The sequence below is a fragment of the Staurois parvus genome, unplaced genomic scaffold (genome assembly GCF_062004578.1).
Source record: "Staurois parvus isolate SC_StPar_1 unplaced genomic scaffold, SC_StPar_1.0 ptg000287l, whole genome shotgun sequence".
Lineage (NCBI taxonomy): Eukaryota > Metazoa > Chordata > Amphibia > Anura > Ranidae > Staurois > Staurois parvus.
The window spans coordinates 26,200,951-26,777,666 of record NW_028318083.1 but is presented as its reverse complement, the minus strand read 5'-3'; the positions used below and the strand labels follow the sequence as shown (position 1 = coordinate 26,777,666).

Sequence of the window (576,716 nt, the reverse complement as noted above, 5' to 3'; positions counted from 1 at the left end):
CCTTTGCTTGGTACAAGGCAGGGAACTTTTATCCTATATAATACTCTGTGGGACATGCTGTATCTAGACTATCATCTGGACTTAAGTACCATTAAGGGACACAGCCTTGACCATTATGCTTCATATACCTTTGGACTCTCACTCTCTAGTTGTGGCCTTTGTTCAGGGAATAGCTCATATCTCAACTCCCTTTTTGTTTCTCTGTATCACCTAGGGATCTCAGTGTGGTTTTCTCAGCTCTTCTGAAGCCACAGTTTGAACCTGTCAGGGATTTACCCTTGTCTGACTTTTTCCTTAAGGTGGTCTTGTGACTACCACCTCTGCAAAGAGAATCTCTGAGTTAACAGCCTTATCCTGTAAAGAGCCTTTCCTTGTGTTGCACAAGGCTTAAGTTATTTTGAGGCCCAAGGCTTCCTTCCTTCTGAAAGTGGCCAATGTCTTCAAGCTTAAACAAGATATTGTCTTCTTTTCTTTATGTCCTGCTCCAAAACATCCTAGGAAAATTTCTGTCCACAGACTGGACTCGCTGTGAGAGTTCTCCTGTCAGCTACTGTTCCTTTTCCTGAATAATCCTGTAAGGTTCTCTCTTGCTTAGACTCTACCATTGCTAGCTCAATCAGACAAGCAATCATTAGAGCCTAAAGTGTGGAGAACAGGGTTCCTCTGTTCCCTGTTAAGGCACACTCTACCAAATCTGTCAGTGCCTCTTGGGATTTTCACTGTCACATATCTGATCTGATTTGACGTGGTTGTCCATGCCTTCTCTGATGCCAGTTTTATGCAGAAGGTGCTCTCTGAGTCTGTCAAGCTCTTCTTGACCAGGTATTACTTGGGTCCGTTGCCATTGTTTGCTGTATTGTTAACCCCTCAGTTGGACTGTTTGGATTCCCCACTTATAATGATTTAAAGAGGCTCAAGAAAATATGATTTTTTTTTTATTCACCTGTAAATCCATTTTCTTGGGTACAGGATACACAATCCTACTTCTTTGTTCTTATGATCTCCTTATTGCTTGCTACAAAACCGAAGAAACTGATTTTATTGGCAATTCAAAAATCCTATTTTTTAAACATGCCTTCACAGTATAATGTATATGTACTTTTGTGATTATAAGCGTTTGTTCTCTATGCTTCAAAATTCAATAACTGACCCTCATAATATCTTCTGAAATTCTAAAAAGGAAAATGGTGTAATGACATTGTATTACATGCCATTTTATTAACAGTGCTGTAAATATGACTTTGAGTTGCACCTGTTTTCTAAGTGGAGATCCATAAAATAACTACTTAGCTATAATATTTAAAATAAAAACTAACTCCCTTTGCTTAATTAAATGAAACTGAAACCTGTGTGTTTGACCCCGGGATTTCTTTATATGAGTGATTGTTCAGGTTTCCAATGTCACTGAAAGCCCAGGTTATTGAAGTAATTATTCTAAATTGGTGGGTGGTCTTGTGAAAACCATTTAAAATTGATAGCTTCCTATGGAGAGCAGCATACCATTAGAAAGGCAATAGGTACAGGCATTTTAGTTCCTGAAACTATTAAGCTTTATGATACCCTGAGACATTGTTTCCATGCTTCCAGTCATTTGACTTGTAACTAAGTTAAACAGTATAAATTACTTGCTCAGTCTCTTTTGTTGTCAGTTCACAATTCATTTGGTGGAGATATGTCTGTGGTGTCTTTTTAAGAATTATATTGCTGTACATTTGTTTCTGTATTTTTGGACTGTGGTGCTGCAAGGCTTATTGTTTGGTTGTTGTGGGAATAAGACTGCAAATCATTGTACTCGCTCAAGGTATTAATCACATTTCAATCCAATAATTAACATATTGGTTTCCAAGGCTTGGTTTGCAGCTCTTTGCCTCAGCAATCAAAGTACAATTAATGTTCTCCTTGCCTGTATTGTTGTATAACCATGATTTGTACTTAATTTTGTATTACACTTGCAAGTTACAATGAGATGACTAGAGTCATTTTAAATGGCATTACTAAAGCCAGTCAGCATCTCCCTCTGCTGGTCAACGTACCACATAGCAAATAGTAAAATACATCCACCCTAATGTGGTTTTTTTTTATTCAGTTTCATTTGCTAAAATAGTATATCAATATGTTTTGCATTTTGCAATTATAAACTAATGATGTGAAGAAAAATGCGTAGCGGTTTCTATTTATTTGTATTTTAAATAATAAAAAAAAATATAGAAGGCTAACTGGGGTTGAATGCATAAAAAATCAGATTTAAAATAACATTTTTACTACCAAATAGCAGGCTCCACAAGTTGGCTGCATGTACTTTTGCTTCCTATAATACAGCTTCTGTGCTTCTAAACCTTTATTACCTAATTTTTGAATTACAGTGTTGGCTCCCCTCTCTAATGCCTCTCAGCATCTCATCATGTAATGCGTGTTGCATTTTTTTAAAATGCAATCACTGTAAGTACCTGAGTTTGACTTGCAATCCCCTGTACAGCAGAGCTCAGACTGGTTTAAGGAACAGCAAGAATAGTCCATGCCATCACTGAATCATTGGTAGTATCTTTAATAACAATGGAGCTTCTATAGCAATCCACTTATGCAATTGAGCCTAACTGTGATTAAGGCCACCTAGCCTGACACATGTAAGAGAATTGCTACATGCACCCTATAGAGTAGTAATAAAGACTTTGCTGTAGATTAAGTGATGTTGGAGCTTTCTAAGGCTTCATGTACACTGCTGCTCCTAAACATAAACCCTTACATATACCCAGTTAAGTGACTGGCCTCAGGTGATACATAGAGATAAAATAAATCCTCCCTCATAAGTTGTACCTGTCTATCTGTAGCCTTCTTTTCTCTACAACCGTTCAAAGTGTAAACGTTATACAGCCTGTCTGAGTTTTCAGAAAGTAGGAGGCAGGGACTGAAGTTACACTCTGCAGATCTCAGAGAGGAGCTCTGAGAGCTGACTGGAGGGAAGGGACACACCCCACTTCACAAAGCACGCAGGAACAGAGCTGAGGCTGTCAATCACAGGCTGTGTGCTGGAGCTCTCTCCTCTGTCACCTTTTTTCTCTTACTGTCAGAAAAACTTGTCAGAAGTGACTCTGCTGATATCAGAGAAACGAGGAAGCAGACAGAAATGACACTCAGTGCTGTGTACACACTATAGAGGGATATTCTTTATTCATATTTCATGTCTGAGGTTTACAATCACTTTAAGGATTGCATGTAAAACAGGCAAAATGGGAAGCAAATCTAACGATATGATGGGTAGTCATAAGAGTAACAGTTGCTATGATCTGTTGATATGACATCCGGACATTTTCCATCATGTAGGAAAGTTGATCATTCAGCAGTCACACTGCATAACAGGTTATTAGCTGGTGATGTATTTTCCTGTGTATGGCCACCCTTACACCATGGCGCCAAAAAAAGTATTTTCAACAGTATCTTTTTTTTCCTACTTTATTTCACATTGCCACATGCTAGCCATGAAAGAAATAAAGATTTTTTTTTTTAAAAAGCATGACTATAAATAAACTTCCTTATTCCCTAAATATGTTGTTTGAAAAAAAAGTTAGTATATGTAAACCCTAAAGTTATTTATTTATGTACTCTTGCAGTTAAAGTATTAAAGTGGTAGTATACTCTTTTCTGCACCGTTTAGGTCATATACTAGTGAGCAGCAGCTGTTCCTTCAGAGCTGTGTGCCGTGGCCAAAACTCCCACGCTGGAGTGGTGTCATCGCAGCTTGGTAATTCAAGCGAGTGCAGCCCGCAACCCAGAAGAAAGACTGGGTGAAGATGGAAGCCTCTGGAGCGGTGACAGCGCCGCTGGAGGGCTTCCTTTCAAGCTTCATCTTTCATAATGTGCTAGTATGCGGTGCATTCTAGTACATTATGCTACTGCATTGCAGGAGGAAACTTTTTTCTTTCTTTTTTTTTTCAAGAGTAGAGTTTACTACTGCTTTAAACAGCAGAGCCTATGGGGTTGATTTGCTAAAACTGGAGCGTGCAAAATCAGTTTGCATTTTTTTTTTGTCAAAGCTTAATTGAAAAAGCTGAAGTTAGAAGCTGATGGTTACCATGCACAGCTGCACCAGATTTTTCACTATCCAGTTTTAGTAAATCAACCCCTACGTGTTCAAGTACCCCCCATCTTGCCTTAGGCTACTGCACCTTTTGCTAAGCCACCTAAGCATTATAAGGGCACCGTATCTGAAACAGCTACTTTGTACTGAAGGCTGTACACATTGGTATCAGCATATTCATAAACCTTTACTACTGGCCAGTGGTGTATTTAGGTTTTGTGCTGCCCTAGGCAAAACAAAAATTGGACACCCCCCCATCTGACATTTTGACCAACAACACCCCTGCCCAAACACCCCCCCCCCACCCCACCCATAGAGAAAGTCGCTCACCTTTACAACTCTGGACATCCCTGGGAATGAAAGTCAGGCTCTGCATACACCATCAAGCCTTTCTCAGCTCCCATCTGGTCCCCATGCCGCAAATGTGTCCTTCCTCCAGGGTGCAGTGCTGCCCCCCTGAAAAATGCTGCTCTAGGCAACTGCCTTGTTTGCCTTGTGGTAAATACGCCCCTGTTCCAGGCAATAAACTATATGCCTCTGTGTTAGCCTAATTTTTTTATATGTTGCAGAAAAATTTCAATTTTGTAAGTTTAGCTAAAAGCCAAATTTCAGTGCATTTGTACAGTGTGCCATTTTTACCAGTCTTTAGTAAGAATTTACTTTAAAAGACTTTATGAATTCATGTTTTCATAAATGCTTCTATTATTGAATATAATAGAATTACTGTAGAACGCATTTTCATTCATATCCTCACTTTCCAGGGTTATGAGATTCAAACTATAAAAATGCATGAAAAACATTCAAGAACATGGGAAATGGACTGTCTTCTACTAATTAAGATCCTTCCAACATTTCCATGTCATCTCTCTCTATAAAGGTTAACAGCCAGTGCTGATTTCATATATGTTATTAGCATTCCATCTAAAGCATGTCACTGATAATGCAAAAGGGCCGATTGTAAACTAACGGTGTATGTGTTATCTTAGCTATGCCATGTTACTTGAAAGAATGAATGTTTGAGGAGTTCCATGGGAAAATGGTATAATGAGATAATCCCTGGGGAGAGGGTGAAGGGGGTCTGTTTTGTAGAAAAGCCATACACAAATTAAATTAGTCTTTTTCTGATCTTAAAGACTTTGCAACTCCCATTTTTTTTTGGTGCTCTAATGACCTCAAAGTTTAAGCTCTTCACACTGCACACGAATCAAGCTTTATGGATCAGCTCTAACATTGCCCCAGTAATCAGCCAGTTTTAGTTTACTTAACCTCTTCCTTGCCACTGTGGCATCCTTCCAGAAATTCCAGTGCCACCGAATAGGTTAATCAGTGTACTGTACTTACCCTTTGTTGTTGAATAAACCATTTCTTGTCTTAGGACCATTAGCTACTTAAAACTTGCTTTGTAAATTAAGAAAAGCTAAATGGAGTTGTGATTGCTGCCATTAGTGGCTTTTTAGATTATACAAACAATTATTGTCTTCATTATCTTTGAACAATCCCGTTTACTAAACCATTGTGCTTATATCAGACGTTATGTACAATTTTTCCCTTGGAGATTATTATTTCCAGCAGAGTATTTAATTTAGCTTTTGCTGGCGGTTTAAACAAATCAAATATTATGACACGTGAAAGCACATTGCTCTGTACATGAGGGGTGAGTACAGAATGTTGGCCTATTAAAAATTTAATAAATAAAAGCCTGGGGTACCTGTAATAGAAACGGAAATATGTTAATGGTTGAAGAACGTTGTATAGACACTGCATCATGAGAAACACTATAATTAAAGAAGGGTAGCCATTGTATTTATTTTAACAAGACAGGTGTTGTAGTGGCTACCCACAAATATATGTGTTTGTATTTTTCTTATTTTCTTAATGTATTGGCTGCATTACATTAGCCATTCTAATGAACAACTAGTCAACTGAACCCACAAATCAAAAGCTGGCACCCTCTGGTGCATGCACATACCTTTACATGGCTGTTGTAGAGATTGTGGTGCCTCATATCTCACAGAGATCTCAAATGTACATTTTAGCACTGTCTGTCAGTATTGAGGATTGGCCCACACTTTCCTATAGGTCAGTAAGTCTTTTTATAGTTACTGGCCAGTAGGAAAGTATTGGAGGAAGCCAGCTCTTGAAAATTAGAGGAAATGCGAAAACCTGAATATGAGGACAGAAATGTTAAGGTCCGTGTCGGCATCTGTGGGTGCCTTCTAGTAATTTCTTAAGCAAGCAGGAAAATCAAGTAATTTCTCAGATAAAGTGGAAACTGTGTTACTGAATCTAATTAGCAGGGTCACAAAAAATGTCTGAAAGCAATTTATTAGCAAAAGTCTAATGCTAGCAGTTTTGTACTACTAAGCCTTCCTAACAGGGTATCGGCAGTAGAGTGTAGCCAAACTGTGAACACAAACCATTTTTTTCCCTTGTTGTAGGTAGGCCCCCACCTGCTACAGGTTACAAAATGGAAGGCACAGTATGACGAATTACCTCATGGTTAGCAGAGATGATATCTTTATTCTTTTTCATACTATTGTTGTGATTACAGTAAAAATATTAAGGCTCCATGCACACCGGCTTACAAAACTCTTCTCCTAGAGGATTTTAGCATTTTGCCTGTAGATGCAGCTAATGTTATCCTATGTGTCCATGAACATTAGGTAGTCTATAGGCATTTTTTGTTAAGCTCAGCGTTTAGAGGCTGTTTTGTGTTTTTGAGAGCATTTTTCTGGCAGAAAAAAACGCTAAATGCTAGTACAAAAACACTCAAAATTAGCATTTTTTTTTGTCTAGAGCACTGACAATTTTTTTAAGCCAGTGTGCATGTTCATAAAGGAAACTTATACCAAGAGAAATATGTAGACTGCAGCTGCTGACCTAGCTCTGACCAAAGCAAGAAGGGGGATTAAGAGTTCATACATGCTGTGTACTTTTTCTTGGTCTGGAAATATGGGCACCAGGCAGAGACAAGATATTAGCATTTCCATAAAAATATTTTCAGTGGCATTCTATATTTTCCTGGTTTGCTTTAAGGCAACATGAACTAAAATATGCATATTGTTACACTTTTCTTTGTAATCTTTGGAAGACGTATTAGAAGGTATTATTTGCACCTACATGATGTAGAAACAATGGCAGGTCACAGTGGGATAGAGGTGTTTGGAGGTGACACCCCCCAGTCATTACCAAAGGACATGGCTTGGCACTTTCCAGCTTATTGGTGAAAGTGGAAAACCCTTTTAAACAGAGCAGGAATGCCAAGTTATGTTTTAAACATGTTATACTGTATATGTCCAAGGGTTGTATTGAGACAGCAGAAATACCATTAAAATACCCTTCGATAAGATCTACTTTTCTTCCAAATGTTTGTAAAGATTTTATACATTTTCAAGGGGCTAGGCACAGCTAACTATGCTTTTGTTAAGCTAAACTTTACAATTTCTGAATGTGAATGTCTTCTGTCTTGATAAAATATTTTTGTTCTTTCCTCAGCTTTTTTATGCGGAGGTAACTTTAGTTATTCTGGTTGTTTTTGTCTCCTCACTTTACAGTCTTCCTCTGCTATGATGCAGGCAAAAGTGTGAGGTAGCAGCTACGTATGTTACAAGACAGTAATTCTTTATTTTAATACAAAAAAAAGGCCAACTCCAGAAAAGCCAGATTAAATCATTCCTTTCACTTTTTAATGGGATTTGGATGAATAGAGTAAAATATGCACTTTGCATTCATTGATAGCATCTTTAGGTTGAGGTAATTGAGTCTTTTTTTTCCCTGACTGAATGAATAATGACTTCATCTGATCCTCAGCGAGGCCTGAAACTTAGACCGCCTTTGTCAACGCAAAAAGATCTGGGCTTTGAAACATGCTCTACTTCCCTGGCTTAATTTTTCTTCATTTTAATCCAAAAACCTATTTTTCTCAATAATTCAAGCATAAACTATGTAGTAGTTGAAACAGCGGAAATTGCCAGATATTTGTCCTTGTTGGGCTGCATTTTAAATGCAGCTGATAAATCAGCCACTGTGGTCCTTTGCTCCTTCATTCTCAAGGGAAGGGGCAGCCTGTACACAGCAAGTGTGGTGGAATTTGTCTCAACTATTTCAGTATAGTTCTCTGAGAGCTTCCCATTATGTACTGGAATGTACTGTTGGTACTCATGCAGTGAAGGTTTACAGAGATAAATAACTCACATGACTTTTGAAGTTTTGGGGGGTTTTTTTCTTTCACTGAGCATTTTCATAAAATGGACACATAATATCCATTTTCTGAAACCTTGAAGAAGGGGACATACCCCGAAAGCTTGTCCTCAAAATTGTATGTTAGTGCAAATAAAAAAAAGTATCATGGACAGTAGTCATTTGTTTCTGTAAGAAAAAAAAAAATACTATTCTTAGGGACTTCCAAGCATTAAAACATTTTGCTCCATACAGCCAATCTGTATCTTCACAGCATGTCTTTGGTAATCGTGTCTGATGGTCTGCTTCCATAAGCCAAGTAGGAGGTTTCATTGCAGTATTTTTATGTGTTAGCCATGATGATAAAACAGGGAAAGGTGGGCACTAACACAGCATGGCTTCCTTTAGCTCAGAATGTTTCTCTGTATCTAATAAGTTGTTTAATATATTATTTTAAATGCAAGCAGTGTAAATACCTGCATTTTATATGGTATCAGCCCCTTGAAACCCACTGTTCAACAGAACTAAGGTTGGGGCGAGAAAGCCTGTCAGGTTTACTGCAGCGCTTATGTACTATAGTTACACGCTGATAGGTGGAGAGAGCAGAGTGACAGAGATATTAGCTTATCAGTCTGCTACTTCTCCTTCACTGTTCAGTTACAGGCTGGGGGTGGGATACAAGATTTGTATGTGTTATTTAACTGCAGCAGAGAAAACTCAGGTCTTTTGCACTTCAGGACAGGTCTGTGTTGTATGACAGAGCCATGTAAATCTCAGAACTGGATGAACTGAAATAGAAATCTTTTGGCAAGATAAACAGCTCCCTTTTATGTATTTCATCTGTTGTGTTTGTTCTGTACTATGGTTTGTTTGTGTCTCTTTCACTTACAAGCAGGACATTGTTTGAGGTGTTTCATTTCTAGCTACAAGTCCACACCTTTTATTGGCTTTTTTTTCTTTAAAAAGAAGATGTGATAATAGCTGGTGTGGAAAAATGCTTTGGATTTTGCCTTCTATTATTTGCCTTCTATATTGATAGAGGACTATGAATATAGCTATTCATGAATTTGTTGGGAATAGATGTAATGCTTGTATTAGGCATATGTTTATAAAGAAAACCAGTGCCCAGACTATGTAATCAACAGTCACTGTGCCAATTGTAATGGTTGGATGCACTGTAAGTAGCCTGAGGATAATAGTGTAATACTGAAAGACTTTTCCCTTTGCAACTTTGCACAGGGCTGTAACAGTGCTGAGATCATCGTGTTGGGTGCCTTTGAGGGAGTCAGGACAACCTGAAAGCTGTTGATCAGCATTGACTCCCAAGGGCGCCCGAGGGCCCGGGGTCAGTAGGGGGCCTCATGAGATGCCCCTGGTACCATTTTCATAGGCTTTTTTGAGTTTGGGCAAAGACACAGGGGCCCCATGATCCCCTATTTCCCGGGGGCCCCATGAGTTGTCAGTCCACCCCTGCATGTGTGATTTATTGAACAATATTATTTGCAGCAATTTTATATCTCACAGCTTACAGGAACAAAAAATGTTCAAATGAAGGTTTATTGTAAAGAATCATAATGCCGACCAACTTAAAGTAAGGAAATTGTAAATGTGTGGAAAGTCAAAAGAAAATGCTTTTACGGAAGATAAAAAAATGTCAATAAGATAATTTGATTCAGAACCACCTTGTAAAACAAGCCATTCAGTATAAAATAGAAATGAAAAGCAAAACATTTGTGTATACATTATATATACCCTTTTTCCCCCATTTTTACAAGAGATCACATTTCCTCACATATCCTCTGTTTCAGCTAGAGGAGGAGAAACAGCACCACACTTTCCAGTAAATGGCTATGCGGCGGGGAGGAGAGCAGGCAGAGCTCCCAGCACAGCTAGAGAACTGACCACGTTGTGCTCTCATGCCTAGTGTGGTCAGTTTTTAATAGTAAAGCTGAGGAACTGGCAGGAACACCAGGGAGTTCACAAAAAGGGAGCAATACAAAGAGAACAGGATACGTTTTATTAAAAGTACATGGTACAACAGGCAAATATCAGGAATATGATTTGGATTTACATACAGTATTCTATAAACAAGTCTTTCAGTCACTTATTTGTGAAAAAGGAGGTAGGGCAGCACACAGATATAATATTAATAGATTATAACACATTCTTTTCACAGTGAACAAAAAAGTCAGTGCCATTTATATGTCTTTTTGGGACATACTATAGATATCACATGATTTATATTTATTTTATGCATAAACTTGAGTTTGTGATATCTATTTTATCTTTAAAATATGTTTTCTCTGTTGGTCAGGTGGGACTGTTGGACCTTGAACTGAACCAGCTGACAAAGGCGCTATTTCTGGCTCTGGTGGCTCTCTCTGTTGTAATGGTAACCTTGCAGGGGTTTGTTGGCCCGTGGTATCGCTACCTCTTCCGGTTCCTCCTGCTATTTTCCTACATCATTCCGATAAGGTATGTGTGTAGCAAAGACGGACAGGGATGTCTAATTTCACTGAATGTTGCATTTTTTTTTGAAATATACACTTGGCTTACATTGTGAAGGAAATTGATCTTATCAGGAAACAGAGTGAGAAAGTGCCTGCAAATCTGCTGATTCTTGAGAGATCACTGTAAAAAGCAATACTGTTTTATTTCTGTGCAATGTTCATTTTACTAAACTAGTCAGGATATCCAATTCATTGTAGAGCATGAATGTATTTATAAGGTTCTTTTACCCATTGTATGATGAAATACTGCGCACTGCATATCCTATTGTTACAAGCAGCTATTTCTAGCTTGCTATATCTGTACGTATTGTGTTGTGTCATAAATGTGTAACTCCTGTAATGTTAATTCATTAGATTTATGAGCAGTGTTAGGCTGTATTCACAGAATGGAATAATCAGAATGGACAGCTGGCAGAATGTTTTACCTCTCTGTTTCCGACTGCGGTAGGGGGCAGTGTGATGCGCAATTCAGCTTTTTTTTTAATTTGTACAAACTTTATTTGAAGCGTACAAAAGTGCACTTAATTCATGTTGCTGTACAGCAGTGTGCTACGCTGCTGTGCAGGGACATGCAGTCCTCTACAGTACACTGTGATAAAATTCAGCATGTCTGTATTTTATTTCAGCATGCTGCGGTGTAGCTTAATGCTGCATTGTAGTGTGAACGGGACACATAGAAAACAATTGACGCAAAGTCTAGGATTCAGTTTTCCGTTTTTTGTTTTTTTTTTTTGTTCCAGTGACAACATTTTGAATTTTTTTTTTAAAGGGTATATCTACCCAGGAGACAGCAATAATAACACTTTAGCCTTCATTGTTAGTTCACTTTTACAGAAAACCTTTAAAGGTGCACTAACACCGGACCCCCCCCCCCCAGTCCCTGCTGTACTTATCTTTGGGGTTGTCAAGCTGCCAGCAACCCCGGTTGCTTCAGTAATTCGGGGATTTGAAATCCCCACTCTTCTTTCACTTCCTCGTCAGCGCTTCCAGGATGCACCAGATGGATTCTGATTTGCCAGCTCTATCACATTGATGGCACTGACTAATCAGAATGTCAAGTGTTATCAGGTGTCCGGTGTTAGTTCACCTTTACATTTGTACAGTAAAGATGAACTAACCCTTTGGAAACATCTGGGAAGAATTAAAAAAAACACATAGAATGCTCACTTTCATATTTCTATAGTTAAGGCCTTTCAGATTTTCAATGAGAACTATTGACACTTTTACTGGTGGAAACACCTAACGTTTTGGATTGCTTAAAATCTCTCACACAGTGGAATTGAGAGGGTCCTCTGCAGCTGGTTACTGTGTGAGAAAGGGGTTGTAATTTCCCATGGAAAGGTAGTTATAATGTACTTTTTTCAGTTACACTATACTATGTTCCTAGGACTGTATAAATAAACCAATATTTTCTTGGCAGTTTACGAGTGAACCTGGACATGGGAAAGGCTGCTTATGGCTGGTTGATCATGAGAGATGAGAATATTCCTGGCACTGTGGTGAGGACTAGTACCATTCCCGAAGAGTTGGGACGCTTGGTTTATTTACTTACTGACAAAACAGGTAACCTGGACCAACTACAATGTGACCCTTCTTTTTGCTGGACTATATTATTGGCTTCTCTTTTTTTTTTATCCAGCACATACCCTGTTGTGTTGTACTTGTCACACAAAATGCACATAAACTATGGAGTAGCCTGTTAGCAGAGAGGATCACCAAAAACATTTCCCTCTTCAACCATCCCCTGTTGTGATTTGTTTTATTATACTTCCTAACTGTTTCACTATTACTCCTGTATTTTTTTATTAATGCATTAATTGCTTCTGTTTATGTTGGTTAAGGGTAGAACAGATTTAAATTTTGTCACAATGTTATTCAGATGAGTGGAAGAAAAATTAACAAAAAAATCAGGTAGGCACTTATGTGTGAGAAAAGTACAAATTGCTTGTTTAAAGCAGAATTACACTGCATCTGAGCACCACAGACTTAAAAATGCAATTTAATTAATTTTAATATTTAAAGCAAACTTACCCATCCATGTCTCCATGTTTTATTTTGCTGGTTGCTCACCCCCTATCATTTCTGGCCATGCCCATCTTGAGTAAGGACAAATGATTCATGTAGCATTTACTTCCTAGAAGCCATGTGCCTTTATCTTAGGCATGCAGGCAGGAGGGTGAGCTTAGCTGAGAAGACCCCTTCTCTCTTTATCACCTCCCAAAAACTCTTGGGATGTATCTCATCATTTGCTTAGGCCTGGAAACCAGGAAGTAACTAAAGATATGTTTTTAAAAGTTTTAAACAAGTAAATATGATATACTGTCCTATCTATTTACTAATGCTAGCAGCATGAGGATTACAAATAGTCAATGTTGTTTGAGAGAGTGCATTTCTGCTGTAACGTCCTTTACTAGAAGTTCTACATTATTTATTTTTTCCTCAATCGTAAATGATTTTCTAATGAGATAATTGCAAATGTACCTAGCGTTAATGTGTGTTTCCACGCATTTATAAACATTGGGCATTTTTTTTTGCCAAAATGCCACTGCTCCTGGACACTCTGGCGCTGCCTCTAAACACCTATTTGTGCATGGACACATAAGCTAACATGCAGTTGTGCAGTTGTTTTATGAGGCAGAAAAAAACACTAGACACCCCTAGGAGCTGCATTAAAACAGTGTGTAAGACCTAATACAATTGGGTTTAGTTTCATTTTGTATTATCTAATGATCATTTTTGCGGAATTTGCTTCTACCCCATGTGATATTGTGTTACAACTCAATTCCTTGGAGTAGATAATATTTAATATGTTCTTCCCATTGAAAACTGTGTAAAGAGAGCAGAGGAAATTGCTAGATATCTAATATTTGAAAACAAAGCAGATTGTAATGATCCAGGAAACATGGTGTATCAGGGTTACAACATTATTGGTGTACATCTAAATTCATGTACATCATTGTTGCATAGCTGATACATTTATAGCTGTGTAAGCATGGAGGGTATATTATTCATCTATTATTCAGTTACAAGAGCTATTTAATGAACTTTGATTCCCCTAAATTTGTCTCAAACATGCAATTTGACTCTGCTGCTTGAACATTTAGACATCAATTTCATGATTGTGGTGTGTAAAACCATCAACTATGAAACTGGACACAATCTTATATAATTCATTTTCAAAGATTGCAACAAACACTTTAAAGTTTGGTCAGAAATGGTTTGGAAACACCTAATTTGTGTCTGTATTAGAGGACTTGCATGCTATCAAGACTATGTTGCAATATAAAGTAATTTTAAAATGGATGCAGTGCATCTGGATCAGTTTAACCTTGGTCATACCTCTCCAGCATTCCCCTCATCTAGAATATGTAGGTCTTATTCTAGAATATGTAGGTCTTATTCTAGACATGACCCAAGCAAAGGTTTTCTGCTCATATCTCAAGGTCCAAAAGACATCTATCTGTGAGAGTGTATGGCCTTACAGTAGCCTCATTTAAGGCTGCTCCTTTAAATTGGTCCCATGCAAGTTGTCCTTAGTAGAACATTCTGTTGGCCTTGAACAAACGCACAATCTCTTGATCTTCCCATACTTCCCTCCAGTCAAGCAAAGAACTCCCTAATTTGATCAATTTCCTAAATGACCTTAGAAGTGGTGAAGTAATTTCTTCCATTCTTAGGCAAGGTGATAACAATAGATGTCAGCTTTACAGACTATGGAGGAGTGTTCCAATTTTCCAATGTTCAGAGAACCTTTCGAAAGAAAGCAAAGCTCCCCATCAACATTTTGGAACCCTGAGCAATAAAACTAGCTCTGCCTCACTGGATCCCCCTTCTTTAGAGTTACATTTTCGGTGGAGTCACACAGTGCTGCAGCAGTGGCCTATATCGAGTATCAGGTGGGTCAAGCAGCCTTGAAGGAAGTAAGTCTGATTCTCTTCTGGGTGGAAAACCACAGTCCAGGAATCTTGCTGTTCACATTCTAGGAGTTGACACTTGACAGGCAGGTTTCCTCAGCCGTCACTGCCTGGACCAGGGGGAGAGGTCTCTTCATCTCAACATCTTCATTCTTTTATGTAAGAAATGGGGGACTCCAAATATGAGCTTCCTGGTCTCCAGGCTCAACAGCAAGTTACCTCTGTAGCCAGAACAAAGATTCTTCTAGCACTGGCATTGGAAGCCCTGGGCTCTGGAGAATTGTTCCTCGATAGCTTCACGAAATAGCGGTAGAGAAAACAAATAATTGAACCAAACTGGCCCAGAAGAATCTGGTACACAGACATACTTGGACTTCTGGGAGATGATCCCTGGCCTTCTTCAAATAGGCCAGACCTGCTGTTTCAGGCCCCTGCTTCTCAGTCACTGGCTGTAATGGTATGGCTGTTGAAACTCAGGTCTTGAAGGACAATATTTATCTCTGTCTCTGTCATTCCCACCTTACTGAGAGCCAGAAAATCAACTTCACGAGAAATATACTACTGTACTTAGAAATCATATTTTGCCTGATACGAACCCTGGCTTCTCAACCATGGAAACTTTACATGTACTTTACATGAATTTTGCCTTAAACACTCTTGAGGGACAGATTTTGGTCTTCTCTATATTATTCGAGAAAACTCTACCCTCACTTTTTCTTGTTTTAACCTTTATTCATCCCTGTGGATGATTTGTCCTGCAAAGTGGTCTTCTTGGTGGTTATGATGTCTGTCACTGTTTCTGAGATAGCAGCTGTATAATGCAGAGCCTTTCCTGATAACATACAAGGATAAAGAGGTCTTACTTCCAGTACCCTTCTCTCTACTTAATAGTGGTCTCAGCCTCCCAACTTAATGAGGACATTGTCCTTCTTTTTTTGTGCCATGCTCCAAAGGATCTCAAACAAATTGCTTTCCACTGTTTGGATATGGTCAGAGCTCTCAGGCTCTATCTGACAGTCACAGCCTGTATTTGAAAAACAGACCCTATTTTTGTATTGCCGACAAGATCTCATCAAGGACACCCTACTCCTTAATCCACTATGGCTAGGTAGATCAGACAACCCATCATGAAGGTGTATGCTCTTAAGGACAAGGTACCCCAAGTGCCTCTACTTAAAGTCATTCCAGTACCACGGGTCTGGCCATCTTACAATCTGCTCACAGTTCTGGAAGAGGGGAGGTATTATCATACCTGCAAAAGGGGTCTAACACTGACAACCTAAATCTTTCTCCCTTAACATAGTCGCAGCACTGCTCTGAGGCTGAAATTTAATGCTACTATTGTATATTTGGTTTTTGAAAAAAATTTCTGTCATGATAGTGGACTCAGAATGTAGGGGCTGCAAGCGGGCTTTCTCACCTACCTTTCAGTCTGTCTCCGATTCTCCTGCAGCCACAGCTGCTACTGCTTTGTCAGTTGCAGACTCTGAGGGGAGTACCTTTTCCTTAGATGAAGACTTGGTACTTGAGCAGTCTCAGCTCATTGAAATAATCCAAAACCTAAAGACGCCATTGTGGCTCTCACATTGACTAAGGTTATTGGTCTAAGTTCCATGAAATGTTTTCATGCACAGAAAAATCATTTCCTGTGCATTCTCCGATACAGTCCATTACAAATGGGGATTGGCCCAATCCAGACATAATCTTTACCTCTACAAATACCTATTGAGGAAGACTTCCTAAACTGTGGACTGTTCCTGAAATGCAGCCAGACATTTGTTGTCTAAGCAAGACCTTAACTGTCTCAGTAGGGGATGTTGCAACATTCAAGGACCCAGTTCAAGCTCTTTCTCCAGAAACAGAGGGTGCAATCTCAGTATGTGAAATTCTCTACAAGCTCTGGACTTCAAAATCCCCCAAGTCAGCAGCAAAATTCTGCTCACAATGAAGGGCCCCTCAACTTGCTCAAGTGGTGGGATGTCTGATGGCTTTTGCAGATACCTGCACCCTGGACATTATGGATCTTTACAGTCCAGAACATAATCACTGAAGGTTATAAGTTAGAGTTTAATTCTCTTCCACGACCTGTTTCATGTTGTCAAATCTTCAAACATCCCCAATAAGGTGTGTAGCTCTCCACAATGCTCTGACTCAACTCCTTTCTTAAAGAGGGGTGACTCTTGTCCCAGAGGAGAAAAAATTTCAAGGGTTTTACTAATCCTTATTTACAGTCCCTAAGCCTACTGGCGGCATTAAGATCATTCTTGACGTGAAGATGCTGAACATCTTCCTTTGGGTCCAAAAACTCCCTATGGAATCTTGTAGGCCAGTCATTGCCTGTCTACAATCAGGGGATTTTCCGGCATTTAATGAACATCAATGTTCCCTACCTTTTCAGCACATTAATGCTTCCTACGCTTTGTGGTGGGCACACAACATTATCAAGTCATTGTCTTGCCTCTCAGCCTTTCCACTGCACCAAGGGTTTTTACCAAGGGGTTTTCCCCTGTACCTGAGTTGCTTCGTTCAGAGGGAATTCCATAGTAAGTTACCTAAGTTACTTTCTGTTGAGAAAACAGTTGGCACAAACATTGGCAGTCAGTGTTCAACAGGCTGTTCAAATTTTGCAGAGGTTTGGATGGATCCGTAACTGCCAGAATTCTGCCCCAGAACTGACTCACTGCTTGGAATATCTGGACCTTTTCCTGGACACCCTCCTGTTCATGGTTTTCTTGCACAGGAGAAATTTACAAACCCTGCCATTTAGGTGTGAATGCTGCAGTCTAGGAGCCAACTCACCCTCCTTTTCTGTATTAGGGTCCTGGGCTTAATGATTGCCTTCTTGAAGCAGTTCCTTACTTTCACTTTCACTCCAGACCATTGCAAGACAACATTTTGGTTTCATGGAATAAGCACATTCACCTACTTCTGAAGACCCGGTTGGCTCTGGCTTGGTGGATCACGAGTCCTGCCTCTCTGCTGGAAGGTTGTAATGGGGGATGCCAACCTGTTGGGTAGGATTACTAGACTCTCTCAGACCAAGGGGCCTGGTTACCAAAGGAAGCTTGTCTCCCAATCAACATTCAGAATTTTGGAGTAATTTGGTTATCCTTTCTACGCTTTTGACTTTTGCAGTAGGTTACAACACATCACAGCATGCTGCATTGCACTTTAAGGAAAGTAAAAACAGGCTTTTTTTTGCTTCTGCACATCAACACGTGTTAAAAAATACATATAAATGCAATTTGCTGTAGAAGTGGTTGCCAATGTACATTTACTCAAATGAATTTAACTTGCATCTGTGTGAGCTAAATGCAGTGGACATGGTGTGAACCAGCCTTAATGATAGGTTCAATTTAATAGCACAGTATAAAAACCTGAAGGTTATCAATATACTTTATTGTGTACATAATGTGTTAGCACCCAGCTGTAAGCAAATGGGAGGAGCAATTATGCCTTAGGTTTGAGCAGATGTACTGTCTGGTGTCTACAAGGTTCATTGGGGTTATAGCCTGACAAAATAACTTTAGTTAACAAGGAATTGTAAATGTTAAAATACAACATATACAATATGCTACAGTACATGCTGTGCTTTACTATACACTTTGCCTACTTCAAAGCATTGCCTGTGTGTGAATTAAAGTGTCAGTAAATCCACTGCCATGGATTTAGATGTATCATCAAGAACTTAAACACTACAAACAACAGTATATGAGAATCTCATTAAAATATTATTTCTAAATAGCTTATTTTATGTGCACATTGCTGCAGTCACATGGCATTTGGCAGAGCAAAACAGAAAGCTCAGCATAGCCAACAACGTCACGTAAGGGGTGGCTAGCAGGGAGAAGACTCTGTCACTCATCCTTGCTGGAGTTGCTCTGCATTGTCAAGTCAGGTGGACCTGTCGATATCATGTAAGGGGCCACTAGCAGGGAGAAGACTTTCAGTCATCCTTGCTAGAGCTGCTCTGTATTGTCAGGTGACTTGTCCTTGCTGGAGCCTTTCTGCTTTGCCATGTTGGGCGTAGCCTGCTGACATCATGTAAGGGGCAGCTAACAGGAAGAAGGCTGTCAGTTGTGCTACAGCCGCTCTACATTGTCAAGAGGGGCGGAGCATGATTGGGTCACATAAGGGATGGATAGCAGGGAGTAGGTTCTGTCAGTCATCCTTGCTGGAGCCACTCTGTATTATCAGGTGGGGCGGAGAGAAAGGAAGGGGGAGGAGATGTCAGGGAACTTGCTGGAGCTGTCCTGAAAGAGGATGTAGTTAGTTCATGTGGATGGCCTTCAGAGCTGAAACAAGTAGGTGCATGGTTTTGAGTAGGAATTTACCTGAACGTGTGCAATGGGTGTGGCAACGAAAGATATACAGAATCGCTGCTATTCCACTTCCACTCAATAGGGAAGCTGAGTAAAGTGTCAAGATTAACTAGGTATTTACTAACAATCACATTGTGTGTAATGGTTAGATTATACAGATAGGTTGATACCATACTTTTACATATATTGACCAAAATTAAACTTTAGGTTTTGTGACACTTTAATACCCAGTGAAACATTTTGCTACAACTTTTCAAACAGAGTTGCATGTTATATGGAGGTTTTTTCCTGCAGAAATAAACTATGGCCTAGCATTACTGTTTGTGACAAGTAGGAAAGTGAAAATTTGCTTCACATGTTGCTATAAATATATAGGTTTAGGCAAATTATTTTATAACTGTGACTACAATTTTTAGATGCTGTATTTACAGTGCACCTGAGATTTTTCAAGTCTCCTCTACATCCCAGTTCTATGTTTTCATGCTGTAATTGAATATAAAATATTGCCGATAGGCTGTTGTGAGTAAAACATGTTTATCAACATCAAAACAAAATGAGCAAACAATTTTCAATGAAACTTTTAGGCATTATCAAATTTTGTTACAGATATTTTCAGCTTTGAAATAATTATATTGCAGATAGCATTGCAAACTAGTTCTTTATATGATTGCAAATTGGGATTGTGTTTCATCAATAAGCCTTTTGACATGAAGCGTCCATCACAGGGGTCCTCTCATTTGCCATAGTAGAATGGAGAACCAACTATCTCAATAATTGCATTATAGTTTCCTTATTGTAGGACAAGAAAGCAACGTGGTATAATTAGGTTTGATTGGAGTGCATGTTTCCGGTAAGATCTGAAATTAATGATGTTGCTATAGTGACACATCTGTGGCCAGCAGTGCATGAGACTTTAAGTAATTCATTCGACAAGAGAAGACATCTGTTAACTACAAAGATGCAGAGCATATTGACACTGACCAGAAATACTAGATGTTATGTGATAAATGAACAAACGATGCTGAAACAGGAGGACAGATAATTTGTACTTAATCTGCAGGGAGAACTTTAATCTTCTCACTGGTTGCATTGGATAATGCCATTGTTTAAAACACAGTGCAGCCGGGAACTCATAAATTGTAAATGTGACTGTGAATATATGCTCTGGAGACAAACATGGCTTCCTTTAGTAATGAACTGTGATCAAACAAGCTACCAAGGCTACTGTCAATAATGTGAGTGCATGGAAAAGCACATACCTCTCTAGTGACGCCATTCACCAATATCTAGAACAATGCCATCTTTACCACACTTCTGCTTTTTGCATAGATCTAATTTAAAGTAATTGCTATTTCAGAAAAGAAAATGTATTACTGGGCACAGGTTTTCTTGCAGTTACAAAGCAAAATGGTTTATATAACAAATCATTTTAAATTATAGTATATACAGTGTTGGTTCTATATACTGCAACCCCCACAATCCCAAAAGATGTAGCTCAGTCACTTATATTTGGCAATCCATATCATAAAGCAAAATTACAAAGCCTAGATGCATACACAGTAAAATTGCTCATTAAAACAAATTGTCAAATTCAGCAGCAAATGTACATAGTCTAACCATGTAAATACTAATATAATGTAACTGATAATGAGAATTCATGCTATCTCCTAATCAGGGCTGATATTAAGACATAATGTAGCCCTAAGGATGACGCCTCTAGTACAAGCTTTTCCCCTTGTGCCATATTGTTATGTTGTTAAAAAGCAATGCTAGAATGTGCTATTGGAGGTAGCATGCAATCTACCTTATAAATAGTTACATTGTAACTGTAAAGACCACTAAACAAAGAGCATTCTGATTTCTCTTACCACCCCCTTAACCTTGCAGGTCTCCTTTTGAATTTAGCAAAACAAAAAATTCAAAAGAAGTAAACAGAAAAAGTAAAAAGTTATCGTATTCCTAATTTTTAGGCTTGGTGTTACCACCTCTTACACTGCTGCCCTAAGCATTGCAACTTGCCTGCAAATATGGTAAACACAGACCTGGTATTAAAGTGGATCTGAACTCAAAAACGAGGATTTGCTGTTGTAGGGAGCATCTAGAAATCCCAATTGTTCCTAAGCAGTCTTGAAATGTACATTTTCTTTTGAATTCTATAGCAGTACACTTCCTTTTATGTAATGGTGCCTAGGTGCTCCTGTGCTTACAAGCTTTAATCTACAGTGTGACACCTAAGGCACTGCTGTCTCTGACTGCTAGTCTCAATAGATTTGGGATATGTTTTGGTGATGTCACTACTACACTTCTCATTGCTGCTGGAGGCTCTGACCTGAAGAAGAAAAGCATTGACTCTACCAAGGTGGCTACATCCAAAAAGAGAGGCACAATGCAGAACAAGGCATGGTAAGTCAGTTATGGGGAAATAGGAGCTGCCGAGATACCACGGGCAATACTGGTGGTTAGTGCTTTGCCCTTTACACGTCTCTTTTTGGTACAGCTTCCATGGTTCAGTTCCTCTTTAATAAAAGCTTTGGTTGCCTTTTGACCATGGTTAGTAGAAATAAGGAAACTAATCATCAGAATCCCTGTAATTTCCAGCCTAAGGTTAAAAGGAAGTCTGACACCCCGTAAAAAACACTTGGACAAACAATGATGTACTAATCAAATTACAGCATAATATATTTCCTCGAGTCTGACGTTGTTTGGATAACATAGTTAAATAGGTTGAGGAAAGACACGTGTCCATCAAATTCAACTGAAGAAAAAGCTAAACCTACAGCTGTTCCAGAGAAATAAAACCCTTATGAAGTGTGGTTCAAACTGCTCTAACAGGGAAAAAAATTCCTTCCTGATCCCCAAAGATTTAAGTTACAATGTTATACAAAATTCAGCCTGGGGCATGAATTAAAAAAAAAAAAAAGTACACATGTATGGAAGCCTTAGTAGAAGATTTCATTCTATCATGTACAGGGATTTGTCTCTGATCTCATTTCAGATATGTTAACAGAAACCTGTACTCCTACAGATTAACCTCCAACCAGCAGTAATCTCACCTTAGAGAATAAAAGACTTGTAAAGTCTGGCGCTGGGCAGGAACTAGACATGCTTCTTTTCTGTTCATGTTGATTAGGAGTTTTTTTTTTAATAAATTATAGTTCCCTTAACAAGCACATATTTAATTATATACTGTATGTTTTGTATTTTATGTTATACAAAGTAAAAAAGTAATTGCACTTTGAAATGTTATAGGATTTTGCTTTAGTTAACCAGTCTGCAAAGTATATTTTTACTATGGGAATTTTGCTTTGTTTTACCCTATGACCATAGATCAGTTAATGGGCTGATGTAGAAACAAAAAACAAAAGGAAAGCATTTTCTTATAGCTGTCAGTCGTTCTTCATTTCTCAGACAAAGCGGCAAATCTGGTTGGCCATAAATAACCACTCCCTTTTTGCTTCATAGTGTATGTTTTATTTTGTGCATTGTGTAACATTGTTTTTCTCCAGCTTCAGTGTTGTTGTAGCTGTCCCCTGCTTTAGGGCTTGTGCAAACAGATATTTTTTGCTTTTCTTCACCATGCAGGGCAATGTGAATGCAAAACAATTTAGAAGCTTATTAAATGCATCTCAAATGCAAGCCAGTTACACCCGTGTATTCAAACCCTTATAAGTATGCATTGTAAATGCTTAGAAGAAAAAAACATAGGCTGTTTCTGCCAGTGTGCTCATCACTTGAGCAGCAGCCTGCCTGTAATACTGAATGAAAAAGAAGTGTTTGGTTAAATTACATTTTCAGTACTAAGGCTGATAAGCAGCCTAAAAATTAATTTTACAACTCACACAACCCCTTTTCTTCCCTTAAATCTATTTGTTCTCAAAACAACTTAATTCTGCCTTGCCTTGCTAGCCAATATAGAAAATAGCTCTTTTCATGTGTTTTTTATGTAGCCATAACAAAAAAGGAAAGATTTAATGGATTTCTACATGAACTGGCTTTTAAACATACATCTCTTTCAGGTACACTTACCCAGAATGAAATGGTTTTTAAGCGTCTTCATCTTGGTACAGTGTCCTATGGCACAGATACAATGGATGAAATTCAGAATCATGTAGCAAGTTCATACTCACAGGTAGGCTATTCTCTATTGAATTTTTATATTTATAGGTGCATGATTGTTAAAATATGGTTAGCATAAACTGTAAAGGTTAGCAAGAAGCTGATTTATTACAGCTACATGCCAAGTGTTCTATAATGAAATTGTAAGCTTTCACTTGCACCTGTTTTTTGCAAGAGCTGATCATAAAGTATGGTTTACTGAAAGTGGCGTGGTTGGGAAAAGCATCATACAAATCAATGTAAAGATTGTCTAATGGTACAGTTCAGGATCAAATAGTTTTCTGTAAAGCACTTTAATATTAACAGTCGGTTTCCAAAGTGTCTTATATGTAGATGCATGATCTTCCAATGTTTTCATGTATCAGATATTTGTAAGTTTGGGTATTTGAAAAATTGATACGTCTATAGCAACCAATCTGATTTTTTTTATTATGTTTGTATCAGAATGATTATTTCTGAATGGTTGATAATCATTATTGCATATTGTTCTTTTTTACCAAATGAATTTCAATGTGTATAATTACAATACGTCTCATTTTCTAATTTATTGATACATATAAGCCCGGGTTCATACTGGATCTGAGTTTGAAATCCTGGTACTTCACTTCAGGTGCAACTTAGAAGGCATCTGTGCGACTTCATGCACAGATGTCTATGCAAGTCGCACCTGAAATCGAAAAAGTAATGCTGGAACTACTTTCAAAATCAATAATTTTAACGGCTGCATTGCAAACAAGAGGATGTGACTTGTCATGAAGGATGTGACTTGTCATGCTATTTGAAACTGTCAAATCGCATGACAAGTCACATCGGTGTGAACTAGGGCTAAATGAACTGACAGTTTCTGTTCTGTAATGGCTGTCCCTGTTATATCTGCTTTAGAAGGCTATTTATTACAAAGCTTTCACTAAGGCCCACAAAGGGTGCAACCCTCCATTAACCCCAATTACTGGCAGGTGTAAACGGACTTGAGTCTGTTTATACCCGCCTACCTCCAATCTGATCCAGTCCACAAAAAAATGGATCGGATTGGAGGGCAGTCAGATGTAAATGGACAGTGGAGTCCATTTACACCCACCAGTCCATAGAGCATCAGTGGACAGATGCCCTGCTGATCATAACGTAGTCCGCCCCATGTGAAAGGGGCCTAAGAGTTCAGTCCTTTAACATGAGACGGCTGCAAAGAGCATGAAAATACAATGGAATGCTGTTATCGTAAATTAATACAACTTTTGCACTGAGTATGTTTTTGTGTAGGACTTCTTGCTTTAGCACATGCACAGAAGTGGTCCTTGCTCACTAACTACTGGACAGAAGTTTACGAATATCATACATGATATATCTGATCAGGATCAGGGATTATTTGTCCTTTTACCTGAAGTCTTTTTCTGGGGCAAGTAGCTAAAATATTCTACCGGTTAGAGCCTGCATTGGCTTTTTATTGCTGTCGGTGTCCCTTCTGGAGGTATTTACATTTACTTCATGTCAAGACAGGAAGTGATATCATATTTATGCAACAAACTTGCCGTCCATGCCTTCCTGTCTTAGTGACAAATGTACCTCCCTCTTCCTGCATGGGCATCACAGGGATGGGAATGGAATTTTTGACAATGGAGGACAGATAGAAAAATATTACAGAAATGTTAACTCTTTCCCGCTCTTAACCACTTCAACACCAGGCACTCTTACCCCCTTCCTGCCCAGGCCAATTTTCAGCTTTCAGTGTTGTCACACTTTGAATGACAATTGCACGGTCACGCAACACTGCACCAATAAAAAATTTTATCATTTTTTTCACACAAATAGAGCTCTCTTTTGTCGATATTTAATCACCGTTGTGTTTTTCATTTTTTGCTAAATAAAAAAAACCCAAAAACTTTTGAAAAAATAATGATTTTTTTTCCTTCATCTCTGTTGAAATATTTTGCAAATAAATAACGTTTCTTCAAACATTTAGGTCAAAATGTATTCTGCGACATTTCTTTGGTGAAAATACTTCAAATTAGTGTATAATTTGTAGTCTGTAGGAAAGTTATAGAGTCTGCAAACTATGGTATATATATCTGACAATCAATCAGTACTGGTGTACTGACGACCAATCTCATTTCTTGAGGCCCAAAAATTCCAGGACAGTACAAATACCCCCCAAATTACCCATTTTTGGAAAACAGACTGCCCAAAGAATTGTTACAATAAATTACAACTTCAAAAAACTCGCCAGTAAGAGGCATGGCGAGTTTTTTGAAGTTGTAATTTATTGCAACAATTTTTTGAAAAATTGAGAAATTAAAAAAAAAAAACAAAATTCACATTTTCTTTTAAATATATTGTCATTAGTCCAGTACAGCATTATCAGAAAACTGGTGTGGTGGTTATCAGGGACACTGACTGGTGACAGTAGGTACAAAAATAATTTATTTGTTTTTTTTTTTTTCTATTATTTTTTTTCAACACACTGTGACCAGAGCAATGCAGTTTTACCATAGTAACATTGTACTACTCTGGGCAAGTGATCAGGAATTTTTTTTTACATTATGATTGCTTATACCAATGTATTTCATTGATACTAGCAACCATTTTTATTGAATGAAACTGATTTATTCAGTCTTTTGTTGTGATTAGCTGTTATTGGCCAAAGCTCATCACATTGTGCAGATGGGCTGTGATTGGCCCTGTCTGTACCATGTGACCGCTGTGACCAATCACAGCTAACACTAGAAATTCTGAAGGACCGTCTGCACACTGTTATATACCCTTTCAAGCAGACTTGCAATACATAGGGATATTTTGTTCACACATGTTGCAATACATGTTTAAGCTGGCCAACTGCATCAAAGTAATCCCTCAATGGCCAGTCATACTCTGCTCTGCCGACGCAAATGTTACTGTGGACACAGGGGAAAAGACAAAGTGGGGGAGAATTACAGGTCTAGGTCTGGCTACTGATCCATAATACAACAAACAAGATATACAGTTGTGTTCAAAATAATAGCAGTCAGACATCACTAACCTGATCAATCACTGTTTTTGGTAGAAATTATATTTCTACATGGCAAATAATTTACTAGCAGGTGTAGTAGAGTAATAGAAATCCAACAGACCCAACAGTCATGACATGCATGCTGCTGATTCTATGTAATTGAATTACTAATTGAAAGGGGCATGTTCAAAATAATAGCAGTGTGGAGTTCTATTAGTGAGGTCATTCATTCTTTGAAAAACAGGTGGCAATTATTGCCCTTATTTAAGGAAGTAAGGCAGCAAATGATGTACATGCTGGTTACAGTGCATTTCTCTATGAAATTCTGAGCAAAATCGGTAATTCCAAACATTGTTCAGAAGAACAGCGTACCTTGATTAAAAAGTTGATTGGAGAGGGGAAAACATATAAAGAAGTGCAGAAAATGATAGGCTGCTCAGCTAAAATGATCGCAAATGCTTTAAACTGGCAACCAAAACCTGAAAGACGTGGAAGAAAGCGAAAAACTACCATTCGAATCGATAGAAGAATAGCCAAAATGGCAAGGACTCGGCCAACAATCAGCTCCCGGAAGATCAAAAAAGGTCTAAATTTACCTGTGAGTACTGTTACAATTAGAAGACGCCTATGTGAAGCCAAGCTATCTGCAAGAAGCCCCCGCAAAGTCCCACTGTTCAAAAAAAGAAGTGCTGAAGAGGTTACAATTTGCCAAAGAGCACATTGACTGGCCTAAAGAGAAATGGTGCAACATTTTGTGGACTGATGAAAGTAAGATTGTTCTTTTTGGGTCTAGTGGCCGGAAACAGCTTGTCAGACGACCCCCAAACACTGAATTCAAGCCACAGTACACTGTGAAGACAGTGAAGCATGGTTGCGCAAGCATCATGATATGGGGATGTTTCTCATACTACAGTGTTGGGCCTATTTATCGCATACCAGGGATCATGGATCAGTTTGAATACATCAGAATACTTGAAGAGGTCATGCTGCTTTATGCTGAAGAGGAAATGCCCTTGAAATGGGTGTTCCAACAAGACATCGACCCCAAACACACCAGTAAACTTGCAATATCTTGGTTCCAGACCAACAAGATTGACGTTATGGAGTGGCCAGCCCAATCCCCGGATCTTAATCCAATAGAAAACATGTGGGGTGACATCAAAAATGCAGTTTCTGAGGCAAAACCAAGAAATAGAGAAGAACTGTGGAATGAAGTCCAATCATCCTGGGCTGGAATACCTGTTCACAGGTGCCAGAAGTTGGTTGACTCCATGCAACACAGATGTACAGCAGTTCTCAGAAACAGTGCTTATACAACTAAATATTCATTAAGTGATTCAAAGGAAAGCAAAATCTTCAAACATTTTTCAGTTTATATAGTGAATGTTTGAGTTTGTAAAGAAGAATACAAACACTGCTATTTTTTTTGAACAGTCTAATATTCACTTTTCTTTAATTTTTTTAGAGGAACAACACAAATTTGATATATTTTTCTTCATGTTTTGATTTGGAATAGAATGTGTAGTGTTCCCAATGCATTTGTGTGTATGGAAATAAAAGCTATTAGAAGGATTTTGAGCTTTATTCACTTTTTTCAACACACTGCTATTATTTTGAACACAACTGTACCTGTGCTCAAATCACAGCTAACAATACAATTGTATACAATGGATGGCATGAAAGGAAGCCATCCATTGTATACAACTGTCATGTGATCTGCTGTGATTGGTCACAGTGGTCACATGACACGGGACACAGATGGTGACAGATCGCTCAGCTGCGTGAGCTGCACCTTCTGACAAGACGTTGTATGACGTCCACTCAGAAGGAGCAGCGTCCTTGTCCGGCCGATCAATCTGCTATAGGCTGAGCAGGAAGGTGTTAAAAAAAAATGTGTGTAGAGAGTGCCATTAAAGTATACCTCTACTGAGAGAACGATAAGCTTCTATTGCAAACGGCTTTCAGAGAATATTACCTGGCTTGATTAGCACTGAAACCAGGCAGTTTTTATTCTAAAGTAGATACCAGCAATGGCAGTGGACACGTTTCCTTGGAAAAAGTTTCATTTAAATTCTCCAGTTAAAATTATTGTATAAAATGTGTTCTGTATTAATGACACCATTTATATGTATCTAGAATATGATGTATTTGTTAAATAACTCCATCTGTCTTCAACTGTTGGCCGCATAGAGAAAGCAGATTGTGTTTACCTAGTTGCTAATTAAACATATATGAAAGCACTCCAGAAACATGCAGAGTGCCTTCAGTTTGTGATAATAAGTGGTTCCAGCCACCTAACCAGTTAGGCAGTGGTAGCTTTGTGACATTGATTTGTTTCCCTAGTTGTAGTCCTGTTTTATTAATACGAAACAACAGCCCTCTTGTATATCTACAATAATGCAACAGAGAAATCTATTATAACATGATTATATTTTCCCACTGGAAGCATTCCGTGACAGAGAGCATAATCTTTAATGGAATCTGTGTGAAATTAAATTATACAAGCATCAATAAACATAATTCAGAAGGAGTAAATCATCTTAATTTATTTGCGTCTGTAATGGCATCAGCGAATGTAGAATGCAAATGCAAAGGTTCAAAGCAGGAGCTGAAAAGCAGATGAGCAGAAAAGTTAAACCTATTATTATACAGCACTGTAATTTGATGGGCAGTGTGTTCATGGATCACTGGCTCAGTGCACCGAGCCCATTGCAGCACACGGCTCCCAACACTTGGTTCTTCTGATCCTCACAGCAGATCAGGACATGGTGGGTGTATAGCTCAATGTTACTTAACATTTCAACCTAAAGCAGCCTTAATAAGTGTCTAATAATAATGAAATAAGTATGTTAGGTGTTGCCTAGAATCACTCAAGTTAATTGTATACTCTGCAGTAGTGATCACAAAAATTTTGTAAAACTAAATTGTTTGAACTGTACTATAGCTTCAGGTAGATATGTATTAAACATCATTTATTCCTGACATATAATTAATAATAAATACTAGATGTTATTTATGTTGAACCCTTTAATCTTTTAGAAGACTGGAGTGGGAGGGGCAGCATTATGAACCAATCAAGGCACAGTCCTATCAGCTTAATACTCAACATACCTTATACAACGGCGTTTAAACTTTGCGAAAGCCCTACTAAACATTTGGTTTGCTGGCACCACTGGCAGGATAAAGGAAAGACCTAAAAAATGAATGCAACTACCACTTTCAAAGTCTGGTAAGCTGCAATGTATTCAGTTTTGATACTTGGCTGTAAATATGTTTTTTTGCGACAGCCTTTGCTAGTTGACACACTGAACCACCAGTGGAAGGGTTCCCATTTGCTCACTGAGAGCAGAAAAACCTGGCAGTTTTTTGGGGGTTTTTTAGACTTAATTCCCTAAAATTATTTGTTTCCTACTTTTTCTTACACCATTGAATGGGATGTATAGCGTATTTACAGTGAGCACCTCTTTTGCGTTATAATTGCAGCATTTACCTTAAGAAGAAATGTTTTCAATAGATTTCACATTTTAACACACATTAAAGTGAAACATATGTGAGAAAACCAATAAAGATTTTTTGGCAATAGAGAGATGCAAAGTCTCTTCTGCCAAGATAAACTGCTTCCTCTTGTTTCTAGTGTACACAGCCTACTGTGCATGTGCAGGGTAGAATACGCTCTGGACCATTCCTGGCACCTGTATAATGCCAGAAAAGCAGGTGGATGCTAGGGATGATACATCTCCTGTATGCATGTGCAGTAGTTAGAGCATCAGTGGCAGACAGGGAAGACCAAACCCAATAGAGATTGTCAGCAATGGCTTTGGGATGAAGAGTGGGATCATGAAAATTGCAGCACTGGAGGAGGGCACTCTAGGAGGTAAGTGTGCCATAATGTGAAAGAATGCTGTGCTTTGTATCAAGTTGATCTTCTTTAAATGTTTATCTTAAAACACTGAACACTGTTTAGTTTTTTGGATAGTGCAATCACATCTGCTTTAGTTAAATTATTATTATTATTATACAGTATTTATATAGCGCCAACAGTTTGCTCAGCGCTTTACATTATAATGGGAGACAGTACAGTAACAATACAATACACGAGGGGTTCGAGGGCCCTGCTCCTTGGAGCTTACAATCTAGGAGGGAGGGGAGAGTGGTACAGGAGGAAATAGCTGTGGGGGATGGAGTGGTGGGAAGAGCGGAGGAGATCAGCAATTAGGTGAGGGCGGGGTAGGCTTCTCTGAAGAGGTGGGTTTTCAGGGTGCGCCTAAAGGTGAGGAAGGTAGGTGACAGTCTGATGGATTGGGGTAGTAAGTTCCAGAGGATGGGGGAAGCCTTGGAGAAGTCCTGGAGACAGGCATGGGAGGAGGAGACCAGGGAACCGGAGAGTAGGAGGTCTTGTGAGAAGCGGAGAGTGCATTTTGGGTGGTAGATGTATATCAGATCGGTGATGTAGTTTGGGGCAGTGTTATGAATAGCTTTGTACTTCAATGTTAATATTTTGAATTTTATGCGTTGGGCAATCGGAAGCTAGTGGAGGGATTGGCAGAGGGGGGTGGCGGATACGGAGCTGTTGGTAAGGTGGATGAGTCTGGCCGCAGAATTCAGGATAGACTGAAGCGGGGATAGCCTGGTTTGGGGTAGGCCGGCGAGGAGGGAGTTGCAGTAGTCAAGTCGTGATATGATAAGGGAGTGAATGAGTTGCTTTGTAGTTTCTGGAGTTAGGAACGTGCATATTTTGGAGATGTTGCGGAGGAGGAGTCTGTATGAATTTGTCAGCGATTGGATCTGGGGCTGGAAAGACAGATTGTAGTCTAGAATGACACCTAGTACTCTGGCTTGTGGGGTGGGGCTGATAGTGGCGTTGTTGGTCGTGATGGAGAGGTCGGGGGGGGGGGAGGCGGGCTGGGGGGAAAACTAGGAGCTCGGTTTTGGCAAGGTTTAATTTGAGGAAGTGGAGTGACATCCAGTCTGATATGTCGTTCAGAAGGTTAGTGACTCGGGCGGAGACTGAAGGAGTGAGGCGAGGGGTAGAGAGATAGATTTGAGTGTCATCGGCATAGAGATGGTAGTTGAAGTCGTGGGAGTGTATCAGTTGACCAAGGGAGGAGGTGTAGATGGAGAAGAGAAGGGGCCCGAGGACAGAACCTTGAGGGACCCCAACAGAGAGGGGGAGGTGGCAGTGTTATAGGTAACACTGAAAGAGCGTTGAAATAGATAGGAAGAGAGCCAGGAGAGAGCGGAGTCTCTGAGGCCAAAAGAGTATAGTTTTTTGAGGAGGAGGGGGTGGTCGACCGTGTCGAAAGCCGCAGAGAGGTCGAGGAGTAGTAGCACTGAGTAGTGGCCATTGGCTTTGGCAGTTAGCAGGTCATTGGTGAGTTTGAGTAGGGCGGTTTCGGTGGAGTGTAGGGGATCATCTGCTTATCAGTCTTCTGAATGCCTGGGCAAAGCTAGGATTTCCTCACTCACTGGGCCTAGTGACTAATTGTTTTTGATCATGGATCTCAGAAGCTAATTCCCATGCAGCCCGTAGACTCCATTTTTCTTTTTTAAATATGATAATATTCATTCGAGATTTTAAAAGCTCAGTAACAAGGCTTCTTTGGCCTACATTCTCTCTACTAGTTATAAACTAATCTTTGCTTTAAAAATAATGGTATTATTTCTAATATTTTTGATATTATTATGGTAACAAGACTTATTTGTGATTTTTTTTTTTCCAGAATTGTTTCTTTTTTCTTACAGGACAGTTTATATTGAGAATTGCGTTATTTTGGATAAAATACTTTCTGAAAACATTAATATTGTGATTCCTTTTCACCTACATTGAAGGTACAGTCTCAAGCCACTAATAACAATGCCAGCTCAACTCCTTCAAGAAAGGTTCAGTCTTCAGCCCCTAAAGTACGCAGGACTGTGAGCAGTCGAGTCCACGAAGCAGTGAAAGCCATAGCTTTGTGTCACAATGTTACACCAGTTTATGAATCACGAGCTGGAGTAAACTATGAAACGGAGTATGCTGAAGTTGACCAAGACTTTTGTGATGAAAACCGCACCTACCAAGCATCAAGCCCTGATGAGGTCAGTGTTCTGTGTTTTTTTTATTTTTTGTTTTCCAAAAATTCAGACGCCAGATATATATTTTGATAATACATTATTCATTATTGTATTTGTTATTCATTATTCTATTTCTATTCATTATATTGCAGTTAAATGCACAGCCCACATTGCAAAGGTTAACTGCTTGTTCATTCTAGGTGAGAGTAAAAACGATATTACTTTCTCAGTCTTCTGCTCTCCCATGCTCCAACAGTGGACTGTCCTATGGCATGATTGCATCCAGTGCAGGGCTCTTGGATTCTGCATCCATTTTGATGAGGCCAGGACCTTAGACTGCTGGAGCATGGGAATGAAGAAGCTGTGGGGACTGGTCTAGCAAGGCAGAGGATCGGGTACGTAAATCTACTTTTCTGTGACCCATAGACCTGAACAAGCAGTTCACCCTTGCATTGTGGCCACAACACCAGTGCAAGGAAGAATTTTTACGTTTTCTGGAGCTGGGCCTTAATAGAATGCCTCTATTTAAGTCCTATATACGTTTATAAGTTTTTTCCCGTGTGTCTAAATGTTTCTGTCCCTGTCCAATTCAGCTTAGTTGGTGTAATATTTCAGACCTGCAAAGAGATTGAAATGTGGGCAAATGGATGAGGTTTTGTTGATGTGTGTGTTTTGGTAGAAAAGGTGAAGTTTAGACATGTGGGATTTGAATTTAAGATTGCATTGGCATTTCTGTTTTGTGGAGCTGCTGGTAAGCCATATAGCATACAATATATACGTACATCATACATTTCTTGGGGACTGCTGTGTCAAAATATCCCCAATAGAGTTGTTAGGCTTACCTAACTGCTGCAGCTACTGTAAAGCACTAACCACTTCCCAGGTGGATTCTCTATAATGTAAAAATGTTTGAAAATTCTAACTATGTTAGGTAAGTTTGAATGGATCTCAAAAGTTGGGGCAAAACATGACAAAGTTTAAATAAATTTGTGCTTTTGTTCTGAGTGCATTGCTGTAAAGTGGTTGTAAAGGCAGTAGAATTTTCACTTTAATGCACCCCCAGCCCCCCTTACACTTACCTGAGCCTGATCTCAATCTAGCGCTGTGGCCGAGAGCAGCAGCTCTTTCCGCTCTCTCTCTCCTCACTGGAAATGGAGGCAGTAGTGGGAGCCATTGGCTCTTGCTGCTATTAATCATAGCGAGTGAGCAGTGTGTGTGTGTGTGTGGGGCGGGGGGGAGGGGTTAGGGCCAAAACATGCTTCATGTATAAGTTGACACACACGTTGATTGAGTATGCACGATGCTCCGTAGAAAGCAGCTTGCTATGGGGCACTCGTCAGGGGTAAGCTTTACATTTAAAGGCTAAGTTCACCTTTTACAAAAAATAATACGTTTCTGCAGGTAAAAAAAAATGTGCATTTATTTTTTTTCTCAGGAGCCTGCAGAACATTGCATCCACTTTCAGCAGATTGCAGGTGCAAAGTCAACCTTCTGCAGACATTTGCTAGAGCTTTCTGTCAATACCTCTATATGGGCTTTCTGTTTGAAAGCTGCAGGAAGTATCAATGGACTATGAGAGCGCTCACCAGCACTCTTGCAGTTCATTGAGAGCTACAAGTCATCTGTCTTGGTGGCAAGCAGTATTTGTAGTCCATTCATTTGCAGATTCTTGTGAATGACGCATCTGTGTGGGCGGGGCACCGCACAGCTACACTGTTTTGAAAATCTGACAGGAGGTGCAGGGAGAGGATCCCCTGTCTGCTGTCACATGGAAGGGGGTGTGAGGGAGGAAGCTGAGCATGTTACATGTTCCACCCTAAATACAGGTGTAACATATTTGGAAAGGCAAACTTACTGTGTACACAATTACTAAAAGCATCAAGATGCTGGTGAGTACTTTAACCCACTGATACTCCCACAAAAAACAACTTTGAATGGAGTTGACATGCAATATATACAAACACTGGGGAAGGAGTAAGAAAAGTAGGGTATCTTAAATTTTGTGTGCAGACCTTGTAAAAATATCTAGAAAACATACATCTTGAATATTGTCTCTAATTCCTATGCAACATTTTTAAAAAGGTGTATTTTTCACTCCTTATATATATATATATACACAAATAAATGAATGTGCATTCTTTGCTTTGCAAACTACAAGGTCTACATCATAATTTTTTAAAGAGTTCTATTGACACAAGTCATGGAGCCTGAGGAAAATAATGTAAATGGTTCATTATTTAGCTTATTGAACTTTCTTGCAGTCACATTGACAGATGATTCCAGTTTTTCCCAATCACCAAAGTACCTTTTTAAAAGCATTTTTTATTGAATAAAGTGCTTTAAATATTGCACCCTTGAGCTTTATGCAAGCAAATGGTTCACTTGATGTTTTACCTTACTCTCAGCATTTATGTGTCTAAGTTGATTTGCTTAATACCTGACACCATCGTTTGGTAAGCATAATTTTAACTTCTGTAAGTGATTTTGAATTAAATGGTGCAATGCCTATTTTCTTCTTTAACTCTTTAAAACTAGTTATTATTTGTAGAGGCTTGTTCTCATTATTTAATCTTTACCATTCTGCCCTTAAAGGAGTATACTAAAAGAATTGCTGCATGTTAGCAGAATCTTTACCATGTAAATGTATTTCTCAGAAATTAATATGTTCATTGGCCACAATAATTGCTAAAGAGGAGAGAAAGAGGAGATAGGATTTAGTGAGTAGATTGGTTACTCTTGATATTTTTTTTTATCAGTGGTGGGAGATATAAATTATTTTAGCAATAAATATTTATGCAGTAATATTTTAATGTTTGCTTCCTTTTTTGTTGAATAGTTCACACAAAATCCTATCTAGAGCTACAATTAATCGACCTGTTTAATCACAACGTTCCAGTTATAGCAGGTATTCGAACCAAACACAGATCTGGGATACAATACATCACCAAATGTTATTTTGTGGTGCTGAAATTGAAAGCTATGTTGGGAAGATATATATATATATATATATATATATATATATATACACACACATACAGTGTGTGTGTGTGTATATATATATATATATATATATATATATATATATATATATATATATATGTGTGAGTTGATTGGTTACTCTTGATAGTTAGATACTGTTTCTATTTATAGATCTTGGCGGCAGTTGTCTGCATCACCACACAATGAGACAAGTTAAAAATTATTTTAAAGGATAAGTTCACCTTTCATAACATGTTACATCCGTATTTAGGGTGTAACATGTACCATGTCAGGAATGGACCAGGCACCTCCGCTTTTAACACGAGATCTTCTGAAAGCCTTAGCAGCTGTCAGCTTTTAGTTTTCAGTGAACTACGCCGTGGCAGTTCATTGATTCTTCCTGTCAGTATATATGCTTGCCTGTACATCCCATACAGGCAAGCAGATATACTGACAGGTCAGCTGGAGACCTTCATGGCACCAGCAGTCAGCAGATTCAGTGGTTTACAGGCTCCCAAAACAAAAAATAATAAATGCACATTTTGTTTTACCTTTGTCACAAGGTGAACTTATCCTTTTACTGTGTCTGTTAAAAAAAAAATAAAAATAAAAGATCCAGCAATAATATTGTTTACTACTTTTTTGGCTGCATTTTATTGGGCAATACAGCTACTCTAATATGCTAAACAAAGATCTTGTAATTCTTGTATTAGACCTTTACCCATATAATACCAGATGCCATCTTCCCCTCTCACCTGTTTTTGATACAGATCAGAAGGTCTACAATTAAAATTTTGTGTGAATTTGTGGCTTGCCATGTACTAGGGAAATCACGTATTGTATTTTAGCTATGAAATACACTGGTTTTCTAGACCAAATAGAAGTCTTTTATTTAATTTTTTAGTCCAACTGCAGCATAGTTGTATTTGCCAATTGGCTAGCAAGAAAATAACAATGCATTTTCTTGCTATCTTAAGGAGCACAATGGTTGATTGTCTTTATCACTCCGGTTTTCATGTTTTTTACATTGTGATTATAAGGAAGCAGATGAAAAAGGTCTATTGTTTTTCTTTTTTATATTTTTATTTGTGGTATCTAATGCACCACAATGACTAGTAAAAAAAAATCAGCTGGAAAAGGGAGTTGAAAATAGATAAGACTGGAAATGAAAGTATAGTTTAAAACGTGGAGTGGAAACTGAATAAAAACTGATAACAGAAAGGATTAAAATGTTTTTCTTTCAGTTTTTATCCTTGAATAAAATGGTCTACCCATATTAGTGAGATATGAAGGTTTTCCTGCCAGCCTTTTAAAATATTTGTATTTTTTATTCAGATGTGTTGTTGTTGTTGTCGTCGTCACACATGAAGTGTCAATATATGTCAGACCTTGATGCAATATGTTTGAGCAATTCTGCTGTACAGGACCCTTAAATACCCCTGATTAAACTGGAGATTTCTATTCAATTGGAGATTTCTTTAGCAAAGTACATTTTTCAACCTGCCTGTCATAGCACAATATGGCCAAAGTGGTAGCACACACTTGTAGCTTGAGACTCTAGGCTATTAAAAGCATTACATGCTGGTAGGTTAATTGGCTCCTGTCTAAATTTGCCCTAGTATGTGTATGAATGTGAATTAGGGACCTTAGATTGTAAGCTCCTTGAGGGCAGGGACTGATGTTAACGTACAATATATATGTGTAAAGTGCTGCATAAATTGATGGCGCTATATAAGTGCCTGAAATAAATAAATTCTATGTTAGGCTTAAAAATATTTCTCTTATCTGATTTAAATGTGAAGCCATATTACATGTAGTAAAATATAAAAAACTGCAGTGGACATAACCAGTATGTTGAAGTCCCACCATATTTCCAATGCCCTATCATGTCTCTCTACAAAGATAAAGGCTGACTGCAAAAGACTTAAGGTTTTAAGCATATCCTAAACTTTACGTCAACCTCTGTGCAGACTTATAGTAAAAAGATTAGTCAATCAAACAAGCCAGCAATTACATTTTTGAGCAGTTGGCAAAAGTCCACCAGTACTGCCATCATTTCAAAGAAGCAAAATTAGAATCATTTTTCAGTTTTAGAGAAGCATAGCTGGTTTAAATTTAAAGATAATATGTAGTAACATTAAAACGGTGTGTATACTAATTATATGTAACATTTAAGTGAAAGTAGAGTTTTCCCTTATATAATATAAGTGCCTATTATGTGCTATGGCATGTAACTATTGTATATTCATTTGCTCATATATGCTTGCAGTTGTCTAATCTACGTGATGGCAACAAGCTGTCACCTGAAGACATGTAACATAGGATATGTGTTATATTATTGTGAAAGCTGTCCTGGATTAGTTTCTGTTTTAGTATTCTAAATGCGGTGTCTGATTATGCTCTGCTCATTGTTTCTTATGATAAGTGATCAATATTTCATTTTCTCGGAGAAGGTAAAAAGTTTCAAGTGTCTATCACTTGCAAGCAATACAGCCGCTGCATAGCAAACATTACTTGTAAGCAGGAAAAGTAATTGACAAAATCATAACTACATGGCATTTAATTGCCATAAGTGTGTGTCCACATCATGCGTGGAGAGCTGTTTGCTGACTTAATGTAATCAACCATCATGAAAGGATATAAACTAGGAAAATTCAGCAGTAAAGTGCAAAGGTCACAAGCCCATCTAATTCAACAACGTGCTGAAAACAGGGATCTGCAAGACCCTTGCTCTTTTTCTGACCATTGAACATTGATTGTTCTTGTTTGCTTAGTGGAATTTACCATAAGCCTCACATTTATTGCCTCTTTTATTATGAATTAGAATTATTGTCTGGGTCAACAATCTGTGTATAATACATAGTCTAAGCTTTAACCACCGTTGCACAGCTGCATTATCACTTACATTGCTATTTATAACAATATTATAGTACTGAAAGAGATTTAAATACATGTTGGGCTGTCCAATAAACAGTGTGAGGAGTGTAGTAATCCATGGCATCCGATCAGAAATCATTTTACGGCAGTCACATTAATACATGAGGGATTCTAGGTACTCTACTTTGAGCTTTGCTGATTGAATTTATTGAGAATTTATTTTATTAATTTTTAATATGTTGTAATTAAAAACCTTTAGAATATAATCTGTTAGTTGTAGTCTATTTCATGCACTGAAAACATGGTGTGACTGTTCTGTGGCATATTTTGCTAGCTGTGTCTATTTTTGTAGAGCATATGTATTTCACTATAATTTATGAAGTACATCAGTTCTTGACACCATATAATATCCCTACAACTGCATACAAACAGATTAGTGGGAAGAGCACAGACAATCATGGGGAAATGTACACAAACCCTTTCCATATACTGTCCCAGCTATTATTACCATCCTTCACCATAGCCGCAATCCCTGATCAGCATTACATTTAGACAACTAGCATTTAAAAGGAGAGGTCAGCAATGATAGCCTAAGCATTTCTCTTAGTCGGGGTTTCCTTCAAGCAGCTTTCCCAGGCTTTGCACTGTTGGCCTGATCTAAGATTTCAGCTAAACAGCAGGAGATGATGGACAATGTGAATTTCAAATAAAAATGACATTTCAGGAGGTAAAATGCACATAGCAATTTAAAAGTTAATTTGTCACTTTGAACATTCAAGGTAACAGAGTAGCTTAAATACAAACTTCACTCTCCCCCTTCTTTCCATTTTTGTTTTACCCTATTTCCGGTACTGCTAGTTTGGCCACAAAAATATACTTACCCACCCACTGTATTCAGTGTTTGACGTTAACCACTGTTTTGTCTCAGCACTTCAGCTTCTGCACCGCCATCTTCCCATGTGTTTTCCTCAGGAGGCCAGCTTTCCCTTTCAGGTTCTTTGAGCTGGCCCCCTGACTTGAGGCAACACATGTCATGTGATGCTGCGACTGGACTGCCCAAAGTTTTCCGGGTTGTGTAACATCAGTATCCCATAAGGTTTCAGGCAAGGGTAGGAAGTGCACGTCTAAATCCCACAGAGGACCCATTTCACAACCCCCCCCAAAAAAAACATTTATAATGTCTGATTGGGGAAAAAAAGGAAAATTAGGGTACGTTGTAGGAGAGAGTGATGGTCCACTTTATTAGGTAAGCCATCCCTCCCACTGATACTTTCACTGTGCTCCCTGCCACTCTGCCTACCAGAACCCTTTGAAATACCCATTACCCCCTGGTATGGGGTTACATGGGACCTTCTCGCCTTCAACCCACAATGCAATGCTTGACATCTCAGGAGTCCAGGCCCTTAATCTATTTAATTGGGCTGGGAGGGTACTGCTATAGCATCTGAAGTTGTAAAAGTGTAATGGCACAGTTGTAAGTACGAGTAAATGTGCATATAACGTGCTATGTTAAAAGTATACTATATATTATATAATATCTGCTATGGGTGCTTCAATAAAACATTGTAAAAAGCATCAGTTGCAAGAACGTAGATAAATTATTTTTGTGATTCTGTTTTTCTTTGTTTATTTTACATTTATAATGTATTTCCAACATGTTGCTCCTATATACGATTCATTGTGTCCTTTCACATTGCAAGTAATTTTTGTAATGGTACAGGAAAGCAGTAAATACTGTACATCAAAAGAACAGATGTTAAAGCCAAGATTTTTACATATCAACCTACATATCTAATATTTGCTATATCTTTTCTCATAAATTCACTCCCCTGACAATCATGCTAAGTAGTGTCATTTAAAAGGCCCTGATTCAGTTTCTATGTCACTAAGAACTAGGGCCACAGTGTCACATTGTATGCAGTGCCATCTACAGGGATAACTTGGCAATACAACTAACAAAGCTGACAGGCAGATGTTAAACTAGCATTCCGGGTAGAATTCAGATCCAGAACAAAAAGTAATAGCCTTTAAAACATTGTGTTGCCTCTTGGTACCTATTTTGTAGAACTCTGGTCATTTCATTATGTTTGATAATAATTCGGGTTCAGTTAATGATAGTATGTAGATCAAGGATGAGCAGACTACAGGTCTGAAGCTGTTATTGAACTACAAGTCCCACCATGCCTCTGGGAGTCATGCTTGTAACTTTCAGTCTTCCTCTGCTTCTGGGAGTCATGGTTGTAACTGTCAGTCTTGCAGTGCCTCATGGGACATGTAGTTCCACAACAGCTGTCGGGCCGCAGTTAGCCCCCCCCCCCCCCCCCCCCGCTGTAGATGTACACATTGCCATTTTGCTGGCAGAGTAGGTCTGGGCATCACTTATTCAGTTGGCTGGTTTAAACATTTGTCACCATGTGGACACTAAGAATCACTGTTAGTGCAGAGTTATCTATAAGTGTGCTTTAGTAGATAGGAGTTTGTAAAGCATTAATTGTCAATATCGGTTGCCTGTTGTCACCACTTCATTAAGCACAGTTCATGGCAACATCTACACATAATTGTTATTGGAAAGAATAGGTGGTTTGGGAAGGTTATATTTATCCTTCCAAGTCTGTTCTTTCATTGGCTACTTTGTTTCACAGTGGTGACACCAGAACCAGAGATCCACTAGTTAATTTTCTTTTGGTGTAACTGATGAGAAAAAAAGCAAGCATACAAAAATTAAACCAAGATAAAGACGCTGCTTGAAACAAGGCTTTTTGGTCTCTGTAAGCAGTCATACTGTGAGTTCTCTTGATAACCTGTGAGTGTTGAATATGTGAAATGTCACTTAACCCATTGATGAATGATGGGGCTGAGTCCCCACTGTTGCTGAAGTAGAGTATAGGAAGGTGGGTCTTGTGTTAACTTACAATGTGAAATGTCACTTAACCCATTGATGAATGATGGGGCTGAGTCCCCACTGTTGCTGAAGTAGAGCATAGGAAGGTGGGTCTTGTGTTAACTCACAATGGTTAAAAGCAGCTGTCATATTTTAATTACTAAGGGAATATTTTTAAGGGAAACCTGCCAGAAAGAGAATTTTGGGATCTGCCACTGCTGACTTGTTTTTACAGATGAAGATATGTCATTCTTATACTTTACCATCCGTGAGTCACAGTCCTGGGACAAGCATCGGTATATTCAACATTCAACAGCTTCTACGCAGGTCATTTACTCAGCAGTTAGAGAAGTATGATTGAGAATGATAACCGAACCTTCAAAAGCCAATCGGCACTGCCAACTCCCATTTTGCTTTTCTGACAGGTTCCTTTTAATTAACCCTGGCAACAACTGTGTGTGGTTTGCCTGCCTGAGGCATTGCTTACTTTCAGCATATGCAGATGTACAGCACATGGCAGGCAGGTTTGTAAGCAGATTATTTTCATATCTTCTGTCAAACAAAAGAAAAACAAAGTGAAAATAAACCCTAATTATAAATGGAGTAGTAAGCATTGAACAGAAATTGCAATTACATTTAAATCAAAATATAATGTCTACCACATTGTTTTCAGTAATGTATGAGGTATACCATTTTGCTTAATTCATTTTCGTTTGGGTTTATTGAAGTAAGACTAATTGTTGTTGTTTTGTCAATGTAAGGAGCAAATCATTGTCAGCAGCATAAAACCATCATTTGCCTGACCTTTGGTGCCCTATGAAGAATAACTGCTCTCTATGCTGTCTGCAGTATTGACTGGCAGCCTTTCCAAATGGCCAGGCAGTATTTTTAAAGTCATAATTGTATTATATTTTAATAGTCAATGCTTGTAATTAAAACAGTGACAGCTGAATGTGCTTGTCATTAAATTATCATTAGCGGTGAGGTGCACACCAGCTTGTTAAATGTTCCCTGCATGGGAGAAAGATTAATGCACTTCTGGCAGAAATTCTGATTTTATTTTTCTGTTGTCTTATATAAGATATGTATAGATGATGGGTGAGAGTAGGCAGCAATAATAAGATAGGAATATTACTGGGGGTTTCTGCATTCATCTTGTGGGGCCGTTGGGCTTTTTTTTTAACATAGTCCAAAAACCAGCGAGCACAGCAACAAATCAGATATTTGCTTTCAGCAGTTTCCTGGTGAGTAGGCTGACATCTGATTTGTGATTAACTGCTATGCAGATTGCTGTTTTGTTTGTAATATAATCCAGTATAAACTGGTTTCCATTCCAGTGTATGAAAAAAAAAAGTAATATCTTTTATCCTGAATTTCTTTATATGGCAGATATGTTTATGAGTATTCACAGAACAGCTATATCACCATGCTAGTTTTTTTAGAATTTTAATACAGCTCCCTTTAACTCAAAACCTTGTAAGTCATTATGTGTTTCTCTCTTTCTTATTGTTTTTCTCTATTTCTCTCCTTTTAAAAGGTTATTTTTTTATATTTATATATATCCTGGAAGTGGGGTGTTTGTTTGGAACCTCTGAGACAGCTCTAACCATAGCACTTAAAAGAAAAAAGCAGCATTAATTATAGTCCAGATTGATGGATGCAAGTTTCAAAGGTTACACGCGTCAGTCAAAATAAGCACAGGAAGCTCACGCTTCCTGCCTGGGAGTATCAGACCAATTTGTTAGTTTGGTAAAACTACTAAAATTCACTTAAGTTTGTTTCCACATTAATCATGCACTCTGGCTGGTTAGAAAAGAAAAACTTTATCTAGTTTTATTTAAAAATTAAAAAAAAAACAAAAGTAGCACTTTAAGGACTGAACAGGGCAAACAAGAAGGCGTTTCAGTTGGTACCAGGGCCCTGAGCTTTTAGTTAAAGCTGAACTCCGGGCTCAGATTTTTTTCATTTAAAGAATATTTCAACCGAACATTTTATATTCCTGATATACTTGTATGAAAAAGTATCCTGTTTGCTTTGTATTGCTTCCTTTGTGTGAAATCCCTGGTGTTCCTGCCAGTCCCTCTTCTTGCGTATTAATAACTGACCACACTAGGCAAGAGAGTGCAATGTGGTCAGTTCCCTAGCTGTGATGAGAACACAGCTTGCTCTCCTCCAATGGTCAGATTTCTGCACACACGCCCTCCTGCACAGTCATTCACTGGAAAGTTCAGTGTGTTTCTGTTTCTCCTCCCCCAGCTCTCTATGCTCCTTATGCAGATGAGAAAAGGAGGTATGTGATCACTTATATAAAAGGAGAGAAATTATATTTATATTTTTATATGTATATACAGATGTTTTGCCTTTCATTTCTATTTTAAACTGAATAGGTTGTTTTATAAGTCGAGGGTTCACATATACTTTAAATGCATTTCTCAGCAGCCATAACAGATATAAATCCTCTCTGTTTGCACCAAGAGCATTTGTAAACCTAGTTATTACCTTGTAAAAGTAGCAGTAATATCATCATTGTGCTGCACAAACCCAGAGCTTTCAGATGGACTTAACAGGTCCACCCACAGAAAACTATATAAGGAAGACAGATTTATTTATATATCTATAACAGTATACACAGAGCTTTACATGTTACATATTCACAGCAGTCTCTGGTCTCTAGGTGCTTACACTCTGAGATACTTTTTTCCACATGTCCTCACATAGTGAGGTCAGTTTTAAACAAGGATCCAGTTAACCTACCAGCAGTCTTTGGAGTGTGGGAGGAAACCAGAGTACCCAGAGGAAACCCACACAAGCACAGATAGGACATGCAGATGGTGTCCTGGCTGGGCTTCAAACCAAGGCCGTAGAGAGAGATAGAGCAACAGTAACAAGTAATTATTACAGGATGCTCCTACAGATACAAATTTGTTATGCTGGATTGCTGCATAGACATGGAAGAAATACACATGCTTCTTGTATTTAGACAATGTTTTCTTACCCCAGGGTTCAGCTTTAAAACTCTTGTCAGTTAAATCATCTTCGTAACATATTGTGTTTGCTATCACACTTGTGGCAATATATTGCCTCACTGCAGCCATAGTAACCATGGAGCAGCATGAAACAGAGGGAATTTCCAATTGAAACTAAGACCTTCTGTATTGGAACAGCCAAATATAGTGTCTATATTACCCATCCATAACCTACACAGCAATATGTTTACTACATAACCACAGGTGTTCAGAATAAATGTGTCTGTGCAACTAAATTGAATAAAATTGAACACCAGTAAGCCAGCACCAACTGTATATCACTCACAGTACTCAAACATTAATAAAAAAACAAAACATAATGTGAAGCACTGATACATGAATATATACATAAATCTCGCAATGTGTGGAATATTTGAAATTTATTATTTTGAGGTGCACATGGAATGGTATTTTGGTGACAAGGTGCCAGGTTCCAGGTAGAGAGGAGGTGTAGAGCCATCTTCTGTTCACATCATATAGCACTTTTTCTGACCCTTCGTTTGTTGAGAGTCAGTGCCAAGGTAAGCAGATTCACTATTAGAGCACAAGGTTTCCTTCCAAATTTTTCATTTTTATTTACACACAATGGGGGAATTTTTTAAATGAAGGTTGTATATATTATCACAGATATAGTTTGGAAGAGTTATCTTATTAGGAAATAATTTCACATTTATTAAGAAATTGTTGTAGTAAAAGGTTTTCACAATTGGGATTTATTTATTTTTTCATGTATCAGCGCTGCACATTATGTTTTGTTTTTTGTAACCACAAGTCTACCTTAACCTAATCGGGTAAAGGAAGATTAAGGTTTTACCTGCATCAACCAGTCAGATTCCACCTGTTGTTTTTCCAAAGTAGGTTAACATATAAAAAATATTAATTATTTTCTAAGTGAAAACCCCCCCATTTGCCCTTTACTTTGGTTTTTATAAAAGAGAGCCATTGTTAGTTATGTGGCATGTCTTTTGGCAGCAACAATGGATTAATTGTAAAGCATACCTATTATCAGATAGGTAAGATCTAGTTACAGCTAAAACATTTCCGTAATCGTCATATTTGTCAATTTCATTCAGTGTGAAATCCCTCCAAATACAAGAAATGAATTCATTTCACATTTCTGCATCGTTTCAGTAACTAGAAAATAAATCACATTCATCTTCTTGAAATTGTTTCAATGGATAGTTAATTTAGGACTTGGTAATTCAATTGTTATCTATCTGTATTGGCAACAACAATCTATATGAAAGAACGAGGTAGTTAAAAGTTATACTTTGCTGGGAAGCCAAAGGTCATTGCATTAAAACCTGCAGTAGTTTTGTGTGAGTAATTGTCCTACATCATTTTACTAATGTCTTGCTGTTAATGAAAATTAAAAAGCTCATGCTGTTTGATTTACTGCTTTGTTTTAAATTGTCATTTTAAGCTAACAGCTATGCCAGATTTTCAAAGCGAATTGGAATCCCCAGTGTTTTGGTCAAAAATATTGTGAGCCTTGGACTTTTTACACCTTAGGACTGCTTTTGTAGAATAGCTTTTACATAGTATGTGATTAAATCTGTTGTGTTTAGAACAGTTTAGAGTGACATTTTGTAATAGATTCTGTATAAGGCTGCTGCCACGAGATAATGACGGAGCAGCAGCCAAAGTTTAGGTTAGTAGGTGGTAAGTGCTTGTAAAGTGCAAGTTTGAAATCTTACTTGTCTGCAAAGAAATGCGGCTGTGAATAGGGGAAATAACAAGCAAAGAGATATTGAAAGACTAGCAGCGTAAGCAAATAGTTACAAAATAAGGTACAACTGAAAACTGGACACCAGAACACAAATAAATGGAAATGTTATAAATCAAAGTTTTCGAAAACTCAAATTTGGATTGTACAGTGTTTTCTTTTAACGTTAGTATCCAAGGATCAATAACAAATCATTTTTACACAATTTCTAAAAAGCAATTTTATGTAAGTTGATTTGTAGGCCCCAAACAGTTGTAGTAAATCAGAACTCTAGATCAACCAAAAACAGCACAGCTTCATGAAACAGACCATCACTATTGCTGATCTTGAATTATTTTCAGTACCTTAAACAGAACCTCTTACAATGGGACTTATTCATATGAGCTTAAGTTATAACTGTGAAGGTTTTTTCATGAACTATTTCTATTCGTTCCCCTAGATGGTCAGACAGTTGCTTCCCTGTCACCTAAGTGGCCAAACTATGATAACATATGCTCTCTCCCAGCTCCTGAATGTGCGTGAGGCACCATTATTTGTATATGTACACACAAGAGCAGGGAGACAGTGAGACAATATGGGGGAGATTTACTAAAACTGATATGCACAGAATCTGATGCAGCTGCGTAAAGTAATCAATCAGCTTCTAGGTTTTATTGTCAAAGCTTAACCACTTGCCTACCTGCACTTTTACCCCCTTCCTGCCCAGCACAATTTTCACCATTCAGCACTGTTGCACTTTAAATGGCAATTGTGCGGTCATGCAACACTGTACCCATATGAAATTTTTAGCATTTTTTTCACACAAATATATATTTGTTTTGGTGGTATTTAATCACCACTGGGTTTTTATTTTTTTGCGTTATAAATGAAAAAAGACCAAAGATTTGGATAAAAAATGCATTTTTGTTCGTTCTGTTATAACATCTTGCAAATAAATAATCTTTCTACACAAATTTAGGCCAAAATGTATTCTGCTACATGTCTTCAGTAAAAATAACCCAAATCAGTGTTTATTATTTAGTTGGTAGGAAAGTTATAGACTCCACAAACTATGGTATACAGTATATCTAAAAATTGATAAATCCTGATGTACTGACTGCTGATCTCATTTCTTGAGGCCCAAAAATGTGCAGAGATCATCTTTACACCTTTGGGGACCCTAAAGGGGCCGACCAGCACTGTTCCCATGATTCCAGCCCAAAACATGACTCCACCATCGCCTTGCTGACGTCACAGCCTTGTTGGAACAAGGTGGCCGTCCACCAACCATCCACTACTCCATCCATCTGCACCATCCAGGGTTGCACGGCACTAATCAGTGAACAGGACTGTTTGAAAATTAGTCTTCATGTATTTTTCTGCCCAATGCAGCTGTTTCTGCTTGTGAGCATTGGTTAGTGGTGGCCGAATAGAAGGTTTATGCACAGTTGCAAGACTCTGGAGGACTCTACACCTTGATGTCCGTGGGACTCAAGAGCCACCAGCAGCTTCAAATATCTGTTTGCTGCTATGTAATGGTATTTTAGCAGCTGCTCTCTTGATCCGATGCATGGATCTGGCAGAAATCTTCTTCAATGTGCCTTTATCTGCACGAACCCGTCTGTGCTCTGAATCAGCCACAAATCTCTTAATAGTGCGATGATCACGCTTAGGTTTTCATGAAATATCTAATGTTTTCATACCTCGTCCAAGGCATTGAACTATTTCACTCTTTTCGGCAGCAGAGAGATCCTTTTTCTTCCCCATATTGCTTGAAAATGGCGCTCTGCTTAATAATGTGGAACACCCTCCTTTAGTAGTTTTTCCTTAAATTGGGCTCACCTGCCAATCTAATTATCACAGGTGTCTGAGATTGTTTTCAGTGATCAAAAGAGCCCTGAGACAAAATGCCATCAATGAGTAAAACTGAAAAACAAAAAATATTTAATCTTTGTGACACTTAAATAGAATTTGCATAATAATTTGGAACAGGGTGTAGATTTCAACAGGCTGCTAGCACTTAGCACCTGGGGTCTAGACATGCTGCAAAAAATGGCCTATTCACAGTATATGTGCCTCAGCGCCCATGTGTATTAGATCTAACTCATGACAACAACATCCACTACTCCATGGATGCATAGAGCAGTGTCTTTCTAGGACAGTAAATGTGTTACAGGCAGGATCACCAGATGAAAATAAAGGAAAACAAGCCAAAAAAGAGAGAACCAATGCAACCACATCTATAGCTGGCCATAGATGGTTAATCCCCCACCAGGACATTGTATTCTGACAGTGAGACCCACCTTCAGAGTATACTGATCAATGCCTGCTGCAGCTGATTGGAAAACTGTTAAACTGGTGGGTTTAGCTCTGCTTTAAGACTCTCGCACTGCAGGCTGACATCCCAAGATAAGAAATTTAGCAACAGATTCACACACACATCAATATTGCTTCAGAAAACTGTACACAGTAAGGTGTAATACCAGACATAATGAAACTACTGTCACAACTACGTCCCTGTATGTGCTTGAGTTACAGTGGTTATATCGCCGATTTGTATTGTAAAAGCAATCCTAGCAGCTAATTAGCCGCTGGATTGCTTTTACAGGTGGAGGAAGGAGTCCCACCACCTTCCCGGGCAGTCCCCTCCCACCGGGGAATCTGGGGTTGTAGCCAGTGGTTCCACCAGCTGAACATAGAGATGATCGAGGAACAGAACATCTCCAAAAAGCACCTTCGAACCCCCCACTTGCGTGTAAAGGTGAACTCATACATTAATCGCACACGATATGTTAAGGGTGTTCACACCACACATGTGAGATATTGTCACAAATGTTATAGTGAGAGCAATAATTCTAGCATCAAATCTCCTGTGCAACTCTAAACTGGTGACCTGTAAAGGCTTTTAAAGCATCGCCTATGGAGATTTTGAGGCACCATAGTATAGTGCTGTTCCACAGGAGTATGCAATTTTAAAGTGCTACTAAACCCAGCACCCTGCATTCACTATATCTGGACTCCCACAGTACACAGAACATGGAAATGCAATTATTTTATAAATTATAAACTGCCAAGTACTTTTTCTCATCGGCAGTATATAGCAGTCTTGTGTCTTCTATCAGTATCCAGCTGAGCACTGATTAAAGATTGTAGGCGTTTTTATTCTCCTCTGACTGTCCTATGAGGCTGCATGACCCCTGACCCTCTGGGCAGTGCTGATTAGCCATATGCTGATCATGTGCACCCTCCCAAAGAAAATTTAAAAAACTCTCTAGCAATGCACACTAAACTGAGCATGTGCAGTGTGCCTCCTAGAGCTCTGTACTATCAGCAGATGGATTGGGAACAATAGAAGGGGAGTATCAGAGAAGACAGGATCAAACAACCTTTTTACACATTGTGGAAGATTAATCCCTTAGGTTTCACAGTGAGTATAACAAGCATGCTTTACTGCATTTACAGTCTGATTTTACTGTTGTGGGTTTAGAGTTTAAAGCAGTATAAAGCATGACATGTTTGGTATCTGTTTACTCTACGTAACATTATCTTTAATATGTTACCAAACATTTGGATATTATATTTTGTGTTTGCACATTAAAACTTGTATTTATTATTAAAATTGCATTAATATTAAAATTGTATTTTTTCCAAAAACATTGCATTTGAAAAACTGCTGCACAAATATTATGTGACAGAAAATATGCAACATCCACCATTTTATTCTCTAGGGCACAGGTGTCAAACTGGCGGCCCTCCAGTTGTTGCCAAACTACAAGTTCCATGAGGCATTGCAAGATTGACAGTTATAAGCATGACTCCCAAAGACAGAGGCATGATGGGACTTGTAGTTTTTCAACAGCTGGAGGGCCGCCAGTTTGACACCCCTGCTCTAGGGCCTATGCTTAAAATATATATATAAAGTTTGGGAGTTCTAAGTCATTTTCTAGCAAAAAAAAAAAATGCTGATTTTTACATGTATGAGAAAAGTGGCAGAATAGGCTTGAAAGGCAAGTGGTTAAAGAACATACTGAATGTACATGTTGGTACCCTAACATGGTTTCCTGTTTCAGATCCCTAAACATTGTCCCTCCTCATTTTTAACCTATTGATCCCATAGATCTCTGTTTTTCCACTTTCTTTAACAGGAAAACAGTGATCTACCTTTTGCAGTGAAGCAGGAGCATTGTCATACTGTAGACAGGATAGTGTTAGATGCAGAGTAAAGATATTTTTTTTTATCAGTGAAGCTCCATCCAGCATGTGACCATTATATCAGAGCTGGCATAATGATCACATGAACACTCTGATTGGTTCCCAGTTGACAGTCTCTGACAGACTGCGGTCAGTGACAGCTGGGACTAAGCAAGCAGCCTTGCAAAGTGTCAGCTGCTGGATCGTGTGGAGGAAGGTGGTGGAGAGCACTTGTGAACATTACCCCTGCACGGTTGCCATCTCCCTACATTTTCTTTACTAACAAAACAGAGACAATTTATTGACAGCACATTTTTTTTACCAGCAACTCAAAATATGCTTGAACTTATATTAAAAACTATGTAAACATTAACATTACCCATAATACAATCTATGCCTAGCCTTGCATTTAAAAATCGAAAGCATCGTGAAAACATGTAAACATGACTATTATGATCAAAATCTGGGGCACCTTGAGAAATAACACAAAAACCAGCAAACAGTGAGCATGGCAGGAAGGTGGGAGAGAAAGTGTTGGGGGGGGGAGGGAGTGAGAAGCAAGAGGGGAAAAAGTGATTTTGACAGGTACCCACTCCCACTTCTGCTGCAATCACTTAGGCGATTGGAAGCAGAAGTTATCCTCCCTCCCTGTAGTTCTCTGGGATACGTGGCAGGTCCCAGAAGACTATGGAACCATTCACAAGGCACAGCGCTACTCGTGCATGTGCAAGCTGTCACAGCCGGGTACCCACACTTAAGCTGCCAGGGAGCGAAAGCAGCCCGTGAAACTGGCTGAGGTGAGAACACCGCTGGATTGTGGGACAAGTGAGTGACTGTTTTTTAAGAGTCAGTAGCTAGAGTTTTTGCAGCTGCTGAGTTTTATTTTATTTTTTTTTGTTTGACTGGCGCTCCACTTTAACCCTTGCTATATGCAGTGAAGGACAAACAGGCAAACTTGGCAGCAAATATCTCTTGCCTGTGTTCATACATCAGCTCATCTTCTCCTAAGCCCATATAATTTCTGTTTTGTGCTTTGACCTCTTCCGCCTGTTCTGATTGAGCATCTTTTGTTTTGAGTCAAATATCCTTAAACCATGTATCACTAGATACAAGGGATTACAGCGCTTTCCAAACTAACAAACAGTGAACCAAATGTGGTAAAATAAGTGATCCACAAATCAAAGTTCATACTATGAAATAGCTCACAAGCGTATATGCTCAATTTTCATAACAGTTTACTCTCCTTTCTTTGCAAAAAAAGTTCTGATAGTTTGAAGAACTCCCAAGCCGAATGGATTCAAGCAGAGGAAAATCCTAACTATAGAGGTAATTCACCACACTCACTGGATCGTGCATGCACTCCTGCTTCTCTGCAGCTCTCCTCCAAATAGCCTTCACAACTTCTTCACTGGTAGTATATGATCCCACCATATTCTTAACAAGTGGCATAAGTTACCGAAGAAAAATAGGCTCCATATAGTAAAAGCACCATTTATTAAACCATAAAACTGTATAAAAATTGCACTTACACAATGTGACAAACCCAACCGGGACAGGGGCTTTTGGAGGGAACTAGGGGCTAGCCTTCTGCTCACTGATTATGGCCCAGGGAGAGAGTAGATCATTCTCTAATGATGGACAACAACATGATGAACGCTGAGAGTGAGGCTTGGATTAATTCTCTGCATAAATACAATAAATCTTCCCTTCTAGAGTGGATGGAAAGATGTAATATTAATCTTGTACACATTAATGTTCAGAGGAAATATGGTAGCCCTCATGCGGACTGGGTTGGAGAAGCTCCTCTATTTAGGACAGAAATATTTATCAACAATCTCCCTCAAGAAATCTATGAAAATAAACTAATTCCACTGTTCAGAATGTTGGAATATTGTATGAGTTTTGTTTTATGATGGACAGATTATACAAGTGAAAGCAAACATCTGAAAGACAGCATGTGTAATGGACTTTGTGCATTCAGGGGTGGGTTTGTTGCGGTGAGCTCCCTGATTAATTGAAGCATTGCCTGAGTGCCTGGTTGTTTATTAGCTTACTGTTAATTAGATCGCTGTTGGCTGTACTGTTGGGATCAAGCACTTACTTAATCAGTGTGGGATGTACATCCCAAAGTATAATATTTGTTTTATTGTTCATGAGGGGATGGGCCCTATTTCTGGCGTGTATAAAAACCTGTGTTTTCTGTTCAATAAAGAGTTCCAGTTTTGCCATCTAAGCTAGTCTTGGGCGCAATGCCTGGCTATAATACCTTGGTCCTGTGTCCAGTAGTGAGGAAGCTGTTCTCTGACGGAATCACCCAATCTGGGTGACAGGCGTTCTGTCACACACAATAAGCAGTATCAATAGCCTTGTGAATTTACTGTTTCATCACCCATCCAGGGCCGCCGTAGCCTTCCTCCAGGAACTGGATATGAGGTCACCAGAAGTTACTGCCCAACATGTTTCATCATAATAATGCAATGTCCTCCTGCTTGGATCCATCTGGTTTGGGAGTTCTTCACACTATCAGCACTTTTTTTGCACCTAAAGGAGAGTGAACTGTTATGAACACAGAGCACATATACCGTACATTTGGACTGTTTCATATTATGAATTTTGATCTATAGACTTAATTTCCACATTTGGTTCACTGTTTATTAGTTTAGAAAGTGCTGTCATTTCTTCTATCTAGGGGATACATGGTTTATGGTTTATTAGGTGATTTATCACTAGTGGGCAGCAGCTAGCAGCATTGATGTTTATTTTTATATTTTTTTGTCATTTGAAGTATTTTTTATCACCATCAGCACGGGTACTTTGGGGTATATTGGTTTTAAGTCAAATGTCATGCTCTTGGGAAGGGCGGGTTACAGCACTCATTTGATGAATAGGCAGCTGGAGGTTTAGCAGCAGCAGCTTTAGCTGCCTCCTGAGTCTCCCTCTGTTATACTGCGCTGGGCGACGCTACACAGTGTAAGCAGATTCTTTCCTGCTGTGTGCATCTACTCTCCAGAGTCTATATTTATGGACATGTGTCCCCTTCTAGGATATCAACAAACTGGAACATATATCAAAGATTTTTACAAATTGTCTATGAATTAACAGACAATTGGTAACCCTGATCCCCTGCAAGGGGCATCATACTGGGGCACGTTAATAAACAGACTGGATGGGTTTATGTAAGTGACAAACTAATTGAAGCCTAAGTCCAGCTAACTCCTTTTAAGCAGCTACAGCAACAGGTTATTTTTTTTTGGAAACCATATGAATAAAAGCTGAGAACCCATATAAAATAAAGTTATGCTGTACAGCTAGGCCTGTTAAAGAAATGGAGGAAGTGCAGTTCTACTCTGATCATGGACCTCTATAGCTGCAGGTATTGTGGAATAATATTTCCAGCACTGATGCCAGTTGTCTTAGCAGCTTAGCTCACCCTGCTCCCTCCCCAAGAGTGGCTTGGTAGTCTTCCAGCAGTGACCTTGGAATCTTCCAGCCATCTATTCTTTGATGTAAATGAAGAGCAGCAACTGTAGGAGAGAAGAGCAGGGTGATCTAAGCTGCTTAGAGGATGACTTGAACAGCTTCAGTGCTTTTCATTTTATTTACTGCATGTAAAAGAATGTATAAATAATTGGATTTCTATAGCCTGGCCACAGGTCCACTTTATATTTATTATTTTATTAGTTTACTGATTTAGCACATGCCATTTGTAGAGCACGTCACTTCACTATTTGATTTCCTTGTAGTATTTATTTTATTTCTGTTTGCAAAAATATTTGTTGGTTTGTTTTGCACATACAGTTGTTACATATTGCTTTGATTTTTATCACAGGATAATCAGAGCCAGCGCTGCTTCCATTTGTTGTTACAGGTCCACTGTAGGTTGTGCAGTTTGTTCCTTATGTTATAAGATTATTTGTTTGATTTTCTAATCGTTAGTGGAGTCAAATCAATGTCCGTTTTCGGCCGCTGTGATGGGAAAATTTGAAGTGGCAGGAAAGAAATTTTTTTCAATCAATTTAATTTTTGGACAATGTATGTTGTTATTGTTCAGAAATTACATTCATTTTAAAATCAAATGTTTAAAGAAAAAGACAATTTTCAAATGACATTCGTACGTTCATCGAATGTACAAAGACTTTTCATACGAATATTCTTGTCTGAAATTCTACATATCTATGGTCAGCTTTAGCCTCTGGCATGTCTCTGACAGACTGTGCATAGATTTTAGACTTTATACCATTGTTACCACCCTGGGTTGTCCATGTTAATGTACTCTGATGGAGAATATTAGAGGAAGCAAAAGAGGTTACCTTCACATTTCAGTAGTTTCTGACGGACGATTGTGAGGTGTGTATTTGAGGAAAGCAGGTAAAAGGGCCATTTAAGGGGGAGATAGATGGAGTTTATACTTTGTGCCCTCTTAGGTCAAATATCTTGTGCTGCCCTCCATGTTACCCATGTCATTTGACAAACCTTAGTATCACAATAACAAGATGCCATAGTCACACCAGACATGTCAAGGCTGGACGTTGACACAAACACTGAAAAATACAATTCACCCACTCTGCCTTGGTACACTGAGAATTAATGACTACAAGATGGTACTGGCAGACAAGTCTGGATCCTTTTATTATACAACAAAATTTGTTACTAACAGTGGCATGACATGTAGGTGACTGTGAGCCAGCCCCGCTGCCCTAGGCACCTGCTTATGTTGCCTATGTAGAACAGCCTTTGGTGAAGATAAAATACCAGTTCTCAATATAAAAAGAAATAAATATATATGCAGTGGGTAAAATAAGTATTGAACACGTCACCATTTTTCTCAGTAAATATATTTCTAATGTTGCTATTGACATGAACTTTTTCACCACATGTTGGTAACAACCCATGCAATCCATACATACAAGGAAACCAAAACAAATAATAAATTAAGTTATGTGTAAGAAAATGTAATGACACAGGGAAAAAGTATGGAACACTTTAAGGAAGGGAGGAGCAAAAAGGCATGGAAAGCCAAGACATCAGTTGAAATATATCAGTAATTAGAAAGCAATCCTGCCCCTTGTCAGTGCAAATTAATATCAGCTGGTTCAGTCTCTACTGATGACTTATAAAAAGGTGCCCATTACCAAGGTGTCACATCTCATGATGGGTAAAAGCAAAGAGCTCGCTCAAGACCTTTGCAACCTTATTTTTGCAAAACATACTGATGCCAATGATTACACAAGGATCTCTAAACTTCTGAATGTTCCAGTGAGCACTGTTGGGGCCATAATCCAGAAGTGGAAAGAACATTATTTCACCATAAACCAGCCACAACCAGGTTCTCCTCACAAGATTTTTGACAGAGGAGTGAAAAGAATCATTAGAAGAGTTGTCCAAGAGCCAAAGACCACTTGTGGAGAGCTTCAGAAAGACCTGGAATTAGCAGGTACAATTGTTTCAAAGAAAACAATAAATAATGCACTCAATCGCCATGGCCTGTATGCACACTCACCACGCAAGACTCAATTGCTAAAGAAAAAGCATGTTGAAACCCGTTTAAAGTTTGCTGCACAACATTTAGACAAGCCTATGAAATATTGGGAGAATATAGTCTGGTCAGATGAGACCAAAATTGAACTGTTTGGATGTCATAATACACGCCATGTCTGGAGGTCAAATGGCACTGCACATCACCTCAAAAACACCATACCAACAGCAAAGTTTGGAGGTGGGAACATCATGGTGTGGGGCTTTGTCTTAGCATACAGTACTGGCAAACTTCATATCATTGAAAGAAGGATGAATGTAAAAATGTGCCAAGACATTCTTGATAAAAATTGCTGCCATTTATCAGGATGATGAAGGAAACTCAAGCTGCTAGAATGGCCCAGCCAAAAACCAGAATTGAATCCAATAGAAAATCTAAGGAAAGAACTAAAAGATCAGAGTTCAAAGAAGAGGCCCACAGAACCTTCCAGATTTGAAGACTGTTTGTGTGGAAGAATGGTCCAAAATCACACCTGAACAATGCATGCGACTAATTTCTCCATACAGGAGGCGTCTTGAAGCTGTCATTACCAACAAAGGATTTTGTACAAAGTATGAAATAAATTTCAGTTAGCGTGTTCAATACTTTTTCCGTGTGTCATTCCATTTTATTACACATAACTTTAATTGCTGAACTATATAGTTTGGTATCTTTGGATGTATGGATTGTTACCGACATGTGGTGAAAATATCATGTCAATTACACCTAAAGAAATATATTTACCTAGAAAAATGGTGACGTGTTCAATACTTATTTTAGTGTGTGTGTGTCAAATTACAGATGTTTGTGAATTATTTCCTTCCTGTGAAACTGTATTGTGAGTTAAATAATTAAAGTAAAGAACTGTGTCTTAGTCAATTGTTTCATTCTCAAAAAGGGATTAGCTTAATAAAATAAATGCTATATGCAGTATTTTTACCAAACCATGCACCAGGCACCCCCCCCCCTTTTCACATCTTTTGGATTACATGAGCTTGGTGTATAGTGTTTTCTAGTCCGTCATTTTTTAGACGGATTAGAGACATTCTTTAAAAGATTCCTGTATTATACTATTTTTAATGATTTTCAGGTACAAACACATTAACTAATTAATTGTTTTACTGCTTGATTAAAAGTGATTTCAGTATGTTTATTTTTCCACAGGTGGCCCTTGTAAAGTGGACAGAAAGTGTTGGACTTACTCTTGTCAACAGAGATTTGACCTCTATGCAGCTTAAAACCCCTAGTGGACAGATTTTGACTTTCTTCATTCTTCAGATCTTTCCTTTTACTTCTGAGAGCAAACGAATGGGAATCATAGTGAGGGTAAGATTTATTTAATTGCTAATAAAATAGATAATGGGAACTATTTTATTGTGAAAACTGAAACAGTTGGCTTTTCTTATTTCTTTATATTTCACATGAGACTTATGTTGTTTTCAATTGTGTGTAAAAATGATATTTCACCCTGTATCCCACTGCTTTATTCCTTTAAGGGATGGACATAAGTATTGTAAAATTAATGTTTAACTGTAGCTAAGGATAAGCGAAGGATTCTAGCTTTCCCATGACAGTTTTGTTTATTTTTTTTTTACTATTTCACTCTACAGCAGTGTTTCACTTACTGGCTCTGCACTAAATTCTAGACTAACTATAGTTTTATATATTTCCACCGATCTAAAAACAATATTATTTCAAATATAGGTTTTTAAAGTACACCTGGATCTTGGAAATGGTTGTTCAAGTGACAGACGTACCTAAAAGCCAACACATTGCCATCACATTTTTTGTTTTATTTACTAGAGTGGTCTATGAACCGCTAAACTATGGAAGCTCTGTGTGCAAATACTTGGTTTCTATTTTATAATTCAAAGCTGTGATACTTTTACACTTAATGTGTTCCTTACTGTTGGTCAGATAGTCCTGGGAAGGTGTGTGTGTGTAGAACTTGGACTTCTAAGCCAGAGGCTGCTATTGTATGCTGAGCAGCCCAAACTCCTGGGCTGTTGTATACTGACTACCTTGAGTTTGGGATTACTAGCCACCCTGGGCTTTTGTATATTAGCCAACCTGGGTTTAGTCTGAGAATACTGGGTTGAGTGTACTGAGATTAGGTATACTGAGCACCCTGGTTTGATTATAATACTGAGCACTCTAAGTTCGGATATAATTAAAAACCCTGAACACTGAGTTATTTATACAGAAAACTCTAGGTTTGAGTAAACTGACCGCCCTGAGTTTGGATTTACTGACCTCCCATGTTTGGGGACTCAATGGATGGAATATGGAATAAAAAACAAGGTATGTGTAAGTACCTCTGGATATCTATTTTTTGGTTTTACCTGGGTTTGCATGGTCAATTTTTAAGCAGTAGCAGACTAATTAGAACTTAAAGTTTCTTTTGTAAAGTCTTAAATATTTATGCTCCAGCACCTTACATAAGAAGTGTCATTAGGAATAAAACCTTACCTCCTGTTCTATAGCTTAATTCTTGAAAAAAAAGAACCCTACAGCTTTGGTCACATCGCTGTTTCAAAATATGTCATACAGGCACCTGTATCCTGGTGAAATTTTCACTGCAAGGATGTCTTGTTCTCTTCCTGACTTTGAAATTCTGGCGCTGCAGTGCTTTACAGGTTCTGGTCTTTAAGCAGAATAGCAATACAGATGGTGCAACAGGGATACACCCCATCTTTCCTCCTCCATAGAGAAAAGTACTTTCATTTATTACAATGCTTGTAACACAATCTGTGAATGGGAGCGAGTCTGGTGAGTTGCAGGATTTTCACATGCATTCACAGATCTTGTTACAAACAGTGTAATCAATAAAATAACTTTTCTCAGTGGAGGAGGAGGAGGGTTGGTGTGTGTCCTTGTTGGACCATCTGTACTGCTGTTCTGCTTTAAAACCCCAAGCTATATACCATTGTAGCATTGGAAATTTGAAGCCAGGAAGAAGACAAGGTGTCTCTTTGGCTATAAATAGAAACGCTAGATGATTCTATATAGAGTAACAACTATTAATCATAATGACCTTTGAGTCCCTTTCCCCTGCCTTTGAGTCCCTTTCTGCTCCCCATTTAAAGCCTGATTTGATAGCATTCCTATTTCCACTCCAGTGCATTGTGGTGCAGGTGTGCTGCATTGCAAAAATTATGTATGTCCAATTTTTGGGACTTTTTGGTGTGTTGGCAGCCCATTCATTTGAATAGGTGGTCCTAAGACAATGTGCATCAACACTTGCAAAAATGCTTGTTAATGTGTTTGCATTAACCCAGATCATCAGGGCAACAAGGTGTGAATGGGCCCTAATTCATTAGCAAGCTCTATTGTGACTGCAGTGAACATTGTTACCTGAACACCCCCAGCTTAGTGTGAGGATATAAATCAGTAGTATCTTCCTGTGTCCCAAATCTAGCTCACTTTAGATGCATGCTTAAGGCAGTCTCCTCCTAACAGGAGCAAACACAGCCCAGCATGTACATATGTGTATTGAAGAAAACATATTAATAGTGTAAATAATTTGCTATTGACCTTTCATATGTTTTCTGTCCCACCTGTCTTAAAAACATCACACAGCATTTAGCTATAATAAAAGTTTTCTTTGGACATTGAGTAGCACTTGCAGTGAGGGTTCAGATGAGAGACAGAATGGCATTATGATCAGAAATACATGTATGTTCATATCTAGATTACATGTTACTACAGTATTTTGTTGTATTTTTTTTTTTTTAGGAAGAGTCTTCAGGAGAAATCACCTTCTATATGAAAGGTGCTGATGTCGCCATGGCTAGCATTGTTCAGTATAATGATTGGTTAGAGGAGGAGGTAAGACTAACAACTGGATTTTTGTAATCCTAACACTATACTTACAAGCAAGGCTTTAAATAGGGGGAGGGGGGGACACGATGGCAGAAAAGCTCTGAGTTTAGAGACACCACCTTGTACAGTTTAGGAGACCCAATGCAACCCAAAGACAAAGGGTGGATTGTACCTCAGAGTGATAATGGGTAGGATAAAGAGCAAAGGACCATAGAGTAGTATTCTAAAACCACATGATTTATTAAAAGTAGATATACTCACAAAAGTTAGAGTAACACAGACAAAACACATCACAAAACACATCAACAGTGGGTTTACAAAATCATGTGCCATGGGCCTCGCCATTATTACTTTGAGGCTCTGGAAAACCAGTAAAGGACCATGGAGGTGGTGGAGTCAGTGGTATCCTGAGTGGTGGCCCCCCCAACTGGATGACTTCTGCACTGGTGATCTGTTATCATTTGGAGATCATTACGGTTTGGTACGGGAACTGGCACACTTGTCTGTGAGGTGGCTTTGGCTTCTTACACATGGAATTTCATAATTTTCAAGATGTCACATTTGAATTTCTAAATATTTTTTTTTTGAGACTTTGCCCACATGCCAGTAACATCCAGGTAAACTGAAAAGTGTTAAAGGGGACTCCAAAAATGTACTATATATATATATACACACACACACACTTTGTACGTGTATATGTACAGGTATATACAATGCTAAATGCATTTGCATTGTTATGTTGCAGCTTAATATCAGAGTTGTTTCAGTTCATTTTTTCTCATTAATCTACAGTCAGTACCCCATGATGACAAAGTGAAAACAGAATTTTAGAAATGTCTTTTTAATGTATTAAAAAGAAAAGAACCTGGGGGGCGCTCGTGAGCAGCAACCAGGATGGTTGCCTTTTAGATCTGTGCTGTGGCCGCCGGACACATCGGCCGATTTCTGTCCCTCAGGGGGGGTCCCCCTGCTCCTTTTCTGGCCCCTCGCTACCCTGGTGCCCAGATGGGCAAAAAAACGCCGGCCACCCGTGCCTCCAGCTCCCGCCGGGCGGCGCCGGAGTTTGCGGCCTACCCGCCGGAGGTCGCGGCTGAAGCCGCGGCCTCGATTTTGGGCCGGCCGCCGACCACTTCCAGGACCTCGGCCGCGGATTCGCGGCTCCCGCCCGAGACCTTAAATGGAGCCCCAGCCGCAATTTTGGGTCCCATGCCATCACCATCTGCAGGTGGGTCGGATCATGGCAGTGTGGAGGACCCGTCCCAGCAGTCTCCCATGCCATTGGAGCCACCCCAGCAGTCTCCCATGCCATCTCTGCGGGATGCTGAGCTCCTGCGCCGCTTCCAGTTTATGTTACAATCAGAATTGTCCTCCGCCACCTCCAAGCTGGCCGACCGTCTCTCACGGGAAATTCGGGAGTTGGGCAGCCGGACGAGCGACCTTGAAGATAAAATGGATGCTGCGGCTACGGTCCTTGAAAATCACGAGCAGGATTTATGCGACCTCAAGAAAGAATTGGCGGACACGCTGCTACGGCTTGAGGATTTTGAAAATCGTTCCCGCCGTGGCAACTTGCGGTTAAGGGGTATCCCGGAAACGGTTACGGATCTTACCTCCACTGCTACTGCTCTGTTCCAGAAGCTGACGCCCGCCATTCCCATTGACCGTCTTGAATTTGATCGCATACATCGTGCCTTGGGCCCCAGACGACCGGATGGGCCCTCGAGAGACATTATCATCAAGTTCACTTATTACCGCACTAAGGAAACCATCCTCTTGGCGGCCAGAAATAAACCTGATCTCAGCTTCCAGGGGCATCGCTATCAGCTCTTTGCGGACCTCTCCCAGACCACTCTACAAAAGCGCCGCCAGTTGAAGCCCTTTACTTCGGTCCTGGTGAAACATAGTATTAAATACGCCTGGGGCTTTCCGTTCCGCCTCACCTTCACCTACCGGGGCCGCAGTCACTCTGTGGCTACACCAGAGGAGGCTCACTCTCTCCTGGAATCCTTACACCTTCTTTCGCCGGAGGCTGCGGATCGGAGCCCAGTTCATTCATCTGGATCACCGGCAAGGCCGCTTCCTCCGAGCCGCATCTGGGAGCGGTCGTCCAATAGGAAGAGGGCCCTTTCTCAGACCCCTTCGCGATCAAGTCCTTCCTGTTCTTCTCCGGGCTGAAGATGCGTCCTGAATTTTCCATGTATCATCTCACCGATGAACTCTCTGACGGGACCGTGAGTTTGGCCCTTGGGGCTCCCCCAGTTTGTTTGCATTTCGGGTTGGTACTGCTCCTTGGGCCCCGGGGTGGGAGGTTGACCCGGTGGGCCTGGTTGGGTGGAAGGGGGTTGGCTCCTATGGTTCTCTGGGTTCCTATGGGGAGGTTATCGCGGAGGTTCCTGCTCCTGGGACTTTTAGTTTCATTACGTTTTATTACATTATATTATGTTTTTTGCTTTTTTGCCCTCTGAGGGCTTCAGTTTTGATGTTTCCATTTGCAGCCATGTGTCCGGTGGTAGAGTTACCCCTAATTGTATCCTTCATGTGTAGGATGCGCGTCACCATTGGTGTGACACAATTGCACTGTTATGTATACTTTTTATGTCTTTTTCCTTTTTTCTTTCTTTGTTCTTTTCTTTTTCTCTGTTTTTTTTCGTTTTTGTTTTCTGCAGGGTTCTGGGACGCCATGGTCCGATCACCATTGGGAGTGGAGATTGCTGGCTGCTTTGGGCTTTTTTCTGCTGAGCGTGTTGCGTTGATACCGCCATGGCCTCGCCCCTTTTGAAAATACATTCACAAAATGTTCAAGGCTTCAATTCGCCTCAGAAACGGGCTAAAGTTTTTCATCATCTCAAATCGCAACAAATTGATGTGGTATGTCTACAGGAGACCAGGTTTTCTCAGTCCTCCGCTCCGCGTTATCTTTCACCTCACTATCCCATCTTTTACACGGCCTCGGCTTCTGAGAAGCGTCGGGGTGTTCTGATAGCTTTTAAACGCAATCTCCCCTTTGTCTGTTCTAGGCATATAGCGGACCCCACGGGCAGGTATTTGCTTCTGCAGGGCACCCTCTGGGACCAGGAGGTTACCTTTGTCTCTTACTACGCGCCTAACCGTTTCCAGCATAAATTCTTTTCGCATCTTTGCACCATTGTTTCTCGACATTCTAAGGGTCTTCTTCTTGTTATGGGGGATTCGAATGTTACCTTGGATTCCACATTGGATAGGCGCTACGCACGGGGAGCGACCCCCTCTCATGACTTGGTGTTAGAGGAACGTATGCGCTCTCTTTTGCGGACGGCGGGGCTAGCGGACGTCTGGAGGGAACTTCATCCAACTGAACGCGACTTTACGTTCTATTCCAATCCCCATGATAGTTTTTGTAGAATTGATCATATATTCATGCAGGTCCAGCAGCTCCCCTCGGTCCGGCGGATAACTATTCCTTACTCACCCTGGTCAGATCATGATCCCTTGGTACTCCTCCTTGCCCTTTCTGGGTCAGAACGGCGCCCTTTTCATTGGCGCATCAATGACTCTTTACTGACCACTCAGGCTACCTGCCAACAAATAGAATTCTTTTTACGGACATACTTTGCGGAAAACTCGGGATCGGTCTCTTCAGCAGTGCCCCTATGGGAAGCGCATAAGGCCACGGTTCGGGGTCATGTTATACAGCTGGCTGCGGTCCGGAAGCGGGAGCGGGAACGCCGACTCTTGGAGCTTCATTCTCTCCTGGCCTCTGCGGATGCGCGTTGGAAGTCATCTCCATCCGTGGCCCATAAACGCGCTCGGGACGCTCTGGCGACAGAATTGGACCTCCTCGCCTCTTCGGAGGCGGAACGGGCCCTGCGTTGGACCAGACATAAATTTTATTCCTGCGCTAATAAGCCCGGTCCCATGCTAGCCAGGAAACTCAATTCTGTGGGGAAGCCCCATAAACCAATTCGACTTCGACTTTCCACAGGTGGCTGTACTTCTAATCCCCAGCAGATTGTTTCCCGATTCTCGGACTTCCTTTCGCGCCTCTATGCTGCCCCAGATCCTTTCCCTGTGGCCCAGGCAGAGGCATTCTTTCAAGACCTCCATCTTCCCGGATTAACCGAGGCAGCACAGGCGGCCCTCAATGCTGGTGTCACCGTACCGGAAGTGCTCCAAGCGATCAAGTCTTTACGGTCCACCGCGGCCCCAGGTCCCGACGGCTTCTCCGGTCTCTATTATAAAAAATTCTCAGCCCTATTGGCGCCTTTTTTAGCGGCCTATTTCAATGAGTTACGACAGGGCTCTTTGCCCTCTCCGGATGCACTTAGGGCACATATCTCTATGATTCCTAAGACGACCGACGATGTCCAGGAACCGCAAGCCTTCCGGCCCATTTCTCTTCTTAATGAAGACCTGAAGATATTGGGCAAGATCCTTAGTTTTCGCATCAATAAATATTTGTGTAGCTTGGTCCACAGGGACCAAGTAGGGTTCGTCCCCGGGAGGCAGGCGGGTGATAACGTCCGTAAGGTGGTCCATCTTATACATTTTCTGCAACAACGGAAAATCCCAGGATTCCTACTGTCCTTGGACATATATAAAGCTTTTGATTCTCTATCTTGGGAATATCTGCGGTTTGTGCTGTCTCGTTGGGGTTTCGGGGATTCTATCCTCTCTTGGATTCAGGCCTTGTATTCCTTTCCTTCGGCCTCCGTTAAATACGCTGGGTATTTCTCGGATCCCTTTCCTGTTGGGCGAGGGACGAGGCAGGGTTGCCCGCTGTCCCCGGCGCTCTTTGTCCTGGCGCTTGAGCCACTGGCTTTAGCGCTCCGGACCGATTGCAATATATCGGGGGTTCCATATGCGGGACAGGAGTTTAAGCTGAGCCTCTTTGCGGACGATGCCCTCTTGACCCTTACTAATCCTCTGACGACGCTTCCTAACTTGCAACGAGTTCTTGAGCGCTTCTCCTTGATTTCGGGTCTACGTATCAATTTAGATAAAACCGTCGCTCTCAATATTACTTTGGCTTCAGATTTGGTTTCGCACCTACAATCCCACTTCCCTTACCAGTGGGCTTCCTCTTCTCTGGAATACTTGGGCATTCGCTTGACCCCCACCTATGACTCCCTTTTTGCTGCAAATTATTATCCTTTGCTTAGCTCTTTATCTTCTCTTATGCATTCCTGGCAATTTCCGCACCTGTCTTGGATGGGACGGGTTCATTCAGTGAAAATGACCATTTTGCCGAAATTGTTATATTATTTTCGCACCCTCCCTGTACGGGTTCCTCCTCACTTTCTTCGGTTGCTTCAGGCGAAGTTTATGCGTTTTATTTGGGCCGATAAACACCCCAGAGTCTCTAGAAACACGCTCTTTGCTCATAGACTCCAGGGTGGTCTTGGGGTACCCAATGTAACTAAGTATTATCAGGCGAGCCAGATTGCCCCGCTGTCTATGTTGCATGCTTCCTCCGATGTTCCTCTCTGGGTCCTGCTGGAACTACCTAATTGTGCCCCTATCGCACTGTCAACACTCCTATGGCTTCCCCCTGCCCTGCGCCCTATGGCGCTGAGTCCGATGTTGCTCCATGGCCTACAAGTCTGGGACTCAGTACGTTACTCCAGTGGCCTGATGTCACCCTTTTTGCCCTTGCTTCCAATCGTTAACAACCCTCTTTTCCCACCGGGTCTAGATCACCCGAGGGCATTCTCTTGGTGGGTGGCTCATGGTTTCTCACAGGTGCAACACTTTTTGACTTTTCGGTCCTTTCCCACCTGGAATGTCCTTCGGGAGTCTCGGGATGTTCCCCCAGCGGAATTTTTTCGGTACCTTCAATTGCGGCACTGGCTACTTTCGCTGAGGGCCACTTCTGCTTTCCCATATCAGAAATCTGCCTTTGAACGGCTTTGCCAGCAGCACCCGGGCGCCCCAGGCCTTATCTCCCTTCTTTACGCAGCTTTGAACAGACGCTCGTCTCACACTTCTCTTTCATATGTTGTTCAGTGGGAACGCGACCTGGGAGTGGCTGTGGATCCGGAGGACTGGAGTAGGGCCTGGTCACTCATAGCTAAATGTTCATTTAATACGACCACGCTGGAAGCAGCCTACAAGGTGTTGTTCCGTTGGTACTGGGTTCCAGCTCGTCTGGCCCAGGCTAACCCTGCCTGTAGTGATCGATGTTTTCGGGGTTGTGGCCATCGCGGCGATGTACTGCATATCTGGTGGTCATGCCCGAGGTTGGTTCGTTTTTGGTCTCGTGTGTTTGGCCTCCTTTTCACTTTGTTCCATCTCTCTATACGCCGGGATGCTCGGTATGCTTTGCTTCATTGCCCCATACCGGGCCTTTTGGCTCGTCAGCAGCGGTTGGCTTCCTATTTGTTTTTATCGGCTACTAGGACAATTGCTCAGGCCTGGAAGAGTCCGTTTGTACTTTTCCAGGGGGTGCGGGATCGTATGACTACTATGATGCTCAACGAACAGATGTCGAGCATATGCAACGACTCTCAACATAAATTTTTGAAAGTTTGGGAGCCTTGGTTGCAATACGCCTTTCCCACGCTCCCCCCGACCAGTGTGGGGAGGTAATGGAGTTTGGTATTGGCGCTCGTGGACCCCTGCTCTTTGGTGTGGGTTTTTTTTTTTTCTTTTTTTTTTTTTTTTTTTTTTTTTTTTTTTTTTCCTTTTCTTCTCTGCTCTTCTTCTCTCCTTTTCTGTTTGTTTTGATGTGACAGTGGACAGCTGTCTTTAGTTGAGATAATCAAAGTCTCACTGATGTTACTGTAATCTATGTGCCATTGATAGCCCCTGCGTGGGCATACGTTTTGCCTTATTAGAATTAGAGTGTTGTCTGCTCTATTTTGCCTTTTTTATTGGTGCAATTGATAGCCCCTGCGTGGGCGTATTTTGTTGCTTGTGTTTTACACTGTTTAAAATTAATAAAAACCATTGAAATACAAAAAGAAAAGAACCTGAAATATCACATGTACTTAAGTATTGAGGCACTTTACTCAGTACTTTGTTGAAGCACTTTGGAAGCAATAACAGCCTCGGGTCTCTTTGTGTATGACCCGACAAGCTTTGCACATCTTAATTAGGGGATTTTCTGCCATTTATCTTTGCAAACCCTCTCAAGCTCAGTCAGGGTGGACAGGGATCGTCGGTGGCCAGCCATTTTTAGGTCTCTCCAGAGATATTTAATAGGGTTCAGGCTGGGCCACACTAGGACTTTCGCAGAGTTGTCCCTAAGTCACACCTGTGTTGTCCTGGCTGTGTACTTAGAATCATTGTCATGTTAAACGGTGAACCTTCGGCCCTGTCTGAGGTCCTCAGCTCTGTGGAACAGGTTTTCATTGAGGATATCTTTGTACTGACCAGTCTCCCAGTCCTTGCTGCTGAAACACACCCCACAGCATAATGCTGCCACCACCATGCTTCACTGTTGGATCGTATTGAGCAGGTAATGAGCAATGCCTGGTTTCCTCCAGATATAACATTTAGAATTGAGGCCAAACAGTTCAATCTTGGTTTCATCAAATCAGAGAATCTTGCTCCTCACAATCTGAAAGTCCTTCACATGCTTTTTTGCAAACTCCAAGCAGGCTTTCATGTGTTTTGCACTGAGGAGAGGCTTCCATCTAGCTACTCTGCCATAAAGCCCAGATTAGTGGAGGACTGCAGTGATGGTTGTCCTTCTGGAACTTTGTCCCATCTCCACACAGTATCTCTGGAGCTCAGTCTGAGTGACCATCAAGTTCTTCGTCACTTGTCTTACTTAGGCCATTCTCCCCTAACTGCTAATTTTGGATGGGCAACCAGCTCTTGGAAGGTTCTTGGTTGTGCCAAATGTCTTCCATTTGAGAATTATGGAGGCCACTGTGCTCTTGGGAACCTTCAGTGCAGCATACATTCTTTTGTAGCCTTCCCCAGATCTGTGCCTTGCAATAATCCTGTGTCTGACTTCTGCAGGCAGTTCCTTTGATATCATGGCTTTTGCTCTGGTGCAGTAAGCATTGTTAGATGTGATGACTTTTACAGAGAGGTATGTGCCTTTCCAAATCATGTCCAGTCAATTTAATTGACCACAGGTAGACTCCAATCAAAGTGTAGAAACATCTCAGCAATGATCAAAAGAACGGGAGGCAACAGAGCTAAATTCCAAGTGCTGTTGCCAATGTGATATTTCAGTTTTCTTTTTTCATACATTTGCAGACATTTCTAAAATGATGTTTTCAATTTGTCATTATGGGGTGCTGAGTGTAGATTAATGAGAAAAAAATAAATAATTTAAACAGCTGTAGTATCAGGCTGCAACATAACAAAATTGAAAAAAGTGAAGGGGGTCTGAATACTTTATGAATGCATCAGAATATTGCCCAAAGCATCACACTGCCTCCACCGAATTGCCTTTTTTCCATTGTGCATCCAGGTGCCATCCCTTTTCTCCAGGTAAGCGATACACAGGCACCTGGCCATCCACATGCTATAAAAGAAAATGTGATTCATCAAAACAGGCCACCTTCTTCCATTGCGTCATGGTCTAGTTCTGATGCTCACGTGCCCACACGTGAGGGCACAAGTCAGCAAGACAAAAAACCAGAACATATTTAATGGGACTTTAAATGAGATACAGTGAGGTACAACTGATACTGTTTTCCAGGCTTACAGACTGTATATTGGGCATCTTCTCATGTGAGATTATGGTCACAAAACGTGTGGATCCAAATGATGTACCCATTATTAGGTTTTGTGAAATACTTGGAAAAATTTAATGTATACATGTATTATTATGTGAATATCATACAGAATGTATACCGATATATGATAGTGTTTGCAAATCAGCTTGCCTTATTATAAATTGCTTTATTTATGTAAAAAAGATTTTCATCTATTGTGCAACAAATCTTTTTATGCAAATGTTGTACCTCATTTAAAGTCCCCTCAAATATGTTCTTTTATTTGTCTATGCAAAGTAAGGGATACCCATATGCAACAAAGTGCAATGTACATTTTTCCTGTTTTCAACACATCAACTACAGGGACAACATGTTTACTTGCTGCCAAATATGTCCCATCAACTCTCAGACGCGAAACGAGACAAACATGCTAGCTTTGCTCTTTTTATGCAAATGTGGTACTGGGAACACACTTTCCGTGGGGACTAGAAAATAATAGTACTATAAAAAATATGTTTTACATAATTTCACAAGGTGCCTGCACATATTTTTAGGTTGGTTGTAAAACATCTTGTTTTATCCAGTGAGCCCCAAAACCTAATAGCATATAGATATTGACGTAAACACTAAATATACAATGTCTTTTGTTAGGCTGCTGTTATTTTTATGCAGACTTGTGTTCTATTGGTATACCACAAATTACATAACCTATTGTCTCTTTTTGGATGTTATGGTTTCCTCTTACAGTTTTAAACACATACTTTTGGGTATATTGGATTTCTCCCATGTTGCCCCTATCTGTGTTTTAGGTGTGAAAGAGGCAGTAATGACTGTGTGCTCCTTTAGAGGATAAGAACTGACTTGAATGGTTCTATGTGCTTTGTAACCCTTTAAGGAGTATGACCACATTTTGGTATAACTTACCAATGGCAAAAAAAAAAATGTTTTTAGTTACACCTCTGAAAACCTGTGCATAATCTCTCTGTATACTATAATATATGCTGAGTGGATAGATGTCATTGCAAGGTTTATCCCCAGTTCCCAGTGTGTTTTGTTCACAGCTTGTTTACAGGCTTTATCATCCTGTAATCATCTTAAACAACCCCTCTGTTCTGACAATATAATAATAGAGTGATCACCATGCATATGTTGATGATGGTATTGGCAATATAAATCAATATATGCTGCAGGCCAGTTTCACTTAATCAGAGGCATGATTAAATTAAACTCCCTGAAGACTGAACAAAATGTCATAAAAATTACTTTTAGCGATAATGATACATAATTAATTGTAGGCAAAAAAAAACTTGGCTTAATTTATTAAACAATATTAGGTCAAATCAATATACTGCTTTCACCAGTGACATTTATTACGCTTATGTATTTAGCCGACAGTCGATAGATGATATAGTTACATCATTAATAGTTGGTTTCTACTGCTCATAATATGCTTTGTTAGGTACGTTCATGGTATACTGTAAGACCTTTACAGCAGAAATGTGTTTAATTGGTTTTAAATAAAACACATTCTGCCTGGGTTTCCTCCATGTTTTCGCGGTTTCACGGTTCCCTACAATGTGCTGCTGTTCACAGTGATCAGCAAACTAATTCCAATAAATCAGAATGGTTTTTACTAAGAAATATTGTATTTTCTGGCCTTGCTGTACCACTGTATTTTATTTTCCAGTGGCACTGTAGTCACATTTAGAAATTAAATTGTGTAAAAAAGGTAAACCAGGGCCTGAGGCAATCTCTTTTTAATTTGAGTACTCTCTTGCAAAATCCTTTTTAAGACTGGGTGGTAGTTTACCATACAGTTTAACCAAAAATTAACCATCCTGTACAAAATGCATTTATAAAACTACAGTTAGGTCCATATATATTTGGACACAGGCACAATTTTAGATTTTTTTTCAGGTATTTACCAAAACATATTCAAGCTATATTTATATAATGGATATGGCTGAAAGTGCACACTCTCAGGTTTAATTTGAGGGTATGTACATCCACATTGGAGGAAGGGTTTAGATATTACAGCTCTTAAGAGTAGCCATCCCTCCTTTTTCAAGGGACCAAAATAATTGGACTATTGAATATAATCATAAATAAAATGTTAATTTTTAATATTTTGCTGAGAATCCTTTACTTGCAATGGCTGTCTGAAGTCTGGAACCCATGGACATTACCAAAGACTGGGTTTCCTCCTTTCTGATGTTTTGCCAGGTTCTAACTGCAGCTGTTTGTGGGTCTTTCTGTCTTTAGTTTTGCCTTCAGCAAGTGAAATGCATGCTCAATTGGGTTGAGATCAGGTGATTGACTCAGCCATTGCAGAATATTCCACCTCTTTTCCTTCAAAAGCTTTGAAGAAAGTTGGTTTTGCAGTGTGTTTTGGATCATTGTCCATCTGTACTGTGAAGCTCTGTCCAATCAACTTTGCTGAATCTGGGCTGACAGTATATCTCTAAACACTGGAGAATTCATCCAGCTGCTTCTGTCTTCTGTCACATCATCAATAAACACCAATGACCCAGTGCCACTTGAAGCCATGCATGCCCATGCCATCACACTGCCTCCACCATGTTTTCTAGATGACGTTGTGTGCTTTGGAACATGAACTGTTCCAAGCCTTCTCCACAGTTTTTTCTTCCTGTCATTCTGGTACAGATTAATCTTAGTTTCATCTGTACAAAGAATGCTTATCCAGAACTGGTCTGGCTTTTTTAGATGTTTTTTGGCAAAGTTTAATCTGGCTTTTCTATTCTTCAGGTTTATGAATGGTTTGCACCTTGTGGTGAACCCTCTGTATTTGCTCTTGTGAAGTCTTCTCTTTATTGTAGACTTTGACAATGATACGCCCACCTCCTGGGGAGTGCCCTTCATTTGTCTGAATGTTGTGAACGGGTTTTTCTTTACCATAGAAAGGATCATGCAATCATCCACCACTGTTGTCTTCCATGGACGTTCAGTTGTGTTCAAAATAATAGCAGTCAGACATCACTAACCTGATCAATCACTGTTTTTGGTAGAAATGATATTTCTACATGGCAAATAATTTACTAGCAGGTGTAATAGAGTAATAGAAATCCAACATACCCAACAGTCATGACATGCATGCTGCTGATTCTGTGTAATTGAATCACTAATTGAAAGGGGCATGTGCAAAATTATAGCAGTGTGGAGTTCTATTAGTGAGGTCATTCATTCTTTGAAAAACAGGTGGCAATTATTGCCCTTATTTAAGGAAAAAAGGCAGCAAATGTTGTACATGCTGGTTACAGTGCATTTCTCTCTGAAATGCTGAGGAAAATGGGTCGTTCCAGACATTGTTCAGAATAACAGCGTACCTTGATTAAAAAGTTGATTGGAAAGGGGAAAACATATAAAGAAGTGCAGAAAATGATAGGCTGCTCAGCTAAAATGATCGCAAGTGCTTTAAAATAGCAACCAAAACCTGAAAGAGGTGGAAGAATGCGAAAAACTACCATTCGAATGAATAGAAGAATAGCCAAAATGGCAAGGACTCAGCCAACAATCAGCTCCTGGAAGATCAAAGAAGGTCTAAAGCTACCTGTGAGTACTGTTACAATTAGAAGACGCCTATGTGAAGCCAAGCTATCTGCAAGAAGCCCCCCCAAAGTCCCACTGTTGAAAAAAAAGACATAGAAAAGAATTCCAAGAACAGATGAGAAACAAAGTAATTGACATGTATCGGTACGGAAAGGGTTACAAAGCCGTTTCTAAAACTTGGGGACTCCAGTAAACCATAGTGAGAACCATTATCCACAAATGGAGAAACTTGGAACAGTGGTGAACCTTCCCAGGAGTAGCCGGCCTTCCAAAATTACTCCATGAGCACAACGACGACTCATTCAATTTATAAAAGAACCCAGAACATCTAAAGAACTGCAGGCCTCACTTGCCTCAGTTAAGGCCAGTATTCATGATTCAACAATAAGAAAAGAGTCTGGGCAAAAATGGCATTCATGGGAGAGTTCCAAGGGGGAAGCCACTGCTGACCACATTTTCCAAAAAACATCTTGGTTATCCCCAAGACTTTTGTACAAATATTCTGTGCACCAATCAGACAAAAATTGAACTTTTTGGAAGGTCTGCCTCCTGTTACATCTGGCGTAAAACTAACACAGCATTTCATAGAAAAAACATCGTACCAACAGACAAACGTGGTAGTAGTGTGATGGGCTGAGGCGGCTTTGCATCAGGACCTGGACGACTTGCCATAATTAATGGAACCATGAATTCTGGTCTCTACCAGAAAATCCGATTGCTATTACAAGCAGCAGAAGGGGACCCCTCCCCCCAGGCTTTAACGGGTTCTCCCATACCTACCGCTGGCTGGTCTCAGAGCCAAACAAAGACCTGATCAGCTTCATTCGGCTCTTTTACATAGTAACCCAGAAGCGATGACCTGACATCACTTCTGGTTTACTCTGAACTAAATGGTGCTATTTGTAAAAAAAGAAAAGCATTTAATCACATCGATCTCGATGTGATTAAATGCTTTTAAGGGCAGAGGAGGGATTTGGGGTCTTATTGACCCCAGATAATAAAGAGTACTTGTCACATGCCTATTGCTGTCACAAGGGATGTTTTAATTTCCTGTGACAGCAATAAAAGTGATTAAAAAAAGAATTATTTGAAGAGACAGTGTAAGAAAAAAAAAAAGATTAAAAAAAATTAGTTTTAATATCTTCCCGTGCTTTCAAGCAAAGGCGAACACACACATGCAAACATCGATCGTCCCACACATATGAAGTATCGCCATCAATGTCAAATCATGGGCAGTAATTCTAGCACCAAACCTCTGTAAATCTAAAGTAGTAACCCATGTTACCAGCATGACATGTTTAGTATCTTTTTACTCGGTGTAACATCATCTTTTATATTTTACCAAAAAATTGGGGTATGTATTTTGTTTTTTTGCATTAAAATGCAAAAAAGTGTATTTTGTTTCCAAAAAAATAGCTTTTTAAAAACTGCTGCACAAATCCTGTGTGACATAAAAAATTGCAAAACCCACCAATTTATTTTCCTAGGGCACAGCTATCAAACTGGCGGCCATCCAACTGTTGCAGAACTAAAAGTCTCATGAGGCATTACAAGGATGACAGGACCGTCAGTTTGACACCCCTGCTCTAGGGCCTCTGCTTTAAAAAAAATATATAATGTTTGGGGGTTCTAAGAAACTTTCACGTAAAATATACTGATTGTTATATGTAAACAAAAAGTGGCAGAAAAGGCCTGGTCTTTAAGTAGTAAAAACAATTCTGCAAAGAAGAGTGGGCAAAAATTCTTCCACAGCAATATGAAAGACGTATTGCCAGTGATAGCAAATGCTTGATTTCAGTTGTTGCTGCCACGGGTGGCACAACCAGTTATTAGGTTTAAGGGGTAATTATTTTTTCACATAGGGCCAGGCAGTTTTGGACAGTTTTTTTCCCTTAATAATTTAAATAATCATTAGACACTGCAATTTGTATTTATTTAGGCTATCTGTGTGTAATATTAAAATTTGTTTGATGATCTGAATCATTTAAGTGTGACAAATATGCAAAAAAAAAATATCAGGAAAGGGGCAAATACTTTTTCTCTGCGCTGTATATGTGAAGAAATGCTGTAAAGTAAGAATGCCTTCAAAAATATACATTTAATTGTTTAATTTTAACAATTTACAATATGCAAAGTGAGCAAACAGAAGCAAAATGTAAATTAAATCAATATTAGGTGTGACTACCCTTTGGTTTCAGGCCAGCATGAAGTCTTACATTTGCACACTTTGTACACTTGCAGAAAGTCTGAGATTTTTTAGGATTAGAGTCAGGTGTATAATTACCAGTTATACCAAGTAGGTGCTAATGATCATCAATTTCATATATTGGTTGAAACACAGCCATTGAATGAAACAGAAACAGCTGTGTGGGAGGCTTAAAACTGGGTGAGGAACAGCCAAACTTTGCTACTAAGGTGGGGTTGGAAAACAGTTTTAAGTCACAGGTAATACACCATTGCAAGACTGAGCACAGCAGCAGGACACAAGGTAGTAATACTGAATCTGCAAGGTCTCTCCCAGGCAAAGGCTTCAGAGCAGACAGGGGTTTCAAGATGTTCTGTTCAGGCTCTTTTGAAGAAATGGGCAATGTTGAGAAACTTAGATGCAGTGGTCGGCCATGGAAACTTAATGCAGCAGATGAAAGACATATCACAGTTTCTTCCCTTCAACATCAGCAGAAGTCCAGCAATGCCATTAGTCTGTCAGGGATTACATGAAGAGACAGAAGGATTTGAGGCAACCTACAGTGGATATAAAAAGTCTACACACCCCTGTTAAAATGTCAGGTTTCTGTGATGTAAAAAAATGTGACAAAGATCAATAATTTCAGAACCTTTTCCACCTTTAATGTAACCTATAAACTATACAACTTAGTTGAACAACAAACTGAAATCTTTTAGGTGGAGGGAAGTAAAAATAAAAAATAAAATAATATGGTTGCATAAGTGTGCACACCCTTAAACTAATATTTAAAGCACCTTTTGATTTTATTACAGCACTCTGTCTTTTTGGGTATGATTCTATCAGCATAGCACATCTTGACTTGGCAATATTTGCCCACTTTTCCTTGCAAAAACACTCCAAATCTGTCAGATTGCGAGGGCATCTCCTGTGCACAGCCCTCTTCAGATCACCTCTCAGATTTTCAGTTGGATTCAGGTCTGGCCTCTGGCTGGGCCATTTCAAATCTTTATTCTTCTTCTGGTGAAGCCATTCCTTTGTTGATTTGGATGTATGCTTTGGGTTGTTGTCATGCTGAAAGATGAAGTTCCTCTTCATCTTCAGCTTTCTAGCAGAAGCCTGAATGTTTTGTGCCAATATTGACTGCTATTTGGAACTGTTCATTGTGATTTTTTTTTTAGCAAAGCCATGTAGCAAAATACATTTTGGCCTACATTTATGACGAAATTAGATTTTTTTAAATTTTCTACTGGACATGTTTTATAGCACAAAAAATAAAAACCACACAGGCTATCAAATACCACCCAAAGAAAGCTCAATTTGTGGGGAAATAAGGACGTAAATTTAATTTGCGTGCAGCATTGCATGACCGCGCAATTGTCAGTTAAAGTAACGTAGCAGGCAAGAAGCACTTTAAATGATAGCAGGCGTGTACTGACTCCTATTTACCATAATTTTTAATGTGATTGCTTAATTCTGAACACAGCTACATGCATACCTTGGTTTACGAATTTAATTAGTTGTGCGGGACTTTTCATATAGCAAACAATTCATAAACCGAAACGCCGTTTTCCAAAGGAATGCATTGAAAACCAATTAATCCGTTCCGGAGGTCAGAAAAAAGTAAACGCTACTAAAATACTGCATGAGTTATTTTATCAAGTCATGCGGTATTTTAGTAGCGACAACCATGTGTTAATGTTTCAGCTGTCATCAAGGTTCCTCACTGACAGCTGAATGTAAAAGAATTGCTAGCAATTAAAAAAATAAATCAATGGCGTGAGATTCCCCCCTCCCATCCATACCAAGCCCTTCAGCCCCCAGATCCCGCCCCCCCCCCCCCCCCATGTGAATGAGCATGGGGTACATGATCCCGTTACTCATTCACAAAAGACAAAAAGTGTAGTGTGAAAAAAGACAGGACACGGTCTTTGACAAGTCCTTTATTAAAAGAAAAAAATAAAAGAATTTACCCCGCAGTAGATTCAGCGTCAATCACTATGTCCGCCACCCCCAACCCGAAAAAAGAATTTAAAAAAAAGGCTCCATTTCCGACACACCGTAGCTCAGAGATTCAGCTGTCACTTTCCCCCAGCTAAAAGAAAGAAAGTTTCCTTTTAATTTATTTCCCCAAGTTAAAAGTAACAATGTTTCCTTTTAGTTTCTTAAAAGAAACAAAGTTTCCTTTAACTCTGGGGAAAGTGACAGCTAATTCTGTGAGCTATAGTGAAGAAAAAAAAAAAGCCGGCAACTGCATTAAAAATCGGCACCGACATATGCTTCGTATTGTGAAAATTTTTTTTTAAAAATTTGTAAACCGAGGCATTAATTTCAATGGATTTTCATTCGCAAACCGAAAATTACATTAACCGAGGCACACCTGTACATCCCCAGTTATAAGAGGGTGTGCACACTATGCAACCTCATTATTTTAGTTTATTACGTTTACTTCCCCCCCTAAACAATTTCAGTTTGTTTTTTAACTGAGTTGTACAGTTTATAGGTCACATTAAAGGTGGAAAAAGTTCTGAAAATATTTATCTTTGTATAATTTTTTTACATCATAGAAACCTGACATTTTAACCAGGGTGTGTAGACTGTTTATATCCACTGTACATCCACAGAAGAACTGTGGTTAGTTCTCCAAGATGCATAAAACAACCTACCTGCCGAGTTCCTTCAAAAACTGTGTGCAAGTGTACCTAGAAGAATAGAAGAATTAATGCTGTTTTGAAGGCAAAGGGTGGTCACATCAAATATTAATTTGATTTGAATTTCTCTTTTTTCATTTTGTTAACTGATAAAAATAAACTGTTAACAGTTCTATTTCTGAAAGCATTCTTAAGTGGAGCTTGCAGAGGACCAAGCCACATGTAAGGTTAAAGGCTTCCTGCGCACGTTTATTGGTCAGCATGTATAGAAAAAAAAAACAAATTGGTTTCCCATGCAGGGGGTAAAATTCACAGTCCAAAACAAAGATTCAGCAAACATCTGTTAAGCCTCCTGTCTATTGTTGACTAGGTAACTGTATTTGTGAACACACCCTAATCATTGTAGGAGTATTTACATGTACACAGCTAGAGCTGAGAGTTACTACACAAAAGAAATAGTTCCATCTGCAACATATATTTATTGATAGTTATATAATGTATACAATTATACGCTAAGCAGTATTTACAACACAATGTACAGTTTAAGTCTCTTGACTTATACAATATTTACAATTTATCCACAAAACCATGTTTAAAATACAATGTACAATACCAGTATGAAGTTATGCAGGCCATAGATGGGTCGAAAATCGGCCGATTTTTCGGCCGAAAATAAAATCGGCCGATTTTCGGATCGTTAGTGGGCTATTTGTTCGGCCGTTTTTCGGTATTTTGGCAGATTTTTTGTATCGGTAAAATTGGAAAAAAAAATCGGGCGATTTTGCCAATCGGCCGATTTTCGCGGCAATGATGGGCAAATCAGCCGATTTTTTACCGATAAAAAATCTGCGCATGAGCAGTGACCTGCAAGAGGAAGACAAAAAGAAGAAGAAGAGGATGATGAAGAAGAAGAGGATGATGATGAAGAAGAGGATGATGATGACAAAGAAGAAGAGGATGATGATGAATAAGAAGAAGAGGATGATGATGACGATGAAGAAGAAGAAGAGGATGATGATGAAGAAGAGGAGGATGATGAAGAAGAAGAGGATGATGAAGAAGAAGAGGATGATGATGATGAAGAAGAAGAGGATGATGAAGAAGAAGAGGATGATGAAGAAGAAGAAGGATGAAAAATAAGAGGAATTCCAGTATGGCAAAAAGTGTCCCTGCAGAGAGCTCCGCTATTTCTTTGACAGTTCCTTGACATTTACAGCGGTTGCAACATTGTATCTATTTGTTTCCGAATAAAAACATCTGTATCCTAAATGGATACAAATAGATACATTGTTGCAACCACTATAAATGTCAAAGAACTGTCAAAGAAATAGCAGAGCTCTCTGCAGGGACACTTTTTGCCAGCTGTAGACGGGATGAAAATCAGCCGATTTTTTTTTACCATTGCTGGTAACGTCGCTTGAACGACCGATTTTTCATTTTTTAAAAGAAAAATTGGCCGTTTTTCTCCCCGTCTATGGTTTGCATTAGTTTTACCTCTCAACTTCAGGTTTAGTTATCCTGCCTGCTGTGTGTCTCATCACCAAGAGACCTCCAGCTGGGTGACCAGGCCTTATATCCCCCCCCCCCCTCCTGTCTGTACTGTGGCTAATATAATGCTCACAAATTGGACACTGTACCTAGCCAATGTATATTGGGCACGGCCTGCTTGGAAGTTCACAGAAGGCTGCTGTTTACCACTCATGTGAGATATGCTAAGGGAACAACAAAAGGCCAGAACTTGTAATACAAGTATGAAGTTAGAAAGTTTTGATGCTGCAAAACACTCAATGGTTTAAATACTGTATATTTCCATCTAACTAAAATATACTTGTAATTCTAACATTATTTACATCCATTAATGGAGATTTCACATAAACTCAATATATAACACTATTAAATAGACCTCGCTGGGTTTGCTTCAGTCCTGTAAAAATGTTACCTCACAGCCTGATTGTCTCCTTTCTCTGCTCCAACACTGATTACCCCAGGGAAGACAAATTATACCCCAGGTGGGAAGCAATGTGTGGCCAGTGCTTAACCCCTTATGTCCTGCTACAAACCTCCCACTGCCACCCATTACCTTATGAACCTTAAAATTCTATGTGGCAGATACACTCCATCCACAACTGACAGGAGCTGTTTGTCACAATGTGTGTGTATATACATATATGTATGAACAGTATATGAGGAGCCATTCTAGACTTATCAATGCCATTAAAGCAGTCAAGCCACTTTATGCAGAATGCATAATTTTGGAGGTTATTAAGATGGAACAAACTTAATTTTGCATAAGAATAACTCAACTTCATTGCATTTTATTTTGGCAGTGTGGAAATATGGCGAGAGAAGGATTACGTACTCTAGTAGTTGCCAAAAAATCATTATCAGAAGAACAATATCAAGATTTTGAGGTATGAAGAAGACATTTTACTCTCTCAGTTCCATGCATTGGCCAGTTAAATATTGTAGTGAATCATAATCATGGCGAATATGTATTTTGTTGAAACTATACACTACATGTATAAAGTACTGAAGTGCTTAGGGACTGATTTGTAAACCAAGTGTATAATCCAAACTAACACGTTCCTGTGTTAAAAATGGCTGTGTGTTTAAGTGGGTGCTGCAGTGACCGTCGGCTGGAACCAAACAAAACCAGCAAGGAAAAAATGTCACCAGCACACCGAGGACCACCAATATGGGTCCAAAGGTTTTAATAAACGATCACATAGTTACAGCAAGGCAACGTTTTGGAGTCTCGCAGGACCCCTTCATCACACATGTGACCACATTTTTTCCTTGCTGATTTATAAACCAGTCTGTCTTACCTGTACATTTACCAAGCTGTTCTGTTTTCTGCTTTTAGCCAGGTTTTTTCAGTCTAATTCTTGTTACAGATATTCCTGTTATCTTAATATATTTCATGAAGACTGAGATTGAGCTCTGCAGTCCCTTTTGCAGCAGTTGTTTTCTTACTGTGGTTCACAATCCAGCGCAATATAATTTTTTTTCTCTCTTTCGGTCAGTTGACCATGTCGACCGCACTTATACTTATCAGATGAGGCTTTCCTGGAAACTGTATATGCCGTCATAATGTTTGATACTGTACCTTGCGATATGGCAAATACATTGGCAACTTCCCAGTCCCAGAGGCACTGTCTAAGCAGGCACCAACAAATTTCCCTCTTTGAAGCTGTGACGTGACTCCATATTACTAGCAGCACGCTCAGTGAATGACAAAAGTGAGGCTTCCCACCTTTTAGCTAGGTGTCTCATCACACAACATAAGCAAAAGAATGTTACATTACTTCCATTTTTAATGGGAAACATGTCGTCACTTTCATACCTGCAAATCATGTAGTGTTTCCATTTTTGTGTCCAACACCTGTACATGCTGAGTTCAGGAAAGCAGAGTTGTGCTTTTTGGCACATAAGCACCATAAGACCTTCTTTATTTATGAGTCAAATCTGTAGTTATTTGTAGGTTTAAGTTACAATGAAGTAACAGGTTTGTATTTTATCAGATTAGAGTAATTCCAGTTAAACCCAGTGTTTAGCTACTTTCATTCAAAAATAATTATATAAGTGTCTTAAATGTTGCTAATTTATTTATACAAGACATTTGTGTTTAAATTAACGTCTGACAATCCCTGGCAAACCAGAAATGTGGGTGAGAGTGGGACTACTGTAGCCTTGAGTCAGCAGGCTATATTGCACCACACACAACAATCTCACTAAGAGCTGGGGAACAAGATGTTTAGGTGGGCATATAGAATGGAGAAATAGCATGCAATAGCCATCACCAGTTAGGTCTTAGTTCAATGTTCACATATTGCTGGTTGAAGGTGGTCAGGTGACAATGAAAGTCATGCTCTTTGAACATTATAGCAGAAGATTGTGATTGGCTAACCAAAATTGCAAATATGACATTATAGCATATGACAGTTGCTTCCGTTCACATGCATATAATTCGAGTGTGTGATTTAGATATTTGTCTAGTGTGACTCTACTAAAGGGAATGTCCTCAGGGCTCCTTCATACCAGGTGCATTGAGCTTTGTTGACCTGCTTTAATCAATGCAGGCTCAATGCAAGGGCACAAAGAAAACAATTGTTTCATATATGTATTGTTCACACCATACCTTTTGCATTACTGTGTGCTGCCTAAAAAGGCAACATGTCTGCATTTTTAGATAATGCAACGCACCATACCACATGTCAAAGCATGATCAATGCATTGCACCTCTCCTTCACTATACACACCTGGGAAGGTATAATACGGAGCATAATGCACACAGGCTGGTATGAAAGGGCCCTTAATATATATCAGTTCAATGTCTTTTTAATTAAGTTGTTTCAATAAGCAATTGATTATTTGTCTTTGTAAATTTGTGATGGTAGAATGTCACATGCTCTACTTTATTTGGGTTATTTTACATTTATGGATATTTAATTTTCTCAGGACTGAGAAATGTGTCTAAAATTGTATCTTGTGAAATGTCCTTTTGCTCAGAATCGATATAACCAAGCCAAGTTAAGTATGCATGACAGAACATTAAAGGTGGCAGCTGTGGTAGAGAGTCTGGAGAGAGAGATGGAATTGCTTTGTTTAACCGGTGTTGAAGATCAACTGCAAGCTGATGTCAGACCAACTCTGGAAATGCTGAGAAATGCAGGGATAAAGGTAAGGGCTCTGAGGTTGTATCCTGCACATAAATGTAATGATTCAAATAATGCCAATCATATAGACTTATGCTGGAGTCTGTGTACTTGTTATGTTGCATATCTCTATTTAACTTGTATTATACATTTTTTTCATTAGATCTGGATGCTCACAGGTGATAAATTGGAGACTGCAACTTGTATAGCAAAAAGTTCTCATCTAGTATCAAGAAACCAGGATATTCACATATTTAGACTAGTAAGTGTTCTAGTTTGTCACATACTTTTTTAGCATAATATTTGTCAACCAGATAGTGTTCTTTTCTTTCTTGTCCATTGAGAGACCTAGAAAGTTTGTAACCTTCAGGGTTAAAGTGGTTGTAAATTCTCAAGGTTTTTTAACTTTTGTGTGCAGCAGCCCCCCAATACTTACCTGAGCCCCAACTTGATTCAGTGATGTGCATGAGAGCCTCAGCTGTCCTGGATCTGTCACCTCAGTGGCTGAGACAGCAGGAGGTGCCATTGGCTCCCGCTACTGTCAGTCACAGCCAGTGAGGAGAGAGCAGGGGCAGGCCGAGCCACAACTGTGTGTGAATGGACACACAGAGCAGTGGCTCGGGAGCCCCCATAGCAAGCTGCTTGCTGTGGGGGCACTTGGCAGGAAAGAGGGGCCAGGAGCACCGGCAGGGGACCCAAGAAGAAGGAGGACTAAGGCTGCGCTATTCAAAACAACTGCACAGAGCAGATAAGTATAACATGCTTGCTATTTTAAAAAAAAAAGCCTTTACAATCACTGAGGATTTGACACTAGCAAACCAAAAACTAGGCCAACCCAGGGTACCCCTCCTACTTCAAGCATGCCTCGTCTTTTTGTAAGTGTTCTGGTTGGGTGGATATTTTCTCTTCAGCTCTACTGTGGTAAAGGCTAATATATTTCTTGCTAGCACTTTTTTCTTTCTTTGTAGTTGTGTACAAACAGTCTGCCCATACATGGATTGATGTTCGGCTCATCCATTTTGTTCCATGATTCTAGCAGGTGATCTGATTTTGAGCTGTACAAAAGAGATGGTCTACATCCCTCACACAGGGGCACTGAGCTTCTTAGTATGAAATTGAGGAGTTTTTTGAACATGCATTTAAACTGAGAAATGTGAGCAAGGATTTAATGATTTAATAAGAATTATCTGCTTGCTGACCCCCTCATGTATGAGTACAGTGGCAGAGAGGTTCTCCTGTGCCAGATCACATATCTGATACGTGATCCGGCTCTTCTAGGTAAGGGGTGCAGGCACGCGTGCCCGCCACCCCAGCTGTGCTGTAATTAGTCACAGCACAAGCTGATCAGCGGATCTTGGCCAATGATTTCCGGCTGGGACCTACTAGATATTAACCCCTTCCCAGTCAGTATCTTTAGTACAGTATCAGTGTATATTATTAGGACTGATAACTGTATTAGTGTCACTGGAGATGTCAGTGGCAGTTAGTCAGTTCCCACATAATATCAGTTAGTGTCAGATTGCCCGCCGTATCACATTCCCGCTATAAGTCACTTTTCACCACCATTACTAGTATAAAAAGATAAATAAATAAGAATTCCAGTGTCTAAAACAGTTTGTAGATGCTATAACTGTTGCGAAAACCAATCAATATATTGTTATTTTTTACCAAAAATATGTAGCAGAATACATTTTTGCCTAAATTTATGAGGAAATTTGTGTTTTCATTTTTTGGGGGGATATGTTTTATAGCAGAAAGAAATTATATTGAGTTTTCGCACAATTTCTGGTCTTTTTTCATTTATATCGCAAAAAATAAAAAAAACCCTATGGTGATCAAATACCAACAAAAGAAAGATCTATTTCTGTGAAAAAATTATATAAACTTCATTTGGGTACAGTGTTGCATGACCGTGCAATTGTCAGATAAAGTAATACAGTGCCAAATAGCAAAAAATGGCCTGGTCATGAAGGGGGTAAAATCTTCCAGAAGGCAAGTGTTTATTGTCCTTAGCAGGTCAAAACAAATGTGGAGATTTGTGTTGCTAAGGACTTGGCTGCTGGGGTAGTTAATTCAGTTAACCAATAGCCTACAGGGCAATTATACCCCCTTCCTGCCCAGGCCAATATCCAGCTTTCAGCGCTGTCACACTTTGAATGACAATTGCGCGGTCATGCAACACTGTACCCATATGACATTTTTAGCATTTTTTTGTGACAGATAGAGCTTTATTTTGGTGGTATTTAATCACCTCTGGGTTTTTTATTTTTTCTTAAACAAACCAAAAACCACTGAAAATTTTGAAAAAAAATTTTTTTCTTAGTTTTTGTTATAAAATTTTGTAAATAAATGATTTTTCTCCTTCACTGATGTGCGCTAATGAGGCTGCAATGATGGGCACTGATAGGCTGCACTGATGGACACTGATAGGTGGCACTGATGGGCACTGATAAGGCACTGGTAGGTGGCACTGATGGGCATTGACAGGCATCACTGATATATGGCACTGGCTGGCACTGATAGGCGGGACTGACTGGCACTGTTAGGTGGCACTGACTGGCACTGTTAGGCGGCACTGATAGGCAGCACTGATGCACACTGATAGGCAGCACTGACTGGCAATGATAGGTGGCACTGACTGGCACTGATAGGCATTGATAGGTGGCACTGACTGGCACTGGTGGGTGACACTGAAAGGCAGCTCAGATGGGCACTGAGAGCTGGCACTGATGGACACTGACAGGTGGCACTGCTGGGGCTACACTGATCATCAGGGCACACTGATCATCAGTGCCCTGATGATCAGTGCACATGTCCCTTCCGAGGAATGCCAATTACTGGCTCTGCTCTCCTCTCAAGCTGTCAGCGTGACAGCTCGAGAGGAGAGACATGCCGATAACCGGCATTTCCCTGTTTACATGCGATCAGCTGTGATTGGACACAGCTGATCACATGACCAAGCCGACATCTTCGGCTCTTTCCGTGATCGTTCATCTGCTGTGTCCGAGGGACACAGCGCACCGCCAATCGCCGCGCTGCGCACTCCCGGAGCCCCGCATGCTCGGTGAGAATGGGAGGAAGTCATATAATGTCCTCCCAGAACGAGAGAACCACCTTGTGCCCGTCATTGGACTATATAAGGCGGCCGGGAGGCGGTTAAAGTTTCTGGTGTTAAAAATAATATAGTAGATAGCAGGGTTTGTCACGTCATGTACACTAATGTAATGTATGTCTTTTTGCTGATGATATTGAAAGTGCTCAATAGGGTTAATAATCCTAGAGGTGTCTGTAACATGCAACGTGATTTGGCATTGCTGGAAGTTTAGTCAAAGCTGTGGAAACTGAAGTTCAATGTTTCTAAATGTAGAATAATGCACCTAGGGTAAAGGAATCCCTTGATATACTACATTTTTGGGGATACAGTATTACAGAGTAAAAAGATTTGGGAATATTTATTTCAGATGATTGCAAAATAAGCAGTGTGGCCATGCAGTGGGAAAAGCAAATAAAATTCTAGGATGCATCACTAGAGGGATCACCCAACAGGAGGAAGGATGACCTGATTCTCCTATGTCGATCTTTAGTTAGACCTCATTTAGAATATTGTTCTGGAGACCTTACTTAAAAAAAAGATATTGATAAGATATAACAGGTCCAGAAATGGGTAACAAGAATGGTGAGAGGTCTGAGGGATATAACTTATCAGGAGAGACTTTGGGAATTTAATATGTACAGTCTGGAGGAAAGAAGGGAAAGGGGAGACATGAGATATCAAGGGTGGGTATAAGGTTCAGGAGGGCAGTATTTTCAATATGAAGCCAAGATGAAAAATACAGGGACATGGCCTCAAATTAACAGGAGGAAAGTTCAAAACTTTGAAGGCATTATTTTACTGAAAGAATAGGTGATGCTTGGAATAGACTTCCAGCAGAAGTAGTGAGTCAATAAACAGTAAGTGGATTCAAACATGCTTGGGACAAACAAGAACCTATACTCAAACAAAAAAGTAACAAATACGTAAAAAAAAACATGTATAAATATAAAAAAAATGGACAGACTCGATGGACCACTTGTTTTTTTTTTGCCATCATTCTTCTATGTTTCTAAACCAGGACTGACCGATCAAAATCGCTAAAAACAAATCTCACCACTGCTGTGGTTGATCCTTTGATTATAAATCGCATGGAACCAGCATCCCAATATTTAAAATAGTGGCGTTAAGCATTGTACATATCATAAAAAAGCAAAAAAAAACAAAGATATTTTATTATTTTGGCAGTCAAAAGAAGGTACCAGCAACATTTGCTTATGAAAGCAGTCCATTTGAAGTTTTTAGATTTGATACATGAATATTAACTAATTGCTTGTTTAGCATAACACAAAACATCTAAGCAGAACAACAGTGGTGTGAGGCCTGTCGTGTCCACACTTTTCACAGTTATAGGCAAGTACATGATTAGTTTCCATGTCCATCTAAAAAGGAATATGCAAATACAGTAAAAAGTAAAAAATGTAGATTTGTAAACTTATAAATGCACCTTATACCCCTATTATCCTGGTTATCACACAACAGGCAACCTGTTGGGGGCATTGGACACATTTATATTTATCTTCTACTTGAAAGCCCAGTCCTGAGGACGCATTAACATAGGCCTTACAACATTGTTTTTCTGCTTAGGTGTTTTGTTTTAACACTGCCAGTGTGGAGGGCTTTTACGAGTACATGATGTTGGTGTCTTTTATGACAGATTAAATTAAATTAAATAAAAGGTATTAATTTAATTTGTGAATAACTTTGCAATGCTTTTTACCTGAATCACAATTGTAGTGTAATTTTAAAAGAGACAAATGATAGAATAAAATGTTTACTTATTATCTACAATAAAACTATTTTTTTAAACTAACTTACTTTTTATAAGACAGCATAAAAAATAAAGTCATGTTTGAGAGACATTATCACCAAAAGAAAGCCTTAAGCAAAAAAAAGAGAAAAAAATTGTTATATGTATTATAATGTTATCTTACCTGCTTGCCCGCCACCCTATAGCAGAAATACTGCTACAGGACAGCATGGCTGTGCAAAATCACGCATATATACATGATGTGCATTTCCGGGTAGGAAGCTCACACGCGTGATGCCCTACCAGCACAGCAGAGAAATACTAAGCAGCATGTCTCCGTAGAAAAAAAGCACACATAGTAAAAACACACACAGCACACAGTTAACCCTTTGATCACCCCAGATGTTAACCCCATCCTGCTCTGTGTCATTAGTACAGTATCAGTGCTTTTTATTAGCACCGATCACTGTATTAGTGTCACTGGAGATGTCAGTGGCAATTAGTCAGTTCCCACCCAGTGTCAAAATTCCCACTGCAGTCTGGCTATAAGTCGCTGATCGTTGCCATTACTAGTATAAAAATAATAAAAATTACAGTGTATATATACCGCCATTTGTAGACGCTATAATTTTCACGTAAACCAATTCATTTACATGTATTTGGATTTTTTTTAGCAGAGACATGTAGCAGAATACATTTTAGCCTAAATTTATGGCGAAATTTGATTTTTTTAATTTTTTAATTCTATATGTTTTATAGCAAAAAGTCAAAATATTGGGGTTTATTTTTTTCAAAATTGTCGGTCTCTTATTTTATATATTCAGTAACATCTATTAACCTTAAAAAAGACCGGATTGAAGCTTTACTTTTTAGGCCACTCCGTGGCCTACCTCGTAAACTTCGTTTGCTTGTAGGTTTTTTTTCTATGGCCACTAAACAAACTATTGCCAGCTCTTAGAAGTCCCCTAGTTTACAATTTGAGGAAGTCAGGTCTAGGATCCAAGGCTTCTTTATTAATGAGAAAATTGACAGCGAAATGGAGGACAACCATGACAGGCTCTTTTCAGTCTGGCAACCTTTGGTGGATTATTACTCAGTTTCACGCTTCACTACGAAACTCACTAATCTCTAATATGTTGAGATTTGCCCCTTCACTCCCTCTTTATGGGGGTCATGTATTCTGGCTCTCCTCATAGGCAAACTTCTTTCCTTTTGCTGGTCTATATACTTTCTCTTCCTGCACCCTTCCTTTTTTTCAGTCTCTTTTCGAGTTAGGGAGTCTAGTGCTCTTGACCCCCTCAGCTTTCCCTAGACTTCCTTTTATTTTTTCCTTATCTCTCTTCCTACATGGTTTATTTAGTGAAGACCGATTGGTCGTCACATGCTGTAGATACCTGGCAGTCCTATAATTCTCTGGAACATGTTTCCTCAGGATAGCAGGGCTCTCTACACTTTTGTTGTTTTTGTTGAATATTTCCTATGTATTCAATAGCATGAATGCAAGCTTCACAGTTTTCTGCTTTATGGTGCACCATCTAGGCCCCTGCGTGAGCCTTATATGTGTATTTATGTGTCCATGTATGATACTTTCATGTCCTCTATTTGCTGGTGCAACTTTGTATCACACGTGTTGTTTTGATTTGTATGTCTTTTTTTCACCATGTTTAATAAAGCTTTTGGTACCAGAAAAAATTATAAAAATAATAAAACATTAAATTGTAAAATTTTCGGTCTCTTTTTGTTTATAGTGCAAAAAATAAAAACCACAGAGGTGATCAAATACCACCAAAAGAAAGCTTTATTTGTGGTAAAAAGGGACATAAATGGCATTTATGTACAGCGTTGCATGATCGTGCAATTGTCAGTTAAATTAACGCAGTGCCATATTGCAAAAAATGGCCTGGTCAGGAAAGGGGGTAAATCCTCTGGAGGGCAAGTGGTTGAAGTATTACTAAACCCATAACAGTGAAATCAGTCTGTATATGCAGTAAAGCTTGCTTGTTATACTCACTGTGGAACATTACTGTGGAACATTACCTGCATAGAGTGTCTAACAAGACACCATGTTCTTTTTGCACACAAAGAAGAATTACCAAATAGGAAATAATTAAGCACATAAAATATATGAGAACATGTTAGGCACTCAGTAGAATATTTTAAATAATAATTATTTTTAAGGAATCTCAGGGAAACCAGCCATTTCACGTGCACTTTTAATTATAAAATGGTTTTATGTCCCCATATAAAAATGGTAAAGTTGTTAAGACTTCTTTTGCTGCCCTCCGATAAGACATATGTCTGTGTCTCATCTAAATGAAGCACTTTTCCGACAGAAATAATTATTAGAATATAATTTACATGTAAATGTAGTTTGTTGTGAAACAGAATAGCAGATTAGGCCCTGCAGTCTGCCATTTGCAATTAAATTATTAATGCTTCTGATAAAACTTCAGATCAATTTTTGTTGACCTTTTCGTAAAGTAACATCACAAATTAGGTTTCTTGAAGAAAATCTATTTAGTTTGAGTTTTTCTATAGCTTATAATAAGAAAAGAGACTACAATTATGTTAATTTGCTGTGTTGGGTCATTGAAATGAAATTCAGAGCTTTGATTGTTTCTCAGTGGTTAGCGTTATAAGGATGTATGCTAATCTTCTACAGTTTTCAGTATTGGTAATTAGTGCAGTGGATGATTCTTTATTTCTCATTGGCTGCTGAAAGTTCATTTACTTATAGAAATTTTTTTATGAATGATTTCATGGCTATCTGGACAACAGTAAAGCTTATAAATCCTGATCAACCAGACTATTGAGGCTTTATAGTAAAGGGTCAATCTGCCCCATGGTGCTGGGCTCAGTTATCTATTGTTTTATTCTTTCTTTTTTTTTTAATGTCAAAATATCCCCAACAAAAATGTTGGAAACTTGTGTTGAAGCAAAGCATATACCCCAAGCTGCTGCATATACCTTTGAACTGCCACTGTGTGTTTTCTGAAAGCCTTTCTGAACCTAGACACAACATATAGTATGATCTGGGCACGTTAAAAATGTTTTATATTTTCTTGTTATTGCATTGGGCTAGCATGTGAATGAACCCTTAAAAGTCATCTCATGGTACATACTTTTTTGCCTGCTGTTTAATACTATTGTCCTTGGACAGGTTCACTGTCAGTGCAAAGTATCTAAGATGTCAAGTACAAACAAGACCTGGACAAACACACATAAACATAAGGTTGAATTTAGTAGTGGGAACTGTAGCATGGAGGCCAGTCTACTAGCATTGACGTTGGCTTGTGCTGTAATGTCCATGGCCAGGGGTTGAGTGCGGAGAGCTCTTATGATCTGACTGTATGTAGGTTCTCTTTCTTTTGTGAACATCACATTCTGACAGGAGTGGCGTGGGGGGTGCACAATGCTGCTCCACGGGTATAAGCTTTGTTTGCCAAACAGAAAGCCACATAAAAGCTAAAATATCAAATCTCTTTTGTTACAAGTGGTTGGAATCAACAATTAGGCTCAGATTGTCCAACCCAACCCAAACTGAAAGATATGTTTCACATTACATTTATATTTTAAGCTGTGTCATATTAAATAGCCATAACAACCTTTCTATTCTTGTTGATACTTTTATATTTGTTTTGATTGCTATTTTTTTTTTCATTTTCAGTAGCACAGATGCCTTTATATTGCATGGGTACTCTGCCATTTTGCAATATTTCTTGGGCATTCGACCATTTTGCAGTCATGCATACCTGTATTCCACAATTGTGTTTTAGGAAACAGTAAAACTGATTTTGTTTTTTTAAAGGTAAGCAGTCGAAGCGAAGCTCACTTGGAACTTAATGCTTTCCGAAGAAAACATGACTGTACCTTGGTAATAGCAGGGGATTCTCTTGAGGTAAGATTATATGCAGACAGAATATATTATATGCAAATATAATATGTAAAATATGTCCTAAAGTATCTTGATTGAAATAGAATCAATATATTTGAAAATAAAATAGCGAATGTGATTGTCCCTGCATCGTGTGATTTGTGGATTATGGGGTGCAAGTGTTATATTGTAATAGTGTACTACCCTGTACAACTCTGTCTTATTAAGAAAAAGTCAAAGAAATAAAAGTGTAATATGTATTTACGTAAACATAAGTTGAAGTAAGGAGTTAGCCATTGGCCTCTGCTTCTGAAAAATACTGGTATTTCAAGCTGATCAAATAGCTTAAATTCATTTAGATTCATTTACTAAAGGAATAGAAATTGTTCCCTGAGAAAAGTGATTGTTGTGCATGCACATGATTAGATAATTAAAGAAAACACAGCTTTACCATATTTACCAAGCTCAGTGAACATTCACTTTGCAAAGTGAAATTGCCCCAAATGAGTCATTGACCTGACACAATATAGAGATCAGCAGTCCATATCTATTATGCTGCATGCTGGTTCTGAATCTGTATCCCAGAATTATTGAAGCTGTATTCACACAATTAGAACTTTCCAAAGGAGGTCAGCAATGGCAGCCCTGCCTATTTCTCTTAATACAAATTTAATTTAAAACTATGTTGTTCAGTACTAAATCCAATGATTCAGCAGTAAGGTTGTGCCTAAAGTATAACTAAAGGCAAAACATTATCTTTAGTTTTGGACAGAGTGGAGATGGATTAGAGACCTATTAGTTTTTGGGGTTTTTTGCTGCCTGTACCCCCATTAAGGAGCTTCACTCTCTCTGTCTGTCCTGTTTACCATTATCATTGAAAGTAAAAGAAACCCCAAATTTTGGGTTGTCCCAAGAAAAGTAATAGAGGAGAATTTTTCCAATGGGGACACTGGTTCTGGTGACCTGGGGGTCCCTAAGGAATTCCCTTAAGTTACAGAGATTTTCTCACTTCCTGTTTTGGCTATGGGACAGAAAGTGAAGATAAATCTCCCCAATAGGACACAGAAAAAATAAACTGACAGGGGTTATAACTCTCCCTTCTAATCCAATGTCTATAGTTCTACTTTAGGGCAGTAACTATTAGGAATCAGTTATGGTTGGTTGCTGTGGCATAGTACATCGCTGCCTTCTGTTCTGCCTTTTGAAAAAGCCTAATAGTTTTGATTTATACCTTCCATTACTGACATTTTGTAAAGTATATTAAATGCTGTATCTCTTTGCACCCTCTAGGTGTGTTTGAAGTATTATGAGCATGAATTTGTTGAACTTGCCTGCCAGTGTCCTGCTGTTGTGTGCTGCCGATGTTCACCAACACAGAAAGCTCAGATTGTAAAGCTCTTACAGCAACACACAGGAAAACGCACATGTGCTATAGGTGAGGCAGCAATGCCAGTGTAATATTGATAGGACCACTGCCTTGTTATAAAGCTAAAGCCTCACATGTTATACTGTGCCTTGTATAAAAAATGTGAATGAAATAGAAAAAATAAATTTCTACCTGACCTTTTAAATCTTATGTGTATTCAGGTCTATTCACATCCCTGAACATAAAGTAACATACATTTTAGCATGCATTAAAGTGCTCTAATATGCATTTTACCATTGTTTACTACCTTTGTACATTTATGGAATGTTGCAATAAACGTATAGTGAATGTCCAGCCAAAATAGTTTTTATCTTAGTTTTGTGAGGAGCGGGGAAGTATTCAAAAGAGCATGCAAAGATTTTGTGAATGTACAACTTACTCTTACTTATGTAATGATATTTTTTTTGCTCAGGGGATGGAGGTAATGATGTGAGCATGATCCAAGCAGCTGACTGTGGGATTGGCATAGAAGGAAAGGTAATATTATTTTGTTTTAACATTCTATTGGCATGCTGGCTATAATCACTGTGTTTATAGAAACACCTTCTTTTAAACTGTATATCTTAATTGTACAGTAGAATATTCGTACACGTGAGTTATAGGCGTGTGGCTTCAGGTATTTGGACACTGGCAAAGCTTTAAAAGACATGTCCCCTGACAGCTGCTCTAGAACCCTACCCCAACTTCGTGAGTCCTCAGTTTTGTGCCTGTAGATGATGGATTTTTACTCCTTCATTGAGAAAATAATCCTTAGCTTAAATAATTTATTATTTGTCTTTAATATACTATCTTCAAATTCTTCCCTCAACTGATCACTGTCTTCTATGCCAACGTGGAAGCAGTGTATCCATATCAGAGCAACCTCTTTAAAACTTTGGTAGTTGAACCCAGACCCCATACTGTGGGGACGGCTTGCAATAGGTCCAAACAATAGCAGTTATCCCATTTAAGAAGTAATTAACAAAACATTTGGCATTAAATGACAGTATTACATCCCATAAGACAGGTACAGGGAAGTAAAAAAAAAAAAGAAGAGCAATACTTAAACTACAGTAACCAGGCTTCAGTCTATACAATATCAGCTGTTGTTATTCAAATTGGTTAAAAAGATATGTGACATGGCGCATTGCCAAAAAGAACATAGATAAAAGTCACCCACATGTAATAGGATGTTGCAACCAGCAGTCCCAAATTTTATTGTATTTGGATAGACAACCCCTATGATTATAAATAAGCATTTACTTTCAGCAGCCAGGCTTGGAAGGTAGGAGGTAAAGCTTGCATCCAGTCTCCTGCTATTAGCTTTCTTGCAGTGAATAAAGTTTCATGTAGAAATATTGTAATAAATTGATCTGCATCAGGATTTGGATTTAGCCCTAAAAAGCATTGCTTGGGATGTAGAGTTAGTGGGGAGCCCATTGTGTCATGAAGAAACTTCCCCACTTGAGTCCAATATCCTTGGATATTGGGGCAGGCCCACAATAAATGAAAGGATGTGTCTGGAGCAAATTAGAGCATTGGGCATAACGGACTATGGTAAGGCCAAAACTTGGATAGGCACATAGGGATCAGATAGGTTCTGAAACCTGGACTTTTTATACAGTTCAGCGTCATGGTCAGGTAAGAAGACCCAATGTTTGCAATGTATTCTCCTTGCAGTGTAAACATTTCAAACTTGGTGCTAAAAGTAACCTCTAAAAGCTCAGTCTCAAGTGGAAGACCAGGTATTACATCACACCACTGGTTGTGTGCTTTATTGCTACTTCCACCTAGAGCCCTTATGAGGTACTCAGGTGCTTTCTCATGCCCCTTAGTCGAGCATGTTTTACAGAAAAGCCTACACCTGGGTTATCACAGATGCTTTATGTACATGCTTACCCTATACTGTACACCCTATTCTGTGAGTACCCACAGAGAAATACCCTCACCTGTAGATATGACAGGGACCAGGCGAAAAGGAACCATTTTAAAAATCACAGGCAAATATTAGCTCTGCTGAAGACCCGCATAGAGCTCCACCTCAGAGTTACGGTGCATCCCACCTCAGAGTAAGCACAGGCTCTATCACTGGTCTAAGCATCCAATTCTAGCTTTACTTCACTCACGGGAATAAGTGGCCTATTTGAGTAAAGCAGAATTCTCTGCATCTATGTAACATTTCCTTCCAAGATTTATGGATTTAATACAGCCACCTTCATCCAGATCAAAAAAGGCCACACCTCTTCTCCTTCTTCTGTTTCACAACGTGAGCCAGATCCCGATATACTGGCCTAAAGGATGCAAACACAGAAGGGATTGAAGAGGATATTGAGGCAGTATGGGAAGAAGCTGCAGAAGATTTTTATTCTCCAGAAGGCTGATATATTGAATAGGGAGTTTCACACCACCTGCTTTCTAACATTTAAAAGATCATTGCTTGTGTCTGCAAAATCTTTGGCATTGTGCAGCCTGACTCTCCTCTGTCTCCATGCCCCTTTGGGTATAGAGACCTGCAAAATCCTGTAAAACATTCCCTGTTTATGAACAGATAGGATGTGCAGTCTATTATGATTGGATCACTCCAGAAAGGATCTTCACTTCTGTCCAAATTTCTGCTAAACTCTAGTGAAAAATAAATTGCAAAGAAGTGGGCTGTTCCTTTGATTGATCCTGTTGTCTCTGTCCTAATCAAGCATCTCACTATACATATAGAAGAGGTTCCTTCTTCAAAGATTCTACAGATAGAAAATTTGAGACTCTCTCTTTATTCTTGCAGGCCCTGCCTTGCAACCAACTCTTACTGCAATTTCAGTACATCTAACTGCAGATACATGGGCAGTGAAATACTAACATGACTACTACTAGAAAATAGAGTTTAAAACTCTGCCCCTCACCACTTTCTTCTTTCAAATCAATCAAAAACTGCCCAAAGACAGTTGGATTTGTAGAATTCTGTGAACCATCATTTGTCCCAGGTAGCTATAGTGCCAGTACTGCTACAAGACAGGTTAAAAGGATTCTACTCAAACCTGTTTATGGTACCATAGCCCAACAGGGTTCCTTCAAGTTGTGGAATTTCACATGATATATGCAAGGTTAATAATTGCCTCCCTGAGACAGATAAGAGGATTACATGGCATCCACGGACAGCCAAGATACCTATCTATATTACATAATCCAATTTACCCACATCGTCAGCTCTTTCTGCAGTTTGCCGTGGCAGAGAATCACTTCCAGTTTGGCACACAGCCTTTTGGTCTATCCTCAGCTCCCAGAGTGTTCACAGAGTTTTTAGCAACTCTATTTACCCTTCTTAGAACTTGAGGCATCCAATTCACAGACCATCAAGATGACTTTCTTCTGAAACTATCAGAAAATGTCTACAGAAGAATTCAAATGCTCCATGCCTTTGGATGGGTGATTAATTTAAACATATCTGTTCTCCAGCCTTCATTTTGCCTGGAATACTTGAGTTTAGTCCTAGGCACATCATAAACTAAAGTCTTTATTCTATAAAAAAAAGATTTTTTTCTCTAAGAGCACATGCTCAAGAATTGAGATTTAAGAGACAGTCCACAATCACATTCTACATGAGAGAGCAAAACCTATTGGTAGTTTCCGTCAAGGCAGTACCAATACACCCACTTCCATTTATAAACTCTCCAACTAAACATCTTGATGACCTGGAAATAATAGGTTCCTTATATTTATATACCTATGTTCCTGTCCAGCCAAGCAAGGAATTCCTTATCTTTGTGAATCACCACCCCAACAATGCCCATTAAACCAGATCGGTGGGATTTTACTGGGCATTTCGGCAGCAAGCCTCTGTAGCCCAGTTGTGTAAAACCACCACCTGGTCTTCTGTTCATAATTTTCAAACTTTTACCATGTAGACATCCAATCTTCTGCAAATGCAAATGTCACTCTGAAGTTGGATCTTCTGGCCCATGTTGTTTTGGCCTATTGGCAAAGTAATGTTTAACTCATTGTTGCTCATACTGTTTATGCATTGCTTGGGAACTTTCCTGGTGTCCTTGGTCTGGTTGCGTGATCTTAGGGGTTCTCTAATTCCAGTGGTGGGTGGGTCGTAAAAATGGTCATTAGCAAGGGTTCCTGCTTGGCCTCGTGACCAAGCAGGAACCCTTAATACTGACCATTTTGTGCCAGACACAAGTTTTATACATCTGAGATCCAGAGCCAGTCATTTTCTGGGTGGAATTACATCATTCTGGTGAGCAGCATTTAAGACCCACCCACCACTGGAGTAAGTGAACCCTTAAGATTACGCAACCAGACCAAGGACACCAGGAAAAAGGATTCACCCTAATCAGACCGAGGACCAAGTGATGCCGTGGAGAAGTTATACTTTTTTCAGAGGGATTTCCACATAGAGTCCAGCTGTATTTTATACGCAGCAAATCTGGCCGCAGAGGGGCTATATCTTTTGGAGGAGTTGCTGTACAAAAAGATCATTTGTTTTTTGTTTCTGGTGAGTGCAATAAGATGAAGGATTGTCACGGATATACTTATCACTCCATCTCATTTGTTACAATTCAACACTTTTGGACACTTTAATTTGGACTTTTTGTTATTTATAATTTTATTCATTTATGCACTCTAAACATCTTTTTATCACGCAGGTCATCAGTCTTAAGAATATAATTATTCTAGTGTTTTACTAGTCGTTTCACTTTAATTTATGATACACATTAGCGCTGCACCTTTTTTGTATATGTTTTCTTCTAAGATTGCCCTGTATTTGGCTCCATCCATCTTCCCATCAACTCTGGCGAGCTTCTCTGTCCCTGCTGAAGAAAAGCATCCCCACAATGTGATGCTGCCACCACCATGTTTCACGGTGGAGATGGTGTGTTCAGGGTGATTTGCAATGTTAGTTTTCCACCACATATAGCATTTTTTAGGCCAAAAAGTTAAATTTTGGTCTCCTCTGACCAGAGCACCTTCTTCCATATATTTGCTGTGTCCCCCACATGGCTTCTCGCAAACTGCAAAGGGGAATTTTTATGGCTTTTTTTCAACAGTGGCTTTCTTCTTGCTACTCTTCCATAAAGGCCAGATTTGTGGAGTGTACAACTAATAGTTGTCCTGTGGACAGATTCTCCCACATGGGCTGTGGATCTCTGCAGCTCCTCCAGAGTTGCCATGGGCCTCTTGGCTGCTTCTCTGACTAATGCTCTCCTTGCCTGTCAGTTTAGGCGGACAGCCATGTCTTGGTAGGTTTGCAGTTGTGCCATACTCTTTCCATTTTCGGATGATGGATTGAACAATGCTCCATGAGATGTTCAAAGCTTGGGATATTTTTTAATAACCTAACCCTGTTTTAAACTTCTCCACAACTTTATCACTGAGCTCTCTGGTATGTTACTTGGCATCCATGATGCTATTTGTTCACTAATGTTCTCTAACAAACCTCTGGGGGCTTCACAGAACAGCTGTATTTATACTGAGATTAAATTACACACAGGTGGACTCTGTTTACTAATTAGGTGACTTCTGATTGCAATTGGTGTGGGATATTGTAATTATACAGTGGGGATCGAAAGTTTGGGCACCCCAGCTTAAAATTTGTATTAATGTGCATAAAGAAGCCAAGGAAAGATGGAAAAATCTCCAAAAGGCATCAAATTACAGATTAGACATTCTTATAATATGTCAACAAAAGTTAGATTTTATTTCCATCATTTACACTTTCAAAATAACAGAAAACAAAAAAATGGCGTCTGCAATAGTTTGGGCACCCTGCAGAGTTAATATCTTGTACTACCCCCTTTGGCAAGTATCACAGCTTGTAAACGCTTTTTGTAGCCAGCCAAGAGTCTTTCAAATCTTGTTTAAGGTATCTTTGCCCATTCTTCCTTACAAAAGTCTTCCAGTTCTTTGAGATTTCTGGGCTGTCTGTCACGCACTGCTCTTTTAGGGTCTATCCATAGATTTTCAATTATGTTGAGGTCAGGAGATTGTGAAGGCCATGGCAAAACCTTCAGTTTACGCCTCTTGATGTAATCCCCCGTGGATTTCGAGGTGTGTTTAGGATCATTATCCATTTGTAGAAGCCATCCTCTCTTTAACTTCAGCTTTTTCACAGATGGTATCAAGTTACCATCCAAAATTTGCTGAAATTTTATTGAATCCATTTTTCCTTCTACTCGTGAGATGTTCCCTGTGCCACTGGCTGCAACACAACCCCAAAGCATGATTGATCCAACCCCATGCTTAACAGTTGGACAGAGGTTCTTTTCATTAAATTCTGTGCCCCTTCTTCTCCAAACGTACCTTTGCTCATTCCAGCCAAAAAGTTCAATTTTAACCTCATCGGTCCACAGAACTTGTTTCCAAAATGCATCAGGCTTGTCTATATGTTCATTTGCAAAGTTCAAACGATGATTTTTGTGGTGAGGACGTAGAAGAGGTTTTCTTCTGATGACTCTTCCATGAAGACCATATTTGTACAAGTATCTCTTTATAGTGGAATAGTGTACCACAACTCCAGTGTCTGCCAGATCTTTCTGGAGGGATCGTGCAGTCAAACGTGGGTTTTGAATTGTTTTTCTCACAATCCTGCGAGCTGTTCTGTCTGATATTTTCTTGGTCTTCCAGATCTTGCTTTAACTTCCACTGTTCCTGATGACTGCCATTTCTTAATTACATTCCGAACAGAGGATATTGACATCTGAAAACGCTTTGCTATCTTCTTATAGCCTTGTCCAGCTTTGTGAGCGTCAACTATTTTCAGTTTCAGTTTTCTAGACAACTGCTTAGAAGAACCCATGGTGCTGATTGTTGGGGCAAGGTCAGATGAGTCTGGGCATTTAAAACCTTTGAGATTGACATAACCTGGTTTTCCCAGACGATGATTGAGAACAATCCATGACACTGGCAGGTCTCAGCTTTGCAAAGGGGGCAGTGCATGCTATAAATTCTGCAGGATGCCCAAACTTTTGCAGACGCCATTTTTTTGTTTTCTGTTATTTTGAAAGTGTAAATGATGGAAATAAAATCTAACTTTTGTTGACATATTATAAGAATGTCTAATCTGTAATTTGATGCCTTTTGGAGATTTTTCCATCTTTCCTTGGCTTCTTTATGCACATTAATACAAATTTTTAGCTGGGGTGCCCAAACTTTCGATCCCCACTGTATGTGTGTGTATATATATATATATATATATATATATATATATATATATAGTTCATATTCACGCTATTGACCAAAAAGATAGCCAAGGACTCCTTACTATGTTAATTTATGCACAAGGTAATTACCTTACCTTTGTTATGTTAGGGTTACCCTGTGGTTGGATAAATATGTGGAGAGTCAGGGGGAGATTCAGAGCAGGTTATTTGCAAATCTACCAGCATTGTAAAATGTACGTTTGTCTGATTAGATTTGGAAAGGTCTTAAATATTCATAGTGTACTTATTTATGGTGAACAGAATTTCAAGGTGAGTCTCGTGTCCACCTTTGTACAACGATGTTAAAGACTGCAGTTTTGCCACAAACAAGACAAGGAGTATCTATTTAACTTTGTAATTAAAATCTATGCATACAGCTGTTCTAGTTCTAGACATATTGTTTGTAGCACATAAGATCAAACATGCTTATAAAACCAACCAATCAGATTGCTTAACACTTTGGTCAATGGGAAAAGGTGTATATTAGGGAAGGTTTTTTGGTTGAGTTCAGGAGTAAGTGGGACAGGAGAAAGTGGGTCCTCTGAAGGTGTCTGATACCCTGTCTGTTTTATGGATTGTTACTGAGCTGATTAAATGCATCTCTCTGGAAAAGAACTGTTGGACTAGTTGCTGCGGGAAAATACATTTATAAATAAGTTATCCTCCAAATTGAGATAAGACAACAATTGGTTTCACTAGATTTTGGTTAGGGGTATCAGAGTAAAGGGGACTGAATACAAATGCATGCCACACTTTTCAGATATTTATTTCTAAAAAAAAATTTAAAATTTCACAATGATGTGCTACTTTTTGTTCGTCTATCACATACAATCCCAATAAAATACATTTACGTTTTTGACAAAATGTGGAAAATTTCAAGGGTATGAATACTTTTTCAAGGTACTGTATACTTACAGCACAGCTGAAAAATAATCTTGCTAATACTGTTAATACGAGACTAGAGCTCCATCTACTGGAATGTAAAATATTGAGCGGGGTTGTAAGCCCAGCTTGACTTATACAGAATTGATGCTTTTTTTTTTTAAACATGTATATGACTTGAAATAGTTTAGACTTGGTGAATTACATCATCAGTCTAAAAGCAGAATAAACCCTAAATAAAAAAAAGTATATTGCATCTTGTCAATTCTTAAATATGGTGACTGCATTATTTTTTTCCTTTATTTTCACCTGTTCATCTGGTCAGTAGTTTTATTTTACAACTTCCTTTAACAGATCAAGCTGTCCAGCAAAAGTGGCAGTTAGAGGATTGAGACGAGCTATTAAAAACTGATCATTGCTCACAGTGGTCATTTTATGTAAAACTTTTATCCTTGTTGTAGATGCTTAAAAAGGATTAGCAGGAGTTCAACCTTAAAGTGGTTGTAATCGTGAGACATGAAATGTGAACAAAACATATCCCTCTATAGTGTGTACTTGTCTCTATCCAGGGTAGTAAGTGTCATTTCTATCTGCTGCTTAATTCCTCTGCTATCAGAATGAACCACTTCTGACACGTTTTCTTGACACCAAGAGAAAAATGGTGATGGGGAGGGTCCTCAAGCATATTGACAGCCTCAGCTCTCTTCCTGTGAGTTGTGTGGAGGGGGTGTCTCCTCCCTCCAAACAGCTCTCAGAGCTTTTCACACTGAGCTCTGCAGAGTGTAATTTCTGCTCTCTGCCTCTGTTTTCTGAAATCTCAGACAAAGTTTATAAATTCAGCATTTTGAACAGCTGTAGAGAAAAGAAGACTGTAGATAGACAGGTGCAACTTTTGTAGGAGGATTTGTTTCATCTCTGTGTATCACCTGAGGCCAGTCACTTCACTGGGTATATGTAAGTGTTTACAGACACTTTAATTTGTTAGTTAAGTCTATGTAAATCTGCTAGTACATCAACCCTTTTCAGAAAGATGGCAGTGCTACAAGTGTGGCTGCATTGCTCCTCCTTAGAGTGAAGCCACCCCAAGACGGGAAGTGTGTTAATGGGCAGATCACCAGGTAAATAAAGGAAAAAAGCCTAAAAAGAACTGAAAACCACCATGTATAAGCATTGGTTTGGGAGTTCTAAGTCATTTTCTAGCAAAAAATGCAGTTTTGTTACATGTATGATAGAAATGTCAGAATTGGCCTGGTAGGCAAGTTGTTAAATTGGGTTCTATTTAAAAAAAAAAAAAGGAAACACCATTACTAGACTACAAAGGAAAGTTAACATTTAAAATAAAAGTATTATAAATGTTGATTATCAAATGACAACACAGCACTAGCCATGTCCCCATCATCAGATAATAAATAAACAAGCCCCCATAAAAATACTACCCACCAAACTTCCCACTATAAGGAGAGTTTTGCTGTGTACAGTTTTGAAAGTACTCTCAGTCCAACTTTCCTAGACAGTCAATATTACTGTCTTAAATGAACGGGGGACTTGGGAGTAGAGATCCTTCTCAGGGAGTACGTGGTAGGTGTCAAAACGCGTATGCAACTGATTTCGCTGGTCAAACCCAGCTTCATCAGAGATCAGATACTGTCCAGTTACACATTACAACAGATAGCCCCGGTGATGATGAATATATAGATGTATAGATAAACCCAATTACTGTGCATTTGTTAAGATGTGCCAACACAGTGTACATAGTAGAGAATATCGCCTTTTTTATTTTTTTTGTACAATAAATGGTCTTAAGACAGGAGCATGGCTAGTGTACTTTTTTTGCTTAATATTTGACATTAATATTATTGTTATTTTATATGGTAACTCTTTGATGTAGCCTAGTAATGGTGGTTCCTAATTTTGTTTTGTTTTATGTCACGGTAGTTTCTGGACAGGTAAGAGGTTTTTAGGCCTACAATTGGGTTCATGTTTGTGTGCAATTTGAATATTTTGCTTGTAATCAGTTCTATTCATCATTTTATTGCAGGAGGGAAAACAGGCTTCCCTTGCAGCTGACTTTTCCATCACGCAGTTTAAGCACATTGGCCGACTTCTGATGGTACACGGTCGAAACAGTTATAAAAGATCAGCAGCACTGGGACAGTTTGTTATTCACAGGGGCCTTATTATTTCCACTATGCAGGTAATACCATAAGTGCCATTCAAATCATAAAAAATGCTAACTATATCTTTTATAGTATAGGATGTCTGTGTTGACTCATGCCACACAATTAGTCACTAAACTGCTTTAGCTCAGAGTCTATATTGGTTACAGCAAGCTTTTAACTAATTGTTAACAGCAGTGGCTTCCTCTTGACTGTCTCAAACTTCGAGTACAGTAGTGCCCATTCTGAACAAGCCAATATACAACTGCTTTGTTTTTTCTTTATAATTTCATTTTAAATTTATCCACCTGGGTCAGATGTGGTGGGTCAAATTAATTCCTTTGTTTTATGAAGGCATAATGTGCATTTCAGCAGTTCTGATCAAAATCTTTTGGTTCCTTTTGCCGATTTCATGATAAGCTGGCTTTTGATCCCACTTGAATTCTTCTCAAGCCACATTCCTACACTGATGAATACCACAAAGGCAGCAACAGCTGTACACAAGCTGGAAAAGTGAAAAACACAAATTTATACTGTACCTGTGCTAAAATTCAGTATTTCAGGATAGACATTTGGCCACATGGGACATAAAGAAAAGTTTCCACAGAGCTTCACTTCCGGTTTCTGTTACTTGCAATGCAAGCATCGGGAACCCAGAGGCTAGTGAAGAACTAGCCCGGGTGATGATGACGCTGGACCCCACATCTGTGACTTTTTAAATTGCAATTAGTGTCTGTGTATAACTAGTCAAAGAATTTGTTAGCTCTCATGTGAATGCACAGAGCAGGCTAGATACTGAGCCATGGGGAGCAGAAAAGAGCTGTCAAGAGACCTGCATATCAACGTAATGGAACTTTATAAAGATGGAAAAGGATATGAAAAAAATACCCAAAGCCTTGAATATGCCAGTCAGTACTGTTTGATCACCTATTAAGTGGAAAATTCATATCTTGATACCAAGCCAAGGTTAGGTATACATAGAACGATTGCAGCCACAACTGCCAGGAGAAGTATTCGGGATACAAACTTAAACCCACAGGTAACCTCAGGAGATATAAATGCAGCTCTGGAAAAAGACAGCATGGTTGTTTTCACGGAGCACAATATGATGATACTTGAACAAAAATTAGCTGCATGGTCGGGGTACCAGAAAGAAATGTCAGTACCACAAAAAAGCCAGATTACAATATGCCCGAGAATAGCTTGACATTCCTCAGCGCTTCTGGCACACTGTAAGCTGGAGTGATGAGACCAGGTTAATTTGAGGGTATGTACATCCAAATTGGAGGAAGGGTTTAGGAATTACAGCTCTTAAGAGCAGCCATCCCCCCTTTTTCAAGGGACCAAAAGTAATTGGACAATTGAATCAAAATCTCTTTCATGGCCAGGTGTGGGCTACTCCATTATTTCTTCATCGATTAAGCAGGTAAAAGGTCTGGAGTTGATTCTAAGTGTGATATTTGCATTTGGAATCTATTGCTGTGAACCAACATCATGCGTTCAAAGGAGCTGTCCATGCAAGTCAAACAAGCCGTTGTAAGGCTTCAAAAATGAAGAAAATCCATGAGAGAGATAGCAGCAACATTAGGAGTGGACAAATCAACAGCTTGTTACATTCTTTTTTTTTATTTTTTTTATTTTGTTTTTAAATGTATTAAATTTTCCAGTACAAAACAAAGAAAGGAACAACCTTGTCCATAAACACTTCACATGTACTTAAAATTCTATTTTACCTCGCCTTACCCCCTAGCCCCACCCTTCCTCCCACCCTCCATTTACCCCAGTCCACGTCCTATAAACCAATTTCTCTAATAGTTGTCTATCTATATCCATATCTCTTCTCTCACACCTCCACTCTCTCTTTTGGGTAATCCGTTGAGCCCTCTCTAGATTTCCGCCTAGACTCCGACCAACTCTGGATATCTTTTAGATGTTTTAAAGTTTAACTAACTGTTCCACGTTTTCCTAAATTATTCTGTTTTGAAAATTTCTCCAGTTTGGATGTACATACCCTCAAATTAAACCTGAGAGTGTGCACTTTCAGCCTATATCCATTATATAACTATAGCTTGAATATGTTTTGGTAAATACCTGAAAAAAACTAAATTTATGTTTGTGTCCAAATATATATGGACCTAACTGTATATATGTGTGTGTGTATATACAGGTGAAACTAGAAAAATTAGAATATTGTGGAAAAGTTCATTTATTTCAGTAATGCAACTTAAAAGGTGAAACTAATATATGAGATAGACTCATTATATGCAAAGCAAGATAGTTCAAGCCGTGATTTGTCATAATTGTGATGATTATGGCTTACAGCTCATGAAAACCCCAAATCCACAATCTCAGAAAATGTGAATATTGTGAAAAGGTGCAATATTCTCAGCTCAAAGTGTCCCACTCTAATCAGCTAATTAAGCCATAACACCTGCAAAGGGTTCCTGAGCCTTTAAATGGTCTCTCAGTCTGGTTCAGTAGGAATCACAATCATGGGAAAGACTGCTGACCTGACAGTTGTGCAGAAAACCATCACTTACACCCTCCATAAGGAGGGAGAGCCACAAAAAGGTAATTGCAAAAGAAGTTGAATGTTCCCAAAGTGCTGTATCAAAGCACATTAATAGAAAGTTGTGTGGAAGAAAAAGGTGCACAAGTAGCAGGGATGACCGCAGCCTGGAGAGGATTGTCAAGAAAAGGTCATTCAAAAGTGTTGGGGACTTTCACAAGGAGTGGGCTGAGGCTGGAGTCAGTGCATCAAGAGCCACCACACACAGACGGATCCTGGACATGGGCTTCAAATGTTGTATTCCTCTTGTCAAGCCAATCCTAAACAGCAACAATGTCAGAAGCATCTTACCTGGGCTAAAGAAAAACAGACCTGGTCTGTTGTTCAGTGGTCCAAAGTCCTCTTTTCTGATGAGAGTAACTTTTGCATCTCATTTGGAAACCAAGGACCCAGAGTATGGAGGAAGAATGGAGAGGCACACACTGCAAGATGCTTGAAGTCCAGTGTGAATTTTCCACAGTCTGTGTTGATTTGGGGAGCCATGTCATCTGCTGGTGTTGGTCCACTGTGCTTCATTAAGTCCAGGGTCAACGCAGCCGTCTACCAGGAGATTTTGGAGCACTTCATGCTTCCGCAAACGAGCTTTATGGGGATGCTGACTTCATTTTCCAGCAGGACTTGGCACCTGCCCACACTGCCAAAAGCACCAAAACCTGGTTCAATGACCGTGGGATTACTGTGCTTGATTGGCCAGCAAGCTCGGCTGACCTGAACCCCATAGAGAATCTATGGGGCATTGCCAAGAGAAAGATGAGAGACATGAGACCAAACAATGCAGAAGAGCTGAAAGCCGCTATTGAAGCATCCTGGTCTTCCATAACACCTCAGCAGTGCCACAATCTGATAGCTTCCATGCCACGCCGCATTGAGGCAGTAGTTGCTGCAAAAGGGGCCCAAACCAAGTACTGAGCACATATGCATGCTTATACTTTTCAGAGGTCCGATATTGTTCTATGTACAATCCTTGTTTTATTGATTGCATATAATATTCTAGTTTTCTGAGATTGTGGATTTGGGGTTTTCGTGAGCTGTAAACCATAATCATCACAATTATGACAAATCACGGCTTGAACTATCTTGCTTTGCATGTAATGAGTCCATCTCATATATTAGTTTCACCTTTTAAGTTGCATTACTGAAATAAATGAACTTTTGCACGATAGTCTAATTTTTCCGAGTTTCACCTGTGTGTATATATATATATATATATATATATATATATATATACAGTTGTGTTCAAAATAATAGCAGTGTGTTGAAAAAAGTGAATAAAGCTCAAAATCCTTCTAATAGCTTTAATTTCCATACACACAAATGCATTGGGAACACTACACAGTCTATTCCAAATCAAAACATGAAGAAAAATATATCAAATTTGTGTTGTTCTTCTAAACTAATTGGAAAAAAAAGTGATTAGACTGTTCAAAAAAATAGCAGTGTTTGTATTCTTCTTTACAAACTCAAACATTCACTATATAAACTGAAAAATGTTTGAAGATTTTGCTGTCCTTTGAATCACTTAATTAATATTTAGTTGTATAAGCACTGTTTCTGAGAACTGCTGTAAATCTGTGTTGCATGGAGTCAACCAACTTCTGGCACCTGTGAACAGGTATTCCAGCCCAGGATGATTGGACTACATTCCACAGTTCTTCTCTATTTCTTGGTTTTGCCTCAGAAACTGCATTTTTTATGTCACCCCACATGTTTTCTATTGGATTAAGATCCGGGGATTGGGCTGGCCACTCCATAACGTCAATCTTGTTGGTCTGGAACCAAGATGTTGCACGTTTACTGGTGTGTTTGGGGTCGTTGTCTTGTTGGAACACCCATTTCAAGGGCATTTCCTCTTCAGCATAAGGCAGCATGACCTCTTCAAGTATTCTGATGTATTCAAACTGATTCATGATCCCTGGTATGCGATAAATAGGTTCAACACCGTAGTATGAGAAACATCCCCATATCATGATGCTTGCGCAACCATTAGAGATGAGCGAATCGAACATGGCGAAGTGGAATTCGTTTCGAAGATCAGGAAAAATTCGATTCGCGCCGAATCCGAAAATTAGCAAACTTCGGATGCACAAATCGAATTTTCCCAAAAATGGTGGCGACGGAGCGGGGATCTCTGGGAAGGCGCGCAGACAAGGCGCGCTGACCCGTAATGCATTCATTCATGACATGTGATCGCATTAATCAATCAGCAGCCAGCCAGCCAGTACTGTGTAATGGTGGAGCTATAAATTGCGGCCATCTTACAATTCTCCATTAGCCTCCGGTCATTCAAGAGAGACAGACCTGTCTGTATTAGGGACAGAGTTAGGGCCAGAGAGACTTTAGGGCCACAGAATCGTTACTTAGGGACACAAAATCGTTACTTAGGGACACAGAATCGTTACTCAGGGACACAGAATTGTTACTCAGGGACACAGAATTGTTACTCAGGGACACAGATTCGTTACTCAGGGACAGACACAGAATTGTTACTCAGGGACACAGAATTGTTACTGAGGGACACAGAATCGTTACTCAGGGACACAGAATTGTTACTCAGGGACACAGAATTGTTACTCAGGGACAGACACAGAATTGTTACTCAGGGACACAGAATTGTTACTGAGGGACACAGAATTGTTACTGAGGGACACAGAATTGTTACTCAGGGACACAGAATTGTTACTCAGGGACACAGAATTGTTACTCATGGACACAGAATTGTTACTCAGGGACACAGGGACACAGAATTGTTACTCAGGGACACAGAATTGTTACTCAGGGACACAGAATTGTTACTCAGGGACACAGAATCGTTACTGAGGGACACAGAATCGTTACTCAGGGACACAGAATTGTTACTCAGGGACACAGAATTGTTACTCAGGGACACAGAATCGTTACTCAGGGACACAGAATTGTTACTCAGGGACACAGAATTGTTACTCAGGGACACAGAATCGTTACTGAGGGACACAGAATCGTTACTCAGGGACACAGAATCGTTACTCAGGGACACAGAATCGTTACTCAAGGACACAGAATCGTTACTCAGGGACACAGAATTGTTACTCAGGGACACAGAATTGTTACTCAGGGACACAGAATTGTTACTCAGGGACACAGAATCGTTACTGAGGGACACAGAATTGTTACTGAGGGACACAGAATTGTTACTCAGGGACACAGAATTGTTACTCAGGGACACAGAATCGTTACTCAGGGACACAGGGACACAGAATTGTTACTCAGGGACACAGAATCGTTACTCAGGGACACAGAATCGTTACTCAGGGACACAGAATCGTTACTGAGGGACACAGAATCGTTACTGAGGGACACAGAATTGTTACTCAGGGACACAGAATTGTTACTCAGGGACACAGAATCGTTACTGAGGGACACAGAATCGTTACTGAGGGACACAGAATCGTTACTGAGGGACACAGAATCGTTACTCAGGGACACAGAATTGTTACTCAGGGACAGACACAGAATTGTTACTCAGGGACACAGAATTGTTACTCAGGGACACAGAATTGTTACTCAGGGACACAGAATCGTTGAATTAAAGAGTATGTCAGACAACACGCAGAGGAGTGGCAGAGGAGGCAATGTTTCAGGAGCGAGCAGACGTGGCAGCAGAGGAAGGGGTCGAGGCAGCACTAGTCGCAGCCAGAGGCCAGTGCTCCCGGTGTCATCCAGCGGTCGTGTCTCCACCGACAACCCTGCCGTCATCGATTGGTTGGCTCGGTCGTCTTCCTCTTCCCAGGTCACCTCTGACACCTACAGCCAACGGTCGGTGGGTACGTCAGACACAACCGTTAGTTGGCATGGCCCGGGAGCAAGCCCACTGAAATCACGTGTCCTCTACCTGCCCCTGTCCTTTGGTGTTCCCTCACCAAGCGAAGTATCGCATGCTGTGGGCTCAGCCCCACTGTACAGTGAGGAAGAGCTAACAGAGGGCGGTCAGGAACGGGGGGAGACATCCGCCTCTTCAGCAGCCAGGCGAAGAAGTAGTGGCGAGGAGAGTGGCTCGGTAGCCGGTCTAGAGACAGGTCTGTCTCCTGACCCACACGCAGCCGAGGGGGCTAGTAGTGAGGCGGAGACCCTAATTGATGATGATGAGGCTGATCGCACTTGGCAGCCTCGTCGTCATCTGCCAGGCCCGTAATCTGCCATGGGCCCCCGTACCGACTCCTCATGCTGCTGCCAGGCCCGTAATCTGTCATGGGCCCCTGTACCGCCTCCTCATGCTGCTGCCAGGTCCAGAGTGTGTCATGGGTCCCTGTACGGCCTCCCATTGCTGCTGTCTCCATCGCCACACTCTGCCATGTGCCACTTTCAGGTCTCCTCACACTGCTGGTGGGTTCCATTTTGTCATAGGGTGCTGGCAGATTACGGGCCTCCCATTGCTGCTGCCAGGCCCGTAATCTGCCATGGGCCCCTGTACCGACTCCTCATGCTGCTGCCAGGCCCGTAATCTGTCATGGGCCCCTGTACCGCCTCCTCATGCTGCTGCCAGGTCCAGAATGTGTCATGGGTCCCTGTACGGCCTCCCATTGCTGCTGCCAGGCCCGTAATCTGCCATGGGCCCCCGTACCGACTCCTCATGCTGCTGCCAGGCCCGTAATCTGTCATGGGCCCCTGTACCGCCTCCTCATGCTGCTGCCAGGTCCAGAGTGTGTCATGGGTCCCTGTACGGCCTCCCATTGCTGCTGTCTCCATCGCCACACTCTGCCATGTGCCACTTTCAGGTCTCCTCACACTGCTGGTGGGTTCCATTTTGTCATAGGGTGCTGGCAGATTACGGGCCTCCCATTGCTGCTGCCAGGCCCGTAATCTGCCATGGGCCCCCGTACCGACTCCTCATGCTGCTGCCAGGCCCGTAATCTTGCATGGGCCCCTGTACCGCCTCCTCATGCTGCTGCCAGGTCCAGAGTGTGTCATGGGTCCCTGTACGGCCTCCCATTGCTGCTGTCTCCATCGCCACACTCTGCCATGTGCCACTTTCAGGTCTCCTCACACTGCTGGTGGGTTCCATTTTGTCATAGGGTGCTGGCAGATTACGGGCCTCCCATTGCTGCTGCCAGGCCCGTAATCTGCCATGGGCCCCCGTACCGACTCCTCATGCTGCTGCCAGGCCCGTACTCTGTCATGGGCCCCTGTACCGCCTCCTCATGCTGCTGCCAGGTCCAGAGTGTGTCATGGGTCCCTGTATGGCCTCCCATTGCTGCTGCCAGGCCCGTAATCTGCCATGGGCCCCCGTACCGACTCCTCATGCTGCTGCCAGGCCCGTAATCTGTCATGGGCCCCTGTACCGCCTCCTCATGCTGCTGCCAGGTCCAGAGTGTGTCATGGGTCCCTGTACGGCCTCCCATTGCTGCTGCCAGGCCCGTAATCTGCCATGGGCCCCCGTACCGATCTCCTCATGCTGCTGCCAGGCCCGTAATCTGTCATGGGCCCCTGTACCGCCTCCTCATGCTGCTGCCAGGTCCAGAGTGTGTCATGGGTCCCTGTACGGCCTCCCATTGCTGCTGTCTCCATCGCCACACTCTGCCATGTGCCACTTTCAGGTCTCCTCACACTGCTGGTGGGTTCCATTTTGTCATAGGGTGCTGGCAGATTACGGGCCTCCCATTGCTGCTGCCAGGCCCGTAATCTGCCATGGGCCCCCGTACCGACTCCTCATGCTGTGACGTTGCAACAAGGTGGAATTCAACCCTACATATGTTAGACCGCCTTTACGAACTTCGAAAGGCCATCACCGATTTCCTGATGTTACAAGCGGATAAAGGTACTCCCCTGTGTAACTTAGATGTCAGCCATTGGCAGCTCATGCGTGACACCTGCCGCTTGCTCAGGCCCTTTGAGGAGGCCACGCTATTCGTGAGTCGGCAGGACTATGGGATGAACGACGTCATTCCTCTGTTGCACGTCCTGGAACAAATGCTGTTAACAATGGCTGGTCAGGGTGCGGTAGACGTGGCGCACAGATCTCAACGCCACATGACCCCTGTGGGGGCAGGACAGGAAGAAGAGGAGGAGGTAGAGGAGGACATTGGTGCTCAGGAATTATTGAGTGAAATGGGTGGTTTTTCCACTCAGCGGACAGGAGTGGAGGAGCAGGAGCATCTGGTAGAGGAGGAGGAGGAGACAGAGGACCCAGACGCACCGTGGCAGTATGCTGTGGAGATGGAGGCAGGGAGTCCCTCGCATTCCTTGGCACAAATGGCCCATAGCATGCTCGGTTGCTTGCGTAGCGACAGCCGAATAATAACCATCAGACAGAGGGATGACTTTTGGCTGTCCACCTTGTTGGACCCTCGCTACCGTTCAAAAATGGTGGCCTTTTTCACACCTGCTGAGAGGGAGGCCAAAATAACGTACTATAAAAACCACCTATGTAGTCAGTTGGTCTCTGCCTTTCTGCGCCAACGTCCATCCTCAGACACTGTGGGCCCTGTGCGCTCGCGTTCCGCTGCCATGGCAGCAGGGGAGGGGTGGGGTGGTAGGAGCAGTGGCAGCTCCACCAGCAGCGGCTGCCTCAGTCTGCAGTCGATGATGAGTAGCTTTCTTCACCAGCGCAGTGAGGAAACTACTAACCAGCCGCAGCAGCAGCAGCATCAGGTGGACCTGGAGCAGGACCTCAAACAACAGGCTTGGGCCTACTTGGACAGCACCCTGCCAACCGAGGTAGACAATCCCCTTGACTACTGGGCAACGAAACTTGACCTTTGGCCCCAACTAGCTGAATTTGCCCTTGAAAGGCTGTCATGCCCGGCCAGTAGCGTGGCATCGGAGCGCGTGTTTAGTGCGGCAGGAGGTATTGTAACTCCGCGGAGGACACGACTGTCCACCCAAAGTGTGGAGAGACTCACGTTTGTGAAAATGAATCAGGCGTGGATTAGTCTGGATTTCAAACCACCAGTTCCTGACACAACTGACTAAATCCGCCATGAATCATGCCCCAAACATGTTATTATTTTTAACATAGGCCTCTGTATGGCCTTCAATTTAAGCTGCTTACGCTTCGCCACTCTGCCATGGGCCCCTGTACCGCCTCCTCTTGCTGCTGCCAGGTCCAGAGTGTCTCATGGGTCCCTGTACGGCCTCCCATTGCTGCTGTCTCCATCGCCACACTCTGCCATGTGCCACTTTCAGGTCTCCTCACACTGCTGGTGGGTTCCATTTTGTCATAGGGTGCTGGCAGATTACGGGCCTCCCATTGCTGCTGCCAGGCCCGTAATCTGCCATGGGCCCCCGTACCGACTCCTCATGCTGCTGCCAGGCCCGTAATCTGTCATGGGCCCCTGTACCGCCTCCTCATGCTGCTGCCAGGTCCAGAGTGTGTCATGGGTCCCTGTACGGCCTCCCATTGCTGCTGTCTCCATCGCCACACTCTGCCATGTGCCACTTTCAGGTCTCCTCACACTGCTGGTGGGTTCCATTTTGTCATAGGGTGCTGTATGGCCTCCCATTGCTGCTGCCAGGCCCAAAATCTGCCATGGGCCCCCGTACCGACTCCTCATGCTGCTGCCAGGCCCGTAATCTGTCATGGGCCCCTGTACCGCCTCCTCATGCTGCTGCCAGGTCCAGAGTGTGTCATGGGTCCCTGTACGGCCTCCCATTGCTGCTGTCTCCATCGCCACACTCTGCCATGTGCCACTTTCAGGTCTCCTCACACTGCTGGTGGGTTCCATTTTTTCATAGGGTGCTGTATGGCCTCCCATTGCTGCTGCCTCCACCGCCACACTGTGGCTCCACACTCTGGTTTTGGCCCCGTGACTGCCCAAATGAGAGAAGTGTGCGGTGATTCTAAGATCGACGGCACTCATCTGCATGTCATACTGACTGACAGTATTATTTCTCTTCCCCAGCAGACTCCAAGGGCATTTAAATTAAAGGTACAGTGTTCTGCACTAATATAAAGGCTCTCTGAAGCCTAGAAACACCCTTTTTATAAGTTAAATTCACAGCGAATATATTCGACTCGAATCAAATTTATTCCGCGAATTCGCCGAATCGAATTTTTGAATAATTCGCTCATCTCTAGCAACCATGCTTCACTGTCTTCACAGTGTACTGTGGCTTGAATTCAGTGTTTGGGGGTCGTCTGACAAACTGTCTCCGGCTACTAGACCCAAAAAGAACAATCTTACTTTCATCAGTCCACAAAATGTTGCGCCATTTCTCTTTAGGACAGTCAATGTGCTCTTTGGCAAATTGTAACGTCTTCAGCACGTCTTTTTTTCAACAGTGGGGCTTTGCGGGGGCTTCTTGCAGATAGCTTGGCTTACCATAGGCGTCTTCTAATTGTAACAGTACTCACAGGTAACTTTAGACCTTCTTTGATCTTCCTGGAGCTGATTGTTGGCTGAGTCCTTGCCATTTTGGCTATTCTTCTATCCATTCGAATGGTAGTTCTTCGCTTTCTTAGACGTCTTTCAGGTTTTGGTAGCCATTTTAAAGCATTTGCGATCATTTTAGCTGAGCAGCCTATCATTTTCTGCACTTCTTTATATGTTTTCCCCTCTCCAATCAACTTTTTAATCAAGGTACGCTGTTCTTCTGAACAATGTCTGGAACAACCCATTTTCCTCAGAATTTCAGAGAGAAATGCACTGTAACCAGCATGTACAACATTTGCTGCCTTCCTTCCTTAAATAAGGGCAATAATTGCCACCTGTTTTTCAAAGAATGAATGACCTCACTAATAGAACTCCACACTGCTATTATTTTGAACATGCCCATTTCAATTGGTGATTCAATTACACAGAATCAGCAGCATGCATGTCATGACTGTTGGGTCTATTGGATTTCTATTACTCTACTACACCTGCTAGTAAATTATTTGCCATGTAGAAATATAATTTCTACCAAAAACAGTGATTGATCAGGTTAGTGATGTCTGACTGCTATTATTTTGAACACAACTGTATATATATATATGTATATATACATATAGTACAGACACACATAGGACCCGTAATTATTCTAGGTCATAAACCAGGACATATAGAGAAATATTATGTAATTAGTGCCTATTACTTGAAACTTTCGTGTTCAGGAAAAATATACAGTGGAAACGGTGTACAACAATCTGAGAAAATGCAGTGTACCACTGGTTAATTTGTCCCAGTTTTTATTGATGTCCATGTACTTACTGGGAAGATTTCCCTTGTTTCCTGTTCTGAAGGCGAAGTTGTCACCAGGATAGGAAATACAGGCAAACCTTTCCAGTACAACAGCAATAAAACATGTATAGTAAAATATGAGAAAGCTTGGAATCTCCATTTGCTTTTTATTCAGCTTCTGACATCATTTTCCCTGGGACAGGAAGTGAGGGGAAATCACCCTAGTGCGGCCACAGACCGCAATAAAACCCTAACAGCAGATCTAACTCTTCCTTATTCCCTCCAAAATGTAAAAAATAACTTGGAGCCTAGAGCTATACTTTAATCTTGTAGTAATTTTCAAATTGCCATCACTATGTAGATGCTGCATTGTCTCTGTTTTTTATGATCAGTCTTGAAAAATGAAATATAATCCTCTACATACAAAAATAAAAAGGCTTCCAATGTTAGGCCACACTTGTGCATTGTTTAACCTAGTACGTTTTAACTGTATTATGTATTTATTACAATACAAAATGAAATATTACTTAAAATATTGTTTATTTGAAGATCAGTGACCTAGCTCTAAAAATGCTAAAATGTATTCATTTTTCATCTCTTGATTCCTTTTAAGGCTGTGTTTTCCTCAGTATTCTATTTCGCATCTGTTCCTTTGTACCAGGGATTCCTAATGGTAGGGTAAGTAAAAACTAGTATTTAGTTGGTGACAACGTAGTAACAAAACTATTTTTGTTTGATTACATCAGGGCCAAGATCAGTTGGTTGCCTTTTAATTATGTCTAAAGGAAAATGTTATAATTAGTTTTTCCCATATTATTCATGCACTAATAGTTAACATGGCGAGGGAGCAAAAAAAAATGTCCTTTAAAAAAACAACAGATATTTTCAGGCAAATGAAAGTAATTGACACTGCAGGGGCTGACTGGCTGCTATTCAGCTGTGTATCTACACCAGGTACATGGTGGTTTTCTCATTGACAGTAATGATGAAGCAGCGAAGTAACAGGCATGTGAAGTACTGATGGAAGAGCCATGAAATAATCATTTGCCATACATGTTTGTGCAGTAATTGTATCTCATCAAGAATGTTGGAGAAATGCGGTAATTCATAAATTGCAACCTACCCCTTGTGGTTCTCCTTGCTGCCTCCACAGCAGGGCTCCGCTTTCATACAAGTTGCACTGTGACATTTGTAGTGTTTTCAAAGCTCACTACAGTAATCTGTACCAAGATCTTTATAGGGTTAACCTAAGTAATCCATGGTATGGTATTGTCACCACAATGAGCTTGCCAGATAAAGTACATCAATTTTGCTGGAAGACTGATAACTTATTTTTCAACTAAGGACACTGTTAAAAGAAATTATGTTAATACAGGAAGTCCCTTACTTGTGAACGGGTTCAGTTTCGGGAACTTGTTTGTAAGTCCAACTTGTTCTTAACTCCCACAAAGATCAGCACTTGCAGACAATGGCTGTGAAAGCTGATCAGTGTGTTCTGGCGGGGGTAATCTCCCTGTCAGAACACAAAGGCACAGTGGGGTAGATTGCCACACCAACATTGCTTGTGTTGGTACGGCGATCTGTTGAACGAAAAAAAAATTGCTGGGTTGAACGAAAAAAAAACTGTGTGATATGTGAACACATCTTTGAAAATTTGCAAGTTGATCATTCGTATGTAGGGGACTAACTGTAGATACAAGTATTTTGATATAATTTAATTTTTTTCCCAAGATATGCAACAATCTACACAATGTTTCCTGTGTTTTCCTTGGTGCTGGATCAAGACGTGAAACCAGAAACTGCCCTTCTCTACCCAGAGCTATATAAAGACCTCACAAAGGTAACCCACAAGGTCCATAAAACATACAAGGGAAATGCCATAGTAAAGAAATAGTTTACTTTAGGTTTTTTTCCACAAGGTTATGCAGGCACAGGACAGGCTTTTTGAAAACATAATGCTACATACTATTTTATTATTGCATATAATTTTGTTTTGAGACCATCCTATCAATGTGGAATGTGAGCAGATTAAATGGGCCTGTTGTGATTTTTATTTGGTTGTATCAAAACAGGAAGATAAGTACAGTAGAACAGTAAGTACATTATGCTTAGCCACCTCTAACTTTAGAACACTTTTTCATGGCTGATTGGTCAGTTTTATGGATGAAGGTATGCTGAACATAATAAGTGGATGGGAACTTTGTATTGTGAGATTAAATTGTGGCATGTGCTTGTTAAGTTATTGCATGCCATTTAAACTCATTCGTACAGGTATATTTTTAAAAAACAAAATCCTTTTTACAGACTTCCCATCATAGTTTTCTCATTTGTTAAAAACAAAGACTAGCGCATTTTTTTCTATTGCTTTGGGACAAGCCCTGGCCGCTAACACCTATATGTGATAATCCCACCTTTGGCCCTGAGGTAAAATCCCATACAGTGGGAGGCATCTCCAGAAGTGACTAGCCCCAAATACTTCACTTCAGGCTTATGGCCCCTCACTTGCTCATTTGCTACCCACTGATGATCCCATTACATTTGTAGTGTTTTCACAGCTCACTACAATAATCTGTACCGAGATCTTTATAGGGTTAACATAAGTAATCCATGGTATGGTATTGTCACCACAGCAAGCTTGCCAGATATAGTACATCAATCTTGCTGGAAGACTGATAACTTATATTTCATCTAAGGATACTGTTAAAAGAAATTATGTTAATACAGGAAGTCCCTTGTGAACGTGTTCCATTTCGGGACCTTGTCCTTAACTCCCACAAAGATCAGCATTTGCAGACAATGGCTGTGAGAGCTGATCACTTTTTCATAGCTGATTGGTCAGTTTTATGAAAGGTACAGTGAACACTTGCTCATTTGCTACTCACTTTATGCTTCCCTTACTGGCTCACATTTAATTCACATTACATTTTTTTTACAACAGAATAAAAATGTACTTTCAATACTTCCCCAAATAGTACAGTTTCATACAGTTTCTCAATTATACTGCGTGTTAAGAGGCAGAACTTCCAGGGACGGGTCCTTATATGTTTTGAGATGGGAACAATACCAGAATAAATTGTTTTCTGCTAATAATTGAAAAAAAGTTTTATCTTTCACACAAGTGTCATTGTCTTCCTATTTTATAGGAAAAAAAACCTAGAAGATCATCTCCCTGTGGTACAGGACCCCTGTAGAACTTAATCGTATCTATCCTTCCATAATATATTAACCACATACAACAAAATGTCTATTATCAATATCGCGGCCTGCCCGAAAGTAACTTCTCTTTCAATGTTCCCAGGCCCCATTTCTAAGATTGCCTCATGGTGCCACGGGTAGCTAGCTCTCACTACTGGAAATTCATTACCCTACCACAAATTTTTTAATGGGCCCAAGTTCTAAATAATATTGTGACAATGGAAACCCTGAAAAACCTACACTATGTGAACATGTTGGCAGTCTCACCAAGACTCTGAAAGCACCTGTGAGCTAATACCTTACTTCACATAGGAAGACCCACATGACCAGATTGTTCCATATGTGGTGGAGTCATTTATCTGTCTCTGTGAATGTTTTCTGAACTTTGGTAACTTAAACTGGCTTGGGTACTCATTTTTTCTTTGGAAAGTATCAACACCGAGTTCTCTATCCATAAGTTTTCTCTTTCTGGGTCATTCGAATTGGAATTTGATTAGAATATAGAATAAGATGTTAGTTGACTATACTGATGACTTTCTCTTATTTTTTCTGCTTGTTTGATCTTTATATTCTGAAAAACATGAATAAAGAGATATTTGAACTAAAAACAAAGATGCTATATTTAGATGCATTCAGCATATGAATGTGTCATATTTACTATTCTTAGCCAGCTGTTCTAGGTGTCTTTTTATGTGTGCTTTGCAGCATTTTGTTTCCAGACCTCTTTAGAAAACCTAAAAAGCCTTGCAATACCAATGCCGTGGGTGCAGCCTGTATTCGGAGTTCATATGAAAACGTGGAGTTTATTAAAAAAAATAAAGAATGTATAAAGCATACGCTTAAAACACTTGTAACCTAAAATGAAAAAAAATTGACCTAAACTATTTTAATGTTTTTGTAGGTTATCTGAAAGATCAAACAGTATTAATTTTTCTTGGTTTTATGCATTTATTTACAATTATGGCATGAGAAGAAATGGAAACTGTGTGTGTACTTTGATCATGGTTGTTCATTACTATTTTCACAATCCTGTTTCTTTAACATTCCTTTTCTTTCTTCACAGGGAAGATCCTTGTCTTTTAAAACCTTCCTCATCTGGGTTTTAATCAGCATATACCAAGGTAAGAGAGACTCATTTAGGCAGACGAAAGGATTTTTGTCTGCCATTATTGTTTTCCTTCCAGGTTTGCTTCCGCCAGCTTAAACTTTTATCAACAGTCATATATTGCTTTCTTTTTATCAGGTAAATCGATAGTCCAGCAACTCACCCTGCCAATGTGCAGTGCATGATGGTCGATTGGTATTTGTATTGATGCACATTGTTTAAAATCAGTGCTGTTTTTAATTAAAGTTTAATCCTGTAAAAATATTAACTTTTTCTTCTCATATTGCACATTGTTAAGTTTGTGCTGAAAATAGGGCTGGGTTTGTAAAGTATATTTTCATTACTTCGCAAAATGTCTTTTTGTGCTGCATAGACCAGTTTGCGTATTTAGAGTGGCAGAAATTACTGCACAGTTATTATGGTTTAAAATAGACCTCCAAGGAATTATAAAATCAGGAATAGCCTGGTTATATAGTCATTGAAATTAATTAACTGTACATATACAAATATATCATTATATGATTATTTTTCCCAAAATCCTTTGCATGACTAAAATCAGTCAAAATATGTCAAGGCAGTGTGTTTTCAACTACTAGAAGTTGAAGGGAAAAAAAGTTTAGGTAGCTATAAAAGGGGAAATCTCATTATTTCGTATCCCTTAGTATTTCAAATCAGCAGGTTGGAGGGCAATATTTAAAACAGAAGGGTGCAGTAGAAAATAGGGGTGTTACTGCTGCTAGAGTTAAAGAAATTGCAAAAGTGCCTGAACACAATTTTGGCAGGTAAAACAATGTACATATACTTATTTCAACTCTGTGTAGCTGTTTGCCTGGATTTCACTTTAAAACCGAACTCAAGACAGATATAAACAATGCATATGAATTAATCTCTGTATTAATTAAAGATTATTACAGTTAAGCTACCCATAGTTTGAATCTCGGCCAGTTCAGCAGGGACAGTCCAAGATTCGAACCACATACTGTATGGGCAGGCTGAATATACCCATGTTGATTGATTAATCAACTTGGGTACAACCAGCCTGCCATATTTTACATTTGATTATTACTAGTGGCTATTCTCCCCACAGGGACAGCTACCCCTGCCGCCTCTCTCTGCCGGGAGAACACAATAACCCTGCAGGATGGATTCCCCCATCAACACGGACTGTGCTGATGGGGAAATCCAGTGATTTTCTTCCCTGCAACCATTGTTTGCAGAAAAAGAAAATCACTCCGTCTATGGCTGGCTTTACTTTTAAGTGTACCCTGTACAGCAGGGCTCTTACTGGGAGTGGGCACAAGCAGCCAGTTGTGGTGCAATGCTTATGTGCTAACAAGGAGTATGCTGATAGAAGGAGGAAGCAGAGTAACAGACAGATGAGCTCATTAGCCTGCTGCTTCTTCTTCTTTCACTGTCTAATCACAGACAAGAACAAGTTGTACTTAACTGTAGCAGAGAAAATCAGGTCTCCTGCCTTATTAGACAGGGCAGTGCTGTGTGGCAGAGCTGAATAAATCTGAGGATGGGATGGACAGAAACGGTTCATATGTATGTATTTTATCTATGTATTTAAGCCTGAATTTACTTTAATTTTGTCTTTTTGCTTTTTCTGCATGCTTCTTACCCAAGTGCATACATTAAATCTAGCTAATTTAGCTTGGGTATACAGTTGAGCACAGGGTATTCAATGCAGGATTACACATCTCAATGACCCATGCTTGATGACACATGTAAACATTGCATGTCTACTTGGTTTGTACCGCATAACCTGTGATTTGTGTATGTCTTTCTGTAACTGCTGTGACATCAACCATCGTTACATATATTATACCTTTCTGCAATCTTTAATAAAGAAAGTGAACTGTAAACTGGGTATACATATGCAAATTATATTCGTTCAAACTGCAGCCTGAATAAAAATCATCCAACAGACTCCCCTATCCCTGCTATACAGCACGAATGGAGGAATCTCCTGCTGCACCTGTTGTGTTCTGACAGCCGCAGCTAGTGCCTGTCAGAATACTCAAACTTTGGCTGCATCTGATTGGAAGTGGCCACTATTTGGCCGACAGTTGGGAGGTGGCTATCAGGGCTGCCCATGTAGCAAAATCCAAAATTCGTATAGTGTGTTATCAGATTTACTCAAACTGTTCATCTCCATCCTGCACTACCTTCGTAATTTCTTTGTGTTTTGGATTGCTAATGTATGTGTGTTATTCCTGGTCATGATATAACTAAAAACCGATAACAAGACAGTTAACAGTACAGACATTGCACATGGTAGGGGTTTGCACTGTACTTACTGTATATGAAATATAGCAACTGATTGCTGTGCTCTAATCCTCTCACTTAAATATCATAAGGGATATCACAAATTGTTTCAAGCATGTTTTGAATATTACACTATGTCTTTTGTGCATTTCAGGCAGTGACTTGCAAGTATAATTCTTGATGTGTTTGTGCTGTAGGTGGCATATTGATGTATGGAGCTCTGCTACTGTTTGAATCAGAATTTGTACACGTGGTGGCCATCTCCTTCACTGCCTTGATTCTGACAGAACTGCTCATGGTAGCACTAACGATAAGAACATGGCACTGGTTAATGGTTGTAGCTGAATTTTTCAGTCTCGGCTGCTATGTGGCTTCACTCGCATTCCTCAATGAGTACTTCGGTAAGCACAGCACACATGATATTCTCCTATTTTGTTATTGCTGAGGTGTTTTACTATGACTGTAATTTCTTTGTAAGTAACAGAAAAAAATGTTAAAATCTGAGGGCCAGCTGAACCTAAATTCCTCAAAAATTGGTTATCTGATCTACCCATCAAAAGAAATGCGTTCAACTGATGATAGCATTAGAATATCAAACCCATCCTTGGTCATGGATAATTGAAGTCTCCTGGCACAGCCCATCTTTTTTTTTTTTCTGCTTTGTAACTAAACTATAATTATTACTTGTAGTTGTATTTTTTTGTAATTGAGCTGTGTGTGTAGACTGTTCATTTCCTGTTCATTTCCATCTCTGTTTTAAGCCACGATCTTAATGCTTGTAAAAATGCGGTTGGGTAAAAAACAAGTTTTTACTGTGTAGCAGTGGGCCTGCAGGGCTGAAAATAAAAGGAAGAATCTACATTTGCACTTACACTTTTTTTGCATGAAGTCTTGTATATTTAGATTGCATATAAATGAAGGAGGACAACAATTATATTTTATGCATGAAACACTGTATACTTAGATTACATGTAGAAAGAGGAATGAGAAACTACAAACGTATAAAGGGAACAATGAGGGTAATAGAGTAAAATACAATTATTTTAGAAAGACCCTGTCACTGTGCTAAGAAAGAGCTACCCTGTAAAGGAACATACTTACCTTTCTGACGGGTGGTGTGTTAACTTAAAGAGCTATGAGTGCTGTTGATATCCAACACTTCTGAAGGTTTCAGTTATTGTGTTCCGCTGGGTGTTGTAGTTAAATAGTTGATTGGTCACAAGCAGCATAAATTAATATTAAAATACCAGATAAAGTGATTGAAAAAAGTTTGTACCTTAATGCATTAAGTTAAAAAAACTTTTTGCGTGCAGCTCCCCTAATACTCACCTGAGCCCGATCTCGGTCGAGTGCTGTGCATGTCTGAAGCAGCTCCTCTCCCCCCTCTCCGCTCTCAGGCCTGCTTGAGCAGGAACATTGGGGGGGGGAGCGGGGCCAAGCCAGACTGTGTGTCTAAATAGACGCAAGCAGCTTGGCTCCGGAGAGAGCCTGCACAAGTGACCACCATAGGAAACAGCTTTCTATTGTGGGCATGCAGCGGGGGGGAGGAGCCAGGAGTATCAGCAGGCGACCCGAGCAGAGGAGACTGCTCTGTGCAACCAGTACACACAGCAGGTAATTATGCCATGTTTGTTATTTTAATGAGAAAAAAAGAAGCTTCACTCTTAAATGTGCCCAGGATGGAAGTATAACCAATTTCAGTGATTCAGCACTGGGCTGCCAGCCGTATTCTACACATTTGTAACCTTTAAATTGTTAGTGTTTGGCTTGTGATTGCAGGACAGCTCCAATGACTTAAATGGTCAAGTTTGACAGGCAGTGCTGCCTGTCTACTTGGCATGCCACTTTAAATTTGTCAGGGCACAAATGATCACAGCTGCTGAGTACAACATCCTGCAGTTGATTATGTTTTAGGTGGGCAGTCAGAGTGAGATAAAACTGAGGCTCAGCTGCCTTTTTTTTACTAGTCCCCTGCCCACCAACATTTGGTGATAATGAGAAGCTATGAGCTACAACATTTGTGACTGCTTTGCAGATTATTTGGATCACATGATTGCCCCATGCAATGTGGAGGTGTCTTCTGTACATGTATCAGATTTGTTAGGAGGTCTTCTGTTCTTCCTACATCCCAGTCAAGAGTTCTGTTTTCAAACTTTTCCAGCTTTCCTTAGCTTTATTTTCATCATCCCCGTGCTGTGTTTGGAGTAATGCCACACAGTATCTTGTAAAGTAAAATTGAAAGCACATTGTTTAGGGGTAAAGATGGCTACGGATAAAAAAAATGCAGTGGAAGCACTTTGTTTTCTTTCCTGGGAAGAGTATTCTTCTACAGTTACTATACATATAGATGACCAAATAATAGTTGTTCTTTCTGGTACAGAGAAAATGTTTAAACAGAAGTGTAGATTGAATATTCCCAACACTATGGGATGTCAGATAACTACAGGAAAATGTGCTATGTGTCTCCGGAGAAAGGGTCTAGAGATTATCTATAGTTTTCATTTACACTCTTCAATAATCACTGCTAATTTCAACCCTCATCCTTTATTAATTGCTTGCTTTTCTAACTACTGTCATTTCTTCTTGCTTCTTGTGCTTTATTTCTTGCCTCAGGTCTTGGTAGAGTGTCATTGGGAGCTTTCTTAGGTAGGTTTTATGAAAATATTCATCTGTTTTCCTACTGAATAGATGGCAATATTTAGTATGTTCTATGTTTAAAGTGTTGTATTGATGGTAAATGGTTATTCCGTATTACATCTTTTACACATGCATAGCATATGTACAAATAACTGCATACGTTAAATGTGTTGTAGAAAGTGTTACAGGTAACCTGTGCTGTGAGAAATAGGAAGTTGGCTATTGTTGACTTCTCCATAGTTAGAATTCTGATCCATGGATCTAATATTGTCTTTGTTTTAAATCTGGAATAAGTACCCAGATAAAGAGTACTGACTTCACTTGAGAGTGTAAGAAGTACTATTTACAAATTGTAATTGCAATGAATCCGTTAAAGTGTACCTGCTGACTTACAAAAAAAAAAACACAAACCTGTCCGGGTATCCAGTGCTGTCATCACCCGGGCCAGCTCTTCGCAGGTCTTCGGGTCCCTGATGCCGGCATGTTTACGAAGGGAAGCCATCTGTGATTGCTGTGCATGCGCTGCACTTTGTCAATGAATATTATAATTTTTATTAAGGTTTTGCATCAACCTTAAAGTGGTTGTAAAGGCTCAAGGTTTTTTACCTTCATGCATTCTATACATGAAGTTAAAAAACCTTCTCTCTGCAGCATTACCCCCAGCCCCTCCCCAATACTCACCGAAGCACCCTTTCAATCCAGTGCTGTGCACTGAAATCTCAGCTATGCTGGGACTCCCTCTTTTCATTGGCCAAGACAGCCATTGGTGCTGCTGTCAATCACAGCCAGTGAGCCAATGAAAAGAGAGAGGGGGCGGGGATGAGCCGCAGCTCCATGTGTGATTGGACACACGGGGCAGCGGTTGGGGAGTGCTCCTGCTCAGGTGCCCCATAGCAGGCTGCTTGGTGTGGGGGCACCCGACACGAGGGAGGGGCCAGGAGCATTGGCAGGGGACCCAAGAAGAGGAGGATTGGGGCTGTTCTTTGAAAAAGCACTGCACAAATCAGGTTAATATAGACATGTTTGGGGTTTGTTTTGTTTTTAAATTAAGTCTTTAGAATCACTTTAGCACAAACACGAACATCCATATAGACTCATATATTGCAAATCCCTCAATTCTTCATTGTGCAAGCCATATTTCAATCAGCAATTTATATAAAAAAAGGAATGTCTGGTTACTCAAAGTGGTGCCAGCACCTCGCAGCGCACCATCCCTGAATCACTCTGCTCCTTCTGCCTGCCCATAGAAAAGCATTCCTAATGATGCTGCAACTACTGTTGCTTAGCTATTCAGTGCTGGTGCTCCCTCTTCCTACATACTTCCCGCCCACATAGCATCATAATGCCATACACTATTTCTGGCAGAAAGTGGGGAAACCCAGCCGCAGCAAAAATTTAAAGGGTAGAGCCTGACTTGAGACTGTAAGACCTATCTTAAGAGAGGGGGTTTGTGTGGCAAAGGCCCCTGGACCGTCTCAACAGGGGGGCGCACTTTTCCATTTTCGCCCAGGGTGCTGATTGACCTTGTCTCGGCACTGGGTACAAGAACATACAAAAACATAAGTACAACTTTTTCAATCATGGTGAAGATTAATAGGCATAGAGTTAGAGCGTGAACTCTGTGTACTAGTGGGCTAAAAGGTGGGGGAGCTCTGTTCTGGGAATGGGAGGAGAAGGGAGCTCTATGTACCTGGGGGCTAGGGGTGGATGGAGTTCTGTAGTGGGGGGTGGGAGAAGGGGGGAGCTAGGAGGTGGGGGAGCACTGTACTGAGGGAATGGGAGGAGGAGGGAGCACTATGTACTGGGGGGGAAATGAAAGGTGAGGCTTGTAGTGGCTCTTCAGCCACCTACTGGACACACCTCCCCAGGGATTGGTTGAAGCAGAATAAATATTCCAGCTGCCCATTTGACTCTCCCAGCCTCTATGTTCTAGAAGCCTCTAGAGTGCAGGAGGAAATAATCAAACCTGCTATCTGTGAGATGCAGAACAGCCCAAATAAATCAATAGTTGCTCCAATGATTACAGAGGAGCCAAAAATAACGAAATTTACCTATCATCCTAGCAGCCTATACAGGAGGGTGCTACGCAAAGCTAATCTGGTCTGAAGTAAGTTAAATTACTGAACCCACAAAAACAGCTTCTGCATCCCACTCTTTTGGGGCCACCATATACCAAACATTTTTTTCTCAAAACCCTCGTGCCATGTCAATACGAGTATTATCCTCTTGGATTTTGTGTCTTCTCAAAAATATCCAGATAAAAAGATAATAAATAAAAAAGCCAATAGCGCAATTACTGCTTTTTTATTAAAACAAATCAAAACAAAATATATTAAATCAATTGGGTCAAATTGTTATCTGACATCACAAGCACAAACTCCGCTCAACACATTTCACCCATATGGGTGTCATCAGCGGTTTCATCAACAAAGTTTTTCATTTGGAGAGTTTTTGCTTTCTGTTTGGAAGCACCTCTGCTGCAGTCACAGCTAGGGGATAACTTTCCTTACTGTCTGTTCCCCTAAAATATATTACCGCAATCTAGGAGCCATTACAAATCTAGTGTGTGTGTAGTTGTTATTTTGTCTATTGCCCAGCTTGGTGTATTCCATCTCCGTTTAATGTATACAGACTAAGACACTCACAGGTATTTGAAAGAGCATAAATGGTCCAAGGCTTTATTTACCGATGTTTCAGTGGGTCACAGCTCACCTACATCACATATGTTTTATATTTTTTAATATATATTATTTTTATTTATTACATGTTTTTGTATAGCAATGACAATGCAGCAGTTTATATATTGTACATTCACATCAGTTCCTGCCCTCAAGGAGCTCACAGTCTAAGGCTAGGTTCACACCTGGTTGCGTTTGAGCCGTTTCTGCATTGCGTTTTGCATTGCATTTGGGATTTTGCACCTGAGTTTTTGGACGTGTTTTGCTTTTTTTGTTTTTTTAATTTTTTAAAACTTTTCTTGTTGCTAGGCAGATTTAAAATGCAAAAAACGCAGTACATGCTTTTTGCAGCATTTCCATTGAACTCTATAGAACCGAAAACACAGCTTTTTTGCATTCAAAGAAGTCCCTGACCCTTTCCAAAAATGCCCCAAGTGAAAATGCGCAGATGTGAACATGTCCCTTAGGAAATCATGTTACATGGACTGTACTGCGTTTGTGCAAAACGCTGCAGAAAACGCTTAGGTGTCAACCTAGGGTCCGTATCTCACATGCATTCTTACACATACTAGGGCCAAATTAATCAGGAGCCAGTTAAGCTACCAGCATGTTTTTGGAGAGTGGGAGGAAACCGGAGTACCTGAAGGAAACCCATACAAGCACAGGGAGGAAATGCAAACTCCTGTAGTTCGGTATTAAACACCAATGTAGTTAGTGTCCAGCTTGGGATTGGAACAGAGGACCCTAAAAACACCCACACACTATAAAAAGTCTTAAGAGGAGAAACCACTGTTTTTGCTGCCCTGATCATGATGTGTATGGAACACTAAAAAATACACATGATTTATTGACAATTCAAACAGTTTTATGAGAGAATGGACGCCGCTCTAAACCGACTCTGGTAGTCAGACATGTGAAACATGTAGGATGGCCTCAGCCACCACTCTAGCCATGCCCACCGACCAAAGCTTGATCACAGAGGTGCGGTGTCTCACATGTCTGATTTCCAGGGTCGGTTTAGAGTGGTGTTCATTCTCTCATCTTACTGAAGTTACTGGAACCGTCTTGGGATGCTGCTCCCTTTTTTTCCCTTGCCGGCAAGGTGACTTTCTTTTACATCCAGCTTGGAGCAGCGCCAACAAGCTCTCTACATGGTCAACTCAAACAGTTTTGAGCTGCATTGATAGACTGTAACTTTTAGCAATGCTGAAATGATTTCTATTTTCTTTTACAGATGTGGCTTTCATTACCACCTTAGCCTTCCTGTGGAAAGTATCAGCAATTACTGTTGTAAGTTGTCTTCCCCTGTATATTCTGAAGTACTTGAAGCGCAAATTCTCTCCTCCGAGTTACTCTAAGCTTTCGTCGTAGTCCATAACCTGTGAGTACTAAAGCGTGCCACTACAGCTACGACATGCCACATGCTGCCTCGCTGTGTTCTAGTGACTTCAGCCTTATGAATGAGTGACAGGAGGGGACACAGAGAAGCAAGAGCACAAACGACAGGCTTTTTTTCTGCAAGACAGAAGACTAGATATTATCACTGATATAAGTCAGTCAAAAAGAATTCATTTGGTTCTGTTGTCTCATTTCCATTGCCGCTTTATTTAGTATGACAACTTGACATTGCCATATTTTTTTGTCTTTTTTTCATTCCTTGAAGTTGTCATAAAACTCCATAAATTGCTGTACATGTTTAATTTCCTTATATGCTGCTATATTTCCATGTATAAACTTTGAGAAAACTGCACTAAACATGTATTTAAAAAATGATGTTGTTTTAAAAGGGAATGTAATTGTCATATTACATCCTGTACAAAATGAAGACAAGCTTTATAATGTGTCCAGTACCCAATCTATGAACCTGTCTGTGTGGGTTGATGCTTCGTGTAATAGAAGGCAGCCTAGTGAACTGGGAACTAGTGACACCATCAGCAATTTCCACCATATGTCATATTTATATATGTTTATTTCATTAATCAGCCTTGTCACTGGTTTAGTGTGATTGGAGCCCCATCCTCATGCAATATTGCTTCTAACCAACCAAATGATCAGTTTGTATGAGACAAATGTATTGTCTCATAATAGTTTGTTCATATTAGTGTTTGCTAAATTCCTTTCACATTGCAGGAGGATACTTTTCATTAGTACGTCACTGTAAGGGCAGCTTCACATGCATGTTTATGCAGTAATACACACCAACACGTGCATGTTTTTCTTTTTTTATATGCTTCACACTAGCTAACACAAGTTATTGTACACTTGAAACACATGTAAATGCAAATCACCTTTACCTTGCAGCAAAAGTGCAAAAGCACATCATCATGCAGTACAGATCATTTTTTGGGCCTACTTCACAGGTGTTACTCTATAATATTTGTGCAGGGATACCTTTTTCCATACATCCTATACAGATACCAATCAAAGGAGAAGTTTGGGGTTAAAATAACAAATACTGTGATTTTGGGCTACAGTAGAGCACAAGTATGTGCACTGCTATGGTCCAGAAGAGTATGGCTAAAGCTTTTGGCCATGCTTATGTTGTAAAGTGTACCTAAACCCAAAAACAGAATTATATTGCAATTTATTAGCCCTTAAATGCGTGGCTGCTTTATTTTTTAGGGATTTTTCTCCTCCTATTCTCACTAGGTAATTCTTCAAGTAATACACTCCCTGTCCTAACGTGACAACACTCACTCCCTGCTCTGTATCTATGGAGGAACACATACTCCTCTCCCCATCTCCTTTATACAGGGGGAGGTTGATTAAGGTTAACAGAGCATAGCACGAAATGTGAATAGGATTATTGAAGATCAGTTCAGTGTACAGAATAGTTACAAAATTCTGGCACAGTGGGTTTTTTTTTGTACTTGCAAAAAATGTTTTTAGCGTGAAAAAAGGAAACTAATGCCTCTACTATATATAAGGACTAGTATGCTGCAATATACAATATATATTTTTTGAAAGAAAAGAAAATATGAGAAGGCCTTGTGATCCCTGATTTGAGTATCTGATGGCCTGTGCTTGGACACAGATGACCACAGAAAGCAGATACAGTGTGCACTGCATTTTGTTTTTTGGAACCAGAATGCATATAAGCCCTTTTGATCAATACCATATTGCAGAATACAGTGTGTTGTAAATGTGTGTGTTTCTTTTTGTCCTAATTGCTTCATTTGTAAAATACAACCAAGCACTCTTCTGAAAAGCCTTAAATATTAGTTTTACTACTGTTAAGTTCTCTTACCTGCTACAGTGAAATGTTGCCCTGAGATATTTAAAAAAGTGGGACCTGGCATTTCATAAAAAGTCACTTAGAACTATCTATCTATCTATCTATCTATCTATCTATCTATCTATCTTATTTTAGTCATCTTTTGTTTTTTCCAAGTATCATAAAGGGACCTAGGTATTTCCTTAATTTAATTAAAAAAAAACAAAGTTTACATATTGCATTATTCTGATGTCAGTTTAGGTAAAACATCAACATGTACTGTTTCATTTACAAGCAGAAAAACATCACCTCTCCGCATGTTACATATTGATAATCACTGAAGAAGGAGCTTCTCTGTGTATGGGAATGAGAGCTCGGTAGTCGGAACTGGCCAATGCTCTAACCTTACAGTGGCTTTACTTATGCTGTGGTAATGTCCATCCAATGTATCCAACAAATATAAAATATAGGTGTGTATGTAAAAATTTCCTTATCTGCACAGAAGGGAGGATATTTGAGATGAATTTCACATTGCCTAGCCCTTTGGAGGGATTTAGTTACACTTTACCTACTAGGTCTCTCACCTAGGTGCTTACTCACCTCTAGATGAAAAGCAGATGCTACTCTAACTTTTACATCCTTGGGTTGAAATGTTTCTTACCAATGGGCATGCCAGTGCATGTTATTGTAGGACCAGCCTCCGCATCCCTTCCCCCCGACCTCCCGTTTTTAAAGCTAGCAAGGGATCCTCTCCCCCCACTAGCTGTCACAATTTAAAAACAAACAGTGCTCTGTGAATGGGAAACTACTAGTCTCGACAGCCTTTGCAGCTGTTGGATTGTAGTTCTCAATTAACTACCATGGCGCTGTGGTAGTACCAGGTAAGAGGCTCAAAAAGTAGTAAATCCACAGATAGCTAGGCAGCTAGCATGTTTAGGAGACCAGGAGTGGCAACCTACATAGCACAGGCTTCTTGCATATATAATAAGTAAATATGGCTGCCTTCCCATGTTTATATAGAAACCATTCATGAGCACATGGACAAGCGTATTTATCACCTGTACATCTGAGAAGAACAGCTAAAATGACTACAGTTCCCCTTTAAAGGTATTAAAAATGTTTTATATAAAGCTACTTACAATCTGTTTTATATAAAGCTACTTATAATCTGTTTAGTGGCTTTTTACTATTCCACTTAATCAGGACAATTTATTACTAAATTGTTTACTAAAAGTGTGTGTCCAGTACCTACATTATCTCTTCACTGCCCCCAGCTTCAGATCGCTCTGTGCCGCTTCTCCAAAATTCCTGATAGGGGAGAGGAAATGGGAGGAGAGAGGAGCAGGGAAGTGGCTTGCTACTCTAGGCTTTAGGGATATCTGTGTCCATGCCAGGAGTTTGTAAAGGTGGCTACATGGGACCCTGTAAGGGGACAGAGCCACCCAAACACAGGAACCTGGCAAGAAGGCGTTTTGAAGGATGCACAGAAACCACAGGCCTGGGAGGAAAAGCATACAGCTGAGGTCCGCAGAGCTATATTCCTTTTTCCAATTTAGGGTTTAATAACACTCTAGCCAATCCACAATATTCTCCATCATAATAGGTAATTATTTCCTTCACACTGTAACCTGCATTGCCAATAAAATTCATATATCTACATACATGTAATTGCTATGTACCTTACAAAGATTTCTCCATTTGGGGTCTCTGATTGGACTCAGCACAATGCAACATGGAGGTGACCATTCCTCAACAAGATCACACACTGGATTTCTGTCTCTGGTTACTTGCCTTGTAATTTGCTTACTTTGGTTACTCAGGTAAATAAAGATATGACGCTATAATATTTATTATTGTTTTGGTTGAACAATCCTTTATCTTCCATTGTAACTGCTCTTCTTACAAATGCATTTTTATGTTTTGTTTTGTATAAACTTTATTAGACTTTGTATTCTTTCTGGTCCTTGTAGCAGGGTATTTTACCACACTGTGGAGTACAGTGCTACTTGTATACATAAGGAAGGTTGGTTCCTTTCTCACTGTGGCAAAATATTAGGGTTGACATTGTCAGACAAACCTTACAGACATAACATCATTTAGCAAAGTTTATATTGCCTAGAAGAGATAAATGATCCCTAAATAGCACCAAAGGTACTAACATACTAGCAATGCTGTATTCTTTGCCAGTGCTATTTTAACTACATGATTCCTGATATCCCTATGCTTAACCTTAAGCAGGTTACATTTACATGTAAATATGCAGATTAAAACATCTATGATTTTATAGCCTGTGGCAGCATATTTATGTTTGTTTTGTTCCTTATGCTTTTAATTTAAAATACTGTATATCTTTGTTATAAAAGCAATAAAGTCTAATTTCTACCAGATTGCTCTCCTTGTGTTTTTTTTTTTAAACATTTTGGAAATTGCATACAATGTGACATAAATATACGTGATGTGTTATAGCATTGCCTGCTAGCTGTTCATGTCGTTAAATTAAAAAAAAAAAAACTTAGTACTTAGTTTTATCCACTTGGTGGTGCTGCTGTCTTTTGTTTTACTCAGTAAAAAAAGCTGGTATTGAGAAAGATATATATGACTCTGATTTCAATGACTTTATTAATGAACACATTTTTAGAAAAAAAACACCGTTAACATCAACTTCAGATTCATGATAATACAGATGTCACTTATCACTGTAGTACAGATGATCCCCACTTTGACTTCTGTAGTTTTAACATACTGTACATTTTTACATATAGGTAGCAGAATGGCATGTCTTTAACATTAGTTATTCACTACATATTACTGAATGAAAGAGAAAAGAAATAATGTAAAACAAAATTTACTGGATCTCAGATTTATTTCAAATCTCCAAAAAATATTTAGGCTGCATTCTCACTTTTTTTTTTTTTTAAAGAGTTTGTAGAGGCATTTTAGTGGGTGTCTGATGCACAATAAATGCATTTTTGCTTTTTTTTTTCTTGTGCATGTTTGCATCTTTTTCAGGTATTCCCATTGTAGCCTATTGGAACCAAAAATGTTTGATGCTTGTAGCTCAAAAGAAGCTCATGTACTATTTTGAGCTTCAAGCTAAAAAACGCTTTGGTGTGAATGGAGCCTCAAAAATTCCTATTTCCAATGTAGCCACTCAGAAACAGATTTTACTACATAAGTACTTAATACAGCTCAGGAGGGTATTATCAAGAAGAATATTTTGTGTATAGCTACATACTGTAGTCATAGATGATTTTAAGAAACCTTTGAGACAAATTACATTTGATAGTCCACTCCACCCAACTCTAATAAGTGGTAAATACTGGAGAATAAAACTAAACTTGCAGTGAGCGAATGTGGAGGTTGCCTTCCTATAAATGCTTTTTGTCTGACTGTCATGCTGATCCAGTGCCTTAACTACCTTTCTGGGGTACTGAACATACATGAAGATCAATCTGACTTTCTAATATACTTGTTTCAGATCAATGACTGAGAAAGTACTCATGTCAGGGACAGCCAGATAACTAGTACTCTTTGCAGACCAGGCATTCCACATGGAAGAAAAATATATTTGGAAAATATTTTTAATATATTCTTCCCAAATGTATTGCCATATATTTGAAATATTAAAATTTTGGCCATATTCAATATATTTCAAAATATATTTTTATATATATACAGTGGGGCAAAAAAGTATTTAGTCAGCCACCAATTGTGCAAGTTCTCCCACTTAAAAAGATGAGAGAGGCCTGTAATTGGCATCATAGATAGACCTCAACTATGAGAGACAAAATGAGAAAAAAAATCCAGACAATCATATATATTTTGATATATATTGAATATGGCCAAAATTGTAGTATTTCAAATATATGGCAATATATTTAGGAAGAGTATTTTTTAAATATATTACAAATATATTTTTCTTCCATATGGGATGGCAGTCCTGAACTGCATTTGAACTCATTCAAGTAAATGGGACTGTAAAAGTATCTTGATGCAGCTTTTAAGATGGTCAGACATAATTGTGAAGGAACTCAAAAGCATCTGAAACTGATTTCAAATGCAAGGTGTATGCATATGAAAGTATCCAGCTTTTTCCCGTAAACATAAGAACTTAAACCAACTCACAGTTGTAGTTATGAGGGCAGCACTCATTTTTGTAATAGTCAGTGAAAGGATGCCTCCTTTCACTGACTATTTAGGAAGCTTGGTGGGCAGCGACAGTCTGAGCCCCTGAACACGTCAAATTGTGACGAAGCATGTAGGGCGGAGCCAGGATGTGCTGCTGTCATTACTCATGCCGGTACTGCCAATCAGGACTGTTTTTTCCATACATGTAAGTGCTTCTTTGATTGTAACATTTAATTGTTTTTCATTCTGATTTTTATTAAATTGTGTTGTTGGATTTAAACTATTGTGGGGATCTCTTTCCTTATGCTTTTTTGTATGTTACCATTGTGAGTTGGAGAGTTTCCAGGGATGGCTGAGATGTGCTTTACTGGCTGATACACTTTTCATGCTTGTTATGACCACTCCAGGGCTGTAGATATTTTTTTTTCCTTGGGGGGGTTCAGCCTTTGGTACCCAGAGGACAATAATTAGACTTAGATTGTGGGTGTGACAAAACTGCACTCACAGTGGGAGGGCCTTAAGACTAAACCGTACTCACTGTGTACATGGTAACATGCTACAGTCCTTCTATGCTTTAAATTACTGTGCTAGAAGCAAGAGTCTGACAGACATGTACAAACCCCAGCACATTGACTTGTAAAATATGGAACTCTACCATTACATATGCTTTCCTTCACACAGCTTACCTTTAAGAAAAACTTCATTACTGTGACCACTGAGTAACCAGCATCAGTTGTACAATATAACATAAAAATAGTGCAGCGCTAAAAGTAGTGACAATAAGACAAATAAAAGTCCACTAAAAGTCTTGGTCACGGTGGTCACGGTGACTTCAATTGTGGTGTCTCGTGACGCCAAAGTGTGAGTAGAGTTGCGTAAGACAGAGCATCGGCAAATTAAGATAGTTGGGGAGCCAATGAGCTGCTCTTAAGGAGCATTTGCTTGCAGAATCTTGATCTTGGAATTCTACACCTAATCGAGAGAAGGAGGATCTGTTGCTGCATCCACAGAGGAGGGATTCACCATTCCTGTAACCGGACCAGCTTTACTCCCCTCTGGATTGAGGATCCATGAGCTCTAGATGCACACTGCGTTTATGTGTCTTACTTCTGGTGAGTGCGTTTTTCAGCCGTTTCCACACGGATCACCAATTCTGAATCCTCATTTGTCACTGGACACGTCCATATGACCAAGACTTTTAGTGGACTTTTATTTGTCTTATTGTCACTACTTTTAGCGCTGCACTATTTTTATGTTATTTCATTTAAGTTTATATTGGTTGCTTAGAGTGCTCAGCCGCTTTCAGGATTAGCGCTCACTGCTGTTTTTTTCTATACAGTTGTACAATATAGCATAAAAAGTGCAGGGGTCAGGAGTATATTATATACAACCCTAGCGTATGCAGTCCTCTTTAGACAGAAGTCTACTGGTTGCAGCAAATCCTTGTGGCAGCAACCAAGCATGAAATAAATAATGGTGACTGAAGGCCTCTCACTTCACTGATGCTGCAGATGTACTCCTGATGGTGATCAATCTCACATACTGTCTCTCATAACAAAGCAAGAAGTAGCCAGCAATGCTCTGGGCCTCCTAACCTGGCATTAACATGGTCCTCAGGTTCCCCAAACCTGTAGGCTGGATGGAGGTGGAAAATCAGGCTCCACTATCCGTATAGCACAGTAGAGGGGTTGAAGCCTAACTCCATATTTACGATGACTTTAAATAGCTTGTATGGGCTAAGCTGGTCCAAATGAACTATTTCCTTTACAAATAGCTGTGCTTACTGTCAGCGCTGTATGAACTGTATGGATACTATATAAAGTATACAGCACTTTGTTCCAGAAGCAGGATGTGGACTTTTTGTCCTGGTCCTGGAACAAAATCGAGATGGACTGAGCACTGCTCAGCCATTCACAGGAAGCCTTGTATTTTATCAATGAATACACAGCTTCCTGTGATTGGCTGTGGTGGAAATTGTGACGTTATCTCCTCCAGAGGAGAGCTACAGGCTGCAGACTAATTTGGGTGTCCGGGCTCTGTACAGACAGGGCTTTGTGTCCCCAGACTCTGCTGTTGCTTCCAGGTGGTTTGTGGCCATACCACAACTGCAAGCCAAACACTTGACTTGTGATTGTTGGGCACTGGCACCATTATAAACTGCCATTTGGCAAAAAGACAGGCATTTGGGGGTGACAGCATCACCTCCTGAACACCTGGCAGCAACTTAGCCCCATTCTGAAAAGGGATCCACCGCTATTTGCTTTTCAGAGTTTGGCTAGTGTGAACCCAGCCTAATAAGTCATTGTCATTCCTGTCCTTTTAACATGGTGACAGTAAATTGGCACCTATGTTGCACCTCTGTCAGGTTGCAGTCACCCTGTTAAATGGACAGGAATATGGGTGACATTAAAATTACTGTTATTATAGGGGGAACAGACTATCCCTTGTACAGGCACTTCTAGTTGTTCCCCGTTTTTCCTTAATTTCTACTGGGCAAAACATTTTCCTGCTCTCTTCTCCCTCCCCTCGATCATTGCAGGAGTTTTGCTGCATGCAGTTTGAGAGCTTGAGTGCAGGCTTTCCCTGGTATCAGAGCCACTCCATCCCGCACCTACGCTAGAAGCCTGCTGCATGAAGGTTTAGTTGCAGTGATGGACAGCACACTTTGTGTATCCATTGGCTGAGGAGGCAGCAGGGGCTACATCCATTTACAGATGATCTGGGGGGGTTGGACCCCCATGACACCCACTTATCTACGCCAATGGGCCACTCTATGACTGAGGGTCATGTCACTGTGGTAAGCGTTTCATCTTCTTTACCTGGACCTGTGGACTTCACTGTTTTATGTATTATATGGATGGAAAGCTTATGTATTGGAATAAGATCTGCACTGGAATTTGTTGGTTGCACAGTGTTGGACACTTATGTAAAGTGCACTTGGGACTCAGAATAATTAACTTGGATATTTTTTATGCATTATTGATATTGGCATTTTTGGATATTATTTTATAAGGTTATTCCACTTTTATAGCACATGCATTTGGATGCGCACAGTCTGTCTTGATTTCATACATATGATTATTTAATTGAGTTTATATAGAGTTTTGTTTATTTATTCATCATTTTATTACTAATTATCTGTATTTAGGAAATTTTATATATTGTGAGTAGTATGCACATATAGCATTATGAGAAGTAGTACTGCCCTTATAACTATCTATATGGGTATACTGTGTATCTGAGTATAAGGTGAACTGCTTTTTCTCAGTTTGATAGGCTGAAAGCACGGTCTGTTTTCTAGTTTTTATACATAAACCAACTCACATGGCCTTATTCAATATATTTGTATTTTTTTTTATATTTTTTATTAATTATTTGTATTATTAACAAGCTGTTTATTATGTTATTTTTTTCTTTCAATAGTGTTTATTAAGCAAAGGATAAATTGTACATAAACATATACACAGTACTGTAAGCCAAGGTACAACAAGATACAGTAATACAATTCAACAAGCAAATACAATGGGTCTATTTTGTCGAAATTACAAAGCAAGATAAACACGTAAACCAATTGATAAAGCAGTATTGTACAAGAAAGGATTCTCTTGCAATAACACATAGCAAGCAGTCTAAATACACTTTGCATATGTTAAACAAGGACTTGGTGAAGTCTTATTGGTTGCTGTGAGTTGCTGCATTTCTGAATTACCAATTAAAGCCAAAGTCTAGGCTATTTTTTTTTTTTTTATTTCCTTGAAGTGAATCAAAAGTAGGTCTGGCTACTATGCTCCCCTGAGCTGCCACCCACAGTACCTTTACTATACCACAAGATGTCCTCGGTCTTCTGAGTTGGATGATGTTCAGTGACAACCCAAAAGACGGGGGGTGCCAAGTGTCATGACTGAGCCCAGCACCCTGCACTCACTGTGTATTGATGTAGAAAGCGATCAGAAGGCATCAGAAAAAGGTAAGCAAAAATTAAGCATTGAATATTGTTGGGGGGAGGGGACACTGTGTGAGCCTAGAGTTAGGCTTTAAAAAATTAGGCTGTATTGGTCAATGTATTATTTTTTATTTGGAGGGAATTTTGTGACAGTTTTTTTTTTTAACTAGGGTAAGCTAGGTTTTCTTGAAATTGAGAAGTTGGTAAAAATGGTGCCAGGTCTTCTAACAGCTTCTGTGCATCTGAGCTACTATACAGTACATATAGTGAGGGCGGGTGGCATGAGCGGACTAAGTGAGGTACCTGTATACAGCCTATGCCTGCTGGCGTGCCCCCCTTGGGCACACAGCGAGCCACACCTGATCCGGTGGACACAGCAGATTGCGGATTCTGGCAACCAGCAGCTATGAACAGCTGGGGTGTCACGTGATTACTATGCAATCACATGACCACAATGTCAAAACAACTATGAAGGAGTTGTGCTTAGCATCGTGATGCTGTGATTGGCCCACAGCTATCACATGGTACCTGGGCCAATCACAGCACCCTGTATGTACCATGTGATCACAATATTAAGTACATCTGTTATAATTGTGTAGGAATTACAACAGTTTGCATATGTGCCTCCCACTTGTTAAGGGATCAAAAGTAATGGGACAGAATAATAATCATAAATCAAACTTTCACTTTTTAATACTTGGTTGCAAATCCTTTGCAGTCAATTACAGCCTGAAGTCTGGAACGCATAGACATCACCAGATGCTGGGTTTCATCCCTGGTGATGCTCTGCCAGGCCTCTACTGCAACTGTCTTCAGTTCCTGCTTGTTCTTGGGGCATTTTGCCTTCAGTTTTGTCTTCAGCATGTGAAATGCATGCTCAATCGGATTCAGGTCAGGTGATTGACTTGGCCATTGCATAACATTCCACTTCTTTCCTTTAAAAAACTCTTTGGTTGCTTTTGCAGTATGCTTTGGGTCATTGTCCATCTGCACTGTGAAACGGCATACAATGAGTTCTGAAGCATTTGGCTGAATATGAGCAGATAATATTGCCCGAAAACTTCAGAATTCATCCTGCTACTTTTGTCAGCAGTCACATCATCAATACAAGAGAACCAGTTCCATTGGCAGCCATACATGCCCACGCCATGACACTACCACCACCATGCTTCACTGATGAGGTGGTATGCTTAGGATCATGAGCAGTCCCTTTCCTTCTCCATACTCTTCTCTTCCCATCACTCTGGTACAAGTTGATCTTGGTCTCATCTGTCCATAGGATGTTGTTCCAGAACTGTGAAGACTTTTTTAGATGTCGTTTGGCAAACTCTAATCTGGTCTTCCTGTTTTTGAGGCTCACCAATGGTTTACATCTTGTGGTGAACCCTCTGTATTCACTCTGGTGAAGTCTTCTCTTGATTGTTGACTTTGACACACATACACCTACCTCCTGGAGAGTGTTCTTGATCTGGCCAACTGTTGTGAAGGGTGTTTTCTTCACCTAGGAAAGAATTCTTTGGTCATCCACCACAGTTGTTTTCTGTGGTCTTCCGGGTCTTTTGGCGTTGCTGAGCTCACCGGAGCGTTCCTTCTTTTTAAGAATGTTCCAAACAGTTGTTTTGGCCACGCCTAATGTTTTTACTATCTCTCTGATGGGTTTGTTTTGTTTTTTCAGCCTAATAATGGCTTGCTTCACTGATAGTGACAGCTCGTTGGATCTCATCTTGAGAGTTGAAAGCAACAGATTCTAAATGCAAATAGCACACTTGAAATGAACTCTGGACCTTTTATCTGCTCATTGTATTGGGATAATGAGGGAATAACACACACCTGGCCATGGAACAGCTGAGAAGTCAATTGTCCCATTACTTTTGGTCCCTTAACATGTGGGAGGCACATATGCAAACTGTTGTAATTCCTACACCGTTCACCTGATTTGGATGTAAATACCCTCAAATTAAAGCTGACAGTCTGCAGTTAAAGCACATCTTGTTTGTTTCATTTCAAATTTATTGTGGTAGTGTAAAGAGCCAAAAATTTTAGAATTGTGTCGATGTTCCAATATTTATGGACCTGACTGTAGTTAGTCTGGCTGAAAAAAGACAAAAGTCTATCCAGTTCAACCATAAAAAAAAGTTTTTTAATCCTATACCCACATTTGATCCAGAGGAAGGCAGAATAAACTCAGCAAAGCATGATCCAAAATTCCATCCTGATCCCCCGAGAGGCAATCGGATATTCCCTGGATCAACTTTACCTATAAATGTTAGTATCCAGTTATATTCTGTGTATCTAAGAAAGAATCCAGGCCTTTGCAATGATGATGTTTCATCTGTAAAAAGAATATTACAAGCCTCGTTCACAATTTCTTGCAGAAAATTTCTCCCTTAATAATCTCTACTAAGTGACATTATCTGTTTTGAAAGAATCATCTTCAATCCTGCTGGAGTGTAAAATTCACTGGTGGACCTGTCACCCAAAGCCAGGATATCTAAGGGAAGGTGCTCTCACCTGTACTCGCACACATACAGTAGGTACATTGACAATGTCAATAAGAAAAAATCAGCCTTTCCCACTCAGGTTTTAGGAAATGCTAGTTCAAGTAAACGTCATTTACATGTTCTCATAAAAAAAAGCCTGTTGTATGACGCTAATTTTTTTCAGCCTTTCCCTCCTTGCTTGGGAACAAAAGGCCATTAAACAGAGAGAAGCATTGTCACTCAGTGAGTTCATGTGTGCGTGACAACAGTCTTTCACAAAGAGAGCCGGACATAGACGCAACTCCCCTGCACAGACATGCAGCTCGGCACGAGTCCACGAGTTTACCTTACTAGAAATAAATGTGAATCCTGGTAAACTGCAAACACCTCCAGGAGCCACCTACCCTCAAAGCAGGGAAGCTTGTGTTATTCAGAAAATGATGTGTAGACATGAAGTTCAGGTTCAGCTTTACCATGGGATAGAAGTGAATCCTCTGGGCTTGAGTTTTGCAGCCCTGAGGAATCACAGGAAACTTTTCAGGGCCAAATTCTTTGTAACCATATTGCAGTGCAGAGACCTTTTAACTTTGCTCAGCTGTCTTAGAATGGCTAAAAAAATGTTTGCATTGGCACAAGTCCCCATAGCAGTACCCAGTTTCCCAAGTGTTTTTTAGAGCGCCTATTATCTATATTTTGCCAGAATTTACCAACAAGATTAATTTCCTATAGACCTCAATGGGATTCAATACCAAGTTCTGTTATTTGGGGATTTCATGCAGGATTTTCCAAACCCACTTTAAATCAAACCCAGGCAAATTGGCTCATCCCTACTAGTGCATTGTTGGATATATTATCTTTTACTTTACAGCATTGTTACAGAGAAAAAAAACAATATAAATGAATCAATGACGTGGAATAAAATAATAGCACATACAAATGGAGCATATTTATATTATTTAACAATTGCAATACCATTAGTACTTGATTATTACACATACAGTTACATCACATCAGTGGGTTATACAGTATATTAATAGGTTTTATAATGTATTGCTGAACTTTATAATAGACAGATGTCATACATACAGTACAGTATATGGGAGCTGTTTTACCTGCTCAATGGATTTGCATATCTGTCCATCTGGTTCAGCAATTTAAACAGCTACCACTTATAGGTCTCCATCCCACCTTGTGACTGGACAGTGAAAAGAGGAGCAGCACACTGATGAGTTGATCTTTCTGTCACTCTGCTCTCGCCGACTCTATCATTCATATATGGACAGAGTGGTTGTACAGAAGTTGATCTACTATTCGGCTTCTGTACAACAACCCTGTCTGATTTTTGCCATTCGATCAACATTGCCAGCTATAGCCAGCACCGCTGATCAGTGGGAAGGATTCCCCCATCTACATTGAATGTGTGGATGGGGGAATCTAGTCTTTTTTTTCATTCTGTTGTATTGATTCGTATCTATTGTAGCTCTTTTGACTGAGACAGAACAGCTTCTTGGATATATTTAGGATAAACTGAAGTTAATCTTTCACAGCAGGACTGCAAAGCGAACAGTTTTACTTTCTCATTCATTGAGGGATACAGGATTCACAGACATTTGATGGTATACTGCCTCTTACAGGAGGATTTGGTCACTGGCAAAAAAATAATGACCAGCCTGATATACTCCTGACACTCCTGGAATCCTCATTTTTTTCTGGTATTTTTCCTTTCTTCAAGATAATTTTTTTCTTTGATCAAGACTTGCTGCTTGAGTTAGTTTATTTATGCCACTCTCTGTAACTTTAGCAAGAGCTTAGTAAGTGTTTGGGGATTTGTTGAACAACATTTTTTCCCTGGCTAGCTCTGCTTTACAGTCTGCCTGTCACGTACCTGGTTGGGGATCCTGACATGGAGAGGAGGCGTCCTCTTACTACTCCCACTCGGAGCCCCTGATAGTGGGAACAGAGGGCGCAGAGCCAGGAGTGCCGGGTAAGTCTGGAGCTGGCGACAGGTAGGTAAAGACCCAGGAGATCCAGATGCAGGCCAGGTGTGGATGCAGGAACAAAGGTGCAGAAGCAGGCAGGTATGGCGGCAATCAGGATGCAGACTGGGACTGGACACAGGAGCATGGATGCGGCAGCAGGCAGGTATGGCAGTGACCAGGATGCAGGCCAGGTGCAGCAGCAGGTAAGTATGGTGGTGACCAGGATGCAGGCCATGTGCAGGGCCGTGGGTGCAGCAGCAGGTAAGTATGGCAGCCATCAGGATGCAAGCCAGGTGCAGGTACAGGTAAGTAGGTGCAGCAGAGTCAGACAAGCCGGGTCAGTATTAAGTGAGTAGATCAAGTACAAGGGAGCAGGCAAGCAGATGTCAGGGATAGCTGAGGTTGGTGCAGGTGGAGTTCTTTCTTAGTTGGGTCAGATCAGGATACAGGCAAAAGAATCAGGTAATAGAGTGCAGGGACATTATAGACCAGAAGGCATTGATTACACTGTATCGCAGGTTTAAATAGTCCGCCTTGCGGTGACATGTATGCTACTGCGCATGCATGCACTTCTGCTCTTGTGCACCCGCACGCTCCCACGCATGCGCACTCGCACCGCCACAGCCTGAGGGGATCCGTAGCATGGCGACAGGATCCCTGACACTGCCATAGCTATGATATTAGTTTGTCAAACATTACGGGAATGGGTTAAACTCATAAAAAGAGATCTGGTTTCCATCCACACTCTCTGGGATTTAAATTTGGCTATTTCAGCACTTCAAAAAATTCCCATGGAATCTATGAAGGATATTTCCCCTTCTACACTTACAAGGTTTTCTGTCACTATCATCTGTGTGAGGCACATGTCTGAACCTGGTGGCCTTGCCATGTAAAAAAAACCTTTTCTGGTCTCAACAAGATAGTGTTTAGGCCTACAGCCTCTTCCCTTCCTAAGGTGGTTTCAGCCTCTCACTTCAGCCAGGAAATTGGCCTAACATCCTTCTATCTGGCTCCAGTACATAAGGAGGAGATTACCTTTTGTTGCCCTGGATGTAGTTTGTATTATGTGATTCTGCTTTGCAACCTCTACTTCCATTAGGAAGATGGGCTCTCGTTTTGTAATCCCATATGATCCCTGCAAGGGGGAACCAGCTCCTTGCTCTACTATGTCTCGGGAGCTCAGACTGATTATAGTTCAAGGCTTTAAAGTGATTGTAAACCCTCTCATATACTCAATGAAGTGAATAGCCTCAGATGATACACAGAGATGAAGCAAATCCTCCTACATAACTTTACTTGTATATCCGCAGTCTTCTCATTTCTATATCCATTCAAAAGTGCTGAATTTAGATAAAATCCTTCTGCATCTGCCAGTAGCACAGAGCAGGGGGTGGAGAGCTGCAGTTAGAGCTCTTGTACAGTGTGTGAGAGCTGATTGGAGGAAAAGGACACACACCCCTTCTCACATAGCACAGGGGCAATGCAGACCTATGTTGTGAATAGAAAAGCTGTGTGCTGAGCTCTCCTCCCCTGTCTCCATTTTATCTCTGGTGTTGGAATAACTTGTCAAAAGTGACACATGCTGATAACAGGAATAAGCACCAGAGAGAAATGACACTTAGCGCTTTGGAGAGAGACAAGTAAACTCTACATGTATATGCTTTGTTCAGATTTCATGACTGAGGTTTATGACTACTTTAACTTTCTGATCCCAACCTTTGCTGTCAAAGCACACTAGATCTGTGAGGGCTTCTTGGGCTGTTCAGCATCAGGCAGCTGTTTCCCAGATTTGCAAGGCTGCCACCTGGACCTCTGTTCACATGGTCTCTACCAGGTGGATGTTCAGGCCTCATCTAATGCCTGCTTTGGGTGTAAGGCCCTTTAATCAGCAATTTGAACTGCAGGCAGTCCCCATTTTATTCTGTTTTTTTGTTTTTTATTTTTTTAGTGGTTCTGTTGGCCAAATGTATGTTTACACCTCTAAGTTAGACTGCTTTTGAAGAACCAAATGTCACTGAATGCCATGTCTCTTAATGAATTGTAGATTGTAATCCTAGATTGTAAGCTCCAAGGAGCAGGGCCCTCGAACCCCTCATGTTTCGCACTGTATTGTTATTGTACTGTCTCATGTATTGTCCCCCATTGTAATGTACACTGCTGAGCGAATTGTTGGCGCTATATAAATACTGTATAATAATAACAATAATAATGAATGAGAAAGAAAATAGGATTTCTGAACTCACCTTAAAATGTTTTTCTGGGAGTTCTTGGAGGATACAAGTCCAACACATCTGTCTGTGTTTATGGTCTTGCTCATGGAGCTGCAGTAGGTGGCAGTGTAACCTCTCTGAATCTTGTGTCTCCCAATGAACTCCAAAAAAGAATTTTATGGTGAGCACACCATTTTTTTTTTTGTGAGGAGGCATTATGTGGGCCATCTAATACTTTTTTGTAGGTCTTAAAAAAGTTTAATAAATGTTCCTAGGGTCATTAACCACTTGCCCTCCTGAGGATTTACCCCCCTTCCTGACCAGGCAATTTTTTGCATTACGGTGCTGCGTTATTTTAACTGACAATTGTACGATCATGCAACACTGCACCCAAATGAAATTTACGTCCTTTTTTTCCCCACAAATTGAGCTTTGTTTCGTGGTATTTGATCGCCTGTGTGTTAAAAAAAAGACCAACGATTTTGAGAAAAAAAAACAATATTTTAGACTTTGTGCTATTAAATGTCTAGTAAAAAAAATTTAAAAAATCAAATTTCATCATAAATTTAGGCCAAAATGTATTCTGCTACATGTCTTTGCTAAAAAAAATCCCAATATGTGTAAATTAATGGGTTTACGTGAACTTTATAGTATTTACAAATGGCGGTATGTATACTGGGATTTTTTTTTTTTTAAATGTTTACTAGTAATGGCGGCGATCAGCTACTTATAGCGGGACTGCGGCAGACATTCTGACACTGGGGGGAACTGACTTGGTGTCAATGACATCCCCAGTGACACCAATACAGTGATAGGTGCTAAAAAAAAAAGCACTGCACTGTACTAATGGCACTGGGCAGGAAGGGGTTAAAGTGAGGGGTGATCAAAGGGTTAACTGTGTGCTTGGGGTGTTTTAATGTGGGGCAGTGTCTGTGTACTTCACTGTAAGCACACTGCTTTGGATGGCTGTGCCTTGTACAGCCACCCAAAGCAGTGTGCCTGAGCTGACAGAGAGGAGAACTGTTAGTAAACAAAACAGTTCTCCTCCCCGTTGGAGATCCTTGGTAATCACTGGCTGGGACCTGGTGACTGACAGCCGCGGCCGCGAATGGCGGCTCACGCGCACCTCCTACCCAAAATTGCAAGATCACGTGTGTGTATATATATGTGTGTGTGTGTGTATGTGTGATTTTGCGCACCCGTGCCACCCTGTAGCAGTATTTCTGCAGTTAAAGATACATTCTAGTTGAATCGGGAAATTAAGCAGAAAAAGAATACAGCTACAGGTTTTAATGTGAGCATAGCAGTGGAGATTCCAGTCATCATTTTTGGTAATCTGGTGCTTCTAGAATACAACTGTTTTTAATTCTAGAACACCTGTTACAGGTTACTTGCTGCACCTACACAAGAAAATGTCCATACTGAATAGTTTCCAAATCGTATTGAATATTGTTTTAAACAAAGATAAAGACGACCCTGTCTAGACCAATGTGTGTTCACATACAGTATGCAGAACTCAGAATAAGATCAATAAAATGTCCTTTCCAGTTTTAGCACACCTGCAGCATTTGCTGGATAACATTGATAGCTTTCAGTCTTTGATTGGTTTCCTGGAATCGCTCTATAAAGAGACCCTGTAAGCAATAAAACTGTTGCAGGTGAAAAGGCAAAGCTTTGGATTATCCTGATAACATTAGAGTTTGCCCTGCTCTCCTTGCCTGTGTATTCCTATTAGCCATTGAGGCAGTCCATGATAGGGATGGGTCAATAGGAATGTGTAGGGACAAAAGGTGGCAGCAAGCTTTGATACTACCTTCAATTATTGTAGCTTTTCCCCATAAGGGCAATGTTTTGAGGTGTATGCAGGTATGTGCAGACAGCTCTAGGTGCACTTTATACCTCAGGCCTTTTTTTTTTTGCTTGCTGAGAGAGTATCCTAAAGTTAGTGAAGGATTAGTAAGATTGCTTACAAAGTTATCCTACTCATTTTGCTTTGTTTTCACCATGCTTACTGTACACAGGAACATTACAGGCTTTCAGTAAAGTGAACTACAAGTTATTGGTCATACAAAGTGCTCATATCACCTGGGGGTGGGCAATGGTTTTAGTATTGATGCACTAAAAATAAAAATAAATATATAATTTTTAAAAAAATATAAATTGTATCGCCCTGCCATAGCTCACTACTGAATTTTATTTCCCTAACACCTGTCTTATACTTTCATTATACTTCTATGTGTACTTTGCCTTTATTAGTAGGGTTTACAAAAAAATAGGGAGGAAAAGTACACTCAAAGAGAAGAGGAAAGAATGAGGACAACATATTAAAGATATACCGCAACAAACATAAAATACTCAAATTAATGCACCTCTGCAATCATTTTTTTTTTCAATGAAGATATTGTAAGTACTTGAATATGACCTGGTATTAGCCTCTTGCAGCCTCTGTACAGCAAAAGCAGTGTGCCAATCAGTTGTGCTGCAATGCATGGAACATCTCAACAGGAGGAGAGAGCAGAGAGGTGAGCTCATCCATTTGCTACTACTTTTTTACCTGTCCATTCACAGGGTAGAGGCGAGAGGGAAACCTGTAGGAGAAAGTGAAACTGCGACAGAGAACGATCAGGTTCCTTGCCAGACAGAACTATGCTGTATGGCAGAGCTGTGCAAATCTCAGGACTGGATAGACAGAAATACCAATCCTTTGACAGTTAGAAAAGCTCTTATATATGTATTTATTTTGTGTATACTCTAGGCATCCAACCATAAACACCTTTTACTCAGTTGTAAAATAACTAAAGAATCCAAATGAGAAAGAGCGGGACTTTCTCTCAATGATGCTGCAGGTGGTCAGGCCTAAAAAAAACAGAGCATAGACCATCGTTCCTAAAATGTACAATTTCATTATTATTATTTCTGGTACTTATATAGTGCCATCAATTTACACAGCGCTTTACATATATGTTGTACATTCACATCAGTCCCTAACTCTCAAGGGGCGTACAATCTAAGGTCCCTAACTCACATTCATACATACACATATTAGGGACAATTTAGACAGGATTCATCTAACCTACCAGCATGTCTTTGGAGTGTGGGAGGAAACCAGAGTACCCGAAGGAAACCCACGCAGGCACAGGGAGAACATGCAAACTCCAGGCAGGTGGTTGGGATTTGAACCAACGACAGAAGTGATAACCATTTAGCCACAGTGCTGCCCATACATGTAAATTGAGTTTTTCTTCCTGAAGGTTCTTTTTAGTGTGCGTGTAAGTCTTGTGTATACCTTAAAAAAACTGATTAATTGTGTTTTGTTAAACAATAACCTTCTTTATTTTATATGGGAATAATTTATTTTCAGTGTGCAAGTATGAGCGGTACAGTCAGGAATACTGGTCAGTTTTCCAGCCTGTGATTCGTGATATTGCCAAAAGAGGGCACTATAAGGCAACAAAATGAATTACATTTCAGATTCCTCTCCTTTTTTCCACCTAAAATGTACTGCCCATCTTTATATTAAATTTAAGCTGTATTTACCTCCTGTGAGTGAAAATAAAATGACAAAAAATAAATGAAAAAAAAACATGAAAAAAATGTTTACAATTTGATCTATATACAAAAATCTTTCTTTTTAATAAACAAATACAGTTACAAGAAAACTGTGTGAATCCTATCTCTTTAGGCAGAGTTCCTACAATGTTGTCTCGTCTTGTGCAGAGCACACATTAGCAATGCAGTTTCTAAAATACATTTTAATGCGTGTTACATGCATGAGTGGATTGCCATGCCAATTATTTTGCATTGTGGTGTGCGGCACTGAAAAAATGTTGCATGTCTTTTTTTGGGTCGCCCTAACTCAATGCACATTAACACGAGACACATCATACATTTACATCACACACAAGAATGGCAAAGTGTAAAAAGGTTCTAAGTCCTGCTTACACTGAATGCGACCTTCAAATTGCACTACTTCACATGACGTAGCGTGATTTTAAAGCAGCAGATCAATGCGATTTGTTCCTCTGATTTCATTGCGGCTTGTGGATTTATTTAACAGAAGTCAATGCAAGTCGCAATGAAATCGGAAAAAAGTAGGGCAGGAAATATTTTTGAAATCACGCCACTTCAAAACGTACTGATTAAGACACTGCCATAGTAATACATAATAATTTGTAAATCGCATGTTGCACCTGAAGTTGCGTCAGTGTGAACCAAGGCTTAATCTAAGGCAGGGGTGCTCAACCTGTGGCTCGTGGGCCACATGTGGTGCTCAGAGGCCTCCAATGTGGCCCTCCACCTCAAACTGAATGCAGGAGTTTTGATGCGCTTTCAGAAAGTGCACCACACCTGCAAGATATACTAGAGATCTATTGCTAAGAGTAGCTAACCTGCAGGAAAATCGCAGATGCACTGCACTGCATCCACAGTGCAGGCAGACCGCAGTGAATCAGTGTGAAAGCAGCCTTATAGGGGGCTTAGGACAGTAAGGACTTGTTTACATTTTTCATTTTGGGAGGGCGGTAAAACCTTACAGTTGACACCTGTTTTTACTAAACACCCCCAACCACTTATGCAGTGTCAGGGTCACAATGGCAACCCCCCCCCCCCATGGTACAGGAGGCCCCAGTCACATTCTGTTTTACACTTGGATAGGAGGGGCAGCGGGGAAAGGGGGGGGGTGACATATGCAAGAACAGATCCTTTCCATTTTCCTCCTTCAACCGCTGAAATTTGGATTCTCTTCCTCTCCCTCCCGCTAGCATTCAGCAGCTGCAGGAGGAAAATGTTCATTATGCTATTCAAAATTTTAAAAAAATATCTAATTTCTGATCCATTTTATTTCATTGTGGACCACGACCGGTTACCAGATCACTTAAGTGGCCCTCGCTCTTCCAAAGGCTGAGCACCCCGATCTATGGTGTATTTATAAATGAAGATAGTCCTATTTACCAAACAAAAGGTCACATTTTACCATCTTCATGGACCAAATACTAAGAACAAAAATCAAGGCACTTGATGGAAAAAAGTATGTGAACCTCCGGAATAAAGATTTGCACAAAGGCTAATTAGACTCAGATATTCCAATCCATGAGATGTGATTTGAAGATGTCTTGTCCTATCAAAAGTCTTCTCAAAGTTACTTACTGCTAGAGATTGAAAGAGGGCAGAAGGTGATACTGCAGGAGGTGAAAGAGAACTCTAGGCTAGCAGGAAAAGGATGCACTGAAATAGGGGGCTGAATAATTAAAGGCAAATAGGCTGTTCACACTGCAAGAAGGGAATTTTTTGTTTTTTTCTTAGCAAGCTTAGTGAAAGTGGTAAAATTTCACCTACAAAGAATACCCATTTATGTGCAATGAATTAAAAAAAATATATATATTTCCTTCCACATGATTAGATGATGGAAGTCAGCAAAATCTATCATTTGCCAAGCTCTAGGGAACATTACCTTGCAAAGTGAACAGCCTGTTTTCCTTTGGTAAACAACCCCATTGTATCTACTATCAGAGCCAGATCACACTAGCTAGTCTATAGAGGGCAACAACTTGTCATATAGTCACTACAGCTCAGTTCACCATCTCTTCTGCAGCCAAGGGTTCATAGACTTTATCAAACATGAACGGTGAATAGTTAAGCAAGGAGTTAAGGTTATAATTGTTGGTGTTTTATTAGTTTAGGCAGATTACCTATTAGAGAGAGGTTAGGTGTGGTTGGCGCTCCTCAGGCCCTTGGTCCCAAGTTTCAATGTTTATGCTTTCAGAGGTGCAGGGCACTATGAGAAATTGTATTGTATGACACTTTTTGAATTGGTGCTGATTCATAGTTTCATAGAATCTGATGAGGTAGGGGTGGATCCCACAAAACACATTGTGACATATTGTTCTCCTCCCAACAACCAGATCCTGCTTTGCATCAAAGAGTCAAGTTGTACTAAGGAGGGTGGGACTAAAAACAATATGCTGTAAAACACATGTGGAGAATTTTTTTTAATTACATGGTTATACATTTGAAAATGATGCCATATGCTCTAAGGATTTTACAATCGATGGATGAATTTTAACAGTATGATACTACATATATATATATATATATATATATATATATACAGTATATATATATATATATATATATATATACAGTCAGGTCCATAAATATTGGGACATCGACACAATTCTAACATTTTTGGCTCTATACACCACCATAATGGATTTGAAATGAAATGAACAAGATGTGCTTTAACTGCAGACTGTCAGCTTTAATTTGAGGGTATTTACATCCAAATCAGGTGAACAGTGTAGGAATTACAACAGTTTGCATATGTGCCTCCCACTTGTTAAAGGACCACAAGTAATGGGACAATTGGCTTCTCAGCTGTTCCATGGCCAGGTGTGTGTTATTCCCTCATTATCCCAATTACAATGAGCAGATAAAAGGTCCAGAGTTCATTTCAAGTGTGCAATTTGCATTTGGAATCTGTTGCTTTCAACTCTCAAGATGAGATCCAAAGAGCTGTCACTATCAGTGAAGCAAGCCATTATTAGGCTAAAAAAACAAAACAAACCCATCAGAAAGATAGCAAAAACATTAGGCGTGGCCAAAACAACTGTTTGGAACATTCTTAAAAAGAAGGAACGCATCGGTGAGCTCAGCAACACCAAAAGACCACGGAAAACAACTGTGGTGGATGACCAAAGAATTCTTTCCTAGGTGAAGAAAACACCTTTCACAACAGTTGGCCAGATCAAGAACACTCTCCAGGAGGTAGGTGTATGTGTGTCAAAGTCAACAATCTAGAGAAGACTTCATCAGAGTGAATACAGAGGGTTCACCATAAGATGTAAACCATTGGTGAGCCTCAAAAACAGGAAGGCCAGATTAGAGTTTGCCAAACGGCATCTAAAAAAGCCTTCACAGTTCTGGAACAACATCCTATGGACAGATGAGACCAAGATCAACTTGTACCAGAGTGATGGGAAGAGAAGAGTATGGAGAAGGAAAGGAACTGCTCATGATCCTAAGCATACCACCTCATCAGTGAAGCATGGGGGTGGTAGTGTCATGGCGTGGGCATGTATGGCTGCCAATGGAGCTGGTTCTTTTGTATTTATTGATGATGTGACTGCTGACAAAAGCAGCAGGATGAATTCTGAATTCTGAAGTGTTTCGAGCAATATTATCTGCTCATAATCAGCCAAATGCTTCAGAACTCATTGTATGCCGCTTCACAGTGCAGCTGGACAATGACCCAAAGCATACTGCAAAAGCAACCAAAGAGTTTTTTAAGGGAAAGAAGTGGAATGTTATGCAATGGCCAAGTCAATCACCTGACCTGAATCCAATTGAGCATGCATTTCACTTGCTGAAGACAAAACTGAAGGGAAAATGCCCCAAGAACAAGCAGGAACTGAAGACAGTTGCAGTAGAGGCCTCACAGATTATCACCAGGGATGAAACCCAGCGTCTGGTGATGTTAATGCATTCCAGACTTCAGGCTGTAATTGACTGCAAAGGATTTGTAACCAAGTATTAAAAAGTGAAAGTTTGATTTATGATTATTATTCTGTCCCATTACTTTTGGTCCCTTAACAAGTGGGAGGCACATATGCAAACTGTTGTAATTCCTACACCGTTCACCTGATTTGGATGTAAATACCCTCAAATTAAAGCTGACAGTCTGCAGTTAAAGCACATCTTGTTCGTTTCATTTCAAATCCATTGTGGTGGTGTATAGAGCCAAAAATGTTAGAATTGTGTCGATGTCCCAATATTTATGGACCTGACTGTATATATATATATATGTAACGGACTATTCAGGCACCTTTAAAGCCCCACACTTGTAGGAATGTATTTTGGCTATTAGTATTTTTAGGGATTATGATGCCTATCCAAGCAATCCTGGCAATATATATATACATTTAGGTCCATATAGATTTGGACACAGGCACAATTTTCATACTTTTGGCTCCGTATGCCACCAGAATAAATTAAAACGAAACATCAAAATGAATTTGAAGTGCAGACTTTCAGCTTTAATTCAAGGGGTTGAACATAAATATCAAGTACAAATTTTAGGAACTGCAACCATTTTTATACAAAATCCCTCCATTTTCAGGGGCTCAAATGTAATTGGAAAAATGAATATAATCATAAATAAAATGTTCAATTTTAATATTTTGTTGAGATTTCTTTACTGGCAATGACTTCCTGAAGTCTGGAACCCATGAACATTACCAATGTCTGGGTTTCCTCCTTTCTGATGCTTTGCCAGGCTCTAACTTGCCTTCAGAAAGTGAAATGCATGCTCAATTTGGTTGAGATCAGGTGATTGACTCGGCCATTGCAGAATATTCCACTTATTTTCCTTCAAAAGCTTTTGAAGTGCGTTTGGAACATTGTCCATCTGTACTGTGAAGTGCCGTCCAATAAACTTTGCTGCATTTGGCTGAATCTGGGATGACAGTATATCTGTAAACACTGCAGAATTCATCCGGCTGCTTCTGTCTTCTGTCACATCATCAATAAACACCAATGACCCAGTGCCACTGGAAGCCATGCATGCCCATGCCATCACACTGCCTCCACCATGTTTTACAGATGATGTTGTGTGCTTTGGATCATGAGCTGTTCCAAGCCTTCTCCACACTTTTTTCTTCCCATCATTCTGGTACAGATTAATCTTAGTTTCATCTTTCCAAAAATGCATTTCCAGAACTGGTCTGGCTTATTTAGATTTTTTTTGGCAAAGTCTAATCTGGCTTTTCTATTCTTCAGGCTTATGAATGGATTACACCTTGTGGTGAATGCTCTGTATTTGCTCTCGTGAAGTCTTCTCTTGATTGTAGACTTTGACAATGATACACCCACCTCCTGTAGAGTGTCCTTCACTTGTCTGGATGCTGTGAATGGGTTTTCCTTTACCATAGAGAGGATCCTGTGATCATCCACCACTGTTGTCTTCAGTGGACATCCATGCCTTTTTATGTTGCTGAGCTCACCAGTGTGTTCTTCTTTCCTCAGAATGTAACAAACTGTTAATTTGTCCACTCCTAATGTTGCTTCTATCTCTCTGATGGATTTGTTTCATTTTTGAAGCCTTACAATGGCCTGTTTCACCTGCATGAACAGTTCCTTTGAATGCATGATGTAGGTTTACAGCAATAGATTCCAAATGCAAATGCAACACTTAAAATCAACTCCAGACATTTTACCTACTTAATTGATGAAGAAATAACAAAGGAGTAGCCCACACCTGGCCATGAAACAGCTTTTGATTCCATTGTCCAATTACTTTTGGTCCCTTGAAAAGGGGGATGGCTACTCTTAAGAGCTGTAATTCCTAAACGCTTCCTCCAATTTGGATGTACATACCCTCAAATTAAACCTGAGAGTGTGCACTTGCAGCCCATAATCATTATATAACTATAGCTTGAATATGTTTAGTAAATACCTGAAAAAAACTAGAATTGTGCCTGTGTCCAAATATATATGGACCTAACTGTATTTAGGATTATCTATTGTGTTGCAAGTCAAATCACACTTTAAGAGCCATACAGTCCAGAATCTATGACAAGCCTAAACGTTCATAAATTTTCGGTTGCAGCCACACATTAATAAAAAGAGACAAGTTAGCATCCAATGTACAACAACCACACTATGGAACAGAGACAACACTTGATAAATAGCTTTACGTAAAGAACATCTAAAGTCAAAACATTTTTGTTTCCACTTTGGAAGGGATTAAACCCTAGACTGTTTTTTATTTATAGCCTATCAGGAGTATTCTTTTTACCTCCTGGAAATCCTCTCCAAGTCACCGGAACAAGTTTTCGCACTGAAAGATTTCTCATCTTTTCCTGTTCTGTGACAACTCAAATCATTGGAATCCCCCCTCACTTTCCGTCCCGGTAACAATGGTTTCCACAACAAAAAGAGAGAGTAAATCTCTCCAGCAAGACACAGACTGCTATAAACAAAACCTGACAAGTTTGCTAATTTCTGATCATGTTTATCATCTAAACTGCCATAATTATATCTGGGGAATTTTGCTAAAGGAACTAGGAGCTTGTTATTGGTAAAAGGGTACCATGCCCAACATGTAATATACAGAAAACAGATGAAGAAATGATGAACATTTTGATTCTCATGAAGAACTGTTTTCATAAGTTCCTTATAAGTGCCTAAAAAGTCTGTCATTTTCTAGGAATTTTGGTAAATGAATTGAGTTTCCTCTGGGTGGGTAGAGGAAAACTAAAAAAAAAGGATGTTTAAAGCTTGGAAAATTGTGCCTATTCAAATAAATTGATCAGTCTAATGCTGCTCTGGTGTGTAAATGGTAGGGTCAGAAAATGGTGTTGATGACTTCAATCCTTTTGAATGAGTTGGAACAGGGGGATATAAATGTGTGTCTGATAAATCTATAGCAATGTGATGTTACCTACTCAGCATGGACCAAAATCTCTATGGAATATTTCTAGCATCTTGGTGAATCTATGCTGTAAATAATTTCAGCTGCCCTAAAGGCTAATGGGCTCCTACTTGGCAGTAGATAGGTGTATTATAGAATAATGTGGCAAAATTATACTTAATATTTTTCACATGTGCAGAATATACATTGATTAAATCATGTTTTGAAGAGCCTACAGATGGTGGTACAACTAGACCTAATGTGGCGCCAGTTCAAGATCATTAGCAGAGCCCCTAAGTGTGCAGCCTCCATCATAAAGGCACTAAGACCACTACCATTCTGCAACTATAACGAACTCAGAAAAGTACTTTCTTTGCCATTTAGCTGCATTAAATGCACATTTATTTTATTTAAAAAGGGTTTTGTGGGATATAGTATTATGTAGCCAGTAAGTAATGAGACCCCTCAGCTGCTGGGTTTCATGGTAGTCCAAAGGTTTCCTGTGAATAAAATAACAATTTTTTTAAAAGGAGACCACCATGCATCCAGAAATTTAAGGAAAATATTCAGGACAGAAACACGGAAGCTGCCATTGCTGGTTTGTATTTGGAAGGGTATGCTTCATATAATTCTTCATTTGATTCACTATATCACCAGCCATTGATCTGGAAGCAAACTTAGTTAAAGGGTCCCAACGCATGATATGCACATTTCAGGCAAGTCCCTCACCAAGTAACAAAGGAAGGATGAACCTGACCGCCTGGAGCATATCCTTTCACACACAAGTCAGCAGGGACAGCTCCCATGTTTTTGTCAGGTCTACTCTGGGAACATATGTCTTGGCTCACTTAAAGGATCGTGTGAGCTGTAGGTTACAATACAGTAATAAAAAGGTATAATCGCACAAGTGAGTCAAGCTCATGGATGTGTGTTCTTCTTGGAAGAAAAAAGCCGTTCAGAAAAACGACATACATTAATAGCAGTCAACAAATTTTAATGAGTCTATTTTAGTGAGTCTATTTAACAATGGTTTTGTAGCAATATTATTCATTTTGGCAAAGTAGAAAATTCCAGGAAGCCTACATGACTTATACAGAGTATGATGTTGGCACTAAGCCTCTTCCTATGAAGCTGACTCCACTCCACGCACTTCATAAGCATTTATTCAACCACTACTGGTGGAATTCTGGCAGACTTTGAACTGACTAGCTAATCTTGTCTGCTCTGTAGATGACAGTCTGCAAAGTCAAAGAGGCTATTAGGTTATTTACTGCCCAGTTAGTAGTGGGTAAAAATGACACCAAGAGATAAACCTTTCTTTCTAGGATCACACACATTGCTGGCAGCAAGATAGACCACTGTGTTGTGGGTTTATCCTGTTTATTCAAGGCTGAAGCCAAAACCTTAATCACCAAGTTACCCTGATTAGATCATGCTATAGTAAAGAGTGCTGTTCAGCATACATTGAAAGACACATCTACTTTATATAGATTTCCATAACCGTTTCAGTGCTTACGTGGACAACTCTACACATCACAGTATGTAGCGTATATTTCTATGGGAGCTTGCTATCACACTGGTAGTGGTAACTGACATCTTTGTATCATCTACATTCTAAAAGTGTATAAAAAGCCATTTTTTTTTATTTTGGATATTGTAGGGATAGGTTAGAACACTTGTCAGGTTTTTTTTTTCATCACCACTGGGAAGATTCACTTTCAAATTTTCACTGGGACTGAAAGCAAGGGAAATCCAAATCCCAAGATATCACTGGAAAGGTGAGAAGAATTCGTCCAACAGGGACACTTGTACCTTTGACAGCTGTCTAAAAGGACATTTCCCTCATTTTGGAGACTTTTCCTTCCACTTTGTTCTATGTCCATGGGATAAGAAATGAAGGAAACAAAGGAAATTGGAGGGGAAAAAAACAGGATTTTACAATACATCAAAAAATATCCAAGGCAATATAGGCCTACCTTGCTGCCCCTTTTTAATTTTCACACCCAAAAGCAGTGCATTAGCCAGGAATGCCCAGATAGTTTTATCCTTAAATAAATATTCTTCCCCTTGGATGGACCTTTGTTGAGTTATTAATTCCTGTCATCATTTTCTGAGAAGATAACATACCAAACTTCACGTTTTGAGTTCAGTCCCAGTTTAAAACATATTAATAAATCTAATGGTTCATGTATAAAGTAGAACTCAAAAAGAATGAAGACCATGGTGGTTATGCCTGAGACTGATTGGTTTTTGGTCTTGTGTATTTGGACTTCTTTGCACATTGTTCTATCTCTCCATATGCCGGGAGGCTTGGTATGTTTTGCTTCATTGGCCCATCAGCAGAAGTTGGCTTCCTATTTGTTTTTGTCAGCCACTAGAACAATGGCTCAGGGTTGGAAGCGCCCGTCTGTCCCTGTTCACGGGGTGCGGGACCATATGACCACTCTAATGCTCAATGAACAGATGTTGAGTAACCATAATGACTCCCAACGGAAATTCTTGAAACTATGGGAGCCGTGGTTGACATATACTTTTCCAATGCTCCCCCCCGGGCTTGTCTGGGTTCATGATGCTGTACGGTATTGGCGTTCCTGGATTCCTGCTTCTGGTCTTGTTTTCTTCTTCCTTCTTTACTCTTTTTTCCTCTTTACTTTCTGTTTGAATCTGTGAGGCGGTAGATACTTGCCTTTGGTATTTTGTTGGTGTTATATCACTGTTTTTGTATTTTCTGTGCCTTTAATGGCCCCTATGTGGGCACGCCTTTTACATTGTTGGTGTTACAGCACTTTTCTCTTTATTTTTTATGTGCCATTGATTGCCCCTGCATGGGCGCATCTTTAGCTCTAATTTCCCCTTGTTAAATTGTTTAAAAAAATTTATAAAAAATCATTGAAATACAAAAAGAATGAAGACCTGTAATGCTAAGGGGAAAATTTGTAATTGTTATTTGTGCCTAAACAGTACCCTGAAAAATGTACTTCAATTCCTGCTGAAAAAGAACAGAGCACTTCCTGGTATTATAAGTTCACTTTTTAAAAAAATAATAAATGCCCATTTACCATTTACTATTTTTTTTTTTGAGCTTGTAAAGCATGGCACCAGTGAACAGCAGATCGCTGGTGCCATGCTGGACTCCGGAAGACTGTGAATGTAAGCTGTCTTATCATACCTCGTACCGGCAGGCAGTTTTACACTAACAGGAAAACTCAGAAAACTACTCCATTACTCAACAGTGTTGTGGTAGTTCATTGAGAACTACAAGTCGACATCTACTTGTAGTTCATACATTCACAGAACTCTGTGAATGAATGATGCGGCCGTGAGGGCGGAGCCTCGCATGTTAAGGCTGTTTTCAAAAAGTGACAGCTGGTGCGGGGAACTTCTCACAGGGAAAGAGGGCAGCGGGCAATGGCAGCAGCATTGGGAACATGTTGCATGTTCCACCCTAAAAACAAGTGGAACATGTAACATGTTCCCAAAGGTGAACTTATCCTTTACATTTGCCTAGGCACGCCTGTGCCTACAGCCTTATACTTGTAAATCTGTGTAACATCAAAGGCACTAAGCCTCTGGCTACTAGTCCCTGGAAATTTGGATTGAGATTTAATGTTGTGTCATTACTATATTGCTCACTATTCTCCTTGCTAGGGTCTCTAACCTGAGGAAGCAAAGCCCTGTCTCTATGAAGATGGCTACCTCCACACATAGACATTGTCCTTGCCATTTTTTGCACAATTTTCCCTTTAAAGAACATCAATCATAAAAAGTTTTACTTTACAGTTTTGTCTCCTATAGGACAAAGTACATGTAGCACTTTGTCCCATGTTTATAAATGTTTTCTAACCCTAGTTATAAGGTCCGACTTGTCCCATTTTCCTCCTGCCTTGGCTAATCTGACAACTATGAAGGAGACGGCTGTTTCATAGCTGTAGCTTGTCTCAGCTGTGAGCACTTTCCTGAGACAAGCAATAGTAAGATAAATGCAGGGAATGACATATCCCCCCTCTCTCTGCTTTCCTCTTATAATTGTTTGTCTCATGAAAGTGCTCACAGCCAAGACAATCTGCACTTATGAATCAGATGTCTCCTTCTCAGCTGTTGTCAAATCGGCTACAGCAGGAGTGGAGGGGGGAAGGTTAGTAACAAGGATTATAAAGCACATGAGAAAGTGCTAGATGTGGGGAAAGAACTGTAAAAATATATATTGATAGATATTGTTTAAGACAATGTTACTTGAATTTATTTCTAGAGTTACAAATTCCCAATGTACAAATGTGCTAAGAAAACATATGATAGAACATTATCAGTTGTTTTATGTTTTAGGCTGATTTGGTTTTTGTGATGGCGGGGGATGATTTAGGCAAACCCTGCAGCTGGTTGCCTGGACTGTTTTACAGAACTGGGTAGCAATCACTTCACACAGTACACATTACTGTCAAAGTAGTGACGCAAATTATGTCTTTTTCTGCTTGTCTATCTCATTTCCCTCAATTGTTTAACAAAATTCTCATCAGTGTGAAAAGAGTACTTATGACATATCCAGTCCGTGTATTTACAGAATGAACCGTGTCACTAATAGTATCTGAAATATGCATTTGTGGATCTCACACACTACATTCTAAGTGATTTGCTTGGTGCATATATTAAGGCAACTGTTGTAGATAGCAGGCTAGGAAATTCTGATGATTTACAGGCAAAAAAATATGCTTATGCTAATTTGCATTAGATAAGGTTTGACTGGATATCAAACTAGAAAATCCAAAGACAACCATGCTTGTAGCTATTGTCCAAATGCACTGATGATGTTCTGTTCACCCAGGTATTTAGATTTTTGCCACATTCCCATTATTACTGTTAATGGCTCATGACCTCAATACTGGACAAAGTATTCTAAGTGCAAGGCTGCTTTAATGCTCCAACAGGCTTGGGACAGTAATAAAATCAGCAGGCCTCTCTATAAATAGAAGGAGAATTTTTATCCCAGAAGAAACCTATTTGAAGATTATAAAAAGCATAGCAAAAATTAGTACTGCTACATATGTACAGGAACATGGGGAGGAAAGATTATCTTTTAACGAGGGTTCCAGAACTTCATGCCTAGGACCAGTGGATGTGGGAACATAATGCTAATTCTTAGTGTGAACAATTTGATATAAAGTACCAGGTGCCTAAAAAATAGGAGTTGTTTTTTCTGAATTCTTACAAGTAAACCTGTGTCTTTAATATAATGGTAATTTATCTTTTAGATTGTTATGGAACTGATGCTTAAATTATTTTGAAAATGAAAAAGGTGCTACTGCGCTTATGGGTGTATTCAATATTAACAATTCAAAAAACTGTGCTCACATACAAATGTGTCAATATTAAATAATATAAATAATATTAAATATATTAAATCATTGAATAAAATATATCTTAAATATATAGTGCCACTCAAAAATAATCTCTTGACAATAGTGCCCACACAGTAAAGAAATAATAACAGCCCCCTACAAAGGAGGATAATTAAACAGTGCTTAAGTGTAATAAAGTGACCACACTTCAAATACCACTCAATTAATCAAACAAAATGTCCATGAAGTAATCCACATGTGATATAAAATTCATGCAATGTGCAAATAGTGCTTTTATTCCGTGAGCGTGTCCACACTCTTCACCTCCTAAGGCTAAATTGCCTCCTCACCTCCTCCAAGTGACCCCCAAAGGCCAAACAGCTTTCAGGATCACCCTGGATCCCTATTTCCTGAAGACAAGTACCTCTCCTCACGATGTGGATCTCTTTGGGGACTCCCATTACCCCAGACCGGAAGCTTCTGAAGAATAATTGCTCACCAACCCAGTGAGCCAAAAAAAGAATCCTCTAAGTGTAGTATTTTAACCAAGACTCTTTTTATTGTCAGTAAAAAGAAACTAAAAACCCACTCACATGTTCCTGCAGTCCTCCCTCCTCACCAATATGTGGGTGTACTGCATGTAAAGGAACTTCCTGGGTATACCAAGATGGCGGCTGGTGCCGGAAGTGCATCACTGCGTTCCGGAAGCTGCATAATAGCATACCTACACTTTACGTCACAGGCTACTCGTGACTTCCTCGGGCTCCCGAGGAATGGACCATATGGACCGCGCATAAATAGTGCAAAATATGAAAAACTCTGTGGCAATATATGAAAAGCAACATTGATATTGATAATAATTATTCAGTCCCAGGAAGTGAGAATAAAGTGCAAAGTGCTAAAATTCTTGATTGTGAACTCCGTGTACAGTAACAGGTGCTTCACTGTGCTCAGACTGGTGCCACACATGGACTGACACTCACCGTCATCCCGTAACCACCTATCTCTAGGATGGTCATTTGCGCTTTTGGGACTATCCCAGTATGCAGTGTTGCTAATGGTAACTGGTTGTTCCACCAAAAGTGCTGTGCCAATACTAACTCTCTCCTCTGACGGTATCTCTGTACAGGAAATAGATGATGCCTCTGTATAATGGCTGAGCAATAATGGCACTTGGAGACATTAATTGTGCCTAAGATGTGCCCAATGTTTGTCGTAAAGCTGGAGTTTAGTGATTTTTTTAATGGTATTTACATGAATGATGAGGGTCCCATGGGCCCCCAGCTTCACCTGTCAATAGCACTCAACAAAAGTGCCAACTATGCCCTCCCATTCCACCCACCTGCTCCATTCATGGAAGCTGTACTATCAGTTCCCAAAATGAAAAGATCTTATGAAAGGAGGTGGACCTTTCATAATTCACTTGTCCTCTCTTCATAGAGCTCCCTTTCCATTGGGAATTGATAGTACAGCTTCTATAAATGGAGGAGGAGGCAGTGTGACTATGACACGTAAAATGTGTGAATAGGTATAACACACAAAATCTACGTTTTGTGACAATCTCCTTGAACTTACGTTGAACCCTAAGAAAGTTGCTGTAAAGCAGGGAGCCGGAAAATGAGCGTGCTGCTGTAGTGACATATTTCAGTCTTTATGAGCCCTTATTAGGATAACCAGCCAGGTACATTTTCATGTTTAATTAGAACAGGAAACAGAGGTTTTATACAAGCAGAAAATGATATGATGAATTTTACTGAAGAAAAGTGCACTCAATAAATTTAGGTGAGTTAGTGACATGAATATAGCCGGTTGGGCAGTTGAAGGGTCAGACACAGCTGCTTACATATGTTGAACATAAGAAGCCATTATTTTAGATGATAATCTGTCTGCAGTAATTGTATGGTTGTATTTATCTTTTACAGCTCTTGTCATGTGAATTAGCTGTTTTTCTGTACTCCTGGACAGACGGCACTTCTGGAGCTGAAGAGTTATGTTCAGCATGCACAGCATGGATGTAGCTGACAGTTGTTAAAGCTCACAAAGTGTTTGCAGAAGCATTTACATTATACTTTTGCTGTCTGTTTATGCCACATTGGCCCTGTCCTGGATCCGGCCTGAATTTTGACATCAGCGATGTTGTCACCACAGCTGCACACGGTTAGGTCACAATGGGCTTCAGTGCGGTTTGTGTAAATAGTGCAAGGATTTTTATAGTAAACACACAATGCCGTTACCAACCGTTTTGTTTGGTTTGCAGTAACCTAGCTATCGTAGACAGAAATTTCAGTGAAGGATGATGCGTGCTAAGGCAACCTTTTTTTTTCTACAGGCCATGTTGAAGTAGTTTAAATATAATGTCTTTGTGGTCTGAAATCCATGCCTTACCCATTCAGTGTAGATGAGTGACACACTACAGACACCTCCAGTCCCAGTCTGCAGTTAAATAAGTTCTACTTTTTAAAGATGACATATGAAATACAGAAAATGGTGTGCTTCTTGTGTTTTTATTTTACCTAGGGAAACACGGCTAGATTTATGGTCAGCTGGCAGATAAAACATTAAAAGCGTAAAAATCAGCTACTTTGCCACTGGACCTTTTTTCATGTTCAAATATTTTATTATTTTTACAGGGGAAGGAAAACATAGAACAATCCATAGACATATGTACAGAAAAATTAGAGAATGCAGGTATGGCTTCCATATAAAGGTGGGGAGAAAAGCACAGATACATAAAATGCAATGGCTTGGATGGTTGAGGGAAGGCAAAACTGTATGATGACATATATAATCAAAGTACATTGTGGATATGTAGGTGTACTCCCCAGGATCACGTAAAGGTTTTGAGAAAAGATTAGAGAAAAACAAGTGTGGAGGGGTCGGTAGAGTAGAAGGGGGGGAATAGGAATTGGATATATCAAGGAAAGAGGAGTGAATCATCAAAGTTTGGCGGGAGGAAACATTCCACTCATGGGTTCCAGATTGTCACAAACTAACCACTGGACCTTTTTTAAGCTTAAAGTGTGTCTGGGCAAAAAAAAAAAAAATCAGTACATACACATTTACACTTGTGTTATCATTTTGTTAAATGCTGTAAGTACAGAAAAATACCCATTGATCCTGGCTTCCTGTAGTGAACTAACAATGCTGTCTCTGCTACACTGAAATCCCAATCAGTATGGTCAGCCCTGACTATTCTCCTCTGATGGACTAGAGAACACCTTTTCCTCCTCTCCAAGGAGTAAAGGGAGATTCTGTACTCTAGTAGGGGAGAATTCAGGCAAGGCTAACATCATTACAACTAAGTCTATTATGGCGAAACGCGTCAAGGAGGGGAAGTGCCTGGGCGGGACGTTGTGTATGCTGTCATGCTGCTTGTGCTCAAATAAAAGCATTTGGAAGAGCTAACATCAGTGTGTAGTTCAGATTTTTTAGTGCCTAAGGCTGATAACATTATTTGGGAATTTAGGTACTGTTGTCAGTTCACTACAAGGTAGGAACTAATGGATTTCTGTCAGGATCAACATATATATTTCTGTATTTTCAGCATTTTGTAGGGGTTAAACATAGGAAAATGCTCTTATATTTCAGAAATGTGCAACATATCATTTTTTTTTATTTTGTCCTGACACCCTGGATCAACCTTTCTCAACCAGGATTTTCATGGTTCCTCCAGAGATGGCTAGGGGTTCCTTAAACAACGAGCAACTTCTGCTTCTCAGATGAGTATAAAACTGCCACCAATGATCCCTTACTTATCTTTACATTTCTTCCCAAAGACAGCAAATGTATGGAGCATTCTTCCCACTGATACCAAAGTTTGAAGTTCGCTGTTGTCCTGGCCAACATCCCTATATTTGAAGCATAATGCAAACATACTCCCCTATTGGGTAGGACTTTAATAGCACAAAAAATATTTTACTTAAAATATATTAACTTTATTCTGATTATATAAAAAGGATAATTATCTGTTATACACAATGGAGTTTATTTACTAAAGCTGGTGAGTGCAAAAACAGGCTCACTTCTGCATAGAAACCAATCAGCTTCCAGGTTTTTTTAACAAAGCCTAATTGAACAAGCTGAGGTTAGAAGCTGATTGGTTTCTATGTAGAAGTGAGCCCAATTGTGCATTCTCCAGCTTTAGTAAATAAACCGCAATGTGTTAAAAAATCTACATAGTCAAATTGGTATTTGAATCACAAAGGTGCAATACATATATACTTATTTGTACATGGTATTATATGTGCAGAGATCTTATAAATTATGCGAAACGTTTCAGATACAAATGGTTCCTTCTTCAGGGATACCTCTGCAAGCAATATAATATGATCTAAAGTAAAACCAAAGTATGTCTTTCTTAGAACATGTTGTATGTTATATAACATCTGTGCCAGGGGCGGACTGACCATTTGGAAACCCGGGCACTGCCCGAGGGCCCGGGGTCAGTAGGGGGCCCCATGAGATGCCCCTGGTACTTTTGTCATAGGCTTTTTTGAGTTTGGGCAAGGACACAGGGGCCCCATGATCCCCTATTGCCCAGGGGCCCCATGAGTTGTCAGTCTGCCCCTGATCTGTACAAATAAGTATATATGTATTGCACCTCTGTGATTCAAACACCAATTTGACTATGTGGATTATTTTAAAGTAACACATTGTGTATAACAAATATTTATCCTTTTTACGTAGTCAGGATAAAGTTAATATATTTTAAGTTAAATATTTTTGTACCATTTAAGTCCCACCCAATGGGGAGTATTTTTGCATTATGATTTTTTCCACTGATCATCACACTAATGTACTGTCAGCTGTAGATATAGTAATTATTAGCAGGGCTTCCCTGATACCTTAAAATAATTTTAAGGGTTTCTCCATGATAGAAAGGTGGAAAAGGACTGCTCTAGACTTTAAAATTCAGGAGATCGTTTGTGTGCAGTAAATATTAACAACAGTTTATTCATTTTCAGCAAAGTATTTTTAGCATTGCACATTTGTCCAAATATTGCTGGCACTGAGGAAGTTCAAAAGTTAAATGTTGCTGGTGTACAGTTTAAAAATAAACGATAACACCTGAAAATGCATTGTAACTGCCGTTGGGTAGGAAGAACCTATAACTGGAATAATCCCATTCTTCTATGGTGAAGATGTATATGTTGCCCATTGCCACAAAGTGCCTCTTGTGGTTTTCCAGGAAGCAACAAGTAGGAAACACTATTTCCAGCTCCCTTATGGTTTGTCGCTCCTTAATTTCCTAACAGTAAATACATGCCGGTGTTGAGTTACAGACACCAAGTGATTTTACACAACACATTATGGCAGATTCATCTTCGGGTAATATTAGACCTGTATGTAGTAATAAGATCACCCATGTTTAAGTTCTACCAACAAAAATCCTGCTGTATATACATTTCCAGTTGTCCTAGGCAGTTATTAGCACTGCTATTTTTTCAAAGCTATTTCTATGGACAAGAAAAAGGGATATAAGACAAAGAGAATTGGCATGGGAGAAAAAGTAATGCTTTATTTTGTACAGAATGTAATAGGAATAAACAGCTGGTAGTTAGTGGGACCCATGACCACATGGGCCTAGGCCAGTTGCTTTCTCCACACCCTATAAATCAAGTAATAAGCATGCATTTTATCAGTACTGTGAGAAGCACACAAATAGAGCTCTTTGCATGAATATTCATTCCCTTCAACCTTTTCCACATTTTGTACTATTACAACCTGACATTAAAATGGAATTAATTGTTTTTTATGTCACTGATCTACTCATAATAGTACATAATAATAAAAATAAAAAAACAAATATTTACAAAGTTAAAAGTCTTGATTGCATACATTTTATTATGTATTTTATTTTGTATTATTAAAGGTTACCTAAACCTAAGAAGAAGTGGAGATGAAGAGAAGAAGACATGTTCGAAATCAAGCTATCAAACCATGGCTGCCTCCATAGTTACAGTGAAGGGAGGGTAGCCAACTGTGAACAGGAAGTGTGTTATTCCAGGATTACCAGGTCAAAATAAAACCTAAAACAACATATGGAAACACCTTATCTAAGAACTTGTAACCTTCTGGGTGCACTTCAGTCCCCCCCCCCCAGCGATGCGCATGAGAGACGCAGTTCTCCTGGGTCTCTCCCTCCTCATTGGCTCACACAGCATCAGGAGCCAATGCCGAGAGAGCAGGTGTGGGGCAAAGCCAAGCTCTGTGTGAATTGACAATATTCATTCACAGGAGTGCTGCTCAGGAGCAAGCCTACTCAAGTGCCTCCTTACCAAGAAGCTTGCTATTTTGGGGCACTCAGCACAGGGGAGAGCCAAAAAGAAGAGGATCGAGGCTCCTCTGTGCAAAACCATTGCACAGAGTGGGTAAGTATAATATTTTTTTTTTATTACAATTTTTAAAATCACTTTAAGGTCTAGTCACGTTTGTTAGAGAACATCTCTAAATAAACACCATCTTGAATAACAAGTCCAGAAAAAAGTTCTTCAGTGACATCAATCATGGTTTGGTAATAAAAGTGCAATGTCAAAACCATTATTACAAAAAAAAGAAAAGAAAGAATATGGCACCATCTTGACATCCATCAAAACGTAATGACTGGTTATAGAGAACATTAGGCAGAGAGACAAGCAAGAGACCAATGGTAATTCTGAAAGAAATGTACAACTGAAGTGGGAGAAACCATCTATGGGATTACTATAACCTGAGCACTCCAGAAAACTGAATTTGGTGGAAGAGTTATAAATATGAAGTCCTGGCTGAAGATTTCCTAATTTATGTGCCTGGTCTAATAAACCAAACTTTTTGACTTTAGCACAACGTTCTCTGTATGTATAGCAGAAGGCAAACACTATTTACCTCCCAGAAAACACCAACTCAATAAAGAGTGGTCATGGTGTGTGTATTGGAAACTACTCAGGATTAATGGCAGGATAGATGAACCCTAATGCAGGGCAATTCTAGAAAAAAAACATTTTTGTATCTAAGAGACCTGAGACCCAATGTTGAGGTTCATATCCAAGCAAGACTTTGACACTAAACACACAGCCAGAGCTATACCTAATATTCTGAATAGTACAAAATGGTCCAGAATCACAGTGTATGAGTACTAAAATTCCATATAATCTTTATTGTAAATCCATCTTGATGGATTATATTGAATTTTAGTACTCATACATTGTGATGTATAGCACCTTTTTCTGCTATTTCTATTGATGGGTAGTGTTGGGCTTAATGTTTGAGTTGAACGTAAGTTTGACTCGAACATCGTCAGTTTGTGTATTTGGTGAAGACATGAACAGTAAGGGAGTTTGGCGGGCTGTTCGCTCACTGCGACCACCCAATGTACTGCACTCTGACTGGTCAGGAGCAATGCTTTGGCCAATCACAGCACATGATGACATCACAAGGGGACGGGGTCACCTGGTTGATGTCACAGGGTTGCCCCACCCCTTATATATTTAAGAACTGGCAGGCTGGCGCAGCTGTTAGGTGGCTGGGAACCAGCATCAAGAGTGGAGCCTTTTTTTTTATTTTTTCAGGTTGGCAGTGGTGGTGGGAATCGTGATTGATGCTGGATCTACTTCTGGGACATTTTTTTACTTTTTTTTAATAAAAGACTTGTCAAAGACAGTCTACTGTAATTTTTGTACACTACACTTTTTTTTTCGTGAATGAATAGCACTACCATGTACCCCATACTCATTCACATGGGGGAGGGGCAGGATATGGGGGCCCACTTGTTAAAAAGGGGGCTTCCAGATTCAGATAAGCCCCCTATGCGTAGAGCCCCACCACCAACAGCCATGGTTGTGGGGAAGAGGCTTTGGTATGGTATGGTTCAGGAGGGGGGTGCTCGCTTGTCCGACCCCTTTCCTGATCTGTATAAGGGTCTGGTATGGATTTTGGGGGGACCCCCAATGCCTTTTTTTTAATTTTGGTGTGGGGGTTCCCCTTAAAATACATACCAGGCCTGAAGGTCTTGGTATGGATGGGGGATGGACCCCATGCAGTTTTTGTTTGCAAACTTTTTAACTGCCGGCAATTCTTTACATTTACCTGACAGCTAAAACATTGAATCATGTTTTCACTACTAAAATGCCACATGACTTACTAAAATAACTCAGTGCGGCATTTTAGTAGGTTCTTTTTTTTAAAATGCTGTGCGGTATCTAACCGCATACTCGGATGCAGTAAGATACAGCTTAGTGAATTGTCTTGGTTCAAAGTTCGTGGTTGAACTTTCGTTAGGTTCGAATGTTCTATCATAAACCGAAGAGGGGGGTGTTCGGCCCATCACTATTGATGGGTGGTGTGTGCGGCAGTCTTACCTAAATATACTCATTATCTGGTTGGTAGCACCACACTTGTCTAGACTTAACATTCTAGAATTACACAATAAAAGTACAGAATCTAAATTCTGTACCATGAATTTTTTGATCACCAACCACCCCCATCCAACCTGAGAGAGATGGAGCACTTTTTGAAAGAAGAATGGGGTAAATTTTTTTGATCTATTTGTGCAGTGTTAGTAGAGACATATAAATACTTTCACCTGAAATTAGAACCATAGGTAGTTCTGGCTCAGTATTGACTCATAGGAATGAACACTTTTAAATGAATCTTGTGACCTATAAATACATAACTACATTAAATGGTGTTTTTATCTATTTGGAATGAACAGAAGATTCGAATATATGTTTTTGGGTTGGGGGTAGCACTAAACTGAAAAAAATAAGGATGGTTCTCATTAAAGCGGAGTTCCAGTCGCACTGTGAAACAATACAAGTCAATAGCTACAAAAACTGTAACTGCTGACTTTCAAAAAACAGCCATTTACCTGTCCCACAATCCCGCGGTGTCCTCCCCACAGCCCATTTCACCATCTGTCTGGTGTTCCAGGTGCCGACATCTTCATGGTGGGCTTCATAGCCGGGTGTCCACTACACATGCGCGAGTAGCACTGCATTTCCTGAATGGCCCCGTAGTCTTCTGAGACTTGTCACGTGTCCCAGAAGACTATGGGGAGGGAGGGTAGGAGGACAACTTCTGCTTCAGATCGCCTAGGCGATTGCAGCGGAAGTGGGAGCGGGTACCTGTCAACTTCGGGTACCCACTCCCCAAAGGTGCCAATCCTTAATGGGGAGTGGGGGACCAGTCTTTAAAGCGGAACTTCCCCTTTTGGGTGGAGCTCTGCTTTGATGTGTTTGAAAGATCATAGGCACAATCAAGCATGTATCAAGCATTGCATTTTCTAACCCTCATTGGAGACATGAACACAACTAGCTGGTTGCTATGGGTAAAGCAGGTGGTTCTTCTTTCAGAACTTCTTCCATTGAGAATCTTTGTGGTTAAAATGTTGACCTTTCCTAACAATATGCATCTAATGACCTAGGCATTTATGAATGTAAGCGCATACACTAGCAGAATGTTGTCTGAAACCTTTTGTTTTAAGAATGTTCATTCAATTTTCTAATGGTCAGTGGAGTCAAGTCAACATTCATTTACAACCACAGTAATAAGTAAATTCGAAGGAGAAGGAAGTGGAATTTTTCTAAAATGAATTAATTTCTAACAGTGAATTTGGTTTTAGTTCGGGAAAGTCCATTCACTCTAGAAAGCAAGCATTTGAATTACTTTTGAATGATGTCCATGAAGTCATCAAATTTACTGATGAGAATTTTTGTACAAATGGCTCAAATGTCTACTAGTGTTTGGCCAGCTTTAGCAGGTTTTAGTAATTTTAGATTTTAGATTCAGACAAGACGAGACTGGGGAGCAGGGGCGGATTGACCATTTGGAAATTCAGGCGCTGCCTGAGGGCCCGGGGTCAGTAGGGGGCCCCATAAGATGCCCCTGGTACCTTTTTCTTAGGTTTTTTTGAGTTTGGGCAAGGACACAGGGGCCTCATGATCCCCTATTGCCCGGGGGCCCCATGAGTTGTCAGTCTGCCCCTGCTGGGGAGTGCACTTTAACTATGCACTTTCCTGCTTAGCCCTGCTGAGCAAAAGTAAGCCACCCACTGTTCACAGCCTAGAGATGAAATATTTTTCCTGCTTGCGGCACCTGTGCACTTGACCCTTTATTGATTGTTTGAGGGTCTGTCTCCTGGAGTAGGAGAGTGTCTATAGTGCTTCCACATCATTGGTCAGAAGTTTCCTAGCACCACTGCTCGCTAGAGTGTATTACCCTAGGGATGCAAAAATAAAAAATAAATCTCAAACCTTTTATGAATTGTCTCTTAGATTGTAAGCTCCAAGGAGCAGGGCCCTCCTAACCCTCTTGTATTGAACTGTATTGTTGCTGTATTGTCTCCCATTATATTGTAAAGCACTGATCAAACTGTTGGCGCTATATAAATCCTGTATTATAATAATAATAAAACAAAAAACAGCAAAGAAAAAAAAAAGATTTGTAGCAATAAGTGAAGAACAGCCAGTAAACAACCAGATATTATGCAATTCCTTAGGAATGGATAGCAGCAAGGTATTTCCGCAGTACATGCAAATCTTTCATCATCTTGCCCAAAGACAATCTCTCAAATATCATATATCTCAAATCAGAAGCATCACTTGTTATTATATAACTGCACCAAATTGCTTAAAGCAGTATTAAACCCCAAAAAAAACTTTTAATATATTGCAGCTTACCAATCATTAGATGTGGTGGCTCTATTAGTTTTCTCTTTTTTTTATTATTTTTCCTCTGACTAGTAACACACCTCCTGTATTAGAGTGCCGCCACTCTGGATGAAGAAGCACAGGGGGCACATTTGGACAGCAGCATTGTCAGTCTGGGGGGAGGGGAGTGTTAGATGCACTAGAAGATTTAGATATACAAACTGAAGCCAAACTGCAGCTAATACTGTATAAACAGTTACAGCAAACTGTTTTTTTTTCTTTTGGAATAAATGTTTTACATTGCACGCAAATAAATAAAAACTGATCATTTTAAGCACCCCTGTCAGTGTTAAATGGTTTTCTCATCCCTGTAACTGCAAGAGAGCTTGCTATGTTGAAAAACAACAGACTTACTGGCTGGATCGCCAGATGAAAATAGAAGAAAGAAAGTCTAAAAAAGGTAACTAATGCAGCCACCACATCTAAGAATTGGTAAGCTGCAATATAATAAATGTTTGCTTTAGGGTTTAATACTGCTTTAATTCTACGAGCACTTCAACCTCTTTTAGGGTCATTTTTTAAATTGGTTGAATACAACATATAATGCTTGAACCTGTGGAATTGCCTATAAAATTCAGCCTTTGTATGAAGAAGTGATGTGCTTTTATTAATACATTTATTAAATAGATTGTAAATGTGCTGTGATGTATTTTACACTGTCCCTTTAATACCTGCAGATTGCAGACTTAGAATCCATTAGTGTACAGGACACTTCCTCTGGGTTTTTAGTCTGTCAGTGGGGAACATTGCGGCCAGCGTTTGACTGTTACCATTGAGCTGTTTGTGGAAAATATTGCCTGGTTTTGGTTTACAGGAGACGTAAATGGCATGTCATAGGCACAGCAAAGCATATGAGAGTAGATCATTTTTTATAAATAATTTGGATGCCTGACAGCATGAATAAAGGCAGCAAGTCATCCTCACAGTCTAACAGTGGTGAAGATGACTGTCGTGGCCACAAAGTCCAGCTACACTCAATTACTTCCCTTTACCCCAGGCACATCTTCTAAGCAGATATGTTTCTTGTTAACTCTCTGCCAGACAAGTGCAATGGGCTGTGCTTTCCCGAGGCAGTCAAGGATTCAAAGAACGGTTATTAACATGTTTAGGTTTGGGTGAGCCGGTATGGAGAAAATGTCGCTGATATGATTGTTTCACCAAGCCTGAAAACAGATGAGCTAGACACTGTGTTAACTCCAAGACAAGTGAGACCTGAAGCATCGGATATGTCTCTGATCTGATCTATATTTTCTTAAGCAATAACCACCATTTTCATTAAAGTAAACTTGTGCTGACAGAAATATGGAGATAGCCATTGCTGAGGGATATGTACAGTAGGTTCTCCTTGCTAGTTTCCTGGCCTTAACACTTTTTGAGTCAAAGACCTGAAGCAAACATGTGAAATCAGACACACTGCATACTTGTTCCAAGTCAAGCCTTCAAAGTGCTGAAGCCAATGAATCAGCATGACAGTCAAACTTCTAGCATGGCTGGCTATATACATTTTATATATATATATATATATATATATATATATATATACACAGTCATGGCCAAAAATATTGTCGCCCCTGTATATCTGTCAGATAATGCACCACTTTGCTCAAAAAATTGTTGCAATTACAAATGTTTAGGCATTCTCATGTTCTTCCTGAAGACGCTACCAGGTGTAAGGTACGTAAGAAGCGTGATCCCGTCACTTCCAGGTTCCTGTCCAGCGAAAGCGAGGCTTGGAGCGCACACCAGCCATTTTTTTCAGAATACACAGGCTATTCAAACTGGTGCCGGTTTTTGGGCACCACCACATGTGTGTGTAAAGCCATATGTACAGTATCTCCCAGAAGACAGCAAATTTACACTGTTATACAAGCTGTACACTCACTATTTTACATTGTAGCAAAGTGTCATTTCTTCAGTGTTGAAAAGATAGAATAAAATATTTACAAAAATGTGAGGGGTGTACTCACTTCTGGGAGATACTGTATATTTACTATGCAACTATTAATAAATACTACACTTAGAACGCATAACTAATTTGATTTATTTGAGCTGCTTAGAGCATCACCTTCTTGGTAAGGAGAACCTGGTACTAAGGGCCTAGTTACTACTATTATATCTGGAATCTTTGAATATCCAACTGGTGGCGATACCTATGATGTGTTGGTGACCAGGAGGGATATCCCAGGAGAGCCTGCTGCTGATCTTCTTTTCACATTATAACAATGGATTTTTGACCACCTGAACTGGGTGTCAACTATCTTTGGTGAGTGAGGAATTCACTTATTCCGTTTGCACATGGTGAAAGCGCACATATTTTGGTCTACAGCAACACATCTCTAAATGATTGTCACTATCTACAATATAATCACTGTATATCACATATATAATTGTTTTATGTTTATTATTGGTCAGATGAAATTGGGAGAATGTTTATCACATTTGGTTTGGTATTAGTATCTGTTGGAAGATGAAGAGAGTTGATTTATCCCTAAAATTTGTGGCATGGTTGCTTTTAGCACCTACCTATTTACGTTTGTTCATTTTCATGTTTATTTCTTTTGTTTGTATTGGTGTGACACAAAAAAGTGGAGAAACAAAAAGCCAAATTTGACACATTCCATGCAAAACCCCAAAATGGACTGGACAAAATTATTGGCACCTTCTCAAAATTGTAAGAAATAATTGCATTCCAAGTTTGTGATGCTCCTGTAATTTGTAATTAAACTCACCTGTATCAATCAAGTGCGGACAATGTAGAAATCACACCAGCAGACAGTTAAAATGGTCACAAATTAACACTACCTTCTGTTGTTTGTCTCTATGTGCCATATGAAGCTTGTACAAGAGAAAGAGCAGCAAAGAATTGTCTGAAAATTTCAGAACAAAAATTGTGGAAAAGCACAAACAATCTCAAGGTTACAAGTCCATCTCTAGAGATCTTAATTTTCCTGTGTCCACTCTATGAAACATTGTCAAGATGTTTACAGCCCATGGCACTGTCATTAATCTCCCTGGATGTGGATGAAAGAGAAAAACTGATCAAAGATTGCAATGAAGGATTGGTCAAATGGTTTATAAAGAACCTCGATCAACTTCCAGAAAAATTCAAGCTGACCTTCAGGCACAGGGTACAACTGTGTCAGCTTGCACTATACGTCGCCATCTGAATGGAAACGGACGCTATTGTGGGAGATCCAGGAGGACCCCACTGCTGATATTTTGGAGTTTCTTTGCTGCTTTAGGCACTGGATGAAATCTGAAGACTACCAAAGAATTCTGGGGTGCAATGTAGGGCCCGGTGTCAGAATGTTGGGTCTTTGTCAGAGGTCATGGGTCTTACAGCAGGACAATGACCCAAAGCACACATCAAAAAGCACCCAGAAATGGTTTAAGACAAAGTGTTGGAGAGTACTGAACTGGCCAGCAATGAGTAAAGATGTCAATCCCATAGAAAACCTGTAGAGACATCTCAAAACAGCAGTTGGGTAAAGGAACCCTTTCAATCTGAGAGACCTGGAGCAGTTGGCAAAAGAAGATTGGTCCAAAATTTCAGTAGAGAGGTGCAAGAACTCATTGATGATTACGGGAAGCCACTGATTTCAGTTATTTTTCCAAGTGGTGTGCTACCAAATATTAAATTGAGGGTGCCAATAAGTTTGTCCAGTCCATTTTTGCAGTTTTGCATAGAATGTGTAAGATTTGGCTTTTATGTTTCTCCACTTTTTTGTGTCATACCAATACAAACAAAAGAAATAAACATGAGAATGCCTAAACATTTATAATTGCAACAATTTTCTGGGCAAAGTGGTGCATTATCTGACAACAATTCAGGGGTGTCAATATTTTTGGTCAGGAAAATATATATATACTGTATATATATATATATATATATATATATATATATATATATATATACACAGAGAGAGAGACACACAAAAAATTGCATTGCAACTTCTCATATTACAAAAAATAATTATTACACATTATTATATACAAACAGGTATGACAGGTATGGGGGCACTAATCTACATGTAGTAGGGGAACTGAATAATGTAAAACATACTAATAATTCTTCTTTAACCAGTTCAGCTTCTTCACCTGTATACCACTTATGGATCAGAACAATGTTTACATTTCAACTCTGGGCCTATTGTCATTACTTAACATAACAAGATAATACATTTTTTTTTTCAGTACAAACAAAGATTTCTTTTGATGTATATAGAGAAAAAAATCAGCAGCAAAATGATAACTAAGGAGAAAATTGTAGGATTGAAAATTGTAGGACTCTTAGAGTTAACTAGGGACTACTACGTGGTTAAAAAGGAACATTCTTTTTATTTTTGCTTGTTTGTTTTTTACTTTCAATGCTGTTTTAACTGGTATCATCTGCAGATCAAAAGTCACCCTTTCGACCTGGTGTGAATGCTCCAGGGAGGTCACAATGATCATAACTCTTTTAGACACTGCAACCACAGTTCAGTTCAGTTTACACAGAGAAGCAAAAAGTCCTGCTCTAGTGTAAATACAAACAACCCCTGGCTGTAAAAATGACAGCCAGGAATTGTCCATAAATATAAAGTGAGAGCTACAGGGAAGAAAAAGAAGAGGTAGGGTGTATTACACATACCCAAAGTATTTAAATGTATTTTTTAGAGGGGCTTGTACAGTATACACAATGTTCATGACTGGTTAAGCACCTCGATCCTGCGTTCATCCTGAAGTTTCTAATCTGATACCTAAGAGCATATTGTCACCTTTGTGGCCCTAAAACCTAGATAACTAGCAAGCAACATCATGTCCCTTCAGTTTTAACTATGACATTGAAAGTTGCATTTTGCAAAAAAATAAAAAATTCAAGCTAGGTGTCGATATGGACAAATACTTATAGGTGATTTAGCATTTGTGCTGGCAGGAAAGACACTTCAGAGTGAACACAGGATGACGTCAATGGATTCTACTGGCATTCAAACACATACCATATTTTTCGCTCCATAAGATGCACTTTTTTCCCCCCAAAAAAGGGGGGAAAATGTCAGTGCGTCTTATGGAGCGGCCGGTCTGGTATTTCTGCCGCCGCCACCGTGTCAGAATACTGGGCTGGCTGCTCAGCTCTCCTCTGCAGCAGGACCTTACCTGTTCCTCGGTCCAGTGCTGTGCAGTCTTCCTGCGCCGGCAACTTTAGTGTGGGCACCCGGCTGTAACAGCAGTCTCTGGTCATCTCCTGTACTATGTCCGCAGTCTCTGGTTATCTCCTGTGCTATGTCCGCAGTCTCTGGTCATCTCCTGTACTATGTCCGCAGTCTCTGGTCATCTCCTGTAGTATGTCTGCAGTCTCTGGTCATCTCCTGTACTATGTCTGCAGTCTCTGCTCATCTCCTGTACTGTGTCTGCAGTCTCTGGCCATCTCCTGTACTATGTCCGCAGTCTCTGGTCATCTCCTGTACTATGTCCGCAGTCTCTGCTCATCTCCTGTACTATGTCTGCAGTCTCTGGCCATCTCCTGTACTATGTCCGCAGTCTCTGCTCATCTCCTGTACTATGTCCGCAGTCTCTGCTCATCTCCTGTACTATGTCCGCAGTCTCTGCTCATCTCCTGTACTGTGTCCGCAGTCTCTGGTCATCTCCTGTACTATGTCTGCAGTCCATTGGTTCAGAATATTTTTTTTCTTGTTTTTCTCCCGCTAAAACCTAGGTGCATCTTATGGTCAGGTGTGTCTTATGGAGCGAAAACTACGGTACATTTCTCCTTTGATGGCAGTAGAAGCAGATGATGGTTTATATAGCTTTGGTTCTACATACATACAAAATCTGGAGGTACAGAGGTAACACTAAGGGCTAATTCACACTAGATGCAGTTCAGTGTGCTTTTTTTCTGCATCAAAAATGCATGCACAGTGTTTTCCATGTATTCCAATGGCCCTGGTTCACACTAGTGCAGTCAGTTCCCAGTGCAGAAAATAAAGTAGACAATGCTGCATTTTTTCTGCACACAACCATACTGGAACATAGCAAACTGCATCAAAACTACACTGGAACAGTGTATGGTGTGAACTATAAGCAAAAACATATCTGGAATGCATACAGAGTGCATTTTTGTAGTGTGAACTGACCCTTTGGGCTAGTTCACGCTAGATGCAGTTCAGTGCACTTTTTTTCTGCATCAAAAATGCATGCACAGTGTTTTCCATGTATTCCAATGGCCCTGGTTCACACTAGTGCAGTCAGTTCCCAGTGCAGAAAATAAAGTAGAACATGCTGCATTTTTTCTGCACACAACCATACTGGAACATAGCAAACTGCATCAAAACTACACTGGAACAGTGTATGGTGTGAACTATAAGAAAAAACATATCTGGAATGCATACAGAGTGCATTTTTGTAGTGTGAACTGACCCTTTGGGCTAGTTCACGCTAGATGCAGTTCAGTGCACTTTTTTTCTGCATCAAAAATGCATGCACAGTGTTTTCCATGTATTCCAATGGCCCTAGTTCACACCAGTGCAGTCAGGTCCAGTCAGTTTCTGGTGCAGAAAAAAAAGTAGAACATGCTGCATTTTTTCTGCACACAACCATACTGGAACATAGCAAATTGCATCAAAACTGCACCGGAACTGCACGTGGTGTGAACTGTAAGCAAAAACGTATCTGGAATGCAGAGTGCATTTTTGTAGTGTGAACTGGCCGTTATGGTAGTATTGAAAAAGGTGCCAGCTCAACAGTCTGATATAAATAGTTCACTTCTTCTGGTACAATCCAGCAGTCTGAGCAGGTGTGCATTGTACTTGTTACTCATAAAGAGTCTCATATGTTCCAGCTGCACAGTCCTCATCTCTCTGTCCTCCCCACTGATGCCTGTGGCTGCTCTTTCTCTCTCCCTGCTTAGCCTCTGTAAACTCAGCCAACACTTGTAATTTCATTCAGGCACATTCTGTCTTACACAATAGTATTGCCAGTCTCCAGAGCACTGCTACAATATGGCAGACACGGAGCCACAAAACTGTAGAGTAAAAGGGGCAGCTGTCCTAAACCCACAACACTTGGGGAACCTCTCATTAGCCCCCTGTTATCTATCTGCAGTCTATGGATACATGCACACAGGCATAGAAAATAATCCCATTATTGCTGGATCTTTCTTTCTGAAGATGGCAGAAAAATCCAGCATAAAAAATACTAGGTCTGGTGCGTATTTGCGCATGTTCATGCAAGTTTATGCGCCTATGACTTTTATAGGCTGTGACGGGAGTCGCTTTGGGTGGGGGGCCCATGGAACCCAGCTCAGTTTGGAGAGATGGGGAGACCCTTGTCTCAGCTCCCCATATTCCTCTAATGTGTAAATCACCCTGTGCCTGTTAGGGGTACAGGGTGATCTGTCCTAATATTGGGATAGGGGGTTGTTGATTGTTTCATGTTATGTGGCTGCATCCCATTGTTCTATTGTTTGGCTTGGGAGCAAACTATTATGGGATGTATGTGTTTATGTGTATTAGCTTAGTGGGGGGGGGGGTTGTCTACAGCAGCCCTCCCTCCTGATGGGACTGTCTGCTGGTGTGAAGTTTGAATACCTGTGTGTCTCTTGTTACTAAATATATATTGTCCCACCCTGTGTTATTATGCAGGGAGGGGGGACTGTCCCTTGAGTGTATATATCTTGTATCTGTGTTCAAATAAACTAGTCTACCTCCTGGTTTACTTCAAGACTGGTGTGTCTAGTCTTGTATGGTCGGCCGTGGTGTCTGTTGTCAGTGTTTGGACAGGGAAGCAGTATTCTAACGGAAGTTCTCAAGCGCAGTCTGGGTCGGTTCCGTTACATAGGCATATGCAAGTAATTTCATTCTAGAGCTTGTGTTGATTGCCATTACCTTCATTAGACAAAAGACCTCCTCTTGAAGCTAGGAGTCACTAACTGTCACCTCCATGGGGTCTACTAACAAAGTTAAACTAAATACCGCAGAATTTTACATTACAAAATACTTTTTTTTAAATAGGATGTTGTGGCACTCTGGGGAGGGGGGAGCCTTTTGGGTTCTTCAGGGGTGCCTGAAAAATTGCCTCCAGTTGCCCAAAAATTGGCCACAAGCTAGCAAGTGGATCAAGACTGCTCTCATTGTGAAGCATTACAGCTAGCAGCCAGTGTCCTAACAAAAGATGACATCATCAGTTGATAAGAAACTTGTCAGTGCTGGTTTGTCCCTCTCAATCAGCACTGGGGTCACATTAGCAGAGCGAAGGAGATAAACTGAAGAAGAGCAGCCCTCGAATACTAGTCAATACCAGTGTGCAATAGTGTATTTGCTTTGTAAGAATAAATCACCTCAAATGTTGTATGTCCTTGGTGTGTGAGTGTTGCTACATTTTGGAATGGGAATTGTTAAAAATTTTAAAGTGTGCCTTGACTGAAATAGGGTTGGGAAACACTGATATAGAATCATTATTATTATTATTGAGTATTTATATAGCGCCAAAGGGTTTGCTCAGCGCTGTACATTAGCAGCATGAACGTTCTTCTCCCAACCAGACCTAAAGCAGCTGTGCTGGACTGGTAAAACTTTAGAAGCCTTTGGACTTATTATTATTATTATTATACAGGATTTATATAGCGCCAACAGTTTGCTCAGCGCTTTACAATATAACGGGAGACAATACAGCAAAAGTACAATACAAGAGGGATAGGAGGGCCCTGCTCCTCGGAGCTTACAATCTAGGAGGGAGGTACTAGTGGTACAAAAGGTAGTAACTGTGGGGGATGGACTGGTTGGAAGAGTAGAAGATTCTATTATTAGCTGAGGGCAGGATAGGCTTCCCTGAAGAGATAGGTTTTCAGAGATCGCCTAAAAGTGAGCAGATTAGGTGATAGTCTGATAAATTGGGGTAGAGAGTTCCAGAGGATGGGAGAAGCTCTGGAGAAGTCCTGGAGATGAGCATGGGAGGAGGAAACAAGGGAGCTAGAGAGCAGGAGGTCTTGAGAGGAGCGGAGAGTACGGTTTGGGTGATATTTAGAGACAAGATCGTGATGTAATTTGGGGCTGAGTTATAAATGGCTTTATACAATATTGTTAATGTTTTGAATTTTATCCGTTGGGCAACGGGAAGCCAGTGGAGGGATTAGCAGAGAGGGGTGGCTGATACAGAATGGCTAGTAAGGTGGATGAGTCTGGCGCAGCATTCATGATAGACTGAAGAGGGGATAGCCTGCGATGAGGTAGGCCAATGAGGAGGGAGTTACAATAGTCAAGGCTAGATATAGCAAGGGAGTGAATTAGTTGCTTAGTAGTTTCCAATGTTAGGAACGGGCGTATCTTGGAGATGTGTCAGAGGTGAGGTCTACAAGACTTGGACAGCGATTGGATTTGGGACTGAAAGGACAGATGGGAGTCTAGGATTACACCTAGTACCCTGGCATGAGGGGAGGGACAGATGATTGTGTTATTGATCTTAATGGAGAAGTCAGGGGAGGGGGCACGGGCTGGGGGGAATACTAAGAGCTCAGTTTTGGAAAGATTGAGTTTGAGGAAGTGGAGTGACATCCATGCCGATATGTCACTTAGTAGGTTAGTAATGCGAGAGGAGACTGAAGGGGGAGGTGAGAGGTAGAAAGATAGATTTGTGTGTCATCAGCATAGAGATGGTACTTAAAGCCATGGGAGTTTATCAAGTGACCAAGGGAGGAGGTGTAGATGGAGAAGAGAAGGGGTCCAAGGACAGAACCTTGAGGGACCCCTACAGAGAGAGGGAGTGAAGAGGAGGAGGCAGCGTTATAGGTAACACTGAAGGAGCTCTGCGATAGGTAGGAGGAGAACCAGGAGAGAGCAGAATCTCGGAGGCCAAGAGAGTGGAGTTTTTTGAGGAGGGGGGGATGGTCAACCATATCAAAAGCCGCAGAGAGGTCAAGTAGTAAGAGTACAGAGTAGTGGCCATTGGTTTTAGCTGTTAGTAGATCATTACTGAGTTTTAATAGGGCAGTTCCAGTGGAGTGTAGTGAGCGAAAGCCAGACTGTAAAGGGTCAAGAAGGTTGTTGTCAGTGAGGTAGGAGCTCAGGCGATTGTAGACTAAAGGTTCTAGGAGTTTAGAGGTAAATGGCAGCAGGGAGATGGGTCTTAAGTTGTTCAGGTTGGTGGGGTCCAGGGAGGGCTTTTTAAGTATGGGAGTGATGTGTGCATGCTTTAGAGGGGAGGGGAAGACACCGTTAGAGAGGGAGAGATTGAAGATGTGAGTGAGGGAACATAGGATGGAAGAAGAGGGTGACCGTGGTAGTTGTGAGGGGACAGGATCCAGGGGGCAGGTAGTGAGATGGGCTTCTGAGAAAACCTTAATGACCTCTTCGGTAGTAGCAAGGTCAAAAGAGGAAAGTGTTGAGGGAGGTTTAGTATAAGGTATGCTAAGTGGGATGGATGTCTGTGCAGTGTCAATGCCCCTACAAATTGCTTCAATCTTGTTTTTGAAATGATTTGCAATCTCGTGAGCAGTGAGTGAGGTACTGGGTGGAGGTGGAGGTGGAGGTGGAGAAAGTAGAGAGTTAAAAGTAGAGAAGAGACGACAAGGATTGGATGACAAGGTATTAATAAGAGTGACAAAGTAGGCTTGTTTGGCAGCATGAAGGGAGGAGTTGTATGTTAACAAAGCAGATTTATATAGGGTGAATGCTTGTTGAGATTTGGTTTTACGCCACAATCGCTCCAGCACACAGCTATGTTGTTTAAGATTTCTGGTGTCGTCAGTCTGCCAGGTCGGGGCCTGATGCTTCGTGTTGGTAGAGGAGCAAGTAAATCTAATGTGGATGAAAGAAAACTGTTGTAGACAGCAGAGGGCAGGACAGGGGAGAGATTTTGTCATAGAGTTGGTCAGTTGCAGAGTGGAAAGCAGCAGTTTTCAAGTTGTGAAGGTTTCTGCAGGTAAAAATGGATAGGTGTTTGAAGAAGAAGACACTGTGAAGGTGATGAGATTGTGATCAGAGAGAGGAAAGGGGGTGTTTGTGAAGTTGTAGGGAGTGAAAATATGGGAGAAAACAAGGTCTAATGTATTCCCATTAGAGTGAGTGGACGACTGTATACATTGTGCTAATGTAAAAGATGAGGTTATGTTGAAGAGTTGGGATGTAGCTGGGTTGTTGACATTAATATGGATGTTAAAATCTCCGAGAATGATAGTGGGTAGCTCAGAGGAGAGAAAGTAGGGTAGCCAGGCGGAGAAATCATCAAGAAAGCACAACACCGGTCCAGATTCAATGCAATCCTCAGAGAAATAGAAGAAAAGAGCCGGATGCAGTGAGTCTCAAAAGAAGAGAAGGATAGAGAGGGAGGGTTAGGGAGGACTTGAAAGGTGCTCAGTGGGGATAGAAGCAAACCAACTCCACCACCTTTCCGACCACTGGGTCTGGGTGAGTGGGTCCAGAGAAGGCCTCCATAGGAAAGTGCTGCGAGAGAAGCAGAATCTGCTGCTTGAAGCCAGGTTTCTGTTATTGTTAGTAGGTTAAGGGAGTGGGAGACAAAAAGGTCACAGACAGAGGTGAGCTTATTACAGACAGAGCGGGCATTCCATAGCGCACATGAAAAAAGAAGGGTGGTTTTTGGGAACACGGGGACTGATATTAAGTTGAGGGGATTGCAGCTATTCCCGGAAGAAAGAGGATGCCTGGTGTGGTGGTGAAATAGTGGAGGACCAGGGTTTGGGGCGATATCCCCAGAGGTTAGGAGAAGAAGAAGGGAGGGAAAGTAACATGGGAGCGGGATGTACACGAGTGCACATGTCTTCCAGTCCTGATGTTTGTGTTAGCAGGTGAGTAAAATATCAGCGGGAGGTGATGATAGCAGTAGTAGGGAGATGATAGCAGTGAGGGTGAGATGTGTAATCTTTGGGGTGGAGCAGAGGGGTAAAGAAGTGAGATTTTGGGAACGCAGGATAGTAATATGAAAAGGAGGAGTGGAGGGGACATATTAAAAGGCACATGGAGTGGGACTCAGAATTGTAAGAGATGTTTCCCAGGGTGCTTGCTTGCAGTCTGTCCAACGTGCATTAGAGTTTCTTGCTGTTGTTGTATCTTCCTGCTGCTTGAGATATCCGGCTTTAGTTAAACTGCTGTGTTCACCTGCTCTTAGAACTCCTTAAAAAGCAGCACTCATGCAAAATCAGCACCCCATCTGTGACCATGCCCCCCGCCTGTGACCCCCCCCCCCCCGTGAGCTGATCTAAATTTATAGGGAGATGGTCAAATGAGTACTCTTCTCCGCCCCAATTAGGAACTGATAAGGATCACATGAATAGGGGGGGGATGTTTCTCAAACACAGACCAGACACAGGCCACAGTCATAAAAAGAGTGCAGCAAGACATAGACAAAAATATATATACACTATTTGTTCTGAAATTAACAGGAGTCCATGCATTGTTTCAGTTTAGAATGGAGAAGAGCAGATAGCAGCAAATTACCCAGAGACAGCTGGAGTCTAACTTTTTTGTATGTTATTCAGAAAGAAAGACAAGCTCATAAGCAGGACTGGGACAAGGGCTTGGCAGGAGGGGCAGCTGCCCAGGGCGCAGTAGTAGGGAGAGCACCACTTCAAAAACATGCAATCCCCAGATCAGTGGCTAGCAACCAGCAGGGTGTACAGAATCTCACAGAAGTGAGTACACCCCTCACATTTTTGTAAATATTATATTATATTATATCTTTTCATGTAACAACACTGAAGAAATGACACTTTGCTACAATGTAAAGTAGTGAGTGTACAGCTTGTATAACAGTGTAAATTTGCTGTTCCCTCAAAATAACTCAACACACAGCCATTAATGTCTAAACCACTGGCAACAAAAGTGAGTACACCCCTAAGTGAAAATGTCCAAATTGGGCCCAATTAGCCATTTTTTCCTCCCCGATGTCATGTGACTTGTTAGTGTTACAAGGTCTCAGGTGTGAATGGGGAGCAGGTGTGCTATATTTGGTGTTATCGCTCTCATTCTATTATACTGGTCACTAGAAGTTCAACATGGCACCTCATGGCAAAGAACTCTGAGGATCTGAAAAAAAGAATTGTTGCTCTACATAAAGATGGCCTAGACTATAAGAAGATTGCCAAGACCCTGAAACTGAGCTGCAGCATGGTGGCCAAGTCCATACAGTGGTTTAACAAGACAGGTTCCACTCAGAACAGGCCTCGCCATGGTCGACCAAAGAGGTTGAGTGTGGCCACACAAAATATTGACACTTTGGGCCCAATTTAGAAATTTTCACTTAGGGGTGTACTTGCTTTTGTTGCCAGCGGTTTAGACATTAATGGTGGTGTGTTGAGTTATTTTGAGAGGACAGCAAATTTACACTGTTATACAAGCTGTACACTCACTACTTTACATTGTAGCCATTTCTTCAGTGTTGTCACATGAAAAGATATAAAATATTTACAGAAATGTGAGGGGTGTACTCACTTCTGTGAGATACTGTACACCCTGCTGGTTGCTAGCCACTGATCTGGGGATTGCATGTTTTTGAAGTGGTGCTCTCACTTTGGTGAGATACTGTGGATTCATGGCCACTCTGACAGTTACTGATGACACATGCTCCAACCACCCACTCTCAACCCCATCTGTCCACAGCTGACACAGAAAACACACTAGGCATATGCTACTACCTTCTATTTGCTAGAAAGCAAGCAATTGGTTGATTTTAATTTCAAATTACTACACTATGAGTGGTCTTTTTTTCATATTCCTCATTTGATTACTGGATGGGAGTCTTTTTCAAGGCCTGTAAAGATCTTTTGAGAGGAAGATTGAAATTTATCTTGGGGAGGATTGCCAGCTTCATCATCTGCATTATTCATCCCTCATTTTGAGCTGTGTTTATTGACCGGTGTGTTTCGGTCAGAACGTCCGGTAAGGGGCTTAACCATTTGGGTGCTTTGGTGATGGTGGATCGTGTGAACTCCACTTTGGACATTTAAAAGAAACTTTTCTGAATATTTGGACTTTATGATTATTTGATTTAGATGTTTTTTATTATTTATATTGCCTTTTATGCGAGCTGCTTTTCTTTGATTTTTATTTTAATTTTTTTTTCAAGTTATATATTTTGTGTATCAATCTAAGTGCAGGTTTAATTGTTTTTTTTTATTTAATTGGCTAAAGGTATAGTGAACATTCCAGGGCAACCATAGACAACCAGTGCAAAGGGGGCTGAGAATGAGTACAGGGTGGTACACCCATTCTACTGCAAGTATAGCAGCACAGAAAGGGGCGCAGTTCCACATCTTTGCCCTTGGTGCTGAACAAACCTGTCCCAGTACTGCTCATAAGGATAGAATTATAAATATCTTTTGAATTTCTTTATTTAGCAATACACAGAACAGCAGTTAATATAATATACCAAACATTCATAAAAAATCATTGTGACCTCTATTTTATCACTTTGGGAGAACAAATAAAGTGCAGACATTTGAACTAATTTACCGATATGAATGTTTCTGTGGATCTGCTTTGGCAATCACTGCTCTGTGAATCCAGAGGAAGGTAATAAAAAAAACCTTAAATATTTTACTAGCCAATTAACTCAGAGAAGAAAATAATTCCTTCCTGACTCTAAATATGATAATCGGTTTACACCCTGGATCACACATACACAAATGAAATGCATACCGCTACAGAATATGTGAAAATCCCACCAATGGCCTAGAAATTGAATAATGTAGGAAACCCTTCTTTCCTCCTTCCTCTTTAGCAAGTCTTGTGTGCTTTTTCAATGTGTTTCATTGCTCATTTAGGTACCAATAATACATGCATTCAGACTGGACAACAGTGAAGAGAAAACCTATTATGCTGCAAGCTGCCGCCGATAAGCAAATGAGTAAAAGTCTGTATAATGGTTGGCTGATTTAGGTCTGCTAAAGTCGTCAATTATTGAAAAAAAGTGGACAAGCAACATATGAAATGAATCAATGCTTTTCCTGAACTCCTCTAACGTTGTAAAGGTAGAGAAAGTTACTTTGTAAAAATCTACCGAGCTGAAAACTCTTTCCCTCTCTGTATGTATATTTAGAATCACCATGTTTTGTTTTGTGGGAATACAAATATGCTATAGAGCAGAGGTCTCTAAACTGTGGCCCGGGGGGCCAGATGCGGTACTTTGCATGCCTTTATCTGGCCCTCGAGGCACTGTTCCTGTCACTGATACAAGACACTATTCCCCAGACTGACATCAACAGTTGGGCACCATTCCTCCCACTGACACCAATGATGGGGCACTATTCCTCCCACTGCTGCCAATGATGGGGTACTAATCCTTATCCTTACACCAACAATGGAGCACTATTCCACCCACTGACAGCAACAATGGGGCACTAGTTCTCCCATTGACACCAGCAGAGGACCACCATGCCTCCCACTGACACCAATGATAGGGCACTATTCCTCCCACTGATACCAACAATGGGGAACCATTCCTCCCACTGACACCAATGATGAGGCACTTTTCCTCCCACTGATACCAATGATGAGGCATTTTGTATTCACACTGGGCACAGTCTGGCCCCCTAAAAGTCTGAAAGAGGAGTAAACTGGCCCTTTGCTTGGAAAGTTTGGAGACCCCTGGTATGGAGTCTCACCTGAGATGTTTGCCCTGGGCCCTGGACACAAAGACCAAACTTATACATACACAAGGACATCTAACAACTTCAGAATGCAAGTGAAACACCAATGCACAAAACAAATAGGCACATGGTGTTTTTTTTTATGTCTCTACAGCTTAGCATATGTGGTGCCCTTGACTGGAACAATTATTTGTGTTTTTGCTAGGATCTGGTTTGCTGATCTAGAGTTGTGCACTTTTGAAGTGTGCAAACCCATTTTTGCTGATGCCAGATCTATGTCATTCATCTAGAACACCCGAAGTTCCTGTATGAAAGTCCCCGTGAGTGTTATGCTCCTTAGAGAACAGGAGAAATATCCTTTTTTAGTATACTGAGTCACCATACCACAGATAGTTGGAGCAGAGGGATTTTCATAGCTCACACTTCCTCATTAGCTGTATATCCTGCTGTGAGAAAACACCATTTTTTACATTTAAACATATAAAATATACTTTACATTTTAGTGAGAATAGGGGAAATGGGGTATATATCTACTCCATAAAATAGTAGAGTTATACCCCTAAGGCCCTGTGCAGCTATCATGTTTGGATGAACATTAACAAATCATGACAAGGTTACATTTATTGTAGACTGGGAATTTTGCATTCCTTGAGAGGCATCTAAAGACATTTTATTTTCCAAGCTTTCAGAAACCTCTATTTACAATATTTTTTCACTGTATTTTTTATATTATATCTTGCATTAAAGTGTAACTGCACAATCCTATTAAATTCTATGGTGAGTTCATATTTTGTTGGGGCAGTTGCATTTAAAAAAAGAGTTCCAATCTACAGCAGAAAGTGGTTTCAAAATGAAAGAATAATTTTACTTCAGATAAAAAAAATGTGCATTTATCATTTTTTATCTTTTGAGCCTGTAAATCATTGCACTCATGAACAGCGTGCAATGTACTTGTAGGCATCCATTCACAGAAAACTTTAAATGAATGATGCTTCATGTTATTTTCAAATAGTGACAGCGAGTGCGGGAGAAGATCCCCATTCTGCTGTCATGGGGGGCAGCAGGGGGGGGAGAGAGGCTGCAGATGCTGGAACATGTCGTATGTTCCACCCTAAAACTTATACTTTAGACCAGGGGTCTCCAAGCTTTCTAAATAAAGGGCCAGTTTACTGTCCTTCAATCTTTAGGGGGACCGGACTGTGGCCAGCGGGAGTAGAAAAAGTCCGGGTGTCAGTGGCAATAAAATATGCCCCATGACTGGTGGCTGTGGGAGGAATAGTGCCCCATCATTGGTATCAGCACTAGGAATAGTGCCCCATCATTGGTGTCAGTGGGAGGAATAGTACCCCATCATTGGTGTCAGTGGGAGGAATAGTACCCCATCATTGGTGTCAGTGGGAGGAATAGTGCACCATTATAGGTGTCAGTGGCAGGAACTATGCCACACTGTTGCTGACAGTGAGGGAATAATGTCCCAAGGGCCGGATAAAATGAAGCAAAGGGCCACATCCAGCCCCTGGGCTACAGTTTGGATATCACTGCTTTAGACTCATTAAAAAAAGTGTTTTCCCTTATTATATCCTATGAACTAATATGGGACCTATGACTGACATCCAGGAGTATTATGTTTGTCCACACCCTCCAGTCATGAGAATAGATAGCCCAAATGGCATCCAGATTGCATTACAACAGCTAAGCTGAGTAGGGGCAGTGGCCAAACACAGAAGCAAACATTCAAATTCCTGCATGTGTGGTTGGCAGTTAGAGGCACCATAAAATTAAAGTGTTATTAAAACCTTAAAAATAATCGCAAAATATAGCAGCTTACCTAGGAACTTACATTGTCTGATGCTTTTTCTTCTTTTATGGCCGGTTCACAACACAACTTCTGTGCTCCGGATGTGTTCCTGCATGCATGTTTTTGATGGGTTCCAGTGTGTTTTCAATGTGTTTTTGATGCTTTACAGTGCATTTCCCCCTTTTTTCCCTTCATCTCAATTGAGGAAATTGTGTTTTGCTGTGTTTTTTTTTATTTTTGCTACATTCCAGATGCATTCCATGCAGAAAAAATGCAACATGTTCTGCTTTTGTTGACTGTACTGGAACACATCGCTCTGGTGTGAACTAGGCCCATTGGAATCCATGTTAAACACTGTCAATACATTATTGATGCAGAAAGAAAAACGCACTGGTTAGTCTGGTGTGAACCATTCTAAAAGCTTGCCTGTCTTCTCCACTCAGCCAGTCTAAAGATCCCTACACCTGGCTTCCTCTTCTGGGTTGGCTGTGTTGCCTTGCGTGGTCATATGAAGCCACCCTTATGTGCGTGCATGCACAGTGGTGCTTGGACTCATGGGGCATGTAGTTCCAAGGAAAGGGATCAGGGGTTGTTCCCTGCTGTTATCATTGCACACTACCTGAACGGAAGTTTGGGGAAATGGCACAGAGCCAATTATTATAAAGGATTTATATAGTGCCAACAGTTTGCTCAATGCTTTACAATATAACAGGAGACAATACAGCAACAATACAGTTCAATACAAGAGGGATAGGAGGACCCTGCTCCTTGGAGCTTACAATCTAGGAAATCTAAGGCTACACTAGTACACTAGTATGTGCATCAGATTTTAAGTCTTTTGTACTTTTTTTAATCAAAAAATATAAAAAGCTGCCTCTGCTCCATCTGACCCTGAAAAAAAACAAGGTTTTAATACTATTTTAGATTTACTTTCACCCAAAGGGGTGTATTTACTAAAGCTGCAGAGTGTAAATCAGGCTCACTTCTGCATAGAAACCAATCAGCTTCCAGGTTGTATTGCCAAAGTTTAATTGAACAATCTGAGGTCAGAAGCTGATTGGCTCCTATGCAGAAGTGAGCCTGATTTTGCACTCGCCAATTATAGTAAATAAACCGCAAAGTGTTTAGATTTTCCAAAATGACAGCAAGGTTATGTTCTGTAGCCATAATAGAGAATATATTTCAAAAATGGACCGCTCAAAATTTTTTTCAAATATATAAGATTTTGTGTTTAAAAATTCACATTTAGGACTGCTGCTATATAGGTATCTTATATATAGTTAAATTCTTTCACTTATACGTTCATTAATTTTTTTCCTAAGCACAACAGCACCCCTTTTTTCTTTCAAACACATAATAGAGAATAGTCTTTCTTAGAGCTCTTTAATATTTGTCTATTTTTTTTTTCTGTCATTAAAAACTAAAACCATAAAGTCCATATTGCTGATATAAATGGTGTACAGTAGATACAGTATCAATATTCTACATATCCAACAAATACATTTTTTTATTCTCCTGTGGCTATCCAGCAACATTTCTTGCTCTCTTTGTTTGAGCCATCTCCAGGCATAACTTTGCCAACTTAGTGCGGAGTAGAGAAGTGTGCAATTAGAAAGCACTAATGGAGCAATAAGTGTCCCTCTCTTCCCCTTCTCCACTGCCATCCAGCAGACTATATTACGGTCATGTATACACACTATGGCAGCCCCCTCACCGCATAAATCACATGAAAGACTTTTTCCATTTCATCCCTACAGTAAAAATGGCCTGCATCTGAATGGACGCGGTACCGCAATGCAATATGCATCTTCTATAATAAGTGTCCTGCATTAAAGGGAGAGAGATGGGAACTCTTCTCATCACTTTGTAGCTAGATTAGGAAGACGTGATTTCAGGAAATGGATTGTGATAATTGTAGTGGTGGGGAACTGGGTCACAGTGTAATGGGTGGTTATCGGCCTTTTTTTTTTTTTTCTAGTCTTATTACAAAAGTGTCCAACCTATCCAGATTCACATAGACACTAGCCTAATATAACGGATAAGAGAGGATTATTGACACAAAACTATAAACAATTGCGCCATCAAAGCTGTAGATACATGTAGCTTGTTACACGTAGTTTCCAAATGAGAAGTGTTCTGAATAAAGCAATCATAAGGTTTGCAAACAAATAACATTTTTTTCATTCTGAATAATGGAGACTGTATTTCCAAGGAATGTGGCCTCAACCTGGCTGCGTTATCATTTCCAATTCGGTTCCTTCTCTCTATTGGTTGCAGCTGATTAAGGCACACCTGTGTGCAGTGAATGTGATCGTGTCATTGTAGTCTAATCCCAGAGCTGATGGAGACAGCTCACTCTGCTTCCCTGCGGCAACATACCGGCTAACCTTTAGTGAACCTGACCGTATCCAAGCCCTCGCGACAGAGAAAAACTTTATACAGTACAGTATAATAATGCTCTGAAACAACAGCAATCTATAAATAGGTCTGTTTTTAGTGCTAAGCTCCTTTTAACTTTGTTAGTCATCGACCATCCTTAAAATAAAATCAGAGTAGCCGTGGCTCTTGGTAGCAGTTGTAAACAAACTCATGGAGGAAAAGTAGAAGGGAAAAAAAAGCACATGCGATCCAGCCAGGAATTCAGCTGTCAGCGCAGGGGGAAGGGAGAGAAGACCTGCATCCTCACCCGGAGAGGGAGGGAGACCGTGAGCACAAGGTGCAGAGGAGGCTGACATCTGGACTGTTCACCTTATACAAAGGCCGCAATTGCAATTTATTTATTATTTATTTATTCAGCGCAGGTACTTATATAGCGTCGTCAATTTACGCAGCGCTTTACATATATATTGTTCGTTCAAAAAATGTGCATTGTAAAGGCAAGATTCCAGTTAGACACTAACATTAATAATGATAATCCAAAATTAAAAGAAACAAAAAAGAGGTTTTAGCTTTACCTATTGTTAAAGGTGTGTTTAGGGTGGCATGCCCTAAACACACCTTTAACCATACGTAAAGCTAAAACCTCTTTTTTTGTTTTTTTTTTAATTTTGGATTATTATTTTTTTATTTCAGGTACTTATATAGTTAAACAATAAAGAACCTCCTGCGCTAAAATGGATGCCTAATTCTAAGCTGCTCACACTCGCCTTAACCACAAGGTAAACACAAAAAGAAAAGAACAATAGTGAAGCGCTAGCGAACTAACTAATCTAGGACGACCATATTGTAATGCGATGTATTAATAATAAATATCATTCAGTAGACAAAACCGGATAGACATGAAAAATAGTCCCATTATAATAATACTTATATAGTGCCATCAATTTACGCAGCACTTTACATATATATTGTACGTTCAAATGTGCATTGTAAAGGCAAGGTTCCAGTTAGATACCATGCTGCCCTACACACACCTTTAACTATAGGTAAAGCTAAAACCTTTTTTTTGTTTTTTTTTAAGTTTGGATTATTATTATTATTTCAGGTACCTATATAGCACCATCAATTTACGCAGCCCTTTACATATATATTGTACATTCAAATGTGCATTGTAAAGGCAAGATTCCAGTTAGACACCATGCTGCCCTACACACACCTTTAAAGCTAAAACCTTTTTTGTTTTTTTTAATTTTGGATTATTATTATTATTTCAGGTACTTATATAGTGCCATCAATTTACGCAGCCCTTTATATATATATTGTACATTCACATCAGTCCCTATCCCTCAAGGGATGTATCTGAAGTCCCTAACTTACATTCATACATACACATACTATGGCCAATTTAGACAGGAGCCTATTAACCTACCAGCATTTTTTAAAATTAATTCATATCAATTATGTAGCACTTTATAGAATACGTAAACCAGCTTTTCACCCTTTAATATCCTTTTCTCAGCCTTTTCAACCATTTTAACATAAAGCAGCCCTTGAAATAACCTTTGGGTTACAGGGAACCCCTACTAAAATTTACTGTATAACTCACAGTACCTTATCATGGACATTAAAGTGTTACTAAACCCATAACAGTGAAATCAGTCTGTATATGCAGTAAAGCATGCTTGTTATACTCACTGTGGAACCTAAGGGGTTAATCCTCTGCATTGTTTAAAAGGCTGTTTGATCCTTTCTTCTCTGATCCTCCTCTTGTTGAAATGACCACCTGATACAGACTGAATCTGTGGTCACATGCACATTATTATATTATTATTATACAAGATTTATATAGCGCCAACAGCTTGCTCAGCGCTTTACAATATAATGGGAGACAATACAGCAACAAAACAGTTCAATACAAGAGGGTTAGGAGGGCCCTGATCCTGGGAGCTTACAATCTAAGAGGAAGGGCACATGCTCAGTTTGGTGTGTATTGCTCTCCTCAATGGGCAGTCAGCCTGTCCACTTTCATCCAACCCGATCCGACAGATGGAAGGGGAAATGGATCCCCATCCATCCCATTTTGGCGGATTGGATGTCAGCAGGTGTAAACGGACACATGTCCATTTACAACCACAGCTCCATAGAGGAGAATGGAGGTTCTGATCGGGTCTGCCTAAAAAAGAGGCAGGTGGACCCGATCGGAACGTCCAAGTGAAAGAGCCCTAGAGGCAAAACTTTTTTTTCAGTCTTAGGCTGGCCATACACTATACAATTTTTTGTCCAATTTCTGCCCAATTTCCTTTAGATTTACCTTCAACTATGTAGTGCAGGGCCCTGCCTAATTGGATACAATTGAAAGTGTTGTTAGGTTTGACTTCATATTATATGGTTTTTGGTAAATCTAAACCAAAAATGTCAAGAAAATTGTATAATGTATGGCCAGTCTTCGAAAGAGCGGAGAGGGATTAGAACATTTGCTGTCTGTTTCCTCGTTAGGGACATTCACCCTCTCTTTTTTTCCTGCTTACCAATATCACAGAGAGCGATGGCAAATCCAGAATTTTGGGTTGTCCCCAGAACAGTAAAGCTACTTTCACACTGATCCATTTTTCTTTCGCTTCTGCTTTAAAAAAAAAAAAAGAAGAGAAATGTGTGACCATGTATTCCTATGGAACTCTTCACACTGATCCTTTGCAGGTCCAGTGCGGTTATTGAAACCCTGCTTGCTGCATTTTTGGTGTAATAAAAAAAAAAAGCAATCACTATTTACATATACAAAAAAAAGCAACAAAAACGCACCTCCCCATTGAAATCACTGGAAAACACTGCAAAAACACATGTACCCTTGCTGCGTTTTTGGTGCGGTTTTTGAGTTACATGTACTCTACAAAATGCACCGCAAACTGCTACAGATCAGTGTTAAAGAATCCGAATAAAGGAAAAAACATGGGGAGGCTAGTTCTGGTGACCCTGGTGACAATCAGGGATTCCCTCGCTTCCTGTTTTGGCTATGGGACAGGAAGTAAAGGGAAATCTCCCCAGAGGGACACAAAAGTGGCAAAAAAAAAAGAAAGCTGACAAAGGGTTATAACCCTCCCTTACTCTATACAAAATGAAAAAAAATGACTTTAGTTCTACTGTAAAGTGATTCTAAAGGTAAAATTTAAAAAAAAAGACAAATATGTTATACTTACCTGCTCTCTGCAATGGTTTTGCACAGAGCAGCCCTAATCCTCTTCTTCTTGGGTCCCCCACTGGTGCTCCTCCTCCATGCCAAGTGCCCCCATTGCAAGCTGCTTGCTCTGGGGGCACTTATGCCCAAGGCCGTGGATAAAGGAGTACCACCAGTCCTCCTGTATGGGGCCCAGGCTGCTGGGTGAATCAGATGTGGGCACGGAGGGTGATCAGCATTGGGGGGCAGTTACTGGAACTGATTCCCTGTTTAGCTCTCTCTGCAGCAGCTGAAAGGTGTCTTCTTTCCCTCTCCCTCCCACTGGCTTTCAGTTGTTGCAGAGAGTGCCGTAAAAGGGATTGGTTCCAGTAATTGCCCCCTGCTGCACCCATCACTCTCCCTGTGCACCATATGTTTCCCCCTGCTGTCCAGGCCCTCCTGCATGCCTCCTACACTGCTGCTGGCTTCTCTCCTAACCGGCAACTGCAAGCACATACTAGGATCTGCCAGCATGAAGAGTGGGGGAAGGGTTTTGTTAAACATGTCACATTTACCAAACCCTTCCTTTCCTGAATGAACACAATGAGTGATTGGTACCGATCAGTCACTGTGTCCATTCATAACTGAAGCCTAGTAAACTGTGTTTTTTTTGGGGGGGGGGGCGGTCAGGTTGCCTGTATGGGGCCCCGTGGTTTCTGACAGCAGCCCTGCTTATCCCTGCTCACTCTTGGGCCAGCTCTGTGTGTGTATTAAAATACCCCTGCCCCTTCCTCTCTGGCTGTGCTTGACAACAGAGAGAGACGGTGCTCTAGTGCACAGCACTGGATCCAGATGAGGCACAGGTAAGTATAAGGAGGGTTGGGAAGGGGGGAGGGGGGAGTTCTTTGCAGAGGGGTTTTTTTACCTTAATGCAGAGAATGCATTAAGGTGAATATCCTTGTACCTTTAGAACCACTTTAATCACTAGCCTACAGGGCACTTATACCCCCTTCCTGCCCAGGCCAATTTCCAGCTTTCAGCGCTGTCAAACTTTGAATGACAATTGTGCGGTCATGCAACACTGTACCCATGTGAAATTTGTATAATTTTTTTGAGACAGATAGAGCTTTCTTTTGGTGGTATTTAATCACCTCTGATGATCAGTGTACATGTCCCCTCCGCGGAAAGCCGATTACCGGCTCTCCTTTCCTTTCGAGCTGTGAGCATGGAGAATGGAAGAACGTAATATGACGTCCTATCAGAACGAGAGAACCACCTTGCGCCCGTCATTGTACTATATGGCGGGCGGAAGGTGGTTAAAGTGGTATTAAACTCAAAAATAGAAATGTATTTTATTGCAGCTTACCAATTCTTAGACATGGTGGATATATTAGTTTCCTTTTTTATGCATTGTTTCCTTTATTTTCAAGTGGCGATCATGCCAGTAAGTCTGTTATTATTTAACTTACTGTAACAGACCACGCTGCCTAGCAAAAATCCTTAAATCTCAAGACACATATTTTTTTAATTACCGGTAAATATCTTGTTAAGATGAACTAACAAATCAATTAACAATAAACTAATAATACATGTAAAAATAAGTGTTGTAAGAGGAACATACCAGAAAACATTTTATTTTTTAGAAGCCATTTAATAGGAAATTCAGAGGTTTATTAAGGGTCAAAAATTGTTCTTACAACTGTATTCATTTGTCACCGTACCAATATTCTGGCAATTAAAGGAGGCACAAAATGGCCTATACATTTACTGTAGTTCAACTGTCACTCAATTTACTTATTCTCATATTCTTTTAAAGACATGTTATATTTTAAGTAGACCACAATCTGTTATTACATATGCTCTTAATATATAGAAGCAGCCTTGGTCCTATCAAAGATATCATTAAAATTGACTTTGACAATGATATAGCACATTTTTACAATAGTCGAGCACAATGTTCATTCAGTGACTTGAAATCTTAAATATGACATGATGCTCATGTGTTTCATATAACGGTCTGTTAAGGTAAGTCTGGAGTATAACTGAGTGACAAGAGGTTGAGATAGACTGTGTCTACACTGAATGTTGGATAGAAAGGAAGACTGATAGGCTGAATGCACCTCTGGGATCATGGAGAGGGAGCTTTGCTACTCCCCAGCATGGAAACTGCTGTATGCCATGACATTTAAAATGATTGCAGGTGGGACTCAGTCTGTGGAGATGTCCAGGGAGGAATAAAATGCTTTCATGGAGCTGTACTCACTTCTTACCTTCCCCTTGCAGTTACTTCTGATGTATTTATCACCTGTGACAATGATATCGCTTACTAGATTTATGGTAAAAATATGGAAATGTCAGCAATCTTATGTGCTGAGGTTATAAATAATGTCGTTTGTAAAAAAATTTTATACATGTATGAGCATGTACAACGTATGTTCTATGATTACTGAGTATTTTTTCCAAGAAAAAAGACCACTAAAGTCTGGACCTTTAGCTTGCCATACACATGAGATTATGGTTTAGACACCCAGTGATTGCCATTTACCATAGGCTGTGAATGTGGCTTTGAGTTTGCCTCTGTCAAAAGGCAGCACACTGGAGAATATCAGAGTCATCATTAATGCAGAGCTACTTAAAGCATCAGATATATCCATTGAATCATTTTACTTCATTTTCTAAAAACTAGAAAAAAATTGCAGGTCATATGAAATTTAGAGCCCAAAACTCTACAAAACTCTTTGTGCCCATGCCCTCCACTTAATCATGTTATAGACTGTACATCTTACATTAGGAAGCACATGTAGTTTCCGCAGGCATTTGCAAATGGTAATTGAACTATACATATGAGGTTTTGCAGTGAATGTCAAAGGGAGAGCAATAATTTGAATTGGAAAAAAATTCCAATATATACAGCACCATTTGAAGACTCTATAACTTTCACATAAACCAATTAATTTACATGTGTTGGGATTTTTTTTTTAGCAAAGACATGTATCAGATATTGGAGTTTTTTCAAAATTGTGGGGCTTTTTTTGTTTATAGCACAAAAAATAAAAAACAGCAGAGGCGATCAAATACCACTAAAAGAAAGCTCCATTTGTGGGTGGAAAAAAGGACATAAACTTCATTTGGGTGCAGAGCTGCATGACCGCTCAATTGTCAGTTAAAATAACGCTGCGCCATATTGCAAAAAATAGCCTGGTCAGGAAGGGGAGTAAATCCTCTAGAGGGCAAGTGGTTAAATAAAGAATAAACAAGCTCAAAAATTCCTTAACACTCTATACTCAAGTTATCTTGAGTAAGAAAAAAAAAAAAAGAGAAAGTGAACTAGTTGTTTATTATTTGGCAATGCAAGCCATAGTCAAATACCGTTTGACAATTCAGTACGTTGGGTAGGTAACAATCATAAGGGAAAACAAAGAGTGATATATGTGGCGTAGTGGTCCTAAATCAGCATAAAGAGTAGCAATAGGTTAGGAGAATTTAATCAGAGTCAAACAGGATAAACAACCACAGGGGAAGGTGGGGGGGGACTGAAACTAAGCAAAAGGGGCAGTTTCTGAGATAAATTTCTGTCTGTTAACGTTGGGGCTCTGTAGACTATTGGTGCACTAAAGATGGTGGTTATATCCTGCAGGCAGTAAGGATGTAGTGTTGTTCTCCAATATGCAATGCATAGACAGAGGGGTGCTTGGTGAACTGTAATAAAACTTCACCTTGAGATGGCAGTATATCAGGTGAAGTCAAGATATAGAGGCGTCAACAGTAAAGATCTGATTATAATGGGGGAAGAGTAATCAAGCTTCTACTCTCAGAAGTATGCCAGATGTTAACAGTGGTGTATTTAGGTTTCCTGCTGCCCTAGGCAACACAAAAATCGGCTCCCACCCCCACCAACATGGAGAGACCCTGACACTGACCAAAACCCCCCTCCCGCATGAAGAGAGCCTGACATTGACCAACAACACCCCAACCCTCCCCTCACCCAAGAGAGCCTTCCACTACCACCGCCCCCCATACACTGGCAACCCCCCCCTCCATCCCGGCAATAGAGAGAAAAAACTCACCTTCACAGCTCTGGACATCCCCGGAAACAAGAGTCAGGCTCTGCATACACCATCAAGAAGCCCGCAGCCTCTCTCAGATACCACCTGGTCCCCATGCTGCGTGTTTCCCTTCTTCCATCCCTTCTTTCGGGGGGTGGCGCTGCCCCCCTGAAAAATGCTGCCCCCTGAAAAATGCCGCCCTAGGCAAATGCCTTGTTTGCCTTGTGGTAAATACACCCCTGGATGTTAAGTGTAGGTGGGCTGTAGACCTGCTCACCAACTCCTCAGGAGATGATGAAGTCTTGCAGTGGAAGGGATCCCCCTTGTTGGAAGGTTCCAAGGTGGTGGTGATTTGATCCACAGTTCAGCTGGTCTGGGAGGTATGCAGGTCTTTAGGCTAAGGTTGAGACAGTGGATCCAGTGAAAGTAGAGATTTCACAGCAGCCACCTCAGTCTGTGGACTGCACCAGTAGCACTCCTAGTCCTGGCAGGTTAGGCTTATTCCCAGGCTAGTTCATTCCAACAGATCTGGCCTTTTCAGATCCCCATGGAGCCCTCCTAAGTCCTCCTGCCACACACAGGCTGTAGGGATTTATAGTTTAAAAAGGCAGTATCTGATCATTATGGCCGCTGTCTCAAACTGCATCTCCCAATTTTCCAGGCATTCTATATTGCCATCTTTAAGCTTGTAATGATGTAACTCTCCCCCTGCTGGCTGGAGGAGAAGAAAATAACAGCAAAAATATTTACACTAGACAGCTGCATTTTGGAGCAAGGTCAACTGCTGTAGTCTTGTACCTGGCTACACTGGTAAACTGTAAAGGCGTTTAAAGTGTCACCAATGGAGATTTTTAGGTACCACCGTTTGTCGCCATTTCTGGGGTGTACAAAATTTAAAATCTTGACATGTTTGGTATCCATTTACTTGGCACAACATTTTACAAAAATAAAATGTTATTATATTGTGTTTGTGTGTGCTAAAATGCATTTAAAGTGACTAAAGGTTTGATTTTTTGATTTGTTTTTTTTTCAATTTCAAACATGTCTATACTTACCTGCTCTGTGCAGTGATTTTGCACAAAGAAGCCCCGATTCTCTCCTTTTCAGGGTTCCCGCCCGCGCTCCTGGCTCCTCCCCCTCAAGCAGTGCCTGCAGTGAAATCCGCTCATCCCCGAGCCACTGCTCTATGTGCTCCCACTGCTGCCTCAACCAATGAGGAGGAAAAGCCCCAGACAGTAGAGGCTGTCGAGAACATCACTGGATTGGAGGAGGCTCAGGTAAGGATTGGGAGGGGTGGGCTAGGGGGGCCGCTGCACACAGAAGGTTTTTTACCTTCATGCATAGAATATATGTAGGTAAAAAACCTTGAGCCTTTACAACCACTTTAAGTGTATTTTTTCCTGAAAAGTTTTGTTTGATAAATGGCTGTGCAAATATCGTGCAACATATCAAATTGCAACAATTATCATTAATTTTCTATTTTAAAAAATGAAGACTTTTACATGACTGTGAGAAATGTCAAAACTGGCCCAGACAGCAAGCGGTGAAAGTCAATGTGCATTTATTTTAATGAATAAGATGAAGATGTGTGCCCTTCAACTAGCAAATCATATTCTGGACCCCGCCCCCACCTTGTTTTTAGTATTTACAGCATATGATTTAAGTTGAACACGGCTTCCCCTTATTTAAAAGTTAAGTTAACCTTAAACTGTCAGTTTACCTTTACAGAAAAAAATGTAAAGGTGAACTAACAAATATGCCTCCAGTCCCCTTCCCCAGAAATGCTGAGCTGTCATTGCCCACCGAACATTTAAAATCCCCATTCTTCTCCCTCTACTCTGTTCAGCGCTTCTGGGATTAAAGCGATTCTGTTTGGTCAGTGATGTCACAGTGAATTGCATTTTTTCTGTAAAGGTGAACTAACACTTTAAATTTGCTAAATGAACATTCACTTTGCGAAGTCAACAGTCTTTTCTGATCTAGTAAATTAACTCTAATGAGTTTATTTACAAAAATTCAAAATAGATCGTTTTCCATTTTACAATCAATTCAGTCTACTTATAAAAAATAATTGTTGGTATGAGTCATTCATTGATAAAATAGAACATTTGACATAAAAAAAACTGAATGATTAGTTCCATTCTGTACGTTAAATACACAGAAAGCTTCTCCCTCTTCCCATAGGTTTACTAGTTTTGTTCTGGTTTATTTGTTTTGTTTGCCATTTTTTTACATTTAAAGTTTCATTGTCACCTGCCAAAAGCCACAGTTTATTAGTTTGTAGAATGACCTTGGAAAACGGTGGGCAAATTCAGTACAAAGAAAAAAAGGAAACCAAGAAAGTCTTTTTCTGGTTTTCCATTAGAATTATCAGCCAGTAGAGGTAAAAAAAAATGTTTAACTTTTCTTGATTAGTTCCTGCAATCATGTTTGCCTAGAACTGTTGGTATTCTCTTTTTGAACTTCTTACCTTCTTTCCTATTGGAATTTGCACGTGAAGTGATAAATCAGTAATACTATGAAAATTGGAGCATGTGAATCTCTCGGAATCCCATGCATCAGTTATAGTAAATTATCTTTGTGAGATTCTTTTAATCTAGGACTAAATATTCTTAGACCGAGTTATTATTATTATTATACAGTATTTATAAAGCGCCAACAGTTCGCTCAGCGCTGTACATTACAAAGGGGGACAGAACATGCGACAGTAACAATACAATGCAATACACGAGGGGTTCGAGGGCCCTGCTCTTTCGGGCTTACAATCTAGGATGTTATTATTTACTAATAAGCAAGGCAACCCGTCTGACATTAAAGTGGAACTAAAATTTCTCAACATTAACTATTTTTAATCCTTATGCTACTCACATTAGTAAATAGATATAAAGGTATATTATATTCACTTTATTATTTTTTTACACTTCTTCAGTTGCTTCTTGGTTTCTGGCCTAAGCCAAAATGATGTTGTACATCCCAGGAGTCTTTCCTTTTGTCTGGAGGAGGGGTGCAGTTTTATCAGCTAAGCACACCCTCCTGGCTGCCTGCCTGAGTTAATGCAGATTTGTTCCAGGAAGCTGATGCTACATGAATCATCTGCCCTTACTCAAGATGGCCAAGGCTAGAAATGCTAGAGGGTTGTTATTCAAAGTGATTTCTCATCAAAATAAAGCAAGGAGAAATGGATGGGTGAATTTTCTGTGAACGTTAAAAATGAATTAAACAGCATTTTTGGTTTGTGGTCCTCAGATACAGTTAAGTTCCACACAGCCCTCTTGTTTTGGGAATATGAGACTATCTAGTGTACTTGCCTGGCATTGCTCATGGGAATGCCATTACACATATTCTTAAAATCATAAAAAAAAAACCAAAACACTAAAAACATTAAGGGTCTATTCAGTGACACAAAACATTATTATGTGATAGATGAACCTATTGTAAGTGAACAAAAAAATCAGATATATACCATTTTTTAACCGCTTCCGTGCCGTGCTATAGCAGAAATACGGCTACAGGGAATCATGGCTGTGCAAAATCATGTATATATACGTGATTTTGCAGTTACAGGTAGCGCGTGCATGCCCTACCTGTGCTACCATTCGCAGCCACGGCTGTCAATCACCAGGTCCCGGCTGGTGATTCCCCGCTGACACCTAGCGATCGCTGAGTATCACCGATGGGGAATGTGTTCGTTTACAAATGCCGACATCCTATCTGATCCACCAGAAAGGGACGGATGGAGATCCTATTCCCCTTCCGTCCATCGGATCGGGTCAGATGAAAACAGACAAGTGGTCCGTTTTCATCTGACTGCACATTGAGGAGAGCAAGCAGCTCTGTGTCTATTCTGCAACAGCGGAGCGGACACAGAGCTGTCATCCGCTTGCTCAGCAGGGATCAGCAGAGAGATCCCCCGTTGAGCAAGCGGATCCGCTAAACGGGTCCACTCTGCGTGAAAGGACCCAAAACCTGGAAGCTGATTGCTTTTTATGCAAAGCTGCACCAGATTTTGCACTTTCCAGCTTTAGCGTCCTTTCATACGGGCATTACGCTTTTTTTTCATCAGTTCTGTCACATTTTTTCCAAGAAAAAATGGATCAGTTTATGTCAGCTTTTTCATCAGTTCACATACGTTTTTCATTAGTTTATGTCAGTTTTTCATCAGTTTACATCCATTTTTCATCTGTTTACACCTGTTTTTCATTCATTTTCATACGTTTTTTACATCCTTTACCAATGCAAAAATGGACCATATGCCTGTATACATCCGTTTTTCGTCCGTTCCGGGGTTTTTTACGGAAGAAAAATAGGGTTTTCTTCTGTTAAAAAAAATGAATGTTTACGGATGCGAACATTAATGGATGTAAACAGATGATCATCCGTTTATATCCACTTGTCCATAGAAATACATTGGACAAATGAAAAACGGACATACGGAACACTTGTGTGAAAGGGGAAATGTAAATAGCCCCCACTGCATTCATATTACACAGAGTTCTGGAATTAAGGCATGTGCACTTATAGCTCGTAGATACATATTATTATTATTATTATGCAGGATTTATATTGCGCCAACAGTTTGTGCAGCACTTTACAAAATGAAGGTAGACATTACAGTTACAATACAATTTGGTGCGAGAAGAAACAGAAGGCACTGCTCGTTAGAGCTTACATTACCAGCAGGGGCGGACTGACCATTTAGAAACTCGGGCACTGCCCGAGAGCCCAGGGTCAGTAGGGGGCCCCATGAGATGCCCCTGGTACCTTTTTCATAGGCTTTTTTGAGTTTGGGCAAGGACACAGGGGCCCCATGATCCCCTATTGCCCAGGGGCCCCATGAGTTGTCAGTCCACCACTGATTACCAGGTAAAACATACCTAGTGCCTATGTATTTGAGGAGATTATATTGAGTATAGGCATGCTATATTATTTGTAAATTACACAAGTCCAGGTATTTAGGACTTTTCAAAGGATACACTTTCCAAAACAAATAAAAAACATTAATGTGTTTTATATTATACATAATAAAAAAATATTAATTTTTGCTGCGAGATACACTTCAATGTTTAATTTAAATTGTACCTTTAAAGCAGAACAACTTGTATCTTTTTGAAGTTCCTTTGTTAAAGTTGTTTCTTTGTCAGCAATCAAAAGCAGTCTAGTTAGTTAATTTTTTTATACGCCCGCATGTACATATTTTAGACATATGTTTCCTTACTATAGCAAGCCCATAGAAGATACACACTACAAGCCACTGATCCATCCTTGGAATCTCACAATGATTTAATGTTACATAGGATAGGCATGTATTATCCTTGGGGAGTGTATATATTTTTTCAGGCAACGTAAGAGCTAAACCCTGAACCACAACCATGGCCTCCACCACAGCCTTTAAAGTAAAGAAATGCAAAAGAATAACGTTTTCATTGCACACAGCTGCATAAACAATGGCATAAAGAGGCAGGAGTCCAGGTTTACTAAGGACTGTTCTGTCAAATGACACATGCACATACACCAGAGCACCAAGCAGATTCCTCCAAATAAATGACAGCTATCTCTGCAAGTTACAAAGGTGGATGAGCAGGTTATCTAAAGAAATGTACAAATCAGAGGGAGGAAAGAAATCTGTGTGTGATCCACCACGGGAAGGAGTTTGGTTGCAGGGAAGTGATTGGAAAATGTAGAACAGAGAAGTAAAAGGCAGCGGACAAGTCTTACAGACTGTGGAGGAAACTCTGAGAGTTGGACCAGTGCCATGGTGATCCAGGCAACGGCATTAAACAGGAGGAAACAGACTGGGGATTCCGTCATTTCAATGGAGAGAGAAGGGAAGGCATTGGGAGCAGACAGGAAAGAAAGGCGAAAAACAAAAAATATATAGAAGAACCCCTTTGCCCCTTACGCTGCCTCATCAAATGAAAACAAACAGACCTGGTTACATTAATGGCACACTCTACATACATTATTTCACACACGGCAGTGAGCTTAGTGTCAGGGACTGAGTTATTTCGTCTGGGCATGGTGTCACTGCTGTTTAAACACAGGATACAGAAGAGGGTTCCAGCAGGTCAAAGGCCCATCTCTACCACTGACTGATCTGTTCCCCCTCATTTATCTACAGGATCATTCATTTATGTGTTTGACCTCAGTTTACTGTAAAAACAGCTTTATTATGACAGCTTGTTTGTCAGCATAACTGCAAGCAGGGAAAAAAAATGTGCATTGTAAAGGCAAGATTCCAGTTAGACACCATGCTGCCCTGAACATATCTTTAACTATGGGTAAAGCTAAAACTTTTTTTTTTAATTTTGGATTATTATTATTCTTTCAGGTACTTATATAGCACCGCCAATTTACGCAGCCCTTTACATATGTATTATATATTCACATCAGTCCCTAACCCTCAAGGGGTGTACAATCTAAGGTGCCTAACTTACATTCATACATGCACATACTAGGGACAATTTAGACAGCAGCCAATTAACCTATCAACATGTCCTTGGAGTGTGGGAGAAAACCCATGCGGGCACAGGGAGAACATGCAAACTCCAGGCAGGAGGTGCTGTGGATGGGATTTGAACCAATGACCCTAGTGCTGCCAGGCAGACGTGATAACCATTTAGCCACTGTGCTATCCCTATGGATTGGTTAAATCTGTCAGCGCTATCTGAAGTTTTCTCAATCAGACACAGCATGAAATAAGAGGTAATCCTTTCTTAAGCTGGCCTAGATTACTTCTTTTTTTTTTTGATCATCCAGTGAATGAATGGATTCCTCCATCCACACAAACAAAGTGAATGGAGAAATTTCCCCACTGGGACATTGTATAGAGAAAAATTTTCAACATTCCCGTTTGACAGAAGTTGATCTAACAGTTGACTTCTCTCAAACATGGATAGCTACACATGGAATAAAAATTCAGCTTGTCCTTGCTGAACCAGGCGAATCTCGATCCATGTATGGCCAGCTTCAGACAGTTGTCACTGGAAAAAGTGCTCCTACTGAAAGATGTTCCCTCTATTCCTGTTCTAGGGACAACTCAAAATTATGAATTTTCCTAATTTTTTTGTCCTGGTAATCATGGTCAGTTTAGTAAAAACCATTGTCCATTGGACAGTGAAGAAGAAGCAGCAGAGTGATGAGTTCATCTCTCTCTGTCACTCTGCTTTCTCCTCCTACTGAGGATATCCAGTGGCAGAAAAGAAGTAAAGTGGGTTGACAGCTCAAGATTAAAGGTGGGTATTTTGTATCTACAGGAGTTCTGCTTTAATTCCTGTGGTCACATTTGTTATGTTTAAAGTATAATTTAAATACATAGAGCTTATTTCAATGTTTTATAAAGTGTATTTTCTCCCTTTCAAGTCAACAGAGATGCAGTAGGTTGAGTGGTGTAAGAATTTGTAAGCTGCCTGGCATTTTTGCAGGCTCCTAATTACACCTATAGATGTGCCTGTCCCAATGATAAGAGTAACATCACCTTGCTTTTCATTAAGTATATAAAATATTTAACTTATTAAACCTTTCCTTGGTACTTTTTACACAGTAAATCATTATGGTTTCATTGTGGTTCTAAGTTTTATCACAGAAACGTACATACCAATATATTTTAAACAGTTCAAAACACTAATCAGTAATGATACATCAAGGGTACACAGCCCACAGCCACCACTGCATGCCTTCCTAGAACAAGAAGACCATTGTGTCGTACAGCAGGGCAGTTACCACTCTTAAATGAATATCATAGCTATGTCTGGATTGCACAAATGAAAGGATACACTGTGCTTTCCATTAGGAAGTTGTTTAATATCCATTCATGATGCTATTTTTCCACAACACTTAAGTTTGCATTTAATCCTGAGTAACTGACAGTGAATGGTGATGCCCAGCTCATTGTTTTTATATAATACCCACACAAAAAAGAAGTCTTGGATATTTTCAATATGATAAAATAGCTTTGAAGGAAAAATATAATTGAAAACAAATACTCCCAACTAACAGCATCTGTAAGGTATGTACAGTTCGGGACTAAACGTTATTCTGTACATAGGTAAAGAAATGTCATTCCCTTGGTCATCCTGGTGTTGATATTGCTATTACATATGTATTATTGGATGTATTTTACATTAAAAGAGCATGACCTAAACAGAAATTATATTTTCAATGGATGGCACCTCTAGGTTTATTTTAAACCATATATTTTTCTTCTGTGATTATATCATTACTGTTAGTGGTAAAAAAAAAACATCAGTTTTAAATTGTGGCATTATCATAACTTCCATCATTTCCATACGGAAGATATGGGCATTAATAAGGCTTGTTTCTGATATGTTCAAATTCCTTCCAAACTTACCCCATCAAAATACATTTGAAATAAACCACACCCATAATGCAGAATATCTGTCCTCTGTAGGTTTAAACCCAAATTAGATAGATGAAAAAAGATTAAGCCGTTGGATAAGATGATGGTCACCATGTTTTTGGACACAATATGGAGCATTAAATATCATGATATAGTAATCTTGGAGGAAATATCAGTTCACTCTATTGGATATTCACCATGATGTAAACCAGATGTAGATGTTCTATAGAACTATTTGAACAGATAATGTCTACAGAACATGTGTCTATGTATCATCACATGTTTATGTGTTCATAGATCATCCTAGATTCTCTCTCATTTTTTTGCTCCTGTTACAGCTTGGCTTAATTTCTGGTTACTGCTCCTTTTTATTCCTATTTTCAACTCAACTTGACTCCCAGCACCTACGTCTGTCCATCAGTATTTTCCAATTGGAGAAACCTGATGGTTGCAACCTGGGCAACATCAATAAATCACATGTGTGAGGATAAAGACTGAGCTCTCCTTACAGTTTTCAACTGGGTATTCCCCTATTCCTACCAAGGGTGGCATGGAAGATCTACAACAATCCATGCTAAAGAAAATTCCACAGCAGAATGTCAGGGCATCTGTCTTTTATGTAAAACCCAGAAAGAAGTTAATTTGTGCAGCACAACGTTCTCGAAAAACCCCAGTACATCGGCAACACAGTACATGTATCTGGAAATACCCTGGAAGTAGAGCCTTGACCTCAATACTATTGAAATGCTGTGGTGTGATTTGTAAAGTGATGTTTAAGCAATGTATCCATATTCATAAATATACTGTTTTGAATTGGCCAACATTTTCTGTTGGCTAAAATTTGACTAGGCTGACTGGATGTCAAATGGTTTATTTTTTATTCTGAATTCTGAAAGAAACATGTACTGGGAAATATACAGGATGCCTTTGATGGTTCTTCTGAAAATGCTAGTTGCCTGGTTATCTCTGGCTCCAGTTTTAAGTCTCAGACCTGATACAAATATGAAGCAAGTGATGTTGGTTTATAGATAGATCACCTCCTTCTCTGCTTACTTATTGCAGGAATGTTAATGTGTAATTCCAATCAAATTCTAACTAAAGCTAAACCTACTCCCACCCCCATTCTAAGACTATTCTATCTACCCTGTAAAAGGAAAGATGTCTATACTTACCTATTCTGAAACCTCTCTGGTCCGTTCACATGATCGAGTCCCAGCACTGGCTTCAGTATAGAGGAGAGGCAGTGACAACAGCTGTAGAATCTAGGCAATGACCACACCCATAGGTTTACTGTGGGGCATTGGTTGTCAGCTGTCCCTCCTCTACACTGAAGCCACCCATAGGACCTGATTATGTGACTGGACCAGGACCAGTTTCAGAGTAGGTAAGTATAGGCATCTTTTCTTTGACAGGGTAGATAGAATATTCTTAGATTGGGAGTGGGAGTTGGTAGCCTTAGAATTTGACTGAAATTCACTTTAAAGCCAATGGATCAGCATGGCAGCCAGGCAGCTGATCTTTTAGGATAAAAGATCAGGATTTGCAGCTCTAATATTTATCTCAATAAAGGTTTACTTAATAATTTTCTCCGGACATTTGAACTATGACACATATCACTATACATCATTTTTCCGAGCATACAGTAACAATGTCAGCACAAGCTGAAGGCTAACACACATGATGATACAAGAGAAGGGATAACATTTAATACACTCAGTGGAACATTTCTGAATAGTGATTAAATAGAGTAGTTGGCTCTGTAAGAAGAATTAGTTACTACCTCTGAATCCCCAGAAGTACAAGATATTTTGCTTTTATTGGGTTTATTTAAAACCACCACATGTTGGTGTTGTGCAATGGATTTATGTATTTTTTAGACACCAGACCTTGAAACCTCCCTAACGCTAACATTCCTCTTTTCCAAGTATGTACCTAGAGCTTGCCAAGGGTGATTCCAAGGAGTGAGCAAGAGTCTAAATGAGGGACTGGCTGGACAGAGAAAAAACTAGACATTTTGTTTTTACTCTGCCTGTTCAGAGCATTTATTACCTTGCCCAAAAGCCAATATTTATAGAGGTGTACTTTCTATGGCAGGAAAAGAAGCTCACATATAATCTTACATTTCAGTTGAGGTCTTTAGTACTGCTCTGTGGTTATTATATATGACTGAAATATTGACTAGCAAAGTAACTCTCAAAATGCTTACTCTACTTTATTTACATAATGTGCATAATACATCACAATATTTTAAAGCGCAGCTTCACCTATGACAGATTTTGTTGTTTTACATAGAGCAGAATGTGATACTTTGCTGGATCTCTACAGCATTCTGTTGCATGAGTGATGTAAAACACTCTTAGTAAGGTTATAACACAAAACATTATTGTTGTCATTGGCTTAATGCTTTATAAATACACTGCTCAAACAAATTAAAGGAACACTTTGAAAACATATCAGATCTCAATGGGGAAAAATATCATGCTGGCTATCTAGACTGATATGGACTGGGTAATGTGTTAGGAATGTAAGGATGCCCCATTGTTTGATGGAAATTAAAATGATCAACCTAAAGAGGACTGAATTCAAAGACACCCAGAAATTCAAAGGGGAAAAATTATGCAGCAGGCTAGTCTATTTGCTGAAATTTCATTGCAGCAACTCAAAATGGGTACTCAGTAGTTTGTATGGCCCCCATGTGCTTGTATGCATGCCTGACAATGTCAGGGCATCCTCCTACTGAGATGATGGATGGTGTCCTGGGGTATTTCCTCCCAGATCTGGACCAGGGCATCATTGAGCTCCTGGACAGTCTGAGATGCATCTTGGTGGCATTGAATGGACTGAAACATGATATCCCATAGGAGTCTATTGGATTTAGGTCAGATGAGCATGAGATCCATTCAATAGTATCAATTCCTTCATCCTCCAGGAACTGCCTGTATACTCTCGCCACATGAGGCCAGGCATTGCCGTGCACGAGGAGGAACCCAGGACCCATTGCACCAGCATAGGGTCTGACAATGGGTCCAAGGATTTCATCCTGATACCTAATGGCAGTCAGGGTGCCATTTTCTAGCCTGTAGAGGTCTGTGCATCCCTCCATGGATATGCCTCCCCAGACCATCACTGACCCACCACCAAAACGGTCATGCTGAACGATATTACAGGCAGCATAACGTTCTCCATGGCTTTTCCAGACCCTTTCACATCTGTCAGATGTGCTCAGGGTGAATCTGCTCTCATCTGTGAAAACAGGGAACCAGTGGTGGACCTGGTGGACCTGTCAATTCTGGTGTTCAATGGCAAATGCCAATCAAGTTCTGAGCAGTGAGCACAGGGCACACTAGAGGATGTCGGGCCCTCAGGCCACCCTCATGAAGTCTGTTTCTGATTGTTTGGTCACAGACATTCACACCAGTGGCTTGCTGGAGGTCATTTTTAGAGATGAGCGAAGAAATGAAAAATTCGATTCGACTGATTCGGCGAATTCGTGGACAATATTCGATTCGAGTCGAATAAATTCGCTGTGAATTTAACTTAAAAAAGGGTGTTTCTAGGCTTCAGAGAGACTTAATATTAGTGCAGAACACTGTACCTTTAATTTAAATGCCCTTGGAGTCTGCTGGGGAAGAGAAATAATACTGTCTGTCAGTATGACATGCAGATGAGTGCCGTCGATCTTAGAATCACTGCACACTTCACTCCTTTGGCCAGTCACGGGGCCAAAACCAGTGTTTGGAGCCACAGTGTGGCGGTGGAGGCAGCAGCAATGGGAGGCCATACAGCAACCTATGACAAAATGGAAACCAGCAGGAGCGTGAGGAGACCTGAAAGTGGCACATGGCAGAGTGGGAGCAATGGGAGGCGGTACAGGGACCCAGGTCACACTATGGGCCCAGCAGCAGCGTGACCAGGCGGTACGGGGGCCCATGGCCGATATGGGGCTTGGTGGCACCTATGGAAGGCCTGTAATCTGCCAGCAACCTATGACAAAATGGACAACCGCAGGAGTGTGAGGAGATTTCAAAGTGGCACATGGCAGAGTGGAAGCAATGGGAGGCCGTACAGGGACCCAGGTCACACTGTGGGACCAGCATCAGCGTGAACAGGCGGTACGGGGGCCCATGGCCGATTTGACCTCATTCATCCCATAGTCCTGCCGACTCACGAATAGCGTGGCCTCCTCAAAGGGCCTGAGCAAGCGCAGGTGTCACACATGAGCTGCCAATGGCTGACATCTAAGTTACACAGGGAGTACCTTTATCCGCTTTTAACATCAGGAAATCTGTGATGGCCTTTAGCTGTTCGTAAAGGCGGTCTAACATATGTAGGGTTGAATTCCACCTTGTTGCAACGTCACAGCATGAGGAGTCGGTACGGGGGCCCATGGCAGATTACATGTCTGGCAGCAGCTATGTGAGGCCCGTAATCTGCCTGCACCCTATGTCAAAAAATTTAACACACCAGCAGTGTGAAGAGACCTGAAAGTGGCACATGGCAGCAGAGTGTGGCGATGGAGACAGCAGCAATGGGAGGCCGTACAGGGACCCATGAGAGACTCTAGACTTGGCAGCAGCATGAGGAGGCGGTATATAGGGGCCCATGGCAGATTAGGGGCCTGGCAGCAGCTATGTGAGGCCCGTAATCTGCCTGCACCCTATGTCCAAAAATTTAACACACCAGCAGTGTGAAGAGACCTGAAAGTGGTACATGGCAGCAGAGTGTGGCGATGGAGACAGCAGCAATGGGAGGCCGTACAGGGACCCATGACAGACTCTGGACTTGGCAGCAGCATGAGGAGGCGGTATATAGGGGCCCATGGCAGATTAGGGGCCTGGCAGCAGCTATGTGAGGCCCGTAATCTGCCTGCACCCTATGTCAAAAAATTTAACACACCAGCAGTGTGAAGAGACCTGAAAGTGGCACATGGCAGCAGAGTGTGGCGATGGAGACAGCAGCAATGGGAGGCCGTACAGGGACCCATGAGAGACTCTAGACTTGGCAGCAGCATGAGGAGGCGGTATATAGGGGCCCATGGCAGATTAGGGGCCTGGCAGCAGCTATGTGAGGCCCGTAATCTGCCTGCACCCTATGTCAAAAAATTTAACACACCAGCAGTGTGAAGAGACCTGAAAGTGGCACATGGCAGCAGAGTGTGGCGATGGAGACAGCAGCAATGGGAGGCCGTACAGGGACCCATGACAGACTCTAGACTTGGCAGCAGCATGAGGAGGCGGTATATAGGGGCCCATGGCAGATTAGGGGCCTGGCAGCAGCTATGTGAGGCCCGTAATCTGCCTGCACCCTATGTCAAAAAATTAAACACACCAGCAGTGTGAAGAGACCTGAAAGTGGCACATGGCAGCAGAGTGTGGCGATGGAGACAGCAGCAATGGGAGGCCGTACAGGGACCCATGACAGACTCTGGACTTGGCAGCAGCATGAGGAGGCGGTATATAGGGGCCCATGGCAGATTAGGGGCCTGGCAGCAGCTATGTGAGGCCCGTAATCTGCCTGCACCCTATGTCAAAAAATTTAACACACCAGCAGTGTGAAGAGACCTGAAAGTGGCACATGGCAGCAGAGTGTGGCGATGGAGACAGCAGCAATGGGAGGCCGTACAGGGACCCATGAGAGACTCTAGACTTGGCAGCAGCATGAGGAGGCGGTATATAGGGGCCCATGGCAGATTAGGGGCCTGGCAGCAGCTATGTGAGGCCCGTAATCTGCCTGCACCCTATGTCAAAAAATTTAACACACCAGCAGTGTGAAGAGACCTGAAAGTGGCACATGGCAGCAGAGTGTGGCGATGGAGACAGCAGCAATGGGAGGCCGTACAGGGACCCATGAGAGACTCTAGACTTGGCAGCAGCATGAGGAGGCGGTATATAGGGGCCCATGGCAGATTAGGGGCCTGGCAGCAGCTATGTGAGGCCCGTAATCTGCCTGCACCCTATGTCAAAAAATTAAACACACCAGCAGTGTGAAGAGACCTGAAAGTGGCACATGGCAGCAGAGTGTGGCGATGGAGACAGCAGCAATGGGAGGCCTTACAGGGACCCATGACAGACTCTGGACTTGGCAGCAGCATGAGGAGGCGGTATATAGGGGCCCATGGCAGATTAGGGGCCTGGCAGCAGCTATGTGAGGCCCGTAATCTGCCTGCACCCTATGTCTAAAAATTTAACACACCAGCAGTGTGAAGAGACCTGAAAGTGGCACATGGCAGCAGAGTGTGGCGATGGAGACAGCAGCAATGGGAGGCCGTACAGGGACCCATGACAGACTCTAGACTTGGCAGCAGCATGAGGAGGCGGTATATAGGGGCCCATGGCAGATTAGGGGCCTGGCAGCAGCTATGTGAGGCCCGTAATCTGCCTGCACCCTATGTCAAAAAATTTAACACACCAGCAGTGTGAAGAGACCTGAAAGTGGCACATGGCAGCAGAGTGTGGCGATGGAGACAGCAGCAATGGGAGGCCGTACAGGGACCCATGAGAGACTCTAGACTTGGCAGCAGCATGAGGAGGCGGTATATAGGGGCCCATGGCAGATTAGGGGCCTGGCAGCAGCTATGTGAGGCCCGTAATCTGCCTGCACCCTATGTCCAAAAATTTAACACACCAGCAGTGTGAAGAGACCTGAAAGTGGCACATGGCAGCAGAGTGTGGCGATGGAGACAGCAGCAATGGGAGGCCGTACAGGGACCCATGACAGACTCTGGACTTGGCAGCAGCATGAGGAGGCGGTATATAGGGGCCCATGGCAGATTAGGGGCCTGGCAGCAGCTATGTGAGGCCCGTAATCTGCCTGCACCCTATGTCAAAAAATTTAACACACCAGCAGTGTGAAGAGACCTGAAAGTGGCACATGGCAGCAGAGTGTGGCGATGGAGACAGCAGCAATGGGAGGCCGTACAGGGACCCATGAGAGACTCTAGACTTGGCAGCAGCATGAGGAGGCGGTATATAGGGGCCCATGGCAGATTAGGGGCCTGGCAGCAGCTATGTGAGGCCCGTAATCTGCCTGCACCCTATGTCAAAAAATTTAACACACCAGCAGTGTGAAGAGACCTGAAAGTGGCACATGGCAGCAGAGTGTGGCGATGGAGACAGCAGCAATGGGAGGCCGTACAGGGACCCATGACAGACTCTAGACTTGGCAGCAGCATGAGGAGGCGGTATATAGGGGCCCATGGCAGATTAGGGGCCTGGCAGCAGCTATGTGAGGCCCGTAATCTGCCTGCACCCTATGTCAAAAAATTAAACACACCAGCAGTGTGAAGAGACCTGAAAGTGGCACATGGCAGCAGAGTGTGGCGATGGAGACAGCAGCAATGGGAGGCCGTACAGGGACCCATGACAGACTCTGGACTTGGCAGCAGCATGAGGAGGCGGTATATAGGGGCCCATGGCAGATTAGGGGCCTGGCAGCAGCTATGTGAGGCCCGTAATCTGCCTGCACCCTATGTCAAAAAATTTAACACACCAGCAGTGTGAAGAGACCTGAAAGTGGCACATGGCAGCAGAGTGTGGCGATGGAGACAGCAGCAATGGGAGGCCGTACAGGGACCCATGAGAGACTCTAGACTTGGCAGCAGCATGAGGAGGCGGTATATAGGGGCCCATGGCAGATTAGGGGCCTGGCAGCAGCTATGTGAGGCCCGTAATCTGCCTGCACCCTATGTCAAAAAATTTAACACACCAGCAGTGTGAAGAGACCTGAAAGTGGCACATGGCAGCAGAGTGTGGCGATGGAGACAGCAGCAATGGGAGGCCGTACAGGGACCCATGAGAGACTCTAGACTTGGCAGCAGCATGAGGAGGCGGTATATAGGGGCCCATGGCAGATTAGGGGCCTGGCAGCAGCTATGTGAGGCCCGTAATCTGCCTGCACCCTATGTCAAAAAATTTAACACACCAGCAGTGTGAAGAGACCTGAAAGTGGCACATGGCAGCAGAGTGTGGCGATGGAGACAGCAGCAATGGGAGGCCGTACAGGGACCCATGAGAGACTCTAGACTTGGCAGCAGCATGAGGAGGCGGTATATAGGGGCCCATGGCAGATTAGGGGCCTGGCAGCAGCTATGTGAGGCCCGTAATCTGCCTGCACCCTATGTCAAAAAATTAAACACACCAGCAGTGTGAAGAGACCTGAAAGTGGCACATGGCAGCAGAGTGTGGCGATGGAGACAGCAGCAATGGGAGGCCTTACAGGGACCCATGACAGACTCTGGACTTGGCAGCAGCATGAGGAGGCGGTATATAGGGGCCCATGGCAGATTAGGGGCCTGGCAGCAGCTATGTGAGGCCCGTAATCTGCCTGCACCCTATGTCTAAAAATTTAACACACCAGCAGTGTGAAGAGACCTGAAAGTGGCACATGGCAGCAGAGTGTGGCGATGGAGACAGCAGCAATGGGAGGCCGTACAGGGACCCATGACAGACTCTAGACTTGGCAGCAGCATGAGGAGGCGGTATATAGGGGCCCATGGCAGATTAGGGGCCTGGCAGCAGCTATGTGAGGCCCGTAATCTGCCTGCACCCTATGTCAAAAAATTTAACACACCAGCAGTGTGAAGAGACCTGAAAGTGGCACATGGCAGCAGAGTGTGGCGATGGAGACAGCAGCAATGGGAGGCCGTACAGGGACCCATGAGAGACTCTAGACTTGGCAGCAGCATGAGGAGGCGGTATATAGGGGCCCATGGCAGATTAGGGGCCTGGCAGCAGCTATGTGAGGCCCGTAATCTGCCTGCACCCTATGTCCAAAAATTTAACACACCAGCAGTGTGAAGAGACCTGAAAGTGGCACATGGCAGCAGAGTGTGGCGATGGAGACAGCAGCAATGGGAGGCCGTACAGGGACCCATGACAGACTCTGGACTTGGCAGCAGCATGAGGAGGCGGTATATAGGGGCCCATGGCAGATTAGGGGCCTGGCAGCAGCTATGTGAGGCCCGTAATCTGCCTGCACCCTATGTCAAAAAATTTAACACACCAGCAGTGTGAAGAGACCTGAAAGTGGCACATGGCAGCAGAGTGTGGCGATGGAGACAGCAGCAATGGGAGGCCGTACAGGGACCCATGAGAGACTCTAGACTTGGCAGCAGCATGAGGAGGCGGTATATAGGGGCCCATGGCAGATTAGGGGCCTGGCAGCAGCTATGTGAGGCCCGTAATCTGCCTGCACCCTATGTCAAAAAATTTAACACACCAGCAGTGTGAAGAGACCTGAAAGTGGCACATGGCAGCAGAGTGTGGCGATGGAGACAGCAGCAATGGGAGGCCGTACAGGGACCCATGAGAGACTCTAGACTTGGCAGCAGCATGAGGAGGCGGTATATAGGGGCCCATGGCAGATTAGGGGCCTGGCAGCAGCTATGTGAGGCCCGTAATCTGCCTGCACCCTATGTCAAAAAATTAAACACACCAGCAGTGTGAAGAGACCTGAAAGTGGCACATGGCAGCAGAGTGTGGCGATGGAGACAGCAGCAATGGGAGGCCGTACAGGGACCCATGACAGACTCTGGACTTGGCAGCAGCATGAGGAGGCGGTATATAGGGGCCCATGGCAGATTAGGGGCCTGGCAGCAGCTATGTGAGGCCCGTAATCTGCCTGCACCCTATGTCAAAAAATTTAACACACCAGCAGTGTGAAGAGACCTGAAAGTGGCACATGGCAGCAGAGTGTGGCGATGGAGACAGCAGCAATGGGAGGCCGTACAGGGACCCATGACAGACTCTAGACTTGGCAGCAGCATGAGGAGGCGGTATATAGGGGCCCATGGCAGATTAGGGGCCTGGCAGCAGCTATGTGAGGCCCGTAATCTGCCTGCACCCTATGTCAAAAAATTTAACACACCAGCAGTGTGAAGAGACCTGAAAGTGGCACATGGCAGCAGAGTGTGGCGATGGAGACAGCAGCAATGGGAGGCCGTACAGGGACCCATGAGAGACTCTAGACTTGGCAGCAGCATGAGGAGGCGGTATATAGGGGCCCATGGCAGATTAGGGGCCTGGCAGCAGCTATGTGAGGCCCGTAATCTGCCTGCACCCTATGTCAAAAAATTAAACACACCAGCAGTGTGAAGAGACCTGAAAGTGGCACATGGCAGCAGAGTGTGGCGATGGAGACAGCAGCAATGGGAGGCCTTACAGGGACCCATGACAGACTCTGGACTTGGCAGCAGCATGAGGAGGCGGTATATAGGGGCCCATGGCAGATTAGGGGCCTGGCAGCAGCTATGTGAGGCCCGTAATCTGCCTGCACCCTATGTCTAAAAATTTAACACACCAGCAGTGTGAAGAGACCTGAAAGTGGCACATGGCAGCAGAGTGTGGCGATGGAGACAGCAGCAATGGGAGGCCGTACAGGGACCCATGACAGACTCTAGACTTGGCAGCAGCATGAGGAGGCGGTATATAGGGGCCCATGGCAGATTAGGGGCCTGGCAGCAGCTATGTGAGGCCCGTAATCTGCCTGCACCCTATGTCAAAAAATTAAACACACCAGCAGTGTGAAGAGACCTGAAAGTGGCACATGGCAGCAGAGTGTGGCGATGGAGACAGCAGCAATGGGAGGCCGTACAGGGACCCATGACAGACTCTGGACTTGGCAGCAGCATGAGGAGGCGGTATATAGGGGCCCATGGCAGATTAGGGGCCTGGCAGCAGCTATGTGAGGCCCGTAATCTGCCTGCACCCTATGTCAAAAAATTTAACACACCAGCAGTGTGAAGAGACCTGAAAGTGGCACATGGCAGCAGAGTGTGGCGATGGAGACAGCAGCAATGGGAGGCCGTACAGGGACCCATGAGAGACTCTAGACTTGGCAGCAGCATGAGGAGGCGGTATATAGGGGCCCATGGCAGATTAGGGGCCTGGCAGCAGCTATGTGAGGCCCGTAATCTGCCTGCACCCTATGTCAAAAAATTTAACACACCAGCAGTGTGAAGAGACCTGAAAGTGGCACATGGCAGCAGAGTGTGGCGATGGAGACAGCAGCAATGGGAGGCCGTACAGGGACCCATGAGAGACTCTAGACTTGGCAGCAGCATGAGGAGGCGGTATATAGGGGCCCATGGCAGATTAGGGGCCTGGCAGCAGCTATGTGAGGCCCGTAATCTGCCTGCACCCTATGTCAAAAAATTAAACACACCAGCAGTGTGAAGAGACCTGAAAGTGGCACATGGCAGCAGAGTGTGGCGATGGAGACAGCAGCAATGGGAGGCCTTACAGGGACCCATGACAGACTCTGGACTTGGCAGCAGCATGAGGAGGCGGTATATAGGGGCCCATGGCAGATTAGGGGCCTGGCAGCAGCTATGTGAGGCCCGTAATCTGCCTGCACCCTATGTCTAAAAATTTAACACACCAGCAGTGTGAAGAGACCTGAAAGTGGCACATGGCAGCAGAGTGTGGCGATGGAGACAGCAGCAATGGGAGGCCGTACAGGGACCCATGACAGACTCTAGACTTGGCAGCAGCATGAGGAGGCGGTATATAGGGGCCCATGGCAGATTAGGGGCCTGGCAGCAGCTATGTGAGGCCCGTAATCTGCCTGCACCCTATGTCAAAAAATTAAACACACCAGCAGTGTGAAGAGACCTGAAAGTGGCACATGGCAGCAGAGTGTGGCGATGGAGACAGCAGCAATGGGAGGCCGTACAGGGACCCATGAGAGACTCTGGACTTGGCAGCAGCATGAGGAGGCGGTATATAGGGGCCCATGGCAGATTAGGGGCCTGGCAGCAGCTATGTGAGGCCCGTAATCTGCCTGCACCCTATGTCAAAAAATTTAACACACCAGCAGTGTGAAGAGACCTGAAAGTGGCACATGGCAGCAGAGTGTGGCGATGGAGACAGCAGCAATGGGAGGCCGTACAGGGACCCATGACAGACTCTAGACTTGGCAGCAGCATGAGGAGGCGGTATATAGGGGCCCATGGCAGATTAGGGGCCTGGCAGCAGCTATGTGAGGCCCGTAATCTGCCTGCACCCTATGTCAAAAAATTTAACACACCAGCAGTGTGAAGAGACCTGAAAGTGGCACATGGCAGCAGAGTGTGGCGATGGAGACAGCAGCAATGGGAGGCCGTACAGGGACCCATGACAGACTCTAGACTTGGCAGCAGCATGAGGAGGCGGTATATAGGGGCCCATGGCAGATTAGGGGCCTGGCAGCAGCTATGTGAGGCCCGTAATCTGCCTGCACCCTATGTCAAAAAATTAAACACACCAGCAGTGTGAAGAGACCTGAAAGTGGCACATGGCAGCAGAGTGTGGCGATGGAGACAGCAGCAATGGGAGGCCATACAGGGACCCATGACAGACTCTGGACTTGGCAGCAGCATGAGGAGGCGGTATATAGGGGCCCATGGCAGATTAGGGGCCTGGCAGCAGCTATGTGAGGCCCGTAATCTGCCTGCACCCTATGTCAAAAAATTTAACACACCAGCAGTGTGAAGAGACCTGAAAGTGGCACATGGCAGCAGAGTGTGGCGATGGAGACAGCAGCAATGGGAGGCCGTACAGGGACCCATGAGAGACTCTAGACTTGGCAGCAGCATGAGGAGGCGGTATATAGGGGCCCATGGCAGATTAGGGGCCTGGCAGCAGCTATGTGAGGCCCGTAATCTGCCTGCACCCTATGTCAAAAAATTTAACACACCAGCAGTGTGAAGAGACCTGAAAGTGGCACATGGCAGCAGAGTGTGGCGATGGAGACAGCAGCAATGGGAGGCCATACAGGGACCCATGACAGACTCTGGACTTGGCAGCAGCATGAGGAGGCGGTATATAGGGGCCCATGGCAGATTAGGGGCCTGGCAGCAGCTATGTGAGGCCCGTAATCTGCCTGCACCCTATGTCAAAAAATTTAACACACCAGCAGTGTGAAGAGACCTGAAAGTGGCACATGGCAGCAGAGTGTGGCGATGGAGACAGCAGCAATGGGAGGCCGTACAGGGACCCATGAGAGACTCTAGACTTGGCAGCAGCATGAGGAGGCGGTATATAGGGGCCCATGGCAGATTAGGGGCCTGGCAGCAGCTATGTGAGGCCCGTAATCTGCCTGCACCCTATGTCAAAAAATTAAACACACCAGCAGTGTGAAGAGACCTGAAAGTGGCACATGGCAGCAGAGTGTGGCGATGGAGACAGCAGCAATGGGAGGCCATACAGGGACCCATGACAGACTCTGGACTTGGCAGCAGCATGAGGAGGCGGTATATAGGGGCCCATGGCAGATTAGGGGCCTGGCAGCAGCTATGTGAGGCCCGTAATCTGCCTGCACCCTATGTCAAAAAATTTAACACACCAGCAGTGTGAAGAGACCTGAAAGTGGCACATGGCAGCAGAGTGTGGCGATGGAGACAGCAGCAATGGGAGGCCGTACAGGGACCCATGAGAGACTCTAGACTTGGCAGCAGCATGAGGAGGCGGTATATAGGGGCCCATGGCAGATTAGGGGCCTGGCAGCAGCTATGTGAGGCCCGTAATCTGCCTGCACCCTATGTCAAAAAATTTAACACACCAGCAGTGTGAAGAGACCTGAAAGTGGCACATGGCAGCAGAGTGTGGCGATGGAGACAGCAGCAATGGGAGGCCGTACAGGGACCCATGACAGACTCTAGACTTGGCAGCAGCATGAGGAGGCGGTATATAGGGGCCCATGGCAGATTAGGGGCCTGGCAGCAGCTATGTGAGGCCCGTAATCTGCCTGCACCCTATGTCAAAAAATTTAACACACCAGCAGTGTGAAGAGACCTGAAAGTGGCACATGGCAGCAGAGTGTGGCGATGGAGACAGCAGCAATGGGAGGCCGTACAGGGACCCATGACAGACTCTAGACTTGGCAGCAGCATGAGGAGGCGGTATATAGGGGCCCATGGCAGATTAGGGGCCTGGCAGCAGCTATGTGAGGCCCGTAATCTGCCTGCACCCTATGTCAAAAAATTAAACACACCAGCAGTGTGAAGAGACCTGAAAGTGGCACATGGCAGCAGAGTGTGGCGATGGAGACAGCAGCAATGGGAGGCCGTACAGGGACCCATGAGAGACTCTGGACCTAGCAGCAGCATGAGGAGGCGGTATATAGGGGCCTATGGCAGATTAGGGGCCTGGCAGCAGCTATAGGAGGCCCGTAATCTGCCAGCACCCTATGTCAAAAAATTAAACACACCAGCAGTGTGAGGAGACCTGAAAGTGGCACATGTTTGAGGCATGATTCATGGCGGATTTAGTCAGTTGTGTCAGGAACTGGTGGTTTGAAATCCAGACTAATCCACGCCTGATTCATTTTCACAAACGTGAGTCTCTCCACACTTTGGGTGGACAGTCGTGTCCTCCGCGGAGTTACAATACCTCCTGCCGCACTAAACACGCGCTCCGATGCCACGCTACTGGCCGGGCATGACAGCCTTTCAAGGGCAAATTCAGCTAGTTGGGGCCAAAGGTCAAGTTTCGTTGCCCAGTAGTCAAGGGGATTGTCTACCTCGGTTGGCAGGGTGCTGTCCAAGTAGGCCCAAGCCTGTTGTTTGAGCTCCTGCTCCAGGTCCACCTGATGCTGCTGCTGCGGCTGGTTAGTAGTTTCCTCACTGCGCTGGTGAAGAAAGCTACTCATCATCGACTGCAGACTGAGGCAGCCGCTGCTGGTGGAGCTGCCACTGCTCCTACCACCCCACCCCTCCCCTGCTGCCATGCCAGCGGAACGCGAGCGCACAGGGCCCACAGTGTCTGAGGATGGACGTTGGCGCACAAAGGCAGAGACCAACTGACTACATAGGTGGTTTTTATAGTACGTAATTTTGGCCTCCCTCTCAGCAGGTGTGAAAAAGGCCACCATTTTGGACCGGTAGCGAGGGTCCAACAAGGTGGACAGCCAAAAGTCATCCCTCTGTCTGATGGTTATTATTCGGCTGTCGCTACGCAAGCAACCGAGCATGCTATGGGCCATTTGTGCCAAGGAATGCGAGGGACTCCCTGCCTCCATCTCCACAGCATACTGCCACGGTGCGTCTGGGTCCTCTGTCTCCTCCTCCTCCTCCTCTACCAGATGCTCCTGCTCCTCCACTCCTGTCCGCTGAGTGGAAAAACCACCCATTTCACTCAATAATTCCTGAGCACAAATGTCCTCCTCTACCTCCTCCTCTTCTTCCTGTCCTGCCCCCACAGGGGTCATGTGGCGTTGAGATCTGTGCGCCACGTCTACCGCACCCTGACCAGCCATTGTTAACAGCATTTGTTCCAGGACGTGCAACAGAGGAATGACGTCGTTCATCCCATAGTCCTGCCGACTCACGAATAGCGTGGCCTCCTCAAAGGGCCTGAGCAAGCGGCAGGTGTCACGCATGAGCTGCCAATGGCTGACATCTAAGTTACACAGGGGAGTACCTTTATCCGCTTGTAACATCAGGAAATCGGTGATGGCCTTTCGCTGCTCGTAAAGGCGGTCTAACATGTGTAGGGTTGAATTCCACCTTGTTGCAACGTCGCAGATCAGGCGATGCTGTGGAATTCCGTTCTGCCGCTGCAGCTCAATGAGGGTGTTCTTTGCGGTGTAGGAATGGCTGAAATGCATGCACAGTTTACGTGACATTTTAAGGATGTCTTGCAGTGGGATGGTGGATTTTAGGAACCGCTTGACAACCAGATTGAACACGTGAGCCATGCATGGCGCATGGCACAACCTTCCTTGACGCAGAGCAGACACCATGTTCTTTCCGTTGTCAGTCAACATGGTTCCGATTTTTAGTTTGCGCGGAGACAGCCATCTGTCGATTTCTCTGTTCATTACACTCAGCAGTTCCTCCCCTGTGTGACTACGTTCGCCAAGGCATACCAGGTGCAGCACAGCGTGACACCGTTGCGCCCTGCACATGTGATATGCCGGTCGGGTAATGGGACTTGGCACGGGGGTGGCGGCTGAGGACACGGCGGAAAAAGAGGTGGTAGAGGCGGACATGCTTGCTGGACCAAGGACGTGCAAACGTGGAGGCAAAAGCGTCGTGACCTGTCCAAGTTGCTGGTGCGGCTGTGCCGGCACCACGTTCACCCAGTGGGCCGTAAATGACATGTACTGTCCCTGACCGTAGTTACAGCTCCACACGTCGGCGCTGCCGTGCACTTTGGCAGAGACCGACATGCTCAAAGACTGGCCCACCATCTCTTCTACATGTGAATGCAGGGCTGGCACTGCCTTTTGGGCAAAGAAATGACGGCTTGGCACTCTCCACCGCGGCGCGGCACAAGCCATCATTTCTCGGAAAGGTGCTGAGTCCACCAGTTGGAAAGGGAGGGACTGCAGCACCAGCAACTTGGACAGGAGGACGTTCAGCTTTTGCACCGTCGGGTGCGTGCTCGCAAACTGTTGTCTCTTGGATACGGATTCCAAGAAAGACTGTTGACGGAATCCGAGAAGAGGAGTAGCAGGAGAAGGAGCATCTGAACGAGCGGAAGATGCCAATGAGCGATAACTCCCCTCAGCAGAGGTGTTGGAGCCTTGACTGGCTGATAGAGGGCGATTGACGACGTCGGGTGACGGAGCAAGTAACGGAGCGGGTGATGGAGCGGGGGCTGGGGCAGGCAGAACCGCCGTATGTTTATCACGGTTTTCCCAGGCCACCGAATGGTGACGCTGCATATGCTGACGCAACGCTGTAGTCCCAACATGGGCCCCCTGGCCACGCTTGCATTTCTGGCCACATAGTCGACATACGGCTACGTTTACTTCCTCGGGCGGCTTGAGGAAAAATTGCCACACCACCGAGTAGGAAACTTTGCCCCCGCTACTCTTCACTGGCTGACTGCTACTTCCTCCGTGCGCAACGGCACCACTACTGGCCGTGGTGGTAGGCTGCAGTGGAGCTGGTGCTCTACTCCGTGGACGTTTGGCTCCACTGACACTGATGCGACCCTGCTGCTGTCTCCTGGGCAACCCACCGACTGTTTTGCTCGCTGCCAAGCTGCCACCCTCTTCTCCTGATGATGCGGAAGAAATTGCCTGATGACGACGAGGCTGCCAAGTGCGATCAACCTCCTCATCATCAAGTAGGGTCTCCGCCTCACTACTAGCCCCCTCGGCTGCGTCTGGGTCAGGAGACAGACCTGTCTCTAGACCGGCTACCGAGCCACTCTCCTCGCCAGTACTTGTTCGCTTGGCTGCTGAAAAGGCCGATGTCTCCCCCCGTTCCTGACCGCCCTCTGTTAGCTCTTCCTCACTGTACAGTGGGGCTGAGCCCACAGCATGCGATACTTCGCTTGGTGAGGGAACAGCAAAGGACAGGGGCAGGTAGAGGACACGTGATTTCAGTGGGCTTGGTCCCGGGCCATGCCAACTAACGGTTGTGTCTGACGTACCCACCGACCGTTGGCTGTAGGTGTCAGAGGTGACCTGGGAAGAGGAAGACGACCGAGCCAACCAATCAATGACGGCAGGGTTGTCGGTGGAGACACGACCGCTGGATGACACCGGGAGCACTGGCCTCTGGCTGCGAATACTGCTGCCTCGACCCCTTCCTCTGCTGCCACGTCTGCTCGCTCCTAAAACATTGCCTCCTCTGCCACTCCTCTGCATGTTGTCTGACATACTATTTAATTCAACGATTAGGTGTCCCTGAGTAACAATTCTCTGGCACTCAGTAACAATTCTGTCTGTCCCTGAGTATGAATTCTGTGGCCCTGAGTAACAATTATGTGTCTGTGCGAGTAACAATTCTGTGTCTGTGCGAGTAACAATTCTGTGTCTGTGCAAGTAACAATTTTGTGTCTGTGCGAGTAACAATTCTCTGGCACTCAGTAACAATTCTGTCTGTCCCTGAGTAACAATTCTCTGGCACTCAGTAACAATTCTGTCTGTCCCTGAGTATGAATTCTGTGGCCCTGAGTAACAATTCTGTGTCTGTGCGAGTAACAATTCTGTGTCTGTGCAAGTAACAATTTTGTGTCTGTGCGAGTAACAATTCTCTGGCACTCAGTAACAATTCTGTCTGTCCCTGAGTAACAATTCTCTGGCACTCAGTAACAATTCTGTCTGTCCCTGAGTATGAATTCTGTGGCCCTGAGTAACAATTCTGTGTCTGTGCGAGTAACAATTCTGTGTCTGTGCAAGTAACAATTTTGTGTCTGTGCGAGTAACAATTCTCTGGCACTCAGTAACAATTCTGTCTGTCCCTGAGTAACAATTCTCTGGCACTCAGTAACAATTCTGTCTGTCCCTGAGTAACAATTCTCTGGCACTCAGTAACAATTCTGTCTATCCCTGAGTATGAATTCTGTGGCCCTGAGTAACAATTCTGTGTCTGTGCGAGTAACAATTCTGTGTCTGTGCAAGTAACAATTTTGTGTCTGTGCGAGTAACAATTCTCTGGCACTCAGTAACAATTCTGTCTGTCCCTGAGTAACAATTCTCTGGCACTCAGTAACAATTCTGTCTGTCCCTGAGTAACAATTCTCTGGCACTCAGTAACAATTCTGTCTGTCCCTGAGTATGAATTCTGTGGCCCTGAGTAACAATTCTGTGTCTGTGCGAGTAACAATTCTGTGTCTGTGCAAGTAACAATTTTGTGTCTGTGCGAGTAACAATTCTCTGGCACTCAGTAACAATTCTGTCTGTCCCTGAGTAACAATTCTCTGGCACTCAGTAACAATTCTGTCTGTCCCTGAGTAACAATTCTCTGGCACTCAGTAACAATTCTGTCTATCCCTGAGTATGAATTCTGTGGCCCTGAGTAACAATTCTGTGTCTGTGCGAGTAACAATTCTGTGTCTGTGCAAGTAACAATTTTGTGTCTGTGCGAGTAACAATTCTCTGGCACTCAGTAACAATTCTGTCTGTCCCTGAGTAACAATTCTCTGGCACTCAGTAACAATTCTGTCTGTCCCTGAGTAACAATTCTCTGGCACTCAGTAACAATTCTGTCTATCCCTGAGTATGAATTCTGTGGCCCTGAGTAACAATTCTGTGTCTGTGCGAGTAACAATTCTGTGTCTGTGCAAGTAACAATTTTGTGTCTGTGCGAGTAACAATTCTCTGGCACTCAGTAACAATTCTGTCTGTCCCTGAGTAACAATTCTCTGGCACTCAGTAACAATTCTGTCTGTCCCTGAGTAACAATTCTCTGGCACTCAGTAACAATTCTGTCTGTCCCTGAGTAACAATTCTCTGGCACTCAGTAACAATTCTGTCTGTCCCTGAGTAACAATTCTCTGGCACTCAGTAACAATTCTGTCTGTCCCTGAGTATGAATTCTGTGGCCCTGAGTAACAATTCTGTGTCTGTGCGAGTAACAATTCTGTGTCTGTGCAAGTAACAATTTTGTGTCTGTGCGAGTAACAAATCTCTGGCACTCAGTAACAATTCTGTCTGTCCCTGAGTAACAATTCTCTGGCACTCAGTAACAATTCTGTCTGTCCCTGAGTAACAATTCTCTGGCACTCAGTAACAATTCTGTCTGTCCCTGAGTATGAATTCTGTGGCCCTGAGTAACAATTCTGTGTCTGTGCGAGTAACAATTCTGTGTCTGTGCAAGTAACAATTTTGTGTCTGTGCGAGTAACAATTCTCTGGCACTCAGTAACAATTCTGTCTGTCCCTGAGTAACAATTCTCTGGCACTCAGTAACAATTCTGTCTGTCCCTGAGTAACAATTCTCTGGCACTCAGTAACAATTCTGTCTATCCCTGAGTATGAATTCTGTGGCCCTGAGTAACAATTCTGTGTCTGTGCGAGTAACAATTCTGTGTCTGTGCAAGTAACAATTTTGTGTCTGTGCGAGTAACAATTCTCTGGCACTCAGTAACAATTCTGTCTGTCCCTGAGTAACAATTCTCTGGCACTCAGTAACAATTCTGTCTGTCCCTGAGTAACAATTCTCTGGCACTCAGTAACAATTCTGTCTGTCCCTGAGTATGAATTCTGTGGCCCTGAGTAACAATTCTGTGTCTGTGCGAGTAACAATTCTGTGTCTGTGCAAGTAACAATTTTGTGTCTGTGCGAGTAACAATTCTCTGGCACTCAGTAACAATTCTGTCTGTCCCTGAGTAACAATTCTCTGGCACTCAGTAACAATTCTGTCTGTCCCTGAGTAACAATTCTCTGGCACTCAGTAACAATTCTGTCTGTCCCTGAGTATGAATTCTGTGGCCCTGAGTAACAATTCTGTGTCTGTGCGAGTAACAATTCTGTGTCTGTGCAAGTAACAATTTTGTGTCTGTGCGAGTAACAATTCTCTGGCACTCAGTAACAATTCTGTCTGTCCCTGAGTAACAATTCTCTGGCACTCAGTAACAATTCTGTCTGTCCCTGAGTAACAATTCTCTGGCACTCAGTAACAATTCTGTCTGTCCCTGAGTAACAATTCTCTGGCACTCAGTAACAATTCTGTCTGTCCCTGAGTAACAATTCTCTGGCACTCAGTAACAATTCTGTCTGTCCCTGAGTAACAATTCTGTCTGTCCCTGAGAATGAATTCTGTGGCCCTGAGTAAGAATTCTCTGGCACTCAGTAACAATTCTGTCTGTCCCTGAGTAACAATTCTCTGGCACTCAGTAACAATTCTGTCTGTCCCTGAGTAAAAATTCTGTGGCCCTAATAACGTTTCTGTGGCCCTAAGTAACAATTCTCTGGCACTGAGTAACAATTCTGTCTGTCCCTGAGTATGAATTCTGTGGCCCTAACTAGCGTTTCTTTGTCCCTAAATAACGATTCTGTGGCCCTCATTAACAAGTCTGTGTCCCTGAGTAATGGTTCTCTGTCCCTAAGTAACTTCTCTCTGTCCCCAATTCTCGTTTCTGTGGCCCTAACTCTGTCCCTGTCCCTAGTACAGAGCGGTCTGCCTCTGTTCAATGACTGCAGGCAAATGAAGATTTCCAAAATGGCCGCTATATATACCTCGACCATTACACAGTGCTGGCTGGCTGGCTGCTGATTGGCTGATGCGATCACATGTCGTTGAGGAATGCATTATGGGGCAGCGCGCCTTGTCTGCGCGCCTTCCCCGACATCCCCGCTCCGTCGCCGCACATGTCAGCCGCCATTTTCGGAAAAATTTCGATTCGCGCGTCCGAATTAGGCTGTTTTTCGGATTCGGCACGAATCGAAATTTTTCCGATATTCGACTCGAATTCCACTTCGGATACTTCGATTCGCTCATCTCTAGTCATTTTGTAGGGCTCTGGCAGTTCTCATCCTCTTCCTCCTTGCACAAAGAAGCAGATTACCGGTCCTGCTGATGGGTTAAGGACCTTCTATAGCCCTGTACACCTCTCCTAGAGTAACTGCCTGTCTCCTTGAATCTCCTCCATGCTCTTGAGACTGTGCTGGGAGACACAGCAAACCTTCTGGCAATGGCATGTATTGATGTGCCATCCTGGAGGAGTTGGACTGCCTGTGCAACCTTTGTAGGGTCCAGGGATTGCCTCATGCTACCAGTAGTGACACTGACCCTAGCCAAATACAAAACTAGTGAAAAAAATTCAGAAAAGATGAGTAGAAAAAAAATGTCAGTGGCCTCCACCTGTAAAACCATTCCTGTTTTGGGGGTTGTCTCATTGTTGCCCATCTAGTGCACCTGTTGTTAATTTCATTAACACCAAAGCAGGTGAAACTGATTAACAACCCCCTATTTAACTGACCAGATCAATATCCTAGGAGTTTAATTGACTTGATGCTGTACTCTGATTTAAAAGTGTTCCTTTAATTTTTTTGAGCACTGTATATTATGTCCACTAAAAATATTTCATAATTACCCCTTTCAGCCAGCTGACAGAGCTCTTTGCAAAGTCTTTATGCTGTGAAATATTTTCCTTTAACCACTTCCTAATGGCTTAATGCATATATGTAGCGGCATGGCTTGTTGGATTTAATGCCCAGCTGCTACATATATGTACTATATCAGCCGACACCACTGTGCTGTGCTGAAAGCATTTGTCCTGAGGGTGCTCTGGTCCAGTCACATGATCTCCCCAGCCTCTGGCTTTAGTGACGAGGACATAATGCCAACAACGGCTGCAAAACCTGGGTGATGATGTCCTCTTTAGACTTACTATGGGGCATCTGTTGTCGACTGTCCTTCCTCCACATTAAACCAATCATTTGACCTGGACCAGAGCACCCTTAGTATAGGTAAGTATAGACATCCTTTCTTTCACATGGTAGTTAGAATTGACTTAGAATTGGGGTGGGACTAGATTTAGGTTTAGTTAGGATTTGGCTGGAATGCTACTTTAAATTTCACATCTAGCCATGTAGCTTAACTTTGTAGAAGGTAAGGTCAGTAAGAAAGGAACACCCTAGCTTGTTACAGTACATGACAGCTCTGCTGAGTGTCAGGGCAGCAAAAATGATTTGAACAAAACAATGGAAACAATGGAGAGATCCAGTTTAGGTGGAATTCATCCTAGTGTTCCTGTAATTTCATTAAATCTGATTGCAGAAACTGTTTATTCTCATACCAGACTTTAACTGTCCTTACCCAAGACATCCATACTCTCACATGCATGAGGGCCAATTGAAAATGTGTGTTTGGGAAATCAGGAAAATTCTGAGAAACTGCACACAAACATAGATTGAATTAATAGAAATATTAAGAAATTAATAGAAATACTAAGAAAATAGGTGGATGGTAACACGTAAATCCAGGACACCAGTGCTTCAGGACCAAAGTCCTAATCTGCCATTCTGCTATGATGTGACTCTTCTGCTTTGCTCAGGAAGTATGCTGGAAGAGGCTGATAATTTCAGTGTCAAAGAACATTTGAACAATGGTCAGAAATAACATTCATGGTATGAGGGGTCAGTTAATTGTTCCAACACAAACTTGATATAAGACACAGCACAACAAATATATTGGCAGCCACACTTACTATCAGTGTAATTAAATTAAAGGACTCTTATGGACACAGCATACACTTTCACTTTATAACATCAGAATCCTGCTAGCAATACAAACAATAGTTATTTTTGACAGTCCAATATAATCTTCCTAGAAAAATCTCCATTCATGTTGTGAATGCTGCCTGTCTGCTGGTCATTTATTTCCCTGCATGCTTTGCAGCTTCTCCTCTGCTGTTCACTTTCAGTTTCTAAGGACTATCTATCCCATGGTACCTTGCTGCCTGCAAGCAGTGATTCCTGTGCTGACTCCGCCTCCTGAAGCTCCTCCTCTCAGCACCTCTATAGTTCAGAAGGCAGGATCTGTGAAATGTGTGGCTGTCAGGGATCCCTGCCGCGATGGGCTCGGCACAGGCGCAGTGCACCGCCCTGTGTCAGAATGCGGGCACTGAGACCTGGCCGGCCGCAGCGTGGGAGTTCGCGCATGCGCAGTAGGGACCGCAGGCGCGCGCGTGGCACCAATGGCAGCGCAGGGCGGGATATTTAAATGGCCCTGAGCTGTCATTCAGTGCCTTCTGGTCTTTCCTTGTATCCTGTATCTGTGAACCTGTTCTAAGTAAGTTACTGACCCGGATTGTACCTGACCTTGTTGCCTTCTCCTGCCCAGACCCTTGCTTTGCCTGACCTCTCTCCTGAATGCCCCCGTTTAGATCTGACCTTCCGTTGCTGACCTGGCGTGTGACCCGACTACTCTCTGCACGCTGCCTTGTACTGCTCCGTCCCCACTGTTACCGACCCGGCCCGGCCCGTTTGACCCTGCACTTGCTCAGTCATCCATCCCTACGGGATCACCCGACCTCCTCACATCAGGCTCTTCCCTGCGGGAGCCCCTGGCGAATACCGCTACCACTGACAGGCGTGCTCAGTAGCCACGACCTGGTCTTGGGGTACTTCAAGTCCATCCCCACCATCAGGGGCTCTGGTGAACACGTACCCTGGGGCTTAGATACCGTGCGCTGGGGACGTCTGGCCAGTGGAGTGCTAGTGGTACCGCCTGGTGGTCCCTTACAGTGGCACAGCAGTACCTACTTACAGGATATAGTGAATATGTGTCACAAAATTCAAGGAAGTAAATGTGTGGGATCTTCGCAAAGTAAGTTTACAAACCTCAAGATCAGTCAGATTAGGCTGGAAATAATTGAAATACAATGAGGAACTGAATATGTAATTTTGCCATATTTATTTATTCTTATATATATTTTGACTATAGATATGCTTTAAAAGTATAAATGAGAACTGACATGTTAAATTAACAATTAAATAGCAAGCTACTGTACAAAGTCTAACCTTGTAAATTAATCTGATAATAACACAGTTTATTAAAAAATAATAAGTATGTGCATAATTTTTCAGTTTGTTCTATATGCAGACACAATTTTATGTTTTTTTTCCAATAATCAAGTCAGAAATCAGTCCTCAAGCTTTTGTTTTGTTATTTATTGAGGAGATTTAGAACTGGAATATGGTAAGGGGGGTATAGGATGCCCAAGGGAACTGACAACTGAGGACAAGCTTCCTGGAACTATTCACAAGCTTCTCTTATGCAACACAGTCTCTGTTGGAGAGCTAGCCAGCGACTCCTTGATGTACCACCCCAGACCCTAGATGAAATTTTCCTCTTCACCCAGCAATCTGGTGGTTTTCCTGAGCAGTGGATCTGGCTCCTGTTCCTTTAAATAGGTGAACAGTCACTAATAGGGGGCTAATCTGGTATCCCACCAGAGTTCTCCTTCCCCTGTCTGCCCAGGGGGTGCACATGTACTCACTCAGATCCTCTCCTGTACCACTTGTGGGTTGGCTGCTGCTACCAGACCTTTCAGCTAGGCAGCTCCTTCCCTGCCATACAGGTGGTCCTCAGGGGACAAGGGAGCTCCAAGTTTTCTTCTTTTCCAGCTCTAGGCTCGCAGGCAGGCCCCATCCCACTAGGCCTCCTGGCAGCCTCCTTCCTCAGCCTCACATTTTCCTCCAACTCTCTACACCTCTCCCACCACACTCCTGCTACTGAGCAGGCCCCTGCACTTTTAAGGGAGTCCTAGCCCCTTGCCAAGCCTTCTGTTGGGGATTGGCTGAGGTCCCTCAAGAGCGCTGTCAGCCTATTCTCGGATCCACCCAATGCCTCCAAGGCCTTCCTCCAAAAGCCTCAGAGCAGGGGGAAATTCCAGAGGGACTGACCTGCAGAGTCTCTCAGCCCTGACCACAATTTGACCTCTCTGTCCATTACACCTGAGTTGCTAACAGCTCCTGTCTAACCATTAGGTTCTAGCTCCCCCTAGCTAAACTAAGAGGGTGCTTCAGAGGATTGACTTCACATTGAATATAATTCCATCCTATTCTGCCTACAGGACAGGAAGTGAATAAAAATTACCCTTATGATATGGCAGCACAAAAATATAACTGACACAAGTTTTAACCATACTCTTCTCAATCCACAACAAATAGGCTTTGGAATTAGATACACTTCAAATTGTTACAAACATACTAAATGTTTCAGGATCCAGTAAAGGGCAAAAGTTTTGTTTATTAACAGCTATATATATTACGTTTTGGACGTCATACAGTAGATACATAAACAAGTTACAGAGTTGTGGTATTTAACATGGCTCCATAGAGACACATTGTAAGACCCAAAGATTATCTAGACAGGGAAGGAGTGATACCACTGTGGGTAGTGATACAGCATCAAAGAGACAAGTAATACCATACCATGATTAATTGTCTTTGGTAAGTGTACAGGGTTAAACCAAAACATTTCCCTTTCATGATGTATGAGGATTGAGGCTAGGTTCACACATATGCGGTTGGTGTGGCTTGCAATTGCACGGGCACAGCAGCCCATTAATCTGAATGGGTGGTTGTACCTGAGTGAAACACAGGAAAAAGGTTTCTGCAGCTATTTTAGATCATAGCCACATGGAAATCGCATGGTGCTGAGTTTTCAGATGCATTAGGGGGCAGGCATCAAGAATTAATGGCATCCCCGTGCAGCTACTTAAAAGATGCACTTTTTGCCTGTAGGTAAATCGTATGCATTCCAACACCCCATATATGTGAACCTAGCCTTAAAGATTAAGTTCACCTTTTAACAAAAAATAATAAATGCACATTTTTTGCAGGTAAAAAAATGTGCATTTATTATTTTTTGTTCATGGAGCCTCTAAAGCATTGCACCAGTGATCAGCAGATTGCTGGTGCCACGCAGGTACCACGCCACCTTGTACGGGCAAGCAGATACTTACTGACAGGAAGATTCAATGAACTACCACGGTGCTCCGCACTGTGGTAGTTCATTGAGAATTACAAGCCGACAGCTGCAAAGGCTGTCAGAACCTGTAGTATTCTCATCCACAGAATACTGTGAATGAGTGACGCGGCTGGGTGAGCAGAGCCCCTTCACGGCCGCATTTTTTAAAAATTGTGACAGCTAGCATTGAGAAGATCCCACACTATTTGTCACAATGGGAGTTGGGGGGTGTCTGGTGGCAGGTCCATTCGTGACATGTTACATCCTGAATATGGGTGCAACATGTAACATGTTGCAAAAGATGACCTTATCCTTTAAAGTGTCTCTGACAGAATTCTAACCATATAGACCACAACTGATCGTAAGGTTGTATAGGGGAAGTGCAGAGTCAGTAAGTGATTTTCATTCTGAGAATGTGGGAAGAGATTTTCTAGCGAAGAAGTATTGCTTTCCTTATGTAGAAGGCAGCATAGAAAATTAAAAGCTGGATAGATTTAGATAGGCCCAGACCATCCATAAATCTCTGGAATTTGGCAAGATTCCAACCTAGCATACTATCTGTGGGTTTTTTCTAATAGTGTCAATATTTTGTAGCCAATATTACCTGAGCAGAGGGCAGATCCACGATTACGCTGGACAAGAGTCCCTCCCATTATCCTCCTGCAACAGGAACACGTTAGGGCACCACACACCTGTAAGGTGGAGGAACTCCACCATCTTGGTTGCTCTCATTCTTTTGGTCTGAAGCCTACCTCCAGAAATAAAGAAATGTCCACACGCTTAGCCTACTTAATTTTTTACGGTAACAGTAACAGGGTGTACAGTTTTCTTCCAAAACACAGATTTGCATCTCCCTCTTTGTACCCAACATCAGTAACACTGCACAGTTCAAATTCAACCTTGACATAGGGATGCCAACCAGCACTTCCAGTACTCTCACCGTAGGTCACTTTAGGTGGGTTCACAGCCTACCTCTAATGGTTCACTACAAAGGGCTACAAGGTTAAATGGTAGTATGCTGAAGGTAACCTCTTCCCATCAACCTCAGCATGGTAACCTCTTCTTCCTCAGGGCCTATACCGGGCCAACCTAAAGGGGTTCACTTCTAAGAACTACAAGCTTACATGTAGCCCCACCCACAATATCCACTCAGGGGAGGGGATTTTCCCTAAAAGGTGTAAAACCGCTGCTTACATGTATAAATGAGCTAGGCTGAGTTTTGAGATTTGGGACAAAGGTGGTTACAGGTGTGATAGATTGTAGAAAGTTTGAGTGGGATATTATATGCCTTGTCTTGCATTTTCAGTTGTCTATATCTATATGTGGCTGAGATCATGTGGGAGATATAGTGTTCCAGTGAGTCGTCCTAGTTTTCCTCATCTATGGTCAGTAAATCTTACTTCCATTTCTGAAATATACATTGGAGTCTTGCCATGTCTGAAGTTAAGAGTCTCATATTCAAGGAATAGAGGGGTTTCTGTAGCCTATCCTGAATTAGATTAATTTCAATAGGATCTGACTCTACAGTGAGTGGGTTTAGGAATTGGGCTTGTATTGTCTGCCAGAGCTGTAGATATCTGAAAAACATTGTATTTGGGAGATTTAAATTAGTTTTAAGGGCATCAAACAATAGTATTATTGCTTAGAGTTTTATTGCTAGATCAGGCCCATCGATGTGGGTCTGGTATAGTGTCCAGCTGGGGCAAAGTAGGGTTGTCCAAGAGGGGTGAAAAAATGCAAAGTGATTAGGGTACAGGTATTTTAGACAGTTGTCATAAGGGCAGTGATGTAAGGGTGCAAGGGAAATCCTCAGAACACCACATTCCCAAGTGTAGTGCAGTATTCCTAGGATGTCTGCCATCAGTTCAACAGTTGGGATACTTTTAGGCTGTGAAGAACACCAGCATACTGTCACCAGCACAGTAGCCTGATAATATAGCTGAACATTGCTTGTGCTATACCCCCTCTCAAAGTTGGAAGGTGGAGAGGAATTGTAAAGGGGAAAGGATTGGGGTAATCTTGATGAAGATGGTTTTAGGGCGATATACTGTATAATGCAGTGTCTGACAATAAGATGAAAGACAGAGATTTGGATATTTTTTTATATTCTGTGAGATGGTTACCTCTAGATATTTCAACTGGTGGACCCAGTAGTGGGGAGCGTCAGGGGCAAGAGTTTGCGCTTCTGAGTTGATCAAAACAATTTACCTTAGTTTATGGAAACTCTAGAAATAGTCCTGAAGGTGTTAAACAATGAGAGGGCAGCTTGTAGAGAGTGTTGGGCCACTAAGGTACAACAGGGCATCATATACTGTACATAGATGGAGAGTTTTTCTTTAGAGGACCTACATGTATTCCCATTATATCATCTATCTGAGTCTCTAGGAGAATGGCAAGTGGCCTAAAGGAAAAGCAAAAAGACCCAAAGAAAAGGGTCAGCTTTGCCTTGTCCCTCACCACAGAGTGAAAGCTTGTAAAATGGTATCATTTGACCCTAGCACTAAAATCTGACTAAAACAGTTTAGTCCAGAAGATAGGTTAGGGCCTAAACTGAAATAGTTGTTAGTACTGCGTGCAGATACCCCTAAGTCAAATGCCTGTCTGATTTTTATGTATGGAATGTACAATAATGCTTTTGAGGTGGGTTACCAAACCTTTATTCAGGATTATGAAATCCATATTTACAAGTGAAGTGGGGTGCATGTTCCAAGAAATAAGGTTAATTACCATCTTTGATCACATAGTAGAAATATAATCTTTTTGGCTAAGCAGCAAAACCAGACCAGCGCTAGGAGTGCTGAAGTCATAAACATGTGAAGTTATTTACATTTATTTAAAGAAATACAAAACAGCAGAACCAATAGAACATTAACATTCCCAACCATCCTGTATTTTACTGGAAACTGGAAGATGTTTGGATCCCAAAACATAACCAGGAGTGAAACCATTTGTGGTAGTATAAAACCAGCCAAGCTTAGTAGATAAATTGTACAAAAAATGTGGTAGATAAATTCCTTATGTGGGAAGATAGTAAAAGGTTGGTTAATCAGCCGTATGATTAGACAAAAGATAACTATAGCCTGCAGTTTACTAAAAAGGTGCAAAGTTAAAAATAATAATGCAAAGCAGGGTCGGAATGGCATAAACTGCAGAAAAAAAGAAAACAGATTATGAAAGCTGCACAAACATGGATATTTTACAGCAGTGTCTGTGTGCCTCAGTCAGGCTAACATATGGCTGCATAGGATAGGCTCTATAAGACTCTATAGCAACAGAGAATCTGAGATTTACTATTTCAGTAAAACACTTCAGAATACATACAGATACTTGCACTTATCCTCATAAACAGCATCCCTCTAAGTGAAGTCCCGATTAGGTCTGGTAATACAGGCAATCAGCTGGGGGTTCCAAGGCCCAGTGGCCCAGTGGCCCAAGGGGGCCAACCCCCTGCACCTAGAGTACTCTGATAACAATTGGGGAGATTCTCCCCACAGTAGTTGGTTCTTCTTGAGAAGCTGTGTGCTATTAGGATCCTGCTCAGCTGCACCTACGTTAGTTTTGACACGTCGATTTTTCACCTGGCTGCAAATAACTTGCTCAGAGACCTCTGCCTCTCAGGTGTGGCCTCTCTGGGGAGAGAAGCTGAGAACCTTATTTCCCTTGGATGTATCCAGGTAACCTAGGGAGTTGTAGGAAATGGAATGAAAGGGGCCTGCACCTGAGCATGGTAAGTAAATGGGAACTATGCTATACTCTACCTATGTAAAGTGTACAAGGGGTCTCTGGAAGTGGCTCAGAAGCTGAGTCTCGGTTCAAGCTTTTGGGACAAGAGGCAAGACATCTGTCTTCAGGCATGCCAGTGGATGGTGGTTCAGAGGGCTCCATAGCAGGAGCATCAGAGTTGAGTGATCACTGGGCTGTATAATAATGTAAAAATTCATGGATTCTCTTGGGGGTCTTTGAGATAATGGTGAAAGAGAAGGGCGCAGTCATAATTAAACCTCTATGGCAGAGATATTTTTGGGTTATGACTTTGGACAAATTCTTTGAAAATCCCCCTTTTGAGCCTCTTTGCATGCCTCAATGAGCTTGAGGAGTTTACAAGGTAGGCATCTTGTTTTGCCTTGGGCTACTTCTTTCTGAATATTGTAGACTGGCACACCTGGATTAGGTTGGGACTTATCACATTGTTTGCAGTTTTCCACAACAATCTTGGTAAAGTGGTCCACCATCATTCTTCTGATATGTCAAAAATAAAAAAGTCAATTGTCAGTACATTCTGTGGAGCAGACATATGCCAAGTCAAAACCTTCAGACCCCTTTGACAATGAACAGACCACCGTGTTAGCAGACTAGGTAAACCATCTGGAACAGACCAACACACATGGCTTGTCTCTTAAACTGGATGAATGTTTTGTGTATTCCCCAGTGTCCCGCTTCCACACAGATTATCTCTGCCACAGAAAGGGCCCTTGAGAGTATGACCTACCAGGTCACTGCAAAGTAATGAAGGAACACTATTCTGCAGTGTAGTATACCAATAGACAGTATACTCAGGATAGTTTACAGTACACTCAGGACTAGAAAGAATTATTCATTCAGAAATTTCTTCATTTCTAGTACTAATTTCAGTCCTTCTTTGGGACTGGGCCACTGCTGCAACCATATTGCCTTTATTAGGGGGGAACCATTGGATCCTCTCTCTGCCCAGTTATACTTTTCCAATACATGAATAAGATTCACCTGTGGCATACACTTTGGCATTCCTCCAGCCAAGTCAGGGATTTCCATGTTTTCAGCTTGTTCATCAACATTTTGATGAGGGCTGGCTAGTGGGTACAGTGACAGTTTGCTGCTCTTTCCAAGGTGATTATGGTAAAAGTCACATTTCACCAGATAGACTTCCTATTGTTGCTCCAGAGCACTGCGTTTAGCTGTTTGGAGATGCACCAATGGATTATTATCCATCCAGACCTTACATTTGGCTCCTATCAAGTATTCAGCAAAGCACTTCCATAAGTATGGCCCCTATGCCCAGAGCACTGGCATCAGTTCTTAGCTGGAATGCTGCTACAAGAATTTAGAAACTCCTGTTGTTCTAGTGCCCATTATTATTATTATTATACAGTATTTATATAGCGCCAAAACGTTTTCTCAGCGCTGTACATTATAGTGGGGGACAGTACATGAGATAATACAGTAACAATACAATACACGAGGGGTTCGAGGGCCCTGCTCCTTGGAGCTTACAATCTAGGAGGGAGGGGATAGTGGTACAGGAGGAAATGGCTATGGGGGATGGAGTGGTAGGAGGAGTGGAGGAGATCGGCTGTTAGGTGAGGGCGGGGTAGGCTTCCCTGAAGAGATGGGTTTTCAGGGTGCGCCTAAAGGTGAGGAGGGTAGATGACAGTCTGATGGATTGGGGTAGTGAGCTCCAGAAGATGGGGGAAGACCTGGAGAAGTCCTGGAGTCAGGCATGGGAGGAGGAGACCAGGGAATTGGAGAGTAGGAGGTCTTGTGAGGAGCGAAGAGTACGTGTTGGGTGGTATTTGGATATCAGGTCGGTGAGATAGTTGGGGCAGTATTATGAATAGCTTTGTACGTCAATCTTAGTAGTTTGAATTTTATGCGTTGGGCAATCGGAAGCCAGTGGAGGGAATGACATCGGGGGTGGCGAATACGGAGCGGTTGGTAAGGTGGATGAGTCTGGCCGCTGTGTTCAGGATAGCCTGAAGTGGGGAGAGTCTGTGATGAGGTAAGCCGGTGAGGAGGGAGTTGCAGTAGTCGAGTCGTGAGATAATAATGGAGTGAATGAGTTGTTTAGTAGTGTCTGGGGTTAGGAACGAACGTATTTTGGAGATGTTGCGGAGGTGGCGCCTGCATGAATTTGCCAGCGATTGGACATGGGGCTGGAAGGATAGGTTGGAGTCTAGAGTGACACCTAGAACTTTGGCTTGTGGGGTGAGACTGATGGTGGCGTTATTGGTCATGATGGAGAGGTTGGGGGGGGGCACGGGTTGGGGGGAAAACTAGGAGCTCGGTTTTGGAAAGGTTTAATTTGAGGAAGTGGAGTGACATCCAGTCTGATATGTCATTCAGTAGGCAGGTGATTCGGGCGGAGACTAAAGCGGTGAGGCGAGGGGTAGAGAAGTAGATTTGCGTGTCATCGGCGTAGAGGTGGTAGTTGAAGCCATGGGAGTGTATCAGTTGACCAAGGGAGGAGGTGTAGATGGAGAAGAGAAGGGGCCTGAGGACAGAGCCTTGGGGGATCCCAACTGAGAGGGGGAGAGAGGGGGAGGTGGCAGCATTATAGGTAACATTGAAGGAGCGCTGGGATAGATAGGACGAGAGCCAGGAGAGAGCAGAGTCTCTGATGCCAAGGGAGTATAGTTTTTTAAGGAGGAGGGGGTGGTCAACTGTGTCGAAGGCCGCGGAGAGGTCGAGGAGTAGGAGGACTGAGTAGTGGCCATTAGCTTTGGCGGTTAGCAGGTTGTTGGTGAGTTTGAGTAGGGCGGTTTCGATGGAGTGTAGGGGACAGAAGCCAGACTGTAGGGGATCAAGGAGGTTGTTGTCGTTGAGGTGGGAGCTTAGGCGATTAAAGACTAAGCGCTCGAGGAGTTTGGATGTATATGGCAGGAGGGAGATGGGTCTAAGGTTGTTCAGGTCGGTGGGGTCCAGAGAGGGTTTTTTGAGTATGGGGGTGATGTGCGCATGCTTTAGGGGAGAGGGGAATGTGCCTGTAGAGAGGGAGAGATTGAAGATGTGGGTGAGGGTTCAGGTTGCGGAGGATACGGCTGGTGATGGTTTGACGTTTGGGGAGGAGGTGTTTGAGGACAGGGAGATGGAGAATGTAATGAAGTTGTGGTCAGAGAGAGGGAAAGGGGTGTTTGTGAGGTTGTGGGGGGTGCAGAGATGAGAGAAAACAAGGTCCAGGGTGTTCCCGTCAGAGTGGGTGGAGGACTGTGTACACTGTGTGAGTGCAAAAGAAGAGGCTAGGTGGAGGAGTTGGGATGTAGCCGGGTTATTGACGTTGATAGGGAAATTGAAGTTTCCAAGGATGATGGTGAGTAGCTCTGAGGAGAGGAAGAAGGGTAACCAGGCGGAGAAATCGTTGAGGAAGCGGGATACGGGTCCAAGAGGCTGATAGATTTCTGCAATCCTCAGAGGAGTAGGAGAGAATAGCCGGATGCAGTGGGCCTCAAAGGAGGAGAAGGATAGAGAGGGGGAGTTTGGGAGGACCTGGAAGGTGCTCAGCGGTGACAAGAGCATGCCGACCCCACCACCTATACGACCGCTCGGGAGACCGCTCGGGAGACGAGACCTCCATAGGTGACTGCCGCAGGGGAGGTAGAGTCAGTGGCTTGGATCCAGGTTTCGGTGACCGCTCGGAGGTTGAGGGAGCGGGAGATAAAGAGGTCATGGATGGCGGTGAGCTTGTTGCAAACCAATTGGGCATTCAGGAGTGCACACGAGAATGGAGGGGTGGTTGTGGGGAGCAGGGGGACAGGTATTGGGTTGAGGGGGTTGCGGCAGTTTGTGGAAGTAGGAGGGTGCCTAGTGGGTGAGTGAGGTGGTGAGGGGCCAGGGTTTGGGGAGATGTCCCAGGCGGTTAGGAGAAGAAGGGTGAGAAGGGTGGCATGGGAGCGGGATGTGCAAGAGCGTGTGAGTCTGCTAGTGGTGGCGTGTGGGTCAGTGGGAGAGTGGAGTATTAGGAGGAGGTGGTGAGAGCCGTAGTAGGGAGATGGGAGCAGTGAGGGTGCGATGTATAGTTGTTTTGGAGGAGTAGGGGGGTAGAGAGAGGAGATTTTGGGAATGGAGGAGAGGAGTAGGAGGAGGAGGAGTACAGGTGGCATTTTAGGAGGGCAAGCGGAGTGGCGAACAGGTGAGGGAGGTGAAAGGTTTCTCATGGCGCATGGTTGCAGATAGTCTGTCGTGCAGTGGCCTTTACACTTTCACATGGCCCCCATTCTGGCCTACCCAGAGTAAGAACTTTTTAATTGGGGCAGGGTGATGGTCATATTGATGAAATGACAAAAATGTCCTGCCAGCTCAAGAATTGCTCAGATATTGACCACAGTGGTTGGGGGCCTCCATTCCTGTATGGCATTTACTGTCATGGGATTCGGGAGTAAGTCTTGTCATAAAAAAACATATCTACACACTTGAATATATGGCATTTCTTGGGTTTGAGCTTCAGCCCATACTGGTATAACCAGACAAACACAGCCTTGAATGTAACAGGAAACACCATAACATAATCTAGATAGGTCAGGTTGGATACTATCCAGATTAATGTCCCCAGTGTTTCAGAGAAAAGTGGTGGGTGCCAAAGGAAATTCTTTTAAACTGGCACAACTCCATGAAAATAATGAAAGCAATCTTCAATCAGTCTACATTTGTGACCAGGATCTGCCAATACATGTTGGCAAGATCGTGTGTGAAAAGAATTTTGGCCTTTCCTAGGCAACAAGGGATTCCACAATTAGTGGAAGAGAGTAGGCATCCCTTGTGATAACAGCACTCAGACACCTATAGTTCACACAGAATTGGAGGGTGCTGTTTTTCTACTTTACCAAGACAATTTGAGCCACCAATGGGCTATTGTCTTCAATCACCCAGATTGCATCATATGTTCTAGCATTTGCTTGACCTGTTGGTAGAGGTATTGAGGTGTTTTGTTATCTCCCCTGGATGGAGGGGCTCTCTCCTATGGGTATCTCATGCTCAATCCCACTGCTACATCCCAGGTTAAGGTCCTTTTGTGAGAACATCTTTGACCACCTATCCAATAGTTGCCTTACTGCTTCTAACTTCATGGGTGTCAGTTCCCCAAGTGGTCAGTTATAGCAGTGGTAGTATTTGGGCTTTTGCTGTTAAGTCATATTGACTCTTGCCGCACAGTGACAACCTTGAAATGTACAAAGCTCTATGTGTTCCATGTTGGGGGCAATCACATCTAAGGTCAGTCCTATCACAGGCAGCAGACAGAGTAAAAAAATCTTGATGTTATGAATTCTAACTAGTACCATACCTTGCCAGGCCACTCAGAGGATCCTTGAGACAAATAAAGCCACTTCCGAGGGCAAATTTTTCATTAGGACAGTGAAGCCTTGCAATCTCCGGTGAGAGATGACATTCACATGGAGTATGAGCTCTTAATTTGATTGCACCACAACCTCTGCCCCAAAGGGAATCCTGAGCATGTCACTTTTTGCCTGCAGATGTATACACAGCATGCATCAGGGGCCTCCAATGCTTCCATATAATGAAGCAGTTTCTTGGTATCCTTTAGCTAGGTCCAAGTGTTCAAGGTGCCCCATCAGCATCTCAGCTTTCAGTGTCCAGATGATATCTATACCCAGTAATACCTGTGGCTACATTCTCCCTTAGGTGTATTCAATCACTATGCCCTTCTATTTGCTTTGCTGTCCCCACAGCTCCACTTTCATCAGGATAATCCTGATTACTTTTATGGGGAGCTCATTGGTGGTTGTCAGTGAGATCTATGATGTGTCAGGGTTCATGTTCTTTGGAAGCAATTGCTGGAATTGCAGTTCTGGCAAGGTAGTGGCATGCAAGCTGGTATCAGTTTTTTTGTCATTGAAGCATCTGTGTACAACAGAACAGTTGACCATCGCATCTTCAGTTCTTAAATGTGAGGTTGTCCCACACTTCTGCCCCACTGATCCCTGACAGTGAGGTGTTCTAGTTTAACGGCTTCCTCTGTGTACAGTTAGGGCAGTCTCTCTTTCAAAGGTGTAATTCTTGACAGCCCTAGCATGGGCATGGTGACCTTGCTACCTTCAAGGCGGTGTTTACCTTCACGAGGCGGTGTCCTCTCATTGGCCAGAGGAGTATTACTGTCTGCACTTTAACATGCAGAGCCCTCCACTGCCTTGGGCAGGCCCAGCATCAGTACCTTATTTCAGTAGATGCAGTTTCTACATCTTCTGTCCTGCACTATAGCAACCTAAAAGAAGTTTAGGACACAAGAGTATCCTCCATCATGCTAATTCTGGCTTCTGTGGTGGTGATGCAGTTTCGGACCATTTGGCAGCTTGTAATACCCACCATAACAGGTCAGGTTGGTCAGAGGCTTCCACGTTTCTATCCCTCATTTAGGTGATTATGTTGGATTAAGGTAAGAATGATTTTCCCCCACTTTCTCCAGAGAGGGGGTATCACAGATTGTGTGCCTTGAGTAGGTAGGTTTCCCACTGGTCATCTTTAGGTAGGTCCAGCAAGCATATGAGTGTGTTTAAGAGGAATTGTTAGCAGTTACAAGGCATGGAAAAGTAGACAAATGTAAGTTGGGCAGCTTATGCATCTGCTCCAGTCACCATCTTGGACACCCCCAAAACATTCTTAAAGTGTAAACTTAAAAAATATTTTTTAGCATGCTTGCACTATGCTTCACAATATACAGTGCATTTTTGTGAATCTATTGCAAAGTTTTAACTTTTAGATCCTAAGAGTGACAGTACTTTCTGTTTCAGGCTGACAGCACTTAGCCACTGTTTTGCAATTAGCAGCTTGCCATCTGCACTCCTTTAGTTGGCCATTGAGCTGCTTAAAAGGTTGGCAGAAGGCATGCATAGGAAACCTGAGGCAGCAGATTCATTAAAAATTATTTGCTTTAAGAATATGTAAACCCAATATTTCATATTCCTAATATGTGCCTGCTGTATCATGTACTTGTATGAATAGGTATGCTGCTCTCTTTGTATTGCTTCCTTTGTATGAAATCCCTGGTGTTCCTGCCAGTTACTCTACTTTCCTATTACAAACTGACTACACTAAGCAGGAGAACACACTGTGGTCAGTTCTCTAGCTGTGCTGGGAACTTGAAGTGCACTCCTCCAATGATCAGACCTGACATGCCCCTTCCCCCATGCAGCCTTTCACTGGGAAGTTCAGTGTGCTGATGTGCATCTGAGAACAGAGGGTATGTGATCACTTATATAAAAGGAGAAAAGGGTATTTATTATGTTTGTATATCTATACACAAATGTTTTGCCCTTCATTCCTATTTTAAACTAAATGGGTCACAAGGTGAGGGCTTACACTCACATTAAGAAACTGTATACAGTGAAGCAGGATGCCAAACATACTGGAAAACAAATCTGGGGTTTACAGACACTTTAAACTTGTTTGCAAGAAGAAAGGGTAAACATTTGCATACAATTAAATACCATATGAAAAGAAAAAGAAAAATGGGAAAACAAAAGTAATGGAAAGAGAGGTAATTGATCAACCAAAGTGACACGTAATCCAGCAGCTGGCTCAGATGGAAGTAGGTAACAGAGAAACATGCTTACATGCATTGTCAAAAGATTCAACCATGTCTCTGAATAGAGGATAATGTACTAGAAGTATCACTATCCAATAAAAAAATAGGGATAACATAAAGGAAAAAGTAGACTGCTGGCTGCATCAAATAAATCCACACCATAAGAGCAAGGAACAAAAGACCAATGGAAAACACTAGATATTTAAACTAAGTTTATACAGAGAAAATATAGTACTAATGAAATAAGATTAAATAAGTAGAAAAACCAATCAAATAAGCATATCAAACCAAATAAATAAAAATATTCTATTGAAGCGTAATGTATAATAAATAGCTGAGGAAAAATAATTGTGATGATTTGGGGGTTTAATAGCTCTTTGATAGCGCCAAACAGAGAATTGTCTCCATGCCAGAGGTATGTTTTAGGGTTTTTTCTGCCCACTTTTTATTTTAAAAAAGTGAAAAGTTTACAAAAAGGTTTCCCACACAGGGGTTCTTACCATCAACCAAACATAAATGGTATTCAGCCTTGTGGCTCTTTATGCAGCTTTGCAGCACAACTTAGCAGCATTGGTTCTCCTAACCATTAAACACAGAGAGGTCGGTGCAGTGTGAGATGGGGAAACAGCTCTCATTGTTTGAACACTGTGTGGAAGTAAATTGATGTTTTGACTGACATTCTGCGGTTTAGCCACAAGATGTATCTGTTTTTCTAACACAGGCTTAGACTGCATAGATATTTGTATATTTATGAAGAGGTGGGGTTTTCACAGAGCGTTGGAGTTGAGAAAACAGGAAGAGGAGACAGGAGCCATGTTCTGGAGAATGCTGAATGAAGGGACCGTGTGAGCTGCAGCTGGGTGTAGCTGATGAGATTGCTGCCAGGAAGCTGATGAGATTTCTGCCAGGAAGCTGATGAGAGCAGAGGAACAAAGCAGCATACACTGCAATATCGCAGGCCTGTTGGAGAGACATTTGTTCTGTTCAGAGTCACCAGCGGATACAAAGCAGACCCAGGTCGGTAAGATCGTGCACGCACCTCATTTCAGTGTTGGCGCCTATAGACTGCGACCAGGCCTATAAGTAGTTAGGGTCTCTGTTTGTGTCAGGCCACAAGTGTTGTTACTGATTATTGGAAGGACTCCACAACTTAAAGTGACATTTCACATTAGAGAGCTGATAAAATCCTACAAACTCAAGCCAGACTGGCGTTTTGCTCAGAAGGAATACTCAGGCACGTGCTACAGGACCAGTTATGGGAGAGGGAATACTGTAGATTTGTGTAAGATTGTAAGCTGTTGTGCTGCACCGCAGACTAGCCCATACCATACACCCATACACTGATTCCTGCTCTTTTAGGGTAATAACAGGTAAGGTGTGGCCGCTTATTTGTGCCCACCAGTAGGTAAATTACTTCACTTTCTACCTTCATCCATCAGAAGGCGCCGTGCTGTGCAGCACAACGGTCTCAGCCTTTGGGCTGGTTTATGTAAATTTATTGTATGTTCCCAGCATTTGTGGTTGTGTTTATTTGCCACATCTAAGTAAAATTCTGTTGTGGCAAAAGCTGGTGTTGAGGTTGCTTTCCTTGTTCGTGACTTCACTGTATCTTGGGGAGCCCACCCCGTACACAGCTTACAGCAGCATGCATCTCTTTCTTACTGCTCCCTTGCAGTCACTGACTCCCTTGGGAGGGCGGGGGCTCTGAGCTCTGATCGCAGCTCCAATATAAAGGAAGCACAAATCGAACAAGGATCTATACAATACAATTCTATACAATCTATACAAATCTATACAATTGCATATCTATGAAAATAAGAAAATGTTTGGCTTTGACACACAGACAGGCCCTGCCCTGCCCTGCCAGCTGTCAAAATACCTGAACAGTGCCTGCATGTGATTGGATGTAAAGGCTGCTCAGCAGACACAGCCCCACTGATTTTTCAGTCAAAGGATTGTGGGAAGGAGGTGACCAACAGAGCAACCCACTGAGCGAAGTTCATCTGTTCTTTATGACCCATGTCAGCTTCATACATTCCAGCTGTGATAAAATCAGTGCAATTTTTCACAGTGTACCTATTCTGACTTTGTGTGATCCTGTGTAGAATAAACACACACAAACCACTCCACAGGACCCATAGGTAGGCAGTGTGAGTGCACTTCCAACTTCCCAAAGGCTGTGTTGGTTAACTCCCTCTCTCAGCATCAAGCATCATTAATCGCATCCAAGTGTCCAAAGGGTGTTTGCACCTGATTAGGAGCTCAGTGACTTCTTAAACTGGCGTTACACTAGTAGATTTTCAAACACATATTTACACGAACATTCAAACAAAAATTCTTATCAGTACATTCAATGATTTGACAAATGTTCAAAAATACTTCAAAAATTCTGTTTGATTTTAACATTAAATTTTGAAATTAATTAAATTTCCTAATTTCCCAAATGAAAACCACATTCACTGTTTTTTAACTCATTCATTCATTAATTCAAGAAAAAATTTCCTTCATGCTTCAAATGTTCTCGTCACTCAATTCTTGTAAAAAAAATTGAATGCCGGTTTGACCCCTGCAACGATTAAAAAATCCTGAAATTAAAATTTTTGAATGAAATTCTCCCAGTGTATGGCCAGCTTTGGTATTGACTTTATTTTACCAAGCTCTCTGTATGGGAGAAGAGGCAAAGTGGTTCCATCATCAAATGCATGGGTACCAAGATCACCAAATTACCAGCAAAAGGGAGTGGGGTGGAGTACAGCAATTTCTAGAATGAAAAACTGAATTGTCTAAGGAGGTAGGTTGAGATCACTGTAATCTGAGTATCACTTTTCAAAAACTCATTATACATCCCTCTTGATCACCCTATATTAATCACATACAGATAATTTGATAGTATTAGGGGATTTTATCCTCCTACAGAATACAGGCTGTAAAAAGGAATTATCCAGGGAAAGCTAATCAGAAGATACGGAAACAGGCTAATTAGATCTTAAAGCTGAACTCTTGGCAGATAAAAAAGACACAAACAAATGCAACGAATGAGCACAAATGAATGTGTGTAATCATTAATACATAATTTAGCATATTTTTTTTAATGTAAGTAGTTCAGGTACCTGAAATAGATCTGGTATCAGCCTCTTGTAATTCATTTACAGCAGGGCTGGCGTGTTAGAGGAAGAAGCATGCTGAAAGAGCATGAGCTCATGACTGTGCTGCTTCCTCTTTTCACTGTCTAGCCAGAGGTTTGGGCAGGTCCAGGACAACTTGGGCTAAGAGGAATTAGGCTGAATGATGCTGTTCATTCAACTGAAGAAATGAAGTGGCAGAAGAAAGTACTGCAAATGGAAGTCTCAGGACTGAAGAGGAATATTCAGCAATTGGCTTTGGTTTACATCCTGAGAAAGCCAGCACCTGCTGTTAAAACAAAACAATATATTCCTCCTGCACCGCCAATGCTAAACCAAACAAAACCGGGTGGCTGGTAACACCTGCCTATCATACCAATAGTATAAAAAAAAAGGAATTGAAAAAATTAATCTGCGCTACCCAGTCACATAGACTCCTAAATAATAATGAATCAAGGTGAAATAGGTGTAAATAAAATGTAAATAACCAGTGATAAATTGAGTAAACCAGAAAATGTTGAATAAATAGGATGATACAAAAATTATTTGGATTTTGGAAGGAAGCGTGGTGACGTCATTTCTGGTACGGATGGCAGCCGCCATCTTGGTACACCCTAGCACTGTACAGCTTTTCTGCCATTGCAGTTTTTCCATGCTTGTATGGGTCTGTGGACCCGTTTTTTACATGTGAGTAGTCATTGTGCTGTTTTTATCTATTAAACATTTACTTACTACATTATGGGAGTTTTTTTTGTTTTGATTTCCATGAGTGGACTAATGGAGAGGAGAGAGCTTTGGCCAGACTGGAGTGCTGTTTACTGCTGGTATATTGATGAGTGTCTACCATCGCCACTTTAGAGGATTGCTCTGATAATTTCCGAAGGGGTATCATCGGATGAGTGCCTGCCCCCCTTTCTTTGCCCTATGACCCCTTGCGGGTCACAACTTGGAGGTGAGCGCATACGCTAGCTGGTGGAGGATTGGCTGTGTGTTTTTTGTGGTCACTGGATGTTCCACGGTTTCTTCTGAAGATACACAGATTCACTGGGACTGTGCACTTTATTTATTCATATTAATTTTATTTAATAATGTTTTTCATGTGATTTATGGAGTCATTGTTATTTATTTATCCATATTGTCACTCTGTTCACATTGGGTGGTTTTTGTTTTTCGAGTGATTCATTTTTATAAATTTTTTATCACTTGTTTAACATCATTGTTATATTTACATTTTCTACATTTGGAATACGATCAATTTGTTTAGTGCTTTATTAATTTTTGTATCCTATTTATTCAACATTTTATGGTTTTCTCAATTTATCACTAGTTATTTACATTTTGTTTGCACCTATTTCACCTTGATTCATTATTATTTACGGGTCTATGTGACATATAATGCAGCATCATTTTTTCAATCCCAGCACCTGTTGTTGGCACTGAGATCCTTCAAGATTTGAGAAGCCATTTTGGAGTAGCTGAGGTATTTTTTTCATGTGTCATGCTATGTGAGTGGAATCCATAGTGGGATAGAGAAAGGGCAGCATCATGTGCAACCTGCAGAAAGCCACATGTGGGCTCCCCTTTGGAGGGGAGCAAGTCATTGCCCAGCTGCATACTTCCAGAGGACACGCTGAGGACCTTTAGCGCTGGAGTCAAAGTTCCCTGTCAGAGTAAGCACAAGGAATAAGACAGCTTCTGAATGTGGGCCATTTCTGAGGGAACGCTTTGACCACAGGCTTGTATAGAATGGAATGTAGCACCACTTACTACTCCACACATGAGAACCACAGCACCCCCTCTTGTTTAATTTGGGAAGTAGTCTTTTCCTTCTGAATTACATATGTAGAGATGTGCTGGTTGCTTTAAATCTTAAACAGCAGTTGCAAAGCATTTTTTTTTCTTTTCTCTCTTTGTGAGTGACAGACAGGAAAAGCAGGACTGTTCTCTAATTGGTTGTTGCTACAGCTGAGAAGGATCCACCCATAGCAGCACTCTTGCAGCTGAACTTATGATTGGCTGTGGAGGAAAGGAGAGAGGAAAAAGGAAGAAGAAGCACATGTGGGGAAGGCAGACATTTTCAGGGGACCGCATGGAGCAAGGGCTCCTGGTGTAAAGTCACAGAGTCTCACTCTCTGTGCTGCTAGAGCCCATGGGCTGGGCTGGGTGTGTGTAGCAGAGGAATTGTTGCAGGATGACAGTGTGCAAATCAAGGATTGTCCTGCCTGACACTCAGGATTACAGCCACTCAAGTGCATGTGTCTCTCAAAGTTTGGAGATGCTGTAAGAGAGAGGATTTCTACTACTGTCTAATGCTATCTAGAGGACAATCCAGAAACAGTGAGTACTCTGTGATGAAAGGGGATTTTGATATTACTCCATTTGCTGTTCATCTGTGGAGAATGGTCATGAGAAAGCCTGCTCTCTAATTCTCAGAATGACACAGATCTTGGAAAGCCCAAGCTGCTCAGAATTAGCTGTTCCTGCTGCTGATTGATGAGAGAACTCTGTCTCTGTATATTACTGGTGATTGTCTCCTCAAAACTTGTGCTGTGGCTGAAGAGTGTGTTTAGTTCCAAGTCCCCACAGAAGCTTGCTGCTTTGAATATACTGAGCAAGTGTTAGTATATCAGGATTTCACCTGTAGGGTGAAGACTTTGTTGAAGTGTTTTTCTTCTATTGCAATGTTCACTGGAAGATTCTGCTTAAAGGAGACTGTGCTATCCTGCTACCCCTGGATTACAAATACTCTCCCATGCAGAGAGTGAGTGCTCTTCCATTGATTAAAGGGCCCCAACGTTGAGAGTCTTTAAGTTTCATCCCACTGGCCAGTGGTTAGGTAGGACATTTCTGCTCTAGATAGTACTGCTATAGCAAATGTCAATAAGCTGCTAAATCTCATTAACTGTTATTGTTTCATGTGTCAATGTCACCCTAGTCAGTGTGGTACTTGTCAGTTTTTGGAGTCTTTGGCGAGTGAATTGTGATTTCTTACTAACTGTGTTATGCAAAGTGGTATCTGTGTTTTATGTACATTACCTGTGTTAAATCAGCTATTTCTTTTTCAGGGTTTGTGTTCTTCAATAAAACCCATAAAAAATATTCTCAGAGTGTCGGAGTGTTCTGGGTATAATCGGAGGTGTCACCAGATTCAGGTGGGAGCTGAACCTATATATCTAGCCAAGCATCACCCAAGGGTGTGCTACACATAAATGAGAGAGAACAGGTTGAATACCTTGGATCACTAGAGGGTGCTCCCAGTCTTACTCTGAGAGGCTCTGGGCATCACTGGGCAGTTCTAGTCACCGCACTTTGTGGCTGTGTCCTGTATTACATGGCCACATCTCTCTCTCTCTTCCCTTTCAGTAGATGATAAGCCCATTCACATTTTTATTGGGCATTGTGTGGTGACAAAGGCTTAGCTGCCACACATGCCAGGACATCAGTACACTATACTCTTTTGTAAGAGATCCATGTTTCAACAATAGCAACCCTTTCTTTATTTATCATCTGGCAAGTGCAGTTCTATATCCAGGATATCTATATTTTTATTTACATTTGTGGAAGACTTGGGCGTGTGTAAGCAGCCGTCATGCTGGCCAAGGGTCACACCCACTGTCCTCCAACATAAACAAGATAGGGTATGCAGGCATTTGTAGCAGAGAGAAAGTCTGCCATCTTAAGTCATTCACATTCTCCTGGCCTAAGGCCCCCTCCATAAATACGGTATGACCACACGTACAGAAGCATAATGTACCATCTTTTACACTGTGAACTTCATCTTCACACTTTCAGTCCCAACATACACATTCTGCACAGTACATCTCCAACACAAACTTTGAGTGGCACCCTCTCTGTTTCAATGTTCTCACTACAGGTTCCCCATAGATGTGTCCTCCAAATAAGCTTGTATGGGCCTACTCTGAAGGGTTCTCTTCGTCAGGCTACATGCTTACATATTAGTATACCAGGGTTAGCCTTTGCCCATCATCCTCTGCCCCAGGCTCTTTTGGCCCTAGATTATATCGGACATTATAGCTCCACCCACTATACTTATCCAGAGGAGGGACCTCACTAAAAGGGGTACTAACTCCTACTTACAAGTGCCTCCATTTTGAACATTGCTGCTGCCTACACAGTCTTATTTTATTGGGTGTCCTTTAAGCTTCACTCCACATTCTTGTCTACTCCCAATTTCCTACTCATTAACATCATCAATTTTCTGAAACCCATTGCAAGTTCCAAAAAAAAAAAGATGAAATAATTATCTGCTGCTGCAAGTCTCTGAATTGTCAAAAATTTACTTTGATTTTCATCTGCTACAGCATACTATTAAAACTCATCTAGTATATCCTAGACAGGCTAAAGAAAGTAATTCCCTTCATTTTTCTTTGCTCTCCAACCTTACAGTACCCTGTGCAAAATACTGCTGATGCAGGTACTGATTGATGATAAAGCCACATTATTTGTTTTAATTGAACTGTTACTGAAGTATACAGTATTTTTGAATGAGCAGTTCCATAACTATTTGGTGTGTAGCTAGGTGCATGCAGCTATTGGCATATGTACCAGCAAGTGTGTTATTTATTACCTTTTGGGTCAATAAGTTGACTAACAACAATGATTTATCATGGCAGCGACTGGTAACCGACACTTTAGAGAAAAATGTCATTCCTTAGGGCAACCATACATGGATCAAAATTTAGCCAGTTCAGCAGGGACTGGCCAAATTTCAATCCATGCATGGGCAGGCTAGTTACACAGACGTCAATCGGTAGTGCAACCAGCCCATTGGGTTTTTCCAGAACAATCGGCTATAGCCGGCAACACTCATCAGTGTATTCTGACGGTAGGGACAGTGGGAGTGATTTCCTTATCCACCTCAAATGTGTGGTTGAGGGAATTTAGTAATTTTTTTTTTTCAACCCACTGGTTGATTGGAAAAAAAATTTTATTGCCAGCTTTAGTCTTCAAAGCATCAGAGGGACAATAGATGTGGACTTGTTTAGCCAACTTAAAACCCAACCGTGTCCACGATGTCGACTGGCCCAGTTCTGTAAGTGCAGAGCTCCGCTGCTTCAACCAGTGATCTGACTGCTTCTGAGTGTGTGCCCTATTTCTGATGCCAGACACTTATTCTCATGTCTTCCCTCTTGCTTAGGGATGACTAAGGGGAAGTCTACTGCCATTTCAAAACATGCAGGGGACCCAAAGGCATCTCAGGATGCTCCAATCCTACCCTACTGAGAACCTCCTTAGCTCCTTGCCTGCTCATGCAGATTCTCTGGATTCTTTGCAGTGGAAAGGGCACATCAAATGCCAAACACTCGTGGCCCTCCAGGTAATCTTCCACATACCTTTATCTTTAAGCTGCTAATCTTTAGTGATCAGGACATTCTTACGGAGAGCAGATCTCAGAGGGAGGTACGATATGAGGAAGAAAAAAGTTACTCAATTATGATGGAATGCCCTTGTTCATTTCAATATGTTGGACATACCTCTAGACCAGTGGTTCTCAACCTTCCTAATGCCATGACCCTTTAATACAGTTCCTCATGTTGTGGTGACCCCCAACCATAAAATTATTTACCCAGTAATTATAATTCATGAGTGTCGTTTTACCTCCAATACTGCTGCTTTCAACACAGTAGCTGCTTTTAACAGAGTAGCTGCTTTCAACACAGCAGCTGCTTTCTACACAGTAGCTGCTCTTTACACATCGGAAATATGTGTTTTCTGATGGTCTTAGGGAACCCCTGTGAAAGGGACGTTCGACCCCCAAAGGGGTTGCAACCCACAGGTTGAGAACCACTGCTCTAGACCTTTATATGTGAGGGTTAGGGAACATATTAATAACATTAAGAAAGGTAAGAAGGAACATAGTGTTTCAAAACATTTTAGGGAAGTCCATGGGAAAGATCCCACAGGATTAAAATTTTGTGGGGTGGAAAAAGTCAATAAACATTGGAGAGGAGGTAATTTTATATGGTTTTTGAGTCAGAGGGACTCTGACTCAAAAGCCAACGTTCTGTCATCCAGGGTTCTTAATACTGATTACGATTTTAATTGTTTTATCAGTAATAGTTGATTATTTTAGCTGGTATATATTTTTGTAAGTATTTGTCTATGTATTTTGATGTTTCTATGTATCAGTTTGGTACTGTAATGACACAGCCCTGGTAGATGTGGGGGATATGTATTTATTTATGTTATTATTTGTTACATACAATATTTGTTATTATTTATTTATGTTTTTTCATGTATTAAGGTTTTTTGGGTGTATTAGTGTAGTGAGGAGATAGCCTGGGTAGATGTAGGGTTAATGTGTAAGCAACTGGCCTTTTGTGCGGTGGATGGGAGAAAGTGCTTTTATGTTTTTATACCTAGAAGTGCAATTTTAGTGGGGGATACAATAAAGTGTTATACAGAGAGCACTACGTTTCGGTCTTTCTGTTGCATGAGATCATTTTGGCCTGATGTCAGAGTAAGTGGAAGGCGGGAGGAGATAAGAAGCAGCTATGCCACTGTGACTGAGGAGTTTGAAAACACCCAGATGAGCGCATATTATCTTTTCTTGAGGTGAGCAGGTTTTTTACCTGATGTGGTGGAGGAACACTGAATATTATCAAAGGAGAATATATTCACTGAAGTGATACATGTCACTGAGGGGATTGTTTATGGACTTTAAGTTTGGGGGTCACTTATATAGGTTTTTCATGGGAGTATTTATATTTTTTAACAATTAGTAATTTAGAGAGTTGTGCTGCACTAGTTATTTGTGAATATATTGAGATAGTGAGGTGTGATCCACTGGTTTTGTGTTCAGCAAGCAACAAGGGGTATTTTATAAGAATTCATTGATTTAGGTTTAAGTGGGGGGATTGAGTGCACTGATTGATCACAGTTGGTCATTTACCTGATTATTTGGTTGAAACTCAAAGACTGCGCCGCTCCTTCCCTTCAAGGATATCCCATACAACATGCTATTTGCAGCCAAGCTCCGTATTCAGGATAAAGGGTTCCAGCGTCTTTACATCCTGCCTGCATTTTTTAAGCACTCCCTTCACCTGGCGTGCCTGAGCTGATTCCCTATTCAATGTCTCATTTCTTGTTATCACATTAAGACTCTTCATATAGTTAGAACTCCCTAACTTTTAGCCCATATGTACCTGTCTCATTTCCCCTTCTGACCAGGCTGAACTACTCCTGGCTCCAAAGGGATATCGGGGATTCCAGTTTTTTTTTCCTCTTGCTTTCCTGGAACCATATTTATGTTATTTTCCTTTGACTAGCACTGCAGCCAATCTACCTGTTTTGCACTACTCTACAATGTGCCTTATTGATGGTTTATGTGGCATACCCAAAGACTGAAAACTGCTCTTTTTCCCATTAACTCCCGCTGCTCTGATTTTTCGTTCCCCAGTTAACTGTTTTCGATTCTCACCTACCTCAAGCAATTTTCCTCAGAGCCAACTCTGGGCTAGCCCTCGAAATGCGTCAGTATTTTGGATGTCCAGAATTCTTATCATAAGACAGATATGCAGTGCGAATTGGACAGAGCTATTCCTTCATGATGCACCACAAACCAAAAATGCTATTTAATTCATCTTTAATATTCAAAGCAAACTCCCCCATCCATGTATCCATTTATTTTGCTGAGAAATAACTTCAAACCCACCCATAGCATTTTTAGCTGTGGCCACCTTGAGTAACGGCAGATGATTCATGTAGCATTTACTTCCTGGAATCAATCTTCCCTTAGCTCAAGCAAGCATGCATGCAGGAGGGTGTGCTTAGCTGAGAAAACCCCTCTACCTTCTCCCGTCCTGAAGACTTCTGGGATATGTGACATCATTTTCCTAGGCATGGAAACCAGGAGGTAACTGAAGAAATTAAAAAGAAAATTAACACAAGTATGCTGTATACAGTACAATATACTTTGCTATCATTTACTAATGCTAGCAGCATAAGAATTAGAAATAGTCAATGATGATTGAGAGAGTGAAGTTCTGGTTTAACATTCTGCTAAAACCGTGTGTATTAGTACTGAACCTTGAAGAAGGGGACACACCCCGAAAGCTTGTCCTGAAAATTTGGGTGTTAGTACAAATAAAAAAAGTATCACGACAGTATTGAATTGTTCTTGAAGAATTTTTTATTTTGAACTGAGCAATGTTTGATAACAGGCATGGCATTCAAGATACTAACAGTGACTATTTTGGGCATTGACATGAGAGGTAAAGGCATATGTTTTTCAGGCAACAAGTAAAGAAGGGATGCAGGTTTTGGTGGAGCAGTGATAAACCTGTTCTGGCTGTATGGAAGGCCAAGTAGAATGTAATTGTAAGTTAATTTATTGTGTCAAGCTGTTAAGTTCCAGAAGTGAAGCAAGTGTAGCCATTTTGGGCAAAGGGAGTGTCATGTGAGATCACCCTTACCTTGTGGCATCTGCATCAGAAACTGTGGCAGCACCTAGGCAGATAGAGGATCCCATACCTGTGGGAGTTTACGGCAATGTCTTTGAGTTTATACATAAACAAGAGTGCAGCGCTATGAGAAAAACCAATAAAACATTTAAAATCTATAGCATGTAAAATGACAAATCAAAGTGCACACATATAGGGCTAAAATGCAGGCAAGATATAGTTCTTATGATGTCACTGCTGGCGTGACTTGATATGGTGTAAGTGCTCAGTTCACAATCTCCCAGTAGGTGGAGTGAAGTGGAGAATCAGTCAGATCCCTGTTGAAACATAGTGATAACCAAAAACGATATGTGGCAATATCCAAAATCGATATAAGATTGTGCACTCACCAGATGCACAATCAATATGCGCATGTAAGAGATAACCCCTCTTAAGGTATGACTCCAGGACTCATCTGAAGCAAGGTCTGGTCTGTTCCTGTGTTGTGGACCCTCAGCTGTCAAGCATGGCTCTGTTCCCCTTTTAGACTTGGCTCTGTGGGTGGTTGGAAGCTCACCGAAGAGCCCCAGAGAAAAAAGGAGGCCACAATAGCGTGATACTGCTTGAAAATGCGTATATTTATTCCATCCAGCAAAAGGGTATGAAAACAAAATACTGACCAGACAAATCAAGTTGGCCGCCAGGACCCCAATGGTGCCGGCGGCAATAAAACGTCACTGTACCGCAGTTCCTTCACTGATGCGTTTTGTGCAACCGCACTTAGTCATAGGGGGTATGCTCCTATGAGTTGAGTTTATAATTCTTTCGAAACTCAACCCAGAAGGTCTTTATGAAGAAGAGGGTTACTTTCTCCTAGGAAAATCTTCTTCCTAGGGAACATCACACTTATTCTTCCTGTAGCTAAAGAATTGCACTTTCAGACTTAAATTTTAAGTCTTTTAAAAGCTTATAAACAAAAACATGTTGGACGTCTGGTCCTGTTAGTTAGCAAATTCTTCAACTGCCACTCCATCTGATACCTAACTGTCTACTACCATAACCTTAGGTGACATGGTCTCTGACTGGTTACTGATCCTTCTATGTGACTCTATGCTGTGCTTGAGCCTTGCACATTGGTTTAGTTTGATTTTTGCTATTTTATTTTGTTCTCTATGTAGTTTTTGGAACTACACATGGGTAAAGGCTCCCTATATACAATACCATTGTATAACTGTAAAATCCAAATAAAAAAGATTTTTAAAAATGTGAGCACTACAAAAAGGTTCCCAGGTTCATAAACTCAATACCAAAGTAAATATACATACCGTATATCAAATTCACGAAATAAACCCAAAATAAATATTTCACATACAATTAATTTAAAGAAAAGTCCACCATATAAAAAAAATGAATAAATAAATATAATGAAAGTCCACTGAGTGTAAGTGTGAATTTGACACCAAAAAAGGTTTTGTGAGAACAGTGCCAAGAGAGATCCAAAACCTTCACCAATGGTGGCAAAATGCAGACTTACTGGACATATAGCATGTACAGTATATATGACCCTCTAATTAAGTCGTAAACAGCATGTCAGGTGTTATTTGGCATCTATTGTGTCTCTCTCTGCTTCTTCACAGAGGCATTAAGCTCCCGATTTACCATAGGTTATCACCTCTGGTCCTGACATGCACTAACTTAACATTTTGGATCATTTTGACCACTTCTACTTTAAGGTTCCCTTTCACAGACTTTCTATTCACCCCAGTAATTTCATCTCCTGCTGCAATGGTCCTACCTAGTGCAGCAAGAGTATTGTCATACACCTGCACAATGTAAAGACAAGGAAAGTACTGGGCTCCTCCACCGATGCTTACCCCAATTTCATTCTGTGAGTTTTCTTTAGAGTCACTGAAAATATATATGAAAAGGGAAAAGAAGTGGTATCCAGATCACAAAGTGGTCATTTCCTCATGGATACCATGCGTATAAATACACCATAAACTAGACCTCCCCTAACACTAATGTACCAATGAGGAAGAATGTCAATCTACAGCTAAGTCTATATAGTATATACAATATACAGTAGATTCCTCTCCAAATCTCCTGGTCTGGTGGTATCTACTGTTTGATTGCTGTTGCAAGCAGCAAAGTACTGCCTGAACATCAGAGTGCTAGAGACTCTTTGGGCCTGAGTAACTGTCACAAATCAATGTTTATCCTATGTGTGTCTCCAGTGGTAAGTGTGTGTCTCTAACCTGTAACCTCTACAAGAACATTTAGGTTTTACTGCATGCTAATCCTAGCTCACGGCCCTTGGGTGTGCTCTACTGGCTACAGATACCAAGATATCGGGTCCATGAGGCAAGATATACATTTGCCAGACAAGAGGGGGCTGGTATAAGATTATACCAGGTGGCAATTATTCAAAGAAATACCACAGGCAGAAACTTGAGGCAGGTTGCAGACACATAAACACCAGGAAAGGTAGAATCAGTGCTAAAGCCCATAAGCCACAAGGCGCTAGGCAAGGACCAGAGGACGGAAAGCTAAAACTCAGAAAACAAAAAGTAATCAGCCTCAAGCATGCAGACATTAACATTTAGCCAAATAATGAATCATTCATATTTAAAAACAATGTTCCCCTTTTCTAAATTACCTTTGGTTAGTTGCATGCCCCCTGCCTCAGTAATAAGACAACCCCCCAACAACAGAAAAAAGTAGAAAAAGTATATTCAAAAATATTAATGTGATCAGTCAATTAGAAAAAAGCTACTATATTCATCTCAGCACCATATGTTGGAATCATCAGTGGATTTTTCAAAACGTTTCCTTCCCTATACTGTATGTAAGACCTAGTCCTTCGAAGATGCTGTGTAGCTTAGTTTGTGAATTCTGTAAAACACTGTTCCTTTATTAGAATTCTAATAGAAATACAATTTTTCCTGGAAGTCATTGCAATGTGTGATGCTCAGTTCATGGTGACAAATATAACCACTTCCTTCTAACAAATAACCTATATTGTCTGTTATCTGTTGTAAGTGGTATTTGGTCTCCAGAACGTTTTCTTATTGCCTCTGGTAAATTGTATTTGCTTACTGCTGACAAATGAAACATGAGGCCTTATATTTACTAGACAGATCAAGGAACAAAGTACCAGTTTCAAGTAACCCACTGCAGTCATTTGGAAATAACTTTGAACTGGTCTAACTTCACCGGAGTGGATTCTAATTGTGTAGTATAGGCTATTGGACATGTTGACCTCTTTTTTTTTGGGGGAGGGTGTTATGACAAATGGCCCTCCCCAAACAGGATATTGTGCTAGAGAATAGCACCCTCCTGCGTAGCTAGGGGAGAGATAGACTCAAATTGTTAGGCCTGAGGAGCAGTCTTCTGCATCATCCACGAGGAAACGTCTTACCACGTTTTCTGGGAGTGCTCATTTGCTCAGGCCCTGTTGGGGGCCCTGGAACCTGAACTCAAGGACTTTGTGCCACAGACAGCCATCACTCACTTTGGGGTGTTGAATGGACTGTTCTGTAGAACCTTTTCTCTGGAGGACATTGACGGCGCCTGGCGGGTGCTGTGCTGTTTTAAGGACGCTTTATGGTGCGCCAGAAAGCGCCTCATCCACCGGCGGGAGAGGATGTCCATTGAGGACTGCCGCAGACTGATCCTCAGTCTGCTCAGAGACTATTCCTTGATGGACTTTAAGGAGGAAGAGGACGTCTGAAGATATCCCCCTTCCCCCTACTCCCCCTTGCGTGTCTTTGTCTTTTCAATAAAGCTTCGGGCCTGTGTTTCCCCCTTTCCTCCCCTTCCCCCCCCACACACCCGATGCCTATTGTGGATCGTGATTTTCAGTTTATCGTTTTTCTGCATGACATAGTGACTAGGAAATGTATATTGTATTAGGATGCTACAGTTTTTGGGGTAAGCGGCGTCATGCAGGACGTGGTGGTCCGGGGGATTCATCCTCCGCGCACATCACGTCAGGCATCATACCGCTGAGCGAATGTATTTATTTCTGAATGTATTTATCGTATGCTTGGAACTGTATTGCAATGTGGTGCGCTGCGTCGCAGTACAGGGTGAGATGTACCCCGATTACAAGTAACATGTTGTTTTTGATGCTTCTGCAATAAAAGTATCTTTTAAAAAAAAAAAAATAGCTAGTAAGGGGTCAAAATTGGGTCAGGTATGAGAGGCACTGCAGACCAGCCCTCTTCAATTTCTCCCTGCTCCTGACGTTTGGAGAAAGATCTAGAAGCAGTGGGTGGATCTGAGAAATGGCTGATTTTCACTTTTGAGGGAGCCTGGCCAGTCCCCAACAGGAGGCTTGGCAAGGGGCCAGGATAACCCTTAACAGTGATTGGGCCTGCTCAGCAGCAGAAGAGTTCAAGTGGAAGAGATAGATGGATGTGAGGCTGGAGGCAAGATCCTGTGAGGAGGCCAGATGAAGAGGGCTCACCAGCAGGCAGAGGACCTTGAAAGGTGGCTAACTTGGGACTTCACCAGCCCCCTGAGAGAGGACCACCTGTGTGGCAGGGAAGAAGCAGCCCAGCTAGAAGACCTGGTAGCAGCCACCAATCCACTTGTAGCATAGGAGAGAGACCAAGTGAGTAAGCCTGCACCCCCTGGGCCAGTAAGGGGAAAGGAGCACTCTAGTGGAGAACTGGATTAGATATCTTGCCTGGGACCATTTACACTGCAGTGGCAGGCACTGGATCCTCTGCCCAGAGATTCACCCAGTACAGCTGGATGAGGAGAGGAGTCATCTGGGGTCTGGGGTGGTACTATAGAAGATACTGCCTAGCTCTCCAGAAGAAAAACTTTGCTGTAAAGACTTATTATATATAGTTACTAAGGAGTCTGTCCTCAGTTACGATTTCCCTTGGGGATCCCATACACTCGTTTAACCCATCCAACTTCTAAACCCCTTAATAAAACTTCAAAACAAAGCTCAAGGACTGGTTACTGTCTCCTACAGCAAGTCTGAGTGAAGGAAATGTGTGTTGCCTGGTTGTACGGTACTATAGGGGGACCCAAATCCTTTGCAACTCTTAAGGGGGTAGTGCTAAACAGTAATCTAATCAAAGTCATTGGAAGTAGAGAGACTACTGCAACCAGCATATAACATTAACCATAAGTATGCATATGCACAGCAGTATGGAAATATTACAGGCTTTATATAAGAAAACACTAATAATAGTACATGCTTCCAAAGTACAAACAGGTACAGCACAAGAGTCCCTAGTTATTAAAATGTTATATAGTTATTAGTAATAATAGTTATTATAGCTCAGGGTTCCCTGTAATGGAACCAGACCCTGACGGCACTAGGGTATTTCTGTTAGACTCCCGCTTCCCTGTCCGAACACCATCCACGGACACCACCGCTGACCATACAAAAGGAGACAGCACCAGACTTGAAGGAAACCAGAAAAAAGACTGCTTTATTTTAACACAGATACAAGATATATACACAGGGTGGGGCAATACATTTAGTAACACGAGACACACAGCAGGCACCCCCCCCCCCACCAAGCCAATACACAAACACATACATCCCATAATAGTTTGCTCCCAAGCAAGACACACAATAGAACAATGGGACAACCACATGGCATTAAACAATGAACAATGAAACAAGGAACAACCCCCACCTATACAGGTCTACACAATAGCAGGACATTCCACCCTGTACTCCTAACAGGCACAGGGTGACTTACACATAAGAGGGATATGGGGAGCTGAGACAGGGGTCTCCCCACCTCTCCAAAGGGGGCTGTGTTCCATGGGCCCCCACCCAAAGTGACTCCCGTCACACTCCCCCCAAACAATTAAAAGTCAGCAGCTACAAATACTGTAGCTGCTGACTTTTAATATAAGGGCACTTACCTGTCCTGGGGGGTTCATAAAAGTCCTCACATGAGCCGATTCTTCAATCGGGATTGGGTGCTTTCATCACCATCCTCCTACGGCGCATGAGTGAAGCACGCTGAGCTTTGTGAATTGGCCGCAGTCATATGGTACCTGTGAAATGTCCCAGAAAACTGCTGGGGTTCGAGGAGGGGCAAACTTCCACCCTAGATCTCTGTGGCCATATGACCAAAACCAGGTACCCGCTTCCCCCTTCCCCCCTAAAAAGTGTCAAATATTGGCAGTGGAGGGGGCAGGAGGCAGACCAATGGGCCTTCCCTTTTGGGTGGAGTCCTGCTTTTATTAGGTTACCTTGATTAATGTTGCAGCAAAGTTCAGTTGCAGGAGACCCTGAGAATGATTGTGATCCTTCTTTGCATTGGAAACCTGAAAACAAGATCAGCAGTGATGGAGAGATCCTCCAACTGTTTTCCAACCAGCCTGTAATGTAGCTTCACACAGGCAGAAATTGTGGTGTGATAATGGAACTGAGTCACCTATCTACTCTTAGTACCTAGTACTCATTCTTTCCATTTAATCCTTCTGGAGCTTTTAACCACTTGGTAACCACGCTATAGCCAAATGACGGCTACAGCGCGTTTACCCAGATGAGGTAAAAGACCAATCACAGCTGCCTTTTACTATGTGATCAGCTGTGTCCAATGACACAGCAGATCATGGAGTAAATACAGTTGCCGATTATCGGCAGCACGTTCCTCACACTGTCACAGCATGAGGAAAGTACTGCCGATAACCGGCAGCTGTCACAGAGGAGATCGGCACTGATCATCAGGGTGCTGATGATCTGTGCCCTGATGATCAGTGCCCTGCAGTGCTGCTCAGCAGTGCCACCCACCAGTGCCCAGCAGTGCCTCCCATCAGTGCTCAGCAGTGCCACCCACCAGTGCCCAGCAGTGCCCCCCAGAAGTGCCTCCCATCAGTGCCCAGCAGTGTCACCCATCAGTGCCCCCAGCAGCTCCACCCATCAGTGCTGCCTATCAGTGACCAGCAGTACCTCCAGTAAGTGCCATCAGTCAGTGCTGCCAGTCAGTGTCGCCAATCAGTGCAGCATCATCAGTGCCTCCTCATCAATGCCTATCAGTGCCACCTCATCAGTGCAGCCTATCAGTGCCCATCAGTGCTGCCTATCCATGCCGTCTCATCATTTCCCATCAGTGCGGCCTATCAGTGTATATCAGTGCTGCCTATTAGTGCAGCCTCATCAACGCACATCAGTAAAGGATAAAAACTTTTTTTTTTTTTTTTTCAAATTTTCTGGTCTTTTTTTGTTTATAGCGCAAAAAATAAAACAACCAGTGGCAATTAAGTACCACCAAAAGAGATCTCTATTGGTGTGAAAAAATGATAAAAATGTCATATGGATACAATGTTTCATGACCACGCAATTGTCATTCAAAGAGCGACAGTGCTGAAAGCTGAAAATTGGCCTGGGCAGGAAGGGGGTATAAGTGCCCAGTTGGCAAGTTGTTAAAGCCAGCCTCCCATAGACAGGAAGTACTAATACATAATTATACATAATATTACCAGCTAACGGTAGAGGGCAGCAGATGCCCTCAAATGCTGTGTTATAGGGAACACCTTGGAGAGTTGAAGCGTTTCTAAACCCACAACAGTAAAATCAGTCTGTATATGCAGTAAAGCATACTTGTTATACTCACTGTGGAACCTAAGGGGTTAATCCTCTGCATTGTTTAGAAAGGCTATTATTTGATCCTGACTTCTCTGCCCCTCTTCTTGTTCAAATGTCCACCTGATAAGACAGACTGAACGCGTAGCCACATGTACATGCTCAGTTTAGTGTGTATTGCTAGAGAGGTTTTTTTTGTTTTCTTGGGAGGGTGCATGTGATCAGCAAAGGGTCAATCAGCACAGTTCACACAGAGGTCAGGGGTTCTACATCCTCATAGAGCAGAAAGAAAACTCCTCCTACAAGCTTTGACCAGTGCTCTGCTGGACACTGACATAAGTCACAAGACAGCTCTAACTGCTGATGAGAAAAGGTATTTAGCAGTTTATATTTACTAAAATAATTGCACTTCCCTGTGCTGTGTACTGTGGGAAACCAGATATAGTGAATGCAGGGTCCTGGGTTTTGTAACACTTTAATTATCTTTAAGTCACACCATGAAAAATGTACCTTTTGTCTGGAATTTCTCCTTAAAAACAACACTGTGCTTCCTAGTAAGTAAGGGTGCCTAGGCACTCCTGTGCTTTCAAATTCAGAACTGTATATCTGCAGTGTGATATCTAAGGCTATGTTTACACATGCTGCAAACTTTGCCACCCCTCTGAAAAGCAATCTGTGGTGAATCACTTTACAAAGGCATTTGACAGGTGGTGAGCATGCAATTCCTAGCCTCCTGTTAAACCCTGTAAAACCCACACTACTGCGCAGCAACCACATACCTTGCAGTTGCAGGGCAGTTGTGGCACAGCTCCATTCATTTGAACTTCTCGCTGAAAACAACAGGGGATATCATTGATGCTGCAGCTGTAAAGCAAGGCATTGCAACATGTGTACAACCCTGTTGGGCTGCCTTTGCAGCTTTAAGGGGTGGTTGTGGGGCAGAAAAAAAGGTGGATCAGTGTAAATGAGACCTATGGCACTGCTGCCTCTGACTGCTAGTCTCAGGAGATTTGAATTGAGATCATGTCACTACAGTGCCTCTGTTTTCCTTCAATGGAGGCTGTGACATAGGGAAGCAAGGTCCTGCCTTTACCAAGATGGCTGCTCCCATATACAGAAAGTGCAAAACAAAACATGGAAAATCAGTAATGGGGAAAGATTAGCTCTAGGAGACCACAGGCAATACCAGTGACTAGTCCTTTACTTACTGCCTGACATTTTTGAGCAGAGTTCCACTTTACTTTGCATTGTAAAATTATCAGTGTAGCACCTTCCTTGTTAGGTTGCTAGGATGTAGGCACATTTATTTCTTTTTTGCTCCTCTATAGCCAGTGGAACAGTTGCTGACTGCTTTTGGCTGTTCTGGGTCTCACAGACTGCAGGTTTAATTGCTCTCCCCTATAGTATCTTCCAAAGGCTTCTGGAACATAGAGGATTGATCATGGCAAATCCCAGTCTGAATATTTAATGTGCTCCAGCCAATCCCAAGGGAGGTGTGCCCAGATGGTGGTTGGTTAGGCATATAAATAATCTGGGACTTAGAGAAGTAGGGCCTTTCTCTTCCCCTTGTTGTTTGTTGGAGTGTCCAGCAATTTTTCACTGGGTCCCAGCTGTGGCAGAGCTGGGGGGCCAATTACTTATGATCCCTTTTTGGAGCTAGTCAAGGGGACCTTCACACAAGAACCGGTCTGGAGAGCTCACTGAAGAGTGCCCGTGGAGTCTAGCTGCCCTGTGGTATTGTGAGCATTAACCTCTCTCTCACTAAAGAGTATCTTGTACTGGAAGAAGGCATTCAGATCGGGGTTTTTGTGACCATGTGCCCTATCCTATGAGGGAAGGAGTCAATAGTTTTCTGTCTGGGATAGCTCCAAAAAAAAAGGGACCCTGTCAGTGCCATCACTATGGTTGGTGTAGTTTTGGGCAGTAAGACATGGTGTTACTCCCCCCCAGTAATTTTATTCCCATCTAACACTGCATATAATGGCAACAGTAGTGCTGTAAACAACCATCAATCAACTAGCAAATTTGAATAACAATATCAAATTAAAATAATAGAACCGCCCACAATGTACTGCGAATGGGTGGTAGCTGCAGGCAAAGCGACGTACCTGTACGTCGCTTTGCTCTTCCGGGTTTAGAGTGCACATGTATACCCAACCCCATGAAGCTGAAGTGCTAGGATCACATGACTTGTCTCATATGCAGCAGAGTGCCAGTACTAGTGCCACACTACCTTTTCGTGAACTGGTGAGCACCAGTGGCCTATTATACCATGGTCTTTTTATACCAGCACTGCAGTATCACTTGGTGATGTGGCAAGTCCCATAAGTGCAGTACAAGCTGGTGTGGTGGCGAGTACAAGTAGTTTCTCGCATTCACCAAGAATTCGCACACAGGCCCGTAGAACCCCTAGTATCCTTTCGGACATGCTTGCAAACTCTGATTGGCTGCCCACAGATTCTTCAGCACCCCTACTTCTCACATTCACTGCCCAACCCGGAATTCAGGTGGAAACAGCAAATTTAACTCCCCTTGATTTTTTGCAGCTGTTTTTCACAGAAGATTTGTACAATTTGATTGTGGGCCAAAGCAATTTATATGCTCAACAATTTATCGCCGCAAACCCAAATTCAAACCTTGCCAGACCATTTGCATGGAAACCCATTACGGTTTCCGAATGTAAAACTTTTTTGGGCCTAACCCTCAACATGGGCATTACAAAAAAGAATGAGTTGCGGTCGTATTGGTCCATAGACCTGATTCATCATATGCCCATGTTCTCTGCTGCCATGACCAGGCATAGATATTATACTATAATCTGTTTCATGCATATCAGTGATAACACACTCGTTCGTTCCCTCATAAACCACCTCACTGAGAAATTTGCAGATGTGTATACGCCCCAGCAAAACATATGTGTAGATGAGTCCCTCATTCACTTTACTGGCCGCCTTTCATTCAAACAGTACATCCGCAGCAAGCATGCCTGATATGTGATCAAATTGTATAAGCTCTGTGAGAGGGCCACAGGCTATACATACAAACTTAAAGTTTATGAGGGAAGAGACAGCAAAGTAGAGCCCCCCCGACTGCCCAGACTACATGGGGAGCAGGGGCAAGATAGTTTGGGACTTGGTGTCGTGTTTGTTCCGTAAAGGGTACCACTTATACATGGACAAATTGTATACAAGCATGTCACTATTTAGATATCTCTACAATCTTGGAATTGGCTCATGTAGCACCGTGCAAACAAAACGCCGGGGCTTTCCCCAATGGCTTGTAAATATCCGACTTAGAAAGGAGGAGAAAGCCTGTTTGAGGAATGATGAATTACTCACAGTGAAGTGGAAAGACAAACGCACTGCCAAAAGCACCAAAACCTGGTTCAATGACTGTGGGATTACTGTGCTTGATTGGCCAGCAAACTCGCCTGACCTGAACCCCATAGAGAATCTATGGGGCATTGCCAAGAGAAAGATGAAAGACATGAGACCGAACAATGCAGAAGAGCTGAAGGCCGCTATTGAAGCATCCTGGTCTTCCATAACACCTCAGCAGTGCCACAGGCTGATAGCTTCCATGCCACGCCGCTCTGAGGCAGTAATTGCTGCAAAAGGGGCCCAAAACAAGTACTGAGTGCATATGCATGCTTATACTTTTCAGAGGTCCGATATTGTTCTATGTACAATCCTTGTTTTATTGATTGCATGTAATATTCTAATTTTCTGAGATTGTAGATATGGGGTTTTCATGAGCTGTAAGCCATAATCATAACAATTATGACAAATCACAGCTTTAACTATCTTGCTTTGCATGTAATGAGTCTATCTCATATATTAGTTTCACCTTTTAAGTTGCATTACTGAAATAAATGAACTTTTGCCCGATATTCTAATTTTTCGAGTTTCACCTGTATACTTTATAATTTTTGGCACATTTCATGTGTGCCCACCATAAGAATGGGTGGATGCAGGGAGGTATATTCTAATGGTGGGCATACCACACACTCTTTCTGTCAGAGATTTCTTCTCTTTTTTTCATTTAGCCCACAGGCTGCATAAAAAAAAGAACATAGCATATGGGCCCTATGCTTCGGCATATATATTTTATAATATTTTTTGGCACATATTTCAATTAAAAAGTTGTTTTATTGAGTTACTGTTTTATTGTTAACCATTGCTGTTTTCTTTGCAGGAATGTCATTCAACTGCAACACCGACTTGTTTATTCTGACAGCAACATGGTCTTGCTCTCAGAATATACATAAGTAGGTGTGTACAGTGCTGTTGGATGATATTTTTCATCTGCAGTTAAACAAAGAGCATATATGCCTAAGCATGGGGGGCCTGGGGTGGCCAGTGGGTGGATGGTCCCTATGCTTCGGCATATATATTTTATAATATTTTTTGGCACATTTAATGTGTGCCTGCCATTAGAAGTGGGTGGATACAGGGCGGTAAATTCTAATGATGGGCATACCACACAGTTTTTCCAGCAGAGATTTCTTCTCTTTTTTTCATTCAACCCACAGGCTGCATAAAAAAAAAATTAACATAGCATATACACCCAACAAGGACCAGCAACGTACTGGTATATCACTGGACCTTGAGTAGTTATACCAGGATGATGCCTTCCAGGGCTCCGGGTATGACCAGAGGTATGTGAACTGACGCAGGAAAACGCAGGCTTCAGATATGTTATAAACAATATAATTTATTAATACTAACAATACAAAACGCAGTGCAATACTAAAAAATAAACACAGTGCAAACGAACCAAAACAAGCCACCCACAGATAACAATACATACAATGCAAGCGTAGTCAGGCAGGCCGGGTCAATAACAATCGGGCAGGTAGGAACAGGAGGAGCAGGCAGAGAGTAGTCAGGTCACGAGCCGGGTACAGCAACTAATGGGCAGGTAGGTACAGGGGGTCAGGCAGAGAATGGTCGGGGTCACAAGCCAGTGATCAAACAGGAGAAGTCAGCAGAGGTCAGGATCAGGCAGGGTCGGCAACGAGTCAGTCAGGCAGGAACAGGAACAGAAACAGGAACAGGAACAGGAATGCAGGTAACAAGATACAGGGGCCCATGGAAAAACACACACCAAGGCACAGACTGCAGGTCTGGCCATCCCTTAAATACACCTGCAATCAGCCTCAGGTGTTTGTCTCTGATTGCTGAGAGCACCCGCTGGCCAGCCCTGGTACTGCAGCCCACAAGGCAGGTGAGTCCCACCATTATTGGCAAGTCCATTCCTGACAATGCCTGCCACCGCAGGCATCATCCTGGTATAATTTTTTTCAGCCAGCAATCGGCTTTCATGTAAAATAAATCCTAGTGGCTAATTAGCTGCAGGATTGCTTTTACAAGCAGCGGGAGAAGATCCCCCCCCCTCCCCCGCTGCCTTCCACAGCCTTCTCGGGCAGTCCTGTGCCATCAGGGGACCTGAAAATGCAGCTGGTGTTTCCACCAGCTGACCATAGAGCTGATTGGAGACCGGAATGGTGCCCATCATCTCTATAGTCTAAGAAATCGGAAGCTACGAGCATTTCATCACTTCAGTTTTGCAGAATATAAACAGAGCCATTTGTAAATTGGGAAAGTATCTGATCACACCGATCTTGGTGAGATTAGATAATGTAAGGGCAGAGGAGATATCTAGAGTCAGATTTCTCAAAAAAGAATATATGACAATGCCCATTGAAGTTATAGGGGATATTTGCATTCCCTGTGATAGCATTCAAAGTGATTAAGAAAAATGAAAGGGACAGTGTAAAAATAATTTGAAAAATCAAATTAACTTAAAAAAAAAAACCCTTGCCACCTGACTGCATGAGCGTTGACCGTTTGTCAGCATGTAAACAGCGGTTGCACCATGCATGTGAGGTATTGCCGCGAATGTCAGATCAAGGGCAGTAATTCTAGCACTATACCTCCTCTGTAAATCTAAAATGGTATCTTGTAAAGGCTTTTAAAGCGTCGCCTATGGATATTAAAAATGTATGCAGTTTGTCGCCATTGCACGGGGCATGCGCAGTTTTAAAGCATGTCATGTTTGGTATTTATTTACTCAGCATACCATCATCTTATATATTTTACCAAATAATTGGCCAATATATTGTGTTTTTGTGCATTAAAAGTAAAAAAAGTATATTTTTTAAAAAAAATTTGCGTTTGAAAAATCGCTGTGCGAATACTATGTGACATAAAAAATTGCAGCACCCACTATTTTATTCACTAGGGTGTCTGCTTTAAAAAATATATAATGTTTTGGGGTTCAAAGTAACTTCGTTACAAAAAATACAGTTTTTTTTTCATGTGAACAAAAAGTTTCAGAAAAGGCTTGGTCTTCAGGTTGTTAGAAGAGTGAGTGATGTGTGGCATAAACTTCTAATGCTGGGCATAAAATGCCCCCACCCCCCAAAATGACTCCTTTTTGGAAAGTAGACACCCCAAACTATTTGCTGAGAGGTGTAGCAAGCGTACACATTTAGATGGATGCGGTTCAACCATTTTGGCTTCAACCTCCATCTTGGCAAAGGGGTTAACCATCCTGACAAACATAATTCCCCCTCATTCTCCCCCTTCCCTCTCTGAGTGTCACAGTGACATTTGGCCAGTGTGTATGTGTGTTGGAAGTGTCACAGGAGGCCAGAGCCCAGCAAGGGGCTCTGTGCTATAACATCCCCAAGGGAGCTGGGGCCTAGCTGTGCAAAGAACCTGTGCAATTTAACACCTCGTAAAAAGATAACGCAGGCCTCCCAGGAGTTCAAAAGACATTGAACCAGATAACCTTTTTAAAAATCCATTTTTACGCTATGTCTCATATCTTGGAATATGAGACACTTACATAAAAATCAGGCATATCGTCAGATTGGCCAAGAGCAGACGAACATTTTGATAGGTCACTCTCCATGGTTGGAATACAGAGGAAAGCAGAAAAGTAGATCTCATGAACCATTCAGTGTAGAATTTCATAATTCATATCTAATCAATCCTCAGATGTGTCTGCATAATAATCTACCCGAGGGTGGAGTGTCACTTATGCATATGGAAAGATATGAGCCAAAATATGAGTTAGGAGAGATTTTGGCTCTAGTTGAGGTATCCGCCCAGACCATCCCTCCCTAAATGAGGCATTAGTCTTTGGCTTTAGAGACACCCCCTGCTGGGGGACTACAAAATGGGCTGTCAGGCCTAAGAGAGAGAAGTTGAAGAAGTCTCCCATTTTAACATCAGAACCACCTGGGGAGACCCGTACCCTTTCGCTCTGAAACTTGATCTACAAACCCAAGGCTGATTGGCAAGTACTTTAACCCTTTAACCTCCTTCTGTTACCTCTTTGCTGTGCTGTTGTTCTCTGTATATTTATATATATATTGGATACATCTTTTCCTGTAAATGTTTTTATTGCACCCCTTTTTGACTTTCAGTAATAAATATTTCCTTCTGAAAGTGTTGAACTGTTTCTATAGCTCTTAATCGCAATTTACGAATTCCTGCCTCTAAAAAGAACGCTACTGTGTTTGTTTAACCCTCCGTATAACCGGCCTGCGGTGACCGTGTTATACAGACGATTACCTCAACCATTATAGTGTTATTGCAGATATCACCGAGTTTCCTCTTTCTCTGTACAAAGGTGGTGGCAGTGTGAAGGGTTAATTGCGTAATTAACTTGACCCAGTAACAATCGCTCAGGCTGGCGGTACATCGATTGTGGTCCATTAGCTGGAAAATCGTTGTGCAGGGTGCACCTGGGTGTGGCATTGTTACGCACGTGGCATCACGGTTTCAGATTGGCCAGTCCTTCGGTCACGAGTTTGGTGAGAAGGTCAGGGGTCTGACGCCGCGTCCGTCACATATTGGTGACAGCGATCGTGGGGTCGTTACATATTGGTGGCAGCGATCCTGCGTCCGTCACAAGAGGCATGTTGAGTCAATAGAAGGATTTATTTTTTTACCACAAGTTTTTGGAAAATGACAAATACACAAGATTGTCACTTAAATGATTTATTGCTCACACATGCCATGGGTATATGTGGAATTACTCCCCAAAATACATTCTGCTACTTCTCCCGATTATGAGGGTACCACATGTGAAAGACGTTTTGGCAGTCTAGCTAAGTAGAGGACCCCAAAATCCAATAAGCACCTTCAGACTTTTAAAGGGCTTTATTTCCTCATTACACTTCCTGACTACCTATCACAGTTTCGGAGGCCCTGAAATGCCAGGATAGCACCAAACCCCTCAAAAGTCCCCTTTTTGGAAAGTTGACACCCCAAGGAATTTGATAAGAAGCATGGTGAGTATTTTGCAGATCTCGTTTGTTGCCACACATTTTTGGAAAATGAAGAAAGAAAACAAAAACATATTTTTTCTTTTCTTTTTTCATATTTCAAAACCTTGTGAGAAAAAATTAGATCTGCAAAATACTCACCATGCCTCTTTATAAATTCCTTGGGTTGTCTACTTTCCAAAAATGGGTCATTTTGGGGGGTTTGGTGCTATCCTGGCATTTCAGGGCCTCCGAAACTGTGATAGGTAGTGAGAAAGTGAAATGAGGAAGTTACGCACCTTCAGGCTTTCAAAGTGGTCATTGGATTTCAGGCTCCTGTATGTGGCTAGGCTTCCAAAATGTCTCACACATTATATCCCCATACTCGGTAGAAGTAGTAGAATGTATTTTGGGGTGTAATTCCACATATACCCATGGCTTGTGTGAGCAATTTATCATTTAAGTGACAACTTTGTGTAAAAAAAATGTTTTTGTCATTTTCCAAAGACTGGGAAAAAAATAAATCTTCCATGGACTCAGTATGCCTCTCAGCATATAGCTTAGGGTGTCTTCTTTCTGAAAAGGGGTCATTTGGGGGTGTTTGTACTATCTTGGTATTTTAGCACCTCAAGAAATGTGATGGGCAGTCAGAAAGTAAACGCTGTGTAAATTCCATTATCTATACCATAGTTTGTAGGCGCTATAACTTTCACACAAAGCAATCAATATACACTTATTAGGATTTTTTTTACCAAAACATGTAGAATACATTTTGGCCTAAATTTATCACTAACTTTGAGTTTACTATATATTTTTTATAGCCGAAAGTAAAAAAAATCATTTTTTTTTCAAACTTTTTGGTCTTTTTTTTGTTTATAGTGCAAAAAATAAGAAGCATACAGGTGATCAAATACCACCGAAAGTTCTACTTGTATGAAAAAAAGGACAAAAATTTTGTTTGGGTACAGCATTGCAAGACCGCGCAATTGGCACTTGAAATAGTGCACCGCTGTATAGCAAAAAGAGGCCTGGTCAGGAAGGGTAAATCCTCAGGAGGGCAAGTGGTTAAACGTTTCAAGAACAATGTTTATTTTAACAAACTTTACTGAAAAAATAACTAAATAAATAACACAAAAATAAAGAGGAACAAATACACAAGCTTTCACTTACCCTAGGTTCACACCTAAGTGTTTTCCGCAGCGTTTTGCATTTTGCAGAAATGCACTACTGTCCATTTAGCATGATTTCCTATGGGACACGTTCACATCTCTAACCATTTTCACCTGGTTAGTTTTTTGGAAAGGGTCAGGAACTTTTTTGAATGTTGAAGTTGCGTTTTTGGTTCTATAGACTTCAATGGAAACTCTGCAGAAATGGATGTAGTGCATCTTTGCTGTGTTTTTGCCACATTTTTTATGCGTTTTTGCCTCGTTTTTTATGCCTTTGTGATGTGATTTGCATTTTAAATCTGTCTACCAACAAGAAAAAAAGTAAAAGCATCAAAAACATGGCAAAAACGCATGTTCAAGAATGCACTGCAAAATGCAATTCAGAAACGGATCAAGCACAAACTGCATAAATATGAACCTATCCTTAGTACTGGTTCATATACAGTGCCTTGAAAAAGTATTCATACCCCATGAAATTGTCCACATTTTTTCATGTTACAACTAAAAACATAAATGTATTTTATTGGGAATTTATGTGATAGACTAACACAAAGTGGCACATAATTGTGAAGTGGAAAGAAAATGATAAATGGTTTTCAACATTTTTTACAAATAAATATCTAAAAAGTGTGGTGTGCATTTGTATTCAGCCTCCCTGAGTCAATACTTTGTAGAACCACCTTTTGCTGCAATTACAGCTGCAATTCCTTTTGGGTATGTTGCTTTTGGCTGTGAACAGCATGTGAACAGAATGGACACCAACACAAACTGCGATGACATGTGTTTTAACACCTTTCTATTGGAATCAGAATTAACTTTTTCAGCAATTTGAGTCACGGTAGTTCTTCTATTGAATCGGTCTACACAGGTCAGTCTTCGCTCCCCGCATGCATCAGTGTGCCTTGGCTGCCCATGACCCTATCACTGGTTTGCTGGTTTTCCTTCCTTGGACAAATTTTGGTAGGTCCTGACCACTGCAGACTAGGAACATCTTACAAGAGCTTCAGTTTTGGAGTTGCTCTAGAAACATAGGCAAGTGACTGCAGAAAAAGACTGGTCCAAAAAGTGGGCCATCAAGTCAGTCCTTTTTTTTGTGTGTGTGTGTTGTTTTTTTTGAGGGGGGTATGTTAACTTTTTTTGTCAGAATATAGATCTATGCTTGTCCAAAGTTTGAAGTTATTTACTGTTGACTGGCTCACTAACTCTGCTGGAAGTTTATTCCAAGAATCAACTACTCTTTCAGTAAAATAATAGTTCCTGAGATTAGTTTTGAAGTTTCCTCCAGTTAGTTTAAGGTCATGTCCTCGTGTTCTTGATTTTGGTTTCGTGTTGAAAATACTGCCCTCCTGAACCTTATTCAATCCCTTGATGTATTTAAAGATTTCAGTCGTGTCCCCTTTCCCTTCTTTCCTCCAGACTGTTCATGTTGAGTTCCCAAAGTCGCTCTTGATATGTTTTATCCCCCAGACCTTTCACCATTTTTGTTACCCGACTCTGGACTCGTTCTATCTTATTAATATCTCTTTGTAAGTGAGGTCTCCAGAATTAGACACAGTATTCTAAATGAGGTCTAACTAAAGTTCTATATAGAGGAACCTGGACCTCCTTACTCCTGCTGGTGACCCCTCTAGTGAGGCATTCTAGAATTCTATTTGCTTTCCCCACTGAGATTGATTAAAAAGATCAGTTAATGGTCCAACAACTATATCGCAAAGTTCTCTTAGAACTCTGGGATGAATACCATCAGGGCCCATTGCTTTATTAATCTTTGACTGAGCCAGTTCCTCTGCTACCTCTATCTTCCGAAATCCTAAAAATGAACCATCATTGGTAGAACCAATATGATTTCCCAATGTATTGTTAGTATAATTTATTTCTGAGCAGACTGAACAGAAGTAATTGTTTAAGTGGTTTGCTACATTCAGGTCTCCCTTTAACATAAGTGTTGTGCCCAGTTTTCATTTTAGTAATCCCATCGTATTTTTTCTTTCTATCACTAATGTACCTAAAAATGTTTTATCTCCTTTCTTAATAGATTTAGAAATGTCCTCCTTTTTTGTGCTTTGGCAGCACTGATAATGTGTTTGACCTCCTTTTGTCTATTCTTATACTCTTCTATCAGCTACACCTCCTGTTTCCTTGAATCTCCTATATGCTGATTTTTTTCTTTCCTTTATTATCCTACTTATCTCTTAAGTGAACCATATTGTTTTTTTCTTCCTTTTATTCTTAGTAACTCGCCTGACATATAATCTAGTTGCCTCCAAGATGGTAGACTTTAACAGTGCCCACTGATTACTTACTCCTGTCGTTTTACTCCAACCTTTCAACTCATTTTTTAGAAATTCACCCATTTTAGCAAAATTCATCTTTTTCAAATCTAAAACTTTTGTTTTTGTATATGATTATTCAGTCCTTATTTAAGACATTGTTGATCACTAGAACCCAAATTTTCTCCCACCTAAACGTTAGATAGACAGTCGATTCCCATTTGTCAGTAGTAGGTCTAGAATATGATCACCTCAGGTTGGACTTTTTACTAACTGTTTTAGAGAAAGCCCATTCAGTGCTTCCATTACATCCCTGCTCCTGCTTGTAAAAGCTGTTTGAGAATTCCAGTTAATGTCAGGCATGCTGAAGTCACCCATGATCAAAACCTCCCCCTTAATAGCCATTTGAGTTATCTCATCAATCAACAAGTTATCATAATCTTCAGTCTGTCCTGGGGGTCTGTATATTACACCAATTCTAAGGGAAGATCCCTCTCTGGTTGGAAGGCAGACCCAGAGAGTTTCGAGTATTTCATTTGTTTTTTTAATTAATGTTAGCCTATTTTTGACATGTATGGACATTCCACCTCCTCTCTTCCCTGCTCTGTCTTTCCTGTATAGTATATACCCTGGTATAGTTATTTCCCAGTCATTTGAATCCTTGAAGCACAACTCTGTAATTGCAACAAGGTCTAAGTTGTCCCTAGACATAAGAGCTGTCAGCTCACAAAGCTTATTGTCTAAACTACGGGCATTAGAGCACATGACAGGACAAACACTGCTATATATTGCTTTATTTGTACCACCAGAAACTTTAACTGAAGTGACCACCCCATAAGCTCAGTCCTTAGCAACACAACACAGTCGTTTAGCCATTACAATTTGGCCTTTGTCAAAGTCACTCAAATCCTTATGTATGCCCATTTTCTATGCTTTCAACGCATCAACTTCAGAGACAACATGATCACTTGCTGTCTAATATATTCCACCCATAATATATTATGGCTGATCAGTGTATGTACACATATATACATCATAATATATCATATCACTATGCATGAACATTGTTCTGTATATCATCATTGTGTTGAGTAGGGAGCCATCCATTGGGTGTTCACTGCAACTGCACTTGTTTTTGTTATTCCCTTCAACAAGAACAGGAAGTGTTTCATGTTTGTTAAGAATAAAGATTTCCCATAAACCACTGCAACCTTTTTAGCTTCTAGAAGAACACCAGTGAAGGTTTCCTCCAATCTCCCTTTGATACACATATGCCTGTAAGTTCTTTCATTGTGTTTTTTAAAGTCACATACATAGCTAGATCACAGTTCAATGTGATTTGTAGGTAGCTGTTTGTAAGAAATGTTTGTATGCATTTGTGAGAAACATGTCTACAAGAATATTGTAATTTCAGTTTATGTGATTGTTTTACAGTTGTACAGACCTATTCACATAAGTAAATTTAGTTTTAGAATGAAACACAACACTGCTTCTGTCAGTTTTATTAGTTAGCTGTCAGCTGTTAGCAAGACAGCACAAACATTATAAAAAAACTAACCCACAACCTATTTTTTAAAAGCAATTTAGTTCAAACCAACCTCTTTTTTCATGTTTACACACAAAAAAATATGAAATAAAAGCATGTCATGTCCATGATGATGTCTGGTACCTTGTGGTCAGTAACACACTTTTTTGCTAGTAGCCAGTTTAGTGTCAATTGCCTAATGAAAAGTGGCTCTTTCTGTGTTTCTGTATGATCTGCTGATATAACATGCAGTGCATCAATAGTGAATTGAAGTTTTTTGGAGATCAGTAAATTAAATATTGTCAGTCACTAAAATAATAGTTTACTTTACTTTTTTTTTTGCTGTCTGGTGCTAGGCAGCAAAAAAAAGTCCCAGTACCAATTGCTCAGTTGGTGGGGCAAGTGCCTGGGAGGACGTCATGGGACCCAAGATAGGAAAGCAGTAAAGGTCTAATGACTAATATCTGTCAGCAACAACTTTATAATTGGTAGCTTTGAGGGTGAAACCCCCTTTACTTCACTGTATGTCACTAGGTATGCTTTTTTGGGTAGTTTAACAAATGTGTGTGTGGGGTTTTTTTTTTTTGGGGGGGGGGGCAGGATTAATTTGTAGTGTTTTATAGTCACTGTAAGTAACTTACTGACTGGCTATTCCTGTGCTGACTTATTTTTTTCACAGCACCCCACTGTGTTTTACAAGTGATGAATTAAAAATAAAATATCAGAAGAGTGTGCATCAAAAATACATCATGCCACCACCTGACATTCCCTGCACCCCTTTTCATCAGATCTCCAATCTTTCTGATACATTAGAGCTATAGGTGTTATGTCTGAGTGACACAAAGGGGTTTATTTACTAAAGCTGGAGAGTCCAAAATCAGACTCCCTTCTGCATAGAAACCAATCAGCTTCTAACCTCAGCTTCTTCAATGAAGCTTTGGCAATGAAACCTGGAAGCTGATTGGTTTCTATGCAGAAGGGAGTCTGATTTTGGACTCTCCAGCTTTAGTAAATAAACCCCAAATTGTCCAGTGGCACCACTGCTTTGCAGCACAAAAAAATACCTAAATGTGAAGTCAGCCAATGGCCCCAGCCAATGTTATAAAACAAAATAGAGCTTTGGGCCTTAGGTTTGGGTGAATTTAAATTGGATAGTGGCACCATGCTTTCAAGGCAGCTTCAGCAGTTCTGAAAGTAAAATTAGAGCTGTGTCCCTTTTTTATTTTATGAGGTTTTTTTTACTAAGGTACAGAGCCAGGATACAACTATGTTCGTGCTTGGCAGCAACATTACTTCTTACACAAATATAAGCAGTAGCATCAGTGTCAGCAAGGAAAATTGTCTTGGCTTGTCTTTGTAAAATGGAGCATGCATTTATCAAATTAAAATTTGGGATGAATCCCTGTAAAAGGACTCTCAGAGTGAAGACAACAAGGCAGACAGAGCAAAGGTGACATAGCTGGCAGTGTCTCCCAGCCAACATGGCAACTCTATAAAGTCCTGTAGCTTTTCCCTTACTACATCCTTTCCAGCAGCCTAAGGTTCACCTAGTGTATAGTGAACAGTATTTGTAGTTCCTGCCTGTGTTTTACTTGATCGGATCTCTGTGGGCCCCATTCATGCTCGCAGTGTCAAACCTGTTTATATGTGTAGCCTAGTTTATGGCCCCTTTAAATTTGTTTGAAGTGTGTTTCTTCTTATTATAACTTTGCTACTCCCTTCCTGCAACTGTTGAACTGAAAAGTGAGCTCAACACAGGCGGTGACCATTTTGAGGACACCAGGCTAAAGCTAACAGGATTACTACTGGCTGGAGTCACTACCAGGAAGGAGGGAGGTATGCTATGGTTTCAAGGGGAGAGATGAGGGGACATACAAGTAGGGATACAGGCTGGTGTGCAGCTGCAGAACATTTGGACTGTGACAGGCGTGTTGGCTCTTTGCAACTGCTATATCAGTTTTTTGGCTGAGCCAGAGTCACTGCTTTCTGTGAGTACAACCCACACCATAGAGCACCCACCTGATGCCATATAGTAGTCCCATAATATTAGTCTGTAGACATCGTAGACTGTTATAGACGGTTAGTGAATCCAGAAGTCACAGAGTGAGCGAGACTGTCTATTACCCAGGTGAGGGGCCATTCTGGGAAGTACTGCACAGAGCTTGAGTGGACTGAGCTACTGCTGGCATCACATGGTGTGATGATGGAGGAGAATCTTTGGAGGAAGGATTGTTGCTGGGGACACTGTCAGGTCATCTATAGTAGTGAAGGGCCTCAGTCCATTGTACAGAGATTGTACAATCTCCTTTACATTTACCAAAACTATATACTGTAATAAGAGGACACACCTATCTATCCAATCACTCTTTATCCATTCAAACAGGCCCTTGCACTACATAGTCGATGGTAGATCTAAAGAGGATTGTACAATTCATATTGTATAGTGTATGGTGAGCTTTACAGACTTCCAGGGATGTACAGCTCTGCTCCACATAGGCTGTTATGTGATCTCGCAGCTTCTGTACTCTCTGCCAAATGAAAGATAAATAGGGAGGAGGAGAGATACAAAACAGTCAATAAGCAAAGGAAGACACTGATCTATATATTCAGAAAGAATGGTGCTCACTTGCAATGACTGCATTGGAGAAGCAAGTACAGAAGTGGGAGCAATCACCTGGAGGGGGTGAGCAGGTGCAGGTGTGCTTTAATGAGGTCAATTGCTGAATTACTTCCTCATTCTACTAACAGTTTTAATGTCATACCAGAAAGTCATAGAGGATTTTTCTATAGAAGAAAATGGAGTTTGAGGTTAAGCCTACCCTAGAATACAGGCACAGCTTTTTATTTTCTGCAACAGGGGTACATTAATGGTATATTGGTTTGTAGCGCTAACCTTGTGAGGGCCGCTGTGTTGTGGGTACCCCTAATTGTCTCTCTGCACAGCCAGGCAACAGGTATTTCTCACACAGACTTGCATCCAAGAGACAGTAACCAGTATGTGGGCTTGGTTTTGTTGTTTTATTAGAGGAAATCAGCTTGGATAGGGAAATAGGGATTATGGGATGCCCAGTTGGCTTTTATCAATGAAAGGGGGGCAACTTCCTTCCTATGTACAAAGGAAGATTGTGGACTGTTCTTTTCTTGAAAGCCATCAGCCATTGCGGATCAGTAGCAACAGCTCTTTATGGGCGAGGAACAAGCAGCCCCTCAAAAATCAGCTTACCTTTTCGTACCTACATGCAGGGATATCTTCTCTCTCCCTGTAAAGCTGCTCCCAGCTCCACAGCCTGTAAGCACTACCAGCCCTCCTGGCTTATCAGAAGATCTCCTGAGGGAAGGATAAAGGATTGAGCCTAGTGCTGTCTTAGAAAGCTTGCTATGTGTGGCAGTTTTTCCCCTTGTAGAACCCAGAGAGTGCTGCTGTACTCACTCTGTCCTCTTTGCTCCCGGCTGCTCCAGGTCTAGGTGATCCCATTCACGCTACACTGCTGAATGTATCCTCCTCAGTAGCCCAAGCCCAGCCTGGAGGCCTGTCTCCTAGACCTAGGGACCCCTCCCTGGCACCAACAGTCTCCTCAGCACTCCATCTTCCATCCGACTCCTCTATCAGCCTGACTCTCCTATATTTATGGGCCAGTCCACCGCTCTACCAGGGCCTCCAAACCTGGGATTGGCTGGACTCATAAACAAGCAGATTACGTCTCCACTCCTTCCTGCTTACCAATCTCTGTAAGGTTCTACAGTCCTCCAGAGTCAGGAGAAGGCAATAGAACCACAACCTGTTAGGTCATCCAGCTGACCTGCAATAACCCAACCTCAATCACAGACTCACACAGTTACCATGAGTCATACACAATGATTTTACCTGCAATACACTACACTATTTTAGTAGCACACTAGAGGGTGCCACAGGTACATACAGAATTTGAAATTAAAAAAAAAGGTGAACTTAGCCTTAAATGTGTGTAATTACAGAGTGAACACTCTGACAGGATATTTGGGGCCCCAACTGCAGCCAACTATATACACCATTGGCCAGTGGTATTGAAAGGTACCCTTATTTTAGTTAAGCTCTGTTTAAAAATATCTTGACTTGGTTTAGAATATCTCCCAGTGTGAGAGTATGCTTGCAGTACTGCATATATGTGGACTGTAACCCTTATGTAGCGCTACCCCCTTAAGGGTTGCTTAGTAATTGTTTTGGGTTCCCTGTCAATCTGAACCTCTTGTTGAAAGCCCAACCTCTGCTGACACCACCATGCTCTTGTGACCAAAGTAAATCACAACTGCAAAATAGACTCACGCACAAGTTAGGATAAACCAATAGAGAGTTTATTTAGGAATTAAAGGTACCTTAGTTAAAAAGAACAAAATTACATTGATATGTGCAGGGAATATAATCACTCTTGGTAATTGTGAGCCAAAGTAAGGACATTCACCATAAATCAACAATAATTGTTAGCAGGCCTGCTTTCAGAAATAATCCACTGCCTCCAATCTGAGAGGACTGCTGAGTCCTCAGTGAGCAGAACACAACTATCAAGAAACAGGTAAACTCACTGCGGATCCTCAGAACTAGATGTCAAGAATTAAATGTGAAGGAAAGAGAATTCTCATTTGAAATTGGGGCACAGTTGGTATGAAGATGAATTGAGTTCCTTGGGATGGTGACACAGAGTTAATGAAGGAACAAGGGAAGAAATAACACTTTTCCTCTTGATGGTGGCGAATTAAGGCAGGGTCCTCTTTAAGGCACTAAATATGGAGCAGACTTGCAGTAATGAATAGCAACAATTGGTATAGATGTCTATAGGCAAAGACAGTTCCCTTTGTGCATCAAAGGCAAAAGTTAACAGTAGTGGGAATCCTGCTTTGTTGAGGAAGGGAAACTTATTGTTTCAGTGGACACTGCTGTGTCCAAGCCTGCAACTATATGTCCTGCGATCAGCTTAAAAAGAAACTGCAATGTAAATGTACCTCAAAAATGGCGGCTACAAGAACTGGGTCGCAAACTGAAGAAACTATATGTAATGTTCACAACTATGTGTAGGTAGATAGCTGAGGTGGCAAACTGTCAGTATTCACTTAGTTGGTGGATGCATGGTTCTCTCTCACCCGATTAAATAGTCCCGCAGATCGTCTGTCTCTCCCTTTCTGCAGACAGGGTCAGTCCACGGACTCTCCGGCTCAGACTTGGTGTCCCATCTAGTCTCCTGCTGTCAGATTGGCCTCCTGGTCAGTGTAGCAGACCGGGTGGTCAGTAGGCTCTTTCCGCTCTTCCTCTCTCTTCAACTCCAACTCAACAGCCTAGTTCAGCCATCAGCACACCTCCTTCTCTTTCAGTCTCTCCCCGCAATCTCCTGGTCAATCTCCCGGGTTTTGATATTTATATGTCCACACGCTACCCTTCCTGGGAAATGTAGTCCCTGACGTCCCTGCTCACCAGCTATACAGCATACAAGTTCCAGAGGGCTGTTCTGTCCATGTGAATGACCCTGAATGGAAGACTACCACCATCTAATGTCCATTTTAATTTACTGAAAGTAATAACATTTCAATGGGCTACACTTAAAACTAGTCTTTGATGCCTAAACTCACTGTTTCACTGTGGTTTAACATGGTGGGTATCCATTGCTATAATATTGTTTGCTGCTGTATTTAACTGTGCTTTATCTACTGGGGAGTCTTGCTCTATAAATCTGATAACCAAAGGTGTGTTGGTGTGTTCAGGTACCTGCAGAGTAGGTCATCACTACCAGAAATAAAGTCTTTTTTGACTGAAATGAATCAAATAATAGTAGACCAGGGTCCCACTGCTGTTTCTAAATGAAGATAATTGTGAAGGAAAAGCATATCAATTTCACAGCCAAATAAGGGCTGCCACTGACGCTATGCCTAAAAACTGTGGTGGTTTTGTAATGCTGTGTAGGCATCCTCCCAACCTGTAATTTAAAGGATTTGTGTAGTTCTCATGTTGCTGCCAAAGCTATATGAAAATGCCCTTCCCCTGTACCTTTTTTAATTTTTTTTTGTATTAGCTAAGTCCCCAATGGCTGTGGGTTCCATCCCATAGCTGGCCAAATGTTTATGAGTAGGGATGAGTTCAAATCTCATCACTACTGTCAAATTGTCTGCACCAGTTCTTGCTGCATGCTCAAACAATTCTTACTATTATTAAGTGTTCTTGCATGGCAAGACCACTTACTGTTATCTCACATATATATTCTTATTATTATAGCCAAATTTACCACCCTAACTCCTCCCACAGTTTTTACACTACATAGACAGTAATATACCGAAACGTGTGGATTGTTCCTGATTGGTGTGCTATTACTTTGTGGAACATTTCGCTGAATGGTTCACGAAATATTGCCCTTTTTGTGGTAAAATTGGTCCCATAGGAATGAATGGCGGAATGTTCAAAACTAGAGTGGGAGCTGACAAAAGCTAGAGTGTGAGCTGAAAAATCAGGACATGATTTCTAAACTGTCATCACTCCCTCATTTTCAAGCCCACCTACACAAATCTTATATCAAAACATTCAGCTATCCCTGCTGGCACTAAAAATGTCCACGGCTAAGCCATAGGCCTGATAGTTTTCACAATATGACCATTTGTTTGCAACTTACGCTGCCCATTGACATTCATTGAAACTCCACTCTAGCCACCTCAAATTTGAAGGGCAATTTCTAAACTGCGACTGTGCCTTCATTTATAATATTTCAGAGACATACTATGCATCAAAATGTAGGTCTGGGTCTTGTAATTCTCACAATATAAAGCTCTTAGGTGTAGGATTTATAATTTTTAAACTACAACCGTTTGAATATGGCAACTGCCAGTGAAGTGAGCAAGTTGGAGCAGTTTGTTTTTAACCGCTCTTCTCTGCCCTTGCTGTAGAGTGAGTTGCCAGGTGTGTGAGCAGGCAGCAGAGTGACAAAAGCTAGAGTAGACTACTGGTGGAGGCAAGAACACTTCACACAATTTTCCCAGAAATTGTAGCTTTTCTAGATCATTAATATTATTCATTTACAAGCGGTCCAGCAGCATTAGTGGAGAAGAAGGAAGAAGGTACAACTCTGGCGTCATACTAGCTGTGCTGAGCATGGAAGGACAAAAACAAGTAGGTTTTGTGAACTTACTTGGAAGCTATAGTGGTTCTCTATTACTTAATAGTGCTGTAAGCGCAAACATTTAATTAGAAAGGCCCCTCCTTCCCCTGTACTTTTTTGAATTTGGTAAATGTCCTTCACTGCTCAGGTTCCTATACCATTTGGCTGATAAAAGCTTGCCTAGCAGGTAGGCAGGTAGCCTACTGTGTATTTAGTTAGTGCCCAGCTGCGCAGGTCAGGGGAAAAAGATCAAATTTTGCCCCCTTTCCTCAGGTGTGTTTGTGGGCTTTCACTGGGGTTCAACCACCCTCCCATGCTCTATAAAATGGAAGAGGTCAGAACTCTGAGGAGAAGTAAAAAAAGGAAAGGAGAAGCCTGGTTGAGGGTTCTGGCGCCCCTGAGATTCAGGGAACACTTGGAGAAACACATGGAAAACACATACAACTAAAGTCCTGCTGGACCTTAGGTCCACTCTGGAACACTGACTCACCGGAAGAACCCTAGAACCCTAGAGACTTCACTTGTGCAGGTAACCTGGGGCAAGCATAGTACAGTTAGAACCTAGTCTGAAGTTATTCAAGGGTTGCATGCAAAGCCCTGGTGTATTACTAAAGAACTTGGGTTCATTACCACAGTATGGGGTATGTGAAACATCACTATGACAGAGGTTCATGAGTAATCGCAAGAGAGAAATATTAACCAGTCGTTGGCATGGTACCTGTTAGGTAACATGTTCTCTGCTAGCAAGGAGGTCGGTGCTTTGACTCCATCCCTAGCTGTCTGTCTCTGATGGTCACTGGGAGTATATTTTATGGAGATCTAAGGCCTGGTCACTAGGTATTTATTTATTTATTTATTTATTTATCGAGTTTATATAGCGCCAAAGGGTTTGCTCAGCGCTGTACAATAGAGGGGGGACAATACATGAAACAGAACAGTAACATCAAACAGCACACGAGGGGTTAGAGGGCCCTACTCTTTCGAGCGTACAATCTAGGAGGGAGGGGGTAGAGGCACAGGAGGAAATGGCTGTGGGGGATGGAATGGTAGGAGGAGGGAAGGGCAGCGGCTGTTAGGTGAGGGTGGGGTAGGCTTCCCTGAAGAGGTGGGTTTTCAGGGAGCGCCTGAAGGTGAGGAGGGAAGGTGACAGTCTGATGGATTGGGGTAGTGAGTTCCAGAGGATGGGGGAGGACCTGGAGAAGTCTTGCAGTCGTGCGTGGGAGGAGGAGACCAGGGAGCAAGATAGAAGGAGGTCCTGTGAAGAGCGAAGGGTACGGGTAGGGTGGTACCTGGGAATCAGGTCGGTGAGGTAGTTAGGGGCAGTGTTGTGAATGGCCTTATAGGTCAGGGTGAGCAATTTAAATTTAATGCGTTGGGCAATGGGGAGCCAGTGGAGGGAGAGGCAGAGGGGGGTGGCAGAGGTATGAGAAGGAAAGAGGTAAGAGAGAGCATGTATGAGGTTTGTGCTATTTCCTCGGCGGGACCCCATTCTGTTACTGAGAGTGAAGTAACAGAGGTATGCTGGCTGGTGGAGTGAGCAGAATCTCAGCCTGTCCCTCTGAATGCAATGCAGACATCAGTACAAATGTGTAGGACATGGGACGAAGCAGCTTAAGGAGGAATTCTGTACTTTGGGTGCTGCACACATGTGGCTCATCTTTGAGTTGGATTATTTTATTATATCTTTCATTAAACCTTTCCAGTACAAAAAGAACATCTGCTGCACACAGAAATAACAAGAATTTCACCAATACATAAGTTCAATTTGCATCATCTTTACAGCTATCCCACCCTTCCTCCCACCCTCCCCTCCTCCAATTACCCCAGTCCATGTCCAAGTTCCTAGTTTCAATCCCTTCTCATGAGAATCTAATTGTGTCAGTACCCCTTCCTTCCTATCTCCTTCTCTTTTACGGATACTCCATTAGAGCTCCCTCTAATACTCTTCCACCTATATTACAACCAGTTCCAGATATGTTTTAGATGTTTTGAAAATTAACCAGCTACTCCACATTTTCCTAAATTTTTCTATTCTATCCCCCTCAATATGACACAACTCCTCCATCTTATTGATATTTTTTACTCTGTTACCCCATTCATTTATTCTTGGTGGGTCTGGGACTAGCCAGAATTTGGGAATCAAGCCCTTAGACGCACTGGTTAGATGAAATAATACCCTGTTCTTATGTAAGTTTACTAAAGGTTCAAATCTGTAAAATAAACATGTCCACGGGTCTCTCTGTACAGGAATCCCACATATTTCCTGAATATATTGTAATATTCCCTTCCAGTAATCCTGTATTTTCAGGCAATTACACCATATGTATGCCATTGTTCCCTTTTCCCCACACCCTCTCCAACACAGAGGTGAAACATCTACTTGATGTTTATGTGCCTTACTCGGTGTAATATACCATCTAGCTAAACATTTGTAATTCATTTCAACTGTGCTCATAATCGTCACCTCATGTGTTAATTTGAATATTTTATTCTTTTTTTGCTCGTTCAATTTTGCTCCAAGCTCCTGTTCCCATTTGTCCAAGAACTGGGGAGGATTGGTACCCTCCATACCCATAAGAATGTTATAAATCCTATAGTTACATTTAACAGTTTTTTGATTGGATACAGATCATCCGACGTCCTCAATGGTTGTGGAAGCTTTAAGACAAAATGACCTAATTGGCCATACCGCCACTTGTCTAATGTGAAAAATAAATCTTTTTTTTTCTTTAAGTCTGCAAAAGTGTGCAATTTCCCTTTATTCAGTATATCCTTTAAACGTGTATTCTTATCTTTAATCCAATTCGCCGAAATATTATCCTTCCCTGGGGGGAAATATGCCGTTCCCGCCAAGGGAATCATAACTGAATTATATTTCCATCATTTTTGCTTATACATTCTATCCCAAACACTTAAAACTTTCTTTGTCAGTGGACTAATATTCACATCTAATGTGTACAATTTATGTGGTACCCAAACCATCTTCTCTAACTGTGCCTTACTCAGAATCCCTTCCATACTCACATAACCTTTCCCTTGTGAGTTAAATATTCAGTCTATTATTCATAAAAATATCACCGCTTGATAATATTTCTTTATATTAGGCATTCCCAAACCCCCATTCCTTTTTGCCCTACACAGTACCTCATACCTAATTCTCGGTTTCTTGTTTACCCAAATAAACATAAGTATCATCTTCTTTATTTTCCCGAAGAAAGATCCTGGTAGTTGTACTAGGAGCATGTGAAACTTATACAGGATTTTTGGTACTATCACCCTCTTTACCAGATTTATACAACCTATCCAGGAAGCTCCTCCTTTTGATAGTCTGCCCAGCTCCTCTTTTATTTTGTTTAATAGTGGGATATAATTTGCCTGGTACAGGACTTTTATTGAAATTAGTTTTATTCCCAAGCAGCCTATTTCCTTTTCCTTCTAAGTAAATGGAAAGTCTTTTTGTAGACTCAACTTCTCAACTTTTGGTATATTGATGTTTAAGATCTCTGACTTTGCGGGGTTTATTTTCAAATTTGATAGCTCACTGTACTGTTTTAATAGTCTCATTAAATTAGGCAACGTTATTCTAGGATTTACAATATAGAATAACATGTTGTCTGCATATGCTGCCACGTTATTCTCCACTTCAACTATCTTTATTCCTGCTATGTCTACACACTTTCTTACCCTCGCCAGCACAGGTTCCAAGGACAAAACAAATAATAAAGGAGAAAGTGGGCATCCTAGTCTAGTTCCGTTATGCATTTTAAAGAACTGAGAGAGGAATCCATTGACCTTAAGGGCCGATGACGGAGCGCTATAAAGCCCTTTTATCCACCTTAACATTTTAGGCCCTAGTCCTAACATCTCTAGCGTATCACTCACGAAACCCCAGTTAACCCTGTCAAAAGCCTTTTCAGCATCAATTGACAGGAATAATGTTGGCAGTTTCTCTCTTTTTATCCTTTGTAGGAGTAGCAATGATCTCAGGCCATTGTCCCTACCTTCTCTTCCAGGAATGAATCCTATCTGATCCAGGTGTATCCACTCCGGTTATACTCCTTCAGTCTGGTTGCCAATACCTTAGCTTACAATTTGGTGCCAATGTTTAGTAAGGAAATGGGCCTGCAACTGGCACACTGTGTGCTATCTTTCCCTTCTTTAAGTATAATCGTTATATGTGCCTGCAATGACTTCTCCCTCATTTCCAGCCCCTCCCCTATTGCATTCATATAACAACACATTTTAGGGACTAGGAGATCTCTAAATTTTTTATAGTAACCCACAGTATATCTGTTCGGGCCAGGGCTCTTTCCTTTAGCCGTATTTTTTAACGCCAAGGTGATTTCCTCCAATGTAATAGGTCTCTCTAGGTCCTCTAATTTTTTTTCTGATTTTCTTGGCAGCTCCAATTCATTTAAACATTTCTGTCTATTTTTCTTCTTTTCCTCCTCCGTTTCTTTTGGTTTCTGAGGCTCACATCGTACAATATTTTTGGAACCTATTAGCAATATCAATGGTGGCGTACACCATTTCTCCTTTGTCATCTTTAATTTTTTCTATAAAGTTTTTGGATTTCTTTTCATTTAGTTTCCTCATCAAGTATTTTCCAGGTCTATTCCTCCGCTTATATCTTTCTTTTAAAACCCTGTTGAGTATCCTTCTTGACTCCTGTTCCATAAGATCTTTTAATTATTCTCTTTTAAAAATTATCTTCTGTTATACATCTGTACCTATCTTCTTTTTATGTGACTGTTCTAACTTGTAGAGCTCCACCAGCACTGTATTCATTTCTTTCCCTCGTTCTTTCTTTTTTTCTGCTCCCATCTATATCAATATTCCTCTGATATATGCTTTATGTGACTCCCAGAATGTGGCCTCTGACACCTCCTCAGTCTCACTGGGCTCAAAAAATTGCTCAATCTCCCGCCATAACCTTTTCTCTAATTCAGGATCCTGTATAAGCATCTCATTTAGTCTCCACATAGTTATTTTATCCTGATCCCCTCCCACCTGTAGTCTCATTGTGACAGATGCATGATCAGAGATAGACATAACCTCTATGTTGGCACTAACCAACGACTCCAGTTGTCTATGTTCGATCATTATATAATCTAGTCTTGAATATGACCCATGAACCGGAGAGAAGAATGTGTAATCTCTTTCTCTTGGGTGTTTTACTCGCCAGGTATCGGTCAGTTGACACTGATATAATAGCCTCTTCAATCATTTTGATTTCCTACCCCCCTCTGTCGCATACAGGATGACGCATCCATTTGAGGATCCAAACGCAGATTTAAATCTCCAGCCACAACCAGACTACCCTTTTTAAATTCAAAAAGTTTTCTTAACATGCCCTTCAAGAATATTACTAGATTTGTTTTTGGGCAATAGATATTAACTAGTGTATATTCAGATCCTTGTAATTTTCCCCTCAGAAATAGAAATCGACCCCCTGGGTCCTCCATTCTTCCCTCCAGGATAAAACTCACATTTTTTGAAAACCCAATTGCTACCCCTTTAGCCCTTTTAACTGGAGAGTCTGTGTAGTACCATGATTCGTAGTACTTTGTGTATAACTTAACATTTGTATTGTGGGTATATGTGTCTCTTGAAGAAATATTACATCTATGGAGTGTTGGTGAATTTCTTATGTCTTTTTGTTGGGGAATTTAACCCTTTAACATTTTAAGTCATAAACTTAATCAAACTCATTTCAACTATTATTTCCCTACCCTACCAGAATTCCCAACACAGGAAGACAGACACAGACATTTTAAGATATGGACTTTCTCCCTTCCCTCCCTGCCAGAAATCTCCATTTTTTTCCCTCCCCCCCCTCTGTTTGCGCACCCACCACCCCATTTCCCACCCTCCCTTCCCCCTTCTTCTCCCTACCCTAACACCACACCCCCCATCCTCCCTCCACCCTTCCTTCCCCCTACCTATCTTACCCCTAAGACCCTCATGGCCTTCATATTGCCCTGGAATCTGTTGTGGCTTATTCCCACTATCGATTCCGAATTTGGGGTGAGACTCAAAACACGCATGCCCACTCCAATCCTCACTCGAACCATCAGTCGGATTGGAGTCTGACAGCATATTGACCTCCAGGCCACCCGCCAGCCCCACGCTCCCTCAAACCCTCAATCCCTCCTGCCCGTCGTCTTGACAAGGGAGGAAGGGACCAAGGGCGAAGGAGCCATGGTGCGGCCAGTGAACCACTGGAGGGATGGGGGGATGAGAAGAAAAAAAAAAACAAAAACACAAAAAAAAACCCTCTCTCTCCAAACCTTCCCCCCCATCCCCCCCCCACACACACACAAACACACACACACCACACCTTACTTCTTCTTCTTCGTTACCCGCTGCCATTCTCTCGACCCCTGTCCTTCTCTCTCCTTAAGCCCCTCTGTCCACCCTTCAAGCTCCATTTTCTGTAAATCTAATTTCTCACAAAAGTCAATGGGATCTTCTGGAACCTCAGCCTTGCCGATTTCCCAATTTTCCTTCCGATCAAGCATGCTGTAAAACCCCAGTTATATTGAACTTTTTTCTCTCTCATATGCTCCAGCAATGGTTTCAGAGAACTTCTTCTAGCCAGTGTCTCTAGAGCAATGTCGGCAAAAATATGCAACTTTGTTTCCTCAAATTTCATTTCAGTAATGTCACGCAAACTTTTCTATATTCTTTCTCTGTGTTCATAATAATGAAATTGAACTATCACATCTCTGGGGCTTTCCGTTGAAACTCATTTTGGTCGTCTAATCTTATGTACTCTCTCAATTTTCAGATTTACTGTCACTGATCTTCCAATTATTGGGTTACACGCTCTCTTTATTTTCTCCCTTAGATCCTCTTTCTGTTCTTCTGGTAGACCATGAAGCCTTAGATTCTTTCTTCTATCACGGTTCTCCAGGTCTTCCAATTTAAATGAAAGCTTTCTTTGTTCTCTACACATCTCCTCCACCCGCGTTTCTAATTTATTAATTAAATGAGCGTATGCTTCCATTCTCCCCTCTACTTCTTCCACTCGCTTTAGAATTCGTCCTAAGTCATTGCGTAGTACCCCTATCGAATTTTTCAAGAGTATCTCCAGTTTTGCAAACATTTCGGCTATATCGGTATGTGTAGGTATTTGTGACATGGCTACTTGTTATTCCGTGACACTTTGTTCCATGACACTGTCCAAACTTATCGATTCGATAGTCTGGTTCTCTTCCTGGGACCAGGATGACAATCTAGATAGATCTCAGTTAGAATTTTTAACTTCTTCTTCTTGTTTTTCCTGAGTTCGATTCACTGAACTTTTCTCCTGGGGGGGCATATATTTTTTAATTGTAGTAGCTTTTGCAATCGATTGGGGGGATTTGAGCCCCCACTTGTAGCTGATTTGCCCATCATTCCTGATTCCACTCTCCTGTTACTTTTCTGTTATCTCAGGTTTTCCATAACTGTCCTAAAAGTAATCACCTAAGCGTCCCCGCACTGGGTTTTCTGTTATACTGTAAAAATCTTCCCCAAGAAAAGGCCCTTTTTCTTTTAGTCTAGTGACTTTTGCCACCCCTGGTCTATTACTTTGGGGGCCAAAGTAAGTTAAACAGTTCCACCAACCTAAGAGAACCCTCGGCAGTATAGTCCTCTGTCACCCCAATACTCCGGTATGTTTGATTTTAGTTTGTCACATATGCATCAAATACAACAGAAATTTAAATGTCCTGCTGTTGCCCATGGCAACTCACCATCTACTTCTGCACTGACCATTCAGTACCGATCAGTCCCTGTTCCCTACTCAGCTCCCATCATGGCCTTTGCGTCGGGCTTCTGAACACACCTGTGAGGGGACTCAGTACCTTATTGATGTTCTGGGAGGGTCTCTATGTCTCCTGAGGATCGTGTCTCAGCACAAGGGGGATCTCTCCATAGCCCTGTTTCTACTTCGTCCTCCGAGCCTCTCTGCTCTCCTGGACCTTTAAGATTTCACTGTGGGCTGGGCATCCTCTTTTTCCTGGGCAAACCTGCTGCTGCCTTCCACTCCTTGCCCGCCGGGGACCCAGGACTCCTGAATGCCTTACAGCCATTGCAGACCGCAAGCCATCCACTCCGGGATCCTGGCACCAAGAGGGTCCCCCGCACTCTCCAGACACTGCTGGGACCAGCCAGCCACCAATGGACACCCCTCATCAGCTTGGGCCTCCCTCTGGTCAGTTCCGGGCAGTCGGGTACAAGGCAATCAGGCATACATGTCCAGCAGGCACCCGGAGCATCACGCTGCTCATGGCGCCATGTGCAGGCCCCTCCCCCTGTCATGAGAACCCCCATCCAGTCACTTCATCCAGCTCCCCTGTGTCAGCCAATGGCGGCTGCAGGGGAATCTTTGAGTTGGATTATTGTTTAATTTTTCTCATTATCGTGACTCCTGCCTGGTCCTGGGAATTGGTCAGCACACTTCTGGGAGAAGCGTTACCCCACTTGCAAGAGTCAGTTACCCTGTTTAATGCCTGGCGTAGCCCAAAGAACCAATCCCAGGGTAGGCCTCTTATGTGACCCACACTTGGAGCCAAAGGAGTTTTTGTGTTTGGCAATTATTTTGATGAATTACCCAAGTCAGAGCAAAATTTTTGGCCAATTAATTTATCAGTAATCAAACCTTCTTCTGCAAGTTGTGGTAATCTCCAAACTTGGTTGGGCAATTGAAGCTAAAGGCAATAGGTTTCACAAATTAGCATTAGCATCACATGGCGCAGCATATTGACTTACAGTAGTGGTCACATCTGCCTTGAGATGCTAAGGTCCCCAGTTTAAATCCCAACCAGGACATTATCTGCACAGGGTTTGCATGTTCTACAGATACCGATACTAGCCTGGGTGTCCTCCAGGTACTCGGGTTTCCTCTCACACCTTAGAGACATGTTGGTAGGTTATTTGGCTCTTGTCTAGTAGGTTAATTGGCTCTTGTCTAAATTGGCCATAGTATGCATATACAGTCAGGTCCATAAATATTGGGACATCGACACAATTCTAACGTTTTTGGCTCTATACACCACCACAATGGATTTGAAATGAAACAAACAAGATGTGCTTTAACTGAAGACTGTCAGCTTTAATTTGAGGGTATTTACATCCAAATCAGGTGAACGGTGTAGGAATTACAACCGTTTGCATATGTGCCTCCCACTTCTTAAGGGACCAAAAGTAATGGGACAGAATAATAATCATAAATCAAACTTTCACTTTTTAATACTTGGTTGCAAATCCTTTGCAGTCAATTACAGCCTGAAGTCTGGAACGCATAGACATCACCAGATGCTGGGTTTCATCCCTGGTGATGCTCTGCCAGGCCTCTACTGCAACTGTCTTCAGTTCCTGCTTGTTCTTGGGGCATTTTCCCTTCAGTTTTGTCTTCAGCAAGTGAAATGCATACTCAATCGGATTCAGGTCAGGTGATTGACTTGGCCATTGCATAACATTCCACTTCTTTCCCTTAAAAAACTCTTTGGTTGCTTTTGCAGTATGCTTTGGGTCATTGTCCATCTGCACTGTGAAGCGGCGTCCAATGAGTTCTGAAGCATTTGGCTGAATATGAGCAGATAATATTGCCCGAAACACTTCAGAATTCATCCGGCTGCTTTTGTGAGCAGTCACATCATCAATAAATACAAGAGAACCAGATCCATTGGCAGCCATACATGCCCACACCATGACACTACCACCACCATGCTTCACTGATGAGGTGGTATGCTTAGGATCATGAGCAGTTCCTTTCCTTCTCCCTACTCTTCTCTTCCCTTCACTCTGGTACAAGTTGATCTTGGTCTCATCTGTCCATAGGATGTTGTTCCAGAACTGTGAAGGCTTTTTTAGATGTCATTTGGCAAACTCTAATCTGGCCTTCCTGTTTTTGAGGCTCACCAATGGTTTACATCTTGTGGTGAACCCTCTGTATTCACTCTGGTGAAGTCTTCTCTTGATTGTTGACTTTGACACACATACACCTACCTTCTGGAGAGTGTTCTTGATCCGGCCAACTGTTGTTAAGGGTGTTTTCTTCACCAGGGAAAGAATTCTTCGGTCATCCACCACAGTTGTTTTCCGTGGTCTTCCGGGTCTTTTGGTGTTGCTGAGCTCACCGGTGCGTTCCTTCTTTTTAAGAATGTTCCAAACAGTTGTTTTGGCCATGCCTAATGTTTTTGCTATCTCTCTGATGGGTTTGTTTTGTTTTTTCAGCCTAATGATGGCTTGCTTCACTGATAGTGACAACTCTTTGGATCTCATCTTGAGAGTTGACAGCAACAGATTCCAAATGCAAATATCACACTTGAAATGAACTCTGGACCTTTTATCTGCTCATTGTAATTGGGATAATGAGGGAATAACACACACCTGGCCATGGAACAGCTGAGAAGCCAATTGTCCCATTACTTGTGGTCCTTTAACAAGTGGGAGGCACATATGCAAACTGTTGTAATTCCTACACCGTTCACCTGATTTGGATGTAAATACCCTTAAATTAAAGCTGACAGTCTGCAGTTAAAGCACATCTTGTTCGTTTCATTTCAAATCCATTGTGGTGGTGTATAGAGCCAAAAATGTTAGAATTGTGTCGATGTCCCAATATTTATGGACCTGACTGTATAATATGTATTGAGATGGGGATGGTTGAGGGCAGGGAATGATGTGAAAGTATAGCACTGAATACATTTTCAGTAGTATATAACTACCTATAATACAATAAAAAAAATATCCAGCACTGATGTACAGCATTTAAAGGATAAGTTCACCTTTTCATAACATGTTACATGTTACACCCATATTCAGGGTGTAACATGTAACATGTTATGAAAGGATTCGCCCATGCTCCTCCTCGCTCCCCCATTTTGACAACTAGCGGTTTCCCCCCCCCTGCTAGCTGTCAAAATTTAAAAGAAAATGCGGCCATGTGGGGCTCCGCCAACCCGGCCATGTCACTCATTCACAGTCTTCTGTGAATGAGAAAACTACATGTCCCAACAGCCTTAGCGGCTGATGGCTTGTAGTTCTTAATGAACCACTACAACGCTGTGAGCGTGTGGTAGTTCATTGATTCTTAATGTCAGGGTTTATCGGCTTGCTCATACAGGATGTACGGTCAAGCAGATATACTGACAGGTCTGCAGAGACCTTCATGGCACCAGCGATCTACTGATTTCTGGTGCAATGGATTACAGGCTCCTGCAACAAAAAACAAAAAATGCACTTTTTTTTGCCTGCAAAAAAATGTGCATTTATTATTTTTGTCAAACGGTGAACTTATCCTTTAAGGCTTTCCAACCCCTGTCTTAGCAGAACTGCGAAAACCTTTTTTTTTCTTTTTTTTCTCGCTTTACACCATTACGCCACACCCTGTAAGAAGAAAATAAAAGTATTAATTTGACTCCATGTTTTTTAAAAACTACTCAATGAAAATTTCTAGAATGAAGTATCCTCCCTGACCGTAAACGCTTGTATTACATTCACTATTTTTGTGCCTATATAAATATTTGGAGGTAAGCAGGCACATGCAGCAAAGGAGGGTCTGCATTTGTGAGCCTTGTTTAAGAAATAATGGCACACAACTGTTCCTACATAAAACCGCTAACTGGCTACCACTACTCCCACAGGATCTCCGTCTACAGTGGCAAAATAACACTATGTTAAAACTCTAGGATATGATTCCATACAAAAACACAGCAAAGACAAATAAAACCCAGTGGAGCGGGGCTTCCTGAAAGGTTCACAAAGTGCAAATAATTTCATAACCGCAGAGAGACACCTTGGTGCGTTTGGGATTTTCAGGTACTAAGCTAGTTATCAAATCACAATAACCTCTTGGATGCTGGATAGAAATTAGAAAAAAGTATTTGATTCCAGACATGTTGGATTTCTCCTTTCAGACCATAGCATTAACACATTAATTCTATGTCCTTGTTCTGTGATGCTTCATATTATGAGACGCTGATTAATATGGTAAGAGTCACAAGTCAGATATTTACAGTACACACAAAAACAATTCTCGGTGTATGAAACAAAATCCACTAAATCTGTAAGTAATTTAGCAGAATGGGATTTTCCTTTCTGCTGCCTGCCAGTTGCTCTTCTCTTCCAAATTTCCACAGCAGGGGAAGCCTATGACTTACATAATGACTTTAGCATGCAGGCTTTATTTATATATATCTACAATATATATTTTCCATTAAGTGTTCCTAGCTTCTTACTGTTCTTACTGAATAATAGGTAATAGTGTTAATTGCAGGAGGACAGACATATGACTCATGGGTTAGGGGAATTTTGGCACTGCAGTCCATATGCAGTACATCAGAAGTCTATAGCCATTAGTGGGGCTAGAATAAAAGATTGGCATACTGAAAAAGTAGGGTTATTGCCAATAGCAACCAATCAACTGCTATTCTCTACCCTATACTAGGAGATTGATAGCTGGAGGCACTAGGGTGCTATGAGCAACAACCTCACTTTAGCATTCACAAGTTATTGTAAATCACTGTTCTGCACAACCTATTAAAATCCCTTAAAAGACAACTCTACTTTAGAAAAAAGCAAAAGTAGTAACCAATCAAGTGTACTACTCTCCCAGTGTAGGATTGTAGGTAGATTTAGTTTTTGGCTCCTTCTGCAATTAAGGGAGCAGCTATTGTTTTGTTTGGTCTGTTCGGGGTTTCATAGGTTGGACGTTTGATTGATTCCCTCTGTCTCTGGAAGAAGCTTCCAGAACTTAGAAAAGGAGATGCAAATAACCAACCTAAATATTTATCATGCTTGGAGAGCAGTGACCAGTAGGGTTCTGGAAAGGTGATAGTTTGGAACACTGGAGAGGTGGGTTCCTTCCCCATGGGAGGGTTCCAGAGCCTGAGGGGCTGCTGCCTTTAGGCAATCTATAGACTATGCGGTTGTTTTATAGGCCTCAACCATGTCAGGGCTAAGGGCCTGGATGGTCCTTGTTGGAAGCTGATGGCAGGACCTCACCACCATGTACCTGATCTGGAGAAGGACTGTTTCACTCACTAGACCGTGTCCAGGGGAAGCTGTAAGGTGGCAGATCTCCTGAAGACTTGTGACAGAGACTTGTGGTGCAAGATAACTAGATGTCAAAGAGACTTGCCTCATGGTCTTCAGCTCTTAGGTCTTAGGCTGCTCAGAGACTTGCCTCATAGTCTTCAGTTGTGAGGTCTTAGACTGCTCAGAAACCTGCCTCGTGGTCCCTAGTTGTGAGACATTAGACTGTCCAACACCCACAAATACTTAAGGAAAAGAACTGTCCTCTAACTGCTAGGTACTAATTGTCTTGGTGCCAGGGCTGCTGATAGAAATCATGGGGCCCCATACAAATTAAATATCAAAGTGATATTTCCCTAAAAATACAATAAAACCATTTATAGCAAACACAAATGCAACATAACTTACAAAATTCCTCTTTGTGGAGGATGTCTGGGGCTTATTCACATGGGGGCTGTGGCCTGTACAGTGTGAATCAGTGGCTCGTGCATGTGGCTGGAGCCACCTGAAGCTGAGTGCAGGCAGCCTATCTTATGCTATGGGAATGCACTGACTGTACAAACACAGTCGCAGGTCCTAATATGACAGGCATGTGGATTTGGGTGTACGGTCCAAACACAGACAATGTGCATTTGGGGCCACTCACCCACACCTGCACACCTGTCAAACTAGGGCTTATGGCTGTGTTCATAAAGCCACAGCAGAGTGACAGGCAGCTGTAGCCCAAATACCTCCTTCACAAAGCCAGAGAACCTGTGTGATTGAGCCCTTACTTATATTTTTTAACCAATTTTTTTAACAACCCTGTTGGCGGGGGGAGGGGGGGGCTTTGCTGCAATATCAGGGGTGTAAACACACCCCTGATATCTCACTTTGAGACAGAGAAAGAGATTGAGAACTGCAGATGAATGAACAGGAACTGCACTATACAGAGGCTTCTGTTCATTTACAGACTGACGCATAGTAAACATGGTTTACTATGCTTCAGTTACAAATAAACACTGTGCCGATCACTCACTGTAATCGTTCAGGAAAAGAAGAGGCAGGTAAATATGACACATTTACCAACTCTCCACTATCCTGAAATGATCCCCTTGTGTGCCTGTAGCAGCTGACAGCCAGAAGGAGGGAGAGGAAGAGAAGTTGGCAGCTGTTGGAAGGGAGAATGAGGGGGGCTAGTGTTGGATCCTGCTGATTAATGATCTCAAATCATATCCATATTTTCTATAGATATTAAAAATATACTAAACAAAATCGTTAAAAAATATAAATATAACAAAATGATTCAAATGTTATTGTAAATGCATGCTTGCAGAACTCATGGTCGCATCACATTTCTCTCAACAGACAGCATTCCGTCCATTGAGAGCACGATGCGCTTACACATGTAAATATCTCCTAAACGGTGATATTCACTATACCTACAGGGAAGCTTTATTATAGGCTCACCTGTAGGTACAAGAAAAAAGCGGAGTTTACTACTGCTTTAACCAGATCAGTTAGTAAATGGTTAAATGAAAGGAGCCGATACATGAATCTGCAGAGGGAACTGAAAGTGTAGGGAAGAAGAAGCAAAGTTGCAAAGAACAGAGGAATGCCAGGTTTATAGCAGTGAACTGAAAGACTCCAGTCTGAATTAGAGGAGTGGGAAGCCCAGCTACATAAACTGCACGGGGACAAGATAAAAGGCATACGGCAGGAACAGGTGTATAGCAGTACATTCTTCATCCTATGGGAATGTAGCTGATCGGTTGTGACTGTCAGGAGACAGATCAACAAGGGAGAGAGCACAAAAGAATATACAGGTTGGGCAGTTGGAGCACCAAGATCAGTAGAGACAGGAAAGGTGAGATGAGACGAAGAGTATAGGATGGAAGGACTGCAGGGAAACTAAACCAGCCACAATTGATAGGACTGAGAAGGGGAAAGAGCGGAGCATGATTGCAGGGATAGGGGGAAAGAGAGTGAATAGGGCAAGTCCGGAGCGATTGGGGGAAGGTCAGGGGTGAGAAACAAAGTTACAGAGGCAACAGATTGAGCACAACTAACATTAGAGCCGCAATGTGGGAGAATGGAGGGGAGTTTAGCGGCTGCAAATGTATTTGTCAGTTGCCTGACCCCCTGCTGATGAGATGGCACCCAGGTCCCCTCAGTCTGGGTGCCATCAGTGGCCCTGCTTGGAGCATTCCATGCCTTAATCCCTCTCCTGTTAGAGTTCCTTCAAGCCAAAAATCTTAAAAAGACTTCCCCTAGATTGTATTATTGAGGCCATTGTGAATGGACTGGTGCTTGCAGGGATGGGCGACCTCTGTATTCTTAGGGAAGAACTAGTTAACACCAGTGGCCCTATGGGGGGTAAGGCAACATAAGTGTTATTTTCTACCCTATACTAGGAGATTGACAGTCGGAGTGACCTAGGGTTTCTATGGGCAACAACCCCTCTTTTTCAGATAATAATAAACCACTGTTCACTATAGCCAATTAAAATCACTTGTCCACTCAAGAAAAAAGTAGCCCAGTCCAGTAGAAATAAAAACAGCAGCTTTCACTGCAATGCTCTCCTTCTGGAGATGTATTGACCTACAGAAAGTCTAATAGATGTCTACCTGACTTCTCCATCAAGATCAATAATACAACCATCAGTCCCTCCCCTCATGCCAGTGTACTAGGTGTAATCCTAGACTCCCATCTGTCCTTTCAGCCACAAATCCAATCACTGTACAAATCTTGTAGACTTCACCTCTGTAACATCTCCAAGATACGCCTAAGCTCCAAGATACTTCCAAGATACTTCCTAAGCTCCGAAACTACTAAGCATCTTATTCACTCCCTTGTTATATCACAGGCTATCCCCTCTTTAGCCTATCATGAATGCTGCTGCCAGACTCATCCACCTTACTAACTGTTCTGTATCTGCCATCCCTCTCTGCCAATCCCTCCACTGGCTTCCCATTGCCCAACAAATAAAATTCAAAACATTAACAATAACTTATAGAGCCATTTATAACTCTGCCCCAAATTACATCACCAACCTTGTCTCCAAATATCACCCAAACCGTACTTTCCTCTCCTCGCATGACCTCTTCCTCTCTAGCTCCCTTGTCTCTTCCTCGCATGCTCATCTCCAGGACTTCTCCAGAGCCTCCCCCATCCTCTGAAACTCTCTACCCCAATTTATTAGACTATCGCCTACTCTGCTCACTTTTAGGCGATCTCTGAAAACCTATCTCTTCAAGGAAGTCTATCCTGCCTTCAGCTAATAATGGAATCTTCTCTTCCTCCTACCAGTCCATCTCCCACAGTTATTACATTTTGTACCACTAGCCCCTCCCTCTTAGATTGTAAGCACCAAGGAGCAGGGCCCTCCTAACCCTCTTGTATTGAACTGTATTATCTCCCGTTATATTGTAAAGCGCTGAGCAAACTGTTGGCGCTATATAAGTCCTGTATAATAATAATAATAATAGATGTTACTTCTTTTATTAGTTGAATTATACCCAGTATTATTCAACCTACTGTAGAAGCTAATTGGTTGCCATGAGCGTTGCTCCAGATTCTGGCTGTTCCATTGTTGATAAATTCTCCTCATTACGTTACCAGTTTGTGTTTCACTAGGGAATGCCGGCTGCTGAGGCAGGACAAGACCTTGAGATGTCACATGGCCATGCAGAAGACAGACTGATTTAAGAAATATATTTTGATTTAAAAAAATATAGGTGAGGGAGGGAATGGAACATGGGTAAGAACCTGTGCTGGGAAAGACATTGAGGGCCTGTTCACGATAAAGCCATCCTTTGTGGTGTGTTATTGCAGCCACAGTAACGTGTTTTTCAGCATTTGTTAATGTGTGTAAATAACCCCCAATGTGTTAAGGTGAATTCACAATGAATGGCACTGTGGTGCACTTCACATAAAGCAAATGCGTTGCTATCCACTGTTGCAATGCATGCTCATGCGTGTATTTTAGTCTACGTTGCCAAGTGTCAATGGCTGCAGGTATACTGAAAAATTGATGATGAATTTGTCTCAGCGTCCAATGAATGAAAATCCTTAATGAAAACCCCCACAACTTCTTAATTCTCCCGAACTTGTGTATTCTCTATTAATATTCTTGAAAATGGTGAACTCCTCTTCTGCTTTGATCCTCAAAGTGAATATATAAACTGCACATAGTGCATTATCTTTGTTACATGGTGGAAATTAAACTACAAACCACTCACATTAAAATGCTCAAAACAAACAAACTCCACCAAGTGTCACTCCACGTCTTGTGTCCGTAATTCCAACTCTTACCCTCTAGGTGTAGATAGCTCACTCAAACTGAATTTCCAAAACGTGAATGCTTCCTCCAACTTCCTTCCTCATGAACAACCTTTCCCTCCAAGAGATTGAATTGTATATAGCGTGATGCTATACATAACTTCAAAACATGTCACACAATGCTCCCTGGTTTCCAATCCACTGATCGCCAATCATGTGAAATCATATATACTCCACCACCATGCAGTCCGTGCACCTTACCCAACTACAAGGGGATCAGGTTGTAAGCAATTGAGGTCCTTTTCTTCCAATATCACTATAATCTCTCTCGTCAGAATATATAAATCAAAGAGAACAGGCAGCCATCATGTAAAATATTAAGGCAATGAAATTTATTCAATAAAAAAGCGCTTACAATTTGCAGTATGTACATCAGGATTGGTACAGATTCCAAAGGACCGGACCTCTTCCAAAATGGCCACCGTACAACTTCCAGCTTTGCGTCTGATGTCACTTCCTGTGACATCACTGAAAAATTCACCTTGCAGTGATGAGAACGGTTTATTTCTGATTTGTCTAGGGGTGTAGGAATAAGGTGAAATACTTACCTTGTGCCTCACTCCTGCAGTCTTCCTCCATGCTGTATGACCAGTCCCCCAAAGGTGCTCTTCTTCGCTACTCGACCAGTCACAGCTATCTGACATCATCATGATCAAGGCATCAGGACCAGAGGTCTTGCATTGTATATGAGGTCACCAAGTGCCAGACCCAGTGGCGTCCCGAGGCAGGTGCGGGGAGTGTGGCCCACACTGGGTGACACCGACCGAACGGGGTGACACCGGACCCGCTCTAAGAAAAGGTAAGTTGTAAAGCAAGCCGACGATCCCCGCAGGATGGATCCAATCCATCCTGCAGGGATCATTGGCTTTCTTTACAACTTACCTTTTCTTGGAGCGAGTCCGGTGTCACCCCGTATAGGTTGCATGCCGGTGAGCATGCGGGGATCGTCGGCATGCAACCTATACGGGGTGACACCAGACCCGCTCCGAGAAAAAAAAAGTTGTAAAGAAAGCTGACGATCCCCGCAGGATGAATCGGATCTGCGGATTGAACATAATGGATCGGAGTCCGATCCATTATGCTCAATCCGTAGATCCGATCCATTCTGCGGGGATCGTCGGCATTCTTTACAAGTGTTACCGCACCGGGTGACACCAACCCTAGGGACGCCTCTGGCCAGACCACATCCGAGTGCATTAAAGAGTCTTGCCAGCCAGAGGAGCAAAGAATGAAGGAACTCACCTTATTCATCACTCCCTAGACAAAACAAGTAATTAACCCTTGCAGCTGGAGGGGAGGGAGGGGCACCGCAAGGTGAATTTTTCAGTATAGCTAGAGTTTAGCCTTTGAGCTTTAAAGCAAATATTGTTTAAATACAAGAGTCATTCTTTATTGAATCTTGTGTGCTTTATTTCTTCTAGATTTGCGCAGCAATCCAGTGTGAAACTTTGTCTTTGTGCAGGGAGCTTCCTGTAATAAAGACCGGCCACTGCTGCTCTTCCTTCTTGCGCAGGATGACTGGTCTTGTCTCCACCCCTTCTTCTAGTTCTCTGTAGGCAGTCTGTAGTGGGTGGACCTTCTGGGCCCCTCCCACAGCTCTGCTTACAGCACAGGTTATGTACAACACAATGATGATGTCATTGCTCCTTTTACAAGTAATATCTGGGCAATATCCTTTGTAGCTATTGAGGAATATACTGTATATCAAAGAAAGCATTTGTATCCGGAGTTCAGCTTTAAAGCAGAAATTAAAGCAGAACCAGGTTCTATACTAAACTCTGCAAAATACAAACTGCCTGCGTCCTAGCAACCAATCAATTGTTGACACTAACACACACATGGATGAGGGGACTATGCTGTAAAATGAGGACTACAATATAAAGGGGGGCTGTGATGTAAAGGGAAGGGGGCTGACATGTGAAGGGGGAACTGTGATGTAAGGGGGGACTGTGATGTGAAAGGGGGCTGTAATGTAAAAAGAGGGCTATGAACTGCAGGGGCACTGTGATGTAAGAGGGGGCCATGACATTAAGGGGGTTGTAATGTAAAAGGGTGGCAATGATGTGCAGGGGGGGCTGTGATGTAAGAGGGGCCTGTAATGTAAAAGGGGGGCTATGACATGAAGGAGGGACTGTGATGCAAGGGGGGTCCCTGATGTGAAGGGGGGTTGTAATGTAAAAAGGAGGCTATGATGTTCAGGGGGGACTGTGATGTAAGAGGGGGCCATGACATTAAGGGGGTTGTAATGTAAAAGGTGGCTATGATGTGCAGGGGGGACTGTGATGTAAGATAGGGCTGTAATGTAAAAGGGGGGCTATGATGTGAAGGAGAGACTGTGATGCAAGGGGGTCTCTGATATGAAGGGGGGCTGTAATGTAAAAGGGGGGCTATGATGTGCAGGGGGGACTGTGATGCAAGAGTGATCCCTGATGTGAAGGGGGGCTGTAATGTAAAAGGGGGGCTATGATGTGAAGGAGGGGCTGTAATGTAAAAGGGGGGCTATGACGTGAAGGAGGGACTGTGATGCAAGGGGGGTCCGTGATGTGAAGGGGGGACTGTAATGTAAAGGAAGGGGGTACTATGAAGTGAAGGATCTGAGCCATAGCTCAAGCATTAGATTCAGACCTCTGCTGAAGGAAGAATTTACTGGTGGGTGCTCTGTGAATTGTAATTCCACCCCCCTGCACTATATAATCTATTCAGTTATCAGTTACAATACATTCCTTTTGTTTTTTCACTTTTGGTCTGTTAAAGCAGAACTTCACTCTCTCTGTCAACATCGAGTATTTTAAATCCTTATGCTGTTAGCATTAGTAAATAGATAGGAAAGTATATCATTTTTACTTGTTTTAAACTTTTTTTTACATTTCTTTAATTACTTCCTGGTTTCCATGCCTAGGCAGATGATGTCATACATCCCAGGAGTCTTCAGGAGGGGAGGAGGGGTTTTCTCAGCTAAGTACACCCTCCTGTCTGAATGCCTGAGCTAAGGGCAGAGGAATTCCAGGAAGTAAATGCTACATGAATGATCTGCCCTTACCCAAGATGGCCATGGCCAGAAATGTTAGAGGGGGGTTTTTCAAAGTGATTTCCCAGCAAAATAAATCATGGAGACATGGATGGATGAGGGAGTTTGCTTTGAATATTAAAAATTATTTAAATAGTGTTTTTGTTTTTTGGTGCTCAGATGCAGTGTAGTTTCCTTTAAAGAGATACTAAAGTCTTTACCTGCTCTCCGCAGTGGATTTGCACAGAACAGCCCAGATCCTCATCTTCTTGGGTCCCCTGCCAGCGCTCCTGACCCCTCCCTCCTATCTGGTACCCCCGTAGCAATCAGCTGGCTATGGGGGCACCCGAGCAGGCGGATCTGCCAGGCACAGGGAGCACCTACCTATTTGAAGTCAGGCAGAGTAGCTCGAGTATTTGGAGCAAGTACAGAAGAGAATATAAAAGAATCCTGCTATCAGCATCTCATTAGATAAAATATGGCATTACCCTAGGTTCACACCCAAGAGTTTTCCGCAGCGTTTTGCAGAAACGCACTACAGTCCATTTAACATGATTTCCTATGGGAAACGTTCACATCTCTGTATTTTCACCCGGTGCATTTTTTGGAAAGGGTCAGGCAGTTTTTTAAATGCAAAAAATTGCGTTTTTGGTTTTATAGACTTCAATGAAGACACTGCAGAAAAGCATGTAGTGCATTTTTACTGTGTTTTGATCTGCCTAGCAACAAGAAAAAAAATGCAAAACACATCAAAAACATGTCAAACACGGCATAAACGCATTTGCAAAAACTCAAAATGCACTGCAGAAATGGATCAAACGCAAACTGCATAGGTGTGAACCTAGCCTTAAAGTGGTTCTAAAGGCTCAAGGTTTTTTACCTTCATGCATTCTATGCACAAAGGTAAAACACCTTCTGTGTGCAGCATCCCCCCAGCCCCCCCCCCAATACTCACTTAAGCCCCCTCTCAATCCAGCGATGTTAACTGGAGTCTCGGCCAGGGGTGGACTGACCATTTGGAAACTTGGGCACTGCCCGAGGGCCCGGGGTCAGTAGGGGGCCCCATGAGATGTCCCTGGTACCTTTTTCATAGGCTTTTTTGAGTTTGGGCAAGGACACAGGGGACCCATGATACCCTATTGCCCGGGGGCCCCAGGAGTTGTCAGTTCGCCCCTGGTCTCGGCTATCCTGGGACTCCCTCTCCTCATTGGCTGTGACAGAAGCGAGAGCCATTGGCTCCCACTGCTGTCAATCACAGCCACTGAGCCAATGCAAAGACAGATTGGGAAGGGCTGAGCCATGGCTCCATATGTGAATGAACACACAGAGCAGCGGGTGCCCCCATAGCAAGCTGCTTGCTGAGGGAGCACGCAACAGGAGGGAGGGGCCAGGAGTGCCAGCGGGGGACCCGAGAAAAGGAGGATCAGGGCTTCTCTGTGCAAAACCACTGCACACAGCAGGTAAGTATAGACATGTTTTTTTTGCTAAAAAAAATAATAATAGTAAGCCTTTAAAATCACTTTAAGTGCTTATTCACATAAACAGAAAAAACTACATTTAGATGTGTACAGCAGATGTTTTACATGCACCTAAACGCAGCACTATAGCAAATAGTGAGCCCATGTACAAAGTTGCGTCTACATATGAAAATGTGAACTGCATTTAGGATCAGTTCACATTATAGAAATGCAGTCCAGATGCTTTCCGGATGCGTTTCTGCATTTTTGGCGTGTTCTGGTGCATTTGTATGTGTTTTTGACATGTTTCGGTGTGTTTTTGATGCGTTCCAGTTCATTTTTCCCCTTTTTCTTCAATTTAAGTGTCAGTTCACACTATAGAAACACAGTCCAGATGAGTTTCTCCATGTGCGTTTTTTACGCGGTTTTGGTGAAATCTGACGCATTTCTTATGTGTTTTTAACACAATCCGGTGCATTCTTATTGCATTCCAGTTATTTTTTCCCCTTTTTCTTCAATTTAATAGTCACACTACAAAAATACAGTCCAGGTGCATTTCAGATGCGTTTCTGCATGCACATTTTTGGTGCATTACGGTGCATTTTTGATGTGTTCCAGTTCCTTTTTTCCCTCTCTTATTCTTCAATTCAAATAGTAACATGTGCTCCAGTGCATTTTTTCTGCTTTCCCGTGCGTTCCGGTGTGTTTTTGATGCATTTTACCGCGTTCCAGTACAGTTCTGGGCAGAAAAAATGCAGCCTGTTCTACTTTTATTTCCTGCATCCGGAACGTGCTGGAACTGCAAGCACTGATGTGATCTATGACATTGACAACCATATAACCTACTGTCTGTGCGATTTGAATGCAGGAAAAAAAGCACACTGAAACGCATGTAGTGTGAACTGGTCATGCACCAAAAAGGATTGAGCTGAAGATTTTATGTACATAGATTTGCAGTTTTTACTCATGTATGCGCATAAACGCAAGGACTTTAGGTGCGTATTTTAGCCCTGGTTCACATATATGCGGCCGTGCGGGCCGCGTTTTTCACGGGCACGAGAGCCCATTCATTTGAACACGCAGGGAAGAAGTCCCTGCACTTCTTTGGAAACTACAGCCCGCACGGGAATCTCGGTTCCCAGTGCAATTTCTAGTGCGGGCGGTGTGCTATTAGAATTAATGGCACACCGCCCGCCGGTCTGCATTTTCCTGTGCGGGTGGTGCTGCACGGATTTTTGTGCGGATCTGCAGCAGCACCACCCGCACGTAGGTGAACCTAGCCTTACACATATGTGCGGATCCACGGCGGCACCACCCGCACGTAGGTGAACCTAGCCCTACACATATGTGCGAATCCACGGCGGCACCACCCGCACGTAGGGGAACCTAGCCCTTCACATATGTGCGGATCCACAGCGGCACCACCCGCACATAGGTGAACCTAGCCCTTCACATATGTGCGGATCCACGGCGGCACCACCCGCACGTATGTGAACCTAGCCTTACACATATGTGCGGATCCACGGCGGCACCACCCGCACGTAGGTGAACCTAGCCTTACACATATGTGCGGATCCACGACGGCACCACCCGCACGTAGGTGAACCTAGCCTTACACATATGTGCGGATCCACGACGGCACCACCCGCACGTAGGGGAACCTAGCCCTACACATATGTGCGGATCCACGACGGCACCACCCGCACGTAGGTGAACCTAGCCTTACACATATGTGCGGATCCACGACGGCACCACCCACACGTAGGTGAACCTAGCCCTACACATATGTGCGGATCCACGGCGGCACCACCCGCACGTATGTGAACCTAGCCTTAAACATATGTGCGGATCCACGGCGGCACCACCCGCACGTAGGTGAACCTAGCCTTACACATATGTGCGGATCCACGACGGCACCACCCGCACGTAGGTGAACCTAGCCTTACACATATGTGCGGATCCACGACGGCACCACCCGCACGTAGGGGAACCTAGCCCTACACATATGTGCGGATCCACGACGGCACCACCCGCACGTAGGTGAACCTAGCCTTACACATATGTGCGGATCCACGACGGCACCACCCGCACGTAGGTGAACCTAGCCTTACACATATGTGCGGATCCACGACGGCACCACCCGCACGTAGGTGAACCTAGCCTTACACATATGTGCGGATCCACGACGGCACCACCCGCACGTAGGTGAACCTAGCCCTACACATATGTGCGGATCCACAGCGGCACCACCCGCACGTAGGTGAACCTAGCCTTACACATATGTGCGGATCCACGACGGCACCACCCGCACGTAGGGGAACCTAGCCCTACACATATGTGCGGATCCACGACGGCACCACCCGCACGTAGGTGAACCTAGCCCTACACATATGTGCGGATCCACGACGGCACCACCCGCACGTAGGTGAACCTAGCCTTACACATATGTGCGGATCCACAGCGGCACCACCCGCACGTAGGTGAACCTAGCTTTACACATATGTGCGGATCCACAGCAGCACCACCCGCACGTAGGTGAACCTAGCCTTACACATATGTGCGGATCCACAGCGGCACCACCCGCACATATGTGAACCTAGCCTTACACAGGATCTTTCTTTCATGCAGAAAATACGTGTCTAGAGACAGTTTTTCTTTTCTTCTAAAGGATTTATATAGCGCCAACAGTTTGCGCAGCGCTTTACAATATGAAGGGAGAGACGCGGTTACGCGCTTCCAACACAATAAACTACAAGAGGATTAGGAGGGCGCTGCTCAGAAGAGTTTACAATCTATTAGGCAGGATTATCAGGGGGAAAAGTGTGAAAAGGGCGTGTAGCCCCACATCTAAGGACTGGTACACTGAAATCAGTTTTGTTCCTGGAGTTTAGAAAGATATTTAACCCCTGCAAGACTGATCATCACAACTGTTCCTAGCCTGTGAGCTCAGCCCCAGTGTGCAGAGCCTGTGTCTGGGTAGAGAGGGGGTGAGATCCTTGAAGGCTCCCCATCAATCATCAGCGGAGAAGGGGAACCACAACCTGAGCAGTGACACCAGGACACACCCCCCCGGCACTCTCCGGCTGTGTGGGACGTCATGATCCTTGTGAGCCGGGGGGGAGGGGCGGCAGAGGGGGAGGAAGGAGGGACAGAGGAAGGTGCTGGGTGTCTGGGGGGTGTTTTCCAGCTTTAAAAAGGCAGCAGGCACATAGCAGGTCTGCGTCAGAGAGAGACTTGGAGACTTTGCTGAATTCCCAGCCAGAGAGGAGAAGAGATCAGCAAGTCCCTGAACTCCCTGTAATAAGTGCATGCCTGCCCTGTCCTCAATGCACACACTGTCACCTGTCTGCAACACCCAGCCCACTCACACATCGGACACGATCACATCGCACGTGTGCATACTTGGTGCGATCACACAGCGTCACCGTTAGTTGAGGGGTCAGTGACAGATCATCAGGTGGAAGATCTAAGCATTGATCGCATCGCCGAGTGGATGCCACGCACTAGTGTAGCAGCTGCCGCTCCTTCCAGTCTTCCTCTCAGTCCGTTCCTGCAAGCCTGCGTCAGAGACACTGTGGAGTTCCAACCCTTCTTCCCATTCATCATGAAGTCAGCGGAGGAAGGTACTGTCTGTGTGTCTGTGTGTGAGAGTGACATGTGTGTGGACTGAGCTATCACATGGAACTGATGACATCCTCCGATCCCGATAGTGGATCGTGCTGATCTGTCACTAGTTGGTGGGATCACTCAGTGGCCGATCACATGTGCAGTGACAGTTAGGAATTGATGACATCCTGCGATCTGTCACTGGGATTGTGGGATCACTCAGCTGGGGGTGTCCTCGGTGTGTGTCTGGGCTGCTGTCATAGCGTTTTACCCCCCCCCCCCCCCCATGCCTGAGGAATTCCAGCCTGGGATCTGTCAGAGTGTGGATCCTCCACTCACTGCAACTGTCACCCTGCCAGCCACAGATACAGTCCATGGGGTGACACTGATTAGCAGAGCCTGGGAGGGGGGAGGTACACTTTACCAGCCGGCATGCCTCAGTTCTACACTGACAGCTGAATTAAAGTGCTGATAGTGTGATCACAGGGTTTGATTACTGGAGCATGACCCCTGACACCATTACTGTCATTTGGAAATGGGTTCAACTATGTGCTGGAGTATTTTGGTAACCTTTATATCACTGACCTAAATCAGGGGTATGGGGTGAATTATGTACCTGTGTGTTTCAGACAGTTCTGTCAGTACCTGGGAATTACAAATAGTACATTGTAATAACCAGATCAGTACCTGAAACTAATAGTACATTGTAAAAGCTGGATCAGCACCTGGGACTTACAGATAGTACATTGTAATAACCAGATCAGTACCTGGGGCTTACAGACAGTACATTGTATTATTATTATTATTACATGTATTTATATAGCGCCATCAATTTATGCAGCGCTTTACATATATATTGTACATTCACATTGGTCCCTAATCCTCAATGGGCATACAATATAAGATATAACCAGATCAGTACCTGGGGCTTACAGATAGTATATTGTAAAAGTTAGATCAGCACATGGGACTTACAGATAGTACACTGTAATAACCAGATCAGTACCAAGGACTTACAGATAGTACATTGTAAAAGTTAGATCAGCACCTAGGTCTAATAGTACATTGTAAAAGCTGGATCAGTACCTGGGACTTACAGATAGTACATTGTAATAACCAGGTCAGTACCTGGGGCTTACAGATAGTACATTGTAAAAGTTAGATCAGCACATGGGACTTACAGATAGTACAATGTAATAACCAGATCAGTACCTAGGACTTACAGATAGAACATTGTAAATGGTGGATCAGTACCTGGGACTAGTAGTACATTGTAAATGCTGGATAAGTACCTAGGACTGATAGTACATTGTAAATGCTGGATCAGTACTTGGGACTAATATAGTATATTGTAAACAGTGGATCAGTACCTGGGACTAATATAGTACATTATAAACGCTGCATCAGTACCTGGGACTAATAGTACATTGTAAATGCTGCAACATTGTAAACGCTGCATCAGTACATGAGACTAATAGTACATTGTAAACGCTGCAACAATGTAAACGCTGCATCAGTACATGGGACTAATAGTACATTGTAAATGCTGCAACATTGTAAACACTGCATTACTACACAAGACTAATAGTACATTGTAGACGCTGCAACAACATAAATGCTGCATCAGTACATGAGACTAATAGTACATTGTAGACACTGCAACAATGCAAATGCTGCATCAGTACACGGGACTAATAGTACATTGTAAATGCTGCATTAGTACCCAGGACTAATAGATAGTACATTGTAAACACTGCATCAGTATATGGTACTAATAGTACATTGTAACTGCTGCATCAGTACCTGGGACCTACAGATAGTGCATTGTAAAAGATGCATCAGTACCTGGGACTTACCTACTGCATCAGTGCCTGCTTGTTCCTCCAGTACTAAGATGTATAGCATTGTAAGAGATGCTGCCAGGAGTTTTAGAAATAGTGATGTCCCAGATGAACATTATTTTCAGTGCTCTCTCTCTGACAATTGTCATTTATTTGTGTCTGGTGTCTTTTTCTGCTTTAGTAAATCTGTTCCAGCTTGAATAGTTGGCTTATGTGTATTGGAGGGATGAGATTGGGGTAAAAGTGGAGAGGCTCCCCATACTAGCCAATCTGGATGTATTTATTTAATGAATCAAGGCATGTGGTTGGTTTCTATGGGTGACAGCTCCATGTGTGTACTTTTTTTTGCTTCAGTTTTCTCAATTTTCCCCCTCTCTATTCTAGACATGTTATCAACTGTCATCACTTCCTCTGAATTGTACATTTGAGCAACAAAACCTCCTCACCAGTGCTACTATAACAAATGGGCCCAGGATAGGCATTAGACTAATGGATTTCATCTTTCATTTTCTAAGAAATTGCATATCATTTATATTTTTTTAATTGGGGGAGGGTGCTCTTACTTTGATCAGACTTCTATTTTTTTATTTGGTAGAGCTGGCCATGTAAAAGTTAAAAATATTATATAGACTCACATCACAAATTGTTAGTAGAACTAGCCATATAAAAAGGTTAAATATCACATTCTATAGGTCCCATTCACGTATTGTTAGTAGAACTAGCCATATAAAAGGTTAAATATCACATTCTATAGGTCCCATTCACGTATTGTTGGTAGAACTAGCCATATAAAAGGTTAAATATCACATTCTATAGGTCCCATTCACGTATTGTTGGTAGAACTGGCCATGTAAGGGTTAAATGTCATATTCTCTAAGCTCAGTTCACAAAGTGAGTCAGTAGAGCTGGCCACATGAGTCAAATATCCAATTCTATAGGTTCAGTTCATACATTTTTAGTAGAGCTGCCCATATATAGGGTTAGATATCAAATTCTATTCCAATAACCCACAAAATTTTAACCCCAGCCTGAGGCACTCTGTTTTCAAGTATGTAACTGTCATTTTCTAATATCATTAACCATAACTGAACATAACTGTCACTTAAAAACAAAAAATAAGGATCATTATCCTGGTGGGTTAGCTATGTGAATTGAGTCTAATGTGTCTTTTATTTGTTCTAAGATATTTTCCATCAAAGTAGTAAATGCTGATCTGTAGATTTTTTTGTAGGTCTTTAATTTCTACTAGATTTTTCATCATAGTAATAGATGTAGATCTGTAGATTTTTTTTCAGATCTTTAACCTCTAGTAGATGTTTTATTATAGTAGTAGATGGAAATCTGTAGATAGTTTTGTAGGTCTTTAACTTCTCATAGGTTTTTCATCATAGCAGTAGATGTAGATCTGTAGATTTTATTTGTAGGTTTGTACATTTTTTGTAGGTCTTTAACTTTTAGTAGGTTTTTCATCATAGTAGTAGATGTAGATCTGTAGATTTTGTTTATCCTCTAGTAGATATTTCTTCATAGTAGTAGATGGAGGTGTGTAGATTTTGTGTAGATCTTCAACTTCTAGAAGATTTTTCATCATAGCAGTAGATGTAGATTTTTTTTCAGATCTTTAACCTCTAGTAGATGTTTCATCATAGTAGTAGATGGAAATCTGTAGGTTTTCTTGTAGGTCTTTAACTTCTAGTAGGTTTTTCATCGTAGTAGTAGATGTAGATCTGTAGATTTTTTTATCCTCTAGTAGATATTTCTTCATAGTAGTAGACGGAGGTGTGTAGATTTTGTGTAGATCTTTAACTTCTAGAAGATTTTTCGTCATAGTAGTAGATGTAGATTTGTTTTTTCTAGATCTTTAACCTCTAGTAGATGTTTAATCATAGCAGTAGATGGAGGTCTGTAGCTTTTTTGTAGATCTTTAACTTCTAGAAGATTTTTTTTTATGATAGTAGAAGATGTAGATCTGTAGATTTTTTTTGTAGGTCTGTAACTTCTAGTAGGGTTTTCATCATAGTAGTAAATGTAGATCTGTAGAATTTTTTTTAGATCTTTATCCTCTAGTAGATGTTTCATCATAGTAGTAGATGGAGATCTGTAGATTTTTTTGTAGATCTTTAACTTCTAGTAGGTTTTTCATCATAGTGGTAGATGTAGATCTGTAGATTTGTTTTAGATCTTTATCCTCTAGTAGATGTTTCATCATAGTAGTAGATAGAGGTCTGTAGATTTTTTGTAGATCTTTAACTTCTAGTAGGTTTTTCATCTAGTAGATCTAGTAGATGTAGATCTGTAGATTATTTTTAGAACTTTATCCTCATGTTTCATCACAGTATTAGAGTTATGTAGCATGTTAGCCATCATTTCATGCAGAAAGGTAGGAGTTTAGGTTGATGCTCTTTATTGGAATAAATAAAGGGCATCACTTAAACTCTGGAAGTTCTAAGATATGCAATTGGAGGCTCACTTTTTTAAATAGGGGTGTTTGGTTTAGCAGAGCATGGTCAGCGATATGAACTAATTTACAGGATGGGCCTGTGGGCTTGGGTCAAGTGACCTTACTGCCCTTTTTTGCTTATGACTGTGCCTGCTGCCATGGATTGGACTTGGGATATAGGAGAACCCATCCTATGACATCCATAGCCCAGGGCTCATCAGTGAAGGATGTGATGGTCTCTATGTAATGGCTGTTAGTCGTTATTTTCTGTAAGTGACATTGCCCCCGGTGCTGAACAGGTGTACACCACATCCCCAGCACACACAGACCAGGTTGTGTCTAATTGATCTGACTGTTTTGCTGCGGGGAAGAGGAGCTGGCTGGCTGACATGATGAGGACAGTATCGGGGAGTCATGTCTGCAGCTGCAGGACTGGATGTCTCCTGAACTCTGTGGGCATCCCCCATCCAGCTGCCTCTTTGTGCCATCCTCAGTGGTGTGTATGGCGATGGTGTCACTTGCCTGTCTATGAAGTTCATGAAGTCATCCCAGTCGGGTGCAGACTAGTCTAGCACAGACAGCAGGATCGGGGCACACCCTTAATTAAAACCATTCCTACAGATGTCAGAGTCTGAAAGCCCGAATAGATGAGAGGACTGCACTCAGAAAAGTTATATTTCACGTCTGTTATGTCGCTTCTATTCCAACTGCAGGGCTGATCATTTGGCGGTGTACACGTGTCAGGGGAAATGTGCTGCTGAAGTGCCTGTGTACTTCATAGAGTGATCTATACGCTGCACATTGGCCATGACCCCCACACTTAGATCATGGTCACCATACAGTCCAACCTCGGGTGCATTTCTCTGCCCAGGCCCTTTTAACAGTTTAGAAGCCACATTCCCTCATCATTTCCTATAAACACCTTATTTCTAAAATAGTCCTTAAAGTGGCAGTAAAACCAAAACCAAAAATGTAATATATTGCAGCTTACCAGTTCTTAGATGTAGCAGCTGCGCTAGTTTTTTTTCCCTCTTTTTTTCCCTCTTTATTTTCACTTGATGATCCTGCCAGAATTTGTGTGATTTTTCAACTTCCTTTCACAGAACAAGCTGTCCAGCAAAAGTAGCAGTTAGAGGGTTGAGACCAACCATTTAACACCGAGCTTTTATTCATGTGGGATTGATTTACTAAAACTGGAGTGTGCAAAATCTGATGCAGCTCTGTATAGAAACCAATCAGCTTCCAGTTTTTTTTTTCCAAAGCTTACTTGAACAAACTGAAGTTAAAAGCTGATTGGCTACCATGAATAGCTGCACCATTTTGCACTCTCCGGATTTTAGTAAATCATCCCCATTTATGTAAAAGCTTTATTCCAAAAGAAAAAAAATGCTGCTGTAACTGCTTAAAAGTGTTGATTTTAATTTGTTAATCAAAAACATCTTAAGCTGCTGGTGTACACTACCCTCTCCCCAGATTGACAATGCTACTGTCCAAAGGTGTCCCCATTGCTCCTTCATCCATAGTGGAGACACTTTAACAGAAAGGGTTGCTGGCTGCATCACCAGGTGAACATAAAGGACAGAAAACTAAAAAAAATAATGCAGCAACCACATTTAAGAACTGATAAGCAGCAATATATTTTGTATTTTTGGGTTTATTACTGGTTTAAATTCAATAAGTCTAATGAGTTCATCTTTAGTCTGCAATATATGTGAACCAAAATTATTTCTTTTAATGAAAAATCTTGCTAGAAATATGTATGGCAGTATCCCAGTGTGCAATGGGTTAATTCCGAATTTTTACAGATCTTTTAGTCTGATGCAGATGACAGGACTGTCAGATATTTTATTGTTTGACAGCTACCTGAAATAAAGGGTTATCTGGCTTTGATCTAGTCTAATATTCACTGGTCCATTTGTTATTGCTAATGAGACGTATCCTTGTTTGGGATGCCCTGATGCCTTAGGTCAAAGATACCAGCAGAGCCATTTCCAAAAATTAGTCCTAGGATTATATATAAAGAAAATTGTGAATTTATAAAAAATATTACAGGGGTTTGGTCTTCATTGTAACATGATCACCTGTTATAGAGAGGGTGCTGATTTTTTTTTTATTGCTTTCGTACGTTTACCTTTGTAGATACTTGTGTCAGCTGCAAGGGGTAAGTGATTACTAATAATTCATTTCCACACCAGATTGCAGTAGGATTGTCATCATTTACACTTATAATAGGATGTTTGGAAAACATTAGATGCTTAAAGTTTATGGGGAACTCATCAAAAATGACACACACCAGATGGTTCTTGGTAAACGTTGTTAAATAGGAGTGCCTAGTGTAATGGGACTAAGGGACATTGCTGCTATATATATTCACTTTGTATTTTATTATACACCACATAAGATCAAACATATATAGTGTAATTGGACTAAGGGACATTGCTCCTATATAAATTCACTTTGCATTTTATTGTACACTACAGAAGGTTAAACATATACAGTGTAATAGAACTAAGAAGCTTTGTTACTTTATACATTCAATTTGTATTTTATATATATTGCATAAAGTCAAATATATACTGTAACAGGACCAAGGAACATTGCTGCTATATACATTCACTTTTACTATATACTACATAAGGTCGGATATAAAGTGTACTAGGACCAAGGGGCATTGCTGCTATACACATTCACTTGTATTATATACTACCTAAGGCCAATATATAGTGTGCTAGGACTAAGGAACATTGGTGTTTATGTACATTCATTTTGCATTTTACTGTACACTACATAAGGTCACATATATACAGTGTAACAGGAGCATTGCTGATATATATATTATATATATTTCTATATTTCACTTTGTGTTTTATTGTACACTACATAAGGTCAGATATATAGTGTACTAGGGCTAAGGAACATTGGTGTTTATATACATTCACTTTGGATTTTACTGTACACTACATAATATCACATATATACAGTGTAATAGGAGCATTGCTGATATATATATATATATATATATATATATATATATATATATTTCACTTTGTATTTTATACTACATAAGGCCACATATATAGTGTACTAGGACTAAGGAAAATTGGTGTTTATATACATTCTCTTTGTATTTTACTGTACACTACATAAGGTCAGATATATATACAGTGTAGTAGGACTGAGGAGCATTGCTGCTGTATACATTCACTGTGTAATTCATTTCATATACTACATAAGATGAAATATACAATGTAATAGGACTAGGGAGCATTGCTGATATATGTATATATATATATATATATATATATATATATATATATATATATATAAATATATATTCACGTTGTATTTCATTTCACACTGCATAAGATCAAAAGCAGTAATCTTATAAACTGACTGATTTTTGTAATGTTATATTGTTGGGATTGCAGGAAATATGCCTTCAAACTTCAAATAAAACTTCTGTAACCCCTCTGCCCCCTCCCTCCCTATGTGATGAATACTGTACTTTGTAGCTGTATATTACACCCAAAGCATCGCTGTCATGTATTTGCCAAATGCTTGTATAGTGCTGGCGTTGTTAATAAACCCCCATAATAAACAGAGCCCGAGCAGCAAGCAAGGGGAATGAAAGCGAGCATTATTTGGATTATAACGTGCTCTATAGGAATAGCTGTGTCCCTGTAGGAGAGTGCCAACATACACCGGGATGGGGAAGAATGAATGGGATATTGGTGCCTGGAAGGAACATACTTGTTGGGGAATAGATGAGGCTGGAGGCAGGAGATCAACTTCTATACATTCATTAGGATCGTGTCATCTGCAGGATGTCTGCTAAAATGATTAATGTTCAACCTCCTGGAGGTTATTTATTGTGGTCACATTTGTCTGCATCTTTACATGGATCCGTTCTATCAGTATCATGCTTTATTTAGTTTAGTATTTACAATCAAAGAATCACTGTGTAATCATCAGCTATGACTGCACATCAAGGTGTACACATCAGGAGGGATCAAACTGCATTCTGAAGGTATTTCATGATACAGGAAAACAAAATGGGAAAATATAACAGATTGTGTTATGACACTGACAGGCTATACAATTCAACAATTATTTTTATTATTATTTGAGAATTTAACAACACAAGGATGCATGTATCAATCATAGAAGATTTACATATCTTTACACATTCTCTAATTGATTTTTCGGGGGGAAAAAAATATGTGGACGTTGTGTTGTGTGAATATTGTCTAAAACATTTGTAAATACCCCCTAAAGTGCTATAGGTCATTAATGACTGCAGTTGTGCCAAACACACATGATCACACACACATGATGATCTACCTATCTAAACAAAATATAAAAATGAAAAACAAAACCCCAAATATATATGTATGGATGTATCTACTTACTATCTATATAATTATACATAATTGATAATTGATTGATATGAGATCACTGCAGTTGACCAAAAATTAAAAAAAATATATAATTATATATATACATATATATATATATATGTACATTCTGGCAGTAATGTTTTATAATTCCTCAATATAAACTTGACAGGCATGAGAACCAACACTGTAATTTTACTTACATAAAATCGCAGTGATCTCATGTTTTATATACATAAAATTGCAATGGTCTCAATTGGTGGGAGTTTTTCTTATCCAGGGGACCATATCCAATCCATCCATCCCTTCAGACAACCTATTTTATATGATTTGAAAACATTCAATCAAAGAAAATTCTGCCAATTAATTGTGTTGCTTAAACGTTACTGTCAAATAAATGATAAAATATAATATGTACATTGATGTGGCGACTAATACAAAAATAAAGTATTGCCTCCTGTAGACATCATTTACTAACAGTCAGATCTCAGGGCTGATCCTTGCTGCAGACAGAAAATATATGATTGATATTATTGGTGATGTGTCACACTCTTTTCATAGCGAAAATAATAAAAAAAAATGCATTGATACTACCGATGTCCTGCTATATTTGCACGGCATGTTATGCAATTTATTAAATGCAGGGACATATATATATATAGTAAAGCGCTGAGCAAACTGTTGGCGCTATATAAATCCTGTATAATAATTATATATATATATATATATATATATATATACACACACAGAGGTGCTTGAGTGAAGAAATACCCCTCACCCTTCCCCCGGCCTGTGTAGCCTTCACTATGAGGCTCAGTAGTGATTTCTTGATTTCTCTGGTTGGGCATTTAAAGGGTGAGCAGGCTAGGATATAATTGTGACTTGACATAATGCAGACAAAGTATCCTATGGATGCGATTTGTACTTTTCTTGGGTTATTGCGGACAGAGGGCCTGTGCCCGAAGCTGAGTGAGCTCTGGAGAAGGTCAGGATCTGCTGTTTTCTTCTATGATCTTCTCAGGAGTAAAGCAAACCCAGTGCTCAGGCTGTGCTGTCAGTGTATACACTAACAATATACATCCACACATCAGGTAACTATATAAGGCAGTGGGCTCCATAGATCTGTCTCCCAGCTACAAGGAGGATGGGGGGCTGACAGTGCTGTACACCAAGCCTCCAGGATGACTCCAGTGTGAGGAGCACTTCACACAGCAATCATATACACTGGATACAAAGTTTTACCGAATTGTAAAAAAGTAGCAATTAAAGTTCTTGTTTGCAGTGCCACGTGGCCGGGAGCTCCTGTAGTGCTGCCTATCCTCTTGCTGTGTGTTGTACTTGGTATGTGTCATGAGAAGAGCTGAGGACACCTCGATGAAGACAAAGCTGTGAGGATGGGGTTTTATCACTAGTGGGTGCTACAACTAAACACAAATACTATACTCATCACATCACAGTTCACACAGGTCAATGAGGTCCTCTGCAGCAGTATTAAAAAGAACAAACAAACAAAAAATATATTATATGTTTATTTATTTATTTACAAGTATCCGTAAAGGCAAAACTTTTTTTTTTTTTTTGAAAGGGTGGAGAGGTCAGGTGTGTATCACAGTCAGTGGCCCTGTTATGTTGGACACACGCGCATCAATTGTATTATTATACAGTATTTATATAGCGCCAAAGGGTATGCTCAGCGCTGTACAGTAGCAAGGGGGACAGAACATGAGACAAGACAGTAACAATACACTACACGAGGGGTTCAAGGGTCCTGCTCTTTCGAGCTTACAATCTAGGAGATCCAACCAAAGTGCGATTTGATCAGAACGATCAATAACTGAATAGCTCTAACTTACCTTGCAAGCAAAACTCAACATATATCGGATTCAATCTGTGTGGATCAGCCAGGGCGGAACATTATCGATCGTTTGACGTCTGTCAGCCACACTGATGTAAATGTGATCTTTAGCCCCTACATCCAGTTTTTCAGTCGAAGGAGCCAGGTGGAAAATTGTCAGCCAAGCAGATGCAGTCGCTGTTTGGGTATTCAGTTTGCCGCGCTGCTGCTGCTGGCTGTCAGAATACAATAGCCCACAGGTGTCAAACTGGTGGCCCTCCAGCTGTTTCCAAACTACAAGTCCCATGAGGCATTGCAAGATTGACAGTTACAAATGACTCCCAAAGGTAGAGGCATGATGGGACTTGTAGTTTTGCAACAGCTGGAGGGCCACCAGTTTGACACCCCTGCAATAGCCTATCATGGAGACTCATCCATCTATGCTGTTGTTGGAAATGGAGGGATCTGTTATGGTGACCATACACACCTCGCCAAATGATTGGTGTCTTCTGATGGGAATAATTGATCGATAGACAACAGCCCATTTGGTTCATATGCTACATACAGGGGCGGACTGACCAGTTGGAAACTCGGGCACTGCCCGAGGGCCCGGGGTCAGTAGGGGGCTCCATGAGATGCCCCTGGTACCTTTTTCATAGGCTTTTTTGAGATTGGGCAAGGACACGGGACCCATGATCCCCTATTGCCCGGGGGCCCCAGGAGTTGTCAGTCCGCCCCTGGTCTCGGCTATCCTGGGACTCCCTCTCCTCATTGGCTGTGACAGAAGCGAGAGCCATTGGCAGCCACTGAGCCAATGCAAAGACAGCCCACAGCTGGTAATTTACCGCTGCTTAGTGAACAGAATTTGACTGATCTCCTACTTTAATCTCGTGAGATTACAGTAACAGCAGTCGTTTTCTAGCTTTCATAGCGTTTGTAGATCGCTTCTCTCTTCATTTGGAGAAGCTATCTACACCGCTTCATAAAAAGGCATTCATTCAGAGAACTCTCTCCTCTGAGAATACCGGAGAACTGAGCAGTGGTCATTTACCGCTGCATGATAAAAGGACACCTATGTAATCTCATAGCATGATTGATCAAAATACAATCGTTTACATGAAAAAATCTTGGTTTTGCTAATCGATGAAAAAACGTTTGATTTTCTGCCCTGGTTGAAAGACGCAAGCCTAGTGCACATTATGAGAAAATCAGTTGACCAATCGTTCGATTTCCCATGAAGGTGCACATCATGATGTAGTCGCCCGGTATTGACTTGTCATAAAATTCTCGGCCGTCAAAGTCAAACGTAGCTACGTACTAGTGTAGTAGAACAGGAAGTGTAGGGTCGTTCTTTGCTTCTGATCATGCCTGGTTTTCTTTTCCTATTCCACTATTTCTGTATGTTTACTGTACACAATAAACAAAAATTGGATGTTGTACAATAAAACGGTTCTAGCTTGTACCCTTAGCTTTTGTCATCCGAAAAGTCGGAATCGCCTGTGGAACGCGCTATAGTAACGATCAGATAATCGACAAATCGTTCCTCGTATGGACGTGTTTGTATGATTGGCATATTGGGGGTACTATTAGGGTACAGGCCTTTGATCGAATTGCTGCAATTTTTATCCAATTGACCTGCGGGTATGGCCACTATTGGATTTAAAGCAACAAAAAAGCCCTGTCAGTTTATATCAAGCTTTACTTCCCATTGTAGCTTCCAACTATCAATGGAAACCTGCCTCCCCATATGATTATACATTAATTATTCCTATCCGGAGACATCGATTGGCAAATTAAGCAATGGATTATTGGGGTGCATGCGTGGTTCCCATTAGTGAAATCCCCCCATCTCTGTCCTGGTGATCAGGGTCACTGAGAGTGAAAGAAAATGCAAAATTTTGAGTTGTCACCAGATCAGGAATAGAGGGATATCTTCCAAGGGGGACACTAGTTCTGGTGACAAGCAGGGACTTCCTGCTTTGGCTATGAAACAGGAAGTGCAGGGGCATCTCCCCATTGGGGCACAGATGGCAAAAAGCTGACAGGGGTTAGAATCCAAAAATAAAAACAAAGTGAGTCCTTGTACAGGGGAGGTGGAAGGGTCGATGATCTGAGAGCTCCCAGGGGGGCAGTTCACTGAGGGATGGTTGATGACAGTGTGTAGAGAGGAGGGGAGAGTATCATGTGTCCGGTATCACACACACACACACACACTGCCACTCACTGGCACACAGGAGGAGCTGGGAAGTGAGGAAGCCTCAGTCACTACTGACACCGAGCAGAGGAGGGGGCGGGGCCACACACAGCCTCAGCAACAGGTCCCCGGCGAGGAGGAGGAGAGCACAGAGCTCACTGACTGACTGACTGCGAGCTTCCCGCACAGCACCCACTGCCTCTCACCAGCCGGGAGACATGAGCGCCCCCGGGGACGAGCCCGAGCTGGACTTCGACTATCTCTTCGAGTACGAGTACAACAAGGGCGCCGAGCTGGACGAGGACAGAGGTAAGTGTGTGCGGGCACGGCGGAGGACGGGAAGGGACTGGGAAACTTGGAAGGCCCCCCCTCGCCCGCTCACTGCACCGACTTTGTGAGGACGAGCGGCCACTGTGAGCGGTGCAGCCCTGACTGACACGGCGCTCTGTTATCATAGTGCAGGCTGGGAGGCGAGGTCACGTGGGCAGGACCGGGGTATGGGGTGGGCGGGACAGGTGCAAAAGGGGTGGGCTGGACAGAGGTATGAGGTGGGCGGGACGGGGGAAAGGGGCGGGCTGGACAGAGGTCTGGAGTGGTCTGTCACACTTTGGGATGATTTGCATTCCCCGCCCACACAGTGGTCACTTGTCATTCAATGCTGCCTGTTAGGGAGAGTGTGTGTAATCACTTATCAGGGAAACTTTATCTTCCTTTTCAGTAATTCATTCTATAGTGGCCATGCAGGCTTTCAGAAATGACTTTCTCCTCCAATACAGGATTGACCTCTTAGATTGTAAGCTCCCAGGATCAGGGCCCTCCTAACCTTCTTGTATTGAACTGTATTGTTGATGTATTGTCTCCCTTATATTGTAAAGCGCTGAGCAAACTGTTGGCGCTATATAAATCCTGTATAATAATAATATATCGCCAACAGTATACGCAGCGCTTTACAATTATATAGGGGGACAGTGCAGTTACAATACAGAGGGAATAGGAGAGCTCCACGAGCAGGGCCCTCCTATTCATTCTGTATTGTATTGTACTGCCACCCCTTTATATACTGTTGGCGCTATATCAATCCTGTATTAACCCCTTGCCCTTCAGAGGATTTACCCTCCTTCCTGACCAGGCCATTTCTTGCGATACGGCGCTTCATTACTTTAACTGACAATTGGGCGGTCATGCAATGCTGTACATAAATGAAATTTATGACCAGGGGCGGACTGACCATTTGGAAACTCGGGCACTGGGTCAGTAGGGGGCCCCATGAGATGCCCCTGGTACCTTTTTCATAGGCTTTTTTGAGTTTGGGCAAGGACACAGGGGCCCCATGATCCCCTATTGCCCGGGGGCCTCATGAGTTGTCAGTCCGCCCCTGTTTATGACCCTTTTTCCCCCACCAAATGGAGTTTTGTTTCAGTGGTATTTAATCACCTCTGCGTTTTTTAAAAATTTTTTGTACTATAAAAAAAAAATTTTAATTTTGAAAAAATAAATATTTTGTACTTTTTGCTATAAAACATCCAATAAAAAAATTCAAAAAATAAAATTTCTTCACGAATTTAGGCCAAAATGTATTCTGCTACATGTCTTTGCTAAAAAAAAAATTCCCAATAAGTGCATATAGAAGTTGGTTTACGTGAAAGTTCTAGAGTCTACAAATAGCAGTATATCTACTGGAATTTTTATTTATTTATTGTTTTATACTTGTAATGACGGCAGTCAGCGACTTATAGCAGGACTGCTGCGGACATTCTGACACTGATGGGGAACTGACTAACGGCCACTAATACGGTGATCAGTGCTAATAAAAGGCATTGACACTGTGCTAATGACACTGGGCAGGAAGGGGTTAATATCTGGGGCGATCAAAGGGTTAACTGTGTGTTGTGTTGTGCTTACACTATGTGCTGTTTTACTAGGGAAACATGCTGCTGTGTATTTCTCTGCTGTGCAGAGAGAGAGAAAGCAGCATGTCCATACTGACAGGAGAGAGATCTGTGTTGTTTACACACAGATCTCTCCCCTCTCAGCTTTAGCAGCGATCACCTAGTGCCAGCTGAGAATTGCCAGCAGGGACCTGGTGATTGACATTCGCTGAAACTAAGGACAGTGCGGGTAGGGCGGCTCACGCCCCCTACCCGGAACTGCAAAATCACGTGTGTGTGTGTGTGTGTGTGTGTGTGTGTGTATATATATATATATATATATATATGATTTTGATATGATTTTGCACAGAGCGGCCACCCTGTAGCAGTAAATCTGCTATAGGGCGGTAGGCAAGTGGTTACATTAATAATGGAGTTTACAATCTAAAGGGAGGAGAAAGACATTTACGAAAGCTTGTATGGCCACTACTGTTGGCGCTGTATAAATCCTGTATAATTAATTCTCGATCAATTTCCCGGTAGGAATAATCGATCTGTAGTTGACAACCCATTCCATCGATCTGACACGCACAGGAAACTGGATTTTGATCAATAGTTGTAAAATATGATCATAAATTATTGATCACACGTCCGGTTGCACCATGTGATCTCATAATCTGTACAATCTAAATAAGATTGGATTTATAATTAAACCATTTCGGTGATGCCGATCAGTGCAAAACAATGGATAATTTTCCATCCTGGCCAATTAACTCAGTTTTATCGAATCTGACCTAAATTGAGTCTATATTTGTAAGGGAAATGATGGCTATTTGATTATTTTACTAGTTCAGTCATTGTGATCACATCGCACATTGATCATATAAAATCAAAGCATGTATGGCTACTATTAGACTGAGGCTACTGAGAGCTGTCTGCAGACTAAAACTGTCAGGTGTCACTTGCTTTTTAGAATTTCTAAACAATTTATTTGATGTATTACATTCTATAGAAATACTGATAATGGGACAAAATCTTCCATTGTAGAGGGGCCCTCTCATTTAAAGTGGAGGTCTACCCAGAAGGGCAAGTTCCACTTTAGGGCTTCCTCCCCCTCCTCTTTATCAAATGGCACTTATTTTTTTTTTGGGGGGGGGGGCGGGGGTACCTGATTTTGACAGGTGCCCACTCCCACTTCCACTCTAACCGCCTAGGCCAGGGAGTAGAAATTGTCCTGGTGTCAGAGGGAGTAAGCAATGCAACGTCTTCAGTGCCCCATCATTGGTGTCAGTGGGAGGAATAGTGTCCCATTGTTAGTGTAAGTGGGAGGAAGGGTGGCCCATCATTTGTGTCAGTAGGAGGAATAGTGCCCCATTGTTGGTGTCAGTAGAAGGAATTATGCTTCTGTTGGTGTTGTCAGTGGGAGGAATCTTTCCTCATCATTGGTGTCAGTGGGGAGAATCTTGCCCCATCATTGGTGTTAGTGGCGGGAATAGTGTTCTGTTGCTAGTGTCAGTGGCAAGAATTATACCCCCATTGTTGGTGTCAGTAGGAAGAATAGTGCTCCAAAGGCTGGATAAAGGCAAACAGAGGGTCACTTCCAGCCCCCAGGCTGCAGCTTGGAGACCAGTGGCCTAGGTGATAAGAAGTGGAAGTTCTTCTCCCCCTTTCCATGTCACTGGTCCCAGAAGACTGTGGGACAATGCAAAGTGCACAGTGAGCACCCGGCTGTGAAGCGGCAAGCTGTCATAGTCAGGTGCCCACACTTGAAAAGCTGGAGCCAGGGACAAAAGACCAAGGGAAAGAGTGTGAGCACATTCCTGGATCCTGGGACAGGTGAGGGTCTGTTTATTAAAAGTCAACAGCTACAATTTTTGTAGCTGCTGACTTTTCGTAAACACAAAAATGACTGGAGCTCCTGTTTAATGTAGGGGTGCAGGGATAAGGTGTAATGCTTACTTTACTCCTGACTCCCTCTATCAATGCAACCAGTCCAGCACTACCACCTTTCTAAGGCAATTCATAGCATGGTCACATGTTCACTTTCTCCATGTACCATGCGGGGTTGATAGCCCTGCACTGTACATGATGAGTGTGAGGGACCGCACACAGCCTGGAGCTTCTGGCAGAAGAGAACAGAGCTGGAACCTGCTGGACCAAGGGACAGGGTAAGTATTACACCTTATTCCTACACCCCTATACTGAACAAGCATTTAACCCCAGCTGTGCAGGGTTGGGGAGGGGGCCAGAGCCCAATGCAAAGGTAGATTTTATTTAATTTTCCTGGAGTTCATCCGTAATGCTGAACTTCGGGCCGATATAACACACACATGTTAAAGTGTTATTAAACCTTAACATTTTAATAGAAATTACAGCAGCTTACCTTTGGACGTACTTTGACTGCTTCCTCTTTAAAAGCCTCCTTTTCTGAAATGATCCAGTCCAAAGATGCTTTTTGTTGATTTTAGTTGGCTCCATTGCCTTGCATGGTCCTATGGAGGCACCCTTTAGTGCACACTCCTGGCAAGCTGATGTTAGTACCCTGCCTCACTGACATGCGCAGGCAGATGGAAAGGACTGAACAGGGCTTGGGATTCTGGGAGATGTCCTTGCGCAGTAGTGAGTATGTGCTCTTCAATTCTTTTAAGTCCTATGTTGTACTGACCAATGCAGATTTAATTAGGGTAAAAACTGTGTGGCTTTAGTAACCTTTAATGAAACTCTGTGTAGTTATTAAAGGATAAATACAGCCAAAGCTCATATGGCTGTAGTTCTGTGGATCACAGGAGTGTAGTTCATTCTGCACTCCATTGACTCGTTTTAAGCTGACAGCAGGCTAAAGTTAGCTGTCGGCTGACATCACTCAGCCTGTCTAGGCTGGGGAATGATCGCGACCATATGGTTGGGATCCACCCAGGAGCCTGGACCGGCACCTGGGTCAGCCTCTCAGCGACCCGGTGAGAGCCTGAGCCAGCCGCTCCAGCCCCCTGCACAGCCCTGCGCTCCAGTGAGCACTGGGGGGGGGGGGGGGGGGGGGGGGCAGAACAGACGGCGATGACAGTCACCACTTTCTGCTCAGAGCGACAGGGAGAAAAGAGCGATCAGTGGTGTCTGATCGCTCAGTTCTCAGCCTTAGGGCAGCAGGGGACAGATGCAGCATCAAATCAATACTGCATCCACCTAGGTAAGTATGATTCATTAAAAAAAAATCCTAAACCTCTCTTTTAATAAGTGAATAATTAACCAATATAGGTACAGGAATCTGACTTGTTATCAGCCTCTTGTAATCCCTTATCTAGCAGCACTCAGACTGCAAGAGGGAGAGGAAGGACTAGAAGTCAATCAGGTGTACAAATATGTGGGCAAGTTATAAGCTGATAGGAGGAGAGAGCAGAATGAGCTGAGGGATGACCTCATCAGTCTTTTCTTTTTTTTTCACTGCCCAGTTAGCAGGCTGGGGGTAGAGAGAGGATTCCCTTCACTGGAAGGACCATGTCACACTAGGGATCATCTTGCAAGCATCAAATTAAAAAAGCAGAGCTGACCAGGTTCCACATGTCACTCCTTTACTGCTCAGATGGATCCAATCACCCTTGCCCGGAGATGGGCTTTAAACTGTACATTCTGCATGTGCCCATTATCACAAGCCTTAGTCCAGGCCCCCTGTTTAGGTCATCCTCTAATGGTGTCTCTTAGGCTGGCCATACATTATACAAGTATCTTCCAATTGTCTGCCCAATTTCCTTTAGATTTACCTTCAACTATGTAGTGCAAGGGCCTGCCTAATTGGATACAACTGAAAGTGTTGTTTAGGTTTGTCCTCCTATTATATGGTTTTTGGTAAATCTAAACCAAAAATCTCCAGATAATTGTATAATGTATGGCCAGCCTTAGTGATGCATGTCCTCAGTAGAATGGGAATAATTGTGGTTGGACATCTCTAAATTGTCTCTGTCTGCTCAGGACATTAAATAAACAAACATGTTGTTTTGCTTCTTTGACTTTGTATAGGATAAACAGGTAAAACAAACATACATGGTCACTGCTTTGTTTGTAGCTGTCAGAAATAACACTGAGATAGGTGAGAAAGCTGGCAGTGTCCTGGGGCCCAATGGAGCCCGTATTCACTCATTTTCTTGTTATTTTATTCATTTACCTTCCTGTGTTGGTCCCTGAGGGTGAGGGTAGCAGATTCAAATTTACCTAATTGTGATTGTCAGTCAATGTGTTATGTTTTACCACTCTTTCAAAAGTTTTCTTTTTTGATTTTGTAATGATATTTGAGGGTTTTTTTTAAAGCTTCAAGGCATGATCTATTTATATAAGAGCAGACTTCTCTCTGCCACCACATGAAATAGCGCACAGTATGTATCTAAGAGATAAACAAATCCTCTTTCTTCCTATTCTGTTTTAGGTATAGAGATGACTGTCAAAGTAATATGTGGTCTTAGCACATATGTTGCAAAAAGATGAATGAATTAATGAACAAATTAATGAATTACAAATATTATTGCTCAGTGAGTCAAATATAGTAATCAGTAGTCTTTGGTACATTAGGAAATGTTGATTTTTAAGGTGACAATACATTTTTCACTGAAAACGTAATCATAGCCAAATACATATGTAATTTGTCATGCCACAAAAATGTAATATATTATTGTATCTGAAAAAAAAATTATACTGTCTAAAAAACACCCCCTAAACATACACCTCAAATCAGACGATAATCACATTCTCCATAGCAAATGGAAGGTCCACTTTTTTGGAAGCTCCTCTATCACCCCAAGATAAATGGCTTTAAATGTCACCCCAACACAAAGGACTGATAATAGTTGTAGTTCATGCATTCACAGGAAACTGTAAATTAATGACACAGCCATGTAGGCGAATCCCCGCACTTTGAACTGTTTTTGAATTGTGACAGCGGGTGCAGGCATAAGATCCTTTGCTCGCTGTCAATGAGGTGGCGATCGAGAGAAATTGCTGCCGGAGCAGGAACATGTTACACCCTAAATACGGATGGAGCATTTAACATGTTCCTAAACAGTGAACTTAACTTTTAAACTATACACAAAAGATGAGGCTCATTTACTAAAGAATTTGCAAATTATTTGAAACTGCTCTTTAATTATCCAGTCATGTGCAAGTGAAACAGGCAAATAGGGATTTTCTTTTCACGTGATTGGATAATTGAAGGGAATCTTCCCACAATTTATTTTAAGAAATCAAATCTTCTTTCTCACAGTATTTAGACCATTAAAAGGCTGGATTCAGATTGTTCTGTGTAGGAGGACTTTTGTTACTGGGATAGGAAGGCACAAACAGAAATAAAAACAATTTAGAATTTCTAATATCCTTCTCTATCCCAGTTTGCTTTTGTCTGTCTGTTGGAGAGATTTCCCATGACTTCCTGTCCTCACAAGAAGTGAGAGGAAATTTTTCCAGAGACGACAAACAAAACCTGGCTAGCTCTAACCCTTCTTCTGTTCTCTACTAAACAAAATAAGATTAAACTTGGGCTTTAAAGATGATCGTATACTAGACCAGGTTAACCCTTTGAAGACCGTAAGATTTTGGAACGCCAAAAGAATCAATTTTTTGTTTTTAAAGTTCGTACACTTCAGTTGCTGTAGCTAAGCCATTTCATGAAATAATTGGCAAAAAGCTAGATCCATTTGTTGATAAGAACTAATATTTTGACTCACACCCCAAAAAAAAAATATTTTAAGATCTAAATCAGATGATACAGGCAATTAAAAACATGGGACAAATACGTCCCTTGGTCCTCAAAGGGTTAACCCTTTGAGGACCAAGGGACGTATTTGTCCCATGTTTTTCGGATGCCTAGCCCAGTCCCCATGACACCAATGGAACAATGACTCGGTGACACATTGTAGTGAACCAGGACGCCGTCCCGCCCCCATCCGCCTCGCCGCCCGGGACCCTGCACGGCTCAGAAGCACTACTTCCGGTGTTATAATTGATAATTTATTATCATTAATAATAATTTTATTATTATTAATGATAATAATAATAATAAAATTTCATTCCACAAAGTGGTATTGTCAATAGAAGAACGTACAGTATTTGCGTGCATAAATAGGCAGACTTGCTAAGCTAAGGCTTCATGCACATGGCCATATGAAAATGCTCCTAATTATGCTGGATCTCTCTGCTAGGAGCTGGTGGAAAAATCCACCTAAAAAAGATCATCTTGGTGTGTAATTGCGTTTAGGTGCATATGGCATTTAGAAGTGCAAGGGCATAAACTTATTCTGCTGGGCTAGAATATTTGTGTTTATGCGATTCTATGCATAAAAAGTGAAAATACGCTTCTCCAGGAATGCAGGTTTGGGGCATTTTATCACACCCTTGTGTGCAATTACATTTAAATGTTTGCGTGCTAAAATGCAGCTGTGTTCAGGGACATAAAAAACCACCAGATGCCTCCAAAAGCAGTGTTTTTCATGCCCATGTGCATGAGACCTAAGATAAAGGTGCTCAGGTTGTCTGAAAACCATTTTCTGTAGTAAGTTTAGAGTCAGACCAACACACTGTAAGGTTATATTCTGTGTTGTGTGCTGGTTCTAAATTCTCAGTGATACTTATAGGTTTGGCCTAGCAGTATCGTCAGCAAGGTTACATAGTTTATTATTTCTGAGTATGAATCCAGATGTAAAAACACAAACGTCACTCCCATGCAATCCTACCATCTCCTCTTACACATGCTATAATCATTTGCTAATGATCTGCCAAGATCGGGGTCTTCCTGCCTAAATGCTCCATCAGCATTATAATCTGCTGTAATCCATACAATTGCAACATAACATAAATTATGTTTTGGGGGTTGTGAATCTGAGAGTTACAAGCTTCCTATTTGGGGAAGGTTATTTTTTCAGGAGCACAGGTCCATGAATTTTCGCTCTTATTGCACCAAATTGCTAGTCTGCATAAATATAAAAATGTTGCTTTTTTTTACAGATTCGTGTATGGAAAAGGTAATCTTTCATGAAGTAAAATTAAAATGCGATCAATGAAAAACTTACCAGCATACAAAGTGATACCCACAAAAAATAGTGAGAATAGGAAACCTTGATTTGACTGTGTCCATGATCAAAGAGAACCATTTACTTCTTGCCCTAGGGCGGGGATTCCTAACCAGTGTACTGTAAATTATTTAGATATTGTGCTAATATAGGTAAAGGGCTGCCTGCTGCTGCCTGTGTCAATGAGCATTGTGCATCCTTTTACAATGCAGACTCTTACAACATAGCCAATGTAATACTTGAATGCAGTACGAAAGGCAAGCATCTACTTGCTCACCTTTGGGTTGGGGGCGGATCAGTCTGTTCAGAAAAGCTAAATAAAGAGAAAGAAGCCCCTCATGTACAATATTTCACTATTATTATTATTACTATACAGGATTTATATAGCGCCAACAGTTTGCTCAGCGCTTTACAATATAATGGGAGACAATACAGCAACAATACAGTTCAATACAAGAGGGATAGGAGGGCCCTGCTCGCTCCTCGGAGCTTACAACTACCACATTATATGGTGCAAAATAAAAATGAGAGGACAGGAGTTAGCATAGAGTATCAAGAAGTTATACCTCTGTACATGACAAAAGAGAAGAGAGGGGCCCCCCTCTCTTCTCTCTCCTTACTTACTATGAGGGTGCTGCCACTGATGCTACTGTCCGTTGTCCACTGCCTTTTGGGAACACTTACAGCCTGTTCCCCCCTCTCTCCCTTCCCTCCTTCCCTTACCAGTTGGACTTTATTGATTAACTTTTTAGATTGGCGGACTTTTTATTAAGATCCATTATACCCCTCCAGTGCCAAATAATTATTGTATTAAATACCTCTGTACATCAGTACCCTAAATTCTACTGGACTTTGGTCAGCCAAGTAGTGCTGTCATAGCTGTACTAAGCATTTTATTTTTAATTTTTTCTTTTTAAAAGGGTATTTTCCATTGGGGGAAAATAATAAAGATAGCACCGGTTTGGTAGAAGTTCAGACTTTACTAGTGTAGAATAAAGAAGCCCATAAAATAGTTGACTGTGTGATGCTATGTGTCATTCCCACTTTTCAAGTCTCTTCATGGTGGGAACCACTACTGCCCTGGAATTTAAAGTGGTTCTAAAGGAAGAAGGTTTTTTTTTACCTTAATGTGTTTTCTACATTAAAGTGATATTAAAGGGTCGGGTTTAAAAAAATATAAAAAATAAGATACATGTCATACTTACCTGCTCTGTGCAATGGTTTTGCACAGAGCAGCCTCAATCCTCCTCTTCTGGGATCCCCTGCTGATGCTCCTGGTCCCTCCCCCCTGCTGAGTGCCCCCAGCTACTTGCTCTGGGGGAACTTGTATGTACTCGCTCCCAAGCCCCTCTTTTTCTGTCTGTACAACACAAAGAGTGCAGTTCAGCCCCAACCACCAATCTCTCCTCACTGGCTCTGATTGACAGCAGGGGGAGCCAATGGCTCTTGCTGCTTTGTCTCAACCAATGAGAAGAGAGAGACACAGGAGAGCCGAGGCTCCTGTGCACTTTGATGGGTCGAGCTCAGGCTTAGGTAAGTGGGAGGAGCAACACGCAGAAGGTTTAACCTTTACAACCACTTTAGGATAAAAAACATTTGTGTGTAGTTCCCCCCCAAACCCATTCTTGATCTAGAGCAGACTCACTTAGTTCACAGTCAGTGAGGAGGAAGCAGAGGGCGGGGCACACAGTGCGGCTCAGGAGCGAGCATGCATGAGTGCCCCATAGCAAGCGGATTGCTATGGGGGCAGTCAGATGGGGAATAGCCAGGAGTGCCAGCGGGGGACCCAAAAAGAGGATGACAAGGCTGCTTTGTGCGAAACTATTGTGCAGTGCAGGTAAGTATGACATTTTAATAAAAGAATCAAGCATTTACAATCACTTTAATTTGAGACTCTAACCCTAAAGGGATAAGTGAATAGGTGAGTCTTTTTCCTTCTTCAGAATTTTGGTCTCCTTTCTGCTGTTGTGTTTTTTCCCTTTACAACTCTTTCTTTTACACTCCCTCTTATTCTTTAAAGCGGAGCACCAGGCTCCCCCCAAAAAATGTAAATACAGCAGTTAACAAATACTGTAGCCGCTGACTTTTAATATAAGGACACTTACCTATCCAGGGATATAGCGATGTCCTCCCCAACCTGATTCTTCAATTGGATTTAGGTCCAAGTGCTGGCATCTTCAGTAAGGGAAGCCAGCAGTGAAGCCTGTTTCATACTGCACATGCGTGAAGTGAGCTGCGCTTTGTGAATGGCCCCACAGTTTTCTGGGACCTGTTAAGTGTCCAAGAAGGCTGCAGAGGAAGGAGGGGGGGGGGGGCAAACTTACAGCTCAGATCACCGCGTTACATCTGACCATAACTGGGAACCTGTTAAACCAGGTACCCACTCCCCCCCCCACCCCCCAGGAAGGAGGAGGGGAGGATATAAACAAACGGAACTTCCCCTTTTGGATGAAGTTCCGCTTTAACTTCAATTCTTCAATCCCTTTATTGTAAGTCACTTTTGAGGACAAATGTTAAAATAGAACTATACGTTTTGATAGAGTAAGGGAGGGTTATAACCCCTGTCAGATATTTTTTTGCCATCTGTGTCCCATTGTAGAGATTTCTCTTCACTTTCTTTCCCATAGCCAAACAGGAAGTGAGAGGAAATCCCTGCAAATTAAGGGAATTCCTTGGGGACCCCAGGTCACCAGAACTAGTGTCTCCATTGGAAGATTTTCCTTTTATTACTTTTCTGGGGCAACGTAAAATGTGGTATTTTCTTTTACTTTCAATTTCAATGATAATGGTAAACAGGACAAATAGAGAGAGTGAATCTCCCTAATGGGGGCACAGACCTCAATAAAAACTGGCAGGGGTTCTATTCCCTTTCCACTTTATCCAAAATTAAAAAAACAATTCTTAGTATTTGCTAGACAATTGGTATCAAAAGAAAATGAGCGGAATTTACCAAGATTGGTAGCTGTCCATGGCAACCATTTTGAAAGCCCAGCTGAACAAGCTAAAGGTTGATTGGTTACTATATGCAGCTGCTCCAGATTTTGTCTGCTCCCCTAAATCTCCTATTCTGGGATACTTGTCTAACCCATACAAATTCTGTAACTGTACGTAGAAAAATGTTTCTGCTGGTTCTGTCTTTGTGAATAATGTGCTATGTTATTCTTGCATTAATAATATAAAAAAGAAAACGACTGAAATTTAAAATATATGCTTTAAGTAATCACAAAATTAAACAGAAATAAAAGTATTGTGAGTATTCAAATTATCCACTACCTTCTCCTTCATTCAATATCAATTATATTCTTTATAACAGAATAATAATAATCATATATGTGATATTGTTTTTTCGTATTTTAATTGGGTATAAGTTTCATAGTGAATTGCAATTGTTTTGATTTCTGTGGAAAAATGTTTTTCGATGACACATGAATGACCATAGCAGGCTGTCATGGGACTAGTTTGGTGGACACATGCACATTGACTGTAAAGTGGAATTTAAAATCAAATCAGCTTAACTGGTTGGGAGCATGTGATCATGTGCATGACTAGACAGGGTATGGCATTGTAAATATTATAAAGACAAAAAATGTGAAATAGGTTATATACAAAATGGATTTCTCACTGACCCCTGTAATTTATTAACAAGACCCAAACCTGTAGGTTTTTTATAAATCTGACAGTTCTTTAAGGGAACCTTTCGACAGTAAATCAGACCCTTTTATCTTCCATGTGAAACCAACATTTGAATCATCCTGATTCTATTGCTGATAAATGAATGTTGATTTAACTCACCAAATGGCATGTGGCTTAGTAGTTGTTCCACAGTGGGATGCTGCCATCTGCCATTAACACCCCTGGCAAGCGGAGGACCGCATGTACTGAATGGAAGGAACTCCTGGCGTATAAGACTTAAAATGCATTTATACAGAGCTGAAACTCTAATTATAGTCTATTTACAGGGCACCAAAATTGCAGCCTCCATCCCTTTGTTATACATGGATGAGAGGACAAAAATACTGCACAGAGCCACAGAGTTGCTAGTTTGTTTGGATGTGTTTGTAATGTCACCCCAGTATATGTAATAAAAAATAAACCATATGATGTCACAGGATGAAAAAGCAAAACAGAGTTAGAAAGGGGCTTAACAAGCGATCCATTCAGCAGTCTGTAATAGGAGACTCGCACAGTGCAGCACAATGGTGTGACTATAATATAATATGGTTCTCCTGTTGGCTAGGTTTAAGTATTATTGATTGTGCTATATATTAGCCGGTCTTACACCGCCTTTACAACTGGCAGCAATTTTGACACTTAGGGCAAAGAATATGAAATCTGTCCATTTTTGTAATGATCACTAAGTACTGGTGACTGATGTAAATTCTAATGCCACCTCATACAGTTCTCCAAATGCCTGTTTTTTGTTTTTTTTTCGTTTCTACGCACAAAATGTTAAAAGACATAATTGTGTGTGTCTCTTATGTGTTAACTCATTCACAACCATCGGCAGCCTTTAGTATCCAACTAGATAACATGCTGCAAGTAAGATTTTTTTTTCCCTTTTTTTACAGTATTGACATTATCCAGCACCTTTTGAAGCTTGTTGAACTGTTAAATACTTGTTTAAGACTACATGAAAACTGCTGTAATATACACAAAGATGTGGAAATACTAAAGGCAAATATAGTGTTTACTTTGCAAGGGAAGTTGCACTTTGCATGGGGATTTTCCCCAAAGTTTAAGCTCTGCTGACTTCCATCATCCAATCATGTTCAAGCAAAAATGCTGTTTTTTTTTTATTTTCTCTGCATAATTGGTTATTCATTTCAAAGAAAAAATTCACTGCATTCACTAAGCTCTGGGGATAACTCCCGTGCAAAGTGAACATTCTATTTTGCCTTTAGTAAATTAACCTCACACATTTTAAGCCCAAATTGAGAGAGGCACACGTTTTATTTTTCATTTTGGATAGAGCAGGGAAGGTTTACGTACTCTTTTAGGTTTATCTTGCTGTGTCCCAAGTGGAGAGGTTACTCTTTACCTAGTTTTATTGTATCTGTTGCACACTTAAATTATTATTATACAAGATTTATATAGCTCCAACAGTTTGCTCAGTGCTTTACAATATAATGGGAGACAATACAGCAACAATACAGTTCAATACAAGAGGGTTAGGAGGGCCCTGCTCCTTGGAGCTTACAACCTAAAAGTGAGGGGCTAGTGGTCTAAAAGGTAATAACTGTGGGGGATGGACTGGTAGGAGGAAGAGAAGATTCCATTATTAGCTGAGGGCAGGATAGGCTTCCCTGAAGAGATAGGTTTTGAGAGATTGGCTAAAAGTGAGCAAAGTAGGCGATAGTCTGATACATTGGGGTAGAGAGTTCCAGAGAATTGGGGAAGCTCTGGAGAAGTCCTGGAGATGAGCATGGGAGGAGACAAGGGAGCTAGAGAGCCAGAGGTCTTGTGAGGATCAGAGAGGACGGTTTGGGTGATATTTGGAGACAAGATTGGTGATGTAATTTGGGGCAGAGTTATAAATGGCTTAATATGTTATTGTTAATGTTTTGAATTTTATCCGTTGGGCAATGGGAAGCCAGTGGAGGGATTGGCAGAGAGAGATGGCAGATATGGAACTGTTGGTAAGGTGGATGAGTCTGGCAGCAGAATTCATGATAGACTGAAGAGGGGATAGCCTGCAATGAGGTAGGCCAATGAGGAGGAAGTTACAATAGTCAAGGCGAGATATAACCAGGGAGTGAATAAGTTGCTTAGTAGTTTCCGAGGTTAAGAACGGGCGTGTCTTGGAGATGTTGCGGAGGTGAATTAGAAGGTGAATTAGAAGTAGAGGTTCACCCAAAACCTAACTAACACCAAACCTACTCACAGCCACATGGTAAAACTAATATATCTAACCCTGTAAAGAAGAAATGGCTATACATACCTTTATGAAGCCAGTCCAGACTCTGTGATGCCTGTAGCTTTATGTGAATAAAGGACAAGATTATCACTATGCCAAGGTGTGCTGAATTACATCCTTCTTTTTCTATACTGGCGAGCCTGTCACTGATGAGAATTTGACAGTGGCAGAATCACTTTGGTAGGCACAGCAAGGAGTAAAAACACCTACCTGCTTGAATGTGGTCCTCCCTTTCTGGCTGTTCAAACGAGACAATGATTCACTTTTAGGCCTCATGCACATTGAGCTCCTCTAAATGTATTTTCTCCTGGAAGGGGAAAAGCTGCTTTTATCAAATGCGGTAAAAAACATGTTTGCACACATTTATGTGTGTTCGCTTGCTTGCCGTTAATGTATTCTGTTTGCCAGAGTTTTAATTTATTCTGTCCATTAGAATGCATAAACTCAAGAACATTCTTAAACTTGTTTAGTATTTACATGCACTTATGCACGCTCATGCTGTTTTCTGCCCAAACACTGCGCTGGTTATGGGGTTTTTTTCAGTCTGTATACACTCTTCTTCTAAAATGCCTATAAATGCCTGTGTGTATGGACACATAGGCTAATATAGAGGTGTGTTTAAAGGGTGAAAAAATAAATGCTGAACACCTGTAAACTGGTATTTTTTTCTGCCTGGTATGCATAAGGCCTTTGGAGCTTTTATTACATCCTGTCATATCACTAAGACAGGATGTTAGAGCAAATTACCTGAGGGGAACACAGACAGCTATGAAATGCTGATAGAATACCCTACCCTTTATCACTCTATACAAAGATAAGAAAGCTTTGTCCACTCTAGTGGAGAACTTTACTTTTTACCAAAAAACCTTATCCCATGATTCACTAGCCTCCTAACTAATTCTAACAATGATCCTCCCTCTGATGTTCACATCCTTTGTGGAGAAATCTGCTCTGTTCATACTAGTGCAATTTCAGATGCAATTAGTCGCACAGATTCGAGTGACAATGGAAATCACATTGTTTTCAATGTTACCCGTTCACATGCATACAGCACAAATGCAATGCGACTTTGGGGAAAGTACACCTGTTACTTTGGTATGATTCCAGCATGATTTCGGCCACATAGAATATGCAAACCACTTCAAAGTATCATCAAAGTAGCATTGGATTGTCCAGATATAATCATAAAGAATCATTACTATAAAATTACAATAGCAGTGTAAAGAAATACTGAGGTGCATTATACAGTGAAGGAAATAAGTATTTGATCCCCTGCTGATTTTGAATGTTTGCCCACTCACAAAGAAATGATCAGTCTAAAAATCAAATGGTAGGTGTATTGTAACACAGAGACAGAATAGCAACAAAAAATTCAAAATAAATGCATATCTAACAAATGATGCACTGATTTGCACTTTCATGAGGGAAATAAGTATTTGATCCCCTTCGCAAAACATGAATTAGTACTTGGTGGCAAATCCCTTGTTGGCAATCACAGACGTCAGACGTTTCCTGTAGTTGACCACCAGGTTTGCACACATCTCAGGAGGGATTTTGGCCCACTCCTCTTGGCATATCCTCTCCAAGACATTAAGGTTTGATGGCTGAGGTTTGGCAACTCGAACTTTCAGCTCCCTCCACGGATTTTCAATCGGATTAAGGTTTGGAGACTGGTTAGGCCACTCCAGGACCTTAATATGCTTCTTCTTGAGCCACTCCTTTGCTGCCTTGGCTGTGTGTTTTGGGTCATTGTCATGTTGGAACACCCATCCACGACCCATTTTCAATGCCCTGGCTGAGGGAAGAAGGTTCTCACCCAAGATTTAACGGTACATTGCCCCGTCCATCGTCCTTTTGATGCAGTTGTCCTGTCCCCTTAGCAGAAAAACACCCCTAAAATAGAATGTTTCCACCACCATGTTTGACAGTTGGGATGATGTTCTTGAGGTCATAGGCAGCATTCCTCCTCCTCCAAACACGGCAAGTTGAGTTGATGCCAAAGAGCTCGATTTTGGTCTCATTTGACCACAACACTTTCAACCAGTCCTCCTATGTATCATTCAGATGTTCAGTGGCAAACTTCAGATGGGCCTGGACATGTGCTTTCTTGAGCAGAGGGACCTTGTGGGCACTGCAGGATTTCAATCCTTGTCAGTGTAGTGAGTTACCAATTGTTTTCTTGGTGACTGTGGTCCCAGCTGCCTGGAGATCATTGACAAGATCCTCACGTGTAGTTCTGGGATGATTCCTCACTGTTCTCATGATCATTGACACTCTACGAGGTGAGATCTTACATGGTGCACCAGACCTAGGTTGATTGACACTTGTTTTGTGTTTCTTCCATTTGCGAATGATTGCACCAACTGTTGTCACCTTCTCACCAAGCTCCTTGGTGATAGTTTGATAGCCCAGTCTAGCCTTGTGTAGGTCTACAATCTTGTCCCTGACATCCTTGGACAGCTCTTCGATCTTTGCCATGGTGGAGAATTTGGAATTGTTTGATTGCTCCTGTGGACAGGTGTCATTTTTACAAGTAACAAAATGAGATTAGCAGCACTCCCTTTAAGAGACTGCTTCTAATCTCAGCTTGTTACCTGTATGAAAGATACCTGGTAGCCAGAAATCCTGCTGAATGATAGGGGATCAAATACGTATTTCCCTCATGAACATGCAAATCAGTGCGTCATTTGTTAGACATGCAATTCTTTTAAATTTTTTGTTGCTATTCTGTCTCTCTGTGTTACAATACACCTACCATTCGATTTTTAGACTGATAATTTCTTTGTGAGTGGGCAAACATTCAAAGTCAGCAGGGGATCAAATATTTAGTTCCTTCCCTGTATACACAAGCTGTTTTGAAAACATGCATGCTTTGTGGGATTTTTGTGGCAAGGGAACAAGACCACTGCAATATGTATATGATGAAAAGAAAGCTTTGGTTACAGCGTAAGCAACATTCTAATGAGCTCCGAGCATTATATTTTACTGGGGTGCTTTTGAGTCATCAGGCCAATACAGTGATGATTGTGTTTATCAGCCACAAATGTGAACTTTAATGTCCTAGTTAATTAAACAATGCTACATTTGTATGCATGGGTGGTAAAAGACGAAAGTTTGTAGGCTGTGCTGTATAATGTGGTTTATTTTACCTGTAAACTGCGTAAAATAGCTGTGATTAGTGATTTCTTAAGAGCTCAATATTTTTCCATGTAGAAAAAAAACTTGAAATATAGCATAATCAACATCCCATTTTATCTGGCACATGTTATTTCCATCAAAATCTGTTTTTGAGTGTACTTTGATAGGCTATATGTAAAATTGCATACTGTTTCCTGCTCATTTGTCTGGCTATAGCTATACTAGACATCACATGCGTGGGTAGTGGATAGACAGATCTGAACAGATAAGATGAAGTGAATGCTACAAGGAAATGTGAAAAGCTGGAGAGCCTATTACAAACATACGAACACATATGGATAACAGACAAATCTGGGTATACCACATACATGACTGCACAGTAGAGGCCCACAAAAAGTTTATCATTTCTTATGAGCTGAAAACCAGTGATGGGATAAGTGACCCACATGGATGTTTTACTTTTATTTAAGAATCTGAAAAGTAGTTGTGAATCTAACAAATTGAGATCTGTGATCATTATGGTTGTCTTGGGCAACACATACAGCACTTTTCCTCCAGTTTGTATATGTTGGGTATAAAACAGCTTAAAAGCTACAAACTATATGTTCCCTCTAATTTTTCACTTTAGTCTCAGATACCCACCCAAGTGCAAAGGAAATAAAAAAGCACTGGAAACTTTTCTTAGATCTGTTTGGATATTTCAATGAATGGGGGTTGGTGTGAACTTTATTTCTTACATATTAGCCCCGATCAAGTATCACAAATCTGCATTGGGAGTTATCAGTGGCCAACCTGTTTAATTTTTGTATGTGCTAAAGCAAAGCTAAACTGTACTATACTTACCTCTTCTTCAACATTCTGACAACCCCTTGCCTGCGCTGACATCTTCTACCCAACTTCTGTCAAGTGCCGGACTGTGGCCATCTTCATTGGCCGGTGTAGGATGATGTCACTCCTGTGCATGCGCAGAAATGCAGTTATTCTGGCACACAGGCACTGTGCCAGAATGTAAACTGTGCTGCACTTGTGTAGCTCAGTGTACATTCAGAAGAAGACCACAGGCAGGTAGGTTTATTTTATTACAGAAGAGAGGCAGCCAAGAAAACTCTGTATTTGTGCCTATCTGAAACAAGTTTCACCTTGCTGTGTGGCAGAAGAACTCTGTGCTAGTGAAGATACTAGCAGGATTTTCTAACCTGCATTCTTGCTTTGTTCCCTATGAATGCTTGTTAAGGAATGTTGTCCCCTGCCCCATAGACATTGGACAATAACCCAATGTGAAGCTAGAGACAAGTAATATAGCGAGCGCTTACTGTGATAAAGATATAATAAAAAAAATATAATAAAAAAAGAGCTCCTAGAACACCAAAAAGGCAACCAACATAACCTTCCAACATAACCATAACCTTTGTCTATATAATAACCCAATGTGCCCACAAAAGGCTGGGCCACAAGCCTGTCATCTAATCTAGTGTTGATTCTTATAATTTTACCAACCTCCAATAGAGCTGTGGAATTAATAACCAGCAAAGCATAATATGCCATGTATTTAGCTGAAGTACAGTATATTATATTTTTAGCTGCATACTTTGGTTTGCTCTACTACAGGAAATACTTGCAGCATTCTCCTTTTTGTTCTTTTTTATTGTTAAATAATAGTAAGTGCTCAGAGACATAATTGTAGAATTGTTATGTTTTAGTTTGTATTTTGTGATAAATTTAGTAAAATTAGAATTCTCTCTATGGCAGAGTAGACTGAAAGTGCTAATACAATTAATGTTAATAGGTTTGAATGATGGGAGTTGGCAGTATAATTAGCAGGTTTGTGCAGCTCCTACATCAGTGGTGGGTTAACACAATAGAAGGGCATGTGCAGAAATTACAGTTAGGTCCCTTCCTACACATTATTAAAAGTATTAATGCAGGTACATTGCCCACCACCCACTCGAGACCTTAGCAGAGGTGCATTTGTCATTAGTTTCTCCCCATTTAATTTCTCAACCAGCAAAATCCTACAATTAATAAAAAGATCATAAGTAAATCCTTTTTTTTTTTTTTTTGTCCACCAGTCATCTATGCAAGCCAACAATTAGTTCAACTATTATGGTATTTCAGTACTTATTTTCTGAAACATGTCTATTTATTTTACCTTCAGATTAAATACACGCATATCATTAGGTTTCTGTTTAACTAATCTGGGCATCTCTCATCACTTTTTTCCAGAACACTATAACTATGCATCTTCCAATATAAGTGCCAGCCTGTCACTGAGTGTGATGAATCCTTCATTACCAACTTCATGCCATGGTCTTCAATCATCCAACCCAGTCATTTCCATTATTCCATCAGCAAGCCATTCATCGGGATATGGAGGCAATCTTGAGACTGAAACCTCGGGATACTACTTATCTCCAAATGTAAGACCTAATGGAGCACCATTAGAGAGCCCTAGAATTGAAATCACTTCATGTTTAGGGATGCATAGTAGCAATAACCAGTTCTTTCATGAAGGAGATGTGGAAGAATCGATCCCTAATGTTAAGCGAGCACATTCAACTGCAACGCTGACCTTGCCAAATGTTGACAACTATCGAGATCCATCTTGCTTGAGTCCAGCAAGCAGTTTGTCTTCCAGAAGCTGCAATTCTGAAGCTTCCTCTTTTGAATCAAATTACTCTTATCCATATACTTCCCCTCAGACCTCTCCATGGCAGTCACCGTGTGTCTCTCCCAAAACCACTGACCCAGAAGAAGGCTATCAGAGAAGCATGGTCACCTGTAATTTGCTGAACTCTCCCAGGCATTCCCCATCCACTTCTCCCAGGACGAGTATTTCAGAAGAAAATTGGCTTGCAGCTCCAAACTCACGCCCAACATCTCCATGCAACAAAAGAAAATACAGCATTAATGGCAGACAGACTTCTTACTCACCTCATCACTCTCCAACTCCATCTCCTCACAATTCTCCCAGAGTTAGTGTCACTGATGAGACCTGGTTGGGAAACACTCACCAGTATACAAGTTCTGCAATTGTGGCAGCAATTAATGCTCTCACCACTGACCCAATAGACATGAATGATGACATTCCATCTAAAGCCAGAAAAACAGACTACAGTATACCTCTAAAAACAGAGCCCATTTGTGATGAACATGGCACAATGTCACCATCTGCTGACTTGTCACCAGAAGACTATTCCGGATTCCATCACATCAGGAAAGGCAATTACTGTGATCAGTATCTGTCAGTTCCACAGCATTCTTATCAATGGGCCAAACCAAAGAACATATCCCCTACATCCTATTTGAGGTAAGACAATAGATTAGCATTTGCAATTAATAAAAATGTATATTCATTTATTCATTTACAAACATGAGTTGTGCCAGGGTTCAGGAAACATGGATATATAGTAAAGAGAAAAATGTAGTGCACACAATGCTTTGCTAAAAGACTTGACAAATCTCAAAGGCTATTTACTAGTGGGACTAAGAGTTTTCATCTGGTATCCACTCAGTTTTGAGCCTTTCTATTGAAACCATACTATCTGTGATTCCTAAAACGTGGCTGCTAGCCTCTGGTTTGGGCTGGCTCTCTCATGAATTGTTCTTTATTTGTCTTCCCTTGCTTTACTGGTTTGTTATGGAGGTACAAGTCTCTGTATTCTTGTCCATATAGGTTTACATTCACCAAAAGGTTTTTTCAAGGATATAGTGGGATTGATTTACTAAAAGCTACAGAGTGAAAAATCTGGTGCAGCTGTGTATGGTAGCCAATCAGTTTCTAACTTCAGCTTGCTTAATTCATTTTTGAGAATAAAACCTGGAAGCTGATTGGTTGCTATGCAGAGCTGCACCAGATTTTGCACTCTCCAGTTTTAGTAAATCAACCCCAATATGTTTTGATTTTGAGTGATCTTATACACTTTACATCTGCCAAAATCTAGTCCTCACACACGGTTGTATACTCAGAACTATGTGGGTTAACGACTGCCCCTAGTAAAGAAGATTACTTAATTGTAGATGATTAGGGAATTCTACTGTAATTATCTACTGGGAGAACTTGAGACAATAGCTGAGAAACCCAGTTAGAAATGTATTCTCTTCTAGGTTTGGTTCCTGTTCATTTCTTATATTTGAATGATAGTTGTACAAACACTTCATGGCCTGTATATTACAGTATAAAGAGCACCATCCATAAATTACCACATATTGAAGCAGAACAGAGAACAGTAATAATAATAATGTGCACACTGTTGTAATTCATGGTAACCATTCAGATTTAACTGAAGTCAGATCAGTGAAAATATTAATGCCAGTGTATTGAAGCAGGTTATTAAATTTTGTGTATCACTTTTTTGCCTATTAGATATGCTATAATGCAATTTTAATTAAACCAGTTAAAGCAGAGCTAAACCTATCGATTTAACTGTTTACCAAAACAATTACATTCAAGGCATGCTGTGAATGATAAATGTCACGGTTGCTTGTGCTCAACTGAACTGTTAAGCCATCAAATGGCTGGTGTCCCAAAAGATCACACGTGTAGCACCATGGCAAATACAGATCAAACAGAGGCTAAGATGGCAGCTTCCTTTGCTTTAAAAGTTGGGAGGATTTAGTTCCACTTTAAAGTTAAAGTTAAAGAGTGTGTATAGCTGAAACCTTTTTTAGCTTTAGATATAGTAGGGGAGGGTTAAAACTCCTGATCCTTTATTTTTTGCTGTCCATGAATCTACCCAGCAGGGGCACAGACAGCAATACAAACTTAAAGACTAACTTCACCCATACCAGTTTGATAACAATTAATGTTCTTTAACAAAAGAACGTACACTCTACATTAATAATTATACTGCCAGAATTAGTGTGTGCTTTAAATTGCCCCCAGCATTGCTCCTGTTTCTTTTTGTTGGAGGCTGCCATTTTGTTAAAGCCCAGAGCAGTCAGTTATTGTAAACACTCCCACTCTCCCTGCTCTTAAAACTATATGTCATATTTCTTCAATTAAAATATGTACATTATCAGCCTTGATTATATGTCTTGGCTCAGATAGAGAGTAAGGCTGATAGAAGCTTTACAGTCCCACAATTCACAGGCTGCCCCTGAGGGAGAAAGGAGAGAGGATATCAGGAAGATAAGGTAGGACACCTTGTAAAGTTGGCCATACATGTATCGAAATTTGGTCTGTTCAGCAGAGAATGGCCAAATTTCGATTAATGTATGGACGCTCTGGTTGTACAGAAGTCAATGTATCGATCAATCTGTCTGAACAGTCTGTGCTGCCAGCTATAGCCGGCAACACTGATCATTGTGTTCTCACAGTGGGGAAGGCTTCTCAACACAGTAGCACAGCGGGAGTGATTACTCCATCCACATTGATTGTGTGAGTGGGGGAATCTGCTGGTTGAAAGGAAAAAATCAATATGTCCTACCTAAGTTTAACTCTTTTGTGTCTCCCCAGCAGCAGAGTTTGTCTTGTCACCTCTCCTGCTTTTCTTTGCTTTCTCCCTAATTGGTGTTCCCTCCGCACAATCTTTGCTTTCTTCCCCCTTCAGCAACAGTAAATCTTAAAGCTGTCGGCTGATCAGCCTGTAGTGGCTCTGATTTAAGATTTAAGGCACAGTGCTGAGAATAAATGGAGCATGTGCAAAGCAGGATGAGATCATGCATTACTGTATTTTAAAGAGGATCTTCTTTTTTAAGAAAAATTTAAACAAACAACCAAAACCAGGCTTATGTACCAGAGGGGAGGAGGGGTGGATAGGAGGGAACTTTTTACTGAGGGTGAATAAAAAAAACAAATCACAAACCCATCTAGCGCACTACAAGTCCCAGCCTTCAAGGTCCAATGTCCAATAGCCTGTGGGGATGGGGGGAGCAAGTAGAAAAATTGCCAAAAGGATCATGCAGCTGCCAATAGACCCGGGAAGATCCAGAAGATCCTTTGTTTTGCTTAGTGTAAAGATCTGCTTTAAATGGTATAGGCGCTTATTTGTTAATGTTTTACACATCTATACCTGCAAAAGAGGCCTGAAGTGATCTATCAGGACTTAATTTTCTGACTAAAGTTCCACTTTAACAAGAGCACAAAAAACGTAGAGTGACGGTTCATATCAGGACCGAATCTGATTTGGGGGTGCAGTAAAAAAAAAGTCAGGGGGCTTAATATCAACACTGTATGTGTGAGTCGCTGACAGTCTGTCACACAGTGTCATGACCTGACAAACACTATTATGTATTAGACTGTCATTAGGTTAGGGTGATTAAACAGAACCTGTGCCCCCTTATATCAGATGTCCTATCAGAGTCCCTCTTTACATCAGGAGTCCTCATCAGAGTCCTTCTTTACATCATCACTACTCATCAGAGTGCCCCCTTACATCAGGTGTCCCCATCAGAGTGGCCCCTTACATCAGGTGTCCCCATCAGAGTGGCCCCTTACATCAGGTGTCCCCATCAGAGTGCCCCCTTACATCAGGAACCCCATCAAAGTTCCTCCTTACATCAGGTGTCCCCATCAGAGTGCCCCCTTACATCAGCAACCCCATCTGAGTACCCCCTTACATCAAGTGTCCCCATCCGAGTGCCCCCTTACATCAGTTTCCCCATCAGATTGCCCCTTTACATCAGCAAAACCATCAAAGTGCCTCCTTACATCGGGTGTCCCCATCAGAGTGCCCTCCTACATCAGGGACCCCATCAAAGTGCCTCCTTTCATCAGGTGTCCCCATTAGAGTGTTCCCTTACTTGGATTGCCCCCATAAGATTGCCCCCTTACATCAACTGTCTGCATCAGACTAGCTCGTGGATCAGTGGATGCACTTTCAGAGATCTGGGGAGGCACGAGTAAAATCTGGGTGGCACAACCCACCCCAGCACCCCCCCCCCCCCGATCTGGCCCTGGTTCACATGTATGCGGATTGGATGTGATTTGAACCACATCCAATCCTCATGACATGTGAAATAATTGCTTCTTATGGTGCCTGTTCACAAATGCCTGGTGCACTGGCCGTGGGGATTCAGTGTGGATTGAAAAAGAGTCCTGTCTGATTTCTGAGCAGTGCTATCCGGTTCAGGTATGGATTACAGGCTCATTGACTTCTATGGGAACCGTTTCTGAATCGCACATGCCACGAGTTTGTGAACATAATTTCAGACTGGTTTTCTCTCTTCAAATCCTGTTTTGAACTGGACCTGAACCGCTGAACGACTTCTTTTCAATTTGCACTGAAAATAGAGCTGTCGAGCCGCACCGCACATCTGTGAATTGGCATATGTAAAAATCTATTAATATACACATTGATCCTTTAATGCTTGGATATTGGAGTATATTTAAAGCAGGGGCACATGGAAAGACTATACTTACCCGGTCCTGCGATCCTTCAGAAAAGGCCCCCCCCTTCACCCCTCCACATCCAGTGGTGGACTGTTCCTGCTGTCCTCGCTTCCTGACCAGTCTAGGGGCATAATAACGTCAGGAACAGTCCACTGCCTAAGACCACAAGACTGCTAAACCCTTGGGAGGGGGGCAGAGCTGCCAGGACTAGTTTTGCGCTGGGAGGATTGGCGGATTAGGTAAGGACCCCTAGACAGAAACAGGCAGTTAACGCATGCAGTGCGGGCACAGTTTCACTGCATGGGGGAAAAAAAATTCCTGGAATTCTTCTTTAATTTTAAACATATAGCCCTGCCTTTTTTGCTGTTAACAGCTGTCTAAATAGACAGCCTTTAACATCTGTGACTGAGAAAGATGGATTGTTTTTAAGACTAGTTTAAGAAATTTATAACCCATGGTAACCTGTAGCAACCCATTTTACCTGAGTCCCCCCACAGTACCATTGACTTCATAATGAAGATACTCCTACCAGATTCAATGCAACATTCAAGCAGTTGCATTGATCGAGTTGCCTTGAGGAAAGTGACCCTCCAAGGCCCCAAAACAATGGCATTTCCATCTATGTCACATAAATGTGTTTCTCACAACAAAAATTTTGGCAATTGCATCTTTGGAGTGCTGGTGATTTCCTTCTTTTCTGTTATACTGTTATACTTCTTTATAAGGCACACTTTGAGTTTTGAAACAACTGTACCAAACAAAAAATGTTAAAAAAGATGTAAAATCAGTCTTGAAAAAAGTCCATCTTCCTCAGTCACAGATGTTAAAGGCTGCCCATTTAGACAGTGTTGAAAGTCACCATTTAATCAAGGCTGGAGCTACAGTTCATGAAACCCATGATGTATGAGGAACATATGAAACAGATAAAGACGTTGAATTCTTGAGTCAGAAAGAAGGAATACACATTCCACAACTCCAAAAAAATAATGTATCAAATGTGAGACAGGTTATTATCCTGTTTTGCTAGAACCACTGAAGAAGCCCCCATTAGAAATGAAGCTTTGTTGGCTTCAAAGGCCACCTTATTCCCCATGAGGATTTTGTCTGCGTATTTCCTATTAAATCACCATACACCATAAATCTTTATCAAGATGAGAAGAAGGCAGGAAAGTACTGACTCAACTTTGTTCCGCTGTAGAGTTGAATTGCTTTGACTTGCAGGCTCCCTAGGCAGGGAGGGGGTTAAACCATGTCATTTTCATGAAGGGAAAGCGGAAGTTTGTTGTGTTGCTGTATATTCGTAATGCTTAGGCAGTGTCTCATGCAATGTTACATGCTTTTTTCAGAAGGTAAAAGTGTCAAATATTTACATTGCTCTAATTGATCTTACTGCATTCCACATCTGGGTCTCTGTGACTCATGCAAACAAGAATCTTAAGACTTAGCATGTGGGTATATGTGAGAAATAGTAATATTTCATATTCCCATCACAGATTATTCATGTGTACACATACTATTCATTCTACAACGTTTCTATTAACTTGTACGGTTACTTAAAGGGGAACTCTAACTGATCTAATGAGGGAATTTTAAGTATATCTTTTCTTCGATAGAGTGGGGGAGAGTAAAATCATTGTCAGTTTTTCGTAACATCCTTGTCTCTTTTAGGTAGATTTTCTTTCACTTCCTGTCCAGTAGACTTAACAGGAAGTAGGAGGATATCTTTCTGATATGAAGGGATTCCCCTCTTAGACAGCTGTCCCATTTGCAAGATTTCCTCTCTATTCCTGTTCTGATAGCAACCTACATTATTTTAAACAGTCTAATTCCCAATGAATTTGGTGATCAGGATAGTTAGAGTGTCACTGTATCCCTTTACTACTCTATCCAAATCTAAAAAAAAAAGTTTTTCCTTTTAATTATACTTTATTACCACTATGGCATACATTGTCCATTATGCAGTATTACTCACACCACAATTTAATCCTAAAAATAAATTATTTGAAATCTTAAAACTATATTTAGTAAATACAAAACATTAACGAAGCATTTGAAAACCTCACAAATAAGCTGATGCAAGCAGAACCCCTCTGCTTTGTATTGCAGTATAACTTTGACCCAACATAATATTCCTTGATTTTATGTTATCAAGCTCAGAAATTCCATAATAATGTTCCAGTAAATGTGTATATATATATATATATATATATATATATATATATATATATTTTCCAAAATGTCACATGACTAGGACATTTCCAGACATCATATGATTGTTGAACTTTAAATAGAACCTCTAAATTGTTCTCCTTGCACCAGCAAGCCTTGTTTACTTTAGGCTGCCCAGAGTATGTATGTCATAAATCCAGTGCTTGTAAATGCTTGGCTAATCCAGCAGTTAGAAGGAAATAGTTCATATACTAGAAAAAAGATCCTCTGTCACTGCAGTTATTTGATGCACCAGCCTGGATATGCTGTAATATTTGGGCTGCCAGTAAGATCCTAGAGAGCTCTGTGTCCAACAGGCCTCTCAGTTACTAAAGAATCAAAAATAATAAAAAAAATAAATTCATCTTTATTGTACAAAGTATTATTTAAAACATATTAAAATGCATGAAGGCATATCAAAATATGATTAAATTACAAAATAATGTATACACAAAACAGGCTAGACAGATGATATCCTGACACTTGATGCGTTTCATGAAGCAACATTCACTTCCTCAGGAGATAGTAATATTCCATAGGATATCTGTAGAGAAGCCATGTCAGTTGATTAAATCACACCAAATAAAAAAAAAACAAACCAAATACTTGGAGTGGTTTCATAAAAGACAAAATCATCAAAAACAACAAAGCTTACTAAACCAAGTATCATCTGTGTGCATCAAAGTCATATATCCTGGCTGTAGTTGTTTTCTTTTTTTCAGCCTTTGTTGCTTTATTTTTACCTGGTATTTTTACCTGGCTATGTCACCTCCCCACTGTGTCTATGAAGGAAGCAATGGTTATCCCCTTAGGCTGCTCTCTTGACATGGGCTACAAACATGTCCTTAAGTCTTCACAGAGGAACGGGAGGGGGGTTGGTTGGGGTTAAGGGCAAAGGGCAACACATTGAAGATATAGAAGATAGCTAGGAAGAAAGGTAACTTTCAGTGCAGCTCACAGGAAGTGACAAAGTTGTGTTTCTGGCAACATTAACAAGTATTTTCTGTACTTTCTAAAAATGTTAGAATACAAGTGCAGACACCACATCTAGAGACTGTAAGCTGCAATGTATTACATTTTTGTTGGGTTTAGATCTCCTTTAACACTAATGATGACTGCACTGCAGTGCTTGGGCCTAGTCAGTTTGTATAATAAGTTTGGATATGGTAGTAAAGGGAAAAAAACACAGTCAAGTTTTTATTGCTGTCAGTGTTCCCAATAGGTTAGTCAGTCCATCATATAAATAGTAGTAAATTAGCTCAATTTATATTAATAATAATATATTAGTCCCTGCACACACTTTTGAGGTGGTTTATGTCTAGAGAAGTGTTGGTCAACTTACTTAAAATATTGGGGCCACTGACATCCCCAAAGGGTGGCACATTAAATTCAGGAAATGTAATGCTGTAGAAGCTGTCAGAACCTGCAGATATGCAATTGAAGATGGTCAGGGACTATTGGCATGTTACAGGAGATAATAACAGATTATGGGCATGCCACAAGAGATGGTCAGAGACTGCAGACACGCTTTAGGAGGTCGTCATAGACTGGAAAATGTTACTAAAGAATGCTATCACTGCTCTTATCAATCCTCTACAACCCTTTTAAAATATTTGTTTGACATTCCATAGTTCCACTTGCAAAATTCATTATTAAAGATCAGAGAAAAAAAAACATGACATAAGAAAAGGAATAGACAGCATTTTCAGAAAATGTTTTCTGAAATTTAGAGAAACAGGTACAGACAATGATGGTAGTGCACTGCACTGTACAGCATGTACTGGAATAATCAATAAGAAATGACAAATTATCCCCTCCAGTTACAATGTAAATGGGTACAGTAAAAAGGAACTCACATTTTTCTGAAAGACATGTACAATATCAAAGTGATGTACAGTCAAAGGCATCTATAGCAGCAGTCAAATATGAAGAGGGACAGAAATTTAAAGGGCACTAGTAGGGTGAGGAGGAAGAGGATATATACCTCATTTTGTATGTGGAAATGTGTAAAATAAAGGAATAAATAAACACGTAGCCCTGGTTTACACTGCTGCGACTTGTCACGTGACTTAAGAGTTCAAAGTTGCATGACAAGTCTTACACCGTTATAAGCAATGGAACCGTTCAAAGCAGTGCAACTCAAGTTGCAGCGACTTCAAAAACGTTTCTGGCAATATTTTTGTGCGACTTCATTGCATCTTGCATTGACATCTGTTAAATGAAATTGCACTAAGTGTCAGCAAGCAGCAATGAAGTCGCATTGAATAGTCGCGCAAATTTAAAGCCACACTGGTGTGAACCAGGGCTTAGAGTTAGAGAAAATCACTAGATTCCACAATAGATTCACTAGGGCAGCATTGCTGAATATGGGACTTGCAGTAGTAGAAGAGCATGGATCATCACATCGTATAGTCAAACCTTGGGTGTCAGCCCAACTGGGGCAAATGTTATCACATTTTTGGGGCAGTTTCAGCTGGCATAGGTAATTTTACACAAGGGCAGCACCTCATTAATTGCAGTCTTCCACCCAAGCCAATCCTGTAGCTTGGGACATGTCCAGAATACATGAATAAAGGTGTGTATGTCCATACCGCACGTAGGTAGACAACTTATGTGGGATATAGCACACATGATGCAGAAATTTGAGTTGAATAAACATGTATTTAGCTTCAAAGAAATTGCAGATTTATCAGCACTTGTTAACAAAATGCAAATACTTGACATAACGGAAGTCAGCACTTCCCCTTTGTCCTACGGTTCACAACTGGTCAGGAAAGCCTCCGTGTTTTTGGCATTTCTCTGGTTGCATAGGAGCCTTATAGTAATTTGCTGTCAGTACTAACAGGCACTAGGTGGTACCTGCTACTAATGCATTAGGTTTAGTTTCATGGGACATCACATGACCATGTCAAACGTGGGGAGTGGCATAAAGATTTTGGAGGTCAGAGGGGGGGGATCTTGGAGTTGCGCTTTAATATTGTAGATACCAAACAATATCTTTATGTAAGGTATTGGGTTTCTTCAATTAAAACAGTTGATGGAAGTCAATGGAAGAGTTAATAATGTGTGTTTCTTGCGTGCTAGACCTTTATCTTCTGATGGCTGATGTGGAAACTGAAATATACAGACAAATTTCTAACTGACACTCAGAGACTTGTATTCAATGAAAGTGAAGTAATACATGGATTACGTCACTAACAACTCAAGGGTTTGTAAATGCTTCTTGAATGTTTACATCTGACCTGACATGCAGCAGCTGGAGTCCTCACACTTATGAGGAACACAGGCTTGGTAATGGCCATTTCTCTGTGAACATCTGGAATCACACTCTATACCAGGAACACAGAAGACCTTCTAGAGTCATTTCTTGTATGCCAAATAAGATGTTAATGAAAAAACTTAACAGGTCCTTCGATGCCACTTGCAAAATGAGAATTCCCTCACAGATTTTCTTATTGTTTTCATCAGTTAAGATTTACTTTGGCCTGCAATATAGCTGTTGATTAATTCACACATTTTATAGACTAGATACATATTGTACATGTGTGCTAGTTCTTGAGAACATGATGATCCGTTTTACATTTTTATTACAGCATGTAGGACACATAGTATTTAAAATGTTCTTCATTTAAAATGTAACATTTGCCATTACAGAAAAGAATACATAGGCTAAAATGTAAAACTTTTAGCGCCAATGCACACTGACTTAAAAAAACTCCAGTGCTCTTGGCAGACAAAAATGCTAATTTTGAACGGTTTTTGTACCAGCATTAAGGAGTATTTAGAATTTTTTCTGCCAGAAATCCACTCTCAAACACTCAAAACAGAAGGTTTTTTTTGTCTGACGCTAAGCACTGAGCTTAAAATTTGTTTCTAAATGATCTAATATACATGGACACATAGGATAATATTAGTCGCTTCTACAGGCAGAATGCTAAACTCCTCCAGGAGCAGAGTTTTTATAAGCCAGTGTGCATGGACCCTAAATGTATTTTTTCAACTTAAATAAGAGTTGCATAGTTGTTATACAGTATGATATCCTTAATCATGTAATTTAAAATTGGCTTGTAGTACATTTCAGAAAACATAGACAGTGTTAAAACATTCTTTACAGAAGAAATGAAGCTAGCATGGATTACATTTCTTGGAAATCAAACTTTAATTTCTAGTTCTAGTAAGAAAGCTATAATTTTCAGATAATGTTTTTGATTGAGCCATTTATCCCAAATATTTTAAAAACATTTTTTCTGTCCTTACACCAATACATTTGCTTTGGTTTGTAATCATCTTCAAAGAACCATTAATAAGTGGTGTGTTTCACATCCTCGTGTGCACTCCTTCCACATTTAGTATCCTACCTCCAAAGAAGAACAATTCATATTCCTTGCTAAACTCCAACTTTCCTTATATAGATGCCACATTTAACTAGCATTTAGCTTCAAAATTTGAATCAATACAAAATGTAAGCTCTTCTCTAAAATGATATAAAGAAATAATAAACAGTACTGTTGGTGTTAGTACTTGTGTGGCTGTTTCCATATTGATGCAGAAAATGCTTATACCAAAATGTACTTCTTTTTTGGGATTGATAAGGATTCACATGTTTTAGGTTAGGATAGGAGTTGGAGGGGTAGAGGGTTTAATTTATAAGTCATATAATGATTAAGTGTTAGGGTTAGTTTAAGTTTAATAGTTTACATTAAGGATTTGTTTTAGTTTTCATTTTATTATATAGGCACCCCTGCCAGTTTAAAAAAAAAAAAAAGCAACTCTTGTTGTCACACCCATCATCTAGCAGGGTGGGTGTGGGGGCTACATCGAGGAATGGGGAGTGATCAGCTGTCAGGGGTGACCTGGGGTTGTTAAACCTGGCATAAATAAAATGCTGGGGGGTGGGCGGTTAAACTGTTGATCTTAGTAAGGTCAGGTTACTAGAATTTTCAGAAGCAGTGGTCAGCAAATGCAGCTTTCATGGTTTTGTTATGACTGGTTTACTTTAAAATAGATATCCAGTTTACACCTAACAAGCATTAAAACTGTCCTCTTCTAAAACGTATACCTACCTAATCTTGGGCTGCTCCAGTCTGGTTATATAATCCGCCTTCCGTCTGTCAGTCAGCACAGATTTAGGGGACAGGGACCACTAAAGCCTTTGAGTGACATCCTCATTCCAGGCTTTACTAGCTGTTGCTGGAGCACTCCCTCCTCTCCCCTGTGTCTGTTGCTGACTGAAACAGGGGAGACCATATGAACAGAATGTACTGAAAACAGGTAAGTATATACATCTTTCATACACAGGTTTGTTAGCATAGGTGTTGGTGGAGCATTTTTAGAGCTAGTTAGGAGTATAGCCTGAATTGCACTCAGGTTCAGGAATGAGATGAGGTTAATTGTTACATCTAAGGACAGCTGATACTAGGGGCCTTGGGTGCTTACAGTAAAGTTGACATTTTTATCAGACTGGAGTAGTCTGTACACAAATGTTCTGTATTCTGTGAAATTAACGTAGCACTTTACACAGACACAGAGACATAGAGTCTGCCTTAAGTATGGTTAGGTCTCAGGTGTACATTAATATAGAAAAAAGGCAGCCCTTACCACTGACTGAAGGCTCACAGGCCTGAAAACATAATGCCATTTCTAAATGAGTATGTGATCTGGAAGCCATACAACACACTCATTAACATGGATGTCAAGCCTTCACAAAAGAAGTGTTAAAAGAAAAAGGCAGGAAAGTCATTCTAAGAGTCACATAAACATATACTCTCGCTTCTCAGTCTTGCTGCTGAAGGTCAGGAAATCACCACTTACAGCTCACCAAGTCACTTATGAGTAGTTGCCTATCATCTCTTGGCCCCTGGTGAATCAGGGTTTACACAGCGCTTGCACTTTTTTCGTTCTTCAAGTAATGACAAAAAGGGACAAATTACATTATTCTAATTACTTTAACCCCTGGGTTTCCAGAGGTTAAGTAGAATTCACTGATCCATAAATAACTGTTATGGGGTCTGTATGTCAACAAAACATCCGTTATTATAAATGCACAAAGTGGCAGTAGACCTGCTATTAATTTGCATACATTATTGGAATAAAACTTGTTTGTTTAAGCCTTCATGTAATAAAAATGAACTTGTAGTAGTTATTGGGTTTAATGTTGAGAAGCTGGTTTGGAGTCACAGAGCGATTTTGTAGAATTGTTCAAATATACCCTTTGTTAGCTGTATGTATTTAAAGAAAATTAGCATCAAGACAAAATACAAGTATCTATAACTAGTGTATCTTTAATTTCTAATCTCTGACATAGGGATCTATGGAAGGCGACCATTGGAATGGGTTTCTATTAGCCTGAAAAAGCAGGTGATTACTTGGTCTACAAGTCTGTAATAAAACCCTGAGGAAATGAAATTCCTTTTATGCTTTGGAATTCTGTGTTTACAACACAGGTGTCCACATCTCTAACTAGACTAAACTGCTTTTCCTTTGACTTCTAAAATGCAAGGCCATCCATAAACATTTATCATTCACTAATTTTGCCCAGAAGAAATATAAAGTCTGCCATGCCATGAAGTCATTCATATTGTTCTGACTGCTCTCATTTTATGAAGGGTGAAATCTTCCTGGCTGCTGAAGGTTCTTTTACATATTTTGTGCTGCTTTATTAAGGAAGATTGCTGACCTCTACCGTAATATGGAAAGTTGGCTATGTCATTTATGAGAAAAAATGTCTAGCATTTAATTATTTTGCGTTGTAAATATAAGCAATATTAAGTATTTTGATTCTTTTTTCTTTTTAAGCTGACCATAAATGGCTTAAATTTGGCTAATTGCTGCTGAATTGGCCAACATTTGAACTATGGGTGGCACTGTCAGCACTATCTGGCTCGGGAAAATTTGATTGGAAAATCAAAGGAGTCAGGTGGAAAATTGTTGGCCAAACGGCTGAATTCAATAGCCTACAGGGAAGATTCCTTCATCTAAACTGTTTAGCATGGAAGGGGATATTACTGATTCTCTTGTTCAGCGTGTGTGTGACAAGCCTAAAGCTGGCCATGGATGGATAGAAATTTGACTGGTTCAGCAGGAACCAGCTGAATTTCGATCCATGTGTGGCCACTTCTACTCAGCAGAAGTCAATGTTGAATGGGCTTTTTTGGAAAAATATTCTTGATCTGCAACTGCTGATCAGTGTATTCTTTTCATGGAGAGTTCCTCCTGTCAGAATACAATGTCTCAATGGGGAGGATTCTTCTATCCACCTTAATTGTATGGAAGGGATGGAGGGATCAATTCAGTTGAATGAAAACAAATGGTCCATCTATGGCCAGCATGGTTGAATGAAAAAAAGAACCTCACAGATCTTGACATCCACTCATAATGCTTGAGGTGTATGCAGGGATCTCTCTCTCGCTGTGTTATTGTATTCTGACAGGGAGGGCTCACCCCTCCCCTTCCTGTCAGAATACACAGATCAGTGCTGAAGTCACTGGCAGCTTGCATTGATTGAATGCTGGATTTCCAGCAGGACCTTTTGTCCTGAACTGGCTGACTTTTGGTATGTGTATACCCAGATTTTCTCAAAAGCATGGCAGTTATGTGCTTCAAGATAAACAAGCTCTAACTATCTTTTGTCTTATGTAAACAGTATTCTATTAAGTTTTGAATGGGAAAGTGAATCCTCCAGATGCCTACATAGCCTTAATCAAGTGTAGCTCTGCTTTATTTTAATACTGTGACCTATACTAAAACTAATATTAGACTTACAGTCTTGCTAAGGAAGTATAGAATGTGAAAGGGACTTTCCCTTTAAAGTTCTGTGCAAGGTGCACAGTTTTAGTTCAACCTGTACATCCTTGACAGGATAGAATGACAGGACAGGATGTTTCAGATCTTTAACATTTTTGTTTTCTAGGAAAATTTTAACAGTGATGAGCTTCAGTGGAATGATCTTAATACAGATTCTGATTGCACGGCTTTCCACTGTTTTGGTCTCAATATGTTTCCTGCTTCCATTCAAAATGTTTCCATTTGACCTCTTGTAACTTTTGCTCTGGGCCACTGAAAGCTGGCACCAAACAGAAATGTAGATTATTTTGTTAATCACACATTTTAGCTAAACTTCCTTCCACAGTGAGAGTCCATCAACATAAATGTTTGTAGCATTTTTTTTTAAATAAATGGGAATCGTTACTGGGGTCAGCGACTACGTAATGGAGTGACTTTTTTCCATTTTGCTTTAAAAAAGGGCTGCAAACTTACTTCCTCCTGCTGCTTTTTTATGGGTTATGACTTACTGTTTAATATTGGTTTATAATATACACAAAAATGAGCGTGGCTATCATATGTGGCATCAAAACACACCCTACATTGTGATGCTGTAGTATTGGTCTAGCCTCCATTAAGGCCAATATACTTAGGAAGCTGAGAATGTTAACACAAAAAAGAGTGAAGGTTTACTTAAATTATGCAATCAGGGGTGGACGAAATAATTAAATTAAAAATAGCTAAAATAATTTGTTGTTCACATGATTGAATAATTGAAGTTAATCTTCACTCTTTCTTTCCAGTGAACAGTCTCAATTCCTTTAGTAAATCAGGGTTATTATTCATATACCATATGTTTAGTCGTTTTTCCATGTATATTTATATTGCTGTCTAGGGTTAACATTTAAAGTGTCTGAACATACACCAAAAAAGGCATACTGTAATACTTCCATCTATTTTTCCAATAATGACAATTCCTTTTTATAAAAAATAAGCTTTGGATACCTGTTTTTATTCCATGGTAGCATGAACATGCTTTACGTGGTGGGGGTGGGAAGGGGGGGGGTGTCTGCATAATAAGTGGTGGTCAGTGTATTCACATCACAAAAAGGAAAAGTATTTGTCTGTTCTGTGTATGCTGCAGTTTTGATAGGGAGGCTTCTATTGGGAGTTGCTGTCAGTCAACACAACAGGGCTGGCCAGGAGGCATGGTGGCAAAACTGACTAGGGCATCCTGTATTTTCAGAGAAAAAGTACAGAAATGCAGACTGTCCACACCAGCACGGTTCTGCGTCCACTTGGTATGATGAGATTGAAACTGGAGAGAAGGGGAACTGGCAGAGCATTTCAAAGTAAATTAAGAACAGGCTAAGTTTTTCAAAAACATAAAAACACACATACTGTATGTGGTAAGAAGTTTGGGGTAACATACATATTAATACACTTAGTAAATAGACTTTCTCTGCACTCAGTATGTGCACTCCTATGATTATATTTGTGTATCTGTATGTGTATCAATACACACACATTGTGTATTGATATAAAATTCCAAGTCATCAACTCTGGACACATCCATGAGAATATTATGCATTGTGATGAAATGGAGTATCTATACCCAAAAACAATAATGCTGTATATTGAGGCTTAGCAGTCACTGGATGTTGTGGCTGCATTAGTTTGCTTTTTTTCAGGCTGTATTTTCTTCATTTTCACAGGTGATCCTGACAGTAATCACACGTTCTGTCCTAGCATGATAATGCTCATTCACTGTGCTTTATCCAGGGAGAAGTTGTCACCCTAGGAGGCATTTTGTAGTTCACCAAGGTGAACTAGCCAGGGCTGATAACACTGCTTAAAGTGATAGTAAAGGCAATTAAAAAAAAAATAACAAACATGTCATAGTTACCTGCTCTGTGCAGTGGTCTTGCACAAAGCAGCCCTAATCCTCCTCTTCTGTGGTCCCCTGCCGGTACTCCTAGCCCCTTCCTTCTGTCCAGTGACCCCAAAGCAAGCAGCATCGAAGCAGGTGCGCTCCCAAGCCGCTGCTCTATGTATCCATTCACACATAGAGTTGCAGCTTGGCCCCTCCCCCTCTCTTTGCCCATTGGCTCTCGCTGCTGTCTCAGCCAATGAGGAGGGAAAGTCCCTGGAGAGCCGAGGCTCCTGTGCACATTGCTGGATTGCAATGGGGCTCTATCATGTACCTCGTTAGGGAGCCTGACATGTAGAGGAATGCCTCTCATACAGCTCTGGCTCAGGGGCCACTGAAGGTGGAACAGCAACCACGAGAGCACAGCGGGGTATGAATGTCTGATCAGTCCAGTAGTCTGCAGAGGAATAGCTGATGACTTGCTGAGTGGATGCCAGGAGTGAAGTAGCGGGCTGTAGGCAGACGTCACTGCGGAACAGGCTGGTAGCAGGCAGGCTGACAGCAGGCAGATGACACAGTGGAGCAGGCTGGTAGCAGGCAAAGCTGGATGCAGGGTCAGACGGGCAAGCTCGGTAACAGGCAGGCAGGTAAGCATATACGGCAGGCAGAAGAAGGGTCAGGTCACGGGCCAATGTCAGCAACAGAGAGGCATATCAGGCAGATACCGTAGGCAGAGACAGAATCCAAGAAGCAAGCCGAGGTCAGTGCAGGTAGCGTTCAAGCAAGGTCAGGTTAAGCCGGGTCAATCAGGGGTATCAATACAGGAACGGACACAGGGAAAGCTGCAGATCAGACAGCAATTCACTAGTGCAGCTGCTGCACCTATATAAGCCAATGGGCACCAGAATTAGCCAATGCGCATTTCCGTGTGCGCGCATGCCCATTCACAACAGTACAAGCTCCTGAAGGCCTGCGCATTCGCGCGTGGCTACAAACCTCAGCTGTGCCACGGCCAACATGTCCCTGATAGGCTCAGGTAAGTATTTTTGAAGAAAAAAAAATAAAATGTAGAGAAATGTGCATATATTAAATAGAAATATTGATTTTTATTCTTTTTCTAAGGCATATGCCTTGGGGTCTATTTATACGTAAATGTTTTCACCAATATTCACACTCCCTCCACCAAGGATTCACAAATTTTTATAAATGTATTAAATTCAAAAAGTGTGCAAATACTGGGTGAATGGTATTAACATTTTGTGTAAAATTGGTTATAAATAGATCCATTTGCATCATTCATTTCATTTAGTTAAAAAAGGAAAATTATATTGGCAGACCACTTGGCTCTTTTGAAAAATTGCTCATGTTTTTAAGTTCTAAAAAGGGTTATTCCTTGGTATAAAACACAATGTACAGACAAGCCTGCTATTCTCAAGCAGATGCAGATAATATGCTCTTGCTGTTAATGAGTGGTTGCAAGGAGGGAAATCTGAATGGCTTTAAATCGGATGTAAATAGAAACCAGCTTTCAGAATTTCTTGGAATTCTTGATGTGGCCAAATATTATTTACCCTTTGGGAAAAATCAATTTAAATCAAAATAAAGTATCAGAATGGGAACATAGTCAGTGAATTGCTTCCTTAAAAAAAATCCCATAAAACTATATTTTCCTGTGTTTGGAAAGGAACCTTGCATTGAGCGTAATGTGTCTGTTGTAATATGATACAACATAAAGCTGAAAAAATGCATTGTATCCTATTTATTGTATGTATTTACTATACTTTTATTGCACAGCCTCATTCCCCAATGTTTTAAAGGGTGCAGAGCACCATCCATACCAGCCCCTGACCTCAGAAGGTATTTAGAATCTATTGTGGTTACCACTGTCAACACATATTGGGGCCCCTTTGGGTGGACTCAAGTTAACCTACCAGTAAATGTTTGGGTTGTGGTAGAAAGCCCCCAAAAACATAGGGAGAATGTACAAGCTCAACACAATGTGTCCCCAGATAAAACTGAACCCAATATGCAAGAATGCATCCTTAGTACTTGGCCGCCATATTGTTCAGAATAATGATAATACTATACAGTGCAGCAATTGTTTTGGCTGACTATTGATGTGGGAACCATGTACTGGTCTTTATCTAACCATTAATTACTGATAATGATCAAGTAGGTTAATCAGATTTTGATTACCCCACACAAAAAACGAAGACACACATGTATGGGCAGTTAAATGTGTATGTAAATATCAAAGATTATGACTACCCAAAATTTGTAGTTGCATTTTCGGTAGCCAAAGGCATTGGGAGATTGAATCACTTGACAGCTTCATCTTGGTAGTCCTCTTGGCATGTTATGGCTGTGTCGCTACCTAACCACAAACCCACAACAGAGGCATAACCTTTTCACAGCTGGGCTTCCAAACTATTTCTTTATTGTAATTAATGGAGAGCCTATCTTGGAATCATGGCACTGTCAGTGGTTGTTGCAGTTGGGCAGATCTGGAAATTGCGGTGGGGTTCTTCCTTCTGTATCCTTGTAGAATTGCAAAAAGCCAGGACACAAAATACTTTTTTATGGAATAGACCTTTAAAGTCAATCATTTTCAATGGCCTGTCATTGAAGTTTAAACTGCATCTAAATCCAAGAAAAAATGTGTAATATTCTGTAGCTTATCAGGCCTCAGATTTGATGGCTTCATTAGTTTTATTTCTAGGCTTTTTTCCCTTCATTTTAATATGGTGATCCTATCAGTAGCACTTCTTACTTTAGGGTGACCGCATTCACTCTCTGTACTTTATCTATAAGGAAGCAGTTTTGTCAACCTAGGACATGAAGTGTCAGGACTCCTTTCCTCTCCTCTCCTCCATAGGGGACCGGTCTGTAGTCCACTTATATAAATGGGAATAAAAATACATTTATTCTGTATATTTCACAGACCTAAAGGCCAAATAGAAAGGTTTGTTGTTAAAAACCCCTTAAGAAACCTTAGGCTCAATAATAAAGCTTTACACCACAATAAGGATCAATAACTTCAGTCATTTGACTATAATTTTTCAAATGCATTGAACTGGAAAAAAACTGTTGCTTTGTAAAAAATTAAGATCCTTATCCTGGTGTTTTATGTTTTGTTAATTGAATCTCTTATATTTTTGATAATTGCATCATCTTCCTTATACTTAATTCTAGAGATTGATGATTAATGGTTTCCCAGTACATGATTCAAAATACTGAATATTGTGAAATGATTAGACCATGTATGTCTGTTATTACTAAACTACAAAGAGAGACTGTGAAACACCACTCTAAAATGTATGGTTAATAGTTTATTTCTTTCATATAATATTTTATCATGGTTGAAAAACATTTTATTTGGAGTAAATCCACTGTAAATAAAAAAAAAAATGAATAGTAATGTATTGATGTCTTTAATGGCTCTATTTGTAAGTCAAACTCAGTTTAGCAAGTAGGTGGAGGAAACTGTGAAACCACTTGGTGCTTTTCGAAGTAGACAACAATGTGGGAAGAGTTAAAATACATATTCAGTGCATTTTTACAATCAATACACAATCTCCCATGTTTATAAAACCCTGCAAATATAAAAAAAATCTGCTAATTATCAGCCCTACCTGCACTCTCCCGTGCTGAATTACAGAACACCTCCCCTTGTGTTATAATGCTGAGGAGAGAGGAGGTGTTCTGGAGTCCCATTGGCAAGAACTCAGGCAAGGCTAAATTTCAAACTGTACCTACATTACAGCTAAACCATTTTGCTGAGGACAAAGTACTACCAAATGTGTTTGCATTACTCAGGGAATGAAAAATATAAAATGTACTAAAAGATAAATTAGGCTCCCCTGTGTATAACATTTATCCATTGTTTGGTTGCTTTTATATTAATACGTTCGCTTTGAGGACGAGTAAAAGCAGTTAGATTGTGGAAAGGGAAACAATGCACACAGAATTTCCATTGAGTTAAGCAGCCTAATAGCCAGCGTATTATCAGCGGCTGTGTGCCTCTTCATCTTCATGAAGTGGAAAGAGGTTTTGGCTGCTTCATGGCCTTTTAAATTACTTATGTCATGGCATTAGACCTATTGATGAAATTTTAAATGTAAGATAGTGAAAGATGGCCTGCTAATCATGGTCTCTAAAGTAATAGTGCCAAATTCCTGTGGTGTGGGATAATACATTTAGTGTTAATATTTAATCACTGTTAAATAGCTGTTCTTTTCCATTACAGCCCCTCTCTGCCGGCCCTTGATTGGCATCTGCCATCCCAGTCAGGACCTTATGAACTGCGAATTGAAGTGCAGCCCAAATCTCATCACAGAGCTCATTATGAGACGGAAGGAAGCCGAGGGGCGGTGAAAGCATCTACGGGAGGCCATCCCATTGTGCAGGTATGCATGTGATAGGACACCCTGTTTATCTTGGCTGTGGTTCAGAAACACTTTTTTATAATGATGGGCAAAGTAGAGAGATGAAATGTACTTTCCCAGATGTCACAAATGAGCTTGTTGTGAATTTAATCAAATACCTACTGTACAATACTTACTTTGTTTTCTTTAACAGTCATAAATTACATGCACAAAGTATTTTAAAAACCAGTCTCATTTATGACATCAATTCTTAGAATGCAAAGGGGTAATGATACACTGAATACAAAACTTGTCCTTCGGGGAAAAAATGTCTTTCAAATGTCATTTGATGACATCATGTTAGCCATGGACTGGACCAAAGTATAGCACTTTGTGGTAGTGGCATAGAACCAGGATTTTATCTGCTCACTAGTAATTGCCCCCTCCCACCAAGAGGTTATATTTATCTTGATCATCAATGTAGGTCCTCCTTTCTTTTTTTCCTTCAAGTAGGAAACTGGAAGTGATGCAAGAAAAACAAATGCTTTGGCGTTACATGTGTCTGTGTTTTGTTCGTTAAAATTAAAAACGACTTAAAAAAATACTTAGTTAACTGAAGGGCAATTCATTGCACATTTTGAAGGCAAAAGACAGATTCAACTCTCAGACAAAGGAGTCTTGTATTTTGCAACCTTGCAGTTATGTCCACTACAGTAAGACATTAAATGTATCCCTTTATTTTTTTGTTTTTATGCACAAAATTATTTTTTCACAGAAGTAGTGAAGAGGTTGCTATTGTGATCACCCCCTTCATTTGCAGCACAAATGTCCTGCCACTTTGATACCTGTACCATTGTGTACACCTGTCCATTTCAGTATTGTAGTAGGACACTTGAAAGGTATACCACCAACCTTTTACATTAGTTACAGAAATTTAGATATTTACGCTTCCTTTATGATGAAAAAGAGCAAGACCTATGCTTAGGCCTGTCCTAAGGATTCTGACACTTTGGTCAGTCCATTAACTAGTTGCCGACCGCAGATAGCCGAATGACGGCTGCACTGCGGCCGGCCAGTTCTGAGTGGACGTCATATGACGTCCTCCCAGAACGCGCTCTCCTGCGCGCCCCAGGGGGTAAAAGGCCAATCACAGCGGCCTTTTACCACGTGATCAGTGGTGTCCAATGACACGCTGATCAGAGGGAAATGCAAGTGCCGGTTCTCGGCTGCACTTTCCTCACGCTGTCAGATCGTGAGGAAAGTACTGCCGAGAACCGTCAGTTGTCAGAGCGGGGATCGGCACCGATCATCAGGGCACTGATGATCAGTGCCCTGATGATCGGTGCCCAGCAGTGCCACCCGCAAGTTCCGCCCACCTGTGCCCAGCAGTGCGCCCACTAGCTCCGCCCACCTGTGCCCAGCAGATCACCCACCTGTGCCCAGCAGTGCACCCACCTGTGTCACTCTGCAGTGTCACACACCTGTGCCCAGAAGTGCCACCTACCTGTGCCCAGCAGTGCCACCCACCTGTGCCCACCCACCTGTGCCCACCCACCTGTGCCCACCAGTGCAGCCCAGCAGTGCTGCCAGTCAGTGCCACCAGTCAGTGCCCAGCGGTTGTGCCAGTCAGTGCCGCCAGTCAGTGCCCAGCAGTGATGCCAGTCAGTGCCGTCTATCAGTACCCATCATCAGTGTCACCTATCAGTGCTGCATATTAGTGCCGTCTATCCGTGACACCTCATTAGTGCTGTCTATCAGTGCCGCCTATCCGTCCCACCTCATTAGTACTGCCTATCAGTGCCCTTTAGTGCTGCCTATCAGTGCCCATCAGTGCCGCCTATCAGTGCCCATCAGTGCTGCCTCATCAACGCACATCAGTGAAGGAGAAAAATTACCTGTTTGAAAAATTTTATAATAGAAACAAAGAAACTTTTTTTTTTTTCTAATTTTTTGCACTTTTTTTATTTATAGCGCAAAAAGTAAAGTGCCCAGTGGCGATTAAATACCACCAAAAGAAAGCTCTATTTGTGAGAAAAAAATGATCAAAATTTCATATGGGTACAATGTTGCATGACCGGAATTTGTAAATAACTGCTGCTTTCCAAAAAATAAAGATCCTTGGCTTGGTGTGTTGACTTTGTGAATTGAGCCTATAGTATAGAAGGCTTTTCACATACTGCAATACATTTGTGGATTTATTTAAGGAGGTAATTCAATCGTATTTCATCTCTCTTCTTATTTGGCTGTACTAAACTGAAATCTGATTTGTTGCAATGAGTTAGAAGATTTGGCATCTTGTCATTGAACTTTGTACTACCATTTTTATAATCTGGATTATAATATACTGTATTATCCTATAATTGATGTTTGAATTCCTTTGTTAAAATCTAATCTAATCTATTAGATGTCTAAATAAGATAAATTAAAAGATCTTTCCAGACTGAATAATGCTTGAAAGTGTGGCAGATGACATGGTATTCTTTACTCATAAAACAATATTTTATGCAGTAGTTAGTACACTAAGGCCTCTTGCACATGGTACTGATGTTTGAGCATCTGCTTTTTTGGACGTAATTTCAGGCATTTGGTTTGAGCATATTCGTGTGTATTTGTGCGCATATACACATTCACACACACAATATTTTCTTGGGGAAATTTCAATACTATTTATTCTCATATGCACATATTTGCACGCAAAAGCGTGAACATGTTGTAAATTATTGACCAAAGATGCAGATTTTCCTATTTTTTTTATTATTGAAGAATACACGGCGCTTCTTTATGTAAAGGCACATTGTAAATAATGGGCTACATTTTACCTCAGTAAAGAAAAAAAAATGTTGAACTGAGCTTTTTCAAGCTGCAGTGTGCAAGAGGCCTAATATGAAAAGCAACATGTCCTTAGGTGATCGCAGCTGAAGTGGGAGTGGGTACCTGTCAAATTCGGGTACCCCCTCCCCAAAGGTGCCAATCCTTAATGGGAGTGGAGGACAAAGCATTAAAGCTGAACTTCCCCTTTTGGGTGGAACTCTGCTTTAAGGAATGAGGTAAACCTCTGCTGACTTCTATCATGCAGTCATATTTAAGCAAAAAAAAAATGTTTTAATTTTCTTTGCACATCATTGGGTATTCTTTGCAAAGTGAAATTTCACTACATTTGTTAATCTCTGGGAAAAATTTCCTTGCAAAGTACAACTTCACTTGCAAAGTGAATAGCCAATTTGCCTATAGTATATCACCCACTATATCTCACTTGTGTTACTTTGTTTATGGACAAATATATTCATTTCTGAGATCTCTTACAACCTTTTGTAAATTGACATACATGTGTTGTCCCTGTTAAAGACTTAATAAAAATGATTGCAATTGAATACACCTTGAACTCTAACTTAACTTTACAACATATAGGGAATAAATCAAATTGACTTTATTCTCTAAATGTTAGTTTCTCATGATACACTGATTATAAGTCCTGAGTTCAATATTTTGTTAAAGTTATACCAGAAAAAGATATAACAGTTAAAAAAAAAGACCCTCAGCTATACCCTAAATAAAATATGCAACATGCAAATTAAGGAATGTATAACATTTTTTTAATATAATGTTTAATTTGATCATATAATAGTCTTTAGAAATGCTTTAACACAAGTCACACAACTTTCACCCAAGATTTACACATTTTTCTAGTTAGACATTATTGGGGAAAATTTGTAAATTCTGGGTAAACATTGTATGAATTTTGTGTGAAAAAATGTATAAATAGACCCCATAGTGTTTTTGGTCATACAAATTAAAGGGTAGTTTATGTAGGCACTGCATGTATTTGCTTCAGATGCAGAAGGTTAGAATAAAGGCTTGTACACAAAAAACAAAAAGGCTATTGGTGCATGGTATATTAATAATGAATTGGCTGAATTACTCCATATTTACTCCATAATCACCAGTGCTCAGCAATGTGTTTTCCTTGCAAGGGCGGACTGACAACTCATGGGGCCCCTGGGCAATAGGGGATCATGGGGCCCTTGTGTCCTTGCCAAAACTCAAAAAAGCCTATGAAAAAGGTACCAGGGGCAACTCATGGGGCCCCCTACTGACCCCGGGCCCTCGGGCAGTGTCCGAGTTTCCAAATGGTCAGTCCGCCCCTGTTTCCTTGATGAATGTCACATTGTGCCACGCCTAATAAAATATACTATACACTGGTCCTGTGATATGAGTCCTTCAAGAATACCTGTACACTCTATAAAGTGAGGTCCAATGCTATCACATTTAAAATGAGCATCACATGCACATAATTCCATTGCATTATGCTCTTGTTCGTAAACAGCTACTGAAAATAAGTGTTGTTTTTCAGTGTTTTATTTAAACATAATTTCGTTGGAGACAAAATAGTTTATCGACCTCAAAATCGCTGTGTTAAATTTAAAATTAGCTTAAAACATAGTGAAAACAATAGAGTTGAATTGTTTGTCTCAAAAAAAAATAATACTGAAGCTGAAATTAAAATGACATACAGTTAACTAGGGCTAGCTATCCCTCTCCCCTGATTAACCTTTGAAAAATGTAGACAGCCTTTTACACATTTCCCCCATTCTGTTTGTTTTTGCTATAAAAAAAAACAGTTTAAACTTCAGAATTATGTAGCTGTTATAGACTAAATACAGTGTAATGTGAGCATACTGCAATCCCTCATCATTCGGCGATGATTATGTCTGCTTTCTTAGTCGTACTTTGTTTTTTTTTCCCTTTTTTTTATATACACAAGATAAATTTGTCATATACTGCACACCTAGAAAATAAATCCTCTTTCTGCGTGGGCTGGAAGCAGAAAATGCATCTTAACCATTCTTTGCGGTTTGAATATGCGATGAACAGGAAATGTTTTGAAACAGAACCTGTTAAAATAAATAAGAAAAAAAAAATAGGTAGATGGATGGATGCATTTTTCCATATAAAGCCAAGCAAAATTGAATGGTGAAATATATGTAAACAATATTGAAATGGACCATGATACATTATTTGGGGAGACAATACTCTGCCAAGACTATTATATGTCAGTGTTTAAGCAGCATGTAAATACTTTAACTTGTGTGCTAGGTGAAAATAGGAGAAGTAGATGCAAATAATTTATTTGATTAGTTGGCATAAAGCAGACAACTGAGCCAATAAACAACCTATCAAACACAGAGCAGAAAGCTCAACTCAGAGCTTGGTGACCAGGTAAGAATGTAAAGAATGTCTTGAAAAACTTATAAACAAACTAAGCCATATGATATATTTTTGACACTGGATAAGGGTTACAAGATTTTTTTTTTTTTAAAGTCCTCCAGGTTTTAAAACGGGATTCATTTTAGAGCTAACAATTTCAAAATGTAATCCTACTTTTGTGTCTTCTCTGGTCATGTGCCCCCTAGGCCCTGATTCACACCTGAGAATTTTGTAGCTTCAAAATTCTCAAAATTCTCTTGTGTAAATACAGCCTAATATCTACAGTACAGCGCTAGGCACTTGTTGTTTCCTTGGGGGCCAGTTAATGCAGCTGAAGTATCATTTTTAAAGATTACAGCCACTTCTTTTGAGATTTGTTATGGCTTTCTCATACTAGTCAGATGTTTTTGCAAAAATGTAAGTTGTCCATTTTGGTGGTAAAGCAAATTCAGCAAATAATGTCAGCACTAGTATTTTCTTTGGTTTAAACCTGCATAAGCTGCAATGCTAATGATCATATTGCAGTTGAGGGAATTTTAGCAGACTTGACTGGTTTGTGTAGAGTACAGAGCTGCTAGTTTGCATGACATTCACTTTCCCTTATAGGCTAGGCCATAAGACTGCAGGACTTCCAGTTTGGTAAATCTTGCAGCTATTCACTAAGGAGATCTTTCTTTTCTTTTGAGAGCTCAAATGCCTTGATAGTACCTGGGAGCACCACTTCTACTTTTTTAAAACCAGTTTTAAAATGCATTTCAAAGTGGAACTTTAAAGAGAAAATAGCAAACAGACAGGATTTCTAATGTAGAAGAGACATACTATGTCTCTTCTGCATTAAAGTTCCTTACCTGCCTGTACGTCCTGCAGTGCGCACAGAGCTCAGTGTACACTTAAGGAATTCTCCTGCAATGAAAATGGCCAAAGATCAGTACCCACAAGACGACTGGCTTAAGATGTTGGTGGCCGGTTGGAGGCTTCAGGACACTGCACTGCTGGAGAAATGGTGAGTAGAGTTCCACTTTAAGTTCCATAATTATTAACAGCATAGACAATCATAACTTTATAGATATAATATAATTAATCAGTTTGATGCACAAAAGTTCAGTTTTTTTGTCTAAACGTAGAAAGTATTCCGGGTACCATTTTGAAGTCCTATATAATCTAATCCTTTCAATCATATAGGAACATAAATATCACAGCTTCCCATCTTTCCTGGCTACTACTACTGGGTACACCAGTCCATTTCAGTAATGCAATTCCTCCCCAAGTCATTCTACATTCTGCACAAAACTTGTTCATATTTTGAAAAACATCAAGACCCTAAGGTTTTACACAGTCCAGTCAGTTCATCAACAATACAGACAGTTAGCGATATATGTCATCAACACAGTACAAAGTTTTGACTCAACATTAGCACACGTTGAGATACTTGGTTGCATTAAAATTAGTGACTGCATTTTTTTTTTGTTGGAAACAGAAGGGCTAATCTGGATCTTAGTTTCTCTCCAGTTTTACAACACTGGTCAGAGTAATCACATTCGAGAGGTCAAACTATATATGATCGTATTATATGAACACATTAAGATTCCTAATCTGGAGAGTTTTCCTTGAATGATACAGAATCTCAAAACCCCCATTTTTTTAATCCTTATTAAGGCTAGGTTCACATCTGTACGGATGGTGCTGCTGTGGATCCGTACGAAAATCCGCACAACCCGCAGAAAGAAATGTGGACCCGCGGGTGGTTGCCATTATTTCTAATGGCACGCCACCCGCACTGGAAAACGCAACTGTACTGGGAACTGTTCCTGTGCGGGCTGCTGTTTCAAAAGAAGTGCAGGGACTTCTCTGCATGTCACGGGGCACGGTAGTCCATTCAAATGAATGGGCTCTCGTACCCACGCAAAGCGCAGCCCGCATGGCTGCATATATGTAAACTAGGGCTCAATGTAATTGTAGTTTTCACGTAAGGCCCCTTTCACACAAGCAGTGTGATCAGGTCCACCTGTCCGTTTTTCAGGAGGACCTGATTGGACCTTCCATTCTCCTCTGTAGGTAGTCAGATGTAAACGGACTTAGTCTGTTTACACCCAACTACGTCTGATCCAATCTGATCTGACAAAAACAAATGGAAGGGGATCCATTCCCCTCTGTCTGGCCAGATCAGATCGGAGGGTAGTTGGGTGTAAACGAACAGTGGGCCAGTTTACATCCAACTGCAAATATACAGTCAGGTCCATAAATATTGGGACATCAACACAATTCTAACTTTTTTGGCTCTATACATCACCACAGTGGATTTGAAATGAAACGAATAAGATGTGCTTTAACTGCAGACTGTCAGCTTTAATTTGAGGGTATTTATATCCAAATCAGGTGAACGGTGTAGGAATTACAACAGTTTGCATATGTGCCTCCCACTTGTTAAGGGCTCAAAAGTAATGGGACAGAATAATAATCATAAATCAAACTTTCATTTTTTAATACTTGGTTGCAAATCCTTTGCAGTCAATTACAGCCTGAAGTCTGGAACGCATAGACATCACCAGACGCTGGGTTTCATCCCTGGTGATGCTCTGCTAGGCCTCTACTGCAACTGTCTTCAGTTCCTGCTTGTTCTTGGAGCATTTTCCCTTCAGTTTTGTCTTCAGCAAGTGAAATGCATGCTCAATCGGATTCAGGTCAGATGATTGACTTGGCCATTGCATAACATTCCACTTCTTTCCCTTAAAAAACTCTTTGGTTGCTTTTGCAGTATGCTTTGGGTCATTGTCCATCTGCACTGTGAAGCCGCGTCCAATGAGTTCTGAAGCATTTGGCTGAATATGAGCAGATAATATTGCCCGAAACACTTCAGAATTCATCCTGCTGCTTTTGTCAGCAGTCACATCATCAATAAATACAAGAGAACCAGTTCCATTGGCAGCCATACATGCCCACGCCATGACACTACCACCACCATGCTTCACTGACGAGGTGGTATGCTTAGGATCATGAGCAGTTCCTTTCCTTCTCCATACTCTTCTCTTCCCATCACTCTGGTACAAGTTGATCTTGGTCTCATCTGTCCATAGGATGTTGTTCCAGAACTGTAAAGGCTTTTTTAGATGTTGTTCGGCAAACTCTAATCTGGCCTTCCTGTTTTTGAGGCTCACCAATGGTTTATATCTTGTGGTGAACCCTCTGTATTCACTCTGGTGAAGTCTTCTTTTGATTGTTGACTTTGACACACATACACCTACCTCCTGGAGAGTGTTCTTGATCTGGCCAACTGTTGTGAAGGGTGTTTTCTTCACCAGGGAAAGAATTCTTCGGTCATCCACCACAGTTGTTTTCTGTGGTCTTCCGGGTCTTTTGGTGTTGCTGAGCTCACCGGTGCATTCCTTCTTTTTAAGTTTTATGTTCCAAACAGTTGTTTTGGCCACGCCTAATGTTTTTGCTATCTCTCTGATGGATTTGTTTTATTTTTTCAGCCTAATGATGGCTTGCTTCACTGATAGTGACAGCTCTTTGAATCTCATCTTGAGAGTTGACAGCAACAGATTCCAAATGCAAATAGCACACTTGAAATGAACTCTGGACCTTTTATCTGCTCATTGTTTTGGGATAATGAGGGAATAACACACACCTGGCCATAGAACAGCTGAGAAGCCAATTGTCCCATTACTTTTGGTCCCTAAACAAGTGGGAGGCACATATGCAAACTGTTGTAATTCCTACACCGTTCAACTGATTTGGATGTAAATAACCTCAAATTAAAGCCGACAGTCTGCAGTTAAAGCACATCTTGTTCGTTTCATTTCAAATCCATTGTGGTGGTGTATAGAGCCAAAAAAGTTAGAATTGTGTCGATGTCCCAATATTTATGGACCTGACTGTAGCAGAGTGGGCTGTGTCCGTTTCCACCTTTCATATATGGATCGTACACGGACCTGCCATCTGCCCACTCCACTTAACTCAGCAGGGGATCAATGGACAGGTTCCCTGCTGAGCAAAAATTGATCTGGCCAGTGTGAAAGGGGCCTAAAATTTGGGAGGAGAAAAGGTAAACATAAGGTTAATTTCACAAAGCTGCCTAATCATAATCTCCTGCAGCCTCTTTGCATCCAATTCCTGTCTGCATGTCATTTCTCAGGGTGGGTTTCCTGATGGTGAGAATGGCTGCAACTGCTTGTGATCCCTATTAGGAGAGCAGTAGAGCATGTGACAGGGTGACCACACAGGAGAATGATTGGGAAGCATGAACAGAATGTTGTCACTCTATAACAGGAAGTGCCTTCACAAAGACGTTTACCAGGTATTCCTATAAAGAAAGTAGCACCTTTAAAACTTTGAAAATGTTTAACTACTTTTGAAATGACCATAACATGTTGAAGCTTCTATGAGATTGTAGTAATTGGGTTTACATATACTTTAAGCACTTTTTATAGCTAACTAGTATATTTAGCTGCAGAAATGTGTATCAGGCCAAAATAAAAGACAGTTTGGAAAGGACAGAGTGAGCTAAATGTTTCATATTATTATAAAGTATCATTTTCATTTTATGCGTAGTGTTCTCTCATACTTGCAAATCTACTAGGACAGGTAAATAAGCTGTGCACAACTGCTGTTCTAATTATAGTTCAGGGTCAAGGAGAAAGTTTAATTACAACTCATTTGAAACAAGGAGAATATTTTTGTAGCTGTGAATCACAAGGAAGAGGAGGTAGAGCTGGAATGGTAGACTGAAAGGAAACCCTCTAAATTGGTGTCTGTAGCTTCGTGTTTTCATTATCCGTTACCTGTAATTTATGTTGGGGTAATGCACAAATTGCTAGCCTGTACCCCACCCATCTTTCCTTGGCACTCACTCCTGCACACATTAACTGAAAAGGCCTGTGTCTATTGTCCATATGCTTCTATAATGTATCAGAGGTGCAAAAAAAAAAAAAAAGACATTAACACACATCTGTGAGCCAGGATGCAATTATTATATGTAATGAAGCCAAGCAAACATACCACAAAGCAGACATTTTATAGCTCAATCATAAACGGCTGGCACTTTTTACCAGCAGCGCTGCACGGGTTATTGCCGTATGCACATGGCCAGCACTTGCCAAATAATACATTCACACATATTCAGCGTGAAAGAGATTACACTGGAGTCAATGATTTCATCAGCTGGAAAGAGTAAGTTTGATGGTTGGGATCACGCCAGTTGTCTCTGTAGTTTTCACCACTGCCTTTATTTCAATAAACATAAATAACAGATTGGAGATTCCAAGTGGCAGAACAATACTGTAGCATGTTCTACGGTTTCATTGGTCTTCTGATCGATCTCTACTTCTCGATATAAATTCCTCGGAGTTGGTTATATCATGTCTGGAGTTGCTGGAAAGATAATATCAGAAAACTCTCTGTGTAACACTCAAACAGACACATGGTCAAGGACTGGCTGCATATTACACTCAATTCACCCCTTAATCAGGTGCATGTGCTCATTCATGCATACAGCCAAACAGTGAATCCAATATTTGCAACTAAACACTTAATGTATGCAGACATGGTTAAAACATATCTAGAGCCCAAAACAAAATTATAATAATGTGGTGTAGCAAGCGTTAGATGTGGTGACTAGATGAGTGGTTCTTTTTTCCTTTTTTTTTTTTTAAACTGGTGATGCCACCAGTAACACTTTCCTATCTTGGGGAAATACATTTACTCCTCCACTGTATCTACAGAGGAGCGACATACCCACACTTGGATGGCACCTATGGAGGGAGTAGTGTTAGATGGTCTAGTAGATTTTTTCCTTTTGGGATAAAGGCATTACCTAACTGAATAAAAGCTCCTGTCCATGTTAAATGGTTTGTCTAAACCCTCTAACTGCCACTTTTGGTCTGAAATTGAAATATAACGTACTTAAAGTGATATTAAAGGCATTTGTTTGTCAAATAACAAGTATGTCATTATTACCTGCACTGTGTAGTGATTTGGCACATAGCAGCCCTGTTCCTCCTCTTCTCGGGTCCCCCGCCAGTGCTCCTGGCCCCTCCCTTGTACCAAGTGCCCCCTATGGGGGCACTCAAGCAGGCTTGCTCCCAAGCTGCTGCTCTGCATGTCCATTCACACACAGAGCCGCAGCTCGGCCCAGTCCCCTCTCTCCCCTCACTGGCTGTGATTGACATTGGCTCCCACTGCTGTCTCAGCCAATGATAAGGGACAGTCCTCGGAGAGCCAAGGCTCTTGTGCACATCGCTGTTTCGCGATGGAGCTCAGGTAAGTATTTGTGGACCACTGCACATAAAATAATTTTTACCTTAAAGCAATTCTAAGGTTTAATTTTTTTTTTAAATAACAAACATGTCTATACTTACCTGCTGTGTGCAGTGCAGTCTGGATCCTTCTCTTCTCGGGTCCCCCGCAGGCTCTCCTGGCCCCTCCCTTCTGTCGGGTGCTCCCACAGCAAGCAGCTTGCTATGGGGGCTCCCGCTGCTCTGTGTGTCCATTCACACACAGAGTTGTGGCTTGGCCCTGGCCCCTCTCTTCTCATTGGCTGACTGGCTGTGATTGACAACAGTGGGAGCCAATCTCTCCCGCTTGCTGTCTCAGCAGAGACAGGGGGCATCCGAGGCTGTCATTCACATCGCTGGATCATGATGGGGCTCAGGTAAGTATTAAGGGGTCAGCGGGTAAAAAACCTTCAGCCTGCACAACCACTTTAATGCATAGAATGTATGAGAGTAAAAAACCTTGAGCCCTTACAACCACTTTAACATACTTAAAGCTATTTTACAGGGGAATTCAGAAAAACAAAGACTGCTGTGTAAATTCTCTGGACAGTTTGCATCATATATGTAATTTTTGATTTTGCCCCTAGTTCTTAGTGTTTCAGTTATCGTTTGTGCAAACATTAGATTGGAAATGCGTGATTTAAAAAACTTTGCCAGATGTGACGATTGCAAATTTTTAGAAACTGCTCAGCTCTTGGGATTTTTATTTACTACCATTTCTGGATTTTTGAAGAAAATGAGGTGAAAAGAATTGAAAAAAAAAATTCAGAGGGAAAATAGTAAAGCTTCCAGTGCCATTAAAATGGTACAGGAAACTGGTGCAAATGCCCGTTTCAGGTCTATCTGCTCTACCTGCGCCATGTTCATTTCCAGAGTGAAATAGAAACTGGCAAGGAATCTGTACCTAATTAACATTAGGATCACAGCAGTTTTCAATATAGAAAACTTCTACCATTCCTCACCATATTAGTATGTGAACTGTCCACTGGTAGACCTGACAGACAGACAGACAGGGAAAGCTTCTTTTTCTACCTGTATGCTTGGCTGTTAACCCCGGCAAACACAGAATTGTGTTCCTCCTAGCTCTCAGCTGAGTGGAGTGGGTGGGCAGAGGGAGCCATAGCAAGCAGTTTCAGCTTTCCATGCTGTGTCTGGTGCAGACACTGCAAAGAAACACCCTTTGACATGGAGGCAGCAGCGGGAACCATTGGCCTGAACAGAGGCTAATATCTCTTAAAGATTCCATTTGGGAGATCTCCCTACTGAGCCCTGCTGCCACCTTCCCCCCATTGTTGTGCTTTTGTTGCATGGTGGTGTGAGATCCTTTAACTAATATACCATATATCATTGCATAGTTATGCTTGCTGAAGTGGTTTGAGAGAACTGTTTTCTGTTAGCTTACCACAAAGTTTTCTCAGCTTTACATTAATAAGCCATGTGGTGGATGGGTATTGTAACCACTGAATCACATTCTTTTGTAGAAAATTTAAAAAGTTTATATTTTGGGGGTAAAAACATGTGCAATGCAGTGGCTTCATCTTCTACATCTAAGGACAAATCCAAAGTTGAGGACAGTATTATGAATCATGTTCCCTTGAGTTGTGTGCATACAGTTCTGATTTAGTGCAGAATTTTTCTTGTAAGGTTTTGGTCTAGTTTTATATCTTCTTACAGTGTTTTACTTCCTGTTTTATTAAATAGCGGTATGACCTAGTAAATCACGTTGGCTACTTTTATTACAGTTTTCTTACAAATAAACATGGTCACCATTGTACTTAGAAAGTTAATGCTTTATTTTACTGAAATGGCAATGCACATCTTAATAGTTGCTGAATAAAGCAGTGCGTGTGTCACCTCTGCTTTCAATAAGCTTTGCATGCAGTCATAGTGTAACCTCTGTCATACAGACAGGCACCCTTGCACATCATATATTTTGAAGAGGTGTGAACTATTTTTGTGTGCGCATGTAAAAAAATCACTTGCCATAAAGCAAAATGAACAAAGAACAGATGTCCACTGCACAAAGGACAAGCCATTTTTATCACTTAATTCATTTATTTTGGTTACACGTAAAAGAGATCCATATGAAAGCCATACAAGAGAATATATGCAGCTGACTTCTCAGATTAATATTGTTGTGTGGAAGCCATGTATAGCTTGGCCCAGCCAGCAACTAAACGCACAATTATTTTCAGTTTACCTGCCAAGTGCTGGGCATATAACATGAGGCAAGCGATACATTTTTTTATAGGTCTGGCTATAACTAACCATCTATAATATCTTACTTAGGGGGTTGCTTGCTTCTAAGAGGTATCTATAAGGTCTGTTAGTATTTAATATACGATCAATCATTATTACAAAACTAAATAGCAAGAAGACATTTTCTTAAAAAAAAAAAAAATGTGGGCTTCTGTTAAAGTCACCAGTCAGCATATGGGAAGCATTAGTAGCTGGACTGTCTGCATTTGATGGATTTTTTTTAGGATTTTCTTCTAAATTGATAACTTCACAAAATACACTGATCAACAACAATAGATCATGTGCAGAAATGCTAACAGATCACATCATATAAAGTTTTTGTTAACAACTGGAATCACATTGACATGAATAGACTTTGTGATTACCCATACCTAAGCCACATTTTTGTGATCACTTATGCCATTAAATGTTTAATATTGTGCTCACATGCAGTCATGCACCCACATACCTGAGGCCTTTTTGTGGTTAAAGTGTGGCCTTGGGCCCCAGCAATCAGTAGTGAAGCATTCATTTGTGCCTTTGATAGTAATAATCTCTAGCAGTTTCATGTAACACGCCCCTAATCTCTGACTGTCTCCTACTGCATGACCTCAGTCTCTACCCCTGTAGAACAGTCTATGACCTTTTCTTCTAGCAAGCCTAAAGTCTATGACAGTCCTCTGAAATAAATATTATACGTGCCCCTCTGGAAATTATTATTATTACAGGCACTTTAGTATAGTAGGGAAAGGCATTGAAGCTCTGTCAGGATTTTATTGCAGTAAAGTAGAGAAGGGTTAGAAAGTTTATTAAAATTTTAAAGTAACTAAAGGCTTATATTTGTCTATGTCCATGTGTGTATGTCAGTCTAAGTGATCCCCAAATCCAGATACAAAGGGGGAGATTTACTAAAACACTCAAAAACTGGTGCAGTCATGCATGATAGCTTCTAACTTCAGCTTGTTCAATTAAGCTTTGACAATAAAATCTGGAAGTTGATTGGTTTCTGATCAACGTTGTACCAGATTGTACACCATGCAGTTTTAGTAAATAACCCCCTATGTGATGCACATGCTTTATAAAGAAAAACTAAAACTTTCTTTACTTTCCCTGACTGAGCCAAATCCTCCTTCGTTGGTGTTCGCTGCCCCTACCCCTAGACACTGCAGCTCACAGTGGGTGGATTCTGCAACAGAGACAGTGCTATCAATCCAGAAATCAGTGGACAGAACTAGTTGTGTCCAGGTGCTGACTGACAAGATACAGATTTGTGAATCAGCAGTGACAGTGCTGTGGCCATGCCTCTGCAAGTTTTTTTTCATCCCAGCAGGCACAACTTACATGAGTGTGGCAACTCTGCTTTTAATTCAGGAGCAGGGCAGCATTGTTGCCACCCCATCACAGAAAGCTGCATTAAGTGGGCTTCACTGGCAGGTTGAAAAGATATTTGTGGGACTTTGCAGGGAGACTAAATAAAACGTTTAATTGCAGATATACATGTAATTAAATGCTGCAGGATAATTTTTTTTGCAATGGGAGATCATAGTACTACTTTAATAATAATGTGTCTTCCTGTTTTAGGACACCTGTTATTTCACTTCTTGTCCTGGTGTCATAGAGGTAAAAGCTGAAGGGAATCTCATCAATGAGACAGAACAAAAAAGATTGCTGAAAATGTTAAACCTTCTCTATTGTATTAAAAAGACGCACAATGTTTGATTGGATTTGGTCCTTACGTAGTGTCAGAATTACTAGTGAACATCTGCTGTTGGTCCTTCGTTTCTGTGGATTTTAAAAGGGGATAGAGAAACTATTATGATAAATAGGCAACATAAAGTTTTAATCATTCCAGCTTTGTGCTACTTATTCACAGCTCCATAATGACTAATAGGTGGGGTTACTACATGGTTATTGGTATCAAGATGGTGTTTTTCATGGTCTCTGTGAAATTGGGGAAAACCCTTCTGCTTATTGCATGATTTGGTAAACTGTGAATGAAATGACATGCAAGGCCTGCTTTATCTACCTAAACTGAGTGTATACAAGAGGGGAAATCCCTTATTCTCTCAGCAGGCATATGCTTGATTTAGTATATTTCAGATGAGCGCCCCCTTACTGCTCATGATGTCAGCTATGCAAGCGGAGATGAATAATGAATCTGTCAAAGTTTTCCATCCTATTGGATCCATGTGAAGACAACACTCATGTCTAGTATTACTTTCCTGCAAATATACATGCTTGATTAGAAACACACGCAGATCCATAACTCTGCTCAAGACTGGGCTCTCCCGCACATGGAAAACCTGGGTACTGGCCATCACAGTCCACCTCCACTCTTCATTGAGAATAAGAAAAAAAAAATCTGCCACACTCCAGTTCTTGCGGTATTGTTAGCCATCACTGCATTGACTGCATACATTGATGTCTCAACCCAAAACCAGCCTTCCTTGATGCGTTTCACCACTTCTGCCTTGCTTGCAAGGATAGGAGAAGTCAGTATGCAGTCATTGCACTGATTATTAGAAATAGCACAAGAAGAGTTAATTGGAATACCTGCTTGATCTCATTGTAAAGAGTAACTGCACTTTGAAAATTGCCCCCCATTTCATCCTTGCCCACCATCCTCATCAAGTTGGGGATTATTAAAACGGATCCCAGTTTTCAGATGAAATGGTCATCTCATTGCTGCAGCTGGTCTTGGACTGGGCAATGTACAGTTGTGACCAAAATTATTCAACCCCCAATGCTGTAAAGGGGTTTAGGGACTATAGTGTACATTTGGAATTGTATTCAGAATCAAATCCTACAAGGACGTTGTAACTACCCAAATGCAACTAAAATGACATCAATTGTTTATGTAATACAGTAGTAAATGGTTCTTATGTGGTTTCTTCATTGCCACAATTATTCAACCCCTTAAAGACTACCACTCTGAAGAACAGAGGTTCATACAGGTGCTTTCCATCAGGTATTGAAAACACCTGTGGATGTCACCGAGCAGCAATCAAGCATAATAAGCACCAATTAGGCAGCTTTAAAATGACTGTGATACTCAGCTCCTTCTAGACATTTACTGGTGTGGTTACAAACATGGTGAAGGCAAGAGAATGGTCCAGGAAGACAAGAGAAGAGGTGATTTCTCTTCACAGGAAGGGCAATGGCTATAAGAAGATTGCAAAGATGTTAAACATACCAAGAGACACCTTAGGAAGCATCATTCGCAAATTCAAGGCAAAGGGCACTGTTGAAACGCTACCTGGTCGTGGCAGAAAGAAGATGCTGACTTCGACTGCTGTGCGCTACCTGAAGCGTAGAGTGGAGAGAAGTCCCCGTGTGACTGCTGAGGAACTGAGAAAAGATTTGTCAGATGTGGGTACAGAAGTTTCAGCCCAGACAATAAGACGCACACTGCGTAATGAAGGCCTCCGTGCCAGAACTCCCAGGCGTACCCCCTTGCTGTCTCCAAAGAATAAGAAGAGTCGACTGCAGTATGCCAAAAGCCATGTGGACAAACCACAAAAGTTGTGGGATAGTGTTCTGTGGACTGATGAAACAAAATTAGAACTGTTTGGGCCCATGGATCAACGCTATGTTTGGAGGAGGAAGAACAAGGCCTATGATGAAAAGAACACCTTGCCTACTGTGAAGCATGGTGGAGGGTCAATCATGCTTTGGGGCTGTTTTGCTTCTGCAGGTACAGGGAAGCTTCAGCGTGTGCAAGGTACCATGAATTCTCTTCAGTACCAGGAGATATTGGATGGAAACGTGATGCAGTCCGTCACACACCTGAGGCTTGGGAGACGTTGGACCTTTCAACAGGACAATGATCCCAAGCATACCTCCAAGTCCACTAGAGCATGGTTGCAGAGGAAAGGCTGGAACATTTTGGAGTGGCCATCGCAGTCACCAGACTTAAATCCGATTGAGAACCTCTGGTGGGACTTAAAGAAAGCAGTTGCAGTGCGCAAGCCTAAGAATGTGACTGAACTGGAGGCCTTTGCCCATGAAGAATGGGCGAAGATACCCGTAGATCGCTGCAAGACACTTGTGTCAAGCTATGCTTCACGTTTAAAAGCTGTTATAACTGTAAAAGGATGCTGTACTAAGTACTAAGATTGAATGTCACTTGGGGGTTGAATAAAACTGATAATGCTGTGAGCACAGAAAAGACATTTGTGGTTATTTCATTATAACTGTTATGTTATATTTGTCTGACCTACAAGTGCCTCTTTAATGTAAATGTAAGCAAGATGACTGAATGATCAAAAGCAATGTCAAACTGGCCAAAACACTCAATTTCAGTGGGGGTTGAATAATTTTGGTCACAACTGTATAAATCATGCAGAGTTTCAATGACACTTCAAAAAGTTGCAGATCCATCACCCCGGCCATAGAGAATAATGGTGCTTGAGGTGCAAGATGGCAGCTTTTCTCTATGGCTGGACCAGTACCTGCACAACTTGTCACAAAATAAGAGAAGTACTTAGAGTGATGAAAACACTGCCTGGTATTGGACAGTCTACAGCAGTTAGAAGACCAGTGTGTTGGAGAATGAGGTCTGTATTTCTATTTTGCAATGCACAGAAGAGATGGGATAGTGTGTTTTAAAGTAATCCTGATAGGTGCAGCCTTGGATCTTTATTTCTTTTTAACTATTTTTATTGAAAAGAGAAGGCAGGTTCCAACATAGTCAGTTACATGGATACTGAAGGAAACAGCTTAAAATAAAACATGACTTCCATTACAGAGCTGACAAACACAGATACATCACAATAGTGTAATGAGGTCATGACTGGTAGATCAAGGGAACAAGTAAACATTAAGGCAGGGGAGACCTCGTATCAGAACCTCCAAGTCAGGTACGGTGTACAAGCAGCTGAGTTTGCACCTGGATCTTTATTTCAGAACTAAAATAAATAATTGAACAACCCTGGATCAACCACTGTTTACTACCTGATTTTGAAGCAACAGTGCTTAAGCCTTTGTAATGTAATCTAACCCATGGACCATACTTACTAAATATTAAGCAGCTGCACATCCTCTGGGGAACTCCTCACTACCTTCTATTCCCTTTCTGCCCTTTTTTCCCATTTCTAGCTTCTCTTCCTTCCACTTTTCTGTTTGTTTCTCTCCTATTGCACCTGACAATCTCTCACTATGACTCTCATACAGCAGAGCTTAGCGAGTCCATTTGTACGATGCAACCTGGGGCTAACCTCCATTGCAATTCTCATGCAGTGATTCAGTATCCACTGGAGAATGTCAGGATCTATCACACAGCTTAGTTGACTGGCCCTCAAGGCCACTATTCACATATTCTTTATTCATTATTCTATACTATTGATTGATAAGATGTAAGATGTTCCATTTGCAACCCAGGACTAAACTCAGTTTTGTAACCGTTGTAAACTAGACCTCCCTGGAAGTCTGCTTTGCATCTGATTCATGTTTGTTACCTGTTAAACCAATAAAATGTTTGAACAAGAAACATAAATAATTGAAGAAAGTGACTGAGATTGAGCTCTGCAATCATTTTTGCAGCAATTGTTTTCTTATTCTGGGTCACAATCCTGCGTAATGTCCTTTTACCTCTTTTGGTCAGTTGACCATGTTAACCGCACTTATGCTTATTATACAACGTTTTCCCAGAAACTGTATATGCAGTCATTACCTTTGATACTGTACCTTGCAACATGGCAAATAAATTGGCAACTTTAGTCACAGAGGCACCAACTAAGCAGGTACCAACAGTTTGCCCTCTTTGAAGCTCAGTAAGCTCTGACGTGACTCCATATTACTAGCAGTGCACGCAGTGAATAACGAAAGTGAGGCTTCCCACTCGCTAGCTACTGTAAGTGTCTCATCACACAGCGGAGGCAAAAGTGTTACATCACTTCCGCTTTCAACATGAAACGTGTCATCGCTTTCACACCTGCAAATCGTATAGTGTTTTCATTTTTTGTCTAACCCCTACATATACTGTGTGTGTATATATATATATATATATATATATATATATATATATATATATATTAACCAACACATTATGAATTTAATTTCCAAATTGCAGATAAGAGATATAAATAAGACACAAGTTCTACAAGTGCTAAAAAGAAATGATATATGAGACATCTAATGATCAGCACCCAACTGTGTGCTATCCCAGTCCTGCATAGTAACAGAATAAGAAAAAATCATTAAGTCTAATTCCGTTCAGTGATTCAGTTAAGTAGTGTGTGCTCACTCTTGTGCGTTCTTTGGCTTGCCTCCCTGTTTTGCTACTTGTTTGGAAGCATGAATGATATCATTAATAATCTGGCAGCTAGAGCTGCCGCTCGCCGTGAGGGCAGAATCATCATTCAAGCTGTTATCTTGCGGAACCTAAAAAAAAAAAAAAAGAAAGATACATATATGTAAGTATATCAGAATTACAGGGAAAGTTTAGCAGAGGGCTATCATACATGCATTATATCATGCTGTTATCATTCTTTCTAGCCACTTTACTTTATATGTGGCATGTCCAGGCTGTCTGTAATGGGTACAAATGAAACAGACGAATCCATTGTATGCAGAATGATGAGAATATGCCTCACCAGCTTTGCATTTTCTTCAAGCTGCTTTTCCTCAAAGGACAGAAAAGAAAGGCATGCCGTGTGAAACAAACATTAGGCAAATATGATTACAATGCATATAAATGAGGGAGAAAGGAATATTATAAGAAACTATACATTACTGACAAGTACATCCATTGTCAAAGTGAATCATTGTTATGTTTTTTTTTTTTCCTTGAAGGATTGTACTTTTTTGCAGGCTTTAGAACTAATGACAATAAAAACACATCATTAAAAAAATAGTTTTTCTCTTTATGCTCCTTTCCCAAGAGGTAGTGAAAGTGTTGACCAATGAAGTGTTGACTGATCGGCTGCAGCTTTTCTTTTTCTTTCATTTATTTTTTTGGCATGTTACTCTGATTAGGATTTGCATTACTGCAGTCAAAATGTAGTCAACGGCTTTGTGTGCATCGACTGCCAGCCTGCAGCAGTTAGAGGCATTACAAAAAGCTATTGTACTAGGCTGTGTGACATTTTTTAAACTTCCACATTAAGGCAGCAGTCATGTTTTACCTTTATGTGCAGTTTGTGTTCATTCAGAATATTAGAATGCAGACTGATGCTTTAATATATAAAACATGCTTCTTAAAATGTCCATTCAGTTTGTTACAAATTAGATATGGTGACATTTAAATACAGATTTGTAATATTAATATATTACTTAAATACTGTTCATGCCAGCTTGTTATAACAGTATGTAGTATTTTCTTTCCTATTTAACCATCTCACACAGGAAGCTGAATGGTAGTCCAGACAGCATACAATTACACCGTATGCACAAATACCTGCTCGCCACATATTTGTTATAACACTTTTTTATTTCCTGTTATGCCTCATGCTTAATTATGAACAGTTCTCCCATCAGCATTTGCAAAGTAAATGATGCCTTCATTTAATAAAAAGGTGCAGAGAATCAATCTGATTTCAGATAAAAACAGATAGGAGCAGTCTCTTACAATTTGTGAGTGGCTTCTGTAAGTTCTGCTTACTTTTGCGTATAGCTACATGGGTAAAGTTCAAAATCTGCCATGGAAAAGCGTGCTTTTTGGTGTTTTTAGATGTTTAACTGTTGCCTCCCAAATGCTTACACTGCAGATATAGAAGAACACCAATTAACACAGTCATATATGTATTGAACAAAATGTAAATGCAGTTAGTGTTAATATCTGACTTTGATATGATATCAACGCCTTGTAATCCCTGCAAAGCAGCACTAGGGTGCCAATCAAATGCATTGCTGATGGAGAACATGCTGACAGGAGGAGAAAGCTGAAGGATCAAAGGGGTGAGATCATTGGTCTGCTGCTGCTCCTACATTATCCATTGGCTGAGAATATGGAGGTGACATATCTGTGTTCTGTAACTGTAGGAAGGAAAAGGGAACTCGACATCCTGATTTTGCTATCTGGCATGGCCATATATGTCTCCGGACTAGCTGGACATACAAATCCATTGGCAGGTAAAACAGTACCCATATAGCATAACAACTGTGTAGTAAGCCAGTTGACTGGAGTTAACCTTAAGGCTCCATGCACACTAGAATATTTTGTTAACCACTTGCCGACCATGCAGAATAATGGCTACAGCGCTGTCATCCAGTTCTGGGAGGGCGTCTATTGACATCCTCCCAGAACCGCGCACACCCCAACCCCCCCATGTTGATCACAAATCACAGTAGAGGGCCAATCACAGCAGCCCTTTTCCACGTGCTCAGCTTTGTCCAATCACAGATAATCATGATGTAAACACACTTTGACAGTTATCAGCAGTACTTTTCTGTAAAAATGCTGCAACGCTGAAAAACGCAGTAAAATGTGGTAAATCGCTGAAAACCAGTGTTTTTGGATTTTTTTTTTGGTCAAAAAACCCGCTAAAAACAGCAAATGCAAAAAACACAGCTAAATGCTAATGTAAAAATGCTGAAAAACTCACGTTTTTAACATGACTTTACATAGCTAACGTTACCAGCATTATTAAAACGCCTGGTGTGCATGGAGCCTAAATGTTTTTTTTTCACTTGCAGTGGATTTTAACTGTAGGCTAAGCACAGACCAACCATAACATTAACATTGGTGCAATAAAAATTGGTCACGCTAAGACTCTGAACACATCACTGCCTTCAGTGGTAACTTGGGCTACTGGATTGGCTGCAGCATGGTCCAAGATGATCAGGATTGTGGCAGCCAAATTAAGGCTGATGTCACACGGGCAATTCTGCCACTAGAGACAAACTGCCAGTGGCAAAATTTCTAAAGACGTCTCTCTGTCCTTATGGAATAGTTCTCTCTGTAGCCAGATGCAGCAAGATCTTGACAAGAAAGGTCGCATACTAATGACATCATTCCTTCTAATCCAGTTTATTTAAGATCTGTATTTTTAACAGTTATGACCAAGCCACACGCTGATGCATTTCACCCAGGTAGGGTGTAATCATAAAGATGCAGGGTGATGTCACTCTATTGCTGGCCCGAATGCCGCTGAATCTTGATTGCTAGCAACAGGAGCAACATTTCACTCAGCTACAGCAGTGATTCCATAAGGACAAACAGTCAGCCTTTTAGCAATCCTGCCACTAGCGATTTTGACACATTTTCAGTGGCAGGATCGCTTGTGGCAGAGTCACTCATCTGACATCAGTCTAAGAAGTTTTTTTAGTTGCAGTTTTGATTAGAGAATAAAGCCATTTTCATGGCATATTTTAAACAGTGCCCAGCATCAACAGTAATAAGGAACCTTGAAACATACTTTGCATCAGGATGCAGAGGCACTTGGCTATATACATGGACACTTTCCTTGTAAATATTCAGTGTATTACAGAGGCTCAATGTACTTAAGCAAATGCTAAAGTAGACCTTGTGCTCAACATGCAAAGCCTGCTTATTTAACTAGGACCCCCTTCCCTTTGCCAAGACTGCACAAAACCTAAAAAAGTGTGTAAAAAAGTTAGATAATATGTGTACCATGCCCTCCAAATTTCGCCTGCGGCGCCTAGACGAGGGGGAGACATCACTATCCTGGCAAGATCCTTTGGGAGTACTGAGTAGCCAAGATCTCATAAGAAGATACTATTGCACTGTGCTGGATGTAGGTGATGTCACTCCTCTTCAGTACAGAAGCTAAGTATTTGAGCTAATGTTTTCACCCACAGTTTCTTGTGCAGCATATTTTAAAGTGGGAAAGGTGCTCAGTGAATAAGCAGACCTTGATTGTAGTGTAAGGTCAGCTTTAGGCTCTCATTGTTGCCAGGCCTAGATTTATTTTTCCTGCTCTCCCTAGGCCCACAGCCTTGTTGTGCCTCCCTCCTACTCAGTTGCTAGTCTTAAAGTATCACTTGTTTTTTAAACTTTTGGATAGAGTGGCGAGGGATTAGAACATCTGTTGGATTTTTATTTTTGTCTGTGGCCCCCATTAGGGAGATTCACCCTCTCTAACTGTCCTGTTTACTGTTATCACCTAAAGTGAAAGTAAAAAAAAATCCCACATTTTGAGTTGTCAACAGAACAGTAATGGCAGGGAAATCGTCAAATAGGGATTCCCTTACTTTAAAGGGATTTCATTTTACTACCTGCTGTGACCATGGAACAACAAATTAATTAACATCTTCCTCATAGGACACTGATGGCAAAAAAAACCCTGATAAGGGTTATAACCAACCTCATAATAGATCAAAATTGAAAAAAGATTAGCCTTTAGTTATACTTTAACATCACAATAACAAGATCAGATGTCTTAGCCATCTAAGGAATACTGAGGCTGCTGAAAGAATCAGAATGCTGGCCCTGTATCAGTGCATCTAGAAAAGTAAGGCAAATGGTAAGCTTAAAAAATGGTTACGAGCTGTCAGCTTAATCTGCTAGCAGTTCAGTTCTTGGTGTATGGACCTAGAGCAGGTTTAACATACACTATTCCACCAACAACAGTGCTCAAATTATGCAATAATGAATACCCAACATCAGTCTGAAATGTTTTATTGTACACAGCAATGGGCTACTGATAGCAACATGTGGGTCTCTCTGTGTGCCTTCCTTGGCAAGCCAGTGTAGGCCGTGGCCTGTGTTGACTATGCAGAAATCCGGCACTGCTTGCTGGTTATGAAAGCATGACAAACACAAACTTTGAATTACTCCTATATTACAGTCAAGCACTTTTAAAGAATTTGTTTTCAGCACTGTTCTTGCTAATCAAAACAAGCATACCTGTTCATCTGCACATCCTCACATAGTTGGAAACCGCCCTGCCATGGTAGAAAGGATTTTCCTTTAGGGAGACACAAATTAATCTCGTGGGAGAGCAAAACTACATCCTTTGCTGATACTGTGGTTGTGCCTGTAAAACCGCCCAACTGTTGTCCCATTTTCCTCAAGGATCTGGGGAAAAATAAGATCAGAGCTCAGAGCAGAAATTTAGCTTCAGTCCTGTGTGAAATATTAGAGTTCTCTGTGGCTCAGAAACTATGCTAGAAAATTGAGAAAATGTTTAGACACAATTGTACACATTTTGACAGATTATAATAAATTAAGTCTTAGCACATACCTTCTGAAATAGTTACTTTTTTGTAACTTTTGACTGATCGAACTAAAAATGTACTGGAGGACCTCACTCTTTATGAATGTTGAATTGTGGGCATGCAAGGTATAAATCGATTGTAATCGTGTGTAAAAACTACAGGACTGTTTTTGGGTAGCCCATATCCAATCAGGTTTTCAAACCTATCTCTTACTAGACCAATGACAGCTTGAATCAGATTATTTAGTATGGGGAACTCGCATATGGAATGAACATGAACCTCACAGCAGAGGGCAGTGGAGTCAGATGCTCCTGCTGTTGTCAGTCAAACTTCTTTGAGGAGAGAACGGGGGTGTGGTTTACCAGCACTGTGTGTAACTATAGATGCACACATCCACCTCAGGGCCTAGTGGGAGTGCACATGCATGGGTGCCGTCCTCATACCGGTCTTGCTACAGGAGGCACCTAAAGGAGGGAGGATTGGACAGCACTGGCAGGGACTACGAAAAGAAGAGGTAAGCATCCTTTCTGCGCAATATTGTTATACAGAGTGGGTAAGTATAATATCTTTTTAATTAACTACAACATGCCTTTTAGTATCAATTTACCTTTTATAGAACATAATGTTTTGCAGGACATAAAGGTTGCTTACAAGACTTGAGCTACCCAATTTTTATAAGCAATAAGTATAGCATGCTTTCCACAATGCAGTTTGGGGCCTCTGCAGCTTACTGATAGACCACTGACATTGCATAGGCAGGTGACTTGGGGTTCGTCCTCAGCACAGACAATCTGAGGAAATCAGAGGTAGCTAATTGCAGGTGCCTGGATTTTGGACCCAAATTTCAAAAGAGTTTAAATGCAATCCATGGATCACTGTTGGGTTGTGTTTAGTATTGGCTGTTACGGTTAGTTTCATCTGGGAAAAGAAGAGACTGGTGTAGAAAAGTGTACATTCACAGCAGACAATCAGATTTCATCTCTTATTTTCTTGGGTAGGTTAGAAGATGAAAGCCTGCATAATAATGGTTATTATGGGCAAAGCCTTCACATATTTTCCCTTCAGTTTTCCTAAAGGATAAGTTCATCTTTTTTACAAAAAATAATAAATGCACATTTTTTTTGCAGGTAAAAAATGTGCATTTATTATTTTTTTGTTTCTGGAGCTTGCAAAGCATTGCACCAGCGATCAGCAGATCGCTGGTGACATGCAGGTCACCTGCAGACCTGTCAATATATCTGCTTGCCTCTATAGGATACTGACAGGAAGAATCAACTACCACGGTACTCCACAGCAAAGGCTGTTGGGACTTGTAGTTCATTCACAGAACACTGTGAATGTGTGACGCAGCCGTGTTTTTTCACATTGTGACAGCTAGCAGGAAGGAGTAGATCATTCGCTAGCTGTCACAATGAGGAGTGGGGAGGAGTGGGGGACGGTTCGTTCGTAACATGTTAAATGTTACACCCTGAATATACAGTTAGGGCCATATATATTTGGACACAGACACAATTTTAGATTTTTTCAGGTGTTTACCAAAACATATTCAAGCTATAGTTATATAATGGATATGGAGACTTCTCAACAAAATATTAAAAAATAACATTTTATTTATGATTATATTCAATTGTCCAATTACTTTTGGTCCCTTGAAAAAGGGGTGATGGCTACTCTTAAGAGCTGTAATTCCTAAACCCTTCCTCCAATTTGGAAAGAGAGTGTGCACTATCAGCCCATATCCATTATATAACTATAGCTTGAATATGTTTTGGTAAATACCTGAAAAAATCTAAAATTGTGCCTGTGTCAAAATATATATGGACCTAACTATAGGTGTAACATGTAACGAAAAGAAAACTTATCCTTTAACTCAGCCCTGTTTTATGCTGAACTGAACTAGTTGGGTAAATATCACTTTAGCCTACAGAACAGGTGAGAGCACTTGTTATAAGACATGAAAATGTTACATTTTACCTGAAAATATGTATATATTTTTTCCTCATTTCATAGTATTACCTAATTTTAATGTGTTAATAGTTGTCCTATAAATGATACTTTTTAATTTTTCTGTTATAATGTTTCATTTTAAGTAATATAAGAGCTAGACTTTCCATATGTCAGTATACTTTAAACTCTGAGTATGTCAGACATATGCATTTTGTTCCTGCTGAATCTACCAGAAATTTGAGCCCCTCCATCCCAGCAGAGATGGAGATTGTCTTTATGTTCTAAGCACATGCAGTGCTACATATAAAGATTAAATCTAGCTCCAATGCCTCAGGTCACTGAAATAATGAGACATTTTTCTGACTTACACCTTTTTTATTACACCAATATTGCCAGGCAAAATGATGGCCTAACACTCAGCACCTGTCCTGATTATTTCTTTTATTCTCATGCCTAAAACTTTTGTTCTCTTGCCAGCTACACGGGTATTTAGAGAGCGAGCCACTCACCCTCCAGCTGTTCATCGGCACGGCAGACGATCGCCTGCTGCGACCTCATGCATTCTATCAAGTCCATCGGATCACTGGCAAGACCGTTTCGACGACAAGCCATGAGACCATCATCTCCAACACCAAAGTTTTGGAAATCCCACTGCTGCCTGAGAACAATATGAAAGCTATGTAAGCTTCTAGCCACCTGCTTACCATATATTTTCTTGTTACTGTGCCTGCCAAAGGGTTGACTGAGTGAATGCTTTATTATATAGATGGCAGAACCTGTCCAGCCTTTTTAACAAAGTAAAACACCTTAATTTAGCATATACAGTGTATAAAAAATGCTAAATGTTCTTAATATTCCATTCTTGACATCTCATGCACACAAATTGATGTTTTTGATCGGAGTGACTTTAAGACGGAAGGTGCCGTGAAGGAAACATTGACACATCATTCCAAAAATAAAAAAAAAAAAAAAAAATTGGGTTCACATATAATGGTGTTTAATCACTCGCTGACTAAAGCAGTACAAAAACTATCTGCAGTGTTTGACATTTTCAATTAAGACTGACATTTTTTTATCCACCGTTGAAGGCATATAGGGAAGAGTTTATACAGGCTTTAGCATGTGTCAAAAAGCAGAGTTGGAATAATGGGGAAAAAAAAGTCAGTGTCACACATCAGGTAAAACAACCATAGTGTGAAGCAATATTAACAGAACCTATAAGTGACTGTACAGAAAAACAAGATTTTACAGGTAGGTAGCCATTATTTCAGCGGCTGACGCCAGAGCTTCCTAGTTTGATATCCTGACTGCACCTCCTCACGTCCTCGTAAGACATACTGTTGGTCAGATAAACCACTCATAGATCACTAGTAAGACTTAGGAGACAAAAGGGGAGGAAGCAAGGTTAGCAATCCAGGAGACAATGAAGCTGATTTACAAAAAGCAAGTAAGCTGTTCACTTTGCAAAGGACTTTTAGCCTAAAGATAACTAAAAATACTAATGGTGTCAGTGGGAACTTACCTAAGAGGCACAAATTGCTCATTGCTCAAGGAACCCTCAGCAACCTCTCGAGGAACCCTGGGGTTCCATGGAACCTTAGTTGAGAAATCGTGATCTAACCATGTGCAAGCAAAAATACTGTTTATGCTTGCCTATGATTGTGATGAGTGGCCTATGATTGTGATGAGTGGCCCTATGATTCTGAGACCCCAGAACACTTGGAGATACCTGCTACTGAGTTCCAGAAAGTGTTTTTATATCAAGGTTGATTTCAAGCAGAACTATACCTTTTAATGCCATATATAAAAATTGAACAACAACAACTGCCTACCAGGCCTACCATTTTATAAAATATAAAATTTTATTTTATATATAAAGTACACGGTCAGTCAAAAACTAACTGTACTTAAATCTATTCCCACCCCCATTCTAAGCCTATTCTATCTATTCTGTGAAAGGAAAGATCTATATACTTACCTATTTTGAGGGTTCTCTGATCCTGTCACATGATCGGTCCCTGCGCTGGCTTCAGTGTAGGAGGAGGAGAGGCAGCCATCATTGTCCAGACTCTGAAGCTGTTGCCGGCAGTCTCTCCTCTTCACTGAAATTGGCCGCTGGGGTGATCATTTGACATGACCGAAATGCCCTCAGCATAGGTAAATGTACAGATCTTTCCTTTGGGTAGATAGCATTAGCTTAGAATGAGGGTGGGAGTAGTTTCAAGTATAGAGATTCACTGAATTTCCACTTGAAGTTTGTACTGTTTTTAATATAAGAGATGACTCTTTAACTATAACTTTCAATTTTTTTCATAAACAAACAAAAATGGTCTCTAAACCTTCCCAATGTGCACTGCTTCTCTTTAAGTTGCCATACCTACATTGCCAGTCTGGTTAAAAGGAACCGGTCAGGATAGAAATATGGAAGATGCCCCTGCTGTAAGCTCTGATTCTGTTGTTTTACAAGTCACTTACTTAGAAAAAGTATGCAGGTTAGGAGTTCTGACTTCACTGGATGCATATTTGTTGTGGGTCAGAGACTGACTAAGCAGTGAAGCATGGATAAGTATGACAGTTCTGAGGCTTATACCTTTAAAGACATGTCAACACTGGTAGCTCTCATATGTTTGTACTGACATGTTCCCTTTAATGTGTTCTTGCAAGCCTTTACTATGCACAGGAGTATTCCTCAATTATATGCAGATTCTTATGGCAACTACCAACTAAAAAAAGTGCAAGGGCTAGGTGAAACAGCAAACTGAAGCATGAAATGAAAAAAAAGAAAAGAAATTTAATATGATTAAGAAAATGATAATATATTACACAGGCTTTAAACCTTAAAACAACATTTCTGACAGTGGACTGCAATCGTCCAGAGTTTTTGAACCCATGTGACTGTGTTTCTTTTTATAAATCACATCTCAGTTACACAGCTGTAAATATCCACTTCAGCCTCAGCATTCACTTTATAGCGTGACACTTATTGGATCTTGTAGTTTGAAGTGCACAGCTTTTTCAAGCATGCAATTAAACTTCTCTGGGGAGGTAAAGAAAAAAAAGTGTTATTGCTGTTGGTTTGGAAAGTGCTACATTTATTTGTTGCTACAATGAAAGTACACATTCACCAATTAGTTTAAATACATACAGTTACCATAGCTTGGGTTGTGTTTAAAAGTATAGCAGACACTAGGCTGGAATTGTGTATTTATTGATGTTAGTAGCAAACTCAAACCTGAATATTGTTTCTAGTTTTAGCACTCATGAACCCTTGTGTCATTATTCCTTTTTCTTTTAGGTGTAAGTGCATGTATTAAAACATCAAGCAATGTTCATAAGCAGACTATCTACGAAGTAATTAGCCATAGTAAATTACCAGGGTTCAGAGCAGACAAAATAGAGACAAAACTGGAATGTTCAGGTTTCCTTAACTAGTTGTACATAGTAAATCTAAAGGATATTGCATAGAAATTTTACAATCTGATAGCAACATGTATGGACAGCTTAAGGTTGGAAAGTCAACTTGACATGGCCAAATTGAGCTTTCACAAATTTTCCCAAAGACTTGTCGCTACAAAGGTGTGTAATTTTCACCATGATTTAAAAAAAATGGGTATACTTTAGTTCACGGTTTATGGATATTGGTGATATATCTTTCGGGCATGGCAATAAAATGTTATCAGTGCACTAAGGACTGTAAATGGTCATGTATAATTGAAAGCTTAAATTATGTTTGGCTGATGTACTTTTCAGTATTCCAAAATAAAAGGTGGTTCAGTGTAGGCTTCATCCACACCAAACCATATGTAGATGTGATTAGGCCATAAAAACTGTAAATAAACCAATTAGAATCAAAAAGTTTCAGAATACTAAATATTGCTAAATACACGTAAAGTGATTGTAAAGGCTGGATTTTTTATATTAAAATGCCAAACAGGTTTATACTTTCCTGCTCTGTGCAATAGTTTTGCACAGAGCAGCCCTGAACCTCCTCTTCTGGGGTCCCCCGCCGGCACTCCAGGCTCCTGCTCTTTTCTGTGTTCCCCCATAGCAAGTTGCTTGCTATGAGGGTACATCTGCATGCCCGCTTCCAAGCAAGGCTGTTTATCACCCGCAATGTGGCATGGCTTGCCCTCCTGCTCTCTCCTCACAGCATTTGATTGACAGCAGCAGGAGCCATTGGCTCACGCTGCTGCCCAAGTCCCTGGGAGAAAAGGAAGAGAGGAGAGAAAAGACCTGAAGCCAGGAAAGTGCAGGATTGCTGACAGGCTCAGGTAAGTGTTTGGGGGGGAGGGGTAGTGGGGTGTTTTTTTTTCCTTCATGCAGGGAATGCATTACAGTAAAAAACACCCATACTTTAGAACCACCTTAAATGTTTTTCCCCCAGAATTCTTGCCTTATCAGTAGATCAACAGTAAAATAGAATTTAGTTTTTTGCCCTATTTTTACTTTTTATTGCCTATTCCTGATTAGCAGATCAGTCCAATCTGACATATCTTTTTCACTACAAATTCTTGAAAATCTAATTGGTGAAGATGCGTACTTGGATATGGTGAACCAGGATTTTACTGGGATAACCAAGAAACCTTTTACTTGGGGAAGGTGAAAATTTCAAACGCCTGTAGGGGAGTAGTGTATCTAAATCCTCTGAATGTGTTTGATTTTTTTTAATGTCTCATTCGCTCAACCTGAGACATTCTTTTAGAAGTAATATTACAAATAGCTTTAAGTATGAAAAATGATTTGAGTTTCAGATATCTAAGTAGTTGAAACTGAATCCATTTGCAAATCCAACACAAATAACCATTTTTTGCTCTCCCACATATGTACAAATAATTAGGGGAGACTTGAGAAAAAGGTCCCGTGTCACCCTCGTCTTTTGAGATGACAAATTCCTGACTTTAGCAGGAAATATAGTGCATGCTCGCTTGGTGAACACAGAGGCCCTGACATAGAAAAACAAATCAGTCATATTTTTGCTGTTAGTAGTAAAATTATTAACTGAAAGATTTCTGACAGCATGCACTCAGCATTGATAATATCATATCCCCCTCGTGACTTGAGGTACAACATAGTTCCTTCATGAAGAAACTCTGTACCAGCTTAGAAAAAAGTTTTGTGCATACTCCAAGTCTTGCTTTTGGTATCCTGTAATGTGAAACAGTTTTAAGGGACAAAATGTGCTTTGAATTTTTACAACAGTTTTAAACATTTAAAAGAAAACACCAAATTGCACTTTTGCCATTTATATTGTATCTAAACCCAAAGACAAATGTTTAATATAGTGCACCTTATCAATTCTTGGATGCGGTGCCTGCATTTGTTTTCTTTTCAGGCTTTTTTTCCCTTTATTTTCACCTGGTAATCCTAAAACTAACAGGTTTCTGGTTCCTGTATGGCCACACTTACTCACTCAACTGTATCTGTGGAGGGAGCCATGGTTGTTCCCAGGTTTTTTTTTTCAGCAGGAACGTGGAGGAGTGCAATTGCAGCACCTCCAGCATGAATGTATGTAATGGAAATGGGTGCTGGTGTGTGCTGAAGGGTCCGTTGATGCTGGCTGCTGGGGGATCTATTGTTGCTGGAGGGGATCTCTTTTTGCATAGGGGTCTTTTGTTGCTGGGGAGGCCTATTGTTGCTGGTGGGGGGGAACGGCCTTATGTTGCTGGGGGGGTCAGTAGTTGCTGGGAGGGATCTACTATTGAGGGAGAGGTCTATTGATGCTGGCTGCGGGGAGATCTGTTCTTGCTGCTGAGAGTCTGTCATTGCTGGGGTGGTATTTTGTTGTGAGGGTCCATTGTTGCTGAGGGAGTCTATTCTTGTGGGGGCAGATAAATTGTTGTGGGGTCTATTGTTGCTGGGGGGTGTCCATTGTTGCTGGATGCCAGGGATCTACAGTAGTTTACTACTTTTTCTTGTTATTAACAAATTCCATATAAATAACTTAGCATCACAAAATGATACTTGGTTCTATATTCTGAAAAAGAGGAGGTGAAAAATAAACTAAGGCAATAATTAAATTTTTTTTTCTTAGGTTCAGTTCTCTTTTAATAAATGTAACAGAACACTTGTTTTCCATACAGTTGTGTCCAAAATTATTCAACCCCCAATGCTGTAAAGGGGTTTAGGGACTATAGTGTACATTTGGAATTGTATTCAGAATCAAATCCTACAAGGACGTTGTAACTACCCAAATGCAACTAAAATGACATCAATTGTTTATGTAATACAGTAGTAAATGGTTCTTATGTGGTTTCTTCATTGCCACAATTATTCAACCCCTTAAAGACTACCACTCTGAAGAACAGAGGTTCATACAGGTGCTTTCCATCAGGTATTGAAAACACCTGTGGATGTCACCGAGCAGCAATCAAGCATAATAAGCACCAATTAGGCAGCTTTAAAATGACTGTGATACTCAGCTCCTTCTAGACATTTACTGGTGTGGTTACAAACATGGTGAAGGCAAGAGAATGGTCCAGGAAGACAAGAGAAGAGGTGATTTCTCTTCACAGGAAGGGCAATGGCTATAAGAAGATTGCAAAGATGTTAAACATACCAAGAGACACCTTAGGAAGCATCATTCGCAAATTCAAGGCAAAGGGCACTGTTGAAACGCTACCTGGTCGTGGCAGAAAGAAGATGCTGACTTCGACTGCTGTGCGCTACCTGAAGCGTAGAGTGGAGAGAAGTCCCCGTGTGACTGCTGAGGAACTGAGAAAAGATTTGTCAGATGTGGGTACAGAAGTTTCAGCCCAGACAATAAGACGCACACTGCGTAATGAAGGCCTCCGTGCCAGAACTCCCAGGCGTACCCCCTTGCTGTCTCCAAAGAATAAGAAGAGTCGACTGCAGTATGCCAAAAGCCATGTGGACAAACCACAAAAGTTGTGGGATAGTGTTCTGTGGACTGATGAAACAAAATTAGAACTGTTTGGGCCCATGGATCAACGCTATGTTTGGAGGAGGAAGAACAAGGCCTATGATGAAAAGAACACCTTGCCTACTGTGAAGCATGGTGGAGGGTCAATCATGCTTTGGGGCTGTTTTGCTTCTGCAGGTACAGGGAAGCTTCAGCGTGTGCAAGGTACCATGAATTCTCTTCAGTACCAGGAGATATTGGATGGAAACGTGATGCAGTCCGTCACACACCTGAGGCTTGGGAGACGTTGGACCTTTCAACAGGACAATGATCCCAAGCATACCTCCAAGTCCACTAGAGCATGGTTGCAGAGGAAAGGCTGGAACATTTTGGAGTGGCCATCGCAGTCACCAGACTTAAATCCGATTGAGAACCTCTGGTGGGACTTAAAGAAAGCAGTTGCAGTGCGCAAGCCTAAGAATGTGACTGAACTGGAGGCCTTTGCCCATGAAGAATGGGCGAAGATACCCGTAGATCGCTGCAAGACACTTGTGTCAAGCTATGCTTCACGTTTAAAAGCTGTTATAACTGTAAAAGGATGCTGTACTAAGTACTAAGATTGAATGTCACTTGGGGGTTGAATAAAACTGATAATGCTGTGAGCACAGAAAAGACATTTGTGGTTATTTCATTATAACTGTTATGTTATATTTGTCTGACCTACAAGTGCCTCTTTAATGTAAATGTAAGCAAGATGACTGAATGATCAAAAGCAATGTCAAACTGGCCAAAACACTCAATTTCAGTGGGGGTTGAATAATTTTGGACACAACTGTATATGGGTGTTCAAATGAAGCTAAAAACTCAAAGTGATCACGAAAATGGTTGTTCAGGAACAATCTCATGGTCAGTGCAATTGATTTGACCCTGTTCTCCTTCTCTCACCTCCCTTCTCCATTGACATGAACACAAATGGTCAACCAAACCAGACATTCTTGCTTGTAGAGAGTTGTGCTGTGACAGGTGCCAGGGGGTGGGCAGAGCATGCCTGCAATGCCAACTGCCCTCCAATGTTTTTGTTCATTTATGTAAACTGCTATTCAGTAATGTCTGTAGTGGAGAGCTAACATGTTTTGTATAGCTAAAATGAAACAAGGTAACTGCAATAGGTGCCTTTCTCAGAGACAGCAGTGCTTGAAGCGCTTTAGAGGTCTGTTACAAGTTCTCTAACATTTAATAATGCAATTAGTTTGAACTTGAAAACCACAGTTGTTCATCTTCTGATGAGTATAGAATGTTACATGTACAAAAGAAACAGTGTTGGGTACACTTGGTCGGTGTTAAAAACCAAGGACATTACCATGAAGAAACACTTCTGGGAATAAAGCGTGAAGCTGTAGTAGAAATTTAATTGCAATAAATTATGTTTGGGGTCTCATCACCAAAATCAGTGACATCCTCCTTTCTATACCCAAAGAACCGTTCCCAATATATAGAGCTCGAGAAATGAAGGTCAGGTCTCGGAGGTCTAGGTAATGGATCTTTGTTCAAGAGTTTAGGAAGTGATGACTGTCATCACTTGATAGAATTATTATAAAAAAGCTGTTCATTCCTGGTTACATCAAAAATTACAACAATGCTTTTTTTCAGTCTGCTTCCTTTAATTCAGCCATAGTTACATAGCCTAATGTTGCATACAGTACAAATAGTTTTAAATTGCTTGGGATATGCCAATAGATGTCATGCAGCAGAAATAGAATTTTTAGGGTGTAATCTAGCAAACTCCTAACACTATCAATTTCTTTTTGAACAGTATTGACTGTGCAGGTATACTGAAGCTGCGCAATTCTGACATTGAGTTGCGAAAAGGGGAAACTGACATTGGAAGAAAGAACACTAGGGTGCGTCTGGTGTTCCGTGTTCACATTCCACAACCCAACGGGAGAACGCTGACACTGCAAGTGGCATCCAATCCAATTGAGTGCTGTGAGTCATTGCAGTTTCAAAGTATATCAGATATCTGTGCCATAAAATCTAATGTCTATGTATTCAAATTGCAATTACACACCCAGGGATCTGTTTGGGTTGTTATCTACAGCTTTGTCCATCCTGGATGACATTGACATCTTTTTCAGTTTCTTTTCTATTCAACACCTATAAATTTATCTCCGGCTAAATAGTGGGACTTTACATACCAGTAACTGGCATATACAGTACCTGTGTTTATTTTGCTGTTTAGCAGCTGTAAAAGTTCCAAGAAAGTTTTGAGAACTGATTCTCTAAACAGACCAAATCAATAATGTGCCAGGCTCAAGTTGCAGGTGAATCACAAACAAAAAGGGGGCTCTTCCATTAGCGTGAATGATAACTTGACACCTTCAAACCCTAAGGAATTCAGTATCACGTTTTGACTATTAGGGTTTTAAATAAATCAGGAAGGCCCTTTTATCATTACTGTGGGTGTTATATTTTACATTATTCCTATTTCTTATGGGAAACACTAGACAAAGTTTTTGGTTGTTGTTTTTAACGGAAATGGTTATCCCTAGATGCATATTTCTCAATATGTGCTCACTACGTGGAATTTATTGTTAATGAATGGAGAGAAGCCAGTATTATTTTATTGGAGCCTCCCTTTCCTTCACATATAGCCCTGTTTGTACATCCTGGTTGTAAACCATTCAGTCATTGTAATACCTAAATATTTTCCAGGGAAAACACCATTAGGCACAGGAAATAATCATATTCTATAATGAATGCTGGATTTGCCACTGTTACAGTAAAAATTGCCAAACTATAATCTTTATACAAGCATAATCTATAAACAATATAGTTAATGATATGGAATGGTAAAGGCACATTTTACTGTTTTTCTATTTAACCCTGTTTTTTTTGGGGGGGGGGGGTTACCTGTGCTCTGCAAATCCGCCTTTACGAACTATAGTAGCACTTATTTCTGCAGATAATACATTATACAGTGCTGTTAGGTAACTTACACATTGTCATTATCAGTGTTTTCTGCTTTGCAAACTCTTCCTTTAGTCTAGTATATATAGTGCATGTATAAGCTATGAAAATCATTATTATTATACAGGATTTATATAGCACCAACAGTTTGTGCAGCGCTTTACAAAATGAAGGTAGACATTACAGTTACTATACAATTTGGTACAAGAGGAAACAGCTTGTTACAACTCCAGTTTTAATTAGAAAAAAACAAAACAAAACACCTGACCGCATATATACTCTGCAGGTATTCTAGAATGCTTTCATACCTAAGTGGGAAGAAGCTGCTTGCCAAATCACATGACTAGTCCCAGTGTTACTATTAGGAACATTTCGTGGCCCCAGCTTGCCTCAAGAAGCACAGATAAAGGTTATTGGGTCATGCACATCATTTTTGCTTTTTGCACTGCCTTATTTAAAAAGCTGACATTTTTCTATATGTTTGTGCTGCATGCATGCAATTTTGAACTAAGCCTTCCTATCATCATTGAGAACTTGGATGTACTTTGCTATGTTTTGAACAAGAATTATGAGTCTGGTATATAAAATGGATTCTTTACATTGCTATGTGCTTGTTTCCCCGATAGTGATAGCTTACAAAAACTACAAGCTGGCTAGTAACTGACCAAAGGCTTGTCAGGCTGCAAACTGCCAGCCTCAAATAACATGCATTGTGCACCCCATTCTGTAAGCATATCTATTGCATTGTGTCACCACTTCCCGAGCACTTGTGTATAATCTATATTAGGGATATTGCTATATTTACACAGGGCATTTGAAAAGCTGTTGAGTGATGCTTGTATTATATTTCACTTTCTTTGTAGCCCAGCGGTCTGCTCAGGAATTGCCTTTGGTAGAAAAACAAAGTATTGACAGCTTTCCAGTGATTGGAGGGAAGAAAATGGTTGTGAGTGGCCACAACTTCCATCAAGATTCCAAAGTCATTTTTGTTGAAAAAGCTCCAGGTAGGTCGTTTTTAGTTTGTTATCTGGCAATATATTGTCCTATAATTTAGATTTCAGTATTTTCTGTTAATCAATGCATATTTGTCACTTTTTCACATAGAGAGCCTAAAACATATAATGTGCATAGGTGTTAATTAGATGGCAGAAGGTGCCTCGTGCTCTAGGACATTGTTTCTCAACCTTTTTTATAGTCAAGGTGCCCTTTAAAATTATGCACCTCCCCCTTTCTAAAATGTACACTGTGTGCACAATAATAAGGCACGTGAATATTTTGGCCAAATCCTCATTTGTTATGCATATTGTCCAGCTCCAAGCTGTATAAACGTTAATGCATATTGCATTTAAGCATATTAGATGATGTGTATTTGTGTAATGAGGGAGGGTGTGGCTTAGGGAGATCAACACCCTATTTCAAGGTGTGCATAAATATTAAGTAGTTTTTTTTCTTCAGGCAAAATTGGCCAAAAAAGAGATTTAACTGACTCCGAAAAGTCAAAAATGGTAAAAAGTCTTTCAGAGGGATGCAGCACTCTTGAAATTGCTAAGATATTGGGGTGTGATCACAGAACCATAAAACATTTTGATTAAAAAAGTCAACAGGGTTGAGAGAAACGTGTTGAGAAAAAAAGATGCAAATTAATTGCCAAAGAAGAATCAAACTTGAAGCTATCTTGCCTGGGCCAAGAAATATCTGAAGACAGACTTTTCAAAGGTTTTATAGAATGATGAGATGAGAGACTCTTGACGGACTAGATGGGTGGTCCCGTGGCTGGATCAGTAACGGGCACAGAGCTCCATTTCGACTCAGACACCAGCAAGGTGGAGGTGGGGTTCTGGCATGGGCTGGTATTATTACTGGTATTATCCACCTTGCTGGTGTCTGAGTCAAAGTAGAGCTGTGTGCTCGTTACTGATCCAGCCACGAGCCCATCCATCTGGTCCGTCAAGAGTCACTCTCATCTCATCAGTCCATAAAACCTTTGAAAAATCTGTCTTCAGATATTTCTTGGTTCAGTCTTGACGTATCAACTTATGTGTCTTATTCAGTGGTGGTTGGGTTTCAGCCTTCTTTACCTTGGCCATGTCTGAGCACTGAACACCCTGTACTTCTGAGCGCTCCAGGTAGGTTGCAGTTCTGGAATATGACAGCACTGGAGGATAATGACTTCCTGATAGCTTCAAAATTGATTCTTGGCAATTCATTTGCATCTTTTTTTTCTCAACACATTTCTTGCAACCCTGTGGATTAATTTCAACAAAACGGTTGATGGTTCTGTGATCACGCCCCAATACCTTAGCAATTTCAAGAGTGCTGCATCTCTCTGAAAGACTTTTTACCATTTTTTACTTTTCAGAGTCAGTTAAATCTCTCCCATTTTACCTGAGGAAAAAAAGTTGCCAAATAATTATGCACACCTTGATATAGGGCGTTGATCTCCTTAGGCCACACACTCCCTCATTAAACAAATACACATCACCTGATATGCTTAAATCCAATAAGCATTCAAGTTTATACAGCTTGGAGCTGGACAATATGAATAAAAATGAGGATTTGGTCAAAAAACTCACTTGCCTAATAATTGTGAACACAGTGTAAAAGACAAATAGTTTTACATAATGCAGTACCTTTGCACACTGGTAATAGCTAGTATTCCAGTGTTTCTCTTCTCCCTCAGTTTTTCTCCCTCATTCAGCCAACGTGACCCCAGTGCTAACGTAGAAGGGCAGGGGAAGGACAAACAAGGATGTCCTCAGGTGCCCGAGATATTCCCTATCAACCTATGATGCCATCAGTTGTTAGGGTGCTGGCAGCTGGCCCCCACTGTTCCCAAGGTTGTAATGCTGCACAGTACAAACCGATGGCTTTGTGTAACAAAAAGGCTGGCTTAGTCCACCCTCCAGCTTGTTGACAATTTTTGGGCAATTAGGTGCAATTTTTAGGCATTTTGCCAAGGTACCCTTGAAGAACCCATAGGGCACCCCAGGGTGCCACAGCACTCTGTTTGAGAAAGGTTGGTCAAGAATACATGTAGCCTTAAGCGGGCCATATATTGATCGAAATTCGGTCGGTTCAGCAGGGACCAGTTGAATTTAGATCCATGTACGGGCAGGCTTTAAAACCAGCCTGTCGGATTTTTTTACATGTGATGACTACCAGCGGCTATAGCCGCTAGCAGTAATTATTGTGCTTCCCGCCCGCCCCCCCCGACATGCAGAACACAATAGCACTGCAGGAGGCATTCACCGATAAGCACAGTTGAGCGATTCTCTTTCCTTCCATCCGTGGTGGAAGGAAAAAAAATTGATTAATCTTTTGGTTGCCTTACACATTAGTCATTACTTTGAATTTCTGTAAGGCAAATTCTGTAGGATGGTGCAAAAAGAGATCTTTATAAACTGAAATCCGATAACTAAAAGATTAATGTTTATTTTATTATGGGTTATTGCACTTACATTTTTTTCATTTTAATAATACAGTAAAACCTTAGCAACATGACAGATTTTTTAATTGCTTATTGATACTTATTGATAATTACCTCATGACTAAAATAACTCCCGAGCCTCTTTGACGTGTTATAGGACATACAGATGTTTCAGTACCCTCAATGAGACATCTGTGATTGGCCTAAGGACAAGTTATAAATTGCTTTTATCTGATGCATTTGTGTTGCTTCCTACTGCATATAGATAGATTGTTTCTTCTGCTAATCCTCTCTCAGATTCTGAAGTCTTGTGTCAGATTGCTGACATCATGTTCACATGAGCAGTACCTATTGGAGGAGAGCTTTGCTTGCTTAGTTGCAATTAGCACAATGCAGTATGTGGAGGTCAGGCTCTTCTCATGAATCATAGCACAAGATATCGTTTACACAATGCACATTACACAGATGATGATGTCTTGGAGATTATACTCTTAGGTCAATAAAGATAATTACCAGAAACTGTAATCACTGTTATCCTGTGGGTGGGGTCATGTGCATCCTATAGAATTTTAACACAAGTCATGAGAGCTGGTGGGAGGATTGTGAACGGAAGCCGATGAGAGCAAATGAAAGTGAGTGAAGGAAGTCTAAGAAAATGTTTTATTGGTTAAAAGGAACTTGTCAGGCAATGATGTGGTCTCTGGATCCTACTACACACCGTACTGCAGTGTCCAGTATATGTAACACTTGGCTATGCATTTACCATTTTCAGGGTCATTTGTCCACAGAACTCTGGGTTTCTGGAAACACAGCTATTATAGGTGGGTGGTTTCCAAATACTCTACTGCAATAGAAAACCCCAAGAGGACAGGCACAGTGTGGTTCCCCAAATGCATTTCGCTGCTCGATTTTCAAAATTTAAGGGGACTGTACCTTGTATTTGTAATGTTGTATATTATATATACACATAGTGTATACAATATTGCAATTTGTTATTAACTGCCATTGTGTACACTTAAGAAACCTACTGTACTGCAAATGTTGTGGAACTAAGAGTCCTATAAGGCATTGCAAAATTCTTGACAGCCACAGGCATGACAGAGACAGAGGCATGATGGGATTTGTAGTTTTACAGCTGGAGTGCCAAGGTTGTTGACCCATTGTGTACACTATCAGGCTTTTTTTCAATAAGACTACACACAATGCAGTGTGTAATATGTTATTACAACATTAGACTCGATTCATTGCAAGGATAAGGAGCTTTACTTTACTCACATGACTAATTTTACATTTCATTGGCCTACACTAGAATTGCACTGATTCTGTCCACCATTTCTAATTGCCCAATTGTGAGTTGGTCCTAAAAGTTGATATGAAGTGCAGAGAGGTGACTGCAGAAATCTGCAGCTGCTTTGAGTATCCTTAGCCTCACCTGTATGCTAGTACTTTCTAATCTAGAAAGGTTCAGCACTTCCTCTTAGTGTTAAATCTTGCCCACCTTTCACACATTGCTATTCTCTAGTGAGGCAGCCCTTTATAGTGATGGACTAGTAGGAATGTGTGGGGTCAGGGCTTATCACCAAGCTATAACACCACCTGTAAGTGCTGAAGCAACATCTGATAAGGATGCCCAGCATTCCAGTGAAGCAGAGGATATTGAAATATAGTGCAGTTGTTTACAGGCACTGCTGGGTGCCTACACTTCTTACCGTACAGCATCTAGTATTCTTAAAATGATGGAGGCTCTTTAAAGCTGTATTCAAGGGATGGTTAGAAATCTGTTCCCACATGCCCTGTGCATTCTTTATGTCAATGCAGTTATTTCCCCTAAAAGGAGTTGTGACCAGCAGGCTGTATTTTTCTTTCATTATTAATTCATTATGCATATTACTGGGTAGGTTCTAGACAAATGTACTTCTCTGTAATTAACACCTATCACCTATATGGGGAATGTTGTTACATCAGCCACATAGTCCTTGAAGGGGGATGAGACTGGAGTTTAATTGCTAGATTGTTGATTGAAACATGAAGAACAGCCCCAGTTGGTGAATTGATGGACAAAAAAAATAGGGTGAATCTAGGTAGGGCAGTAAAGATATGGCAGGCAATGCAGTGTACAATGCCTAATTTTCTTTTGTAGCTGGAGTTCAACTTTAAATGTAACACATTTGTAAAAAAAATTATGTTTTTTTTTTAAACTATAAAAGAAAACTTAAGTATAGCTTTAAAATCATTTTCACTGAGCCAACCTTACTTGAATACTGTAAGTAAATTCCAGCTTCCAATTCTAATTGTTGGATGTGAGCTTAAGAGTAGAGAATGTAGGCAGAAATGGCCCATAGCAGACAAGAGTAGTTTGTGAATAGGACTGACTTGAATTGTTAGCACATTCTTGCGAAAATAAGGGTGGCCAACAGGATTACCAGGCTAAATGTACATACGAGGGGCTTTTAGTCACACACGGGGAAAGCGCATTAGCTTCTGAGTTTACCCTCATTAACATACAGTGCAGAACCCAAGCGTTTAATGGGTTTTTAACCCTTTGTTGGGACACAAAGGGGTTGATTTACTAAAGGCAAATACAGTGAGGAACAGAAGCATTTGAACACCCTGCGATTTTGCAAGTTCTCCAACTTAGAAATCATGGAGGGGTCTGAAATTCACATTGTAGGTGCATTCCCACTCTGAGAGACAGAATTAAAAAAAAAAATTCAGGAAATCACATTATACGATTTTTAAAGAATTTATTTGTCTTGCACTGCTGAACATAAGTATTTGAACACCTAAGAAACAGCAAGAAGTCTGGCTCTCAAAGACCTGTTACTGTGCCTTTAAAAAGTCCACCTCTACTCCACTCATTAATCTAACTTAGTTGCACCTGTCTTAGCTCTTTAAAGACACCTGTCCACCCCACAGTCAGTCAGACGCCAACTACTACCATGGGCAAGACCAAAGAGCTGTCAAAAGACACCAGAGACAAAACTGTGGACTTCAACAAGACTGGAAACGGCTACGGGGCAACTGCCAAGCAGCTTGGTGAAAATAGATCAACTGTTGGAGCAATTGTTAGAAAAAGGAAGAGGCTAAAGACAACTGTCAGTCTCCCTCGGACTCGGGCTCCATGAAAGATCTCACCTCGTGGGGTATCACTGATGATAAGAAAGGTGAGGAATCAGCCCAGAACTACAAGGGAGGAGCTGGTCAATGACATGAAGAGAGCTGGGACCACAGTTTCAAAGGTCACTGTCGGTAGAACACTACGCCGTCATGGTTTCAAATCATGCATTGCACGGAAGGTTCCCCTGCTCAAGTCATCACATGTCCAAGCCCGTCTGAAGTTTGCCAATGACCATCTGGATGATCCAGAGGAGGCATGGGAGAATGTCATGTGGTCAAATGAGACCAAAGTAGAACTTTTTGGTCTACACTTCACTCGTCATGTTTGGAGGAAAAAGGATGAGTTGCATCCCAAGAACACCATCCCTACTGTGAAGCATTGGGTTGGTAACATCATCTTTGGGGGTGCTTTTCTGCGAAGGGGACAGAGCGACTGCACTGTATTAAGGAGAGGATGAATGGAGCCATTTATTGTGAGATTTTGAGCAACAACCTCCTTCCCTCAGTCAGAGCATTGAAGATGGGTCGTGGCTGGGTCTTCCAACATGACAACGACCCCAAGCACACAGCCAGGATAACCAAGAAGTGGCTCCGTAAGAAGAATATCAAGGTTCTGGAGTGGCCTAGCCAGTCTCCAGACCTAAATCCAATAGAACATCTTTGGAGGGAGCTGAAACTCCATGTTGCTCAGCGACAGCCCCGAAACCTGACAGATCTAGAGGAGATCTGTGTGGAGGAGTGGGCCAAAATCCCTGTTGCAGTGTGTGCAAACCTGGTCAAGAACTACAGGAAACGTTTGACCTCTGTAATTGCAAACAAAGGCTTCTGTACCAATATTAACACTGATTTTCTCAGGTGTTCAAATACTTATGTTCAGCAGTGCAAGACAAATAAATTCTTTAAAAATGATACAACGTGATTTCCTAAAATTTTTTTTAATTCTGTCTCTCAGAGTGGGAATGCACCTACAATGTGAATTTCAGACCCCTCCATGATTTCTAAGTGGGAGAACTTGCAAAATCGCAGGATGTTTAAATACTGTTCCTCACTGTAGGTTGTGCACTGCAAGTGCGATACAAGGGAAGTTGCTCCAGATCTGAGGGGAAGCTGTGAAATGAGGGGAAGCTTCCCACCCAATCATGTGCAAGCAAAAATGCTGTTTTTTTTAATTTTCCTTACATAATTGGGAATTCTTTGCAAAGTGAAGCTTTACCTCATTTGCTAAGCCATGGAGCAACTGCACTTGCAGTGCACAGTATACTTGCCTTAAGTGAATCAACCCCAGAGTGTTCAAATCAAGTTTACAACTGAAAATGAGATCTGCTAGCACAGTACAGAGAGGGTTAAACCTTAACACTCCAGCTTTCTCTTTCTTTTTTTTCTGAGTTTTCAGAAAAGACCAGGTAAAATGTAAGCAGCAGTTTTTTAATTTTTTTATGTTATGCTATGTAAAAGGGAATATCTAACAAATATAAAGTAGTTGTTATCTCAATTTACCAGCAAAAGTAGAAATATAGATTAATATATTGTAAACAAATCAAATTAATGAAGCTAAAGGTCACATTACCTGAGTAAAAACTACAAATTAAAAAAAAATGAAACAAAGCATTTAATAAAAAGTCTTAGAAATATGAAAAGAAAATTGTGATCTCCGTCTCTGATATCCTAGGGTTTTCCTTGGGAAGGTTGCATCAATAGTAGTGGGAGCTGTAGATTGCACTGGTTGCTCATATCTTTGAAGTTTACAAGGATTTTTTTGTTTTGTTGGGGCCATGTGGCAAGTGGGTGGTAAGCTGGTAAATTTAAAAATTTCTATCTGGCATAGCCTGGTGACCCTATTATAGTTTGTAGACTGGGGAATATTATCGATGATTGGAGCTGTTACTAACCCTCGGTTTCTTTCATGGTGGGTGAAAAAATTGTGGAAGATGCTGTGGTCAGTACCTTTTCTGATATTGAATTTGGGTTTGAATGTTTTACAAAATTTCTGGATCACTTTTCTGAGTTATTGAAGGCAACGAAGTCATGTGAGAGGAAGGGAAACTGGGAAGAGCAGTTAAGATGGGTCCTTTCGTCAAGGCTTCATATGCTATACACAGACACCATTACCAATTTCAGACTGCTTCTAATAAGTTTTCATTTATTTAGCTTTGCTGGTGTGCTTTTTTCCTTCTGCTTTACAAGTGCTCTGTTCTTCTGCGAAATGCCTTTCACACAAGAAATAAAACTTATAATGATGGGCATGTTTTTGTTTCAGCTAGACATTGTTAGCATTTATTAAGCTGCAGAACCTTCTTTGAAACTGTTCTGAATTTTATTCGTGGAAAATGTACTACAGAATATCAACTTTGCTCCTTTTGTTTATTTAGGTTACTTAGGTTATCCAGTTTTTTTTTGTTGTTTTTAAGTAGCTGTTTAATAGACACACTTTATTGAATATAAATTGCATAAATTTTGTCTCAGTCTGAACTTTTCAAATTGTTTTGAACAGTGTGCCTCAATTAAGTGTATTGTGAAAACATATATTGCAAATAATTATAATGTGTTATAATTAGGAGTACCTACTATGGAATGGGATTCTATTCAGCCCACTCAACAGGCATTAAATTCCAAAAGAAAGGAACTGAAGAGAGGGCTTCCTTGGTCTGGTCTTTTAAAACAATGGCCTTTTTAAAATACCCTGGACTTGACCTGTAATGCCAATTAATGTTAGACAAAAAAATGCTTGCATATCCAATGGCGATACATCATTCTACAGTAATTCTTATTTTAATTGTATTTTGTGTGCAGCCACTTAAATGCAATTGAAATAAAAATATATAATAATAGTAATTTTAGTTAATTAGCCAGCTGCAGTATCTCTGACAGCAGGGTGTTTTCTTGTTACCTTCAAGAGTAAAAACAACAGAGGCTGGTACCTGACACCCTGCATATAGCGGCTGGGGGTGCTGCTTTTCTTCTGAAGACTAAGGGGATTTGTTCTTTGAAAATTAAAATTAACATAAAAGTTAATAACATTCCTAGTGGGCTTCAGCTAATAGAATTAGAGGAGGCTAGTCATTATTATAAACACCTTAGTAAAATCAAGCAAAATAATGAATGCTTCCTTAGAAAATGAAATAATCATAGTAGGCAGACTCAGAGGTTTGTTGCATGCTATTTTGCTGTTGTATATAAAAAAGAATCAACATTTTAATGGGTAATTATAATCTGTAGTGGCAAACTTAAAAGCCTAGCAGTAGGGGTGTAATTAGTCAAAAGGAGGCAGTAGAGAGGGCAGTGAAAGAGGTCAGTGGCTTCCATTGTTAACCAGTTCTATCCCAAAGGTTTTACATGCAGTGGACTGGCAAACATTGACAACATCCTGTTGATTGGGACCTGGAGGACTGCAATCACAGACACTCTAGAGATTTGAGTCTGTTTACAGAGCATAGAAACACAAAGAGCTTTATGATATAAAAAGCATGTGGTATAAAAAGAAGAGATGTTCAGTAACCTGTAGCAGCCAATCGGAAATGAGCCTTCATTATTAAACATTAAAACAAAACATCTGATTGGATGTTCCCAATACTTGGATAGCTGCTTTGCAGACTATATTGCTTTTTGTAGTGTGTTGGTGCAGTGAGCACAAACAGACCTGTGGGCAGGGGCAGACTGACCATTTGGAAACTCGGGCACTGCCCTAGGGCCCAGGGTCAGTAGGGGGCCCCATGAGATGCCCCTGGTACCTTTTTCATAAGCTTTTTTGAGTTTGGGCAAGGACACAGGGGCCCCATGATCCCCTATTGCCCAGGGGCCCCATGAGTTGTCAGTCCGCCCCTGCCTGTGGGTTGTTCACACAGCCACCCAAAACCCTGTCTCCCCTGTCAAAATTAGCAAGAGGTAAAAATGGGTTAGAGGGTAGAATAGGACAGTATAGTGAATCATTGCTCTCTATTTACATTATAGTGAATCAATGCTCCCTTTTGTGCATTTGATATGTCTTTGCATGACAAAGAACAGTTCTCTGTCCTTCTCTGTCTTGATGCTTCAGCTATCTCTCACTCAATTTTTTTTTCTTAGAAAAATATGATGGGATAGGGCAGTGAACCAACTGATGATGTGGACATAAGCTTATTCAGCAGAGCACAAATCAGTAATGATGTGTGATATATAGTAATCCACTGCAAAAGTTCAGATTTCAGTTTATTGAAATTAAATAGGTGGTAGATGAAGTCTAATAGGTTGATATATGTTACTCTGCATTATTTTTTTGCCAATAAAGTATGCTTTTGTGTATCCAAAAGTTAAGATCAAAAACAGATTTTTTTGCCATTTTTTTCACATATTAGGACTTATGTTTAAAAAACAGAGAAAACTTGAGGAAAATAAAATCAGATTGCCTATTTTGGGCTGCATTGCCTTTGTCCTATTTCTCATAAATGATTTTCATTTCATTTTTGTAGAACAGTTCGGTTCATGCATTGTAGGAAGGCATGTGTGCAATATAAGACTTACATTCATTTATTTTGACAATCCAAAATTTTCAAACTATCCAGTGTCAGTAAATTTTGTGGCCTGCTACTGAAAAATAAGACTATTACACTAATGACCATTGGTATCAGTGGTATGTGCTTAGTGAATTACATTAATTACCATCAGTGCCAGGCTAGGTACTGTGTGTATTACACTAATAGCCATCAGTGTTGCAGTATGTACTCTATTTATTACACTAATAGCTATTATTTTCTCGCTATGTCCATGGTTTATTGCACTAATAACCATCAGTATCAGGGTACATACTCTGTGTATTATACTAATAACCATCAGTGTCAAGGTAGATAATCTGAGTATTGCATTAAAACCATCATGGTCAGGGTATACACTCAGTGTATTACACAAGTATCCATTGATTACGTTGTAGGTTCTCTGTGTATTACACTAATAACTATCAGTGTTGCAGTATGTTCTCTATGTATTGCACGAATAGCTATTATTTTCTTGCTATGTACTTGGTTTAGTGCACTAATAACCATCAGTATCAGGGTACATACTCTGTGTATTATACTAAGAAACCATCAGTGTCAGAATAGATACTCTGAGTATTAAAATAAAACCATCACGGTCAGGGTATGCACTCAGTGTATTACACAAATAACCATTGATTATGTTGTAGGTTCTCAGTGTATTACAACAATAACCATCAATTACAGACAATGTACTCTGTATTATACTAATAACTTTTCAAGGAACGCATTTGGTGTATTAAACTATTAACAATCAGTTTTAGGGTATGTACAGTTGTATTACACTAACATCCATAAGTGAAAGGGTATGTACTGGGTGTATTACACAAGTAACCATTAGTTTTAGGGTATATACTCAGTGAATGACACTAACACCCATCATATTCTGGGTATTTTTCACTATTAGCCTCTAATTTTAGGATAGGTACTTGTTGTATTATACTAATAACTGTCAGTATGAGGGTACATACTCGTTGTATTGCACTGATAGCAATCAGTGTCAGGATACATATTTGTTTTGTTAAACTAAAAGCTGTTAATGTCAGGGTAGATACCTTGCGTGTTACACTAGTTAGGCCTCATTCACACCATACGTGCAGAACAACTGATGGAAAAAACATGCAGATTTCACTTGTAGAGACATGAATTTACATCAGTTTTCATGTGCGTTTCAGTGAGTTTATACACGTTGCAGAACAAATCCGTATATGATACTAGTGTTGTGGTGTGAACAGGGCACCTAGAGAACAATTGTTTTCTTTGAGGCCTTGCAGAACACGTGCAGAAAAACGTACGTCTCTGCACCATGGTGTGAACAAGGCCTAAGTGTGTGATGTTTTAAAATAATAACTGTCAGGGTACATGTTTGGTGTATCAAAATGATAACCATCAGCATCAGGGTACATGCTTGGTGTATTAAAATAATAACCATCAATGCCAGGGTTTGTGCTGATTCTTTATGGCACATCAGTCTGTTTTTCACTAAACATGAAAGAAACAAACTGGGCAGCCACCCTTAAGGTTAGTAGTAAAACAGCCAGCTGCTGCCGATATGCCTTCACTGTGTAGTGTATTTACAACCTGTCATTGACCCAAAGCTAGTATACAAATTAGGAATTCTGACTTCCCTGGCCTGCATTCTTGTTTCAGCACCATTCACACCTGAGCATTTTGTAGTTTGAAGCTCAAAGCTGCAAAACACTCAACATGCCAAATCCCATACTTTTAAACTGTGTGTGTTCACATTTGAGCCTTTGGGCACCTGTAGCTCAATGTCTGCGTGCAGAACCACACAAAAAAGCCTAAAAATCACATACATAGGCTACTGTCAAGTGTGATGGGGGCTTAAAGTATCAAAGTCATAGACAACCAGCAAGCTAGCATTAGGAAGAGGACAGCAGCGCCAACCATGATATTTCTATCAGTACAGATAATCAGTGGTGGAGAAGGATCTGGGTGTTCTGGTAGATCATAAGCGTAATAATGGCATGAAATGCGAATCTGCGGTTTCTAAAGGGAGCAAAATCTTTCTTGTATTAAAGCAGAGTTCCGGCTCCCGCCCCCCCAAAAAAAAAATTAAAACTCAGCAGCTACAAATACTGTGGCTTTTGACTTAATATTCGGGTACTTACCTGTCCATGGATCCAGCGGTGTCCTCACCCTAAGCTGATTGTTTAATCGGGTGCTGGTGCTGCCATCTTGACTAAGGGAAACCCAGCTGTGGTGAACTGAGCCAGAGGTGGGAGCAGGTACCTTTCAAAACCAGGTACCCACTCTCCCCTCCCCCCCAAATGTGGCAACAGCCCTCTGGGGCTGGAGGCAGAAAAGCGGAGCTTCCATTTTTGGGTGGAAATCTGCTTTAAGAGAGGTATAGACTCCAAAGAGAGAGATATCCCTTTGTCCATGGATAAATCATTAGTAACACCTCATCTGTAATATGCAGTTGAGTTTTGAGCACCAATTTACAAAAAGGATATCAGGGAACTGGAGAAAGTACAGAGACGGGCAACCATACTAATAAGAGGCATGGAGGAGCTCAGCTATGAGGAAAATTAGAGGAACTGAATTTATTCTCTCTTGAGAAGAGGAGATTAAAGGGGGATATGGTCAACATTTATAAAGTAGTCCATATAGTGAACTCGGTGTAGAGTTATTCACCCTGAGGTCATCAGAGAGGAAAAGGGGGCACTCTTTACTTTGGGAGGAAAAGAGATTTAATCTCCAAATATGGAAAGGTTTCTTCACAGTAAGAGCTGTGAAAATGTGGAATAGACTCCCTCAAGAGTTGGTTCTGGCCAGCTCAGTGGAATGTTTTAAAAAAATACTAATGGATACTAATATTTATAAGTAAAGTTGATCCAGGGAATATGCGATTACCTCTTGCAGATCCCCTGCTGGAGCAAATTGGATCATGCTTTATTGGGGTTTTTTTTGCCTTCTCTGGATCAACTATGGGTATAGGATTGTGTATATAGGGTTGTACAATCCCCCCCTCCCCATTTTAATGGTTGAGCTAAATGGACATGTGTCTGTTTTTTTCATTCAGACTGTGAATAGAAACTGTGAACTATGAATAGCACAGGTTTCCTTTAACAAACTACATTACTTTTATCCTTTCCTCTGTTTTGAGGCAGTGGTGGTGGAGTTTCATGTTTTGTAGCTTTTGCAATCAATATGAACCTTACAAATATAAATACCTGACAGTAGTGAGAGTGGATGACAACATTTACTTGTGAGAATATGAGAATAGTATCCATAATACAGTCTTTTTTTTAAATTCCTTTTTATAAAATGAAAAGATACAGGCATGTTACGGTAGTTTAATATTTGCTTTTTCATCATGTTCTCTCCCTTTTACATAACTGATATGAATACACATTATTATGTAAGTAGTTCTTTAAATGTCACTAAAGCAACAATGAAACATCTGCAGTTGTCGCCTTTCTCTTTATCCGGCACACATCACATTTCAACAATAGATTTTATTGTGCTGACAATGAAGTTCTGTGCCCGGGCATTTAGACAGAGTAGTTACCCATATTACTTGTATGTTCTAATATAGCTAAAGCGTGTAAGTTAGAAATCTTTACAAGATGGAGGAGAAAGGTATTGGCAGCGATGGTGCACTGTTACACCTTGACTTAGCTGCAGGTCTGACATTTATCCATGTCTCTTGTAAGACAAACTCTCAGCTGTTGTACCCTCCAGAGGCAGAGCATTATCCTGCTCCTTCAATAGGGAGTCTCTGTTCTAACAATGACTCACTCCAAGGGAATCCCAAATGAACAATCATGTCAGTGCTTGAACTTGGAGGCAAGAGTTCTGCCTTCTCACATTAACCCTGTGCATTCTTGTCAGCTGTGTTATGACTAGGAGGACTAAGTGTATATTTCCGGAGCAACTTTATTAGCCTCTAGTTATAAAGTACCGATTTATTCAGAGTATGTAATGTATTCTACCCAGATGACTCAGAATGTTACACTAAGGGATAGCAGCAGTGCTGTGACAGTCAGATTTCTTTTTTCTATTTACAAGTTAAGATGAACTAATGCCAGATTCTAAACATCTGTTTTTCCTAATATTTGCATTGTAGTATTTATTTTAAAATGAAATGTCATTGCATTCAACACAATTGGATATTAAAGTTAACAGTTTAACATGTATTTATAAAAGACCACATGGTATTATGGTGCCATATCCTAGATTGTAAGCTCCAAGGATCAGGGCCCTCCTTTCCCTCTTGTATTGAACTGTATTGTTGCTGTATTGTCTCCCGTTATATTGCTATATAAATCCTGTATAACAATAATAATAATATAATGCAGAATCAATGCAGGGAGGGGGGCATGAATAAAACACTGGGAGGGGGGGATTTACAAAAGCTGGAGCAGAATCCAGTGCTACAGTGTAACCAATCAACTTCTATCTTCAACAACAAACGTGTAAAAGCACTGCCCAAATACAATAAGTGAGAAATGACATAAACTAAACATCCATCACACATGAATTCAATATAATAAATAAATGAAGTCCTTGATATCAGAATAATTATTGAAATAGTGCACGGGCTTCTTCCACAAACAATTAGTGATTCATGCTCTGTGCTCCCCAGCAGTGTCCCCACTCACTCACCAGCTGTAGTGGACTCTTAGACTCCATGTACACGGGACATTTGGAAAACACTTCTGAACAATGGAAACTGACTGCTGGAAAACGTAGGTTAAAAAAGGTTTGCATATCGTGTTTATGTGCGTTTGCGTTTAGAAGCGTTTTTTTAAGATAACATCAGGGGACTTTCCAAAATGCCCAGAATGCACTGAAAAACAGTAAAAAATTAACATTTTGAGAGAAAGAGAGAGAACAGAAGCAGAGAGAGCCGTATGTGTTGAGATTACCTGTCTTTTCTGGTTGTATTCACTATGGATCCAATCATGAGCATAATGCGGCACAGTCTACCATTTTTTCCTTCACGCAAAACCTGGAACTGACTGCGCTGGTGTGCTAAGTCCATTTGAATACATGAAAAACACTTTGCATGCATTTCTGATGATGAAAAAAGGCTCTGGACAGCATTTGGACATGGAACAGTTAAAAAACACTTATAAATGCAAACCCTTATAAACGCGTTTAGCCACGTTTACAAGCATTTGGCGTTTGAAACGTTGATAAAATCTACTCCTGAACGCAAGTTTGGTGCGTTTGAAAAAAACGACTGTAAACTCAACTGCCTGTAAATGACTGTAAATGACATAGTGTATATGGGCACATAGGAAAACATTAGGGAGAGTTCAGGGGCTGCTAGAAAAAATGCAGAAAAGCTCCTGAACGTCAGTTTATCAGCTGCAGTGTACATGAACCCTTAGTGAAACGAGTCAATCATGCTTTGGTGGGGCAAGTGAAGTTCTGCTGAGTCTTGTAGTCCTCCTGGGGTTAACTGTGCCTGTCACCCTCAATCATCCCGGTATGATGACGTGAAATAGAGTATGTGCATGTAAAGAATGGAGGAAGGCATCCAAATAGTGTAATTCCATTTATTAGATAAAAAATAGATAGATATATATTGCACTCACATGTTTCCAGAAAAAAAGAGAACATAAAACGCTGGCTTGCGCTCCACACACCGGAAATGACGTCACCACAGTCCACACTGACACGTTTCACCCCTCCGTACTCAGAGGTATCCTCGGTAACTTCTATCTTCAGCTTGTTCAGTTAAGCTTGTTGCCATGCACAGCGGATCGAAATTCTGAATTCTCCAGTCTTAGGAAATTTACCTCTGTGTGTTAAAGACACGTGCAAATAAAAGCAGCAGTTTTATAATGCTACATTGTAGGTCAACTTTAAACACACTTTTCATTCTTCTTTCTTTTATATTACTCATTAGGACATTTCTAGCAACCACACACATTTTAAAGTGGACCCAAAGTCAAAGTGTAAAAATTGCTATGTTATAAGAAACATCTAGAGATGTTAATTGTGCCTAAGTGCTTTCCTGGAGAAAAAAACCCAGTGCACTTGGTATATAAGTGTGCCTAGGCACTCTAGCATCTACAGTAGTGTTGATGTCATTACGTTGGTGCTCACTGTTCCTGGAGGCTCTGACATGAGGAGGCAAAGCTCTGCTCCTCTACCAAGATGGTTGCCTTCACGCAGAGACACTGCAGAAAAAGGCATGGTAAGGTAGTAATGTGGAACGATCAGCTGCAGAGAGGCTTTAAGCATTACTGGTGACTGGTCCTTAAAGTGGTTATAAAGGTAAAAAGATGTTTTACGTTAATGTATTCTCTTCATTAAGAAAAAGAAACCTTGTAAATGTTGCCCCCCCCCTCCCAAACATTTTCCTGAGCCCAACTTTGATCCAGCACTGTGCCCTTCTGCAGGAGCTCTTCTCCCCCTTTTGTGTTCTTATAGGAGACTCAACAGTAGCAGGACCCATTGGCTTTTGCTGCTGTCAGTCAAATTCTGTGAGGAGAGAGCTGGGGGTGGGACCAAGAATTCATATGTGTGTCTATAGATGCACAGAGCCCAGCTCAGGATTGAGCCCGTATGTCTAACCCCATAGCAAGCTGTTTGCTATGGGATCAGATGGAGAAGCGGAGGAGTGGAGAGTGGCAGCGTGGAAGAGGAGGTTTGGGGCCACTCTATGCAAAACAGTCACACAGAGCAGGTAGTTTGACATGTTTGCTATATAAAAAAATAAGCTTTTCAATCACTTTTACCTTAAAGCTTCCACAGTTTTCCCCTTTAAAATACATCCCTTTAGTTATTTTAACAATTTTTAAAACAACTAAAAATGCATTATTGTGCCAAGTGTAGTTCTTCTCAGCAAACCAATAGGAGTTGAGTTTCCTGTATCCAGAAGTTTTGAGATGATTTCTAATTGGTTTCTAACTGGCTTCTGGGCTTTTGACATTTGATGTTCTTCTCATTGTGTCTTTTTACTGTTTTAGATATACTGTATGTGAATGTAATCAGACACAGCTATATGTGTCTGCTGAGCGTTAAAGCCTTCCCTGCCAATACAAATATGCATATTGCTGTTGTAAAGGGTTAATAAGTTCTGGTCTAGGTCCTGGGGCTTGGAAGCTTTGTAGAGTTTTAGGTGGATGGTGAGTTTTACCTGTTGGCCTGACCTCATTAATTAGATGCTCACAGACCTTTAAACATGTGTGCTGACTCAGGGCTCTTTCTCATTCTCTCTGCTTTGTGAGAGTCTTATTCCTGGCAGTTCGCTAAAAAGGTACATGTGCTATTTGTTTTGAGGAACCTATTAGGGGGCACTCTGTTAGTGAGGAATGAACATAAGTTTAGTTAGTTGCTATGATGAGCAGATGTTTTATTTGTTTTATGCTAAACTTGCTACACAAAGCCCTCATACAGTATATTAAAGTGTTACTAAACCCACAACAGTAAAATCAGTCTGTATATGCAGTACAGCATGCTTGTTATACTCCCTGTGGAACCTAAGAGGTTAATCCTCTGCATTGTGTAAAAATAATGTTTGATTCTGTCTCCTCTGATCCTCCCCTTCTTCTATTGTCCCCAGCCCATCTGCAGATAGAACAGAGCCTTGGGAGCAGGCTGCACATGCTGAGTTTGGTGTGTACTGCTAGAGAGTTTTTTTTTTCTTGGGGGAATGCTTGTGATTAGCACAGGGCCAATCAGTACTATCCAGACAGGGGAGAATGAAAACTTCTCCTACAAGCTTTACCCAGTGCTCTGCTGGACACTGATAGAAGTGACAAGACTGCTCTAGCTGCTTATAAAAAAAATACATTTAGCAGTTTATATTTACTAAAATAATTGCACTTCCATGTTGTGTGTACTGTGGGAGACCATATATAATGAATGCAGGGTCCTGGGTTTAGTAACACTGTAAACTGTGTTTGTTTCCTGCCTTGATAAATAATAGTGCAGGACAAACCTGCTTGGACTGTTCCTGGGTGTCCCTGTCTCACTGCTGCCACTATCAGTTGGTACCAGGTGGTAACACTATAACAGTTAGAGTCGTTTTTGCCCTACAAAGAAAAGAGTGATGCTATGCTCTAGGACAGTGTTTCTCAACCTTTTTTCAGTCAATTCCAAAATGTAAAAAAACCCTGAAACTAATAGTTTTACAAAACAGTGCAACATCCACATGCGTAGGACACCCAACATTAGAAGTGATTTATTCTTCCAAAGCAAATACACCTTTGCACACTGGTACTGTTTAGCATTCCAGCATTTTTCTTTTCTCCCTTAGTTTCTCTCCCTCACTCAGCTAATGTGAACCCAGTGCTGATGGAGAGGAACAGGGGAAGAGCAAACAATGATTCTGTGCAGGCGCCCAATGTCATCATTGGATGTTAGGACATTTGTGGCTGGAAGGTTGTAATGGTGCACAATGAAAATCTGTGGCTATGTGTAACTAAAAGGCAGGTTGCATCCATCCGTTGGCTTGTTTACAATTTTTGGGCAATTTTTAGGCATATTGCTAAGGCACCCCTGAAGAAACCTGAAGGGACACCCAGTTGCCTGGGCACCCTGGTTGAAAAAGGCTGCTCTAGGACAGTATATTCAGTATGACGGTACTTGGTATAAACAACATATTGCAATACTGTTTCTCTTCATCCGGCAGCTGAATAGAGTATTGAAAGGGAAGTAGGGCATGGGAAGAAGTAAAAAATCAAAAAAGGAAGGGAAGGTTAAAAAAAAATGGAAAGAGAAGGCAATGGATGAAAGGGCGGGGGAACCGAACTTCTCTTTCAATTATTTGTGCTATAGACATAAAAGTGCAGAAGCTGTTTGGTAGTTTTAGGTAGCATAGACAGTTCTATGTTACGAGGCCCTCTGGTTATCATTGTAAGCCATATTTATTTATAGTAGTTTTAGTTTCAACCATAGTAAAAGAAGTTTTCCTGATTTTTACATCTAGTCAAGAGATGCATTTTATGCATCCTCATCAGTTTATCGTTCTCAGATGTACACTCGGCACCACTTCTGAAGTTGCTGTCATCGTATAAACAGTAAATGGCTTGGAAAATACAATAGAACAAAATAGTAATTGGAAAGAATTTACAAACTTAAGGAATTTTGTCAGCATTTATTACATTTAATATGCCCATTGTTTTCCAGTGGTGATTATCCAAATGAAATACACATCAGAGAAGTGAAGCTTCACAGTAGCTGCAGTAATTTGACAGGCAGATAAACACAGAGGGGATGGTCTGTGAGTTTTAGAGAACTCTGAGTATATTGAGCAACTCCATATTTTCATTTTCCATTACCTGCTTCCTATTTCTGGATAGAAAAGCCTCCCTCTTATTATATATAGTTTCACTCCTTGTTTAATGTTTACAGTTTGCCTAACTGATGAATATACACATGTATTGCATTACACATGTCTGGAACACAGTCTGCTAAATATTATGGTACAAAGCATAAAGAGAACTGTTTAAATGTATTATAGATTTTGCCTTTGCTGTGTAAGAGTTTTGCAAAATGTTCAAGTGATTTAACCTGGAATAGAATTCCAGACTTTAAAAAGCATTTGTCCATTTATTTACCACTATGTTTGTCTTAAATAGTCTATATTGCCCTGTAGCTATACCAATCAGACTCATCTTTCATTCTCCAGCTGTCATTTTCCAGTGCAGGTTTGGACAAGATTGATCACAGTACGTCCAACACAAATTAAGTCTATGGCATCTCTCATAACATCACTGATGATAGGCATGGTTTCTAAAAGGGATAATTTCAGGCAAGATGCCTACTGTATATGCAGCGGAGAACTGGGTGATTTTTTCTCCTAGTGGGGATTTCAGCTTGTTACCCTTGAATCAGGAGATGAGCTGAATGAGCGGATGGATTGGAGTGTAACACTTATTTTCACGAACTAATATAACACAAATATTGATCAATACCTAGTGCTTCCCCATTGACTACATGCACCTGTCTCAGATACAAATGTTACACCTGCTGATTACTAATAGAGATCTTGCTGATAAGTATTTTACATTACATAGCACAGATGTTTCAACCTTAAAATATGACATAACTTTTTTTAAAGTTAAAGGAAAAATAAGGTTGCATCAACAACTTTGCTGTCAAAAACTTGCCATTTTAGGGTACAAAGTAACCATGTGGAAAGCAGTGTCATTAGAACCTACACATTAGCAAAAGTTAAATAATGTAATTCTAGAAAAAATAGATGACATTTGAGAAATGACATAAAATTTCCTACTGTTGTTTACCCAGAATGGGAAAACTCTTCCTTTAGTTTTAAACCTGTAGAAACCTCTAGAGAGCACTCTGAAATCCATCCAGGTCTTTATTCTGCCTCACCAGGTCAGCAGCATATATCCATTGAAAGAGAGAAGACTCCCACTAAATTCTGGAATTGTGTTAACCTGATGCTTAGTATTCCCATCACACATTTAACCTCCCTTATTTGAACCCTAAATTGTAACCTAACCTCTTAATAAAGGAGTGCATTTTGTTCTGCACTTCTGTGACCTGTTTTTAGCTGTCAGTGGACTGAAGTCCCATGTCGGCTGATGTCACTCAGCCGGTCCAGGATGGGGGAAAGATCAGAACTTCAAAGTCGTGGATCCACCCCAGAGTCTGGTGAAGCGCTGAGAGCCTGGGCCACCCGCTCCCTCCCACAGCCCAGCACTCCAGTGAGCGCTGGGGGGCTGAGCAGAGAGAGCAGTGACTGTCGTTCCCGCTCTCTGCTCAGAGCGGCTGTGAGAACTCAGTGATAATGTGATTGCTGAGGTTTCACCCTTAGAGCCAACGGGGGACAGATGCAGCATTGGACCAATGCTGCATCCACCTAGGTAAGTATAAACGGGGAAAAAACCCTACTTCTCTTTCAACATTTAACCCCAATCTGATAACTATCCTATAATTAATGGTTAACAAGCCTTACTGGTGTTAAAACCAACTGACTCATTGATAAATGTAGTGATTGCTGCATACCTGAAGTAGATGTAAATCCTCATTATTGCTAAAGGATTTTGTGTACTTTTTACATTTTGTCGTCCTTTGTTGTATTTCAGTTCTGCTAAACTCCTGCAGCCTCTGCAAACACATTCTGTCTTCATATAAGTACTTCAGGGATGGTTCTCATGCCTGGTGGTGACAATAATAGACAATACTTGCATAATGTGCTCTTAAGCAGCCTGTGCTAGTCTCCACCAGAAGCCTGTGTGGCAGTGTGATAACTCTGGAACACAAATGGGAAACTGAAACAGAGTGTTGTTACCTTTTAATGGGAAGTGTATAGATAAGGTCCTTCATACCAGAAGTTCCAGGCATTATTTTAATGAAAGCTTTATATTTATAAGTATTGAATACTATTTTTAAAATAACACTAGCATGTTGAGATTTTAGTGATTGGGTTTACATTACATACTTTAAAATAAGCTAAACCTAAGCTCCTTGCAGAGATAATTGCCTGCCTTTAAACAGGCAGAAAATCCCTTTTGTAGTCACAGCCACCCTCCTTCCTTTCTATACGTCATACTCACAGTTATGTTCTGGACTTGGAGACCAATCCCAGTGGAACAGCCAACAGCACTGCCTAGAGTAGAAAGATGCCTTTGGGTACTTTCCCACTGCTGCATTGAAAAAAAAAAAATGGGGTAAAATGCATGTGTTTTTGATGCATTTTCCAGTCTCCTGACTGCAATCATGCCCCTGTGACTCATAAAACGCACTGTGGGAGTGTGTTTGATGCGTTTTTGGTGCGTTTTCTATAGAAATAAGTGGTAGATGCATTTTTGGTATTCTTTTTAAAAAATGCAACATGCAGGACTTTTAAAAATGTCCCACACCTGCAGCGCAGTGGTGTGAAGAATCCATAGGGTTTAACCACTTGCCTACCGGGCACTTGTACCCCCTTCCTGCCCAGGCCAATTTTCAGTTTCTATCGCTGTCGCACTTCGAATGACAATTGCGCGGACATGCAACACTGCACCCATATGACATTTTTTATAATTTTTGTCACACAAATAGAGATTTCTTTTGGTGGTATGTACTCGCCGCTGGGTGTTTTATTTTTTGTGCTATAAACAAAAAAGCAAAAATTTTGAAAAAAAAAAGTTTTCTTTGTTTCTATTATAAAATTTTGCAAACAGGTAATTTTTTTCCTTCACTGATGTGCGTTGATAAGGCTGCACTGATAGGCAGCACTGACGGGCACTGATAGGTAACACTGATGGGCACTGATAGACAGCACTGATGGGCATTGATGAGGTGGTACTGATAGGCGGCACTGATGAGCTGGCACTGATATGCAACAATGATGGGCACTGATAGGCAGCACTGGTAGACGGCACTGATATGCAACAATGATGGGCACTGATAGGCAGCACTGATAGGTGGCACTGACTGGCGGCACTGCTGGGAACTGACTGGCGGCACCTCTGGGCACTGATGGCTGGCACTGCTGGGCACTGGTGGGTGGCACTGCTGAGCACTAGTGGGTGGCACTGCTGGGCACAGATGGGCGGCACTGGTGGGTGGCACTGCTGGGCACTGGTCATCAGTACCCTGATGATCGGTGCCGATCCTCCTCTGACAATTGCTGGTTATCGGCAATACTTTCCTCACGCTGTGACAGCGCACTTCATATGTGAATCCAATATATTGCAAAGGTGAATACACCTTCTCAAGCACACCACCTCCAACCATGTTCTCCTATTTATATGCTCATCCAGTTATAGACCTCTTAGTTATAGGAGGTCTAAAAAAGCCTGACGGAAAATCTCAAGCAGGGTGCACCATACACTTGTAATCTTTATCCTGTGTAGAAATCCAGGCTGGCAGCTCTCCTTAGTTCAGGGGACTCTCACCATATTGCAAATGTACTCACAAAAGTGACAAGATATTACTTTTTGAAATTTGCTGGGGTTTTTTTTCACGTTTGTCACACATACTTTTAATGCACAATAATATTGTTTTTCACTTGTGTTATATTAGATGGGTTTAATAATTTCACCAGCAGAAGTAGAACACAAGCTGTGTTTGTTAATAATAATTTCTTAAGCGCTGCACATGTGAGTTTATGCATGTTCTCTAGATGTTTAAATGTTATAATTAGAAGCAGCATTTCAAACACAGTAAATTGTCCCTGGAATTTGATGCAATGTTGGAAGCTATGGCCAGGTTATAGAGTTCACCTTGAGATTTCAGATTACTGTGTGATGAACTGGCACTTTTCTGTCTACTAATCATTAAAACATTATCACCACATGATCAGCAAAATGTGCGAAAAACAATAAGGGCCAACATATGATCTATGTGGGCTCAAAATATAGCAAAGACCGTTGTGAACCTGTAGTATAATGAATTAGGTTTATTTGCTAGATCTGATCTGAGAAATAGTACACTTCTTAAAGGGTTTGTTGTCCCAAAACTAGTCTACACCTTTAGGTGGATGCTTGCCTCCAGCAACTTCTTTGACCTCTTAGAGACTATAGTAGCAAGGTCTTCAACGTTTCTGCTTATATCACATTGTAGTCTTACAAAAAAATAGTTTTAAACATGTTTTTTGGTGCAGTTTTTTAAATTAAAATAACAACCATGTTATGCACACCAGCTCTGTGCAATAGTATTGCACAGAGCAGCCCTGAACCTCCTCCTGCATGCGCTGCTCACTGTATAAATTTGGCAATGATGAATCTGACTGAATTCTCATGCATACGTGAGAATTAGATCATCCCCACCCGGCCAGTGGCAGCGACCGGCGAATGAGACCTGGAAGCCAGTCACCCAAAGATGTCAGAGGCCGGGTGAGGAGCTCGAAGTTGCCACATCACTTGAGCTGAGGGGAGTATTGTTCTACTTTAATGCAGGGAATGCATTAAGATACAAAATGTTTTACCTTCAAAACCACTTTATACTTATCTGCCAAAATGGTGTGTATATGTATGCATATATGTATGTGTGTATATTTATATATATATATATATATATATATATATATATATATATATATATATATATACGCATTATCATTCATCATTTTCAAAATGACAGTTCAATGATATTCCACTGGGAAGCTCTCCCAATTATTATTTGTTTTGCCTCTTTAATGAATTAATTGGAGTTATCATATGATAATATCACTTGAAAGACCAATTTTAACATGACGTAACTGTGGCAGATTGATTAATTTTATACAAAAATATTGGTAGCATCCACACATACAGTCATGGCCGAAATTGTTGGCACCCTTGATATTTCTCCAGGAAATCATGTATTTCTCACGAAACGTATTGCATTAACACATGTTTTGCTATACACATGTTTATTCCCTTTGTGTGTATTGGGACAAAACAAAAAAAGGGAGGAAAGAAAGCAAATTCGACATAATGTCACACAAACCTCCAAAAATGGGCTGGACAAAAGTATTGGCACCCTTTCACAACTGCGGATAAATAAGAATGTTACAAGCATGTGATGCTCCTGTAAACTCACCTGGGGCAAGTAACAGGTGTGGGCAATATAGAAATCACACCTGAAAGCAGATAAAAAGGAGAGACGTTCACTTAACCTTTGCATTGTGTGTCTGTCTGTGCCACACTAAGCATGGACAACAGAAAGAGGAGACGAGAACTGTCTGAGGACCTGAGAACCAAAATTGTGGCAAAATATCAACAATCTCAAGGTTACAAGTCCATCTCCAGAGAACTAGATTTGCCTTTGTCCACAGTGCGCAACATTATCAAGAAGTTTGCAACCCATGGCACTGTAGCTAATCTCCCTGGTCGTGGACGGATGAGGAAAATTGATGAAAGATTGCAACGCAGAATAGTCCGGATGGTGGATAAGCAGCCCCAAACATGTTCCAAAGACATTCAAGCTGTCCTGCAGGCTCAGGGAGCATCAGTGTCAGCGCGAACTATCCGTCGACATTTAAATGAAATGAAACGCTATGGCAGGAGACCCAGGAGGACCCCACTGCTGACACAGAGACATAAAAAAGCAAGACTACAGTTTGCCAAAATGTACTTGAGTAAGCCAAAAGCCTTCTGGGAAAACGTCTTGTGGACAGATGAGACCAAGATAGAGCTTTTCGGTAAAGCACATCATTCTACTGTTTACCGAAAACGGAATGAGGCCTACAAAGAACAAAACACAGTACCTACGGTAAAATATGGTGGAGGTTCAATGATGTTTTGGGGTTGTTTTGCTGCCTCTGGCACTGGGTGCCTTGACTGTGTGCAAGGCATCATGAAATCTGAGGATTACCAAAGGATTTTGGGTCGCACTGTAGGGCCCAGTGTCAGAAAGCTGGGTTTGCGTCCAAGATCCTGGGTCTTCCAGCAGGACAATGACCCCAAACATACGTCAAAAAGCACTCAGAAATGGATGGCAAAGAAGCGCTGGAGAGTTCTGAAGTGGCCAGCAATGAGCCCAGATCTAAATCCCATTGAACACCTGTGGAGAGATCTTAAAATTGCTGTTGGGAAAAGGTGTCCTTCCAATAAGAGAGACCTGGAGCTGTTTGCAAAGGAAGAGTGGTCCAAAATTCCGGGTGAGAGGTGTCAGAAGCTTATTGATGGTTATAGGAAGCGACTGATTTCAGTTATGTTTTCCAAAGGGTGTGCAACCAAATATTAAGTTAAGGGTGCCAATACTTTTGTCCAGCCCATTTTTGGGGTTTTGTGTGACATTATGTCATATTTGCTTTTCTGCCTCTGTTTTATATTTGTTCCAATACATACAAAGGGAATAAACATGTGTATAGCAAAACATGTGTTAATGCAATACCTTTTTTGTGTGAAATACTTGATTTTCAGGAAAAATATCAAGGGTGCCAACAATTTCGGCCATGACTGTATATGATTCTAGAATCAAAACACCAACGATAGGATGGCCAAAGAGACTGCCTATCTGACCCATTGGAATTACTCCCCCTGTAGCCAGATGCAACAAAATGTCTCTGTCGCTAGCCTGAATGCCCTTGAATCTTGATTGCTAGTGATGGTAGCAACATTTTGCTGCTTGGGCTAAAGAGAGAGCAATTCCACAGGGGCAAACAGGCTTAGGAATTCTGATGCTGGTGATGTTGACAACTTGCCAGCTTAGGATCTCTAGAGTTGCTTACCTAAGGGGAGAGAGAAAAGTGCTGAAAACCAACTTGAACAACTTCACTGCTTCTATTGTAAACATTGACAATGAATTGTTCTATATCATCTGCATTTACAGAGGTTAATGCTGATTTTCAGCCTATTTTCTTTATAATATGTAAATATTTGAAGGTCCATAGGCTGACCGCATGTTTACTTTAAAGTGATACTGAATGCAGTGGTCCTCAGCTGGATAGTAATTAAAAATACATGCAATTAGCATTAGTATACTTCAGGAACACTACTTTGTTCCTTTGGGCCTTGTGTAGGGTTGACAACATTGCTTTGGAGCTCGAAAAGAGTACATGTATTTGTGTGTTTGGAGTGGCTTCACCATGGTGGTGCAGTCACTGGAACCTGCTTCAGCCTCAAGATTGAAAAGCAAAAGCTCCTTGATTGTTCATGCTGTATTGTGTGTTGCACACTAACCCTTCTATCGAGACTAAAGTGCACTACTTACATCCCTGGTAGTTATGACACTGAAAGAGTTGTACTGGTTGAAATACAAAAGGCTGATTTATGTAAAAAGAGCAATGAAGGATAGGTATATTTCATACCAACCAGTGCCAATTTAAAATAAAATCTAATTGTTTTCTAGCCTCTGTAAATTACTACAGTAACTTTTATATAATGTGTGTTTTTTCTTTACTCATATAATCCTTTGAAATGCTGTTTGTTGCAACTGAGTATTGTGCAATAACAACTTTTCAATCATGGTAGTATTTCCTTTTAGCTTGTTTATTTGGCCTATTCTGTTCTTTCCCCCCTGAATCTTTGCCACAAGCATCCCTTCAATTTTGGTAGACTAGAGTAATCTTTTACTTGCCAACAGCCATTATTTAAATCGCAGCACAGATGCAATTGGAGGCTTAAGATTTCAAGTGCTGTTTTGACGAAGTGTGACGCGGGCTGAATCCTGGCCAAGCTCCATTTGGTAAGAGATATTACATTCTTCGAGGTCTTTCCACACTCTTCCCTTTGCCAGTAGCAGTCACAGTGAGGGGGCTGGTGGCCAGGAGCGTGTCATATTTCCACTTGTAATCAAAATGTAATTCATGTAAGAAAATATACACAAACACTAACATTAATTCATTGAAGCTGTGTTGTGTCAGTCTCCATATCATATAATGCTAGTATTACCTTGAATCCAAAGTAAATACGCCAATTTATATAACACCAGCTTCTTAAGCCCAGCTTGAAAGGTCATACATTTAGCCAGAAAGAATCAAATATGCACTTCAAAACATTGTAGTTTGAATTGGACATCTCTACTAACATGTCTATATGGATAAAATTATTTTCATGCAGCCTTTATACAGTTTTACTGCTAATGCTGTTTTATATGGAAGCTACATTGCCTTGTTCATGTGTATTCACAGGTTGAAGTTGATGCTTGGTACACAATGAGATAAAAATTTGTCAAATTTGGTGTTTGATGTTTCCATAAACACTAGAAGATGTTTGAACTTCTGAAAATGTTGGGCCTTGCATAAAAATGTCCAAAAGAAAATAATTTCTTGTTGATCAAAGGAACCATTAAGCTTGTCCTTTCCAGAGATGCAGGCAGCTGCAACAAATAACCCACCTACACTTAAAGCTAAAGCCTGGGCAAAAATGTTCATGGGGCATTAGCTAGGCACCAATAAGGTACTTCTAATAATGTGTGTCCCACTGATGGCTGCTGCTTCTTTCTTGAAAAATGTTACTTACAAGCAGCTACTGACAGAGATGTCACCACTGAAGTTCCAGTGGTGAAACTGACAGTCGGGGCTGGATAGGTGCAGCTTCTCCATTCAAAAAATATTTAGTATTCTTATCAAATAATACAAGGTATTCTGTGATTGGACAAGCATGAACATCAAAATCTCCCCCTGGAAATTTTGCAAAGGTACTAAAATAAGGAAATCCATTACATTTCCCTTCAGCTACAGTTGTGTTCAAAATAATAGCAGTCAGACATCACTAACCTGATCAATCACAGTTTTTGGTAGAAATGATATTTCTACATGGCAAATAATTTACTAGCAGGTGTAGTAGAGTAATAGAAATCCAACAGACCCAACAGTCATGACATGCATGCTGCTGATGCTGTGTAATTGAATCACTAATTGAAAGGGGCATGTTCAAAATAATAGCAGTGTGGAGTTCTATTAGTGAGGTCATTCATTCTTTGAAAAACAGGTGGCAATTATTGCCCTTATTTAAGGAAGGAAGAAAGGCAGCAAATGTTGTACATGCTGGTTACAGTGCATTTATCTCTGAAATTCTGAGGAAAATGGGTCGTTCCAGACATTGTTCAGAAGAACAGCGTACCTTGATTAAAAAGTTGATTGGAGAGGGGAAAACATATAAAGAAGTGCAGAAAATGATAGGCTGCTCAGCTAAAATGATCGCAAATGCTTTAAAATGGCAACCAAAACCTGAAAGACGTGGAAGAAAGCAAAAAAACTACCATTCGAATGGATAGAAGAATAGCCAAAATGGCAAGGACTCAGCCAACAATCAGCTCCAGGAAGATCAAAGAAGGTCTAAAGTTACCTGTGAGTACTGTTACAATTAGAAGACGCCTATGTGAGGCCAAGCTATCTGCAAGAAGCCCCCGCAAAGTCCCACTGTTGAAAAAAAGACGTGCTGAAGAGGTTACAATTTGCCAAAGAGCACATTGACTGGCCTAAAGAGAAATGGCGCAACATTTTGTGGACTGATGAAAGTAAGATTGTTCTTTTTGGGTCTAGTGGCCAGAGACAGTTTGTCAGACGACCCCCAAACACTGAATTCAAGCCACAGTACACTGTGAAGACAGTGAAGCATGGTTGCGCAAGCATCATGATATGGGGATGTTTCTCATACTATTGTGTTGGGCCTATTTATTGCATACCAGGGATCATGGATCAGTTTGAATACATCAGAATGCTTGAAGAGGTCATGCTGCCTTATGCTGAAGAGGAAATGTCCTTGAAATTGGTGTTCCAACAAGACAATGGCCCCAAACACACCAGTAAACGTGCAACATCTTGGTTCCAGACCAACAAGATTGATGTTATGGAGTGGCCAGCCCAATCCCCGGATCTTAATCCAATAGAAAACTTGTGGGGTGACATCAAAAATGCCGTTTCTGAGGCAAAACCAAGAAATAGAGAACTGTGGAATGTAGTCCAATCATCCTGGGCTGGAATACCTGTTCACAGGTGCCAGAAGTTGGTTGACTCCATGCAACACAGATGTACAGCAGTTCTCAGAAACAGTGCTTATACAACTAAATATTAATTAAGTGATTCAAAGGAAAGCAAAATCTTCAAACATTTTTCAGTTTACATAGTGAATGTTTGAGTTTGTAAAGAAGAATACAAACACTGCTATTTTTTTGAACAGTCTAATATTCACTTTTCTTCAATTGTTTTAGAGGAACAACACAAATCTGATATATTTTTCTTCATGTTTTGATTTGGAATAGAATGTGTAGTGTTCCCAATGCATTTGTGTGTATGGAAATAAAAGCTAATAGAAGGAGTTTGAGCTTTATTCACTTTTCTCAACACACTGCTATTATTTTGAACACAACTGTATATATATATATATATATATATATATATAGTGTGTTCTGCCAACACAGCTGGAAAACTGACTACGTTGGGAAGGATGTGCTCTCATGTCTATAGTGTGGTCCGTTTGAAATAGGAAAACAGGGGGACTGGCAAGAACACCAGAGATTTCACACAAAAAATTAATACTAAGAGAACAGGATACTTTTTCACACAAGTACACGGTACAACAGACCCATAGCAGGAATATGAAATGTTGGGGTACCATATTCTTTAATGAATATGTTCATGTATCTAATATATACTAATATCAACTAAGAATTTATAGATAGACTTATAAAATCAAAGATAGCCCTTTCTGATTCCTTGCATTTTCTAGTCTGTTGATTCACCTTGGCCATGGGCTTTGCCCCTCTATAGAGCGGAGGACTTGTGATTACACATTATTTCACTTCCGGCTTTACTGTATGACTCACAAGAGGGACTGTCCAGAACAAACATTTTAGATGGTAAACGAGCTCATATATATTCTGTATTCCGGTAATGTATTTAGTTATCTTCCTGGAGTTGTGCTTTAAATATACTTAACTACACTTGAGCTGTTGTAGCAGTGGAAAAACAACAGTGTATTAAACTGCTGCTGAGCACTTGAACTTAAATGTGTGAACAGAGCTATTACGAGAGACCGAAGAAGTCACAGTACAGCTTTAGAAGGGATTGATACTGTGTGTGTCCTTGTTCTGCATTGATTGTTTTCTCAAGCACACTCAGAGCTGAAATCCCTTTTGCTGATGTTAAATGGCTTGACCCTAACCAAACACTAGCTCATCTTGCTCACAAAGCCATTGCTTTGTAAATCACAGGAGACTTGTTTCACTCGTCTCCTTGGGTGCAGTTGTTGCAGAAGCTTGAATCGGCTTTACAGAAAATTAGATCAGAATACGGGGAATAGCACTCAATGAACACATGAATAGCTCTGGGGCATGACGTTGTACGTGTTTCTTTTTTATAAAAGAAAAATAAAACCATTTTGTGTCTAGGTGCCACATTGTTATTATACCTTCCTTATGTCATTTTATAATTTCAAGCTTTCAACAGTTAACAAGAAGGTTTTAATTTTATCCTACAATTAATAGTTATTGTATACTTGCATGATATATCTCAATAGTGTCAAATGTACAAGGTACTACAAACCACTATTAAGGTTTTGTTACCGGTAACAATGGAAATAGTCTTCAACGGCATCTGTTGAAAGCCTGAAACGAAGGCCAGGCAAACGGATTTATAAACAAATGTTGTGCATATTTATCAGATTTTCATTGTAACTATTCAAATGCTGGTTATTTTGCACTCACCTTTCCTTGGCAGTCTTGCATTCACATGGCCGGTTCTTATGCTGATCAGATGTTCATAGTGCACCTACATTATATCCTGGCCTCAAGAGGTGTCTGCACCACTAGCACACTCTGCAGTGCCTGTAATTTCACACGGCAGCAAGTGCACTATCTTCTCTCTCACTGTATCAGTTGGAAACATCAACAAAAGGTTCCTGCAGGTTCATTGCTGCAAACCCTGATCACCACTTTGGTTCTGAACCCATCCTGTCTTCTGGTTCCTGTCCACCTGCCACCATCTTCCTGTAATTTGTCCTTAATCCAAACCTTTACCTATCTACAGACTATGCTTTTGCCTGTTGATAGTCTACTTCCTCAATTGCTTGTAATTTGTGTCACCAGCGGCAGCCTGAGAGTCAGCTTTTCTTCTGTGGCTTTTGTTATAGATTATGCCACTGCACTGCAGAGAATATTGATCCCACATCAAGCTTACTATGACCATCTAGAAAATGCAATGTAATGCAGCTGGACCAACTTTGTTTTTCTAAAAATGTCACCCCCATGTTAGTTCCTAAATTGTTACTTCATTCATTCTGTTAAATTGGTTCCTGCCTCCCAAACTGTCATGCTGATAATGCAGACACTGGATTTAGGAAAACTTGGTCTGCCCACTGTAGAGTATACAAATGTAATGTTTCTGTGGATGAGAGGTGGGCGCTGTGTCAAGGGCTGCACTGATCTGACTCACAAGAGCTTTTAAACACAGTGGCCACAGATATGGCCATGCTGCCGTGCATGGGCTGTGATTAGGGAACATTGCAAGAGACTGCAAATACAAAGCCATGAATTCACCAGTAATGGATACCTTTCACAACATAATTGGACATTAGAAATATAAAAATAATTTTATTGGAGTGGCTACAGATCATCTTCAACTGCTTCTTGGTCAGCCTTTTAAAGTATGTGTCTCTGAATCCCTATTCCTGTAGTTATTCCCCTCCTGACCCAGGTTGTATATACCAACATGGACATGGGAACATTCATAAGCAAATATGCACAGAATGTTGAAGGTTGTATTTTCTAAATGCTTTCTAAATACTAGATGTTTGTGTTTATACCTTGCTTCCTTAAATTCCCACACAATGGCTCACCCTTGGTATTCTACTATTAAGAAAAGGAAATATTCGTAAAATGTGGATTGTCCTGATTTATGTATGACAAAACTAGGTTTCAATTTTTTCAATTGGAGGACAGCGGATAGAGCATTGTCACAGTATAGCGGAAGTGCCTGAATAAGGTGGGATCAATTATTCTTTAAATGAAAGCATTGTATATTGAAAATTAATTTTCAAATTAAAGTGACACTAAACCTATATCATAAAAAGCAATCAATAAATGCTGTATTACATGCTGTTCATACTCAGTCACTATGAGATTTGTTTTCTGTATTCTGCAAAAACAAAAAACCTGGTTGATCCTGCTGCTTTCTTTTTCCACTTTCTGTTCATGTCCCCAATTTAGCTAGGGATTTTGCAGCTGTAGAGGCAGCTCTGCACATGCTCAATTTTTACTGAGTTTCTATGCTGAGCATTTCCTCTCTCTCACATCTGAGCAGCCCATTTGACTATAGAGTCACACATGTCGGTGTATTACACAGTGGCAAATGACATTCCACTCCCTTTCTCCTCCTCCATTCCCACTAACCAGCTGAACAGAATGACTGTGGGATATCACATAAAGATTAATGGAGGCTTCATCTCCCTTTTATTCTAAGACACATGCTGGAGGGATGTGATACAGCCTGTGACTGACAGAAATCCACCCACACCCTGTTATCTCCACAAAATAATAACGATTTTATTTCAAATATCTATTTTTATGACAATTGAAATTGTTTATTGATATTATTTATTGGTATTCCAAAGACTGTTTTTTTTTTTATTTTGAGCATGTGACCAGCGGCAGAGGCCTGGAAGCTCCTCCTGCTTATGTTTCCCTGCAGACAGGCTGGGAAAGGTCTGGGTCATGTGACAGCTGTATATCAATTAGAAAAAAGCCTGCTTTAATAACTGCTTCCCCGCTGTCCTATAGCAGAGCATCTGCTACAGGGTGGCATGGCTAAACAGAATCATACACGTGATTTTCCATTTCTAGGTAGGGGCATGCGCGCCACCCTACCCGTGCCCCCATTGGCGGCCACAGCTGTCGATCACTGGGTCCCAGCTGGAGATTCCCCTCCGGCACCCAGCGATCACCAAGGAACAGTGAAAAGAGAGAGGTCTGTGTGTAAACAACATAGATCTCTCCCCTGTCAGCACAAACAGGCTGCTTTGTATTGCTGTGCACAGCAGAGCAATACAAAGCAGCTTGTCTACATAGTAAAACACACACAGCACATAATGTAAAACCTGCACAGCACACAGTTAACCTTCTAATCTCCCCAGATGTTAACCCCTTCCTGCCCAGTGTCATATGTACAGTGTCAGTGTTTTTTATTAGCACTGATCACTGTATTAGTGTCATTGGGATGTTAATGGCAGTCAGTTCCCCTCCAGTGTCAGAATGTCTGCCGCAGTCCCACTATAAGTCGCTGATCACCGACATTACTAGTTTAAAAAAAAATTCCAGTATATATACTGCCGTTTGTAGACGCTATAACTTTCACGTAAACCAATTAATTTACAGATCTTGGGATTTTTATTTAGCAGACATGTAGCAGAACACATTGTGGCCTAACTTTATGACAAACTCAGATTTTTGTACTGGATATGTTTTATAGCAAAAAGTAAAAATGTATATATATATTTTTTTTTTTTAAATTGTCGGGGTTTTTTTGTTTATAGTGCGAAAAATTAAAACCACAGAGGTGATCAAATACCACCAAAAGAAAGCTCTATTTGTGGGGAAAAAAAGGACATAAATTTCATTCGGGAGCAACGTTGTATGACCGCGCAATTGTCAGTTAAAGTAACACAGCACCGTATCACAAAAAATGGCCTGGTCAGGAAGGGGGTTGAATCCTCTGGAGGGTAATTGGTTAATATTAGGCTCTGTTCACAACTATGCATGTGCGACAGTGCGCACACATTATTGCGTGATTTTGCACATCACCTTTAGGGCAGCCCATTAATTTCAGTGGGCTGTTCCATGTGTGAAAAATAGCACAAAAGAAAGTGCATGACCTTTTTTTAAATCACTCCGAAGTGCTCAGTACTGTTAGATGTTAGCAAGGTGCATTGGGAGTCATTAAAAATTAATGGTACTGCTGCACGCCTGCAAAAGAGTTGCACTTTTTTTGTGTGTTATGGGAGCAGCCACAATATTGCACACATTCCCAAAACACACAAATGTGATCCTAGCCTTAGTCAAAGGTGAAAATGCAAGTTCAGAAAAATCAATAAATGCACGATTTACTGCATACATGACTTGTATGTAATTTTGTTCAGCCAGTTTTCTAATCTTGACAGCCCTACCAAACATTTTATGATACCTGTTTACTTTAGTACATGGCAGTCGAAGCAGTATTATTTTCTACAGGCAAACTCCATTCCTTAGATTCACAACACTATGCAATGTGATTGGCATGCAGGGCTTCCCCTTTCTGTCCACCTCTAAATACTGATGTGCATGATATTGCATAAGGCTAATACAGATCACTATTTAAAACACTATTAAGTATTTTTAACGAATATGGTATATATCTTAAAATTAGCTCTTTCATATCTGTCCAAACCTACTCTTTAATTTTCCAGATACAGAGTTGGTGCCCAAAACCAGCAGTTTGTAATGTTTTATTGAGCATGATGATGTTTGATATACTAGGGGTCCTATCTAATAACAGATTATTTAATAAATAAGGTTATAGGGGGTTCCAACTAATTGTATTAAATCATTAAAAGTTAGGGTTTGCTTAATTGGTTATGGCAGAATGCAGTATATTATTGCTTAGCTCCATATTATTAAATAAGCCAATAAATTAGTCAACCTTGTGTATTTGTCAATCAAGTGTACTAGTGGCAAATTTAAAAATGTGAAATTGCCCTTCCACCCAGCTAAAACAGGCACCTCCAGATAGTGGCATTCTATTTATTTTTAGAGGGCAGCATTGCATGCTTGACCACTAAACATGTTCACTTACCTCGCTGGAGAAAAGGGAGGGGAAAGAAGTACAACGTTCAGAGCTTGTTTGTGGGCCCATTCACAGTTTTTTTTCTTTGCTGCCACACATGTTTTCAGCATGCCTGCTCTGTGCAAGGTTAAAGCCCCACAACAAGTGTGCATGAGCTCTCAGAATTTATATAATATAGTGCCCCAGAACATTCCACAAATGAAATACAACGCAAAAGTAGAATATTGCGCAAAAATTCACTCATTGAGGTTGATTTACCAAAGGAGAAGAGCATGTTAAGCAGTCATTTTCACTTGACTGCGAATGTGGTGAAGCTGTGCTGAATGCAATTATTCCAGCATGTGCAAGCAAATATCTTGCAGATATTATTCCCAAATTCTATAGGAATTATTTGAATATTTGTATTTAATTATATTGGAATTCTTTGCAAAGTGAATTTTCACTGAACTTAACCTCATTCACATAACAAGGTAGAAAATACACTTTGCAAAGTGAACTTGCTTTACTGCTGTTCCTAATGTACTAAATGTTGAGTAATACCTTTCACCTATTTGTAGTTTGTTGTGATAAAAAAGGAAATAAAGAGAATGTAAAGTTTCTAAGGTTTTCCCTCTTTAAATGGTAACCTGTCCTCAGCAAGTTTTTTTTTTAGAGAGTTTCTTTACTGATAACATCCACATTAAATCATCATAGCCATTCAGGGGTTGAAAGTTGCATTTTTGTCAGTATAAAAAAACCAGGTGTTTGTTTATATGTCGATGTATATGTGCTATTTTTGGAACAACATTTATTGTTCCTGGAGCAAAAGTATAGCAGCAAAAGAGAAACTGATAACATAAGTGACTATTAATGCTGATACTTTGGCGCTTTCCTTGCCTGAGGCTGTATGGTTTTGTGTAGCTTACAGTCTACTAAATAAAATATGTTGCTATTGTAACATTTCCTTTATGCCGTTGCTAAAAATATTATTGTTGTGCTACTTTTACAGCAATTTACAGAGAATATTTAATCAAAAATAGCAGAAACACACCCTTGACTGTTTGTTAGAGGTTAATTTTATATGTAATGTTACATTACTTCTGGAACTTTGCGGTAAGTTCCAAGTTTGACCATAGTTTGGCAAATTAATTAGCATTTTGTTAAGTCTTACCTACTTCAAGGTGTGACAGTAACAACTACGATGTTAAAATGGATTCATCTGAGGTCATACTAATTTGTACTTTATATCAAGTGTTTGGAAGGTAATGACAAATCATATTAATAAAGCTGAATGCCAATGCATGTGGTTTAGGCATCTTTTATGAATCCAAAACTCCAAGGATCTGTACCATGGATGTCCAACTGACTGGAGAAACCAGGACAGTCCCACAACACAATGGTCCAGGGTTATACTATATATCTTTGCTAGCCAAGAAAGGTCAGAGTCAGCGAGGCAAAGGTAAACCTAGGAAGCCCTTTTGTCGTTCTGCTTCTCTGTGGTTCTAAATTGACAAAAGCTGGCCGTAGATGGTTCAAATCTTGTCCAGTTCAGCAGGGACCGGCCGAGATTGCAGCCATCTATGGGCAGGCTGATTGTACCCAATTTGTTGAGTGACTTAGGTACAACCAGTCTGTTGGATTTTTCATGTGATTATTACCAGCAGCTATAGCTCTAGCAATAATCTCCTGTGTTCTCCTGGTCCCCTTTCGCTCCTCCCCTCTGGGAGAACACAACAGCTCTGCGAGAGGGATTTCCACATCAACACTAATTGCAGTAAAGAAAATCACATCATTTATGGCTGGTGTAAGCAGTGTGTAAATGAATAAGTTGGAGGTATAATGATGAAAAGTAAAGCAGGGTATACATGAATTGATATTACGATGGTTCAGCAGGAACCATCTGAATTTCGTTACATGTATACCGCTCTCTGTTCAACAGAACGTTGTATAACAACTAGCTTCTGTCGATCAGTCCTGCTGGAAAATCAGCATTCGATCAATGCTTACAGCAAATGGCTGCAGCACTGATGTGTGTATCCTAATTGCGGGAGGGCTGCCCCTGCTGTCAGAATACAATAGTGCAGCAGGGGAGATTTGTGCATCCACATCACTTGTGTTGTTGTGGGAATCTGTTAGTTTTTTTTCATTCAGCACACTGGTTAAACAAAAAAAAAAAACTGCGTATGTACAGTATATCCTGCTTAAGAGGGAAAGTTAGTGTATACAAAAATAGTCACCTAGTTGGGCCCAACAGATCTTTCCCTATATCTGTTTCTTAAAGTGGAGTTCCACTCACCCTGTCAAAAAATAAAAGTCACCAGCTACAAAAACTGTAGCTGCTGACTTTTAATAAACAGCCACTTACCTGCCCCTTGGTCCCGCGGTATGTCCTCCACAGCCCATTTCACTGGCTGTCCTGTATTCCAGGAGGCTGGCATCTTTAGTGTGGGCACCCGGCTGTGATTGCGTGTGGCTTCACAGCGCGAGTAGCGCTGCTCTTCATGAATGGTCCTGTAGTCTTCTGGGAGGGAGGACACCTTCCGTTTCCGATCGCCTAGGACCAGAAGTGGGAGCGGGTACCTGTGAAATTCGGGTACCCACCCCCCAAAGGTGCCAATCCGTACTGGGGAGCGGGGGAGCAGTCCTTAAAGTGGAACTTCCCCTTTCGGGTGGAGCTCCACTTTAAATACTCTTGCAATATAGATACTGTCTTCTGCTACCCAGGAGCATCAAATTCCAAGCTGTCATAATCTGCGCATTTCAAACCTTCTGTTAGTGTCAACTGTTAATCCCACACCTTCAAGCCACCTGCTGTTTCTGTTGGCCAGTAAAACTGCCCATCATAGCAATGGTCCAATAGAAAATTGGGGGGCTGGAAGCACTGAACGGTACATACTACAGTACACCATCTAGTGTAGCTAAATAGTACAATAAATAGGCAAATGGTGGTAGACATGGAAGTTATATTTGTAATTTTCCATTGTGTCTCTGCGGAAACTTGGAAATATAAATGATCTTATTTGCAATACAGAATGTGTATTTTTTAAGCAAATATTTGTTTTATGCTTTTAGCTGGATCTTTACCTTTAGCTAAATGTTGTTTTATGTTTCAAATGTTCAGTGGATATCTTTCTGTCTTACTCAAAAAACTGTCAAGGCTAGTGCATGTAAAAGATTTTGAAGCTCAGGTGGCTGCACATGCCTTCTCTAATGCCAGGAGTATAGCATATATTAGTAAAGTTAAAAGGACTAATATACACAACAAAATACACAAAAGTTATGCAGAGCAATCAATACTCACTGATATAATCCCTTTAGCTTCATATGGTATGTATGCATATACATGTTGTAAATGTAAAAAAAGGAGCATTATATTTTCTTAGTATATTCAGCAGAAAGTCTGACATGGTTAACGCCTGACATGTGATTGTTTCAGCTGTGTTATGTCTACAATTTAAGTTATTTGCATTTAAAAAAAAAAGTGAAATGTATACACTTTTTTTAAAATTGTGCCACTAGTTGATTATTTTCAGCTATCTGGGTTTAGTTAAAATTGTATATTTTGTTAAACTATTTCTATTTGTTTTTAAAAGCTTACATTTTTAAAGTAGGTAAAGAATAGTTAAAATAATAATATTTTGCAGACTGACCTCTTATAACAGTGAGTTGCTACAAACTTTGATTTTATTGGTACACTGTAGCATTTGATACAATATCATATGACTAATCACTATATTAGTACATTTGTTGAGGAGTTTATGAGCATTAGATTGTGAAAAGGGCAATAGATATTACATTTTGAAATACATGACTGTAGTATTTTTAAGGATGCAGTTGACTTCCATGATATCTTTCAAAAAGTCAGCTTACTGAAATCTATGCGCTACTCATCAAGATACAGATATGTTGTATTGTTGAGGCAGCGTTTTCAATAAAAGTCAACCTCCATTAACCTACTGTTTGTTGCCTGATTCTACGATTCGATCAACTCCTCTGTAGTGGTAATGCTTGACTTATTTATTTAGTGCAATATTTATCAGGTGTATGGAAGTTATGCTACTTACTACTGTTCTAGATTTAGAGTTTACACAGTTACCTTTTATTGGCTGTCTGGTGATATTTGCCTTCTAGATCTTGTTATATACATAAATGCCTGCATTCCATAAGTTAAGCTGTGGGTGAGAATTGCTTTTAATGAGAGCCTTTGCGCCATGATGGAAACATTTGCAGGACCATATAGCAGTTGTGGAACTTTGCATATAGCAGTTTTTATTTCCTAATTACAGTTTGTTAAAATGATATATTCAAGCTACACATTAGTCAAAAATCAAATTGAAGCTTGGAAATGCAAACAGGTAGCCAACCCAGAGTAACAGTTTTCTATTTCATGAATAGCCATAGTGCACCAGTCTACCAGTGAACCCCTTGTGGTAACCTGTTTGTAATTCAAAAGAGGTTTTCCAAACAAAAGAAAGCCTGTTATGTTAAACATTCAGTATTAAGTAGTCCCTTAGAGTCATCAATCAGATTCGTGCCTGTACTGGATGTATGAATCTTGACATGGGGATATACCTGACAAAAAGATGTAGTTGCACAGTTCCATCTTCAGAAAGTAGACCCACATGTTTGATGCTTTTTGAATCGTGACAGCAGTAGCGTGTATAATACATACATCAATGTAAATTGAATGATCTTTCTGATTTTTCTGACTTGTCTGGCTGGCATGGCCATTTGAGCAGTTCATTTTACCAGTGACCTTAAATTTCAGTACCAACAAGGTATTCAATATGTTATTCATAGGTAATGATTTAAGAAGACCTATGGAGTTTAAACGGCATACACTGTAAACTCCCACTATGAAGGAGACAGATAGACATCACATCAGTTGTGTGTGTGTGTGTGTATATATATATATATATATATATATATATATATACACACACACACACACAGTGCATCCAGAAAGTATTCATAGCACTTAACTTTTGCCTCATTTTGTTATGTTACGGACCTTATTCCATAATGGATTATATTCATTTTTTTCCCTCAACATTTTACAAACAATACCCTATAATAACAATGTGAAAGAAGTTCATAAGTATTCACAGCCTTTGCCATGACACTCAAAATTGTGCTCTGGTGCATCCTGTTCCCACTGATCAGCCTTTATTTGTTTCCACAACTTGAGTCCACCTGTGGGAAATTCAGTTGATTGGACATGATTAGGAAAGGCATAAACCTGACTATATAAGGTCCCACAGTTAACAGTGCATGTCAGAGCACAAACCAATCCATGAAGTCCAAGGAATTGTCCATAGACCTCCAAGACAGGATTGTAGCAAGGCACAGATCTGGGGAAGGGTACAGAAAAATTTCTGCAGCATTGAAGGTCCCAATGAGCACAGTGGCCTCCATCATCTGTAAATGGAAGAAGTTTGGAACCACTCGGAATCTTTCTAGAGCTAGCCGCCAAAATGAGTGATCGAGGGAGAAGGGCCTTTGCCATGAAGATAACCAAGCACCCGATGGTCACTCTGAAAGAGCTCCAGCATTTCTCTGTGGAGGGAGGAGAACCTTCCAGAAGAACAACCATCTCTCCAGCACTCCACCAATCAAGCCTGTATGGTAGAGTGGCCAGACGGAAGCCACTCCTCAGTAAAAGGCAAATGGCAGCCTGCCTGGAGTTTGCCAAAAGGTATCTGAGGGACTCTCAGACCATGAGAAACAAAACTCTCTGGTCTGATGAAACAAAGATTGAACTTTTTGGTCTGAATGCCAAACGTCATGTTTGGAGGAAACCAGGCACCGCTCACCACCTGGCCAATACCATCTCTACAGTGAAGCATGGTGGTGGCAGCATCATGCTGTGGTGATGTTTTTCAGCGGCAGAAACTGGGAGACTAGTCAGGATTGAAGGAAAGATGAATGCAGCAATGTACAGAGAGATCCTTGGTGAAAACCTGTTCCAGAGCGCTCTGGACCTTAGACTGGGGTGGCGGTTCATCTTTCAACAGGACAACTACCCTAAGCACACAGCCCACATAACAAAGGAGTGGCTATGGGCCAACCCCGTGAATGTCCTGGAGTGTCCCAGCCAGAGCCCAGACTTGAACCCAATTGAACATCTCTGGAGAGATCTGAAAATGGCTGTGCACCGACACTCCCCATCCAACCTGATGGAGCTTGAGAGGTACTGCAAAGAAAAATGGGAGAAATTGCCCAAAAATAGGTGTGCCAGCTTGTAGCATCATACTCAAAACTACTTGAGGCTGTAATTGGTGCTAAAGGTGCTTCAACAAAGTATTGAGCAAAGGCTGTGAATACTTATGTATTTGTGTTTTTTTCGTTTTTTATTTTTAATAAATTGCAAAGATTTCAAAACGAACTTCTTTCAGGTTGTCATTATGTGGTATTGTTTGTAGAATACTGAAGAAAAAAATTAATTTAATCCATTTTGGAAAAGGCTGTAACATAACAAAATGTGGCAAAGTTAATGGGCCGACAGCATAGTAAAAGTGAACACCTAATCAGGACCATCAGTTTAGAGACAGTTATCTGCCCCAAGAAATAGGCAGCCTACTGATGGACTTCGATTTTTTATTGAACGGAATTGTCATGAGTGTTGCCGGAGTTGTTTCTGTTTTTTTTTGCTTTAAATAATAATTAATGGTAAATACAATTTTAACTCTTAGAGATTACTCTTTCTTAGTTAGTCCTGACTTGTTCTTGGCTGGGGCCACATACGGGCACATGGATGTCCATTGTGTTTTTTGACCGTTATTTTATTTGTGTCAGAGTAAGGTGCTTGAAAAGCAGGAAGGGAATCACACTTCATATTACTAAAAAAAAAAATACAAAAAAAAAAACAAATCCATGTCTCTTCCTCTGTTTGTTGTCTAATATAGAAAAAATGTTAAACAGTTTTATGTTGGGGTCTTAACCTGACCCACAGTTTGTACACTCTTTATCTGTTTTGTGCTGAACTGTGAAATACTGATTGTCCTTTCAATAAACAAAACTTGCAAAATAATACATTTTTTAATCATTTTCACTTGGAATCTGAATGTTCACTATTTTATTTAAAATTGTTAGACTGTTTTTCTTTTGGAGAAAATTCATACCAAATTAAAGCACAACTTGAAGTCACAGCTTCTGTGCCGAATCCAGACTTCAGTAACCAAGAAATGCTCCTCCCTCATAGAACAGATGTGGCAAGCATACAATGGAAACTTCTGTGGCTTATGTGTCTTCAGGCATGTGTTAGTAAGAGAGGTTATCCCGCTGAGATTGTGGGCTGCAAAATATACACAGGCAATGAAATAAAATGCTTTCACTGTTCAGTAGGGTCATTTTCGTAAATGGGCCCCCACAAACTGCTCTAGTCCCCTTTTTCAGCATTTGTGTGCAATTCAGCAAAACATGTTTACTGTAAGGGGCTGACGTAGTGGTCTAAGGTTTCCCTCCTGGACTTGCTCCCAGCTCATAGGCGTTGAGATTTCCCTGTTGGTTCCCTAGACGTAATATGAGGAATTGTCTACTTTTTTTCCTCTCTTCTACGTCTGTATCATTGCAGCTCCTGCTCCCTGTGTTTTTCTTAAATGAAATGTCACTACTTCTTAATGAGTAGAGTACTCGTTTTATAACTGCAAGGGTCTGGATATTCTCAGAAGAATTCCTTATAGAAACTAAAACTATTTTTTGTTGGCTTCCAGAAGATTGACAAAAGACTAAACAGAATTTTTTCATAATGCTATGGATTATAGGATAGAAATATAGATTTTTTTTTCTAATAGAGCTATTTCCATGATTAGATGAGCTTTGAAATCATTGGCGTTGAGGAGTAGAGCTAAGAAAAATTATTAGTAACAGATAAAGAAATTTCAAGTCTTATTTATATGGCTTAAGATGGCAAAATCTAAAGCTAAAAATGTATATTATTTTAATCATTGTACAAGAATAATTAACTGTTTAAAGTATAACTTGGTGATTAGGGATAAACAACAAAATATTTAAATACCAAGTAACAATGTTAAAACCCAAGAAGGAGATTTTATGCTTAGCATAGAATTGTAGGTGAATTCCACCTCAAACTGATATGCTTTGGTGGGATGAATCATTCCATATGGAGTTCAGTTGTGAAATTTTCCAACAGCAGTTTGAAACTCCCGCCACCTTCTATAGAGCCATAGCAAAGGTGCAGTCCTATTTCAGCTGGATTACCAAATTACTTGTTTGTTGTATACTATACAGAATACACCAGGGAAGCTTGATATCTTATTTCGACATAGTAATGGTCAGTCTCTATTGAGAATTCTCAGCAGTATAATTCCCAAAATGCTTTTGATCCATCTTTCATGCAAGTCTGGCTTTATCACAGACCTCATGGCTTGAGTACTCTCTTGAGTTTTTAGACCTAAACAAGCACGTGGATCAGAAAAATTATAACTACAGATTTCATACTAATTTGGTGTGGTACTCCAAAATATTAAAGACCGTGGATCATGATGGACAGCAAGACAGCTGACATTTTCAGAAGGAGAAGCCAGCAATGACTACCTCTGTGTTTCTCTAATAGCATTGTAGGTTTTCTTTAATAGGTGGATTTCACAGCAGCTATACATAATGGGGCAACTTATATTCAGCTTCCAATGTAGCAGAAAGTCAAACAGATCCTAGCTTGAAAGAAGAAAGCCTATTTTGCCAATGATTAAAAAAATATGCACACACAGACATCTGGTATATAAATTTGAGCAGTGATCCCCAGAAGCCCTTAAAGTTTTCTTCTGTTTAGCTCTGGCAGACCTAGTATAAACTACTGCTAGGAAGATTTGAATGCTGGCATCACATACACTTTTCCCCCAACCACTGCAAAATCTATTGATTTTTTTTTTATAGCGTTGAGATTTCAGCAACGTAGGAGTGTAACAGAAGAAAAATGAAAAGCCCGCACTTCATCACTGTATGGCCAGTCGCTCTAAGCTGAGAACTGCAAATCGATTTGCCTGAGAATGCAAACGACCCTGATGTTTTTAAGCTAACACAAATACCTGAGTTCTGTTTGAAACAGATTTCTTGCACAAAGAGACTTCTGTACACAAAATATGATTATTTCAGACATTTGTAATAAATCAGGTTGCTCTGTATTTGAAACGTCTGTATGCATGGGGCGTGAGACTGGCTGAAGAACAAAAAGGGCTTTCACTAAGAGCTCTAAGATAGGCATTTTTTTTTCTTTAAACATGCAAAAGGCTGTGTGGTCAAGTTCAAAATAACTAATATTTGCATTGCCTAGCCTGTGTGCTGACATACATATTCAGGAGGGGGTTGCTTTGCAGTGATCTGACATCTGATCTCTTGTATGTCAAATTACCACTGTCTTAAAGTGAGTGTGAGTCTCATTAAAAAGGTCCTCTAAAACATGTTTCCTGCATTCACAAACATGATCAGCCTGTATACAAAATATTATTTTAATGTTATTAACAGCGTTATTTTTTTAAAGAGTCAGTCCACCCAAAATATGACTTAAATTTTACTTCAGTTTTAGTTTTAAGTCAGTGCTGCAGAGTCAAAGCATAAGTGTGCTTCTAGTCCATAAATCCTTTTTGGGCCCCTTACCCTCTCCCTGCAGTTTTGTAATGTAGTATACCTAGCCTGTAATGCTGGGAAGATCTTCTCCGTGCGGCCTTTTTGACACACACAGCTTTGCCTAAAAATCCTTCCAGTCCACCGCTGTGTCCCCTGGACCTGTGGGGCCCAAACTCCTTTCACTTCAAACAAAGGCCAGTCTCACCAGGTTGATGGGATGTGAATAGGCTTTCCATTAAAATTAGTGGAGTTCAGGGTATGCAAGCGCATGGAGGGGTAGTATGGGACTTATATGAAAATGATGATCTCTGTGGAATTATTACAAACATTTATAAGCTGGCCATATATGCTGCAACCACCTGGCTTAACACATTTCAACTGAAAGATTTTCCACTGAACAGCGACTGTATCCTATCAGATGCACTCACTGCTCAGGTATTCAGATAGCCACAGGTGCTGCTGCTGTTTGAATACTTCTGCCGAAAGAGGTAACTCATTCATCCATGCTCTTTGGCATGAATGTAAAACTCTGTTAGTGTGTATGGCAAGCATTAGTGAGAGGACTGAATAGGGTAAGTTCACTAAACGTTCTCGAGGGCTACATCCAATGGGCAAGTTAGAAAGCCTATATCAATTACAACTGTTCTTCATCTGCCTGCACCATTCTCGGTAGAGCTGACCTTGCAAGTTTATAGAGATCTTTACAGCCGTCTGAAGATTTGGTGCCCTGCTGGCAGTTAAATTTTGCCAGCGTGTCTGATTATCCTCTGAAGTCTATGCGTAACCTGAGGCTAAAGGTTTATGGGTTACCATATAATTGGCAATAGTAGCTATGTGCCAGCTATGATGGCCTGCTTGATAATATTGTTTTTTAATTATCAACTCATTTTTGAGACAAGCCCTTTTAATTAACCTATGGTACTTATCTTTTGGTGTCTGGTAAGTAAAGGATAGGCATTTTACGTACTTACTGTAAAAAATCCCCTTTGTGTTTATTTTGTTGTAGATGGACATCATGTATGGGAAATGGAAGCAAAGACAGATAAAGAAATGTACAAGCCAGTAAGTATGGTTACAGCAGAAATAAAACTTACATATGGCTTTTTTTTATTTTCTGTTGAGTTCTTTTGTTCTATTTCCCTCACTGAATAAGACAGCAACGTGCATGGTACCCGGTTTTCGATCAGGTACCAGTTTCCTGAACTGTATGAAAAATAATTTGACATTTATCTCAAGGGTCTCTGTCTCAAAGCAAAATAGCTGTGAGAAGAGTACCTCATGGAATCAGGGTTTTCCTGAACTTTAGTGGGACATACTAATTCCAGAACAAAGACTTGAAAAAAAACATTTCTCAATAGTACAGTATAGGACACAGGAAAGTTAGTATTAACCATGGGTCTCTGTCTCAAAGCAAAATACAGTGCATCCAGAAAGTATTCACAGCCGTTAACTTTTGCCACATTTTGTTATGTTACAGCCTTATTCCAAAATGGATTACATTCATAATGACAACGTGAAAGAAGTTTGCTTTGAAATTTTTGCAATTTAATTAAAATTAAAATAACCACATGTACATGTATTCACAGCCTTTGCTCAATACTTTGTTGAAGCACTTTTAGCACCAATTACAGCCTCAAGTCGTTTTGAGTATGATGCTACAGGTTTGGCACACATATTTCTGGGCAATTTCTCCCATTCTTTGCAGTACCTCTCAAGCTCCATCAGGTTGAATGGGGAGCATCAGTGCACAGCCATTTTCAGATCTCTCCAGAGATGTTCAATCGGGTTAAAGTCTGGGCTCTGGCTGGAACACTCCAGTACATTCACAGAGTTGGCCCATAGCCACTCCTTTGTTATGTGGGCTGTGTGCTTAGGGTCATTGTCCTGTTGAAAGATGAACCGTCACCCCAGTCTAAGGTCCAGAGCGCTCTGGAACAGGTTTTCACTATGGATCTCTCTCTACATTGCTGCATTCATCTTTCCTTCAATCCTGACTAGTCTGCCAGTTTCTGCCGCTGAAAAACATCCCCATAGCATGATGCTGCCTCCACCATGCTTCACTGTAGGGATGGTATTGGCCAGGTGGTGAGCGGTGCCTGGTTTCCTCCGGACATGACGCTTGGCATTCAGGTCAAAGAGTTCAATCTTTATTTCATCAGACCAGAGAGTCTTGTTTCTCATGGTCTGAGAGTCCCTCAGATGCCTTTCGGCAAACTCCAGGCAGGCTGCCATTGCCTTTTACTGAGGAGTGGCTTCCGTCTGGCCACTCTACCATACAGACCTGATTGGTGGAGTGCTGGAGAGATGGTTGTTCTTCTGGAAGGTTCTCCTCTCTCCACAGAGAAATGCTGGAGCTCTTTCAGAGTGACCATCAGGTGCTTGGTTACATCCCTGGCTAAGGCCCTTCTCTCTCGATTGCTCATTTTGCCCGGGCGGCCCGCTCTAGGAAGACTCCTGGTGGTTCCAAATTTCTTCCATTTACAGATGATGGAGACCACTGTGCTCATTGAGGCCTTCAATGCTGCAGAAAATTTTCTGTACCCTTCTTTAGATCTGTGCCCTGATACAATCCTGTTTCGGAGGTCTACAGACAATTCCTTGGACTTCATGGCTTGGTTTGTGCTCTGACATGCACTGTTAACTATGGGACCTTATATAGACAGGTTTATGCCTTTCCTAATCATGTCCAATCAACTGAATTTCCCACAGGTGGACTCAAATCAAGTTGTGGAGACATCTCAAGGATGATCAGTGGGAACAGGATGTACCAAAGCTCAATTTTGAGTGTCATGGCAAAGGCTGTGAATAATTATGTACATGTGGTTTTTTTTAATAAATTGCAAATATTTCAAAATGAACTTCTTTCACGTTATCATTGTGGGGTATTGTTTGTAGAATGTTGAGGAAAAAAATTATTTCAATCCATTTTGGAATAAGGCTTTAACGTAACAAAATATGGCAAAAGTTAAGCTCTTTGAATACTTTCTGGATGCACTGTAGCTGTGAAGAGTATCTCATGGAATCAAGGTTTTCCTGGACCTAAGTGGGACATACTAATTCCAGAACAAAGACTTGAAAAAAAACATTTCTCAGTAGTACAGTACAAGACACAGGAAAGTTAGTATTACCCATGGGTTATAAGCAGCTATCCCCAGGTGATTGGGTTATAGGCTCATGGGTTATAGGAAGCTACATTCCTGTCATTGGATACTGGCAGGGGATTGGACACTGGAGGGACTTCCCCTTTATAACCCCTCCCACTCCCAACTAGCCTCTGTATGCTGGTGCAAGAGTCCATACGTGATGGACAGTCTATCTCCCGAGAATAAGTTACTTCCCCTTTTTACTACTTTTTGCTGGGCTTTTTTTCTGCAAGATTCTTCTCTCAAGCTGTAGTTGCACCATAGGCTCCGTGGCTACCATGTGCAGCATTTTGGATCAGTTGGCTCCTTGGCTGAGCTTTGGGAAATTGTACCAGGATGGTGCCTGAAAGAAAGAAGATACAAGGCTGGCCTGTGATGCTGCTCTTGGCACTGGATCCTGCATGGGTGTTCACCTTAGCACAACATGCATCTCAATGAGTTAGCCCCAGGGTGCAATACAGGTCCAGAACCATAGTCTATCAACTGGTAGAGCCAAGTCTCTGAAGACCCCTTTGGATACCTACTGCCCTTTTAATCTGATCATAGTGTACTGGTTCTGATCCCCTGTTTGGGTTAGGGGAGTACTCTATAACACTGTTAAATGTGGTTTCTCAGCCATGGAGCAGGAGAGCTGACAATTTCAAATTTTGCACCATTTTCTGGCCCATGGTAAAGAATTAAGAACCCTGTCCTGATTAATAAAATATTATTTTTGGCTCACCTGTAAAATCCTCTTAAAATATGGTACAGGACACAGGTCTCTGCCCTGTGTTCTTTACAATCTCCCTGTCACTTGCTATAAAACTGGGGCTAACTGGGAGAGGGAGGGGTTGTAAAGGGGATGTTCCTGTAGCCTTTTTGCCAGTGTCCAATAACCTGAAGGTAGCTGCATATAATCCATGGTAAAGACTAATAATCCTGTGTCCTGTACTATACTTCTAGAAAAGGATTTTTACAGGAATGTCAAAATCTTATTTTTCAAAACCCTAAAACTAGAATCATAGAATGGCTGCCTCTCCCACAGCTTAATCACAGAGGTGTTTTGTTTATTGACATTTTTAAAATTAGAAATTGATTAATATTTGTGCAAATTGTGTAAGATGTGCATTACTGTATTTGGTTCCATTTCTACAAAGAATTATGACTGATAGTATAGGGATTAGTGCACTAAAGGTTTTGTAATGGTTTGCTCCAATTTACTAAAATTCATAATGGGATCACTTTTGTTATATGTCATCTCAAGAAGGACTGTTTCTCTTGAAACTATATAGCAGCCTCACCACAGAGTGCACTACATTCTGTGTTAAGTCAAGTGTATGTAATAAATACAGCTTATACAGTACTAACAAGGATACAGAACCAGCTAAAGTTCTACAATCATAGGTTTAAAATAGGTATCAACAGGACAAAATGTACATTTTTTATTAACTTATGTTGCAGAATTCGCTAGTTGTGGAGATCCCACCGTTTCGCAATCAGAGAATATCCAGCCCAGTTCAAGTCAATTTTTACGTCTGTAACGGGAAGAGGAAAAGAAGCCAGTACCAGCAATTCACCTATCTACCAGCCAATGGTAACATAATGACTCATAAAAATGTTTCTTATGTTTCTCAAGCTGGGTGTTTGCAGTTTTGTTAAAGCACAGAAAAGTACAGTGTAATGTTGTGTGAAAAAACTTAAGGCTCCACATTTTTTCTAACACTCCTGTGGGTGTAAGAGGGAGAGTTGCAGTCTCACTAGAAAAGAACTGCTTGTTTTGTTCTGCCTAATCTGAAAAGCATACTACCTGACCTTCCCTTTCACAAACATCCTATTTGATTCCAAAAACACACATGAGTTCAGGCAGCTCAGCTTTTTGACTGGCCTCGTTCCTTGAGAGCTCAGATCTCAGAACTGCAGCAAGCCAACCTGCAACATGTCAGGTGACAACATTCATTTTATATTGTACGTACACATATGTCTGCATTTTTCAAGGAGTCTTTAGTTTGAATTTAATTACATGTAGCAAAATATATGCCTTGAAAGATTGCATTTTTCTTCTCATTAAGGGCAGGCCAGGAGAGATGGGTGGGGATAGGAATAAAGGACTCACCCACTGTTTTGGCAGAGACATAGCCGAACCTAGAACCATAAAACAGCTGCTGTTATGGGTTTGGCTATGGATGAACAAAGAGCCTTTTTGACAGGCCATTCTAGGGCAGAGGTGTAGCAATAATAAGTTTAAAGCTAGTTATTTGTTCACACCATAAAGTTATCAATGCATCCTGTATGGAAGCAAACTATATAATCGACGGTGTTATTAAACTGGTACATAATACAGTGTATTGATTAATGCAGTATGCAAAGATTTTCTCATTGAAAGCATGGGTGGATTGTTTAGGCCATGTAATTGAATATATCATATAGACATAAACCACTTATATACAAACCTTTTTCTCTTTGATTGCATTTTATTGTAAAATATTCCTGTGAGTTTTTATTGAGATTATGTAATCTGTGTAAGATTAAAATAAGCATTTTTATTGGTAAACTGAACATATTTTCTTGGCACCTACTTAAAGTGCATTCTTTGTTACTTTCCTATTGATTAGTTTATAATCCATATTGTATGTGTGTTTTATTATATGTCTGGTAAGATATATCCCTATGAAATGGTTATGCTGATAGATGTGAGGCAGTACATTCAGTTTCAGAACCGTTTGTCTCTTTGATTCAGATCTTTAAAATGCACTTCATAAAAACTAATCTTCTAAAGCACAGCAACCAGTCAGATTCTCAACAATATAGTGGAAAGAATCCAAGGACATGTGACTGGTTACTTTGAACAAGAAGAAGAGTTTGTGCTTCAAACACTTTGGTAAACAAAACTCAGGGCCTCATTTTTCTTGAACCCAACTCTCAATCACTCCTTTTTTCTCAATAGAATATATTGTGCATATAAATGGGACCATAAAAACAGGTTTTGACCAAATTGAGGGCCCTGACAATCATGCTGCACATATCCAACCTACAGATTTGGCAGCTCATTTGCAGCTGATAAATATTGGCGAGCATGCACTTTGTTTGAGTTGAGTTTTTTTTCTAGTTTTTTTCTTAGGCTGCATTCATGTGATTTTTTTCTTAGATTACAAGACTAATACCATTTGGTATGTCCAGTTACAGTCTCATTGTTTGTTAATTGTTTGCTTTGCATTCTGGGCATTAAAATGACTGTACTGCTTGGAGGTTGGCAGAGTCGTGGTGAATCCCTGCTGCAACCCCCTACATGTCCATGGCTGTTACTCCTTATAATGTATATTTCTGTGTCATACGTTTCATTATCAATTTATATTTTATTAAATTAAAATTAAATTTACAAATTATTCACAGTAATAATATTTGTTATTATGTTTGTAAAACCAATATTGCACTGTATATATGCACTGTACATAAGTTTGTTTTTTCTTAATAAATAGGATATTCCATTAAAAAATGTCTTTACGTGGCTTGTGTATATACAATCAAGAGATTATTAAATGCAGTCTTTTTAAAAGGCCTTTTAAAACCTAGTGGTTAACAAAATCTGCCCTTTATCTTCTTGGTGCTTCATTTATTGAATTATATATTGTTAACCAGAAGCGGATGATTATTGGTTTATTTTATATTATGAAAACTAGACAATCCATATATACAGTGTGGATAATGCAATATATACATATACTGTATATAATTAATAGCAGGATTCATGCCATGTGAAATCTATAGTTATTTTTCATGTAGTACATTTGCAGCCTGCATTTCCTGCTTCACTGCATCAAAGAATTTTATATTTTAGCATAATCAAATGGTTAATTTACAAGATGGTATATCGCTAGTTTTATATTCAATTTTTTTAGCTTTAGACTGGTGGAATGGGGTTGCAGAATATATGTAAGCCTTAGAGTAAAGTGACCCTGTTCCCAGACTATGCACACTAAAGTATTTATATATTCTGATTAAGCAGTAAAAGCACTTTAAAACATTCCTTGTATAATGTATAATGATGTATGTACACATGGGCATACTTGCTCATTTTATAGACATGCCTTGCCTTCTGCTGTGCAGTACTACACAGTGGTTGCTAGTTACTGCTTTTTCCTACAATACAAGTCTATAAGTTGGTCGACTGGTTTCAAGTGAGGAAAATAATCATCATTTTCATTGTGTTTTTACCACTTGTATTCTCATATAAGTTGTCATTTTATTCCCCATGCCTATACTGGGTGACTGGACACAACTTCTTTCTGTATCTCTGTCTTGCATGTTGAAAAATCAATCAGGCTGGTGTCTCAGTGCAGCAGGACTAATATTATGATCTAACTGATAATCAGAAAAATTAGAATGGAGGAGACACAATCCCTGAAATTCAAAAAGAGAGTTGTAGATACTCATTAGAAATCTGTCTTTCCTCTGTGCAACAAATGGCGCAACTTGCGACAGATTCATATAGCAGAAAGAGAAATAAGATATGTCTGTGCTCAAATAAAAAAAAAAATACATTATTATAAAATACATTATATATTCTGATTTGAGCACAGACATATCTCATTTCTGTTGCTTAGTGCGAGTCTGTAGCTCTCCTTCAACTACAGTATGTATGTTTTCCACATATTGGCACTATCTCCACTGAGGCATGCTAGAAACAAGTACGTGTTTTGCAGAGTAGAGTAGGGACTGGCCAGAGAGGGCAACACCTTGGCATCTTTAGAAAAGGCAGCAAGTCCTTGCATAAACATTATTCCAAAGCAGTACAAGAGTTTAGGACAATCATACTAATGGCATCTTTGTTTTATTCTTTCTCTTTCTTCAGCATGCAGATGCAATCCCTCTCAGCTAGTTGGTTTAGACCGATACTGAACTCTTAATCTTTTGCATTAAAGCTGTTGGGTCAATCTCTGTATGGTGCCCATTTTCCGATGACCCATAATGCATTCAGTACTGAAACATAGTCTTTGGATTTTCATCTGGGGAAAGGAAAAGCTCAAAACAATAAACTAGCAGAGGTGCAAAAAAAAAAGGAAATAAGCAAAAACATGCAATTTATTCAGAGACTGTATCATCATTTTGAAGAAGGTTCATAAGTATTGTACAGTATCTGTAATGTAACAGGGGATTGTTTCTGGGAACTTTCAGTGCACTAGGGAAAAAGGAGGGGGGGGGGTGAAGGCGAGGGGCATTGTTTATGGGCCCTATCCAGTATTCAAGGCAGCTTTATCTGGTTGGGCGGTACAGGAGTATCACAGATCTGAGGAAAGTATGTACTGTGTAATGTGTGCAACTGATTTGGAAAAAAAACAGGAGAAATGGTTGAAAGGAAAAGAGCACTGCTGTGTGTAAAAGGGAGGCCCCATATATTCTGTCTCAGAGCAGAACAGGGTTTGTGGGTTGCTTTGCACTTAATGTATGGAGTTGTTTGCTCAATCATATACTGAATGTACATAGCATGTGGGCATGTGGTGGGTTGATGGAGGGGAACACGTATGTAGGTCACATTTGTGTTTTACAGATGGAGCAATCCAAATGGTAAAGAATAAGGGGGTGAGGTGGAAATATTTTTTCCTGGTTAAAGTAAGAGGACAAACACATTAATGAGAAATGAGATAAATATTTATTTCTGTGTTTAATTGCCTTTCTTTCTTATTGTTTAGAGAGTCGTTTAGGTATGCTTCAGAAAAAGAGACGGGCTTATTTCCCTTCACCATATAGCATATATTTGCTATAAGATCTGTGGAAATAAGTGCGTTTTGTATATTTTTTTTTACTAGAATTTCCCTAAAATGTTTCCACAGCTTGTTTCCATTTATTATAAAATTGATATATAAATTGGTATGCACTGTGAGGCAGGTTTGCAGATGGTGTATATGTGTCACCTAGGTTTCCCACCTACACATAATGAGGGGCTCCAGAGTTTGTGACTGATATGGCAATAACAAACCTTTTTGTTTTTTCAGATCTTAATAAGTTCTGATCTGGGTCCTGAAGCACAGAGACTTTGTAGAGCTTTTGAGGGGATAAACCTTGCATTCCCAGGTTCACATCTTACCAGTTAGGCAGACCTCAGTAAATTAATCTCAGCTGTCCACAGGCCTTTATCATATGTGAACTAACGCTCATCTTTTTCTCTCACTTTTTGCTCTGAGAGCCTGCAAAATGACTAGACAATGAAAAGGTACATGAGCTGTCTGTTTTGGGGAACCCATAAGGGAGCACCCTGTTAGTCAGGAACTGACTTTAGAATAGTTAGTTGCTCAGATGAGCAGATGTTTTGTTTGTTTTATGCTTTGGATTTGCTGTACAAAGTCATACTGCATTTAAACTGTGTTTGCTTGCTGCCTTGCCGAATAAAATTGTAGGACTAACCTCCTTTGACTTTTCATGGGTATTTTGGTACTTTTTACTTGTCATTCTGCATTTGAGAAATATATTCTGCTGTCTATTGCCTGGCTATAAAATTGAAGTAGTTAAGAAATTTGACAGCATGTCAAATATTATAATACATTATAATTTACCTACAATCCTTTTCTCCCCTACTTTTTTTCTTCACACACACGAAGTAAGAAAAACTATGGAATGAGAGATGGGCCATTCCAGCACTGTCAGGTCTTGTTCTGCCTTCGTGCGACTTTTCTGCATGATCTCCTACCTCCAGAAACAGCCAGGAGCACCTAACACTGAACTAGGGCAACATGCATTCTGGCTGCCCATTCATAGGGACATGTATGAAATGTTCTGCCAATACAACCATAAGACAAAGCAGACTATATCTAGCTAAAGTCAGCTCAGTAAAAGGAGAATTTTGTTTTGTTGCAACTGGATAACTGTACAAATCCCCTTGTTTTTTGGTCATAGGCTGCATGTACACTGGAACTGCCATAGATGTTAACACTACTGGCAGCAGAAAAACACTAAACGCAGCTGAAGTGTGTGTAAACGCGGTACCGTGTTTAACTGCGTTTAGCGCTTGGACATGTATTCTTTTTCATTGACCAGAGTACAAGTCATTGAAATAAATAAACAACCAATCGCTAAACGCAGCTAATGCTTAGGCATGTTTTTGCTGCGTTTGGTGTTTTTTGGCCAAAGCGTTCCTCTCCTGAATGTGATTCTACTGCGTTCAGGAGAAGGAGACTGCCCCTTGAACTCTGCTGCTGCTAAACTCTGATAAAAGCCTATGAGTGCATGGACACATAGGCGTCTATTGAGTTCAGGGGCTTTGCAAAAAAAAAATGCCAAAAACTCCTAAACTCATATTTAGAAGCAGCAGAAGAAGAAGCGGAACTTTACTCTCTCAGTCAACAATGACTATTTTTAATCCTTATGCTGCTTGCATTAGTAAATAGATAGGAAGGTATAATTTATTTACTTGTTTTAAACTTTTTTTTAAAATTTCTTTAGTTATTTCCTGGTTTCCATGCCTAGGAAAATGATGTCCTACATCCCAGGAGTCTGCAGGAGGGGTTTTCTTAGCTAATCAAACCCTCCTACCTGTATGCATGAGGTAAGGGCAGATGGATTCCAGGAAGTAAATTCCACATAAATCATCTGCCCTTACTCAAGATGGCCATGGCCAGAAATGCTAGGGGATGTTTTTCAATGTGATTCCTTTGCAAAATAAAGAATGGAGACATGGATGAATGGTGAGTTTGCTTTAAATATTTGTGGTGCTCAGATGCAGTGAATTTCTGTGTTAAGGAATAACCGTTAAATTATATTTTGTGCATATTTGTCTATAATATGCATTGCATTTATCACCAGTTACAGATTTGTGAAAGGTGAAATAGATCAAGGGTGGCATAATTTGAAGAGATTGGAGAGTGATATAAAATTTGATGTGATCTTGTAGGATGTAGGTTGATGCAGGGATAAAAATGATAAAGTAATATAGTGTTATTTTAACAAATACATTTGTCATATTTGTCATAGTTTTAGCAGAATAAAAAAAAGCTAAAATGTTATGTCCATTGGTGGCAAAATAACCATTAATGTGCTACACCAACCTCCTGAACAGTCTGCCTCGCCATATTTTCAGTCTTGGAAGAATATGAGCATGTTATATATCCAACTGCAGTAAGAGATTTGTCCAAGAAGTCTTCATGGCTTTATTTTCAAAATTTTATTTTGAAATGATTTCTCAAGAAACTGGCTTGAAGTCAGAAGTTGTTCTCTTACGGATTGTTGTATAAGTGAACAGCTCTTGTTTACTGAGATGGGGTGCAACAATCTATTTCTTTTTGGCAAACAAATAAAAACTAGCATATGAATGGCTACATATCTGGAGATTAAATTTATTCCTGTTTATGTTTTATTTAAGGTAAACTGTGATCACATGATTTCATTTTACTGTATAGCTGCATAGAAAAAAATCTGTTTCCTTTATTTTTTTATAACAATACTTTATAGGCAGGTGCCTACGGTATCAGATTGTAGTTAAACTTAGTTTTGGTTTATAACTCAGAAGTTATTTTGTATTATATATGTATCAACAGATTTATTGGAAGTAGTGTTATAGGTGTGCTAAAGTTCATATGCCTGGCAGAGTATGGCAGTTGTGGTTTTCAATAATTTTTTAAAGTGGAACTTCACTCTGTCAATCAACATTGACAATTTTTAATGCTTATGCTGATAGTAGCATAAGTAAATAGATAGTAAAGTGTATTACTTTTACTTGTTTTTTTTTCTACTTTACTTTTTTTTTTACATTTCTTCAGATACTTCCTCATTTCCAGGCCTAGGCAAATTATATCATGCATCCCGGGAGTCTACAGCTTCACTTAGGTACACCCGCCTATCTGCATGCGTGAGCTAAGGACAGATGGATTTCAGAAAGTAAATGCAACATGAATCATCTGCCCTTACTCATGATGGCCATGGCCAGAAATACTAGGGGGTGATTTTCAAAGTGATTTCTCAGAAAAAAAAACACCGAGACATGGATAGATGGTGAATTTGCTTTGAATATTAAAAATGAATTCTTTTGGTGTAGTTCCGCTTTAACAAAGTTGGCAAGCAAAGGAGGCTGAGACTACAGAGCCCACTGTTAGTGTAACACATGTAGGATAATTATAAAATAACCAGTGTTTGTAGGAGAGAAGATTCGGCATGAATGGATTGTATAAAAGTGTTAAGGGTGTTTGGAACATTGGTGACAAATTTGGCCTGTTCTGCTCTGTTGCCAAGAGCTTACAATTTTCATTCTAGATAGCTTGCCTGTTTGAACAGGTTGATTTACTAAAACTGGAGCACTCAGAATCCGGTACAGCTGTGTAAGGTGGCCAATCAGCTTCTAACTTCTGCTTGTTCAATTAAGCTTTAACAATAACATTTGGAAGCTGATTGGTTTCTATGCAGAGCTGTATCAGATTTTGCACTCTCCAGTTTTGTAAATCCCCCCTTTTTGTGTCACTGATCCACATAGGGAAGGTTGTTGAAATTACTTGTGGTAATTGTTTCTGAGCATTTTGCAGGTGCCCTAAGAACATTTGTGATCATTACCGTAAACCGTAGGTGGTCTAAACATTTGGAAATGCTGCGTGCAAGCTTTTGTTTTCTAATTCATCAATGTATCTTGGTGGGAACAATCCCTATTGTTCATTCAATCTATAAATGCTGAAAAAGCAGCAAATTATTGAAATCACTGAGTTCTCAGGAGATCTCAGGATTCTGTACATACAAAATTTTGTCACCTAGCACATCCACCCTACAATCTCACTCAATTGCCTATGGACTGTAAAGTGTAATAAAGGTGTTATCATTTGTTGAAGATGGTTTTTATCAAATGTACACCATATTGCTAGATAAATATACTGTATTTAATGTCAGACCTATCAAACTGGTTTCTTTTATTATTTTATGTCTAATATGATTTCACCTTTACTTTGGGCAAAGAAGCCAGTCAAAGAAAACAAAAGTCCTAACAGATAAAGTGGGTGAAATTATTAGATATAGTAGTTCTGTACACCCAATTTCTCAGCTTTTACTAATGAAGCATGTGATCTCATACTTGAGTTAATTTTAACCCCTGCAATGCTGGAGTAAAACCAATCTGTTCTCACAGCTATAAAAAACTTGAAAACACTCAAGTAAATGGTTACCATGTGCTTACTTAGTGAGCTGCGTGTAAGAAATCTTAGGCTTTAAATAATGGCTGCCAAATTAGAGTAAACTAGTAAGTCTTATTATTTCAAGCACTGCTGCCTAGACATATGGCTCAACAGAGGAGGCTGTGTTAAAGGCATTTTTCATGACAGCTAAAATTACAGCACCTAATTGGAGATGAGGTCACCTTAAATGATCTGGGGATGCCAGTTTGGATGTGATGATAAAGGGAGAATGTGCAGATTTATTGGTTAGTTATTACACAGCTATGATCAATAGACTTACACCACATATTACAATACCGCAGTCTATTACATTTTTCATAGCCCCAGCGTTTAACAAAGAGGCAGACTTTAAATTTAACTTCTGTGTGTTTTGGCACTTATCACAGACTTTTATAAAACAGATGGGACTTATAGTTAAATGTACACATATAAACATATGCATATAATACCTGTATTTTCATGTTTGTGTTTGAATATAAATCACATACATGTGCGTATACAACATATGTACTCTGTGTGTGTGTTTATATATATATATATATATATATATATATATAATTTTTTTCTTTTTTAATTAAGAGGCTCCATTTCCTGCAGCATAAGCCTATATGTAATAAAGTGGCTGTGATATTTTTTTGGCCTAACTGATTATAGGAGTGACGTCCAGCTAGTGACTAATGTCCTTAGATGTTTGGCAGGGAGGTTTAGAATTGTAATACTATTCTCTGCTGTACAGTCTGTGAAGGTCAGCTAAAAGCTGCCTACAGAATATTCTTTATCTGTAAGAACATAAGATATCTTTTTACAGTACACTGATATTTCTCGCAATTGTAGCAATTAATATTTTGTAGAAGGTAGTTATAACTTTAGCTTTTCTTCTTTATGTTTATTCCATTACCTTCAGAAGCACTTAAAACGACTGCCATTATTTTTAAAAGTTACATTCTGTTCCCTGCAAACTCAGCACTTATACCTATCCTATCAAGAGATAATGTTCACTTCCAGGTTTATTGGATGCCAGGTACTGCATTCTGTAGTTACATCTGCAGAGCCCCTGTGTTCTGAAGTAATCTAGGGGTCAGAGGATGGAAACGGAGCACAGTGGGGATGCCTGCAACTGACACACCCAGAATTGTAAAATGTGTTTGAGCTTTCCGCAACACTATCTTTTTACCATGGAGGAATTTGGTGACACAGGCAATGGGAAAGGTGAGTATTAGGTGTTTACTTTTCAGGAAATGGCAGTAAATAACTATCAGCTGGTCATCTTAATTGTCAGTAGGCAGGCTGCTCACAGAAATAAGCTTCTCTTTTGCCATTATTCATGAGAGTTTAAAAACAAAAGTAACACATTGATTATTTTGAGGTTTTTTTACATACCAGCATTAAATCAGTATGGATTAACCGTATATGACTTTTAGGTCTTGTTACTGCAGATGACATGTGAGAGCTTCTGGCAAAGGTTTGAGTACATGCCAAGCGCAACGCAACATGCCAGAGATTACCTGGAATTTTTTAAGTTGCATTTACAAGCAGGAGCAGAGAGATGTCCAACCAGAGGACATCATATTCTTGACCTGGTAGTGACAAATGAGGATCAATTGGCTGATGTTGAGATGGGAGAAAATTTGTGTTCTTTGAATCAGCAATTTCTTTGGTTTGGAATTAGAACAATAATTGAAAAATCATATAAAAATAAAAGTTGTAGATTTCAAAAGGGCAAATTATGCTGAAATCCGTGAATTGCCTGAACAATGTGTTAAAAGGTTGATGTAAAACAGCAGAACTCAGTGGGTACCATTTAAGTCTACCCATCCTGGGTAGACTGTCAGGCAGATTAGTAAAGATCTCCATTCACTCCTAGATTTGTTTTAGAAAATTCCAACAGATTCCTCCATCCATACTATACAGTGCAGATGGATGAATCTGCCCCAGCAGCTATCAGAACACCTGAACAGTGCTGCGTTTAATTGGATGCAACTGCTATTCAGCCAAATTTTTTGTCAGGTTCCTTCAATTCTTCAATTGAAGGATGTCAGTCAGGAGAGTAGCGACATGACAACCCACAGAGAGAATTTTGATTGGCTGAAATTTGCAAGACGTAAGAGCAGCTAAAAAAAACAATATGGTGTTCATCCCAGAGTTCTATGAGAACTTTAAATATAGTTGACCTTTTAACTACTCTTTTTAATCAATCTCTTAGAACAGGAGTAGTTCCCTATGACTGGTGGACAGCTAATAAAATAACTATCCACAAGAAGAGTAGTAAGGAGAAAGTTGGTAACTACAGGCCATTAAATTTAACATCACCCTAAAAAGAAGGATCAGTAATGATTTTAAACACAACTTGCTAGACTCAAAGCAGCTTGGATTTACCGAGAGCAGATCATGTCAGACAAATCTGATTGGATTTATTGATATTATTACAAATGTTTGGGACATGGGTGGTGTTGTGGACGTAGCCTATGTTTATTTTCGCAAAGCATTTGATACAGTTTTTCACATAATGATATCATTAAAAAGTTGAACAAACTAGGGCCTAACCCTTGTGTGGTTCATTGGTTATACAGTTGGCTAAAGGATAGGTATCAGAGCATGGTTGTGAATAGAGTCCATGGGGAGTGGAGGTACAGTCACAAGTGGTACACCACAAGGCTCTGTACTAGGTCTTGTTCTGTTTAATCTGTATGTAAGTAATTTAACCAAAAGTTTGGTGGACAAGGCACATATAGTAGTACGTATGTATAGCAGCGGATAGTTTAACGTTTTTAAATGCAAAATAATGTGCTTAAGGAAAAAAGAATCCTATGACAGTGGATACAGTGCTGATCGGAACAACAGAGGAAGAATATTTAGGGTGCTTATTTAAATTGAAAATTTATCAAAAAGTGTGACCTGGCTTAGGGGTAAACAAATTGAATTCCGGTCTGCATTACTAGAGGAATCACCAATGAGGATGAAAGGAAGTCACGATTTTCCTACATAGATCTTTAGCTAGACCTCATTTAGAGTACAGTGTCCAGTTTTGGACACGTCACTTAAAAAAAAAGATATTGATAAGAGACCAGAGACCGGTATTGAATGAGTCCAGAGACAGGTAACAAAATTGGCAAAAGGTATGAAGGATATAATACAGTCTTAAGGAAAGAAGCATGGGGGGGGACATGATTACAAGCGAAGATCAAAAACTCGAGGACCTGACCTTAAACTAGCAGGAGGAAAGTTCAAACCTAACCTTAGAAAATATTTTTCTACCTAAAGAGTAGGTAATGTAACAGACTTCCAGCAGAGATAGTGAGTTAGTCAACAGTAAATGAAAGAACAAAAGACAGTCTTTTATGTTCTATGGGTCTTCAAAGGTGTACCAAACGTAAAGAAATTCTATGGCCCCAGCATAAACTTATTTTATTACATCACCATTGTAAAAGCAATACAAACAATAGTTATTTTTGATAATCCAATATACAGTAGTTTATATAAGTTTACTTTAAAAAATGCTTTGCAGCTTCTGCTGTTTACTTTCAGTTTCTAAGGACTACATATCTTGTGGTACCTTGCTGTCTGCAAACAGTGATTCCTGTACTGATTCTGCTTCCTAAAACTCTTCCTATCAGGACCTCTGTAGTTCAGAAGGCAGGCTCTGTGAAGTGTGTGACACACCAGTACCTACTCACAGGGCATAATGAATATGTGTCACAAAATTCAAAGAAGTAAATGTGTGGGAACCTTCAAAAAGTAAGTTTACAAACTTCAAGATAAATAGGAATAGGCTATTCACTTAAAAAAGCCCCCCCATTTCCCCAATAAGAGAGTGCTGAAAGCACGATGTGACCATAGACTTCAAAGCACTCAATGTTCTTTGGCAAGTAGCACCTGTGTGAATGTAGCCTTGCAGCTTTAGAAGAGCCCATCCTGAGATGTAGAAGTGAATCAGTAAATGGTGTCAGAAAATAACAAGCAAGTCACTAGTGTATAATTTATCATGTACAGTATGTGCTCCTATCCTAGATTAGAATCTTAACGAGGACATCATATGCATGGGGTGTGCATGCTCTTCCCGTGTTTGCATGGGTTTTCTACAGGTACTCTTGTTTCTCCTCACACTCCAAAGACATGCTGTTAGGTTAATTGGCTCCTGTTTAAATTGACCCAAGTACAGTGTATTCATAAAGTATTCAGGCCCATTCACTTTTTTCAATTTTGTTATGTTGCAGCCTGATACTACAGTTGTTTAATTCTTTTTTTCTCAATAATCTACACTCAGTACCCCATAATGACAGTGAAAACAGAATTTTAGAAATGTTTGCAAATTTAATAAAAAGGAAAAACTGTGTATCATATTAGCATAAGTATTCAGATCGTTTGCAACAACACTTGAAATTTAGATCAAGTGCCTCTCATTTCTGTTGTTCGTTGCTGAGATGTTTCTACACTTTGATTGGAGTCCACTTATGTTAAATTTAATTGATTGGAAATGATCTGGAAGCCACACCGCTCTATAAAAGGCCACACAGCTGACAATGCATAATGTTTTAGAGCAAAAGCCATGAGGTCAAAGGAACTGCCTGCAGATCTCAGAGATAGGATTATTGCAAGGTGCAGATCTGGGGAAGGATACAAAAACATTCTGCTGCACAGTGGCCTCCATAATTCTCAATGGAAGAAGTTTGGCACAACCAGGACTCTTCCAATAGCTGGTCACCCGGCCAAACTGAGCAATTGAGGGAGAAGGGCCTTAGTAAGAGAAGTGACCAAGAACACAATGATCCTGTGTGGAGACGGAACAAAGTTCCAGAAGTACAACTATCACTGCAGTACAGCACTGATGTGGGCTTTATGGCAGAGTGGTTAGATGGATGCATCTCCTCAGTGCAAAACACATGAAAGCCCACTTGGAGTTTGCAAAAAACTTGTACTGTATGTGTACATATGTATGCAGGCGAGATAGGGACCGCAGGACAGGGACTGATATGAATGTACAATATGTAAAGTGCTGTATAATATTGTCAGCACTATAAAAATACTTGTAATAGATTAAATACAAAAAACATTTCATTAAGGAGGTACACATGCATTAATATCTATATAATAGGTAAACAGTAAGTACTGTTGGATTTGGATTCAGGATTTGTCTTAACATGACCGACCAGGTGAACTGTCAAAATAGATAATTATAGTTTCTATTCTTCATAATGTGTATTACCACATCTCTGATGTTCCGGTTACTGTGGCTTAAAATTTTATATTTGAAAACAAACAATATGTAACTTGTGGTCCATTAGCTAACATTGAATATTTGTATTTGAAAAGTGAAATGCACTTTTTCTGACATGGCAAGCAATACCAAATACAGATCTTTGTCATCACTTCGCCCACTCTACTTCCTTCCTGTGACCTAAATTTATCTTTGAGTCTTCAGTAACTATGTAAAAACAAGCAGTCTTTCATGCTGGGAGCCAGTCAATGGATGTACAAGGTCTCTTTTCACCTGTACTCCCTGGCCTGTCATAATAGCCCATATTTTAGTGCTGAACCAATGGTACTACTTTTAAATACATCCAGTGGCCACAGGTTTACATAAACTTTGTAGCACACATACATTACAAAATTTAAAGTTCCCTAGTAAATCTTTATAATAGTCACATTTGTCCTCTCTCTGCAGGTCATTGAAGGTTCATCTTACAATTATATACTGTATATCTACTGGGAGGGCTAGTACATTGCTATTTATGCCATGTTTGTCCAAATCAAAAGTCATTTGCTACTGCAGAAGATATTGTGATATCATCTATATTCTGTTGTCAAAATGTCTCATTAAGCTAATCATGTACCCACCTTAAGGTGCTTGGCGCAAGAGCAGGTGGCACAAGAGCAACACAAACCGTAACAAAAACGGGGCTCTAACCTAGTGTTTTGGCTTTCTGTCTACCGCAGAACTTTCATTCTAACTGGTGGCTTATAGTACCTTCTTCCATGGCAGGACTCGTGCTATATTAGCCCACACAACTGCTATGGGACATGGACCACACAGGAAGTCTGGTCATAATGCCAGGTATGAGCAACAGTGGGTAGAAGGACTAGGCTATCCTTACTTACCTAGTCGGCCTATACACTGGTCTCCAGGGCCCTGGGGCTGAGGGGCTGATTTTAAATGTTGTTAGAAAATTGGTGGCGGTGTGTTTCCTATAGCCACTGATCAGTTTGCTTGCCTGTTGCCTAATATGCCCTTGAAATAACATCTGAAATCTGGTTGCTATGGACAACACTCTTCCTTTCATTCAGTTGCTATAAATAAGACCTGTGAAGATGACTGACACTTTTACTTTCCATACTGGTAATGTTTCACATGAAATGTTGGCTGGTGAAAATGTTTGCACCTGTTTAGGATATGATCTTTATTGAATGGGCACAATTTTTTCAAAAGCCTTCAGCGCGGTCTCACTTTTAATCCCATGATGCATGGTTTGTTATACAAACATTAATAAAGCTATATGCAGGTTTACCTGATGGAGTACAGCTTAGGAGCATTTAATGTTTTAAGCTGGTCTCAATAAAGAGGCAACACCTGCAGCCATTTGTTTGGCTGTGATTGTGAACTTCAGAAACTTCAACTTTTCCTTCGCTAACTTGTACATTAACCCAAAACATTGTGCCTGGGCTCCTGAGTGGGGGAAGCTGTCTGAATAGGTTCTTTATACTTTGACATTTCAGGCCCACACCCTCATTTGTTGGCTGTCCCAGCTGAGTAGTTTGTGGTGACTAAAGCTGATACCATTCAGTGCATTTCACAAATGGCCATAGAGCAATACTGCCAGGTTTTATTTTTTACTCTTTAATTTTTTATTTGGTTATTTTATTTAGGTGTTTCTCAGCCCACTTCTTATGTACCTGTAGGACATGACTTTTGTGCAGAGAAAGGTCATTGTCTAACCACTAACAAAATTGAAAGCAATCGGGTTTGATCTAAAAACTGTAGGTTAGGTAATTTTTTGTGTGTGTGTCACTATGGGTGAATTCATTTTGCACTTGGCATCCAAGTACAGGTTAGGTGATAAGACAGTGTATTTCTAGTCTGTTATACCTGAACTCCATAAAGGCTTACATAACTAAATTCAAGCATATCTGGCTTTTACCTTGCCAGTGTTCCCCTGCCACTGGAGATCCCTGAAATTCCTATGCAAGTTTTGACTGTCCGAAAGTTGAAACTTGCACGTGGCTGAGTAGGCTTTCCCTTGCTTTCAATTGATAGCCCAGCAATTGGCCCCTCATGTCCCAAGGGTTTGCAATTGTGAATCCAGAGCAGCATTGAAAGAAAAAGAGCAGGCACCTTAGGTCCCTTTGACATGAGACAGACTCATCAGTGGGTCTGCTTGCTCAGTGGAGGATCTCTCTGCTGATCCCCGCTGAGCAAGTGGATGACAGGTCCATGTCCATTTCACTTGTGTAGAAGGGACACAGCCCTTTGTCCTCTATGGGTGGTCAGGTGGAAACGAACCACCTGTCCAGTTCCAACCGACTGCCATCTGATCTGATGGACAGAAGGGGAACAGATGCCTATCCGTCTCTTTTTTGGCAGATCAGATTGGATGTGAGCAGGTGTAAATGGGCACATTTCCATTTATACCCACCGCTCCATGGAGGAGAATACAGGTTCCCATCAATTCCACCTAAAAAACAGGCAAGCAGACCTGTTTGGAATGTCCATGTGAAAGAGGCCTTACGGTACCTGCACTACAGCTTGGCAGTTAGTAAAATAAACCTGTACTTGGTGCAGGTGTACTCTGAAGCATAAAATGAGTTATTTCAGTCCAGGGCCATTGTCTCAGATGTTCCTTTCAGCAGCTTTGCACTAAAAAGCTGATTTAATGGGTCATCTTGATGATACTTCATTGTATTTAAATGGACAAAAAACTGACTAAAGACTTTCATGCACGATATTTAGAATGCTTGTCCAGAATGAATGCTAAGAAATGACCATCAGCTATAATGGTAAAGTTTGCTGAAGACTGAATTGGCTTACTAGTCACCTAAACAATATTTAGGTCTGATCACCCAATGCTCACATGTACCTTATAACCATCTAATACAAATACCTGTTGCTAAGAGAAGAGGAAGCCATAAAAATAGTTTAGGCAAGTTTGGAGAGAAGGACACTGGTATGCTGCTGGTACTAATTACAGTGTTGAAGGAGGGAGTGAGTGTAGGGGTACACTCATACTGACATCAAAGAGCATTGGCAGTCTTTTATGCCAAATCACAACATAGGGTTTAACCATAGCAAGCCATAATTAGGTACTCATCTTTGAAAATAATAAAATTACATTAATGCTTAAGTCCATATGGAAGCAGTAGTCTCTAGATGGCTCACTCATGGTTCTGCTAGAAGCTGGACATATTAGTCTCCCTATTTACCTCTGCAAGGACCTCTGACCCACAGAAGCTTTTTGAATATATAAGGAACATCGGTTTCCCTTTTACAGACCATACCAGTCTGGTTAACAGGATCCCTCTATCCTGCCATACATGTGCCTCTTTTCACATGGCAATGTCATACTTCTCTAAATTCACACACTTTGATATCCCCATTCATTCCTATATCTCCTTCCTCAGAACCTCTTGCTTCCATCTAAAAAATGGGATTGTCTGCAGTGCCAAAGGGGAAGCCCTTCCAGACTATGCTATCTTTTATGATGACCCATCATTGCTTTGCGTGTTTATGGTAATGATAATAGACTGTGGGTGTTATTTACTAAAATCTAGTGCAACTCTACATAGAAATTAATTCTAGTTTTTTTGTTTTGTTTTTTTTGCAAAAGCCTAATTGATCAAGCAGAAGTTAGAAGCTGATTGACCACCATGCACAGTTGCACCAGATTCTGAGTGCTCCAGGTTTAGGAAATCCCCCCCTGTGAGTTTCTCTGTGATTGGCAACCAGTTGTGTAGGTTGTCAGAACTAAAAAATACAGGAAATAAAGAAGTAGGTGGAACCACTGCAAACCCTTTTCCTTTATCACTACATACGTATACTTCTAAAATGATTTATCCAATTCTACTTTAACAGCATTATTTTGTCATTGTATAGTTTACATCTTTCAATGTAAATATGGTTCCTATAATTACTGCTAGTAATATGTGCACATAACAAGCGATCTTATAGCAGACTTTAAATCAATACATGGTCTCTTTTGAGAACATATTATTAATCAAGACTGACAGAAATTGAGACACCTGATATGATGATGTCTCCATTTTGACTTGTAATTAAATAAAAAACTGAAATCCTATAGCAGGATGTAGATGTGGTTTTCAAAATCTTGAGATAAACCGTTTTAGGCCAGGTAATCCATACTGTTTTATGTAGTGTAAGTGTTCTACTTAAAATTAGGACATTAAATGGGTCATACCTGTAGAATCACATGTCTGCCATTGATGAGAACAAGAGCCTAGGGGTGGAAACATGGGACATTGTAAATTTTGTTGTCTTTTGAGCACAAGTTCTCTTAACTACAGAAAAGTAATATTTTGTCATTATCTAGCAAAAGCCTGTAGAAAATAAGGATTTGCAGTGTCTATGATATACAGCAGAGGTGATATTTATTTTACACTAACTGGAAACAGTGGTTTTATTTATGTAACATACAATAAACTAGGTTACTTCTTTGTTTTAGCTATACTGTAACTAAAAATATTTTTGCAACTGAACTTTTATTACTATATACAGAAGCATGTATTGAAGTGCATTTGCATTAATTCCAGATATTGTTATTTATTTGTTGCTTTCAACTAAATAGAAAGTTTAGAACCTTTATCATAATTTGAATTAGCCTAACTCTGACTGACTGCACTACTTAGCTAACCATGTTACTGTGAGTGGATGTGGTTAGGCCCAGATGGTATATAATGCAGTTCTGCTAATTTGTGAGCACACAAACTGTATTGTGGAATTACAACAATGGGTCTGTTCATTGCATTGCATTGTTGTTTGCTTAGATCAATAGAGCCGCCTTCCTGCATCAGCTGTCACCTGCAATTTTTAATAGTCATGCATTTTCAACGCACACTCTTATTGGGCATACTTAGAAATACCTGCTTTAATAAAATAAACATGAATTAAAAAGAACTGTAAGAATACCTATTTGTATGCCAGTGGGTGTGTTTGACTAGTGATTTATAAAAACTCATACATTTAAATGCCTTCTTTCTTCTACTTCTCCCTTGGCTATGACATCACAAATAATTACAGAAACTTTATTTGATGTAATTTTTTGAAAATTATTTTTGTTTTGAATCCACTCCTCTATGTGGTTATGCGTTTTGGCCAGATGTTCAGCTACACAGTAATTTACTTTGATTTTGTAACAGCTCTGCCCAGTTGGACCTTCAACATGTGGATGCGTATTCTTTTGTTAGTGTACTATATTGGTGCTCCATGTACCAAAACAAAAAGCAAACTGCTACATGGAGGTGGAAAACTATGTAGAAAGAGAATTACTTGTTGTTGGTGTCCTACATTGAGTGTTCTTTCAATTTGCTAAGGTTCTAGAACACATCTTGCCATGGCCTCTAGGGTAACATAACATATTTGTAAAAGGGCCCATTTTGAAGCATTGTACTTCTGTGTTATGGCCATCTGGTAACATGACTTATTTTGTACAACAGTCCACATGGTAACATGGCCCTTCTGGTAATCTCCCTCCCCCTTTTATGTGGCCTCAAGTAACATGGCTTCTCTGGTAACATGGCTGTAATCCTTAATAATTATGAATACTTCCTGCTTGTGTTTCTTTTTGTTCTTGGCTTTACAATAAAACCATGGGTTTAAAAAGAATGTTTGAGTTTCCAGTAGTTATACATAAGCAAATCCAGCCCAGCACAAATATTGCTATATGGCCTCTGTTCTAAGGTAATGCAACCATAGTGTTCTATGTGCAACCATAAGTTTCACTTCAGTATAGCAGTCTATGATAGTGAGGCTTTCTGTCCATCAATTTATTTAACTGCTAGAGCAGGTGTCTCCAAACTTTCCAAAAAAGGGTCAGTTTTCTGTCCTTCAGACTTTTTGGGCCGGGATTGTGGACAGTGTAGGTAGAAAAAGTCCCAGGCCCAGCACCAGTGAGAGTAAACAATGTCTCATTTGTGGTGTTCAGTTGCATAGTGCCTGTAGTCAGTAGGAGGAGGAGCAGTGCCCCATCATTGCTATCAGTGGAAGGAATATTTGCCCATCATTGGTGTTAGTGGATAGAATAGTGCCCCCATCATTGGTATCAGGGAAAGAATATTGGTCCATCATTGGTGTTAGTGGATGGAATAATGCCCCATCAATCATATTAGTGGGAAGAATAGTGTCCCATATTTGATGTCAGTTGGGGCAATTATGCCCCACTTTTTGTGTCGGTGTTAGGAACAGTGCCTAAAGGGCCAGATAAAGGCTAGCAAAGGGCCACATCTAGCCCTCGGCCGCAGTTTGTAGACCACTGTACTAGACCAATCAATAGTAATGGTAGCATTTGTGGAGTTTTCAGCAGTAGTCTTTTTAGTTTGTAGAAAGATATTACTAGTTTTAATGTATTCCATTCAATTCTGAAAAACGGCATTCAAACAAATACAGTTTGCATCAGTTGTGGATTTTCAGCCTGATCTGTTTTTGGCAAAACAGATCAGGTCTTAGTTAATCACACATGCCTATAAAAAGTGTTAAAAAGATATACTATAGGTTTACTATAAATGATCTACTTATAACAGGCTGGGGATTTCAAGGGGGTAATAGTGCCAACATGGTAACCGTTACCGTTTTCTGCTCCTCAGCTTCACTCAAGCTAAAACACATATTTGCGGATAATAGATCATAACTATATTGTTCATCTACTTTTCACAAGAAATTCTTTTCTTCACATTGATAAACCCTGAATGCATTAATTTCTAAGGCCTGACATTCAAAGCAGGAAAGCAAAATACTTGAGCACTAATGACCCCAAGTTCACTGCTGTTAATTGAAAATGCCTCTTGAGACCCAACAATTGTTCTGATTACTGATCTCCTCCATTTTTGCTAATTTATCTAATCATTAACGGTAAAGTACACATGGTTCACCTTAGAGCAGGGAAGGGAAGGTGCTTACCTTCCACTTGCCCACCTGCTGCCCTGTTTGCCAGGGAAAAATCTGGTACTTCCAAATAAGAAGGCAAACCTAATTCTCTCCTTGCCTTCTCACAATGCAGCACCTGATGCCTGAGTGCCTTATCCGCAGGAGTGCAATAATGTAGGGGCAAGGAGAGGATCCTTCGCTCCAGCAGACCAGCAGGGTAGTGTGGAAGCGCATGGAAAATAATTATGTGATACTTACTCTTTGTGCTGTGAATGATTAGGTTTGCTTTAAGGGCTTGTTTACATCATATTTTTAAATATGGTGTGCTAGTTAGTATAAGTTAGAAAAAAATGCACGCATGCTTCATTTTTGGTAAGTTGACCTTCATTCTCAAATTTAAATCAAATAAATCAGACAAATTACAGCATGTGTAAATGTATTTAAATTCATCTAAAATATTTCTGTTTCCATTATTTACATAGCACCTGCATAGTGTACAGTGATTTACAAAGAATAGATCTATTTGGTTCAGTCACTTTAGCTGCAGTAACCTTTTATCCAGTACAAAGATGTCCTTTTGTGAACCATGCTACATTGCAAAATAATTATCTTGAAACATTTGTGATATATAAAATACATACATATTCTCAGCCCACCCTACTTACTATATCAGCTCCACTAAGTTGATTTTATTGATATTACCTGGGAACACACATAAATATTTTAGAGCACCCCAAATGGCAGCTATTTGAACAAGATTTTTAAAAATACTTCTATATGCAGGATTAAAAAGCAAATAAAAGAACATATCTAATAACCAGAAAATTTCATTAGGAGCTGTGTTTTTTTAATTTAAGGTCTATAAGCAACAAAATAGCTGATATGCAATGTAGTTGAATAATGTGATCAAGCTTGAAAAAAGGCAGCATGACTTTATATACATCTTGGCCTCACTCTAGACGTTGCTACACCAACCAAGCTTGTGAAAAAACCAATGGGTATTTCAGAAATTGTATATTGGGTGTTTGAAGAACATTACACCTCCACCTAAGGAACATTAAAATATGAAACACGCTATAGAAGATCATTGCGGACTGTAATTTTTAGTGCATCACAACTGGATTCCAAATATTTGATGTACTTTCTACATAGGTATCCCAGAAAAATATCTCTGCTGCCTACAGTAGATGATATTAACTAACCAGCTTGCACATGCTCCCATAGCATTGGTTAGGTAGGTTCACTGTTTTCCCATAAACTGGTATATTTCTTTCAAGACTGGACCAAAGACTTTTAAATTCCTATATAGCTGAGGCTTCAGCCACTTGAAAGATCTTTTGCAGTCGCATGCCTATGACAATCAGCAGGCATAAATAAACTGGCAGTTGAGAATCACACTTAAAACATTTGGAGCCAGAGCATTCAGCTATGAAGCTTATCCCCTCTGTAGCTAACTACTCAGCTCAATCCAGGATTCATTGTCTGTGGCTGTGTATAAACCAAGCTGAAAACTCATTCAACATGGCATTTGAGGGCAAATAAATATGTTCTTTCCTTTCAGACAAAGCCCATTCTAATACTGTCCTAGGCTGTCAGCATTCATGGACTCATGGATTCATTTGTATTTTTAGCATAGAAATGTAGCTGTCTAACTAAAACAATAAATGCTGTAGCCCAATGAAAGCAGTCATAGTTGAGATGACCAAAACTTTTTTTTTTTTGTTACTTTCTTGTTTCTTTACACTTCAGATGATGCGATTTTCTTTCCTGCAACCGCAGTCAGTGTTGATGGGGGAATTCCTCCCGCAGAGCTATTGTGTTCTCCCAGTGGGGGATGCTGGGGAGAGCTGTCCCTGTCTGGGGGACATAGTGATTATTGCTATAATGGCAATAATCGCATGAAAAATCTGACAGGCTGCTCGTACCCAAGTCACATAATCAAATTTGCTACAATCAGCCTACCTATAGATGGTTTGAATCTCGGCCGATCCTTGCTGAACTCGCCAAGATTCGAACCATCTATGGCCGCCTTTTTCTATGAGGGATAATAACACAATGGGGGGAATTTACTAAAACTGGAGAGTGCAAAATCTGGTGCAACTCTGCATAGTAAACAGTCAGTTTCCAGGTTTTATTGTAAAAGCTTAATTGAGGAAGCTGAAGTTAGAAGCTAATTGGCTACCATGCACAGCTGCACCAGAATCTGAGTGCTCCTGTTTTTGTAAATTTCCTGCATTGTCACTACTGTATGTCCATAGAATGGTCTATTTTTACCTGTTTGCGTGCATAAAAATGAACATTCTATATGCATTTCTACAGTTCTGCAATCTCAATAAGAATAATATGAACATTCACTGGGTATAATGCATCCTTCAAAGGCCCCTGCAAGGTTTAGAGAATGGAACTGGTAATAATTGCGAAATGTGACAATTTTATTCCCTTGCTATACAGTGTCACATGAAAACCTAGCACTGGGTCTTACATCACTGGCATTTTAATGGCTACTAACATCGTATGGTAAAGCATATGTATCAGTTAAACTGATTGTCTTATTTTTAACTAATGAGTTATTTTTTATTACAGGCAATAATGATATACATATACATACTAACGTTGCTACCTGTTAAGAATGGGAGTCAGTTCACGTATTCCTCTCATATGCTGCAGCAGAACAACTGTCTGTAACACAACACATTAGGAAAAGAGCTTTGCTAGGAAAATGGCACTTCAATTCACTTAGCAAAAGCAAAAAACAAGACTGCACTCCACGGAAATCCCACTGGTAAATTTATTGAGTGTAGCTGGCTGCTGACATAGTCCCTGCCCTTGGGGATGTGGCCTAGGGGCACAAACTGTGTCAACAGCCAGCTATACCCAATAAAAATACCAGTAGGGTTTCTATAAAGTGTGGTCTCATTCTTCGATTTTGCTATATGTATCAAGTTAGACGAGTTCTTGTGAGCTGCACCTGCAGCAGTGGACTTTCCAAGAGGTTGTTTTAGGAGCTTGGAGTGGTGCAGTTTTTCTTTTGGCACTTCAGCTCACTTAGTTTTATATATAAAAAGTTGCAAGATATTGCCATATAGCTCCCTTGAAGTAGATGTAAACCCTAACTTGTTTGATTGCACCACTTTAAGGCTAGGTTCACATTCATGCGGTGCAGTACATCGTATGTGATTCGCACAGGAACCGCACCGCATAACATGCGAATTGTGTGCGGTGCGATTTGATTCATACATTATGTATGGCTCAAATTGCACCGCATGCGCACCACAATAGTGCAGGCCCTTTTATTGGGTCCACACTAGAACACCTATGCAATTCGATTCTTTACATCACACTACGTTTTGCGGAGCAATTTCAGGGTGTTGTTAACTTAACATTCACACCTGCAGTGGTTCGCCTGAACGGGGTACGATTCTGATGCGGTGCGGAATTCGCACAGAAAACGCTGTGAATTCCAGACTGCATCAGTGTGAACCCAGGCTAATGATTTGTGGCTTTTCCAGACTGTTGATTTACTGAAGCCTATTTGCAGCCACTTTCTTATCTAGATGCATGCACTTTAAAGATGGCTGCATGGCATTTCTTAGTTTGTAATAGGCAGTGGACTTTGTCTGTGCATTGTGTGTTGAGACTTCCACGTTTCCATCAGAGGTCCATATGGCAGTGTGACAGTTCAGGAGCACAGTTAGGAAACAGGAACAGAATGTTGTCATCATGTAACAGAAAGTGCCTAAACAAGCACCTTTTACAGCAGGGTCACCTATATAATTTTAATGAAAGCTGCAGATTTAAAAATTTTGAAAATGGCTTCTGAAATGGCATTACACAATGTAATTTATATGAGACTTTTGTGATTGAGTTAAGGTATATTGGAAGAAGCATGCAGTAGTAGATCTCCATTAAGTGTCAGGTCTTTGTGTCAGTAGAAACCCTGTCTATCGGAAATCCAGGTGGCAAGGCCCAACACTTTTATGAGGTTCTATATCTTTTCCCCGCTCGCATTTAATTGTTCACAACATTTAGTAAATTGGCCGCAGTGTAGATGGTAGTGAACTTCCACCTAGTGACACAGACAGATTTCTGGTTCGTTAGGTTTTTTGAAGCCAGCTCATTTCAATAAATTGTAACTTTGCTGCTGGACTGCGTTCTAATCTCTGCATAATGTACAATGATAGGTCTGCATTACCATTCAACTGATTGACTAACAACACAGACATGTTAATGTGTGACATAAGAAGGTCACTAGAGAAATGTCTTTCTTTAACCATGAAAGTTGAGTACAGGCTCAGTCAACACTGCCTTGCAACTCTGACATTTCACATTAGTCTGACCTTCCTGTAACATATATTTCAGGCTTATAATTACAGCCATGGAAACAGTGAGGGAAGAAGTGTAACAACTACTGACATCCACCCTTACTCTCAATAGGGAATGCATTTTTTACAATCTCAACACTAAACTATTTTGCACATCACAACATATGCTTTCATGATGTGAACGTGGATAAGGCTACAAATGAAAAGGAAAATTCATAAAGGTTAGCTCACTATTAACGTTAAGGAATGGTCATTTTAAAATATGTCACCATATAGAGGATTTAAAGTGTTTTATATATTGTATTTTTTTGGTTTTTTTAATTTATTTTAGAGAATGTCCTTGTTCATTTGTATGTGTCTGTAGGCATTTCCAAACAAATTTGACATATTATATAAGAATTTGATAAATGTACCATTTGCAACCTGCAGGTGGAGCTCTGTGCAGTAACTGGAGCTTTGGTTGACATCTTTCTGCAGGCGTTGGGTGAAAGATATACCTGAATTGCAGAAACACCCTCTTAATTATAACAGAGATAGGAAAATCCTAAAGTCGTAGTAAAAAAAAAAGTTTTCCCCTGCAAGGTAATGTCGTAATGTTCGAGTATGCATATTCGCACATTATGCAGGGCTTACCTTAAAGTGAAGCCCTCCAGCGGCACGCTGTCACTGCTGCAAAGGCTTCCTTCTTCACCCTGTCTTCTTTACAGGTTTGGAAGCTCCGGCCATCTGAATGGCCGAGCCGCGATGATTTCACTCCCTGGATTCCCAGGCCACAGCTTCCCTTAGAGGGCATGTGTCGGCTGTCAAAAGGAGCACGGTCAAAAGCAGTGCACGTCTAGGAGATATTAATTTTACCTATTACCTTATTATAAGCTTACCTGTAGGTAAAAATAAAAATCCAAAGTTTTTACTACCACTTTAAAACCTAAATGAATTAACAAAAATTGATATTTAATAATGATTTTGATTGTACTGACAGCCTCCATTTTCATAGTATTACCTTCACTTTCCTGTTGCAGCAGTTGTGCAAGGTGTCTAAGTATGACTGTGCAGTCCAATAGTACATTCACAAAATTTCACTTGGTATCAGGCCTGATTTGACATTTTCCCAACCCCCTTGCTCTGCAATACAGTTTGTGAGAAGACACTTCTATATTACTGTTATTTAGCTATATCTACACTGGGGAGGGAGAGCAAGTAAGCATTTTTACTGAGAGAAACAGGTCAGAACATAACATGAATAATTATAATATTATTATGAATCGCAGGACTTCGAGAATATAAAAAGTTGAAACTTTAATCAGGCTTTAACTAGTCAATATGTAGTACATGCGAAGAAAGCATGCAGGTGGCGTTGGGGTTTCTTCTTAGAAAGCCCAGCATACGTTGGAAACTGAGTATCATTAAAGCTGCCTTTATTATTTTTTTTTCATACAATTAAGATTAAAAAACACTTTCCCTTTAAGCTAAATAAGTAGAATACCTAACAATAGGACCTAATGCCAGGGTTATAATTGTCTCCTAGCCTTTTATCCACTGTCATACTACGAATACTGCTATCCCTGATTCTGATTGTACAGCACTTTACAGATGGAAATAGAAAATGCCTTCTATCTTTAAATGGCAACTGCACCCTTAGTGCAGTTACATTTATTTGGTGCCCCTACCCCCACCATCCCTGCCAGTCTTTTACTCACCTGTCCCAGCGAGATATCACTTTTATTAGATCATGCAGCCATTTGTAAAACTCTTTCCAGAAGATGAAGTTACACTTTAAAAACAAAATTGCAGGTGTGAATACACCCTTATTAATTTTGTCTCTGACCTGAGGATGTCAGAATGGGCGGGAGCAAATGCTCTGTGGGTTTACTGATGGCTTTTGTAAGTTCTCCATAGTGACATGCAACGTCCATTGTAGCCTATGACAGCTTTGGGCTGGTTAATATTTTGGATGACTTGCCAAAAACAAAGACAGCGTTAATGTTTTGTTTTTTTAAATACTGCGGCCAGTTTTCATTATTTTTACTTTTTTTGAACATAAATAAGCCTAAAAACATATAGTATGTTTACCAGGATGTCCCGGGAGTTTAGTTAGTTTAGTTGTAGAGATGGTCAACCGTTCTGTTAATAAATATACTGCTAAAGGACTTTTACACTTAATACAGAAAATGACTCCCTTGCAGTCTGTTTATAAACAATTGCTAGATCATTTGCTCATTGGTGTTCATACTGGTAAGGTGGTTATATATTTTTCTGTCAACGATAGGCCAGAAGATTTCTGTCTATCCTCCGTAACTACAGGATCCACCACTCATTGTGCAACATATCCAAATGGGTAACTATATTTTGCACAGAGAATTTTGGGGAAGCCCGTGTGAGCAACCTGTATCACTTGGCTAGAAGAACTCATTGACCTTAGGATAACCTGAAATGGCCCAGTCTTCACTCTAGGGCCACGATATTCATCTGCAGACACACTGGGGTTGATGTACTAAAACCGTAGAGTGCAAAATCTGCTGCAGCTGTGCATGGTAGCCTAACAGCTTCTGACTTTAGCTTGCTGAATTAAGCTTTGACAAAAAAAAAAAAAACCTGGAAGCTGATTGGTTTCTATGCAGATTTTGTACTCTGCAGTGTTCGTAAATCATCTCCACTGTGACTATTAGAATCGGATAACAGAACAGTATAAAAATAGTCTGATCTGTGGTCAGCTGCTTTGTAAACAGAGCTCAAATTGTACTCCAGGACAGCTACAAAAACGTATTTCTTAGGCATACATTACTGAACACAGGTTATTCCTATACACTGGATTATACTGTCACGTTCACAACTTCTGGACCCTGACAAAGCAAAGCTGTAAGGACAGCCTAGTGTAACCTCTCCCACACAGTTATTTGGTAATGTCCTCAGAAGAACAGGCATCTTCTCCGTGCTCTGAGTAAAGCAAATCATTTAAATTTTATAAAGATATTTTTTCTTCTATCCATATTCTTAATTTGCCCCTGCAACTTTTAAATCAGATACTTGTTAGCTTTTCCCTGGAGGACTGTACCTGGACCCTGCCAGGAGGAGGATACAAGGCTGGCCTGTAATGTCACCCTCTGGGCACTGGATCCTTCTTTTAACACTTACCTAAACATGTGATAACCATAGCATGCACTACAGATCCAGACCCAAGGTCCATCCATCTGGTAGAAAACAGATCATGAGGACCCCTTAAGGTTTATTCCTGTTGGATGGACAAGGTTTGCATAACATTTGATACTAACACCCTGCCTATCTGCCTTGGGGGATCCACTGGATTATAGACGACCGTGGTGAGTAAGGGCTGTTACCTTTTAAATGGAAGCCTAGGTGTGCTGCTTTGATACCCTAGGGGTTTAGCAGCAGAGCACCAACTTTGACTTTGCAGTAGCTGGTGGGTTGAGGGGGGGGGTCACTTTCTGTTTAAATATGGGGGTATTGTATATATGATATATCTTGCTTCAGCTCAAGCTCCTTCACTGATTCTGAGCAGTTTCCTTTTAGGCTGAGTTCACTGTGCACGTGTGCACCATTTTGGGATACGTATAAGTCATGGAATGTCAATCTGTGCAGTCACAAAACCAAATAAATCGCGTGTTGCAAGCCAACACTAAAAGAGTGGTTTCACACTTCCCCAATAACATAAATATCACAAAACAGTGCAGCACTACCCAAAGGTTACACTGCTACTGTTAAAAGTACAAACAAAAAAACCCTTGCAGTCATATAACATAAAATGTCCTCAATCTTCATATACTAAACATAAGGCCACAGCCAGTCAGTGCAGTACTTCTCATATAAAGTAGTAAAAAAAGAGTGATATTGTACATGAACAAGGCAAATTCAGTAAGTGAAAAGTCTAAAGTGATCAAATCACAAACAAGGCGAACCATTCTTCTCTCCCGGATTCCCACTATGTGTTGGGCAAGGCACTCCACCCAGTGACATCTGCTCACCTCAAAAAAAATTACCTCAGAGATCATAAGAGATCAAAACACTGTTTTCCCCAACAGAGATATAAATGTTGACCAGATCTTCACTCTGAAGCAGCCCATAGATTATGAGAGGTGGAAGGAAAGAAAAATGCTCAATTCCCCAATTAACACAGTCAGTGTTGATGGTGAAATCTCTCCTGCAGTGCTATTGTATTCTGCCGGCTGGCAGAACACAATGATTACTGCTAGCAGCTATAGCCACTGACAGTAATAGCATGACAAAAAACTGACAGGCTGGTTGTGCCAGCCTTCCCATAGATGGATCAAATCTTGGCTGGTCTCTGCTGAACCGGCCGAGATTCAATCCAGCTATGGCCAGCTTTACTCTCCATAGATAATCCCCTGCTCATGTCACCGGTATAGTGAGAAGCTTGCGGGAAGTTAGAGATACCTGATAATACAGCCTGAGCTTTGTGTCCACACTGCCAGCCTGGGACAGATCTCTGAGGGACAGATCTCTGAGGAACAGACTCTGTGTAGCGCTGCACAGAGCCTGTTCCTCAGAGGACAAGGGAGTTCTCCTTGGTGGTTCTGCTGACTCATTCTCAGCTAACAATGGAGGTGGGGATCTGGAATGTTTCCACTGAGGGTCCTGGTGATGTCTGTCCAGACTGTTGCCCCCAGACACCCGTCCTTAGGGTCCATTCTAACACCTTCTGGGTGGCCCACTTCTCTTGTGTGTCAAACAATGAATTTTCTGCTACTATGTCAGAATTTGGCTAAAAGTCCTCAATCCTCAGACCGCAGTAGTTCTTTTTCCACTTCTGTGGACGAAAGTCAAGAATGCTGCCATCTGTCCAAAACTTGCCTTGTACAATGACTGACCTCAGCCTGAAAGGGTCTTCACTCATTTTGATCAGCTGTTAGGAGTGTGTCCCACAACCCATCTCTGCATACAGGATACTTTCTCATCTCTGCAGTTTCAGGATTCCCTGAACCACCAAGTGCACCAGAACTTCCAAAGTTGTCCGCAGAATCCTTGCTAGGACTTTCAATATACCTGCCAGTACTTCCAAAGGCACTTGTAGAACCTCTACAAGTACTTCATTGGTACTTGCATAATCCCTGCTAGGACTTCCTGAACTCCCTGAAATGATCCTGGGCATGTTCTCTGACAGAAAGGGATATTTAAGTATGGCCCTGAAAGTGGTTGGTGTTGTGCCTTCTTGACTGCTACCCTGCTTTGTGTAAAAGAGCTATGCTTTACTACCAATTTCCTGTTTTGTTGCTGACCCAGACTGACTTGTCTACTCTCTTTCCAGTTGCCTACCCTATTTCATAAGAATAAGATTTTGAGGTACAGGGCTTCCTTTCTTCCCAAGTTGTTTCTTCCTTTCATCTTAACCAGGATATTTTTCTAATATTTCTCTAGTATGCTCCTAAACATCTTAAAGAGTTTTCCTTTCATTGTCTGGATGTGGTGTATACTGTTAAAGTTTTTCTCTCTGGTTACAGCTCACTTTCATCAGTCTGACTCTCTCTTTGTTGTTCCTGCAATTTTTCATAGGGGACAACCTGCTTTTTGTTCCACAATTGCTAGGTGAATTAATCATCTTATCATTTAAGTTTATGATCTCAGGAGCAAGGCTTCCCCTTTTCCGATCAAAACACACTGATGCATTGGCACTGTAGGCACCCTTGAGCTACCATTGTTAACCTATTGGTTTATTCCTTGTTGGCCTTAGCCTTTTGTTTGCTTTTTTGTTACCCACACATTAGTGAGACTGCTTTTGGACATGCCAGATTTTCAGAATACTATCATGTGCCCTGTAGGATTTTTTTCTAACCTGTAAAATCTGTTTCTTAGAGTACATTATGGGACACAGATTTCTCCTCTGTTCTTCTGATACACTCTTATTATTGCTTTATACTAAACTAAGGCATGCTGGGAGCAGGAGGGATATACTGGGTTATCTTTACAGCTTTGCTTTCGTAGTGTCCATGTCTCCCAAATGTGGAAGTATACCCAGTATTTCAAAATACTATCCTGTGTCCTGTAATGTATTCCAAGAAAAGGGGTTTTACAGGTAAGAAAAATTTTATTTTTTCTAGTACTTACTCTGGCAAAAGGCCCTTCGTTATATACAATATAAATAGAGAATCTTCGTTAAAAAGGCCCTCAACCTTTGTAGCTAGAAAGCAAAGGCATTGCTTTAAGGGAAATTATTTGTTTATATGTTGCAGGAAATGAACCGAGGTACGAGGTACATATTTTAGGGATCAACTGTTGGAACATAAGTTCACACATTTCAAACGCCTTTGTCTACGTGGCATAATTTATTTTTGCTTTTTGCTTTACCACATGTCTATGGAGCAGATGTCTCTATGTTGTATATACCCATTGCTGCTAAACTGCAGCACAGCTAGTTTAGCATATTTCAAAGTGGCATTGAATTCAACACTTGAATTTAGACAGGTAGGTATTATTGGGATTATAATCTGGTAGAACAGACTAAAGAAAATACTTTGGTGTGGGCAACTTAGTCTTCAGTAGCTGGCAAACAATTAATCTAAACACACGCAACAGTGCAAGACACTTACATAATCAGTTGAGTTGCCAATGACATCATAAACCACAACTACTTTTGCTTGTGTTTGTCTTGCTTGATTCATTTGAATCTGTTTAGTCTGACAATGATTTTACCAAACACATAGGCATTTATCAAACTGTTCATCGGTAGCAGCAGCAAAAGCAATAATACATCCAAGTAAAATTTTTTGCTTTGATTATTACAAATCCATGGAGCCCTTGGGTCCAAAGCTTCTTCAGCAACATGGCTATTTGCAAATAGACTTTTATAGCACATTAGTACTGGAGGAGATTCCAAAGAAAATAGTTCTTTTGAATATTAGAACCAGCTGTGACTTTCTTATGCTGATGACTCATACTTTTTTTTTTTTATTGGGTGGGAGAACGAGGCAAAAGACACACAGAGTCTTATTCAAGACGTTGTTTGTTTTGCAAGGGGTATCCTAGCCACAAGCCAACTTGATCTTACCGAAATGCAACTCATGTTTATTTAATTTTTTCTTCTCTCCTAACAGTTCCAATTATAAAAACAGAGCCCGCTGATGACTATGAGTCAGCTCAAACTTGTGGCCCAGTGAACCAGGGATTAACTCAACTCTCAAAGCCATACTACAGCCAACAGATTTTGATGCCATCTGATCCTGGTTCGTGCCTTGTGTCTGGCTTCACATCTTGTCAGCAAAGAAACACTGTGATGACATCTTCCAATTCAAGCCACAAGCTCCATGACCTTTCATCTTCACCGTACAACAAATGCATCTCGAATACTGGCCACTCTCAGCTAGGACTTCAGCAGCCCACTGGAGGCGTTCCCACCATACAGGAAGTGCCACGGTCTATAGTTGTGCACCCAAGTTCACCCGATCAGTCATCCCACATCATGCTGCAGCCGCAGGTGAGTCTCCATCAGAGCAGTAGCTGTCCCCTTGGTTATCAACAAACAGTCTATCCCAACAGTCCCTCTTCTCCAGTTCCGTCTATTACCCAAGAGCCATCCTATTTGCAGCCCTGCAGTCCAACTCATTCATCATTAATGGGCCAACCGCAGCACCAACAGCAGAAGGTTCAGAGAAATGAATCTCCAACCACTCAACCTCTGTCACTGCCAGAGTTGCATGAGGACAGTAATCATAATTTGGCCCCTATTCCTGTAACCATCAAGTGTGAGCCTGAGGAACTGGATCAGTTGTACTTGGATGATGGTAAGTGTTCCACAGCTGTTGAGGCATTCATTCCGCTATATTGCTGTATCAGTAAGTTCTTTATTAACCAGATGCTTTCAGGAGCCATCATAAATTAACAGCACTAAGAACTGGTGCAGAAATATGTCCATTTTGAATTAATAAAAATAAGAAAAGGGAATTGAAAATGTTCCTAATGTAGCATTTCTCATACTGTGTATTTTAAGCATTAAGTGCCTTTCGTAACCACAGAGGTAGCTTAACCACCAATTTCTACACAAAAGTAATTGCAACCATATGCTCTTAGCTCATGCAGGTGATTTGATAAGTCTGAGTGGAAGTACAATAAAATGTCTAGCAATGCACCGTCTAGCTGTTCACTGCAAATCCCTCTAGCAGTAAATATATGTCACATCAATGTGAACTGACTACATTAGCCACTGTATTTTACAAAATTGGTAATATATCAATAGTGAAAGCTTCATTATATTGCTCATTGAAACCATTACCTTTCTTTATATGAGATACATGTAAATGTATAGATATCTGTATTTTACATTTATCTATAAGGAGACAAAGGTTATTCTCTAGGGGGAAGGTAATAGCTAAAGATTTATTTTCTAGGATAAAGAAGATTGGAACTTTGCATTTGAAACCTCAAGGAAGGAAAGGGGAGCACATATTTCATATTCATATTTGCTCACCAGTCTATCCTTGAAGACATAAGATAGCCAAACCAAGTATATATAAGTTTGTGGCTACACTTCAGGCTACTCCTTCAGCGCACTCCATTTTTCAGTGGAGAAATGACAAGGTACTGGAGCTTAGGGCCTATCTGCATTAGTTTATACAGACGTTGGAAGAAAGTATTCAACTCTCATTTACTAGACTTGTGTTGGGTGACTTCTTCTGACTGACAATACATATGCATACCACTGATCTGATTAGGAATCAGTAGTGCGCTAAACATAAAAAAATCAGACCAGACCTTGTTGCAATTTTAAACCAAAGATATGTTATACATGTTTTTGCCATGTGGGATTTGCGAAATTTATAGTGCCTAATGTCTTCCTGGATCCTAAGATCAATATAGACGATTGAGGTTAGATTTTCAGCTTTATAGGAAAGAAAACCTAAAGATCACAATATATATAAGATGATTGCTGCCTCATCATTTTGATTTAGGTATGATTGGGCACTGTAGGAACTCAGACAAATAGAAAGAGTTAAGTAGATCGATATTGCTTCTTCAAAATAAGACCAGTGCAAGGCTGTGTTCATAGACATGCTTGTTTCCCGTAACCCTTTGAAAGTAGGATATTGCTCTGGTCAAACTATACTTTCATGCCCCTCCAATATCTGACTTTTTGGTCAACTTCAAGTCCCCAGAAATAAATGCATTAAAATACCATTTTAACACTAGTATCAAATCTGCTACGTGAGCTGGAAAAAAAGGGCATTCATAGTATTCATGGTAATGATGTCTGTTGCTAAAGTTATCCTGTGCGCCTCTCAGTAGCTGGTGTTAAAGATTTGTATGACTGCATAAAAAGAAAATGAAAAATGTATAAGATCTGCCGCTGAATAGGTTGTCAGACTTTGGCTCCCAAAGATTTATTGGGATGTTTTGAAAGGTTAATCTGGAATGTGATTGTGTGACCTCACTGAGCTGTGATTTAGCACTCACCACTGTGTATCCCAAAGAACCCCGACCCCTTGAGTTACTATGATACATGAGCTCCTTATTTTGAATGGGATCATAGTTTACAATTGACTTGTCTGCTTTAACTAATTGGTGTCACGCAACATCTGAATATGATTGTCTTTCAGTAAAATATATATATTACAAAAGTTCACTGTGTCTTTTGTAAGAAATTTTCAGACATACTAAACCTTCACTATTCGAGTGGAATTAGGTGAAAAAAAAGATGGAGTGGTTCTGGTCCTGAGTAACAAGGGCACCTTTTATTATGCAGACAAAAATACATTCTCTTATTACTACAGCTGCAAAGTTCAATAAAAGTGTCAGACCTTTTAATTCTCTAGTTTAGTTTGGGATATAATCCCTCAAATCTTACTAATGAATTTTGCTAATTGAAAACAGCTTCAGTGATTACATCTATGAATAAATTACAATGACGACCAGCGGCCTGTGGCTTTTCAAGCTGGCACACATACGTTTCAAAATGGCAAAACTAATAAAAGGGTATGTAGTGTGATCCAGTTTATGAATATAACTCTACAACTCTAGCAGTAATTTATAGCCACTGTTTAGACATCTGTGGTTTTATTGTTATCTGGTAGAAACAGGTTTGAATTAAAATGAGCCTTGACCTGAGGCCCAAGTTCCTCCACCACAGAAAACAACTACCCTGATTTATCCTGTTTTCATGTTTTCATGTCATCTTGTCAATTGTTTAAAGCTGGCCATACACTGATCAAAGTTTAACTGGTTCAGCAGGGACAAGCTGAATTCCGATCAGTGTGTGGCCATCCCCACTAAACAGAATTTAATTGTTTGACCAACTTCTTTCGAAGGGGCAAGCTGGAAAATTTTGGTGACCAGTGGGTGCAGCCGCTGATCGGTGTATCCTGACAGTGTCTGGTCCCGCTGTCAAGAACACAATGTCTGAGTGGGGGATTATTTCATCTTCATCTGATTGTCTGAATGGAGGAATATATATTTTTTTTTCAGCTGCAATTTTAGTCAATGTATGGCTACCCCCGATTGTTAGACCAACTTCTGTTGAAGGGACATGCTGAAGAACTCTTCTTGATCAGGAGCTGCGGCCACTGTTCAATGTACTCTGACAGCAATATTGGAGTGCCACTGTCAGAATATAGTGTCCCAGTGGGGAAGGGGTGATTCCTCCATCCACCTCATTTGTGTGGATGGAGGAATTTTTCCCTTGGCTGAACAAACAGTGTATGGCCAGCTTTAGACAGTTGCTACCAGAATAAGTGTTCTCATTCATAGATTCCCCTAATCTTTTTTTCTGGTGACAATATTACATTTTTGGATTTCCCATCTCTTTCTGTCTCTGTGACAGTGGTCACCAGGACTAAAGCTCACCACACACATTACACACGTGTATGGTGAATCTTATAGACAGGGTCAATCTCAATAAAAATCCGACAGAAGGTCTAATCCTTCCCAACCTTCCTTAAAATTGTAAAATATTTTGGCTATACATACACTTTAATGTTAATAAAAAGGAGCAGTGCATTACAGTTAGCTAAAAATGATTTTCTATAACTTCTAAAAATCTTTTTTGCTTTATCTTAAACATGGCACCTAGAGGCATTTCTGTACATTATTACACTATGGGTTTGATTTACTAAAGGCAAAATGACTGATCACTTTGCAAAGGTAGTTGTGCATTACAAGGGAATTTCCCCACTAGTATAGTGAATGAGGCAAAGCTTTTCTGATTTCCCTTATCCAATTATGTGCAAGCAAAAATGCTGTTTTTTTTCCTTGCATGTGATTGGTTATTTTTTGCAAATTTCACCACATTCAGTAAGCTCTGGGGAAAATTCCCTTGCAAGGTGAAACTTCTCTTGAAAGTTGAACAGCCTATTTGCATTTAGTAACTCAACCCCTGTTTGTAAATTCTGCTCCGCCCTAAATGCTATTTTCTGCTTATGTGCTTGGCACACTGCTGTTTCCTATTGTTTTTCTCTTATTACAACACTGGGATTGGTAATGTGACATGAGCAAGTGACCCTTCCCGCATACCGCGACAGAAAGGAGATGAATAAAATGATTTTCAACCAGACAGCAGAAGATAAGAGTCTACAATAAAGCCCTGTATACATGCATCGAAATTCAGCCGGTTGAGCAGGAACCAGCCGAATTTCAGTCTTTGTGTACTGATCCCTGTTAAACAGAAGCCGGTCTAACAGTCATGCTGGAAAACCAGCATTCATTCACCCTTGCAGTCAATGGCTGCAAGCGCTGATCTGTGTATTCTGATGGGGGGGGGGAGTGTCCTCCCTGTCAGAATAAAATAGAACAGCGAGAGATCCTTGCATCAGCATCACTTGTGTTGATGTTGGGATCTGTCTGTTTTTTATTCAAATCTCTGGTTGAACAAAAAAAACAGTGAACATATACCCAGCACAAAGCATTCTTAAAATGCTTCTTAAGATTCCAAAAGTAAAGAGGATTGCTTTTCCCCAACAGAAGTGTAGTTACATTTTAAACCCAACTGCCAGTTTCAAGTGTGCACATTGAATTATATCTAGCCTGTCTGATCTGGGAGTGCAACGTTTTAATATACTTTCATTTTGTTCTTAAGTCTATGTGAACCGTGTTGGTTGGACTGGGCTTCAGTGCCTCATTATAGGGTCTGCCTTGCTGATGCCACTGGTCCTGGGAGGACAAGACCAAAATCTGGAAGGGGCACAGCCCACCCCAGCACCCCCCTAAATTCAGCCCTGTATCTAAAGCTGAAATATTTGTTTTTCATTATTGATAGAGTAGGATGTGGCTAAAACCTGTCATATTTTGCCATTACCATTATGGAGATTGCCCTTCACTTCATGTCCTGGAGACTTAACAGTAAGTGAAAGGAAATCTCAAAAGTGAGGAAAATACCCTCTTAGATAGTTGTCACAAAACACAAAGCTGACCTTAGATGAATATAATTTCAAATGTAAACTCTTAGAAAAATGTGTGCGAAAATTATAAGAACTCTCAGAACATTTGAATGTCATTTGAAAGATTTTGTTTGCTTTTAACATTTGTTTTTTGGAATGATTTGACTTTACTGAACCAAAACCACATACACAGAAATTGTTCATTTAAGTAAAATATTTCATTCTGCTTGGCACTGCACAGCACTTTTCATCACTTTCGTCACTGCAGTAAAAAACAAACGTCAATTTGACCCACTACTGATTACAAAAATAAACAAATTTTCTTTCAAAAGTCTACCCATCTATGGCCAGCCTTACACTCTGGTCTTATTCTGATGAGAACTCAAACGTTTGGATTTTTCCTCACTTTCATTCCCAGTGACAATGCCAACCTAGGCAAATCCAGAGAGTGAATTTCTCCAATGGGCACACAGACTTCAATAAACATCTCATAGGGGTTTCTAGGGTTGCAGCTCTCTGATTGTGGACCTGGATGTAAAAAGGGATTTTGATGGGGACACCAATGAAAGGGGCGACTTTGATGGACACTCCAATGTAAAGGGAGACTCTGTATGGGGATTCTGATGTAAGGAGAGTTTCCAAAGGGCTCAAGTTTATTTGGAATTTCTTTTCTTTGTTTTACTGAACTTTTTTTCTGTTTTTCCCAAGTAAATATCATTAATTAATTTAAATAGTTTTTGTTAATATAAAAAGTTTTTTTCCTGCAAATATTTGTGAAACATACTACATAGCCCTCATACTGAAAAGACCCCTGTTCTATAGCAATCATAGGAGAATCAGGTTGGTTATGTGCAGAGCAGCACCATGACCTAATAACCAAAAGGTTATTACAAAAGACATTACCTAAATGTATATAGGAGAAGGAAATTGGCTGATGGTTAGCTGAACTGGTAATGTTTAGCACACCTAGTAACAGTGACAATGTTGTCATAAATGGCCTCAGAATTCAAAACTCACCTCTACTAATTATATACGTAATCTAACTTCATTGTGTTAATGTACAACATTATATTATTACTATTTAATTTCAGTATGATTTATATAACTGCACATACGTTTATGACAAAAAAGAAAAATCTAAGCAACACCCCTATTGTTAGACCTTAAAGAAGAGCTGTGAAATAAACCAGAGGTCTTTATAATTTATATTCCTTTTTAGGGAAACAAGACGATATTGTTCTCCAGCATCCCAAAGTCACAACTGCTTTGGTACAAACCAGTCTTAACTTTTCCCCAATGCTTTACAGTTTTCCAGCAGCTTGAATGAAGTTGAACAGTGTCTCCATGTACACAGTAGCTCATGTTTCTTGTACTCTTGGGATTTTTCAGTCATGAGAATGTGTTGTATGTTGAGGCTGTACAGGCTAAAACATGTGTTTTGTAGCTGGTTGATTGTTTTCATATGATCTGAGCTCTATGCGATTGTTATAAATGAATATGAAAATATGAAAGAAACTTATCAAGATTAAAGTGCAAGGAACTAGTTGCCAGGTTTGAGATGACAGTCATTTGTTGAATAAGGATGGAATGTTAAGTACACCTGGCTTGTGTATTTCATTATAAGGGGTCACAGAAAATTCACAGTAAAAAAATGTGTACCTACAATATAAATGCTTTACAGGTAAATTTTGTCTTATGGATTTATGGCAACTATAGATATGCTGAATAGTGAAGGTACAGGTGGACAAAAAATGGAAACATTAATTTCAAAAATATAAAAAGATGTAGGGTTATCATTTGGATTCAGGACAGCCTCATGTCTAAATTAACTGATGTTAGTAGACAATTTTCTTTCCTTCCACCATAGGTGGAAGGAAAGAAAATTGCTCAATTCCCCTCTCGCATCAATATTGTGTTCTGCTGACAGGGAGCCTTTCCAGCTGGCAGAACACAACAATCACTGCTAGTGGCTGTAGCTGCTGGCAGTAATTGCATGTAAAAAAATCTGAAAGGCTGGTTGTAACCAAGTAGATAGATGGGTACAACCAGTCTGCCCATAGACAGATCGAATCTCAGCTGGTCCTAAATTGACCATGATTCGATCCATTTATAACCAGCTTAAAAGTACACTTTTCATCTCACACTGCAAAGCTTTATGCTACCATAGATGAGTACTGGCCATGCCTGCCATTTGTAGTGTGAAGGAACGGTTGGGGGGTGAAGGTTAGATCTATCTTAAATTATGGAGTGTCCCGGGTAGTGTGGTCAACTTGGTGTCAATTGAACTCTACAGTAAGACTCCAGTCTCCAAATGCTATGGCAGGAAAGTGGAAGTAAGGCTATGAAAGTGAATATACAATATTTATTTAAATTAATATATTTTTCTGTGACCTCATTTGGGTTTAGAAAAATCCCTGTGCACACATGGATCACTGAAGCAGAAGAGAGGTGGAGTCCCTCTAATTTTTGGCTTTAAATTAAATGTGCAGATAGAAACATGTAGGCTGACTTTCATCTGAAAATGAACATTTTCTAACTGTCTCTGTCTGTCTTGCAAAATACATGCCACCGGTGAGGTCAGAACACCAGATCTACACAACTGTTCTACAGCTTCCTAGTTTAACATTTCTGCTTCATGGGCCAGATTTACTGCTTTCTGGGTCAGCTCACTGGACTGTGATAACAATGCTTTTTTTTGACTAGATGCTGTCACCATTTAGGACTTTTTAATTTATAGTTTTTTTTTTCTTTAATACATACTCACTTTGAAAAATGTAAATTTAATAGCTACTTAGTTTTTGTAATAACAAGCCTTGCAAATGTTATAGGAATCCAACACCTGCTAAATTGTCAGCTCCTACTAACTAAGTGGCTCCTGCACTCAAAATGGGCTTGTAGCTATGCTTAGAGTCTCTGCTACTGCAGAATAGGAATGAAATTTGGTTGACCACGTATTCAGCCCAAACCCAGGCTGCTCACCCAAACCTCGGCTGCTGCAGCTGGAAGTGATTAATTTAGCAGCAGTATCACAACCACCACTAAATTTCAGACTCCCAACAGCTTATTTGAAATTAAAAACAAACCGGTGGGCATCTTGGGTAATGTTATTGACAACTCGTGAAGATGTACCTTCACCCTTCCACTGATTTCAGTTGTTCTTTGTGGGTCTTTCTGCCTTTAGTTTTGCCTTCAGCAAGTGAAATGCATGCTCAATTGGGTTGAGATCAGGTAACTGACTCGGCCATTGCAAAATATTCCACTTTTCCTTCAAAAGCTCCTGGGTTGCTTTTGCAGTGTGTTTTGCATCATTGTCCATCTGTACTGTGAAGTGCCGTTCAATCAACCTTGTTGCATTTGGCTGAATCTGGGCTGACAGTATATCTCTAAACACTGCAGAATTCATCCAGCTGCTTCTGTCTTCTGTCACATCATCAAATAAACACCAATGACCTAGTGCCTCTGGAAGCCATGCATGCCCATGCCATCACACTGGCTCCACCATGATTTACAGATGACGTTGTGTGCTTTGGATCATGAGCTGTTCCAAGCCCTCTCCACACTTTTTTCTTCCCGTCATTCTGGTGCAGATTAATCTTAGTTTCATCCATCCAAAGAATTCTTTTCCAGAACTGGTCTGGCTTTTTTAGATGTTTTTTGGCAAAGTCTAATCAGGCAATTGCATGGTTTGCACCTTGTGGTGAACCTCTGTATTTGTTCTTGTGAAGTCTTCTCTTGATTGTAGAATTTGACAATGATACGCCCACCTCCTGGAGAGTGTCCTTCACTTGTCTGGATGTTGTGAATCAGTTTTCTTTACCATAGAGAGGATCCTGCGGTCATCCACCACTGTTGTCTTCTGTGGACATCCATGCCTTTTTATGTTGCTGAGCTTACCAGTGCATTCTTATTTCCTCAGAATGTACCAAACTGTTGATTTGCCAACTCCTAATGTTGCTGCTATCTCTCCGATGGATTTGTTTTGTTTTTGAAGCCTTTGAACAGATGGTGTAGGTTCACAGCAATAGATTCCAAATGCAAATGCCACACTTAGAATCAACTCCAGACCCTTTACCTGCTTAACATGAAGAAATAACAAAGGAGTAGCCCACACCTGGCCATGAGTCAATTGTTCAATTACTTTTGGCCCATTGAAAAAGGGGGGGTGGCTACTCTGTAATCCCTAAGCCCTTCCTCCAATTTGGATGTACATACCCTCAAATTAAACCTGAGAGTGTGCACTTTCAGCCCATATCCATTAAATAACTATAGCTTAAATATGTTTTGGTAAATACCTGAAAAAAACACTAAAATTGTGCCTGTGTCCAAATATATTTGGACCTAACTGTATATGCACACACTATATTGCCAAAAGTATTGGGATGCCTGCCTTTAAATGCATATGAACTTTAATGGCATTCCATTCTTAGTCCGTAGGGTTCAGTATTGAGTTGGCCCACCCTTTGCAGCTATAACAGCCTCAGCTCTACTGGATAGGCTGTCCACAAGGTTTAGCAGTGTGTCTATGGGAATGTTTGACCATACTTCCAGAAGCGCATTTGTGAGGTCAGGCAATGATGTCGGACAAGAAGGCCTAGCTCACAGTCTCTGCTCTAATTCATCCCAAAGGTGTTCTATTGGGTTGAGATAAGGGCTCTGTGCAGGCCAGTCAAGTTCCTCCACCCCAAACTCGATCATCCATGTCTTTATGGGCCTTGCTTTGTGCCCTGGTGCGCAGTCATGTTGGAACACAAAGGGGCCATCCCCAAACTGTTCTCACAAAGTTGTGAGCATGACATTGTCCAAAATGTCTTGGTATGTTGACACCTTAAGAGTTCCCTTTACTGGAGCTAAGGGTCCAACCCCAACCCTTGAAAAACAACCCTACAAAACAATCCTCCCTCCACCAAACTTTACACTTGGCACAATGCAGTCAGGCAAGTACTGTGCTCCTGGCAACCGCAAACCCAAACACATCCATTGGATTGCTAGACAGAGAAGCGTGATTTGTCACTCCCGAGAACATGTCTCCACTGCTCTAGAGTCCAGTGGCAGCGTGCTTTACACCACTGCATCCAATGCTTTGCATTGCACTTGGTGATGTAAGGCTTGGATACAGCAGCTTGGCCACAGAAACCCATTCCATGAAGCTCTCTATGCATTGTTGTTGTGCTAATGTGAAGGCCACATGAAGTTTGGAGGTCTTTAGCTATTGACTCTGCAGACATTTGGCGACTTCTGCACACTCTGCACTTCAGCATGTGTTGAACCCGCTCTGTCATTTTACATGGCCTACCACTTCGTGGCTGAGTTGCTGTTGTTCCCAGTTGCTTCCACTTTGTTATAATACCACTAACAGTTGACCGTGGAATATTTAGTAGCAAGGTGATTTCATGGATGGACTTATTGCACAGGTGGCAACCTATCACGGTATCACGCTTGAATTCACTGAGCTCCTGAGGGCAACCCATTCTTTCACAAATGTTTGTAGAAGCAGTCTGCATGCCTAGTTGGTTGATTTTATACACCTGTGGCCATGGAGGTGATTGGAGCACCTTAATCCAATTTTTTTTTTTTTTCCATAAATGGTGTTGGTTGAACGTGTATGCTAAGTCTCAGTGTGGGTGTAAAAGATACTCATAAAAATCTATGGGCATCATTTTTTGGGGCTGGAGTTCTAATTTCCTTGTGATCGCCCTACAGGTATATACCTGGTGGTGACCACATGCAATGATGGTTATGATTTCCATATTTGTTTTCCTGAGGAAGCAGACTGGATTTTGTGAAACACATTGAAACCTAGCCCCATTTTACTAAATCAATGGAATGCACCATTTATGTATATTACTTTGCTAACCAATATCTGTTTGTTCAACATTCTATCAGTGGATGAATTGCTGTGACATACTGTATGTTTTATGTATTTTAATACATTTGCAATGAAACAAGTATTTTTCTTAACCACATGAGTCCCTGCTTTAAAATGGCACATGGTCTCAGTGGTTCCTGCAGATCCCAATGGGTGTAGGCTGCTTTCAGATGTCTTCTGATGCTTTTACATATGGCTTAAAGATGCATGCTGTAAAAGAAAAGTTAACAGAATGCTTCCACATTTTGTTTATATTGGGAGTTTAGTGATGTCATAAGTGATGTCATTCAGTATGGAGGTCGGGACAGAGCTGTTCTAGCATTGTTCCTCGTCTATTTGCATATGGTAGATCACTGCAGCCAACACTAGGTCACTGTTAGAAGTGATCTGCTGTAGCACAGCTACCTGGGCCAGTCTGGATCTGGTCTCCACTGAGCAGGTGTACAGAACGCTTCCAGGTTGCCATGCTGCGTTGAATTTTTTTTTTTTAACAGTTTTAGAAAATTACAGCAGCTACAGATTGGAATGGAAAGGTAACTAAAATGGTTTGCATTGCAAGTTTACATGCTTTATTCACTTTTGAATGAAAGTTCTCTTTTAAATGGTCTGCAACTAATTTATGTAAACAGGCATGTGTATATTGGTAGATCTAAAATATTGAAATATTGTAGGATTTCGTAGAAGGTGTCTTCATGGTGCCTTGAGATAGAAAAATGAACAAATACTTTTTCATAATATCAGACTGAAGATTTGTCTATATATTCCAAACATCACATAAAGGTCAGGTATTAGAGATGAGTTAGTCAGTCATATGGATAAGAGCAAATCCCTGACAGGCTAAAATCTAGATTTGTAAGCATTTCTGTTTCCATAAGAATTGGGAAATTGCTGATGTATGTAAGTAATGCATTGCAGTCACCGGATTTATTCACTCATCCTTACCGAGCATTCATGGCTGTATCTATCATGGTCAAAATTTTAAAACCATGTATTTATTTCCTCACCGAATTTAAATTATTTCTAACCTACTCCTATCAATCTGGATGATCTTGAAGTTTGAAAATGTACTTTTTGAAGAATCTCCACACATTTACTTCCTTGAATTCTGTGACACGTATTAATTATGCTTTATGTTGTGAATATACACTGCTCGTGTCACACATTTCACAGAGCCTGCCTTTTGAACTACAGAGGTGCTGAGAGGAGGAGTTTCAGTAGGAGGAGTCAGTACAGGAATCACTGTGCAGGCATCATGGTACCATGGGAAATGTAATCCTTAGGAATAGAATAGCAAGGGAGAAACTGCAAAGAAGGCAGGGAATCCAAAAAGATGGTGAAAGACCTGGCCAGCAGACTGACAGCAATCACAAAAATGAAAGATGTTTTTCAGGCAAGCTTATATTGAATTGTCAAAAATAGCTATTGTTTGTATTGCTATTGCAATGTTATGGTTATATAAAATGAAACGGATTGCTGTGACTATAGATCTAACTGGTTACAGTTATTTTGAAATAAGCCTGAAGCTTGACCAAAGATGCAGAGTACAGTCTCACCCAAATACTTGCTATCACTTGTTTGCTACCCTTTAGACAGCTGGATTATAGCTAGCATATTTTGATCGTTACTTAAAAAACGTGTTACTCAAAGAAAACCTTTTGTGATACATATACACAGGCGGACAGTGCAGTTTGCTTCCAATAATTTGCTAGCTGCTTGACAGTCTCTGGTTTCGAAACGATAACAGACACAGAACAGTCATGGAGCACGTAAAGTATAGTTAGAATTCCTGATCTGCATACTATTCAGTGGTTAATATATTTAAAGTGGTTGTAAACCTCAGGCATTAACTTTGAACAAAACATAGCCCTCTGTATTATGTACTTGTCTCAATCGAGAGCACTAAGTGTCATTTCTGTCTGCTGCCCTGTTCCTCTCCCTGTCCGCTGCCCTGTTCATCACTTCTGTTGAGTTTTTCTGACACCAAGAGAAAAATTGTGACAGGAGAGGGCAGAGCCTGTGATTGACAGCCTCAGCTCTGTTCCTGTGTGCTTTATGAAGGGAGGGGGGTCCCTTCCCTCCAATCAGCTCTCAGAGATCTCATCACTGATGTAACTTCAGCTCTATCCCCTGCTGCTTTTCAGAGCTGAGAGATCCTGTGAAAATTCTGCACTTTTAATGGATTTAGGGGAAAGACAGCTATAGATAAACAAGTACAACGTATGTAGGAGGATTTGTTTTATCTTTGTGTATCACCGGAGGCCAGTCACTTCATCAGGCATATGTGAGGGTTTACAATCACTTTAAAGAGACACTGCCATCTTGCCTATTCAGGGCAAAGTAATGTGCTTGCAAAAACCCACCCCCCAACAACTGATAATCACGTTACCAACACTCACCTGCTCCTTTCTCTATGGCTGCTAATGACAATACTCTGTGCTTTCAGTGTATGGGAAAGCACATGACCTCCTCCCATGTGACAGTGCTTTGGTTTAACAGTCAATTGCTAGGCACAACCAGTGTCTGGGAGTAATGTAACCCCTCTTACTAGCATCCAAAACGAGTTGATAGCGGTAATTTTAGTGCCAGCTACAATGGAGGAAAGGTGAGCAGGGAAGTGCTTGCAAGGTGAGTATCATTGGGTTGAGGAAGGTGGGAGGGGTCCTTGAATAGGTAACAATGACAGGGCCACTTTAAGCCAGAAGGTCATCTTGACAGCCAGGCAACAAGTGTTTTTTTAGAAGATCAGCCTTTCACATGCACCTTATAGAGCTGACCTTCATATCTTTGCACATGTATTCCAAGTGTGTTGTATTAACAGATATCGACCCTTTCTCCGACATTGGGTATGCAATATCATTTCGGCTTGTTTTTCCTATTTGGAAAAAAATATTTTCACAGCTAGCTAGGAATTTATAGAAATCAAAAACAAAGCTGTAAGTTAAGAGATAGGTATTGGAAAAACACACTGGATGGCTGAGTGCCGTCACTGTCAGTTTCACCACATGTTGCTACATGAGACAGTTCTTTTGTAACTGGGAAATAGTGACGGCGAAGCATTGAAAACGGCACAAGTATCTTTTGTGTGGCAAGTATCCTTTTGTCTGTTATCTTAGGCAGCACAATTGTCAGGTTCAGCCGGAGGTTGACACAATTATGTGTTTTGAAAGCCCATGTGAGCACTCCAGTTTCCAGTAGTCAGTATGTCATTACAGCAATGTGCAGGTAGTTTGTAGAGTTCAGGACTGTTGTCTCCACTACAGAACAGCAAACCATCCACTTCCTCTTTATCCCAAGCAGCCAGCCTTAAAGGGAAGGGGAAAAAAAGATTTTCTCATGGAAAGTTTGACTAATCTGGCTCTAAGCCCAAATCTTGGACCCTCCACATTTTCTAATGATGATTGAAAGAGTGTATGCTGTGATAAAACGTGCTGACTCGCTAACATTTGAGATGAAGTTTTGCATTTGATGAGCAGAAAAAAAAATAAGTAAAGGGCCAGAATAATTCATTAGGGTCAGATCTTTAATGGGTTTAAATGTTTACCCTTGCGAGGCAGAGAGCATTAAAACAATTCAGACCGCCGGGATATCATGCTTGCCTCTCCCCGGTTAACCTGTGCCCCTTCCCTGAACATCTCTCTAGGGACTCACAGAGGAGATTGGTCTGCACAGCTTAATTGACAAGGGCAGGTGGCTCACACATTTGCAAGCCAATAACGTGGTACAAATACATTACTGCAATGAACTTTACTTCTACTTAACTGTTTTTTTTTTCCCGGCGACAAAGCTTGGTGTACAGAGCCAAGATTCATGTAAATAAAAAGAAAATTTCATGTTGCTTTGTAAACACTGCAAACGGTAGTACATATTTGAGGTGAATATATTGACAAAGGATGGAAGAAATATTATATTGATTTTTTTTAAATTAGATGCAAAAGAGTTATGTTAAAACTGATTTTGTATTTAAGGACATTTAATGAAATCATATGTTTAGAGTGCAAGATGGTAATGAGTGCAGCTGTCAAATGCATCATATGGCCCCAAAAGAATAAAATATATTCAAGCACGTGAATATTATGGGAAAAATACTTTGATGGTCAAAACATTTAGCAGTCCCAATGTCCAACTATGACCTAATGTCTGTGGGTACTTTAAAATAAAACTGTATTGGCCACAGAAATTACAGAGTAAGGGTGCTATGCAATGCACTGCCGGAACTTCTACTGCAAGTAATCATCAAACATGAGCAGATTAGGCGGTAGTACGGCTGTGCCTAAAGGTCTTCAGAGGCTCCAGCAGGGCACTTGGCAAGGGGGTGAGTTGACAAAGTAAGCAGAAGCACCAAGTGTCTTCTCTTCAGTAGTGCCTTTACTTTGTATTTTTCTTGCTTGTACAGGTTCACCCTAAGATGACATAAAACTGTATAGCTCTGCCCCTATAATATTTATTTTTAATAAATATCTCAGTTGCATGTGAACTCTGAGTAGCAATTTTGAAAGGAATGACCTACCAGCAGCAGTATCATTGAAATTAAAATAAATTATACATAGGGGCTGATTTACTAAAACTGGAGATTGCAAAATCTGGTGCAGCTCTGTATAGAAACCAATCAGCTTTCATATTTCCTGTCAAAGCTTAACTGAACAAACTAAAGTTAAAAGCCGATTGGCTACAATCCACAGCTGTGCCAGATCTTGCACTCTCCAGTTTTCATACATCAACCCCATAGTATATACAATTTACTTAATACTTTTGCTATATTTATTTTCCTTCTATCCAAATCAACTCTCACATTAATGGTATCACTTTAATTGTTCCATGCCATCCTGGTTTTTTGGTATTTCATACTCCTTTGGACTATCGGCAATATAATTATTCCATCCCCCCTGCCTTATACACTGTATGTTTTTTCTAACAGATCCTCATGGAACACCAATGGTACATATTTTTTGCAGATCCCTTTGGAAAAACATAGAAAAATAAGAAGTTCACATAAATTCTTTTTTTTAATAAACAAAAATGTTTAAGAGCTCCCTGCTTTATTTTAGTACAGAGAGTGGTTGTATTGTGCTTGAACACCCTACTGCCCTTATATGTCTATCAGCATAAAGTTTTATGTATGCAAGTTACCAGTTAGTGGTTCATTTTCTTTCTCAGACAAAATTACAGACAAAATAATCAGTACCACATGTGGGTGTTAGAGAATGAGTCAGTCACTAATTAATATACCTCTGCTTCAGATAGAAAATGTAAAAAACACTTGATCTTAGCCAGTGTTTCTATGTGTTTATTTACTGCTGGACACAGGGTTTAAAGAAGCATATCTTGATCAGTTATACCTAAGGAGAAACTCAAGCCTGTAAAGCAACCAGTTAACATAAACATTAATAATTGGCATGAGCAGATATAGCATAATTCCAAAATTCTTGCTCTGTCATATACTGGTTAAGTATGTTAATGGGTCCCCCATTTTGCAAGTGTGTTGCAGCACTGGTGTCCCCAATTTGCATCCCAGTCACTATCTGCATGAAGTTTACATGATCCTCTGGTGCTTTTGTGGATTTCCTCCAGGTACTGTGCTTCCTCCCACACTCCAAATAAATGCTGATAGGTTTATTGGCTCCTATCCAAATTAACCCTAGTAGGTGTGTGTATGCTTGTGAGATAGGAATCTTAGAATGAAGGCTCCTCGCAGGCAGAGACTGATGTTGACATATAGAATGTAAAGCACTGCATACATTGTCAGCACTATAAAAAAACAACTGTATGGCTTTTGTACTTAGCACATTTTTCTGTGTTTGCCAGACTGGTTACCATAGGCTAGCTCTAAAAAAAAGCATGCACCATTTGAGCCATATTTAGCCTTTTAGGTAGCTTTTCCCTACAAGAAAGAAATTTGGGGAAGACCATTTGATTGAACTGAATTGGGGAACAGCCCAAAATAGACCTAAACAGTATGGGCTACCCTGAATTCATAGCCCCTGTTTTACCTGCTGTCTAGGGTCCATTGCATTTTCCATGCTGTCCAGGGGCCTAGGCACACTGACTTGTCATTCTAAAGCCAGGTTATTTGTTGTTACTACACTCAGCATTTTCTTGATTAGGGTCTTCAAACTTTGAAGTGCAAGTTCACTGTCCATTAGGCTGTTTGGGTGCTGTTGGAGGTCAGTCAGAGTAAAAATACCTCTGTGTCGGTTGTCAATGAGAGTAAAACATGCCCAACATCAGGGGTCAGTGGGAGTAAAAAATGACCCTACAGTCAATGGGAGGAAAATCAGTCCATCATTGGTGTCAGCCAGGGCCGGATCTATCCTGTCTGATGTGAGGGTGCAGTACAAAATGCCAGGGGGGCAGAGGAAGGGAGGTCAGCTGGGAAGTGTACAGGGGGGCAGCAGGGCATGGTCAGCAGTTTGTAGGGCAGTGTACATGGAGCATTAGCTTGTAGAGCAGTGTACAGGGGTCCACAGGGCAGAGGATAGGGGTTAGCAGGGCAGTTTACAGGGGTCACCAGGGTGAAGAATAGGGCTCAGTAGGGCAGTGTACAGAAGTCAGCAGAGCTGAGGATAGGGGTCAGCAGATTTAAGAACATGGGTCAATATAGTAAAGTGGCAGGCTAGGACATTATACTGGCAGGTTAGAGCCGTATAGTGGCAGGTTAGGGCAGTGTATACTGGCAGGTTAGGGCCGTATAGTGGCAGGTTAGGGCAGTGTATACTAGCAGGTTTGGGCAGTATAGTGGCATTATAGTGGCAAGTTAGGGCAGTATAGTGGCAGGTTAGGGTAGTGTATAGTGGCAGGTTAGGGCAGTATAGTGGAAGGTTATCCTAGTGTATAGTGGCAGGTTAAGGCAGTGTGTAGTGGAAGGTTAGGGCAGTATAGTGGCATTATAGTGGCAAGTTAGGACAGTTTATTGGTAGGTTAGGGCATTATAGTGGCAGGTTAGAGCGGTGTATAGTGGCAGGTTAGGGCAGTATAGAGTGCCATGTTAGGGCAGTGTAGTAGCAGGTTAGGACAGTATATTGGCAGGTTGGGGGAGGATAGTGACAGTATAATGTCAGGGTAGGGCAGTATAGTAGCAGGCTAGAGCAGTATAGTGGCAGGTTAGGGCATTATAGTGATAGTTTTGTGCAGTATAATGGCAGGCTAGAACAGTATAGTGGAAGGTTAGAGCAATATAGTGGCAGGTTGGCTTAACATACTGGCAGTATTGTGGCATGTTAGGACAATATAGTGGCAGTATAGTGGAAGGTTAGGTTATAGTGGCAGGTTAGGGCAGCATTGTGGCATTTTAGGGCAATATAGTGTCAGGTTAGGGCAACATAGTCGCAGTATAGTGGCAAGATAGAGCAGTATAGTGGCAGGTTAGAGCAATGTAGTGGCAAGATAGAGCAGTATACTGGCAGGTTAGGGCAATATAGTGATAGTTTAGGGCAGTACAGTGGCAGGCTAAAACAGTATAATGGCAGGTTAGGGCAATACAGTGGCAGGTTAGGGCAATATAGTGCCGGTTGGGTTAACATAGTGGCAGTATTGTGGCATGTTAGGACAATATAGTGGAATGTTAGGTTATAGTGGCAGGTTAGGGCAGCATTGTGGCATTTTAGGGCAGTATAGTGGCAGGTTAGGGCAATATAGTTGCAGTATAGTGGCAAGATAGAGTAGTATAGAGGCAGGTTAGGGCAATATAGTGGCAAGATAGGGCAGTATAGTGGCAGGTTATGGCAATATAGTGATAGTTTAGGGCAGTATAGTGGCATTTTAGGGCAGTATAGTGGCAGGTTATGGCAATATAGTTGCAGTATAGTGGCAAGATAGAGTAGTATAGAGGCAGGTTAGGGCAATATAGTGGCAAGATAGAGCAGTATAGTGGCAGGTTAGGGCAATATAGTGATAGTTTAGGGCAGTATAGTGGCAGGCTAAAACAGTATAGTGGCAGATTAGGGCAATACATTGGCAGGTTAGGACAATATAGTCGCAGTACAGTGGCAGGCTAGGGCAATATAGTGGCAGTATAGTGGCAAGATAGAGCAATACAGGGGCAGTATAGTGGCAGGCTAGAGCAGTAAAGTGGCAGGTTATGGCAGTATGGTGGCAGGTTAGGGCAATATAGTGGCAATCTAGAGCAGTATAGGGGCAGGTTAGGTCAATATAGTGGCAGTATTGTGGCAGAATAGGGCAGTATAGTAGTATGTTAGGATAATATAGTGGCAGTATAGTAACAGGTTAGGACAGTATAATGGGAGGTTATGACAATATAGTGGGATGTTAGGGCTGTTGGCTTGGTGGAGGTGGGGGGTGCTAAAATCTTAGGGATGTAGCCCACTCCAGCACCCTCCTAGAACCAGCCATGGTGTCAGTGGGAGAAATAGTACCCAATCCTTGGTGTCAGTAGGATTAGCAAAACCCTTAGTATTTATATTAAGGGGTTACTTGCTTTTGAATCCACTCCATGTCTTACACTGCTACTCTGCTGGCTGGATGATATCTCAGCAGTGAGAAAATCCCTGCATGCAGGAACCAGGTTACAGCAAGTAACAATGTAATTAACAGTGCTGAGCATGTGTACAGGAAAGCTACTCCCTGCAGCCTCAGTTTATGTAAACAAAGAGTGATGAAGCTGTGATCAGGAGCCACTCTCTTGCACACAGCCTCAACGCTTTTTGTTTACGTATGTTGGGGCAGGGTTTGGGGGCATCTCTCTGAACATAGGCTCAGGGGTCATTTTACATGTGAGTGTGCTAGAGGGAACCTATCACTCTGGTTGTTTATATAAACTGACGGTGCATATGGGAACAGATATCCTCCACAAAGTCTCAGCACTGTCATTCACATCTGACATAGCTTTTGGGGAAGGAGCGTCAGAGGGCAGTCTTAAAGAGCAGAATTTGACATACCTGGAGGTGATGGATTCTTCTGATTTTTTTCACCTATGCTTCTAACTCTGCAAAACGTAATAAACATTATTGCCCAGAAGGGGCATTGGTGTGTTTGGATAAGGCACTATAATAATAATAATAATAATAAAACATTGTTACTGCATTGCAAAACCCCCACCACCAATTGTTTCCTGTGTGTCCTATTCACACTGCAATACAGCAAATGTCTGCACTAAAATGCTGATATGCTGCATTTTATTGCAGCACACCAGTCCAAATCGCACAGCAGTGTACATTGCCGTAAACGAAGTGTGCTGTTTGTACACTTCATATCAAGTTTGTACAAACCAAAAAAAATGGAGCCGTGTGATGCGCTGAATTGTTTACCCACACTGACCCCTACCGCAGCCAGGAATGGCGAACTGTCAGATCGGTGAATCGCTCTGACAGCTCTGCCTTCCCGTGTGAATACAAGCTAAAATTGTAAATTAAAAATGGTAAAATATTTTGTACAGAAAAAAAAAATATATATATATACATATATACAGTTGTGTTCAAAATAATAGCAGTCAGACATCACTAACCTGATCAATCACTGTTTTTGGTAGAAATGATATTTCTACATGGCAAATAATTTACTAGCAGGTGTAGTTGAGTAATAGAAATCCAACAGACCCAACAGTCATGACATGCATGCTGCTGATTCTGTGTAATTGAATCACTAATTGAAAGGGGCATGTTCAAAATATTAGCAGTGTGGAGTTCTATTAGTGAGATCATTCATTCTTTGAAAAACAGGTGGCAATTATTGCCCTTATTTAAGGAAGGAAGGTAGCAAATGTTGTGCATGCTGGTTACAGTGCATTTCTCTCTGAAATTCTGAGGAAAATGGGTCGTTCCAGACATTGTTCAGAAGAACAGCGTACCTTGATTAAAAAGTTGACTGGAGAGGGGAAAACATATAAAGAAGTGCAGGAAATGATAGGCTGCTCAGCTAAAATGATCACAAATGCTTTAAAATGGCAACCAAAACCTGAAAGACATGGAAGAAAGCGAAAAACTACCATTCGAATGGATAGAAGAATAGCCAAAATGGCAAGGACTCAGCCAACAATCAGCTCCAGGAAGATCAAAAAAGGTCTAAAGTTACCTGTGAGTACTGTTACAATTAGAAGACGCCTATGTGAAGCCAAGCTATCTGCAAGAAGCCCCCGCAAAGTCCCACTGTTGAAAAAAAGACGTGCTGAAGAGGTTACAATTTGCCAAAGAGCACATTGACTGGCCTAAAGAGAAATGGCGCAACATTTTGTGGACTGATGAAAGTAAGATTGTTCTTTTTGGGTCTAGTGACCAGAGACAGTTTGTCAGACGACCCCCAAACATTGAATTCAAGCCACAGTACACTGTGAAGACAGTGAAGCATGGTTGCGCAAGCATCATGATATGGGGATGTTTCTCATACTACAGTGTTGGGCCTATTTATCGCATACCAGGGATCATGGATCAGTTTGAATACATCAGAATACTTGAAGAGGTCATGCTGCCTTATGCTGAAGAGGAAATGCCCTTGAAATGGGTGTTCCAACAAGACAACGACCCCAACCACACCAGTAAACGTGCAACATCTTGGTTCCAGACCAACAAGATTGACGTTATGGAGTGGCCAGCCCAATCCCCGGATCTTAATCCAATAGAAAACTTGTGGGATGACATCAAAAATGCAGTTTCTGAGGCAAAACCAAGAAATGGAGAAGAACTGTGGAATGTAGTCCAATCATCCTGGGCTGGAATACCTGTTCACAGGTGCCAGAAGTTGGTTGACTCCATGCAACACAGATGTACAGCAGTTCTCAGAAACAGTGCTTAGACAACTAAATATTAATTAAGTGATTCAAAGGAAAGCAAATTCTTCAAACATTTTTCAGTTTATATAGTGAATGTTTGAATTTGTAAAGAAGAATACAAACACTACTATTTTTTTGAACAGTCTAATATTCACTTTTCTTCAATTTTTTTAGAGGAACAACACAAATTTGATATATTTTTCCTCATGTTTTGATTTGGAATAGAATGTGTAGTGTTCCCAATGCATTTGTGTGTATGGAAATAAAAGCTATTAGAAGGATTTTGAGCTTTATTCACTTTTTTCAACACACTGCTATTATTTTGAACACAACTGTAAATACTATATATTATATAGTATTTAAATGCATATGATGTAAGTTGCATTTCTATATATTTACAAGTGCACCTGCATACAACCTAAAAACAGCAGCAAACTGCTGACATGGATAATCCGAGCATAAAAATGGTCCCTGGCACTATCTTCAGTAAGCCAAGGAGTCAAAAATAAGCCAAGGTGAAGTCCCAGCAACCGGACTATTTTAAGGCTTGTGACAGCCATGTTGGTACACTGACTGTGACCGCTGTCATTGATTCACAAGTAAGAGGTCAGAGCAGTTCAACCGTTCAACTAAAATGCTTATAGATACAGGTGAATGCATCAATCCGCATAAGGGTTTACCCTTCTATTTTAGGTTCAAATCACTTCAGGTTACAATAGATACATTTCTTTCTTCATAAATTCCTAGTCCTAAAATCAAATAGTAAACTGTAACCTATAGCATAGAAGCCAATCTACTTTCATTATGATGACTAGAGCCATAAAGGTGAATACACATTTGGGTACTATGCGATATAGCATGACACTGATTACACTGCCCTTTTCAGTGCTGTTAATTAAGTCCAGTGATGTCTGCAATTTGCAATTGTACTGTGTGTAATAAATGTAACATATCAGTCATAGACATAAGTTGTACCTGTGGGTGTGACAAGAGCCTTAGCAGGATGTAAGCCAGAATGAAAGATATAATTATAAGCAGTTTAACCACTTGTCTACCAGGCACTTTTACCCCCTTCCTGCCCAGGCCAATTTTCAGCTTTCAGCACTGTCACACTTTGAATGACAATTGCGCGGTCATGCAACATTGTATGAAATTTTTATATTTTTTTTGAGACAGATAGAGCTTTCTTTTGGTGGTATTTAATCACCTCTGGGTTTTTTATTTTTTGCTAAATAAACCAAAAACAACAGAAAATTTTGAAAAAAAAATGTTTTTGCTTAGTTTCTGTTATAAACTTTTGTAAATAAGTGATTTTTCTGCATCACTGATTTGCACTAATGAGGCTGCAGTGATGGGCACTGATAGGCTGCACTGATAGGCACTAATAGGCGGTACTGATGGGCACTGATGAGGCACTGATGGGCATTGACGGGCATCACTGATGGGCACTGAAAGGCAGCACTCATATATGGCACTGATAGGCAACACTGACTGGCACTGATATGCGGCACTAACTGGCACTGTTAGGCACCACTAACTGGCACTGATAGGCAGCACTGACGGGCACTGATAGGCGGCACTGACTGGCACTGATAGGCAGCACTGATAGGGGGCACTGACTGACGCTGATAGGTGACACTAACTGGCACTGAAAGGCAGCTCAGATGGGCACTGATATGTGGCATTGATGTGCACTGATAGGCACTGATATGTAGCACTGATGGGCATTGGCAGGTGGCAATGATGGGCACTGACAGGTGGCATTGATGGACACTGACAGGTGACACTGATGGGGCTACACTGATCATCAGTGCCCTGATGATCAGTGTACATGTCCCCTCTGAGGAATGCCGATTATCGTCTCTCTTCATAAGCTGTCAGCGTGACAGCTCGTGAGGAGAGGAATACCGATAACCGGCATTTACTTATTTACATGAGATCAGCTGTGATTGGACACAACTGATCACATGACCGAGCCGATGTCATCGACTCTTTTCGCTGATCGGTGCCTGGGACACAGCGCACCACCGATCGCCGCGCTGCACGCCCCTGAGGTGCGCACGCGTGGTTAGAGTGGGAGGAAAGCATATGATGTCCTCCCAGAATGAGAGAACCGCCGCCCGTTCATCATTTCCTTATATGGTGGGTGGGAGGCAGTTAAGTATATACAGTTTTTCCTTCTCTTTTCTGTGATCATTGCAGGTGGCATAATAAGGTTTCATGCACACTGGGCATAAAAAATGCTGCTTATACGGGTGTTTGGCATTTTTTTTTCAGCCTGAAAGAAAGAAACTCTATATTACTCTATGGAGTTGATTTACTAAAACTGGAGAGTGCAAAATCTGTTGCAGCTCTGCATAAAAAACAATCAGTTTTCAGTTTTTTTGTCAAAGCTTAATTGAAGAAGCTGATTGGGGACCATGCACAGCTGCACCAGATTTTGCACTCTCCCGTGTTAGTAAATCAACCCCCATATGTTCCTATGGATAGAATGATTGAGTAATGTGAGTTATTTATGATCCTGTACTATACTACTGACTAATTTCTAATACTTATGCACATTTGTTTATGTAGGCCCTATTTTGATATATTTGAATCATTTTTATCATTGGTAGCCCCTGTGGCATGTGCTGCGCGGGCGATGAGGGTTAGTGATGACACTGTCAATCCTTATTCCCTGATGCTTTGCTTGACAGCTATATATTCCATCCCACGGCACATTTAAAATGAGTCATGTGACATCACAACACTCTAAATGCGGATTATGTGGGAATGATGTCACCACCATGATAAAATATACATTTAATTTTAGAGGTTTATAACACATTCATGTCACTTGTATAATGCTCAATATATATTAGATTCAAACAGAGTATTATTTCATTCAAGGGTAAAAATATGAATGTAAGTGGACCACATGCTTCGTAAGGCACCCTGCAAAACAGTAGACAAAATCAGGGGGTTTTCTACATTTCTTTCTGTCTGAGATGAACCGTATCCCCCCCCCCCCAAAAAAAAACCCAGGTCATCTTCTTGGTATAATCTGTTTTGTATTTCCTGAGTGTATTTGGTCTAGAATAAATGCAGGAAATATCCATCCTTACAACTATTGACGATTGGGTGAAATGCTCGGGGAAATGTGTCAGAAAAGTATTTATCCTAAGGAGGGATCCTGTCCAGAGCAGAGATTAATTAGTAAATATATTTTTTGTTAACTTTTCAAAATAAAGTATCATTATTTCATAACATGCTGATTTAGCAACTAATATAGATTTGTAGAAAGGGACCAGGGGCGGACTGACCATTCGGAAACTTGGGCACTGCCCGAGGGCCCAGGATCAGTAAAGGGCCCCATGAGATGCCCCTGGTACCTTTCATAGGCTTTTTTGGGTGTGGTTTGAGTGTGGGCAAGGACACAGGGGCCCCATGATCCCCTATTGCCCGGGGGCCCCATAAGTTGTCAGTCCGCCCCTGAAAGGGACATAGATCCATCAGTCCCTTTCTCTGCAGCCTCAGCTGCCCTGGACAGTGAATGAAAGCTTCCTGTCTCTTCACAAATTGAAGAATATTAAATACAGCTTACTATGATTAAATGATGAATGGTCATTCAGTGGCCCAGGAAAAGAAGGAATCGGTATAAATGACATATTTACTGATCCCTGCCCCCCTTCCCTGTATTCCCTTCATTCTGAAACATCTCCCTCTGCCAGCGGGAGAGGAGAGAAGCCAGCAGCACTGCGGGTGGGGGCACACGGGGGCTTGACACAGAAAGTGGAAAGGGGTGCAGATACTAGAACTGATCCCCCTCCAGCACAGCCGGGGGTAATCAGGAGGAGTAGAAGCCAGCAGCGCTGCATGGGGATCCACAAGAGTCACATGTTTCAGCAATAAGGCAGTACAGCTGGCCTTCCTGATCGGTGCTTGGGCCCCCCTCTTGTACTGACGAGGTCTGGCCTTGGTACAGGAGGGCTGGCTGTACTGCCTTATCAGCAGGCCTGTTGTCACCTGTAACAAAACATACCATAGGTTGCTTTGTAATGGTCAGACCACAAATACTAGGATCTGCGGTTAAAAGTGACACTCTCTAGTCTTGGTGGGTTCCTCTGACAGTAATATATATAGTTCAGAAATCCTGAAATGTATAAAGATTTTGCAGTTAGCCCCCTTTATATGTGGCTGCCACCCTGATGCTTCATTAAAGCTCAAAAGAACTTCTGCCTCCCTATTTGCCATTTGTTTTCAGTTTATAGAATTTATCAACATCACCAGTGCTATAAACATTGGCATTACATGGGTTAATATTTTATTCTACCACTATAGCATGATGAAAGTGCTTTTATGTAACGTGCCTGTAAATATATTTGCTTTATCTAGTTGCATGGGATTTTATGTAATCTGTGCTTGATATGAAACACAATAGGACTAGTCCGCAGTAGCTCCCATTCTTGTTATCCTTGTGTGCACTTTAAGCTATCATTCTCATGTCTGTATCAGTGCACTCTTTTTCTTTGTTCACAGACATCAGGGGGCCAGCAGTCCTATCAGTACTGTAGAAATCTGATGTTGTGCCCACACTATCAGCTCCCCTTTCAACTGTCATACTCTCCTTTCCCAAACCCATTTGTAGCTTTCCTCCTCACTTGTGAAAACCATTACCCAGGGACTTCTCTATCAGGCTCATACAGCTGCTGTTTTTTAGATAGGGCAGGAAGTAGGCACCGGAAAGTAGTGAGAGGATAGAAAAAAAAGCATAGAAATTCCTCTTGATTTACAAAGGTTCTGGCTCCAATCAAGCCAGTTGCAAAAGAAAAGAAAAAAACTGGAGTAGACATCCCTGTCTGGACGGTTGATGTCAGGATGGAGCATTAAGCCATCACCTTCTGTAGGGTACTCTAGAGTTATATGATACGTCTCAGTAAATCTTGAAGCACTTGGCTCTGTGAAAAGTTCCACTTCACTAGCACTACAGAGGTGGAACTGACACGTGTGCAGTGGGGAGACTTCTGCTTGCTCAGCCTTTTAACCAGCTGAGAAAACCCCTTTGTATAATACATGGTGGAATCCAGGGCACTCCTGCTCCTTTTTAATAGCAGTTTTGTGCTCCAGTTTTCCTTCCATTCCTCAAAACGGCAACTTGCTCTAATTACTAAACTGTTTGAGATTACAGGAAAGTTCCTTTTTCTCTTGAATAATCAGTACAGTCACTACATCGTCGTTATAAACAATTGGTTCATAAAAAAAAAAATGTGAAAAAATTTCTGACAATTTAGCAAGGTTTAATGAAAGCTGAATCCTCTGGTAATAATGCATTTGAAGGGACAGGATGATATCATTTCAAAGATACTGTATTTTGGTCCATGTAATTTAGAACAATGCTGCTACATCTTTGTATAGATGATCCACGCTCCAAAATGCAGGAGTGTTGCAAAAAAAAAAACAAAAAAAAAAACGACCTCTTATAATTTTCATATTCGTTCAGAATCCCTCCAATAACACCCAGCTTTGAAACTCCTTGGTTTTCCAGAAAAGAGCTGCAGTTACAGATTTTGCCACAGAGCCACCAGCCGCCAGCTGGAGAAATCATTGTGACATGACCGTGCAATAACATAAGGCTGTGTGAGCCAGTGATCCTTTCATATTAGTTCTTAAGGATACACAGTCAAAAAAGGACTTTTCTTGGAATTAAAGCAGAACGTTACCCATAACAGCTTGATAAAAAGTAATATTCTTTAGCAAGGAACAAACATTTCACATTAATAATTATGCTACCAAAATGAGTGTGTGGTGTTAATTGCCTGCAGCATTGTTACTGTTTCTTCTTGCTAGAAGCTGCCATTTTTCCAAGTCCAGAGCCCCTGAGCAGCAGTAAATCTTTAAGCTATCAGCAGATTGGTCTGTACATTTACGGCACAGTGCCTAAAAATAGAGAGCAACTGAGCATGTGCAGTGCAGGGTGAGACAATGTATAACTGGATTTTAAACAGTATAAGCACTTATTTTAATGTTTTACATAGCTATACCTACAAAAGGGGCCAGCCTGAAGTCATCTAGCAGGACTTAATTTTCTGACTAAAGTTCCTCTTTAATATCATTAGGTCCAGAGCCAGTGACTTCTTATAAAAAGTTCTTAAAATATATTGTTTTATCCATGTTGCTATGTTTGTGTAGTAGTGTTGGGGCAATCTACTTTTGATGACACTTACACTTACTGTATGCTACATGCCTTAGGAAATTATGGGTACCACTTTGATAGTGTCACCAGGTTTTTTTTTTTCACAGTGGCAGGCATTGAATGCAAAAAACAGTTACCAATGTTTTATCACAGTTGTGTCCTCTAGATGATGCAATACTAGATGTGACACCCCTATAGGTTGACAAATATAGAACCCTGATTGATGCCCAGTTTTCCAGCTCAGTAGGACAGAAAGCTGGAATGTCCCAAGGCCAAAATACAGGCCAAACACTCCCACTGATGTGACTAATGTTACTGTATATTCGCCAGATGTCTTAGGGTTAAGCTCCAGCTGTAATGAAGCCCAACCTCACTCCACTGAAAATGGAGTCTGTTGTGGAGCATTGCTGCTCCTTTTTCCTGAATACAATAAACAATTTCTTACACCTCCTATTAATCGTTTTTAGTGTATTCTCCATAAGTAAATTTGGAGAGTTCACTTTCAGTGCTAAGTCAAGCTCATCCTATTTCAGCCATGCCAAGGATTGGTTAGATCTCTCTTCTGGAATGCCAGGTTACAATAATGTCCAACTGTAAAACAAGCCTGCTACACCCAAAATAGAAAAATCCATATTAAAGAATGATGAATGTTAATGCAGAACTCACGTTTCTGTTTGAAAAAAAATAAATGTCAGCAGTTACAAAAACTAAAAATTAGAGTCCAGCACTAAGTTCACAAGACAAGATGTGAAGTGCCATGTATCAAGTAATGTGGTATTAATGCTCTATAAAAGTGCCCATGCTATGGGGGACAAGTTGGAGATGGAGAGCCAAGAGATCATCCATATGGGCAAACATTGAAAATTGCTGAGAGGTAATTACTGCAGACAACGAAAGGGACTTGGTCATCGTCTTGGTCAGCTGGTAGTGTACCACACAGAAGCAGACTAACTATTTATTATTATTATTATTATTATTATTATTATTATACAGTATTTATAAAGCGCCAATAGTTCGCTCAGCGCTGTACATTACAAAGGGGGACAGAACATGTGACAGAACAATACCAATACAATGCAAAACATGAGGGGATCAAGGGCCCTACTCTTTCGAGCTTACAATCTAGGAGGGAGGGGATGGTGGCACAGGAGGAGATAGCTGTGGGGGATGGAGTGGTAGAAAGAGTGGAGGAGGTCGGCAAGTTAGCAGGGGGTGGGGTAGGCTTCCCTGAAGAGATGGGTTTTCAGGGTGCGCCTAAAGGTGAGGAGAGTAGGTGATAATCTGATGGGTTGGGGCAGGGAGTTCCAGAGGATGGGTGACACCCTGGAGAAGTCCTGGAGGCGGGCATGGGAGGAGGAGAACAGGGAACTAGAGAGAAGGAGGTCTTGTGAGGAGCGGAGTGTGCGTGCTGGGCGGTACTTGGATATTAGGTCAGTGATGTACAGTTGTGACCAAAATTATTCAACCCCCAATGCTGTAAAGGGGTTTAGGGACTATAGTGTACATTTGGAATTGTATTCAGAATCAAATCCTACAAGGACGTTGTAACTACCCAAATGCAACTAAAATGACATCAATTGTTTATGTAATACAGTAGTAAATGGTTCTTATGTGGTTTCTTCATTGCCACAATTATTCAACCCCTTAAAGACTACCACTCTGAAGAACAGAGGTTCATACAGGTGCTTTCCATCAGGTATTGAAAACACCTGTGGATGTCACCGAGCAGCAATCAAGCATAATAAGCACCAATTAGGCAGCTTTAAAATGACTGTGATACTCAGCTCCTTCTAGACATTTACTGGTGTGGTTACAAACATGGTGAAGGCAAGAGAATGGTCCAGGAAGACAAGAGAAGAGGTGATTTCTCTTCACAGGAAGGGCAATGGCTATAAGAAGATTGCAAAGATGTTAAACATACCAAGAGACACCTTAGGAAGCATCATTCGCAAATTCAAGGCAAAGGGCACTGTTGAAACGCTACCTGGTCGTGGCAGAAAGAAGATGCTGACTTCGACTGCTGTGCGCTACCTGAAGCGTAGAGTGGAGAGAAGTCCCCGTGTGACTGCTGAGGAACTGAGAAAAGATTTGTCAGATGTGGGTACAGAAGTTTCAGCCCAGACAATAAGACGCACACTGCGTAATGAAGGCCTCCGTGCCAGAACTCCCAGGCGTACCCCCTTGCTGTCTCCAAAGAATAAGAAGAGTCGACTGCAGTATGCCAAAAGCCATGTGGACAAACCACAAAAGTTGTGGGATAGTGTTCTGTGGACTGATGAAACAAAATTAGAACTGTTTGGGCCCATGGATCAACGCTATGTTTGGAGGAGGAAGAACAAGGCCTATGATGAAAAGAACACCTTGCCTACTGTGAAGCATGGTGGAGGGTCAATCATGCTTTGGGGCTGTTTTGCTTCTGCAGGTACAGGGAAGCTTCAGCGTGTGCAAGGTACCATGAATTCTCTTCAGTACCAGGAGATATTGGATGGAAACGTGATGCAGTCCGTCACACACCTGAGGCTTGGGAGACGTTGGACCTTTCAACAGGACAATGATCCCAAGCATACCTCCAAGTCCACTAGAGCATGGTTGCAGAGGAAAGGCTGGAACATTTTGGAGTGGCCATCGCAGTCACCAGACTTAAATCCGATTGAGAACCTCTGGTGGGACTTAAAGAAAGCAGTTGCAGTGCGCAAGCCTAAGAATGTGACTGAACTGGAGGCCTTTGCCCATGAAGAATGGGCGAAGATACCCGTAGATCGCTGCAAGACACTTGTGTCAAGCTATGCTTCACGTTTAAAAGCTGTTATAACTGTAAAAGGATGCTGTACTAAGTACTAAGATTGAATGTCACTTGGGGGTTGAATAAAACTGATAATGCTGTGAGCACAGAAAAGACATTTGTGGTTATTTCATTATAACTGTTATGTTATATTTGTCTGACCTACAAGTGCCTCTTTAATGTAAATGTAAGCAAGATGACTGAATGATCAAAAGCAATGTCAAACTGGCCAAAACACTCAATTTCAGTGGGGGTTGAATAATTTTGGCCACAACTGTAGTTCGGGGCAGTATGGTGGACAGCTTTGTACGTTAGCGTTAGGATTTTGAATTTGATCCGTTGCGCAATCGGAAGCCAGTGGAGGGATTGGCAGAGGGGGGTGGCGGATACAGAGCGGTTGGAAAGGTGAATGAGTCTGGCAGCCGTATTCAGGATCGACTGAAGCGGGGATAGCCAGCGGCGAGGCAGGCCAGTGAGGAGGGAGTTGCAGTAGTCGAGTCGTGATATGATGAGGGAGTGGATGAGCTGTTTAGTGGTTTCTGGGGTTAGGAACGTGCGGATTTTGGCGATGTTGCGGAGGTGGAGTCTGCACAAGTTTTGTTAAAGATTGGACTTGGGGTTGAAAGGATAGGTTGGAATCCAGAATGACACCAAGTACTCGGGCCTGCAGGGCGGGTTTGATGGTAGTGTTGTTGGATGTGACGGAGAAGTCAATGGGGGGTGGTGTCCGGGCTGGGGGGAAGACAAGAAACTCGGTTTTGGAGAGGTTCAACTATTTAAACCAGTCCTTCTAATCAGCCTTACCCTTTTCTCAAATTCCCTTAGGTACAGCTGGATGAAAAATGTGCAACAGTGGTTAATAAATCAATGAAGTAGACATTCCTAAACAAGTTAGTAGTCTCTGACTGGGAACTGTGTAACAGGCCTTAGCTATCATGTACAACTGGACACCGCAGAGGTTCACAGGTTGAGTAATATGCCAGTGAGTGACAGTAATGACAGGAATGCTTTATGGGGGTATGACACTGAGTAGCTTATCACATGTGTCTTGTCACTCTCTAGGGGAGCATACCTAACTCTAGCGTGGAGTATAATCCTTTCTTTAGTCAACAGAGCCCAATTTTAAATCTGCTTAACAGAAGCTTTACTCAGCATTGTACCTCTTGTGCGTCTTCCTTTTAATTTTTCTTGGTAGAATAGCTCTGGCTGGCCCTTCTTGGAGCCCAGGTACCTCCTTTGAGCTAGCCAGTAGAAACAGAAACAAGACCTCCTGCGCTCCGGGACCCAAATCAAGGGTGGATAGAACACTTATGGAACTTTGTCAACCAATAAAATAAAGGTTGTGCAGCTCTTAACAAGGCTGGGGAAGCCCGACCAATACTGCAAAGTGAAACAAAAAGAAAGCTCACCAACCTTGCGCATTCTCAAAGTGACTCTCAAAGTTCCGTGTTTCCAAGGGGTCCCTTCTTCCTCAGAACTACTAGCTCCCCTTCGAAACGCGTCAGTGGAACTTTGAGAGTCTCCCCCCTTGATGTGACTCACACTGGTCTTGCACTTTATGGTCCCTTTGATGATCTTATACGCTTGTTTTACTACTTTGTTTGTGAGTATATATCTCATTTTAATAAAATCACAGTTTTGTATTGAGGTAATGCGCAAGATTGGTGCGCTTTCTTTTTGTTTTACTTTGCATCTCCTTTGAGCACCCTAAAGGAGCCCAACCAATTACAACAGGCATAGGCACAGACTAGCCTTTCAACCCCACTGTTCAAGTAACCCTATGAAGAAGTCCTGCCTTTCTTGTAGTGGTTCCTGGGGTTCTATTGGCATGTAGAGGTCTTCTATACGTTCCTCTTAACTTTAACATAAACAATATGCTGCTGTTGAAGTGCATTGGAGGAGCTGGAGCCGGTCCACACACAGAATACATTAATACAACAGACATGTGTAAATCACATATTTAGATAGAAAATAATAAAGCTGAATTTATTTCATCACTCCTGATAGCTATTTTACACTATTCAGCATCTGTAAACGTTTAAGTTAGAGAAACGACATTTTAAGTTGTTTTCATTTTAATTACAGTCTCCAGATGAGATCTGTCAAAGCAAGTGAGTATTCTACAGCGACAGATGTCAATAACCAGCATCCCCTGCTGCAGCCAGCTATGATGGGGGAAGCCGTGCTGTTTGCTGCTTTTGGCTCAGCTCCCTGCTTTCACGTCAGACTGAGATCTGCCTTCATAGGCAATGTCTTCTTCTTTTCTTTTTTCCCCCCTCTTTTCAACAGTAGCGATTGCCAGAAATCTGTATACTACTGTATATTACCCTGCTTGAAGAGCCTAAACTTTCAAACAAATGAGATCTCTTGTTGACACTGTAATAAAATAAGAATAGGAGCAGGGATTCAATTATTTTAAGGAGTTGAGATAGTTCCCTAGGAATCTCAGACTCCCAGAGCAAAAAAAAGTTATTTCCTTTTGGCTGCGGACTGAAAAAAAAAGGTTTGGTTGTATTAAATGATGTGGCAGATGTAGAGCTTAAGTCATCTGGGAGGAAATGGTGTCTCCCCATTACTGTATATGTCCAGAAGCTCTCTGTTGGTTTTAACCTCTTCTGAACAGAGATGAAATATCTTATGACTCTCATAAGTCAACTCAGACATTTATTTCATCAGAACTGTAGTTTGTTTTACCATCAGGATAGAAAAATAAAAATAAGACAGACATGTCATCTGTGTTTGTCTTCACATTAAAAAAGAGCTCTATTTAAAAAAAAATAATCATATATATATATATATATATATATATATATGTATGTACATTTAAATGAGCCAATTAAATCACTAGATATAAATTTTAGGTTACGGTATGTATCAGTGGTAATTTCAGGGGCTGCCTTGCTTGTGTCGAGAGCTGCAGTACTCTACTAGCAGGTTATTAGGTTCATTGCACCCTATGAGTAGTGACTGTGCTATGTGGAATATGCCCCAATGAGATGCTTTGTACTGTGCTTGGCAAACCAGCCTGGTACAGACGAGGCTCGGGTGGCCACATAAATGGCCATTTACATTAGCCATTATTTACCTTCCTTATGGTAGAAGAGCAATTAATATACTGATAAACAGCTCTCCATGTTTGCATACCCCTATCAACTATTTTATATCATTGGGAGCCTACCTAATGTTGCAACTGAATAGACAAACTCTCAATTTTTTTTCTATGGGAACTGAGTCTTTTTTGTCTTAGAGCTGATTCACACATGTGGGGTGTAGTCTGAAGCTCAGGTTTCACAGCTAATTGATACAGTAGTTGTTCAGGTTCAGGACAGGATTAGCTCAGGATCTTGTTCATACATATGTGATATAGAAGTGAACAGCCTGTACCTGAACCGGACCACACTGCTCCGAAATCGGAGATGACTGTTTATAAAACTGCACTGAATCCGCACTGAATCTGCATTGGCTATGCACCAGACTTATGTGAACAGGCACCATAGGAAGCAATGTTTTTTCACGTGTTATGCGGATTGGAGGTGGTTCAAACATATAAAATATAAAAAATGTTATAAACACCTTTTTTTCCCTTTTATATAAATGATCACGTACCCTCTGTTATCAGCTGCATAAGGAGCTCAGAGACCTGGGGGAGAAGAAACAGCAGAACACTGGTCTTCCCAGTGAAAGGCTGTGTATGTATGTGTGTTCGGGGTTGTCAGGACAAGTCTGATCATTAGAGGAGAGCAGGCTGAGTTCTAGCATAGCCAAAAAACTGTCCACACTGAGATGGATGTGTTCTCCTGCCTAATGTGGTCAGTTTTAATAAGAAAGCAGAGGGACACTAGGAACACCAGGGATTTCACACAAAGCAATACAAAGAGAACATGATACTCTTTCATACAAGTACATTGTACATATCAGGAATATGAACAGAAAGCATACAGTAAAGCAGACTTATCAGCTCATGCATGATTCAGCCACTGTCAGTAATCCCTACTGGCTGGAGCATTGCTAAATGCCAAACACTCTTCATGTACATGCCTAAGGAAACTGTCAGGGAAGATGTGCTATAGATACCCTTGGTGTATTAAGGGAAAGACCCCCTCCAATGAGCCTTTGCTGGCAGTCTGTGGATACTCCATAGATATAAAATTGCTGCCCAATTATGGCACAATGTCTATAATAGGTATGGAACATTGTTAAAATGCATTTTTCTGACTTTTCCAGCTGGACAGTTTTATTTTTTTTAGCTTTTTAGATGTATACCTGACATTGCTGTCATCTATGTTTGACAATTTCTTGTAGAATCAGATACTGAGCAGTCCATTTACTGGAACAGAATATGCTCACTGTGAACCAATGTATGATCCTGAAGAATGTATTAACTTTTATCATATTTTGTTTAGATTGTTAGCTAGCAGTAACAATATGTTTTAAATATGTAGAGCAAGAAGTGATTGGAAATGTTTCCAAAGTACAGTAGAGCCTTTCTTTAACAGTAGTCAATGGAACAAGTGTCTCTATTTGCCTTCTATCCCTGTTCTGCTGACAACTAAAAGAAGTCTAATTTTCTCTCGCTTTTAGTTATACTGACAGTGCTGACCAGGAGAAATAGAGTGCCGGAACACAGACAGCAATAAAAACCTGACGGGGTCCTTACACCTTACTATTCTATACAAAACTATATAGAAAAATAATTGAATTTAGATACATTTTAAGTCATCTTTAAAATGAGTATAGAGGGTCAACTTTAAAATGACTATACAGGAAATGTATTTTCTGCCTTGCAGGAGACAAGGGTGCATGCTGCACTTCACCACTGATTTTGAACTTGGTAATTTTACCAGCAGGCATTGTGTTTCTTAAAGGAGAAGTAGGGCCAAAAGAGCTGTTTCTCCTGTGACTCAGATTCAGCCAACAGTGGGCTAAAGTCCACTGTCTGCTGATGTTACAGAGCCAGTCCAGGGTCTAAAGGGATCCTGACAATAATGGCAGGATCCACTTAGATGCCTGACTGAAAGCTGGTTCAGCCTTTCAGTGTGCCGCTGAGACCCTGAGCCAGCCTATCCAGCCTCCGCTCCTTCCACAGCCCAAAGACTGCTGGAGAGGCAGAGCACAGAGCGGTAACTGATGGTCACCGCTCTGTGCCCAGAGCAGACCCGATAACTGATCACTCAGTTCTCGATGTAGAGGTGGCAGTTGAAGGCTGCAGCTCAGATCAATGCTGCAGCCATCTAGGTGAGTACATAGGTTTGGTTTTTTTTTAGGATCCTGCACATCTTTTTTACATTTGAATAGTCAAAGCATGGTGCCTGGGGCACTGGAAAAAGTGTCTGTGTTGGCTGACAGCTGAAGACATTTCGGACCCCAGTCTAGAGCCTTACATGCAAACCATTAAAGAGCACATAGAAAAAAGTTGTTTAATTTAAAACCTCAGTGATTGTTTAAACGTAATGGAACATGAAGAGATACATACAGTACATTGTATGCAGCATTGATTGGTGGTAAAAATTCCAATGTCAGGGAAAGGTGTAGCAATGATACCTAAAAATTAATTTTTTGTATTTTATTTACATTTTCTGCTGCAGATCATAAACCAGATAAAATATTTACAGATAGTATAAAATAACTCCACACTAAACATATCTTAATGTCTAACATTTGCTAGTTTCTGTGGGAATAAAAACAGTGTGTCATAATTCCTAATTTACAATCGTATCAATTGTGTCCCTGTATTCAGTGTATTTGTAACAGCTTTAATAGGATGGCAGATGTTACTAAGGCGACCTTGAGACTCTATTCCTGCTGTCACCATGGCTGATTACATAAGTGAATCATGAATGTAATCATGTGTGTAACCATTTGGGCCTAGGAAATTGAATCTTTAAATGTTGTCATTGTATAATAATGCCATGTGCTAGCAGCAATAAAGCTGAACTTCAGGTAAACAGATATATATGCGTTAAAATACACAAGTGGGATCTGCATTCCTTTCAAAGGATTTTTTTTTTTATTCTGCTCAGCCAGTTTTGCTATTTAAAAATAATTTCCAGACAACACATAAGCATAATAAACACGAACAGTTGTGCAGTCTTTTTTGACTGGACAATGAAGGAGCATTAGTAAGTCTTCTAGGTGCTTACTCTGCTGTCTCCGACTGTCAGCAAATTCACTTTCAGTACATGTGTACAGTACCATAGCCTGATTGGCTCCTATCATTGGTGTTCTGTACAGGGGAGTACAAGAGACTGATCCGAAGGAAAACTTAAGTCCTTGCACATATTGCCTTTAAAATATTACTAATAAATATAGAATTATTAAATAGCTGCTTTCGTCAGCATTTTTAATATCTAATAAAATGACAGCTTTAAACATGGTTTCAGTTAAATGTGCTGCTTAAATGGTAAGCAGCATTTTACATCAGTACATAGACATACTAGTTTTGGATTTCCTAAACAGTAACACCATTGAGTCAGTAATTTGAGATTGGTTGATCTAATACATTTTCTTTCCATGGATGTGTTCATAGGTAACACAGAGTCATTCCTACTGACAAGCTTGTGTCCATAAATCAGCTTTATTTCATTCCTTGCATGCTTTTCTGTTGATTTGGGTGTGCTTCTACAGATTTGGACAGTTCTCTCCTGAGGGCTCATTCACACCAGATGCAATTCTATATAGCATGCTGTGTTTTGTAATGCAGGCCAACTGCATATTATATGTCAGTGAGCCCCATTCTGACTAGAGTGATGTAACTATCCTGACTGCTGTAGTTTCGAATGCATATGACGTGCAGATTCTTATCTAAGTCAACCAAATGCAATGCAGTGTGTCATGCCAATTTTAGGGACTGCTTCACACCATAAATTCCAAACCGTAACAAATGTAAATGTGTGTTGTGGTTAATTGCACCCCAGTGCACATCTACAGTGCACTGCAATATGCCTGTGTTAATATGCACAAACACAGATAAATATATTAACAAACAACAAACAAATGTGAACTATGGTGTATTTAAATGGACCCTTGTAGGAAAGGTGCTACTGGGCATATATATTGTACAGGACCCCAGGGATGGGTCCTGGAATATATATATATATATTTCCCTGTTATTTGAGTTATGGTCCCTTTAAAGGGGATGATAAGAGATGGTTTTGCATACCCATGCATACCCATGCAGGATAAGGGGTTCTGGGGTAGTTTGGTTGAAGAGGAGGGGAGTGGACTGATTTGCAGTTCCCTCAGGATTGGTAAGTCCTCATTTAGGACCCAGAATTTAGAGGCTCAGTGAAACTTTGGGTGGGAAAGAGCCTCCAACCCTGATTACAGGGACTTTGGTCCTGTTAGTGTTAACCCACCTGCAGGAGAGGCTTGAAAAAGAGCAGGAAGGAGTTAGGACCTGTCTGAGTGGAGTAGTTCTCATCTGTGGGAAAGTGTGGATTGTCTAGAGACCGAGACACGGCTGAACTCCTACAGCCTCTGCAGTACACCCAAAGCAGATGGGAATCCTAAAACCCCAGTGTGAGACTGGTATAATAGCCGTGAGCCATTGTGTTGCTTAAAGTGGTTCTTAAGGCACATTTTACTCGTTAAAATAAAAATCATGTTATACTTATCATTGCACAGAGTGGTCCCTTACCTCCTGTTCTGGAGTCCCCTGCCAGCATTCCCTGCTCCTTCTTCTCACGAGTGCCTCCTCAGCAAGCTGTGTGCGTGGGGCACCCACACAGGAGGGCTCCTGAGTTGTGCTGTGTGTCTCCATAGACACACAAAGTATGGCTCGGCCATGCTCCCTCCTCACAGGATTTCACTGATGGCAGAAAGAGCCTTTGGCTTTCATTGCTGCCTGTGTCATCTGTGAGAAAAGGAAGAGAGGAGAGTCAGGCACAGCGCTGGACCAAGAGAGGATTCAGGTAAGTGTTGGGGAAAGGAGGGACTGTTTGCCTTTACTTTTTTATTTTATTTTATATTTTGTTGCTTTGCAGCCTGAAATGAAGACAGGCACAGTTTATGTTTTATCCAGCTGTATTTACTCAGTGCAACTTATAACATCCAAGTGAAAGATATAACACCAACATGTCGGGAAAAAATTTTAAAAGTCAAAAACAGAATCACTGAGTTGGAAAAAGGATCATACCTCTCCTAAAAATGACTTGTAAATTCAATCAGGTGTAGCTAATCACCTTCTCAATGGCGCACAAAGCCATTTGACTTTCAACTGTGATCAGCTGTGGTCATTTTGATTAGCTCAGCATGAAAATAGCTTTCCTGAAGCATTTCAGTCCCTGATAGTGCAACTGAAGCAAACAATCAACTATGGGTGGCAGGGCACTTTCAAAAGATTTCTGGGTTAACGTTGTGGACAGGCACATAACAGAATATAGATATGAAAAAATGTAAAAGGCTTTAACAATTCCTAGAAGCACAACACACACCCTCCTTGGATCAGGATATCATTCCAAACTGGATGAAAAAGCCAGAAGGAAACTGGTCACAGATGCTACCAAAAGGCCTACAGCAACTCTGAAGCAGTTGCAGGAATTTCTGGTAGAGTGGTCATTGTGTGCATGTGACAACAATATCACAAATTCTCCACAAATGTGGCTTTTTTGGGAGGGTTGCAACGCACCTTAAAGATTCTGAGGCCACATGGATAAAGGTATTATGGTCAGATGAGACTAAAATTTAATTATTTGGCCTCAACACTAAACAATATGTCTGGTGGAAATCCAGTACAGCTCACCATCCAAATAACACCATTCCTACAATAAAGCATGGAGGTGGCAATATCCTGTTATGGGGTGTTTCTCTGCAACAGGGACAGGAGCACTTGTCTGGATAGAAGGAAAATAGGTGGGGCAAAATACCATCAAATTCTTGAGAAAAATCTGCTGCCCTCTGCCGGACAGTTGTCAATGGGAAGTAGGTTTATCTTCCAACATGACAATGACCCAAAGCACACAGAAAAAATTACCACAAAGTGGTTGAAGGAGAAAAAAGGTGAATGTCCTTTCATGGCCTATTCAGAGACCAGACTTAAATCCTATGCAAAATCTGTGGGATGGCTTGAAGACTGCAGTCCACAAGCGGTCACCATCAAATTTAACTGAACTTGAGCAGTTCTGCAAAGAAGAGTGGACAAATATTGCAAAGTCTAAATGTGTAAAGTTAGTAGAGATACATCCCAACAGATTAAAGGCTGTAATTAAAGCAAAAGGTGGTTTAACAAAATACTGACACAAGTGAGTGATTCTTTTTTCCAACTCAGTGCTTCTGTTTTTGAATTTTTTATTTTAATTTCTGACATATTGATGTTCTACCTCTCCCTTGTGATGTTATACGTTGCATGGAGTAAATACAGCTGCATAGAATAAAAACTGTCTGCCTGCATTTTTAGGCTGCAAAGCAACAAAAGGTGATTATTTTAAAAGGGGGGTGATTCTATTCTATACCCACTATATTCTCCATTATTTGGATTCTTTTTGTCTGACTTTTTCCCTCAACATAAACATTTGTCATGATTGCATTCCCAGTGAATGCAATAACTGAGAGTAATGATATTTATGTGGTATTTGCCAGACTGAATTATGTTACTTAATCTCATAACTACATGAATAATCATGCTGGGGCTCATTTTGTTACATGCTAGTTAACAGTATGTTTTTGGGGGAAAGTGAAAGATTTGCCTAAAATTTCTGAAAGATCATTTTAAAAAGTTAACTGATATCCAAAATAATTTGCAGATTTTTCCTCGCTATTTACAATGTCAGTTTTATGTTTTACGTTTTTACCATCTTGGAATTTTCCACAATTTGTAGTGTTATACATTGGAATTAAAATCAATTATTACAAAAATGGTACAATATGTCACTATACGGCACTGCTTCAAGACCAATTAAATTTAACAAGTTAAGTGGTCAAAGTTAAGTGGTTTAAATGAGCTGTGTAGATCCACAGCTAAGATGGAAGCAACTGTCCATGACACAACTATAACTGGGGCACTCCAAAGAGTAATGAGAAAAAAAATCAATGGTAAAGCAGCCCATTATTTTTTTTACCACTAAAAAAAGGTGTATGCACCTTTTTGAAAATGCAGCCGCAGGGAAAAGGCATGGTCTTTTTGACCATGCGGTTTCCTTACAGGTCCCGCACCCGCAATCATACCGTAGGCTGAGATGTGTGGGGGTGCCATTCAGAATTAATGGCAGCCCCATGCATCTTGTAAGAGCAGCATGATTTTATTGTGGGTGGCTGCAAACAAATTGGCTAAGGGCTAAATTCCATTTGAAGTTTGTCTAGGGCATGTGGGAGACACAGCAAACACATGGTAGAGAGTCTGTCATCTGGTGAGACTAAAAGTTTCCTTTTTACCTTAGTGCAAATCACTGTGTGTGCCAGGAAACAAGCACTGCTCATTCCTCAGAGAACACCATCCTCATGGTGAAGCATGGTGGTAGGATTATGTTGTGGGGATGTCTTGTAGAAACTGGTCAATCTTAGGGCAATATGGATGCCAAATGTAAGGCAATTCTAGAGGAAAACCTGTTTCGGTTTACAGCAGGGGTGTGCAAACTTTTTGACTTGAGGGCCGCAATGGGTTCATATATTGGACCCGGGGGCCGGACCAAGAGTAGATGAATGATGTGTATGTGTCATCCATAGTAAGTATAGTAATATTCCCCCATAGTAAGCATAGTAATTAATCCCCCATATAGTAATTCATCCCCCATAGTAATTCATCCCCCCCATAGTAATTCATCCCCCATATAGTAATTCATCCCCCATAGTAATTCATCCCCCATATAGTAATTCATCCCCCATATAGTAATTCATCCCCCATAGTAATTCATCCCCCATATAGTAATTCATCCCCCATATAGTAATTCATCCCCCATAGTAATTCATCCCCCATATAGTAATTCATCCCCCATAGTAATTCATCCCCCATATAGTAATTCATCCCCCCTATAGTAATTCATCCCCCCTATAGTAATTCATTCCCCATGTTAATTCATCCCCCATAGTACTATTCCCCCCCAAGTAGTAAGCCAAGTCCCCCCTGTGTCAATTTACTTACCTTTGCTCCGCGCGTTCCTCTCGCCGTGTTCCCGCGCCGTTCCGGTCTTCAGGGCGGACTGTGAGAGGAGCCTAGCTCCCCTCACGTTCGCCACGCTGCCCCGCCTACACACATCCTGACAGCCAATGTATCACGCTCCGCGGGCCGGATTAAAAGGTCCGCCGGGCCGTACACGGCCCGCGGGCCGTAGTTTGCCCATTGCTGGTTTACAGCATTAATTCCAAGGTGGAACACGACAAGGAATCATCAGAGAATGTATACTGATGTTTATATTTTCAGCCACAATAGGATATCAGGGAAAATAAAATCTTTGAAACCTGGTCAATGAACTTTTTGTCCAGTTTTTTCTGTGAAATTAATTGTATTCACAATTTATTTTTAAAATATTGATCTTGGGTTTTGAAATCACAAACATCTATTTACAACTACTATATTCCCTAATGTCTTTAGGAATTTATGAGAACCATTACTAGTTTAATACATTACCAAGCGTGTTCTACCTGACAGTAGGCTCTCCAGCAGCTAAGGACAGGAGACCTAGATTATTTCCGACATCAGTTTAACAAGTTTGTAAACTACCAGTAGGATCATAAAGAAGTTTTGTGGCCGCTAACTAGTGCTTTGACTTTTATTTTAAAAATCATCTTTAGACAAATATTAAAATGTCTGTAAATGAAGGAAATTGCTCACCTTTCTAGATAATCTTTTTTTTGTGTGCATCTGTACTATCAAGATAAGCTTGTTGAAAAGTTGTCTGTTGTCCTGGTGCTTGCATTTCCCGTTGAGTGGTCTGCTCACACCAGCCTGGTTTTTGTATGCTTGGTGAACGGTCCCGTCACAGCCCCCCTGTAATTCTACAATGATCTCATCAAAAAAGTAGGCTGGTCACAGGATGAAAAGTATCAGTGCGTCTTGCAGATCACTTTTCCTATGTTCCCCAAACCTCTCTGCCTTACTGTGTATTATCTTATTGCAGGGTTAATTTTATCAGTGCTGCCTTGCTGATGGCTCCACTACCACATACACAGCTTTGCCCCTTGATGTCCTCTACTCCGCTCAGTGTACCTCAGCTCTTAAATGCCAAGGAATTAAGGATGCAATCAGCAGGATTAGGCTAGCTATACACACGTGTTGATTTCTCTAATTCAGCACCCAGACTAAACAAGAGAAACCTAGTTGATGTCTTCACCTCCCCTGCCCGTCAGACAGCCATAACATTAACATTTTTTAACCCAACTCCTTAATTTTTTTTTTAAGTTTGTCAAGCTTGGTGGTGCCAGCAGAGCTGCCAATGACTAGAATTCCAGTGAATTCAGCAGAATTTGAGCAAAATTTGAGCTGCGTATGGTCAGCTTTAGTGACATCAAAGTGACAAAGCTGTGTTCCTAGTGGGAGAGCCCTCAACAGGGCAGCACTACTCAACTGAACCATGCGTGCAATGCATTCACTTTTACAATGACATAATGCAGGCTTCCTTGTGTATTTTTTTATGCTGTAATATTTTTGTAACATAGCAATATTGTTTAACCAGTTTTGCTCCACTCCTCCCATGCCCGCCCCTCTCATTCGCATGGTATATTTACATAAAACAAGGTTCCTAATCAGTGCTGCACTGCCTATGTCCCTACCTCAGCAAACACTGCTCTGCCCACCATATCCTCTCTTCTGCTCAACATAGTTGTGTTTGTAGTGATAGATCCATTGACAGTGCAGCACTGCTTACAGAAACCCTGTAACAAGAGGGTCAATAGCCTGTAGGATAACTCTATCATTTTGAGATTATGCAGGCTTCCTATTGTAGTTAAGTGGTCCTGCGAGCCTCTACAACAATGACAAGGGAGTTTTGTCCTTGCTTGGCCTACACTACCAAATGTCCACCTACACATGGGACTTGCTGATCCCTCCTTCCATCAGCCCAAAATAGCAGTACTTTCTAAATGAACTTCATGACGTCACTGGGGACAAAATTATGATTTTTTTCAGCTCAGAAGCAAGACATAGTAAAGTCTCTTAGCAGTGGCTGGTCAAGAGAGGGATAGGGAGGTTTTGTGAAGAACAAATATGAAGACTGGATATCAGCTTTCAGACAGCACTCAGAGAGTGTTTGGAAAACCCCTTTCCTCACATTTGCAGCATTTTCCCCTAACTCTTCAATCAAGGAAGTTGTTGAAGCTTTTTCCTAGTACAGGAAGATAAATCACCAGTGAATAACACTACATATGTTTCACGTGTGTGCACTGTGCACATGAGACATATGGATAGTTCCTGTTATTATTGCTAACAGAATGCTCTAAAATGGTAAGTAGTGTCTGGATTGAATGAGAAGCAGGCTGGCTGCTCAGAAGGATTACGTTTTCATTTTCCCCATTTTTTTCTCCAAGACATATAGATAAAACACTTGTAGAAGATGCAGTGTAATGAGGTGGTGCATATGTTATACATACTAGCCAGGAAGACCATTTGAAGAATATTTTGTCATAGTCTATAAAGTCCTCAGAGGTGGTAAGAAAAGTCTTGGAAGAAATGAATCAGGACTACAGACTGCTTCTTGGACAGGCTTTGTGCTCCCCAGCTATATTTTATGTATGCCCCCACTGTGTTTTTGATCAATTGCTTCCATATCAAATAAATTAAATAGAGGTTCCATGGACACTCATGCTCTAAATTTATTAGGGTAATGTAATGCAACACAGAAGATGCTACCAATGAAGGACTTGTCATACATACCCGATGAATATTGTCAGTAAAATTCTTCAGCATGGCATCTAACTAGCACCATGAAAAAAAAGTTGCACTACATTTTATATGGCTATTCTCAGCCAGCCAGGAGTCTGTGTTGTGTCCTTTAGAATATCGTCAGTGCAAAAGAAGAGTCTTCAGAGCAGAGGTAGAGTAAAGCAGTAGCCTAGCTTAGATAGCAACTTTGTATCCCCCACCCCTTATCAAATGATATTGATATGCACTGATATAGGCACAGAGAAGTTGTCCTGTTTGCATTTCCTGCCCTGGCATGGCCTACCCTATCAGACCCCAACTGCCTACAACAGTATCCTGTGAAGTGATAGGCAGATATGACTACAACTCTGCCCCCAGTTTAGTGAAGGAAGCAACATGAGGTTGTACCTTGGCCCCCTGGACATCCATGTGGGCTTCTGCCTAGGTTGCCTTATGGATTATCCAGCTTTACCTCAGAGGCTCTATGAGACTCCACTGGGGCCACTAACTTGATTACAGACGGCAACATTAATAAGCATGGATATTGATCTCTGTCTAGAGCAACCTTTCCCAACCTTTTTTCCATGAGGGATCCTTTGAAATTAATTTCCAGGCTCACAAAACCTCTGCTAATAATTGCTATATTTGCAGCTCACAATTCATTAGTGTGATGGTCACTGGGAATAAAGGTGCTTACATTGGTGGTCATTGGAAATAATTTCCCTCTTAAAGCTGAAAATATCATTGTCAATTGTTATAGACAGAAGCTGCTGATTGATGAAGGAACCCTGGTTGAGAGAGGCTGGTCTAGAGAATGAGAGCATCATACATGTGTGAGCTTTAACCCCACATTTTCAATGCCAATAAATACATTGGGTAATGGATAGAAAATAATGAGTTTTTGTGTTCCCAGATTTACAGTAAAACTGTGGCCAGGCTATAAACACATATTTACATATTCATAGCAAGCAGTAGAATTAAACAAGCCTTCCTTGACGTTTGTAGCTGCAGGAACCATGGATTAATTCATCTTTAAAGTTCTGAGAAAGATACTTTCCTTTTATGTGAGTAGATTGTTTTGTCAACAGTCAGCTCTCATCCTTCCAATCTTTATTACAAACACAAAGAAAGTACACAGGGAGAGGGCATAAAAAAGAGAGCATCTATTGGGAACTTTGAGGATGAGTTGCTCCACAGTTACTGCAGCTACAAAAGTCAGTGACTGCTTGTTTAAAAGATTATTTACTGCTTGATAAGAATACAGTTAGGATTTGCTATTTAAAATATGCCGGGGACAGTCATACTCGTAAACAGGGCCACACATTGGCTTAGTGGTTAGCACTTCTGCTTGGCAGCACTAGGGTTGTTATTTGTTATTTCAGATCCCGACCACAGCACTACCTGCCTGAAGTTTGCATGTTCTCCCTGTGCCTGCATGGGTTTCCTCCAGGTTCAACAGTTTTCTCCCACCCTCTACACATATTCTGGTAGGTTAATTGGCTCCTGTCTAAATTGTCGCAAGTATATGTATGAATGTGTACGAATATGATTTAGCGACCTTAGCTTATAAGCTTCATGAGGGCAGGAACTGATGTGAATGTACAATATATATGTAAAGAGCTATGTAATTTAAATGTGCTATATGAGTTCCTATAATAAATTAAAAAAATAAACACAGATAGACTTTGCAGCGGACTCGGACACATCCTGTCTGGCTTTTCTTGGATGGAGAGTTGATTGGCTGGGTTGAATTTTCTGTTCAAAACATTTTTACTTGGGTTCTCAAAGTTTTAGTACAACAATCAGGAAAAGTGGGATATGCAGTTTGAAGCATCAACTGTTAACAGTAAGATGGGGCCACCAAAACATAGCCAGATAAGCTTACATTACAGCTTTAAATTTTAATCCAACAAGTTCAATAGTGATGGCATATGTAGGAAACAAGGTGTCCCTTGCAAAGTGGTAATAGAAAAAACAGGAGGTAAAGACAGATAAATAAGTGGGTAGATAAGGAAAGATAGGAAGGGCTGGGGAGGTTCTTGGGGGGCTTGTGTCATAATAGGAAGGCCATTAGTGGCAAAAATATATTGGGGCATGTTGTTATAATTCAAGTAAGATTAAATCAAAATTAGCAGGAAGACATTTATCTATCCATGGCTGCAGATTGTAGTATATTTGGAGATATGATCATGTAGGGTGCTCTGTATTTTGGCGCGTTTTTAACTTCAATTAGACTAATGGAAGTATTCTAGGCAGCCGCTAATGTCTGCTTAACAGCTGTTGTAAAAAGAAGATTAAAAACCTCAATCCAAAACCTATAAACAATAGAGCATGTCCACCTGACATGAAAGCGTGTTTTTTTGCAGCCCCAAAAGCACCCTGGAGGATAGTTTGGTACAAACTTAGAAATGCGTGCTGGAACCAGGTTGGGTTGAATTTTCATAATAGATTGCTATTTTTTACACCTGAGATAGGCATTGCTGGGAATATCCTTCTACCAACTGCCCCTCACACTTAGACTAGAGGTGCTAAAAGTAGAGCCTTTTTCAAATCCATAAGACCTTACTGTGCAGGTGTAGCCAGCCTATAGAAGATGTCAGCCCAGAGGAGGTAGCCACCCAAGGAGGTGTGACTATTCAGCTAGGTAAAGAGTTTCTAGCTTAGTTTAGGTTAGAGGGCTAGCGAAGGTGGACTACTGTAGTTTTCACTAAAAATAAACTTGTCCTTTAAAGCGGTGGTGACTTGTACCTGCAGATACGCCTATAATAAAGCTTACCTGTAGGTACGAGGAATATCTCCCAAACACTCACCATTTAGGAGATAGTCCCTATTTCTGTGTGCACTGTGCTCTGCAGGGACAGCATACTGAGTATGCCAACCCTTCACAGTGCTATGCTTGCAACTGTGGCTCCCATGTACATGCATGGGCGTAACATCATCACGGCTCAGCCATTCAAATGACCGGAGCCTACGAACCCAGAAAGAAGACTGGGAGAAGATGGAGGCCCTGTCAGCGGTGAGGGCTTAGTTTTTAAATTAGGTCTTTCATAATATGCTAGCATGCGATGCATACTAGCACATTATGGCATTAACTTGCAGGGACCAGATTATTTCTATTTGAAGACTTTACTACCGTTTTAAGATTTCTTAACTGGGGTTTCATTCCTTTACACAGGGGTCTAGTCTGGATCAGCAGGTGAGAAGGATAGGTCCACTTTCATCCTGTCAAGTTGGTATGCCATCTGGGTTTACACTGATAGTTCTGTTTTTATTTTGTAGGCCCACTGCAACAGCAAATGTTGTACATAAAAATTGCACAGGTTCCATGGTTGATTTATTGCAAGTATACTCTGACATTATCTAATTAACCAAAGACCTCATCCTAAGGTTTTTCCTGAGGTTCCTGGGGTTCCTTGAACAGTGGATTGATTTTCCACCTACTGTATACTGACCACCAATGCAAGGAGGCTATTTTCCACTAACCACCAATGTAAGGGTTACATCTACACTGACCACTGTTAGACAATAACAACTGTCTGCCTTTTTTGTTTGCATGTATTATTTATTTCAAATATATTTATCAAAATAATTTTGTAGGAGGTTTGTAAACAACATTTTTCTGCCTTGGGTCTCAAATACACTATGGGGGTTGATTTACTAAGCTGGAGAGTGCAAAACCTGGTGAAGCTGTGCATGGCAGCCTATCAGCTTCTCGCTTTAGTTTGTTCAGTTAAGCTTTGACAGTAAAACCTGGAAGCTGATTGGTTTCTATGCAGAGCTGCACCAGATTTTGCACACACCAGTTTTAGTAAATCAACCCCTAAGTATATCACTTTACTTCTTCTTCTGGTTAAAACTTTCTTTAACTTATTGACCATGCTCATTTACCACAAGCTGTAACTACTGTATGATCCATTTTAGCAGGGGTTGCCCGAGAACCAGAACATTATTTCAGGGGTTCCTTGGGGGGTAATCAGGTTGAGAGAGAGGCTGCCTTAGATACTTCAGGGGATGTGTATATAATCCTGGACACAAGGCTTAGAATAGCATTAGTTCATATGATCTTCCCTGTAGTTGTTTAGTAAAATGGATGAATTTATAATAGTACAGCAATATTAATAGTAACTGCTATTATGTGCTGGGAGAGTTGTTTAGAGATATCATTGTTATGACATTGTAGCATGAATTGCTAGGAATTTGTCACCTTCTCTGCAGAGCATGCCAGCAGGGTTACTCTGAGAAAAGACAGTGCACTGTGTTCATTACCAGAGGTTCTCATGCTTGTGCTACAGATGTCTCCCAGCTGCTGCCTGAGCCAAATCTGCCCCACTACTGTAAGTTTAGCTGCTGACCTTTCATAGTTTGTTACTGTGAGGAAGGGAGGATGGAATGTTGGGCAAGGCTATCTATACACTCCTCTATCACAATGGAAATCTGTTGATACTGAGCCTTCTATTTCAATCATAAGAAAGTGGATCGAGAAGTGAAAAATGATATTAGAGTGATGAAAGCATAGCAATTGGTATTTTGCAATTGTTATATCATGACAATTGTGTACTTGAACTGTTTTGGACATACAGTAGGTGGCTAAGAGATCGAAGTGCCTACAGTATAGTTTCCCTTTACTGTTAGGAGCAGAACGGAGTGTAAGATAATATCAGATCATAATCAGCATGTTCTCTTCACCAGTTACTCAGATTACAACAGAACACCCCCTCATTTCTTGTACGACACATGTTTATAAGCATTAACTGCTAACATTCAGCTTTCAATCTATGAACACATTAAAAGGATAAGTATACCTGAAGGCAAAGTATTAGAAGTTTAGGTAGAAATGTACCAAAGGAGTCATTTTATGTGAAGTCTGTGAACCTCTGCTGAATACATCTCTTTTACATCTTCATCGAGTTAATTAAGTATTGACTTGGGAACAGATTCTAAAAATAATTTCTTAAAGCAGACCTTCATATAATAAAAAACTTTGCACCACTGCAACCCTCCCATATCTGCAAACTTAGCCTTTTCCCAGTGTCTTCCAGTGGTCCTTTAAATGGGTCCTAATGTCAGGAAATAGGGCAGGCTTCTTGATCATATGATCACTTTGATGAGTGGTGACATGATCGGGAGCCTCCCAGTCATAAACAGGCGACTATGACAGCATGGTAATTGTGCTGGGAGTGTTCAGTGAAGGTGCTTTTAGGCCACAAACCTCGGTCCCCATGGACACATGTTTGACATGTGGGCATTAAAGTGAAACTTTACCCATAACGACTTGATAAAAAATAATTGTCTTTAGTAAGAAACATACATTGCACATTAACCGCTTTCCCGCAGCCCTATAGCATAAATACTGCTACAGGGTGACGGGTGTGCAAAATCACGTATACAGTATCTCACAGAAATGATTACACCCCTCACATTTTTGTAAATATTTTATTCTATCTTTTCATGTGACAACACTGAAGAAATGACACTTTGCTACAATGTAAAGTAGTGAGTGTACAGCTTGTATAACAGTGTAAATTTGCTGTCCCCTCAAAATAACTCAACACACAACCATTAATGTCTAAACCGCTGGCAACAAAAATGAGTAAACCCCTAAGTGAAATTGTCCATATTGGGCCCAAAGTGTCAATATTTTGTGTGGCCACCATTGTTTTCCAGCACTGCCTTAACCCTATTGGGCATGGAGTTCATAAGAGCTTCACAGGTTGCCACTGGACTCCTCTTTCACTTCTCCATGATGACATCATGAAGCTGGTGGATGTTAGAGACCTTGCGCTCCTCCACCTTCTGTTTGAGGATGCCTCACAGATGCTCAATAGGGTTTAGGTCTGGAGACATGCTTGGCTAGTCCATCACCTTTACCCTCAGCTTCTTTAGCAAGGCAGTGGTGGTCTTTGAGGTGTGTTTAGGGTCGTTATCATGTTGGGATACTGCCCTGAGGATCCCTCAATGAACTGAAGCTCCCCACTGCTGGCAGCACTCATGCGGCCCCAGACCATGACACTCCCACCACCATGCTTGACTGTAGGCAAGACACACTTGTCTTTGTACTCCTCACCTGATTGCTGCCACAAACGCTTGACACCATCTGAACCAAATAAGTTTATCTTGGTCTCATCAGACCACAGGATATGGTTCCAGTAATCCATGTCCTTAGTCTGCTTGTCTTCAGCAAACTGTTTGCAGGCTTTCTTGTGCATCATCTTTAGAAGAGGCTTCCTTCTGGGACGACAGCCATGCAGACCAATTTGATGCAGTGTGTGGCGTATGGTCTGAGCACTGACAGGCTGACCCCCCCCCCCCCACCCCTTCAACCTCTGCAGCAATGCTGGCAGCACTCATACGTCTATTTCCCAAAGACAACCTCTGGATATGACACTGAGCACGTGCATTCAACTTCTTTGGTCAACCATGGCCAGGCCTGTTCTGAGTGGAACCTGACCTGTTAAATCGCTGTATGGTCTTGGCCACCGTGCTGCAGCTCAGTTTCAGGGTCTTGGCAATCTTCTTATAGCCTAGGCCATCTTTAAGTAGAGCAACAATTCTTTTTTTCAGATCCTCAGAGAGTTCTTTGCCATGAGGTGCCATGTTAAACTTCCAGTGACCAGTAAGAGAGTGAGAGCGATAACACCAAATTTAACACGCCTGCTGCCTATTCTCACTTGAGACCTTGTAACACTATCGAGTCACATTATACCTGGGAGGGAAAATGGCTAATAGGGCCCAAATTGGACATTTTCACTTAGGGGTGTACTCACTTTTGTTGCTAGCAGTTTAGACATTACTGGCTGTGTGTTGAGTTACTTTGAGAGGACAGCAAATTTACACTGTTATACGAGCTGTACACTCACTACTGTACCCTACCCTCACCACCATTGGTGGCCTCGGCTGTCAATCATCGGGCTCCGGATGGTAATTCCCCGCTGGCACCCGGCGATCACCATGTATCACGAATGGGGGAGAAACCTATGTGTAAACAATACAGATCTCTCCCCTGTCAGCTCCTGCACACTGCTTTGTATGGCTTTGCATAGCAGTGTGCTCACAGTGTAAAGCACACACACAGCACAGTAAAAAAAGCACACAGTTAACCCTTTCGTCGCCCCAGATGTTAACCCCTTCCTCCCCAGTGTCATTAGTACAGTGTCAATGCTTTTTATTAGCACTGATCACTGTATTGGTGTCACTGGGGATGTCAGTGACAGTTAGTTCCCTCCCAGTGTCAGAAAGCCTGCCGCAGTTCTGCTATAAGTCGCTGATTGCATTACTAGTAGAAATTTTTTTTTAAAAAGAATATATTTTGGCCTAAATTTATGACGAAATTTGTTTTTAAACATTTTTTACTGGACATGTTTAATAGCAAGTCAAAAATATTGTTTTTTTTTCTCAAAATTGTCGGTCTTTTTTGTTTATAGCGCAAAAAATAAAAACTGCACAGGCGATCAAATACCACCGAAAGAAAGCACTATTTGTGGGAAAAAAGGACGTAAATTTCATTTGGGTGCAGCATTGCATGACCAAGCAATTGTCAGTTAAAGTGACACAGTGCCGTATTGCAAAAAAATGGCCTGGTCAGGAAGGGAGGTAAATCCTCTGGAGGGCAAGTGGTTAATGACATAAGGAATGAAATTACAACAGAACAACGCTGGATTTGCTGTAAGTATATTAATGGACAACCTACCATGAAAGGTAAGAGGGAGTTTAAGTATATCTAAAGCCATGTTTTGTATTTTGGATAGACATTTTCCTAGTAGAGTAGGGGAAGCTAGAACCCCTGTAAGACTTGTATTTATGTCTGTCTTCCTGTTGCAGATTTACCTTTACTTCCTTTCTAGTAAAATCATTGTCAGAAGGCAAGGAAATAAAGGGAAATCTCTTTAATGGAGTCAAGCATAGCAGAAAAACCTGACAAGAGTTGTAATTGTTCCCCACTCTATACAAAACAAGAAAAAATAATTTTGGCTTTACATGTACTTTAATTTTAAAAGTTATTTTCAAGTTTTTGAAAATGCTGTTTTTATTTCAAAGAATATCCGGTAACCTTGTTCACACACTCCCTGTTATGCAGTAACAACTGGATGTTATTTGTGCTCCAAGAACGCCAATACCGAACATCACAACACTATCATCAGTCCCACCCCTCAAGCCAGAGTACTTCATCCTAGACTCCAATATGTCCTTCCAGCCCCAGGTCCAATCACTGACAAACTCATGTAGACTTCACCTCCACAACATCTCCAAAATACGACCGTTCCTAACCTCGGAAACCACTAAGCAACTCATTCACTCCCTCCTTATATCACGCCTCAACTACTGTAACTCCCTGCTCATTGGCCTACCTCATCACAGGCTATCCCCGCTTCAGTCTATCATGAATACTGCAGCCAGACTCATCCACCTTACTAACCGTTCCGTATCTGCCACCCCCTCTCTGCAAATCCCTCCACTGGCTTCCAATTGCCCAACGGGTAAAATTAAAAACGCTAACACTGATGTTTAAAGCCATTCATAACACTGCCCCAAATTACATCACCGATCTTGTCTCCAAATATCACCCAAACCGTACTCTCCGCTCCTCGCAAGACCTCCTACTCTCTAGCTCCCTTGTCTCCTCCTCCCATGCTCGTCTCCAGGACTTCTCCAGGGCTTCCCCCATCCTCTGGAACTCCCTACCCCAATCCATCAGACTATCACCTACTCTGCTCACCTTTAGATGCACTCTGAAAACCTATCTCTTCAGGGAAGCCTACCCCGCCCTCAGCTAATACTGAACTCCTCTACTCTTCCAACCACTCCATCCCCCACAGCTATTTCCTCCTGTACCACTATCCCCTCCCTCCTAGATTGTAAGCTCCAAGGAGCAGGGCCCTCGAACCCCTCTTGTATTGAATCGTATTGTTACTGTAGTGTCTAGTGTACTGTCTCCCACCATAATGTAAAGCGCTGAGCAAACTGTTGGCGCTATATAAATCCTGTATAATAATAATAATCACATCCCCAGACTAGCTGGGGGGAGCGTGGGAAAGGCATATTGCAACCACGGCTCCCATATGTTCATCGTATTTGCATTTTTTAGTGGTTTTTTTACCAAAAATAAAATTTTTGGGGGGTCACAAAAAGTCCAAAAATGCCGGTTTGTGGCAGTTTACCGCATTTTGCGTTTTTTTTTCAGCGTTAGAGCATTTTTACAGCTAAACAACTCCTCTAGAAACCCACTAGTTTTTTTTCCAGCCAAAAAACATTGATTACAGCCTATGTGTGCATGGACACATAGGATAACATGGTTGGGAGTTTACTGGCTGCAGAAAAAAACATCAAAAGCCAAAAACAGCCGCTCTAAAAACATCCAGTGTGCATGAGGACTCAGGATCACTACAAAACTTTCGTCTTCTTACCAGGTGCTTTTATGTGGTCAATGGGAGCTTTCTGTTATGCCTAGTGTCTTTTATTCACATTCATTCAACATACTTGAATATGTCAAAAACTGTTACACTATTTGGATAGCATTACTTTATGACTTATATTTGCAGGGAAATAGAGCCGGAGCTGGATTTGAGGAGGGAACATTTGTGGCATCTCACACTGAAAGCTGTGTTAGTAGCAGAACAAAGATGTTGCACACCAGCTAATGTGTTTGGCAATGCATTGCACTGGGTCAAAACAAATCAACCGTTGTGCTGTGTTTTCTAAGCCTTGGATTGTCAGCTGCATCCTGTTCCATGTGTCCACATTTAATGGAAATCATATGGTGCTGACAGACTGGATCAGTGCTATAAAATCTCTGATCAGTTTTATGAAGTTTGAAGCAAGCATAGATAACTTTATATAAACCGTGTGTATGTGTGTGTGTGTGTATATACACATGTGCTGGGCTGAACATTTAAGAGATCAGTGTACTGTAGTCGTCATATATTTTATCTTTGTATTTAACGATTTATGTCTCTAATTTGTCTAGTAGCTGGCAAAGCCTGTAGTGGGCCCCACTGTAAAATATATCACTGTCTACCACCTGCAATGCTGTTTAAATCCTCTAATAACACTGGAGATTCTTCCCTTAATGCTCTTCCATATTCTGCCTGTATTACTGTAATATGTATAACCAGCCTATTACCATTTTAAGACATCTGACATTTTCTTAATGCTTATCTTCTCTCAATTGTATGTGTGTAGGCCGTTGCTATGCCTTACCTATGGGTTGCATTTCAATTTCAATCCAGATTCTTTCTGGCCAACTCTGACTACCTTTTAGGAGGCTGGAGTACTAGAGGAAAGTACTGGTTATTTGTCCAGATAGAAGGAAAAAGCAATCGCAGTATCGCAGTTGCCTGCCCTAAAAGTGATGCTGAGGGATATTTTTTGTGCTTTAAAATAAAACAGAGGTTATAGTTACCTGCTCAAGATATTTCACAGAGCAACTCCTTACCTCTTCTTCTGGAGTCCCCCAACTGTACTTTTTATATGAGTGCCCCATGAGCAAGTGCGTGCTAAGGGGGTACCTGTGCTCCTGAGGCGGGCTGTGTATGTCCATAGATACACACAGCACCAGTAAGCCATGCCACCACTCCCTCCTCACGGGAGTTTGACTGATAGCAGCAGGAGCCTATGGGGTGGAGGAGTGGTGCTGCAACTGGGACAGTGTTGGATCAGTGACAGGCAGGGGCGGACTGACCATTTAGAAACTCGGGCACTGCCTGAGGGCCCGGGGTCAGTAGGGGGCCCCATGAGATGCCCCTGGTACCTTTTCCATAGGCTTTTTTGAGTTTGGGCAAGGACACAGGGGCCCCATGATCCCCTATTGCCTGGGGGCTCCATGAGTTGTCAGTCCGCCCCTGGTGACAGGAGCCAGTGTTTAGGGACAGGGGGGCCAGGACAGGTAGTACAGCGTTTTTTACCTTAATGCATAGAATTCTGGGGAAACTCTGGGTAAAAAATGTATTTGTGGTCATTTTTTGTATAAACATAAATTGACTCTATTGGTGCCTGGCCTTCATTTTACTGCTGCTCAGTTAGGTAAAACTGTTACTTTCATTCAGCCCCCATAGCAATGTAAGCATTGAATGCCCAGCGCTGAGACTTCTGTTTTAGTAGAACACTAACATAGCAGGTTGCTTGTTGTCCACATTCTCCATTGAAAAAAAAACCTCTGTATTCTTTTCAATAAATGCAGGGCTTTCTGTGATAGGAGGAGAGGTTGTGCTGTCTATCTGCTCTCCTCCAATCACACAAATTATTGCATTCAGTGAAAAAAAAAAAACAAGCAAGCAAGCGGCCTGCTATGATCGGTGTACTACTGCTGGAACTAGAAGTTTCAGTGTCAGACAGAGCAGCAGCCAAACATGGGGCAGGCATCAATAGAGGTAATGTATTTTTCCACAACAAATTGCCCCAAATTGCTTCAGCTTTCACAGCAATAGTACAGGCGTACCTCGGTTTACGAATTTAATGCGTTCTCCGGGACGTTTCGCATTGTGAAAAATTCGTAAATTGAAACGCGGTTTCCCATAAAAATGCATTGAAAACCAATTCATCCATTCCGGAGGTCAGAAAAGAGTAAAAAAAAAGTCTTTTATCTGTTCAAACTCTTTTTAAAGTGCACTTCAAAGGCATAAATACTGTACAGAGACATGATTAAAAATGTCCAGAATGGCTCCAAAACTCGATGCAAAAACCGCTCCAACACCTCCACACCCTACTCCACATGCTACCCACAGACTCCAGCATGCACGGGACCGGCACTATAAACCTCCAAGGCACAATGCATCCTGGGGAAACTTGCTTCGTATTGCGAAAACAATTCGTAAATGCATTGAAAACCAATTAATCCGTTCCGGAGGTCAGAGAAAAGTAAAAAAAAAAATCTTATCTGTTCAAAACTCTTTATAAAGTGCACTTTAAAGGCACGGGGCCAGCACTATAAACCTCCCGGGCACAATTCTTCCTGGGGAAACTGGCTTCGTATTGTGAAAAAATTTGTAAATGCATTGAAAACCAGTTAATCCGTTCCCGAGATCATAAAAAAAGTTAAAAAAAGTCTTATCTGTTCAAAACTCTTTATAAAGTGCACTTTAAAGGCACGGGGCTGGCGCTATAAACCTCCTAGGCGCAATGCATCCTGGGGAAACTGTCTTCGTATTGCGAAAAAAGTTTGTAAATGCATTGAAATCCAATTAATCCATTCCAGAGGTCAGAAAAAAGTAAAAAAAAAATCTTATCTGTTCAAAACTCTTTATGAAGTGCACTTTAAAGGCACGGGGCCGGCGCTTTAAACCTCCCAGGTGCAATGCATCCTGGGGAAACTTGCTTCGTATTGCGAAACAAATACGTAAACCGAGGAATTATTTTCAATGGATTTTCATTCGTAAACCAAAAATTACGTTACCCGAGGCGTTTGTAAATCGAGGTACGCCTGTATTAAAAAGCATTGGCATTGACAATACTAGGGTCACACTAACTAATATTGTTTCATATTTCGTCTTTGGTGGTAGACAGAGAAAAATAAACTCAGCATGGGGGCTGCCATTGATGACCACTTTTAGAAGATACTAATTACTTGACCCACAGTATTCAATATACTGACTTAGAGAAAGTACATATATCAGGGAAGTCAGAGAAGAGTCAGAAGCCCTTATCTGCATGCTTGGCCCAGGACAGTGAATGAAACTCTTAAAGCAAGATATTAGCGAGACAGTTACAACTAGCATTTGCAGAATAAGATGTAGCAATGGCTGCCTCCATGTTTCACTTGAGAAAGATTACCTTTAAGAGAAAACTGTAATGGTTTAGAGTAAGTTTTATTTAAGGTGGTTGTAAACCCTTACATATGCCCAGTGAAGTGACTGGCCTCCGGTGACACACAGAGATGAAACAAATCATCCTTCTTAAGTTGTACCTGTCTATCTACAGTGTTCTCTTCTTTTCATCCATTCAAAGTACAGAATTTATAAAGTTTGTCTGAGAGTTTGCAAAAAAGAGGGCAGAAATTTGAAGTTACACTCTGCAGAGCTCAGTGAGGAGTGTACTGAGAGATGATTGGAGGGAAAAGACACACCCCTCCACACAGCTTAGAGGAACAGAGCTGAGGTTGTCAATCTGCTGAAGGTCCCTCCCGTCACCATTTTTCTCTTGGTGTCAGGAAAACTTGTCAGAAATGATTCATGCTGATAGAGGAATAAAGCAGCAGACAGAACGTTTAGTGTTCTTAACTGAGACAAGTACACACTATAGAGAGTATGCTTTCTTTATATTTCATGTCTGAGGTTTACAGCCAATTTTTTTAAGTTTATGTTTTTTTCTTCTTCTTTTTGATCTGGGATTTTTACTAATCTTTTCCATTTGATTTTTCATTTTGGATGATTGTTAGTTTATGGGCTGATTTTGTAATATTGTTGCTGATTGCTAGACTGGGGCTAATGATAAAGATGATGATGTAGTGTGGATGGAAGTCTACCCAAGGGACACGATGGTGTTAGTTACATCATCAGCCATGTAACTGTTGCTGGGAGTCCCATGAGGACTGAGTAGAAAGATCCATCTCACCCCATAGTTGGGAGGGGTTAAAGTAAGGTCCAATGTTTAAGAAGAGTAGGATGAAAAAGACTACTTTTTTCTAAAGAAGAGGGCATGTCCCTCAAAACGCGGCAGCAGTAGTCTGTCTTCACCCTGTGAGCTCCATCTTCAGAATCACCATCAATATTTCTGTGCATTGTATCTTGCTTTTCTGGATTGGTGCCTATGAGTATGTACTCACTTGTTTTTAGGTTTAATAAATTATAAAAGTAATGCTCTAGGCCTTTGTGCCCTTTGTTCATATTTTTATTTTCAAACTAATGTCTGATACCTGTTGATTACTTTATGAACACAATTTTTTGTTTTATATGTGAACATTTGATACGTAACAGAGGATCCCCAGAGCACTATAGGCTTTCTAAAGCAAGGACATAGCACAAGTTGTCTCCTTTTAGGCACACTGTCTTTTGAAACCTCAGGCGGAGCAGTGAGGAGAGAGGTGAATGACCCTATGCTCTCGTTTTTTTTGTGCCGGTACATTTTATCCTGGGCTTCAGAATTTTGTAGACAACAACCTTTTACAACAGTATGTAAGGAGAAGCTGTGCAAGTTAACTCACCCTGGTACACGGCAGATGCCTGCAAAATACACTGTGCAGCACATGCAGCTCCATGTACGTTCACACAAAAACAGTGCTATCAGGGAGGTAAGGCTTGTTTTTTTGCAGTAGAGATAGACAGAGTCTCTTCTGCCTACCAGCAATGTTTTTAAACAGGGGTTTAGCTCCTTTTTAACCACTTCAAGTCCGGACACTTTTACCCCCTTCCTGTCCAGGCCAATTTTCAGCTTTCAGTGCTATCACACTTTGAATGACAATTGCATGGTCATCCAACACTGTACCCATATGAATTTTTTAGCATTTTTGAGACAGATAAAACTTCATTTTGGTGGTATTTATTCACCACTGGGACGTTTATTTTTTTGCTGTATAAATGAAAAAGTCCAAAATTTTTTTTTAAAAAGTTTTTTTCTTATAAAATTTTGCAAATAAATAATCTTTCTTCATAAATCTTGGCCAAAATGTATTCAGTTATATTTTTAGTAAAAAAAAAAAAACCCAAATTAGTTTATAACCAAAAATTATAATTTTTCAAAAATTTTTTAAATTTTGTATATTATTATTTATGTTTTTTTTAACATACTGTCACCCTAGCAGTACCGTGTCACCATAGTGGCAGCGGTAGTCTGTCTAGCAGTACCGTGTCTAGTGGAAGTCTGTCTAGCTAGTCACCCTAGCAGTACCGTGTCACCATAGCGTGGGGGGTGATGAAGATTTTTTTTGTTTTTTACACTGATTTATTTTATACCCATAAAGGCTGTAAAAGCAATCATTTCTCCTTCTCTCTGGCTGCATTCTTGCAGCCACTGAGAAATGTGAGCTGTGGTTGGTCACATCTTGTCACATGGTACAAGGCTGTTGTGAATAGCCTTGTACCATGTGACCTCTGTGATCATTCACAGATTTCACTAGTAGTAAGCAATGATGTCAGCAAGTGACATCTTGTTTACTACTATTCATGTGATCACTGATTGGCCAATCAGTGTTCACATGATCAGGACCTCACACAGAGGTCCCATACAAAGATCGGTGTTCCGCTGTGTCCGGAGCGAGCACAAGCAGAGAAGTGGGGAGGACGTTTATAAACGGCCACCCGCCCCTGCACTGCTCCCGTCCGGCCATTTATATACATGGGCCAGATGGGAAGTGGTTAAAGAGCAGAATGTGAACACCTTGTAAGATAGTTATCATATTAGCTATTTCTGTACTGCATCTCCCAAAGGCTCTCCTGTTTAGGTTGAAGTTTAACTTTTGACATATAAAACCGCACTGATAACTGTAGAGCATATAGGCAGTCATTACAAACCTTTACAAAAACTGTAGTTCTTTAGTAGTCATTTACATCTTTTACCTTCTAAAAATACACCCAACTATATGTCAAGGTTTAAATTTGTACAGAATGAAAGTCATGTGCTGCTTCTGTACTGTAACATCTGAGAATTCACATGCGAGTGGCTGGAACCTGTCAGGAGGGTATAGCATAAGCGTAAAAACAAACAACCAATGTATTAATAGAAATGGAATATCTTGCCTGCTAGTCTTCTTTTGAATGGTGAATGTATAACATAAACAAGCCAGGCATGTGTCAGGAAGCTACAGGGCCCAGAGTAATTTGTTGGCAGGGTTGTCCCAGTTACGTTACTGTCTCCCAGATTTCCATGCCATCATTAAATTTCAGGGAACTCCTCACCACTGCTATGTGTGCAGTACCCAGAATCCTCCATCATAATGTTCACCTTTTGTGTCAAGACTGGGTGCAGAAAGGAGGAAAATGCTTCAGCCTAATTGTTTGACAGTCACGTTTGACAATGCTGGTCGTGGCTGCCAAAACCACATGCTTATGGGAGGCTCACATTTTATTACAACTTGCTACTTGTTGTCAGTTAACAACTCCTCTATCCAGTCCACCATTCCAAAAACAGCATGGCCTCAGGCAGTAGATTATTATGATTAGACAGATACAAATACTTTAACCTTTAACAAATCCAATGCACCTGAGGTAACAAAAAATAAAAAAAAGACACAGCAGAACTCTTGAAAGAATGTGTTACGCGACTTTTTCCATTACTTCACAACTTTTCCTATGAAACCTCTTTTCTTGTTCCCAAGTAAAAACTGCTTACACGGTGTTTAGTGCTCACCCTCTGCCACACGTAGAGAAAAGTCAATTGCTTTAATCCCAAGGTTCTTTACCTCGATGTACTTTATAGGATTAAAAACAGATTACTGTCTAGTACTTAAAACTGTCGCCCTTTTTGATTTTACTCAGAAGAGATGACTGCGTACTTGGCTGTGTGCATTTTTGTACACTGTGTGATATGAGGACTTCTATCTTATAACATCTGAAGTTTTGAATAATAAGTCAAACTGACTAGAAGGAGGTTTTCACATAATTAATAGATCAGTCCTGTTATTTTTTTCTAGTGTCTTTACCAGGGGTGGACTGACAACTCATGGGGCCCCTGTGTCCTCGCCCACACTCAAACCACACCCAAAAAAGCCTATGAAGGTACCAGGGGCATCTCATGGGGCCCCCTACTGACCCCAGCCCTCGGGCAGTGCCCGAGCGCCAGAATGGTTAGTAAGCCCCTGGTCTTTACGCCACTAGACGTTAGGGCCTGCTCATACCATATGCATTGGGCTGCACTTGGAAGCCTTGCCTAATGCAGTGCTAACACATAGACACATGCTCAGCCCAGTGTGCTGTGATGATGTAACTCCCGTGTGCATGCGCAGGAGTGATGTCATCAGGGTCGGACAATGAGGCGGCCAAAGAGTCTGAGCCTGGAAAGAAGAACGGGAGAAGAGAGAAGTGACCATGACAGCCCAGATCACTACGGCAATGGGGGGGCTCGCTTGACAGATAGGTCTGCAATAATGTGCTAATATGAGGTGCAAAGTAGCACATTGTAGCATAAAAATCTCCCAGGGGCTTTTTTTTTATTTTCTAGTGCAGAGGTTTAATTCAGCTTTGATTCAACCATGTTGCCGTGGTGTGCTCTAAAAAAGAAGGGCATGTCCATGTACTTTTTTTCAGAACAGTGAGTTGCAATGCAGTAAATCACATTGCAACCCATTGATGAATGAAGTGCCACTTTGAAAAAAAGAAAAAGGTAAACAATGTGCTGCATCAGCACCACTCCCTTCAGAGTGCACCCCAGAGTCATTGCCATATTGCAAGTGTTACTAAACCCACAACAGTAAAATCAGTCTGTATATGCAGTAAAGCATGCTTGTTATACTCACTATGGAACCTAAGGGGTTAATCCCTCAAGAGTTGGTTCTGGCCAGCTCAGTGGATTGCTTCAAAAAAAGCCTGGATTATTTCTTAGATACACAGAATATAACTGGATACTAACATTTATAGGTAAAGTTGATCCAGGGAATATCCGATTGCCTCTCGGGGGATCAGGAAGGAATTTTTTTTCCCAGCAGGTGCAAATTGGATCATGCTTTGCTGGGTTTTTTTTGGCTTCCTCTGGATCAACTGTGGGTGTAGGATCATAACTTTTTTTTTCTATGGTTGGACTGGATGGACTCTTGTCTTTTTTCAGCCAGACTAACTATGTAACTATGTAATCCTCTGCATTGTGTAAAAAGGCCATTTGATCCTGACTTCTCTGCTCTTCCTCTTGTTCAAATGTCCACATCTTATCTCCTGATAAGACAGACTGAACCGTAGCCATTATGCACACGATCAGTTTAGTGTGTATTGCTAGAGAGGTTGTTTTTTCTTGGAGGGTGCATCTGATCAACACAGTACCAATCAGCACTGTCCAGACAGAGGTCAGAGGTTTTGCATCCTCCTAGAGCAGAAAGAAAACTCCTACATGCATTAACCAGTGCTCTGCTGGACACTGATAGAAGTCACAAGACTTCTCTAACTGCTGATGAGAAAAGGTATTTAGCAGTTTATATTTACTAAAATAATTGCACTTCCATGTTCTGTGTACTGTGAATGCAGGGTCCTGGGTTTAGTAACACTTTAATAATTTAGTGGGAGAATGGGTTTCAGTGAGATAGGCCCTCCTGTGCCTACCCGTACCATAAGGCTGTTGATGGCCTTGGCTAGAGGTTTTAATATCTTTAGTTGTTGCCAGCCTTTGGGATAGATTACACTTAACTTCATTGATACCATAAGAAAGAACTGTGTAGTTTGGACACAAAAAGGACACAGATACCTGGTGCAGTCCCATGTGGCTATTTATACTTAAAACATACAGTATATACTGTAAAGTCAAAACCATAAATGCAATATGTTGCAGCTTACCAGACCTTAAATGTGGTGGCTTTCTTTTCTTTTTTTTTTTTTAGGTTTCTGAACAAATACCTTTTAATCCTGATAAAAATCCAGTATCCTTTTCATTTTCCATGTACTGAACTGAAATTCCAAATATTGCTATCAGTTTTCCAAACTACAGTATCTTCTGTGAACTACAAAATACCTCTTATCAATGTGACAGAAATGAAGGGAGAGGAGGTGTTTGTAGTCCAGATCAATCCAGGGTGGCAACGCTGCTTGGTCATAGATACAGAATGGTGAGTGAGCGTTGTCGCTCTAGAACAGGAAGTATCAGGCCCAAGACAACCAGTAGTCAGTATTTTCCCTGTCTAGGTACTTACACACAAAAGGAAAATATAATTAGTCTGGCTTTTCTCATTTTTTTTTTTTCGTTTACACTTTCTTGTTTTTTCATTGATGCCAATTTCTTTTTTTTATGCTTTTGTCTTCTTTTATCTATCATTGATCTTGCTGAAAAGAATATTGAATTTAAAGTGGTTGTAAAGGCTGAAGGTTTTTTACCTTCATGCATTTTATGCATGAAAGTAAAAAAACTTCTGTGTGCAGCAGTGCCCCCAGCCCCCTCAATATTTGCCCGAGCCTCATCACGATCCAGTGACTGTGAATGACAGCCTCATCTGTCCCAGGTCTCTGCTTCTTCATTGGCTGAGACAGCAAGCAGGAGCCATTGTCTCCCGCTGCTGTTAATCACAGCCAGTCAACCAATAAGGAGAGAGGGGGCGGGGCCAAAGCACATGGGAATTGACACACGGAGCACTAGGTGCCCCCATAGAAAGCTGCTTGCTGTGGGGGCACCCGACAGGAGAGAGAAGCCAGGACAGCGTGCGGGGGACCCGAGAAGAGGAGACATATAGTATAGACATATTTTGTTATTTTCCCCCCCAAAAAATTAACCTTTAGAATCGCTTTAATGACAGTAATTTTTCAGGGATCTTTACAAGCACAAATATGGGATCATTGATTTGAAAAAAAGGGACTGCCTTGATCTCTGGCAGTCTGCATGTCTTCTGGAGTGTGTCCCCAATCTCAGATCGCACTTGAAGCATGTCTGTTGTCTCTGACCATCTTGTAAAGTTGATGTACTATATCCATAAGCACTAACAATGTTCTGTAGCATTGCATAAACTGAATATTTTATGTGGACCAGGGGATTTGCTAGTCTTGTAAAAGACCTGGGGCACTGTTGGACACCCCAAGGAGAGCAATAAGGTTGTGTAGCACGTCACAGTGGACAGTGGGTGTTGCCAAATTACATTAACCATGGTAAAGCTGAGCCTCCTTGTACCCATAAAATATAGTTTGATTGCTGTTCCACATTCAAGAGTCTCACAGACATGTAAAAACCTCAGCACAATCATTGTTTAAAAATAAAATGATTCTGTTACATAAACTTTTGTGCATATTGAAAATAGACAAGATCTAACACTTTGTCTGAGCCAACCTTGAAGAAGAACTTTATTAAATTAGTCAGGGGCTGCTTAGCAACCAGCTACTGTGAACACTTTAATCAGAAGTATGTAATGTACAATATACAGGGGTGTGTAACAGAAACACACACAGATCCATAGCTCTGGTCAAGACTGGCAACTCCTGCACATGGACAACCTGGGTGCCGGGTATCACAGTCCATCTCTACTCCTCATTGAAATTGGGAAAAGATCAGGCAGTGTCCAATTAGCTCTTCTTGCAGTATTTTTTAATAAGCAGTGTGTTGACTGCATACAGTGATATCTCCAACCCAAAACCAGCCTTCCTTGATGGTTTCACCACTCCTGGCTTGTCACAAGGATAGGGCACACCCAGGGGGTGTGTAATGCAGAGAGTTCAAAGGTCAGTGGGTAAGGAGTGCTGAGGTCTGTGCCAGCTTTAGGAGTACATAACACGCAGAGTGCAGAGGTTGGTTTTACATGATGCACAGGGTGAAAATGTCCGGAGAACATAATGCTCACAGTGCAGGGGTCAGGAGTATATAAGGTACAGAGTGAAAGGGTTAGTGGTACAAAACATACAACGTGCAGGGGTTAGGAGAACATAACACACAGAGTGAACAAAATCAAAATTGGTGTAGTGCAATCCTGATATAAATTAAATAGGTGATTGATACCACAACCTAGTGCTGTAAATAATAAATACATAAAAAATAATACATATATACTGTGTTGTGTAAATACAACGTATTCATAACAATGCCAATTGATGATCTGCATTATTATATAAGTGGAAAAAACAACATCAATAAGTGTAAAGAGTGAATGATCATAAGTGATTCACACTTAATAAATATGCATAGGTGCATGTAAATCCGTGCTACCACCCAATATATAAACTGAAGATAGCACCTTTCATTCACCTGTGGATTTTAATTGTGAATCACTTATGATCATTCACTCTTTACACTTATTGATGTAATCAATTGCAGTTTATTGGCATTGTTCTGATTAAGTTGTATTTACACAACACAGTATATATGTATTATTTTTATGTATTTATTATTTACAGCACTAGATTGTGGAATTGATTACCTATTTATTTATATCAGGATTGCACTATACCAATTTTGATTTTGTTCACTTTGGATATTGTGATATGTTACACAGGTAGGTGTCCGTGGTAGTCCCTAACACATATACATATTTTTCCACACATTGATTTTTTTAGTGGCAGCGCATACATTTTTTCTTACATAAACACACAGAGTGGAGCAGTCAGTAACAAGTTAAGGAGTACCTAAATTACAGAGTGTAGGGGTCAGGAGTGTAAACACGCAGAGTGTCGGTCAGCAGGTTTAGAAGTACAGAATGCAGGGGTTAGAAATATATAATGCACAGAGTAGGGCAACCATGAGTACACAATGGACAGAATGCAGAGGTCAGGGACATGTAGCACACAATGTGCTAGAGTCAAGGTCAGGATTAGGAGTACATAACAGGCAAAGTGTAGAGGTCAAGAGTATGTACATAATAAGCAGAGTGGGAGTACATAATGCAAGGGTCAGGAGTATATAATGCACAGCGTGCAGACATCAGTGGTATGTAATGCATAGAGTGCAAAGGTCAGGAGTATGTAATCCACAGAGTGCTTCAGTCAGTGCCAACGTTAAGGGTCAGGAGTGTATAATGTGCAGAGTGTAAAGTGCAGGAGAACGTAACAAGCAGAGTCAAGAGGTCAGGAGTATGTAAAGCACAGAGTGCAGGGGTCAAGAGTACATAGCACACAGAATGCGAAAGTCAGGAATACATAATGCTCAGAGTTAAAGGGTCAGGATTGCATAATGCACAAATCACAGGGGTCAGGGAATATGTAAAGCACATAGTGCAGGAGTTAGGAGTACATAATGCACAGAGTTCTGTAGTCAGTGCTGATTTTTGAAGTGCATAACGCACAAAGTGTAGGGATCAACACTGTATAATGCACAGAGTGCAAGGGTCAGGAGTATATGACACACAGAGTGCTGCAATCAGTGCTGGATTTAGAAGTACATAATGCACAGCATGCAAATGTCAGGAATATGTAAAGCACAAAGTGCAGGGGTCAGGATGATGTAACATTCAGTGGTCAATGCTGGGTTTGGGAGTACACAAAGCATAGAGTGCAGGAGTCAGGACTATATAATGCACAGAGTACACTGGTCAGAAGCACAAAACATGGAGAGTTCAGAAGTCAGGAGTGTGTAATTCAGATAGTGTGTGTGTGTGTGTGTGTGTGGGGGGGGGGGGGGGTAGGAGAGTGCAAGATTTCCCCTGCGAGCAACACACACTTTCTTTTCCCAGCAAAAAATGCCTCCTCCTCCAAAATAAATCCAGCTTTAATTTGTACACTTAACCCCCAAACAAAAAATACTTTCTGCAAGCCAAGATAATCCCCAAACAAAAATACAAACATTTCTTCTCCTCATCCCAAGAAATATATCCTCCCCACTGCTGAAATCTCCCCACCCAGCACAAATCTTTGTCCTTCCAAGTCCCACCAAATCTTCCAGCACAAATGCCCTCCCCCCATTAATAATCCCCCTTCCCAGCACGAATCCTCTTCCTCCCCAAATTCCCACTCTCAACACAAATCCCATCTCCCAACACAATTTACCCCAAGCATAAATTCTCTTCCCCACCCAGCACAAATCTTTGTTACCTCAGGTCATTGTATCCCCCAAACCAGTTACCCCCAACCTCCCTGAACTTACAGACCTCTAAAACAGAGAAGATGGGATGTTCTTCCTCCCATTTGATGTCATGTAGCATGTCAGAGTTGTGGAGGAGGCTAGGGGCAACTACTGTTGGCTTTGAAGCCTATTGCTGTGACAGGAAACCGGCTGGGAGAGATTCTGGCTTCTGCATTGGTCGTGATTGTGCAGGGACCTGGGGCACCTGGCAGGAGATACAGGATACATGTTCTAGTTGCCTGACACTAGCTACCCCCTCCTGGTCTGGGCCTTTGGTGGTGTTAGAGACTCAAGGCCCCCTATATCAACTATTTGAATCATCACTGCTTTAGGCACTATTAAATAAGATCCTATGTTTTATACACTTTACTTTCTTTTGACATGGAAAAGCAAAAGGATTTAACCCATAGCAACTAGTCATATATAATTTTTCACAGACTCCATAGAGTATATTAGAATCTGAGTGATTGCTATGGATTCTGCACTCTGTATATAATTATTGGACTGCTTTGATAAATAAGTCTATACCTATGATGTTTTTTTTACCCCTCCTTCCTCTAACAAATGCTTTAAATTTATATAAAATATATGTTTCACGAAAAAGTATAATATTATGAGTGCATACAGAAAGGGAAAAAAAGGCATCTTGGTTGTCAGATGTGTATGTAAAGTAGATACAATTACCATGTAAACCCTAAAGATATCTGTGGACAAGTACAGAAAAAGAGTTCATAAATATCAGTTACCTGATCAATGTGGTTGGTACTATGAGCTAAAAATAGCATCTCAGCAGGCTGCACACACACAGTTTCTATTTGTAGATACAGAGGAAAAACAATATGCAGCGACCATGTCTCACTTCCTTCAGAAGCATTGTGTACAGGACAGGCTACCTAAACTTGTAACCTAATATCGGTCATAGCCATTCAGACCATAGACAGTGACACTGTGGTTGTCATTCTATCCTCGCTTTGTGGAATTTCACTCTAAGTAGAAAGTGTGAAATTTGTAACAGTTGTGAACTAAGGATTTGACATTTTGCTGGCCTCTAATGTATATTTTATTGCATTATTATTTACAAGTATTGATTCAGACAATGTATTAATAGAATCACTATCCTAAACATCGAGATGCAATTAAGAACAATGTATTTCTGCGAATAGCAACCAATCAGCTTCCAGCTGTTATTTTACAGTGCAGAGTTGAAATTGAAATACAGATTTTGATTGGTTGTTATGAGTAATAAGAATTGTTCTTGTTAGCAAACTTTTATTACACAAGCCCCAATATCTATTATCATGGCAACACTTATGTTGTGGGAAATTTGTGCAAATCATGCACTAAGAGTTCTTTACCTACCAGAAATAAAAGCAGATTAGATGCATTTCTTACTAGACAAAGGGTATTCCACTGTATTAAGTAGTATTTTTAGTGGGGTGTTTTATTTATGCATTTAATTTGACTGCCTTTGGGGGGGGGGGACTTTGTACTCTTCTTTTAAAAAAATACCCTGTTTTTGTATATAATGTATTTTCCTCTTTTTATTCTGGTCAGGAATAACAAAAATGCAGATTTTAGACTCAGTTTCAGTTAGTGATAAGGTTCTTTTTTCTAAGCTATCCTTTTTAGCTTTGCTGAAAATAGCCAGAGCTCAATACAGATACAGGACTCAATAGCTGAAGCTCAAATTTTCACACAAAAATTGGCATTCATTTGCCTCTCCTCCAGTGTTAGAATTAAGGTAGTTAACCCCTGTAGCGCCAAATGTTCAGCTCTGTGAAAAGGACCTTTTTTCACTGCAGGGAGCATTTCTACAATAAAGAACAATTAGCAGGACATGGGATACACTTCCTTAGAGGTAAGTAATGTTGCTGAACCTATATCCGTGAAAAAGATTTGAACTAAACCTAATCTTTAAATATTTTTTAGACAAACTCTTTATTGAAAGTAAAGCATAAAAAAATACATAAAATTAATTACAAACGTTTGCAAGCAGAGATGGTAATTTCCACATCAAGACAGGGAACCATAGCAAATGGAAACATAGTACATGAACAGTGCATTTAAGAGAGGATAAGTATGTTCTGAAATCCTGAAACCCACAGCTTGAAATATTTCACTGTTGACCTGGTGGTCATAGATAAGACCAAGCGATACATAACACAGGCCTCAGGATGACCTTCATTTTCAGCTTTAAATATTACAGTATTATAAAATTATTTAAAAGTAGCCAATGTTACTGTGAGCAACACTTCTGCTTTTGATTTGTCTTTACAGTTTTTTAAGTTCCATAGGCCATCCCTACCATTAATAACGATAGGACATTATGAAAGCACACAACCTTGTTCTGCCATTTAGTACTGTCATCAATTATAAATCACATTATTTTTGGTGTAAAAAAGTATATTTATCTTGCCATGAATAAAAATATTCTGCCCCTGAGCCCTCTCATGGGACCTAAAGCCTTGAAAGCAGTGACAAAGTGTTTGGCTCCCATGAGCACTCTAATTGAAATAGCAAAAAAAAAAAAAAAAATATATATATATATATATATATATATATATATATATATATATATATATATACACACACAGTATCTCACAGAAGTGAGTCCACCCCTCACATTTTTGTAAATATTTTATTATATCTTTTCATGTGACAACACTGAAGAAATTACACTTTGCTACAATGTAAAGTAGTGAGTGTACAGCTTGTATAACAGTGTAAATTTGCTGTCCCCTCAAAATAACTCAACACACAGCCATTAATGTCTAAACCGCTGGCAACAAAAGTGAGTACACCCCTAAGTGAAATTGTGCAAATTGGGCCCAAAGTGTCAATATTTTGTGTGGCCACCATTATTTTCCAGCACTGCCTTAACCCTCTTGGGAGCTGGTGGATGTTAGAGACCTTGCGCTCCTCCACCTTCCATTTTAGGATGCCCCACAGATGCTCAATAGGGTTTAGGTCTGGAGACATGCTTGGACAGTCCATCACCTTTACCCTTAGCTTCTTTAGCAAGGCAGTGGTCATCTTGGAGGTGTGTTTGGGGTCAATATCATGTTGGAATACTGCCCTGCGGCCCAGTCTCCGAAGAGAGGGGATCATGCTCTGCTTCAGTATGTCACTGTACATGTTGGCATTCATGGTTCTCTCAATGAACTGTAGCTCCCCAGTGACGGCAGCAGTCATGCAGCCCCATACCATGACACTCCCACCACCATGCTTGACTGTAGGCAAGATACACTTGTCTTTGTACTCCTCACCTGGTTGCTGCCACACACGCTTGACACTATCTGAACCAAATAAGTTTATCATGTTCTCATCAGACCACAGGACATGGTTCCAGTAATCCTTGTCCTTAGTCTATTTGTCTTCAGCAAACTGTTTGCGGGCTGTCTTGTGCATCATCTTTAGAAGAGGCTTCTTTCTGGGATGACAGCCATGCAGACCAATTTGACGGTGTGTGCGAAGTATGGTCTGAGCACTGACAGGCTGACACCCCACTCCTTCAACCTCTGCAGCAATATTGGGAGCACTCATATGTCTATTTCCCAAAGACAACCTCTGGATATGACACTGAGCACATGCACTCAACTTCTTTGGTCAACCATGGCGAGGCCTGTTCCAAGTGGAACCTGTCCTGTTAAACTGTTGTATGGTCTTGGCCACCGTGCTGCAGCTCAGTTTCAGGGTCTTGGCAATCTTCTTATAGCCTAGGCCATCTTTATGTAGAGCAAAAATTCTTTTTTCCATATCTTCAGAGTTATTTGCCATGAGGTGCCATGTTGAACCTCCAGTGACCAGGATGGGAGAGTGAAAGCGATAACACCAAATTTAACACACCTGGTCCCCATTCACACCTGAGACCTTGTAACACTAATGAGTCACATGACACCGGGGAGGGAAAATGGCTAATTGGGCCCAATTTGGACATTTTCACTTAGGGGTGTACTCAATTTTGTTGCCAGTGGTTTAGACATTACTGGCTGTGTGTTGAGTTATTTTGAGGGGACAGCAAATTTACACTGTTATACAAGCTGTACACTCACTACTTTACATTGTAGCAAAGTGTCATTTCTTTAGTGTTGTCACATGAAAAGATATAACAAAATATTTACAAAAATGTGAGTGGTGTACTCACTTCTGAGAGATACTGTGTATGGTCATCTAGTGTGTATATATACACACTAGATGACCATAGTTTCCTTTTTGGCCTTTCAAAGGTTATCCCTAAAGTTTGTCTTTTTTGTGGTGGTGGGTGACATCAGCCTAAATAGAAGATCAGTATTGCATAGCAGCCCTTCTCAAACTTTTCAATATGGAGGAACCCAGTTTCAAGAAACTTGAATCATATCTATAGCTCACTGGACATTACCATGATGATAACTGGGAAGAATGCTCCTTACATTTGTGGTCATTGGGAAGAATCTCCCCCTTATAGATAGCTAAACATATAATTTTCCTTTGTTACTTCTCTGAGTGGCCGCAACTGCTCATTGCTCAGGGAACCACTTGCAACCACTGAAGGAACCTAAGGTTCACAGGACCCTGGCTGAGAAAGACGGTTATGTAGTGTTCAAATAAAACCAGGTAGCAGCTCTATTAGTCTTCCAACCAAACGTTGCTGATAGCTTCTTTATGATTCACAGACATGGGATACATACAATCCTTCGAGCCCAAAGATATAATAATATGTGCTGGAAATCTGCTTGTAGGTTGGCATACACTGCCTTTGGATAACCATTTCCTTTTAACTTTATATTTATTGTTAGCTGCAATGAACTTATATTATAACTCACTACAGAAGTGTCTTGCAGCAGCCAAATCTACACAGTTTACTGTTTTTTTTCTCATTTAGACACCCTGTAGAGTGAGCTCATACTATATGTGCATAACAGCTTGAGGGCTTACATGGCACATGGCACAGTATGCATAGGTTGCTAACATACATGAACTTTTACTCTCCAGCAGTTATGAGATAAAACAATATATTCAGGGTTTTTTTTGTCATATCCAGTGGTCTACACGTGGTTGGTCCTTTTCAAATTTAGTTACATTAATGTAAACACTTGGCTTATAACTGTGACAAAAATAGCGCGGGTGAGTAATATCAGAATTGCTGCACCGCCAGTTATTAATACTTGTTTTTCAAAGTCATAATAAAGCGTCAGTGAAATCAGGGTATGACCAAAGATCACATAATGTGGCTGTGATTTTCTGTTCTTGAACATTGAGTTTCCACTTTATAACTTGAAGAAATGAAAGACGTGGGAGTGCAGAAAAAAACAAGCTCTACTATTAACAGCTTACCACATCCTGTTTTACTATCTCTTTTGATTGTATCACAGAAGTTTGCAGCTTCATCATACCATTATGTATAGCAAGTGGCGAATGTCACAGTTTACCTATGTTCTCAAACTGTTTACTGGACTTATTTTTTTGTTAATGGAAAAGCTATAAATATAAATGGAAAATATTGTTGACAGCAATAGATGGAGATGGTGGCCAATAGATGTTTTTTCCCTAAAAATGACATTAACAGGTCAAAAGGTGTGAAATAACCCATCTATAATGGACAGGAACCATTAACGTTGTAGGTCTTACTCCCCCACCACCCTCACATTACAATTTTATCTGCAGTCTCCTAATATCTATTACTGTAGTTTCTTACAATTCTACATGTTTTTGTAGTAAATATTATCAATAGATCCTTTACTTGCTGCCTTGTGTTTTAGGTCTTGTTGCCTTTTTAATGAATATTAGGGTGTTTATTCAGCCCAAACGTTAAAAAAAAAAATGGATAGAGTGAGGAAATATAAGAAACCCTGTTGGGGTTTTTTTTTCTGTTTATGGCTCCATTAGAGCAATATTTTCTTGCTCCCTTTTCTAGTGACCATGGTCCCACCCAAAAGGAAATGAGGTTAAAAATGCAATAGCCAGAAATAAAAGTTTTTTTTTTTTTTTTTTACAGTTGGAGAAGGTAAGGGAGTTCTAATCCGTCCCTACTCTATTCAAAACTATGAGGAATTCTTATCCTTCTCCAAAACTAAAAAAACGTTTTGATAAACTTAAACTTCAAGTAATATTTCATTGCTATTCAATTTTTTTACAGTTGGGAAGGTAAGAAGTCCCCTTGTCTTTTTGTTGTTGTCTGTTAGAGATTTTCATGTACTTCTTGTCTGGTAAATTGGTTTTCACCAGGACAGAGAGTGAGGCAAAAGCTAATAGAGCCCTGGATAGCAATAAAAACGCAACAAGGGATCTAATTATTCTCTAATTTATCCAAAACTGACAAGAGTTCTAATAAGATTGAATGGACATAAACTTTCATTGCTATTCAATATGTGATTATGATAGTTCAGCTGTGCTAATAAATGTCTTGTATGGTAACAGGTAAGAAAGAGGTAGATATTTTTGTACACCCCACTCAGAGTTTCTTCAATGGCAGGGATTTGTGGTTTGAACAAAGATCACTGAAATACACTTGTTAATAGTCCACTATCATGGCAAGCGTGTAGGATTTATCTGCCAGCCTGTAGAAAATATAAATACACAGTTAATAGTACCTATTGATACCAGTTTAGATCCAGTTAAATGAGAACCCTTCTATTTTCACCTTTAGCAATTACATTTTAAGCCAGGTTGAGAAGAAAACTGGAGGCACATACTGAATATGTGTCTTTCAGCTTTAGTAAAAGGACTGTTGGTTGCAGCTGTACCAACTCTTAAAACTGTAGATGGTTATTACATTGACACCCACCAGGGTGTTCTCTCCAAAGCAGCTTTCAGGTGTTCTGGTGGGTTGTGCTGGGGAAACCCATACTGAGATTCTTCTGCTTCTTTTTCCTTCCTCTTTCTGATGCAAACAGATGTTCTCTGTGCTCATAACCTGACTTAAGGGATGCTCTACTTGATATATAATGTAGTGTACCAACAAGCTATAAAGACTTAGGAAAAAAAAAAAATTAGCTCTTGCACCTTCTTTTAAACAACAAATACAAATAATCTGCAAACATAATTTTACATGTTCACTCCAGTTAAAAGCAAAAGACAATGTCTAAAAAGGAAAGTGAGCAAGCGCTACCTGCTCAGTACTTTAGTGTTTCATCCAAACATTGCTGTGCTCCACTAGTCCACTAGTTGATCTGAGAACCCTGCATGTGATACAAGGGAAATTCCCAGATACACCCAATGCAATTATTATATGAAAGCTTATATGAAAGGTTAGATGTAAAAAAAGAAGTCTATAACAGCCAGTGATCAAATCTATCCTTGAAAGTGATACGGAAAACAGAGATGGGGACTTTACATAGGCTGTAGGACATACACTCCCAATAAGCCTGTGAAGTGCTTTTTGGATTCTAGTTAAAGATTTATATGGGATGTTAAATCTATGTTGTGAACTTCCTGTTTACTGGATAGCATTGCTTATAGTTAGTAATAGAATACATTATTTATAACAGGTATTACAATTGTTGTACCACAATTAATACTTTAATGCTATTATTTTAATATTTATGTATTTTATCATTTAAATTAAACCAAGAATATATCCATATGCATACTGAACATGATTAATAAAAGCTGGAGCAAATGTGGGCCAGTAGCATCCATTTAGATTTAATCTTTCAAATGAGGGATGTGAGCTTTAGCCAGACTCAGAAACAGTAATGGGGTTGACCTGATCCAGACTGAGACTCAGTAAAGGGGTTGACCTGACCCATACTGAGACTCAGTAATGGGGTTGTTCTGTTCCATGCTGGGACTCAGTAATGGGGTTGACCTGATCCAGACTGGGACTCAGTAATGGGCATGGCCTGATTCAGACTGAGAATCAGTAATGCGGTTGGCCTGATCCAGGTTGAGACTCAGTAACAGGGTTGGCCTAATCCATACTGAGACTCCATACTGGGGTTGATCTAATCCAGATTGGGACTCAGTAATGGGGGATTAGGGGGGTTAGGTGAGCACAGACAAACCACACATGTGAAGGGAATCAGAAAAAGCACTGCAGCAAGGAGACTATATCCCACCATTTTACCACACCTCCCAACCATCCTAGGTCCTGCGGGACCTTCCCAGAATTTCAAGCAAGGTCAGGTCTGGGCTGCATCTCAGAGCCCAATGCCGGAAGGAGTTCCACTAACTTAGCGTGCAGGCATCCAGTAAGAAGAGATTCTGGCTGTTACAGTGCTGGTTGGCAGGGGAGAATCAGTGCACCCCGCAAGAGACGCAAGAGTGCTGTGGATTCAGACTTTCCTCTGTCTTCTGCCTAAGTTTGCCTGCTGTTCACCACTACAGTAGTCCACCTGGCAGCCAGTGTAACCTTTGAGATTCAGTAAGAAATCGTTAAAGGGATAACACATCTGAGGAAACTACACGCCACCTCTAAGCCTGCTTTTGATTCTCAAAGCCATATCAGCTTTGGAATCCACGTTATCTGGAGGGGCTGAGGGATGCAGCTGCTGAGCCAGAAATTTATATTGATGATCTTTTGGATCTTTCAATAGAGGAGCAAAAATGTAACCTACAGCTATTTAAGGTGGATTCCTGAGTTTCATACTGGTCCATTTACACCGAATGGGATTTACCCTGGATACCTGGAGAGTAGCAGCCATATGATCAACTGATGTGCAGACGTATGCCAGATGATCCCCGAGGTTACCCTTAGGATACAGATGACCAGGAGTGGTTTTATTTACTCAAATGCGCTTATAATTGCCCTTTCTGGTTAGTGCAATATATACTCATTTTCCTATCCACTGGAATCACGGAGCTCACCATTTATATATATTGGACGCTTTTACTTATGTTTATAAATCTGTGTCACAATTGCACCTTATGTGTCACAGTTAGATGCTGTTATCACCTTTACCCTACCGCTCTACATCGCACATTTTGTATTATATTTATCATTGTTTTAATTTGTTTTATTAGGTTATTAGTACATATATCATTTTATTAGCGTTGCATTTTATGATTATGAACGTTTTATGAGGATTGGAGGTTTGACCTTTATGCTAGCTGCTTACTTTCTTACCTAGCACTCGTATAACAATTATTATTTTAGTAACGGGGGATTGACCTTTTCCAGACTGAGATTCAGTAATAGGATGACCTGATCCAGACTGAGACTAAGTAATGGAGTTGACCTGATCCAGACTGAGATTCAGAATTGGGGTTGACCTGATCCATACTGAGACTCAGTAAGGGGGTTGATCTGATCCATAGTGAGACTTAGTAATTGGGTTGACCTGATCACCACTGAGATTCAGAATTGGAGTTGACCTGATCCATACTGAGACTCAGTAAGGGGGTTGACGTGATCCATAGTGAGACTTAGTAATGGGGTTGACCTGATCACCACTGAGATTCAGTATTGGGGGTGGACCTGATCCTTACTGAGACTCAGTAAGGGGGTTGACGTGATCCATAGTGAGACTTAGTAATGGGGTTGCCCTGATCCACACTGAGATTCAGTATTGGGGGTGGACCTGATCCATACTGAGACTCAGTAATGGGGTTTGGCCTGATTCAGACTGAGAGTCCATATCTAGGTTGCCCTGATCCAGGCTGGGTTCAGTAGCAGGAGAAAGAGCTCAGCTAAGTGTCATGAAAATCTTGAGCAGTATGTAATGTGACACAAAATCTGCCTTCTATATACCATGTGCTACAATGTAACTAATGACACATGACAATAAACCATTTGTTTGAATTAGAAAGGCACTGTGTGCACAAACATATTCATGTATCAGTAACAGCTTCTCCCCCTCACAAGTTATAATCGGAAAGTAGCTTTTTACCATTTCCTGAATATCTGTGACATGTTTTTATCTTGATTGTCAATATTAACTTTTCTGGTACAAAGGAAACTGGTCATTCTGTATGACACAAGTAACATTGGGCATTTATTTCACAGAAAGTTGTGTCCTAGAAAAAAAGGTGTTATCATCTGTTGACATTTTTCATATCTCTGTGGTAATCAGGTGCTTGTGGTGGCAGCGGTGGTAGTGAGTGGGTGGACAGGGGAGGAATGGAAACAGGAGGGATGTTGTACAGCTTGCTTTAGATGGCCTTTGCCAGGTTCAGTCATTTCCTGTCCGCCTGCCAAAAAACACAGGCTGATAAATTGACATGAAATGATGAGTGTGGGAACTGTGTAGTCTGACAGTGTACAGGACAAGACGACAGTGACGGAAGAAGCAGCAAAAAACAAAGAACTATCCTTCCATCTATAGATAACTGTCTCTTATAATACTGACTCGTTGACATTGACTGACTCCTTTCTGTAGTACACACTTAGTAAAACAATGGTGGAAAACAAGCAGATGAGAGCTAACAGCTGAAAACCAATGTCTGTATACAGAAGTGAAGCTATTTCCAGATGTGTGCAATCTTCATTTGTTGCACTGTTAGAACTTCCCAGATTGTTTTGTAATAGTGAAACAGATGAAGAAATCATGTTACATGATTGGGGTTGATTTACTAAAGGAGTTGAGCCTGTTAGCTTAACAAAGTGAATGTTCACTGAATAAGGTGAAGCTGTGTTCATAGCAATCAACCAATCATGTGCTAGAGAAAATGCTTCTTTTCTAAAGCTGGCCATAGATGCAGCGGTGGGAAGTTGTCTGCACCCGCAGAACACAATGATTACTGCTAGCAGATAGCTGCTAGCAATAATTGCATTAAAAAATCTGAAAAGCTGGTTGTACCCACTTTGCTAAGTGAACAGCCTCTCTTTATTTACTAAATCAAAACCATTATATTGTGTTTATGCTATTTTTGGAAACATTTTAATGATTTTAATTACAACATATTCAGTTTAACTGATTTTCAATCTTCCTGTACATTGCCATTATCAAGTGTGCTGTGATGAGGTGTATTCCTCCTGTTTTTCCATTTGAGGAAGCACTTCTTAGATAAGGTCCCCCCTTCCTCCATATATTTGGTCCTTGCTATTTGAAGGAGTTGCAGGTCTTAATAAAATAATTTTAGGGTTTGGCATCCATCAGTCAGTGTAGGAGAGCCATTTTGGCTGGTGGTAGCACTGGCCCAGAATGGTTGATATGCTAGTTGTGGGTAAAGAAGCACATCATTCAGTCTCTTGCAATTACGTTTGATGATCAGTAACTGGAGTAAATGCTGAGAAAATGCAATCAGGAAAATTGAAGGGAATATAATCATTTTGAAAGGGTCAGTCCACTTGTCAGTGGTATTTTAGTGATAGGTGGTGCCTGGTGGTCAGCTTTTGGTTTCTTATGCACCATGAACACGCTAGGATCTCTTGGCCATAAGTCCATACTCTCTGTCAGCACTGATATTTTGGTTGTTTACACTCATATTTGTATGTTCCAGTGTTTCTCGTCTCCCTAATATAAAATACACTTTTAAAACTATGCTAAGGAGAGTAGAAGCCCCTTATATTAGCCACAGAAGGTGGGTAGACTCCAAGAATTCAAGTGCTCACCAAACTACTCCTTCAGAGATATAACTATCAAGTTATTCAACAGTCCAGCGTCTAGGTATCAGTTTTAGCTGGACTGACCCTTTCATACAGCACTGTCTACAGGCATACCTTGACATTGGAAGCATTTTTGTAATGTTATTATATTTGACAGAGTTTTGTTGTAGGCATTGGTGGGTAACTTTCATAAGGCTCAGTTCAAAAAAAATTTAACACAAGGAAACGGCTGCCTAATGTAGTCATGTGACTCTTATTGGGCTCAGCTATCATGACTGCAGTTTTTTTCTTTAAATAAGTATACTTGTGCTGCTGTGTTAGCTTTGTGCACCTTTGGATATATGCTTGTAATAGGGGTTACTGAAAACTTTTTTGTGCAAGCTAATTATGTAAAGAAACCCTCTAGATCCCCTATAGTGCAGCTCCTGCAGCTTAGCCTCCATTTGGCTTTGGGTGAATGTGTACACTCCGTCACCTTTATGGTTCCACACTTGATGCTACCTTAGGCTGCTTTACAGAAACAAAAAAAGAGTGGAAATGATGCCCAAAACAAGTAGTCATATTCCTTCTTGTGGGCTGGTTCACACCTGAATCACACAGGAACTGCATTCATTTGAATGGGCTGAAATCACACTAAAAGTAGTGCATGCACCACTTTTCAACAACGCACTGCACCAGATTGCATGGTACCACGGTACTATGTAATCCGGTGCAGGCAAATGTGTTGTCTTTGTGATCTGTGTTTGGGGGGGACACCCAAAGCAGATTGTACACCCAGTGCATTTTGAACACAGTGCAGGAAATGCGCACTGAATGTAGGTTTCCCACATTGCCTACCGGTGTGAACAAGCCCTTAATGTGTAAAGCGTAAACTTAAAGAAAATTTGTGCTTTGCCCGTAAAGGGTAAATTAATAGGTTTACTTTAATCCTCCTATCCAGCAGCACACACTCACCTTTCCTTCACTCCCTCCACCATGCTATTTATCTGCAGGAGCAGCAAGAAAAACCCAGTGTGGATATAGTGAAGCATGTGCAGGGGCGGACTTACAACTCATGGGGCCCCCAGGCAATAGGGGATCATGGGGCCCCTGTGTCCTTGCCCACACTCAAAGCACACCCAAAACATCCTATCAAAGGTACCAGGGGCATTTCATGGGGCCCCTGTGTCCTTGCCCACACTCAAAGCACGCCTATAAAAGGTACCAGAGGCATTTCATGGGGCCCCCTACTGACCCCGGGCCCTCGGGCAGTGCCCGAGTGCTTGAATGGTCAGTCCGTCCCTGAGCATGTGACTCCCTTTTTGTGACAGCATTAGGCCAAGCACCATTGCTGTAACACGGGGAGAGTCCATAACCCTGTATTACACAGGCAGATTCGGCAGCTCCTGATAGCTGAACAGTACGGTGGGGGAGTGAAGGAAAGGTGAGCGTGTGCTGCTGGGGTGAGGGTGGGGGGGATTAAATTTAACCTGCTGCTTAATTCTGGATGAACAAAGTACAGGTTCACTTCAAGTATGAAAGCTGAGACATGATTGGCTGCTGTGGGCAATGGCCATCTTGTTTTGTTCACATTATAACCAAATGTCATATGCAAAGAATGAACATGACTTATGATATATATTGATTTATCATAGAAATGCAGATCTAGTAGTCAAAACGAACTTGAGTCCTTGACTTTGCTTTTTTCTCTTGCAGTAAATGAAATAATAAGAAATGACCTCTCAAGCAACAATGTCCATTCATAGCTTTGACAATCCTGAACTTAGACAGTGGACCTGTCACCATTCTGCTGTGGAATGAAGATTAATTAATGAATTGGATTCCGATCACCAAGTCCTTCTGTCATTTCATGGAGTTTATATCTCTGGTACAGCAGACATGTTTAGTCTTCAGCAGAACTCTCATCTCAAGAAACATAAGAAATAAAACATTGTAACTGTGTATTGTATGGAATATAACTGAAATACTTGACGAAAGCTGATGGCCAGGAACCGTGACTGATCCGTTTGGCACCACTGGATGCCGGCAGTGCCTTAAATGTTCATATTTGTGGCATTAGGATGAATCAAAAAGCTTTCTGTTTGCTACCAAAAGAAGTATTTTCGGTGCAAAGAACTATAAAGCAACTGTTCAGCTTGCTGTATTATAGAAGCAAACTTAATTCCGACGAAGAAAACAACAATTGGGTGGAAAAACTCAGCCTACAAACTCTCTCAATGCTGCAGATCAAAATGAAAGTATCGCCTTAACCTGTGCGCCTCTAAAAAAAAACAATTGGACTCTTGCTATATTTTATCTAAAATATTTAAAGTCATCCTTTTTAATAAAAGAATGTTCTATTCTCAATTGGGAACCATAGCACAAAGAAAGCATAAGCACATGACCATTTTATAGAAGTCACAAAAACTGCATGTTCAAATGTGATTTAATCCGAGGGTGATACTTAAAAGGTGTCAGAAACATTTCATGTTTTCCCGCATTGACACAAGCACTTCCATATTTATGCATATTGATATTCTGATTAAAACTCCATCCTCACTTTTTACTCCTCTTATTGGGTCGTTTTCATCTTATTGACAAACCATTATATCTGCATCAAAAAAATGACTTATATTAAGCTAATATGTCACCTGCCTTATATTCCTAACGCCGTCCCTTGGGTTAATCTTGATACATAGGTATATTGTATGCATCGTGTTGCTCTATCATGAAAGCAAGCACTTTAAATAAGAAATAAAGAAAAAAAAGCTAGTTGCATTAAACTAAAAGCAACAAGTGTAATTTGTACATAGGTGACGATAAGATTGTAAATATTTGTATGGTTCCACGAAAGCCTTATAACTCTTGTCATTCTTCTGCAGTAAGGGTGGTTGACATGTGCCTCGGCAACTGTTATTAAACTACAATTCCCAGAATGCCAGCTGGCAATGCATGCTAGGAGTTGTAATTCGGTAACAGCTGGGGTCTCGCAGATTGCCACAGACTGTACATGGGGAATGTTACCAAAAATAAAAAAAAAAATGGCTGACAATGCAGTGCTATGTGGTATGTTTCCATATTCATTAACCTAATTTGGAGTATAGTACAGATATTTAGTATGACCCAGTTCATTAATTATTGTACAAGTAGCAGCTTAATATATCACTAGTGATACCATTTTTTTTTTTAACTTCATGTAACCAAACTAGCATGGTCTAATTGAAACTGATATGTAACTAATGTTGTGCCTTAGTAATCGACGCCCTCTTCTGGAAAAATGCCTAAATTACAAACTGATTGAAAGTAACTGGCTTGAATAATGCTGTGTATTATGTCTTACTTTTTTTTTTTGAACGAAAACGAAAAGCCATATTTAATATTTGCACACGACTGTGATAAACTGAATAGATAATATGGCTTTGTGTATCATTTCATTTTTCATGTGTAATCGAAAGATGTTTACCCCCCTTTATAGCACTATAGGATTTGCATGATATATGTATAATAGATGACAAATAGACAAGTCAGTGCTCAGAGACTACGTTTGCTGGCTGTCCCTGAACATTATCAATAAAGCAATATCATGGAGCCAGTATGGCAGTGTTTCTTTTCTGAGTTTTGTGTAAACTGCTGTTCATTTATTCTTGTTTTCTGTAAGGGTCTGTGCACATTAGGTGGCTGAAAAAATGCCAGTACCTCTGGCAGAAAAAGCAGCATAAAAATGCTCAAAGGGCACAAGTGTTTATGGGCATTTGCTTTTATAAGCGTATTTTCTCAAAGCATTTCTTTCTTTTCATTTTTCACTATATTCAGTGTACACTTGAAAACGCTGAATGCTCCTAAGCACTGTGTTTATGCGCATTTAGGAGCGATTAGGCACGTTTTTGAGTGTTCAGGCATTTTTGAGCATTCAAAACTACTCTTCAGAGTAGTTTTTTTCTGCCTCTAAACTTCACTGCCACTAAACTCCTGAAAATGCTTATAGTGTACATATACATTGGCTAACATAGAGAGGAGTTTAGAGTCAGAGACATAAAAAAGCTCAAATGCCTGCAGAAGCAGCTTTTTTGAGCTGCAGCATGCATGAGCCCTAAAAGGTAAGTGTGCTTAGAATTCATATTACAATCCCAGAAGGAATAAAGTAGGTTGAAGCACCTAATGACTTCTTATATTTCTCAAGCAAAAATATAAGAGACCTGTGAGATATTCAGGCTGCTGCATTTACGCCAGAACCAAATTATCCAGTTTTGAATGGATTTTCTATTATCAAATTGTTGTCATAGCAAAAGAAATAGAAAGTACCATTGGAATACAAAGTTTACAATATAAAAATGACTAGGCAAATGGTTTCCTAAAAGTTGGAGTTCAGTTCAGTGGCAGATTGGTAGCAGCAACCATTCTACGGGCGCTTCCTATCATGGACTATGGAAGATGAGAGTAAGGATGTCCTATTCCTGATGCCTTCTGCCTTCTAGGTGGCTGTGGGCATTGATTGGACCTCTTTTCTTCGAATGCACCTGTGCTTTGCTCAAGCTGGGGAAAAGCAACAAGTTCACTTTAAACCTAACCTTCAGCCTGGGTTCACATATATGCGGTGCGGTATATCTCATGTGATTCGCACAGGAACCGCACTGCATTCCTGTGCAAATCACATGCGATTTGTTTGTGGTGCTATTGGAGTCATACATTTTGTATGGATCTAATTGCACTGCACCCGCAACAAAAAGGTGCAGGACCCTTTTTTTGGTCCACACTAGAATCGGATTGCTTGGGTATTCACACCTATGCGATCCAATTCTGCACATCGCACCATGTTTTGCAGACCGCTTTCGGGGTGTTAACTGAACATACACACCCGCAGCAGTTCGCACGAACGGGGTGCGATTCTGAAGAGGTGCGGTATTTGCACAGAAAACACAGCAAATTCCGCACCGCATCAGTGTGAACCAGGGCTCAACAGCAACATATACTTACACTTCTTTCATTCCCCTGATGCAACTTTCAGCTGCTAGGGATGAGGGGAAGTGCTGGGTAAGCCCATAGCTGCTTAAAGAACATGTAAACCCAACATTTCATATTCCTGATATGTGCTTGCTGTACCATGTATTTGTATGAAAAAGCATCCTGTTCTCTATGTATTGCTTCCTTTGTGTGAAATACATGGTGTTCCCACCAGTCCCTCTGACCACGCTAGGCACGAAAGCACAGCATGGTCAGTTTTCTAGCTATTCTGGGAACTCAGTCTGCTCTCCTCCAATGATTAGACTTGTGCTGACACGCCCCCCTCCCCCAGCACAGCTATTCATTGGGAAGATCAGGGTTCTGAAGTTTCTCCTCCCCAGCTCTACAAGCCACTATGCAGCCGAGAACAGAGCGAATGTGATCACTTATAAAAAAGGAAGAAAAAAAAAGGTATTTTTAATGTCATTTTTTTTATCTATACACAAATGTTTTGTCTTTCATTTCTTTTTCAACTGAATGGGTTGTTTTAAAAAGGTGAGGGTTCATATAATCTTTAAGTCATAATATATGAGCTCCCTATGTGACAGCCTCGATTGGTCCAGCACTGCCACATAGAGCGAATCACATGCTCCTCCATACCTGGTGGTACTGTGTATTTCCTTCGGTACTGAACAGGTCAGGGGAAGGAAAAAAGATGTAAGTAGATGGTACAGAGGGGGTGGGGGTTGCCTTCAATAGCAAAGGCAGGCTGGCTTCAAGATAGGCAACTGCGCACCATTACTTTTCACTTTAATGATTTTTGCTGTTAAATGTTTGTTCCTCCCTATATTGAAGGACATTAAAGTGGAATTTCACTGCATCTGAGCACAAAAAACTCTATTTGATTCATTTGTATTATTCAAACCAAACTCCCAGTCCATCCATCCATGTCTCCATGTTTTATTTCGCTGACAAATCACTTTGAAAAACACCCCCCTAGCATTTCTGGCCATGGAAGTTCTGAGTAAGGGCAATTGATTCATGTAGCATTTACTTCCTGGGATCTGTCTGTCCTTAGCTGAGGCATACAGACAGGAGGGTGTACTTAGCTGAGAAAACCCCTCCTGAAGGCTTCTGGGATATACAACATAATTTGCCTAGGCATGAAACCAGGAAGTAATTAAAGAAATGCAAATAAAAAAGTTTAAAACAAGTAAATATAATATGTTCCTGTCTATTTACCAATGCTAGCAACAAGGATTAAAAATAATCAGTGTTTATTGAGAGACTGAAGTTCCACTTTAACTAGTTTTATTTTGTCTCCCAGTGTCTAACACATTTTAGTACATCTTCACATTTCAGTGTTCTATCTTAAACTGCAATGAAATATTCTGGGTGAGGCTTGACCACACACATACCAAATGTACATGGCAGTAGAATTGTTCGGGAAGAGCTTTCCTTACTGTGCTCATGAATCCTTCCAGAAATGAATGAATATCACAATTCAGGCATGCTTATCTTGGCAAATAGATCAAGCTTTTCATCTTGCTGGATGAGATGGAGCTATTGTGTTGCTGTGTAAGTGATTGCATACTTGTTAATTACTGATAGTTTTAGGAACATTAATTAGGTACAGGCTACCACCTACATCTGCTTCTTGAGAATAAGCACTTTTTCTGTAATCCTGGCATATTTTTTGAAACGTTGTTAAAAACAAATATCAAAAAAAGTTTAAACAGCTCTAAATTCACCTTGTAACACAACAATCCCTTCAAAAATAACCTCAAAGGTTTATTACACACAGGTATATTATTATTATTATTATTATTAGCTGGTGAACACACATCTGAAGATTTATTATAGAAACTTATATAGCTATAAAGACTATACTTTCAGGGATCATTTCTGTAGGATTTGATGGGAGAATTGTGCTCGAAAGTGTCCAAACTTGTTTTTCAGCAGTTTTGTATTATAAGAGATATTTTTGGAAAGAGCGCTGTCTTGATATTCTTTGCTTTGGTTGGTTTCCCTGTTTGGGGTGATAGCGGCTCTCCTTTATCCTCCTTGGTGGTATTCCCGAGTGTAGCTCGGGGTAAAATTTGAATACCAAAAGCGGTAACCCCGAGCTACACTCGGGCTTACCATGCGGCGTTGCTCTGGGAGTCCCTGCAGCACTTACCTTGTCCTTTGCTCCCACGATGTGTCCCCTGCAGCGTCCCCGGCGATCTCCTCCGGCCGATGCCGGCATCCGGCTTCCGTGTTCCGGTCCCTGTGACGTCGGGACGTACGGGCACGGGAACCGGCGGCAAATTTGAAATTTTTAAAAAATTTCATTTTTTTAAAAATGACTATTACATAGTAAAACATTGCTGTTTCAATGCATTTCACATACATTTTGTCCCTACTGCTTTGTCCTGTGCCCTGCCTGCATTTTCACTGTTCTTTCTGCCTGGAAACTTAGAAAAGTCCATGGCGTCCAAAAAGCATCCCTTTACGTCAAAAGCGGTTTTAGACCAGCTAGAGAACAGTGATAGTAAATCAGAACCACTTGCAGAATTGAGTGATAATGATTCATGGGGAAATTCGTCATCAGACACTGAAAATGATTTTGCGACTTTGCTCAGCGATGTGCGAATTTGCCTCTGTATTTCAAATTTCAGTGTTTTTGGTTTGATTATATTATTGAATTAAATTTATTATTATTATATTATTATTTTTTATGATTATTTATTAAATTATAATTTATGATTTCGTGTTTCAAATTTTATCATACCCGGGATGTTTACTAGACTCTTGTTTGAGCAGATTTCAGTGAGTTATTCCTAAAAATTACAGCCTACAATAAAAAACTACATATTTCCATGCAAAAAAATGGTACCGCTTTCAGCACAAAAAATCGGAAATAATCAGACCGCCAAGGAGGGTTAACATATTCCTTATTTATATATTTTTTTTTTAATTCCAGAGGCGCTGTCCTTATCTGTTATTCACCATGTACAGAACAATGTGGCTCCTCCCAGCCCTGTCCTTTCTTCTCCTTTCTCATTTGATTGGCAGCTGCATTTTTACATTCAGTCCCCGTTCACAGGGTGTGACTTGTCATCGACTTGACAGATCAAAGTTGCATGACAAATCACACCCTATTTGCCGATAAGGAACCATTCAAATCAGTCGCAGTAACTTGAGTCGCAGTGACTTTGAAAAAGGGTAGTATTTTTGTGCGATTTCATGTGTGACTTGCATTGACATCTATGTATCAGCGGCATTGATTGGCAGCTTTGAAATCATGCTGAAGTAGCGCAACATCAAAGCCTCATGCGGTGTGAACTGGGGCTTAACAAGTGTCAGAGCAGGAGAGAGGGAGAGTTGGGTATGGTTAGCGATCTTTCTATAGGAGAATGATTCCATCACTTCCATGCGTGTAGTAATACCTTGTCACATCCCACTAATGCTGATGAACAAACTTTACAAGATGACATGGATAATCTTTTATATAAGAGCCACTGGAGGACCAGGACTAGGATTTTAGCTGACATTTTATAGGTCATACTTAGTGAGCCTATAGCTAGTAAAGATGCTTATATCTCTAAGTCTGGGTTCACAATAATGCGGTGCGGCACATCGCATGTGATTCACACAGGCACCACATTTCTGTGCAAATCACATGTGACGTCTGTGCAATTTGAGCCATACATCGCACCACATCCGCATCACAATAGTGCAGGACCCTTTTTCGTCCACACCAGAATCGGATCGCATGGGTATTCACACCCATGCGATCCGTTTCTGCACATCACACCGCGTTTTGCAAACCAATTACAAGGGGTGTTGTCAACACACACACCCACATCGGTTTGCATGAACAGGGTGCGATCATGATGCGGATGCAGAAATCGCATAGGAACTGGTGTGAATTCCGCACCGCATCAGTGTGAACCAGGGGCGGACTGACCATTTGGATACTCGGGCACTGCCCGAGGGCCCGGGGTCAGTAGGGGGCCCCATGAGATGCCCCTGGTACCTTTTTCATAGGCTTTTTTGAGTTTGGGCAAGGACACAGGGGCCTCATGATCCCCTTTTACCCGGGGGCCTCTTGAGTTGTCAGTCCGCCCCTGGTGTGAACTTGGGCTTGTTCTTCTTTCATTTACAGTAATCTCTGCATTGTTTTCATCGGTTTAAATAGCCCAATTTTGTGACAGGTTTGCTATAATTGCATGATATAAATTAAAACTCATGCTCTGTTTTGTTACATGTTTGATGTATATGGTGTTCTTTTCCAACAAAAGGGCCTTTGGAACATACCCCAGCACATACTAGACACATCTGACTCCGGCGCAAAACTTAAGTAAGACATGATGTCATTGCCTTTGCAAAACAAAACATTTCAGGCTGACAGTCAAATGAATGATTCACAAGAAAAAAAAAAAAAACAAGAAACAGCTATCAGTCCACAGGATAAAGCAGAAAAATAATCAAATAGTATTAACAGAAAATTGCAAAAAAAAAAATTATTACAATTCTATTTTTTACAAGGGCATTATAAATCCCAATGTAATCTGTACATTACCATTTTAAAGACCTTATTTCTTTCCTTCATTTTGCACCCTATATGGACATGGGGCAGCTGTAACCATTGCCAGATTTGTAAGGGGGCAAAAGAAGCAACTGCCCTGGCCTCCCTGAAGGAGGCCCGCCCCCTTTACAAAAATTATATAAAGCAATAAATAAAGATATAAAATTATGAAAAATAAATAATAAAGTAATATAATATGTATCATAAAAATATCACTTTTATTAACCGCTTTGCGCTCGCCCGCAATGTACTGTGGATGGGTGGCAGCTACAAGCAAAGTGACGTACCCGTATGGCGCTCTAGGTGTATCAACACAAGGGATATACGCCCCCCCCACATCCGCTATGTCTACTGGAGACAGCAGAATGCAGTTCCAGGTGAACGGAACCTGGTGATCATGTGATCGCTGCGCAATCACATTGTTGGCAAAGCTGTTATCAATCTGATTCATAAGAGCTTTGGTTCTCTTCTTTGGAGAGCTGTGATTTACCCACAGCTCTCACATGCTACATGGGGCCAATCACAGCACCCTGTGACTAGCTGGAGCCAGATCACTGTATTTTGAACTGTCATGAACTTAACCCATTCATGAAAGTTCAAAGCAAGCATTACATTGCAGGAACAATAATGTTTATTGCTCCTGCACTGCAAAGTGTAAAAAACAAAATCCATGATCACCCCCCCAGAGTAGTATAATATACTATGGTATCATTGTACTACTCCGATGAAAGTATTTTTAAAGAAAAAATAATAAAAAAATAAATAAACAAATAAAATACTGTATTGAGAATAAAAAAAACTACTTGCAGCCCGCCCGCAATGTGCAAAGTCTATGGGCAAAGCGACGTACCCATACGTCGCTTTCTATTTCCAGATGTGAGCGCTTACACCCCACCCCCCATCAGTCCAGGGTGAGAAGAGATCAAATTCTTTGAGGTATTACTTTCCAAAAATGGGTCATTTGGGGGTGTTTGTACTTTCCTGGCATTTTAGGGCCTCTGTGATAGGTAGTGAGGAAATGACATGCGTTAATATACCCTTTGAAAGCCAAAAAATGGCCATTGGATTTTGGGGGCCTGTATGTGGCTAGGCTACCAAAAAGTCTCTCACATGTGGTTTCCCCATACTCGAGAGAAGTAGCACAATGTGTTTTGGAATGTTATTCCACAAATACCCATGGCATGAGTGAGCCATATATAATTTAAGTGACAACTTTGTGTAAAATGGAAAAAAAAAGCAGCCACATATCATAAACACGAATTTACAAGATGCATTCATAAGACTCACAAGCCCTCTGGGTGGAAGATGCCAAAGCCTAGTGGGACAGGGTGGAAGAATAAACCAGGAAGATGAACTGCAGTGACACCAGCCACCAGGGACACCAAACCTCGGCTGGAAGTGATGTCAGCAGAGGACCGGAAGTGATGCAGAATGAGGGCGGAAGTAGATCTAGGAGGATGCTGTAGTAAGGGCACAGGTAGATGGTGTTTTACCACTGTAAGCAGGGCTGGAATCACCTTGAGCTGGGGCCAATCTTGGAATCAATTATCGATGGTAGGTATTCATTGGTGTATTTAGGTTTTGTGCTGCCCTAGGCAACACAAAAACTGTCCGCCCCACGGACACCGACCAACACCAACACCCCCCCTTGCCCCTCGTGGTGAAAGCCTTACATTGACCAACAACACACCCCCCCTCCCCCGGCGATAGAGAGAAATTCACTCATCTTCATCTCCGGACATCCCTGGGAATGAAAGTAAGGCTCTACATACACCATTAAGCAGCCCGCAGCCTCTCTTGGGTCCCACTTGGTTCCCATGGAGCACGTGTCCCTTTTTTCATCCCTTTTTCTGGGGGAAGTGCTTCACTCCTGAAAAATGCCGCCCTAGGCAAGTGCCTTGTGGTAAATATGCCCCTGTAGGTAATAGGGATGTGGAACAATAAGACAAAGTAGAACACAAGCCTGTGGAGTCAGATAACTACATGTTTCAGGTTGGGCCCCTTCATAAGGTCACATGACTCACATCGGCTAAAGGGACTGACTATAAGGCGAAGCTGGGAATTGAACCAACCCCCGGACAGTTACCCTCATACTGCCTGGTTAGTCCCAAGGATCTAATGTCAGTGCATTTATTATTCATTGAACCCTTAATTTTACTGGGAGCAATCCAGTTCTTTAATTTTTTTGCTCGTCGAAAAGTAATATTTTGCCAGCCATCATCTGTAAATGATTTTACTTTGGACTGGTATATTGTATAGTTTTTAAAAACAAATTTCGCTATGCGTATGTGTGTGCACGTGTGACCTCAAAATGATGTTGTTTCATGCATTTTAAAAATGTGTGACTGTCATTGAGCAAGTAAACCAACTCTGTGTATAAGGGGACCCCAAATTTGAAGTGCCCTGGTCCTCCCAAGGTCTAAATCTAGCCCTAGCCGTAGTTGCTGTACAATGATTGAGCAGCATTGGAGAAAGTGTGAGGCTTAAAGGAGAGACGTCAAAAGACTCTCTGCAGCAAAGCTAGCATCTACAGCTATCTTTTCTTTCTATACATCTTCCAGGTGGGTAGACTTCACTTTTTGTTTAATGGGAGAACTATATATAAAAGAGACAAAGGTGTGCTGCAAGTGATCATGCTATGAATCTCCTCTTTTAAATGTTTCATAAAGTAAACTGAGAGTGATCTTGTTGAAAATGCTAGTTTTCTGGCATCAATGCTACCTGAGACATTGACTCAAAAATAACGCAGATCAGGAAAATTGAAGACAGAGCTTCCTTATACTGTACATGCTTAATAACAGTTCGCTGATTTTCATGCTTGTCTGGCGGTTTAGTTATTTTCAGAAAGAGAAATCATAATGGCTGCCTCCATACCCTCTCAATACAATTAACCTGGGATTATAGTGGCTAGTTGTCAAAGATAACTCTAATGGCTAAAGGTTGCCATGATTAAGTTAAATAGGAACTTGCTTTATTGTCTACCAAGTTTTTTATTCTAAATTGTTTTTTAAGTAATAATCATAACACATGAGTTAAAATATCAGGGTTGGGACTATAGATGGGAAAGCCTAGAACAAAATGAAAAATTGGAAAAAAGTTTTTTTTTCTGTTTTTTTCCAAAGCTGTTTTTGTTTTGTTTTTTTCAGGAAAAAATTTAAAAAAAAGGGCATGGAATATGTTATTTTACAATGATAAATAATATATTTATGACATGATATTCAAACTACACTATACTGTCAAAAGTATTGGAACATCTGCACATGAACTTTAGTGGCATCCCAGTCTTAGTCCGTAGAGTTCAATATTGAGTTGGTCCGCCCTTTTCAGCTATAACATCTTCAACTCTTCTGAGAAGGCTGTCCACAAGGTTTAGGAGTGTGTTTATGGGAATGTTTGACCATTCTTCCAGAAAGTGCATTTGTGAGGTCAGGCACTGATGTCGGACGAGAAGGCCTGGCTTGCAGCCTCTGCTCTAATTCATCCCAAAGGTGTTCTGTCGGGTTGAGGTCAGGACTTTGTGCAAGCCAGTCAAGTTCCTCCACCACAGAATTGCTCATGCATGTCTTTATGGATCTTGCTTTGAGCACTGGTGTGCAGTCATGTTGGAACAGGAAGGGTCCATCCCCAACTGTTCCCACAAAGTTGGGAGCATGAAATTGTCCAAAATATCTTGGTATGCTGATGCCTTAAGAGTTTCCTCCACTGAAGCTAAGGGGCCAAGCCCAACCCCTGAAAAACAACCCCACACCATAATCCACTCTCCACCAAACTGTACACTTAGCACAATGCAGTCAGGCAAGTACCGTTCTCCTGGCAACCTCCAAACCAAGACATGTCCATCAGATTGCCAGACAGAGAAGTGTGATTCATCACTCCAGAGAACACCTCTCCACTGCATCCAGTGGTGGTGGGCTTTACAGTATACCACTGCATCTGATGCTTTGTATTGCACTTGGTGATGTAAGGCTTGGATGCAACTACTCGGCCATGGAAACCCATTCCATGAAGCTCTCTAAGCACTGTTGTTGTGCTAATCTAAAGCCCACACAAAGTTTGGAGATCTTTAGCTATTGACTCTGCAGACAGTTGGCGACTTCTGCACACTGTGCACTTCAGCATGCGCTGCCCCCGCTCTTTCATTTTATATGGCCTACCACTTTGTGACTGAGTTGCTGTTGTTCCCAGTTGCTTCCATTTTGTTATAATACCACTAATAGTTGACCGTGTAATATTTAGTAGCAAAGAAATTTCATAGATGGACTTATTGCACAGGTGGCAACCTATCATAGTACCATGCTTGAATTCATTGAGCTCCTGAGAGCGACCCATTCTTTCACAAATGTTTGTAGAAGCAATCTGCATGCCTATGTGCTTGATTTTATACACCTGTGGCCATAGAGCTGATTGGAACATCTGAATCCAATGCTTTGGAAGGGTGTCCCAATACTTTTGGCAATATAATGTATATGACATGAAGACCTCAATTAAAGATTTCTGAGACTTTATGTAAAACATTTTTTTCTCATGGCTTCAAAATTTCTAGAACTTTTACGTCTCTGGGACTTCATACACTGCAAGTAATGGTAGTTGAAGTATAACTGTACTTTTAGTACAGTTACATTATACTTAACCCACAAAGTTTTTTACTTACCTGTTCCTGGCAGATCTTCACTGTGTGGTCCCCTGGAAGATGTACCATCGCTACTTCAAAGTACTCTAGCTACTTATCTCCTTTGCTGTGCATGCACAGAAAAAAATCAGTTCATTTCAATGAAGAGTCCTTCCATATTAGATGGCCACATCACAGGAATCAATAAAGATTTCTGAGCATGTGCAGAAGATGAGGATGCCCAGCTCTGGACACCACAGTGGCGGCTATACTGGTCCCAGCAAGCCCCACATCGAAAACCTAGCAGGAGTGGGGAGAAGTGAGTATAAGACATTGGGGATGATGGTGACTTAAAGGATAACTATACTAATAATTTAGGGATCCCTTAAGAACAAACATTTATGTTAGTAAACATATAATAAGAAAATAAGGAAAGACACAATAAAAACAACCAAAATACGGAGAATAAAACTTTGACTCAGTCTTGTATGAATGAATGGAGGTAGGAATAAAATAATAGTTAAGTGGTTTACACAGCTGTGCCAGATTACCTTGAAAGTAATTAACGTGCTTCTTAGTACTGCAGCAGCCCTGCCTTAACGGTTAAAGTTCCAAGAACGCAGCTAAATATACAGTTCAAATACATACATGTGGACTGTTTTACTTGTCAAATTACTTGTTTTATTCATTTAGTCTCGTGATCTGGACACTCCAGCAAGACAACTTAAAGTGGACGTTTTCATAACTTTACAGGTCTGCATGCATTGATTCCAGTCATGTCACAATAAACAACAACTGAGGATTATTTACTAAAGTTGGTTGACTCAGAATCTTGTGCACTTCTGCATAGAAATTAATCAGTGTCCAGGTTTTATTGCTAAAGCTTAACTAAACCCATATGGAAGAAAAATATATTTGAAATATATTTTAAAGATATTCTTCCAAAATATATATATGAAAAATATTTTTAAAAATACATTTCAAATATACTGTATATCTTTAAAAATACAAATCTACATTTTTGGAATACATTTACAAATATATGTAAAAATAAATGTTAAAATCACTTTTTATGTTAAAAAAAATCTGAAGAATATATTTAAAAAAAAAATGTTTTTTAAATATTTTTCATATATTTTGTAATATATAAAAAATGCATTTCAACATGCAGTATATATATATATACAGTGAGGAACAGAAGTGTTTGAACACTCTGCGATTTTGCAAGTTCTCCCACTTAGAAATCATGGAGGGGTCTGAAATTCACATTGTAGGTGCATTCCCACTCTGAGAGTCAGAATTAAAAAAAAAATTCAGGAAATCACATTGTAAGATTTTTAAAGAATTTATTTGTCTTGCACTGCTGAACATAAGTATTTGAACACTTAAGAAACTGCAAGAATTTTGGCTCTCAAAGACCTGTTACTGTGCCTTTAAAAAGTCCACCTCTACTCCACTCATTAATCTAACTTAGTAGCACCTATCTGAGCTCTTTAAAGACACCTGTCCACCCCACAGTCAGTCAGATGCCAACTACTACCATGGGCAAGACCAAAGAGCTGTCAAAAGACACCAGAGACAAAATTGTGGACCTCCACAAGGCTGGAAAGGGCTACGGGGCAATTGCCAAGCAGCTGGGTGAAAATAGATCAACTGTTGGAGCAATTGTTAGAAAATGGAAGAGGCTAAAGACAACTGTCAGTCTCCCTTGGACTGGGGCTCCATGCAAGATCTCACCTCGTGGGGTATCACTGATGATAAGAAAGGTGAGGAATCAGCCCAGAACTACAAGGGAGGAGCTGGTCAATGACATGAAGAGAGCTGGGACCACAGTTTCAAAGGTCACTGTCGGTAGAACACTACGCCGTCATGGTTTCAAATCATGCATTGCACGAAAGGTTCCCCTGCTCAAGTCATCACATGTCCAGGCCCGTCTGAAGTTTGCCAATGACCATCTGGATGATCCAGAGGAGGCATGGGAGAAAGTCATGTGGTCAGATGAGACCAAAGGAGATCTTTTTGATCTAAACTTCACTCGTGTTTGGAGGAAAAAGAAGGATGAGTTGCATCCCAAGAACACCATCCCTACTCTGAAGCATGGGGGTGGTAGCATCATGCTTTGGGGGTGCTTTTCTGCGAAGGGGACAGGACGACTGCACTGTATTAAGGAGAGGATGAATGGGGCCATTTATTGTGAGATTTTGAGCAACAACCTCCTTCCCTCAGTCAGAGCATTGAAGATGGGTCGTGGCTGGGTCTTCCAACATTACAATGACCCGAAGCACACAGCCAGGATAACCAAGGAGTGGCTCCGTAAGAAGCATATCAAGGTTCTGGAGTGGCCTAGCCAGTCTCCAGACCTAAATCCAATAGAACATCTTTGGAGGGAGCTGAAACTCCGTGTTGCTCAGCGACAGCCCCGAAACCTGACAGATCTAGAGGAGATCTGTGTGGAGGAGTGGGCCAAAATCCCTTTTGCAATGAGTGCAAACCTGGTCAAGAACTACAGGAAACGTTTGACCTCTGTAATTGCAAACAAAGGCTTCGGTACCAAATATTAACACTGATTTTCTCAGGTGTTCAAATACTTATGTTCAGCAGTGCAAGACAAATAAATTCTTTAAAAATCATACAATGTGGTTTCCTGAATTTTTTTTTAAATTCTGTCTCTCAGGGTGGGAATGCACCTACAATGTGAATTTCAGACCCCTCCATGATTTCTAAGTGGGAGAACCTGCAAAATCGCAGGGTGTTCAAATGCTTCTGTTCCTCACTATATATATATATATCTATATATATATATATATATATATATATATATATATATATATTTATCAAAATATAATTTGAAATGTATGGAATATGGACAAATTTGTAGCATTTCAAATATATGTCAATATAATTGGGAAGCATATTTTTAAAATGTATTTCAAATATATATTTTTTTCCATGTGGAAACAAGCTGAGTTTAGAAGCTACCATGCACAGGCGCAGGAGATTCTGAGTGAACCAGCTTTAGTAAATAAACCCCACTGTGTTGTTTTTCAAAAAAGCTGTACCTTTTCTCATGTAAAAGCAGCTCTTAACCACTTGAGTACCAGTGTGTAATACTCCTTCATTACCAGGACATTTTTGAGTACTGTGATAGTTTGAATGACAATGACTCCATCTTGCAATGCTGCAAAATGGTGGTTATGTTTTGGTGGTATTGAATAATATAATAATTTATAATAATTAATATAATAATTTATAATAATTTTTTTTAATCTTTCACTATAGGAGGGAAAAAAGGCCAAAAACTTCCATTGTTTTTTGTTATAAAAATCGCCAGGACAAGAGGGTCCTGCAACCCTACTGGGAAAATGTTTTGTGGACTGATGAAACCAATGTTAGATTGTTCGAGAAGAATCTTCAGCATTTTGTATGGTGCGAAAAGGGCACAGCTTACCAACATCAAATTAATGTTTTTTTATAGTGAGATACACGCTTTAAAGGTTTAATCCTTTTAAACCTCTTAGATTGTGAGCTCTAATGATCAGGGCCCTCTGATTCCTCCTGTATTAAATTGTATTGTAATTGTACTGTCTGCCCTCATGTTGGAAAGTGCTGCATGAACTGTTGGCGCTATATAAATCCTGTATTATAATACAGTAATAATAACCCAGCCACTGGTGAGCCTGGTGGCCAGAGTGAAGCCTTAGAGTCCTCTATAGCTGTTATAATTCCCAATTCAGTTCCTGTGCACCTGAAAGGTTTGGGTATTCCCTCTCATCTTTAGTGTTCCAGCACCTCTTGTTGCATTCTGCATGTAGCAGGCTCCTTGTACAAGAGGATTCAGAAGGAATCACATGTTCAGCAGTCAGTCCTTCCTCTCTCTCCCCTATTTGTAAAACCTGGGCATTCTGCCAAGTTCATGACTCATCCACTACA

At 40.8% G+C, this 576,716-nt stretch overlaps 2 protein-coding genes across 6 annotated transcripts in view; both read left to right on the top strand.

The window, feature by feature from the left end:
- ATP9B (ATPase phospholipid transporting 9B) overlaps nt 1-130,391 on the top strand; it is a 451,056-nt gene extending 320,665 nt beyond the window's left edge. The window contains exons 12-30 of one of the 2 annotated variants that reach the window (XM_089682348.1): nt 10,569-10,729; nt 12,185-12,327; nt 23,017-23,129; nt 31,926-32,174; nt 56,489-56,650; nt 59,060-59,152; nt 78,525-78,608; nt 80,707-80,877; nt 81,016-81,114; nt 89,502-89,591; nt 90,858-91,002; nt 91,406-91,470; nt 101,089-101,244; nt 113,520-113,584; nt 114,638-114,746; nt 117,165-117,222; nt 119,675-119,878; nt 122,091-122,123; nt 126,027-130,391. In XM_089682348.1, coding sequence (XP_089538474.1) covers nt 10,569-10,729; nt 12,185-12,327; nt 23,017-23,129; nt 31,926-32,174; nt 56,489-56,650; nt 59,060-59,152; nt 78,525-78,608; nt 80,707-80,877; nt 81,016-81,114; nt 89,502-89,591; nt 90,858-91,002; nt 91,406-91,470; nt 101,089-101,244; nt 113,520-113,584; nt 114,638-114,746; nt 117,165-117,222; nt 119,675-119,878; nt 122,091-122,123; nt 126,027-126,163 — 2,337 coding nt within the window. In that variant the 3' untranslated portion in view covers nt 126,164-130,391. The remainder of the gene's footprint in view (nt 1-10,568; nt 10,730-12,184; nt 12,328-23,016; nt 23,130-31,925; nt 32,175-56,488; nt 56,651-59,059; nt 59,153-78,524; nt 78,609-80,706; nt 80,878-81,015; nt 81,115-89,501; nt 89,592-90,857; nt 91,003-91,405; nt 91,471-101,088; nt 101,245-113,519; nt 113,585-114,637; nt 114,747-117,164; nt 117,223-119,674; nt 119,879-122,090; nt 122,124-126,026) is intronic. The other variant, XM_089682349.1, reaches the window with a different exon arrangement.
- Nucleotides 130,392-306,328: 175,937 nt separating this feature from the next.
- NFATC1 (nuclear factor of activated T cells 1) lies at nt 306,329-562,256 on the top strand. 4 transcript variants are annotated; one of them, XM_089682343.1, is made up of 10 exons: nt 306,332-306,774; nt 339,650-340,733; nt 360,842-361,001; nt 388,217-388,419; nt 396,412-396,584; nt 398,429-398,569; nt 444,308-444,363; nt 447,885-448,017; nt 480,034-480,720; nt 560,380-562,256. In XM_089682343.1, exons 1-10 carry the CDS (start codon nt 306,645-306,647, stop codon nt 560,427-560,429), a joined length of 2,817 nt encoding a protein of 938 aa, XP_089538469.1. In that variant the 5' UTR covers nt 306,332-306,644; the 3' UTR covers nt 560,430-562,256. The 4 variants fall into 4 exon arrangements, with proteins under 4 accessions (XP_089538471.1, XP_089538469.1, XP_089538473.1 ...); XM_089682347.1 differs by having other exon boundaries at nt 306,335-306,774; nt 480,034-480,413; XM_089682344.1 differs by lacking the exon at nt 306,332-306,774 and adding an exon at nt 319,517-319,769.
- Nucleotides 562,257-576,716: the final 14,460 nt, after the last annotated feature.

What these genes read in the sequence shown, in the direction of transcription:
- NFATC1 (XM_089682343.1), top strand. Translation starts at nt 306,645, where the DNA reads ATGCCACGCACTAGTGTAGCAGCTGCCGCTCCTTCCAGTCTTCCTCTC. An exon ending in CATGAAGTCAGCGGAGGAAG is followed by an intron (nt 306,775 to 339,649) that starts GTACTGTCTGTG and finishes ACTTTTTTCCAG; the next exon opens with AACACTATAACTATGCATCT. An exon ending in TTTTGTTGAAAAAGCTCCAG is followed by an intron (nt 398,570 to 444,307) that starts GTAGGTCGTTTT and finishes ATTTTGTTGTAG; the next exon opens with ATGGACATCATGTATGGGAA.